General features: G+C 40.6%; 2 protein-coding genes across 7 annotated transcripts; one reads left to right on the top strand and one right to left on the bottom strand.

The window, feature by feature from the left end:
- The first annotated feature begins 1,030 nt into the window (after positions 1-1,030).
- SOBP (sine oculis binding protein homolog) lies at positions 1,031-247,489 on the top strand. Of its 3 annotated transcripts, none has more exons than XM_089664910.1 (8): positions 1,031-1,453; positions 54,950-55,088; positions 79,762-79,824; positions 84,468-84,647; positions 107,256-107,407; positions 195,801-195,896; positions 221,459-223,407; positions 245,521-247,489. In XM_089664910.1, the coding sequence occupies exons 1-7, from the start codon at positions 1,358-1,360 to the stop codon at positions 223,403-223,405; spliced, it is 2,673 nt and encodes an 890-aa protein (XP_089521036.1). In that variant the 5' UTR covers positions 1,031-1,357; the 3' UTR covers positions 223,406-223,407; positions 245,521-247,489. The 3 variants fall into 3 exon arrangements, with proteins under 3 accessions (XP_089521036.1, XP_089521043.1, XP_089521050.1); XM_089664917.1 differs by lacking the exon at positions 79,762-79,824 and adding an exon at positions 70,185-70,247; XM_089664924.1 differs by lacking the exon at positions 79,762-79,824 and having other exon boundaries at positions 1,032-1,453.
- A 58,443-nt stretch (positions 247,490-305,932) lies between these two features.
- Positions 305,933-454,196, bottom strand: SCML4 (Scm polycomb group protein like 4). Of its 4 annotated transcripts, none has more exons than XM_089664876.1 (10): positions 453,505-454,196; positions 380,049-380,245; positions 358,380-358,591; positions 348,722-348,841; positions 344,674-344,803; positions 343,493-343,693; positions 323,162-323,356; positions 318,292-318,567; positions 316,004-316,149; positions 305,933-307,867 (listed from the first exon to the last, which is right to left on the bottom strand). In XM_089664876.1, exons 3-10 carry the CDS (start codon positions 358,575-358,577, stop codon positions 307,742-307,744), a joined length of 1,392 nt encoding a protein of 463 aa, XP_089521002.1. In that variant the 5' UTR covers positions 358,578-358,591; positions 380,049-380,245; positions 453,505-454,196; the 3' UTR covers positions 305,933-307,741. The 4 variants fall into 4 exon arrangements, with proteins under 4 accessions (XP_089521002.1, XP_089521009.1, XP_089521016.1 ...); XM_089664883.1 differs by having other exon boundaries at positions 318,292-318,564; XM_089664890.1 differs by lacking the exon at positions 348,722-348,841 and having other exon boundaries at positions 305,937-307,867.
- Positions 454,197-487,587: the final 33,391 nt, after the last annotated feature.

Here is a 487,587-nt window from a genome sequence, read left to right as displayed (position 1 = left end):
CTCTGTGCAATCTATGAAGGTGTATATCTCTATGAAGGTGTATATCTCTGTAATCTATGAAGGTGTACCTCTGTGTAATCTATGAAGGTGTATATCTCTATGAAGGTGTATATCTCTGTAATCTATGAAGGTGTACCTCTGTGCAATCTATGAAGGTGTACCTCTGTGTAATCTATGAAGGTGTACATCTCTGCAATCTATGAAGGTGTACCTCTGTGCAATCTATGAAGGTGTACCTCTGTGTAATCTATGAAGGTGTACCTCTGTGTAATCTATGAAGGTGTACATGTCTGCAATCTATGAAGGTGTACCTCTGTGCAATCTATGAAGGTGTACCTCTGTGTAATCTATGAAGGTGTATATCTCTATGAAGGTGTATATCTCTGTAATCTATGAAGGTGTACCTCTGTGTAATCTATGAAGGTGTATATCTCTATGAAGGTGTATATCTCTATAATTTATGAAGGTGTACCTCTGTGTAATCTATGAAGGTGTATATCTCTATGAAGGTGTATATCTCTGTAATCTATGAAGGTGTACCTCTGTGTAATCTATGAAGGTGTATATCTCTATGAAGGTGTATATCTCTGTAATCTATGAAGGTGTACCTCTGTGTAATCTATGAAGGTGTATATCTCTATGAAGGTGTATATCTCTGTAATCTATGAAGGTGTATATCTCTATAATTTATGAAGGTGTACCTCTGTGTAATCTATGAAGGTGTATATCTCTATGAAGGTGTATATCTCTATAATTTATGAAGGTGTACCTCTGTGTAATCTATGAAGGTGTACATGTCTGTATGAAGATGCAGGTAGAATTGTCTGTGTGGTTCCAGACATGCCTCCCACCCAAGCCCTGTCCTTCCCCAGATGTGTGCAGGCTGGAGGAAGGAGCACAGCCCCGATCAGCACACACAGGGGCAGGGGAGCAGATTTTGGCATCCACTGGCTCCTCCCCCTGTCTCCCCGTCTGGGAGGGGCTAACCCCCTCTGCCGTTCCACACAAGGAGCTCTCTCTGTGTCTCCTCCCTCTCTCGTTCAGTCACACAAACGTACACACACACACCGACAGCACTACACACCGCGCACACATACACAAAGCCAGAGGCGGCGGCGGCGGCGGCGGCGGTCTCGGGACTAATGCAGACAGAGGCGGAAGATGGCTGATGTGACAGCGGGCCACCCCGAGCCCAGCAGCCTGGCACCCCCAGCCCTCCCCCAACTCTTCTCCATCCCTGACGCCTTTCACCTCTAAATCCAGGGGGGGGATCGCCTCTTCACTTCCCTGCTCCCCCCTCATCTGCACGTCCACTTTACTTCCAGCAGCCATTTCATCAGCACAAAGTCTAGAAAACATGGCAGAGATGGAGAAAGAGGGGAGACCCCCCGAAAATAAAAGGAGCAGGAAGCCCGCACACCCGGTGAAGAGGGAGATCAATGAGGAGATGAAGGTAAGCCCGCCTGCCTGCCAGCCTGCCAGGGAAATGTCATGTTGTGTCCGATGGATCGGAGGTGTCAGCCCCGCCTCTTGTCAATTGACCTGCTGGGATTGTGACACATCGCTCCATACACTGGCCACAGGGCTAGGCTGTCAGTGTGCAGTCAGTGGGCTGTCACATCCTGCCTGCACATGACGGCGAGATCGGGAAAGTCACCGAAAGCACACATGGCTAGCTTTGTGTGTATTGGGACTTTTTCTTGTGCCCAGGATGGCTGTGTGCAGTGGCGGTGTACAACCATGGCCACCCAGATGTGCTCCACAGCTTGGACTGACTCCGCTACTACACAGACTGGGCTGTCTCTGCTGGGATTGGTCACGATCATACTTTCGGATTGTCACTAAACTGAGAATCAGAAGCCAGTCCACAGATCTTCAAGCAGATCTAATCTCAGTCACTACAATCCCTTGGCATCTGTTTCATGTAATCCTATAGCTTTTTAAATCTGCAGCTTTCACTAAAGTAAAGCTTGCTGATTTTGCTTAGGTCCTGTTATAGGGTGACAACTGTTTCCCAATTGTTCTCCTGTGTGGTCACCCTGTAACATGTACCCTTTGGGGGAGATTTATTAAAGCTGGTGCACACAGAATCTGTGTATGGTAGCCAATCAGCATGTAACTTCAGCTTGTTCAATTACCCTGGTTCACATTTATTATTTATTTCAGGTACTTATATAGCGCTGTCAATTTACGCAGCGCTTTACATATATATTGTACATTCACATCAGTCCCTAACCCTCAAGGGGTGTACAATCTAAGGTCCCTAACTCACATTCATATACAAGGGCCAATTTAGACAGAATCCAATTAACCTACCAGCATGTCTTTGGAGTGTGGGAGGAAACCAGAGTACCCGGAGGAAACCCACGCAGGCACAAGGAGAACATGCAAACTCCAGGCAGGAGGTGCCGTGGCTGGGATTCAAACCAACGACCCTAGTGCTACCAGGCAGAAGTGCTAACCATTTAGCCACTGTGCTGCCTAGGCACATATCTGTGTTCCTGTGGGCCATGTTTTGCGCGGGCACGAGAGCTAATTCATTTGAATGGAGCCCCGGGACACGCAGGGAAAAAGTCCCTGCACGTCTTCTGAAAACGCAGCCCACAAGGGAACCCCGGTTCCGAGTACGATTGCGATTTCCAGCGTGGGTGGTGTGCCATTAGAACTAATGGCGGGTCCACATTCTTCTGTGCGGGTGGTGCAGCTGCACGGGTTTTTGTGTGGATCCGCAGCCGCACCACCCACACATTTGTGAACCTACCATTCAGCTTTGACAATAAAGGCTGGAAGATGATTGGTTTCTATGCAAAGCTGGTGCACACAGAATCTGGTGTAGCTGTGTATGGTAAGATTTATGGTAAGCTGTGTAGAGATTTAGGGTGACAACTGTTTCCCTATTGTTCTACTGCATAGTCACCCTGTCACATGTACCCTTTGGGGGAGATTTACTGAAGCTGGTTCACACAGAATCTGGTACAGCCGTGTATCGTAGCCAATCAGCATCTAACTTCAGCTTGTTCAATTAAGCTTTGACAATAAAACCTGGAAGATGATTGGTTTCTATGCAGAGCTGCACCAGATTCTGTGTGCTCCAGTTTTAGTAAATCTCCCCCATAGTGTCCCCACACCAAATCAGTGAAGAAGCTATACAAAAAGATGGCAACCACCCCCATTTATAACTAGCCTTTGCAGTAAAGTGCACATGGAAGGTTAATACACTTCAAAAACAAACAATCATTTTTCACGTGGTTTGGCAATAAAACCTGGAAGCTGATTGGTTCCTATGCAGAGCTGCACTAAATTCTGTGTGGTCCAATTTTAATAAATCTCCTCTTTCATGTAATGTGTTGACACACATTGTGCAGGCATGGTCCACAGTTGTCACTCTCATGTAATGGGTCCACAGTGCTGGAGTGAGTGTATGCAGTCAGAATAGGTACTTCCTGTTATGGAGTGATAACCAGGGGTGGACTGACCATTTAGGCACTTGGGCTTTGCCCGAGGGCCCGGGGTCAGTAGGGGGCCCCATGAAATACCCTTGGTACCTTTTATAGGCTTTTTGGGGTGTGCTTTGAGTGTGGCAAGGACACAGGGGCTCCATGATCCCCTATTGCCTGGGGGCCCCATGAGTTGTCAGTCTGCCCCTGGTGATAACTGTTTCCCATTGTTTCTTCTGTGTTGTCATCCTGGCACACACCCCTTTATGAATATTAGGAGCATATTGTGCCGAAACAGTATTGTCTGCCACTGTTACTATCAAGCTGTTGGCCCAGAGAGATTATGTGCAGCAAACCAGCAGTGCTGAAATGCAAAGAAGGATGAAAGAAAATGAAAATAAAGCTTGATGATCTTGCCATGAAGGTCCTTATTTAGGTACTTCCTGTTACAGAGTGACAACTGTTTCCTGATTATTCTCCTGGGTTGTCACCCTGTAACATGCACCCTTTATGTAATGTGTCAACATGCATTACGCAGTCATGGTCCACTGTTGTCACTCTCAGGCAGTCGGTTCAGAGCAATGATGCACAGACAGTCCTGGAGTGAATGCATGCAGACACTATTCTCCTGCGTTGTCACCTTATCATTTGCCCCCTTTGGGATGCTTCCAATGAGATGTGTTAACATGCATTATGCTGACTTTGTCCATCATTGTCACTGTCTGACAGTCAGGTGACAAGTGATGATGTGCAGCCAGTGCTGCAGTGAGTACCTTTATACAGGACATGTACTTCCTGTTATGGGGTGACAACTGTTTTCCCAATTTCCTCCTGCGTTATCACCTTGCCGCATGCACCTCTTATGGATACTACAAATGTAATGAATCAAAACACATTGTGCAAGCTTGGTCTGCTGTTGTCACTATCAGGTAGTTGGTCCAGAGCAATGGTGTACAACTAGTGCTGGAGCAAGTACATTTAGACAGGACAGCTACTTCTTGTTATGGGGTGACAACTGTTTCTTCAATGTCCTGATGCGTTGTCAACTTGTCACAGGCCCCACCTTATGTATACTACAAGTGTAATGAGTCGAAACACATTGTGCAAGCTTGGTCTGCTGTTGTCACTATCAGGTAGTCGGTCCAGAGTAATGGTGTGCAACCAGTACTGGAGCTAGGACGGGTACTTCTTGTTATGAGTTGACAACTGTTAACTCAATGTTCTGCTGCGTTGTCACCCTGTCACACGTCCCCTCTTATTGATACTACATGTATAATAAGTAGACACACAGGGGTTGATTTACTAGAACTGGAGATTGCAAAATCTAGTGCAGCTCTGCATAGAACCCAATCAGCTTCCAGGTTTTATTGTCAAAGCTTAATTGAACAAGCTGAAGTTAGAAACTGATTGGCTACCATGTACAACTGCACCAGATTCGGTGTGCACCCGTTTTAGTAAATCTCCCCCACATTATGCAAGCTTGGTCCACTGTTGTCGCTATCAGGCAGTCAGTCCAGAGTAACAGTGGGCAACCAGGGCTGGAGCAAATACATGTAGACAGGACAGGTGCTTCTTGCTATGGGGTGACAACTGTTTCCCTAATGTTGTGCTGCGTTGTCACCCTGTCACACGTTCCCTTTTATGGATACTACCTGTATAATGAGTAGACACACAGGGGTTGATTTACTAAAACTAGAGAGTGCAAAATCTGATGCAGCTCGGCATAGAAGCCAATCATCTTCCAGGTTTTATTGTCAAAGCTTAATTAAACAATCTGAAGTTAGAAACTGATTGGCTACCATGCACAGCTGCACCAGATTCTGAATGCACCAGTTTTAGTAAATCAACCCCACAGTGTGCAAGCTTGGTCCACCGTTGTCACTATCAGGCAGTCGTTCCAGGGTAATGATGTGCAACCAGTGCTGGAGCGAGTACATGTAGAAAGGGTGTTTCTTGTTATGGGGTGACAACTGTTTTCCCAATGTTCTGCTGCGTTGTCACCCTGTCACACGCCCCCTCTTATGGATGCTACATGTGTAATGAGTAGACATGATGGGTTTGATTTACTAGAACTGGAGAGTGCAAAATCTGGTGCAGCTCTGCATAGAAGCCTATCAGCTTCCAGGTTTTATTGTCAAACCTTAAATGAACAAACTAAAGTTAGAAGCTGATTGGCTACCATGTACAACTGCTCCAGATTCTATATGCACCAGTTTTGGTAAATCTCCCCCACATTGTGCAAGCTTGCTCCACTGTTGTCACTATCAGGCAGTCAGTCCAGAGTAATGATGTGCAGCCTGAGTGAGTACATGTGGACAGGAAATGGCTAAAAAGGGATGGAAGAGGTATGTAAAGAAGAATGAAAGACATTAAAAACAAACAACAAAACAAAAAAAAAACAAAGGGTGATTATTTGTAAACATGATGACACTTTAGCAAACTGAAATAGATTGGATCGCTGTTCAATTTCCTAGACACAGTGAGGCATCTCTATCTTAGTAATGGTTGGAAAATATTCCCAGGTTGAATTCTTTCAATTTGGGAGCAGTCAGGGCAACTTTGTAATATTGACAGATGTGTCCATACTAATCAGGGACTGGCTGTTTTTCTGCACCCCCCCCCGGAGAGAACAGGCCTTTTCTTCTACCAGTCCCTGGGAGGCAGCGTGTATTATTTCTGGTTACAAAACATTATGTATTAATTGAAATGGTTAATTATAGCTCCGCACGCCCCCCTCCAGGGCTGCCTATATCTATCACATTGTCATTGGCTGCCTAAACCTCCGCTTAACGTGATCTATATGGATTGCAGCTTTTAACATAGGGGCTAGAATTACAAATTAGCTAATTTTAATCAAAACATGTGAAATGTTATCCTGGCTGGATATAAAGGCTGACTGTGCTGGATCCTCTGGGTTTGTTTTGTTTATTTTGGCTGCAGGCGCTCTCAGTGGTTTGGGAGATAGTTGTTCTTCATAGCAGATGTTTGTCTGAACTAGTGGGGATGAAACAAAAACAACATTGTAAGGGGGAAAATTACACCATTTTTAACTGGTGCTTTAGTAGTCAAAAAAAGTCAGCTTTAGAGCAGTTTATAGACTTGCTAGTACTCTGGTGGAACTGGTCAGCATGTGTTCTCAGATATACGGTAGCAAATGGATTAAGTACACATGGCAAAGAAAGCAGCTCAAAAGCTCAAGCGTTTATTACATTTCTAATGCATATATATATATATATATATATATATATATATATATATATATATATATATAGTTACCCGTAGAAGCCAATCAGATTTAAAGATGAACTGCAGCCAAAAACAATTTTTTACATCAATTGAATTACCGCTACTAAAGTGTGTCTGTAGTTTTCATTAAATCACTTGCTCTCATTATTATTATTATACAAGATTGATATAGTGCCAACAGTTTGCTCAGCGCTTTACAATATAATAGGTTGACAATACAGCAACAATACAGTTCAATACAAGAGGGTTACCAGGGCCCTGCTCCTTGGAGCTTACAATCTAAGAATTCAGTGCTGTTCTGAAACTTTCAATTCTGGCTGAAGTCGTAGAGGGCCAATTGATTTATCCTTTCCTCCATTCAGAAACAGCCTTGTATTGTTTTCATCAAACAGCAAGGTGTACTATGATTGGAGGAGGAGCAGATAAAGGTTACAATCTTTCCTCCAATTACAAAACGGCTTGCAAGGCTTTTTCTGAATGGAGGGTGGGGTACAGAAGGCAGCCCACTATGATCAGTGCTCTGCAGTCAGTGATCTAAACCCCAGTGTTGGACATTCTATGGCATCAGGACAGTGTGGAGTAAATGAAATTAAAGCTCATCTTGTAGAATACAATGTGATTGTACAATCTCCTTTGGGCTCCATTCACACTTGTGTGACTTTGAACATCAAAGTTTGCATGACCAGACGCAGCCAATTCTTTTCAATGGCATCTGTTCGAATCTGTGCAACCTAAAGTCACAGCGATTCTGAAAAAGTGCCTGTGCTACTTTGGTTCGATTGTTGATGTGACTTTGGTCCAGAGACTATAAAGTCAGATCAAAGTTGCATCAAAGTCGTACTCCAAAGTCAAACTGGAAAACTTTTGGATCCTTGTGGTCTCTGTTTTGTTTGATTACCATTTCTGTTTATGTGTAATCCTGCTGTTGCAGTAATGTCATTGTGGATTCTGTAAGTATTGTTCCATTTTCTCTATTATCTTGAAAATAAAAGTTGTTGGATTAAAAGAAAAGTCAAACTGGAAATTGCGCGACTTTGGAGACACGTTATTGCGAATGGAGCCTTAGATCTAAGAACAAGTATATAGACCAAGAGTCGGCCTGATTGGATAGATTAGGTAGGGGCTTTTGGTAAATCTAATGTTGATTGTACATGTATGATAACCCTAAAGCTGGCCATACATGGATCAAAATTCGACCAGATCAGCAGAGACCAGGGGCGGACTGACAACTCATGGGGCCCCCGGGCAATAGGGGATCATGGGGCCTCTGTGTCCTTGCCCAAACTCAAAAAAGCCTATGAAAAAGGTACCAGGGGCATCTCATGGGGCCCCCTACTGACCCCGGGCCCTCGGGCAGAGCCCGAGTTTCCAAATGGTCAGTCCACCCCTGGCAGAGTAACTGCCCTGGTGGTACATTTTCAATTAATCAGTGCTGCAGCACTCATCAGTGTATTTTGATGGCAGGGAGTCTCTCCACTGTCAGAATACAGTGGCACAGTGGAAAGGATTCCCCTTCCACAATAAATCTCCAAAGACATGCTGGTAGGTTAATTGGCTCCTGTCTAAATTGGCCCCTAGTATGTGTATGTATGAATGTGAGTTAGGAACCTTAGACTGTACACTCCATGAGGGTTAGGGATTGATGGGAATGTACAATATATATGTAGAGCGCTGTTTAAATTGACGGCACTATATTTTTATTTATTACAGGTACTTATATAGCGCTGTCAAGTTATGTAGCACTTTACATATATATTGTACATTCACATCAGTCCCTAACCCTCGAGGGGTGTACAATCTAAAGTCCCTAACTTACATACATACAGATACTAGGGCCAATTTCTAAGTACCTGTAATAAATAATAAATGTGTGGATGGGGGAGTCAGGTTTGTTTTTTGTTTTTTTTCTTTTCAATCTTCTGGCTCAGCAAAAAAAAGAAATAAAAACTGACCCATGTATGGCCAGCTAAAGATATTTATTGGACACTGCAGCAGCCAAGATGAGGCACATGTCATTAGTGGTCATTTATTTTTACTGTGTAACAATAGTTTTGGCCGGAGTTCAGCTTTAGTAACCCAGTGTAGTTTGACTCATGAAGGGATGATTTCTGATTGGTTGCTGCAGTTTGTACATTGCTATGGTCATTCGTGTGATAGATAGAATTCAGTGTCCTGTGCCTGGCAGACGCATGGACCACTAATGGTAAATATGCAAAGACTGCACATGTTTAGATTCATATCTTCCAGGGTCTCAGAATGCACCGACAACATAGTGGATACAGAGTTTGTTACAAAATGTCAAGAAGGACACAATGTGCTCTTGTGCACTTTCATATCTGCAATGTTCAAAAAGCCTGGCTATGTTTCCCTTCATCTGAACAGCTTTCATCTGGGCTAGTGTAAAATAAGCCTCAGTAAGTAATCACTGCAGAGCAGAAAGAAAGGAATGTATACAGCAATAGACGGTCTAAGCTGTAAAAACTGAAACCTGAGCACTGGCCACAGATCGAGTATCAAGGCTTTAAGGTAGGGGAAATGAAAGAAATGAAGGAGAGGGAAACACGAGAGTGGGAATGGAAAAGTCAGCTTGGAAAGTGAAGGGGTAGGAGGAGGCCCTCCTCAGGGAAATTTGGCCCAGGGATTAGGGAATTTTATCATGGTGTACAGTGACCTACTCATGTTTCAAACCACATTGGATTGAATTGCTTCTGCCTGCTAACAGAAGAAAAAGGACTGGTGTGCAGGCTGATGGCCCTTCCACCTCCTAACAGTCATGAAAAGACCAGTGTGTGTGTGTGCTTAACTCTTTCACATCCTGCTACAGAAGGGAAGGGGTTAAACTGTAACCCATACGGCTTAGAAAAGTCAGCAGAGTGATTGTATGTTTTGTATCGTAGGGTGGAAATCAGATCTGTGCTAATCACGCTGACAGACACCTAGCATCTTATACAGTACAGTGATTTTTACAAGCAATTATGTGCTGTGATCAGCGGTGACTACACTTTACAGGATGGCTGGAGGATTTCAGAGGCATGTTACGTGCTTTGGCAGCCAGTGGTTTGATGGTTTAAGCCAGGAAGTGAGGACAGTAGTATTCATGAGTATTATGAGTATTATGAGTACAGTAGTGTTCAGTATGTATATATACAGGTAGAGTAGGGAGTGGCCATAGAGGGATCACTTTGACGCAGCTGGCCAGCTTCAGCATGTATTGCAAGAGGTAATTGTAGCCATATTAGTGCATTTGCAACAGAAAAAATTGAGGACTGTCTGTGATACTTTTTTATTTGCACTAACATACAGTTTTTCAGGACAAGCTTTCGGGGTATGTCCCCTTCTTCAAGGTCCAAGGAGTACTGCTTGGACCTTGATGAATTGAGTACACCCAGAAAGCTTGTCCTCAAAAATTGTATGTTAGTGCAAATTAAAAGGATATCACGGACAGTCCTCAGCGTGTACTGCAAGATATGCGAACTTACAGTCCCTATATATTTAAGGTTTTCTATGAATATGTAAAGCTTAACATTCCCAGGGGCGGACTGACCATTTGGAAACTCGGGCACTGCCCGAGGGCCCGGGGCAGTAGGGGGCCCCATGAGATGCCCCTGGTAGCTTTTTCATAGGCTTTTTTGAGTTTGGGCAAGGACACAGGGGCCCCATGATCCCCTATTGCCCGGGGGCCCCATGAGTTGTCAGTCCACCCCTGAACATGCCTATTTAGTATCTAAAACTATCTAGGACCAGAGCACAGCCATATCTGCATTTCCACTGCACAGTGCAGGTCAGTGAACATAAGGGCAGGGGTGACTGAAGTATTTATTATTATTTCAGGTACTTATATAGCGCTGTCAATTTACATATATATTGTACATTCACATCAGTCCCTAACCCTCAAGGGGTGTACAGTCTAAGGTCCCTAACTAACATTCATTTACATACTAGGTCCAATTTAGACAGGATCCAATTAACCTACCAGCATGTCTTTGGAGTGTGGGAGGAAACTGGAGGACCCGGAGGAAACTGATGCAGGCACAACATACAAACTCCAGGCAGGTGGTGCTGTGGTTGGGATTTGAACCAATGACCCTGGTGCTGCCAAGTGGAAGTGCTAATCATTTAGCCACTGTGCTGCCCCAAAGTTGCTGAATCATTCATTATAGGAGCAAATAATAATGCTCTCTGTGCTGTAACCTCCCTCCCCCTTGTGTGTTTATACACTGATCTGCCATAACATTATGACCATTGACAGGTAAAGTGAATATCATTGATTATCTCATTACAATGGTATCTGCAAGTGGGTGGGACATATTAGACATCAAGTGAACATGTTGTTCTTGAAATTGATAGGCAAGCGTAAGGATTTGCGTGACTTTGACAAGAGCCAAATTGCAATGTCTTGACAAGTGGTTCAATGCAACTCCAAAACTGCAGCTCTTGTGGGATGTTCTGGTCTTCAGTGGTCAGGACAGGGGTGTCCCTAGGGTTGGTGTCACCCGGTGTGATAACACTTGGTGACACCCCCTCCGATGATCCCCGCAGAATGGATCATATCTGCGGATTGAGCATAACGGATCAGACTCTGATCCATTATGCTCAATCTGCAGATCCGATCCATCCTGCGGGGATCGTGGAGTGGGTCCGGTGTTACCCAGTGTGGTGCGCAGCCCCCCACCTACCTAGGGACGCCACTGGGTCAGGACCTACCAGAAGTAGGGTGGCTAAGGCTCATTGCACATAGGGAGTGAAGGTTGGCCCATGTAGTCTGATCCAGTAGACGAGCTAAGGTAGCTCAAAATTCTGAAAAAGTTTTTGCTGGTTCAGTTGGACTGGTGTAAGACCACATAGTTTATTGCAGTTTGTTGTATATAGGGCTGCGTAGCCACAGACCAGTCCGAGGGACCATGCTGACCAGTGTCCACAGCTAAAAGTACCTACAATGGCAAAGTGAGCATCAGAACTGGAATCAGAAAATGGAAGAAGGTGGCCTGAGTCTGATGAATTGAGGAATGGTTTAAGGAGCACAACAACAACTTTGAGGTGTTGATTTGGTCTCCTAATTCTCCAGATCTCAAACAAATCAAGCATCAAGAAAAACAAGTCCAATCCAGGGAGGCCACACTTTACAACTTACAGGACTTAAAGGATCTGCTGCTGACAGCTTGGTGCCAGATACCACAGCATACCTTCAGTTGTATTCCAGAGTATGGCATATTTTTACAGTTACATTGGTTCTTCTTGGACCAATGTAACTGTGTATATACCATACCTGGCCAAACCTAGCCAATACCATACCTGACCAATCCTCCACCGCAACACATTTTCTCCAAATGAGCATCTTCAGGATAGGAGACCTGCTTTGGTGGAAACACGTTGCGGCAGAGCAGCTTAGTGACATCATTACACACGCCGGGGGTCCCATGCTATATGTGTTTACATGCTCGATCCCATCTTTGTACATATATGTATAAGTATGTTTGCCTTTTAATAAATGGTAATAGTGTTTCATGCTCTTTGAGGCTTCTCCTGTGTTGAACCATTCCTGTGGAGTCTGAGTTCCTGGGTCCAGGCTGGGGAGTAATTTGCTGTATAGCAGCTAAAGTGCTTGTTGATCTCTATCACCTGAGATCATCTCCATTTGGTTAGAGGCTGTGCATGAGGATTGACACTGGAGCATTTTAGTATTGATTATTTGAAACACTGAATGCACTGTTCCTCACTGGGAAGACCTTGGTGGATGTATATGGACTTTTATATAGGCAGCATATAATCTGTGAATTGACTCTGTATACTATATATACATATTTATTTTGTGTTACGATCAGTTAACTTTGCTGATTTTAGGTACTTATTTCACTCATGGATTTTGATTATTATATATGTGTATACAATTATGGATATTAATTCAACTTGGTAATCATGTTTATCTCATGGATGTTCATGTGGATATTTTGGGTCACGTGCACAAATGAGATATAATTTGTTAAGTTGTGGTTTTTAAAGTGTTACTAATCCCACAACAGTAAAATCAGTCTGTATATGCAGTAAGGCATTCTTGTTATGCTCACTGTGGAACCTTAGGGGTTAATCCTCTGCATTGTGTAAAAATGCTGTTTGATTCTGTCTTCTCTGATCCTCCCCTTCTTCCAGTGCCCCAACCCTCTTATCTCCTGATAAGACATATCATGTGGAATCACTTTGCACATGCTCACTTTGGTGTGTATTGCTGGAGAGGTGTTTTTTTTCTTGGGAGAGTGCATGTGATCAGTGCAGGGCCAATCAGCACTCTCCAGACAGAGGTCAGAGGTCCTGAATTCCTGAATCTTCCTAGAGCAGAATGAAAACTCCTCCTACAAGCTTTAATGTGAGGGGCTGGATACTGGTAGAAGTCACAAGACTGCTCTAACTGCTGATGAGAAAAGGTATCTAGCTGTTTATATTTACTGAAACAATTGCATCTCCATGTTATGTGTACTGTGGGAGACCAGATATAATGAATGCAGGGTCTTGGGTTTAGTAACACTACTTTTCGGTTTATGTTTTCTTTATTGTAATTGATTTTTTACTTTTTGTTTGATTTAAGTACTTGCACTGTATCATTGGATTTCTTAAAGTAAGATGCTAAAACAAAAAAAAAGCTGAAGTGTGAATGGGGCCATGGTGTCTGTTTTACATCTGTAAGAATTTTCATTATAGTTGAAAGCTGGCACATGTTGCAATTCCATAAAGTCAGATATAATGTTTCATTTTTTGTTATCATTGGTGTGATGTACATGAAAGTTGTAACAAATTTAAACTTGATACAAGACAACACGGTGTACAAAAAGTAGATGACTCTGCAGAGTTTTCTCAGATTGTATTTCAATAGTGAAACAAAAAAAAAGGCCTGTTTGCCTTAACCTGACCTTTATCACATTTCTCTTCTTCAGCCAGCTCACTTACACTGCTATCTCCTCTTCACTTTCAGCAGCACAGAGAAAACAATTCAAAATCAATGGTATTCACATAAAACTTGTAATGCCTACAAAAGTAGAATAAAAGCAACATAATCTATATCACATCCAAGTTTATACGATTTTGTCTGTTCAATCTTCACTGTGTAAAGCCTTATTTAAAAAGCAATCATAAAATGCATTTTTTTTCTCAATATCTAGGCAGTAGGGAAAATCCCTACCCTGAATGAACTTACAATCTGATCTCTCATCCAAAGCCATGGAATATGAATCATCTAGGACCAGTATGTAGTAATGACAGTTAAAGTGGAATTTCAGCCTAACACTAAGGCTTTTATGGCTGAATGGAAAAAAAAAGACCCAATTCCCCCATCCACACACTCTGCACAACCACAGTGCCCATACATGAATTTGAAATTCGGCCAGTCACTGCTGAATTGGACAAATTTCCATCCATTTATGGCCAGCTTAAAGTGGAGTTCCACTCGATCTGTCAAAAAATAAAAGTCAGCAGCTACAAAGACTGTAACCACTTACCTGTCCCTCAGTCCCATGGTGTATCCCCTGCAGCCCGTTTCACCGGCCGTCCTGTATTCTAGGAGGCCGGCATCTTCAGTGTGGGCACCCGGCTGTGATAGCTTGTACCCATGTGCGAGTAGCTCTGCGCTTCGTGAATGGTCCTGTAGTCTTCTGGGACCTGTCACGTGTCCCAAAAGACTACAGGGAGGGAGGGAGGACACCTTCCGCTTCCGATCGCCTAGGCGATCAGACCAGAAGTGGGAGCACGTACCTGTCAAATTCAGGTACCCGCCCCCCCCCCACTCCCCAAACGTGCCAATTCTTAATCCTTAATGGGGAGCAGTCATTAAAGTGAAACTTCCCCTTTTGGGTGGAGCTCCGCTTTAACTCTGTTTAAAAATGTCCCCCCACCTCCTGCTACCCATCCTGCCTTTTTAACCTGTGTAAAAAAAGATTATTATTATTATACAGGATTTATATAGCGCCAACAGTTTGCGCAGCACTTTACAATATAAGGGAGACATTACAATTACAATACATTTCAGTACAGAAGGAATAGGATGGCCCTGCTCATGGAGATTACAATTTAAAGGAAGGGGGAAGTGATACAAAAGGTGATAAGATGTGTATACCTGCCTAATTTTAGTCTGATCTTGTCCGGTCACGTGATCCTGAAACTCCAGCTAAACTGTGCAAGTGAGCAGCAGCTGCAGGGGAGAGGAGAGAATACCAGCAATGGCTGGGTCATTGGAGTCTAACTGGAGTCTATGAGTGATAGCACAGCTCAAGCTATTTTCAAGCACTCCGTCCAGCCCTGCAGCTGCTTAATGGTAAAGTACCAGTATGTTTTTGGGTATCATTTGGTTGAATATTGTTTTTATTATACAGATTTTATATACCGCCAGATGTAAGCGCTTTACAAAATAAAGGGAGACAGTAGAGTTACAATACAATTCAATATAAGAGAGTTACGAGAATTTACATTCTGAAGGGGAAGGCAAGTATCACCAATAATAATAACAGTGTAGGGATGAGTTTTTCATGAAAGTAAAATGCACTTGTAAAGCTGACCATACATTCATCATTGATGGTTCAGCAAGGGCAAGCCAAATTTCAATCAGTGTGTGGACTTTCCCACTCTACAGAAGTCAGTTGATTGATCTACTTCTGTTGAAGGGACATGTTGGAATTTTTTTCTTGCGCAACGGCTGCATCTCTGATTGGTGTATTCTGACGGCTGCAGGTGCTCCTGTCAGAATCCAATGTCCTGCTAGGGTGATAGAGGAATACAGTATTTATTTTTTTTTTACTTCACTGGTTGAACGAAAAAAGAAAAAAACTGTATATGGCCAACTTTAGGTAGAGGAGGGATAGTCTTCCCTGATGAGTTTTCATGGATCACCTGAATGCAGACTAAGTAGGAAATAATTGTACAGGTCGATGGAAGGATCCTGGGAGGAGGAGCCACAGGGAAGGAGAGCCTGGGAGGAGCAGAGAGGACAGTTTGGGCCCTGTGAGGAGCAGAGTGGTCAGTTTGGGCCCTAGGAGGAGCTGAGGGGACAGTTTGGGCCTTGAGAGGAGCAGAGTGGATGGTTTGGGCCCTGAGAGGAGCAGAGGGGACAGTTTGGGCCCTGAGAGGAGCAGAGTTGACATTTTTGGCCATGGGAAGAGCAAAGGGGACAGTTTGGGCCCTGAGAGGAGCAGAGTGGACATTTTTGGCCCTAAGAAGAGCGGAGGGGACAGTTTGGGCCCTGGGTGGAGTAGAGTGGACAGTTTAGGCCCTGGGTGGAGTAGAGTGGACAGTGTAGGCCCTGGGAGGAGCAGAGTGGACAGTTTGGGTGATATTTTGAAATGAAGTTGGTGATGTAGCTGGGGGCAAAGTTGTGGATAGCTCTCTATGTCATTATTAAAATGTATAAGGGAAAGATTACCCAGACAGATCAGCATTCAGTTACGTCACAAGATAAGGCATCTATTAATGATCATGAATAATAACATGCTCCCAAATCCTTCAGAGATGCCTGTGTTTTTTTTACAAAGCATACCCAGAAACAGAATTTTGAATTGTTCTGCAGAGTTTTTCTATCATGCCAAAGTTGAAGGCTTTTTCATAATCTTTGGGATCCCTAAAAGTTTAGAATGTTTATGTCAATCATCCAATCATGTGCAAAGGAAATTCCTATTTTTTTAAGTTCCCCTGCACATGGGTATTTGAAGTGGATGAAAGGTTCACTAGGCTAAGTAAACTTTCTACTCCTTTAGTAAATTGACACCATTATGCCTTGTTCTTCTCTGTTACATTATCCATTCATGCAATCAATCTGAGTGTGATTACTGAAAGTACGTTTGTTTATAGACTTAGTAAAGTAATAATAGCTGTTCTTCATTGTAATTTGCTTCGACTGCATCTTGTGCTGTTGATACCATGGAGCTCAAGTAGATATGTGATCCATTATTTATATTTCCTATACAGCTTTCAGTTTGTGTCCTGGCACTCCTATCTAGATGTGATAGTACTGGACAGGCAAATAATGTAAGCTTTGTCTCACGCCCCGGTCATATCAAGCCCGACTTTGAAATTGTGGGACTTACACGATTTCAAAGTCAGGGGTGACATGCCGATTTCAGGTGCTATTTGCAAGACATCTGACACAGATGTCTATGCAAATCGCACCAAAAGTGGTGCATGTACCTCTTCCCTTGGTCACTTGATAAACTCCCACGGCTTCATTTATCATCTCTATGTTGATGACACGCAAATCTATCTTTCTACCCCTCACCTCACCCCTTCAGTTTCCACCCGCATTGCTAGCCTACTAAGTGACATATTGGCATGGATGTCACTCCACTTCCTCAAACTCAACCTTTCCAAAACTGAGCTCCTAGGATTCACCCCAGCCCGTGCCCCCTCCCCTGACTTCACCATAAATATCGCTAACACCATCCTCAGTCCATCCCCACATGCCAGGGTACTAGGTGTAATCCTAGACTCCCATCTGTCCTTCCAGCCCCAGATCCAATCGCTGACAAAATCATGTAGACTTCACCTCCGCAACATCTCCAAGATACGACCGTTCCTAACCCTGGAAACCACTAAGCAACTTATGTCATGTTACGTCTTGACTACTGTAACTCCCTCCTCATTGGCCTACCTCATCACAGGCTATCCCCCCTCCAGTCTATCATGAACGCTGCTGCCAGACTCATCCACCTCACTAACCATTCTGTATCCGCCTCCCCTCTCTGCCAATCCCTCCACTGGCTCCCAGTTGCCCAACGGATAAAATTCAAAACTCTAACAATGACATATAAAGCCATCCACAACACTGCCCCAATTTACATAACCTATCTTATCTTTAAATATCACCCAAACCGTACACTCCGCTCCTCACAAGACCTCTTACTCTCTAGCTCCCTTATCTCCTCCTCCAATGCTTGTCTCCAAGACTTCGTCACCCATCCTCTGGAACTCCCTACCCCAATCTATCAGACTTTCACCTACTCTACTTGCCTTTCGGTGATCACTGAAAACCTTTTTCTTCAGGGAAGCCTATCCCACCCTCTGCTAATTCTGGAATCCTCTTCCAACCACTCCATCCCCACAGTGACTACCTATTGTACCATTTGCCCATCCCTCCTAAATTGTAAGCTCCAAGGAGCAGGGCCCTCAAATCCCTCTTGTATTGAATTGTATTTTTACTGTATTGTCTCCCACTATAATGTAAAGCGCTGAGCAAACCGTTGGCGCTATATAAATCCTGTATAAAAAAATGTACTACTTTAGTAATCGATACGGCTCTGATCAAGTCGGAACCGCACCAATTTGACCGCTGTACTTGCGGACAATAGGGTGCGACTTGGCATACGATTTACAAGTTACATGACATGATAATTGCATGCCAAGTCGCACCCCATGTGATCGGGGTGTCAATGTCCATATGAATGTCATTCTCCATCTTTGCCTGGTTTTGTGTCTCAGCAATTTGTGTCATCACAACAGTGTGTTTACTGTTTATTCTCTTCACTGGTATATTGTAAGATGCATTAGGAAGACTTTCATATGACAATCTGGACCAAAGATGGATGTTATGGCAGGACAGAGAGACCCAGGAAAGAGGAGCAGATCTTCTTTTACACATGTAATGGGTACAGATCAGGGGGTCACTACAAAATATAAGGTTGACCAGAGAGCAATGAAAGGGAATACTCAATTACTAGGAAACGCTATGATTGTAGCCTACTTAACATTGGCCATTTAAAAGGTTAGTTCACCTTTTAAAAAAAAAGAGAGGGTGAACTAACACGTTACACCCTCCTGCCCGGTTGTACATACTTCACACATTACCATTTAAATACAGCCAAGCCATCCCGCATATCTATGTGATTCTTCGTTTCATCTTTGGCCAACATACAGTACAGAACAGTATCTCACAGTTCAATTGTCAGAGATGTCTACAAGTCCCTGTGCCTGTGTGTGTTGGGACCGCTATGCAACTTTCTTAAACTGAATGACCTCAGCTATGGAATGGAACCTGCAAATACTTTCCATGCTACATGAGAACACCATGAAAAGGTTTTGACGTGATGACATCGCATTTATTATTTTCATTCGAAAGTATAATTCAAGTTCAGATATTTGATAATGGAAAACCCACTGCAACCTCCTAATGCACACATAGATATTAAATAAATTATTGGTATTTACTTCTATTAAAGTGGCACAAATGCTGATCACTATGGAGATTGGAAATTACTGTATGTCCATGCAACCCCATCCTATACTCTATGGTGCCCATAAAAATTCCGCCTGGCAGTACTGGGGTCTTTGGTTTGAATCCCATGGCACCTCCTGCCTGGAGTTTGCATGTTCTCCCTGTGCCTGTGTGGGTTACCTCTGGGTACTCCGGTTTCCTCCCACACTCCAAAGACATGCTGGTAGGTAAATTCGCTCCTGTATAAATTGGCCCTAATATGTGTATGTATGAATGTGAGTTAGGGACCTTAGATTGTACGGCCCTTGAGGGTTAGGGACTGATGTGAATGTACAATATATATATATGTAAAGCGCTGCGTAAATTGATGGCGTTATATAAGTACCTGAAATAAATAAATAAATAAAAATGGTTCCCATGGAGGAAGGGTATAGTGTGAGCCGACAGTACATTGTCCTTTTCAGTGTTTTTAGAGCATCAGTGCCACATTAAAATCCCGAGTAGAGTTTCCAGTGATTATAGACATGCTGCTGTGATAAAAGCTCTGTATGTAATGCTGCCCTGACGTCTTCTAATCACTAGGAAATAATTCTTCTGCATAATGAAGAAGCTCGACCCTGGCTACTGCTAAGTATTCAGAGTGGAACAGGCGTTTGCTTGAGGTGGGTGGATGCAGTATGCTGTTGGCAGGCTACCCGTTAGACCTGTGTAAAGTGTGAGAGTGGGTGGCAGTAAGTATGGTGCAATACACTACTAGGTCATTCCAATAGTATTCATATACCGAAACAACTATAAATTGGTAAGTAGTGCCGCGCCCTTAAAAAAATCCAAGCAAGGATTTTACCACAGTTGTTTATTTTTGGACACATATTTAATACTTTAGTATTATTCACCTAATTTAGACACCATATTATTTCATCTAATTTTTTTCACACTTTTTAAACATTTTTTTGAATTTGTTTTTTATTTTTTATTATTTTTTATTTTTTGTTCCTTGTTTTTCATTTTTGGAATCATAATTTATCTACTTTATCTAATTTTATATTGTTTTTCACAGAAAACTTATTATGTTTTAGAAAATATTTATTTTTCATGGATATATTGAAAAATATTTTCATTGAATTTAAAATGTGTATTATTCTTGATCTAATTTAGGTAGTGTTTATTATCATTATTATTCATTATAATTCAGGATGTATTTTAGTATTATCAAATTTATATAAACATTTTTTTAAGGGCGTGGCACTACTTACCAATTTATATTTCAATACACATACATATGAGGATGTGAATAGGTGCCTGCGAACATTTTAGTAAATTACCCCAGTGGCTCACAAGTAACTGTATAAACATCTTTTATACTGAAACAACTACTTAAGGTGGATTGTGATGTTCTAGGAAACACATCAATAAATAATTTTTTTTTCTTTTTAGAGTCAGATTCTGCCCCAAATTTTTCTGGATATTTTTGCAAATACTTGATTTCTGTCATGCAGCAATGTTTATAAATTAAGAGCAGAACAATTGTATTAAGATCCAAGTGTTTGACCTGATTCCCTTTGCTAAGCATTCACTATACAGTTAGTAGAATGGGGTTTGAGAATCAGGCAGGCCGCTGCACTACATAGTTGATGGTAGATGTGAATGTGAAAAAGATTGTACAATGAGATTGTATAGTGTATGGTCAGCTTTAAGACGCAGTGACTAAGGGCTCATGTACACTGCAGCTGATAAACTGACGTTCAGGAGCTTTTCTACGTTTTTTTTTTTAGCAGCCCCTGAACTCTCCCTAATGTTTTCCTATGTGTTCATGTACACTATGTCGTTGAGTTTACAGTCATTTTGTGAATGCACCAAACTTGCGTTCAAGAGTAGATTTTATTAGTGTTTCAAACGGCAAATGCTTGTAAATGCGTGTAAACGCTGCTAACCGCGTTTATAAGCGTTTGTGTTTTTTAACTGTTCCATATCCAGATGCTGTCCAGAGCCTTTTTTCATCATCAGAAATGCATGCAAAGCATTTTCCATGTATTCAAATGGACCTAGTACACCATTGCAGTCAGTTCCAGGTTTTGCGTGAAGGAAAAAATGGTAGAATGTGCTACATTATGCTCATGATGGGATCCATAGTGAATACAACCAGAAAAGTCAAGTAATCTCAACACATACTGATATCTCTGCTTCTGCGCTCTCTATTCCTCTCAAAATGTCTGAAATAGTTAATTATTTACTGTTTTTCATTCCATTCTGGGCATTTTGGAAGATCTCTTGAGGTTGTCTTTAACCACTTGAGCCCCAGAGGATTTACCCCCCTTAATGACCAGGCCTTTTTTTGCTGTTTGGCGCTGCACTAATTCAAATGATAATTGCGCGGTCATGCAATGCTGTACCCAAACAAAATTTACGTCCTTTTTTTCACACAAATAGAGCTTTCTTTTGGTGGTATTTTATCACCTGTGCGCTTTTTATTTTTTGCGATATAAACAAAAAAACCACGAAAATTTTGAAAAAAAACAATATTTTCTACTTTCAGCTATAAAAAATATATCGTAAACTCAAAGTTAGTCATAAATTTAAGCCAAAATGTATTCTGCTACATGTTTTTGGTAAAAAAAATCCCAATAAGTGTATATTGATTGCTTTGTGTGAAAGTTATAGCGTCTACACGCTATGGTATAGATACTGTAATGTATGCCTTTTTTTGCTATACAGCGCTGCACTAATTCAAATGATAATTGCGCGGTCATGCAATGCTGTACCCAAACGAAATTTACGTCCTTTTTTTCACACAAATAGAGCTTTCTTTTGGTGGTATTTGATCACCTGTGCGCTTTTTATTTTTTGCGCTATAAACAAAAAAACCACGAAAATTTTGAAAAAAAACAATATTTTCTACTTTCAGCTATAAAAAATATATCGTAAACTCAAAGTTAGTCATAAATTTAAGCCAAAATGTATTCTGCTACATGTTTTTGGTAAACAAAATCCCGTGCATTAGCGGGCAAACTGGCGCTATCTAGGAGGATAGTCGCCAGCGACACTGATACAGTGATCAGTAAAAATCTGTTCACTGATCAATGACACTGGTGACAGGGCAGTGAAGGGGTCAACTCAGGGGGGGGCAATCAAGGGGTTAGACAGGATTATTGGTGTATTAGCGGGCAATCTGGCGCTATCTGGGAGGGGCGCTAACACTATCGGAAGTCGCCAGCGACACTGATACAGTGATCAGTAAAAATTGGTTCACTGATCAGTGACACTGGTGACAGGGCAGTGAAGGGGTTAACTGGGGGGGGAGATTAAGGGGTTAAATGGGATTACTGGTGTACTAGTGGGCAATCTGGCGCTATCTGGGAGGGGCGCTAACACTATCGGAAGTCGCCAGCGACACTGATACAGTGATCGGTAAAAATTGGTTCACTGATCAGTGACACTGGTGACAGGGCAATGAAGGGGTTAACTGGGGGGGCGATCAAGGGGTTAGACAGGATTATTGGTGTATTAGCGGGAAATCTGGCGCTATCTGGGAGGGGAGCTAACACTATCGGAAGTCGCCAGCGACACTGATACAGTGATCAGTAAAAATCGGTTCACTGATCAGTGACACTGGTGACAGGGCAGTGAAGGGGTTAACTGGGGGGGGGAGATTAAGGGGTTAAATGGGATTACTGGTGTACTAGCGGGCAATCTGGCGCTATCTGGGAGGGGCGCTAACACTATCGGAAGTCGCCAGCGACACTGATACAGTGATCGGTAAAAATTGGTTCACTGATCAGTGACACTGGTGACAGGGAAATGAAGGGGTTAACTGGGGGGGCGATCAAGGGGTTAGACAGGATTATTGGTGTATTAGCGGGCAATCTGGCGCTATCTGGGAGGGGCGCTAACACTATCGGAAGTCGCCAGCGACACTGATACAGTGATCAGTAAAAATCGGTTCACTGATCAGTGACACTGGTGACAGGGCAGTGAAGGGGTTAACTGGGGGGGGGGAGATTAAGGGGTTAAATGGGATTACTGGTGTACTAGCGGGCAATCTGGCTCTATCTGGGAGGGGCGCTAACACTATCGGAAGTCGCCAGCGATACTGATACAGTGATCGGTAAAAATTGGTTCACTGATCAGTGACACTGGTGACAGGGCAGTGAAGGGGTTAACTGGGGGGGTGATCAAGGGGTTAAGCGGGATTAATGGTGTACTGGCGGGCAATCTGGCGCTATCAGGGAGGGGCGCTAACACTATCGGAAGTCGCCAGCGACACTGATACAGTGATCAGTAAAAATTGGTTCACTGATCAGTGACACTGGTGACAAGGCAGTGAAGGGGTTAACTGGGGGGGGGGGCGATCAAGGGATTAAACGGGATTACTGGTGTACTGGCGGGCAAACTGGCGCTATCTGGGAGGGGCGCTAACTCTATCGGAAGTCGCCAGCGACACTGATACAGTGATCAGTAAAAATTGGTTCACTGATCAGTGACACTGGTGACAGGGCAGTGAAGGGGATAACTGGGGGGGGTGGCGATCAAGGGGTTAAACGGGATTACTGGTGTACTGGCGGGCAATCTGGAGCTATCTGGGAGGGGCGCTAACTCTATCGGAAGTCTCCAGCGACACTGATTAGTAAAAATCGCTTCACTGATCAGTGACACTGGTGACAGGGCAGTGAAGGGGTTAACTGGGGGGGGGGCGATCAGGGGGTTAAATGTGTCCTAGAGTGTTCTAACTGTAGTGTAGTGCTTGTGTACTCACTTTTTGGATGTCTTCTTCTCTGGAACGGAATGTGTCCAGGCAGAGAAGAATGACATCATATCCCGCCCTGTGTATTTGTCAACACAGGACAGGATAGGACAGGGACCGATCATGTGATTTCAGCCAGAAATCACTGGCTGAAATCTAATGATTGATCCCTCCTGGATCAAATCGTGTCACCCGCGGGTCGGCGGGAGCGCGCGCCCCCTGCCGGCGAAAGTGTCGGGAGCGCGGAACCCGTTTTAAAACTTGGTTTTGCACCCCACTGCCGCCCTGCACACGTATATACACAGTGGCAGGGTGGCAAGCGGTTAAAAAACGCTTCTAAACGCAAACGCTCATAAACACGGTATGCAAACGCGGCTAAACAGACGTTTTGTAATCTACGTTTTCCAGCAGTCAGTTTACATCATTCAGAAGGGTTTTCCAAACATCCTGTGTACATGGAGTATAAGTGATTAGCACTTGGCAGTACCAGGGTCGTCAGTTCAAATCTCAGCCACAGCTCTAGCTGCCTGGAGTTTGCATGTTTTCTCTGTGCCTGCGTGGGTTTCTTCCAGTTATTCCAGTTTCCTCCAACACTTCAGAGACATGCTGGTAGATAATTGGCTCCTGTCTAAATTGGTCTTAGTATGTGTATGTATGAATGTGAGTTAGGCCTAGTTCAAACCTATGCAATTTTTGCTGCTTTTTCCAGAAATGCATTACAGCCCATTTAACATGATTTCCTATGGGACACATTCACATCTATGCTTTTTTTCAGCTGCTGCTTTGTTGGAAAGGGTCAGGGACTAGTTTAAATGCAAAATAGTGCATTTTTGGTTCAATAGACTTCAATGGAGATGCTGCAAAAAAGCATGTAGTGCGTTTATGATGCTTTTTGCGGTTTTAAATCTGCCTAACAACAAACTGGCCAAAAAAGCATAAAAAATGCAAAAAACACATGAAAAATGTGTGTGCAAAAACGCAATACGCACCGCAAAAAGCACAGCAGACACAGATCAAAAGCAAACTGCTTAAGTGTGAACCAAGCTCCATGGGGGCAGGGACTGATGTGAATGTACAATATATATGTAAACTGCTGCTTAAAATTGACAGCACTATATAAGTACCTGTAATACATAAAATAAATAAATAAGATGCATTGCAATAAAATGTGGTAATTTTATGGTTAACCTGATTCTCCTTCTGGTGAAAATAAATACGTGGTGGTAGTTATACCTAAGTAGTGTTATGGACATATCACAGCAATACCACTAAAGGGATTTACCGTCTTATGAACTCATTATACTAAATGGAAGAATAGGTAAAAAAAAGTCATGAGGAAAGCCCAGTCACGTGACCTGTCAAAGCTTTTACAGTCTTGGACTTTCCTTCGACCCTCTCTAACCTTTCTTAAGTATCATTTTGTAAAGGGCTGCGCAAACTGTTGGCGCTATATAAATCCTGTATAATAATAATAATACTTTTAACAAGAGCGTAGGGATTTCTAGGGATTCCCCACCTTGTATTCTTTACAATCCTCTGGATTCTCTGCTCTCTTTTTAGAACATCTTTTGATGATTTTTATGAGGTAGTTTAGCCTCCCTGGCGGTATTCCCGAGTGTAGCTCGGGGTAAAGTTTCAGTACCAAAAGCGGTAACCCCGAGCTACACTCGGGCTTACCATGCGGCATTGCACAGGGATTCCCTACAGCGCTTACCTTGTCCTTCGCTCCCACGATGCGTCCCCTGCAGCGTCCCCGGCCATCTCCTCCGGCCGATGCTGTCATCTGACTTCTGTGTTTTGGTCCCTGTGACGTCGGGACGTACGGGAGCCGGAACTGGCGGCAAATTTGAAAATTTAAAAAAAATTTAATTTTTTTAAAAACGATTATTTCATAGCAAAACATTACTGTATCAAAGCATTTCACATACATTTTGTCCCTAGTGCTTTGTCCTGTGCCCTGCCTGCATTTTGACTGTGCTTTCTGCCTGGAAACTGAGAAATGTCCATGGCGTCCAAAAAGCGTCCCTTTAGGTCAAAATCGGTTTTAGACCAGCTAGAGAACAGCGATAGTAAATTAGAACCACTTGCAGAATTGAGTGATAATGATTCGTGGGGAAATTCCTCATCAGACACTGAAAACGATTTTGCGACTTTGCTCAGTGATGTGCAAACTTGGCGCTATATTTCAAATTTCAGTGTTTTTGGTTTGATTATATTATTGAATTAAATTTATTATTATTATATTATTATTTTTTATGAGTATTTATTAAATTATAATTTATGATTTCGTGTTTCAAGTTTTATTATACCCGGGATGTTTACTAGACTCTTGTTCGGACAGATTTCAGTGAGTTATTCTTAAATTACAGGCCTACAATAAAAAAAATACATATTTCCATGCAAAAAATGGTACCGCTTTCAGCACCAAAAATCTGAAATAATCATACCGCCAGGGAGGTTAAATTGTTTCTAGTCCTATGATCAGTTATTCTTTTTTAATCAAAAGGTTTCACTCGTATGTCTGTGGCCCTTTAAGGCCCTTGCGCACCTATGTCCCTGCAATAATACCCTTTCTTTACATAGGTTAATGCATGTGTGCTTTTTTTCACGCTTTATGCAAAGTGGGGAAGGAGGAAACTGAATAGAGATTTTCCATGGTGCAGAATCATTAAACACACATCTTTAATTCAGTAGGCTTGCTCAATACTCATAAGGCCCCGCTGACATCTGGGTAAAGTAGAAAAACAGGAAGAAATGTGCTTTTCTGCCTGCATTTCTGCAAACGCAAGAAAAATGGGCTAAAACACGCAGTGTTCTTGCAGTGGCACCCCCAATGCGGGTAGCAGTCATGTATCATTTGCATACAAAAGTGACATTGCTAAATGCACTTGGCTCAGTGCCGGAATTTGGTATCTGACCTTCTATGGTGTGTTCTTAGAGTAGAGGGAGGCCCATTCAGATGAATGGTGCCATTACTGTGATACTCACCTTTCGCCTTAGGCAAGGTGTTTATTTTTTTTTTTTTTCGATTTGTGCTACATAGTTGCAGTACAACATTGTGTAGAGTTGTGGCCTGCTGTATTACCTGACTGATTGTATTTCTGTATACCCCACTGTTCTATGTTATGTCTGTGCTTTCCTGCGCATTATTCTGGAAAACATCTGAAACAACAATACATTATTTGAAAAACAAATAAATGGTGCTGCTACAAAAATGTGCTACAACAAAAAAAAGGGGGGAGCATTGCTCAGATGTGAATGGGGCCTTAATGAACAAAAAATGCTAAATTACCTAAATTTAAAGACACGATTGCCCACCACTCTATGCCAGCAATCTTCAACAGGGTTCCTCCAGAGTTTTCTAGGGGTTCCTTGTGGAATCGGCTGTGGCTGATTGACCTCCCATTTGATTGTGCCTGCAGATAGTTCTGGGGTCAACACTGCAGTCAGAGCCAACAGCATGACACCAATGATTTTTTTTAGCTGTCTTCAAGACTGGTATTCTGACCACCACTGTAAGGGGGGCATGCTTACAACTGACCATCAAAGTAACAGGGATTTCTACTACTGGCCCCTAATGCATTCTTTTTAGCAGGGGTTCCCCTAGATATGAATTAATTTCCAAGGGGTTCTCTGGGGTAAAAATGTTGAGAAAGGTTCCTCTATATCAGTGCGTCTCCAAACTTTCCAAACAAAGGGCTAGTTTACTGTCCTTCAGGCTTTAGGGGGACTAGACATTGGACAGTAGAAAATGCCCCAACATCAGTGAGAGCAAACAATGCATCATCATTGGTTTTAGTGGGAAGAATAGTGCCCGATTTTTGGTATCAGTGGGGGGAATAGCGCAATATCGTTGGTGTCAGTGAAATAAATGGTGCCAGATCATTTGTGTCTGTGGATAGTGCCCCAAAGGCCAAATAAAGGCAGGCAAAGGGCCACATCTGTCTACCGGGCTGCAGTTTGGAGACTTCTGCTCAGAAGAACACTCATACTGACATAGTTACATCATCCTGACATAAGTCCATCCACTTGGTACTCAAAGTTTAGATACTTGTACAGGGCAATGCTCACAGCAATAAAAAGAGAAGAAAAGTGCATAATGAAGTGGAATTAAATAAGAAAGATCCTGTACTATAACACTGAGAGATGTGAAAACGCTTTTCCAGAGGCATGAGACCAATATAATTCTAATTATGTACTCCAGCCCCATTCACATGCAGGAAGTGATATACTTATTTATATTTTTATTTATTACAGGTACTTATATACTGCTGTTAATTTACGCAGCGCTTTTACATCAGTCCCTAAACCTCAAGGAGCTTACAATGTAAGGTCCCTAACTCACATTCATACATACACATACTAGGGCCAATTTAGACAGGATCCAGTTAACCTGCCAGTATGTCTTTGAAGTGTGGGAGCAAACTGGAATAACCGGAGGAAACCCACACAGGCACAGGGAGAACATGCAAACTCCAGGCAGGTAGTGCCGTGGTTGGGAGTTGTCTCCTTTTTTCCTTACATGTCAGTCACTAGCAATTATTCTCAAGCAAAGAGTTCCTTCTCAGGTAACAACCTGAAGAATTCAAGAACGATGTAGGGTGAAAATGCTGATTATTTTGAAAAGCCTGGATTAATCTTTTCTACTTTGGAGGTGGAGCTGAAGTGTGCCTTACATAACAGGGCTTTCACTTTTCATTATGATCCGTCTGTCTGCACAGAGTGTCAGTAGGAGTCCCCAGGTGTAGGGTTTCAGAGACAATAGCAAGCAATGACTAATCTTGGTCAGTGAATGTCTGAAGAATAGGTGGCAGAGACTTAGGCTGGCCATATATTATGCAATTTTCAACCATTGGTTGAAGGCAGGGGCGGACTGACCATTTGGAAACTCGGGCACTGCCTGAAGGCCCGGGGTCAGTAGGGGGCCCCATGAGATGCCCCTGGTACCTTTTTCATAGGCTTTTTTGAGTTTGGGCAAGGGCATAGGGGCCCCATGATCCCCTATTGCCCGAGGGCCCCATGAGTTGTCAGTCCACCCCTGGTTGAAGGAAAGAAAATTGCTCATTACCCCCATCGATACAGTCACTGCTGAAGGGGTAATCCTCCCTGTTGCGCTATTGTATTATGACAGCAGAAGGTTTCCCAACCATCAGAATGCAGTGATCACTGCTGCTGGCTATAGCCTGCAGCAGTGATTTTAAAAAGAAAAAAAACAGCTAGCTGGTTGCACTAAAGTCGATGGATAGATTGACTTCAGTACAACCAGCCTGCCCATAGATGGATTGGGTGAACCAGCTGAATTTCAATCCGTCTATGGCCGACTTTACAGTACCATCTTTTTTGAGCATCCATTCAAACAAATCATTATAATTCACTTTCTTTTCAAAGGAAATGATCCTTTAATTCCCTGGCAGAAAATGGACAGTTAAGAAAGAAAAGGACATGGCAGATTTAAGAGTACACCAGTGCTTTTGACAAGGAGATTTTCTTAGAGCTGAACTCCAGTAATTATCTGTATTGCATGCTAAGGTTCGGGGACACTCACCTGGATGGCTGTCAAATTGGGACCGTGGCTTTGTCCATGCAGTAGCTGCATCCCAGTCACCTGCATGCATATGCACAGAAAGTCTGTGTATGCCATGTGGGCAAAGAAGACCCTTGCATAGATGTAAGCATTGATATCTATAGATTCTTTAGGAGGAATACTGTAAGCTGTCATTGCTAACCCTCTACTAAAAAAAGCTTACCTGGCAGTCTCTGGCTTTAGCACATTGAGTCTCTGATCCATAATAAGTATTCAAGTGAAGACCTGAATTGCATACTTGTTCTGGGCCAGTGTCTCTAAATGTCCCAGGGCTACTGGGCCAGCATGACAGTCAGGCAGTTAGTTTTTTTTAGAAGGAGAGGTAAAAATGACAGCCTGCAAGTTTCTTTCAGTACAGATTGACTTGAAACTCTTCATTTATTCCTGTAGAGGAGCTGATCAGTGATTCACAGCCATCAGCTCACTGACTTCCATGGATGAAGGACTGTGTGAAGTCTGAGCTCTCTCCGAATTCAGCTGTGCTAGGTCAGAATGGTTGTTAGAGGAATTGCTGTCACAGATAACCATTCAGAGTATGTATGGCAGCGTCTTCTCTAACAACCACTTAGCATGGCCAGATTTACACAGCTGTGGGCTCTACCATGGATGTGAACCAAGATAATGATGATAGTTTTAACATCTCTCGAAGAACCTTTATTTTACTTTTAATAGGGTTTAAAGACGTCATGCTTTAAAAATATAATATAACATAAATTAGCTGTCATTTTTAGAATTACCGTATTGATTATGATGATGAAATTGATTATGCATGTGTCCTATACATTTATACTATATCTTATACTGTTTATAAAGGATGAATATATCATGGTATTGGATCAATTTTGTTTAATTTTTGTTTATGTTCGCATGTTTTTTGACTGATTTTTTTTACTATTTACAGTGAGGAACAGAAGTATTTGAACACCCTGCGATTTTGCAAGTTCTCCCACTTAGAAATCATGGAGGGGTCTGAAATTCACATTGTAGGTGCATTCCCACTCTGAGAGACAGATATAAAAAAAAATTCAGGAAATCACATTGTACGATTTTTAAAGAATTTATTTGTCTTGCACTGCTGAACATAAGTATTTGAACATCTGAGAAAATCAGTGTTAATATTTGGTACAGAAGCCTTTGTTTGCAATTACAGAGGTCAAACGTTTCCTGTAGTTCTTGACCAGGTTTGCACACACTGCAACAGGGATTTTGGCCCACTCCTCCACACAGATCTCCTCTAGATCTGTCAGGTTTCGGGGCTGTCGCTGAGCAACACGGAGTTTCAGCTCCCTCCAAAGATATTCTATTGGATTTAGGTCTGGAGACTGGCTAGGCCACTCCAGAACCTTGATATGCTTCTTACGGAGCCACTCCTTGGTTATCCTGGCTGTGTGCTTTGGGTCATTGTCATGTTGGAAGACCCAGCCACGATCCATCTTCAATGCTCTGACTGAGGGAAGGAGGTTGTTGCTCAAAATCTCACAATAAATGGCCCCATTCATCCTCTCCTTAATACAGTGCAGTCATCCTGTCCCCTTCGCAGGAAAAGCACCCCCAAAGCATGATGTTACCACCCCCATGCTTCACAGTAGGGATGGTGTTCTTGGGATGCAACTCATCCTTCTTTTTCCTCCAAACACGACGAGTGAAGTTTAGACCAAAAAGTTCTACTTTGGTCTCATCTGACCACATGACTTTCTCCCATGCCTCCTCTGGATCATCCAGATAGTCATTGGCAAACTTCATACGGGCCTGGACATGTGATGATTCGAGCAGGGGAACCTTTGAAACCATGACAGCGTAGTGTTCTACCAACAGTGACCTTTGAAACTGTGGTTCCAGCTCTCTTCATGTCATTGACCAGCTCCTCCCTTGTAGTTCTGGGCTGATTCCTCACCTTTCTTATCATCAGTGATACCCCACGAGGTGAGATCTTGCATGGAGCCCCTGTCCAAGGGAGACTGACAGTCTTTAGACTCTTCCATTTTCTAACAATTGCTCCAACAGTTGATCTGTTTTCACCAAGCTGCTTGGCAATTGCCCCGTAGCCCTTTCCAGCCTTGTGGAGGTCCTCAATTTTGTCTCTGGTGTCTTTTGACAGCTCTTTGGTCTTGCCCATGGTAGTAGTTGGCATCTTACTGACTGTGGGGTGGACAGGTGTCTTTAAAGAGCTCAGACAGGTGCTACTAAGTTAGATTAATGAGTGGAGTAGAGGTGACCTTTTTAAAGGCACAGTTACAGGTCTTTGAGAGCCAGAATTCTTGCTGTTTCTTAGGTGTTCAAATACTTATGTTCAGCAGTGCAAGACAAATAAATTCTTTAAAAATCATACAATGTGATTTCCTGAATTTTTTTTAAAATTCTGTCTCTCAGAGTGGGAATGCACCTACAATGTAAATTTCAGACCCCTCCATGATTTCTAAGTGGGAGAACTTGCAAAATTGCAGGGTGTTCAAATACTTCTATTCCTCACTGTATATAAAATGTTATTTAACAAATAAACATTTAATATAGGGCAGTTGTCTCCAAGTGTGGCCCAGGGGGCCAGATGTGGCCCTTTGCTTCCTTTTACCTGGCGCTTGGGGCATTATTCACCCCACTGTCAGCAAAAGCGGGGCCTAGTTCCTCTCACTGACACCAGCGATGAGGCACTATTCTTCCCATTGATTCCAATGATGGGGCACAATTCCTCCCACTAACACCAACAATGGTGCACTATTCCTCCCACTAACACCAATGATGGGACACTATTCCTCCCACAGATACCAATGATGGCGCTCTATTCTGCCCATTGATAGCAATGAAGGGTCACTATTACTCCCCCTAATACCAGTGATGGGGCACTATTCTTCCCATTCACACCAATGATGGGACACTATTCCACCCACTTACACCAATGATGGGGCACCATTCCTCCCACTAACACCAATGATGGGGCACTATTCCTCCCACTAACATTAATGATGGGGCGCTATTGCTCTCATTGATACCAACAAAGGGGCATTATTACTCCCCCTGATACCAATGATGGGGCATTGTTTACTCCACTGATGACAATTTCTCCCACTGACCACAGTTCACCCCCCCCCCCCTAAAGTTTGAAGGACAGCAATCTGGCCCTCTGTTTAGAAAAACTGGAGACCCCTGATTTAGGGTATACTCATGAAAATGTTTGGCTTTTCTAAAGAGAAAGCTGGAATGCTTTTTTTTCTCCCAGACTGTCTCTTAAGTTAAAGCCCCGTGTACACGATCAAAATATCATACAAAAAATGCCACTTTTAAAGTGGTTGTATGGTATTCTGACAGTACACAGCAGATGTCTTAAAAAAATAGAAGGAACAAGCACAAAAATCTGAATCATCTGAGTTTCATTTAAACAGTACAGTGGTCGTCAATACAAATACATTACATTCTTCAGAATTTTTATTCCGTCATTAAAGAATTTTCATAACTGTACTAACCCCTTCTCTTTTGATATGAGACTAGTATGCAGAAAAAAACAATAATTCGTCCAATAATCTAAACGGGTATATGGGGCATAACAATATGTATGTGGACATATAAAGTAGATCAGGGAGTTAGTTAATCAAGCTACTCTTTTGACTCTGTGTCTGTAATCTGAATTTAAGATATATAGTTATATATAAATAAAATAGAGGTGGTAGTTAGTGGTGACAGATCAAGTCTACCTTGATCAGTCTACCTGACTATGCATTATGAGGGTTTAAAATTTCACGTCCTGAGCTACTAGCCAAGCCTTAGAGTTACTCGCCACCAACAAACACACACAAACAGAGACACATGTACACACACAAATACAGACACATGTATACACTCACAGGCACCGTACAGACATGCATACACACAGATACATGTACATACACAGAAATACACTTGCACAGACACATGTACATACACACAGACACATGTACATACATACACAGACACATGTACACACAGACATATGTACGTACATACACACAAACACACACACATGTACATGCAGACACACATGTACACAGACACATGTACACACAGATATATGTACATACACGCAGACACATGTACAGATACACACATGTACACATATACACAGACACATGTACAATTGTACATGCATACACAGACACACACAAACACACACACATGTACACGTACACACACACACCCATAAAAAGTTGCAGTACTTCGTTGTTCACTCACAGAACCGGGTACTGCACTCTAGGGGGAGGCAGAGAGCACAACACACACTCCTTGCTTTGCTTTCACTGCGCTCAGCTATTGAGCAGTCTGACGGCTTCCAGTGCCAATGACAGATCCGGCCTGAGCTCCGAGCCTGCTCAGCAAGACGGGGACACACTCGCAACCACCATAATTTCCACTTACCATTGGCGAGCAGGTGAGTGGAAATTTCAAGCCCTGGATTATGGTATCACATAAAAGAACCCTGTAGTAAAGGTGTATGTTTGCAAACAACTACGGGGTTCACTCTTGTGGTGACATAGGAGTTGCAACACAACTTGGAGGAAACTCACCAATTCTGTTGCTCAGTAAAGCTAAATGGAAGCAGCGAGATTTTGAGATTTATGATAATATTACAGCTTAATTCCTGACCTGCTCCTGTATACTAACACTTCAATGATATAAACCAGTTTCAGGGGCAGACTGACAATTCATGGGGCCCCTGGGCAATAGGGGATCATGGGGCCCCTGTATCCTTGCCTAAACTCAAAAAAGCCTATGAAAAAGGTACCAGGGGCATTTCATGGGGCCCCCTACAGACCCCGGGCCCTCGGGCAGTGCCCGAGTTTCCGATTGGTCAGTCCGCTCCTGACCAGTTGTTAAAGTCAACCTTGCATAACAAGGTTGATTTACTAAAACTGGAGAGTGCAAAATCTGGTGCAGTATCCAGTCAGTTTCTGACTTCAGCTTGCTCAATTAAGCTTTGACAAAACAAAGATATGAAAGCTGATTGGTTTCTATGCAGAACTGCACCAACATTTGCACTCTCCAGTTTTTGAAAATCAACACTTTTGTCTTTGTTTATGTAGTAAATTTTGGCCTAGCCTTGGTAATCGAAAATGTCCTGATGCTGGCCAATTGAACTCTGCCATGACATCTGCAGTCCTATAATGCTTGTAGTGTAGTCAGTTTTCGCTCATTAAAAATGTCTTGCTGCTGGCCAATTTTAATGGCAGTGTGATGTCCAGCAGCAGCAGTGTGATGTCCAGCAGCAGCAGTGTGATGTCCAGCAGCAGCAGTGTGATGTCCAGCAGCAGGACAGCTCCGCATCAGCAAGCACAAGGACAGCCACAGAGAAGTACTGACCAATTTCTGTCAGTCAAAGTGGGTTTATCACCGTTTGATGAAAAAGCATGTGTTTCTGCTAAAGCTACCTTTAAAAATTTTATTTTAAAACTGAAATAAATTGGATGCTGTAGTATATAAGCCAAGCTGTAAAAAGAAAAAATCAATTGCACAGCCGAATATGTGCTGCCAGTGTACACTGTGGCTAATAAAATCACAAAATCATACTGTTCTGTAACACCATGTACAGCATTAGGGAAACCCCCAAGCTTGATATTTAAAAAGCCACATGAAAAAAACCCTCTCCTTGCTGTACAGCATATTCAAAAATGTTTTCATTAATTGGTACGTGTTCCCCATGGCATTGCCTAGCTTCCCATGCATTTTTGACAGTAGTTTGCCTATTAGACTTAAAACTGGCTAGAACATTCAAATTCACATAATTTTGAACCAAATTTGCTGAACCTTGGTGAATTTGGCCCTCGCTAATCCTTGGCGTCCCCAGGGTCTTAGTGGAAGAATTATGATGTTCATTTGTCTAGGCACTACAGGCAGAACCAGGGAGTAAAGTAAGTATATAGTATAATGTGCTTTGTTTTATGTTTTAATGCAGCAATTTTTATAGGGGTAAGGGCCCTGATTTAATGAGTGGACATTCAGTTTTTTAGGTCAGCTTTAATTATCAATATTTTGAGTGAAAATGAATAAAAGTGTGAGATTTTTTATACAGATGTCCCCATATTTAATTTTGCCACATCCCAAATAAATGTAGAACAGATATGCAGAACCAAAGAAAGGGGATTTTTCAAGTGTACTGTATATATGTTTTTGGTTTAGAATTTACAACAATAAAAGGTTTTTCTAAAACTCTCAAGAATCTTTATTTAATATATATGAAAATAGATTTCAAATTTGATGTATTTCTATCTATTTTCATATATATGTATTTTCCGGCTGCAGTAGACAGTAATTTATATAGTTTAAAAAAAATTAAAATTTTCTTTATTTATTGGATACTATTTTATGTATATGTAATTGTGCACAGGAAATACAAATACTATTTTTGTTTTTTGTTCCAGTATAGGGATTATCATTAGCAATCATCTGAAGCTTTCCTGAGGCTTGAAGTGTCCTGAAGAATTGGGGTGTCCTGCTAAAGGCATAGACCATTGTCCTTAGTGTACCCTCAACTGTGCTTTGTGCACTGCATTTTAATGCTGTCTTTTCAGTGTATGCCATTTGGCAATGTTAATATGAGGTTTATGTAATGAAACATTGTGTTAGTTTTAACAGATGGTTGAGCTATTTTTTGAGTTTCACTATCGGAGGCATAATTAAAGTCCCAGTTATTGATGTCTGTATTTTTGGTGGTTCATATGGGGATGATGCCTCCTGTGGTGTAATTGCAACATGTTCTTTATTTAACACTCCACCAACATAAAGATTTGTTTGAGGTTTTCATTTTTTTCACATTTTGAATTTTAGGGTTTGTGTCACTAGACAAACGTATCATACTTTCAGATGCATGCAGCCTGCAAATGACTTTTGACATCCATCCATCATTCATCTGTGACCTTCACAGGTGCATATGACCTCCTAACTTGTTTCTGACACCCTTCTAAGCTGTATGGAGCTGCTTTTGCATTTCCATTGACTTGAATATGAAGAAAACATGAACAAATGCCCATGTACACAAGCCCATACTTAGATACAGAAATACAATTTGGATTTTTTTTTAATAAAACATAAATAAGCATATTTTGATGTAAAAGGATATAACCTTCTTTTGTAGCTCTACAAATATCAGTTTTTTCCACCTATCAAGAAATGTCCCATTGGTTAAAGCCCACTGTGAAAAATACCCCAGCTCAGTTACATAATTCATAACTTGCCAGTTCTGCGGTGTTTAAACATTTTAGGTATCACTCAATGCATTTTTGTAAAATGAGCGCTTGCAGAAGAGAACATTGTTGACTCATTTGAGACTGCAAAATGAATGAGCACTTGGATAGTAGAGAATTGCTCTTTATTAGTGATGACAGGTTATATTTTAAACATTAACTTCTCTGAAAACTGCTCTCTTTCTGAGGTTATGCATCTCTCAAAAAGCAAGCTTGTGGAATGTATTATCAATTCCAGTTAAACAGCAGCTCTTTTTAAGAATCCATTCATATAAATACAAATAAAACAAATACTAAAAATTATGTCATAGCTTAAACTTTTATTATCTCCACAATATAATTTGTGAGGATTGAAAATTAGTATGATCTTTTTTAATTACTATTATCACTTAAGTATACACAAAGGATTTGTCAAACAGGGAATAGCTGGATCACTTGGTTTCTGCTCCAAATCAGAACTGTTCCAAATGTTATACTGAAGCCTGAAACTAATTAGTCTTCCTTTCCCTGGGAATCTGTTTACTCCAAAGAAATGAAACGTTCTATTAGTTATTAGGTACCGTGGCTAAAACCATGGTGCATTTCGAAGAAGCTTTGTCAATTCCAAAAAATGCTGCAGGTAGAAATTGCAAGCTCCTAGTGAAACCTGAAAATGGCTGCAGCTGCTTCCAAAGATGCGTTGTTACAGCCGAATCCCTGACTGTTCTACACTATGTCTGCTTAATATCAAAGCTTGCTGCTATCTCCTGCACCCCTCACATATTACTTTTGCTCCATCACCATGATGGGCTGCCTCTCTGGCCAAGAGGAAGGCATAGGAACTTTCTTATCACAAGTTCTAACAATCTAAGGCAGTATGGGATAAGACGCTCCTCAAAACCGACCTAGTGCTTCAGATGTGGATATGGCTGTGTATGGCCTCACCTCAGCCAGTGCTGTTCCAGCCACGCATCCTGACATGTTTCACCCCCCGCCTACCAGGGCTTGGTCCTCTGTAATCGAAGCCCGGTAGGTGGGGTGAAACATGTCAGGGGGCATGGCTGGATCAGCATTGACTGAGGCCATACACAGTCATATCCACATCTGAAGCACTGGGTCAGACTTGAGCTGCTTACTATTCCACATATGTCCACTCTTCTGAATTAGTGTGTGATGCCTGCTCCCACTTTCTGAATACTGGTAGGGACATCTGTTATCCTCCAGCTTTGAGGTCTACACGTGATCACAATCTAAGGCAATGGTCTCCAAACTGAGGCCCATTGGATAGATGCGGCCCTACATTTGACCTGTATCCAGCCCTTGAAGCACTATTACTCTCACTGACGCCAATGACGATAGACTATTCTTTTCACTGATATCAACACTGGGACATAATTTCTCCCACTGATATAAAAGATGGAACACTATTACTTCCACTTATACCAATGACTGAGCATTATTCCTTTTGCTGACACCAGCAGTGGGGCTCTGTTCCTCTCATTGACACTAACGATGGAATACTATTTCTCCTGCTAATGCCAGCAATGGGGTAGTATTCCTCCCACAAATATCAAGGATGGGACCCAATTTTATTTCCTTTTGCTGACTACCAAGCCTGAAGCATTGTTTAATTACATTGTTGCTGTGGCATTTTCTACTCCCACTGGCCACAGTTTGGCCTCCCTAAAGTCTGAAGATAGCTTTGTTTGGAAAGTTTGAGACCCCTGATCTAAGGTATATAGATGTGGTCCACATCAACTTTGGAACGTATGATGTATTTCATTCATAATTCTTACCTAATAACACCAGTGTGTGTGAAAAATAAATAGCCTTCAGCTCCTACCTTCCTTTTTCATCCTGGTTCATATATGAATTGTGAGTAGGATACCAAGATTTGGTGGACCGTGTCTTCTGTACACTTTGGATTTTAACCACTTCCCGTCCATAGGATGTACCCGAATGTCCTTGGATTGAAAGGGTAGTTCAGCCACAGCAATGAACGAGATATAGTTTTTTTGCATTTTGCATCTTGTAGAAGTAATCTGAGTGGCTAAAGAGCTGCTGGATTACTTTTACAGGCGGCAGAAGCGGACCCCATCGTCCACCCCTGCCTCCTTTATCGGACTGTCCTGTGCAATCGGGGTGCCCAGTAAGAATGCAATCAGCAGCACCCTGTTCCTGAGACACAACAGGAGGAACAGATGTCATTCCAACTATGTGACATCAGACACCAGAAGCGGCCAGGATTTTGTCACTTCTGGTCTCGGTCTCACATAATCAAGCCATTATCGACTTAAATAAGTATCAGGTCACACCGATGTTGGATCTGATGCTTTGGAGGCCAGAGGAGACATCTGGGGTCCAAAAGACCCCAGATCTCTCAAGAAAGAGGACCTGTCACATCCCATGCTATCACAAGGGATCTTTTTCATCCTTTGTGATAACAATAAAAGTGATTTTAAATAAATAAATAAAATGACCATGTAAAACAAATCAAACAAATAATAATAAAAAAAAAAAAATGTTTTAAAGTGCCCCTGGCCCACCATGCTAGCACGCAAAAGACGAACGCATATTTAAATGGCGACCTCATCACACATGTGAGATATCGCTGCAAATTTCAGAGCAAGAGCAATAATTCTAGCACCAGACCTCCTGTGTAATTCTAAACTGGTAACCTGTAAAGGCTTTTAAAGCATTGCCTATGGAGATTTTTAGGTATCATAGTTTGGAACAGTCCCATGGGCATACGCAATTTTAATGCCTGACATGTTTGGTATCTGTTTAGTCAGCATTAACATCATTTTTTATATTTCATAAAAAATGGGGTATTATAATGTGGTTTTGTGCATTAAAATTCATTAAAGTGTATTTAAACAATAAGTTCACCTTTTAGAAAAAAATAATAAATGGACAATTTTTTTGCAGGTAAAAAAATTTACATTTATTAATTTTGTCTGCAGGAGCCTGTAAACCATTGCACCAACGATCTGCAGATTGCTGGTGCCTTGCAGGTCTTCTGCAGATCTGTCAGTATATCTGATTGCTTGTACAGGATGTATGAACGAGCAGATATACTGACAGGAAGAATGAATGAACTACCACGGTGCTTCACAGCGCCATGGTAGTTCATTGAGGACTACAAGCTGACAGCCACTAAGGCTGTCAGGACTTGTTGTCTCTCATTCACCGATGACTGTGAATGAGTGATGTGGCTGTGTGGGCGGAGCCCCACACGGCCATGGTTTTTTTAAAAAAATTGACAGCTAGTGAGGGGGGAGAAGAAGTTTTCTAGCAAAAATATATGTTTTCTACGTGTAGGAGAGGAATGTCCGAATTGACCCTAACTGGAAGTGGTTAAAGAGGCCCAGCATCAGTTTTTTTAAGGCATTATCCAGGGTCAGTATTTACTTCTTAGATTGAAATGCTGGCTCAGAGATCTAAAAAAACATGTAAACCCTGGTGCCTATGCAGGTCTAGTTCTTGGCTGTATTAACAAATGTCTGACACAGATCCGCCCTATACTACAGTGCAACTTTACTATGGCAGCTCTTTGTTGCTGTACTGGAGCAACCAAGGAACTATCGTACAGTGCTCCATTCATGTCTGTTATATGGGACCTGCCCACTGTAGTAAATGTCTGAATCTCAATAGCCAGCAATATGAGGGTAGCTCACTTATTCTTTTCTTGGTCATATACACTTTTTATTTGAGAAAGTCTAAAGCTAAAGTAACCCATGTAGTTGAAGCCATACATACATTTTTTTCTGAAATCTGATATATTCTTGCAAACGAAAAATGGAATATGAAAATTTGTAGCTGTTCTGCTCAAATGTCAATCACAAAAGTTCTGATCTTTAAGGTAGAACCCCAGTCAAATGTAAGAATAAGTTATAATACATATTTTTCGATTCAGGTAAAGAAAGTACTTTTCTTGAAAAAAATGACTTGGGTTCTTCTTTAAATCTGAACTCCAACAAAGCATCCAGTGAATGCCATGCCATTGCCCCCACACACTGAGGGATATTTACTAAAACTAGAGAGTGCAAAATCTGGTGCAGCTCTGCATAGAAACCAATCCGCTTCCAAGTTTTGTTGTCAAACCTCAGTTTTACAAGCTTTTAGCACCTGATAGGCTACCGTGCACAGCTGCCCCAGATTCTGAGTGCTCCAGTTTTAGTAAGTCGCCCCCACTGAGTTTTTTGTCATGAAAACATTTTTTCTTCTTAGTGTAAAGGAACCTGAATTCCAAGGCTTTTCCCACTACTTGAGCCTTGACCTGTGGGTGGAGAAGAAAGGAACCTCTTCCTGTCACTGCTGTGACCTAGCTACTGTTGCGAGTCAGCGTATGTATGGGTGGGCTTGGGCAGTGTTGGTATTGTAACAATATATTTGAAGCATGGAGGTGTTTTTGCAGCAAGGTCTTCTTATTCTTCCTAGCAACGGAGTTTTGACAGTATCTGGGTGTTGATAGAATGGAGATGCCAGTCACGAGGAGTGGGCATTTTTCAGTGGGCTACACTACTTTGACGACATGATAATGACACCCTCTGAAGCACCAGGGAACATGTTTATGAAGACCAGAACACAAAGCAGGGGGCTGCGTGATGCGGGGCCTTATACAGCCTAGAAGTTAGCCCGGCAGTATCAGGACTTCAATGTAATGAAGAGGCACACCTGGGAGCAGAGGTGAAAATATGGAGTAGGAAAGAACAAGAAGGCGCGTCTAAGTGCAGTATATCCAGAAGAATATTTAATAATGACTGATAGAAACACTTACAAACTCGTTAAAACAGGCTCAATAAAATTGTCAGAGTGCAGAAGCTCAATCCACCATGAAAGAACCTGCTGTGCTGGCCAGCAGCTGCAGGAGGAGCTGAGGATCAGATGGCCGCCGCAAGTTCTGGGATCGCTGGAACACACGCTGGAGCGCACGCTGTCCAGAAGACTGCAACTGGAAGTGACGTGGGTTAGGAACGGGCTTAGAACGACGGCCCGTTTTGGAGCATGCGCAGAGCTCCTTCTTCAAGAAGAAGGAGCTCTGCGCATGCTCCGAAACAGGTCACTGTTCCATGCCTGTTCCACTCCTTCTTCAAGACGAAGGAGCTCTGAGCATGCTCTGAAACAGGTCACCATTCCACGCCTGTTCCTAACCCACATCACTTCTGGTTGCGGTCTTCTGGACAGCGTGTGCTCCAGTGTGGGTTCCAGCGATCCTGGAACTTGTGGTGGCCATCTTGGACATCTGGATATACTGCACTTAGAAGCGCCTTCTTGTTCTATCTTCTTCCATATACAGAGTTTGCTTCAACTCCTAGAAGTGTCTCCACCATCCCCGGCTGACATCTCTCGGTCCACAGCCTCCTCCATTGATGCGCCCTATACATATCTTCCACTGAAAATATGGAATAGCACTGTTACATTAAACTTGCAATGGCACCCCATATTAAATACAAGCGGATCCTGTAGTTGGGCTTTAAATGGTTTTATTTAATGAATATGTCTTTGTATTAGCATCAAAAATGCTTGCATGCATCTTTTTAAAGTAAGGTTTTCACTGAAAAGTTTTGTTCCAGAAAAGATCTTATTTTGCTTGCCATGTATTTTCCTGTGGTTATTTGGTGAATAGGACCACACAAGAAGGATGTCTCCAACCAGTTCACAACAAATCAGAAAATAACAGCTCTTTTCATTTATAAAATGTTACTGCATTTGTAAAGGCCTGCAGTCCAGATGAGTTTTCTGCATTTTGCTCAGTACACTTGGTTATACATGATATTATTATTATTATTATTATTATACAGGATTTATATAGCACCAACAGTTTGTGTAGCGCTTTACCATGTAGCACCTGGCTTGTATGACTGTACTCACCAAGTAGAAAATCCTACTTTTGGCGATTTCCTCAGTTGCAGTTCTAAAATTGCCACCATTACCTGCAGGGCCATCAGAGGTATGACCGAAGGATGGTTAAACAGTCACTTAAAAAACTCCAGTAAACTGCCAAAGTATATTAAAAATTTTGGACTCCCAGGAGGTTTTTGCCATCTTATACAAGTATACATTTAGTGCAGAATCATGCCGAGACTGTATACCTATCTGTGCCTGCACTTACACTTAGTGCCTGTTTACATATAGAGCGGCGACTGGCAATTTTCGGCACTAGGAGAATGCTAGTCATCACTAGAACACACAGAAACAATTATTTTCTATGTGCTCTGTTCACACTGCAACGCATCCTTGAGCTGTGGCGAAGTGAGCTGGAATAAAATACAGACATGCATTTTTTGCTGCGCAAAGGAAGGCACTGCATGTCACTGAAGAGACACTTCAAAATTGACTGGACATATGTCATTTGGAAGGCATTATTGGTCCCCAAACACTTCCACTGATATCAATATAAATACACTTTGGGGCATTTGCAGTGATGATGATGTCAATACTTGCGCATGAATTGGATTAACCTCTCTGGCGGTATTCCCGAGTGTAGCTCGGGGTAAAGTTTCAGTACCACAAGCGGTAACCCCGAGCTATACTCGGGCTTACCATGCGGCGCTGCTCTGCGATCTCTCGATCACTTACCTTGTCCTGCGCTACCGCGATGTCCCTCCTGCAGTGTCCCCGGCAATGTAATCTGGTGGATGCCAACATCTGTCATCTGGGTTCCATCCCCTGTGAGCGTCGGGACGTACGGGGGACGGAATGGCGGGGAATTTGAAAATGACAAAAAGTGACATTCACTAAAATCACATAGTAAAACATTACTGTATCAAACCATTTCACATACATTTTGTCCCTAGTGCTTTGTCCTGTGCCCTGCCTGCATTTTTATTGTTCTTTCTGCCTGGAAACTGAGAAATGTCCATGGCGTCCAAAAAGTGTCCCTTTAGGTCAAAATCGGTTTTAGACCAGCTAGAGAACAGCGATAGTAAATTAGAACCACTTTCAGAATTGATTGATAATGATTCATGGGGAAATTCGTCATCAGACACTGAAAACAATTTTGCGACTTTGCTCAGTGATGTGCAAACTTGGCGCTATATTTCAAATTTCAGTGTTTTTGGTTTGATTATATTATTGAATTAAATGTATTATTATATTATTATTTTTTATGATTATTTATTAAATTATAATTTATGATTTCGTGTTTCAAGTTTTATCCTACCGGGGATGTTTACTAGAGTCTTGTTCGGACAGATTTCAGTGAGTTATTCCTAAAAATTACAGGCCTACAACAAAAAAAATACATATTTTAATGCAAAAAAATGTACCGCTTTGAGCACAGAAATATGGACATAATCAGACCGCTAGGGAGGTTAAAGTGAGGGAGAGGTGCGCATAGTCAGCCTCACTCTCTCTTCCCAGATTCCATTTTGCTCCAATGGCAGAACAGGAGCTGAGACAGTTGGAGATGGGCTGGGTGCAGTGGTTGACCAGGGCGCCTTTTGTGTCTTGCCGTGCTCTTAGCGTACCACATCACTTGCGGAGACCGCCGTCATGAGCGTTGTCCTATTCTAGTAGGTTTCATCTGCTCAATCCTCTGGAATCTGTCTTCACATGCTTGGGATAGACAAGTCCCTATCTCACTGAAGGTCAATGACCCAACGACTACTCTCAACCTGGTTTGGCCAGCCTGTCGAAGCTGTTGCTCGAGGTGTGGCCACTGCGCATACTACAGCTCCTAGGAGCCATAGGTGAGAGCTGAGTGACAGGTGGGGACCAAAGGTGGACGAGCTGCCCTGGAAGGACACGACCTGCCCTTACACCAGAGGTGCTACCCCTCCCTGAACACCCCATACACCCCATGCATTTGCAGTACATTTACATTGGTATCAATGGAAGCATTTGGGGAGTGGTATTGTCTGTGAAATGACACGTGACTAGTCAATTTTGTGTGAGATATGATGTAAACATGACCGTAAACATGAATCTTAGTGTACTTTCTTTAATTCTTCCAGATCTGTGAAGTAATCTAGCATTAAACTCTGTTCCAGTAATACAGACCAGTTGCAGTTTCTTCTCTCCTTGTACATAGTGACAGGTCTTGTCTCTGCCCCCCTCCTGTAGTTTTCTGTAGTCGGTTTGGCCTTCTAGGCCCCTCTCTACACAGGCTATATACACCACTGTGATGATGTAATTGCTACATTTACAAGATAATATCTAGGCTTGCAAAGACATTTGGTTCACAAAATGTAGATCTGTGTCCTTTGTGGCTATTTAGGAGTATAATGAAAGTTTTTGCACCCAAAGTTCAGCTTTAAATTGTGTTCCAAGTGGGGAAAAGGGTGCAGCCGTGCTTAAAACCCTGCATACTGGTAGATTTACGACCAATCAGGGGCAGACTGACAACTCATGGGGCCCCCGGGCAATAGGGGATCATGGGGCTCCGGTGTCCTCTCCCCAAACTCAAACTACACCCAAAAAAGCCTATGAAAGGTACCAGGGGCATCTCATGGGGCCCTCTACTGACCCTGGGCCCTCGGACAGTGCCCGAGTGCTCGAATGGTCAGTCCACCCCTGCCACCAATTTATCTTATAATACACCACAGTCACGGTGGCAGGTAAACCACATCCACAAATCCATGACCCTGGCCCAAAAGGGGTTGCTTTTTTTTACAGATACAACAAATTTAGTATATACTGAATATCTATGTATATTTATATACACTGAAAATATGGAGTAGCACTGTTACATTGAACTTGCAATTGCACCCCATATTAAATACAAGCAGATCCTATAAGTTGGGCTTTAAATGGTTTTATTTAATAAATATGTCTTTGTATTAGCATCAAAAATGCTTGTATGCATCTTTTTAAAGTAAGTTTTCACTGAAAAGTTTTGTTCCAGAACATATCTTATTTTGCTTGCCAGGTATTTTCCTGTGGTTATTTTGTGAATAGGACCACACAAGAATGATGTATCCAACCAGTACGCAATACAAATTTTTGTATTGTGAAAAATTCGTAAACTGAAACGTGGTTTCCCATAGGAATGCATTGAAAACCAATTAATCCGTCCCGAAGGTCAGAAAAAAGTAAAAAAAAAGTCTTATCTGTTCAAAACTCTTTATAAAGTGCACTTTAAAGGCATAGTACTGTACAGGTACATGATTAAAAAAAAATTGTAAATGCATTGAAAACCATATAATCCGTACGTATTGTGAAAAAAAATTGTAAATCGAGCCATTATTTTCAATGGATTTTCATTCGTAAACCGAAAATTACATTAACCGAGTTGCTTGTAAACCGAGGTATGCCTGTATATACTGTATATATAATATATATATATATATATATATATGTATATGTACTCTCCTTACAGTCTTCTATGCTGCAAGAACACATAAAACTGTTAAAGATCAAAGCAATGGTAGTTGGAAATCTGTGCTTATGCTTTAATATATAATTTACCATCGACTAGAAGAAAAATGTAACCGCACTGAAATTTTTGACCTATTTTTTTCATTCTGACCAAAACGTTAATAATCTTACCATTATCTGTTTGCCAGAAAAGTATGTGAGAGTTATCAAACAATGGTTACCACAAAACATTAGATATACAGAAGCACTGCCAACCAAAATGACTTGGATCGCTTTACGCGTAACTGTGCTCAAAATTCCAAGACGGCTTTACAAGCTTTTTATTTCCATTCATTTTTGGATGGTGAACTCTAATTTGTACTTTAAATGCACAGCAAAGAGTTGACTGTAAATAAAAAAAAAACACATTTCCTGTTTAATATACACTGTAAATTTTAACCATTTGGAAAAGTGTTGTCTTGCAGATCTGCACACTCATTGTAGGCACATGAATTGTCAGACACAGGCTGAGTGTGTGCCAAGGAGTGACTGAGACAGTATAAGAAAGGGAGGCAATCATTGTGCAGAAAAATAAAAAAAGTGGCTGTACTAATAGCAGTGTGGCATACACACAGTAAAAAAGTAACTAGTGAAGTTAAAGTGTTACTAAACCCAGGACCCTGCATTCACTATATCTGGTCTCCCACAGTACACACAACATGGAAATGCAATTATTCTAGTAAATATAAACTGCTAAATACCTTTTCTCATCAGCAGTTAGAGCAGTCTTGTGACTTCAGCTGAGCACTGGTTAAAGTTTGTAGGAAGACTTTTCTTTCTGCTCTAGGAGGATGCAAAACCCCAGCCTTTGTGGCTGTCGGCTTGTAGTTCTCAATGAACTACCACAGCACTGTTGAGCGCTGTGGCAGTTCATTGATGGGACTGTAGGCGGAAGAAAATTCCAGCAAACACGCAAAGAATAAAACACCGAATCACCAAATTGGTGGCCTGGTTTATTGTTTTAAAACATTGACTGAAACATTGATTGAAGATCAACTTTATTAAATCAGAATAACCAGATCAACTTTAGCAACCAGAATACTTAATATCAATTGAATGTATTCAGCCAAGCCACCAAGGGCTCATCTACACTGCAGCTGATAAACTGCAAGATCATTAGCACTCATCAAAACCTCAGTGTAGTATTTTTGAAAAGCTTCTAATGGTTGCATTTGCAGCATTCTCATTGTGGAGATCCCAGTAAACATGAGCAATACGAATCTGTAAAATGTCCATACCTTTTATTCCTGATTCCTCACCTAGGTGAGGATAATGTAAATCGTCCAGCTGCTGACTCCTAGATTGTCCACATCACATATCACAGGAGGTAGTGGGACTAGGGTTGCCATATCATCCCTTTAAAACCAAACACATATTATTTACACAAGTTCCGGGGCTGATTAAGGTGGTAATCAAACTCACTCATCTGCATTAAATTAGCCTCAGAACCTGTGTAACTAATATGTGTTCGGTTTTAAAGGGATGAGGTGGCAACCCTAAGTGGGACAAAGTATCATGTGATTTATTTTATTTTTATTTTTTTATTTAAATTTATAAAATTTTCCAGTATAAAACAACTTAGTACGTAAACACTTCATTTGTACTTAAAATTCCATTTTACATCATCTTACCCCCCCCACCCTTCCTCCCCCCCACCGTTTACCCCAGTCCTCTCTAGATTTCCTCCTAGACTCTGACCAATTTCAGATACCTTTTAGATGTTTTAAAATTTAACCAACTACTCCATGTTTTCCTAAATTCTTCTATTTTATCCTCCTCTATGTAATATAGCTCCTCCATCCTATAAGTATCTTCCACTCCACTATTTATCCAATCATTTTTTTGTGGCGGCTCTAGAGCTTGCCAGAACCTGGGAATCAATCCCTTAGTTGCACTAATTAGATGATATAGTACCCTATTTTCATGTGATTTTAACCACTTCCAGTCCAGCCCATGTATATAAACGGCCGGACTGGAGCAGTGCAGGAGCGGGTTTCCGTTTACAAACAGGGGCCACTTTCACAGCCTGTGCGTGCTCCCTGGGAGCGCACAGCACCGTGATCCGGTGCCCGCTGTGTCCTCTTGACCGATCGCTGTACGGGACCTCTGTGTGAGGTCCTGATTCATGTGATCACTGATTGGCAAATCAGTGATCACATGAATAGTAGTAAGCAAGATGTCACTTCCTGACATCATTGCTCACTACTTGTGAAATCTGCGAGTGATTCCAGAGGTCACATGGTACAAGGCTATTGTACCATATGACAAGCTGTGACCAATCACAGCTCTCACAATATTTCTCAATGGCTGCAAGAATGCAGTCAGAGAGAAGGAGAAACGATTGATTTTACAGCCTTTATGGGTGTAAAAGCAATCAGTGTAAAAAAAAAAATCTTCGTCACCCCCCACAAGTAGTACAGTGTCACTATGGTGACACTGTACTGCTAGGGTGACAGTATGTAAAAAAAAACCCTACATAATAATATAAAAAAATAAAATAAAAATGTAAAAAACTAATTTGAAAAATTATAATTTTTGGTTATAAACTAATTTGGGTTATTTTTTTTTTACGAAAAAGATGACTGAATAAATTTTGGCCAGGATTATTCATTTGTAAAATTTTATAAGAAAACACTTTTTTTCAAAATTTGTGGATTTTTTCATTTATATAGCAAAAAAAAAATTTAAATCCCAGTGGTGAATAAATACCACCAAAATAAAGTTTTATCTGTCTAAAAAAAAAATGCATAACTGAGCAATTGTAATTCAAAGAGTGATAGCACTGAAAGCTGAAAATTGGCCTTGACAGGAAGGGGGTAAAAGTGTCTGGACTTGAAGTGGTTAATGCACAGGCACAGACACGCCATGGGTCTGGGACCCGGCATAGACTTGCCATGTGTCTGGAACCCGGCATAGACTTGCCATGGGTCTGGGACCCGGCATAGACCTTCTATGGGTCTGGGACCCATCATAGACTTTCAATGGGTCTGGGACCCGACATAGACTTGCCATGGGTCTGGAACCCGGCATAGACTTGCCATGGTTCTGGGACCCGGCAGAGACTTTCCATGGGTCTGGGACCCATCATAGACTTTCAATGGGTCTGGGACCCGACATAGACTTGCCATGGGTCTGGAACCCTGCATAGACTTGCCATGGGTCTGGGACCTGACATAGACTTGCCATGGGTCTGGAATCCGGCATAGACTAGCCATGAGTCTGGGACTTGGCATAGACTTTCACATCACAGATCTCTGTTAGGTCTTTGGGACCTGGTAGAAACTTTCTGGCATGTCTGCACATGTGGAAGGAATCCCAAGGAGCTGGTAGACACCGGTGGTGGCATGGAAGAGCCAGGAAAAAGACTTCTACGTTTGCAGTGCAACAGCAGACCAGCACCAGGAGAAATATAGCTACAAGAAAGACAACGCTGAGCTCCATGGACTAGTATTTTTTTTAAAATTTATATTATTATACACAGACAAGTATTAGAAAGATGAAATCTTAGTTTACTTTGGCAGGGATGATACTGCCACCACCCTGCACACAGTATGAATAACACTGTGCTACCTAGAAGGTCACATATACACGTTATGTCATATCAGTGTCCTCTTGTAACAGGGCAGTTGTCTTTCTTGCAATAGAGGAGCACTCAATAAATATGACAGCACTTTACTGTAACAAGAAGTACTCTCCTATACTAATCTACATTTTGTGAAACAATTTACTAGTTGTTTTTTTTTGTTTCCTGGCTCACAGATATGCAAAAACAATCTAATGCACAGAGCAGCTGCAATTAAATATTGGGAATCCACATGTAGTTTTACTACAGCTTTGTGTCTGACTATATCAATTACTATCAAGCAGACAAACCAGGAAAGATACAAAGCTGAGTACATGATACAGTTTGCTTTTCATTAAGGCTCCATTCACACTTGTGTGACTTCAAAGTTGTGCGATTTCCATTGTGAATTTGATGCAACTTTGAATGGGCACGACTTGGATGCGACTTCGGCTGTTGCTTTGACTGTTACACAAGACTCATAGTAGTGCAGGAACCTTTTTAAAGTTGCTGCTATTTTAAGTTACATAGATTTGAACTGCTTCCACTGAAATACATGGGCTGTGACTTGTCATGCGACTCTATGTGTCCAAAGTCACATGACAAGTCCTACAAGTGTGAATGGAGTCTAAACCCTATTTTGAACTAGGAACTGAATATAAATCATATGATGCTTAATTTCTGACATAAGCACTGACTTTATTGGTCATTCAAAACTTCAAGTGATACTAAAGATAAAAATATTTTTTACCTTAATGCATTTCTTGCATTAAGTTAAAAAACATTTTTATTTCCCTGCCTCCCTCCTTCCCTGTGTGAAGGGGAAGAGAGGGGAGAACAGATCCAGCACTGTGCATGACTTCTTCTATTTTCCCATCTCTTCTTCATGCAGCACTCGAGCAGCAGCAGGAGCCATTGGCTCCTACTGCTGTCAATCAAATGTAGTGAAGAGGAAGTGGGGGGCTAAGTCCCACTGTGTAAGTCTAAGGAGCTCGGCTCAATAGACACACAGCCCAGGAGCGCACAGACACTGTGTGCCCCATAGCAACCGGCTTGCTCTTGGGACACAGTAAGAAGAGGAGCCAAGATCGCCGTCGGGGGGCAAAACCGAGAAGAGGAGGATCAGGGTCTGCTCTGTGCAATACCACTGCACAGAGCAAATGAGTATACCATGTTTGTTATTGTTATTAAAAAAATATATTTTTGAGTTTATTAACACTTTCATTTTCCATGCCAGTGTTGTTTTCTGGACTAGTTGAAATAAAACAAACATGAATTTAAATAAAGTAAACCTGGGCTTACTGCAAATTTGAAACCCTTCTAAAACCTATGATTTTGCTGGTTGGTCAGCACAACTCAACCCAAAAGTTACAAAATGTGTATTGATGTTTAACCGTGGTCATGCTATGGACATACAAATATTTCTATATATTGAACAAACAGTAAATAGGCTTTAAAAGAAGCCCTCACTTACTTTTGTAGCTACAGACAACGTGGAGCAGTTCATCTTCAAATATCACAAGAACAGCAGTGGAGTCAATCAAGTCCAGTCTCACCCTGTGTTTACATTAGAAATTAGAAAGCTGGCAGGCTTCTAACTCACTTTCTGGGAAGGGAGGGTGCAATATGAACCAAGCTGCTTAAATGAAGCTGAAAATACTGTCTGCTGTAAGATTGAATTACTCCACAGTTCCTGCAGCAACAGAGGTTACCTGGGGCCTATTCTTAAGTGTATTTAAATCCAAGAATAAAAATGTAATATAGTCAGCTTAAAAGTCCTTAGATAACTCTAAGCTGCATTCGTTTTCATTTGTTCAGATTTTTTTTCTCCTATTTTCACCTGGCGATGCAATAATATACTTCCAGTCCTAGGGTGACAACGCTGTACTGTGTCTTTGGAGGAGCAGCAAGGTCATTTTACACTACTCAATCCTGCTTTGGATTCTAAACATCTCCCTGTCTCCTAATTGCCATAACACTGGGGCTGTTTTGTAGTTGACGAAAGGGCTGGTAACATTGTTTGAGATCTGAGTTTATTGCAAAGAAGGATGCAAGCTCACTGACTTTCTGGCAAAGTCAACAGGTAATCTTCTTGTGGTAAATGTGCTGTGAAAATCAAACTAACGCAGCCACCGCATCTAAGAACCAATAAGTTGCAATACGTTCCATTTTTGTTCTTGGGTTTAACTTGTTGCCACCCTCATAACACATATGCGCCAAAATGTGGGCTTTAATACCCACAAGCTTCACATATGTGTCACTGAGAGGCGGATGTTGTTCCTGTGCTGTGAGCATGCTCCCAGCGCAGATGCTGAGCTGTCAAAGACAGCTCTCGGTACTCACTAACGATCCGTAGCTGGTGGGACTGGTTTCCAATCATGTGACCACTGTGACAGCCAATCAAAGCTGATCCTTACACCCCCCCAGTTGTAAAGACACTGTGGCTGGGCAAGAAATGTAACTGCAACTAAAATCCAACTTTTATGGATGCATCAGAGTAGCACAGTTTGTACATGGCGCCCCTTGTTATTCAGGAAGGATTGAAAGGAAAATTTCTAAGAAGAAATATATGTTTCTGTCAGCACTAGCAGTGAAATGTAAAGGAGATGATGGCGATTGGTTTCCAACTTTGCACCAAGGGAAAGATTTGAATGTGTGTCTAGACACATCTCTCATGTGTTTTCTAGATAGTAGGCAACGGTAAGGCGCACTACTCGAAGTACAGTGCAACGTGCTGCAAACTATAGGATTAATTCTCATAATGTTTTAGGATTATTTACTTGGTAAATGAAATACATATGTGGTTAAATATTTATGGCTCTCCTAGGAGTTTATGAAACGCTAAGCCGGAGTTAAGCATATTGTGTGATGAAAGATTGCATTACATAAGAAAAGCTGAATTCTAAAAACGGCAACAAATATTTTGACAGACCCCTGAAAAGCCTCTTTCTGTGTGGCGCTCAGTACATTATATTGTTTAAACCACTTAAAAAAAAAACCCATGTATTTATTTATTTTTTTTGTCTATAAGATTTAAAAGTGCATTTCTCAATGAGCTAAATAGATTTATTTTTAAACTATGGAGACCACCACATGGCTGAGACATTTCTCTTTATAGGCCAGTGTTTTTGTTCTGCTCTGGGAAATCAATATGGATTGCATCCAAGAATCGCTCTCATGGTCCAATAGGAATCTGCAGTGTCTTTTAATCACTGACATTGCAGATTTCTAGTGGGTGACCTTGTCAGCCATCTTTGATTATATGACTGTGATGGGAGCCAAAAATGTTTCCAATCTCTAACAAATGTGTGAGCGAGATAACACATTTTCGAGGTTTTGTGTTGATGTACAAAGTGTGGATGTAATGAACCCGAGGGCCCCAATTTCAACATGTTTTTATAACAGTCATGCAATACATGGGGTAACAATGGCATTCTTTGGTAGGAACCCACATCAGACTCTTCCAAAGCTCAGCCTTAGCGTCTGAATTTAAATACATTTTAATTTCCCTAAGCCCCGTAAAAAATAGAAAATGTTGTTTTCACTGCAATACTTACCTTCTCCTTGGCACTGTCCCCTAAAAAAAAAAGTCTGTTGAGACCAGTAGCTGCTGCCCCACTTCTGGATTGAATGTTGTCCAACCTCACCTGACCTGGAAGTCTGTGCACAGGCAGTCACACTTTTGTAGACTTCTGGCCCATTTGCTAGCACCATTTTTTTTGTCTAGATTATTTAAAATGCATTTCCCGATTAGTTAAATAGTTTTATTTTTAAACTACACATTAATCATTTACATCAATGTTAAGGGTTTGTGTTACCACAGGAAGACACTTCAATATTAAAATATAACTGAGACTCAGTTCACACTAGTGCTACTCTATGCAGTGTGACTCACGGTCTATTTTAATGCGACATTAGAGTTTATGGGACTCTAACTCGTATCAAAGTCAGATCAAAGTAGAACAGATATGAGGGCAAATCTTCAAATGGGGACTCTAGTTCTGGAGACCGTGGAGACAACCAGGGATTCCCTCACGTTGTAGGGATTACCCCTCACTTGCTATTTTGGCCAAGAGACAGGAAGTGAAGGGAAATCTACCCAATGGTGAGACAGATGGCAAAAAATGACAGGGGCTATAACCTTCCCTTACTGATAAGAAAGAGTTGGACACTTTAATTTGGAATCATTATAAATTGATTGTCTGGATTTTATTAAAATTATTGTATAAGCATTTTACTTTATTTATAGTTTATTGGCTTCCATGGTGCACAATATAGCATTTTTATTTGCTCTTTTAGGCAGCAGGATGTCCATTATTATTAATATTATACAGGATTTATATAGCGCCAACAGTTTGCTCAGCGCTTTACAATATAAGGGAGACAGTACAATTACAATACATTTCAGTGCAGAAGGAAATTTGAGGGCCCTGCTCGTGGAGCTTACAAGCTAAAGGAAGGGGGAGGTGATACAAAAGCTCATAGCTGTGGGGGATGATCTGGTGGAGGTGATTCAAGTACAGTTCTTAGGTAGTGGTGGGGTAGGCTTCCCTGAATAAGTGAGTTTTCAAAGATCACCTAAAGGCAGACAGGGTGGGGGCTGACCAGACATACTGTGGTAGGGAGTTTCAGAGGATGGGAGAGGCACTGGAGAAGTCCTGGAGGTGAGCGTTGGAGGAGGTGATGTGGGAGCTAGAGAGGAAGATATCTTGGGAGGAGCGGAGTGGGTGATTTGTAAAGTCATGAGTGGGGGATCGGGGGGGAGGAAATATTACAAGCTCGATTTGGAAAGATTGAGTTTAAGGTAGTGGTGTGACATCCATGCTGATATGCTGCTTAGTAGGTTTGTGATATGTGAGGAGATTGAGAGGGTGAGCTGGGGAGTGGAGAGATGGATCTGGGTGTCATCAGCATAAAGGTGGTATTGGAAGCCATGGGAGGTTATCAGTTGGCCCAGGGAGGAGGTGCAGAGAGAGGAAAGGAGAGGCCCAAGGAGAGAATTTTGGGGTACCCCAACGGAAAGAGGGAGAGGAGTGGAAGAGGAGAAGTTGTATATGACACTGAAAGTGCGCTGAGAAAGGTAAGAGGAGAACCAGGAGAGAGCAGAGTCACCGAGGCCGATGGAGTGGAGTTTACTGAGGAGGAGTGGGTGGTTGACTGTGTCAAAGGCAGCGGAAAGGTCAAGGAGTATGAGTATAGACATACACTACCTTTGGAAACACACTGCAATCAGATTGCATGGTACTTTTGTACCATGCAATACAATGCGGGCAAAAGCACTGCATTTGCAACCTGTGTTTGGGGTGTTGTTAACTTTGCACTGACACCCACTGCAGATTTCAAGGGCAGTGCGAATGGAATGTGGTGTGGGAAACTGTGACGGAACCCGGGTCTCCTGAACTGTGTTCTAGTTCTTACACTTTTTAGCAGTACACTCATTCTTTTATTATATAAATGCTGTACAACAGGTTTGCAATTCTCTTCTCTGCCTACAGAATGCTGTTTACTCTGCCCATGGAGAGCTGTTGGATAAAAAAAATCTGATACAAATATAAGGTTCATTTGTGTTGCAAATGAAACAATAATGTTATGAATATGTGAACACCCACCCTGCAATGTCACTAATTGCAAAAACAATGTTTTTATTCTTTTTTCAGAACTTTGCTGAAAATACCATGAATGAACTTCTTGGCTGGTATGGCTATGACAAGGTGGAGCTGAAAGATGCTGATGATATTGAGTTTAGGAACTATCATCCAGATGGGGAACTCCGGCAACATATTTCTGTTCTCAAAGGTAATACAAGTTCATTTGTAAGAATTTATTTATCCTTGATGTTTTTTGTTTTTTGCTTGTTTTTATATCAGGTAAAAGACTATGAGATATTTCAAGGAAAAAGGTATACGTTTAGTGGGTTTTATTAAATTGATTAACTTGTTTTGTGCACTATTTTATTTATTTTTATTTTTCATTAACCTGGATCATAAAGTCAACCTCATCAGATGATGTCAGAGATAGAAATAGAGTAGCAATCTTTCAGTGGGGACAATTGTTACAGTGACAGCTATTTAGGAGAGGATTTGCCTTCCTTTTTGGGGGCCTCCTTGCACTTCATGTTGTGTCTCAGGACAGGAAGTACAGACACATCTCCCTTAAAGGGGAACTTCACTCTCTCACTCAACATTGACTATTTTGAATCCTTATGCTGCCAGCATTAGTAATTAGATAGAAAAGTATTTCCTATTTACTTTTTATTATTATTATACAGGATTTATATAGCGCCAACAGTTTTCTCAGCGCTTTACAATATAAAGGGAGACAATACAGCAACAATACAGTTCAATACAAGAGGGATAGGAGGGCCCTGCTCCCTGGAGCTTACAATTTACTTGTTTACTTCCTAGTTTCCATGCCTAGGCAAATTATGTCATACATCCCAGGAGTCTTCAGGAGGGGAGGGAGGGTTCTCAGCTCAGGCTATGCCTGAGCTAAGGGCAGATGGATTCCAGGAAGTAAATTCTACATGAATCATTTGACTTTACTCAAGATGACCACTGCCAGAAACGCCAGATTTTCTAAGTGAATTCTCAGCAAAATAAAACATGAAGACATGGATGGATGGGGGAGTTTGCTTTGAATATTAAAATTGAATTAAACAGTGCTTTTGGTTTGCAGTGCTCAGATACAGTGTAGTTCTGCTTTAAGTGACACGGACTGCACGAAAAAAGCTGATGAGGATTTCCCTATTCTCTACTCTGTTCAAAAAACATTTGGCTTTAGATATACTAGCTGGTCAGATAGGGTAATAATTTAAAGCGGATTGTGGTTTAGTTTAGTATACTAGCTTCTTTTGAGGCCACATGAATAATTGAGATAGGAATACAGCTAAGGCCTTCTTTAGTGGTGTTGTAAGACACTCCCTAGGTGCAGGGGAAGTTTGGATAGAGAAGTTTTGAATACAAGGGGGTTGATTATTATGAGCAAACAAGCTGTTCACTTTGCAAGGGAAGTGGCACAATACAAGGGAATTTTCTCCAGAGCTTAGTGAATGTGGTCAAATTTCACTTTGAAAATAATACCTAATTATATGCAAAGAAAATACAACTTAGAGCAGTGTTTTTCAAACTTTTTTCAGTCATGGCACCCTTTATAATTATGCACAATCTTGAGGCATCCCATTCCAAAATGAGAAAAACTAAACTAATAGTTTTACATATTGCACCAACATCCACACACTTAAGCCGGCCATACACGGGTCAAATTCCAAAAGAATTTTCTTTGGAAAATATTTTTAAAGTATTTTCTTTCAAATTTCGCACCATTAGAAACAGCCGATTTTTGTGCAGCTATCAAATTTGAGTGATCAGGTATGTTGGAAATTTTTCAAAAAACAAACAAATTTATAATCAATGATGGGAGAGTTGCGCGATGTAATCGAAAAAGAAACGAGTATGAGCTGTGACCTGGAAAGTAAAGAAAATTCTTGGCCACGAAAATTCTTTTCTGTAGCAACATGAGGTGAAACTAAAATACTTGGTTGGTTGAATTTTCAAATCAATGGTGATACAATTGAATTACAAAACGCACAAAATTTCTGATTTGATAAAGAAAATTAATTCGGAATTCGACCCATGCATTAGGACACCCAGCATTTGAGGTGTTTTATACTTCTAAAGCAAACACACCTCTCCACACTGGTACTGACTTTTTCTGAAAGTTTCCCTCACTCAGCTAATATGACCTTGGTGCTGATGTAGAGGGGCAAGGGATAGGCAAAAAAGGATGCTGTGCAGGCGCCCAACGTAATCCTCATCAACCAATGATATCATTGGATGTTAGGATGCTGGCAGCTGGATGGTTGTAATAGTGCGCAATGAAAACCCATGACTTTGTGTCACAAAAATGCAAGTGTGATCCACCCACTTACTTGTATAACATTTTTGGGCATTTTTTAGGCATTTTGCCAAGGCACCCCTGAAGGTGCCCAAGGGTTCCTGGTCACCCAGGTTGAAAAAGGGTGACTTAGAGAAGAAAGCTAATCTCTTCTTGTTGTCGGGTGTAGAGTTTTATATGCATTTACTGGGCCTTATTCTTGAAGCTGAACTTCAAACAGATAGAAAATACCCAATTAACACATCTCTGTAATCATTAGCATATCCTTTATTGTATTTTTTTATGCAGGCAGTGTAAGTACCTTAATTTGACTTGATATCAGCCTCTTGCAGTTCCTTTACAGCTCAAAGAGGGTGGGGAAAGAAGCAGAAGGAGCCAAGGATCATGCTTATAGGAAGACAGAGCATGAGTGATAGAAAGAATTATCAGTGCGCTGCTTGTCCTTTCACTGTCCAGTCACATGATAGGGGTAAGAGATTTTTAAGGCCTGGTTCACACCTATGCGTGTTGCAATCTGCTGCAGGAAAAAAGTCCCTGCAGAATGCCCACTACAGTCCCGCTATAAGTAGCTGATTGCCGCCATTACTAGTAAAAAATACAGTATATATACCGCCATTTGTAAACACTATAACTTTCACATTTCCAATTAATTTACACGTATTGGGATTTTTTTCCTAGCAAAGACATGTAGGAGGATACATTTTGGCCTAAATTTTTAACAAAATTTGATTTTTTACTGGGCATGTTTAACCGCCTCCCGTCCGCCATATAGTACAATGACGAGCGCAAGGCGGTTCTCTCGTTCTGGGAGGACGTCATATGATGTTCTCCCATTTTAACCATGCATGTGCGACTCCGGGAGCGCGCAGCGCGGCGTTCGGTGGTGCGGTTACATGATTGCGCAATTGTCATTCAAAGTGTGACAGCGCTGAAAGCTGGAAATTGGCCTGGGCAGGAAGGGGGTATAAGTGCCCTGTAGGCTAGTGGTTAATAGCAAGAAGTCAAAAATATTGTTTTTTTTTCTCAAAATTGTTGGTCTTTTTTGTTTACAGTGCAAAAAATAAAAACTGCACAGGCGATGACATATAACCAAAAGAAAGCTCTATTTGTGGTAAAAAAGGATGTAAATTTGATTTGGGTTCAGCTTTGCATGACCGTGCAATAGTCAGTTAAATGAATGCAGCGCCGTAACGCAAAAAATGGGGCCTGGTCAGGAAGGGGGGTAAATCCTCTGGAGGGCAAGTGGTTAAAAAATAATGCCTTTAGGCTTCATGCAGACTAGCATTTTTTTAAGCTCAAAAAACACTGTAAAAAAGGCTGGATAAAAAAACTCTGGTAATAGCAGTTTTTATTAGCATTTTAGTAGTGTTTTAGTAGCATTTAGGATCTTTTAGGAGCATCAGCATTTTATTAGCATTTTTACAGTATATGTAGAAAAAAAAAGCTAGAAAAAAGCGTTTCTGCTGGAAATATGTTCCAAAAAAATGTTTTTTTCTACTCCTGGATGCTGAAGCTCAAAAAAATGCTGCTAGCCTAAAATAGTGTGCCTGAACACGTAGGATAACACTGTTTAGCTTCTAGGAGCAGAAAAAAATGCCTATAGCAGCTTCTTGGAGTTTAAAAAAACACTAGTGTGCATGGAGTCTAACCTTGGATTTCCCCAAGTAAAGAGACCTCCCCAAGGTGCAGCATGAAATGCAAGTATCATACGGCCCCCACCTTCCAGTATATACTGTATTAGGTCACCCTAATGCAAATTACACATTTGCAGTTAGGTCTTTGGATGTCCAAAAAGTATGTGTCCATATGGACTGCTACTACCTCTCTATGACCTTGTAACACTTTGTATTTCCTTAGATCTTAAAGCGGAGTTCCACTCACTCAAATAAAAGTCAGCTGCTACAAAAACTGTAGCTGCTGACTTTTAAAGAACAGCTGCTCACCTGTCCCATGATCCCACGGTGCCCCCGCCGCAGCCCTTTTCACCAGCCGTCCTGTATTCCAGGCGCCGGCATCTTCAGTGTGGGCACCCAGCTGTGACAGCTTGCAGCTTCACAGCTGGGTGCCCACTGCGCATGTGCGAGTAGCGCTGCACTTCCTGAATGGCCCCGTAGTCTTCTGGGACCTGTCATGTGTCCCACAAGACTTCAGGGAGGGAGGGTAGGAGGACAACTTCCATTTCCGATCGCCTAGGCGATTGCAACAGAAGTGGGAGCGGGTACCTGTCAAATTCGGGTACCTGCTCCCCCCCGCTCCCCAAAGGTGCCAATCTTTAAAGTGGAACTTCCCCTTTTGGGTGGAACTCCACTCTAATCAACTACAGGCTTAGGCTCCATGTACACTGCAGCTGATAAACTGACGTTTAGCAGCTGTTCAGCGTTTTTTTCAGCAGCCCCTGAACTCTCCCTAATGTTTTCCTATGTGTCCATGTACACATAGTCGTTTACAGTCGTCTACAGGCAGTTGAGTTTACAGTTGTTTTTTTGACTTGTGCTTAGGAGTAGATTTTATCTAACCACGTTTATAAGCGTTTGCGTTTGGAATTTTTTTTTAACTCTTCAATTTCCAGATGCTGTCCAGAGCCTTTTTTCATCACAAAAAATGCATTCAAAGCATTTTCCCGGTACGCAAAAAGACCTGGTATACCATACTTTGAGGTTTTGCATGAAAGAAAATATGTTAGACACTGCTGCAATCATTTCTGAACAGAAATGAGCTGGAACACATCCAAACACCACAAAAAAAGACAGCTAATCTCGACAAATACTGCTCTCTCTGCTTCTACTCTCTCTCTTTCTCTCAAAATGTCTGAAATAGTTAATTTTGTACTGTTTTTCAGTGCATTCTGGGTGTTTGGGAAGGTCTCCTGAGGTTATCCTTAAAAAACGCTTCTAAATGCAAACACTCATAAACACTCATAGACGCGGTATGCAAACGCGGCTAAACAGATGTTTTTTAACCTACATTTTCCAGCAGTCAGTTTCCATCGTTCAGAAGTGTCCCATGTACATGGAGTCTTATACACAAATCTAAAAGCTTGAATTAGAATGTTGGGGGCACTGCCAGAATCATGTAAAAATTCAGTGAGGCACTCATCAATTCTGTGTTTTTTCTCCTTTAGTATTTGCTCTGTTTATTAGATCAAAGATTTTTTTGCCTTTCATTTTTATTTTAAACTTTGCTTGCTTTACAAGGTGCGGGTTCACATGTATTTTAAAGCAGTCTTTGTAGTGTAGATAAACAATGCAACTGATATTATCTTTAGCAAAGCTAGAAATATTCTAGACAGTATTTGATATCAGCTAGATTATCAAATACAGTTACAAATTCCCCAAACTATTCGTATGTGAAACATCTAAATGCGTGTTTTATGTGTGTAAATTTATTCTAGTGACTTGAATAAATAAATATTCTAGCCAATAGAGTGAGTTTACGCTCATACTCACACTGTGTGTATACGTGCATAAAAACTCAGCATTAGAGGCATTTTTTCTGTTACCTTCTGGCACCATATTTGGAGCATTTTGTTATATGCTCGTGTGCATGAGCCTTTAATGTTAACAATATTTCACTATATTTGTGATTCAGGGCTTATTTATGTAGAAATTTGTACAGGGGAAAATGTCAAGCTCATAATATTACAAATAATTATTTTAATTTTTCCTTTTGCTCTTATTTGTATTTATATTTGCATTTAGTTAACTTTCAGTGGGTCATTACAGAGATGAGAAGTAAAGGAGTTAGTTACTAAAGGTGTTGAAAATCTTTATTCCTTACGCCAATTATCCTATCATGTAAAAAGAAAATTCAAGTTTACTGTGAATACTCAATTTTGTGCAGATTAAATAAATAATGATGAGTTTTTGTTTTACATAACTTGATAACTGAAGTCAATAAATCTACTGTTGAAGATAAATAGTGCAGCGCTAACTAAAAAACAAATATAAATAAATATGTATCTATATATTAATAAAGTGCTAATGGGTCCAAAAAAACAAAATATGCATATAGCAATAAAGTGACTAATAAAAACTGTGATAACACAAAAGTGGACAATGCTGGTGTACGTGTCACCTTAGTGACATAAAAATAGTGATAAACACACCAAATATAGAATAAAGTAAACTGGTGTTGAGTGTCCTTAATAATTCTCAAAAAAAAACTTTTAAAGCAAACACTAATAAGTCCATAAAATAGCAAGTGTTGATAAAACGTGATAAAAAAACATGCAATGTGTTAAATGTGAAAAATTTTGCGCAAGTGCCGGCACACTTTGAATCCACTCCAGCTGCAGTGCCTCCTCACCTCCTTCCTGTGACCCCAAGGGGCCCAACAAGCATTCAGGATCACTCTGGATCCTTTACATCACCGGCTAATGACTCTCCAGAAAGCCAAGGATCATAAACGGTCTCCTGTTCAGCTTCCAATGCTTCCTCCTCTGCCTTTTATAAAGGTACTCTGTGCGGTATATTACTCACAATCTCAGTGAGTAATAAAAAGTACTCACATGAACATGCAGTCCCTTCCTCCTGCTGTGTGTGGGTATGCTGCATCCATGTGGTACTTTGAATACCCAATCTTGTGCAGATTAAATAAATAATGATGAGTTTTTGTTTTACATAACTTGATAACTGAAGTCAATAAATCTGTTATAAATCAGCCTCTAAATATAAGTGAATCTGTTTGCCTTGTCTAAAGTCTGATCTGGATTGGGTCTTTTTGGCTGGAGGTCAATATATTGGTGGAATTTTGGTAGATGTTTTTCCCAATTTTTTTATTGTGATCTTCCATACTAGTATACAGGTTTCATTGTACCTTTCTACGCTATCCTATCCTAAAATGTCAAGAAAAAGAGAATACATTTCACTAACTGCAGCAAGCATATTAGCAACTGCAAGAAACTACCCAATTCACAAAAGGATGCCATCAAAGCAGCCATTGGCAGCTCCATCCCTTCCAAGAGTGACATCATTAATGAGATAACTTGCTTATCATTGAGGCTGCAGCAGAGTGTTGACTTTGAGCCATATCTTTCTGCCTGATCTCTTCCAAGCTATCTTTCCCTGAGTACAGGATAATGTCCTGCAAGATGCTTACCTCCAACTCTATAGGTTATAGCTGTGAAGGAGAAAATGTATCTGTATATGTGTGTTTCGAAGGAAGAGGGGTGCAATGAGGAACATAAGTGCATTTAAATTCAGTTGTCAACTGTAAGTAGCATTGAAGGGTCAAATTGGGCAAATTAGTGGTGTAGCAGGTTTTTAAAATAGTGTCTATCTCTAATATAGTCTAAGGTGGGCATGGGGACATCTTACATTTTGGTAAATGCTCTAAAATGTTGATTGTTCTATTAATTTACACCCATTGCATGTTAAACACTTGAGAACTGCACTGGTCATCATAGAAATTACCATTGTTGTGATGTACACTGAATGTATGTTAAAATGCAGTTATACTGTACCTGAGTACCATGAACCAAAACGCTATTTATATCATTTTTAATATTCAAAGCAAACTCCCCCATCTATCCATGTCTCTGTTCTTGTGTTTAAGAAATCACTTTGAAAAACATTAGCATTTATGGCCATGGACATCTTGAGTGAGGGCAGATGATTCGTGTATCATTTACTTCCTGTAATCCATCTGCCCTTAGCTCAGACATGCAAGCAGGAAGGTGTACTTAGCTGGGAACCCCTCTTCCCCTCCTCAAGACTCCTGGAATGTATCATTTATTTATTATTTATTACAGGTACTTATATAGCACTGTCAATTTACGCAGCGCTTCACATATATATTGTACATTCATATCAGTCCCTAACCCTCAAGGGGCGTACAACAGGGGTGTCCCTAGGGTTGGTGTTACCCGGTGCAATAACACTTGGTGACACCCCCTTCCGACGATCCCCGCAGGATGGATCAGATCTGCAGATTGAGCATAATGGATCGGAGTCCGATCCATTATGCTCCCCAGTCCGCAGATCCGATTCATACGGAGTGACACCGGACCCGCTCCACCAAAAGGTAAGTTGTAATGCAAGCCGACGATCCCCGCAGGATGGATCGGATCTGCGGATTGGGGAGCATAATGGATCGGACTCCGATCCATTATTCTCAATGCGCAGATCGGATCCATCCTGCGGGGATCGTTGGCTTGCATTACAACTTACCTTTTGGTGGAGCGGGTCCGGTGTCACCCCGTGTGGTAGGTGTCACCCAGTGCGGCGCGCACCCCCTGCACCTGCTTAGGGACACCCCTGGTGTACAGTCTAAGGTCCCTAACTCATATTCATACATACACATACTAGGGCCAATTTAGATAGGAGTTAACTAACCTACCAGCATGTCTTTAGAGTCATTTGCCTAGATATGACAGCATAAGGTTTTAAAATGGTCAGTGTTGATTGGGAGAGTAAAGTTCTGCTTTACAGAGGAATATATGTAAACAGACACTTTGGGAACATACCCCAGGCTCCAACCTATAATGATGCTTAATTTTAATATTTAATTCCTACCATCCCTCTTTAATTCCCTATTTATTGAAACATGTTAATATATTGAAAAAATATTAGGATTTAACTACTTGAATTATTGTTAAAATTTTCAGTAGTAGGTAGCATGTGGTGTTTGGCTATAAAACTTTTCTGGGACTTAAGATGGATACAGAACAGATAGAGTTGTGTCAGAAAATGGATCGGGGAGTAAGGTTTAGCCCATGTGAATGTCCATTGCAAGTACATTGAGCCATTTAATTCTAGTCTAGTAGATAACTGATTGCACCTGAGTATTGTGCTTACTATATACTACACAGAGATCTAAAAAGTGACGCTTTATTGAATAATGACTACAGCTTTCCTGATTCAACAGACTAATTTCTTTTTGAGTAAATCCAGCAAAGGATTTAGGACTGTTATCTGACTATTCCTCAGAGAAAATGAACATTGTTTACTAGGCTAACTGCATTGGTTCACTGTTGTTGTATGTCAGCTAAAATTTATGTTGCATCCCAATAGTGACAATTTCCTCTAGGCTGGAAGTTGGTGATTAGAAGAATTAATGGCATTTGTTCTTCACAGAATCTATCATCCATTAATGATGACAAAGATGGCATACAGATGTGGCAAATCTCTACTGATCACACATATTAATCTTACTTAATGGTTTGAATAAAGATGAAAATATTCTGTTATTACTGTAAATTGACTCCTATGCACACCCTGACATTCTTTGAAAGGATGGTTTAGGGATAATTCACACTATTTGCAGTGACAGACATTTTACTGGCTTGTAAAATGTCTGTCATTGCAGGACCGCACAGAATGCAATTGTTTCCTGTGTATCCCATTCACACTGTAACAGAGCCTAGTGCTGCAGTAAAATGCAGACCTGCTGCAGTGACCTTGCCAAATTGCACTGCATGTAAGGTAGTGCAGTGCAGCGCGTCGCGCTGTCCTACATTACGGTGAATGATGGGTACATTTTATACACTTCACACAAACTTTATTCAAAACAAAAAAACAAAGGGAGTGGTGCAATGTGCTGAATCATGCACCACATTGCCCCATACCGAACCTGGAACGCAGAGCTGTTGGAGTGGTGAATCGCTCCAGCCGCTCTGCGCTATAGTGTGAGTTCACTCTTAAATAAATATATTTTAGATGCATATGTAGAGCCATCTAGCATAGGTTGCTAGGAAAATTTAACTTTGACTCCTATAATCAAAGGTGCATAGTTGTTTTTTCTGGCCTGTTCAGGGTCTCACAGGCTGGATATTTGATCACTTCACCCTGCCTCTAGAAGAAAGTTCCAGAACTTAAGACGGGAGATTCATCAACCAGCCAGAATATTTATCAGGTTCCAGCCTATCCCTGGAGGGGAAGTGTTCAGTAGGGGAATGGAATGTGGTGAAATAGTCTGAGACACTGGAAAACAGGGTCTCTTCGGCCCCAGCAGGGCTCCAGAGGTACTGGGACTGCTTCCTGGAAGCTCATGGACAGAAAAGATGCTCCAAGAGGTCTTAGAAGTGCCAGGACTAAAGGCTTCCATTGACCTTGGTCAAAGCTGATTGTAGAACCACACCACTAGGGATCTAGTCCTGAGCTCTGGACTATATTCAGAGGAAGCTGGAGGGAGGCTGCTGCCCTGGGGACTTGTGAGTAGTGACTGTCAATTGATCCCTGCGACTGTTGGAAACTGCACTGTGTAGCAAAAGTTATGCATTGATGCAAGGTAACCAGACACCCAAGGACTTGCCCCATGGCCTCCAGGTGTAGGGCCTTGGACTGTTCACCACTAACTACTGCTACTAGAATAGACTGTCCTCTCTTCATTAACTACTACTGAACATTTTTTGAGTAACTCATCTCCCCAACCCCTCTCCTGTTATAAGTTTTACAAGCAATAAATTACAAAAAGACAATCCCTAGACTGTTTATTGGAGCCAGAGTGAATTAACTATTGCTTGGGTGGCTGGTGGCCTCTGTACTGTATGTGAAAGAACCAGTTAATATAACGCTACAAATATTAGATATTCTAAGATGTTGTTTCTTTCTAAAGTCTGTACGTATCCATATTGCACTTGTATATTTGCTCATTGCTTGGTCATTGCTTTCTGCTTTGTGTACTACTATTCATGACTGCGCTTCAGTGTTCCTCCCATAGGAAAGTTTACCAATCTGTTCACAGTATTTAAAAAAGTACAATGTATAGGTGGTGTATGGTTTCATAGTTTTATGTCAGCAGTCATTAACCCCTGGGTGCCAACCACCTCCCGGCCCTTTAAGGGTCCTTAAAGCCTGGAGGCAGAAGCGGGCCTTCGGGTCATGTGACCGCTGTGATTGGCTATCACAGCAGTCACATGATAGGAAAGCTCCCGATCTCAAGTATGCGTCAGAAGCTTACTGATCACCGCTGGCTACTGTGCTGGGTAATGCATGTCCTATGTGAGCGATAAGGCCCACACGCCAAGCAGCTGCATATATGCGTGTGGCTGGCGTCAGCAGGTTAAGCAAGGAGGCGTATTGCGGTATCTGACATACAGATAATCAAAAGAGTTAGAATTTTACAAAAGCTGAAACAGTCGGGCTATTGATATTTTTCTAAAATGTCATCCCCAGGTTAATTGTATTCAGTGTCAGTTAAAGAATTGGTTTCTACCAATCTCTGTGGCTGGAGAGCGATAATGCAAGCATTGGTCTTTGAAAATCTATAGGAAAGCACAATGGGCATGATATGCCCACTGATTATTGCCAGCTGGATGGTTTGTAAATGTAATGTTACTGTGGATGAGAGATGAGGGCATGCCAATGACTTCACTGTTCTAGGTCACGTGGACTTCTGCCCCTAATGACCCATGCTGCCCTGCATGGGCGGCCAATAGGCAATATTGCATCTGGTTTTTGAAATACAAAGACGGACTTTAGATATATCAATGTGGCTTTATTTTTATCAGCTTCAATGGAATTTCAGTCAACAAGTGAAACTAATCAGTTAGCAACTACTGTATTCCAGCACACTGCAGCTGTTCAAAAAACAAAACAGTCAATTTACAGTAGATGTAACCCACATAGCTAAAATGTCATAGTTCATTTATTTAATATTTTTAATCTGCAGGTTTCATTAAAATAGTACCTGGTGATCCTGTCATGGAGAACCGTGTTCAAGTACTTCTTGTTATAGGGGGACAAGGCTCTTTCCATATTGCCCCTATGAGCTCTTGTGTTATCACCCTGTCACATAGCCTTCTGATGGAGAATTTAAATGGCTGGTTCAAAACACCTTTCTTTCACCATGACTGTTGTGCCTTTTAGTCCCACGGACATTACTCATTGTTTATATTGATGGACTTTATTCACTTTCACTTTATATGTTGCACTTGACTGTTCCATATTTATCATTTATTTAGCACTGTATCCTACATCAGCGCTACACTTGGCTGTTTCACTATATTTTTTTAATTCATTATTTTTTTAACGTATTTATTTAGCGCTGCGCTTTATACCATATTTTATAAGGAGTTGTTACCCTTACCTTTGTGCTAGCTGCTTCAGATTTATTTCCAGAGCTCGCGTACACACGACATTATATATTGTATATTCACATCAGTCCCTGCTCTCAAGGGGTGTACAATCTAAGGTCCCTAACTCCCATTCATACATATACATACTAGGGACAATTTATACAAAAGCCAATTAACCTACCAGCATGTCTTTGGGGTGTGGGAGGAAACCGGAGCACCCAGAGGAACCCCACACAAGCACAGGGGGGACATGAAACTTCAGTTAGGTAGTGCCATGGTTGGGATTCTAACTGATGACCCTAGTGCTGCCATGCTGCCCCTTTTGGCCTTTTTTTTTCTTTTTGTAGGGCTCTGACAAGTCATTTGACAGAGCTCTTCGATTTACCCTCATTAATATTTTTTTCATGATATTGTTATTGAATGTACTATACTATGAACCTCTATAGCAGCGGTTCTCAACCTGTGGGTCGCGACCCCTTTAGGGGTCAAACGACCCTTTCACAGGGGTCGCCGAAGACCATCAGAAAACACATATTTCCAATGGTCTTAGGAACCGAGACACCGCTCCTCTATATGTCTCCAGGCGGGTCTGCCCACATGCATATACGCCCACATACAAGTACCTGGCGTGATGACATCATCGCGCCAACCCCATCATATACACCCCGTACAAATACAGGTGTATGTGACAGGGTTGGCGCCATAATGTACTTATGTGGACCAGTCACACATGCCCCAAGCATTTCTGATCTGGTGAGAATGAAGCAGTCTCAACCTTTGCACTGACGTTGGCTTTTTATGCATACTGTCGCAAAATGTAGCAATGTAGTTTACTGTTGTTATATTAAGCCTGTTACCCATGCTACACCATGCTTCAAGACAAAATTTCATTTATTTGTAATTAGAAATAAATATTGCACAATATTATTATTATTTTTATTATACAGGATTTATATAGTGCCAATAGTTTGCTCAGTGCTGTACATTACAATGGGAGACAATACAAGAGACAGTACAGTAACAATATGATTCAATACACGAGGGGTTTGAGGGCCCTGCCCCTTGGAGCTTACAATCTACAATATATAATTACATATTGTTTTTGTGATTAATCACTATGCTTTAATTATGTTAAATTTGTAACAATGAAAATACATCCTGCATATCAGATATTTACATTACGATTCATAATAGTAGCAACATTACAATTATGAAGTAGCAAGGAAAATAATTTTATGGTTGGAGGTCACCACAACATGAGGAACTGTATTAAAGGGTTAAAAACATATAAAGTAAGTGAGCGCCTTCCAGTCTATCAATTCCCAGATTACAGCAGCTGTACACAAAAGGCACCATATAAGACCTCTAAAACAGATAAAAAACATAAACGTGCAGCACTGTTAAAACCAATAAATAAATACATATATAAACATGTAAGAAAGTGCGCACAAATATATAAAGTGACACTGTGCATCTATGTATGTGCCACTAGAATATGTGGCCAATATAAAAGTGAAAGTAAACACTGTGTCTAAAACATAAGTCCAGAGTGCAGGCGTGAACGAGATCTCAAATGATCTTCTGGTATCCAAAAGACACAGATTGTGGATAAGGTGAGACAATTAAAGTGTAGATTGCGCACTCACCAGATATGCAACCTTTTTGCGCATTTGTATGATATAATAAGGACATCAGACTTCAGACATCTCATCAAAAAGGTCTGGTCAGATCTGGTCAATGCCTCCTTCGCTATCCAACGGTTTGCACTTAGCCTTCCCAAATGGTAACCACTCTGCGGATGTACCTGGCTCCCACAGGAGCTCAGAAAGAAACAACAGAGGAGGCCAGTAGTGCAATATTGCCTTAGGATGTTTATTCCACACCATGGGTATGTATACAGCAAGAAAGCAAATAAAATAGATTACTGACCGATTGCAAGCTGCCGCCGGGACCTCTTGTGGTGCCGGCGGTAAGGCGTCAAAACAGCTACAGCCTGACTCTGACGCGTTTCGAGCAAGTGCTCTTAGTCATAGGGTGTCCTGGCAGCTTTTTGATGAGATGTCTGAAGTCTGATGTCCTTATTATATCATACAAATGCGCAAAAAGGTTGCATATCTGGTGAGTGCGCAATCTACACTTTAATTGTCTCACCTTATCCACAATCTGTGTCTTTTGGATACCAGAAGATCATTTGAGATCTCGTTCACGCCTGCACTCTGGACTTATGTTTTAGACACAGTGTTTTCTTTCACGTTTATATTGGCCACATATTCTAGTGGCACATACATAGATGCACAGTGTCACTTTATATATTTGTGTGCACTTTCTTACATGTTTATATATGTATTTGTTTATTGGTTTTAACAGCGCTGCACGTTTATGTTTTTTATCTGTATTAAAGGGTTGCAGCATTAGGAAGGTTGAGAACCCCGGATCTAGAGAAACAAATAATTTGCCCTTTGACAGAGTTAGAATATTTGGACATAGCTTTATTGGAATTTGTAGTTTGGTTGCCTGGGCAGTGTACAATTGCTGCTCAATGGAAAGATTCGGGAAACATCAGTCTTCCACAGACTTGTATGTTGACAGAATATTTGTGAGGCAAAAAATAGCACAGTCATGAAGCCTCGGCTATGTGCTAAGAGCGTCCAGAATAAATAGAAAATGGTTTACCATTGGACTGTGATACATACGCGTCTAGTTGTTCTAAGTGAGAACTCAGCAGCTTTTGAAAATGTATGAAAAGCACAGCAGAAACTCAGCAAAAGAGTTTTGTGAAACAAACCAATTTAGAATTTTTATCTGTAATATATAAATGGGCTAGGTTAGATTTTTATTGGAGTGTCTATGGAAAAAGTTTTATAATACATAACAGAAAGTATCAGAAAAATCCCCCCAAAGTCAAGGCAAATCCAAACCTGAACTGAGCTTTAACTATTGCATTGTTTCAGTATGACATAGAGTGAAAAAAAACCTTCTTTCAGGTTCCATGTACACGGGACATTTGGAAAACACCTTTGAACGATGGAAACTGACTGCTGGAAAACGTAGGTTAAAAAACATCTGTTTAGCCCTGTTTGCATACTGCGTTTATGAACGTTTGTGTTTAGAAGCATTTTTTTAAATAGCCTCAGAAGATCTTCCAAAATGCCCAGAATGACCTGAAAAACAGTAAAAAATTAACTATGTCAGACATTTTGAGAGAAAGAGAGCAGTATGTGTTGAGAAGACCTGTCTTTTCTGGTTGTATTTATGTATTATTATTTATTTCAGGTACTTGTATAGCACCATGAATTTACACAGCACTTTACATATATATTGTACATTCACATCAGTCCCTAACCCTCAAGGGGTGTACAATCTAAGGTCCCTAACTCACATTCATATACAACGGCCAATTTAGACAGGATCCAATTAACCTACCAGCATGTCTTTGGAGTGTGGGAGGAAACCGGAGCACCTGGAGGAATCCCATGCAGGCAGAGGGAGAACATGCAAACTCCAGGCAGGAGGTGCCGTGCCTGGGATTTGAGCCAATGACCCTAGTGCTGCCAGGCGGAAGTGCTAACCATTTAGCTACTGTGCTGCCCGTATTCACTATGGATCCCATCATGAACATAATGCAGCACGTTCTTCCATTTTTTCCTTTACGCAAAACCTGGAACTGACTGTGCTGGTGTGCCAGGTTCATTTGAATACATGGACAGCATCTGGATATGGAACAGTTAAAAAATGCTTCTAAATGCAGTTAGCCGCGTTTACACGCTTTTACAAGCATTTGGCGTTTGAAACGCTGATAAAATCTACTCTTGAACGCAAGTTTGGTGCGTTTAAAAAAACGACTGTATACACAACTGCCTGTAAATGACAATGATGATGAAAAAAGGCTCTGGACAGCATCTGGACATGGAACAGGTAAAAAACGCTTCTAAACGCAAACGCTTATAAACACGGTTAACCGCGTTTACAAGCATTTGGCATTCGAAATACCGGTAAAATCTACTCTTGAACGCAAGTATGGTGCGTTAAAAAAAACGACGTAAATTCAACTGCCTGTAAACGACGATGTGTATATGGACACATAGGGAAACATTCGGGAGCGTTCAGGGGCTGCTGAAAAAAACGCAGAAAAACTCCTGAACATCAGTTTATCAGCTGCAGTGTACATGAGCCCTTATACTTCACATATTTTTTGTGGGATCTTGCCTCAAGGAAAATTACAATTACCTGGAGCTGTTTGTAGTAAAATTGTTACTATCAAATGAGGATTATTACGCGGGCCATACAGAGTTCTCGATGAACTTCACTCAGTGGGTGGCCTTGTAACCTGCAGCTTACCTGACATCCCTTGATTGAAAAATCAATGGAGCCATGCAGACAGTTGTCGGCCAAACAGTGCCTGCATCTAAAAAATTACAGCAGCCGTTCGAGTCTTTTGACAGCTGGAGTGGCTAGCTGTCAAAATACCGTAGCTGCAGCGGAAGATTTCTCCATCTTCCTATGTGGCATGGATGGAGGAGTCCGTTACATTTTTTTTTGTTCATCTTGCAAGCTGAATGTAAATTAAATCTATATGTGTATGTCCAGCTTTAGAGATATACATACTTAAAAGCCCTATCAACGTGTAATAAAGTAGAACCAAAGGCAAAACTTTTTTTTTTCATTTTGGATAGAGCAAGGAAGGGTCTATAATCCCTGTCATATTTTTATTTGCCATCTGTGTCCCATTTTACAGATTTCCCTTCACTTCCTGTCCCCATAGCCAAGCAGAAAGTGAGAGGAAATCCCTGCAAATAAACTACTTGACCTCCGGAAGATTTTACCCGCTTCATGACCAGGCCATTTTTTGTTATACGGCAATGTGTTACTTTAAGTGACAATTGCATGGTCATGCAACACTGTACACAAATGAAATTTAGATCATTTTTTCACACAAATAGAGCTTTAGTTTGGTGGCTATGAAAAAAGACTGAAAATTTGGAAAAAAGCCCTTTTTTTTTAACTTTTTTCTATAAACCATATCCAATAAAAAAAATAAAAAATAATATTTTTACATAAATGTGTGTCTTTGGTAAAAAAATCACAGTATGTGTATTTTGATTGGTTTGTGTGAAAGTTATAGCGTTTACAAATGACGGTATATATACTGGATTTTTTTTTCCATACCTGTAATGGTAACGATCAGCGACTTATAGCGGGACTGTGATAGTGTGGTGGGCAATCTGACACTAACTGATACTGAGTGGGAACTGACTGACACAGAACATCACCATTAACCGCTTCCCGTCTGCCCTATAGCAGAAATACTGCTACAGGGCTGCACGGGTGTACAAAATCACACATATATATATATATATATATATATATATATATATATATATGTATGATTTTGCATTCCCGGGTAGGGGGCGCACGCATGCCCTACCCCCGCCACCATTCGCGGCCACGGCTTTCAAGCACCGCGTCCCGACCAGTGATTACTCGCTGGCGCCTGGTGATTGCCGAGGATCTCTGACGCTGAGGAGTACTGTTTGTAAACAAAACAGTTCTCCTCCCTCTCAGTTCACACAGCCATACAAAGCAGTGTACTTACAGTGAAGCACAAACACATGGCCCCATAGTAAAACACACCGAGCACACAGTTAACCCTTTGATCGCCCCTCATGTTAACCCCTTCCTACCCAGTGCCATTAGTACAGTGTCAGTTGTTTTTTTTTAGCAGCGATCACTGTATTGGTGTTACTGGGGATGTCAGTGACACCAGGTCATTTCCCCCCCAGTGTCAGAATGCCCGCCGCAGTCCCGCTATAAGTCGCTGATTGCTGCCATTACTAGTAAAAATTGAAAAACAAAATTCCAGTATGTATACCGCCATTTGTAAACACTATAACTTTCACGTAAACCAATTAATTTACACGTACTGGGATTTTTTTCAGCAAAGACATGTAGCAGAATACATTTTGGACTAAATTTATGCCGAAATTTGATTAAAATTTTTTTACTGGACATGTTTAATAGCAAAAAGTAAAAAATATTGTTTTTTTCTCAAAATTGGCGATTTCTTTTGTTCATAGTGCAAAAAATAAAAAACCCCACAGGTGATCAAATACCACCGAAAGAATGCTCAATTCGTGGGGAAAAAAGGATGTAAATTTAATTTGGGTGCAGCGTTGCATGACCGCGCAATTGTCAGTTACAGCAACACAGTGCTGTAATGCAAAAAACGGCCTGGTCAGGAAGGGGGGTAAATCCTCTGAAGGGCAAGTGGTTAATACAATGATCAGTGCTAATAATATGCACTCTCACTCTAATGACACTGGGTAGGAAGGGGTTAAAATCTGAGGCAATCAAAAGGTTAACAGTGTTGTGCTAACTGTGTGCTGTTTTTTACTAGGGGATGTGATGATTTTTATTCATTGCTTAGCAGGAAGACAAAAACTGGCACATCCCCACTGTCAGTAGAGAGATCTTTGTTGTTTATCAACACAGATCTCTCTCCTGCCATCCACTCTGCCAATCAGCGGGTCCTGGCCATGAGTCATTGGCCAGGACCCACTGATTGGCATCTAAGGGAGCCAGTGAGAGCACAGTGAGCGCACCCTCCCCCTGCCCAGATGTAAACAATCATGTATATATACTTGATTCTGCACAGATGGCCCGCACTGTAGTAGTAAATCTACAATGTGCAGACGGTAAGCTGTTAAGGGATTACCTTGGGGAGGTCAACAGAACTAGTGTCCCCATTGGAAGATTTCCCCTTTTCTGAGGACAACCCAACATTTGGGATTTTCTTTAATTTCACTTTCAATGATAATGGTAAACAGGACAAATAGAGAGGGTGAATCTTCTTAACGGGGGCGCAGACAGTACTACAACTGGCAGGGGATCTAATCCCTCTGCACTCTATCCAAAACAAACAAAAAAAGTTTATACTTTAATTATTTTTAATATGTTTTAAGACATTACAGATTGTATTGCAAACTGATTTGTCTAAAGTGCTGCTTTAAACCAGTTGCCGACCGCAGATAGCCGAATGACGGCTAAACTGCGGCCGGCCAGTTCTGAGTGGATGTCATATGACGTCCCCCCAGAACGCGCTCTCCTGCGCGCCCCAGGGGGCACGCACCCGGCGATCTCCGTGATCGCTGTGTCCTACGGACACAGCTGATCACGAGATGTGGTAAAAGGCCGATCATACCGGCCTTTTACCACGTGATCAGCGGTGTCCAATGACACGCTGATCACAGGGAAATGCAAGTGCCGGTTCTCAGCTGCACTTTCCACACGCTGTCAGATCGTGAGGAAAGTACTGCCGAGAACCGGCAGTTGTCAGAGCGAGGATCGGCACCGATCATCAGGGCCACTGATGATCAGTGCCCTGATGATCGGTGCCCAGCAGTGCCACCCACAAGTTCCGCCCACCTGTGCCCAGCAGTGCGCCCACTAGCTCCGCCCACCTGTGCCCAGCAGTGCACCCACCTGTGCCCAGCAGTGCACCCACCTGTGCCACTCTGCAGTGTCACACACCTGTGCCCAGAAGTGCCACCTACCTGTGCCCAGCAGTGCCACCCACCTGTGCCCACCCACCTGTGCCCACCAGTGCCACCCACCTGTGCCCACCAGTGCCACCCACCTGTGCCCACCCACCAGTGCTGCCCACCAGTGCCACCCACCAGTGCAGCCCAGCAGTGCTGCCAGTCAGTGCCACCAGTCAGTGCCCAGCGGTTGTGCCAGTCAGTGCCGCCAGTTAGTACCCAGCAGTGATGCCAGTCAGTGCCATCTATCAGTACCCATCATCAGTGTCACCTATCAGTGCTGCCTATCAGTGCTGCATATTAGTGCCGCCTATCCGTGACACCTCATTAGTGCTGCCTATCAGTGCCGCCTATCCGTGCCACCTCATTAGTACTGCCTATCAGTGCCCTTTAGTGCTGCCTATCAGTGCCCATCAGTGCCGCCTATCAGTGCCCATCAGTGCTGCCTCATCAACGCACATCAGTGAAGGAGAAAAAATACCTGTTTGAAAAATTTTATAATAGAAACAAAGAAACTCCTTTTTTTTTTTTCAAATTTTTTGCACTTTTTAAATTTATAGCGCAAAAAGTAAAGCGCCCAGTGGCAATTAAATACCACCAAAAGAAAGCTCTGTTTGTGAGAAAAAAATGATTAAAATTTCATATGGGTACAATGTTGCACGACCGCGCAATTGTCAATCAAAGTGCGGCAGCGCTGAAAGCTGAAAATTGGCCTGGTAAGGAAGGGGGTATAAGTGCCTGGTAGGCAAGTGGTTAAGTAGTTGCCATCCTTACAAGCACTCCATCTCATGAACACCGTCTACACCACGGGTGGTCAACCTGTGGCCCTCCAGCTGTTGCAGAACTACAAGTCCCACGAGGCATTGCAAGGCTAACTCCCAAAGACAGAGACATGATGGGACTTGTAGTTCAGTGACAGCTGGAGGGCCACAGGTTGAGCACCCATGGTGTAGATGGTGATCATGAGATGGAGTGCTAGTAAGGATGGCAACTGCTTAAAGCAGCACTTTAGACAAATAACTAATATGCAGTTAAAATACATAAATATAAATAAGTAAATTTTTTTTAGCTGCCAAAGATTTGTAATACCCTTCAGCAAATTTTGTGATTTGCAAACCTCTGCTGAACTGCAATGTTAGGAAAGTAGGAAATGTGGCCAATGAATTGTCTAAAATTCCATCCACAAATGGTCTCTTTGGCACCACCCAGCTCAGTAAACCTTGGATGGAAAATCTGAGGAGGCATGTGAAAAATTGTTGTTTGTTTGTGAAGTGTATTACCCTTCCATGTGCACCTTACTGTAAAGGCTAGTTATAAATTGGGGTGGTTGCCACTTTTTGTATAGCTTTTTTGCTGTTTTGGTGTGGGGACACTGTGGGGGAGATTTACTAAAACTGGAGCACACAGAATCTGGTGCAGCTCTGCATAGCAGCCAATCAGCTTCCAGGATTCATTGCCAAAGCTTAACCACTCGCCCTCCTGAGGATTTACCCCCCTTAATGACCAGGCCTCTTTTTGCTACTCGGCTCTGCACTAATTCAACTGATAATTGCGCGGTCATGCAATTCTGCACCCAAGCGAAATTTACGTCTTTTTTCACACAAATAGAGCTTTCTTCGGTGGTATTTGATCACCTGTGCGCTTTTTATTTTTCACGCTATAAACAAAAAAAGACCAAAAAGTTTGAAGAAAAACAATATTTTTTACTTTCAGCTATAAAAAATATATAGTAAACTCAAAGTTAGTTATAAATTTAGGCCAAAATGTATTCTGCTACATGTTTTTGGTAAAAAAAATCCCAATAAGTGTATATTGATTGCTTTGTAAGAAAGTTATAGCGTCTACAATCTATGGTATAGATACTGCAATTTACGCCATTTTTTTGTTTTACAGCGCTGCGCTAGTTTAACGGACAATTGCGCGGTCATGCAATACGGTACATAAATGAAATTTACATCCTTTTTTTCCCCACAAATTGACACTGTACTAATGGCACAGGGGAAGAAGGGGTTAACTTTATTATTCAGTGAAAGGGTTAACTGTGTGAGGGGAGTGTTTTACTAGGGGGCGGGGGTGTGTACTGCAGAGGGAAACGCTGATCGAGAGAGATAAACTCTTCTCTCCTGCTTAGCATGTCAGGAGCTGACAGGGAACTGACAGAAAGCAGAGCTACTGCAGCCCTGCTCTCTGTCAGTGATTGCCGCTAATCGGCGGGACACAGCCGGTAACGAACGGCTGTGACCCGGCGACTGACATCCGCGGCCGTGATTGGCAGGACAGGTAGGGCGGTGGCGAGCCTCGCGTGCGCCCCCTACCTGTTTTGAAAACACGTTTTAAAACGTGGTTTTGCCCAGCCGTGCCTACCTGCCAACGTATTTCTACAGTTGCTGGGCGGCATGTGGTTAATTGAACAAGCTGAAGTTAGAAGCTGGTTGATTCTGTGAACCAATCACAGAATCTGTGAACAGCTGAACCAGATTCTGTGTGCACCAATTTTAGTAAATCTCCCCCATTGGATGCCTTCATCTGCCATTGTGCTCTTGCTGGGCATCAAATTTGTCCCTGTGCCTTTGAGGAAGAGTGGACTCCCCCCAGGCATACATGCCCTCAATTTATCCACTGCTATATGTGCTCCAACTTGGAGACTCTCAAAAATATAGAATTAGGAGCGCAGTATACTGAGGAGCCTTGGCATGGGCACTACAGCTTCCAAATATATTTGCAATTGTGTGCAACAAAACCTTCTGTTTTTAGTGTGACAAGGTCAATTTGTTTTTTTACAGCCTAGCTGGTAAGTGTGCTGGGAAATTTTTATTTGTTGCCCTTCCATTTGAACCTAGTTAGTTATAAATTGGGGTGGTTGTCATCTTTTTGTATATGTGGAAATTTGTTGGCTGAACAGTGACTGCATCCACTCAGACACAGTCACTGTTCAGGTATTCTGACAGCTGCAGTTTTTGTCTGCCTAAATACAATAGCGGGCATGCATGCCTGAACTAAGGGCAGATGGATTGCAGGAAGTCAATGCTACATGAATCATCTGACTTTACTCAAGGCCAGAAATGCTAGGGGATGTTTTTTAAAGTGATTTCTCAACAAAATAAAGCATGGATACATGGATGGATTAGGGAGTTTGCTTTGAATATTAAAAATGAATGAAATAGTGTTTTCAGTTTGTGCTGCTCAGGTGCAGTGTAGTTCCATTATGATGCAAAAAGGGTTGAATCTGAGATAGTAAAGGATAGCTATTTCAGTGATAGGAAAAGTTGCTTGCAGTTTGTGAATATGCATTTATGACAGTGGCCCTCTAATGTATTTTTAATTTATTGCATTTTTTTCTCTTTTCCCACACTTCTGTAAATCCATCCACACCATGCTTTCCCACGACCTCCTATTTTCCCTTGCAATAGAACCATGTAGTAAAGTACCGCAAAAAGCCATAGTATTAGAAACCAATCATGTTTTGGCCTCCACCAGTTTAGAGCAGCTGACATTTTGCTTTCTTTGGGTTACTTTTCTTTATATTGCACTTTGCTTTATTAAATAAACCAGCAATGTTAGTTTAAAGAGTTTTCTGTTTAAAGCTTAAGTAGATTTTTTTTTGCAGCGGTAGGACTTTCAAATAGGGGAAATGTTAAACATGCATTTTGGGGATTTGTGCTAGTCTTTTTTGTTCGGCATAAAATTGTGCAAATCATCAAATGGAATAATGTTTATTTTATTGACTTCTTATTCCTTTTGCTGGAAGGTAAAAAGCAGAAAATCTTCAGATCTGTAAGTGCTATTGGTTTATGAGTTTAATGAACAAAGTCTGGTCTACAGCTTCCAAACCATTAGCAAGTACAAGCTGCTTTGCATATCTTTTGCACAAGGCCTTGCTTGTGGAGCCAAAGCAAATGTTCTCTATCCAGAAGTTCCTTTGCTGGATCATAAAGCAAGTTAATTACCATGCAAAAAGCATTGCTGAGATTTTTATACGTCAATGTTGCACCATGCTGTCCTCACAGCCTTTCATTTATGTGACCCTATTGCAGCCGTAGGGCTTATTGTCCACTTATCTATTTTAAACACGTCAGTTTTATATTGCCAGTGGATGTTACAGACTTGACTTTTCTGTCTGCTGGCAGGGGAATGTAGTGTTTCAGTACTTCTTTGGGATAATTATGCAAACTAGTAAGGCTTAGTCATTATTTGCATTTTTTTCTTGCCATGTTTTTTTCATTGCCCATTGGCTGCTACTTATCTTCTTTTGGATACATTGCAGTTATGTTTTTTATTTTAATTTGTATTAGGTTTTCCTTTTTGTTTGGTTCATGGAAAACGTAGGTCACGATTTCTGTCCTTCATTTGTTCATTTTGTGTAATAAATTAGGATGCAGGGTTGTGACCCTAGTGCAGGGGCGGACTGACAACTCATGGGGCCCCCGGGCAATAGGGGATTCATGGGGCCCCTGTGTCCTTGCCCAAACTCAAAAAAGCCTATGAAAAAGGTACCAGGGGCATCTCATGGGGCCCCCTACTGACCCCGGGCCCTCGGGCAGTGCCGGAGTTTCCAAATGGTCAGTCCGCCCCTGCCCTAGTGTCTGCAGCAGGGGGGGCTGTATCACTTTAGCAAATATATAGCAATAATTAAGATATTTTGAGGTTGAACATTAAGGGATCATGTACATGGGACGTTTGGAAAACTCTTCTGAACAATGGAAACTGACTGCTGGAAAATGTAGGTTAAAAAACGTCAGTTAAACCATGTTTGCATACTGTGTTTATGCATGTTTATGAGCGATTGTTTTTAGAAGTGTTTTTTAAAGATAACCTCAGAAGACCTTCCCAAATGCCCAGAATGCACTGAAAAACAGTAAAAAATTAACTATTTCAGACATTTTGAGAGAAATAGAGAGAGCAGAAGCAGAGAGAGCAGTATTTGTTGAGATTAGCTGTCTTTTTTTTGTGGTGTTTGGATGTCTTCCAGCTCATTTCTGTGCAGAAATTATTGCAGCCGTGTCTAACATATTTTCTTTCATGCAAGGGCTCATGTACACGGGGCATTTGGAAAACTCTTCTGAACGATGGAAACTGACTGCTGGAAAACGTAGGTTAAAAAATGTCTGTTTAGCTGCGTTTGCATACTGCGTTTATGAGCGTTTGTGTTTAGAAGCGTTTTTTTAAGATAACCTCAGGAGACCTTCCCAAATGCCCAGAATGACCTGAAAAATAGTAAAAATTTAACTATCTCAGACATTTTGAGAGAAATAAAAAGATCAGAAGCAGAGAGATCAGTATGTATTGAGATGACCTGTCTTTTCTGGTTGTATTCACTATGGATCCCATCATGAGCAAAATGCGGCACGTTCTACCATTTTTTCCTTCACGCGAAACCTGGAACTGACTACACTGGTGTACTAGGTCCATTTGAATACATGGAAAACACTGTGCATGCATTTATGATGATGAAAAAAGGCTCTGGACAGCATCTAGACATGGAACAGTTAAAAAACACATCTAAACGCAAATGCTTATAAACGCGGTTAACCGCTTGTACACGCATTTACAAGTGTTTGGTGTTTGAAATGCCGTCAAAATCTACTCCTGAACACAAGTATGGTGCGTTAAAAAAAAAAACGACTGTAAACTCAACTGCCTGTAAACGACTGTAAACAACATACAGTAGTGTACATGGACACATAGGAAAACGATAGGAAAAGTTCAGGGGCTGCTGAAAAAAACTCTGAACAGCTCCTGAATGTCAGTTTAGGAGCTGCAGTGTACATGAACCCATGAAGTCCTCATGCACACTGGACATTTTTACAGCTGCTGTTTTTGGCTTTTGACATATTTTCTACAGCCAGTAAACCCCCCAGCATGTTATCCTATGTGTCCATGCACACATAGACTATAATCAGTATTTTTTTGGCAGGGACGCTTTTTTGGCTGGAAAAAACCCCAGGAATAGTGGGTTTCTAGAGGAGTTTTTTAGCTGTAAAACCACTCTAATGCTAAAAAACGCAGCAAAACGTTGCAAATCGGCATTGTTGGACTTTTTTTAACCAAAATAACATTTTTTTTTGGGTAAAAAAATGCTAAAAACACAAACATGGAAAAACGCGGCCAAACGCCACTAAACACTAATGCAAAAACGCTAAGAAAAGCTGAAAGCTTAGGTTTTTCACATGACTTTATAAAGCTAATGTTACCAGCATTATCAAAACGCCTAGTGTGCATGGAGCCTTAAAGTATGCCAATGTGAACAATACCTAATTTTTGTAGGGATAACTAGCAGGTCTTATGCCAGCCATACATGGGTCGAAATTCGACCGATTTTTCATCCGAAAATCAGACCTAAGAATAATTGGCCGATTTTCGCTCTGTTATTGGGTCAATGGCACCAGCCTAGTTTCGTGGTTCCTCCCCTTTTCAGTGATCGGGCATGTTGGAAAATTAATGAAAAACAACCGATTTTTGACTCAATGATTGTCAAATCATACAATCGTTTTTCCGAAAAGAATATGCGCATGAGCCGTGACCTGGAGGCAACAGAAGTTATTTGGGGTGAACTTTATGACTTGGTCGCTGATTTTCAAAATCATTGATGGCACTTTCGAATTACCGAGCAAACAACGTTTTCGATTTTCGGACAAAAAAATCTTTCGGAATTCGACTCATGTATGGCCTGCATTATGTTCAGCTTCTTTGAGAAAATCACAGCTGAAATAATTAGTTTGCTTGTTTTTAAAGTGGTTCTAAACTCAAAAAGGATTCACCTTAAATTGGTTCTAAAGCCTGAAGTTTTTTTTTTTTACTTTAATGCATTATTTGCATTAATTTAAAAAACCTTCTGCATACAGAGCCCCCCCCCCCCCATTATACTTACCTCAGCCTGAACTCAGTCCAGTGATGTGCACGAGAGCAGTGGCTCTCTCTGCTCCCTCCCTCGTCATTGGCTCCTGTTGCTGTCAATCACAGCCAGTGAAGAGGGAATGGGGGGTAGGGCCTTGCCTCACCCTGTTTGTCAATGGACACAGAGTGTGGCTTAGGAGAGAGCCTCTACAGGTGCCCCCATAGCAAGCTATGTGAGCTATGGTGGCACTTGGCAGGGGAGGAAAGCTGAGAGCACCGGTGGGGGACTGCAGAAGTGTCTGGGCTGCTCTGTGCAAAACCATTGCACAGAGCAGGTAAGTATAACATGTTTGTTATTTCTTTTGTTAAATTTGATCCTTTACAATCATTTTAATGCATTTTTTGCATTAAGGTAAAAAACCTTCCACTTCTTGTCCCCTCCTTCCCTAAACACAGGGCCAGGACAGGGAAGGGGGGGGGTTGTGGCTGCCCCAGGCACAGGTGTTATGTGAGGTGGGTTCCTGCCGCTACACCCTGAAAGGAGTAGTGACAGCAGCATTTTTACTCCCGTCAGATCAGCGAGGGTAGTCACAAGCAGCTTACGTGGGATGTCACAAGCAGCACTGTCACGAGTTGACACTGGAGAGCAGAAGAGAGCCAGGAGGTGGCGCAGGCTGTGCTCTCTCTGCCCTCCAGCTCCTCCTCCTCCTGCATCAGGACTGTCAGGTTCGTGACTGTGTAGGGTTTGCAAACCTGTAAAGTCTTGATCTGACCCCAGCCGCAATTCCATACCCCACAAGAGCTGGCATCTCTTCCCACAAGCTGTCTGGCAGAAGTTTTAAATGTCCTCTCGCTCTAGGTTCCTCTTCAACTCTGGTGTGGCAAGATGAGGAGGAGCCTGCAGGGAAGGACATCACACAGCCATCTGCCCCGCCGAATCTGAGGACTGTGTGTTTGAGGGAGGGGAGAATATGTGCTAGGAGGGGCAGTGGTGGTGGGGGGGGTATTTGTGTAGGGGGGTGATTTGGGGAGTTGCTAGGAAGAATGATTTAGGGGGGATTTGTGCTGTGAAGGGGGGATTTGTGCTAGTATAGATGATTGGGGGGAGGATTTATGTTAGGAGGGGAAATTTGGGGGGGAACTTGTGCTAAGAGGGGGATTTGGGGGGGGGGTGCTTTGTGCTAGGATGGGAAATTTTGTGGTGGGGATTTGTGTTAGGAAGGTGGATTTGTGCTGGGGAAGGATTTGTGCTCATGGGGACATTGGGGGGGGGGGGGTTGTGCTAAGAGTAGGGATTTGGGGGTATTTGTGCCCAAATGAAAGTTACGTTCTTCTTTCCCACACAAATATACCTTAGTTTTAACTGTAAAGTAGTAATCATATGATCTGTTCTGACCATTTCAGTGTACAAAATAAAAATAATAAAATAATCCAAATCTTTTCAGTGCATTTCATGTATAAAAAAAGAAGTGTTTCTTTTGTGTACATTTTTTAATAGATAATTTATTCTTTTATAATTTTATGAATAAATGTGAATGAGATCAGCTTATTAGTGCATGTTCATTTTTTCTGACAAACTGATTTATAGTGTGTATCCATTTTTTCCTGGGTATCGTAGTACCGGTACAATAGCAGCTCTTACTGTTCCTGTAAGTGAAAATCTGATTAATAATATACTGTCTAAAGAGGATCATTAGTTCTTGCCATGAAACAGATTTTTGTGGGGTTTTTTTGGGGTATCTTGAAATTATAAAAAAAAATCACTCATATTGGCTGTGTTTTGGATGTTATGTGTTATGGGTAGCAGCAGTGTGATGTTATGATTTTTGTTTCAATCATTTTACATAGACGTGTGTTTTGTTTAGTTTCAATTTGTTTTTCGGACAAAATTTTAATTTTCAGGGATTCGGATGTGTACAAGTCTCCAAATAGACATAGTAACGAATGTCAACGTATCTGAAAAAGTAAAAAGAAATTAACAAATGCATTTGTTTCATATGATTGATGCCACATAATGCGATAGTAGTTCGGGGCCACAGGGACATTAATTAAATTTTTGAATAAACTCGATAATTCAGTTTCGGATAATGAATGGGCCCAAAATTTGTTCCATTTGTTAATTCGGATGTACATAACACCAGTCGATATTGTCCAATCAGCTCATGCTACTTCTCTTGATGGGTTGGACTAGCTTCTGAAAATATCAAATCCTTCTGATTTGAATCCGTCCAATTCGATAATATATCAAATATATACCAATCTTCTGGAAAAAAAAGCAAAATGTTTTGAATCTACCCAGATTAATGAATATACAAAACGAATACCGAAGATATGAGTTCCAAAAATGAATCGGGTAAACAAAACGAACATGACGAAACAAAATTCTTTAATGAATGAATGCATGCGAAGCGAAAATTTCTGGCATACGCATGTCCAGTTTAACATGATCGATTATACTTACGTTTATGGCTTATGTTAAAGTTAAGGTGAAGCTGGTTCCAAACCATGCTCAACAAAGTAAAGTTATGTGTATGTAAAGTAACATGAAGGCTCACCATTCTTGCCTTTTAGTGATATTATTTTTATATTATTATTATTATTATTATTATATTTATTATATCTCTTAGCTTTCTGGTCTCTCAATATTAGTGCTGAAATGATTAGACCACAACCTATCATGTCTAGGTTAAAAACTATAACATACAGTCCATAGGTAACTTATTGGATATGGTATTATTTCTACCATTTTTTTGATCAAAAGTTTTAGCTACAGTACCTGACAAAAAGATAGTCACTAAAAGAAGAATTGCAGATCAACAATGAAAATGTAATAACAATGTGTAGACACTGAAAGTATACAGGAATTTCCCTTAAACAACTGCATTTATTTCCTTACAGAGAATTCATTGCCAAAACCAAAACTATGCGAGGACAGTGTTATTGCACCATTCAATACAAATTATTCAGGGCTTGCTACAGGAAATGGGCTTGCAGAACTACCAGCAGGGTCAAAGGATCATGGAAACATGCCAATTGTGGTCCCTTTAATCCCTCCTCCCTTCATGAAACCACCAGCAGGTACAATCTCTCTAAAATCTGTTATTACCAATATCTGTTTATGCTCATGTAAGATTGCATATAATAAGTGATAAATTGTTTTCTTTGAAAACCACAAATAGCTAGAAATATAGCTGCAAATATTATTATTTAAAAGGAGTTTTTGCTACAATATGTGTTTAGTAAATCTGTCCATTAAGAGGTCATTGCTTCTTCACACTTTAGTTCTTCAGCTTCGGTTTTAGGGCAGTGGAAAAGAAGCCCCAGAGCATGTGAAACTGCATTGCTTTTTCAAGGAGTTAAATCCCAAATGAGACATTTATTTTTAGTACTGTAATGCAGTTAGGCTGCATAAACAGTAATAGATGTAATGATATTTTTTTTATATTTTGTATGAACTAATGTTATACAGGTAGAGTTAAAATACCCTGTTTAAGGTCATCACAGATTGCAACAATACGGGTTCCAGAAGCAGCCCTGAACAGTAGTGTTGCCTGGTGCCCACTTGTTGCAAATTCATAATGGCTCTTCATTATTAGTATACAGGATTTATATAGCGTCAACAGTATACGCTGCATTTTATATTGCCTTGCCTAATTGGCTAATGGGATCTTGCATTAGAATATCTTAAAGATTACAGATTAGAACAGCCCAAAATGTTGGGCTCCTGGACTGCAGAAGAGATGTAACCAATGGTATGTATAGGTACCATGAGGTGAGATGGTTTAGTGTCCTTTGGCTCTGAGGAAGAGGCCTGTTCGAGGTCCAGAGTTCCCATCAGGGGCGGACTGAAAACTCATGGGGCCCCCGGGCAATAGGGGATCATGGGGCCCCTGTGTCCTTACCCAAACTCAAAAAAACCTATGAAAAAGGTACCAGGGGCATCTCATGGGTCCCCCTACTGACCCCGGGCCCTCGGGCAGTGCCCGAGTTTCCAAATAGTCAGTCCGCCCCTGGTTCCCATTATGGACAGACACATAGTGCGGATTGGACAGAGCTGTTCTTTCACAACGTGCCTTTGACTGTATTGTCATTTTGTGAGTACAATACCTACTTTTATCATTTAACAAACACATTTTTTAAGGTAATGCACTAGGCCGGTGCGCCCTCTGTTTGTTTTTCTCTACTTAGTATATTTGGACTTCCCTGGTCATTTGATGGCAGAAAAGCGTGCATATCCCAAGAAATTCGTGATGTGGTCCTCTCCATACAGAGTCATCCCTAAGCGCAGGAGTATCTGGGTTTGCCATGTCTTAGTGCCCTTTGGGCCCGGGGATAACATGGGTTTGTTCCCTAGTCAGCTTCACATGTCAGAGAAACCAGTGACAACTCATCTAGGGGAGCATAATATAAAAATGTGCCTATGTAACAACTACAACAGTTAAGCAAATCTGAGAATTCTGAAAGGGGGTATCTCGACACTGGAGTGCCAGAAAGATATAAGAAACCAGGTTGTGAATCATTTTGCAAACAGGCCAAACTAATATATCAGTTTGGGTGGATTTGCTGTTAGGTATTTTTTTAAAGAAATCACAGAAATTCTTTGGTAAGACACATTACAAAGTTTATTGCAATGTAGCTTGATGATAAGGTATCTCTTGTATGTTATCACTTTATGTATTTCCTCTCTCAGTGGGCTCAAGGCCAAGACATAGAAAATGGTTTCTTCTACACAATGAGATCGGAAAGCTTTTTATAGTGATTGGATCCTCTCTTCCTGTGTACCTATATCTTTCTCTTATAACCTCCTATCGCTTATGAGGGATACCCATTTCTCACATTGCATTATTCACAGTCACAAAGTTACCATTCAGCCCTCTGATGTATTTAGTTTCTTTGCATGCTCAGCCTCATATCTCAATTATGTAGCTAAATTCTCACATTTGAGTTCGGTTTCCCTCTGGACACTTGCTTATCTTGCTGTATTAAGTCAGTCTTTGCTTAAGAACATAGCTGTAATTAGACATTGATTTATACCTTCTGGAAGGAATCATTCATTCTATTTTTTTTTTTGCTAGCGTGAACAAATGCAAAGTTAAAAACAAATTGAAATAAAATAATAAACTTAATTTTTTTTTTTAAAAAGCATATTTTTTTGGCAAAGGATAAATGAATGAGTTGCATTTTAGGTCATTTCAGAACCCTCAAATTCTTGATCAGCCAATCCACTTTAGGTTCCCATAACACTGTTCAACAGGTAAAAAGTTTTGGGCATAAAATTAGCTAATCTTACATAATTTTGGGGTGCTGAAAACGAAAATGACCCTAAAAAATGTTGATTGGCTCTAGTTTCCATGATATATTCACCCATCTAATGACGTAAGCCATTCAAAATTATGATGCAACTTCAGCTGCATATTGCGCAATTGATACTGGTGACCAATAGAAAATTGCATGTATACTGAGATGATGCAATATTAGCCTTTAATTGCATCACTTCACTGCATAAAAGCTGCAGTATCTGTAGCTGATTGTAGTTCGACAGCGTCTTTACATTTCGTTTTATGCTTATATAGGCTACTCAGTAATGCCTCGAACTTGTGTGAATAAAGCAGATAATTTCTGCTATATCTGCGGTGAAATAACTTTTATCTCACAAAAAAGGAGGATAACAGGAATGATTAAGAAAGCCTACAACTTGTATTTTGGCTGCAAGATAGGAGACCAGGACAAGAGCTGGGCACCACATATATGCTGCAATTCTTGTGGGACGGCACTGGAGCAATGGTTGAATGGAAAAAAGGCATCTATGCCTTTCGCTGTGCCAATGATTTGGAGAGAGCCAACAGATCATGTTAGTAATTGTTACTTTTGTATGGTGCCTCCAATTGTAAAAGGGCTAAATAAGAAGAAAAAGTTATCTGTGCACTATCCAAATATTCCATCGGCAATACGTCCAGTTCCTCATGGAGAGGGGCTACCAATTCCTAAAGCACCAGAATCCTTCGTGGTTGAGTCAAGTGAGGAAGAACCTGAAGCGTGTAGTCACGTGCAGTTGTAAGAGATAGCCCTTTCCTCGAATACAAGAGAAAAGCCAAGAGAAGCAAAACCGACACAAACTGAAGACAAAACTAGTGAGAATCCTAAGTATTAAAATGATTCAACTTAGCTTATGGCTATAATTTTTCTTGGTAATCCTATGCAATATATTATGCCATTTAGGCTTTGTTATGTAGTCAATATCACTTGCTTTATATTTGTGGAAAGACATCTATCTATATAATTATTGTGCATTATGTAGTCATTACGCCTATAGTAGAAAACTTTCCGTTTACAGAAAAACTAGAGCCAATTGACAAATTTCATTGTTATATTTGAACTCAGAATGTGAAATTCATTAAGAAATGGATCCTTTTGTTTCCAAAACTGGCAAAAAATAAAAATTTGTTGAACAGTGTAATCTAATACAGCTAATACTCATAACCACAAGCGATTTTTTGGTGTTAGTATTCCAAAACCTGTAAAGATTTGGTACAGGCAGCTAAACTTTCAAAATGTAAAGTTTACAAATTAGTTTCTTATAAATAAATAAATTAATTGACAGTTTAGTTGTTAGGGAAAGAAGCTAAGAGTTTAACAACCATTTTTTTGGCTATGTCTGTACAATGTATGTCAAATGTGAACTATCTGGCTTTTAAACAGATCACTCACTCATCACTTTTCCCCCAGACCAGTAATACCCCCAATTGCATGCTACCACTTTGCCTCTAGCACAGCATTGATTAAGAGAAGTTACAGTCATTGCCCATGTGTCCAAAACACCTCAGCGCCCCCTTAGGAGATCATGTGTCACTCTGTAGGTGTACATTAGCAGCCAGTGAGAGTGGTTAGAGATGGAGATGAAGGTTTAACAATCAACAATTGATAAAAATGTGATATTTATATATTAGTAAAAGTGTTGTTTAGTTTGCTTAGACTGCATTTTTGGAGAAAGAAGGGGTTCATTTTCAACAGCTGGTTGCGTGAATTATTTTTACAAGCTTGGGGAAATGGATGACCACATCAAAGCAATTTTTGGGGGATAAATGTTGGGAAAGGTAAAGTGTTGGAGGGTTAAGGGCTCGTTCATGCCGGAAGCATTGGGCTGAATTGTGCTGTGCTGGCCAGTATGGTCGCAGTGCAATTACAAAACAATTTGCCTTTTGCTTAGCTTCAAACCAATGCACTGGGGTTGGTTTACTAAAGACAAATAGGCTGTTCATTTTGCAAGAGAATATTCTCTTAGCTTAGTGAATGAGGTAAAGATCTGCTCATTTCTGTCTTCCAATAGAAAACTTTGAAATTTAATTTTCCAAACACGGAAAGGTTTCTTCACAGTAAGAGCTGTGAAAATGTGGAATAGACTCCCTCAAGAGTTGTTTCTGGCCAGTTCAGTGGATTGCTTAAAAAAAGGCCTGGATTCTTTCTTAGATACACAGAATATAACTGGTTACTAACATTTATAGGTAAAGTTGATCCAGGGAATATCCAGTTGCCTCTGGGGGGATCAGGAAGGAATTTTTTTTTCCCAGCAGGCAAATTGGATCATGTTTTGCTGGGTTTTTGTGCCTTCCTCTGGATCAACTGTGGGTATAGGATTATAACTTTTTTTTTTTTTTGTTTTATGGTTGAACTGAATGGACTTTTGTCTTTTTTTCAGCCAGACTAATTATGTAACTGTGTAATAATGTGCAAGTAAAAAAGTGTATTTTTTTTCTTTTCCTTGTATGTGAATGGGTAATCTTTGTAATTGTCACCACATTCATCAAACTAAGGTGAAAATTTATTTACAAAGTGAACAGTCTATTTACGTTTAGTAAATCAAGTGCACTGTGTTGGTGACCACAGAAAAAATTTTTTGCATTTGTACGTAGCATGTTACGATGCATCACAACACACTGCAGTGCATAAGAATAACTTTAGAAGGTAACAATGCATTGAAGTGCAGCATGCATGACAACATACATCAATGTGCTCATGTTATACACACAATAATGTGCACTGTGGTGTGAATGGGTCCTGCGTACTGGGGGGAGATTAAAAGGTACGGTGATACTGTAGGATTACATACTAAAGCATGTTGGGCTAAGAGATATGTGACAATTTATGATTTAAAATAGTGGTCTCCAAAGTGCTGCTCCAGGGCTGGATGCACCCTTTGGCTAGCCTTTTTCCAACCCTTGGGGCACTATTCCTCCCACTGATTTGAGGCACTATTCCTGACTATGACATCAACAATGGGGCACTATTCATCCCACTAATATCAATGATTGGGCACCTCCCACTCACACCAATGATGGGGCACTATTCCTCCCACTCACACCAATGATGGGGCACTATTCCTCCCACTCACACCAATGATGGGGCACTATTCCTCCCACTCACACCAATGATGGGGCACTATTCCTCCCACTCACATCAATGATGGGGCACTATTCCTCCCACTCACACCAATGATGGGGCACTATTCCTCCCACTCACACTAATGATGGGGCATTATTCTTCCCACTAACACCAATGATGGGGTACTATTCCTCCCACTCACACCAATGATGGGGCACTATTCCTCCCACTCACACCAATGATGGGGCACTATTCCTCCCACTCACACCAATGATGGGGCATTATTCTTCCCACTCACACCAATGATTGGGCACTTCCTCCCACTCACACCAATGATGGGGCACTATTCTTCCCACTTACACCAATGATGGGGCACTATTCCTCCCACTCACACCAATGATGGGGCACTATTCCTACCACTCACACCAATGATGGGGTACTATGCCTCCCACTCACACCAATGATGGGGCACTATTCCTCCCACTGATACCAGTGATGGGGCACTATTCCTCCCAATCACACCAATGATGGGGCACTATTCCTACCACAGATATTAGTGACGGGGCACTATTCCTCCCAGTAATACCAATGACAGGGCATTATTCCTCCTCCTTCTGGCCATAGGCACTGTGCAACTGAACACCACACCTGAAGCATAGAGACATTTTCTTCCCTCCCTGGCCACAATCCTACCTCCAAAAAGCCTTAAGGGTAGTAAACTGGCCCCTTGTTTATAAAATTTGGAGACCCCTGGTTTAAAGGATAACTGTATTTTCAGAAAAAATGTATATCTTTTTTTTCACCCTGTCCCTCTAAACAGATTTATCCCATCCTATCAGACCACACTTTAGGTGATTAGACTTTGGCCAAGAGAGGGTTTGGTGTGGAAAGGATGATTCAGTGTAATTTTCAGTGCAAGCAGCTTGACACCGAAACAATCGAGTTGAACATTCAGAATTAACGTACAATTATAAACAAATCTGAGAAAGTTTAGGAAATAGCATATACTGTACGCTTGATGAGTTAGCTTGATCATTTCTTCCCAGAGTCCACCATTGAAACAGTACATATTTTCAGTGCTTTGGGAATTTTAATGTTCTAGAGAAATGTATACGTTTTATGTTACTTATAAAAACGTAACCGAAACTGCAGTTAATTTTAAATAGATGTTGCAGTGCAGATTTAGCAAGGCCTGTGTTTTTTTTTCAGAACATCTTTTCAAAGAAAACCACAGAGGAATTAGTGGAAAGAACATCACAATCATATGACTCAAATATTTGTCTGTGGTCATTAGTATGATCAAGGCAGGCTAATTGTTATTACTTTTAGTTAATATTATTATTATTATGAAAATTTGAATTAGGTAAGTGAGTAAGGAAAGTCCATGGGATAATGAAAGTAGGAAAGAATTTTACTATCCAACAATAAAAATATCAGTCATATGAATATATTAGAGTGAAAGCAAATGGGAAGAAACCCTTTGATTGGCTATTCATGGGTAACCAATTGTTTTAATTAAATTGGTTGCTGGTATTAATGGAGAAACAATAAAGCTTGTTATGAACATGCTTTCTCCAGTGTTTTGATATTCACCTCTCTTGATGTTTTAACCATTTTAATGTAGAAGGCTGGTAATCTACAGAGCAATTAGTAATACACAGTAATTAAGCTTTGATGTATGTGCTTTAGAGTACATTATATTTCTATCAGCTGTGAGGCATCATAGATATATTTCTATTGCCAATCAAACCTTGATTCTGCCTTTATGGTCTCTTTGGTTGGCATTCTCTGCTTTTGTAATACATTATGTGCTTTAGACCTTGTTTATATACAGGGGTGTGGAAATTTTTTAAAAAGCCTCTTGTCCAAGGACTAAATCGGTGTCCCAATCTACTTGTTCCTCACGACAATCTACTTGTTCAGATGAAAAATATTTTTTTTTTAACCAAAACTGTATTTAAATCGGAGGTGATATTAGGAATGTTTTAAAAACAAAAGGGGTTTTATGGCGACTTAAGCGTTTAATAATTTTAACATTGCGCTGTATATCTTCTTCTCCCCTCCCTGGCTGTCTCCAGCACTGCCCCTGGGGACTAGTAGGGAGCATAGAGACACCATGCAGTGTAATGAGCACTGATTGGGTGCTTGTCAAGAAAGGGGAGTGTCGGGCTTATCCTTTTTCCCTTTCGCTGCCAGAGCCATTTTTGCATTTTTTGCACAAGATTAAAAAAATCATTTTAGGCTTGAAGATTGCACAAAACCCCCAAACATGATATATTTTCTGAAATCAGTGACACTGGAGAATAAAATAGTGGCAGTTCCAATTTTTTATGTCGTGTGATATTACTGCAAAATTTTAGTACAAAATACAAGTTAGTTAGTTTTAGGGCACAAAAAAAGCAATAAATTACCCTATTTTTTTGTAAAATATAAAAGATGAGGTTGTCAGACCTTAAATTTGCATGCACTCGTGAAATGGCGACAAACTTCAGTACCCTATATTTTCTATAGGTGACGCTTTTAAAGCCCCTATAGGTCACCAGTTTAGCGTTATGAAGGAGGTCTGGTGCTAGAATTATTGCTCTCATTCAGTGCACATTGCACTGCATTACAGTCTTTCCCGGCCTCAATTGCCAGGAATCTCTCAACAGGGACCCAGAAGTGACACCATAACGTCACTTCCAGGTCAGGACAAGAAGGGGAGTGGACGTGTCTGTTCTCCTTCCTCCCCTCTAGCCGCTGGTGGTGAGCCAGTCCCGGGTCCACAGATGGGCAAGCGGAGCCCTGGAGACAGTGGGCGGGGGGAGCTTCACATGGGAGGGGCGGAGAGGCTTGCACTGAATATTTCCACCTGACAGGTGAGCCATGCTGCTTGCCCGCAGCAGGGCTGAAGGTAAAAAAAACCTACCTGCCTGACGCCAGGTGATAGGAATTCAACATCCCTGAATATGCGGTAGAGTTTATTAAAAGTGATCTGTGGTGGATCACTTTATAAAGGCAGTTGACAGGCTGTGATATGTTTCCTCCTGAATGCCTGCAACCACATGTAATGGCCCTTAGGCCTAGGCAAAGGGGTAGTAAAAACAGGCAGTTTATGTGCATTTTTACCACCCTCTGACAGTTGAGTCACAAATTGGCCATATTGGTACACAATTGCTGTGGTTGTGTTGCAGTAAAATGTATACAATATATCATGTTTGCCAGGTGGAACTGTCACTACGTATGACCCATTCTAGTGCTACACACTATGTGGCTGCTGAACAGCAGGTTTTCAATAGCTAAAACATTTCGGAGGTGATAATTTGCCTATGAGCTTCCAGCCAACAGCCTCTTAAGCGGTAGTAATATTATTTTTAAAAAAATAGATTCAGTCTGCCTGCAAGGTAATATCATAATGCGCTAGTATGCATGGAATACTAGCACATTATAAAAGACTTACCTTGAAATGAAGCCCTGCAGCTGTGCACTGTCACCACTTACAGGGCTTCCATCTTCACTCGGTCTTCCTTCCCAGTTTGCAGTCTCCGGCCAGGGGAGTCACGACCGCGGCACAGAGCTGTCCCGTGCATGCGGCGTGATGTCACCGTCTGCCAAACAAGCGAATGTCTCCTAAACGGTACACGTTTTGAAGATATTCATTTTACTTACAGAAAGCTTCATTATACTCTTACCTGTAGGTAAAAATCACAAAGCGGAGTTTACTACCACTTTAAAAGTGAACACCTGCAGATGGCTATTCAGAGGGGTGGTAAACTTAACCAGACACTTTGACAAGTAATTAAGTATAGCAGCAACCAACATGTTATACCTATTGTATTTAAAAAAAAATTATGATGCATCTTCTTTTATATATATATATATATATATATATATATATATATATATATGACACCTCAACAGGACACCAACCATTGATATTTTACATCAATATCTGATATTTTGATATTTTATATCTATATCTGTGGTCAGGATCATACTTCCAAGCTAAGTTTATTCACTCATTTATTGGATTTATTGGCAATTAAAGTATACATTGTTTGCTTTCTCTGATTTAACACCAAGAAGAAACATTCCTAAGGTTTTCTACTTACTGGTACAGAGACCCTATAGAAGCCACTATCTTATTTTCTATAATTTTTTTATATTTAATGGAGGTGATCATGTAGAGCTAAGCATTTCCCAACAAGTAAATTCCTCTTCTTAGAGAACTAAGGGGAAATCAGTATTTTACCCTTCAGTTAATTAGAGAGGTTACAAAGGTGACAAGGGATGCATTTAGTCAAAGTGCAGTCTTGTAGTTTAAATAATTCATGTTTCAAAATAAATCAGTGTGCATAATTTAAAGTGGCTATTGCAAGTTTTTTTGTAAATTATGCACACACAATTGAAAATATGTATATTTTGCAGGTTTTGGCAGACATAGATGAACAGTGGTTCATAGCACAAATTTAAAGCTGAAATCCAGCCAAACAGCTAAATGCACAGGAAATACATAAACAGGAGCTGCATTACCTGCCAACAGATTTGAATTTCTTTCCCTCCAGTCCAGAGATTTACACAGTCCCCTCACACAACACTTTCAAGCAGATGTCACAACTTTATCTTACATATTGCACATGCGGCTGGGGGGAAGTAAAAATAGGCTGTTGACCAGCAGTTCCCGCCCCCTTGATTTCCCCCCTAACCTAGCCAGAGGGATTTCCACACATACTTTAGATGTGACAACAGTTATAACCACTGTCGCATTTGGCAAGCAGTACCACCACCAAATATGACCCATTCAAATTAATATGACCCCACACCAATGCGCATGCATTGCACAAGCTTGGAAGCAGTGGTGCAGCCTTTTAAGGGGTTGGAAAGGTGACATATTTCCTCCCAGCTGTCTGTAATAAGCTGTCTAATAAGCAATCCACCACAGATCACTTTTCACAGGGGCCATTAGAGCTGCCACCAGTGTAAACAAGTCTTTATAGACTACAGAAGGGATTCTTTGACATCCTTTAGGCCCCTTTCAGATGGGGCGGACCCGTCAGTGCATCCGCCTGCTCAGCGGGGGAATCTCTCCAATAATCCCCACTGAGCAGTGGGATGACAGATCAGTGTCTGCTCCACTGCTGCAGAGCAGACACAGATACAGCCCTCTGTCTTTTATGTGGCGGTCGACTGGAAACGGACTGCCTTTCCGTTTTCACCTGACTGTCATCCGATCCCATCCACCTGATGGATGGAGAACGAATCCCCATCTGTCTGTTTTTGTACAGGATCGGATGCCAGCGGGGGGTCGGTGGACACTTGTCCTCTGATACCCACTGGTCCTTAGAGGTCTTTGGATGGTCCAATAGGGTCCGCCTGAAAAACTGACAGGTGGACCCTACCAGACCGTCAATTTGAAAGGGGCCTTATTCGCCCTGCTGAATGGAAAGTGAAAGTGAAGCAGTCTGTGTGTAGGTGTGGTGGAGTAATTACACAGAGTATGGTTGCAGGAACAACTACTGGTATTAAAGGCAAGACTCAACCCAATAGACAGCCTAGCAGGAGAGGGTCACACCAGGGAAACACTCACAGTTCCGTGAACAAAGCAGGTTCAGACGCACCAACAGCATCTGTCTCAGAAGGCAGAATGTGGCCTGGCTGGTCCGGTCCCAGCGGGGAAGCTTCCTAAGTAGGAAGGAGTGTCCCTAGCCTGTCCCTTTTAGGAACCTCTCCCTGCCTCTATCACTTTCCCTGACAGATTGGTGCTCTCTCCCTCTCCTATCGACTTTGCAAAATGTAGACCAAATCTTGGGGCAGGGACTTAAAAAGACTCTTCTGACCCAAGATGTCCGCCAGCATTGCCCTCATCAAAAACAAACATTTTAGAAAACCGGATCAGACAACTCGAAAGCTAAATGGGGAAATATATTTTAAAAGGGGAGAATAGCCCCCAGTTCAGGGAAGGGGACTGGGAAGCAGTACTCCCCATTCGCTGCACCATCAAGCCTCTCAGGGTATAATCTCACTTATGTCGGGTCCTATAAAGATTTATACTCAGAGGAGTATTCAGAGTGACACCAATAAAACCATTTATTTAGGAAATTCTCCCTAGTGCCCTTCTCTGTCACAATCAGGTCCTTCATCTTGTTGATTTCCATCATTTTTTCCAAACAGACAGTGAAGGTGGCTGTTGTTGTTTCCAAAAAATGGGAATACAACTTTTCACAGCACTTACCAGGAGCAGAACAATGGAACGTCTATAGGTCTTACTTGAGATCTTGTGATAGTGTAGCAGAAAAAAGCCAGGTTCTGAGGGATCGTTTTTTATATATTTCATACATGTGTCTTTTCTTGATACAATGAAGCTCCATCTCTTCTTATACATTTTTTCCCCTTATAACATAGCACTGTCACAACATACAGTATACATACAACAATTGTAAGAGCTATCACCCATACCAGTTTTTTACATTGTCAGTTGATCAATGATGATGCTTCCATTGGTATAATGGAAGGGAAAGAGACAATTTCTAGTTATCCTTTGGTAGGCCATTGGGCTGAGCTCAAAGACATGGAAACAGAAACTGCACAACAGAAGTTACAATTTCTTCTATCGATACATGGATTTTATTATTAAACTCAAATTAAAATTTTAAAAAGCATGTCTATCTATGACTAAGGCAAAGGTTGGTGACAACACATATGTGTTGTTACTTTTTACAACAAAAAAGATTATCACCCTGAACGTTTCCATTGGGTGGCATACTGTTTACATTATAACCTGCACCAAAATTCTAAATATAAAAAAATAGTTAGAGTTTGCAAAGTATAAAAATGCCTTTTTTTTTAATTTTATTACCCAAAAATACAGTAAAAGGGAATGTTTCTCTTCCTCTCCATTTGCATAGAGTGCCCCTGGCAACAGTGAACAGCTGTCAGCAAAAGAGATGGTTGAGACAGATGAAAAGGTCAAAAAAATAAAACGTAAGCATTTTTACAGGGAACAGCTAGAACAATATGTCGATAGATTCTGTTGTGTATTGAACTAAAGAAATGTTAATTAACAGTTCACCTTTAATATTAGTACACTTTTTAAAATTAAGTTTTGCCATTAAGACCGTCCCTATTATTGAAATAAATTTATATATAGTTAGATTCTCCTTTTAATTTTAAAGGACTTCAGTAAGAGCTTCAACATTTGATGTACCTGTAAGGGGAGTAATACATTTTTACCTGTGCTATAAAGTGTTAATGTGGTATTAATAGACACAAGCACCTTTGCACTGGTAGAGTGTCTGCTCTTTGTGCTATGCATTTAGCTGTTTTCTGTATACAGTAACAAGGCCCTCTAGCTGTTAAGAGAATAGTCAAATGTAACAACTTGCCGCCCAGCCACTGTAGATATACGGCGGCAGGGCGGCACTGGCAGGCAAAATAACGTTTTAAAACATGTGATTTGTAAACAAATAGGGGCGCACGCGAGGCGCACTGCCGCCCTATCTGTCCCGCCGATCACCGCCGCAGATGTGAGTCGCCGGGTCACAGCCGGTCCTTACCGGCTATCTCCCGGCGATCTGCGGCAAACAGTGACAGAGAGCATAGCTGCAGTAGCTGTGCTGTCTGTCACTTCCCTGTCAGCTCGAGGATGAGCTGATCGAGAAAGAACAGTTTCTCTTTCTCGATCAGCCTTGTCCCGTCCAGTACACACCTCCGCCCCCTAGTAAAACACTCCCCTCACTCCCTGCAAAATAAAGTTAACCCCTTCCTCCCCATTGCCATTAGTACAGTGTCAGTGTTTTTTTTTTGCACTGATCACTGTATTAGTGTTTTTGGGGATGTCAGTGACCCCAAGTCAGTACCCCCCAATGTCAGAATGTCTGCCGCAGTCCCGCAGTCCCGCCATACGTCGCTGGTCGCTGCCATAAGTCCCTGATCGCCACCATAATTCACTGATCGCCGCCATAATTATTATAAAAAAACCCCTAAAAATCCCAGTATCTTTCCCGCCATTTGTAAACGCTATAACTTTCACGTAAACCAATTAATTTACACGTATTGGGTTTTTTTTTTCAAAAAGACATGTCGCAGAATGCATTTTGGAAGAAATTTATGACTAAATTTGAATTTTGCATTTTTTTTTAATGGATATGTTATGTTTTATAGCAAAAAGTCCAAAATATTGTTTTTTTTCCCTCAAAATTGTCAGCCTTTTTTTTATAGCACAAAAAATAAAAACCGCACAGGCGATCAAACACCACCAAAAGAAAGCTCTATTTGTGGGGAAAAAAAGGATGTAAATTTTATTTATGTATTGTATTGCATGACTGCGCAATTGTCCGTTAAACTAGCGCAGTGCTGTATAGCAGAAAAATGACGTAAATTGCAGTATTTATACCATAGTTTGTAGACACTATAACTTCCACACAAAGCAATCAATATACACTTATTGGGATTTTTTTTACCAAAAACATGGAGCAGAATACATTTTGGCCTAAATATATAACTAACTTTGAGTTTACTATATATTTTTTATAGCTGAAAATAAAAAATATTGTTTTTCTTCAAAATTTTTGGCCTTTTTTTGTTTATAGCGTGAAAAATAAAAAGCGCACAGGTGATCACATTACACCGAAAGAAAGCTCTATTTGTGTGAAAAAAATGACGTAAATTTAGTTTGGGTGCAGGATTGCATGACCGCACAATTATCAGTTGAATTAGTGCAGCGCCGAGTAGCAAAAAGAGGCCTGGTCATTAAGGGGGTAAATCCTCAAGTGGGTAACTTTTGTATTTGTTTTAATATTTAAAGCATATATCAGGGCAAAACCAAAACAAATTGAAAAAAAAAGAATGCAACTATATACCTCCAGGAACCCAATTTGTGTGGACAGTATGGTCCCTTGTTAACCTGACAGAATCCACAGGCAGCTTAACTCTTTAATAAGACACAGACATGCAATACAAAGGATGCTTTTCCAGTCTTTTGAAGTGTAAGAAGACAATGACTCTCCTACTGTTTCTGTGGTGGAAAGTGAAGCTATACTGAGCAGCACAGAGAGATAATGTCTAATTAGGGAATGTACTAACTAGAGACAAAACTGGAGGAGGGAACAAGTGCGCAAAATAAACACCCTGCTGTGACAGCACATGCAGTAAATCCCTGCAATACATGTACATTTTCCTATGCTTTTTCCTTATGAAGACCCTTCTCTGCAGAAAAAAACTGGCGATCCACCAGAAATGAACTTAGCCCATAATTTCCTCTTGTGGAATAACGCCACATGCTTTTTTGTGACTGAATTATCAAGACTTGTGCCTAGTACACACAATGAGAATATTTGTGTGTGTGTTATCCCTGCCCGGTTATCTATTGTTTTCATTCCCACAGCAAAGAAACAAATTGGTATGTAGTGCAAGATAGAGAATGGAAGAGCTCCTAAAGCCGGCTATAGATGGAACTATTTTCGTGGTTGCAAGACAGAAAATTGCTCGATTCCCCATCGACACAGTCAGTGTTGATGGGGAAATCTCTCCTGCAAAGTCACTGTGTTCTTCTAGCCGGGGGTTTGGGGGAACCATTCCCACAGGGAGAACACAGTGATTACTATAGTGTCTATAATAGCCACTATCATAAATTGCATGTAAAATCTGACAGGCTGGTTGTATCCAAGTTTATCGATCAGTCAGCTTGTGTACATTCCGGCTGCCCATACATGGTTCGAATCTCGGTCAGTCCCTGCTAATCGACTGAGATGCCATCCATCTATGGCTGGCTTTAGGATTACACACACAGCGCACCACACAGCTCTAAATTTCTGACACAATTTATAGATTTTTTTTTTCACTTAACGAACAGATACAAAAAAATGCTATATTTACCAGACCTAAAGGGATCAAATAGAAAAGGAGTGGTTAGCACTTCTGCCTAGCAGCACTAGGGTTGTTGGTTTGAATCCCAACCATGGCACCACCTGCCTGGAGTTTGCATGTTCTCCCTGTGCCTTTGTGGGTTTCCTCCCGGTACTCTGGTTTCCTCCCACACTTCAGAGACATGCTGGTCGGCTAATTGTATCCTGTCTAAATTGACCCTAGTAAGTGTATGCATGTGGACCTTAGATTGTACACCCCTTGAGGGTTAGGGACTGAATGTACAATATATATGTAAAGCGCTGCATAAATTGATGGTGCTATATAAGTTCCTGTAAATAATAATATGTACATTAATTTTTAAGGTTTACACACACTTTAATTATAAATAGGCAGCACAATGGCTAAATGGTTAGAACTTCCGACTGGTAGTACTAGGGTCATTGGTTCGAATCCCAGCCACGGCACCACCTGCCTGGAGTTTGCATGTTCGCCCTGTGCCTGCGTGGGTTTCCTCGGGGTACTCCGGTTTTCTCCCACACTCCAAAGACATGCTGGGAGGTTAATTGGCTCCTGTCTAAATTGTCCCTAGTATGTGTATGTATGAATGTAAGTTAGGGACCTTAGATTGTACGCCCCTTGAGGGTTAGGGACTGATGTGAATGTACAATATATGTATGTAAAGCACTGAGTAAATTGTCGGCGCTATATAAGTACCTGTAATAAATATAAATAATTAGACCTTTGCAGATCTACTTATAAAAAATGATTTTCTTTATTTATTTTGTCAAAGGCTGATTCTTTAGCTTTAGAATTTGTGGTCAAGGTTTAGCTGAAATTCAATATTTGTATCTGGTCAGCAGTTTAAATTCAGACATGGAAATGGAATATATTTTTCAGATTTTTTTTAACATGTAAAAAAGTCATTTTTCATATATTTGTAAATGCATTCCAAAAATGTATATTTGTATTTTTAAAGACATAGAGTATATTTGAAATGTATTTTTAAATGCAGCTGTGCACGGTAGCCATTCAGCTTCTACCTTCAGCTTGTTCCATTAAGCTTTGGCAATAAAACCTGGAAGTTGATTGGTTTCTATGCAGAGTTGCACCAGATTTTGCACTCTCCTGTTTTAGAAAATAACGCACTTGGTCCCACAGTTTCTAAGTGTGCATAATAGTATTAAATATCTGAGTCCTTTAGTTGTTTAAATGTATCAAAAATGTAATGTAATTGTTACAAAAATGTAATTACAGGTATAGGTAACATTTTTGTTTTGGCATGAGCATGAAACACTGATACACACAGGCTCCATGTCATTTTGTTAGCATTTTTGCGATTGCATATCTGTGAAAATAGTGCTGTCATGCTTATTCCCATCTTCAAAACTTGTTTTCTCTCAATGTTGCCCTAGTGATATAGATACTTTTTCTTGTTTTTTTTTATGTAATATGATGTCAAAATGTAAATGTCACTTCTAAACTGAAAGGTTGACGTTCGACTTTACTGCTCTACTGTGTTCTACAAAAAAATCATACCTGTGTGATATCTACATTGTTTTCATTGACTATACTCTTTTGGAAACTACGTGGAGATTTACTTTGTACGCTATTACCGTATTTTTCGTTCCATAAGGTGCATTTTTTTCCCCTCAAAAAATGGGGGAAATGTGCCTCTTATGGAATGGCCGGGTGCCCACTGCGCATGCGCGAGAAGTGCTGCACTTTGTGAATGGTCCGGCATTCTTCTGGGACCTGTTCCAAGTCCCAGAAGACAGGGAGGGAGGACAACTCCATGGGAGCGGGTACCTGTCAAATTCGGGTACCTGCCCCCCCCCCCTTCCGCTCCCCAAAGGTCTGCAGTCTCTGGTCATCTCCTGTACTATATCCGCAGTCTTTGGTCATCTCTTGTAGTATGTCCGCAGTCTCTGGTCATCTCCTGTACTATGTCCACAGTCTCTAGTTATCTCCTGTACTATGGCTGCAGTTTCTGGTCATCTCCTGTACTATGTCCGCAGTCTCTAGTCATCTCCTGTACTATGTCCGCAGTCTCTGGTCATCTCCTGTACTATGTCCACAGTCTCTAGTTATCTCCTGTACTATGTCCGCAGTTTCTGGTCATCTCCTGTACTATGTCCGCAGTCTCTAGTCATCTCCTGTACTATGTCCGCAGTCTCTGGTCATCTCCTGTATTATGTCCACAGTCTCTGGTCATCTCCTGTACTGTGTCCGCAGTCTCTGGTCATTTCCTGTATTATGTCTGCAGTCTCTGGTCATCTCCTGTACTATGTCTGCAGTCTCTGGTCATCTCCTGTACTATGTCCGCAGTCTCTGGTCATCTCCTATACTATGTCTGCAGTCTCTGGCCAACTCCTGTACTATGTCCGCAGTCTCTGGTCATCTCCTGTACTATATCTGCAGTCTCTGGTCATCTTCTGTACTATGTCTGCAGTCTCTGGTCATCTCCTGTACTATGTCTGCAGTCCATTGGTTCAGAATATTTTTTTTCTTGTTTTCCTGCTTTAAAACCTAGGTGGGTCTTATGGTCAGGTGCATCTTATGGAGCGAAAAATACAGTAATTAAATTAACCCAGAAGAGTAGAAGTGTTTCAGAATGGAGTGGAGTGTCTGTGAGGGACAGAACTGGTGATATAGAAGATGACTTTATTCTATTGGTAGCACCCGGAGTTGAACTTTAAGGAACTGTACTTTGAGAATCACTAAAGCTCCCTTTGTTGACTTCCTTTTAGAATACAAGTTCATTAATTGTCCCATGTTTTGATAATTTGGGTATCACTGTCCCAAAAGGTAAATGCAAAAAATTAAATTTGAGTAAGGTCAGAACCACTTAAAGCCATTGGATTAGATCAAGAGTCTCCAAACTATGGCCCTCCAGCTGTTGAAGTACTACAAGTCCATTATGTCGCTGCCTCTGGGAATCTAGCCTGTGGCTGTCAGAGTCTTGCAAGGCCTCATGGAACATGCAGTTCCTCAACACCTGGAGGGCTATAGTTTGAAGACCCCTGGTTTAGATCAACATGATAGTCAGGGACCTCTCATGTTCAGAATAAAAGGTTAGCAAAGAGGGCCTACATATTTCTGTCAACACGGGTTCTCTTCAAAACATATAAAATATGAGAAATATATGCATTCAAATTTAAAGCCTTATCACCCCCCACCCCAAAAGAAAATCTAAAATACGTTGAGATACAATACATGCTTAAAGCGGAGTTCTGCCTAAAATAAATAAATAAAAGTTAGCATGTTCAAAAACTGTAGCTGCTGACTTTTAAAATACAGACACTCACCTGTCCCTTGGTCCAGCAGTGTCCTCCACACTGCTGGTTTCACCAGCCGACTTCTGTCCCTGGCATCTTCAGTGTGGGCACCCGGCTGTGAGAGCTTGCGGCTTCACAGCCGGGTGCCCACTGCGCATGCGTGAGAATCACTGCCCTTTGTGAATGGCCCCGTAGTCTTCTGGGACCTGTCACGTATCCCAGAAGACTACAGGAAGGGAGTGGGGAAGGACAACTTTCATTTCCGATCTCCTGGGTGATCGCAGCGGAAGTGGGAGTGGGTACCTGTCAAATTTGGGTACCCGCTCCCCCCCAGCTCCCCAAAGGTACCAATAATGGGGAGTGGGGGACAAAGGCTTAAAATGGAACTTTTCCTTTTGGGTGAAGCTCCACTTTAAGGTTACTTAAAATGAGAAGAACACATTTCCAAGATCCGGAAAACTCTGGGAATCAAGGGGGTTTTAGGTGAAGAGCCTGAATGGAAGAGTCTTCTGCCACCTAACACTTAACGAGTATCTCTCTCTGGATCATTTTCTAAGGTTCTTTGGAATCTACAAAATTCTTGGTTTAAAATGTTCACAACCACTTGTCCTCACATATGTGAGGTAATACTATGGAATTTGGTGCTAAGTGTATCTTCTTTAAAATCTTGATTAATTGAACCCCACAGTAGTTATTTTGAAATGTTATCAGGTAATGAAATAGACTTGAATGAAGATATAGCTTGAAGAGTAGTAGAATAGCTCTCCCAGAATGTGCTATCCTTTCTATAGCTATCCCGCTAATTTTTCAGTTAAAAGCCTGCGTGATCTTCATTCATTTAATTTACAACCTCATTGTTATTAAATTTGTGGAAGTATAATTTCATGAAATGAACAGACTTTTCATTTTTTTTTAAATACAGTTCCACTTGATAGTAAAAATGCGTCATTAATGAGGCTGAAAGTCTGTCATTTGCTGTCTACAGTACCATAATTGTAGCTATATCATACTACTGTCAAGTAATTGTTTCTTACAGTGGCATACCTAGCAAATCTGGCACGCAGGACGATAATTTTTTTAATAATCCCCCCCCCCCACCTCCACAAAAAAAAATTGGAATAAAGAGGTGTGTGTAGTGTACCTTGCAGACTTAAGGTTGTGGCTGAATTGCAGTAACAGTGGGATAAGCTTAAAGCGGAATTCTACCCAAAAGTGGAAGCTCTGCTTATCTGCCTCCTCCTCCCCGTCTCTGCTGCTACATTTGCCACCTTTTCTGGGGGAGGGGTGAGCGGGTACCTGGTTTTGACAGTTTGGCCCCCCTCCTTCTCCCTGCAGCCATCTGGGATATTTCACAGGTCCCAGAGGACTGCGGCCCATTCACAATTCATGCTTAGTCAAGATGGCAGTGCCAGCACCCGACAGCCCATTCACAATTCATGCTTAGTCAAGATGGCAGTCCCGGCACCCGACAGCTGACTGAAGAATCAGCTCGGGGTGAGGACATCGCTGGATCCCTGGACAGGTAAGTGCCCTAATATTAAAAGTCAGCAGCTATAGTATTTGTAGCTGCTGACTTTACCATTTTGGGAGGGGGGGGGGGGTGAAACTGCTTTTTAAACAAAACATACTTTAATTTTTAAGGTTTACATACACTTTAATTATAAATAATTATACATTTGCAGATCTACTTATGAAAAATTATTTTCTCTCCCTTCTTTATTTATTTTGTCAAAGTCTGATTCTTTAGCTTTAGAATTTGTGGTCAAGGTTTAGCTGAAATCTGATTTGCACCTGGTCAGCTGTTTAAATTCAGACATGGAAATGGAATATATTCTTCAGATTTTTTTAACATATAAGAAAGTCCTTTTAACATATATTTTTACATATATTTGTAAATGCATTCCAAAAATGTAGATTTGTATCTTTAAAAACATACAGTATATTTGAAATGTATTTTTAAAAAATATATATTTTGTAATAAAAATGCAGTATATATATATATATATTTATGAAATATATTTTTAAAATATATTTCAAATATATTTTTCTTCCATATGGGACAGGGGTGTGTAACGCAGAGAATGGAGGAAAAAGGTGTGCATTACACAGAGAATGCAAGGCACGGGTATAGGTAGAGTACAGAGTGCAAGGGTTAGAAGTGGGTAACGCAGAAAGTACAGAGGTCCTCAATGTATATTGCACAGAGTGCAGGGGTACGTAACTCAGAGCCCACTGTACAGAATACAACTAAAAAAATACCCCTTCCTCTCAATACAAATCCCAGGCCCAAGCCTATATCCCCCACAGTGTAAATCTCCACTAAAAGCTCTAAATCAATCCTCCCAGTTCACCTAAGTACAAACCTCCCTCACAGCCTAACCCCCAGTACAGACCCCTCTCACCAGTATAGCCCCCTATCCAGCTTAACCCCCAGTAGAAATGCTCTTACAGCGCTGAGCAAACTTTGGCGCTATATAAACACTGTATAATAACCTTCCCAGCCTAACCTTTAGTACAGACCCCCCTTCTAGTCTAACCACCAGTACAGACCCCTCTCCCCAGAACAGACCCTCCTCCCAGCCTAACCCCCAGTAAAGATCCCCCCCAGTATAGACCCTCCCTCCCAGCCTAATCCCTTGTACATACAACTATTCCTCCCCTGAGTATAGACCACCCTTCCAGCCGAACTCCTACTACGGCCCCCCTTCTAGCCTATCCCCCAGTACAGACCTTCATCCTCCAGTACAGGCCTCCCTCCCAGCCTAACCCCCAGTACAGACTCCCCTTTGCCCAATACAGACCATTCCAAGCACAGACCCCCTAGAGTGCAAATCTCCCCCTCAAGCAACTTGATGCAGCAGCATTTTACAGTAAAGGGAGCTTCTCCCCCCAGCTGTGGCATGTGGTTGGAGGCAGAACCTCTCTCTGCTCTGTATAGTAGCTGTCAGACAGGGAAAAGCAGTGCTGTAGTGCTAATACCTTAGGCACTGCAGTGCTGTGTGAAAAAAGAAAAGTCAGGCATCTACAACACCTTCCGAGTGTTGGCACCCGCTGAAAACAACATTCCCTGCACCTCCCTTAATACACCAATGATACCTTCATTCCTTTACCAGATTTTAGTACACTACGTTACCTACCCATTAAGTATTCTCTATACCCATTCTCTACTATATTGTTTTCCCAATCCTCTCTACAAATATTAGTTGTTCCTGAAAGCCTCCTGCCGGTATTGCATCTTCATATGCTCCCCTTTGTATTGTTTGTCTCCATTTGCTGGATTTCCTACAGAGTGTTTCCTAAGTGCTGCAATCACACTCTCCTCCCAATATTGTTTCTTATCCTTGTTTTCCCCTCAGTACTATTTGTACCCTTTGTGCTCATTTTTCTTACAAATCTCATTCTTACATTTGCATTTCTATTCATGTTAATTAAGAATGATTAAACAATAGAAAACAGCACAATGAAGCAAGAAATGTTATTTCTTTTAAATTATATTAGTGGATATTAAAGAAAACATTTTTACATCAATATGGCATAATATGCAGCAAAAATCTATGTATATATAAAATGCAATAACTGTTATGACTGTCTGCCATTACAGTTTTACAGAGACACTCTTTCAAGACAAAGTGACAGACAAAGTCCATTCAGGATAAAACGATGGTGTCTGAAATATCCCCCTACCTAGGACTCAATGGTACTCACCTTGCTCACCTTGAAAGCTCTCCCCTCCCTCTCCCTCTGTTGAAGCTGGCACTAAACACCCCAGTGTTGACTGTTAGGGGGAATGAAGATGTCCCTCCCTCAATTGGCTGCTGGACCCAAGCACCCATCCATTGATAATCACCTTGCCAGTGTTCCCCTGCCACTACTTCTCTGTTTCTCCTTCCAAGTGACAACGCACTGGTCAAGAAGCCAATCAAGGGAGTGAGATCCCCCTTAGCATCTAACACCAGCCAGCACTGGGGATTTTATTGCCAGCTGTGTTAGAGGAAAGAGTGGTGGGGAGGACTTGAAAAGTGAATTTTGGTGAGCCTCCTTGCATATACAGTGTTACTTTCCCATGAATGGGCAAGATGACAGTATCTCTTTAAAATAAATTAGCTGTAATGTTCTTTAGGAAATCAGAGTTGGAATTTAATGCTACCTGATTACCAGAGAAAATGTTAATTATTTTTTTTTCCTACAGAGGAAGATGTGTCAAATGTGCAAATCATGTGTGCCTGGTGCCAGAAAGTAGGGATTAAGCGGTACTCCCTCAGTATGGGAAGTGAGGTGAAAAGCTTTTGCAGTGAGAAGTGCTTTGCAGCATGCAGAAGAGCATACTTCAAGAGAAATAAGGTAAGGCACGGCAGAAACATACATTGCTATAAGCTTTTGCCGATCTGAGCATTTCTGTCACTGCAGTAGGTGTTAAAGAGAAAATCTGTTAAAACTTTGGTTCCCAAGTTTGTTCTCTGGACAGTTTTTCTTTCTTTCTTTTTTTTTTTTATATTTATGAAGCAAGTATTGAAATTTTACAACAGGCCTTATTCTATAAGGTGTTCTGTGGTCCTGCTTTCATTTTTCAGGAATGGCGCCAACTAATGGTACTTTAGGCAGTATATCCTTCTATCCTTCTGGGGATTCTGGCCACCTTAGCTGGCTGTCTGTGTGCTGGGTGACTGGTCTCCTCAATACCCCCCTTTAGCTCTGCAGGGTATGCCTACAAGACGAAGGGTGCCCTGCAGACTCTTCCTTCTGGTACAGTTGGAAACCAAAGAAGCTATGTAATGATACCAGACAGAAAAGAAAACTATGAGGAGAAATGTAAGTTAAAAACGAAAATGAAAAAAGGTCATGTAAAGGATTGGGTAAATCCTTGCAGAATGAAAATGAACACTTGCCTGAAGATGGGTTTTAATGACACTTATGACTTGATATACTGTATGCAGCAGCTCAGATACAATGAACACCCTTCAATTGTGACGACATGATTACTCTAGTGACAAATCACAGCAGGTCTAAACCAAAATGTCATTTGATCATAAAGAATATCTGATAGTAATCAAAATGTACCGTAACTATAAAGTCCTAACCCTTTCATATTGTATTGCTCGATTTAGGCTTAGTATATAGTAGTTACTGTACTATTAAGCGTAAAGTAGACATACTGTATATACCCTATTTATAAAGATTAGAGTGTTGGCTCACCTTTTCAGAAAAAAATGAAAAGGTTAATTAATACTGTACACCCTGCCCTGATTTGAAATCCCTGCTCTTCTCCCTCTTCTTTTTGCAGGGCTTTGAGAATGGATCAAAGCGGTTCTGATATCTCAGCACTGGCACACAGCATTGGATTGCATAGAGCAGTGTTCCTTGTTCCTAGTTCCACACACATACTAAAATGCACATTTTTTTACATGAAACTGCACTTTTCATCAAAGTTTTTTTTTTTTAAAGTGGAAGCCCTGTAGAAATAATTAGTGGCAGTTGCAATTTTGTAATGTCATATAATATTTGCACTACTGCTTTACAAATGTGAGTTAAAAATACAATAAGATTAATTTTAGTGCCCGCAAACACAATATAATACCTGATTTTGAGGTAAAATATAAAAGATGAGGTTGCCTTAAGTAAATGATTACCAAATAAGTCAAGCCTCAGATTTGCATGTGCATAACATGGTAAAAAAGTTACAGTACCCAAAATTGTCTAGAGGCAATGCCTTAAAAGCCTTTAAAGTTCATAAATTTAGCATTTTTTTATAAGCAAAAAGGAGTAAACAAATCAATAGAAGTATAGGACATACGTATTCAAAAATTTACATCATAAAAAAATGTATAATAGACAATCATCCCATACATCCAGGTAGAATAAGTGGTGTAGGAGAATATGAGTAGACCAATGCACCATATTCCCCAAGCTCTCATATGGTGCTGAGCGGTGGAACTGGACAGAGGGACAGTCTGTCCGCCAGTGGTCTATAACACCCTTCAATTTTTATTTGTTTTGGTCAATTCAGAGTAGTGAATTATTGCTCTCACTCCGGTTTGTGAAGCAGTGCCTGATATATTGGGTTATTCATTTATCTCAGAAAACTCCTAATAAATTTAGGAGACAATGCCCCAATTGGATAAAAACAATAACTATGATGAGCAGATTTAAAATTGTGTGTATTTTTAATACAGTAAAATAAAAAAAATGCAAAATGAATTATATCCTTTATAACTATTTAGCGGTATTCTGCAATGATCCACTTAAACTACTGGCACCTGTGGTAATATCTAAATGTATCATACTTGGGATTTTTATGTACATCAGTTGTCCAAACTGTGCATATGTCTACATTATGTCTATGTGGGAATGTTGTTTATATGGATTTGTAAATATTTTTAAATTGTTGTTTATTTTACTATATTTTGCTTTTTTTATTGTTTTTTTTTTTTTAATCTAAATATATTACTAAGACAAAAGGGTTGACATCCCCAGTGTATCATTTAAAGGGTGAAAATAGGCCCTTGATGTTTTCCCTTTGTGCTGTAGAGTCCCTATTCTTCTCCCATGCACTCAATTCCACACTTACCTTGAACCTGTAAGTGCTCAGAACCAAGCATTTTTATGTACAAGTTGTGGCAATAACTTTTTTTTTTTCAAAAAGAACTGTTGGAGGTACCAGATGTATGGGGTTAAATCATCTGATGGTCCTATATTATGAAAATACTTTTTAATTTAGTTTAAAGATTACAATTGAGGACCACTTATGACTCACTGGAGGTCCTAATCAGCCTTTGCAGTCCTGTTAGCATTTTGGTGTCTGCTGGTCAGTTTCTCTGACTGATATGGCTTGACATTTAACACAGGGGGTTTAGTATGATAATGCTACCCAATTGCATGTAAAACACTGATAGTATGTGCAAGCTGTGTATGACTTCAAATACTCAGAGTACTTGATGGAGTAGTATGTGTTGGAAGCCTAAACAGTACTGGGCTGTTAATTCCAGGGGCATCCAAGTCACTATTGCTGACTTCAAGCAATACAACTATACTCTGGGGCTGGCCATAGCCTCAGCCAGCATGTATTTTCAACATGTAGTCTAGGACTTGAGGGTTTCTCCAACAATTGTCCCTGAGAAAATGAAGGTTAAACTTATTTCTCTGCCTGATGTTATTATTTCTGACACAACATCATTGCCTGACCTTTAGGTTACACTCAGTCAGAAAAAGAACCAAGGAAATGTTGCTTCCATTGATGAAGTTAAAGCCCAAGGCCCTGTTAGAGATACTGAGCTGAACACCCGGGCCCTATGGGAGAATAAAGCACTGCATTCCATGCTTGAAAATGGATGTCAACATTATTAAAGGGCACCTAAGCATAGTTTACAACTTGGTTTATATAAATAAGAAAATACAATTTCCAGCTGTAGCATTGTAGAAACATGAGTAAGAAAAATAGTATTTTATGTAGTATACATCTAACAAGAAAGGAAACAGAGCAGGTTGTTATTGTTTGTATACGGCATATAGCAATGTTTATATGATAATGTACTTTTTAAACATTGGTTAAACATTTTAAAATAAATAAAAAAGAATATAGGAACACCAGAAAAGGAACCAGGGTTTTAGTGCCAACAGTGTTTTATGTCTTATAAAGTTGATAAAAGATGCCACTATTTGGCTGGAATACTAGTCTTTAAAAGAGTAGTAGGGGCTTTAAAGAATCAATCCAATGCTGCATCTGTTCCCCACCAGCTTTGCACTGAGAACTGAATGATCGCTCAGTTCTCTCCTGCACTCTGAGCAGAAAGTCGTGACTGTTAGCCACCGGCTCTCTGCTCTGCCCCTCCTGCGCTCACTGGAGTGTTGAGCCTATGGAGGGAGATGGAGCAGTTGGTTTAGGATCTCAGTGGATCATCGAGAGGCTGAGCTACGTGCCGTGTGGATCCTGACCATATGGTATCAGCTCTGTGACTTCAGCTGACAGCAGGCTTTAGCCTTGAAAACAGGTCACAGGAGTGCAGACCGAACTGCACTCCTGTGATCCATAGGAGAAATATAGCCAAAAGCTTTGGCTATACTTCTCGTTTATGACTTCAAATTTCTGTTGTAAGCACAAGTGTAGTTTTGTCTCTATAAACCTGATGAAGAGATGTTGCTGAGAATCCCTCTATTTCCTGGCACCTAAAGATCCTCAGTCACTTACCTGCTTCATATACCTACCTCACTTGTACCATAAGTCCCTCAATGATTTCTCTGTGTGTGCTGAAGAGAGGAAACGAGTTGTGCTGTTTAGTGAATGAGAACTGGATTGGATGGATGGATAGATAGATAGATAGATAGATAGATAGATAGATAGATAGATAGATAGATAGATGACCATAGATTGTACGTCCCTTGAGGGTTAGGGACTGATGTGAATGTATAATATATATGTAAAGTGCTGCGTAAATTGACGGCGCTATGTAAGTACCTGAAATAAATAAATAAAATACATAGATAGATCAGTCATAGCATTTAGATATTTTCATTACATTTTAGTGGTTTAAATTTACCCTTTGAAAGAACAGAAATGGGTATGACTTGGAAAAGTATATGGTGGATTAAAGTGGAACTTCACCCAAAATGGGAAGCTCCATTTTTTTTGCCTTCTTCCTCTTCCACTCCCACTTTTGGACACTTTTCTTTTTATGTGGGGGGGGGGAGTAGCGGGTACCTAGTAGCGGGTACCTGGGGGGGTTGGCAGTTAACTGATCTGATGGATTTTACATTTTTGTGCTTGTCGAGGTAGATAGATAGATAGATAGATAGATAGAGAAAGATAGATGACCTTAGATTGTACACCCCTTGAGGGTTAGGGACTGATGTGAATGTACAATATATATGAAAAGCGCTGCGTAAATTGTCGGCGCTATATAAGTACCTGAAATAAATAAATAAAATACATAGATGGATAGATCAGTCATACCATTTAGATGATTTCATTACATTTTAGTGGTTTAAATTTACCGTTTGAAAACACAAAAATGGGAATGACTTGAAAAAGTAAATGGTGGATTAAAGTGGAATGTCACCCAAAATGGGAAGCTAGTTTTTTTCTCATTTTTGCAGCTGCTCGCTTGTATTTTTTTTTGGGGGGGGGGGGGCAGTTAACTGATCTGATGGATTTTACATTTTTGTGCTTGTCGAGGTAGATAGATAGATAGATAGATAGATAGATAGATAGATAGATAACTAGACTCTTTTTGGCATAATTAAGACAGACTTTACCTCAGCAAGCTTTTGTACTTTTCACTGTGAATAAATATTCATTTTAAGATCTGTATAGTATGCACTTAGCAGGATCATTAACTAGAGTAATTCTACCACTCACACACTTGTGTTATTCTAAAAAGCAGTCTGGCCACTTTATGGTGTGAACAATTACTCTGACATATACCTGCAGCCTTCTGCGCTGGAATTAATGTTAAGCTCTCCAGCTAAATTGACTTTATGTCTAGTTTGTTTCTAATCAGAGAACAAAGTAACATTAATTCTACAGCGACATGCTCACTTGCATTCATTACTGTTGTTTACAATCACTAAAGGCTTGTTATTTGCTGGAATAATGTTTATCTTCAGATTGAATCATCTTAAATTGCTATTTTTCATTTTTAAAAAGCTAAAATGCCTCTGTAATGTGGAAACAGGACTATGATACATAACTTTCAATACCAGTGAATAAAGGCACAGTGAACCTTACATTCCCATTTTTTTGCATGGAAGGGGTAGTGCGGTAACATTTACAAATATTTACACTATATGAAAGCAATACCTGGGCAGTAATATTTCCCATTATTATTTAGTGTTGTTTTATTTTGTCAGACTCTTTTTTTGGCCAAAGATTGACTGAATACAGTTTGATTTAATTGGATTAATAAAAATGATTTAAGCATGTGTAATCAAAGCTTCCGGTCAACATAATCAGCAGATAATGTTTAGAAGAGGCAATGATCTGGATTTTAGCCAACAGGAGGTCAGTTTTGAAAATAAAGAAAAGGCGCATGGCATTTTTTTTTATATGTACAGAATTGTTTTTCACCTTCAGTACAAACTTTGCACGACGTGCACCTTGGTTGATGCAAATAAAAATTGTAAAATCTGAGAATTTGCATCCCTAAAAGGCAGATTTTTTTGTGTAATAATAAGCTTCCTAAAACACAAATTATGTATACTTTATTTAGAGAGTGGTACTGTCTGCCTGTCTGTGGTCAGGGAACATGTAACACATTCTGCCTTCTTCGTTCTCTACACCAGAATGCTGTCCCGATTCTGGCATTAGCAGTGAAAGCCAACAGTAAATTCAAATCCTCATACCCCAGGACCCAAACAAATGCATACATGAATCAAGGACAGTCCTTCTAAGCTTGCTTGCTAACAGTGGCTCTATGCCAGTGCTTCACTCCCTTAATTGCCACAAGTTCCTGAACAACTACAATCAATTTTATTAAGACGTTGACCTGACAAAGCCCAAAAGAGCAAAACAGCATGACGTTAAAATGGGATTCTGCATCTTTTTTTAATGGCTAATGCATGCATACTTGAAAATGTATCCTTCTTACAAACCTAGGTGATATCATATGTAGAAAAATAGAAATAAAGAATTAGAAATGCTGAGAATATAGACCATGTAGAATAGTAATGGGTATACTGAATCTGGTCTCCTAATGCTAATGTGGGGTTGATTTACTGATACTGGAGAGTACACAGTCTGGTGCAGTTGCACATAGTAGTCAATCAGCTTCTAACTTCAGCTTGTTCAATTAAGCTTTCACAAAAAAAAACCCTGAAAACTTCTATGCAGAGCTGCACCACATTTTGCACTTTACAGCTTTAGTAAATAAACTCCATGGCATCGATTTGCTCACAAAAACAGTTCTGTACTCCACTTTAAATAAATCCTTAGAGATTGGAAAAAAAATTATAATAAAAAAATTAAAGAGAATAGTTTATTGCAGAACTGATATATTCATTCATCAATAGTATCAATTGTTATGTCACAACAGTGGTTTATTGTAATAAAGATGTCACATACTATTTTTGCTATAACAAATCTTTTATCATCATGCTATGCCAAATAAAGCTAGCTGGTCCTTTCAATGACCAGGATGGACTTGACTCTTCTTGGCAGATGTAGCTGTTTCTGAATGTACGCTTCCATTATTTGCTGTATCAGTAAAACTGTTATTTTATTTTATATTCACACAATATTCAACAGGGGTTTGATTATACTAACCTATTTCTTTGACTACAGACAACAGTTGTGAACCTGAATTATACTGTACCTGCCTGATGTAGAATGTGCTGTTTATTTATATCCCAGTTATACCACTCTGCTCCTTCTCATTTTTCAAACAAGGGTGAAATCACATCTCCTGCTAATGCATGTTCTAGTCTGTGAGACCCAACAACAATTTAGGATCAAGTTGCGAGCATATCTACAACTGCTGCTGTCGTGGACATTGTGGTCAGTTTAGCTGGAAATTTTTTCCTGTTAGTTCAGAGGTAACTTATTCTGAAACTGAATGAATAACAACATATTAATTCTGAAGTTTACAAAAGTGCTTATCATATTATGACTATTACATTATTTAAGTAACAATGAATTTCCGAATCAATTTTAGTATACATGGCATACATGTTTTTAAGAAATAATATAGAAAAAATCCAGGCTACTTTTCAGGAGGATAACAATAATGAACCAATATATCTGGGTTCTGTCCAATAATATCCAGTATTGTATTAGTGTTACTACTTATAGCATTGGAACAAACTATGGTTGCCTTCTGGACAACAACAAGCTGGTTATCCATTTCTTGAATGGGTGACAAGGGAATATTGGATGATATTGCCAGCACTTTTACACTGTCGTGTCCACAGCCTTGAAACTAGCCTGTTCCTTGCTATATTAAACTAGAACTAAGTGACGGTACTTTTCCATGTCCCTACTGTATAAGTGCCTTGTAATGAGCTACAAGTACAGGAGTAAACCTGTACGGAGAAAATAAGTAGGCTACCATTACTGAGCTCTAAAATACCTCTTGGCTGTTATGTTGATCAAAGGCTTCAATACTTACCTGAAGAAATATGTAGAATATTATAGCTCAGGTGTCTTCTTTGTTTCTGATAGGACTTTCCAAACATTAAATAGTGTTGATATAGCGTGACTTTACAGAAACAAGTAGGAATATTGATCCAGGTCAAGGGAGGATTTAGAGCAGTGTTTTCCAAATCGTTGGGAACCCTACAACATAGGTATGTCATATATGCACAAGTGAAGTAATTAGTGTATTAGCAATTTAATTTATTTATTTGTGTGGACATGCTCCCAGCATGAAACTTGAGGACAGATTTGGGAAACTTAAGCTGGCCATACATGGATCAAAATTTGCCTGGTTCAGCGGGGACTAACCAAGCGTTGGTCCATGTAAGGGCTAGCCTGTTGGGATTTGTCTGAACAATAAGTGCTGCCAGCTATAGCCGGCAACACTGATTATTGTATCCTGCCAGCCGGGAAGGCTCTATACCAGCAGAATGCAATAAGGGAATGGGGGAATTGGATTTTTTTTTTCATTCAATCCACTGGTTGAATGCAAAAAAAAATGAATCGTGTATGACCTGCCTTAAGATTCTAATTTTCTGCTTTCAGAAATGTAATACACTGCTCAAAAAAATACATTTTTTAATCAGAGTATAGCATCAAGTCAATTAAACTCCTGGGATATTGATCTGGTCAGTTAAGTAGCAGCGGGGGTTGTTAATCAGTTTCAGCTGCTTTGCTGTTAATGAAATTAAGAACAGGTACACTAGATGGGCAACAATCAGACGACCCCCAAAACAGGAATGGTTTTACAGGTGGAGGCCACTGAAATTTTTTTGCTTACTCATTGTCACGTACCTTGGTAGTGAGCCTGACGTGAAGAGGCAGACCTCTCGTACAACCCCGGCTCGAGAACCGCTGAGAGTGAGACAGCAGTCGCAGGAGCGTAGTGGGGTAAGAGGGCCTGGGATCCGTCCGATGAAGTAGCTGGACTGGTGAGGAGCACAGCAGGATGGATCCGTGCAGGTTGATGGATGCGGATGCACTGAGAGGTGAATAGCAGAGTCAGACGAGCCGGGTTTGGTAACGGATGAGGCAGAGCAGACCAGAGCAGCAGGCAGCAGGATAGTCGGGTCACAGGCCAGGTTCAGCAGCAGGAGGTCAAATGATCAGGAGCAGGCAGAAGAATAATCCAGAGACAAGCCAGGGGTCAGGGCAGGAGATGGTCAACAGTAGTCAGGAGCAGGCTGGGTTCGGCAACAGGAAACAACACAGAATCAGGAAGCACAGGCAAGGGAAATAAGACCATACGGCAATTTGGATACTGCAATGGCCAGTTTAAATAGCCCGCTCGGCGCCGTCATTGGTGACAGGCGCGCACCCGCGAGCGCGAGTGCGCATGCGCGGCCGCGAGTGTCGCCACGCACGCCTCTTTCCTAGTGCCTGCACGCCTGTTCGCCTCGTCGGGATCCCGCGCATGCACAGATTCATGCGCCACGGCGATCCTCTCATTCCCTGACACTCATCTTTTCTGACTGTTTTTCACTAGTTTTGCATTTGGCTAGGGTCAGTGTTACTACTGGTAGCATGAGGCAATACCTGGACCCTACAGAGGTTGCACAGGCAGTCCAACTCCTCCAGGATGGCACATCAATACGTACCATTGCCAGAAGGTTTGCTGTGTCTCCAGTACAGTCTCAAGAGCATGGAGGAGATTCCAGGAGACAGGCAGTTACTCTAGGAGAGATGGACAGGCCCATAGAAGGTCCTTAACACATCGGCAGGACTGGTATCTGCTTCTTTGTGCAAGGATGAACACTGCCAGAGCCCTACAAATTGACATCCAGCAGGCCACTGGTATGAATGTGTCTGACCAAACAATCAGAAACAGACTTCATGAGGGTGGCCTGAGGGCCCGACGTCCTCTAGTGGGCCCTATTCTCACTGCCCAGCACCATAGAGCTCGGTTGGCATTTTCCATTGAACACCAGAATTGGCAGGTCCACCACTGGCACCCTATGCTTTTCAGTGATGAGAGCAGATTCACCATGAGCACATGTGACAGACATGAAAGTGTCTGGAGAAGCCGTGGAGAACATTATGCTGCCTGTAATATTGTTCAGCATGGTTGGTGGGTCAGTGATGGTCTGGGGAGGCATATCCACGGAGGGACGCACAGACCTCTACAGGGTAGACAATGGCACCATTAGGTATCGAGATGAAATCTTTGGACCCATTGTCAGACCCTACGCTGGTGCATTGGCTGGATTCCTCCTGGTGTACGACAATGCCTGGCCTCATGTGGCGAGAGTATGCAGGCAGTTCCTGGAGGATGAAGGAATTGATACCATTGAATGGCCCCCGTGCTCGCCTGACATAAATCCAATATGGGATATCATGTTTTGGTCCATCTGACGACGTCAGATTGCACCTCAGACTGTCCAGGAGCTCAGTGATACCCTGGTCCAGATCTGGGAGGAAATACCCCAGGACACCACCTGTCATCTCATTAGGAGTATGCCCCAATGTTGTCAGGCATGCATACAAGCACATGTGGGCCATAAGAACTACTGAGTACCATTTTGAGTTGCTACAATGAAGTTTCAGCAAAATGGACTAGCCTGCTGCATCATTTTTTCATTTTGATTTCCGGGTTGTCTTTGAATTCAGTCTTCTGTAGGTTGATAATTTTCATTTTCATCAAACGATGAAAATACATTCCTAACACGTTACCCAGTCCATATCAGTATAGATATCCAGCATGATGTTTTTCCCCAATGAGATCTGATGTGTTTTTTTGAGCAGTGTACATATATTGCATCTGTGTAACTACTTTAAAAATATGCAATATTGTAGCTCACTACTGTGTAAAGAATAAATTCTGCACATTTTCTGACTGCTGTCACCAAGATATTACTGTTGGTGAATAGAGACAACACAGCGTATGTGAAGATCTCTATAGCATTTCTCTTTACTTGGGTTTTCTTGAGTTAAACCCCTTGAGGAATTCAGCATATTAGAATGTTCTGTGGAAGCCATGTGCTGCTGCTATGTGTCGTGTGAGAAATGGCAAATCTGATGTGCAAAATGCCTCTTCTGTGATAGAAACAAGATCAAAGAATTATTTGTTGCTGATCACTGTTTATTAATTTACTGGCTATTATTAAAGCATTTGCTGCCTTTTAAATATTACTATGTTTCAATTTCCTTAATGTAAGATCCTTATTATAGCTCAATAAAACAACCATCCATTTCATAGGTTTCAGATGACCATTGTATGCAAAAGCAAGTAAAATGCACTAAAATACTAATACAAATGTGTAATGTGCATTCAGGCTTGATCGTCCCTCATAGAATTTTGTGTAAAGCAGGACTGCATGCAGATATAAAAGACCTTCAGTTATGTATTTATATAGCCATCCTTAAAGTGTAACTAAACCCAAAAAATTAATATATTGCAGCTTACCAGTCCTTAGGTGTGATGGCTGCCTTAGTTTGCTTTTTTCCCCAGGTTTTTTTCCTTCTGGTGATGCTTTTATTGTCTTCTGGTGGTCCTGCATGTAACACACTTCCCAGGGAGATAACATTCAACATATTTTATCTGTGGAGGAGTAGCATTGTAACTCTAAGCTATTTCAGCTGGTGTGTAGAGGTAGAATGTTGGGCAAGAGATAACCATGGACATGTAATAAAATTATAACTACATAATTTTCCCAGAGTGCATGCAATTTACTTTATAATGATACTGCTATATGTTGGGTATTTTGTTGGGTTTATGACACCATTATGACATCAGGGGTCAGGAGGGATCTTTTTTTGTGATTTCTGACTGGTGGATGTTATCCTTAAATAGCTGTCTTATGCACTTTGCATCTTGCACATACCTGACAAAGGAGTCCTGCGTGGCCCAAATTAGTTGCACAATCTGCACTGTAATGTGATCTCTTTAATAAAAACTTGGATTTCATAACAAAGATCTGTGGTGTGCTGGCGACATACTTCCTCTACATTTTATACTGTTTAACCACTTGTTATTCGCTACAACACCCTGCCCAGGCACTTTCCAGTAGGGAGTGTGATGGACATATCAAAAGTCAGCCTAGGTTATTCTCGTAACTAGAAATACAAACACCTCCTCATCTCCATTATATAGAGCAGTCATTCTCAACCAAGGTTCCATGGAACCTTAGGGTTCCTCAAGGGTTGGTTAAGAGTTCCTTGAGCTGTGGCTAACTGACCTCCCATCTAATGGTGCCTGCATAGTTCCAGGTCGAACGCCACTTGGCAGAACCAGTGGCATGACTGCAAGGGTGTCATTCTGGGCACATATGCGTTCTTCCCACTTCCCACAACCAATCTAAGTGGCATTTTCCCAATGGGCTAATCTTACCAGGGGTTCCCTGAGATATGAAAATTATCTCAAGGGTTCCTCTAGGGTAAAAACTGATATAGAGAAAAGGGCAGCTTGTAGTTCACAGAAGGTAGCTGGGAAGAGAAATAACATTGTCTGAGATTTCAGGTTAGTACACAGGAAGTTCCACGTAGGACTTAAGAGTTCTGGCAGCATCAACAAGTTTTTTTCTGAAAGGCTGCAATATATAAATGTATTTGTTCTTGGGTTTCCATATACTATAATTATATTTCTACCTATTCCTTCAGCATGTAGTATTGGTCTGTATTTCTAAATAGTAACTCAGCTACCTGGATTGCAAGAGGATAGCATGGCACTGTAAACTAGTTCAGACTATATTGCATCCCACAGCGCTGTCAGTATCACAACAGGAACTTGCTTACCAGTGAAGGGAGCTCAGATATGATACCATCAGGCAACTGTTGTTATTTCTTGCCTTTAATGTTGGGATGGGTTGGTGACCTAGTTGTGTGGCTTAACTGCAGTGAAGAAGTGACATCACAAAATTGAATATGTTGTCTGTAAGGGTGCCTGTACCACAAGACTGGCCAAATACAATTACATATAAGACAGATCACACATAAGTATTTCATATATGAATGTAGCTGTTTTCCATCAGTACCACTTTAATGTCAAATATCTTGCTACAGCAGTACTGTGATCAGTGCATTGTAGTGAGGCCTCGCTGTTTGCTGTAGACTATTATGCTGTGTTCTGGTTAAAGCAAGATGTTTTTGATAACATAGATTTGTTTCTTCTCCATATTAAATAATCATGACTGAATAAACACTAGCGCATAGAGTTTATGAAATCTGCTGATGTTTTTGACATTTGTTAATGGAAAACTGTCAGAATTTATAGGTTGAATGTTTTCCTCCATTTGTTTGAACATATTTTATTAGCATTTTTGCCCATTTGCCAGTTTTACATTTCATTCGAAGTATGATCTCTTATCACTTCAATGTGAGATGAATTCTGATGGTAGAAAAATGCATTAAAATGCATTGTAGTCCGTTTGGTGCTTGTATCACTGGTCGAACTAAGGACTGTTATGGCTTTCTTTAGATGCTGCTTTATATATATATATATACATATATATATATATATACATGTATATATATCAGTAAATTCCCTTTTGAAAGATAGTAAAATGTTGGACTTGTGTATATGCAGTAGTCCTGTAATATAGGGGTTATGTCTGTTACAATAAGGTAGTAAATGTTTTAGTACTGAAGATAGTAGAATACCTCTAACACACCCTGGGGTGCCTTCAGGTTTTTTCAGGGGTGCCTTGACATATGCCAAAAAATTGCCCAAAAATTGTATATAAGTCAGCGTTTGGATCAAGCCTACCTTTTAGTTACACAAAGTGAAAAGTTTTCTTGTACATCATTGCAGCCTTTTAGCTGCTGGCGTCTTAACAACCAATGACATCATGGGTTGATAAGGAGGACGTCAGGTACCTACACAGCATCCTTATTTGCCCCTCCCCTGCTCCTCTCCATCAGCACTGGGGTCACATTAGCTAAGTGATAGAGAGAAACTGAGGGAGAAGGGAAACACTGGAATACTAGTCAGTACCAGTGTGCAAAGGTGTATTTGCTTTGGGAGAGTAAATCATCTCTAACGTTGGGTGTCCTATGTGTGTGGATGTTGCTGCGTTGTGTAAAATTATTAGTTTCAATTTTTACATTTTAGAATGGTGTGCAGAATTTTAAAGGGTGCCTTGACTGAAAAAATGTTGAGAAACACTGGTCTAACCAGTGTACCTTTGAAGACCTGCAGTGGTGACAGTTGATAAGACTGGTGTATCAGCTGAGAAGAATGATTCTTTTATGTAACTTAAGGGTAAATGATCATTTAACCTCAAACCTTATGATTACAACACATGCTTTTTCATCAGAGGTTACTTATAAATCTTTTCAGTTAATAGGATATTAAAAACACAAAAACAACTTATTTTAGTGATCCTGTCAGGGGGTGCTACACAGGGCTTTTTTTCATCAGGAACGTGGGGGAACACAGTTCCTGCACCTCCAGCATTGGATGTACGTAATGACAAGGGGTAATGAGGTGTACTGGAGGATCTATAGTTTCTAGGGTGTCAATTGTGGCTTGCCTGGATCTACCGCTGAGTGAGGGCTCTATTGTTGTTGGCTGCTGGAGGGTCTATTGATGTTGGCTGCTGGGAGATCTATTGTTGCTGGTGTAGGTCTATTGATGTTGTGGTGGATCTATTGTTGCTGGGGAGGTATTTTGTTGCAGGGGGTGTCTTCTGTTGCGGGGGGGTCTATTGCTGAAAGGGGGGTGTATTGTTGCTCGTTGCAGGGAATCTATTATCATTAACAAATTTCATACACTTTATTTAGCACCACAAAAATGATACTTGGTTCTGTATTCTCTAAAAGGGCGGTACTGGTAGGTGGATAGAGGGTGGAACCAAATGACAGTGCATGAAGGTGGGTACAGGGTGGAGTCAAGGAGTGACTCAAAAGGGGGAGTTTCTGCACTTATTCTCTGCGAAAAAAGCCCTGGTGCTACATAACAGTAGATTTTAACACAGTTTAGTATATGCTTGCAATAAATCACCCAAATCTTCTAGATAAAGTAAAAGCAACATTTACTAAACATAATAAAACATATCTTGTATATGTTTCTTTTCATATGTTTCATAAATGTATTAATTACAAAAGTATATTCATGTCGGATAAGGACCTTTACGATCAAATGTTTTATTGCAGAGGTTGCTACCTTGCTGTTTTGTTTTAAAACCAACCAATGTCAGCTACTGTCCAGCTTGTCTCCGTCTTGGGTATTGTGGTTTTATATAAATTCCAGTTCAAACAAAGGCTTTATATGCAGTGTTGTAAACCTTTCAAAATGTCCCCTGTTGGGAGACTGCCATTTCCATATTGAGGTCCTTTACCAGTTACACCTGCTAACCAAGTCCAGATGGCTCAAAAACAGGTCCCTTCTCTAATGCATTCCTCTGTCTGCAGATCAAGTTTAAATTAGTTTTAATGCTGTGCGCTGATTAAACAGTGAACTTGCCAGAGTTAGCAAAAGTATTTCACTAAAGAGACCTAAGCAAGCCATAAATGATTTGATTTGGTTGCAGGAAAGAAAATTGCTTGATTCCCCGATCAACATAGTCAGTGTTTATGAGGGAATTCCTCCTGCAGAACTATTATGTTCTGCTGGTGGGGAGCCTTCCTGGTTGGCCAAACACCATGATTACTGTTAGTGGCTATAGGCACCAGTAGTAATGGCATGTAAAGAATCCAACAGGCTGGTTGTACTCAAGTCAATCAATGGATCGACTTAGGTACTACCAACCTGCCCACTGATGGATTGCATCTCAGCTGGTCCTTGTTGAACCGGCCAAGATTCGATCCATCTATGGCTGGCTTTAGTTACATGTACCTGTAAATCAAACAGGATGCCACCAAGGGTCCTTAATCAAAGCACATCATCCACCCCATTGTTTCACTGGTATTAAGGACCCCTGGTAGCATTATGTTTGATTTGCGCATACATGTAACAAAGTCTTAGTGCAAGAACTTTCCTTTTCCAACAGGTACACTGTTTAATCAGCACTAAGCATGAAAATAATGCCAACTTGATATGCAGGCAAGGGAGTGCATTAGAGGTGGGACTCATTCCCAAGCCACCTGGACCTAGGAGCAGGGCAGGGGACATAGAAGCCAAACACTGCTAGAAACATTAGAATGCTGTGCCATGGCTGGTATAAAATTAAGGGATGTGTCACTAAAATTAGGTCTAACATGGGAAATCAAGTTCACAATGTAAACCTCAAATAGGTAAACCCTGTGCATCAATCCAGTTCATCCATATTTTATCAAACTTTTTCAGACAGCTAGCATAGGTGAGTTGGTATTGGGGTAGAACCCCATTGATTGCTACCTTCCAATTATGTACTGTGGACAGGGAAGGTGATTACCATTTCAGGAGGATTTCCCTCCTTGCATAAAAGGCGGAGTAAAAAATAAACAGTCTCAGCTATTGGAAAGCCTTGATAGTATCTCTTATTCTAAGCAGAAAAACAAGTGGATCAGTCAGCAAAGATAGCTCCCCTACTGTGTTCATGGTATCAACTATCCTCTTCCATTAGCTTTGGAGTTTCTTGTCACATGTTTACTTGAAGCGGACAAAGTTTTACATTATTTTGTGGTTAACTGGAACTTTGTGCACAGTGCTCTGCACTGATTATCACCATCACTAAGCAAGAGATTGATCAGCATATAGATTCTTGTATATACTGAAGATATACTATATAACTCCATTAGGCGATAAACTGAACTGAATTGTTTCTGCACATCATCAAGTCTTTAGGAGAGAAATCACTGATATAACTTAAAAAGATGTCAACACAAAAATTAATATGAGTGAAATTTTCCCTTCTTGTCCTTGTGACAACATTGTCACTAGAAGAGGAATAAAAGACCAACAAGACACGTAAGCAGCAATGAAAACCTGGCAAAGGTTCTAACAATTTCACACAGTATCCAATGTGCAAAAAAAGTTGGAGTTGCACTATAATATTTTTTCAGTTTTATATTTAGACTAGATTGGAGTTTTTACGTTTGCCTAGAATTTTTTGTATTAACCGACATGTTGAAGTGTAGCACATTGGCCTCTTATCTGCAATATGGTGCCCTTTGCACTTTATAGCTTACAGTCATGGCCGAAATTGTTGGCACCCTTGATATTTCTCCAGGAAATCATGTATTTCTCACGAAACGTATTGCATTAACACATGTTTTGCTATACACATGTTTATTCCCTTTGTGTGTATTGGGACAAAACAAAAAAAGGGAGGAAAGAAAGCAAATTCGACATAATGTCACACAAACCTCCAAAAATGGGCTGGACAAAAGTATTGGCACCCTTTCACAACTGCGGATAAATAAGAATGTTACAAGCATGTGATGCTCCTGTAAACTCACCTGGGGCAAGTAACAGGTGTGGGCAATATAGAAATCACACCTGAAAGCAGATAAAAAGGAGAGACGTTCACTTAACCTTTGCATTGTGTGTCTGTCTGTGCCACACTAAGCATGGACAACAGAAAGAGGAGACGAGAACTGTCTGAGGACCTGAGAACCAAAATTGTGGCAAAATATCAACAATCTCAAGGTTACAAGTCCATCTCCAGAGAACTAGATTTGCCTTTGTCCACAGTGCGCAACATTATCAAGAAGTTTGCAACCCATGGCACTGTAGCTAATCTCCCTGGTCGTGGACGGATGAGGAAAATTGATGAAAGATTGCAACGCAGAATAGTCCGGATGGTGGATAAGCAGCCCCAAACATGTTCCAAAGACATTCAAGCTGTCCTGCAGGCTCAGGGAGCATCAGTGTCAGCGCGAACTATCCGTCGACATTTAAATGAAATGAAACGCTATGGCAGGAGACCCAGGAGGACCCCACTGCTGACACAGAGACATAAAAAAGCAAGACTACAGTTTGCCAAAATGTACTTGAGTAAGCCAAAAGCCTTCTGGGAAAACGTCTTGTGGACAGATGAGACCAAGATAGAGCTTTTCGGTAAAGCACATCATTCTACTGTTTACCGAAAACGGAATGAGGCCTACAAAGAACAAAACACAGTACCTACGGTAAAATATGGTGGAGGTTCAATGATGTTTTGGGGTTGTTTTGCTGCCTCTGGCACTGGGTGCCTTGACTGTGTGCAAGGCATCATGAAATCTGAGGATTACCAAAGGATTTTGGGTCGCACTGTAGGGCCCAGTGTCAGAAAGCTGGGTTTGCGTCCAAGATCCTGGGTCTTCCAGCAGGACAATGACCCCAAACATACGTCAAAAAGCACTCAGAAATGGATGGCAAAGAAGCGCTGGAGAGTTCTGAAGTGGCCAGCAATGAGCCCAGATCTAAATCCCATTGAACACCTGTGGAGAGATCTTAAAATTGCTGTTGGGAAAAGGTGTCCTTCCAATAAGAGAGACCTGGAGCTGTTTGCAAAGGAAGAGTGGTCCAAAATTCCGGGTGAGAGGTGTCAGAAGCTTATTGATGGTTATAGGAAGCGACTGATTTCAGTTATGTTTTCCAAAGGGTGTGCAACCAAATATTAAGTTAAGGGTGCCAATACTTTTGTCCAGCCCATTTTTGGGGTTTTGTGTGACATTATGTCATATTTGCTTTTCTGCCTCTGTTTTATATTTGTTCCAATACATACAAAGGGAATAAACATGTGTATAGCAAAACATGTGTTAATGCAATACCTTTTTTGTGTGAAATACTTGATTTTCAGGAAAAATATCAAGGGTGCCAACAATTTCGGCCATGACTGTATCTGTCAATACAGATAATCTCGTAAACCATGCTACTGTTATCTCTACCTATCAATAGATATAATACACTAATCAATGATACTGTTATACTGGTAAAATGCTGGAACAAATTGATTCTGAAATAATAGTATATTTGCAACTTTAAAAAAGACACTTCAGTAAAAGTGCATAAACAATAGAAAATCTCTCCATCTTGTAGTGATCCTCCACCCCTCCCACCAGCAGCCTCATACCCCTTTGAACATCATCTTACATTCACCTCTTTGTCATGATTTTGCAATAAAATGAGTGTGTCAGCAAGTGCAGCTAAACAGTCTGTGCAGTCTGTGGAGGCAAACAATTCCTGCTACTCCCTCAAGTTATTATTAATTATATAGCAAGTACACCAATCCTCTGCTTTCCTTACCTCCACTGACAGCAAGTATACATTATAGGCCAAGTCATATGCATAGTGATACAACTAAAACTGTTGTGCAGTGTACAAAATACGTAACTAGTGTGCAGTGTGAAACATAAAAACATAATAAATCTAACTAGAACAGTCATTTCTGCCTTAAGCCCTGGTTCACAGTGATGCGGTGCAGAATTTTCAGTGTGAATTCCGCTCCGCATCAGAATTGCATGTGAACCGCTGCAGGTGTGTATGTTAAGTTAACAACACCCTGAAAGCAGTCCTCAAAATACGGTGTGATGTGCAGAATCAAATTGCCTAGGTGTGAATACCCATGCGGACCAAAAGAAAGGTCCTGCACCTTTGTGGTGTGAGTGTGGTGTGATTAGAGCCATGCAAAATGTATGGCTCCAATCGCACCGCACACAAATCACATGTGATTTCCACAGGAATGCGGTGCGGTTCCTGTATGAATCACATGCGATATACCGCACCGCATATATGTGAACCCAGGCTCATGGGGAAAATATCACATTCATAGTCAGGACAGAGAGAAAAACACTAGGGCTCAGCATTTATAAACTATATTGAGCATGGAAAGTGGGCAGCCGTCATGTTGGTGGGGTGTAGCTAGGGTGGGATAACAATATATAGCAACCCATTACCTGTGTTTCTACCAAACAATATCAGCCATTGTGAATGTTGTCCTTACTGATGCAGATTTCAGATTCCAAGTCACATCCAAACCCGTTACATTACTCCATACAAATTTCCACCACAGAATATTCATATAACAGAAAGCACATCCGTTGATCTTGTAACTCCTGTCTTCCATCCAGATATTAATGTATGGGATTGGAATGTTAAGTGATAATAGCAGGCTTCACATCCGCCAATAGGCACTTCTACAGAAGAGATGCCTATAGAAAATTCAGCCCTAACTATATTTATTGTCAATCACACATTTACTGTTGTTTTTCTAGTATTAAATAAAAGCCACTGCGTTAGACAAGTAGCACAGTTTGGCATCAATTTTATATTAAACACAGCCATTCTGTTTTTCATAAATTTCCACCTCCCGCAACACAGTGATGAAAAAGATGGAATGATTATGACAAGATAATTTCCGGAAGCAAAGCACGGTATTATACAAAAGAAAAATTATAACTATGGCAAATGTGAGAATTTAAATAGACTGAACTATGTTCCAAAAAGTCTGGTGTTATATTACACAAGAAATTCAACTTCAGTATGAGTTTAGCATAAACTGACACCAGCAATTTCTTAGATTTTCATTTTCCAGAACCGTATATAACAAAAACTTTTATATCATTAAATGTATCCCGTAGCTTGCTTCAGTTCCATATCTTTTTGATGACATGGGACATTTCAAAATTTTGCACAGGGAATAATGATCTTCACAGAATATACTTAGAGTAGGGCAAATGAGTTGACAGTAAACGTCTGAGGCTGTAGATATCAGTGATGCAATGATCTGGGGCACATTCAGGTTCCTTCTGATTTTTCTCATATATACATTGTAGGCCAATAAAAGTACTGTATATGTAAATGCGTTCAAAAGTAATTTTTTTAAATGTTTACTTTATCATTCAATAAATAGTACTTTGTGATCCTGCCATTAAAATGGTTCCTCAGTCATACTGGAAAAATTAAAAGTCAGTAGCTACAAACAAAACAAAATTATTGCCCCATATATCTTTGTGATAACCATAGGGCTTATATGCCATGTAATTTTAAACCAGATTTGCTAAGGTGCAATTATCCCACCCAAACCAAAGACATACTATATGTGAGCAAGTTAAACAGCCTCCAACACATGTGGATAAAAATAATGCAGTTGTATTGTTTCAAAAAATTCTAAGCCTCCATTCAGACTTGAGTCTTTTTTCTGTTAGTTTCCCTATGCCTTACTTCACCTGACTACTCCTGACTATTCTCAACATGCAGAATCCCATTCTTCTTAGTTGGCCCTGTTCACACGTGTATGCTCAGTTGCTCTACACTCGATGCCCTAGGCTCACAAATGCACATGACCTGTTTTTGACCATAGCCAGGTATTTTTGGTCTCATTGACTTCAATGGGAGTGCCTGTAAACATGGAATATGCAAAGTTTTACTCCTGAAGAACTCATCTCCTCTTTTAGATCTGCTCTCCTCCCTTTGCCCAGCCCAGGAAAAAAACTGCTGAAGCGTCATACTGGTGCAAAAATGCTTGTAAGACACCTGTAATACATCTGTAATATGCACATAGAAAGCCTGAAAAACACCTGAAAAAAATGCTTAAAAATCACCAAGAATACGCTCTGCACAGGTATGAATGCAGCATTACTGTATATTAAGCAGTGGTTGTTTTCTAGCATGGCCAGAAAACATACAGTGCATCCAGAAAGTATTCACAGCATTCTTTTGCCACATTTTGTTATGTTACAGCCTTATTCCAAAATAGATTTTTTTTTTTCCTCAACATTCTACAAACAATACCCCATAATGATAACATGAAAGAAGTTTGTTTTGAAATCTTTGCAATTTATTAGAAAAAAAACAAAAAAAACACATGTTTATAAGTATTCACAGCCTTTGCCATGACACTCAAAATTGAGCTCTGGTGCATCCTGTTCCCACTGATCATCCTTGAAATGTTTCCACGACTTGATTGGAGTCCACCTGTGGGACATTCAGTTGAATAGACATGATTAGGAAAGGCATAAACCTGTCTATATAAGGTCCCACAGTTAACAGTGCATGTCAGAGCACAAACTAAGCCATGAAGTCCAAGGAATTGTCCGTAGACCTCTGAGACAGGATTGTATCAAGGCACAGATCACAGGAAGGGTACAGAAAACTTTCTTCAGCATTGAAGGTCCCAATGAGCACAGTGGCCTCCATCATCCTTAAATGGAAGAAGTTTGGAACCACCAGGAATCTTCCTAGAGTGGGCCGCCCAGCCAAAATGATCGAGGGAGAAGAGCCTTAGCCAGGGAGGTAACCAAGCACACAATGGTCACTCTGAAAGAGCTCTAACATTTCTCTGTGGAGAGGAGAACCTTCCAGAAGAACGACCATCTCTGCAGCACTCCACCAATCAGGCCTGTATTGACACCACTCCTCAGTAAAAGGCAAATTGCAGCCTGCCTGGAGTTTGCCAAAAGGCACCTGAGGGACTCTCAGACCATGAGAAACAAAACTCTCTTTTCTGATGAAACAAATATTGAACTCTTTGGCCTTAATACTAAGCGTCGTGTCTGGCAGAAACCAGGCACCGCTCACCACCTGGCCAATACCATCCCTACAGTGAAGCATGGTGGTGGCAGTATCATGCAGTGGGGATGTTTTTGAGCTGCAGGAACTGGGAGACTAGTCAGGATCAAAGGAAAGATGAATGTAGCAATGTACAGAGACATCCTTGATGAAAACCTGTTCCAGAGCACTCTGGACCTTAGACTGGGGCGACGGTTCACCTTTCAACAGGACAATGACCCTAAGCACACAGCCCACATAACAAAGGAGTGGCCATGAGGCAACTCTATGAATGTCCTGGAGTGACCCAGCCAGAGCCCAGACTTGAACCCGATTGAACATCTCTGCAGAGATCTGAAAATGGCTGTGTACCGATGCTCCCCATCCAACCTGATGGAGCTTGAGAGGTACTGCAAAGAAGAATGGGAGAAATTGACCAAAAATAGGTGTGCCAAGCTTGTAGCTTCATACTCAAAATTACTTAAGTCTGTAATTTTTGCCAAAGGTGCTTCAACAAAGTATTGAGCAAAGGCTGTGAATACTTATGTACAGGTGTTTTTTTTCCTTTTTTTGTTTTTAAAAAATTGCAAAGATTTCAGAATGAACTTCTTTCACATTGTCATTATGGGGTATTGTTTGTAGAATGTTGAGGAAAAAAATGAATTTAATCTATTTTGAAATAAGGCTGTAACATAACAAAATGTGGTAAAAGTTAAGCGCTGGGAATACTTTCTGGATGCACTGTAACTCCAGGGTAAGTTTTAAATTTTTTCTTCTATGTGTTCATTTTCCCTTACTATTTCACACCTGAGTAGTTCTGAACAGGAAAAACAAATCCCTGGAGTCAATGCAAGCCTTCCATGTTCTGCTGTAAGTAACCTATACTGTCAACAAGCGGGATATTGTGGAGGAGATGGGTATAGAGTTAGACAAACTGTTTACATTGTTAGACATTGCTCTGTATATTTACTGCTCTTTCATTGCTAGTAAAACAGCTACAAGTGTTATTGTCCAATTATTTTAACAACATTAGTTGTTCCAGAGCTTTTCTTTAAAGTGTATGCATAGCAAAAATCTATTTTCAGTATGTCTGGTATCTGCATACAGTTCTCTTAACCAAATATTTTTTTGTGAACCCCTTGCAAAGCTTCTTACCTGGAGATTCTGCCAGTCACAGCACTTCATGATAAAGGGTGCTAGGCCACTTGCTTGCAATCAGTAACAGCTTTATCAGCCTCCTGTGTATGCTCTTTCGCTTAGTTGCTGGGATGCCTAAAGCCTCTATAAATGGAGCCAATCTCAGCTAGTCCAGCAGGAACCGGTCGAGTTTCGATCCATCTATGGGCAGGTTGGTTGTACTGAAGTTGATCCATTGGTCAATTTCAATACAACCAGCCTATCAAATTTATTTCATGCGATCACTATCAGTGACTATAGCTGCCTGCAGAAATTATTGTGTTTTGCAGACAGGGAAGGCCTGCCGGCGGAACACAATAGCTCTTTGGGAAGGACCTATATGGAAGAAAAATATATTTTAAATATATTCTTTCCAAATATATTGCCATATATTTTAAATACAATTTTGGCCATATTCTATATATATATATATATATATATATATATATATATATCTCATGTTGAAATACGTTTTTATTACAAAATATATGAAAAATATTTTTAAAAATACATTTCAAATATACTGTTTGTCTTTAAAAATACAAATTTACATTTTTGGAATGCATTTACAAATATATGTTAAAATTACTTTTTTATATGTTAAAAAAAATCTGAAGAATATATTTAAAAAATATATATTTTTAAAAACTGATAGTCAAAGGAAAGAGCACATATGGCAAGCTGACAGTACTGCTCTAAAGAGTGAGTTAGTGGCTTAGCGTTGTCAGTCTGGAAATGGAAGTGCTGTTACTGATAGGATATCTGGGTAAGAAACTTTGCAACAGATTCACAATAAAAATTGCTTAAGAAAACTGATAACAGTTATATGTAATATATGATGCCAAACATACTGAAAAGCTAATTTGTGTTTACATATAGTGTAAAGAAGGTTTATCATCAAGATTTGAGATGAGCTAAGGTTTGGGCCAAACTCAGTTCAGTTCAAACTTACGGGCAACTGTCACATGATAGCCGGTCACTAACACATTCAGCTTCAGCTGCAGCATTCCGTACAATGCATATGCAGGGGCAGATATACTGTTGACATCTTTGACCTAACATGGCTGCATAGCTACAGTATATGTGAACAATGTCATCGACCAGATATGGCCATGGGGCCATATTAAGTCAATGATGTCTCCAGCTTCCCTATCCCTTAGTTATGTGTAGCTGTAAGGCAGGGAATTCCATGATGGCCAGTTGGATCAGGGTCTGCTCTCATGTGACAGTATCCCACGGATTTGCACTGAACTAAGTTTAGCTCAAACCTTAGGTCATGCTTTAGTCAAGATAAATACCTGTAAGAATCCATTGAAGGAAGCAGGCACCCTTCCCCTCTTCCCAGCTGTGTTGGGTTTAAAGGAAACCTGTACTGAAAGCAATATGAAGGATGACATTGCTTACACCCTTCTGAAGTTGCCTGGTTATCTCTGACCTTAATATGGTCTGAACCACTGACCTAGGAGAGGAAATAACCTTTGGTTACACTTATACTGAATACTTCCCTGCTCCCTGCCATGCAGGCCTTATATTCCGATCCCTCAAAAATGGCCTACCAACCCTGTGTCCTTCAAAGTCAGCAGTAATAGTTCTGTTTCAGCCCTTTATTCACCTGTCCTTGATCCAGCAACATATTGGTGATGATGTATCACAGCAACTGGTCAAAAATCTCCTGATGTGCTCATTCCCTATGTACTCACAATTTAATCATACAGAGAGTTCATACTTCCCTGAAAGGGCAGTTACATTGTTTAACTAAAGGTTTTCAATATTAGTGTATCTGAACTTAAGCTTGGTAAACATTTAACACTTTGAAAACGTATATTCAGAGTCTGTCCATTGAAATTCTGATTGTTGAAATTCATATTGTATACATTAATTTCACAAATGTTACTCTGTAAATGTTATTTTGTAAAGAATGGGTACATCAAATGATATACATTCAGTGGTTTACTCAATAAAGGATAAGTTCACCTTTTGACCAAAAATAATAAATGCACATTTTTTGCAGGCAAAAAAATGTGCATTTATTAATATTGGTTGCAGGAGCCTGTAAACTTTTGCACCAGTGATCATGAGATCGCTGGTACCATGCAGGTCTCCTGAAGATCTGTCAGTTCATCTGCTTGCCTGTACGGGATGTACGAGCAAGCAGATATACCGACAGGAAGATTCAGTGCTCCACATCGCCATGGTAGTTCATTCAGAACTACAAGCCAACAGCCACTAAGGCTTTGGGACTTGTAGTTCATTAATTCACAGAACTCTGTGAATGAATGATGCGGCCATGTGGGTAGAGCCCCACACATCTGTTTTATTCAAAAAGTGATAGCTTGTACAGGGAGCTTCTCCCTGTACTGCTATCACAGGGAGGGGACGAGCAGTGGGTGGCAACTGCAGCATTGGTAACATGTTCCATCTTCCACCCTAAAATTCCCACATGGAAGAAAAATATATTTTAAATATATGTTAAAAATATTCTTCCCAAATATATTGACATATATTTGAAATATTACAATTTTGGCTGTATTCAATATATTTCAATAAATAAATATACATATATATATATATATATATATATATATATATATATACTGTATGTTAAAATGTGTTTTATTACAAAATATATGAAAAATATTTTTAAAAATACACTCTCAAATATACCGTGTGTTTTTGAAAATACAATTTTATCTACATTTTTGGAATGAATGTACAAATATATGTACAAATATATGTTAAAATGATTTTTTTTATATGTTAAAAAAAATCTGAAGTATATATATTTTTTAATTATTTTTCATATATTTTATAATATATAAAAACGCATTTCAACATATATATATAAAAATATATTTTGAAATATATTGAATACGGCTAAAATTGTAGTATTTAAAATATATGTCAATATATTTGGGAAGAATATTTTTAAAATATGTTTCAAATATACTTTTCTTCCATGTGGGTTGGGTGGAACATGTAACATGTTCCCAAAGATGAACTTATCCTTTAAACCAACTATTGCTTGTTTGCACAAATTCTTTTGTGGACTTTATACCTCGTTTACTAAAACCATTTAGTTGTGTGTATTTGTAGTTGAGTGTATTTGTACTAATATCTATTTGCTATTTTATTGTTATGTACCAAACATACAATGTTGATTTACATGCTTTATCTGCTACAATAATGACTTGCAACCCTGTGGAATAGTAGGGGAAAAAAAAACCAGTGTTAATAAATAATGCCTCAAACAATAAGGAGAAATCTTTACTTTAACCTCCAGCTGCAACCATTCTGTGTAAATGAATATAAACACACAACAGAGAGTTTTTATATTGATCACTCTTTATCAAGGTTGGAATTGCTGTGTCTGATGTAAATTCATGATTCATGTTGAATTTTTCTGTTCACTGTATTTAATAATGACTTTTCCCCCTAGAAATCGATGTAGTGAGCTTTGAATTTGATACATTCATAAGACTCATTATTCAAGGTAAAATTCAACCTTCTTCGCCTTTGTGATTGTAATTTTCTAGAAGCTCTCTGTATTTATTAAACTGTTAAAAGAAAAATTTATGTGGACTTAGGAATTTAATTTGTAAGAATAAGTCTGCTATATAAAGGTGAATAGCATTTTGTGTAAATAATCTTTACAAAAAAGTGGTTCTGTAGCCTACACTTTCATTTTATAACATCAGCACTGTTTAAATGCAAACAATAGTACTTTTTCACAATGCACTATATAGTGCATTCATAACCAATTCAGACCCCCTTCATTTTTTTCAATTTTGTTATGTTCCAGCCTGATGCTACAGTTCTTTAAATAATTTTTTTATTTTCATTAGTCTACCAATATGAGTACCCCAAAATGACAAAGTGAAAGCAGATTTTTAGAAATGTATGAACGTAAAGAATAAAATATCACATTAGCATAAGTATTCAGACCCTTTGCAACAACACTTTATAATTATAATTTAGCTCCGGTGCCTTCCATTTCTCTCGATCATTGCTGAGATGTTTCTACACCTTGACTGGGGTCCACCTGTGGTAAATTCAATTGATTTGGAAAGGAACACACCTCTCTGTAAAAGGCCTCACAGCTGACAATGCATACTGTATCAGAGCAAAAGCCATGAGGTCAAATGAACTGCCTGCCCAAGAACTGAGCTCAGAGACAGGATTATTGCAAGGTAGAGATCTGGGGAAGTCTAAAACATCTGCTGCACTGAAGGTTCCCAAGAGCACAGTTGCCTCTGAAATTCTCAAAAGGAAGACTTTTGGCACATCAAGGACTCTCCAAGAGTTGGTCACCTGGCCAAAGTGAGCAATCATGGGGGAGAAGGGCCTTAGTAAGAGAGGTGACCAAGAACCCAATGGTCACTCTGACTGAGCTCCAGAGATCCTGTGTGGAGATGGGACAAAGTTCAGGAAGAACAACCATGACTGCAGCCCTTCACTCATGTGGGCTTTATGGCAGAGTGGCTAGATGGAAGCATCTTCTCAGTGCAAAACATGTGAGAGCCTGCTAAAAGTGCTTCAGGTGCTTTTTTGCAAACTCCAAGTGGGCTTTCATGTGTGTGGAACCGAAGAGAGGCTTCCATTTAGCCATTCTGCCATCTGCCACTCTGGTGTACTGTAACGGAACCGACCCAGTCTGTGCTTGGGTACTTCCATTATAATACCGCTTCCTCGTCTTAACACCGATAACAGACACCACAGCCGACCAAACAAGACTAGACAAGATCAGTCTTGAAGTAAACCAGGAAATAGACTACTTTATTTTAACACAGATACAAGATATATACATTCAAGGGAACAACCCCCCCTCCCCGCATAATGACACAGGGCGGGGCAATCTACCTTTTAATACCAAGAGACACACCAACAGACAGTCCCATCAGGAGGGAGGGCTGCTGGAAACACCCCCCACCAAGCCACTACACAAACACATACATCCCATAATAGTTTGCTCCCAAGCAAGACACACAATAGATCAATGGGATGCAGTCACATGGCATTAAACAATCAACAACCCCCACCCCAATATTAGGACAGATCATCCTGTACCCCTAACAGGCACAGGGTGACTTACACATAATAGGGATATGGGGAGCTGAGACAGGGGTCTCCCCACCTCTCCAAAGTGAGCTGTGTTCCATGGGCCTCCCACCCAAAGTGACTCCCGTCACAGGTATTGAATGTAGATTAATGAGAAAAAAATGAATTTAAACAACTGCAGTATCAGGCTGCAACATAACAAAATTGAAAAAAGTGAAGGGAGTCTGAATACTTTATGAATGCACTGTAGGAGTATAGGTTTACTTTCATGTTGTGAGTGCTGCCTTTCTGCTGACCATCTTTTTCCACACCTTCCTGGTTTCCCTGCATGTTTTGAGGCTTTTCATCTGCTCATTCCTTTTGGCTTACTTTGGATATGAAAGGAATATATGTCCCATAGTACCTTGCAGTCTGCAAGCAGTGATGATGTCAAATGCGGTGGGTTTCCTTTACTGACTGTGCCTTCTGAAACTCCTCCTCTTCAGAATGGCCAGATGTATAGTTGTAGTTCAGACAGCAGGCTCTGTGAAATGTGTGACACCTGCAGTACATATTGGCAACACATAGTGAATAGGTGTCACTGTTCAAGGGATTCTTCAAAAGTAAGTTTTCAAACTTCAAGATTGTTCACATTAATAGGAGTAGGCTATAAACAAGTCATTGTGGAAATGGATATATGTTTTTACATTTTGACTATAGATACAGTGGTGTATTTTGGTTTTGTGCTGCCCTAGGCAACAAAAAAAAATCAGAGTCAACCCCAACCCCCCCCCCCCCTCGGGGAGAGGGCCTGACACCGACCAAAACCAAACCCCCCCACGGAGAGAGCCTAACATTGACCAATAACTCCCCTGCGCCCCCCCCCCACCCGAGAGAGCCTTCGACTAACATACAACCCCCCCTTCCCTGGGAGAGAAAGACACTCACCTTCACAGCTTCAGATATCCCAGGGAACAAGAGTCAGGCTCTGCATACACCATCAAGCAGCCTGCAGCCTCTCTCAGATCCCACCTGGTCCCCAGTGCTGCCCCCCTGAAAAAAGCCGCCCTAGGCAAATGCCTTGTTTGCTTTGTGGTAAATACACCCATGTATAGATACACTTTAAGACATCATATACAGTAATAGGGAAGGGTTATTTATAATAATGGAGGTAATACTGAATAGATAAAACCTAATATACATTTATTATTACTTATATTAAATATCCATTATTATTAAATATCTGTGCAACAGTTTAAGTATATTTAAACCTTCATTAAAAAATTTATGAATATAAAGTGAATTTATGGTTAATACAAGGATCTCAGTTTAATAATTGAATGTTTTTTTATAATATAATCGTATACCTACTTTCTGTAATTTGGACTCTAATTGCTCATTCATGGTGCTGCGGTTCTCTTCTCCATTTTGTTGATTAACAAATGACAAAGGCACGGTACAAACGATGTGTGCTGTGCTGAAGTCTGCCCATTAGATACCCCTCACTGTTAGCTAACAAGCTGAACCTGCTGGCTTGGCTAGATCAGCACATTAGCTTGTAGTCTACAGTCTGTAGCAGGTGTGCCCATCTTAGGGTGCGTTGTCACTCTAGGACAGGAAGCAGACCCATCAGCAGTTACCGGTGGGATCACCAGGCTAAGATAACAAGAAAACAAATGCAAGGTTAACAAATTATAGATTATTTTTAGGTTTACATACAGTATAATGAATGTTAGTACTGAAGAGGAAACTCTTGTGTTGCTCTTGTCTTTAGTGGAAATTTTTTGACTAGTTTGACACCACCTCAAAAGTAAAATGATTCAAAGGGAAATACATGAATATACTGTGCATGATTTAATGTACTCAGTATCAGTAAATTTGGTATTTTAACAATTTTCTTGCAGGTTGCTGTAAGCAATTGCTCATAGCATGATAAGTAAGGGAGAAAATGCATATTCCATTTTGGAAGACTGGTTTGATATACCTTCATGGAACATTGCTAAAGTTTCCCACATGGAAGAAAAATATATTTGAAATATATTTTAAAAATATTCTTCCCAAATATATTGACATATATTTGAAATACTACAATTTTGACCATATTCAAAATATCTGAAAAATATTTTTAAAAATACATTTCAAATATACTGTATGTCTTTAAAAATACAAATCTACATTTTGGGAATGCATTTACAAATATACAGTTGTGTTCAAAATAATAGCAGTCAGACATCACTAACCTGATCAATCACTGTTTTTGGTAGAAATGATATTTCTACATGGCAAATAATTTACTAGCAGGTGTTGTAGAGTAATAGAAATCCAACAGACCCAACAGTCATGACATGCATGCTGCTGATTCTGTGTAATTGAATCACTAATAAAAGGGGCATGTTCAAAATAATAGCAGTGTGGAGTTCTATTAGTGAGGTCATTCATTTTTTGAAAAACAGGTGGCAATTATTGCCCTTATTTAAGGAAGGAAGGCAGCAAATGTTGTACATGCTGGTTACAGTGCATTTCTCTCTGAAATTGTGCGGAAAATGGGTCTTTCCAGACATTGTTCAGAAGAACAGCGTACCTTGATTAAAAAGTTGATTGGAGAGGGGAAAACATATAAAGAAGTGCAGAAAATGTTAGGCTGCTCAGCTAAAATGATCGCAAATGCTTTAAAATGGCAACCAAAACCTGAAAGACGTGGAAGAAAGCGAAAATCTACCATTCGAATGGATAGAATAGCCAAAATGGCAAGGACTCAGCCAACAATCAGCTTCAGGAAGATCAAAGAACATCTAAAGTTACCTGTGAGTACTGTTACAATTAGAAGATGCCTATGTGAAGCCAAGCTATCTGCAAGAAGCCCCCGCAAAGTCCCACTGTTGAAAAAAAGACGTGCTGAAGAGGTTACAATTTGCCAAAGAGCACATTGACTGGCCTAAAGAGAAATGGCGCAACATTTTGTGGACTGATGAAAGTAAGATTGTTCTTTTTGGGTCTAGTGGCCGGAGACAGTTTGTCAGACGACCCCCAAACACTGAATTCAAGCCACAGTACACTGTGAAGACAGTGAAGCATGGTTGCGCAAGCATCATGATATGGGGATGTTTCTCATACTACAGTGTTGGGCCTATTTATCACATACCAGGGATCATGGATCAGTTTGAATACATCAGAATACTTGAAGAGGTCATGTTGCCTTATGCTGAAGAGGAAATGCCCTTGAAATGGGTGTTCCAACAAGACAACGACCCCAAACACACCAGTAAACGTGCAACATCTTGGTTCCAGACCAACAAGATTGACGCTAAGGAGTGGCTAGTCCAATCCCCGGATCTTAATCCAATAGAAAACTTGTGGGGTGACATCAAAAATGCAGTTTCTGAGGCCAAACCAAGAAATATAGAAGAACTGTGGAATGTAGTCCAATCATCCTGGGCTGGAATACCCGTTCACAGGTGCCAGAAGTTGGTTGACTCCATGCAACACAGATGTACAGCAGTTCTCAGAAACAGTGCTTATACAACTAAATATTAGTTAAGTGATTCAAAGGAAAGCAAAATCTTCAAACATTTTTCAGTTTATATAGTGAATGTTTGAGTTTGTAAAGAAGAATACAAACACTGCTATTTTTTTGAACAGTCTATAATATTCACTTTTCTTCAATTTTTTTAGAGGAACAACACAAATGTGATCTATTTTTCTTCATGTTTTGATTTGGAATAGAATGTGTAGTGTCCCAATGCATTTGTGTGTAAGGAAATAAAAGCTATTAGAAGGATTTTGAGCTTTATTCACTTTTTTCAACACACTGCTATTATTTTGAACACAACTGTATGTAAAAATATATGTTAAAACTACTTTTTTATATGTTAGAAAAAATCTGAAGAATATATTTTTAAAAATATTTTTTTTTTAATATATTCTTCAGATGTTTTATAACATATAAATATAAGTAATTTTAACATTCATTGTCACATATATTTGTAAATGCATTCCAAAAATGTAGATTTGTATTTTCAAAGACATACAGTATATTTGAAATGTAATTTTAAAAATACTTTTACTTTTCATATATTTTGTAAGAACAGTTATAGCAGTGTACAGTTGCAAGAAAAAGTATGTGAACCCCTTGGGATTACGTGGAGTTTTGCATGAATTGGGCATAAAATGTGCTCTGAACATCATCTATGTCACAACAATAGAAGAACACAGTCTGCTGAACATAATACCACACAAACATTAGATGTTGCCATGGTTTAATTGCACATAACATGTAAACATTCACAGTGCAGGGAGGAAAAAGTATGTGAGGCCCTAGCTTAATGACTTCTCCCAGAGCTAATTGGAGCCAGGAGTGAGCCAACCTTGACTCCAATCAGTGTGATGATATTGGATGTGTTGCTGACAGCTGTCCTGCCCTTAAAAAACACACACCTGTTTTGGGTTTTCTGGTTTCAAGAAGCACTGTCTGATGTGAACCATGCCTCGCAGAAAAGAGCTCTCGGAAGACCTACAATCAAGATTTGTTGACTTGCATGAAGCTGGAAAGGGTTACAAAAGTATCAAGTACAAAAGCCTTGATGTTCATGTGTCCACGGTAAGACAGACTGTCTACAAATGGAGAAAGTTTAGCACTGTTGCTACTCTCCCTAGGCATGGTCGTCCTGTAATAATGACTGCAAGAGCACAGCGCAGAATGCTGCATGAGGTAAAGAAGAATCCCAGAGTGTCAGCTAAAGACCTACAGAAATCTCTGGCACATGCTAACATTTTTGTTGACACATCTACAAAAAGGAAAACATTAAACAAGAATGGAATTCATGGGAGGACACCACGGAGGAAGCCATTGCTGTCCAAAAAGAATATTGCAGCACGTTTGAAGTTTGCAAAAGAGCACCTGGATGTTCCACAGCACTACTGGCAAAATATACTGTGGACAGATGAAACCAAGATTGAGTTGTTTGGGAAGAACACACAACACTATGTGTGGAGAAAAAAGGGCACAGCACACCAACATCAAAACCTCATCCCCACTGGGAAACATGGCGGAGGGAGCATCATGGTTTGGGGCTGCTTTGCTGCCTCAGGGCCTGGATGGATTGTTGTCATTGATGGGAAAATGAATTCCAGAGTTTATCAAGACATTTTGCAGGAAAACATATGACCATCTGTCCGCCAACTGAAGCTCCGCAGAGGATGGGTGATGCAACAGGACAATGACCCAAAGCATACAAGTAATTCAACAAAACAATGGCTGCAACAGCACAGATCAGGCCTTCTGGAGTGGCCCAGTCAGAGTCCTGACCTCAACCCGATTGAAATGCTGTGGCATGACCTTAAGAGAGCGATTCACACCAGACATCCCAAGAATATTGCTACACTGAAACAGTTTTGTGAAGAGGAGTGGTCCAAAATGACTCCAGATCGTTGTGCAGGTCTGATCTGCAACTACAGGAAACGTTTGGTTGAGTTTATTGCTGCCAAAGGAGGGTCAACCAGTTATTAAGTCCAAAGGTTCACATACTTTTTCCTCCCTGCACTGTGAATGTTTACATGTTATGTGCAATTAAACCATGGCAACATCTAATGTTTGTGTAGTATTATATTCAGCAGACTGTGTTCTTCTATTGTTGTGACTTAGATGACGTTCAGAGCACATTTTATGCCCAATTCATGCAAAACTCCACGTAATCCCAAGGGGTTCACATACTTTTTCTTGCAACTGTATGTATATATATATATATATATATATATATATATTGAATATGGCCAAAATTGTAGTATTTTAACCTCTTCGCGCCGGCCGCACGCAAACGTGCGGCGTCCTGACGTCTGGGCCTTTACGCCAAGCGGCCGCACATTTACGCCCAGGCTGGTGATAGAAAACCATTGAAGACATGCTGGTGTTTCATACATTACATACAATAAGGCAAGACACCATGCCACGGCAATGTGTGAAGTGCTGTAATCCAAGGCAACCTGTCAGAATTAATCTTGAAGTCAACAAATAGTATTACCTAATCTAAGGGTGCACTTCTCTGATCATCACTGTACTTTGCGTCTCTGTACAGAAGGGTAGTTGAGGATTATTGCTTTTTTGTTAATTATATTTAAATGTGAGTTAATTCCAGTTATTATAAGGTGTAATAACCACGAATAGCGGTGAACCAATCCGGAGCAAGCATCAGGCTGCGTTTGTTTAGTGCACCCTGTGCTGTTTTACTTGTAAACATGTAGTTATCATTGCATAAACCCCTAGATTTTTACTAGAAAAGGGTTTTATTTTCCTGCCGAGAGATGCTGGAATCTCTTCACATGCACATGTGCTAAACTGACTTGTATTAAACACTAGCAGATATGCTTTAGCATGAGGGAATTGGAATGTTCTTCCTCCATCTGTTTGCAGTAGACTGTTCTCTAAAACTGGCTGACCACCCACGTACTCACCCACGCACCCACACACTGACAATAATTAAATGAGACGACTACACTATTATAAGAAATCCCTGGCAAGCAGTTAAGGGAACTCTTTTATTGTTGGTATTTGCAATGCACATAACACAGAATACGTACGTACTTCTGTTCTTTGAAAAGTCCTATTTCAGCAGTAACTAAATTCACTTTTATGGTTCATTGAGAGATTATTTTTTGCTTCGTATACAGGAGCAATGGGGTTCTTTAGGTCCTGAGGATATTTCTTTTAAATTATAGTAATAATATGAATAAAAGTAATAATGCACTGTATGTGTTTAAAACCCTACATCTTTGGAAAAGTGCTACATTTGGGTTTATAAAGTAATATAACTGCTCAGTTTCTTCCACTTCTCTCTCTGCCATTTGCCTCCACTGGCTTCTGATTTCCCAGCGTATTAAAGTCAAAACACTAACTACAACATACAAAGCTATTCACAACTCTCCCCCGAGCTACTGTACATTGCTAGTCTTGTCTCAAAATATAACTCAAACCATCCCCTGCTCTCCTCCCAAAACTTCCAGCTCTGTAGCCTCTTGCCTCTTTCTCCCATGATCATCTCTAGGACTTCTGCAGAACCTCTCCCATCCTCTGGAACTTTCTGCCTTAGTCTGTCCAGCTGTTTCCTACACTGGTCACCTTTAGACGATCCCTGAAAAGTCATCCCTTCAGGAAAGCCTATTCCACCTCCACATAGCAACTGAGTTTTTTTAATTCTTAAATCAGCTCAGTTATTTCCTTTTGTACCACTTTCCCCACCCAATTAGATTGTAAGCTCTTATGATCAGGGCCCTCTTGTATTGTATTGTAACAATACTGTCTCCCTTTATATTGTAAAGCACTGTGCAAACTACTGGTGCTATATACAGTGGATTTTGAAATAGAATCACCCCCTTTAAAATAATCACATTTTGTTGCTTTGCAGCTTGAAGTGAAGACAGACACAGTTTTTGTTTTATTCAACTGTATTTACTCAGCACAACTTATAACATCCAAGCAAAAGATCTAACACCAGCATGTCAGAAAAAAAATCAAAACAGAATCACTGGAAAAAGGATCTTCCCCATGTGTCAGTATTTTGCTGAAACACCTTTTGCTTTAACCACTTGCCTACCAGGCACTTATACCCCCTTCCTGCCCAGGCCCATTTTCAGCTTTCAGTGCTGTCGCAATTTAAATGTCAATTGCGCGGTCATGTAACACTGCACCCATAATACATTTTTATAATTTTTTTCACACAAATAGTGCTTTCTTTTGGTGGTATTTACTCGCCACTGGGTGTTTTTTTTTTTGCGCTATAAACAAAAAAAGACCAAAAATTTTGAAAAAAAAGTTTCTCTTTGGTTCTATTATAAAATTTAGCAAAAAGGTAATTTTTCTCCTTCACTGATGTGGGTTGATGAAGTTACACTGATAGGCAGCACTGATGGGCACTGATAGATAGCTCTGATGGGCACTGATGGGCAGCACTGATGGGTGGCACTGACTGGTGGCACTGCTGGGCACTGATGGGCGGCACTAGTGGATGGCACTGCTGGGCACTGGTGGGTGGCACTTCTAGACACTGCTGGGCACAGGTGGGTGGCACTGCTGGGCACAGGTGGGTGGCACTGCTGGGTACTTGTGGGCGGCACTAGGGGCATAGGTGGGTAGCACTGGTGGGTGGAACTGCTGGGCACTGATCATCGGGGCACTGATCATCAGTGCCCCGATGATCGGTGCTGATCCGTTCTCTGACAATTGCCGGTTATCGGCAGTACTTTATTCGCGCTGTGACAGCGTGAGGAAAGTGCAGCTGATAACTGGCAACTGCATTTACCGGTGATCTGCTGTGTCATTGGACACGGCTGATCATGTGGTAAAAGGCTGCTGTGATTGGCCTTTTACAACATTACACGATCAGCTGTGTCCATAGGACACAGCGATCACGGAGATCGCCAGGTGCGCGCCCCTGGGGGCGTGCCGGAGGGTGCGTTCTGGGAGGACGTCATATGACACCCTCCCAGAACTGGCCAGCTGCGGTGAAGCCATCATTTGGCTACCTGCAGTCGGCAAGTGGTTAATTACAGCCTTTAGTCTGTTGAAATGTGTCTCTACTAACTTTGTACATCTAGATTTTGCAATACTTGTCCATGCTTCTTTATAAAACTGCTCAAGTTCAGTTAAATATGGTGGTGACCGTTTGTGGACTGCAGTCTTCAAGTCATTTCACAGACTTTCAGTGGGGTTTAAGTCTGGGCTCTGACTAAGCCATGCAAGGACATTCATCTTTTTCTCCTTCAATCACTATGTGGTCATTTTTGTGGTCATTTTTGCTGTGTGCTTTAGGTCATTGTCATGTTGGAAGGTAAACCTTCTTCCCATTGACAACTTTCTGGCAGAGGGTAGCAGATTTTCTCAAGAATTGGATTTTGCCCCATCCATCTTACCTTCAGTCCAGTCCCTGCTGCATAGAAACACCCCCATAACAGGATATATAATATATATATATATAGTGTATATATATATATATATATATATTTTTTTTGCCTCCTCACCAGCTGTTTTTACACCCTGAATGCTACACATGCCACACTATCGCACCGCAACCACACACATTGCACACAATTTCACTTGAATGGTTTGCATTTGGTGGCCAATACGGCCTGCTGAATGCAACAGTGTGTATAATTCCTTCCATGGCCACAAAACAAATCACCATGGCATGTGTACACCCCCGTCTGCTGCCTTCGCAGCTTAGGCTACATTTACAGGGGGTTTTCGCCACAGTGCAAATGGCAGTGGCAGCAATCTGCTGATTCCTGTTGCTGTTTTTGAAATGTGTAAGCAGCTAGCTGCAGCCGCTGAACCTGTACACTTCAATGACAAAGTGTGTCCAGCAGCAATCACTGCAGGTGATCACTGGCTGTGTGAGCACCCACAAATAGCTGTGGCTACTGACAACCTGTGATTGAAGTGTACAGGCTCAGAAGCTGCAACTAGCTGCTTACACATTTCAAAAACAGCAACAGGAATCAGTAGATTGCTGCCACTGCCATTTGCACTGTGGCAAAGCATGTAAATGTAGCCTTAAGCTGGCCATACATTACACAATTTTTGTATTCAATTTTCTTTAGATTTACCTTTAACTATGTATTGTAAGGACCTGCTTAATTGCACACAAATCGAAAGTGTTTTGGTTTGATCTCACATTATATGGTTTTGCTAAATCTAAAGAAAAATTGTACAAGAAAATTGTATATTATATGGCCAGCCTTAAGGGGGAGCTGGTTGGAGGGGTGGTAACTATGTGACACAGCTGCATGTTTTAACCACACCCTCAACCACAAGTGTAAAGGTGCCCTAAGTCCCCTTTCACATGTGCGGACTCTATGGAGCGGCAGATATAAACAGACTTGTGTCCGTTTACACCTGCCTACATCCAATTCAATCCACTGAAAATGTTTAGTGGATCAGATGACAGTCAGGTATAAACAGACAGGCGGTCCATTTACTCTGACTGCCCCATAGGGGACAGCGTGCTGTGTCTGTGTCTGCTCTGCATAAGCGGACACGGACCAGCCATCCGCCTGCTCAGAAGGGATCAGTGGACAGGTACAGAAGAATAGAATGGCACTGTACCTGTAATTTGAAATCTTGTCAGCATTTATAGATCCATACTGCTCTAGTCTTCTGCCGGCTTCTGTCCCCCTCCAAAATGCTCCAAAACTCTGTCAGCTCTGTGCTACAGGTGGTGGGCAGGCCGACTGAGATAAGCTGGCAGCCTCGGCAGCAGTATAAGGGCAATTGCTATGCCTCAGGCGCAGGAGAAGCCTGAACCCTGAGGCTTCCTCCCTCAACATTGCGCTCGTGCCTCCCCTTAACACGCACAGGGTGATAAGGGTATGCCCAGGCACATCCGTCACACCCCGTGCGCATGCCTATGATATTACCACCTCCATGCTTTACTTTAGGAATGGTGTTATTTGGATGGTGAGCTGTATTGGATTTCCGCCAGACATATTGTTTAGTGTTTAAGACCAGATAATTAAATTTTAGTCTCATCTGACCATAACACCATTTTCCATGTGGCCTTAAATGTGCGTATTGGCAAAGCTCAGTCATGACTGTGTGTGGCCTTTCTTGAGGAGTGGCTTTTTTCTTGCAATTCTCCCATACAAGCCACAATTGGGGAAAATGTCTGATATTGTTGTCACATGCACACAATGACCACTCTTTGTCATAAATTCAGGCAACTGCTTCAGAGTTGCTGTAGGCCTCTTGGTAGCCAGTTTCTTGCTGGCTTTTTCATCCTTTTTGGAGCGATGTCCTGATATACGTCTTAATAATAGACTTCACTGTGCTTCTAGGCATTGATAAAGCCTTTGAAATTTTTTTGTATCCATCTCCTGACCTTTTCCTGTCCACAACTTAATCCCAGAGATTTTTGGACAGTGCCTTGTCACCCATAGTTGATTGTTTCTTTCAGTTGCACTACACGGGACTGAAATGCTCCAGGAAAGCTCTTTTCATGAGGAGCTAATCAAAATGACCACAGCTGATCACAATTGAAAGGCAGCTTGCTTTGTGTGCTGTTGAGAAGGTGATTAGCTACATCTGATTGAGTTTACAAGTCATTTTTAGGAGGGGGTGATCCTTTTTTCCAGCTCAGTGACTTTTTTTTTTGACATGTTGGTGTTATATCCTTCACTGGATATACAGCTGGATAAAACAAAAACTGTCTGTCTTCATTTTAAAAGGGGAGATAATTTTCTATACCCACTGTAAATCCTGATTACTATTATTAAGCTAGAAAAATATATATGAACATTGTACAGATGAACACCCACTTCCATCTCTTTTATGCAAGAAAATGGGGCATTTTTTGTCTTTTTGTCTTTGAATTGAAAATACAAGGTGAGACATATGACCATCCCCTATTGGTGTTCCCCTCTATATTTATTCTACAACTAATAACAAGTGTAGATAACAAATCTTCAGAATGAGTTTATAATTATTACATATTAGAGTGTAAGCTGTCAGGAGCAGGGCTTTCCTATCTCTTTTTTGTATTGAATTGTATTGTAACCGTTTTTTTTTTGCAATGAAAAGCGCTGCGTAAACTTTTGGAGCTATGTAAATCCTGAATAATAATAACAATAATAAAAACCTAAAAGCAAGCATCATAGGAAAGCAGGACACATTTCTAAATTTTCTTTAGAGATCTGAAGCTCCAGAATCTAAGTGCATTTGATGAACAATTTGCAACTTTAGCTCCAAAACATGAGCCTAGCACGCATGTTTTATTCTATATTGCTTTATTAACCAGCACAGGATGTGCATATTGCAGAAGAGTATGTCAAAGCTTTGACTTCAGGATTCAGAAGTAAAGTGCAGCCAATTTTTATGCTATAATATTCATACAATAATTCCACAAATAGTTTTTTCTTTAGCAATGTATACCTTACTGTCCAACCTTTCCAACCAAAATGAGCCATTGATCATTAATAGATGCAAAACAAAGGCTCCCTATAGAATAAGGTTCACAGACATGTGTAACCTTGATTGATCATGCATGACGATGCAATATTGTAGTTTGGATCAATCACTCCTGTTTGCTGCTACTGTGTAATATATTCTACCAGAAGCCTATGCTTTTTGTTTACAAAGCACTTGATGGACTACAATCATATTATGAAGTAATAAAAATGCTGTGCTACGTGAAACAATTGTACAATTCCTATATATCAAAAAACAAAGTGAAAAATTAAATAAAATATAAAATTGTTAAAAATTAAAAAAAAATATAAAACTATATATATATATATATATATATATATATATAGTTTTATTTAAAACTTTTTTAAAATAAAACTATATATATATATATATATAAAAAAGAAAATCAATAAGTATTTTGTAAGTATGAATCAAACAAGAGTCATTCAAAAACTCCAGTTCAATCAATAAAGTGTTCTTCTGTGAACCCTCCTTTGGATAACGAAAATAAGATGGACTAATTTTGGTTGTGGAAACACTGTCATAAAGACCACTCTTGTAGATTAGTTCTAAAAGGGCATTTGTTTCTGGGCTTTTGGATGGGAACACTGTCGTGCGGCATTTTTAAATAAGCACAATACGTATTTCTGTGAGTCTGTGAGGATAGCTGGAAAATTAAACAAGCTATTTTAATAAAAGAGCACAAAGCCTTCCTTCACCCTTATCTCACCGGAACAGGGAACTCACTAAGAAACCTGGAGTTGATGGAGCTTGATTTGAGGAAAAGGAGATCATTGAGGTTATTATACAAGAACACTGTGAAAGTACAGTAACCATAGCAGCTAATCAGATGTGACTCAGTTGTTATATTTTACTGTATTTTATATCCTTGCTCGTTGCTCCATTTAGAAGATACACTTGCATTTCTTAGTTATTCTTGGAAGTCAAGTGCTCTACAGTAAATCTCTAAGACACTAAGATCACTATGTTTCTATTATAGCTAAAATGCCTATACTTTTACTGAGTATTAACAAAAAACAATATATGTGCTGATAGAGCCCCACCAGACTTGTGACATAGCATCTCCAAATCAAAAAATATATAGTCCTCTTATAGAGTATGTAACTTCATTTATTTTCTCCCTTATATGTTAAATATACTATTGAAAGTGCTTTGTTATATCAGTTCAAAAAGTCATAAAAATAGCTATTGATCCTTCCAGAAAGCCAAAGAGCTCCTGTAATGAGCTGACAATACTGTTCTGAGATCTTAAGTAATGTTATCAGCCTCACAGTTCTCTCTGTAAACTACAAAACCCCGCACCCCATGCTAGTGGGAAAAAGAAAAGGGGGAGGTGTTCTGTTGTTCAACTTACTTCCTGTTTTAGAGTGACAGCATTGCTTTTCTATAAATGCAGTACAGTGAGGGAGCATTATCGTTCTAAGAAAGAAAGTGTGTTACTGGCAGAATCACCAGGTAAACATAAAAAAAAGATGAATGCAGCCCCACGCCTAAGGACTTGTAAACTGCCCTAAATTAAATAGTTTTTCTTTGGTTTAGGTACGCTTTAAATTGGTTCTTCACCCTAGAAAACGAAAAATTAAAAGTCAGTAGCTACAAACACTGTAGCTGATGACTTTTATTAATAGGACACTTCTGTCCAAGGATCCAGCAGCGTCCTCACCCGGGCCAGCTCTTCGACAGTCTTTGGGTCTTCTGTGCCAGCATAATTAGTATGGGAATTCGGCTGTGACTCCTTGCAGCTTCAAAGCTGACTTCCCAGGTATCTGCTACCCTCTCCCCCCAAAAAAAGCTAAATGTTTGTGGGGAGGTGCAGCATGGTGCGGTCAGTTAATACACAGAATCCAGTTGTATTAAAATTTGGAACTTGTATCAAACAGAATGCCAATGTTGCAAACTCCCTGGTGGGAGAGCACCACTTAAGGAAGTACCTCATAGTTCAATGCAGTCAGATATGTCAGAGGAGAGATGCCGGCAGCGTCTTTTTTAAAAGGTGAAATGCAGCTTGGTTGGTGCGGTCCCAAGAGGGGAGGCTCTTTTCCAGGCTAGCAAGTCCCTAATCTGTACCTCCTCCTTAGGAACCTTTCCCTACCATTAGTTACTTTCCCTAACAAGCGGGCTCTCTCTCCCTACACTGCCAAAACCTGGGGAGCAAGGACCTAAATAGACCCTGCTGACCCAAGCTGGTCTCCAAGGTTCACATGGCCAACCGGATCGCTGCTCCATTGACCCAGGGAACCATAGAGAAAACATGTTTCCCTTGGACGTCCTCTCCAGGCTGTGGTACCACTCAGTTCAAGTGCCACCTACAGAAAGCAGACTACACCTGCCTACATGTTAAAGAGTGGGGGGGAGGCAGGTAAGTGAAAATTTCCCTTTTTATTAAAGAGTTTAACACGTTCCCACCCAACCTATAACAAATTAACTCGCCCTTGTGACTGGGTGTCATATGACGTCCTGTCAAAATGAGCCGCGGGGCCGTGCGATCTGTCGTGGACACAGCCAAAGACATATCACTACACTGGCCCGTTGCCAGTGTCATGTGACCGCTGTGATCAATCACAGCAGATCACATGTCAGTTGTATACAATGGATGGCTTCCTGTCATGCCATCGTTTGTATACAATTATGTTGTTAGCTGTGACTGGTTAAGGCAGTCACATGATACAGACAGGGCCAATCACTGCCCATCTGTATCATGGGATCAGCTTTGCCCAATCACAGCTAATCACAACAAAAGACTGAATGAATCAGTTTAATTCAGTAACAATGATTGCAAATATCAATTAAATACATTGATATTAGCAATTATAATGTGTTAAAAAGAAAAATCATGATCACTTACTATAGCAAAATTGTATTGCTTTGGTCACAGTGTGCTAAAAAATAAAATAGTAAAAAAAAGAAAAAAAGTAATAAAAAATAAAAAAAATAATAGAAACATTTGAAAACAAAATACAAATTCAATTAGTATTATTATTATTTTCACCAAAGAAATGCAGCAGAATACATTTTTACCTAAATTTATGAAGAAATGTTATTTATTTGCAAAATTGTATAACAGAAACAAAGAAAAGTGAGCTTTTTTTCAAAAGTTTCAGGTGTTTTTTGTTTTATTTAGCAAAAAATAAAAAACTCAGTGGTGATTAAATACCACCAAAAGAAAGCTCTATTTGTGTGAAAAAATGATAAACATTTCATATGGGTACAGTGTTGTATGACCGCGCAGTTGTCATTCAAAGTGCGACAGCGCTGAAAGCTTAAAACTGGCCTGGGCAGGAAGGGGGTATAAGCAGTAGTGTATTTAGGTTTTGTGCTGCCCTAGGCAACACAAAAATTGGTGAAAAATGCCGCCCTAGGTAAATGCCTTGTTTGCCTTGTGGTAAATACACCGCTGGGTATAAGTGCTCGGTATTGAAGTGGTTAATAATTAAAGTGGTTGCTTTATCATTGTTATTTAATTGTAATACAGCACAAAAAAGGAAACTTAATGACCGTCCTATATTTCCTGTTGGAAGTCACATACAGTTGCAGATTGCCCATTTTGGTTAACAGTACACCAATATAGAAATACCAAGTACACGTGCAGAGAATGCTTGCATTAGAGAGCACTGTACAGCTGTAATTTTTTTTCTTTTCCTTGCAGACAATGGAAAGCACTCAGCAGGGGCACAATTGCAGGCACAGCTGCACAGTCCCTTTTGCTCAATAGAAGGCTCTGCACATTACGTGCAGTTTCCAAGCTACATTTAACACATCTGACAGTTGTGAAGAAAGTTATCCCACAAACCCATAATGGCCAGTTAGTCAGGTGGTAACATGATTAGATAAATTAAAACAAGCACTGGCATCTGCTATTTTTGTCTATTTCTATGGGCAAACAGATTGTGACTAGTTTAAATTGGGGGAAACGAGACAGTGTTCGAGAGCCCTGTGACATCGATTAAACAGTTGTTAATGTATCTTTATTACCTTTTTACTTGGACATCATGTATCTTTTACACATTTATTTAGAGTTACTTTAGTTTGGCTACACAAATGATTCCCTAACAAATCTGGTCTTTCTTAAACAAAGCAGTATTAAACCCAAAAATAAAAATGTATTATATCGCAGCTTACCAGTTCTTAGATGTGGTGGCTGCATTTTCTTTTATTTCCTCATTTTCACCTGGTGACTCGCCAGTAAAGCAGCCCATAAATGACTCAATTTTCTTTCCTTCCACCATTGATGATGGAAGGTCAAAAATTGTTCAGTTCCTCCATCAACAAAGTCAGTGTTGATGGGGGAGTGTCTCCTGCAGCGGGGGGGGTTGCGCAGGGAGCATTTCTGGCTGGCAGAACACAATGATTACTGCTAACACTGTAGCCGCTGGAAGTAATCGAATGTTAAAAATCTGACAGGCTGGTTGTACCAATGGATCAACTTGGGTACAATAGCCTTCCCATAAATGGATTGAATCTTGGTCAGTCCCTGCTGGACTGGACGAAATTCTATCCATTGTGGGGGTAGCTCAGGTGGGGGATCACCTTCCCTGGGAAAAAGGTAGTCCAGACAGCAGGGCTTTCTTAAAATCTGACTTGTCGTCAGTTTTATTTAAAAGGTTGCAAGCATCATAAACAAACACAAAATAAAATAAACCCTCGCCATCCAGGCACTAAATAAACATAAGAGATTCCTATCTCAATGGTGAGTCCCAGGCCAACAGCAACTTCTTGCTCCATTCCTGCCTGTTTTATACCACCTGCTGGTGGTCATCAGTGGACCACAATATCCAGTCCGGAACCAACTCTGCCATAGTGGCCTGGAAAACCTGGAAAACCTGGATTGGACTCCACCTCAATCTCCCAGATATGAATGCATGCAAGGTGACACATAGCATCCTTCGATCACCTCGCCTTTCATACTGTCATACCATGTATAGCTGGCTTTAGTCTGTTATTTTCAGACAAAGTGGCAATTGAGGGTTGAGATACACCATTTACAAGCATACAACAATCAGATTTTATTCATTTATGTAAAATGCTTCTATCAAAAGGAATAAACTGGAGTTCCATTTTCAGTTGTTAGCCATTGCATCTAAATCTGCAATTGCATTTAATACTACCCTTTCCCCAGTCTGACAATTATGGTGTCCAAAGGTGTCTCCGTCCACAGTGGGGACAACCTGAGGCTCCGTTCAAACCTAGACAGGTGTAACAGTTTGCATGTGTTTTGGTGCATTACATTTAGCACAGCCTGTTCATTTCAGTAGGTTGTGCTACAAGCAACAATTGCAGATAAGAAGTTTGAGCACCTTTTTTTAAATTGCATCCTAATAAAACACATGGCAATCCGTTATAATGCATCTTGGTGTGATTTAGTGCATGTGCGCTGGCTAGTGCATTTTGGGATGACATTAAGTATGCACAGCTTGGCCATATACACATAGCGCATATTCATGTGTATTCATATTCATTTATTCATTCATATTCAGTATGTGATACTGCACATTTTCATGTTGCATAGGTGTGAATAGAAACTAAAACAGGAAGTGTGTTACTGCCAGATCACCAGGTGAAAAGAAAAAATGGTTAAAAAAGAAAACTAATGCAATTGACACATTTAAGGATTGGTAAACTGAAATTTCTTATCTTTTAAAGGAAAAGTTAGCTTTTTAGGAGAAGAAACAATCTTCTTCAGGTTAAATATATATTGTGATTGTCATTGAAATTCAAAACTTTCTACAAAAGAATTATGTTAGTCTTGCCCTATCATGTCTTATGCTCACTGCAAAATGAGAGGGTCTGCCATTGTTATTACCTGAATAGTCGCAGCGTTGTAGCAAGAGTACATCATCTTCAGCAAGCAGTCCAAGGGGTCCAATAGTTCTAAAACTTCTTTTCCATAAGAATATACTGATGAATCATCTTAGCACTCAAATGATAAGGCATCAGATATTGCTGTCTGAAGTCCATGTTTAAAACTGCTATATAAGGAAATCAAATCAGGATTTCCTTTTAGTTTTTTGTCTATACCTTTTACAGTACCAAAGATATTTGTGTACATTTATGGAAGTCACATTGGTGAAGCATGCTTGAGAACTGCAAACTCTTTTGGGACAGAAACGCATGCTTAGCAGTAAGGGCTCATGTACACGGGGCATTTGGAAAACTCTTCTGAACGATGGAAACTGACTGCTGGAAAACGTAGGTTAAAAAAAACGTCAGCTTGGCTGCGTTTGCATACCACGTTTATGTGCATTTGCGTTTAGAAGCATTTTTAAAAGATAACCTCAGGAGACCTTCCCAAATGCCCAGAATGCACTGAAAAATAGTACGTAATTAACTATTTCAGACATTTTGAGAAGAATAGAGAGTGCAGAAGCAGAGAGAGCATACTGCTCATGATGGGATCCATAGTGAATACAACCAGAAAAGACAGGTAATCTCAACACATACTGTGTTGAGATTACCTGTCTTTTCTGGTTGTATTCACTATGGATCCCATCATGAGCATAATGCAGCACGTTCTACCATTTTTTCCTTCACGCAAAACCTGGAACTGACTGCGCTGGTGTACTAGGTCCACTTGAATACATGGAAAACACTTTTCATCTGATGATGAAAAAAGGCTCTGGGCAGCATTTGGATATGGAACAGTTAAACGCTTCTAAATGGAAACGCTTATAAACATGGTTAACCGCGTTTACAAGCTTTTGGTGTTTGAAACGCTGGTAAAATCTACTCCTGAATGCAAGTTTGGTGCATTCAAAAAAACAACTGTAAACTCAGTTGCCTGTAAATGACTCTGTGTACATGGACACATAGGAAAACATTAGGGAGAGTTCAGGGGCTGCTGAAAAAAACACAGAAAAGCTCCTAAACGTAAGTTTAGCAGCTGCAGTGTACATGAGACCTAAAAGTTCTATCCATTTCCTGTTCTACCCGAACTTAAAAACAAATTTAGCTGGGGTTAGACTTTAAAGCAGAACACCAGGCACTAAAACTTTAATCTAAATATATTTATCAATAACCACAAAGGGTTTTTGTGTGCATTTGCGAAACACAGGTATTACCATGTTAAAGTAGAAGTGACATTATCAGCCTGCTGTACCTAGCCTGTGCAGACAGGAGAGCTGTGCTGTGGGGGCAGCAGGTCCACTCACTACAGGCTACCTGCAGAAAACTACTGAAGGAGGCGGATACAAGACCAGCCACTTTGCACACAGAGGGACAGCTGCAGTGACAGGTCTGTAATTCAGGAAGCTTCTGAACAGTGGCAAAGTTTCATGCTGGATTACTGCACAGATCTGGAAGAAGTATGCAAGGCACACCAAGATTCACATAGGAATACTCATTCCTGTTTTATTTAGACAGTATTTGCTTAAAGCGGAGCTCCAGTCCCCATAACAAATTTATTTTAAAAGCTGACCCAGTATTGTTTAGTCTTTTACATTAATAAATGGATAAAGTTATTTGGTATAGCCTTCTAATTAGTTTGAAATAAGTAAAAGTTTACCTTGATCTCGGAAGCAGGCAGGCGCCATGATGGATGTGGGCATCTGAAGCCTGCAAGTCTATATTTCCTGGCGTTGGTGCTGCTGGCTATCCCAGCATGCACCACTTGATTTCACGCCTGCGCAGTAATGACACTGCTCAGCGCAATTTCCGGTTTTGAATTGATAGTCAACAATTAGGAACCCAAAGGACTCCTGGAATACAGGACCCGACATCCCAGGAGACTTTGCGATTTGCCTTCATACATCATCACCTAGGCACCCAGGAGCGGATATGCAGTCTTTACACATGATTTAAAGGTATTTACAATATTAAAAAATATATATGATCATCCTAATCGTGCTGGACACCACAGGAACAGTGTTAACAGAGCGACATTAAAAAAGGGTGGAACTCCACTTTAAGCTGGAATTTAGCTTTGAAGTCACATTTTATTTTGACACTACACACTTTACAGTTATTACTGACTGAGCTGACTTTTTGTGCAGGGAAAAAAATGGTATGAATTGACTTTATGCAAGGGACAGTGCAGCCGGCTGGAAAAGTTTGGTAATCTTTTAATAATGGATATCCATCTACAATAACATTTTTGTTACATGAACATTTTTATCTCAACATCAAATTGCTGGCAACTTTATCTCCACATTTGCCCTTGCACTTAATTTTCCTCCTGGTTTGTTTTGACACAGTCTAGCAAATGGAGTCTGTTGTTTGGGTATGGATTGGATTTACTCTAGAGAGCATTGCAGCTTGCTTCTTGAATTGATTCATCTCTTGTGCAGTCAGCTGTGAGTGAAGGCACTAAGGAAAGACTGACTCACACAAAAAATAAGGTATCCCCCCCAGAGCGCCAGGCTTATCATTTGAGTGCTAAGTTGAATCATCAGTAAATTCTTAAGGAAAAGAAGTTATAAAATTAATGGACGCCTTGTTGCATGTATTTTGTAGTTAAGGTTTCTAGAATAAATATTTATTTGGTTAATCTGACTTGTGATAAGTAATTTCTAATTCTGAGAGATCCATTTCCTATGTATCCAAAGTTATACGTAATGTACTTTCTGCTGTAAATTATATGCTGAGATATACATTTCCTATGTATCTCTAATTATACATAATGTACCTTCTGCTGCAAATTTTAAATGTCACTGAATTAAAGATAAAGCCTAGTATCCTTAAGATGTAACATGTTAATCTACTTTCAAAAGTAATTCTCAATTTCTTTTAAAATTGATATCTTTGATTAAAATAAAACCTGGTTATTTTGCCATGAAAGTCTTTTTTAAGACATGTCCTGTTATAAAGTGATAATGCTCTGTCCCTGCCTCATAAATGAGTTTCTGTGGTGAGGGGTTTAAGTGAAAGAGAAGTATCTATTTTGCCCGTACTTCCTTTGTGGATCACAAGAGTACATTGACTTGTGCTGTCCTGTGACCCAAATTCAGCCCACTGTTGGCTTATGGCACAGAGCCGCTCCAGGCTCTGGAAGGATCCAGACCACATTGCTGCGATCCATCCGGTTGCCTGATTGACAGCTGGCTCCATCTCTCATTCCCCAGAACCAGCTGTGCCTGCCCCTCCCCAGCCCAGCACTGCAGTGAGAGCTGGAGGCGCAGAGCAGAAAGTGGTGACTGACAGTTACTGTTTTCTTCTCAGAGTTGACTGAGAACTGAGTGATCAGTGTCATGTGATCACTCAGTTCTGTGGGCTTAGAGCTGGTGGAGGACAGCTGTGGCATCAGACTAATACTGCAGTATGAAGGTGAGTATTTATGTTTCTTTATTTTTGTATGAACCCCAATCCTCTCCTTTAAAGTGGTTGTAAAGACTCAAGGTTTTTTACTGTCATGCATTCTATGCATGAGGTTAAAAATCTTCTATGTGCAGCAGCCCCTCCAGCCTTCCCAATACTTATCTGAGCCCCATTGTGATCCAGCAATGTGCATGAGAGCCTCCTTCCTTATTGGCTGAGACAGCAGCAGGAGCCATTGGTCCCTGCTGCTGTCAATCACAGCCAGTGAGCCAATGAGGAGAGAGGGGGGTGAGGCTGAGCTGCTTCTCTGTGTGCAAATGGACATGCAGAGAAGCAGCTCCGGAGTGAGCCAGCTTGGGTGCCCCCATAGTAAGCTGCTTGCTCTAGGGGCATCTGGCAGGAGGGAGGGGCCAAGAGTGCCAGCGGGGAACCTGAGAAGAGGAGGATCAGGGCTGCTCTATGTAAAACCACTGAGCAGGTAAGTATGACATGTTTGTTATTTAAAAAAAATACCTTTAATATCACTTTACAATTTCCAGGATAAATATTTAATTTGCTAAACTGACATATGACTAGTAAATTCTTATGCTGAGATATCTACAGTATTTAGTATGCTACATCTTGCAAAATGTAATACTACAATTAAAACGGCCCTACTGTTTGTTAGTGATAGAAAGTACAAAGAGCTAAGTACTAAATATAGTAACCCATAGCAATCAATTGGACTTCACGTCACTGAAGTCATACTAGTACAAGATCCACATTGATTGGTTGTTCTGGGCATTTTAATTTGCACTGTTTTGTAAACCAAATGGCAGACTGAAGTTAATATTCATATTCCATATTTATCAATGACTTTCGTGTTTTGCAATAGTATTGGGGCTGGTTTACTGAAAAAGATGAGAATCTTCCTCCAATAAATTGTGTGGATATTTACTTCAATGATCCGATTATATGAAAAGCACTTTGTTTCCTAACAATAATCAGCCTCACTGCCTGATATCTGAAAAATACTCTCTTCAGAACAGTCATGTGAAAGGCAAGCCATATTGATCAGAGGTAATGATTGATTTGACTTCAACAATAAACATTATCCCTCACACAAAGAAGGTAAGTAAAAGAAATGATCGTATTTGTGTAAGATGAGTAACAAAGAGAAATAAAAATAAAAAAAGGGAAAGAATGAATAAAAAAGATAAAGATGTGGAGGGGGAGTTGTTGGATAATAGAGGGGTTACAATGATATATAATTGTGGGCATTTTTTTGTGTGCAGTAAGTCGCTGGCAAGAAATTATAGAGAACAGTATGTAATCAAGGGCTTCCAGATTTACCGCTGATGCTGATCATAAAGCCTTCCGTATGTTGCTTGTGCCCCGGATTTGTTTTTGAAAAATGATTTTGTAAATATGTGTTGTCTGCTAACGTAATAAAGGTCATTTTATATATTGTGTGAATGTACACTTCAATTTTTTATTCATGTGTAATAGGGTTTACCTATTCTATCTGTGCTTTCTTGGATAACACTGTTCAACAGGTAAAAAGTTTTGGGCATAAAATTAGCTAATCTTACATAATTTTGGAGTGCTGAAAACGAAAATGACCCTAAAAAATGTTGATTGGCTCTAGCTTCCATGATATATTCACCCATCTAATGACGTAAGCCATTCAAAATTATGATGCAACTTCAGCTGCATATTGCGCAATTGATACTGGTGACCAATAGAAAATTGCATGTATACTGAGATGATGCAATATTAGCCTTTAATTGCATCACTTCACTGCATAAAAGCTGCAGTATCTGATTGTAGTTCGACAGCGTCTTTACATTTCGTTTTATGCTTATATAGGCTACTCAGTAATGCCTCGAACTTGTGTGAATAAAGCAGATAATTTCTGCTATATCTGCGGTGAAATAACTTTTATCTCACAAAAAAGGAGGATAACAGGAATGATTAAGAAAGCCTACAACTTGTATTTTGGCTGCAAGATAGGAGACCAGGACAAGAGCTGGGCACCACATATATGCTGCAATTCTTGTGGGACGGCACTGGAGCAATGGTTGAATGGAAAAAAGGCATCTATGCCTTTCGCTGTGCCAATGATTTGGAGAGAGCCAACAGATCATGTTAGTAATTGTTACTTTTGTATGGTGCCTCCAATTGTAAAAGGGCTAAATAAGAAGAAAAAGTTATCTGTGCACTATCCAAATATTCCATCGGCAATACGTCCAGTTCCTCATGGAGAGGGGCTACCAATTCCTAAAGCACCAGAATCCTTCGTGGTTGAGTCAAGTGAGGAAGAACCTGAAGCGCGTAGTCACGTGCAGATGTAAGAGATAGCCCTTTCCTCGAATACAAGAGAAAAGCCAAGAAAAGCAAAACCGACACAAACTGAAGACAAAACTAGTGAGAATCCTAAGTATTAAAATGATTCAACTTAGCTTATGGCTATAATTTTTCTTGGTAATCCTATGCAATATATTATGCCATTTAGGCTTTGTTATGTAGTCAATCTCACTTGCTTTATATTTGTGGAAAGACATCTATTTATATAATTATTGTGCATTGTGTAGTCATTATGCCTATAGTAGAAAACTTTCCGTTTACAGAAAAACTAGAGCCAATTGACAAATTTCATTGTTATATTTGAACTCAGAATGTGAAATTCATTAAGAAATGGATCCTTTTGTTTCCAAAACTGGCAAAAAATAAAAATTTGTTGAACAGTGTAATTGAAGCAAGTATACAAAGATTCTCAACTCCTTTAGTAAATCAGTTCATATATTTGGATTGTCTGTAGGCTATTCATACTGTTTGTCTGCTTAAACAGCTAAGCTCTGTTCAAAACATTATTCCAATGGCAGTGTTTGCAAGCACCTGATTATGTGTATCATGTGAACATGAATATCCTAAGGGAATGGTGGCAAGCTGTATGGCACCATCTTCCTCATTGTAATCACAAAGCTCCATGCAAAGCAACACCCGCTAGGGTTAACTGGGCCTGGCTAGCCATCAAAATGGATGCACACACCTGGCAACACACGAGCACAGATGCTTCTGTAAGAGGAGAAAATCTGCTCTCATAACAAAATACATTGCATGCTGGAGGCAAACATGAACTGATAAACTGCCATTTTTCTTTTGGACTTGCTGCAAAACCCATTGGCCACACAGATGTGTGTACTTTTCTTTTTGTATAAAGGACTGGCATCATTTTACATAAACAAAACATAATCACTCTTAAAAGCCGACTTTATCCTCGGATGCTATTCAGTGACTATGCTAAGTATACATATAGTATGTATTTTTCCTTATGGTGCATTGTGGTGACTTTTTTCCTACTACAGCCATATGTGCTTTATGATGGGTTATATACATAATGTACCTTCTGCTGTAATTTTTTTTTAAGTCATTGACATAATAGGTGAAGCCTAGCATCCTTAAAGTGTGTCTTTAAAGTCGCATATAAGCTTTAACATGCTAATCTAGTTCTAATATTTTTTTTATTTACAGCTTTCATTCAAATAAAACCTAATGATCCCTCCATGTCAGTCTTTATTAAAGCACTTCCTGATGTAGGTCTTATTCACACAGGTGCTGAGGCCCACAGTCAGTTAATGGACTTTGTGTTTTTGTAGCTTGAGTAACCAGGTGCTGTGTACAGGCAGCTCATTTTAATATTACTGGTACTTACCATATTTTTCGCTCCATAAGACACAGCTAGGTTTTAGATGAGGAAAACAAGAAAAAAAATATTCTGAACCAATGGACTGCAGACATAGTACAGGAAATGACCAGAGACTGCAGACATAGTACAGGAGATGACCAGAGGCTGCAGACATAGTACAGGAGATGACCAGAGACTGCAGACATAGTACAGGAGATGACCAGAGACTACAAACATAGTACAGGAGATGACCAGAGACTGCAGACATAGTACAGGGGATGACCAGAGACTGCAGACATAGTACAGGAGATGACCAGAGGCTGCAGACATAGTACAGGAGATGACCAGAGACTGCAGACATAGTACAAAAGATGACCAAAGACTGCGGACATACTACAGGAGATGACCAGAGACTGCGGACATAGTAGAGGAGATGACCAGAGACTGCAGACATAGTACAGGAGATGACCAGAGACTGCGGACATACTACAGGAGATGACCAGAGACTGCAAGCATAGTACAGGAGATGACCAGAAACTGCAGACATAGTACAGGAGATGACCAGAAACTGCAGACATAGTACAAGAGATGACCAGAGTCTGCGGACATAGTACAGGAGATGACCAGAGGCTGCGGAGATAGTACAGGAGATGACCAGAGACTGTAGACATAGTTCAGGAGACGACCAGAGACTGCAGACATAGTACAGGAGATGACCATAGACTGCGGACATACTACAGGAGATGACCAGAGACTGTGGACATAGTACAGGAGATGATCAGAGACTGCGGACATACTACAGGAGATGACCAGAGACTGTGGACATAGTACAGGAGATGATCAGAGACTGCGGACATAGTACAGGAGATGACTAGAGACTGCGGACATAGTACATGAGATGACCAGAGACTGTGGACATAGTACAGGAGATTACCAGAGACTGCGGACATAGTACAGGAGATGACCAGAGACTGCGGACATAGTACAGGAGTTGACCAGAGACTGCGGACATACTACAGGAGATGATCAGAGACTGCAAACATAGTACATGAGATGGCCAGAGACTGAGGACATAGTAAAGGAGATGACCAGAGACTGAAGACTTTTGGGGAGCGGGTACCCAAATTTGACAGGTACTCGCTCCCACTTCCGCGGAGTTGTCTTCCCTCCCTGTCTTCTTGGACACGTGACAGGACTCAGAAGACTGCCAGACCATTCACAAAGCGCAGAGCTTCTCATGCATGCGCAGTGGGCACCTGTCTGGGAAGCTGCAAGCTGTCATAGCCGGGTGCCCACACTAAAGATGCCGGCACCAGGGAGAGAAGACGGTGAGGGCACCATTGGACCGAGGAACAGGTAGGACCAAGGACCAGGTTCTGCTGCACAGAAGAGCCGAGCGGCAGGCCTGGTGTTTTAAAAATGGCAGCGGTGGGAATACTTGGCTGGCCACTCCATATTCACTCCATAAGATGCACAGACATTTTCCCCCATTTTTTTGGGGAAAAAAGTGCGTCTTATGAAGTGAAAAATACAGTATATATCACCATCAATTTGCACAGCACTGTACATATATATTGTATGTTCACATCAGTCCCTAACTCAAGGGGCGTACAATCTAAAGTTCCTAACTTACATTCATACATACAGGGGCCAATTTAGACATGAGCCAATTAACCTACCAGCATGTCTTTGGAGTATGCAAGTGTATGGGGATACAGTGGCTGCACAGACACAGTTGCTTGTCTCAGTCTGACAGACCTGCAGGTATGGGTGAGCGGTCCCGAACATAGACAGTGTGCTAACCTGCACCCACATGCCTTCCAAATTGGGACAGGCATCTGTGTCTGTGCAGCCAATGTGTCCCCGTACACCTACAAATCTACTGCAAATATGCTCTGCTTAAACTTACTAAACCTGTAGCAAGTACATAAAGTGATTGTAAACCCTCACCTTGTAAAACAACCCATTCAGTTTAAAATAGAAATGAAAGACAAAACATTTGTGTTAACATGTAAAAACATTATAAATACCTTTTTTCCCATTTTTATAAGGGATCAAAGACCCTCTGTTCTGAGCTGCATAAGAGTTGGAGGAGGAGAAAAAGCAGAACACTGATCTTCCCAGTGCATGGCTGTGCAGGAGGAGGCATGTCAGGACAAGTCTGATCATTGGAGGAGAGCAGGCTGAGTTCTCAGCACAGCTAGAGGACTGACAACAGTGTTTTCTCCTGCTTAGTGTGGTCAGTTTGTTAATAGGAGCTCAGAGGACAGGCAGGAACACCAGGAATTTCACACACAGGAAGCAATACAAGGAGAACAGGACACTTTTTCATACAAGTACATGGTACAGCAGGCACATATGAGGAATATGAAATGTTGGGTTTATGTATTATTTAACTTGTTTGTGCTGAGAGTATGCAAATATGTAGCCTCTCGGTGGGTGGGCCTTGGGCATATTTGTATACCCGGCTTCCGGAACAGTTACTAGCACCTAACGGAAAGCTCACAAGCTCACGATTGCTACTTGTGATCAGGAGCTTTCCGATTATGTGACCGTTGTGACAGCCAATCACGGTGGTCACATGACCATAAACCCCCACCCGGCATTAGAAACCCCTTAAAGCAGTGGTTCTCAACCTTCCTAATGCCGCGACCCTTTAATACAGTTCCTCATGTTGTGGTGACCCCCAACCATAAAATTATTTTCGTTGCTACTTCATAACTGTAATTTTGCAGTGGGAGGAATAGTGCCACATCATTGGTGTCAGTGAGATGATTAGTGCCTCATCACTGATGTCAGTGGGAGGAATAGTGTCCCATTGTTGGTATCAGTGGGAGGAATAGTGTCCCATCATTGGTGTCAGTGTGGGAGGAACACTGCACACTGCACACTGCACCATCTGCACACTACAGACGCTTACCTGTCAGCTGTCTTCCTTCTCCAGCCGCTCCCTCGCTCGATCTTCTTTGCTCTTCGCGCTGCTGCTCGGCTCCTCCTCTCCAAGCTCCACCTCCTCGCCGGTGATTGGCCGCCTGTGTGCCTCTCCTGAGCTACAGTTCCGGCGGCCAAACACTGGTGGGGAGGCAGAGCTGTTGAGTGATCCTGGGGATGTGGCCAGGTGACAGAGCGGCATGTTTTTCCCGCGCACACATCGCGGTCCAGGGAAATGTGGACGTATCTGCATGTGGGCGGACCCGCCTGGAGACTGATAGAGGAGCGGTGTCTCGGTTCCTAAGACCATCGGAAATATGTGTTTTCCGATGGTCTTAGGAGACCCCTGTGAAAGGGTTGTTTGACCCCCAGAGGGGTCGCGACCCACAGGTTGAGAACCGCTGCCTTAAAGGATCGGGAGGCACGGCATTAGGGGTTAAGGTGTGTGCACATATTTTGATACTTTAAAAATCACCCTAATGTGCTCAACTATACAGAAGTGATTTGTGCTTAAAAATGCTATTTGTATAATGCAATTCATTCCTGGTTTTTGACCCTCCAGGGCTCATGAAAATACTGGAAGGTGTGTGCAGGCAACCTATAGTTGTCAGCTTTGCCCAGTTTCTGGAAGTTTAGTAAATATCAGCTAATTTAGGTTCAATTAACCACTTCCCGTCCGGCCCGTGTACATAAACGGCCAGGCGGGAGCAGTGCTTAAGCGGGTGGCTGTTTATAAACGGCCTCTGCATTCACTGCCTGTGCACGCTCCCTGGGAACACCCCCGCGCTCCGGTGCCCGCTGTGTGCCTCCGGACACAGCGGAACACCGATCGCTGTATGGGACCTCTGTGTGAGGTCCCGATTCATGTGATCCCTGATTGGCCAATCAGTGATCACATGAATAGTAGTAAGCAAGATGTCACTTCCTGACATCATTGCTTACTACTAGTGAAATCTGTTAATGATCATAGAGATCACATGGTACAAGGCTATTCACAACAGCCTTGTACCATGTGACAAGCTGTGACTAATCACAGCTCTCACAGTTTTTCTCAATGGCTGCAAGAATGCAGCCAGAGAGAAGGAAAAACGATTGCTTTTGTAGCCTTTATGGGTGTAAAAGCAATCAGTGTACAAAAAAAAAACAAAATCTTCATCACCCCCCACAAGTAGTACAGTGTGACTATGGTGACACTGTACTGCTAGGGTTACAGCATTTAAAAAAAAAAAAAAAAAACATAAATAATAATATAAAAAAAATTAAAAAATGTAAAAAAGAAATAATAATAAAAAAAGACAGCTGAATACATTTTGGCCAAGATTTATGAAGAAAGATTATTTATTTGCAAAATTTTATAAGAAAAACACTTTTTTTTCAAAATGTTTGGACTTTTTCATTTATATAGCAAAAAATCCCAGTGGTGAATAAATACCACCCCAAATAAAGTTTTATCTGTCTCAAAAAAATGCTAATAAATTAATATCGGTGCAGTGTTTCATGACCGCGCAATTGTCATTCAAAGTGTGATAGCACTGAAAGCTGAAAATTGGCCTGGACTGGAAGGGGATGAAAGTGTCTGGACTTGAAGTGGTTAATTTATTGCAAGGTATTTGCAATTCGTGCTATGTAATATGCAGACTGACAGTGAAGGATGGAAACAAACCAGCAGGTAATGACAGTTACAGACCATGATGACTGCACAAAATCTGGAAATATTGACAGTAACAGACTATATGGATTGGACATGGCCTGACATTAATACATATTGGTAAAGTTGGGGGTATGCACTTACAGAAGGTCAGAGACACATCCCAGAATGAGTGGAGACAGATAAGGATAGATAGACAGGTATTGATGGACAGATATTTCTGGGTTAATTTTCTTGAGTTTGAATTTCTTTTTCAAGTAGCTTTGATTTAGATGACCTACCTCCTAGACACATGGGGGTCGATTTACTAAAGTAAGAGCACTCAGAATCTGGTGCAGCTATACATGGTAGCCAGCCAGTTCCTAACTTCAACTTCTTCAATTAAGATTTGGCAATAAAACCTGGAAGCTGATTGGCTTCCATGGAGTGCTGAACCAGATTAGGACCATGCAGTTATAGTAAATAACCAACATGATCTTTGTAAAGTATGTGATTTTTGGTTAGAGATAGGGAAGGAGTCTATAGTGACAGTACGTAGAGTCCAGTTTGACTGTTTAACTGGTGCCAGACTGTGTTCACTCTGATGTACTTTGCTGTAAGTGCTATACATATGTCATAGAGATGATTTACAGTTATAATATAATATACAGTATGTACAGAAATACACAGCAGAGCTACTTCTGACATTCATTGTGTCTATTTTAGGTTTTATTCATTTTAAAAACTTGAAGTTGCTTTATTTTAAAAAATTCTTTAATTAACCACCCTAATGGTCTGATTATGTCAATATTTCTGTGCTCAAAGCGGTGCATTTTTTTGCATGGAAATATGTTGTTTTTTTTATTGTAGGCCTGTAATTTTTAGGAATAACTTACTGAAATCTGTCCGAACAAGAGTCTAGTAAACATCCCGGGTATGATAAAATTTGAAATACGAAATCATAAATTATAATATAATAATCATAAAAAATAATAATATAATAATAAATTTAATTCAATAATATAATCAAACCAAAATTACAGAAATTTGAAATAGAGCTCCAAGTTTGCACATCACTGAGCTTAGTCGTAAAATCGTTTTAAGTGTCTGATGACGAATTTCCCCACGAATCATTATCACTCAATTCTGCAAGTGGTTCTGATTTACTATCGCTGTTCTCTAGCTGGTCTAAAACTGCTTTTGACCTAAAGGGACACTTTTTGGACACCATGGACGTTTCTCAGTTTCCAGGCAGAAAGAACAGTATAAATGCAGGCAGGGCGCAGGACAAAGCACTCGGGACAAAATGTATGCAAAATGCTTTGATACAATAATGTTTTACTATGTCATTTTAGTGTATTGAGTGAATGTCACTTTTAAAATTTTTGAATTTCTCGCCGGTTTCATCCCCCGTACGTCCCAGCGCTCTCAGGGAATAGAACCCGGAAGACGGATGCCGGTATCGGCCGGAGGAGATGGCCGGGGATGCTGCAGGGGGGACATCGCGGGAGCGAAGGATAAGGTGCAAGAGGGAATCCCAGAGCAACGCTGCAGGGTAATCATGAGTGTAGCTCAGGGTTACCGCTTTTGGTACTGAAAGTTAACCCCGAGCTACACTCGGGAATACCGCCAGGGAGGTTAATTAGTATTTAGACTTATTACCATAGGCATACCAGTTTGGTGAAGGGCCCATTGAAGGGCCATGTTCACTCGCTCAGGATGCACAGGTATTCCATGCAGCCCTGTGCAGGCAGCCTGTTTAATGACAGGCAGCTGGCTGCACAGACCTGCAAACACATCCCTGATTGTAAACCCATGCGGGTCTAATACATGGATCAGAACAGACAGACTGTGTATCTAGTGCGGGTGAAGACTGCCCTTCACTCAGGTGTACGAATTGGTATGCCCATGTGAATGAGGCCTTAATGCTTAAATATTTTCAGTCACACCTTACTAAATGTCAGTTTATCAAATACTTAAAGTGTTACTAAACCCAGGACCCTGCATTCACTATATCTGGTCTCCCACAGTACACACAACATGGAAATGCAATTATTTTAGTAATTATAAACTGCTAAATACCTTTTCTCATCAGCAGTTTAAGCGGTCTTGTGACTTCTATCAGTGTCCAGCTTAGCACTGGTTAAAGCTTGTAGAATGAGTTTTAATTTTGCTCTAGGAGGATGCATAACCCCTGATCCTCTGTCTGGACAGATTGGGCTTGTTCTGATCACATGCACTCTCCCAAGAAAAGAAAAACATCTCTAGCAATATACACCAAACTGAGCATGTGCAGAGTGACTCCATACAATATGTCTTATCAGTAGATAAGAGTGGGACACTGGAAGAAGGGGAGGATCAGAGAAGACAGGATCAAAGAGTGTTTTTACACAATGCAGAGGATTAACCCCTTAGGTGAGTATAACAATCATACTTTACTTCATATACAGACTGATTTTACTGTTGTGGGTTTAGTAACACTTTAACAATTCTACTAGTTTATTTGAAAATAAAGTTTCTTTACTTACCTGTATACATACTTTATGTGTATTTTCATAAATAAAAATTAAGCAAATACAATATGATGAAAGTGCAGCAAACATCACAATTTCACCTACATTGAAGTAAGTTTTCATGACTTTGCATTTACTTTGTACAAATCGCATTGCTAGGAGTTTACTTTCCATCCCAGAAAGTGCATATGTGCAAATTCTCAGGACGTATTTGCTGGTAGAGCCTGGCGCATTTCCTGTATGGAGGAGATCCAGCATAATTTAGCACTTTCCTCATCAACCTTAAACTGGCCAAACATGATTGTTTTGCTTTGTTCAGCCAGATGGCTGAAGGAAAAAAAAACGAACTGTTTTTCCTATACACACATTTGAAGTGGATGGGGAAATCCACCCCACTGTGTCATTGTATTGTGACAGCTGGACTTCTCCATTGTCAGAATACACTGCTCAGCACTGCAGCTGATTGGCTGAATGTACTAACTGAGCAAAAATATACCAACAAGCCCATTCATGAAAAGTTGATAGATTGACTTCTCATTAACGGGAATGGTCACGCATGGATCAGCAGGACCTGGCCAGGTTTCGATCCTGGTATGGCCAGCTTTACTGCCCCCAGCCCATCCCTTTCATTCACTGGTTTTAAATTCTTTCAGTCATGGAGGCCCATTATCAATTGTGGGCATTGCTAGTTTTCTGGTTGTGGAAAAAGAACAAAAGCCTAGTGATGATGCCACAGGATCTAAAATAAGGTATGTAATAAAATCAGGTTTAATTTAATTATTTCATTAGCTTTTTGATGAGGGGGAAAGGATGCACCAGGAATGCAAAATATAAGCAGATTCAACTTCAGCTTTAAATGTGAAAAGCAGTTATTTGGCTTCCTAAATCATTAGTTATAAACTATGTATCTTTTTTGTAGAAAGGAATGTATCGCTAATCTGGCTCTAAAGAATTCCAACTGTGCAGATATAGAACATTACAATGTCACACGTAGAGCGCATCAGTGAAAGATTATTGTAACTGAATAAATCATATCAAGAGAGCTGCAAAGGCCACAGTAGCAATGATTTAATGCTTTTGTTAAAATACCACACAGGTGTAGTAACACAAGGCAACACATTGTATAATTTGTTTAATCACACATTCGTTTGTTATATTAATTAAACAATTCTTGATATGGTTGTTATGGCTCACAGAACACCTGTTATGGCATTTAATAAACATGAATGTTATAGGAGATATAGGGTAACAGATAACCATAGGAGACATACAGTAGCTGTAGTACTAATAGACATACCCCAGAAGTACATGTTTACTATTGATTATCATTAAGCTGACCACAGTCTCTGGTTTTATCTGTCATTAAATGTCACTTTAGTTCTTTGAGTTAAAATAGCATATCTACACCCTGTTCCAAATTATTATGCAAATGATATTTTTCTCATTTACCTAAATAATTGATGTAAATAACAGTCAGCATAATTCTCATGTTATCAACTATTAAGAGTACAATTCAAATTTTATTGAACAAACCTCCTAATGATAACAGGATTTTTTTTAAACATAAAAAACTTCCAATGCACTGTTCCAAATTATTACACACAGTAAGTTTCAAAACACTTTATAGGTTGTAAAGAACTGAAAATTGTCATTTGTTGTGTTTGCAGCATATTTACTGAAATCAAAAGCTATTTCAATCAAACTTTTAACAATATTTTAACTTTTTAAACATTTTAACAGGTCACGTTACATTGTAACATAGGACCCCTTATTTGATAGCAGCTTCACAAGTCTTGCATCCATTGAACTTGTGAGTTTTTGGACAGTTTCTGCTTGAATTTGTTTGCAAGATGTCAGAATAGCCTCCCAGAGCTGCTGTTTAGATGTAAACTGCCACCCACCCTCATAGATCTTTTGCTTGAGGATGCTCCAAAGGTTCTCAATAGGATTGAGGTCAGGGGAGGATGGAGGCCACACCATGACTTTCTCTCCTTTTCTCCCCATAGCAGCCATTGATGCAGAGGTATTCTTTGCAGCATGAGATGGTGAATTGTCATGCATGAAGATGATTTTATTACGGAAAGCATAGTTCTTCCTTCTGTACCAGGGAAGAAAGTGGTCAGTTATAAACTCCACATACTTTTCAGAGGTCATCTTTACACCTTTGGGGACCCTAAAGGGACCGACCAGCTCTGTTCCCATGATTCCGGCCCAAATCATGACTCCACCACCGCCTTGCTGACGTCGCAGCCTTGTTGGAACAGGGTGGCCGTCCACCAACCATCCACTACTCCATCCATCTGGACCATCCAGGGTTGCATGGCACTCATCAGTGAACAGGACTGTTTGAAAATTAGTCTTCATGTATTTTTCTGCCCAATGCAGCTGTTTCTGCTTGTGAGCATTGGTTATTGGTGGTCGAATAGAAGGTTTATGCACAAGACATGTCGCAAGACTCTGGAGGACTCTACTCCTTGATGTCCATGGGACTCCAGGGGCACCAGCAGCTTCAAATATCTGTTTGCTGCTATGTAATGGTATTTTAGCAGCTGCTCTCTTGATCCGATGCATGGATCTGGCAGAAATCTTCCTCAATGTGCCTTTATCTGCACAAACCCGTCTGTGCTCTTAATCAGCCACAAATCTCTTAATAGTGCGATGATCACGCTTAAGTTTTCGTGAAATATCTAATGTTTTCATACCTTGTCCAAGGCATTGAACTTTTTCACTCTTTTCGGCAGCAGAGAGATCCTTTTTCTTCCCTATATTGCTTGAAAATGGTGCTTTGCTTAATAATGTGGAACACCCTCCTTTAGTAGTTTTTCCTTAAATTGGGCTCACCGGCCAATCTAATGATCACAGGTGTCCGAGATTGTTTTCAGTGATCAAAAGAGCCCTGACACACAATGCCATCCCTGAGTTACACTGAAAAACAAAATATTTCATCTTTGTGACACTTAAATAGAATTTGCATAATAATTTGGAACACGGTGTAATCACAGTTAAAGAAGCGTTTTATTTTTAAAGTTCTTCTACTTAGGATTATAGAAAATTTTATTGAGACAAACTCAGAATAAACAGGCATTGTGTATATTACTGCTGCATTTTGGGTTTCTTGATTCCCACATTAGACTACAGTGTCTTCCTGTGACCTGCATCTTTTCTACCATTTGATTTCATTACAAGGTATTGGTTTCTTCTACCAAAGATGAAAGGCATAATTTTCAAAGTATCCCCTGATGTGGGTTATCTCATGGGCACGTCTATTACTATTGACCTTATATGTGTTTGAAACAAACTGTAATGTTTAAACTAATATTTATTGATATATGATTTTTTTATCTACTAACACTTAAAGTGGAACCATACCCTTTGATCTAATGGCTTTCCAGACCAGTTACATACATTCAAGGCATGCTGTAAAGGTTAATTGTCACAGTTGCTCTCAAACAAACTGTCAGGTCACCAAATTGCTGGTGTCATAACTGTTCATGTGCTAGGATGGCCACCTCCTTGGCTATAAAGAATATAAAGGTTTAGTTCCACTTTTACACTATATTACTGTACACAGTGTACAAAGTAGTATTCCATGAATCATTCAGAGATTCCCCCTGGGGTATACATATCACTTTTCTATAATACCCCGTTAACTATTTAGTTTATCTAAAGATATTCAGTTATGAGACCAACAGTTTACAATTGCATTGCTCTGGTCGTTGCTTTTCACTTTGTAGCTGTCATGCTTTCACTGGGGCACTAACCAGAATGTGGCTACAAAGAGCAACTACACTGTCCATTTTATTTTATAGAAATCTAAAAAAAATCCCGAACTTAAAAAAATAAATATATATATATATATATATATATATATATATATATATATATAAAATGTACATTATATCATTCATATACCATCATATGAATAAGTCATCATAGCTCATAGCCCTCGTATTCCTTCTGTATTGAAATGTATTGTAATTGTACTGTCTCCCTTATATTGTAAAGCGCTACGCAAACTGTTGGCGCTATATAAATCCTTTATAATAATAATAATAATCATAGCTCCCTCCAACTGTAATGGGTTATTTGAAGTATTCTACTCCATAAAATATTAATTGGCTGTTTGGTGACTTGGTAAAGCTTAGTCTTACAATGCTCACAAGCAAAGTTTACATTTGACTTCATATTTTTGCTAGATTGATACTGAATTTCAGAGACAGAATCTGCAAATATGGGAGTTTTAGAAATATTTTAGGCTTTGCTGTGTTTGCTGAGTGATTAAATCCTGCAGAGCTTATTAAGCACAAAATAGCATGCATTTTATGTAAATAAAGAAAGCTAAAATGAAGTATATCTGTCCTAAAGTCACCATACTTGCTACGGAGTTACATTTGTTTAATTTGAAATGATTGCTTCCTTTTTCTATGGTGTTGAGCCTGCAGAGAATTTATGCATGGTACAGCTGTGTTGTCTGATAATGAAGGATGTGTGCATGCAGCCAACTGTAGCAAAGCATTTCACCACACACTGTGATCTACTGCATCACGTTGCCAGGAATTCTGGGAGCCCACCAACATATATTTAGAGAGTGAACAGGCTTTTTCAGACTAATGCATTTCTAGGCTTCATGTAATAATATCTGACATTTGATACCTTTTTAAAAATTTGTTTCTGTGGGCTATGTCTTTGAGAGTACATATTTTAAAAAGAGTAATGTGAGGTTCTGTCACATCGGTGAAATGTGCACTGATGATGTGAAGAAAGTACAGATAATGTACAGCTTACATTTTAGTTTGTTGTAATTGTATTGGTGAGTGACAGTCACTGGATGCTATACGTTGCTGCACCTACTTTTACTTAATTTGAAAATGAAAACACACCTTCAGCTGCGACTTGCATGGTTCTAATATATATTTTTTTCTCTTTTCATTAACCATTTTACTGCCACAGACGTAAGGATTAGGTCAGAGCAGAACTGTTTGCAGCAGGCCGGCTCAGTAACCCTTACAACCCTTACCAATTCATGAATGGCCATGATCAGTAGATGACATGCAACTGATCACTGTCATTCGTAAAAAAATTTAGGAATCCCCCACTCCACTATTTGCCTTTTGCTGTCCCATTGTCTTCTTGCTTCTCATAGTGTCTCCTCCATTCCTTGATTCTTCAACAGTTCCCTCTATGCTTGTCTGGTCCCCCCATGCTTCCTCCACTGCCCCGTTCACTGCAATCTGCTGCCCTGATGCCTCTTCTTCTACCCCCATCCATTGTGATCCACTGAAATTTAGGATTAAGGAAGGAATTTTCTAAAACTGGAGCAGACAGAATCTGGTGCAGCTGTGCATAGTACCCAATCAAATTTTAATTTCAGCTGGTTCAGTTAAGCTTTGTTTCAGCAGTGAAATGGTAAATACAATTACTGTAATTTTGCTATTTCAGAGAGAGCATTCATTGTACAGCTCTGATGTCTAATTTACCAATGGTTCCCATCAGGGGTGTATTTACCACAAGGCAAACAAGGCATTTGCCTAGGGTGGTATTTTTCAGGGGGGCAGCACTGCCCCTTGGAAGAGGGGACAATTGCGGCATGGGGACCAGGTGGGATCCAAGAGAGGCTGCAGGCTTTTTGATGGTGTAAGCAGAGCCCAACTCTCACTCCCAGGGATGTCTGAAGTTGTGAAGGTGAGTGTCTCTCTCTCTCTCTCTCGCTGGGGGGGAGAGATGTGTGTTAATGGAAGACTCTTTGGGGGGGTGGGCAGGGGTGTTGTTGGTCAATGTCAGGCTCTCTCCGCAGGGGAGGGGGGCGTCCAATTTTTGTGTTGCCTAGGGCAGCACCAAACCTAAATACACCACTGGTTCCCATACTTTGTTATCAGCTATTTTGAACCCAAATATGGTGTTGCCTGCCTTCCATTCAATGTATAACATCATGAAAATGTATTATACACTCAAATACAGACATTTTCAACCAGGGTTCCTCCAGAGGTTGCTAGGGGTTCTTTGGATCGTGGCTGATTGACCTTGCACTTGGTGATCCCTTCATAATTCTAGATCCAACACTTGGCAGAGTCAATGGAATTACCTATTTAGCTGTCTGCTAGGGTAGCATTCTAATCACCACTGTGAGTGGAGCATGCTTCCCAATGACCACCAATGTAAGGGACATTCTTCTATCTAACCCACAATTGCTTACTTTTATCTGGAATTCCCCAAACATAAAACATTTTTAAAGGGTTCCATGTGGTGTAAAAGCTGAGAAAGACTTCTCTAAATTATTTAATTTAAATATACCAAAGATGCTACAGCCCTAGAGAAGGATCTAAAATAGATGGCAGTTGCTAAACTATATTAGTTAGAAATAATTTGCAACATTACTCGTCTGATAAAAAAGATTACTCTCCACTGTAACTTTTTTATTTAGTTTTCTCAAATTTCAACTGCCTTATTGGGTCAAGTTTGAGAAAAAGCAATTATATTCTGACTGGTAGTGGTAGTATTTTTATACAGAAATTCCCCAGGTACCTTTTCTAACTATCTCATATGTGTGGTAAATTAATTAAATTCTGAAGGTACTCTGTATCAGAATTTGGATATGTGCTTTCAATAAGTAATCCCACAGGCTCTGTCCATGGTGCTGAATAAACAATACATTTGTTGCACCTATGTTATTCATAGAAAGCTCCTAACATAGTTCACATTCATTGTGAAGGTTGCTATAGCAACACATTCACATTTACTTTAATTTGGAATTAGTCTTTCGTTGGGATTGTCCTTATAATGCTCCACATATTGACCAGGCAATGTGCTGTCACAACCGACTAATAATAAAAAGCAATTATTTCATGTGGTTAGGTAATAACAAAAGAATGATATATGTTATACCTATAGATAGACAGTCTACAACCTGTAGATTGACAGGTTATGCAGATCACAATATTGTTGAGTTGTGTGGGTGCACAGTATGTTATTGCTTGAAATACATCTAAAGATTCCTATGTGACAGTCTAAACAGGCTGTATTCTAAATTCAGCCAAACTTATTTTATTTGTGTATTATTTACCCCCAACAAGCATCCTGCCGGACTAGGTGTGGCAAGCTCCTGATTTACAGATTTACACAATTGTGAATCAGCTGTGACAATGCAGGTAACTTTTCATCCCATTGTATTTCAGACAGGCACCGCCTATATAAAGGTGATATAGCTGCCTTGAATTCAGTATCAGCGCAGCAGCATTGTCACCCCATCACAGGAAGCAGTTTATTGTGTGAAGATTCTCAACTCTTTTAGTAAATGAGCCCAGTTGACTCACATGCAATAGCCATTTGTCCATAATAGCATAGGTGTATGAGCAAGCAAGCAAGCATTATTTGTTGGTGAAGGACATTGGGCACTGCTCACCGTCTGTGACTGTCTTATCTATCTGTGCCTATTATTAGAAGAGCTCATTCAAAGAAGGGGATGGGGGGGAATACTCCTTGCCTAATGGAAACTTAGATTTTCTTATTCTACTACACTGTGTTATACTGAGGGAAAATAGTGACTAGCCAAAGGAAAGACAGTTCATGTGCCAGATTAAATTATCACAGCCATGGGGAAAATGTTTAGATTTTTTTTTCTCTTCATTGTTGAAGTTTTTTTTTTTAATAGTGTTATGTTATATAGACATTTTAGATACACATAATGACTAATGGAATTCTTATTTGATGAAAGTTTACAAAATGGACACCATAATAGTCCTAATTCTTTTTTCAACTCTTGGATCCCACCTGGTTTTATACTTGTAATTTATTCTTTAGGTAGTCTCCCCCCTGCATGACTTTGTGGAAGGAAAAAGGTTGTGATGTTTCTGGTTAACTCATGTGCATATGCAGTATAATGTTCATCTATTCCCTGCCTTTTGTACCTATCTCCCCAATCATGTTTTCCCTTTTTAATTGGATATTGATTGCTTATACCATAATACCATAAGATACAGAAAAGCCAGACAGCACTGATTTGTGCCATTTATAATTATATAAGGACAAAAATGGTTGTACACAACCTTTGACAGAATGAGGTCTTGGTGGGGATTGTGTTGGGGAGCTTTGTGGGCAAGAGGGGAGGACATCAGATCTGTCATTTGCTTCTTATCTGTATCAGGGGCATGACTGGCATCCATAGTATAACCATACTTTTCCTAGTTCCCAAATGGAGTGATCCTCATTGAACAGCAGCCTCATAGTTTTGGTGTTGAGGTCATTGGAAAGGAAGCTTCTCCTCTGTTCTTCTAGGTAAGTAACTACACTGTGACCAGTGCTTTCTGAACCTTCCTACCACTGACCTCCAGTTTAAGAGAGGACATTCTTCCTCCCAACTGTCCATCAATATAAGTGGGCATTCTTCTCCACATTGACTACCTACATAAGAGAGCATTCTTCCACCCACTAGCCACCGTGGGAATTCTTCCTCACCTTGATACCAACATAAGGGGTAATTCTTTATCCCACTAACCACCAATGTATGAGGGCATTTTCCTCCCTCTGACCACCAGTGTTAGAGGCAATCCTTCCTCCCACTTCCTAAAAATGTAAGAGGGCAATCTACTTCCCGCAAGCCACCAATGTATGAGGGCATTCTTCTTCCCAGTGACCACCAATCTAAAAGAGCATTCTTCCACCCACTGGTCACCAATGTAAGTGGACATTCTTCCATCCACTGATGCCAACATAAAGGATCATTTGTCTTCCCAATGACCACTTTCCCCTTTTTTGTGTATCTGTATGCTTTTCACAATACTGTATTCTATTTATTATAGTGGTAGGTACAGTGTTTTACTATAGATTATTCTTCTGTTGGGGGGTGCATTCAATTTTTAATGGAGCCATGTGATTTCTAGTTAAGCTCTTGAACACAATTATTTCAGAAAATATTTATTGTGAACCAGGAAGATTCATCTGCAGTAAATATCTGGTAAATGTCACATTCAATGCTTTGTGAATATGCCCCATTAATTTTTAGGGTTTTGCTCAGTATACACATTGTGTAAAAGTATGAAGCAACTGGAATAACAATAAATTCAAAAGTAGAATTTACTGTAGATGCTTTTAACGTTACAAAGCAAGATCATCAATGTGAACTACATAGATATGGTATGTACATATTGGGTTTTGACTGACTCTTTCCTTCAGGAATGTACTAAAGGATAAAGGAGTAAAAGAAGCATAGAGAAGGCCAATATGCATAGCTTAGATGCTGTAAATACAGACTCAAATGCTGATCTCATTCACTTAATCAGAAATGATTTAAAATTCCCTGATGTGTTTTAATCCCAGTTGAAGGCTTAACACTTTTTTTTAATCTTTTTAGAGACATGTATCCCTGCAGGTTCTGATATGTGACTGATTTTTGTATGGAAAAGCCTTGAAATACCCTTTGTTAAAATGCTTCTTCCTCTTCTCCCCCTCCAGTGCACTTTGCTGGCATAGCTTGTTAGCTTGAAGGAACTGCAAGCTGATTGTAATGTACAGTATGTGATTCCAGCTTTCTCATGGCCAGGGGCAAAACTGTTTCACTGGGCCCCACATATGGAAGGATACTGTCCTGTCACCGGTCCCAACTCCAAGTACAGAGTCCTTTTGAGAAAAATATTGCTGATTTTCCTCCTCTAACTCTTTACCACATTTTACACCTTGTGATGTTTAGCCCAAAGGCATAGAGGGGATCCACCGCACATACTTTGTGAGGCCTCATACACCATGGTTCTAGACTCAGTCCCTAGGAGGGTTTTGTTCTGCAGCAGGCCCTAAGATAACCAGCCACTAAGTAGGGTGCATCACATGCCAGGCAATTACCAATCCCTCTTCACAGCTGGCTGCTTTTCCTTCCCATTACTTTGCACTTTTCATCAGCCAAAGGGTTAATCTGAAAGTTGACTCTTCATTTTCTCAGATTACATATACACTGTAGAAGCATTCTCTCTCTCTGCATCAAGAAAATTAATTTTTACATTTTCTAAATTTTACTAAAGTAATTCAGTTGTGCTTTCAATTCTTAAAACCGTATCCATATGAACACATTATATGATGCAACATCCAGCAAATGACATTCTTCACTTTTCCATTTTAAGTGATGTATAGGCTAGTGGTGTGCATACCTTTGGTCTTGCTCAATCCATAAAAATGGATATTTAGGCTCCATGTACACTGCAGCTGATAAACTCACATTTTAGGAGCTTTTCTTCATTTTTTTCAGCAGCCTCTGAACTCTCCCTAATGTTTTCTTATGTGTCCATGTACACATAGTCGTTTACAGGCAGTTGAATTTACAGTAACTTTTTTGAACACACCAAACTTGCGTTCAGGAAAAGATTTTATCAGCGTTGTGAACGCATGTAAAGGCTAACCTCTTTATAAGCGTTTGCTTTTGGAAAAAATGTTTAACTCTTCCATTTCCAGATGCTGTCCAGAGCCTTTTTTCATCATGAAAAATGCATGCAAAGCGTTTTCCCGGTACTCAAATGAACCTGGTACAGGGGCGGACTGACCATTTGAGCACTCGGCACTGCCCGAGGGCCCGGGGTCAGTAGGGGGCCCCATGAGATGCTCCTGGCACCTTTCATTGTCTTTTTCATAGGCTTTTTTGGGTGTGGGCGATGACGCAGGGGCCCCATGGCGGGGTCAGTAGGGGGCCCCATGAGATGCCCCTGGCACCTTTCATTGTCTTTTTCATAGGCTTTTTTGGGTGTGGGCGAGGAAGCAGGGGCCCCATGATCCCCTACTGCCTGGGGGCCCCATGAGTTGCTCTCTCTTTTTCTCTCAAAATGTCTGAAATAGTTCATTTTTTTACTGTTTTTCAGTTCATTCTGGGTATTTTGGAAGGTCACCTGAGGTTATCCTTAAAAAACGCTTCTAAACGCAAACGCTCATAAACGCGGTATGCAAACACAGCTAAACAGATTTTTTTTAACCTACGTTTTCCAGCTGTCATTTTCCATCCTTCAGAAGTGTTTTGTGTACATGGAGCCTAAAGATTCAGTCTTTTTGCTCTGTGTCAGGTTCCTACTATGGAGTAGACCCAGGTTTTGCAAGCAACTACATTTCATGTATATGGCCTTCTTCTCGACTTTCCACAACCCAAAGACATTGCAGAATCACCTCCTGCATAAATCCCTTCTGGAAAGTAAGTGACACATGCAGGGGGAAGGCATACCACAATATGCCATTAACACCTACATTGCCTGTTTTTAGCTCTTTGCTACAAAATACAACTACATTTTAGTCACCTGCCTACAAGCTGAGTAACAGCCCCCCCATGGAAAGCTTTCACACACAGACTTTTATTGCAGAGAAGGGGGGGGGGGTCCTGTCAGGTCTTTTACTGAGTGTAGTTCACTGAGTGCAGTCTACAGACTGCACAATCATGTTTAGTTAACCTGTACAACTGCTTTAACAGGAAATTGGAAGTAGCATGAAGAACATAGAGATCTTTAGTGCAGTGCCTAACTGACTACATACACACAGTTTATGTGACTTCAATTGGGATATAACCTGTCTATATCATGTTGTGTTAATCACATCAAATAGTTGGCTGTTTAACAAATGGGTACAGTTTTGTGATGTAAAATTCAGAAAGTAGAAAACAGTCCAAAAGAAGTGAAGTAGGATGACATGGATGATTTCAAACCAATTACATTAGTTATATTAATAAGAAGAGGGAATAGTAGGGGATAAAAGACAATAGCCCTAAATAGGGCTAACTGCTAAGCAAGTTAGGTTTATATGGTGTAGGATTTTTGTATGTCAGTTATTCTAGGTAGACCTAGATGGACCTTTTTTATTTTCAAACACATGGTATTTTTTCCTTTTTTTTGCCTAAAAACCACTTAAACTTAAAAAAAAATGCTTTTTATGGGTTACCTGAGCTAGATCTCAAACACACCTTTTAATCACAAAAAAGCACAAAAGTCGGGGAAGTTATTAGGAAACTTTCATCTCCAGACCTGTCTATATTGTTTGCGGTAAATACAAAACACAACTGTCACTACATTCAGTGTAAAAGTGCATATACATTCTACTTGCATAGTTTTGCACTCAACATAGGCAAATCCAGGGTATTATGTTAATTATAACTAGTTATCAGTAGCTGCATGCAGGGCCGGGACAAGGGGTGGCCGGTAGGGGTGGCTGCCCTTGGCACAATGGTTTACTGTAGGAATGGGGCCGCCTTCCTTCTGTTACAAGGCTGACAGGAGTAGTGACAGTGTTATCACTACCCCTCAGCCCAGCACTGGCAGTGGTGAGGAGGGAGCTGGGAGGTGGTGTGGACTGTGTTCTCTCTCCCCTCTCCTCTCTGCCTCTTGTGGTGCATCTGTGTTTTAAAACTGCGCAATTCCAGATCGATGCAAAGCCAGATTGACAGATCAGGAGCTGTACAATGATTTTGACAAGGGACAGCTCTGCATAAGATCCCTTAAGCTTGCATATCATGAAGGAAGGGGGAGTACATTTTGGCATTTTTGCCCTGGACACTGGATGACCATGTCCCTGAACTGTCTGCATGAGAACCCCAAGTTGTTACAGGACACAGACTTGTACTTTTCTCATTGTAATTAAATTGGTATAGACACTGTCTATGAAACTGGATCTTGATCTTGTATCTGCATTTCATAGGTGAACACCACCAAACCATCACTTCCAAGAGCTGCAGGAGCATTAGGCTATTCTCATTCTCATATTTCTGCTGTGCTTTCTGCAGCTTGCTGCACTTCCAATAAATTAAAGGGATACATTGCTTATTATTTTTCTGCATATGATATAAAATTATTTTTAAAAAAAAACAATGGGGAAATAATGTGAATTTAAAACAAATTGAAACAAAATGATACCATGGGATATCTATATTGTATTCACTATCACAGTAAGCATCAAATAATCCACAAATAATGGTAAATGCAAGTGTGAGAAACATTTCTTATGCCAGGAAAAAAAATAAAAAACAAATTATATTTTTAGTAAAGGTACTCTGCTGGCTCTGATGACGATATATTCAACAAAGACATTACCGATAATACATACCAAATTATGTACATGCTGATAAGCTGTTTACTCACCTTTGTTATTTCAGGCTTTACTGACCTCCGTCAATCATATGCGGTATCATCTGAACAAAACAAACTACAATTATCATTTATCCAGCAGAAACTCCTTCAGCATAGAAAATAATAGTGTTTTCAAGGAAACATATTCTTTGACTTAGAGAGATTTAATTTCATGATAGTTGTGGCTTTCAGTTTTACTAAAATGAATTCAATGCATACCATGTATTTATTAGGATGTTTCTGGTCTCATATTAATACAATGATATCCAATTATTTATTATATGGTAATTCTAACCCAAAGCAATGAGCTAGACTATTGTGAGCTAAACTCCAGGCAAAGCCACAGTCTAAGGTTTTCCACCTTTATCGTGAAAGTAGAAAACGTGCTAACTACTTACTAACTGCAAGTAGCAGCCCACCACCAATTTCCAGGCATCTACACATTTTTTTTGATGTTCTGCAGAATTCCAGGGGACACCAGAAACCCAGATAGCTCTGTTATGGAGCCAGCAAACAGCATCTGTGGTTGCTTGCTCTGTCCTTTCCCACCTGTGGCTGCATGACAACCACAAGCCAATCATAGAGTGCTTGTCATTGATCTGGCGATGAACGCATGAATGATTCATTCGCAAAGCCAACATACACTTACCGGCCATTCTATTAGGTACACCTGTTTAATTGCATGGGAATACAAATTACTAATCAGCCAATCACATGGCAGCAACTCAATGTATTTAAGCACTTCAAGTCCGGACACTTTCACCCCCTTCCAGTTCAGGCCAATTTTCAGCTTTCATCACTATCACACTTTGAGTGACAATTACTCTGTCATGCAATACTGTACCCATATGAAATTTTTATCCTTTTTTTTTAGACATATTGAGGTTTCTTTTGGTGGTATTTGATCACCACTGGGTTATTTCTTGCCTTATAAATTAAAACATTCTGAAAATTTTGAAAAAAATTATTTTTTGTTATAAAATTTTGCAAATAGATAATTTTTCTTCATAAATTTAGGCCAAAATGTATTTGCTACATTGTTGAGATAAAAGTAAACCAAAAACGTTTTTATTCTTTGTTCTGTGTGAAAGCTATAGAGTCTACAAACTATGGGATATATATTTGAAAATTGATCAGTTGAGATCCTAAAATGCCAGACGCTAGTATGGCATATGGCAGTGATCAGGACACTGGTATGGGGTATGGTGATGATCAGGACATTAGCATGAGGTATGGCGGTGATCAGTATGCTGGTATTGCAGTAGCCAGGATGCTGTTATGGGGTAGAGGGGTGATCAGGATGCTGGTATAGGGTATGGCGGTGATCAGGACCCTGGTACGGCAGTAGCCAGGATGCTGTTATGGGGTATGGCAATGATCAGGATGCTGGTATAGGGTATGGCGGTGAACAAAACACTGGTGTGGGGTATGGCAGTGATCAGGATGCTGGTATGGAGCATGGCGGTGAACAAAACACTGGTATGGGGTATGGCAGTGATCAGAACGCTGATATGGGGTATGGGGGTGATCAGGATGCTGGTTTGGGGTATGGCAGGGATCAGGATGCTGGTATGGAGCATGGCGGTGAACAAAACACTGGTATGGGGTATGGCAGTGATCAGAACGCTGATATGGGGTATGGGGGTGATCAGGATGCTGGTTTGGGGTATGGCGTTGATTAGGACGCTGGTATGGGGTATGGCAGTGATCAAGACGCTAGTATGGCATGAGGGGTATGGCAGTGATCAGGACACTGGTATGGGGTATGGCAGTGATCAGGATGCTAGTATGGCATGTGGGGTATGGCGGTGATCAGGATGCTGGTATGGGGTATGGCGGATATCAGGATGCTGGTATGGGGTATGGCGGTGATCAGGGCACTGGTATGGGGTATGGCAGTAATCAGGGCGCTGGTATGGTGTATGGAGGTGATCAGGGTGAAGGTATTGCAGTGATCAGGGTGCTGGTTTGGGGTATGGCAGTGATCAGGACACTGGTATGGTGGTGATCAGGACATTGGTATGGTGTATGGGGGTATTTTGTGTGCCCTTTGACAGGTGATGGGCTGACTGCATTATTTATTATGGGCATTGTGAGGCAGTGAAAATGTCCAATTATTTAGTAAGCAGCAGTTGTGTGAACAAAAATGCATTGAAGGATGGGAGGATCCCATATACATGTGAAAGGTGGCCAACCCTATCTATGGCAGTCATACCTTTCAAACACCATTTCATGTATATTGCCAGTCTACATCTACCAATAGACTCAATGAAGTTTAGTTGTACTTCCTGCAGATTAAACCTTCAGTCACCCAAGAGATGAGCTGTCACTTTAGTGATCCTTAGTAAATAAGAGAACAAATCATGATTTAACTGGGGCTATAAAACTACACGAAAAGCCATACCAGTCCAGAAAGTGGTGAAACTAATGTGATATTAGAGGATTTGTACGATCTTTTAACCATTTGAATTTTATTTGCAAAACTCATTAGACTCAACTGAAAATAAATGTCACTTATTTGAAAATAAGTATCTTTAACATCGTGTATACATCAAGTCTATGATGGCAGGAATTTGCAGTTATAAGATACTTTCATACTCATTTTTTCAACATAACTTCTAGCTAATCTAAAAAGCAAAACACATTTGCATATTTCATTCATGTTATGTTGAAGACAATACAGAAATACATTTTTTTTTTTAATTTTATTTAGTGTATTTTGTTTAGATACAAACAGTAATCATCCAATCATGTGGATGTGGATGCGGGGATTTAGTTCTCCTGCACATGATGAGGCATTTGAAGCCAACACGTCGGCCTGTGTGAATTTTCTACCTTATTAGTAAATCAGTGCTACTGAGTGACAGTTCCCCACATGATTGTGTGTGACCCTGCTGCAATACCCTGAATTTACACATGATTGTTCGAGTCATAGTAGGGGCTTTGTGATTACTAGATGAAGGATCATTATGAAACACCATACTTCAGCTTGTCACAGGGGTCTTTGCGCTCCTGGAAATACTGCTGCTCCATTTCTGAATGACTAATGCGTGATGCCAACAGTTTGAGCCAGGCATAGTAAACATGTGCCTGGGAACAGCACACTCACCCTACCTGCTGCTTCTTGAATGATTCTACCACCCACCCTCTTATAAATTGCATCCTTTCAATTCATTATTTTTCTTTGGCTCTTGGGTATTTTTCCTAAATGAATTGGCCAGGTTCCAAAACGCCATAATTTTAATACAGTGCAGTTGTAATATACATAATGATATGCAAACCATATGGGCTGTAGACAGCTCAACTGTGATTTTTTTTTTTTTAGGCGGTGGAAAAAAGAGAGAAAGAGCAAGGGGCAGAGCAGTTGTTTTAAATAAGAGGAGAGCACAGTGCAAATGTCACTGCAATGAACATTTTAATGAGTATGTTTCTAACACGTCTTCACTCACCTGTACATTCTATGTCATCATTCTGCAAGGGAAAGCACAGCAGATTGAAAATGTTAAAAAAAATCCCTGTCAAACAGCATGCTTAATTGACCCAGTTAATGCTACAGTTTAAATTGCAGCTTTCCTAATTAATATTATATATAAAAGTAGGTTGTGACATGTCACATACAATCATCGAGAATTTTTTTTTGTGAATTTTTAATGAAGCTTTAATGTTATTGACAGTTCCATACCTCCTACCATTATATGTTTTTTAGCAGATCTCAGCAGTCCTAATCCTTTTTCCACATTAGCCTTGTCAAGTAGTGATTTTTTTCAGTGGCTGTTATCAGTGTTCTGTGCATCACTTTGCTTTAAGAAAGTGATCAGGCGTGGTCTTCAAATGTCAGCATGTGATCCTTTTCCATTGTGAATAAAGGAAAATATTGTTAAATTAAAAATGGTGTGCTGGTGAGAATTTCTAGTCTCCATGCTGTGGCACCGTACAATGATTCCATACAGCACTCTACATCCACATGATTTAAGCTGACAAAGAATCCAGATACATTGCTTATCCAGATTTTCCAACATTGTCTGCTCATTTTCCAGAAGTATTCTCCAGTATATATAAAGATTACCAGCAGATGTTGTACAGAGTAGATGTTAATGAATGTAAACAAGGACATTGAGGGTGATTTACTAAAGAACCTATGTTCACCCAATCATATCTGGAGTTTTTTTTTTATTTAATTAAGGGTTTTCTTTTCACATGAACAGGTGAGTGAGGTCTGCTTTGCTGAAAGATTTTGGAAATGTATTCCTTTAGTAAGTCAGTCCCATTGCAGCAAATTCAATGGTGATGATTTACGAAAACCGGAAAGTGAACAATCTGGTGCAGATCTGCACAGAAACCAATCAGCTTCCAAGTTTTTTTGTCAGAGCCTAATTGAACAAGCTGAAGTTGGAAGCTGATTGGCTACCATGCACAGCTGCACCAGGTTTTGCACTCTCCTGTATTAGTAAATCAACCCCAATGTATTTATGCAATCTTTGGTAAATGGCCAGTAAATTTGAAGCACATCTGGTATCAACAGAAAATAATTTCATATACCAGTTCAGGCTAGCAAATATTTTGGAGCAAATCTTTGCAGCAAATGTACTGCAAGAATATACCTAGCTGCTGGCAAGTCTTTTTTAAAGCATGGCTGGATCTAGGGGGATGCTGGGGTGGGATGTGCCCCCCAGATTCCAGTTGTGCCCCACCAGGCTGACCCCCCATGGATACTGTACCCACACCTACCTGAGCTCCTCCCTCCATCTCCACACTTAGGGCCGGGAAAAGAGCCAGAGGGGTGCAGCCTGGGGCAGTGAAGTAATATAAACAATAAAGTCTGAACAGGAGAAGTATCAGGGGCACAAAGGAGATAGCTGGGAGGAGGTGCAGGCTGTTCTGTGCTTTCCCCCTCCTGTCACAACTGCTTTCCTCTATACAGTAGATGGCACAGAGGATCGCATATACATCGGACTGTACACAGTAAACTTACCCACCCCTACCCACATTTCTGAGAGATGAGCAGTCCTTGGAGGAGATGGGGGGGGGGGGGGGAATCATACTTTGTATAGTACAATTTAAGTGCAATACTCCTGGGGTAGGAGTAGATCTAGGAGCAGACATAGATTATGGAACAGCTCCAAATCAGGAAGCAGCCAAAACAGTATCTTTTTTTTAGGGACCCCAGGAAAAAAAGGAAAAGAGGAAAAAGGAGGAGGAGGAGATACACAAAGCAGAGGGGGCCACATGGAACAACTAACACATATAGCCAACAGAACAGAGAAGAATATAGTGACTCAGAGTACCAAAAGGAAATGCGAAGACAGGCCAAATACAAATAGCAAAAAGAGATAAGTCCCTGAATATAATCAACCTCACTGAAAAAGAGCTTTGGAAAGATCATATATCTCTTTTACAAAAGGGTTTAAGCTTCTCACCCAGCTGTCCTGGGGACCAGTTTGAAATCTATAAAGATGTATGACTCTTTCTTAGAAGGGTCAGCTTTAAGCTTATGTATATGCATAAGGAGGTACAGGACAGCGCTGAAACAGCTAATACTGAATTTCAAGATATCGATCTTAAGGATATCGATGACCTTGAGCATATACAAGGCAACACCTGGTTGGATTCAAATATCCACCCCCACCATCCGGCTTGTCAAATAAGACCAAGACCTTTCCGAGTATAACCAACAATAGATACCTCCAGACATTTTTGAAGGCAGTAACTAGAGATATCAGTAAGAGGAATTGGGACTATTTTTTGCCAGATGAGGATAATTTATTGATTGGTGAACATAGAGCACTCAGGGAACTTAAAAATCTCAAAGAAGAAGTGATTAAGCCTATTGACAAGGGTGGAAACTTGGTGATTTGGAAGGAAAACGAATATGTTGATGAAGTCAATAAACAATTGAATAATGAAGCGTGTTATGAGAGATGTATCATCAATCCATTTCCTGTCCTTGTCACTGAAATTAATTACAAACTGGCGAGGGCCTTTGAAGTAGGACTAATAGGGTAGAAAGAACGGGATTATCTGCATATAGAGGAATATAATATTCTTACCTTCTATGTGACCCCTAAAGTCCATAAAAATTTAACTCATCCACCTGGTAGACGCATTGTCTCAGGGGTGGGTGAACCTACAGAACGCTTGGGGCAATATGTAGATAGAAGAATCATGCATTTTGTAGAAGCATTACCATCATTTGTCCTAGACACGAGGCATCTCTTGAGTATATTGGCAGATCTGAAGGTACCAGTAGACTGCTTACTGGCAGGGGTGGACATGCAATTGTTATACACGTCCATCCCCCACCAGATAAGAATCCAAGCAATTTCAGAGTGGCTTGAACTTAATCATCCATTGTTGGACCCACATAACGAATTTAATCGCTTCACCATGTGCACCCTCATATGCATGTCTGCACATTGGTTGGTGGGAAAAAAACATAGTATACGCAAATCCCAGATATCATAATCATGTGGTTATGTGGGTTCGCTATATGGATGATGTTCTGGTAGCGTGGAGAGGGTCATCGGAGGAATTCCAATTATTTATAGAAGAATTAAATTGTAACGATAAAAATATCTATGTAACATATAAAATAGATCAGTGTGAAATGAAATTCCTTGATTTGAAAATAAAAAGATGGGAGATAAGATCAAAACTACCACCTTTCGTAAACCCACAGCAGATAATACCCTTCTCCACGCTACCAGTCACAATCCTTGGCCACTCATTAGAGGGATTCCCTATGGACAATTTCTTAGGAGTCGGAGAAACTGTTCTAACATAGATGATTATCATGTTGAGAGCCAGGAATTAAAAGAGAGGTTCAAAGCAAGAGGATATCCCAGGTTGGTAATAGAAGAAGGTAGAGTACGAGCATTAAAAAAAAGATAGGACACAGCTACTACAAAATAACAAACATAAAAAGAAACAAAAACAGGATAAAGTTGGGTTGGTTACCAGATATGGAACACATTGGAGTCAATTAAAATTTGTATTAAATAAACATTGGCATATCCTTACATTAGATAAGAGAATTTTGGACATAATAGAAAAAAAGCCCTGGATTATAGCAAAAAAGGCCCCTACCATAGGTGATACATTGGTCCGTAGTGAATATGGAAGGAGTAGAAGTGAGCCAATGCATATACAACCATCCATGACAGGCATATTTCCATGTGGACATTGCTCCTTTTGTAGACATGTCAATAAAATAAGGGAATTCCAGGACTCTACAGGTATTAAGGTATTAAAACATATTCCATTAATTCCTTCCTGAACTGTTCATTGTCATGGGTAATATATAGAATAGTATGCCCAAGTAACAAGATCTATATTGGCAAAACCAAAAGAGAATTCATACGTAGAATAGGCAAACATCTAGTTAGTATTACTAGCAAGGATGATGAGTCTCCGATAGCCACCCACTTCGAACAATACCATAACTCATCCTTGAAAGGTATAAAATGTGCAGCAATCTTTCAATTGTCATCAGAAAGGAGAGGTGATAAGGACAAGATCGCGTTACAAAAGGAGGCAAGATGGATCTTTTTATTGAATACAATGAGTCCTTATGGACTGAATAATGACTTGGCCTTACAGCCTTTCCTTTAAGAGATTACCTGTCTGCCTATGTTAATGAGAAGTTGGTGAATGTGTAGAATCAGGGATATGGATAGGAAGTGGATAGGCTCCTATTTGGGAAGTCTGGAATTTGATATGCCCATGATCAGAGGATTTTTCTTCCCCATTGTAATTCCACACAAGGACCAACCTGTAGGGGGAACCCACGTGTTGTATATAGTTTAGATTTATCCTTGGTGGTTGCTTTAAGAGGTGGAACATTAGTGTGATGATGTAGATATATTAGAAAGACAGCCATCCAATCCATAGCTATGCCCTGAAGAAGCCCTGGTCAGTGGAAGGGGTGAAACTTGTAGATGGAAGGGATCATATCCTCCTTCCACGTGCGATCCCCGGCTCCCATGACCCACTATGAGACTTTTGCAAGCTGTGCAGCCTGAACTCTAGGGTACCGTTACATCTGATTGGATAACATATCTGGCCTTTTCACAGAACGGACGTTTTTGAGCTCACATAGTGAGATTGTTCCTTTTCCTTACTGTATGACTGCAGGACTTGTATTATGGCTTATGGATATACAGAGTCAATCAGCTACCAGGATGTAGGCTGGACCTTTCAATTGCTGATTATATGTTCCTTTTTGGAAAGCTCCAGTGATGGTGATGAGGACATAGGAGGATCTGAGCATTGATATTCTATCTGGAACTATGGAATTTTCCTTGAGGCATATCCATTGCCCAATTGTCCATTGCTCTCCTCCACAGAGGACATACACCTTGTGGCCCCTATTCTATCTGCTGGACATATTTTGGCTCCTATTGGATTTCAGCACACATCATAGCAGAGTCTTCAGGGAGAGTCTACATCTGCAAACGAAGGGGGTTTTAGAGATTAGTGGGGGGCTGGCCCTAATCATCCTGGTTTGGGATACATGGAGGGGGTATAGCTGGGGGTGTCCTGGGAGAGAGAGGGTAGGTTGTTCTTGAGTGGGACTCCTAGAGGGGTTGGTATAGGGTGGGGGGGTCAGTTGGGTGGGGGGGATATGGGAGGGGGGAAATATGGGATATGTGCACTGAATAAATGTTATGTTTTTACTGTATAGTCCGCAATAAATATATGCTGCTTACAAGCCTTTGAGGTGCTTTATCCTTTTGTGGGGGTTTTTTCCTCCTGTGTCATCTGCTGTATAGAGGAGTGCTGTTATTACAGGAAGTTAAGAGCACAGTCCGCACTTCCTCACTACTCCTGTAGTTCCCACCTGTAAGATTGAGGGGGGAGGATTGGGGAGGAGAGTTGATTGGGGGCTTTTTGTGCTAGACATGGGACTGGTGGTGGGTAATGTGTTAGGAGGCTGGATTGGGAAAGATTTGTGCTGGGGGGGATTGAGGGGGATAGAGGATTTGTGCTAGGAGGGGGAGCTGGGGGGAGAGGATTTATGCTAGAAGGGGGTATTTGGATGGGGTCAGGGATTTGTGCTGGGAAGGGTAATTTGGAGGGGGTGTGCCAGAAGAAGGGATATAGGCAGATTTGTGCTAGAAAGGAGGATTTGGAGGGAAAGAGAATGTAAGCTAGGGGTAGTAGAGATTTGTGGGGAATTGGGGGAGGATTTAAGCTGGAAGTTGGGATTGGGGGGGGCAAAGATTTGTGCTGGGGGGGTTTGGACTGAGCAGAGGGGGAATTCTTGCATTTTTGTTTGGGAAGAATTTTGGTTCGCTGAATTTTGGAGCGATGTCTGCTGAGACATGACACTTACACATTGGGGGGGGAGCAGTTTGTCACCTTTGCTCTGGGTGCTAGCACTTCCCACACTGCACACAAGGCACTCAACAAATTTCTTCCTCCGCACATAGAAAATAGCTGAGATTGGATTCCTTTACAGACACAGCCTCGAAATGCACAAAGTATAACTGGCTGCTCTGTTGCAGTTCTGACCTGTGAAATTCCCAGATCGAATTGGCAGCTGTAGTAGCCACCTACACATTGTGGAAGGAATCCAATCTCAGCTGTGTACTATTTGGGAAGATCTGTTGAGTGCCCTGCCAGAAGTAACCCTGTCCTCTTCCCCGCTGTCAAGGTCCTACCTTTCTTCAGAGCTTGTGCATCTCCATGAGCTGGCATCCATCTTGGTTTTCTGCAAAGCATGGTGGGAACCTTTATGCCTTCAGGCTTCTGCGGCTCCTCCTCAGAAGGGTGTGGTTGAGCACATTTAAACCTGCTGTCTGCAAGTGTGCTCTGCACTTGTGTCCTGTATGTTGCCCTGTTGCAAGCTCTTGTGTTGTTCCCATTGCTCTCCTGGTAATCGACTCGGCTTGGACAAGACTACTCTCTGCGTTAACCCTTTATCTGACCTCCCGTTGCTGAACCCGGCCCATGACCTGAGTATTCTTTGCCTACCGTCTAGTACTGTCTGCTCCGTTGTTATTGACCCGGCTTGTCTGACTACTCTACTCGTGTTCCCATCTAGCTCCCACCAGCTGTACGCCATTGGCGGCAGTCGTTATCGCAGCTGGGGTCACTCGGGGGCCGCGACCTGGTCTCAGGCTGCGTCAAGTCCATCCCCACCATCAGGGGCCCTGGTGAAGGGTAGCCTGGGGCTTAGACTCCGCGCCCTGAGGGACTCTGGTCTGTGGGTAGTGGCTGTCGTCAGTCGCAGCGTGACCGTACCATAGGCCTGCCTGCCCATTCCAGCGTTCCTGCCCTGACACCCGCTGACCCCCTGTACACTGCCCTGACAACCTTGTATCCTCTGCCCCTCTGACATTTTTTACTGCATCCCCGCATCAGACAGGCTAGATCCGGACCCATTTTAAAGTAGGAATAATAACAGAGAATTTGTTGTACTGAGACAGCAGACCATTTGCTAGTAATTGTAAAGTGATTCTTTACCAAATCTCATAAAACTGGATCCCTTCAATCCAAGAGTGGACCCTTAAGGTCAATGAAATTCCGACTGCAGAGAGGTGGGTTCATCTTTATCGAAAACAGTATGATAAGTTTTATAATAACTGGGTGACATGTTTCCATTGTACATCGCCAGATACCAGGGTGACACTGCCTGGAGCATGAATATAAGGAATGACCACAGGTAGAGAAATGACCCTGTTAGATATAACATTCCCAGTTCCTTGTACAGCCCAATTCTTGGGTCCTCGTTTGTCCTCCTCCTCCCATTAAAGATCCCCCAAGCAGTATGGTAACTATTTTTTCTTTTTACTTAGCTTTCCTGAAGTCTTCAGGTTGGTCACATGATGCTGCAGATTTCCACTACTATTTGCTTCTTCTCCAGGATTAGCAGTTCCCAATGATGCAGAGTGTGGCACTGGGGAGATGATGTCAGGCTGCTGTCTGAAGAAGTTACACAGTGAATGCAGAGAGTCCTGTGATGCTCCATCAGGGGGCAAGTCCATGCCGTCCCACACTCAGAGTGTCCTCAGACTTCTGGATTGAGTAACACTGGGCATTATTTAACCCAGCAGGCTGACGACATCGTGTGGGAAACGGATTACTGTGGAGGACAAATATGAACTGAAGGAGAGTATGGCAGCTCAACTTATTTTTTTAACACAGGCTGGGGGAAATATTCAAAAAATGCTTTAAAGCAATTATAAAGGGATAACAAGCAGGTTTGCACATGTAACCTTTTACCTATGTTGTGATAACTGCAATCACAGGCCAGGAAAGTGTAATTATTGCTTTCTATAAATTTTTTTCTGCATCTGTAACTGCAAACAAGGAATGAGAGCAAGGAAGACATTCTCTCCTCAATGTTGGTGTAATGTCTTCATTGCCAGGAGACATAAAAGAAGATGCCTACACTGAAGGTGTGATTATTGTCCCCGTCAATCCTAGCATTAAGTGTGATTCATGATGATTCATGATGTCAATGTGGTCTCAAGTGATTGCATTGCAACATTGGAATCATTAGTTATGACTGTTGGCACTAAATACAATAATTGCAAGTGGATTGTAGCAAGTGCCTTCCTTTACTTCTTTCCATGCCTGCTTTTACAATGTAGACTGCAAACAAACTGCATGGAAAAAGAGCAATGTTTACACAGGCCTAAGTCTGTGGTGACAGCTTTCAAAGCAACTGGAGAGACAGAAGCAAGAGATTAGGGTGTCCATTTATTAAATTGAGATAAGTCTATTGCAGCTTATCTCCACAGTGCAGCAGTTTAATAAGCTGTGAGTTAGAGTGGAGATGGTTTTCTCTGCTTTTCATCGCAGCTCAGTGTGAAGCTGCCAGTAATTCCTATGCAAATGTGCAGTTTAATAAGGTGCAATGTAAGCACCTGACTGGCTTCTTGTGTACATTTTTGCACTCCCTACTTCTCCACCTCAGGGAAAGAAGAGGGATAATATCATGATGTGAAGAGGAAGTAGCAGAATTCTATCCCTTGCTTCCCTTGCCACTCCTCAGCAGCCCATGTAAAATGTAGAACAGATTGTATACTGTATATTCCATATTGTGGAGGTTTCACTCAACTGTAGTTCTTTTCATCCAATTCAGACCAGCCAGGGAAGTACATTTTCAGGGCTTGTGGCCCACTTTTTTATTTAAAAGAAATGTTAAAAAATAGTGTACTGCATTATCGTCACAGGGGTTTTCAGCATCAAAACATAAATCTTCCAGCTTTCTAGCTGCAAAGGTTCCTGCCTAATTGCACATGGTCTCCTAAGATCTCTCAGGTGACAGCCTGGTCGGATCTGGCCACCTCCCCTTGAGACCAAGGTAGACATTCTCGAATGTCTGTCTCTACACACAGACTCTGCTCATTCAGCAGCTTGTCTCCAAAGCTGTGCAAATCTGCACCATCAGACTGCAAGTCTCCAGTACAAAGTGCACAAAAGGTAAGAGGCTTGATCCCTCCAAAGACTCTTCAAAGCCTCTGGACTACAGAACCCTGTGTGACATATATTCTTTCATCTACCACGGCAGGGCACAGCACTGCCACTGTGAATATAAATAGATAGATAAATAGATAGATAGATAGGTAGGTAGGTAGATAGATAGATAGATAGGTAGGTAGATAGATAGATAGATAGATAGATAGATAGATAGATAGATAGATAGATTCGATTTACACATGTATATATACAGGAGTATACTACCCATGGCCACCTATAGCTGTAGACCCTGGGTTCTAGTGTGGGAATATTTCCACATTAGGCACCAGTATACACTGGTTAATATAATATAAAGCTAATAAAGGACCTATGTGAAGGGACCATTCATAAAAAGTGGACAAAAAGGTAGGAAGCTTGATCCCACCCAAGACTCTTCAAAGCCTCTAGACTACAGAACCCTATCTGACATATATTCTTTCATCTACCATGGCAGGGCACCACACTGCCACTGAGTATATAGATAGATAGAGAGAGAGAGATAGATTTATACATGTACAGGGGTATACTGAACATGGCCACCAATAGCTGTAGGTCCCTGGTGTCTAGTGTGGGGATATTTCCACATTAGGCACCAGTATACTTCTGTTAATATAATATAAAGCTAATAAAGAACCCACGTGAAAGGCACCATTCATAAAAAGTGGACAAAAGGTAGGAAGCTTGATCCCGCCCAAGACTCTGCAAAGCCTCTGGACCACAGAACCCTGTGTGACATACAGTATATTCTTTCATCTTTCATGGCAGGGCACAACACTGTATATATATAATATATATATATATATATATATATATATATATATAAATATATATATATACAGGGGCATACTCCCCCAGGGCCCCTAATAGCTGGGGGACTTTCAGGTATAGTGTGGGTATATTTCCACATTGGACACCAGTATACTCCTGTTAAGATAATATCAAGTTAATAAAGGACCCATGTGAGAAGGGCCATTCATTAATAACTGTATATATATGAAGACATCTCAGCAACACTTGTAACAGATGTATTTATGTCTATATAAATACACTCAGGACAATTATTTATGAATGTGCTCTCTCACGTATTTATTTTATTAACATCAATTTTATTTTCTAACACTTTCTTTGTCAATTTTTAATTTTATTTTCACTAAGGAGTATTTGAGCCCCTGATCTTGCAAAATCATGGGATCAAATCTCATTTCTACTACACACTGCAGCTATTCACCACTTATTTCATTCACTTATCTTCTCAGGGAAGAGAAGTATAATTATTAATAAGCAGGTTCTCCTCTGAGAGCCTTATATACATGAAGAGCCGTGATGCGTAAAGGCAGGCTAGGTTGCACTTTAATAAACATACACATATAGTTGCAAAATTGGTATCCTTGGATTTAGCAAATGTGTTTTAAACCTGTAGTTATTACACCCATGTGATGAATTAACATGGTTTGGCTTGAAAAATATTAAAGTGTTTTGCTTAAGTCCAGTGTATATATGTATTTATTAAATGTCACTGGTTATATACATGAAGAGCCATGATGTGTAAAGGCAGGCTAGGTTGCACTTTAATAAACATACACATATAGTTGCAAAATTGGTATCCTTGGATATAGCAAATGTGTTTTAAACCTGTAGTTATTACACCCATGTGATGAATTAACATGGTTTGGCTTGAAAAATATTAAAGTGTTTTGCTTAAGTCCAGTGTATATATGTATTTATTAAATGTCACTGGTTATATATTTTACAATTTTACCATTTCTTGTCATGTCTAGCCTGTTATGATGATAAAAAAATAGTTTTCTTACAGCCCTGAACTTATTCCCTTATTTTATATTTAATAGGCATGTTAAACAAAATAAAATGTAGATATCTAAAGATGTCCACTTACGTTACCACTATGTCATAATAATGAACTATTAGTATGTTTAATGTTTTTTTTTTTTTTTTTAACTATACTGCATTTTTTATATACTCATGTGATATTGAAAGCAAAATCAAAATGATGGTCTGTATTTTGTTTTCTCATCTGCAATTTTTTTAAATTTTAAAGGTGGACATACTGTATGTCACCCATATGCACAGACCCTAAAGATTGAACTACATATAGGATTTTTAAATGCTCATCGGCATGAGGTTAACTCCTTGCTGACAGTTGCCTTAGTCAAAATTAAGCTTTTGGGAGCAGAATCTAAAAACATATGTAAATGTACTGTTCTGTTTTTCACATGGGACTAATTATTAAAAAAGTGACACATGAAGAACTAACCTATCAGGATGTATTTGTCATTGTTTTGGAAATTTTGCAGAATAGCTTTAAGGTCCCCACAAGCCTTGTTCACATTGTTCTATGCTTTCAAGTAAGCCCACAGCATGCTCGATAAATTATTTTCTGATGTTTAAAAGATGATGACATGTCCAGTCTAACCAAAGTATGAGTGGTTTTCCTATAGCTGTATGACATACCATATTTTTCATTTACTGTTTTATTTTATGTTTGCTGTTATGATTTTGGTTTGTTATTAATGTAGGTATTATTGTCACAAGTCCCTAAATAGGCCCTTATATTTCCCTTCAGGCTAGAGATGAAGATGGACATGGTGAAAATTTTCCCCAGCAACACTATGCTAAGGAAACTCCAAGACTTGCCTTCAAGAATAACTGCGAACTACTTGTAAGAATAATAACTTTTAAACAAGTCGAGATTGTTACTTTAGCACAGTGTAAATGCTTGTATTTTATTACAGTAATGGTATAAATTAAAGTGCAACTCCACCTAAATGCATTTCTCATTTTCAGGCTCAGTAGCGCTGGGGTTTGCTCCCAGGCCAGGACTTTCCAAATGTCTAATAGCTAGTCAGAGACAACCCTTTCCACTCACAGCACATTGTTTCTGATACCAACTGTTTATATGGAGAATTTACTATAGTGTGCAGGTCACAAAAGTAGTGTATTCTTTGGCTAGAATTTTTAGAATTTTAGATTGTATGTGTAGATAGATGAAGGAAAACTTCAAACAATCTTAATAGCTCTAGCGTGGCAGCTCCCACATGGTAAGGCATCCTTTGATGGGCACCCAACATTAGCTCAAACCATAGAAATACAGAAAGGAGCACCGGACTAACACTGGATAAATGAGTCCAAGATTATTTTAATTGTAGGTTTTATATGGGTTTTGGATAACATTTTAAACCAGCAATTGAAATTATATAGGTAGGTGGAGCAGATTGGACGCTGCTCCGTTCCACAGGCAGCATAGAAATATGTTTTGGATGGAGTTGCTCTTTATATTAGTATTATATATACCATTGATATATTCTGTGTTATACTTTGTACCTTGTATAGTATCCATTTGCTTTATAGCAAGATTGGATCTCAGCAATAATTAGCCTTGTCTTAAAGTGGATGAATGGATTGGGTACATGGGTACAGGAGACATGTTGATTCTTTACAGAAATAGAGAATTTTCACTTAATAAAATGAATGTTCATTGAACTTGGTATATAAGGTGAAGTTGTGTTGACTTCAGTCAACCAAACATGTACTAGCAAAAATTAAATTTTTTCTTTCTACCATACCATTGGGTATTCAGAATGAACACTTATTTACTAAGTGTTCAATCTGGTGAAATAAGTTCACCTTATTTATTGACAAAGTAAACATACACTTTTCAAAATGAACGACCCTTACTCCTATGTTTACTTTTTTCTCTAAATTATGCATTAAGGTTTAGAACTCAATTTTAAATTGGTGAACTGAAAGGTAACAAAAGAGAAATGATTTCTTTTTGTTTTGGCATAGTATAGAGGTTATCTTATTGCCAAAAAAAAAAGAAAATTAAAACTTGCTTTAAACATGCATTTTACAAGAAAAGCAAAGTACCGTATTTGCCGGCGTATAAGACGACTGGGCGTATAAGACGACCCCCTACTTTTCCTGTTAAAATATAGGGTTTGAGCTATACTCGCCGTATAAGACTACCCCTCTTCCAACGCACACCAAATAAAAATGAAAAAACATCAGATTTGATTTCAATATGGTATGGTATTTCAGTATGGTATTCCAATGATGGGGTGCTATTCCTCCCACTGACACCAATGATGGGGCATGATTCCTCCCACTGATACCAATGATGAGGCACTACTCCTCCCACTGACACTAATGGTGTCCCATCAGTAGTGCCAGTGTGTGAGGAATAGTGTCCCATCATTAGTGTCAGTGGGAGGAATAGTGCCCCATCATTGGTGTCAGTGGATGAAATAGTGCCCCATCATTAGTGTCAGTGGGAGGAATAGTGCCTCATCATTTGTATCAGTGGGAGGAATCATGCCCCATCATTGGTGTCAGTGGGAGGAATAGCACCCCATCATTGGTATCAGTGGGAGGAATAGCGCCCCATCATTAGTCAGTGGGAGGAATAGTGCCCCATCGTTGGTGTCAGTGGGGAGGAGGAATAGTGCCCCATCGTTGGTGTCAGTGGGGAGGAGGAATAGTGCCCCATCATTGGTGTCAGTGGGGAGAATAGTGCCCCATCATTGGTATCAGTGGGGAGAAAAGTGCCCCATCATTGGTGTCAGTGGGGGAGGAATAGTGCCCCATCATTGGTGTCAGTGGGGGAGGAATAGTGCCCCATCATTGGTGTCAGTGGGGGAGGAATAGTGCCCCATCGTTGGTGTCAGTGGGGGAGGAATAGTGCCCCATCGTTGGTGTCATTGGGGGAGGAATAGTGCCCCATCGTTGGTGTCAGTGGGGGAGGAATAGTGCCCCATCATTGGTGTCAGTGGGGGAGGAATAGTGCCCCATCATTGGTGTCAGTGGGGAGAATAGTGCCCCATCATTGGTGTCAGTGTGGAGGAGGAATAGTGCCCCATCGTTAGTGTCAGTGGGGGAGAGGAGCGGCTGCTCCTTCTTTCAGTTCGGCAGCTTGATTTTCGCGGAGCTGTTCGGCTCCGCCTCCTCGCCGGTGATTGGTCGCCTGTGTGCGCTGGCGCCCAATCACCGGTGAGGAGGCGGAGCCGAGCGGCCGCGCGACCATCGCGCGGCCGAACTGAAAGAAGGAGCAGCCGCGCTTCCTGGACCGGATCATCGTGGGACCGGGACCGGAGCCAGGTAAGGTACAGCAGCCCCTCTGCCCACCCCTGTACTTAGTGTCCGTTGGAGGACACCGCCCCTGGAAAAAGTGCCGCCCTGACACACCGGCTCGCCGTATACCCGCGTATAAGACGACCCCCGACTTTTCAGAAGATTTTCAGGGGTTGAAAAGTCGTCTTATACGCCGGCAAATACGGTATTTGTCCTGAAACCCAAACGCAGGCATAGTTGTTTGTTACTTTCAGATAGAAGAACCATTAAAAACCTGACATGGATAATTTACAACAAAGAAAGACATAAGCCATATTTGTGAAACAGTAAGGGAGCGCAAGAAGGTAGTGCATCCAAACTAGATGCTTTATTTAGCAACAAAATACATTGGGCATACATTGGGCAATAGTGTAAATGACTTACAGCACTCTTTATAAACCTTTTATTGGGCAAAACCTGGATAGTTTTTTAGCAGGGTGTGCCTTTGGTGAAAGTTGCATGTCAAAATGAAAAACAGATGCAGAGATACGCAGCCAAAGTTATGTTCAAATCTTACTTTGAACTCAGTTGCCCGGCCTGCCACCAGAAACTCTCTATTGATCTTTTCATGTGATGAGTGGTCTTATCGACCAATAGGGGTTTGAATGGGGTGGAGACAAGCTTGACATTTACAGGGAAAGTCAAGATTTATCTATAACTTAAATTGTCTATATATTCTTCTGAAAATTTAAAGTGCATTTTCTACTGAAGGTAACATATGCATTTTTCAGTCTGAATTGCACAAGTTGGTGAAAGGTTTATCTTATACAAGGCAAAGGTAATTTTAAAAGGCAATTCTTACATTAGATTACATTTGAAGCACCAGTGATAACCAGGATAAATATCACAGCACAGTCAATGTAATCTGTAAAGATTAAATGCAGATTAGCAGATACCATGAGCTGCCAGCTGGGCAGAGAAGCGGTTCACTGATGATAACAGGGTCTGATGAAAGGAGCAGAGGTGGTAATACCGTCATGGAGTCAGATGGATGAGCTGGCTGCTGGGCAGAGAGACATCCACTGGTGATAACACATCAACTGATGACAGGAGCAGAGGTGGTAATACTGTCAAGGAGTCAGATGCATGAGCTGGCTGCTGGGCAGGAAGACATCCACTGGTGATAGAATGCCAGCTGATGACAGAAGCAGAGGTGGTAGTACTGTCATAGGGTCAGACGCATGAGCTGGCTGCTGGGCAGTGAGGAATTCACTGGTGATAGCATGCCAGCTGATGACAGGAGCAGAGGTGGTAAAGCTGAAGCATGGACAGACTCTGGATAGTGCACACAGCAGGGACAGCAGGCAATGCAAAGGAGTGGATTCAGGTGACAGCCATGGAGAGGTGAGCAAACACCATAGAGAGGCAAACAAATAGTTGTGTAGGCCAAGGTTGTAAGTAAATAGCACTAAGTCAGTACACATGGAGCATAGTTGGAAGTGGGTTGGGTCATACACAGAGGGGTGATAATCCAAGTCAGGAGGCAGAGAGTAGTTGAACAAGTTGAGGTTGGCATGCAAGTGGAAGCCAAAGTCAGAAAGCAGGTTCAGAACCCAGTAAACACTTTCATAAAATAATAATTTATCCCTTTGATGCCAAAATGCCCAGGACAAATTTATCAACAACATTTTATTTGGTATATTGTTTGAATACAAAGTCTGTTTTTTAATAATATAATTATAGGATGACAGATGCATTGAACTTTTTTCCTATGTTTTAAGTCACTTATTATTATTTTCAAATATTCTAATCTGATCATTACAGTGTTAAAAGAGAAGTATGGGCAAAACCATAATTTTTTTTGGCCATACTTCTCTTTAGGGTCACTTACTTTTGTTCTTTTGTGACCCATAGTCAGCTGAAAGTGTGCCATTGCATGCAATCAACTGACGGGGCAGAGCCACACCATACACTCTACATAATTTTCAGATAATAATACATGTATACATTCCATTCTTCCAAGTTTTTAACAAAACATAATATAGGATACATCTTTTAGTTTAACGCGTTTCATGACAATCTCACAGGGTGGAGATATTTATACATATAGATGTCTAATACTTTCAAGTCAGCTATACAAACACTCTAAGATAACATCGGCAAATGGCAAACGTTAGCAGGTGTCTGGCACGGGAATTGTGGGAAAACAACATGGCACCCCAATGGGAAAACCGAGGAACAGCACCTATAAATACATGCATGGGATTAAAAAGCCTATTACCCACCAGGAACAAGTGAAGAAACCTATTAGACAAAAATAAAATGACCCGTGTGCAGAGAATGCAAACCACAGGAACAGAGTGATAGAAGGTGCCAAAATGTTGTACTATTGGTGGAAATAGTGTCCATATACATTGGAGGGATCCACCTAGCTGCTTGATTTAAAGCTGGTTCTGATTTTTAGTGCTGAGAGCCAAAGGCAGCCATGCCTACCCCTTCCCTAGCCTGGTCCTCCATTTGAGGCAAAGAACTGAGCAATCGGAGGTCATGTGATCCTTCAGTTTTTTGCCTTGGAGCTGGTGTGGGATGGCTGCACCTTGAACTCTAGCCTGCATGTGATCACTATGTCATGTTCAGTGGTCTCCGATCATCAGTGGGGACTGTCAGGGACAACTTAGATTGATAGGCAGCAGCTGCTTGTATGGGTATATTTATCAAAGGGTCGCTGTACAAATGTGACAAACAAAAGTGCAGCTGCAACAAATAATCATTATGTTTTGACTAATATGATTATTTCCTATAGTAGACACCACCATCTAGCGGCCATAATGCAGTACTTTCCTGATTGAGGTATTTCAAGAAATAGAAACGTATTATGCCCAGTGGATGGCACTTACAAGCATATGAAATAATCACATTAGGCAAAACACAGCAAACCTGGGGGGCTGTGTGAATGTTTTTTACTTTATAAGTAGACCCCTTAGTGTTGGCTGGTTTCTCTCAGAGGGGATGACATTTATAAACATATCCCCAGAATGGGATATCATGCTGGGGAATGTTTTATATATAGGTGGAGGGTGAGAAGGGGTTGCACAAATAATAAGTTATAAAAAGATTATATCCATTTACTTTGCACTCTTAGCTCAGTGCAACAAAAGTTATATCTTACCATTACCAATATAGTAAGCTTAAAAAACTTCAAATTAAACTTTTAGCAAATAATACCTTAAATTACATTAGAAATTATACATGCCACCATATAATATGAAAAAGCCAGGAGATGTGCTGTATATGTAAGTAATCCACCACTCTCTCATCTGCATTTAGTGGTATAGTGGTATTTTTTTGCTTTGGAAACATTTAATACTTTTAATACTCTTAAAAACCTTTCAATTAAACTTTAGTAAATAATACATTACAAATGATACTGGAAATAATACATGCCACCATAAAAGAATGAAAAAATCTAGGGGATATGCAGCATATGTAAACCACCACTCATTCAGCTGCATTTAGTGTTATTATAGTATTTTTTTGCTTTGAATTTTTATGGTATTTGCTTTTACCTGACGTTAGACCTCTATAAAGACCAAGAGTAATTTTGCACTGAATCAATCATCCAGAGATGAGATATAAAAATTGCAAATTTAATAGAACCCATTCAATGTTTAACTTTCATAAATTACTTTAGTAATTTACTTCCAATGCATGTGCACTTTGCTGTTGGTTAACAGTATACGAACAAATAAACAGATTTAATTTGAATTATTTAAAATGTGCATGGTGCATACTCCTGCTTGCCCATTCCTGGCTGGAGGCAAACTTTCAATGCCAAAAACTATTCTAAATATCATTATTAGTAGTGTCATCTTTTTCCAAAATGTCTTGTAAAAACCAAGGACCCCCTAGGATATGAAGTGTATTAAGATTAAAGAACATCTCCCCGTCTCCTCTTCTCGGTGACAATTGGGGGGGAAGTGTTTTGAAGCCCACAGAGATGAATGGGGTAGGGCTGATAACAATGCCTGATATGTTGATGCCGCAGAGGAAGAGAGAACGCGAAGTTATAAGCTACTTGGATTTGTGCCAGGAACAATAGGAACAATAGGATTTTTTTTAGCACTTATCAAACTGATATAGGAACACTTTTAGTTGTATTTAAAAAGACCAAAAAGAAGTAACTAAGAAAATGCATTGCTGCTGTAGCTGGCTAAAAAGCTATATAAAAATCTAAGCAGCCACAAATTTCTTTTGTGCAATGCTTCAGACCCTAGGATAAAGGTCAGATATGGTTGTTAAAGGGAATCCTGGCTGCTTTGTTTACAAATGTAATTTACCAGGAATTTAAATAGTATTTTTGTCTTTGTAAATGTCACACTTGCTTTAGTACACTTCATGTTCAGGGTTAAGGAATCCACAAACATATTATTTAGGAATTGTGAAAATTTTGAAAGCCTTGTTAACTTCTGGAAGTGGGTATATCAGGATCATGGCTAAAGCTGCAGCCATGATCCTAGTGACATTTTTTAGAGACAGTGTAAGCTTTACTGTAAAAGTGATCAAGTGGCTGTACAGCTCCCTAGTCACTTTCATGGGGCCCTATTTCCTCCCGCTATTGTTCCTGGGCTCTCCCATACCATCAGGGAACTGTAAGTGGTCAGGTCATCAGTGCACAGAGGAGAAGGAGGAATGTCCATTCCTTTTTCTCCTCTATGACAATTGAAGCCCAAAGGGACAAGGATTTAATCACTTCTGGTTTCAAATGTTCAAAAACCCCAGGTCTCTCCATAAAGTGGACCTGTCACTGCCCAAGCTATAACAAAGTATGTGCAATAAAGTTTAATGGAAAAAAAAATGTAAAACAAAAGAATAAAATGATTAAAAAAAAAGCTTTAACCCCACACAAAAACAAACACCCACTTAGGTCCCGCACACATATGTAAACAGTGATTGCATCACACATTTTTGGCATTGCAGGGAACTTCGGCATGAGAGCAATTATCCTAGTGACAGAGCTCACATTTAACTCTAAGTTGATAAACATAGTTTGTCTCCATTTCACAGACGTGTGCAATTTTAAATGTTAACAAAAATGGGTATTAAATTGTGTTTGTGTGCTCTAAAATTCATTTAAGTGAATTTTTTCCTGAAAATTTGCATTTTAAAAATGGCTGCACAAATATGAAACATAAAAATTTGCAACAATCATTTTTGCTTTCTCCAGGGCCTTTGCTTTCAGAAAATATATAATGCGTGGGGGATTCTAAGTAATTTTCTAGCACAAAATATTTCATTTTTAACATGTATGTGAAAAATGTAAAAATTGGCCTGGACGGCAGGTGGTTAGAAAAGCTGCTCCCTGATAAACAGTATTTTTACAGGTTTTTTTTCTCTTTTTTTGCATGGGTACATGTCCCCCCTGGCAGTGTTCTTCATGCCCTTTTCTTGGCAATCCCTTGCCTGCTAGCTTGAAATTGGAGAGAACTGATTTTCAAGACCTCCCCCAATTGTCTTTGAGGTTCACATTAAAGTTCATAATTTGCATAGCTTTTAACATGGTTACCAAAGGCACTCATGAATTGAACCCAAGCAGATTCACCCATTACTATTCTGTAGTTGCTTCATTAAGGGTGCATTCAAACAGTTGATGAGCACACACTGTGAAGTGCAGCAGCAGAAATCTGTGGAATAAGACCATAGAATGCCATGACAGGCTAATGGCGGAAGCAGCTATCTGTGTCTGTTCACACAGCCAGAGATTACCTGTGGCTAGGGACAGATAGTGGCTGGACGCCATAATCACAGCAGTCTGTGCAAACAGTTCTAGATAGTTGTGGTCACTGTCAGGCTGTCATTGCATTGTATGGGCTGAGCGGCTGCATGTCTTTGCACACACATTTTGCAGAAATCCACATTGTGTGCTAATCAGTTGTGTGACTGCATCATAAAGCTGAACTCCAGCCAGATATAAAATACACTGATAATGCAATACCATGCTCTTTAAAATTTTTGTAACCCCTTCCTGTTGACTGTACACAAATATGCGTTTTTTTTTTCTGTGGGGCTGCATATTTGCATTTCTGCCTTTGTGCTGGAAGTGCACCACATGGTGCGCTCCCAAAACAGAGACATGGGTCTCGCCAAGAGTCCCGAGTCCTGTATTAACTATCGGGACCCAGAACTCCCGATTCCAGGTCACCTGATTGCTGTGATAGCCTCTGATTGGCTATCACAGTGATCAGTCACTGTGAAGCCCACCCCCGTGTTTTCTCTCTTTGAATGGAAGAGGACGATACATTGTACATACATTGCTCATACATTGTATCTCAATCTCTCCTTTCAGAGAGAAAAAAAAAATTGCTTGTAAAAAAAATAATAATAACAAAATAAATAAAATATATAATACTTATAAAAATAAATAAATAAATAAAAACCTAGATCAAGGTTTGATCTAGGTCAGTGCCAGGCGTTAGTGTTTGGGTCAAGGTCAGGGTCAAAAGTTAGGGTCAGTATTTTTTGGGCAGGATTTAGAAAAAAATTAAAATTAGTATTAGTGTCAATTAGTGTCAGTGTGTTTTAGGTAGGATAAAAAAGCACCATTGTTTCTGGGCTGTGCTACGGTTACAGACAACAAATAACATATACATATGTGGTATCAGTGGGATTTTCAGGAGCAGCAGAATTTATTTTGGGTTCTTCTTTGGTGGTAGGTTATGGTAGTAGAAAGAAATATACACTTAATTAAAAAATATATATTTTTTTATATTTTGGTCCAGTTTTTCTTTGATAATAAAAACACTCAGGAGATACTGATTATTATTTACCACCAAATAAAGCCCAACTTGTCCTGAAAATATCAATCCACTTGGATGCACAAAGTAGCTGTGATGATATGTACAGTTTTACTAACACATGTCAAAGTTGTAAAATTGTGCTTAGGCATTGACATTTGTTTTACCCTTAGGCGCAAAAGGGGTTAAAGTAAGCAGTGCCTGAATTTTTATTGATTTTAGCCTCTTGCAGGCCAAGTATAGCAGAGCACAGACTGTGGGAGGAAGAAGCAGCAATTAGGTGTGCTACAATGTAAGGAGTATGCCGATAGAAGGAGAGAGTATAATGACAGTAAGATGAACTCTTCAGTCTGCTGCTTTTCACTGGACAATCACAGGATGGGGAAAGGAAAAGACCTGTAAATGTTATTCACCTGTGACAGGTCTCCTGCCCCCTCAGACAGGGTTGTGAAATATAACAGAGCTCTGTTAATCTCATAACTGGGTGGACAGTATTTCAAATCCTTTGGCAGGTAAAACAGCTCCCATATGTGTATTTCATCTGTGTTGCGTTGCTGCCCTGTGGTGCCATTCATTGATAGCATCTTCATACACATTGTGGTGCAATTCAGGCTATCCATTGTGAATGGACAATTTAACACACTGCTATTCAATGCAGTGTGAACGCATGAAAATTCCTGCATTCCAGCACACAACATTATGGTGGCAACCACGCAGATGTCAGTTTATTACCATTATATCAGTGAACTGTATAATTCCATTTGTCGCTTTAAGTTACTGCACTTTGCTCTTTTTCTCTATTTAATAAGTAAAGCATCGTTTATTACAATTTTTTTCTGGATTTCCCTTGCTTTCTAAGAAATTGACATTCCTTATCTGCCAGCTTGCATTACTTCAGTTTAAATTATTATATTAATGCCAACATTTGTCAGAACAAATGAACATCTTATTTTTTTCATGGATTTTTCTTCGTGCGATTTTAATACTGATATGTACTTTAATTTATTTATTCTCATTTCACTTAGTGTCTAGTTAAAAATTTAAATGCGGTGTTACATATTTGTTGCCAAGAGCAATGTTCTGCTAAAGTCTACTATATTTTATTCAACATTTTTGCCAAGAAACATGAAAGATTTCTGAATACCAAATGTTTACTAAAGGTTCATGCAGATTCAGATTTAATACAGCACAATCTGTGTTTGCTGAGTGGTCTCGCTAAAGTGAAATTTTCCCTATATTACATACTAATAAGCACAAGTTGAAAATGCAGGCATTGCATTTTAAAGTGCCTGAACAATATAGTGTGATTTTATAATCACCAGACCACTATGCAAATCTTAAGTAGTATTAGTAGGCTTTTAAATTATAAATTATTGGTAAATAGTTTACATTTACATTATTTTTACATTACATTTACATTTAATAAATGCTTTGAAAAAACAGTATATATATTTTTATGTAAGAAGCCTCTGTTAAATACACCAAAGTACATCAATTGAAGACAGTCTATAAAACTGAAAACAGACTCTCTGTTAATCATTAATCTATGGATTTGCCTTTGGAAAGTCTTTGTGGAAACCAGGAACATTGGGGAATTTTCCCCTGAACACAAGGAAAGCATACAACCGCATACAGGCTATATGCTGGTTAGAAATACAACCTAATACCCCAGTGCAGATTACTTCTAAGCTATAAATGTCTGCATTACACACTGTCCATCTGTAATTCTATATACAGGTTACAAAATAAAGGCAAGAAACTAATTGCTTTATGTGTACAGGCAATAAAGTCTACTCTTTTACATGTGTGGAGATAAGGAGGGTTGACTCAGTAGGACACATGTTGGCAAGATCGGTTCCACACTTCAATATAGGAATCAACATCCAGAATATTTTGGCAACACACCTCACAGAAGTAGCAATACTAGGTATACATTTTCCTGTCAGACTCACTCCCTATCCAACCCCACTTTAGTTAACCCAGTCTTTGAGGTGCACAGTCCTATAAGAATAATAGCCCTGGGAGCACATTTTTGCTGGCCATTAACACTGGTAATTTTTTAGCCACCTTCAGTCAGCCTTCAATAAGTAAATTGATGCAATGGATTAAAGCATCCTACCAACATTTGAATTTCCAAATTATAACTATTTTAACTGTTGGTGGTAGTTTGCCTTGATCCAAATGATCACTTTTTGTGATTGAAAGCTAGTTGAACGTAACTGCTAGAATTTCTCTTTGTAGATGGCCAGCATAAAATAATTGCATTTTAGCATTAGAAGAGAAGTATGGGAATAGTTTTTCTAAAAAAATCATACATACCCAATCCGATGCTGCAACTGTCCCCCACAGGCTCTAAGGGTAAGAACTGAGCGATCAGACACTGCTGATCGCTCAGTTCTTCCTGCTGCTCTGAGCTGAGAGTTGTGAATAATATTCACTGCTCTCTGCTCTGCCTCCTCACAGCGCTCACTGGAGCGCTGAGCTGTGGAGGGGGCAGGAGTGGCTGGCTCATAATCTCAGCAGCTCGCTGAGAGGCTGAGCCAGGTGCCAGTCCACTTTAAAGTTGGAATCTTTTCCCAGCCTGGACCACCTGAGTGATGTCAGCTGACATGAGACTTTAGCACGCTGTCAGCTGATCCACAGGGGAAGTACAGCCAAACAAGTTTTGGCTGTACTTCTCCTTTAAGCCTGGCCATTCACTTGGCAATTTGCAGTCAATTTTAACCATTTTCCATTCACTGGGAATCACACATATATTCGATTGATCTCCAAAATATGGTTGATTATGAAGTTGAAATGGGCATAAAATTAAAAGCTATAATGCACTTCAATGAAAAAAAGTAATTAAAAAAAGAAAATAAATAGTGGCAATTGTATCAAAAGCTAATAGATTTTCTGCCAGGTATTATTCTAATCAGGGAAATTTCAATCCCATTGTCTTATGATATTGATTTGTTCTATTAAATTGTGATGTGTATGGCTAGCATAAAGTGGTTCTAAAGACAAAAGATTTTTTACCTAAACTAATTTTGCACCCCCCCCCCCCAAGCACTTACCTGACACCACTCTTGATCTCAATCAAATCCTGTGAGGAGGGATCAGGGCAGAGCCCAGTCTATGGACACACACAGCCCAGCTCATAAGCACTCCCTAACAATTGCCCCATAGCAAGTGGCTTGCTATGGGGGGCACTTGGGGAAGAGGAGAAGTGGACAACACCAGCAGGGGACCCCAGAAGAGGAATTTGAGGCCAGGGAAATATAACTGTTATTTTAATTTAAAAAAAATTAGCTTTACAACCACTTTAGAAGTCTTTAACAAAAAGCCAAAGACGAAGGAACAGTAAAAGTCTCTGCATGGTATCCTCTTTACCAATACCACTATTCAGGTCACTCTTGTTTACCAGAGCTTGGCTATACAGAAAAGACAACTTTCTCGGAGTGAAGCTGTGCTTCTGCTTTAATGAGCAATTACACATATAGTCAGACTGGCCCAGAGGGGGACAGAGGAATCTCTCTGTGGTCCAGAAGTATATAGGAATAAAATGGGAAAATGGATTAAAAAGCACTTGGGAGGGTCCTGTCCTGTACCACCTCCTAGCAACTAGGTGGAGGAGCTGTATGATATGTTTTGTATGGGTAAAGCCCATATACATATACAATATATCTAGTTCTGCAGTGAGCCCCCTTCTAGTTGCTAGTAGAAAACAGGAGTGTGTAGTCAAGTGGACAGGGTACATGTTACATAGTTAGAGGGTGGGGTCGGCAGTGTGTGTGGGCAGTGGATGGCTTGGCTGTAATTGACAGCTCCATAGGCTGTCAATTGCATATCTGGGCTCATCTATCTACCTGATGTCAGTGAAAGGGTAAGTAGCTTGGTGGTTTCTCTAAAACACAAACAAATAAAAAATCAAATACAAATGCTTTACGGAGTGTAACATGAACCAATTGAGGAATATCTGGGACCAACTGTTGCACAATTTTGGTTTGCAACTTGTTATACAAGGAGTGCTGTTTACACATGTATCGAGTTCTGTGCATGATAGACATGCACAATTTTTACCACCCCATGTATCCTTCTTCTTTCCCCCTGTGCACACTAGAGTACCAGCATACCTTGAATATGGTGACCAGCACACTTGTGTTGTTCAACTTGACATGCACAAGCCACCCTTACCTTGAACTTTAGCCTCCCAAAGCCAGCCCAAGACTTCTTCTATGAACTCTCTGACACTATAACTTGCTAGATCACCAGCTGTTACAGTTCTAGAATTGGTTTCCTTTATATACTACTGTGACTTACAAAATGCTTAACTTGTCCAGCACCTTAGTTTACACTGCAATAGAAAGAACATAGTAACTACAACTTTAAGTAGATTGGCAAGTACAGGATTCAGTATATGCTCATTTTGACCTTAATAATGAAGTACAAGTAAGGTTTTGAGATGTAACTTGCACTGTAAACTTGCTTCTGTTTCCCGCAGAGATCAGTTTAATCCACAGGGGCTCTTTCTGGTACATTTCAGAAAGGATGTGCTAATGGCCTGTCAGGCGAGATTTCAAGTCAGGAGGATACAAAGTGCTTTCTTAGCTTCAGGGTTCTGATGGTTATTTTTCCCATTTGTTTATTACTGGGTGAATGGCCTTTTTACTTCTCAAAATGTACATGCTCCAAGGGAGCTAATGGGCAGGATGGAGGGGATCTACAACAAGAGAGAGCAGAACTCCCTGTAGTGCTAGGTCTGGTATATAAACCTGAGGAAATGGGTTCCAGCATTAATTCACATGTTTTGCACTTGTCACTCAAAATTTTAACAGACATGGCTAGGAAAACAAATAAACGTATAGACTGGCAGGTGAAGTTCAATACTTTTAAACACTTTGACTTACTTTCCAAGGAATAGGGCAGCCCATAATGTGCACCCTATCTAAAAGCTGGAAAATTCCATGTCCGTCTTTCCCCTTACTAAGCTATGTTAATACATAGCAAAACATTTACTGGCTGCATTGCATTATCAACTCCACTAAGCTTGAAGGGGGGTCACTTATGGAACAAAACCTCAATGTTCTCTTTTTTTGACAGTTGTAGACATGGAAATATTGTATGCTTAATTTCAAAGTAAAGCTTGTAGTTATTCCAGAATAAAATGTGGCCAGAGTACATCTCTGTTTTAGATGTGGTTAATGCTTAGCGGGCTTCAAACACTCAGTCAGGTAGGAGGCAGTTAAAAAACAGAAATACAAAATGAAATTACCCTGAATCTGCGATAGAATTATTAACCGGTTCCCACCCAGCCAATAGCACAAAGGCGGCCGGCAAAACACCTTGCCCCTCCAGGTGGACGCCATATGGCTTCCTTTCAGGCATGTGCAGTGCGCCTGCCCACAGGGCTGCTCTCGGACACGGCCGATGACAGATCTGCGTACCATTCCCATTTCCAGTACCATGTGACCTGCTATGACCAATCCTGCTGTGACAGTTGTATACAATGGATGGCTTCCTTTCATGCCATCCATTGTATACAAGTGTGTCTAGTTGTGAATGGTCATAGCGATCACATGCACAAGCTGGGCCAATCACAGCCCAGCTGTGTCATGTGATTAGCTGTGGCCAAATCACAGCTAAGCACAAAATAAAACCCCCTGAATGAATCAATGTCATTCAGGTAAATGCTTGCTTATGGCAAAGTAATTCTTTGCTGTAAGCAAATTGTGTAAAAAAAAAAACATCACTTCCCCAAAATAGTACAATGTTACTATGGTAACATTATACTACTTTGATCATAGTGAAATATGAAAAAAAAAATTAAAAAAAGAGAAAAAAATTTAATAAAAAATTAAAAATAATTTAAAAAAACTTTAAAAAAAATTATCAATTTTTTTTTTTCGTACTGTCACCAGTCAGTGTCCCTGATCACCGCCATGCCAGTTATATGATGAGGCTGTACTGCACTGGTAACAGTATGTGAAAAAAAAATAGTTAAATAATTTTTTTAATTTTTTCATTTTCCGAAAAATTATGACAAAAAAAATTACAACTTCAAAAAACTCGCCATTCCTCTTATGAAATACGTCGGACTGTCTACTTTGCAAAAAGGGGTCATTTGGGGGATATATGTACTGTTCTGACATTCTTGGACCTCAAGAAATTAGATTGGCTGTCAGTACTTCAGGATTGATCAATATTCAGATCTATACCATAGTTTGTGAACTCTATAACTTTCCTACAAACTAAATAATACATCCTAAATTGGGTTATTTTCATCAAAGACATGTAGCAGAATACATCTTGGCCTAAATTTATGAAGAACAATTATTTATTTGCAAACTTTTATAACAGAAACAAAGAAAAACGTGTTTTCTTTTCAAAATTTTCGGTATTTTTTTGTTAATTTAGCAAAAAATAAAAACCCCAGTGGTGATTAAATACCACCAAAAGAAAACTCTAGTTGTGTGAATAAAATAATAAAATTTTAGTTTTGGGCACAATGTTGTATAACCACGCAATTGTCATTCAAAGTGTGAGAGCGCTGAAACCTGAAAAATGGCCTGGGCAGGAAGGGGGTAAAAGTGCCCTGTATGGAAGCGGTTAATATAAACCACTTTGTAAGCTACAAAAAAAAATTTATTTCATAGACGTTTGTAGGTTTCAACTAGAGCAGTGGTCCCCAAAGCTTAGGTGTCGGATGTGGCCCTTTGCCTGTCTTTATCTTGCCCTTAGGGCACTATTCCTTCCACTGCTACAAATGATCCATTTCTCCCACTAACACCAATGATGGGGCACTATTCCCCCTCTGATACCAACAATGGGTAATTATTCCTCCCACTAAAACCAATGATGGGGCATTGCTTACTCTCATTGATGTTTGAGCATTTTCTAATCCCACTGGCCACAGTCCAGCCCCCTAAAGTCTGAAGGACAGTAAACTGGCCCTTTGTTTGGAAAAAGGTCAGCTATTGATTAAATGTGAGTATTGCAGCCATAGATTATTTTTTTTGTAAACCAGCCAGGGAACCATATCCTACCATAAAACCTAGAATTAGGCTTAAACATTAGCTTTTTTCTTTACCGTCTGGCCCCCAAGTGTGCCCTGCAGATTCCACAATACAATTACAATACTGTGAGACAGGGCTTAATGATATGGATGGTTGGAGAAGGCAGCTACTTTGCCTAGGATCTGTGTTTGTGTAAAATGTAATTCTCTTTATCACACCATATATTTAGTAAAGCATAATTCCATTTTCTAGATTGCCCGACTGTCATTATTTTTAAAGAGTTAATGTAATACATAATTTTTTTATACTCATACAGGAGCAGTACAATTGAACTGCAATAACTATTGCATTATTTGTAGCATGATCGTAATTTGTAAATCCATCAGTTAAGTGCCTTCTGTCCCATGTCTGGTCATTGTAATTTTTTGTAGTTTGGAAGTGAATATGGGTGTTTCAGCTGGAGCCTGTCGCTGTTGGAGTGGTAGTGACTGTAAGCTATGCCTAAGGCAAAAACTTAATTCAGGCTAGAAGCAGAACCTGCCTCCACACTTTATTGATCATTAATGCGATTATGTCTGTGTCAGCTGTGCAACAGGACAAACACTGAGATGTGCAGTGTTGTTTTGTTCTGCTATACCATTCTCTTATGTGCATTTGCAATATATGTGCAGTGCACGATCAACAAAACAAAATCTATGATGTCATACTATCAATGAGAAATAGTGGAAAGGTTTGTAAATGTTGCATGCTGCGTCATTTTATTATATGTATCTAAAATTAAAAATGGACTGAATGGCACTCAGTTGCTCATAGGTGCCCGCTATCTAGTTCAGCAGTGATCATTGTGGATAAGCAAATAACCTTGGTGCACACAAAATTAAGAAAATATTTATTGCCTAGGTTGGAAATTTTTAGCAGATGATATGTCAGTACAAAGACAAGAATATCAAGGTTGGTGTGGTACCTACATCCTTTCAGCATGCAAATGTTTATAGGTATGTTACTGTCAGGAAAAATATTGCAGCAGTTATCTCCTTAGTCCCAAAGTTTATTGTACATGGCTCCTTTGAGGCTGAAATGTGTTTTTGGGTGGACAGGCTAAACTGGTACAATCATATACTGTACATACATACCACAGAGCAGAAAGAATGTGTTTACATAATCAACCATCAGCAAACACTGGCATACTTAAGATGTTCAAATGTGATTCAGTCTTTTCTTTTGGGCTTGGATGTCATGAAAAAAATATCCACACAAAACACACACAGACAGAGCTGCCTGTTTAAGAGGCTTTGGGTTTTGGTTTTTCATATCCAAAATGACTAACATATCCCTTGATGCCACACCTTTCATGTGGTTTACTGGTATACAGTGTTTCACAGAAATGACATTGCAGGAACTCAACTCCATTCAGTTTTTAAGCAGTAGACTGGCAAAATGCCTCAAATACATAAACAGCAGGAAGTTGGACCACAATAATATTGTTTCTGTCATCATGGGATTTCTTTGCTGCAGTTAGATTCATCTGTATGTAGTAATGTGAAATATACAATCACAGCATTGAATTTTTATTACAGTATAGTTCTCATGTACATGCATTTCAATATCCCATCAGTTTAAAATTCCTTAATTTTCCTTAAAAACTGCTTAAGAAAACTGAAAAAACATCAGAATGAAAATCTTTAACAAAATGTTTTCCTCTAAATCTGACTTATCACTAAATATTTTCAACCTAATTTTTGCCTAGTATACAATTAAAAAATATTGCTAGAATAAATTCTAATTTTAAAAACTTTTTTCCGGTTAACTTTTTTTATTATCACAAGGGGGCTGATAAGCCCTCTATGTTATAGCACAGGGCTTAAAATTTCAAATCCTGAGCTACTAGCCAGGCCTTAAGAGTTACTTGCCAAAACAAACACACACAAACAGAGACACCTGTACACACACACAGACATGTACATACACACAGAAACATGTACACACACGCAGAGACACATGTACACACACACACATACAAACATGTATACGCACACAGGTACGGACAGACACGCATACACACAGATACATGTACATACCAGGGGCGGACTGACAACTCATGGGGCCCCCGGGCAATAGGGGATCATGGGGCCCCTGTGTCCTTGCCCAAACTCAAAAAAGCCTATGAAAAAGGTACCAGGGGCATCTCATGGGGCCCCCTACTGACCCCGGGCCTTCGGGCAGTGCCCGAGTTTCCAAATGGTCAGTCCGCCCCTGGTACATACACAGAAATACACATGCACAGACACATGTACATACACACAGAGACATGTACATACATACACAGACACATGTACACACACACACACACATGTACATACACACACAGACACTTGTACACACACACACATACATGTACATACACGCAGACACATGTACAGATACACACATGTACATACACACAGACACATGTACATGCATACACAAACACACACACATGTACACACACACCCCTATAAAAAGTTGCAGCACTTCGTTGTTCACTCACAGAGCCGGGTACTGCACTCTAGGGGGAGGCAGAGAGCAGAGCACACACACCTTCCTTTGCTTTCACTGCTCTCAGCTATTGAGCAGTCTGACGGCTCCCAGTTCCAATGACAGATCCGGCCCTGAGCTCCGAGCCTGCTCAGCAAAACAGCCCTGGGGGACACACTCGCCCCCACCATAATTTCCACTCGCCATTGGCGAGCAGGCGAGTGGAAATTTCAAGGCCTGTGATAGCATAATGCAGGTGATAGATTCTTCTTAAGAAGATTCTTCTATTAGACCCCTAATGTCTCCCTGCATTCTATTGAAGCTGTTCAAGCACGTTGCAGTACCTGTGTTATGCCTAGTACACATGATAAGAAATCAGACAAAAAAAATGCTTTTGGAGCGATCGTCCGATAATCTGATTATTAGTGCACAGTGTTTGAGAGCCGATCATGGCAGTTCATGCATAAATATCCAAAGGGATAAGCATGAAAATTGTTCTCCTAAGATAACAGAACAAACGATTTTCGTGTCATTAGTATCATATTTGTGCAAAAAAATAATTGAGTGACCAAGACCTTGCATGCTAGGAAATTACAGAATACATTACAATACAATAAAATGCATGACATCGCTTCCGAAGTTGTATTCTGTCTTATGAGACTTTGGTAACCTATTCATTTTTGATACGAGACTAGCCTGCAAAAAAAAAAAAAGGACAATCATTCATCCGATATTCTCATGGTGTGTACTAGGCTTTAGTGATCGGACAGTAAATCACTTCCACTAGAAGGCTGACAGCTGGCTGCTAAACTGTGAAAAGAGTCCCTGCTGCTACAGTGACTGGCAATCTGTTTACAGGGTTGTGCTGCCACCAACATAAGCCATCGTTGGCAGTGAAAGGGCTAATGTGCACAATCTCAAGGCACCCCATTCTAAACTATAAAAACTAAACTAACAGTTATACTAAATGCAGCAGCATCCACACACGTGGGGCGATTTATTCCTCCACCTTTGCACATTGGTACTGACTAGTATTTTTGCCTTTTCTCTTCTTTCTTAGTTACTCTTCATCTCACTGTTAACATAACCCCAGTGCTGACAGAGGGGAGCATGGAAGCATGGGAAGGGCAAAAAAGAGTACTGTGCAGGCGCCCAACGTTTTCCTTATCAACCAATGACACCATTGGTTGCTAGGATGCCAGTGCCTGGCCAACATGGTGCCCAAGTTTGTAATGCTGCGGATTTGTATAACAAAAAGGCAGGCAATTTGTGCCAATTTGTAGGCATTTTGCCAAGGCACCCCTGAAGAACCCTGGTTGAAAAAAAGCTGCTTTAGACAATGAGGCATACCTATTGTATTCATTTAAAGGGAACCTGTCAGCCATTTTAAATGTTTCAAAAATAATCAGACACCACAATATGCCTGTTATTACTTGTATTAATCTAAAAACTTTCATTTGTGGGCATATGTGTCGTAGCTTAATGTTGTTACTGGAGGCCTGACTTTCTGTAATGTCAGAGCAACAAGTACAGGCAACTACCATCCCATTGTACCATGTTGGCCAGCAAAGGAATTCCTATGGTACACAGAAGCAGCACTTGACACTGCTTAGTCTTTATCTCCGGGAAAAGTCAGGCCCCACTAATGATGAACAAAGAAAAAGTGAAACGAGGAGGGTCTTTTTTGGTAACAAAGGTTCAGGTTTCAAATAACTGACAAGTTTACTTTTAGTATCGTTTAGAGGCTAATTACATGAAGAGTATACAGAAGGCACTTCAGTAGGCATTTACAATGCATGTAGTAAAGATTTGCAGAGCTCAACCCGCTAGATTTCTAGATTTTAAATGACTACTGAAGGCACTTGTTAGTTAAATATTTACAGGTTTAAATGCACACTTTGAACTGACTCCCCCTCCCTTAATTGAATTGCCTTTATTTCCCCACAGTAGTAAAGCACTTAAAGTGACTGCAAACCTTTGGTTCTTAAAATAAAAAAGATGCTATACTTACCTGCTCTGTGCAATGGTATTGCACAGAGCAGCCCCATTCATCTTCTTCTGGAGTACCCCACTGGTGCTTTCTGTTCCTCCTCTTCTGTGTGTATCCCCATAGCAAGCCACTTGCTATGGAGGGCACATGTGCGGATGGGTTTCTGAGCTGGGTTGTGTGCATCCATAGACACACAAGGCAGCACGGCCACACTGAGAATGCATTAAGGTAGAAAACCATTTAGGATCACTTTAATCTTTCAATTCTGCAGAGTGTTGCAAAGGGAGAGGTTCTGGTAAAACATCCTTCATGACTAAGCAGAACTGCTAAAATCTTGTGACATTAGAGATCACATAACCAACCTTAGAGGGTTGCATGGGGCAGCATCTCATGTCCTGTCATAAGCTATATTGTTTCATGTCTTGTGCATTGTAATTAATGTTTAGGTAAATCACAGATTAAATATTTATGCGTTGCCAATTTTTATTTGCATTAGCATTTTTGGGTGATGTATAGGCGAACACCTCTTTTTTGGTAGCTGCTAAAGGGTTTGTGATTTAGAATTCATTCACGAATTAAGACCAAGGATTTTTTTTATATATATATATATATTTATAGATATGTTTTACCTCTCAAAAAGTTCACTGTACTCATCTTCCTTTCTTCTTAGAAGGCCAGCACCATTTTTAGCATTTTTGGCACAGAAACTGAAAGAAATTTCCAATGGGGACCCCGGAATATAAATGTGTCAGGAACTCTAGCCTCCCCTGACCCTACTGAAAATTATTGTCTTATGCTGTCTGTCTCTGTCTTGGAGATTTCCCCTCTCTTCGTGTGTTGTTGATACTTTGGGGTTGATTTACTAAGACTGGTAAGGTTTTATTGCAAAAGATTAATTGAACAAGCTGAAGTTAGAAACTGATTGGCTACCATGCACAGCTGCACCATATTTTGCACTCTCCAGTTTTAGCAAATCAACCCCATTATCACTAGAGAGAGAAGTTTAGGGAAATCTCCTTAACCAGTTGCCAGCCACATACTGTAGCTTTACTGCTACAGTGTGGGCCGGCTGTGCAAAATCACGTATATATATACGTGATTTGCTTTTCCAGGATGGAGACACTCGCGCGCGCGCCAACCCACCCTGCCATTGGCTTCCTAACATGTTGATCAGCAGTTCCCATCCAGTGATTCACGGCCGGGACCCACCGATTGTCAGAGCTAGCTTCAGGAGAGAGGTCTATGTTAAAACTAAAAACTAAAATAAAAACAACACAGATTTCCCTGCTGACAGTGGGGATGTGACAGTTCTTGGGAGACAAAATCTGTCACATCCCCTAGTCAATCTGTACATAGTCAACACATTACACATAGTTAGACACACAGTTAACCCTTTGATTGCCCCAGATGTTAACCCCTTCCTGCCCAGTGTCATTTGTACAGAGTCAATTTATTTTATTAACACTGATCCCTATTAGTGTCACTGGTCATGTCAGTGGCAGTTAGTGTCAGAATGCCCGCTGTACTGTCATAGTTCTGATATAAGTTGCTGATCACTGCCATTGTTAGTAAAAAAAAATTCCAGTATACAGTATATACCTTCATTTGCAGACGCTATCATTTTAACACAAACCAATTCATATATATTTATTGAATTTTTTTTTACAAAGGACATGAAGCAAAACGCATTTTGGCCTAAATTTATGAAGAAATTATTTTTTTTAATGGGGTATGTTTTATAGCAAAAAAAAAAAAAATACATTTCGGTCTTTTTTGTTTACAGTGCAAAATAAAAACTCATTGGCGATCAAATACTGCTAAAAAAAAGCTCTATTTGTGTGAAATAATGCTATAAATTTAATTTGTGTACAGTTTAGCATGACCGCGCAATTGTCAGTTAAAGTAGCTCAGCGCCGTATAGCAAAGAATGGCCTAGTCATGAAGGGGGTACATTTTCTGGAAGGCAAGTATTTAACTTTGCCACAAAAATCAGTAAAACTATTTCCAATGTATGTATATATATATATATATATATATATATATAAAAAGATTTAGCTGAAGCTGAATACTGTTTAACCTTAACCAAATTTTGGCCCTAACCAAAGTCTCAACCCCTTCCAAAAAAGAGCAAAATACAAAACTTGCTCTTTGAAGGCGGTTGTTGACTATATATACCCTTACAAAAAGAGAAGCCATGCTCGTTGACTTCTACAGGGCTGTTGAGTGAAATTGAAATTATAGGGCTGTAAACAGTAGGATTATGTGGCTCATAGGAAGGCAGTTTCATGTGCTTTTTGTTAAATGGGGAAGTTTACAATGTAATTGGTCATGTTTTTATTTGATCGTCCCTAATAATACTAAGTTCTTTTCTGTCTTTAGTGTTAGTAGTTAGTGGCCATGCGCCATTTTCTTAAAATTTTGAAGTTGTCTAGCAAGATTTTGCTTATTCTCTCTCTTTGTATATATACTGTATATATATGTATGTATATTGATTAATATATACGTATATATTAATTATAAGCAAATACATCATTTTACCAGTAAATGCATTTCAAAATTATTATTAGAAATGGAAATATTTGCATTAAAATCATGCATGCTTGAAGGATCCTTTTTTTAAAAATCCTGTCCAAAAATGAAGGCATCAGGAGAACTGCTGACATCTGTTTATCTGTTTATAGCAATGGCAAGAGCACCCGTATTAATTCTTGTTCAAAATGCCATACGAAGGAAAGGCATTAGAGCAAACAAGAGTCGTATTTGAATTGTAGATCATGTCTTAGCCATCTGCGAGAACGGATGGTGTTGAGAAATTAATGTGTTAATGAAATCATAATAATCTCTGAAAAGCAATGAATGGGAAGCTTGAAATTATGGTTTTAAAATGAGGCTGTGATGTGATACATTTTAGAATTGGAAATGTCTATTGTTTTTGAACATTGTTTCAACAAGAACTAAATTAGAAAGTGAAGGCATTACAAGATATAATTAAATAGTTAGAATATATGCTATTTGTGCTATCTCTTACATTTTAGAATCATTTTTTTTACTCTAAATTATCTGGTGAACTCTATAGTGAAAACCTATAGGAAACCTGTGTTTAGAGAGATATGGAGACTGCCATTACTGAGCCCTTCTTCTGAAATATCTGTTTTCTGGCTGCCATACTGACCTTCATTCCCTTGAAACACTAATACATACAAATATGCAAATAAAAAGGACTTCTGACTTCATTCTGACATCCTTTATTTGTTCCGATTCAATTTTCAAGATAGCTTTGATCGCAGAGACAGCCAGGCAAATGGCATTACGGAAAGTCACCAGTTACAAACCCATTTTTGTTCATGGCAGGTTTATTAAAATGTCCGTAACCACTAGAACAAAATGTGACATACTGAAGCTTACCAGTACTTTGGTGTAATGGTTGTAATATATATTTTGTTCATTTTTTTTCTCCTTATTTCTACCCAGTGATCCTGTAAGTAGGAAACTTCCTGTCCTTGACTGACAACACTCACTCACTGTACCCAATCTATGGAGGAGCACCCTTGTCACCCTGGTCATAATTTGGATTACAAAAAACTTTCCGCTCTCATCTCAACAACATAAGTCCACTGTGAAATGAACAGGGACAAAATAACACTCAAAAATTTTTTGCACAAACAAATATAACAAAACATTTCAGTGGTATTATTAACAGACCAAAAATAATAAAATAAGTTTGTTGTTAAGGTGTCCATACATTTTACATACACGTAAAGCACAACTTAATTTTAAAGGGTAAGTCCCCCCTAATGCCCTCCTCCACCCTCTTCTTCTATTTTTGGTACTTTCATTTTGGGGGAAGGCGTGGTTTTTGACAGGTGCCCGCTCCCATATCCGGTTGGATTTCTGGCGGGAATCAGAGGAAGTTCACCTCCACCCCCCCCCCCACCCGCAACCTTCTGGGACACGTCACAGAGGTCCCAGAAGGCTGCAGGGTCAGTCAGAAAATGCAGAGAGGCTCACGCATGCGCAGTGAGAAGCCCTTAGTAATCTTGCTGGCACCAAGAACCCACAGACCGGTGAACAGCCGGTTCGGGCGAGGGTGGCGCTGGATACCTGGACAGGCGAGTGTCCTTTTATTTAAAGTCAGTAGCTGCAGTATTTGTAGCTGCTGACTTTTATTATTTTTCAAAAAGGACGAAGAATCACTTTAAGGAAAAAGCAATTGAAATGTATAAGATATTTCAACAAAATAACATTATACAGATTTTAGTAACAGTTCTTGTGTTCAGTCATTTTTTGAACAAATTAAAAAATTTAATTTACTCTTTCCCATTTAATTTGACTTAGGAGAGCATAAACAGAAACTGAACTGCAGAAAATTCAGAAAATTCTGAAAATGAATACATGCTTTAACTTGCTATTAAAATCCTTTAGCTTGTCCAAGTTCCCCTGTGCTGTATCTTCAAAGGACTAAGAGGTGGGCTTTTTTTTAGAAATTATATAAATTAAACAAACAAAAAAAGTTATAAAAATATAAAAATATAATTTTGGTTCAGAGTATGTGGGTATAATTTCTTATTTTGAAATGTAACTAGATGTCTACAATTGTTTTGCTATATTTACAAATTAATTTCTTATTATTATTATTATTAATAATAATAATAATAATAATAATCAGCCAGTGATTTTGCACCTTCAATGAGTGTTATACTTGTGCAAAACAATTATGAATTTTTAAGTTGCCTCAAGTGACTTAGAGAGACCCATAAACGATACAGAAGAAGTGAGCATTTTTCTAAATCAGAACCTGCAGAAAGAACTTCTATTTTTTCTATTGTATTTTTTTTTTTACAATCAATTTACCTCAACTTGCTAAATTTCTAATTTTTCATTTTAGGTATGCGATTGGTGTAAACATATACGGCATACTAAAGAATATCTCGACTTTGGGGATGGAGAACGAAGGCTACAGTTCTGCAGCGCAAAATGTCTAAATCAATATAAAATGGACATTTTTTACAAAGAAACACAAGCCAACCTTCCAGCTGGACTGTGCAACACATTACATCCCCCAGTTGACAGTAAAGCAGAAGGCACGGGGGTACAGCTGCTTACTCCAGATTCCTGGAATATACCGCTGACAGATGCTCGTAGAAAGGTTCCGTCCCCGGCGTCTGCAGCTGGCCAAGTACAAGGTCCTGGATCATCAGCCTCCACCACTGCCTCCCCATCTGATGCTGCCAACAGTTCTGCTACAAAAATTCCCACACCAGTTCCCAAATCCATTCCCATGAATGACAGTCCAAACATTGCACCAGTTCCTGTCCCACCACCTGCCAGTATTGTGCCTCCCATGGGCGTACCACCAAGGAGTCCTCCCATGATTATGACTAACAGGGGACCGGTTCCTCTGCCCATATTTATGGAACAGCAAATAATACAGCAAATACGCCCACCCTTTCTACGAGGTCCCCATGGTTCAAGCCCTAACAGCCCTTTGTCCAGTTCCATTATCCCTGGTATGGGTCCACCTCCAGGTGGTTCCAGAGTTTTAGGCCCCACATCTAGTCCTATGCATAGACCAATGTTATCACCTCATATGCATCCATCAAATACACCTACAATGCCAGGCAACCCACCAGGATTGCTTCCACCACATCCACCTGGAGGTCCTCTACCTAGTCTTCCTTTCCCTCCCATGGGCATGATGCCAAATGGTCCCATACATATGCCACAAATGGTAAATTTTGGTTTGCCATCTCTTGCACCTTTAGTGCCACCACCAACTCTTTTAGTGCCATATCCTGTTATTGTTCCTTTGCCTGTTCCAATACCTATTCCCATACCTATTCCTCAAGTGGTGGATTCCAAACCTCCAAATGACTTCTCCAGCAATGGTGAAAGCATCATTCCAAGTTCATCAAGTGATGCACCAGGTGCAAAGCCAAAGGATAATTCTTTTTCCCCAAGGGATTCTAAACAAAGGTCCTTAAAGCCTTCTGATTCATCTCCTGGTGGTTCAGGGCAGTCATCTCACCAGGCTACAGTTGTTCAGGAACAAACGAAAACTGAAGTGGTAGATTTAACAGTGAGGACAGCAAGCCCAGAAAACAGTAAACTTAGTGTCACAAATACACTTCAGGTCCCACAAGATGGAGTCATAGATTTAACTGTGGCACACAGGTCTAGACTTCATAATGTCATACATAAAGCTCTTAATTCTCCGTTCAAACTTGAATCTGAACCTAACAGTGTTGTAAACTTATCTTTCAGTAATTCAGACAGAACCAATTGTAGTGACTGCATGGAGAATAGCACATTGGAGACAAAAGCATATACCTCCAGTGACTCTGATTTTTGTGGTACATTGTCACAGGCCCCCAGCACTCCAGGACTGGAAACCAGTGCAGCAGTTTGTAATGTCATTGTAAATGGTGCAAAGAACGCAGAGGGTTCTAAAAACTCTGAGAAATTACATGAGCAAAGGAAGACATTGTTAGAAAAGGATCCAGTAGTAAGTGAGTTGGAATCTGTTAAAGAAAACAACTGTGCTTCAAATTGCCACTCAGAGCTAGAAACCAGCAAGAAGAATCTTGTGGATGAGCCCCTTTTACCTGGGGACAAACAAGATCCTAATCTAAATAACCCAGCTGATGAGGACCATGCTTATGCTTTGAGGATGTTGCCTAAAACAGGTTGTGTTATTCAGCCTGTGCCAAAACCAGCAGAAAAAACTGCGATGACCCCTTGTATAATCTCAACTCCAATACTCTCCACAGGGACAGAAGACTTGGAGCCACCACTGAAAAGGAGGTGCCTCCGTATTCGAAATCAAAATAAATGAAGGTTTGTGTCAATATTGTTTTGTCAATAAAACCATGAATTATGCTCAGTCCAGTAGATACAATTATACAGCGCAAATTTCATGTTAGCAATTGGCAAAAGATATTCAGCAATACTGTATGCAAAAGTGCTGCAGAACATCTGATTTATGTAACTAGATTTGTTATTACATGAGATCTGAAAAGAGATGACCACATTGGCTTTAAGGCCAGGCAAATTAACAAAGATGAGTTTGGAGATGGCAACATTTTAATTGTGGTCATCATATGCAGATTTGTGAATAATGATTTCCTGGTTTCCTAAACTGCATGGCTCTCTGCAAATCAGATAAATCTATATGCACACAAGCATACAGGAAATGTTAAAATGGCAACTGATCACCAGCTCTCTGACTAAGTTTCATGACTTTAGCCTCCAGTATATATAAAATTCATCCTATAATTTTTACTTTTACATGGACTAATATTCTATATGGGCCTAAGATAGACTTTTACATTTCCAGCACTATCTTAAATCTGATACAGTAATTTATAAAAAAAAAGGTTTGGGCATTACCTGCATTACCCATGAAAAAAAATAATTAATACAAAATTTTGGCAACAATTAAAAGTCATTAGATTCCGAGGGATGCCCTGATAAAATCAATAAAACAATTATTAAATGATACATTCCTTTGGTCACATTATGCTCACCCCCGTTGGAAAATGTTAATATCTGTGTGAGCGTGCTGTCAAAAATATAATGCAAGTGTGTCAGCGCTTTAAAGTCTAATCAACATAAAGCACTAAACAAAGGAAGCCTCAATTAAAGTAAAGCAAATTGTGTCACAACCACAACTATTGAACAGCATCAAAGGGGGAGATTTGCTAAAACTGTAGCACTCACACTCTGGTGCAGTTGTGCATGGTAGCCAATCTGCTTCTAACTTCAGCTTGTTCAATGAAGCTTTGGCAATAAAACCTGGAAGCTGATTGGTTTCCATGCAGAGCTGCACCAGATTTTTCACCATGCAGTTTTAGTAAATAAGCCCCACATTCTTCTTTTTTCATGGATGATTACCAACAAACTTTGTATAGTACCACTTGGTAGTCACTGAACATTGTTAGATGAACGTCTGCCAAGGTGCTCTGCAGCAGAATTACATCAATAGATAACCATATAGTTGTGGAGGTACTTCTTAAAAATACCGCATTATGGCCATAAGATCATAAGATAGAGCTGATGATCATAGGAAATCAATTATTAAGCAAAATATAGTCAGAATTCCTGATGGGCTGGATGAATGCTTGTGACATTCGTCAAGCAATTTTTTTTATAACTAGACCCCTTAATGTGGAAAAGGTTGCTGACCCTTGCTCATGTTTATTTTTTTAAATTTTAAGTTGTTGGGAAGTATTTGCAAAGTACAGTATTTGCTGAAAGTGAGGGAAAATCAAAACATTTGAATCATCCCCAAAACAGAAATAAGGGGGGAGTGTTCCAAGGGGGTTACTTGTTGATGTGACAACAGTACAGGAACTGATTCCCTTTACTTTGGAGAAATCTCCTCTAGCTACATGTAGCGTTTGTGGGGCAGGTGGTGTAGATAAATCCTCCTAGTTGGATGGAGACAGCAAAACAGAATTGAAAGAAGTTTCAACTTATCCCTACTATATCCAAAACTAAGAAAAAATGTTTGGGCTTTACATATACTTAATTTACTTTGTGTATTTACATTGCAGTATGTTGGAATGCGGTGTAGGCATGATGACGTCACTTGAATCCACAATGAACTGCAATGCCTTTCAGAGCATGCTCCGAAACATGTCTGCATTGTGGCTCCAAGCATTGTTTTGTGGTTAAGGAGGAAAGGAAATAACCCCTGTCAGTTTTTTATTGTTGTCTTTTTTCTGCTTCAGTTTTTCCTGCACTTCCTGCCTAGTGAAATGTTTCCACTGTGATAGTAAGTAAGGGGAAATCTCTCTGACAGAACCATGGATAGCAGTTCTGCTTCTTTCCTGCTCAACTCAAAACAAAAATGTTTTGGTTGGACTTGATAGCTTCAATGGTGGAAATATCAGCTGTAAGAATGGTGTGAAACTATTACACCTAGATTTCTTTATAATTTTATATAATGGGAAATTATGTAAGAGAGCCTGACACCCGAAGTCTGACACCCTCATTGTGATAGCCAGATGAGCATGTGTTCGTTATCCTACAGATTTCCCTATGCATAGAGAAAGCAGATTATGTTGGATAGTAACATTTTGATAATGATAGTTACAGTGAAGGAAATAAGTATTTGATCCCCTGCTGATTTTGAATGTTTGCCCACTCACAAAGAAATGATAAGTCTAAAAATCGAATGTTCGGTGTATTGTAACACTGAAAGACAGAATAGCAAAAAAAAGAAATGCATGTCTAACAAATTATGCACTGATTTGCATGGTTATGAGGGAAATAAGTATTTGATCCCCTTCACAAAACATGACTTAGTACTTGATGGCAAATCCCTTGTTAGCAATCACAGAGGTCAGACATTTCCTGTAGTTGGCCACCAGGTTTGCACACATCTCAGGAGGGATTTTGGCCCACTCCTCTTGGCAGGTCATCTCCAAGTCATTAAGGTTTGGTGGCTGACGTTTGGCAACTCAAAGTTCAGTTCCTTCCACAGATTTTCAATCTGGAGAAAGTCTGGAGACTGACTAGGCCACTTCAGGACCTTTAATGTGCTTCTTTTTGAGCGACTCCTTTGGTGCCTTGACCGTGTGTTTTGGGTCATTGTCATACTAGAACATCCATCCACGACCCATTTTCAATGCCCTGGTTGATGAAAGAAGATTCTCACCCAAGATTTGATGGTACATTACCCCTGTCATCGTCCCTTTGATGCGGTGCAGTTGTCCTGTCCCCTTAGCAAAAAATCATCCCCAAAGCAGAATGTTTCCACCACCATGTTTGACAGTTTGGATGGTGTTCTTGGGGTCATAGGCAGCATTCCTCCTCCTCCAAACACGGCGAGCTGAGTTGATGCCAAAGAGCTCGATTTTGGTCTCATCTGACCACAACACTTTCAACCAGTCCTCCTCTGCATCATTCAGATGTTCAGTGGCAAACTTCAGATGGGCCTGGACATGTGCTTTCTTGAGCAGAGGGACCTTGTGAGCACTGCAGGATTTCAATCCTTGGTGGCGTAATGTGTTACTAATTGTTTTCTTGGTGACTGTGGTCCCAGCTACCTGGAGATCATTGACAAGATCCTCACGTGTAGTTGTGAGATGATTCCTCACTGTTCTCATGATCATTGGCACTCCACGAGTTGAGATCTTGCATGGTGCACCAGACCTAGGGAGACTGACAGTTGTTTTGTGTTTCTTCCATTTTTGAATGATTGCACCGACTGTTGTCACCTTCTCACCAAGCTGCTTGGCGATAGTTTGGTAGCCCAGTCCAACCTTGTGTAGGTCTACACTCTTGTCCCGGTCTACACTCTTGTCCCTGACATCCTTGGGCAGCTCTTTGGTCTTTGCCATGGTGGAGAGTTTGGAATCTGATTGTTTGATTGCTCCTGTGGACAGGTGTCTTTTATACAGGTAAGAAAATGAGATTAGCAGTAATCCCTTTAAGAGACTGCTTCTAATCTGAGCTTGTTACCTGTATGAAAGACACCTGGTGGCTAGAAATCCTGCTGAATGACAGGGGACCAAATACTTACGTATGTCCCTCATGAACATGCAAATCAGTGCATAATTTGTTAGACATGCAATTCTTTTGAATTTTTTGTTGCTATTCTGTCTCTCAGTGTTACAATACACCTGCCATTCAATTTTTAGACTGATCATTTCTTTGCGAGTGGGCAAACATTCAAAATCAGCAGGGGATCAAATATTTATTTCCTTCACTGTATGTATATTATATATAATACTCGAGGACTATTTGCTATGAGTTTTGGCATGTATGCAAAATAGGATCCAAAGGGGGGAAGAGCCAGGACCGCTGGCAGGGGACCCAAAAAGAAGAGGATTGGGGCAAAACCATTGCACAAATCAGGTAAGTATAACACATTTTTTTTTTTTCAATTCAGCCTGTGGAATCTCTTTAAGCTGAAAAGCATTTCATAATAATAATTCCATAGAAGCTGAAAGTGACATGCAACTTATGACATGTCATACTGTTCATATTAATGACTACTGACAAAGAACAAGAAGAGATGGTAAATTAGTGATCAATGAAAGAACCAAGCCAACCAATCTCAGCAGGTGCTTTAAAGATAATATAGGTTTCCGACAACGGCATTAGAAAAGGCTCAGCACTGCTAGTGTCCATCTGCCCTCATTATCTGTCTTCTAATATTTATCTAAAAGTTATGTAGATCATCATTCATTCATCCCTTGAGTTTGATAATATAACTTTTATATAGATGTACTGTAAGTAACATTGATTTTACATGGTCTCATTTTAAGGAAATATTAGACCATCTGGACTCCAGTTATTTATGACTTTGATGAGATTAAACTAAACGATTCAGTAACATGCAACAGATGCTAGATTGAAAGTCTTATAACTGGTTTACCCAGTATGCCTGTAGAGTATATTAACTGTCCCCAAGACATGTTCACTTATTAACCCAATACGAGCAGTTCTTTACCATTGGATTTTCCTCTCAACTTTCCTTTAAATTTCATCTCAAAATTGTACATGTTTTAAAAGAGTGTTTAAATAGCTTAACTAAATTTCATTTCATCATTAGCTTAGCATGTAATAAAATGATTGGAATATGTGATTAACTCTGCAATAGACACAGTTCATGTATATTTAGCAAATAATATATTTTGTACTTTGCTGATTACTGTTATATGTTGGCGGAAAGCCAGCATTGCATGCCTTGAAAAGTCTCCAAGAATCACCTATAAATTAAAAAGAGGTATAAATAAGTTAAAGGGAAACAGAGCAGCGGGAAGTGTAATGCTAAGTGTATTAAGGTAGAACTGGAATGGCGTGTTTTGGAATGGAAGATGAAATGTTTAGGGATCTTGATGGATGTTTGAGGTTTAAATATAAGATCTTGAACAGGGTGTTTTCCGAATGCAACCTTACTCAGATTAGTGACATTGCTATTACTCAACACCTACAACACAAGATTTTTATGTTTCATATATGAGGTTCAGATAGGATTGATTTTTAAAGTGCAGCTCAGGTTTTGTTGAGAAAAAATGCCCCTCTAGGTAAACGTCACACATTTTGAAGAATTTAGTAAACATTTGTGTAGATCCGTAGAGTTCTCTGTTTTAAAGAAATTTCTGGTTAGTTTAATTATTGTGGCTTTTGTCAAATTTATTTCTGAATGGCGCAGTTTGCCTTTTTGTTATAATTACCTGGTGCTATCTCACTTTTTTAATGAGATAAGCTTAGAGAGCCTTAGAAAATATCTCATCAGTGATGAAACTCCTATTACATGGGTTGCCTAAAATTTGACATCCTAGTCCACATTTCTGATATAAGCAGTGTGCCAATCATACAAGTAAAGAATGAGAATTCTGAGGGTATTCTGTACACCAGCTATGTACACTCGACACCAGCTTGTCATACTGCAAGAGAGTGACAGTTGAAAAGTATCTAAGGATTGAAATGGAAAGATGATTTTTAAAATCATTAACGCAAAACTAATGCAGGCCATAGACGGGGTGAAAATCGGCTGATTTTTCGGCCGAAAAAAAAAATCGGCTGATTTTGGCACCGTTAGTGGGTTAATTTGTCGGCCGTTTTCGGGGTTTTGGCACATTTTTTTTAAAGTTGGAAAAAAATCAGCCGATTTTGCCGATCGGACGATTTTCCGGCAATGATGGCCGAATCGACCGATCGTTTACCAATAAAAAATCTGCGCATGAGCCGTGACCTGCAAGAAGAAGTAAAAAGAAGAAGAATAAGAAAAAGAGGAAGAAGAAGAAGAAAAAGAAGAGGAAGTAAAAGAAGAATTCCAGTCCGCTATTATATTTGACATGAAAAAGTATTGCGGTTGCAACAATGTATCTATTTCTATCCGAATAAAGACATCTGTATCCGAAATGGATACAAATGGATACATTGTTGCAACCGCAATACTTTTTCATGTCAAATATAATCGTAAGGGACAGAAGTAATTAAATTTCGTCCGTAGACGGGACGAAAATCTGCCGATTTTTTTTACCATTGGTGGTAACGTCGGCCTATTGAACGACCGATTTTTCGTTTTCTTTTTTTTAAAAATGGCCGGTTTTCGACCCATCTATGGCCTGCATAAGTCTACTGATTTAACTCTTTCCCAAAACAGATATATTCACGGCATGTCTCTGGTGATAACTGTCACAGATGCCAGTGTAGCTCTCAACCAAACTTTCAAATGGCTGAGCACATGTGCTGCACCATGGCAACTGCAGATCTGAATAGACGCTAAGATAGTCTCCACCCCCCTCTTTTTCTATTTTATTGAAAGGGAGAGGAGGTTTCTCCCCCCCCCCCCCAATCTACCACCTTTTTTTTTTATTTTCAGCAGCTACCCCCTTGGGGTCTGCCTAATTCTATTCCCCTATCTTAGCTAGCTCCCACCCTTTTCTTTTTTTTTTTCAAGCCACACCCCCTTTCCCCCCCTTTTTTTGGGTCACATTGGGGGTAATGGATGCCATTCGTATCATGTCCCTTAATGCTAAGGGGATTAACACCCCTGAAAAGCCACGAATACTTCTTCATGATTTGAAACGCTTACAGGCGGATATAGCATTTATTCAGGAAACACACTTCAGAGATGACAAACTTCCCCTACTTAAGAACAGATTTTACCCCATGGTGTACCACTCTGCTAATAGCTCTGCCAAATAGAAAGGGGTATCCATAGTCATATGTAGCAGAATGCCTTGGAAAGGCTTGTCAATGCTGATGGCCACTTTCTGTTCATTAAAGGCTTGATCGGTGGACTTAGGCTACTTTCACACTGAGGAGTTTTTTGTAGCATTTTTGCTTTTTAAAAAAACGCCTGAAAAGCTCAAGAAAAATGCTTCCCTATGTATTTGAATGTATATCTATGTATGTTTTCACACTGAGGCGTTGCGCTTGCGATGCAGTGTAAAAACTCCCGCTTGCAGCATCTTTGGGGCATGTTTGGTGAGTAAAAAAAATGCCCCAAAAATGCCTCTTCTGATTTAAATCAATGGAAAACGCCTGAAAAGCGCTTCAAAAACACCCAAAAAGTGCCTCAAAAACACCTCTGAGAAGCATTTTTGGCGCAGTTTTTAAGTCACGTGTCCTTTAAAAAACGCTCAGAAAGCACGCTAAAAAAATCTGCATTTTTACTGTGTTTTTGCTGTGGATCAGTGTGAAAGTAGCCTTAAGATCACACTTGTTACTCTCTATGCTCCTAATGACAGTCAGCACCTCTTCTTTGGCTCCACTCTTGCCAAACTTCTTGAATTTCGGAGGGCCAACTGATCCTTGGGGGCGACATTAATGTCCCCCTAAACCCAACTGTGGATACTTCCCTAGGCACCTCCTCCGTCTCTTCTGGGGCTCGTAAGAGGATATTGCGTGCTATCCACGAAGTGCAATTAGTGAATGTTGCTCACAAGTTATACTCCCGTATTGATTATTTCCTGATTCCACACTGCTAACTTCACTCTGTCATAGACTCCTCTATTGGCAATATCTCTTGGTCGGATCACGTTTTTATTCTGCTAACATATGCCCTTTCTGACTTCTCCTCTTCCAGTACTCCAACCTGGAAACTAAATGAGAGCCTCCTCTAAGACCCAACAGTCTTGGCAGATGTGGTTAAGGACTACTTTCAAAGGATTCATACCCCAGATAGTACTCCTGGAGTGACTTGGGAAGCCCACAAGGCAGTCATACGGGATATTCTGATCAAACATAACTCACGGATCAAAAAAGAAAGGAATGCACAATTAGATTCCCTTCTAACGAACACGACACAAACATGCCCCATCCCTGCAATTGGAAAGGGATCTTCTATGTCTTCACAGGAAGGTATCAGATTTGCTGCATTATAAAGCAAAGCCTGCTTTACAGACATGTAGGAAGCTATCATATGAATCTAGGGATGTGTGGCCGACTATTAGCCAGGTCCCTCCGAGACCAGTGGTTGGCGACATAAATCCCCTACATAGCCTATCCTGATGGGCGGAAGACCACCCTCCCAAACAGATTGCCCAGGCATTCGGCACCTTCTATTCCTCTCTGTATAATTTGCAGTCGAAATCTCCTAAGCAGGCACAAACAGATGCCTACTTGACATCATCCCATCTACCCAGATTGGCTTCTTCTCTTTGGGAAGAATTTGCCTATTACGTTACATTAGAGGAACTTAAAATTGCAGTAAACGCCACTAAAATGGGGTAAATCCCCCAGACCCGATGGATTTACACTTCAATATTACAAACTGTTGTTCCCTCCCTAGGCCCTCATATGGTCAAAATGTTTAATGCATTAAATTCCACGAACTCTTTCCTGCCTGAAACATTAAAAGCTCATATCACGGTCCTTCCTAAGGAGGGTAAAGACCCTTCCTTATGTGGCAGCTACAGGGCGATATCACTACTGAATGTCAACCGCAAGTTGTTCAGTAAACTTTTGGCTTCCGGCCTTCAGAAACACCTGCCAGACTTAGTCAATCTTGATCAAGTCGGGTTCATTCTGACACATAAAGCGGGGGACAACACAATCAAAGTCTTGAACCTGATCCATATAGCCAATGATCCATATAGCCAATCAAAAACACATTCCCTCTGTCTCCCTGTGTCTTCCTGGGAACTCTTGCCAAGAAGGCATTCGATTGGATGAATTGGCAATTTATGTTCACTGTCTTGCGACACATAGGACTAGGGGATGTGATGCTTAATTGGATATCAAATATTTACTCTTGCCCAACAGCGTCGGTTAGGGCTATTGGATTTCTATTGGACCCTTTTGTCATCACAAATCGGACTAGACAGGGGTGTCTCCTCTCCTCTCTTCTCTTTGCGCTTACTCTATAGCCCTTCCTTTGCAAGATACACATGAATCCTGACATCACAGGCATTCCCCTGGAAGATTCTCAACAGAAGATATCAGCATACGTGGATGACATGTTATTCTGCCTTACTAACCCTGCGATATCACTACCAAACCTTCTGCATGAATTTGAGCTCTACTGCACCTTCTCCAATCTTAACATTAATTTTACCAAATCTGAGGCAATGTAAGTGGCAACATTACCCTCTCTCCTCCAGATCTTGCAGTTCAACTTCCGCTTTAAGGGGACAGACTCAGCCCTAAAATATCTGGGCACATTTATACCTTCCTGTCTATTCTGTACCTTTGACCTCAATTTCCCTTTGCTTTTGAGCAGGGTTCATACCATCTTGAGGACATGGCACTAAGGGCTACATTCTTGGTTTGGGAGATGTAATATCATTAAAATGAGCATATTGCCAACATTTTTAAGCAGGTACACTCACCTTTTATTGAATTCGTTTGGGCCCACAAACGACCTTGAATCCGCCACCACCTATTGAAGTGGCCAAAACAGCTTCTGGGATTGGCCCTTCCAAACGTATACAAATATTACCAAGCAGCTCACTTAAATAGACTAATTGAACAGGCGCAAACCAGAGTCCCTCTACATAGAGCACCATGGTGCTATGGTGTACTTTCATCTCTCATCCAAGCGCACCCTATAATGGAACCATGACTCGTGTTTGATGTAGGCTCTTTAACACAACTGAACTGTCATCCAGTAGCTCGGCACTCCTCCCTATCTCCTCCCTATCTTGGGCAATCTGCACTTTCCTCCTGGCTTGCAGGCTGGACCCTTCCAGACCTTGTTGACATTTGGACGGTTCCAGGCATCTCACTTTCTGACAGAGGGAGATTGGTCCTTTCCGAATAGACTTTTGGAGTGCTTTACAATTACATCACTTTTTACAGTCTCTTCCACCTCCACACACCTTTTGCCGCCTACTTACTCCATTAGAAGTATACTTTTCCGATTAGGGACTCCTCCCTCATGCACTAAAACTTATATTCTCCTGGTGACTCCTTCTGAAGATAAACATCTGCCCTCTATTGGGAAATGGGAATCGGACCTAGGCAGGAAGTTCACTACAGTTCAATGGACTAATATTATCAGATTTGCCCTGAAATCTTTGATCTGTATGAAAAATCAGGAAACCAACTTTAACATTTTGACCAGGTGGTATCACACACCATCTCATGTACACAAACTTTTTCTGAATACCTCTGATCAGTGCTGACAATGTCAAGAGATGTGTGGGACGATGCTTCATATCATATTTTTTGGTCCTGTCCCAAATTAGGCCAATACTGGATGGAGGCACGGAACATTGTCCAAAAATTTACTGATTACCAGGTTCCCAAGGATCCAGCCTTCTTTCTCCTTTATGTTTTTGATATCCTGGTCAAAATGTACAATAAGTCCATAGTTTGCCACCTTCTCAGTGCAGCCAAATCATGTATCCCTCTTACCTGGAAACACACTCAACCACCGACTGTTGGCCTCTTTCTTAATAAGTTAAAGGAGCTGAATCATATGGAGTACCTAGTTCTCTACGCCCAGCATAGACAAGAGGTGTACACTAAAACATGGACATTATGGAATATGTTTGTCTACTCTGAAGAGGGTAAAGCCCTTCTAGACATGAAGTTTGCTGTAGTCTTTGCTAGCACTTTCTAGCTCCTTCCGATCCCCCAATGCGCCCATCCTCCTCTTCTCGGGTCCCCTGCAGGCACTCCTGGCCCTCCCTCCTGTTGGGTCCTGCCACAGTAAGCAGCTTGCTATGGGGGCCCCCGCTGCTTCATGTGTCCATTCACACACAGAGCCATGGCTCTGCCCCGCCCCCTCTCTTCTCATTGGCTCACTGGCTGTGAGTGGCTTCCGTTGCTGTCTCAGTCAATGAGGAGAAGGAGTCCCAGGATAACTTAGGTAATAGGGTCTTAGGTGAGTATTGGGGGGCTGCTGCAAAAAGAAAGTTTTTCACCTTCATGCACGGAATGCATGAAGGTAAAAAACCTTGAGCCTTTACAACCACTTTAACAACCTATAGACTAAATTGTGGGTTTAGGGTTCTATGGATGCAAGTTTTTAAGCTTTTTATTTTGATTGGCTGGACTTGAAAGATGTGTATTTTTACCTATGTAAATTATAATTGATATGATTAGTAGCTCTTAAAATCTCTAAGAACATTTGAGAACAAAACCATTTGGTTTTCTGGCTCTTCAAAAGCTGAAGCTGTGCAAATGTTCAGACTTAAAGAAGAAGTACAGCCAAAGCTCCTTTGGCTGTACTTCTCCTGTGGATCACAGAAGTGCAGTTTGTTCTGCACTCCTGTGACCCGTTTTCAGCTGTTGGCTGGCATCAAAGTCTGAATCCACCCCAGAGTCTGGAGCGGCACCCGGCTCAGCCCTCCACTGCCCAGCGTTCCAGTGACTACTGGAGGGGCAGAGCAGACAGTGGTGACTGACAGTCACCATTCTCTGCTCAAAGCAGTGTGAGAACTCAGCGTTCAGCGGTCATGTACTGGCTGAATTCTCACACTTAGAGCTGGTGGGGGCCAGATGCAGCATCTCACCGATGCTTTCACCTTGGTAAGTATAAATTGGGAAAAAAAAAAGTCCACACTTCTCTTTTAAAACTCATACACGTCATCTGAGCTCTGAAGGACCAATTAAGAGATCCATTAAAAAGAACGCGTGCTACATCATCAAGGCAAACTTGATGAATTGAAGTAACATTATGAAAATTACATTGGGCATTTATGACACAAAAATATTGCAATAGTTTATTTTGTTAAGTACTTACGCAGTAGCTAGAGGACTAGAGAAGATGGATTTGTTTCTTTAGCATATGAATAGGAATGGCCACAGACAATTTGCATGTTTTATATACTATTCTCTGTAATCTTATGCATAACATTGCCAGTTTGTTTCAGAAATAGCAGCATTCATACATTACAGCATCATCGTATTCCACTCGCCAACTATACAGATAATGAAGCAATTAAGCTTAATTAACGTCTATTTAAAGAAGCTATGCAGTGCCAGTAAGATTACTTTTGTTCCAGAATAATAATCATTCTAAATTATTACAAACTAATTTGCTATAGCAGATGCAAATTTTATTTTGATCTGTATGGCTTGCAAAACAATGTTTTTGCTGATCACTGAGGAAGAGGAACTTAAGTGTTTTAATGGTGACTTCCGAGTAGTAGTTACATCATTACATTGTCAAGATTGTATACTTGTCATGTTCTGACACTTAAACTCTCTTGTAAATGGGAATATAGCAGTATACGTATTGCCAACTAAAGATTTCAACCAATTTTCCAGAAATGTTTCAGGTTCTTTACCCTCCACTCCCTCTGGGAAACCTATAAATCTCAGATTATTGCACCTAAGATGGTCTCCCAGTTTTGCAGAATGGTCATTTAGGGCAGCTTGCTGTGCCTACGAGTCAGCAGAAAGAGGGTGCAAAGTACCCGCAATGTCACTGATCCACTGTTCTGCATTGAAGATCCGGGAATGGATCTTCTGCATATTATGCTTCACTATAGAAAGGTCCAGCCGCGTTGTTTCTATTCTTGTAGTTAGAGCAGTCTAACATGTCTGGATAGCGTCTATAATATGTTTTACAGTGAGTACTGGTTCTGGTTCTTCCTCTGTTGGAGCCTTGGCCGCAGATAAAGATAACAGTGGAGAGAGGCCACCATCCTGAACATCTCCATCCCATTCACCAGCCTCTTCCCAGGGCTCTGTCTCAGTAGCCGAAGGGAGAGCAGGGGGAGCCTGGGCTGAAGGGGAGTCAGTGAAATGCTCCCTGATGGTGGTGGGGAGCTTAGCTTTAATAGAGGAACAGTGTGGCTTCAGGACAGAGGACTGTGACTCACCTACTGTCGGTTTCTTTGGTTTGTCACAAGGTGGGAGCAGTCCCATTGCAGTGGAGCCAGCGCCATGTTTAGGGCCTCCAGGGGAGTTTTTGAGCGGACGTTCGCTCAGGATTTTAAACGCTACTTGCCCGATTTTTACCATGGCTGCCGTTACCCGCAGGGTGTAACATTGTTGCCCAAGCTGAGGATCCAGCTAATGTGTTTCATACTTCAATAGTGCTTAGTCATAGCTCTAGTAGCTATGACTATGTGCTAGTGGAGCATGAAAAATGTTATCTGGAGTCCTGTATCCCTGTCATGTTTGTGGAATGTACTATAAAAAATAAATAAAGGTGATTTTACTGGATGTGCAGACATCGGATGTTTGTTTGTATATTGGAGTCTGCTGCGGAAAGGGCCAGCACCTGGGATTCAGTACATGTAAGGTAGTGAAAGAGGGAACCGACCTGGAGCGGTGTTTTTTGTTTTTTTGTCTACACTCTCTATGCACTGCTGTTGTGCTAATCTGCAGACCATACAAAGTTTGGAGGTCTTTACCTATTGACTCTGCAGACAGTTGACTTCTGCGCCCTATGCCCTTCAGCATGCGCTGACCGTGCTCTGTCATTTTACGTGGCCTACCACTTCGTGGCTGAGTTGCTGTTGTTCCCAGTTGCTTCCACTTAGTTATAATACCACTAACAGTTGACTGTGGAATATTTAGTAGCAAGTAAAGTTCATGGATGGACTTGTTGCACAGGTGGCAACCTATCACGGTACCACACTTGAATTCACTGAGCTCCTGAGAGCGACCCATTCTTTCACAAATGTTTGTAGAAGCAGTCTGCATGCCTAGGTGCTTGATTTTATATACCTGTGGCCATGGAGGTGATTGTACCACCTGAATCCAATGATTTGGAGGGGTGTCCCAATACTTTTGGCAATATAGTGTATGTGTGTGTAACGTATATTTTAGTAAAACTCTCCTCTGTCTACACCTTGCAACTTTGAGGTGGATAATGAGTAATTGCACTTAAGTTCTTTAAAGATTAACAGAAAGTGGGATACTGGACGTTTTTGCTTGCTTTGATTGGTTAAAGACTATCTGAAGCCCAAATGTTTTTAAACTTTTGGATTGAGAAAGTAATTGTTAAAACCAAGTCAATTTTGTTTCTGTTGTGCCACCTTTGTCACTAGCTAAACCCTTCCCCAGTCCAAAACTAGAGACATTTTTAGCTTTTTCATTTCATTATTCACTTTATTCAAGGAAACATATATTACAAAAGCTGTGTGTTGTTAACCAAAATTTTGCCCTTACTGATCAAGGAAATTACTTTACCAGTTCGGTATGTTCAGGCAGTGGACAACCTACCTTTTCCTTCTAGAGGCAGGTATGTAGCACATAAAACCCCCACATTTTGGCATCTCCTTTTAAAGGTACCAAACGTATGAAAAAGCCCTGTGCCTTTCAGCAGCTTTGACTGACTGCAACTGAAGGCACTGCAAGCATAGACAGTATATCTAAGTTGATTAGCCCTGTTGTTTTAAAACTCCTAAGCCCAAATGAAAACTGTATTTTTTAGTAGAATAAAGTCTGACATTATAATACAGCGATCACTGCACAAATATGACATAAAGTTGGGGCAATGGACTGGCTCCATCACTAGACATACATTATACAGAACTGAGACAACAGAATGGTCTGCCAGAATACTGCAAAATTTTGCCTGATCTCATATTGCATCCATCACTAAGGACCCATTTAAGCGCATGGGTTTCTCTATGCGCAAGATGCAGAAAATTGCTTTGAAAATCGGAATCGGGAATGCTCGTTCCTGCAACGCGATATCCGAACAGGGCATAAACAAGCATAATACAATACTAGATAAGCATTTTACACAATTGAGTGATCAGTGGGCAAGATTATGCATTTTATAGTGAAGACATCGCTAGACATTTATCAGACAGAGATGAGTCAGTGGTCATCAGGTTACCTAACTCATGGTGCAGCCATCAATAATCAAGCCTTAAAGTGATACTAAACACACACCATTTAATTTACAATTTTGCTTCTCTTTAGAAAAAATACCTTTTTTCATAATTGATATACAGTTGTCATGTGATCCAGCTCTCTCCCAGCCTGTCTGCAGGGAAACATCAGTGGGAGGAGCTTCTAGTCTCATGCTGCAGGTCACATGTCCCAAAAACATCAGTCTTCGGAAAACAGAGAAAAAAATTATATCAAATAAATGTTTTAAATCCTCATAAAAATATGTATATGAACTCAAATCTTTATTATTTTTGTGCAAAAACATGGTGCGGGCTCTCTGGGGAGGTGGGGGGGAGGACATGGAGAAGGAGGGAGAGAGTGTATACACCTACACATGTGACTCTGTAGTCATGTTACATAGTCTGGCTGAAAAAAAAACAAAAGTCCATCCAGTTCAACCATAAGGTTAATCAACCATCATGTGGGCTGCACAGATAAGAAAAAAGGAGAAAAAGAACAGGAACAGGAAGAACAGAAGAAGGAAGGGAAGTGTAACTGGAGCATGCTCAATAGATGTGGCAACGCCTGGTCCACACCATCTCAGACTGCAGGGGGGGGGGTGTCAAGGTCCTACCTTTTCCCAGAGGTTATGTTACTCCATGTGCTGGCATCCATCTTGGATTTCTGCTGAGCATGGTGGGAATATTTTATGCCTTCAGGTCTCTGAGGTCCATCCCCCAGAGGGGTGTGGCTGATTACATATAAGCCTGTGGTCCGCACATGCCCTTTGCACTTGTGTCTTGTGTCTTGGTGTTGCTATAACTCTGTTCTGACTCTCGTGACTCTCCTGGAATCTGACTCGGCTTGTGACTCGACTATTCTTTGTATTCTCCTTTGATCTGACTCTCTGTTGCTGAACCCGGCTCGTGACCTGTGATTCTCGTCTGCTGTCCTGTACCATTTTGTCCCGTTGTTGTCGACCCGGCCTGCCTGACTACTCTATTGTCTTTTCCACCAGCTACACGCCATTGGCGGCGGCCATTACCGCAACTGAGGTGTCTCGGGGGCCGCGACCTGGTTCCTGGCTGCGTCAAGCCCATCCCCACCATCAGGGGCCCTGGTGAAGGGCAGCCTGGGACTTAGACTCCGCGCCCTGAGGGACTTCGGTCTGTGGGTGGTGGTTGTCGTCAGCCAGTGCGTTACATTGTTATTAGGCCTGCCTGTCCGTTCCTCAGCTCCTGCCCTGACAGGGGGATACAGACAAGGAAAGATGGACAGTGAACAGCAGGATCAACCAGATTTTTTGCAAACACAGCAAATTAATCCCATAGTGACTGAGTGCATGAACAGCATGCAATACAGCATGTACTGACAGTTTTTAATGGTGTGGTTTTAATTACACTTTAAAAACAAAACAACACTATACACTGGCCCACCAGAGGAATGAGCAAGATAATACTTGACCTCAGATTGAAACCTACCCCAACAGTTGATACAACCAAGGCAATAAACTGGCCCATCAGACGAAATTTCTCCAGTGGACCAGGTTTGAGATAAGACTGACAAAGCTCTTAATGAAGGTTTACTCCTAGCTCCATGTAATGAAAATGTCTAAATGATTTATATCCAGAAAAATATTAATGATATAATTATAAGTATTATTTTAAAAAGTAGTACTTCAAGAAAAAGCCAAATGCATAACATTTGTAGAGCATTACACAAGTGGACACGTCTGGGCACTGTTTCCTGAGCTGTACAATACATACTCCAGACCATTGCTTTTTGTACACTGTACTGTTACTTACTCCATACAGTTGCATTTTGTATACAGTGTTTTGTACGATTGACTGTTTCACTCCACATACTGTGCTGGATAATACATACTCCCTACTATATGTTTTTGTACTTCTTAACTCTGCACTGTGTATGCTTGTTGTTTCATGCTACATACTGCTGCACTTTGTGCACTGTGCTGCAAATTACATACTGCAGGCTGCTCCAATCTGCTGTACTCTGTATTGCTTTACTGTATATACTGTGTTGTAGGCAACATTTTCCAGCCTACTGGACTTTGTATTCATTACTGTGCATTCAGTTTTCTGGATCTACATTGTGTCCTGAACTTCTGGACTACTCCAATCTGCACTCTCTGCAGTAAGTTACATATTCCCCTCCACTGTATACTGTGCTGTATAAAATATACTCAATGCTTCTGCTGTGGAGTACGTTATATACACTATATTGCCAATAGTATTTGGACACCTGCCTTTACATGCATTTGAACTTTAATGGCATCCAAGTCTTAGTCCGTAGGGCTCAATATTGAGTTGGCCCACCCTTTGCAGCTATAACAGCTGCAACTCTTCTCGGAAGGTTGTCCACAAGGTTTAGGAGTGTGTCTATGGGAATGTTTGACCATTCTTCCAGAAGCGTATTTGTGAGGTCAGGCACTGATGTCGGACAAGAAGGCCTGACTCGCAGTCTCCGCTCTAATTCATCCCAGAGATGTTGAGGTCAGGACCAGTGCACGCCAGTCAAGTTCCTCCACCCCAAATTCACTCATCCATGTCTTTATGGACCTTGCTGTGTGCACGGGTGCACAGTCATGTTGGAATAGAAAGGGGCCAACTCCAAACTGTTCCCACAAAATTAGGAGCATGAAATTGTCCAAAATGTCTTGGTATGCTGACACCTTAAGTGTTCCCTTCACTGGAACTAAGGGACCAAGCTCAACTCCTGAAAAACAACCTCATACCATAATCCCCCCTCCACCAAACTTTACACTTGGCACAATGCAGTCAGGCAAGTACCGTTCTCCTGGCAACCGCCAAACCCATCGGATTGCCAGACAGAGAAGCGTGATTCATCACTCTAGTAAACATGTCTCCACTGCTCTAGAATCCAGTGGTGGCGTGCTTTACACCACTGCTTCTGACTTGCATTGCACTTGTTAATGTAAGGCTTGGATGCAGCTGCTCGGCCATTGAAACCCATTCCATGAAGCTCTCTGCACACTGTTGTTGGGCTCTTCTGAAGGCCACATGAAGTTTGGAGGTCTTTAGCTATTGACTCTGCAGACAGTTGGTGATTGCTGTGCACTGTGCACTTCAGCATGTGCTGATCTCACTGTGTCATTTTATGTGGCCTTACGAGTTGCTGTTGTTCCCAGTTGCTTCCACTTTGTTATAATACCATTAACAGTTGACTTTAGAATATTTAGTAGAAAGGAAATTTCAGGGATGGATGGACTTATTGCACAGGTGGCAACCTATCACGGTACCACGCTTGAAGTCACTGAACTCCTGAGAGCGACCCATTCTTTCACAAATGTTTGTAGAAGCAGTCTGCATGCCTAGGTGCCTGATTTCATACATCTGTGGCTATGGAGGTTACCGAAATCCAATGATTTCAAGGGGTGTCCCAAAACCTTTGACAATCTAGTGTACTTTACACTGAACTCCTCTCTGAACTGTACATTACAGTATACTGTATACTCACTGCTCCATCCTGTATGCTGTAAAACCTATGTTGAGCTGAAAGGAATGCATTTTTTAAACTAAGCTCAATTATAGAATCCTGTTGTGTGATGAGGATATTTGTCTTATAGACAACCTTCAGCACTTGCAGATACAGCATAGCTAGACACTTTGTATGATAGTGACAATGTCATCATTGGCATTAATCCAATTACCATAATACAGATGAATCTACAGATGTAAGCCTGTTCAATTAGCACATCTGTATTCGTTGGCCATCACAAACTTTGATATATCTTTGCCTTACACATTATTACTGCTTTCTCCTGCTAGTGACCAGAAGAATAAAAACCTCTATTAAACATTCACTTAAAATTTTGGTCAGTGGAATTTGGGAACCTTTTATTATGAATACACCATATTACCATGTGTGTACCCAGCTTAGATACTATATATGTGACAACAGATTGTGTCTGGTCTTTTTTTGCTGTGCCAACCAAAGTATAAACAAACCTTTAGTCCCATTTAGCAAAATGTATTTCATAGAACAGACTGTTTTACTGTAGGTTTTCATTTAAACAAGTAGTTTTTATCTAGGAAACATATGGTTGTTAGCTGTCAGGCAGATGTAGTCATTATGCAATAGTGTCTGCATGTGGCTTATTTATTACAATCTACAAGGCTGTTTCCTCAGTATTTCCTCTTTTATAATTGTAATGTTATGAACAAATAAGTGACACATTCATGTATAATGACAACATTCAGTTTTATTAGTGTTCACTGTGTTAAACACACACACTATGAGGTTGATTTACTAAAGCAGACAAAGCCACCCACCTAGGAAAGAAGGAAAGTGAACACCCTCTATTACTTTAGTATATTAACCCCCAACATCTATATATTATTTATTTCAGTTACTTATATAGCGCTGTCAATTTATGCAGTGCTTTACATATATACAGTATATATATAGATATATATATAGATATAGATATATATATTGTACATTCACATCAGTCCCTAACCCTCAAGGGGTGTACAATCTAAGGTCCCTAACTTGCATTCATACATACACATACTAGGGCCAATTTAAAGAGGATCCAATTAACCTACCAGCATGTCTTCGGAGTGTAGAAGGAAACCCACACAGGCACAGGGAGAATGTGCAAACTCCAGGCAGGTGGTGCGGTGGTTGGGATTTGAACCAATGACCCTAGCCCTGTCAGGTGGAAGAGCTAACCATTTAGCCACTGTGCTGCCCTGTAACGGAACCGGACCTCAGACCACACTTGGGTATCTCTGTTATACTGCAGCTTCCCCTGTGCAAACACCATCCACGGACCACACCACCTGATCATGCAGGAAAATAAGACAGCACCCAGCTCTTCTTAAAACAGGAAGTTAACTCTTTATTTCTGCACAAACAACAAGTTATATACACAGGGCGGGGAAACACAACCAGGAACAGGAAACATATCATCAGCCCGCCCCATCAGTGGGAAGGGCTGCAGGGAATACATCATTAGCCGGCCGCATCAGTGGGAAGAGCTACAGGGAACCACCCCCACCAACCCAAGACACACAATAGAACAAAGGAATAGCCATATGGTAGTAGACAATGGGCCACCATGTGGCCAAGAACAAAGGAACACACACTATACACAGGACTGGGACATTCACATGTACACCCTGTACCCTAACAGGCACAGGGTCACTTAAACATAAAAATTTGGGAGGATGATACAGAGGTCCCCCCACCCCCAAAAGTCACTCCCGTCACATGCCCCAACTATTTAGCCACTGTGCTGCCATATATTCTATGTATATAAATCTATCCTGTAAATCTATCATCTGCAGTTATTGGTGGCTCAGTAAGATTGTATAGGGAAGGTCACCAGAAACCTTGATATGCACAGTTATTATCAGTGAATGTTCCTTTGACCATCTGCCCAAGTCTTATTTGCAACGTCTTCACGCTTTATTTGCAACAGAGCAAGTAAAACTGCTTAAATTTTTTTTAATCCCACAACAACTATCTAAAATGGTACTCTCTGACCCCAAGGGGTTTATTTACAAATGCTGGAAAGTGTAAAATCAGGCTCACTTCTGCATAGAAACCAATCAGCTTCCAGGTTTTATTGCCAATGCTTAATTGAACAAGCTGAGGTTAGAAGCTGATTGGTTTCTATGCAGAAGGGAGTCTGATTTTGCACACTGCAGCTTTAGTAAGTAAACCCCCAAGGGTCTATTATACATACACCCGTGCATAATACTTTGGGATATCTATGACAGAATAATGGTGTTCATGTGTTTATGGGTAGAAAGCCTACGGTCTAAGATATACTTCAATATTACATTATGCTAGCTGAATATTAATGGCAGTGGTTTTTTGGACATCTCTGTCATCACATAATTATGGTCTATTCTCCTTACTTTACAGTATATGCGGAACTACTCTTTAAGTAAACATACCATTATCACAAGAAATGAGAAAATGCTGCATGTTGCTGGGGCAGCGGAGAGTCTTTTGCCTCCATTGCATCTCAGCTCTTCTCTCTTTTGCTGGATTTTCCACAAAAAATGGAAAAACGATCCATATTTGGAAATTTGGCATTACCATGTCTCTCTCTGCTTGTCTAAGTAATCCCTTGAACAAATTATGATCGATTCAGCCCCAACTATGACCATTTTTATCTACAATCTCTATATTTAGATTATTAGGTTGAGAGAGAAAGATAGAGATTATAGGTCTGATTTATTTAACTGTGAACTGAGGTCAAGAAAGGGGAAGTTAAAGGTGAAGGGCACCTGAGTCAGATCCTCTTTATTTCTCTTTACACTACTCCACACCCTAGATCCACATACACCAACAATTGCTAAGAGAGCACTCACCTGATCCTGTGGTATTACTTTCCCTGCTGTACACGGCTCTAACTAGACATTTGTGGAATATATGCACTCTTCTGCATCCATCCTTGCGCTTTGTTCTATGTTACCTTATGTTTCTCAATACTGAGATTGTTGATGGCTTTTCAATGTACTCTGTTAAAATCTTAATAATAAAAATCTATTGAAGGTGAAATATATTCACATTTACATGCTTTTTATACTTTCACATACTGTATTTCCCATTATGAATGGTCAGTCTGCCCAATAGTGATATTAGGTTATGTGGGAAACCTAGAGGACTGTGTCAGCTCCTTGTCTCTCATATTTCTTGGATATTTCAAAAGCTCTTATTAATGTGGGGGTTTTGGTGCTCCCACCAAACATTATATGTTGTACTTCCTGCTACTGCTTCTCCACACTAAAAAATAAATTAGAAATCCAACAGGGAAGGTTGGACCCCTCATAATGGCCACTACAGGTGGAACTCAAGTGCAGATTCTCACCAATAAAGTCCACAAGAATTAGAAACTGTCTAGCGTATTAACCATGTGGTTTTGCTGGAATGACCCTATGGGGTTGCACTGGAGAGTTCAAAATCTGGTGAAGTTGTGCATGGTAGCCAGTTAGCTTCTAGCTTGTTGAATTAAGCTTTGACAAAAATCCTGGAAGCTGATTGGTTTCTGTGCAGAGCTACACCAGATTGTGCACTCTCCAGTTTTAGCAAATCAACCCCTTTAAGTCTGAAAGGAAAAGTTTGTAAATCCAGGCTATTCAAACCAAAATAGAGAACAAATGTTCCTTGTATATGGTGCTGTTTTTAGGCAATTTGCATTTTCTTCTTTTACCAGTACTAATATTGTTCTTTTTCTTTACATAGAATGCTGGCTAACAGGGTATCTTGCATGGAAATGGGAGCAGCGCAATCTGTCCATTCACTAAATGACACCAGCTGGTCCTCTCCCTATTTACGTCTGCCTGCCACTGCCTTTGCTGAACACAAATTTCCTGCTGTCTCAACCCATTGTGCCGTCGTGCAAGAAAAGCCATGCCATCCATGTCTCATAGGATGCTGAGCATTCCTCTAACTTTTCCCTACAGCTACAGTTGCTTTCAGAAAAAAAAGACAAAACAGTGGACCAATTGATTATTTATCTCTTCTATGTCTGTAGGGTTTGGAAGTATATGACTGGAATTATTCGGACTCGTGCATTTTCATTGTTTTTAAGAGACTGTTATTGTTTTGCTGCTACAATGAGAATTGTACTTTGCTATGTAAGGTTTGGAACTGTTCAAAGGGTAAAGGTTTTGTACTGGAGTAGCAACGCTTCAAAGTCATCTCTCTGTTACCCACGATGCACTTTTTTTTTTTAAATTGAAACGATTTAAAACAGAAGTTTTAAAGCCTAATAGTGTACTTTTTATTTTAACAAAGGCCACCTTTATGTGTAATGCCATATTTTCAGTGTTAGATTTTAATCCTTCAACAGAGTGCAGTAGAAGGCAGCATGAATAGATGATATTGTGGTTTCTTGTACAGGCTGGATGGCACAGAAGATCTGTAAATGTTTATTCTTCTCAAATTTCCTTTAAAACTCCCTCTAAACTGCACCCCAATTGGGAACAGAGCAAACGTGTTGAACTGAAGACCAGAATTCCCTGAGGGGGTAAAGCAATCCGACCGATGAGGGAGGAGATATTTGCTGAGTGTCATCAGAGATATGGGATGAAATTTCACCCTCTCTAGATTTCACTGATCCAGGAAGCCAGTGAGACAATCTCTCCACATACTAGCAGCCCTTTCGCTATAATTAAAATAGTATGGGCATACCAGTAACGGAATAGGGGCCAAGTACAAGGAATGTTTTTTTCTTCCCCAGACCCCTCTCCATGGAACCACACCTCCCTTTTCACCCCTGCCTGCTATTCTGTTTTCGTGTTTGTTGACTCCTGTCTGGATAATGAAAAATGTGCAATTCAGTCCTCAGTCACTGGTATGAGGATATAACAGGGTAGAAGTCACATTAATAATATTATGTGCACTTGTACAGATGTAGCCAAGAGTCCAAAATGACAGTAGCTTAGAGCTCATGTGCTGGCACTTATATTTGAAAAAAAAAAGAATTATAGAAATGATGTGAAGTGTCTCTCCTCCCCCCCTTTTTTTAAAAAGACAAGTTTCGAAGAATCTCAATCACATTGTGATTCAGTGTGTATGTTTACTAACTCCAATAAAGCATTTGCTCGTTCACTTTTCTGCACAGTGGCTGCTATTTGACATAGTCATGAATTTTATACCTTGATGTGGAGTCGAGATAAAGGCATTCTGTGCAGTACAGATGAAACATAGCAGCTTTTTAGTGTATGTGTACTGTTAGTACTCTGTATATACTGTATTTCTATAGCTTCATTTGTAAAAAAGATAAAAAGGAAAAAAAAAACAGAATCACTTAGCAGTTTAAAGTATTGTTTTCAGAAACTACCCCCTTAATTTATTAACATGGACTCAGTTCTGATCTCGTGGAGTGTCAAATTCTCTTTCTGTCATGTTACATGTCTCCACAGTTGTAACTCTGAACCTGTTGGGAGCAGCAGAACCATCCAAATGTTTCCAAAATGAAAAAACTACAACACGTCATTCTTTGGTACATTTGAAGAAAAAAGCTTTGTATTGGTATTAACATTCCCACTGTGAAGAGGGCGACTTGTGTGTGTGGCAAGGACTTAACGTACAACTGAAGTGTTGCTGTTTGTGTTTTGTTGGTTTGGATTCATAGGGTAATGTCTTGATGGGTTGTTCTTTAGAACATCTCTTTTTATCTTATAAATTTATGTGCAAACTTTAAAAATGTGTTTTTTTCATGATTTACAAATGCATGCTATTTGTACACATATGTAATGCACATGGGACATTGTCAGATGTATTTACCTTGCAACAGTTGCTTCTTAAATGGATTCTGTGATGAAAGAAGAGTTGGATTTATACTTCTTGCCCCATAGGCTAACTGTATTAGGGCCTGTTTTGGCAGGTGTTTGGGTTGTGTCAAAGACATCAGTTTGATATCAGTTTTAGACACCTCTGAGTTCATTTAGAATTTATTGATTGATGCATTTGACCTCTTGCTAACCTAAATTTGGCTTGCTTTGCGCAGGTTTTGCATTCCACAAGTACTTATGCTGGTCCCTTACCTACACCAACAAACAGTGGCCTTAAGTGTATGTCCAGTCAAAACCTTTTTATGTTTTAGTTTTGGATGGGGGATGAGATAGAAGCCCTGTCCAGCTGTCACTGCTATATGGGGCTCTGCTCACTTACCCTCACAATTTTACCAGACAAGATGTAAGGGAAAATTTCATTAGGGCATTCACAGAAATGAAAAGCCTTCCCATTTTTCTACTTTAAGGCTTCCTGCACACAAGCACTTTGAGGCATCAAAAGTAAACTGCGCGGATACGGGTTTATGCAAACATGGCATATATGGGAGTACAATTAGCATAGAGTCATTTATTAGTATGAGCAGCTGTACACTGATGCTGTTTCTCCCACATGTGGAAATATGCATGCAATATACATTGGATATTTCAAACTCCTCATGTGCATGAGGCCTAGCAGAATAAGTAAATGGCCAAATGATCAGAAAGGGAGTAACTGTAATTTGCACTTCACCAAAAAGGTGAAAAAGTTAGAAGCAATAATGCAAAGGCAAAAAGCATAACTACACTGCAGTATAATACAAAACAGATGATGAAAGTTGCACAGACATGGGTTCTTTATAGCAATGTCTAAGTATCTCAATCAGGGTAACATGTGCCTGCATAGCATAGGCTATAATAACAGCTAGTCAAGCTGGGAATCATAACCAACAGATTCAAGTTTGCAGAAAAAGGGACTAATCAACTGAAACTGCAGTACTCTGGCAGCTTTTGGGAAGGTGCTTTGCACAGTACTTGGCTCTTCTGGATAAACTTTGTGCTGTTGGGCTCCTGCCACATTCCTGTTTTGAGTGAGGAATGCTGCAGATCACTTGCCCTGCTACCTCTGCCTCATCAGGTGTGACCCCCCTGAAGGGGAAGCTTCAGGCAATTGATGGTGGTTTAGAAGGCCCCACAACGAGAGCATGGACCTCAGCTGGGTGACAACTGGAGTGTATATTCTTGGGAGTCTTGGAGATAATGGTGAAAGAAGAGGATGAAAGAACCATTGAACCTATGGTGGCAGAGACACTTGTGTCTCACCTACTTAAACCAGATGAATATTTTCAAAACACCTCAGTGTCCTGGTTCCATGTGGATTCTCTTTGCCACAAGGATGGCTAGGGTCCTTGACAGTACGACTTGCAGAGTCACTGATGAGTCACGAGGTAACATTATTGTACAATATTATTGTACATTACGTACATTATTGTATGGTGCAGTATACTATCCCTCAGGACAAAACAGGATCACCCACTCAACAGTCACTGGGTACTCTCTCTATACCTCTGCTCAGTTATACTGTTCACATACATACAGAGGCGGACTGACCATTCGGGCTCTCGGACACTGCCCGAGGGCCCGGGGTCAGTAGGGGGCCCCATGAGATGCCCCTGGTACCTTTTTATAGGCTTTTTTGGGTGTGCTTTGAGTGTGGGCAAGGACACGGGCCCCATGCTCCCCTGTTGCCCAAGGACCCATGAGTTGTCAGTCCGATCCTGCATACATAGATGAGGTTCACCTGAAGTCTACTCTTGGGTCTTTCTTCAGTCAAGTTAGGGATTTTTATGTCTTGTTCTTCTTTTTTTCATCTCTGGTTCTTGGATGAGGAGTGATTCCACCTTGCTGCCCTGCTGCTTGACTCTCTTATGATGGCTCAAATTGACAGCCCTTACTTGCCTTCAAGGCAGTGCTCACCTTCTCCAAAAGGGGGCATGCCCTCCTTGCCCAAAAGAGGAGCATACGTGTCTGCGCTTCAACCAGGGGTGGACTGACAACTCAAGGGGCCCCCAGGCAATAGGGGATCATGGGGCCCCTGTGTCCTTGCCCAAACTCAAAAAAGCCTATGAAAAAGGTACCAGGGGCATCTCATGGGGCCTCCTACTGACACCGGGCCCTCGGGCAGTGCCCGAGTTTCCAAATGGTCAGTCCGCCCCTGGCTTCAACATGGATAACTCTGCTTGGAACTGAACAATTCATTCTGTTAAATTTCAGGATGAATACATTCAAGTCTCTGCACTTCTGCTCCTGACATGGTATGGCTGATTCTAACAGCTTGTGGAACTTCAAAGTAGGTTGCTACTTTCTCTTGCAAGGTATCTCAGACCTTTTCAGACAGCAGTCTATCTATAAATTGTTCCTCCAGTCATCTGCCCACATTACCGCAGCTAGGCCCTCCCACTTAGACCCTTTCCCTACATTGTATTTCTTGTGCATTGTCTTTCAGTTCCAGTGCATATTGCAGAATGTATTCTCCTGCTCTCTGTTTTCTTCTGAAGATGTGGAACCTAAGGTAAGCTAATGTTACTGTTTTACTATACACTGTTCAAAACAAAGTAATATCTAGCTCTTGTTTTTAAGTGTGCTTTGTTTCCTGCACCTCATTCTTCCAGGTGCACTACTCCCCCTAACTTCCAGTCTGGGAGCATACATGCCCTGCCGCCTCCATGGCTGCCGATGGGAATTCATAGTTCCTCACGCATGCCTTAGTATTGTGCACATGTGAATCACTTGCAAAGATTTTCTCCTGGTCAGTGACAGGATGCACTATTTATCATAGCAGCTGGGTGGGGAGGTGAGTGGATCACATGTTTTCTTCATCCCCAGCCTCTCTGTACCTTGTGCATGTTGGCATACAGAGAGGCAGAATGTAGATATGTAGTCTTTAATTTAGTAGTGTGCACCCTGCTCTTGTTCTGTAGGGACACAGCTAGTAAAGGAACTCTAGATAGATCAGATAAGTAAACATTGCTCTGATTTGTGGAATTGACAGATATCAAAAAGCAGTATCGAAACAGATACACGTAACTGTGGCTTTTTTTTAACCACAACGTTTACAAAAAAACACTTAATGGCCATTTCTGCTTGCTTTTACCTTCTACTTCTCTCCAGAGTCACACTGCCAGGCACCACAGTCGCAACACTCTCATCATCATTGCTTAACATGACTGATCCTGTTCATAGATGTCAGGGTTCTGACAGTGGAGGATCAATCACCTGGCTACAGATCACTCGGCAAGCTATCTTTGCTGGTGTGGCCTTTCTGAGCTGCTGAGAGAAGGAAGCTGGGGAATCTTTCTTTCTGGACATTTCCAGGAACTCAGGGAGCTATGGGAAATGAAGGTAAAGGGCCTAGTGCCTGCATCTGAGCTTAGTGTGCTCTCCACTATGATACCAATAAAAATCATTTCATTTCTGTGTGTGTTGTTGTTGGAGATTTTCTCTCAATTTTTGTTGATATCAATGGAACAGAAAGGTAGATAAAATCTCTCTAACATGAACTGTGTCGCAGTAAAAACCTGACAAGGGTTCCAATCCTTCCCCACTCTGTCTGAAACAAAAAAACAGTTTTGGCTGGAAATACACCAAATGGTTCTCCACACACATTACAATTTGTTTCTACAATCTTGTTTAGATCTAGCAGCAAGTATGTAGTGCAAGAGCCTGCCTTATTTGATATAAATTGATTTGAATAGATTTGGTGAGTCCTCATATTGCATAGTTTTGGTAGATCTAAAGAAGATTGTACAGAAATTGTACAGTCAAAATGTAAGTTGTGTGGTCAGCCTTAGTATCACCTTAACATGATCAGATAATATAGCTATAGCTGTGTTACTGTATCTAAAATCAACAGAAGACTAGGAGAGACTATAATTCTTTTCTGCCAGCAAATCAGGTGTAGGTGTATGAAACCAAGTGGGTGAACCTTACATACATAGTGGCAACAATAAGAACTGAGCCATATTGCAATGGCAGTTAGGGTGACAGTCTAGAATTCTTCATTATACATGGGAATATGTTACTGGCACTCAGCAATAGTGGGAAGATTTGTGAAACCCCTGGCAGCCAGGTTGCCCTAGGCCATGTCATGTGTAAACAGATGGCCCTGCATGAAAGAAATGCTTTGGCTAACCCCCTTATTTGTAAATGTTAGGTGTGTGGCTGCCATGCAAATCCTTCAGCTTTACTACTTAGAAAGTTACCTATTCTGAACAAGAATACAGCTAATTGATTTTCAGAACAGTGATTCACTGAAGCTGGAGGATCAGGATGGCAGTCACTCAACTAGCAATTTTTAAAATGAACTATTTAATTGTACAATTTAATGGCGCACTCCTCAGCACTCTGGGAACCTTGTAGCCTGAGAGCAGCGGACCACTACCTACATAACCATCCTTCCTCTAATGGTCATGGCCAGCTGTTGAGGAATTTGCCCCAGGTCACTATGAGAGATGTGTTGCAGAATTTAGTAAATAACATCTACAGGCAAGGGCTGTAGCCATTGTGCTGAACTGGGTAAGGATTGTGTCCTAAGTGGTAAAACCATCAACAGCTGCATTTTACATGTCAAGTGGATGCAAGATGAATAATATGATAATGTAACACTTGCAGGTATTTATAACCTCCTAAGAGATCACAATGGTGTTATTTTCCTTCCTCTCCAAAAGAGGTCACCACCATCTTTCTTCAGGTATCACCCAGGGTGAGCATTTACTTGGTGTAGCGCTAACCCCCAAAGAAACTGCTGGATAAACTGGGTCCCCTGTTCCTGTACCCACAACTGTGGAAATAGCACCACACACTCTGGCACATATTTATTGCAGATGTATATGCAACAGTAATGATACAGCAAACATTTAAACCATGGAATAAATATATATTGCAGGTAGGAAGTAATGTACCGTAAATAACAGACCATGTGTGCCGAAATCAACTGGGCAATCTGAATGGAGAGCTTTACCACACAACAGTTCAGCAGTCTGTAATATACTATTTTCTTTTGGCCAGCTTGTTGAGGCTCATTAGAGTTCTCAGGATTTATTTATTATAGGTATTTGTATAGGGCTGTCAATTTACATAGTGCTGTACATATATATATTGTACATTCACATCAGTCCCTAACCCTCCAGGGGTGTACAATCTAAGGTCCCTAACTCACATTCATACACTAGGGCCAATTTAGACAGGAGCCAATTAATCTACCAGCATGTCTTTGGAGTGTGGGAGGGAAGAGGAGTACCTGGAGGAAACCCACACAGGCACAGGGAGAACATGCAAACTCTAGGCAGGTGGTGCCGTGGTTGGGATTCGAACCAACAACCCTAGTACTGCCACATGGAAGTGCTAACCATTTAGCCACTGTGCTGCCCGTAGGATAGTGTCCCTTTAAACACTGATGATGGCACAAGCTCTGTGATGCTTGCAGATAACACTGTCCCTCCTTTGTTAAAGTGTAGTGTGGATTTGGCCAGCAATCTCCCCCAAAATTCTTGTGTTAGCAGGTGGTCTCCCTCTATATACTGGGTGAAGCACACCCAGGTCATATGCTTGATCTGTCCACAGGCAGCTACTGCACACATCAGAATGAATGAATTCAAATATAGAAACATTTTATGAAATACCTTAACACTGGTATCCAGAATCACCTTTACACCTTATTTATATTCTACCACATAGGACCACAAAACAGCAAGGTACATCGTTTTCATAAGTAGAAATGTACAAATAGATTTGAGGACATAAAAAAAATCTTTTTTCAGAAAATTGTCTGACTTGTAGATATTTGTCTGATTTGCAGACAATCAAACAGTTAATAAATCCAGGGCAATTGTCGTATTGCATGATGCCGGTTTGGACTCCATATTGTCAAAGTTTGCATATCCATATTCTTGTGAATTGCAAAAGAGAGACTCGCTTTAAAGGGTTGCAAGTCACCAAAGTTACCATTTTGCCTGATTCAAAAATGTATTTACTGATCTTCTTCACAGCTTGTTTCCATTGCACATTGGCATGCTTCCACACATTGGATAAAAAACAACTTAGAGAGAAAAACATTTACTTAATTGTGTAACCCATAGCAGCCACATTTCTGTTTTCTTTAATTTGAGGGCAGTCAGATGAGTTAAAGTGTTACTAAACACAAGACCCTGCATTTACTATATCTGGTCTTCCACCGTATAACATGGAAATGCAATTATTTTAGTAAATATAAACTGCTAAATACCTTTTCTCATCAGCAGTATATAGCAGTCTTGTGACTTCTATCAGTGTCTAGCAGAGCACTGGTTAAAGCTTGTACGAACAGTTTTCATTCTCCTCTGATTGACCTATGAGGCTGCATAACCCCTGACTCTCTCTCTCTGGACAGTGCTGATTGGCCCTGTGCTGATCACATGCACTCTCCCAAGAAAAAGAAAAACTCTCCAGAATTACACAATAAACCAATCATGTGCTGCTTGCCCCCAAGGCTCTGTTTTATCAGCAGATGGATTGGGGACAATAAAAGAAGGTTAGGATCAGAGAAAACACAGGATCAAACATCCTTTTTACACAATGCAGAGGATTAACCCCTAAGGTTCCACAGTGAGTATAACAAGCATGCTTTACTGCATATACAGACTGATTTTACTGTTGTGAGTTTAGTAACACTTTAAAGATGATTTATAATTGTTTTTTACATTGTGCAAATGATTGTGCATGATATAAAAGATCAAGACAGTTGTAGTTTTTATAGCAAAATACATGAATACAGCATGACTTTGAACAGTTCCTTGGAGTACGGCTCTCACAGTGTAAAAAGTGGAGATCCACTGCCTGTCCATGCCAGCTTTTCACTTTGTATTGGGATGCTCCTGATACATAGGGCTTGATTTACTAAAGTAAATGGGCTGTTAATTTTGCAGGTGAATTTTCTTGTGCAAGTAAAATTTAAAAAAAAAATTATTTTTGCTTACACAAATAAGATGATGGAAGTCAGCAGACCAAGTTCTGTGGAAAATTCTCTTGCAAGATGATCAGTCTATTTGCCTTCAATAAATCAATCATATACAGTGAGGAGCATAGCTGTTAAAAGTGACGGCAGAGCCAGGGGCGGACTGACAAGTCATGGGGCCCCTGGGCAATAGGGGATCATGGGGCCCCTTTGTCCTTGCCCACACTTAAACTACACCCAAAAAACCCTATGAAAGGTACCGGGGGCATCTCATGGGGCCCCTTGCTGCCCCTGGGCCCTCGGGCAGTGCCCAAGTTTCCGCATGGTCAGTCCGCCCCTGGGCAGAGCTAAACTGATTAGATGGGTAGAGCTGCTTTCTCCCATTGTAATCTGCAGTGCTGGGCTGTCGGTGTCAAAACTAAGTCTTGCACTGTGCTGGACACTTCCAGGTAATACAGACAAGGAAAGACCTCTGAGCTAGATGCATGGCCCTGATACCACCAAACCCAGTTTGTAATTTTTTCATATTATCTTCCTGCTTTCTGATATTTTAAGAGTCAAGATGTGTAGCAGGTAATATTGACTAACACATGCAAGGCACTGCTAAATGGGAATACCAGTGTATGAATACCCTCAAGATAAATCTGATAAAGATTATTTGCTTGGTGGCTTGAGCCATTTTGGGATTCATATATTCACAGGTAAGGTTTGCAATATTTTCTTGACAAAGGGTCAAATGTAAGGATTGGAGATTTTAAATATCATCCTGAGCAAAGGCTCAGAAGACAGAGACTATTTCTATGTACAAGGGCAAATAAAAGCAGCGCAAAAAAAAAAATGATAAAACACAATAGCAAAGTGAAAATATGACACACAATATAACACTTATTTAACAAATATTTAAATCATTTGACATAAGTCCACCAACTGCAAAATGAAAATTGTGATGAAGTAAAAAGTCCTTATTGATCCACCAAGATCAACACGTGAACATAACGATAATTGATTGAATAAAGTGCACTCAAATATCACCACGTGCTCCAGAGGAAAACCTCCCCCAATTCAGTGGCACTCACCAGATATCGTGGCCCATCCAAACCTGATAGGCAATAGCGCTAGTGGTGAGTGTCAGCGTAGTACAGATCATCAATCAACAAGTCCTTCATCAATTAGAGACTGATATGATGGAGGGACATCCTCCAAACTATTATACTCCGTAATCAGGGAAAGATGTGAAAGGAAACTCATAGCGTGAATCCATTAAAAACCATTTATTGGATAGAAAGCATGAAATGAAAGCATGCCAAAATAGACACAATAACCGTAAAGGGTATCTGTTTATCACATGGAGCGAGCGTCTCACCTGATCCTCCTCGCTGCTCGCAAGCAATACGTCACTTCCAGCGGGGGATGTAAGGTGGATGTCTCATTCCAGAGTAGGTTGTGCGGCCCGAACCTGACACGTGTTTCGTCACCAGACTTTATCAAAAAGTACAAATACTAAAGCTGGCCATACACTAGCGGACTTTCAAATAAACATATGAACAAATATAAAATTCTCAGTATATTCGAGGACTTGGCAAATGTCATTCAAAAGCACTGTAGTTTGCGTTTAACATTCGATTTTGGAATTCCCCGGACAAAAACCACATTCACTGATAGAAATGTGTTCATTTGCTAAAAAATTTCCATCCTGCTCCTTAAAATTTTCTTGTCACTGTGGTTGAAAACAAACATCGATTTGACCCTTCTAACAATTAGAAAATCAAATTTACTTACTTTAACAAAATTCTACTAGCGTATGGCCCGCTTTGGAATACCAAAGGACTCCCAGGAGCTGCATAATGACAAAAAGGGCACCAACAAAAATGGTACTTTTCTAGCATATGTAACACATTAATTTATAATAGAACTGTTGAGAAAATGTTTAGTTTAGTTAGAAAAGCTAAATTGTAATATTCTGGGCAAATTAAATCCAGTAAAACATTTAATTGTGCTTTTTAAACAATCCAGTAATTACTGTAAATTTTCTGAGCTAGAAAATGTTCATTTAAAGAAAGAAATGACAGAATAAATATAAAGTCATACAGTGTAATTCTAAATGCATACATAAATATTTAAAGACCTATATATAGTACACAATAATGAGAATAACAAAGCACACTATCTCATATCAACCAAATGAAAATCATCATACTTTGCACTGAGAAATAACATCATTGGTTACTGCACATCACTGCTTTTTTGCTGGATTTCCTAAGGATAATAATGTACCTTTAATTTTTTGATTTGCTGAAATATAACTATACATATATATTATTGAATATCATTTATTAATTGAAAGAGTCAAACCATGTGATGTCTGTACAGGTTTTGGTTTATAAAACCAAAATGGTGCACGAAACCACTCTATGACTGAATTTATGTTTTTGCTGTGTGTAGATCAATTAAAATAATACAAAAATCACTGATTACATGAATATAAAGTACAATAAAAAAACTCATACATTTGTTCATAAAATAAAAAATGAAAAATAAAGTCCACACCCAATGTCCACAACTAGCCCAAAGGGCTGCTAACTCATTATATGAAACGTGTGTTGAAATAAAGCATTCAGTGCTCCCAACTTTTCAGACCACCAAAAGTGCCAACTTTTTTTTAATAGAAATATATGATCTCAGCATTGTAGAGATTAAACGTGCTTGTGAAAAGGGTTAAACCCTGCTAGACACACTGTATTTTTCTACATATTTCCCCTTCTGGAATACAGCCAATATCAGGTGTAATAGGAGAAAAAGAAGACCACATAAGGTAATAATGCTGAAATATAATATAGCATTTGTGCATTGAATTCAGTGCTCTCAACTTTCCAAACCACCAAAAGTGCAAGCTTCTTACTAGAAATATATGATCTCTATACCATAAAGAGATCAAATGTACTTGGGAAAAGGGTTAAACCCCTCCGGAGCTGCTGTATGCTTCCACTTTTTTCTGCTTTTGGAACACAGCCAATACTCCAAGATGTACAGCTCACCTCTGAACTAATACAAAGAAAAGCAACCCCACAAAGGGTAATAACACTAAACACTAAAACACTTCCATATTAATTAACCACTTGCCCTCCAGAGGATTTACCTTCCTGACCAGGCCATTTTTTGCATCATAGCGCTGCGTTACTTTAACTGCAAATTGCACCTAAATTAAATTTACGTCCTTTTTTCCCCACAAATAGAGCTTTCTTTGGTGGTATTTGATCACCTGTGCGTTTTTAATTTTTTGCGCTATAAAAAAAAGCCTGACAGTTTTGAAAAAAAAACATTTTTGACTTTTTGCTATTAAACATGTCCAGTAAAAAAATTTAAAAAATCTAATTTCGTCATAAATTTAGGCCAAAATGTATTCTGCTACATGTCTTTGCTAAAAAAAATCCCAATACATGTAAATTAATTGGTGTACATGAAAGTTATAGCATTTATAAATGGCAGTATATATACTGGGCTTTTCTAAATTTATTTTTACTAGTAATGGTGGCAATCAGCGACTTATAGCGGGACTGCGACAGGCATTCTGACACTAGGGGGAACTAACTTGGTGTCACTGACATCCTCAGTTACAACAATACAGTAATCAGTGCTAATAAAAAGCACTGACACTGTACTAATGGCACTGGGCATGAAGGGGTTAACATGTGGGGCGATCAAAGGGTTAACTGTGTGCTGTGTGTCGTTTTACATTATGTTCTGTGTGTGTGCTTCACTGTAAGCACACTGCTATGCATGGCTGTGCTGTGCAGAGCCATGCAAAGTAGTGTGCCAGAGCTGACAGGGAGGAGAGCTTTTTTGTTTGCTAACAGTTTTCCCCCTACGGAGATCCTCAGCAATCACTGAGTGCCAGCGAATAATCACCTTGGTGATTGACAGCTGAGGCCGCAAATGGCGGCATGGGTAGGGCGCGCACGCGGCTCGCTCGCGCCCCCTACTCAGAAATGTGAAATCACGTATAATCACGTGATTGTGCGCACCCCTACCGCCCTGTAGCAGTATTTCTGCTATAGGGCGGAGGGGAAACGGTTAAGTAAGAAAAGGTACTTACAAATATCACAGGTTAAAAACATTAAATGCCACACCATTGTACACCAACAGGCAGACTGTAGAGTCACTAGCCACAAGCCCTGCTCCTGCGTATGTTTTGTCTGCAGTAGGACATTCTCAGGGAACATCTAAGAAATTTATTTCAAAATAATACCTTCTCAATAGATTTCTAGTGGTTGCATAAAACGTTTGTTTTAGATCCAATTGGGAAGGATAAGATCCTCCATCATTTTTTATATAGCTGTATCTCCTTTGGGGATATTTCCTCAAACTTCCTGTCCATTGATCAAAACAGGACATGACTGTAAATCACCCTGAGATAAGCGAAAATCCAACATTTGACAGTTGTTCCCATTTGGAAGAGTCCTCCTCTATTCCTGTTTCTATGACACCTGTAAAGTTTTAAATATCCTTTCACATTCTGTCATTGTGATGAGTGTGACAACAATAAAAACCTGATACTTGATCCAAAAAATCTGCTTTCATTTTAAAATTGAAATCAGATATGTATAATTTTTTTTCAATTCTTTATTTTCATTTTTAAAAAACATACAAAGACAGTATGATAGTCACCATCAAATACCTTTTAGACCATGTAAAGAGTCATCCAAGAGATATTTCAACAAACAGAAACAGGCACTTTAGGTTTTATCTTTGCTGTTCCTAATCTACATTTTCCAGGGGTATACCTGCCAGATATTCCTGAGAGAGCTATATTATATTTTTCATTCATCAGAGCTAGTTTTACACAACTTTTTGCATCCATTGGCCATTGGTCATATCCTGTTAGCCTTGATGTCTACAGTTATGTATTGCAACACACCACCGAAGGATCGAATGGGCATGTTTCAGGAAGACGTTGCAGTCCATGGAGAGAAGTGAACCACACAGACAGCAGCAATGAGCAGTTCCAGGATCAATTTACATAAGGCCTGTCATTTTCTATGTAGACCAGAGAGCTTTGACAATCTCCCTTACATGCTAGAAAGAGAAGTCAGTCACAAATGATTTTCTGTCTCTGCCACAACTCTTATAAGCTGCCTGCTTATTCTTTTATTGACAATCGCTGGCAGATACAATTACGTGTTAAAAAGTGTATTCAACCTGTTAAAAGAAAGCATGAGTTGCTAGATTAACAGAGATATTTTTTGCTACCTATGTTTACATGTGCCATATAAAAAGTTGGTATAATAGCCTTGGAGCTAACATTGATTTTCCATTTAGCTAGCCGTTAAATTTTTATTTAAGATATCACGGATTGTCAAAACATCAACTGAACAGTCACTTTTGCTGAGCTCGACCAGTAATGTGAGTCACCCCTCCTCTCTTCTGGAACACTATTTCAACAGTGGGTTTTATTTTCCTGGTATAACTTTTCTGAAATGTTATACAGTGTCTTCATAACATCTCATTGCAGAATGCTTAAGTCATGATATCAGATGTCCGGAGGATGAACAGGACTTCATGCCAGGCCTGCAATGTAAAACTATCAGCTTTGTGTCTTGGGGATTTACATCACATACAACTGGCATGCAATAGGGTATTAAACGCAAGCTACAAACTTATGCGGTAACATTTCTGATGCTCAAGACGGAAATGAGGACGATGTCGCATTGTGTTTGGAACAAACCTATATTTACTTACACAAACATAGTTCTGCTTCAATCCACCATGGCAACTTTATCCTGAAACATGAGCACCCAGATGTATTGAAATCTGATAAGGCCCTGCTGGAGGTTAAGCCTATTCCAGCCAAAGAAGTGATTCAATATCTTATAATATAGTTTTCCAATTAAACCTGTGCTGTTTCCTGATTTATCTCGGCCACAAAACAAATAGCATAATGCTGGCCATGAAATATAATATTATTGGGGAATGGAGGTTGTACATTTATGCAGCTCTGCACCACCAGGACACAAAAAACTGCAGGGCTTAGCTGGCTGTTTTTTCTTCCTCTTACCCTCCTTCCACTCCTCAAAGCTAAGGATTCTAAAGGGGAAGTAAACAAGGTGCTTCTCCAATTAAACAGCCACAAGCTGTTGACTCAACATGGCCGTTGACCATCCTTATGCAGCTTGAAGTTCATGAGAACTGGAAGGAGGAAAAAGACTGTCCTGTCTTTTTCCTCCTTCCACCCAGGAGACACTGCACAAGTTCTTATAGTCAGCTCGCTGCTGAAATTGTCAATAAAATGAATTGGATGGTACTATACAAAATATCATCTATATGCAGAGTAAAGAAATTAGAAGCCTAGGAGCCTTCACAGAAATTAATAGGATCTTACATTTCAGAATAAGGAAAACTCTCCAGACCCAGTTACTCTAAAGTCTATGGCCTACCTGATGTAAAGTTGTGGACCAGAACACATCATTGACCAAGAGAATTGATCATCGATCAAGTTCTAGCACACATATGAGGTCACACTATAGGTTGTTGAAAAAAGACATTGTTGCTAATGTTTTCTGATTTATCTCCAACCACACTGCATAAATATAACATATATTGTTTGTGCAATTTCTGCAACAACATAGTATTTGCTTTAGATCCAAATCTCTTTTATAATGGCCAACAGACAGACAAACTAATTGGAATGCTAATATTAAAGGCTTCCACATCAGTCCCATGGTCATTTCCTGGGGGATGTAATTTATGAAATATATTGCTTAAATATGGCCATGTGGCTATATTTGGTTAGCAATGTCAATGCTATCCCTTACTCTTTGTTTACGTGATTGGGGATTCCTGGACAGTAAATAATGGGGTCAGGTGATGTCACTGTTTGCTAAGGACAGTCTGGGTGCTGGAAACATACACTTCATTAGCAACCATTGACAAGAATGATAGGGGTATCATGCTTAAACAAGTCCTGCAAAAATCAGTCGACTGGTCTTGTGTTGCTGCTGGGAAATTGTACTTCTTGAGCCTGCAGCCCAATCAGTACAGGCTTGCTCAGCTGAGAAAGGGTTAACACAAGAGCGGGAAAAATCCTGCAGAGCAGTGCCACTGGCACTAGTAAGTCTCAGCGAGGGGAATGACCTTAAAACTACTCAGTACACCCAGTGCAGTGAGAAGGATAGATAGAAGCAACATGGCGGGTTACATGCAACTTTGTGACCCAGTGGCCAACTTTGCTACGGTATTGGAATCAGTACCTGACCATCGGATGGTGGATACTGGTGTGCGTTTGGAACTCCAAGGAGGATTCACCCTCGGCATAGTCGATGGAGTAGAGAGGTTATATCTGCTATGTCCTGACTGCTGGAGACCCACTGGGCCTGGCTGAGATGTGGGCACTATGACGGGTTGCTGATGAGACTGCTGCCCAGCGACCTGCTACCAGTCATCTACTCAGTGGATCCGAGCTCAGGACTGTGCTTAGAGAGGAAGGCAGAATCCCGACTGGCCAGAGGAAGGCAAGAGGTGCGTGGTGTGCGATCTTACAGTCAGTCAGTTATCCACCACTACTCTTGCGGGAGAGGTCGGATGATAACCTGGAGAAGGAAGAGTTGGACCAGAGGCAAGTATGGTCAGTTTGCCGCAAGTTGCTTCTCAGGAGAGGCCGGCTGTTGAAGTTCGCCCTGTCAGCCCCCATTCAGAAGGAGCCAAGTTCAGGTGTTTACATATCCTCAGGTGAGCTGGTGGGGAGTGACGATCGGGGCACGATTTATTGGGGATCTCCCAGAGTGGAAGCTGAGTTTGGGCCCCTAGAGATAGAGACTGAGTATTCCCTGGAGAGTGATTCGGATAAGGAATGGCACTGTTGGGATGCTGAAGACATTGCTGACCTGCATTTGGGACTATCTGGAGGGGAAGCAGGATGTAGGGAGAGGACCGTTGCCCCTGACCAGGCAGGATGCGACAGAGGCAGAGCTATTCTTCAATAGGTTCTCAACTGGCTTGCTCATGTCTATGTAGAATGAAGCAGGGGGAAAACCCAATTGGGGGTGGGTCAGCTGTGGGCAGTAATGGGATCACCCAGGTCTCAATCCCTTCTGCCAAACTTATGTTGTTCTTCTGAAAACACACAGGCATAACTTCCTTTCACTCTAGTAATATGCAAGTGCTGTCCATGGCAAATTCCGTCCTCATGTCAATGAGATAGGCCCCTGGCCTGTCACCAGATTCTTTACCAGCTGATGGACTTCCCTTTCAGTCCTTTCAATTTCTGGTATCTCGACCACCATACACAATTCCAGATGGCTGCCTATCATTTCTTCACCCTTTGGCTCATGACTCCGCTTGTTGGGGCTAACCGTGGGAGACATCCTGGACAAACCCTCAAATGTAGCACTACCCCTGTAAGGGCCACTTGATAATACTTGTCCCCAGTGGTTGCCCTGACCTTGCAAGTCTTCTGACACCTCTGACATTCTGGGTTTAGACATATTTCAACAGTAAAGAATATTAACAGAAGACACAATTCTTTGTTAGACTTGTTCAAAAGAGTAGGCTACAAAAATAATGGGTTTAGGATATACAGCTCCAGTTAACACATAAAAGCAGAGCACTGGTAAAATAGAAAAAAATAATAAGCTACATTTAACAAATTATTTAACCCAAGATTTGACGGTACATTACCAAGTCCATCATCCCTTTGAAGCGGTGCAGTTGTCCTGTCCCCTTAGCAGAAATACACCCCCAAAGCAGAATGTTTCTGTCAGGGATCTCCTCGATCCCCGCCGCGATGGTCCCGGCGCAGGCGCAGTGCACCGCCCTGTGCAGGGACACGGGCACTAGGTCCGGGCCGGCCGCGGCGTTCGAGTTCGCGCATACGCAGTAGAAGCCGCGGCCACCCGCTGGGCACCAATGGCAGCGCAGGGCGGGATATTTAAATGGCCCTGAGCTGTCATTCAGTGCCTTCTGGTCTTTCCTGCATCCTGTGATTCTGCGAACCTGTACCCTGTAAGTTATTGACCCGGATTGTACCTGACCTTGCTGTTTTCTCCTATCCTGACCCTTGCTTTGCCTGACCTCTCTCCTGGATGCCCCCTATTAGATTTGACCTGCTGTTGCTGACCTGGCGTGTGACCCGACCATTCTCTGCCCGCTGCCTTGTACCTTACCGTCCTCTCTGTTACCGACCCGGCCCATCTGACCTTGCTCATCCATCCATCCGCCCATCCCTTGCAGTGGGGTCTTCTGACCTCCTCATATCAGACTCTTTCCCGTGGGAGCCCTTGGCGCATACCACTACCACTGGCGGACGCACCCAGTAGCCACGACCTGGTCTCGGGGGGCTCCAAGTCCATCCCCACCATCAGGGGCCCTGGTGAACAAGCACCCTGGGACTTAGACTCTGTGCGCTGGGAACGCCTATTCAGTGGAGTGCTAGTGGTACTGCCGGGCGGTCCCTTACAGTTTCCACCACCATGTTTGATAGTTGGGATGGTGTTCTTGGGGTCATAGGCAGCATTCCTCCTCCTCCAAACACGAGTTGATGCCAAAGAGCTTGATTTTGGTCTCATCTGACCACAACAATTTCAACCAATCCTCCTCTGCATCATTCAGATGTTCAGTGGCAAACTTCAAATGGGTCTGGACATGTGCTTTCTTGAGCAGAGGGACCTTGCGGGCACAGTAGGATTTCAATCCTTGTCGGCGTAGTATGTTACCAATTGTTTTCTTGGTGACTGTGGTCCCAGCTGCCTGGAGATCATTGACAAGATCCTCACCTGTAGTTCTGGGATGATTCCTCACTGTTATCATGATCATTGACACTCCACGAGGTGAGATCTTGCATGGTGCACCTGACCTAGGGAGACTGACAGTTGTTTTGTGTTTCTTCCATTTGCGAATGATTGCACCAACTGTTGTCACCTTCTCACCAAGCTGCTTGGCGATAGTTTGGTAGCCCAGTCCAACCTTGTGTAGGTCTACAATCTTGTCCCTGACATCCTTGGACAGCTCTTTGGTCTTTGCCATGGTGGAGAGTTTGGAATCTGATTGTTTGATTGCTCCTGTGGACAGGTGTCTTTTATACAGGTAAGAAAATTAGATTAGCAGCACTCCCTTTGATAGACTGCTTCTAATCTCAGCTTGTTACCTGTATGAAAGACACCTGATAGCCAGAATACCTGCTGAATGATAGAGGATCAAATACTTATTTCCCTCATGAACATGCAAATCAGTGCATAATTTGTTAGAAATGCATTTCTTTTGAATTTTATGTTGCTATTCTGTTTCTTAGTGTTACAATACACCTACCATTCGATTTTTAGACTGATCATTTCTTCATGAGTGGGCTAACATTCAAAATCAGCAGGGGATCAAATACTTATTTCCTTCACTGTATATTTATACATTTCTCTGTATTATAGGTCACACTGAGAACAGAACAGTGGTTCTTTGGTCTGGGTCTGAATATTATTTGAAACTTTTGGAAATGTTAGACTTCAACAAACTGGTGGCCTCCTGCACACAGACATCGCCTCCCTGTTGTATAAGTGTGAATGGCATGGGTAAATGATGGCTTCAGCTCCTGTTTTCCACCTGTAGAGATTGACTCATACGTGTTTTGCCCTTTCAATAGAGACCTTCATGATTAAGCCCCAAAAAGAGTGAAAATCATCTGAGGAGTTCTCTACAGGTGGAGAACAGGAGCTGAAGCCATCTTTTACCCATTTCATTCACACCTATGTAACAGGAAATCAGTGTTTGAGTGCAGACAGCCGCCATTTTGTTGAAGTCTGCTGGAACCTGACAAGCCAATCCTGTCTGTCTTGTACCAGTCTAGCCACATTCTGATCTGATTGATACAGGATTGGTGTGCATTTAAGCTGTACTATTTTCATTGTTTTGGGCTACATATTTTAGAAATGTTAGTTCATATTGTTATAGCAATGCCAATTACTATACTGTTCAATTAACTCAGGTTCCGGTACATTTAAAAAAAACAAAAACCAGGGGTTCTTTGTATAACAACTATCAGTGTCCCTTCCCAATCCTTCATCTGCTGATGGTTCAAAGGAAAATATAAGGAAACAATGGATATTAAAGAAAGGGAACTTCATACCCTGTACGGTATCAGATGTGAATATGTAGAAAGTAATATATTGGAGTGCCCATTTAGTCACCATGCTCAGATACAGTTGTAGGCCTCTTTATCTTCATTTCCAAAAACTCCCTGGGTTTCTCGACATTCCCAGAGAACATAAGTTCCTCAGCTTAATTCCCTCAGCAGTTCAGAGAGGCCACACTTGATGAGGCACAGGTAGCTGAGCAAGTGATCTACACCTAGGTGAATGGCCCTCCACTGTCAGACCCAGCATGCAGGCAGCTGGCTACTGTGGGGAGCCCTTTCTTAATTGCTACCAGAGTACTCCAGTTCCAGTGAGGTGGGGTGACCCTCAAAGGTTTGTTGGAGAACATTAATGAACAAACAGCATCATGAAGGCCAAATACCATATCAGATAGGTCAGGGATAAAGTTGTGGAGAAGTTTAAAGCAGGGCTAGGTTATAAAAAAAATCCCAAGCTTTGCACAGCTCACGGAGCACTGTTCAATACATCAATTGAAAATGGAAAGAGTATGGCACAACTGCAAACCTACCAAGACATGGCCGTCCACCTAAATGGACAGACCGGGCAAGGGAGCATTAATGAGAGAAGCAGCCAAGAGGCCCATGGTAACTCTGGAGGACCTTCAGAGATCCACAACTTAGGTGGGAAAATATGTCCACAGGACAACTATTACTATACTTCACAAATCTGTCCTTTATGGAAGAGTGGCATGAAGAAAGCCATTGTTGAAAGAAATCAATTTCCAGTTTGCAAGAAGCCATGTGAGGGACACAGAAAACATGTGTAAGAAGGTGCTCTGTTCAGAGGAGATCAAAATTGAACTTTGTGGCCTAAAAGCAAAATGCTATGTGTGACAGAACACTAACACTTATGAATGTGGTGGTGGTTGCAGCATCATGTTGTGGGGATGCTTTTCTCCAGCAGGGACAAGGAAGGTGGTCAGAGTTGATGGGAAAATGGATGGAGCCAAATACAGGACAATCTTAGAAGAAAACCTGAGTCTGCAAAAGACTTAAGACTGGGGTGAAGGTTCACCTTCCAACAGGACAACGACCCTAAATATACAGCCAGAGCTAGAATGGAATGGTTTAATTATTTATTTTTATTATATCTTTTATTAATTTTTTACTAAAAAAATGAACATTACATCAAACGATTAAAAAATACAAATTTTCACAGAAATTTACCTATTTCCTTCCCCTCCCACCATCTTTCCACCCCCCCCCCCCATTAAATTTCCCCTGCCCATATTCCATTTTCTTTACCTCTAGTTCCTCCTATATTCTTCAGTCTGTATTCACCTCCCTCTTCTCATGCCTCCTCTCTCTCTTACCCTCATACGAGACACTACTGCCATTCGACAAAACTCTCCCTACTCTTTATACTCTGACCGCTTCCAGATATCTTTTGGATATTTTAAAATCATACCATCTACTCCATAATTTTCAGAATTTTTCCATTTTATCTTCATCCATATGATATAACTCCTCCATCTTATATATATATTCAACTCTATTTATACAATTCTTTATTTTTGGGGGCTCTTGCACTTGGCAGAATTTGGGGATAAGTCCTTTAGTCACGTTAATTAAATTATGTAATACCCTATTCTTATATTGTTTCACTGAAGTCTCAGATTTATGGAATAAACAAACCACCGGTCTTTCTGTATGGTGATCCCCAGTATCGCCTGTATGTATTGGATTATTTCTTGGCAAAACTTCTGTTTTTTAGGACATTCCCATATATATGTGCCATTGTTCCCTTAGTCCCATACCTCCTCCAACATAAAAATGAAACTTCTGATCGTTGTTTATGTGCTACACTAGGTGTAATATTCCATCTTGCTAAACATCTATAATTCATTTCAACTGTGTTTATGTTCATCACCCCATCTGTTAATTTAAATATTTAATTTTTTTGTTGCTCATTCAATTTTGTTTTAAGCTCCTTTTCCCACTTCTCTAAGTACAATGGAGAATCAGGTCCAACTAATTTAATAAGGGTCTTATAGATCCTAGAGGTGACATGTTTTTGAACTATATTTGAACTCAACATTTATCCGAATGGATACATATCCTCAACCGTCCTTAGTGGCTGCAGGAGAGCTGCAACAAAATGTCCTAGTTGGTAATAATGCCACTCATCTAATGTGAAAAATAAATCTTTTTTTACTCTTTAAACCCTGAAATATTATCTTTCCCTGGCGCAAAAAACTCTGTTCCCACCAGTGGTATTAATATTGAATTGTACTTCCACCCATTTATTTGTGCATTACATCCCAAACTGTTAACACATTCCGTTTCAAAGTGCTTGTATTTTCATCCATTATACGAAACACGTGGCAACCAGATAATCCTGTATAATTGTGCCTTACTAAGTATACCTTCCATTTTTACCCAACATTTCCCTCGTGAATTATGTGTCCAATCTACTATTTGTGATAATAACACCGAAATATAGTATTTCCTAAAATTAAGCAAGTTTAAACCCCCTATCCCTTTATCATTACACAAAACTTCATATTTAACTCTCGGTTTCTTATTTACCTATATATACCTGAGTATCATTTTTTTTTAGGGTCGCAAAGAGAGACCCTGGAACATTTATTGGGAGCATGCAAAACTTGTACAAGATTTTTGGTACGATCACCATCTTTACCATATTTATATGACCTATCCTCCTTCCTAACCTTCCTAATTTATCGATCATTATGCCTGTCCTGTCTCATCTATTTCTTTACCCCAAGGCCTCTGAAGACTATTTCCGAGGAAAGAGGACAACTGATTACATAAACTATTGGCATAAAGGGAGGGACGAGGGTGTTGGGGATACAGGAAGAGGAGGAGAAAAAAAAGGGGGGCTCTCCCTCTCTTCGCCCCCCTCCCCCTCCCAAGCCTTCACTCCCTATTTCATTACTATTTACAATCTCTTTTTAGAAACCAGTTGCCACTTCTCTTTTTCTAACACTGCACTCTCCTTAGACCCCTCTGACCACCCCAAAATGTCCACTTTCTGTAGATCTAGTCTTTCACAAAAGTCACTTATTTTCTCTTGGAAATGTCAGTCTCGCCGATTTCCCATCTTTCCACTCAATCAAACATGCAGGGAATCCCCAGATGTATCAAACATTTTTCTACCTCATCTGATCTAACAACAGTTTCAGAGATCTTCTTCTAGCCAATGTATCAGGTGCAATGTCAGCGAAAATTTGCAGCTTTATTTCTCCATATTTTATTTCAGGGATCCGACGCAGTTTCTTCCAAATTCTTTCTTTATCCTTATAATGGTGGAATTGGACTATCACATCTCTGGGGGTATCTGATGTTACTCCTTGGGTCACCTAGACCTCTGCACTCTGTCTATTTTCAAGTGTTCTGTTGCTGGTCTACCTATCATTGGATTAAACACTCTACTTATTTTATCCCGTAAGTCCTCTCCTTGAGATTCTTCTGGTAGGCCCCGGATCCTTAGATTGTTCCTCCTATCTCTGTTCTCTTAATCTTCCAATTTATATGAGAGCTTTCTCTGTTCTCTTTGTATTTCTTCCACCTGCGCTTCTAGTTTAATAATTAATTGGGCATGTGTCTCCATTTTCCCCTCTACTTCTTCAGTTCATGTTAATACTCCTCCCAGGTCATTGTGTAATACCGCCATTTCATTCTTCATGGAATGCTCTAATTTTGCGAAAATTTCCACCATTTATATTTTTGTGGGTATTTGTGACATAGCTCCTTGTTCTTCTGTGCTTTCTTGTTCTAACAGATCTACTCTTCATACCATTAAGGATTTACAGCTGGATTTCCACTTTTCCAATGTTACCATCCCTGAAATAGCCCTCTTTCCTTTTCTTGTAGAGTCCCTGGATGACCCCCCTGTCTTGCTTTGAAAGCAAAAGCGTTTTTTTCACAGTTCCACCAGCCCCTGAGACCACCAAGCAGTTTTCTTTTTCATCCACACAATTGTTCAAACAGACAGTTATTGTTATGATCCGCCAGGTGGTGCCTCTGGCAGTCCACTGGACAGACCTACCCAAAGCGTGGAATCTAAGTCCCGGTCTGTGCTTTCACCAGAGCCCCTGATGGTGGGGATGGACTTGTAACAGACCAAGGCCAGGTCACGACCTCCGAGCAGGCCTACCAGTGGCAGAGGCAACCTCCGGGGATGTATAGGTACCGGGAGAGCCAGATGTGAGGAGGACGGCGGGACCTAGCAGGATGGGTCACGAGCAGCGGTCCCGTGGGGTAAGCGAGGTACAGAATTGGCAAGCAAAGAGTAGTCAGGTCACACGCAGGGTCAGCAGGATAAGTCAGTCCGCAGATAGGTCAAACAAGCCGGGGATCAGGAGTGGAGAAGGCAGAGTAGTCAGGGCAATCTGAGTCAAATGCAGGAGAAGGCAGCATAGTCAGGACAATCCGGGTCAAAGCACAGGAGAAGGCAGCGTAGTCAGGGTCAATCAGGGTCAAATGCAGATACAGGAACTGAGGATCACAGATAGACCTTGCGGCGATTAGTGACAGTGCAGGGCATCTTTAAATATTGCGCCCTGCACTGTCATTGGCCGTCCAGGACGCGCCCCCGGGCTGTCATTGGCCGCCCGAGGCGCACCCGCGGCTCCTACTGTGCATGCGCGGCGTCCTGTCATCTGCGGCTCGCCGGGACCTGGTGCTTGTGTCCCGGCGTGAGCCATCGCCAGTGCGCGGCCGACAGGAAACCGCGATTGCTGACATTGCCCCCCCCCTATGGGCACCCTCCGGGAGCCCCACCGATCTCTCCACCGCGGGTGGCCACAAAAAAATTCCCGGATGAGCCTGGGGGCGTGAACATTCTGGATGGGCTCCCATGAGTTCTCCTCAGGGCCATAACCCATCCATTTTATCAGGAACTGCGTCTGGCCCCCCCTCTTTTGGCAACTGAGAATAGTTTCTACTTCATATTCTTCTTGTTCACCTATGGTGACTGCCTCAGGAGGTCTGGATTCGCGATCCGGGAAGGAATCCGGTCTGGATGGTTTCAGGAGAGACACATGGAACACAGGGTGTATTTTGAAAAATTCCGGGAGCTCGAGTTCGTAGGCCACTTCGTTGATTACCCGTTTAATTGGGAACGGGCCAAGGTACTTCGGTCCTAGCTTCCTTGAAGGACACAGCATCTTCAAGTTGGTCATAGCCAACCAAACCTGATCCCCTGGCTGGAGCAACAGCTCTCCTCTTCTCTTCCTGTCGAACGCCTTTTTACTGTCTTCTTGGGCTTTAGTGATGTCCTCCTGAATCGTCTTGTTATTGACAGAAAAGAAATGCAAGACATCTTGAGATGCTGGTACCGGATTTTCGGGCATCAGGTCAGGGAGAAATGTAGGATGATATCCGAAATTGGTAAAGAACGGGGATTGTCCCGTAGCTGAGTGGTTCGAGTTATTATAGCCAAATTCTGCAGAAGGCAACAGTGTTAGCCAGTCGTCCTGAAGGTAGGAGGTGTAGCATCTTAGGTACTGTTCCAACGTTTGATTGGTCCTTTCCGTTTGCCCGTTGGTCTGTGGGTGGTAAGCGGATGACAGTGACAGCTTGATTCCCAACGCTTCACATAAGGCTTTCCAGAATCTTGATGTGAACTGGACTCCCCGATCTGATACTATATCTTCGGGAACCCCATGTAGCCTCACTACTTCCTTAATGAATATCCGTGCAGTCTCCGGCGCCGACGGTGTCCTTTCCAGGGGCACGAAATGAGCCATCTTTGAAAAGCGATCCACGATCACCATTATTGCAGTGTAGCCTTGAGATGGTGGGAGTTCGACTACAAAATCCATGGCAATCATTTGCCAGGCCCGTTTGGGTATCGGCAACGGACGCAACAATCCCCAGGCCTTGCTTCTGGAGGGCTTGTTCCTTTGGCAGGTGGGACAGGTCTGGACGTAGCGCTCGCAGTCCTTGACCATGTTTGGCCACCAGAACGAGCGCTGCAGTAGCTCCTGAGTTTTCGTCACCCCAAAGTGCCCTGCCATTGGATGGTCGTGGCAGTGCCCCAGGACCAAAGTTTGAACTCCTTCTGGCACCACGATCTGATTTTCCTTCCAAAGCAGACCCTCGCGGTTCTGGAGGGGCGACCCAGGCGGGACTGGCAGTCCACGGAAGCGTCAATCAGTCTGGAGCGAAGTTCCGTTTGAAGGGCGAGGAAGCTTCCAGACGGTAAAATTGTGTCAGGTAACACTGTATCGTCGGGCTCCTCAAACATGTGGGACAGAGCGTCTGGTTTCGTATTCTTAGACCCAGGTCGGTATGTTATATGAAAGACAAACCGAGAGAAGAAAAGAGCCCATCTCACCTGGCGTGGTCTCAGTCGTTTTGCCGTTCTTAAATATTCAAGGTTTTTATGATCCGTGAATATTAGGATTGGGTGTGTGGCTCCTTCCAGGAGATACCTCCATTCTTCTAGAGCGGACTTAATGGCCAGGAGTTCCTGATCTCCAATATCATAATTTCGCTCCGCCGGTGTCAACTTCCTGGAGAAGAACGCCACAGGATGCAGTAGCTCCTTGGTACCATTCCTTTGGGAAAGAATCGCTCCTACCGAGTTTTCAGAGGCGTCCACTTCCAAAATGTATGGGAGAGAAGAATCCGGATGGCAGAGAATGGGAGCAGAGGTAAACAATTTCTTGAGCGTGTCGAACGCAGTCTGAGCTTCGGAAGTCCATTTAAAACGGATCCCTTGTTTAGTCAGTTGCGTGATTGGGGAGACCAGCCCAGAAAAGTTCCTGACAAACCTTCTATAAAAGTTTGAGAATCCGATGAAATGCTGTACTCCCCGCTTAATGCAGGTACAGGAACTGAGGATCACAGATAGACCTTGCGGCGATTAGTGACAGTGCAGGGCATCTTTAAATATTGCGCTCTGCACTGCCATTGGCCGTCCAGGACGCGCCCCCGGGCTGTCATTGGCCGCCCGAGGTGCGCCCGCGGCTCCTACTGCGCATGCGCGGCGTCCTGTCATCTGCGGCTCGCCGGGACCTGGTGCTTGTGTACCGGCGTGAGCCGTCGCCAGTGCGCGTGCGCCGGCCGACAGGACGCCACGATCCCTGACAGTTATTTACAGCAGATACAGCAGATCTTTAAGTGTTTGCCACTACCCACGACAACTCACCATCTCCGACCATGCCAAAAGTGCGGGGTCACTCAATCCCTTTTCACTCCTCCATCTCAGTCAGGCTTTCCAGTCAGGGTTCTCAATATTCATGGTGTGACTGCGGAGGGTCTTGAGGTATCTCAGGTGTCTCAGGTGGTGTATGTAGTAAGGGGGGACATCCTCTGTGTGCACAACCACTTCCTCCTCTGCTGTGTCTCTCTGCTCTCCCGAGACTCCCACACATGGGCTGTCACATGCAGCATCCCTCTTTCCTCCAAAAGCCGCCATGTTCCATTCCCGTTCTGTCTAGGCCCCGGAGCTCCTCCAACCTCCCACCAACCACCGTCTGCCGAGGGGTCCGCGGCACAAAGCATCACACAGACCAGGACCTCCCGCCAACCACCGGTTGTTGAGGGGCCCACGGCACACAGGTACGCAGCACTACATAGACCAGTTCAGATAAGGCCTGGGTCGGATCTTCTATCTCATGGTTCTAATGGTGGCCGTCTGGAGCTCCTGAGGTATGCAGCCTCACAGCGCCATGTTCAGGCCCCTCCCCCCTCAACACCATCCCCACAATGGAATAGTTTAGATCAAAGCATATTCATGTGTTGGAATGACCCAGTCAAAGTCCAGACCTAAATCCAATTGAGAATCTGTGCAAAGACATGAAAATTGCTGTTCACAGATGCTCTCCATCCAATCTGACAGAGCTTGAGATATTTAGCAAAGTCAAATGGGCAAAAATGTCACTCTCTGGATGTGCAAAGCTGGTAGAGACATACCCAAAAAGACTTGCAGCTGGAATTGCAGTGAAAGGCGTTTCTACATAGTATTGACTCAGGTGGGCTGAATACAAATGTGCGCCACACTTTTCAGATATTTATTTGTAAAAAATTTTGAACACCATTTATCATTTTCCTTCCACTTCACAATTATGTGCCACTTTGTGTTGGTCTATCACATAAAATCCCAAGAACATACATTTACGTTTTTGGTTGTAACATGACAAAATGTAGAAAATTTCAAGGGGCATGAATACTTTTTCAAGGCTCTGTATATATATTGATATAATTGATTACATTTTTTATACTGCTATTAGTTATTTGCTACATGTTATGCATGAGGCAAACACATTTCAGCATAATGACAACTTTCCATGTTTCTTAAGTTCCCCGTCTCTCTATAAATTTGGCTATTTTCCTGAAACTCACTACAGGAAATGATGACATGCTTTCTTGGCACATTACTGCAATTCCATCTCTCTGGCTTTCCTCGAGTCTGATAATTTATGGGTTTCTAGCCTTGCAATGTTTTCTATTTGGCTCATATTGTATATCTTGAAACTAAGATGAATGTAACTTCATACCAGCACAAAAATACTAATAGTAGAAAGCCAACAGAATGTGTTACAAGAGTTTTGTTATAGTGTGTATGTAATAACAGCTATCAGTGTCTGCATTTTCTTGGTAAGTCAAAAATGTTAATTATAATTACTAAACGAGACACCTACACTTCTATCTTGATTGCCTCCCTTTATAACACGGAATAATTGCTCATCCTGCCAATTTGGATGTGCACGTTCTGTTATTTTAGAAATCGTTGGCACATAAAACTCCAGTTTTAACTGCCAAATGTAAGGCGATTTCATTTCTCTTTTGTCAAAAGATTTTATTTATTGTAGTTCATTTTGCAAAAATGTAAAATTATTAGTGTAAGTAACTTTTTGTTACTAAAGTCATTTCAACAAGGCCTATGTAGCTCTAACATTTAAGATCAAATCTCACCCCTGTTTCATTCCAGGTTAAAACAGTGGGTGATGTCTCTAGATTTCCACCAGTAACGTTTCCCACTGGGTGTTCCTAACTATTCCCCTATGTAGTTATAATTGCTTTGCACAACTTTAGAAACCCCAGCAAGAAGACATCATTTGCTGGAGTCCAAGGGAGATGTAAGTAGTTTGCAGACATTTCAACCAATTAACGTCCAACCATTCCCAATTTATCTGTAAGCTCAATGCTGAGTGGAATCTGGATCTGTTCAGTAATGTACCATACTACATTTAAGTTCTGGGGTCCATTGGCTTTTGGTACAAATTCTATTGCTAAATTTTCATACCTGTTTTTGTAAACATATTCCCGTGTAGATATCAGTTTGAATATTTGAAAATTCTTCTGGGATTCAGATTGAAAGCAAAAAAAGAAAAAATATCATGATAAAAACTGCCAGTACATGTATATAATATTAGTTTATGTGCACTTGGAATTTTTGGGCTGCAGATTGTCTGTGCTAAAAGTCAAAGTAGTTCCTACTAAGTGTGCACATTTTTAATAATAGCCCTAGCTGGACAATTGGATGGAGGAACTGATATTTATGAGATTGGGGTAATAGCTAGCAGAACACAAAAAAACATTAAAGTATATCTAAACCAAGACTTATTTGTATAGTTTTGGATAGAGTATGTTTTTTTTGCCATCTCTGACTTATTAGGTCTCATTCAGACAGGCATTAGAGCCATTCTACATGCAAAATGCCTTTATTTTGACATCTGCATTCACCTTGAGCTGCATGTAGGCAGTCTATAAAAGTGGAAGCAGAGGCAGCGGCTGCACAGCCCCGAATGTACACTGCCTGTTGGAGTCATGCAGCTGCCCCTGCATGGCTCTCAAATTTTGACATGCTGCTGTTTCTATGCAGCCACTGTGCCTGCATCCACTTTTATAGGCTGTCTGCACACAGTTCAAGGTAGATGGCAAAACAAAGGCAGCTGGCATGCAGTATGGGTGCCAGCGGCCATCTGAATGAGATGACAGCAGATTGTCGTTCATATCCTGTAAACCTCATAGGAAATGATAGAAAATCTCTCCAAACTGGGAAAAAGTCCTTTTAGACAGTTGTTAGCAGAACAAGTCTTCCACTGGAGGGGTTTTCTCTACTATTCCTGTTCCAGTAACAACTCTAAATTTTGGATTTTTCCCCCATGTTCAGTACATGGTTACCAGGACAAATAGAGAGGGTGAATCTCCCCAGCAGGAACACAGACTGCAATAAAAGTACTGATAAAGGATCAAGTCCCTAACCATTTTATCCAAAATGTAAAAAAGGTTTTGGCTTTAGATTCACTTTTAGAAAGGTTTAAAGTGGTTCTACAGTAAAAAAAAAAAGTTTGCTACAATATTGCCAGATGTTATTTGCTCAATAAATGTTAGGTCCTGTTTCCTCACCAATGATGTAATGATGTGAGAAGTGAGTATGTGGTGTCTACCCCTTTTTTTTAATAATCCAAAAACGTAACGCATTGCACACAGGGATAGGGATTGGGTTTGTAACTATCATGGTTTGCAGTGAATACCCAGGAATACCCGTCCCCAATCTAAAACTGTACTATATTGCATCTTCAGATAAAACAAAAGACAGTGCCATCTCCCTAGTTTAAAATCGTTTAATGACTGAATGAAAAAAAACAACATCCAATGCACTCACATTTAGTGAAGAGATATAGACACATCATTAGGCTTCTTGCTGCCACTGGATAGAGAGAAAACAGGTGGCGCACACACCTAGTGCATTATCCAAGGTTTATTGTAGGAGTGAAAGAATAATAAAAACATACTCACAGGTGAAGCATGTATCTAAAAAGCATAGCAAAATGACAATGGCCACAACGGCAGGCAAGGTGTTCTCACTGTCAGTGTGGTCAAATGTCTGACGCGTTTCGGGGACAAATCCCTTTCCTCAGAGCTGATGACCAACCTCTGATGCTGATGTATGATGAATGGAAAGTAAGAGCCTTGCTGTTGAGGCTGTGGATCTCTGCAGCTCCTCCAGAGTTACCATGGGCCTCTTGGATGCTTCTCTGATTAATGATCTCCTTACCTGGCCTGTCAGTTTAGGTGGATGGCCGTGTCTTGGTAGGTTTGCAGTTGTGCCATACTCTTTCCATTTTCAGATGATGGATTGAACAGTGCTCTGTGAGATGTTCAAAGCTTGGGATATTTTTTATACCCTAACCCTGCTTTAAACTTCTCCACAACTTTATCCCTGACCTGTCTGGTGTGTTCCTTGGCCTTCTGATGCTGTTTGTTCACTAATGTTCTCTAACAAACCTCTGAGGGCTTCACAGAACAGCTGTACTTATACTGAGATTAAATTACACACAGGTCTACTGTATTTACTAATTAGGTGACTTGTGAAGGCAATTGGTTCCACTAGATTTTAGTTGGGGGTATCAGAGTAAAGGGGACTGAATACAAATGCATGACGCACTTTTCAGATATTTATTTGTAAAAAATGTTGAAAACCATTTATCATTTTCCTTCCACTTCACAGTTATGTGCCACTTTGTGTTGGTCTATCACATAAAATCCCAATAAAATACATTTACGTTTTTGGTTGTAACATGACAAAATGTGGAACATTTCAAGGGGTGTGAATATTTTTCAAGGCAATGTATGTACAGCCCTGCATGACCGTGCAATTGTCAGTTAAAGTAATGCAGCGGCATATCACACAAAATGACCCGGTCAGGAAGGGGGTGAATCTTCTGGAGGGCAAGTGGTTAAGCAAAAATAGTGTTTGGTGCCTAAAAAGTGTGGTTTCTTTCAAACCCGATTGTCTGTATATTGTTATTTGGACTTGGCACAGACTATACTTCATGTGTCCTCAGCACCACCCTGTGGTGACATAAATCTTCTTCTGGTTCCTAGTATTATCAAGAATACATTACTAAAAGTAGTTAAAGGTATTTTTTCAGTTGAGCAGTAGAAAAAGTAATTAAAATTACACTTTAAATCAAAATCATTTGATTGCTGGAGAATTTGACATTTGCTGGAGAAAAATTTGCCACAGATATAAATTATGTTCTGCAGTCAGATTTATCCTGATGTTTGCTACATTAAGCAACACTTGTTTCAATTTATACATAAGCCAGGTTGAAGTAATGTAGTAATATTTGTACGGTAAAAAAGGATTTTTTTATAGGGAGATCCACTGTTCATAGTGCTGAACCAGTGTTTTTAAAGTTTTTTTGAAACACGTCAGGTATGAGCTAGTGTCTCAATGGAATAGGTCAATTCCTTGATATGCCAATTAAGACCTGCATTACCATCTATCCATTGTTACATTATGACCCTGCCAAAGCATAGGTGCTTAATGATACTCTTCAGAACCCAAGTACCAAGAAACGAAGGGGTGCTTTATAAGCAATATACCTATATACCAATGATGGGGGGAGACGTAAGTTGCCACCCTCACAATGGTAAACTGGTAAAAGGCTCCATTTGACCCTAGGTGCCATCTTTATCTGTTCCAGCCTGACATTTACTGGGTTACACATGCACTGACTGCAAATACCCCACTATAACTGTGGCAAACATTAGCAGTGAGCCTTGATGGATGCAGTTGAATGCAGAAAGATGACTGTGACATAAATTAAACCGAAAGAATGTGTGCAGATTTCGTATATTTTTAAATAAAAATCCCCCCTTCCCGGATTTTTTTAAGTATATAATACTGACAAATATAATATTCATATTACTTTGTCAAAGTAGCTTTTACCATGGTTTAAAGCAGATCTTCACCCTCTAAATAAATTCCCCCCTCTTTCCCCCTCCTCCCCTTAACCCGCCATCCCCCTCCCATGCACACCACTAGCCTAGGCAGATGACATTCATAGTGCTCGCTCTGCTTCCTGGGATATGTGACATACATATCCCAGGAGACAATGTCCTTCATTTACAAGAGAGGAGTTGGCGGGCCTAGCGGTGCATCATTAGGAGGACCACTGTCTGAACCTAGAAGAGCCGGTGGGTCTCTCGATGATGTCACAAACAATATGGTGGCATGGGACTGAGCAGTGGTTGATGACAAGAGGACCTCAGGGGGACAACACTGGATCCACTGAGTAGGTGAGTGTCTGAAATGTGCAGAAAAAGCCCACCTAGTAAGCAGTGGTTTAAAAAAATGGAGGGAGAGTGAAGGTCTGCTTTAAGGATTTTTTCATGCCAACCAATTCGAATGGATGCTATGAGATGTAGAGTATAGCGTACTGTAAGAATGGGCTAGATTCTTTGATATTTACTGTTGTCAATGTCCCCACCATGGATACTTCCCTTTATTTCTTTTTCTGATAATACTAAAGAAAGTAAAAGAAAGCTCATCATTGATAGCTGGTAATGGCGCAAAGGATGAGGGGAAATCTTTCAGATTGGGACAACTGTCAAATGTGACATAATAGGAGGTGAGAGGGAATTCCAACTTAGACAGTAGACAGGTGACCCTATTGGCAAATTTCCTCTCCTCTCTTGATTCATTGACAACTTTTAACAGTGAGCTTTTCTCTTTATGTTCATGTAACAGTTGAAACCAGTTATTCCTAAAGTGGAATTCTTTTAAACAATGCCTTATCAAAAGCATATACATGTGTTTTATTATACGTTGAGTATATTTTGAGTACCACTTGCAGTCTGTACCTTAGTTTTCAACTGAGGTGTATATTTATGAAACAGTGAGTGTGACATTCACCAAATATTTACTACCAAAGCTCCTAACTGTCTCTCACGTGGAGGGACTGTTCCTCTTTTGGGACCAAATCCCTCTGTCCCTTATGTAGCCTCAGTTGTCCCTTTTTAGGTGTGATGTATACATTTGTATATAAAATTTACTATTTTACTGCCCTGAGTGTTCTGCGTCACTGTGTCACTTTGTCAACTTTTTATCCAACCTCTATATTGCTGCATTTGTTATTTTGAAAAACCAATACGAAAAAAAATTTTTGAGGTCAAAAAAGTACTTGTGTGGTAGAGTCAATCACTTTCTGCATTATAGATCTTTGTGGTCCATGTAACCAGGGCCATGGCAGGTGAGGGGTCAATTTGCCTTCATACTGTGTGCTAAAATGTGTGTCTCTTTATCATTTCAGAAAGTTGGGAGGTATGTTCATTGCAGGTGACTCTTCTTGGTGCTTGTTTTTGAGTACAGTAAATGATTAACCTCCTGTGAATGCTTGGGTCACATTGGCTACTTTACAAACTTACCCATTTTATTTTATATAATGTAAAACTGTAATTTGAAATAGTCTATAACTGGTATTATTATACAGGATTTATATAGCGCCAACAGTTTGCGCAGCGCCAGGGGCGGACTGACAACTCATGGGGCCCCCGGGCAATAGGGGTTCATGGGGCCCCTGTGTCCTTGCCCAAACTCAAAAAAGCCTATGAAAAAGGTACCAGGGGCATCTCATGGGGCCCCCTACTGACCCTGGGCCCTCGGGCAGTGCCCGAGTTTCCAAATGGTCAGTCCGCCCCTGCGCAGCGCTTTACGGAATGAGGGTAGACATCACAGTTACAATACAATTTGGTACAAGAGGAAACAGAGGGCCCTGCTCGTTAGAGCTTACAATCTAAGAGAAAGGGTTGAGTGTTTTACAAAAGGTAATGGCTGTGGGGGGATGAGCTGATACAGGAAATAAAAAACAGTTTACTAGTTAGAAGCAGGATAGGCTTCTTTAAAGAGAAGGGTTTTCAGGGATCATCTAAAGGTGGATACATTAGGATATAGTAGAACAGATTGGGGTAGGGAGTTCCATAGGATGGGAGAAGCTTGGGAGAAGTCCTAGAGACGAGCATTGGAGGAGGTGACAGGAGCTAGAGAGCAGAAGGTCTTGGGAGAATTGAAGAGAGCAGTTTGGTTCATATTTTGAGACCAGGTTGGTGATGTAGCTGGGGGCAAAGTTGTGGATGGCTTTGTAAGTTGTTGTTAGTATTTCGAATTTTATTTGTTGGGCGACTGAAAGCCAGTGGAGGGATTGGCAGAGAGGGGTAGCAGACACTGAATAGTTGGTAAGGTGGATGAGCCTGGTAGCAGTATCCATGATGGACTGAAGGGGGGATATCCTATGTAAAGGTAAGCCAACGAGGAGGGAGTTGCAGTAGTCAAGGCGAGAGATAACCAGGGAGTGAATTAGGAGCTTTGTGGTATCATTAGTTAAAAAGGTGCTTATTCTGGAGATGTTGCAGAGGTTGAGGCGGCATGATTTAGACAGGGATTGGATGTGGGCCTGAAAGGATAGTTCAGAATCCAGGGTTACTCCTAGCACCCTGGCATGTGGGGAGGGGTTGATAGTTGTGCTATTGATCTTGACTGAGAAGTCAGGGGAAAAGGCATGTAGGGGAGGAAATAATATGAGCTCAGTTTTGGATAGATTGAGTTTTAGGAAGGGATGTGACATCCAGTCTGATATGTCTGTTAGTAAATCAGTGATACATGAGGAAACTGATGGGGTGAGCTGAGGAGTAGAGAGATAGATAACTAGTAGAAGTATCCTATGAAAGTATACTTCTGATACACATGGTTAAAACAATTTTCATTATAGAGTGCCACTTCCTTACTGTATTTCAACCACTAGATGTCAGCAATAATCTAGGTCATGTTGTAATTGTAACTGAAGTATCAAGAATAAAGGAATGGGTAGACTAAAAACATAATGCACAAAGATCACAATTTTGTTTTTCTATTGTGTCATTTTATTATTACTAATAGTAACCACAGCCATCCTACCTGAGTATATTGCAGTTTTGATGTTTCTTATTTATTTATTATATGTATTTATATTGTGCTGTCAATTTTGACAGTGCTTCACATACTGTATGTCATGGAGCTTACGATTTAAAGTATCTCATATGCATACATACACACACCCAAAGATCCAATGGCCAATTTAGACTGAACTCATTAAGCTACCCACATGTCTTTGGAATGTGGAAGGAAATTAGCATATCTGGATAAAACCCACACATAGAGAACATGTAAACTTCATGCAGAGGCTGGGATTCAAACCAAGGACCCCAGTGGTGCAAAACTGTAGCAACCTTTGATCTACTGTGCAGCTCAGTCATCTGTTTTCTCACCTGCTGCTGTGTACATAGGTACCGTGATCAGGGCCAGTGTTTCCACTAGGCAAACTAGGTAGCCTCCTAGGGTGCACTGCCACCTAGGGGTGCCTGGGTGCAGGACAGGCCTGTACTCTCTGCAGGGGATGCTGCCACATCATGAATGATCCTTCAGCTGAAGGGAGGGGAGGCAGAGGGGAAGAAGAAAGGACAGAGGAAGATGCATGGTGTCTGGGGCTAGTGTAGAAGCTGAGCAGTCGCTCCTTCTAGTGTTCCTCTCAGACGCAGTCCCTTACTGCAAGCCAGCTGGCGGCTGCTGATTACTGTGCAGTTCCAGCCCTTCTCTTCTCATCCATCAGCTGAGGCAGAGCTGTGCCTGTAGAGGAAGGTAATGTCTGAATCTGATGTCCATGTCTGTGTAAGTGTGACCTGGCCGGCCGGCTGGCCGGCCATCCATCACATGTTCAATGTGTCGGTGAGTAATGACATCATCATGATCCCACAGCCTGCTCTTCTGGTGCCTGTTGATCTGTGTCAATGTTGATGGTGGTGTGTTGTGTCAGATCTGTCACTGTGTGGGATCGCTCAGTTTAGGTGTTCTCTGTGTGTGGGCTGGTCTGTCTGCTGTTACATCGTTTTTTTTTCTCCCCCTATTGCCTGGGGAATTCCAGCCTGGGATCTGTCAGTGTGGATCCATCATCCTCCACTCACTGAACTGTCACCCCGCCACTGCCAGCCACAGATAGTTTGTCTGTGACACTGATATGGTCTTTAATATTGTTGCTGGTGGCATCTTATGGCACTTATTTTTGCAAATTAAAAGAAATTTAGCAGTCTCATGTTTTGTTAATTTAATATGTTCTATTACTTATAAAATTAATTTTTTTTATTGGGAGTGGGTCTGGGGCGCAAGTAGCTGGTCTTGCCTATGGCACAAAATAGTCTAGCGCTGGCCCTGATTGTGACACTCCTAAAGACAAGCTGACTATGAGCATGCTTTGTCTCCTTTGGGAGATGTGTTCATGTGCATTAACACAACTTCCTTATCAGAGACAACATGTGCTGAAGATGTAATATGGTTTACTTTTTAAAGGCATAGAGAATGTGTGCACTATATAAATGTTGGCACTATATAAATTCTATATAGTAATAATAAAAATAACACCCAATGAAAACAAAAGATCCTATCATCATAAATAGAGATGAGCGAATCGAACCAGGCGAAGTGGAATTCGTTTCGAATTTCAGGAAAAATTCGATTCGCGGCGAATCCGAATATTAGCATACTTCGGGTGCGCGAATCGGATTTTTCCCGATCAGCCGGCAAAAGTGTCCCTGCAGAGAGCTCCGCTATTTCTGACAGTTCTCTGACAGTTCCTTCACATGTACAGCGGCTGAAACATTGTATCTATTTGTTTCCATTTAGGATACAGATGTTTTTATTCGGAAACAGATACAATGTTTCAACCGCTGTACATGTGAAGGAACTGTCAGAGAACTGTCAGAAATAGCGGAGCTCTCTGCAGATACACTTTTTGCTGTACTGGAATACTTCTTCTTTTCATTCTTCTTTTCATTCTTCTCATTCTTCTTTTCATTCTTCTTTTCATTCTTCTTCTCATTCTTCTTCTCATTCTTCTTCTTCTTTTCATTCTTCTTTTCATTCTTCTCATTCTTCTTTTCTTCTTCATGAAAAGAAGAATGAGAAGAAGAATGAAAAGAAGAATGAAAAGAAGAATGAGAAGAATGAAAAGAAGAATGAAAAGAAGAATGAGAAGAAGAATGAAAAGAAGAATGAGAAGAAGAATGAGAAGAATGAAAAGAAGAATGAGAAGAATGAAAAGAAGAAGAAGAAGAATGAAAAGAAGAAGAAGAAGAATGAAAAGAAGAATGAAAAGAAGAAGAAGAATGAAAAGAAGAATGAGAAGAAGAATGAAAAGAAGAATGAAAAGAAGAATGAGAAGAATGAAAAGAAGAATGAAAAGAAGAAGAAGAATGAAAAGAAGAATGAGAAGAAGAATGAAAAGAAGAATGAGAAGAAGAATGAGAAGAATGAAAAGAAGAATGAGAAGAATGAAAAGAAGAAGAATGAAAAGAAGAAGAAGAATGAAAAGAAGAAGAAGAATCTTTTCATTCTTCTCATTCTTCTTTTCATTCTTCTTTTCATTCTTCTTCTTTTCATTCTTCTTCTTTTCATTCTTCTTTTCATTCTTCTTCTTCTTCTTTTCATTCTTCTTCTTCTTTTCATTCTTCTTCTTCTTCTTTTCATTTTTCTCATTCTTCTTTTCATTCTTCTTCTTCTTTTCATTCTTCTTTTCATTCTTCTTCTTTTCATTCTTCTTTTCATTCTTCTTCTTCTTCTTTTCATTCTTCTTCTTCTTTTCATTTTTCTTCTTCTTCTTTTCATTCTTCTTTTCATTCTTCTCATTCTTCTTTTCATTCTTCTTTTCATTCTTCTTCTCATTCTTCTTTTCATTCTTCTTCTTTTCATTCTTCTTCTTTTCATTCTTCTTTTCATTCTTCTCATTCTTCTTTTCTTCTTCATGAAAAGAAGAATGAGAAGAAGAATGAAAAGAAGAATGAAAAGAAGAAGAAGAATGAAAAGAAGAATGAGAAGAAGAATGAAAAGAAGAATGAAACGAAGAATGAGAAGAATGAAAAGAAGAATGAAAAGAAGAAGAAGAATGAAAAGAAGAATGAGAAGAAGAATGAAAAGAAGAATGAGAAGAAGAATGAGAAGAATGAAAAGAAGAATGAGAAGAATGAAAAGAAGAATGAAAAGAAGAAGAAGAATGAAAAGAAGAATGAAAAAAAGAAGAAGAAGAATCTTTTCATTCTTCTCATTCTTCTTTTCATTCTACTTCTTCTTCTTTTCATTCTTCTTCTTCTTTTCATTCTTCTTTTCATTCTTCTTCTTCTTCTTTTCATTCTTCTTCTTCTTTTCATTCTTCTTTTCATTCTTCTTCTTCTTTTCATTCTTCTTCTTCTTCTTTTCATTCTTCTTTTCATTCTTCTTCTTCTTCTTTTCATTCTTCTTTTCATTCTTCTCATTCTTCTTTTCATTCTTCTTCTCATTCTTCTTTTCATTCTTCTTCTTCTTCTTTTCATTCTTCTTTTCATTCTTCTCATTCTTCTTTTCTTCTTCATGAAAAGAAGAATGAGAAGAAGAATGAAAAGAAGAATGAGAAGAAGAATGAAAAGAAGAATGAAAAGAAGAATGAGAAGAATGAAAAGAAGAATGAGAAGAAGAATGAAAAGAAGAATGAGAAGAATGAGAAGAATGAAAAGAAGAATGAGAAGAATGAAAAGAAGAATGAGAAGAATGAAAAGAAGAATGAAAAGAAGAAGAAGAAGAATGAAAAGAAGAAGAAGAATGAAAAGAAGAATGAAAAGAAGAAGAAGAAGAATCTTTTCATTCTTCTCATTCTTCTTTTCATTCTTCTTTTCATTCTTCTTCTTCTTTTCATTCTTCTTCTTCTTTTCATTCTTCTTTTCATTCTTCTTCTTCTTCTTTTCATTCTTCTTCTTCTTTTCATTCTTCTTTTCATTCTTCTTCTTCTTCTTTTCATTCTTCTTCTTCTTTTCATTCTTCTTTTCATTCTTCTTCTTCTTCTTTTCATTCTTCTTCTTCTTTTCATTCTTCTTTTCATTCTTCTTCTTCTTCTTTTCATTCTTCTTTTCATTCTTCTTCTTCTTTTCATTCTTCTTCTTCTTCTTTTCATTCTTCTTCTTCTTCTTCTTTTCATTCTTCTTTTCCTTCTTCTTTTCATTCTTCTCATTCTTCTTTTCATTCTTCTTCTCATTCTTCTTTTCATTCTTCTTCTTCTTCTTTTCATTCTTCTTTTCATTCTTCTTTTCTTCTTCATGAAAAGAAGAATGAAAAGAAGAATGAAAAGAAAAATGAGAAGAATGAAAAGAAGAATGAAAAGAAGAAGAAGAATGAAAAGAAGAATGAGAAGAAGAATGAAAAGAAGAATGAGAAGAAGAATGAGAAGAATGAAAAGAAGAATGAGAAGAATGAAAAGAAGAAGAAGAATGAAAAGAAGAATGAGAAGAAGAATGAGAAGAATGAAAAGAAGAATGAAAAGAAGAAGAAGAATGAAAAGAAGAATGAAAAGAAGAAGAAGAAGAATCTTTTCATTCTTCTCATTCTTCTTTTCATTCTTCTTTTCATTCTTCTTTTCATTCTTCTTCTTCTCATTCTTCTTCTTCTTTTCATTCTTCTTTTCATTCTTCTTCTTCTTCTTTTCATTCTTCTTCTTCTTTTCATTCTTCTTTTCATTCTTCTTCTTCTTCTTTTCATTCTTCTCATTCTTCTTTTCATTCTTCTTCTTTTCATTCTTCTTCTTCTTTTCATTCTTCTTTTCATTCTTCTTCTTTTTCTTTTCATTCTTCTTCTTCTTCTTTTCATTCTTCTTCTTCTTTTCATTCTTCTTTTCATTCTTCTTCTTCTTCTTTTCATTCTTCTTCTTCTTTTCATTCTTCTTTTCATTCTTCTTCTTCTTTTCATTCTTCTTCTTCTTCTTTTCATTCTTCTTTTCCTTCTTCTTTTCATTCTTCTCATTCTTCTTTTCATTCTTCTTTTCATTCTTCTTCTCATTCTTCTTTTCATTCTCCTTCTTCTTCTTTTCATTCTTCTTTTCATTCTTCTCATTCTTCTTTTCTTCTTCATGAAAAGAAGAATGAGAAGAAGAATGAAAAGAAGAATGAGAAGAATGAAAAGAAGAATGAAAAGAAGAAGAAGAATGAAAAGAAGAATGAGAAGAAGAATGAAAAGAAGAATGAGAAGAAGAATGAGAAGAATGAAAAGAAGAATGAGAAGAATGAAAAGAAGAATGAAAAGAAGAAGAAGAAGAAGAATGAAAAGAAGAATGAAAAGAAGAATGAAAAGAAGAAGAATGAAAAGAAGAATGAGAAGAAGAATGAAAAGAAGAATGAAAAGAAGAAGAAGAATGAAAAGAAGAATGAGAAGAAGAATGAAAAGAAGAATGAGAAGAATGAAAAGAAGAATGAGAAGAATGAAAAGAAGAATGAAAAGAAGAAGAAGAAGAATGAAAAGAAGAAGAAGAATGAAAAGAAGAATGAAAAGAAGAAGAAGAAGAATCTTTTCATTCTTCTCATTCTTCTTTTCATTCTTCTTCTTCTTCTTTTCATTCTTCTTCTTCTTTTCATTCTTCTTTTCATTCTTCTTCTTCTTCTTTTCATTCTTCTTCTTCTTCTGAGGATGAGGATGAAGAAGAAGAAGAAGAAGAAAAAGAAGAAGTAGGATGAAAATAAGAAGAATTCCAAGCCGGCAAAAAGTGTATCTGCAGAGCTCCGCTAAGTGTATCTGCAGAGCTCCGCTATTTCTGACAGTTCTCTGACATTCACATTTACAGCGGTTGAAACATTGTATCTATTTGTTTCCATTTACGGAGCTCTGCAGATACACTTTTTGCCGGCTTGGAATTCTTCTTATTTTCATCCTACTTCTTCTTCTTCTTCTTCATCCTCATCCTCTTCTTCTTCTTCTGAGGATGAGGATGAAGAAGAAGAAGTAGGATGAAAATAAGAAGAATTCCAAGCCGGCAAAAAGTGTATCTGCAGAGCTCCGCTAAGTGTATCTGCAGAGCTCCGCTAAGAAATAGCGGAGCTCTGCAGATACACTTTTTGCCGGCTTGGAATTCTTCTTCTTCTCATCCTTCTTCTTCTTCTCATCCTTCTCCTTCTTCTCATCCTTCTTCTTCTTCTCATCCTTCTTCTTCTCATCCTTCTCCTTATTCTCATCCTTCTTCTTCTTCTCATCCTTCTTCTTCTTCTCATCCTTCTTCTTCCTCTCATCCTTCTCCTTCTTCTCATCCTTCTTCTTCTTCTCATCCTTCTTCTCATCCTTCTCCTTCTTCTCATCCTTCTCCTTCTTCTCATCCTTCTCCTTCTTCTCATCCTTCTCCTTCTTCTCATCCTTCTCCTTCTCCTTCTTCTCATCCTTCTCCTTCTCCTTCTTCTCATCCTTCTCCTTCTTCTCATCCTTCTCCTTCTCCTTCTCCTTCTCCTTCTTCTCATCCTTCTCCTTCTTCTCATCCTTCTCCTTCTTCTCATCCTTCTCCTTCTCCTTCTTCTCATCCTTCTCCTTCTCCTTCTCCTTCCTCATCTCCAAGGGCATTTAAATTAAAGGTACAGTGTTCTGCACTAATATAAAGGCTCTCTGAAGCCTAGAAACCCTTTTTATAAGTTAAATTCGCAGCGAATAAATTCGCATCGAATCGAATTTCTCCCGCAAATTCGGCAAAACGGCCGAATCGAATTTTTGAATAATTCGCTCATCTCTAATCATAAACATTAAAAACCAGTATACAGTTGTGACCAAAATTATTCAACCCCCACTGAAATTGAGTGTTTTGGCCAGTTTGACATTGCTTTTGATCATTCAGTCATCTTGCTTACATTTACATTAAAGAGGCACTTGTAGGTCAGACAAATATAACATAACAGTTATAATGAAATAACCACAAATGTCTTTTCTGTGCTCACAGCATTATCAGTTTTATTCAACCCCCAAGTGACATTCAATCTTAGTACTTAGTACAGCATCCTTTTACAGTTATAACAGCTTTTAAACGTGAAGCATAGCTTGACACAAGTGTCTTGCAGCGATCTACGGGTATCTTCGCCCATTCTTCATGGGCAAAGGCCTCCAGTTCAGTCACATTCTTAGGCTTGCGCACTGCAACTGCTTTCTTTAAGTCCCACCAGAGGTTCTCAATCGGATTTAAGTCTGGTGACTGCGATGGCCACTCCAAAATGTTCCAGCCTTTCCTCTGCAACCATGCTCTAGTGGACTTGGAGGTATGCTTGGGATCATTGTCCTGTTGAAAGGTCCAACGTCTCCCAAGCCTCAGGTGTGTGACGGACTGCATCACGTTTCCATCCAATATCTCCTGGTACTGAAGAGAATTCATGGTACCTTGCACACGCTGAAGCTTCCCTGTACCTGCAGAAGCAAAACAGCCCCAAAGCATGATTGACCCTCCACCATGCTTCACAGTAGGCAAGGTGTTCTTTTCATCATAGGCCTTGTTCTTCCTCCTCCAAACATAGCGTTGATCCATGGGCCCAAACAGTTCTAATTTTGTTTCATCAGTCCACAGAACACTATCCCACAACTTTTGTGGTTTGTCCACATGGCTTTTGGCATACTGCAGTCGACTCTTCTTATTCTTTGGAGACAGCAAGGGGGTACGCCTGGGAGTTCTGGCACGGAGGCCTTCATTACGCAGTGTGCGTCTTATTGTCTGGGCTGAAACTTCTGTACCCACATCTGACAAATCTTTTCTCAGTTCCTCAGCAGTCACACGGGGACTTCTCTCCACTCTACGCTTCAGGTAGCGCACAGCAGTCGAAGTCAGCATCTTCTTTCTGCCACGACCAGGTAGCGTTTCAACAGTGCCCTTTGCCTTGAATTTGCGAATGATGCTTCCTAAGGTGTCTCTTGGTATGTTTAACATCTTTGCAATCTTCTTATAGCCATTGCCCTTCCTGTGAAGAGAAATCACCTCTTCTCTTGTCTTCCTGGACCATTCTCTTGCCTTCACCATGTTTGTAACCACACCAGTAAATGTCTAGAAGGAGCTGAGTATCACAGTCATTTTAAAGCTGCCTAATTGGTGCTTATTATGCTTGATTGCTGCTCGGTGACATCCACAGGTGTTTTCAATACCTGATGGAAAGCACCTGTATGAACCTCTGTTCTTCAGAGTGGTAGTCTTTAAGGGGTTGAATAATTGTGGCAATGAAGAAACCACATAAGAACCATTTACTACTGTATTACATAAACAATTGATGTCATTTTAGTTGCATTTGGGTAGTTACAACGTCCTTGTAGGATTTGATTCTGAATACAATTCCAAATGTACACTATAGTCCCTAAACCCCTTTACAGCATTGGGGGTTGAATAATTTTGGTCACAACTGTACCTTCAAAACAAATTAAACCCCCTAAATACTGTCCCTGGAAACACAAAGTTTGCAGCAAACCAAAAAAAAATTGCCATGGATGGGAAAGCAGCTAAAAATGACAGCTAACGTCAAATCAGCTAAAAGATCAAGACAAAGAGCCCACAATAAGAACAATAGAAGGAAAGCTATCCATGGGAATTATAGTACAGTTTCCTAACTGTTCCTAATCTCTCCCTCCTTAGTTTATCATCTTTCAATACACTAACACATGGCTGCTCTGTGCCCAGGGCCGCAGCTTCAACTAGGCAAACTAGGCAGCCACCTAGGGTGCACTGCCACCTAGGGGCACCTGGACGCAGCACAGGCTGGCTCTTTCTCTGTGTGGGACGCTGCCACATCAAGGATGATCCTTCAGCTGAGGGGAGGAGCGGCAGAGGGGAGGAAGAAAGAACAGAGAAAGATAGGGCCAGTGTAGCAGCTGAGCTGCAGATCCTTCCAGTGTTCCTCTCAGACTCAGTACCTTACTGCAAGCCAGCCGGCAGGTGCTGATCACTGTGGAGTTCCAGCCCTTCTCTTCCCATGTATCAGTGGAGCTGCGCTTGTGAAGAAAGGTAATGTGCCATTCATCACATGTGCAATGTGTCAGTGATTGAAGACATCATCACGTTCCCACAGCCTTCTCTTCTATTGCCTGCTGGTCCTGCTGATCTGTGTCAGTGGTGGTATGCTGTGTCTGTTCTGTCACTGTGTGGGATCGCTCAGTTTAGGTGTTCTCTGTCTGTGTATGGGCTGGGCTGCCTGCTGTCACAGCATTTTATCTCCCCCCATTGCCTGGGGAATTCTTGCCTGGGATCTGTCAGAGTTTGGATCCATCATCCTCCACTCACTGCAACTGTCACCCTGCCACTGCCAGCCACAGATAGTCTGTCTGTGACACTAATTTGGTCTTTAAAATTGTTACTGGTGGCATCTTATGGCCCTTATTTTTTGCAAAGTAAAAGAAATGTAACAGTTTCACGTTTTGTTGATTTAATATTTTCTGGGTTTTTTTTATTTTATTTAATTAATCGATTAATTCATTCATTCATTATTTTTTGGGGGGAGGAGCTGGTCTTGCCTAGGGCACAAAATAGTCTAGCACTGGCCCTGTCTGTGCCCCCCTTTTATACTGAACCATTATTGGGGTTCAAAGGCCATGCAGTGCATTATGATTTTAACAAATTCTCCTGGATAAATCTGCACATGAACCCATGGTAGAGGTGAACTGAACCTCATCCCTAGATATTTACTATCAAAAAGAGAGAGTGAAAATCCCTTTCCAGGTAGATTTACACAATCCTCATACTGCTGTAAGGCAGCTGCAAAGTGCCCTTTGAAGATTCCTAGGCGACATGGAAAATTATTTTGAATTTCTGTTTCCTAATTATGGTAAAATATTTCTAGCAGACCAAGTACACATTTTTTTCTGTTAAGGTAAAATAGTTTATTGATTCACATTTACTGTAGGATTAAGGCGAAAGTCCTAAACCATGTAAGCTGTCAGGGTGAGCTTTTGAAGGATACTGACAGAGAAACAGCAGTCCTAGGAGATTACATGCTTTTACTGCGTAATGCCCAATCTACTGGATCAAAGTCTTTTCCAATCTCAAGGATTAAAAGAAGTACTTCTGTGATAAACGGATTATTCCTTTTGTCTGATGCTTTCCTCCCTCCCTAATTACAGTACATCAGTCAATATACTGCATCTACATTATGTATTTTGAGTTTTACTTCTTTTTATTCATTAAACACAAATTCACTGTTTGCATTAATTATACAGATGTTTAAAGAGGTGAGTTGTGCAGAAAAATGCCCATATAATGTAATTGAATTTGTAACAGGGTGTAAGGGTTCTCTCTTATGTTTCGTGTTATGTTTTCTCATTCAAAGGCAAGACTTCAAACCTTGGTTGGGTAAGGGGGTGCGTTATGTGGAAGCTATTTAAAGAAGTTAAATTGGTGGCTGCAGGGGTAGGCACTTGTGCCCTAAATAAGCAGAATACTGCAAGAGCTTGGAAGATCCTCATTAGCAGAGAAAATTGGGAGCAGCATCCTTGTTAAGCTGTAGTTTCAAACTTCAGATGCACAGCCTCATTCACTACACCTGTGCAATGGTTGTGGTTGCACGCACCAGGATGCACAGATGTTCCATGCATCCCTGTGCAGGCAGTCCCATTTCTGTCAATTGGGAGAGTTAGGATTACAGTATACAGAAGAGCCTTGACATAGGTCAGCCTTTTTCAACTGGGGTGCCTTCTGGCTTTTTCAGGGGTGCCCTAGCAAAATGCCTAAAAATTGTATACACGCCAGCAGGTGGATCAATCAGTGATGTATTTAGGTTTTGTGCTGCCCTAGGCAACACAAAAATCGGATGCCCCTCCTCGGCAGAGAGAGAGCCTCACACTGACCAACAACAGACCCCGCCCCCCCCACGGAGAGAGAGCCTGACAGTGACCAACAACACCCCTGCCCCATCCCCCCCCCACCAAAGAGAGCCTTCTACTAACACCCCCCCCCACAGCGAAAGAGAGAAAGGCACTCACCTTCACAGCTCTGGACATCCTTGGGAACGACAGTTGGGCTCGCATAGGTGTCAAACTGGTGGTCCTCCAGCTATTGCCAAACTACAAGTCCCATGAGGCATTGCAAGATTGAGTTACAAGCATGACTCCCAAAGGCAGAGGCATGCTGGGACTTGTAGTTTCATAACAGCTGGAGGGCCGCCGGTTTGACACCCCTGCAACACCATCAAGCAGCCCGCAGCCTCTCTGGGATCCCATCTGGTCCCCATGCTGCATAGGTCCCTTCTTCCATGGGGTGGTGCTGCCCCCCTAAAAAAATGCCACCCTAGGCAAATGCCTTGTTTGCCTTGTGATAAATACGCCCCTAGGATCAATCCTGCTTTTTAGTTACTGAAAGCCACATGTTTTCATTGTGCACTTTTATGACCTTCTAGCTGCTGTCATACTAACAACCAATGACATCATCAGTTGATAGGAAGAATGCCAGGTGCATGCTCATCATCCTTGTTGCTCCTCTCCATCAGCACTGGGGTCACATTAGCAGAGGGAGGGAGAGAAACTGAGCGATTGAGACACACTGGAATTCTAGTCAGTACCAGTTTGCAAAGATGTATTTGCTTTGGAAGAATAAATAATTTCTAACATTGGGTGTACTATTTGTGTGGATGTGTGTAGAATAGTTGTTTCCATTTTAGAATGGGGTGCTTTGAGATTGTGCAGACGTTTACAGGGTGCCTTGAGATTATCCTTAATTTTAAAAGGTGACGTGACTGAAAAAAGGTTGAGAAACACTGGCATAGGTACTGCGGCTTCCCATCTATTTGGAAATGTGTGCAACTAAACCCTCTGTCTTTAATGTGATTTTGGATTTTTTTTCAGGCTAGCTGGTAAGTGTGTTAGGCAACTTTTGTCTGTTTGCGATGTGTATTGCCCTTCCATTTGCACATTCTGCAAAGGCTATTTATAAATTGGGTTGCTTGCCATCGTTTTGTATAGCTTGTTCACTGGATTTGGTGTAGGAACACACTAACTTCAGCTGTCATTGTACTCTTGCTGACCATCCAATGTGTCCCTATGCCTTGAAGGAGCAGTGGGCTCCCTCCAGGCAAGCCTGTCCTTATTTTATCTATTGCTATATGTGCTCCAACTTGGAGACTCAAAAATATAGAGTTAGGACTGCAGTATACAGAGGCGCCATGGTGTAGGCGTCCACATATATTTGGAAATGTGTGCAACTAAACCCTCTGTTTTTAATGTGAATTGTTAGACATGGTGAATTTGGTTTGTTTGCAGGCTGGCTGGTAAGTGTGCTGGGAAACGTTTGTCAGTTTTGTGGTGTGTTTCCCTTTTATGTGCACCTTACTGCAGCGGCTAGTTATAAGTTGCAGTGGTTCCCATCTTTTTGTATAGCTTGTACGCTGTTGTATGCCCGTGTGAATACCGATTGGCTTTGTTTATGCAGATTTTTAAGGAGGTGCTTGTCACGTTTTTCATCTCCTATCTGGCCACAGGGTCAGAAAAAGTACACTACAAAAACTCCCATAATGCCTCCCCCAAAATTTCCTTTATCAGTAACTTTGACACATTACCTTACTGCTACTCTAGAAACAATCTGAAAAAACTACCACGCTCTCCCAGAATAATTTCCTCTATTAATACATCATTTATTTTGACAACATTCTTTACTTACCGTATTGATGAGTGAAAGAGCTTGGTCAACCAATTGGTGTAACAGAAGCCTTGCGGAGGTTACTGTTGGTTCTGCCCCTGTACTACCTGTGGCATTTGCAATCAAGAAGAGCTAACATAAGACATACAGGGGAGAATTCAGAATCGTTGTCGCTAGTCACAGATATCCTTTGCAGGGTGGGCAGTAAGGAGAATTAGTTTAGCTGTATCAAAATACATTTATTAAAATTTAGCTAGTTCAGCAGATCCATGTATAAGCAAGGAGGTTGTATATTGACTTCTGTACAACCGCCCTGTTGGATTTTCCCTGTTCAATCAGTGCTGCAGCCTATAGCCTGCAATGCTGATCAGTATGTTCTGATAGTGGGGAAATATCCCTGCTGTCAGAAAACGATAGCTCAGCAGGGAGAATTCCCCATCTACCTTGAGTGTGTGGATGTGGGAACCGAGTCAGTTTTTTTCGTTCAACCTGACGGTTGAGAGAAAAAAACAGACTCATCTATGGGCTGACTTAAAGGATAAGTTCACCTCTGGGAGCATGTCACATGTTCCACTCATCTTTAGGGTGGAGCATGTAACATGTTCCCACTGCTGCAGCCTCTGCCCGATTACCCCCCCCCCTCCTCCTTACTGTGACAACAGTACAGAGAGAAGTTCCCCATACTAGCTGTCAGTTATTGAAATCAGCGCAGCCGCATCATTCAGTCAGAGTTCTGTGAATGAATGAACTACAAGTACTGACAGTTGCTCCAGCCGCTGTCATAGTACAATGGCCTGTGTGTGTGTGTGTGTGTGTGGGGGGGGGGGGGGGGTCAGGGTATTCCCCTATACACCTCATTTGTGTGGCTGAACTAAATACATTTTTGGCCAGCCTTGGCAGTGTAGATTTATTGCTGTCAGAGGTTCTAGTCTTCCTGGCCAGCACTGAAATTTACCCTGTATGCCTAACACAGTCTTCCTCAGACAGTAAAAATCTAAAATTGTGGGCTAAAAACTGACGAGTGTTTTTAGTTCTGAAAAAGTTTTAAGACATTTGAGCGGTTATGTACAACAATGCTAACAATTTCTACTAAATATAAAATATTGAAGTTCATTAATATTTCATACTACAACTCTTTTTTGTTTTTGCTTGCTACCACATCACCTCTTTTAGCACTTGCTTGCTTTGGCAGTGGAGGGGGTGGGAAGTCTTGATATTTTCACTGAGGCCCTGAGATCCGGGATACTGAAAAAGACTGCTGAGCTATGGAGGACAGAGTGGTTAGTTAGAAAATGAATGTTAAACACTGATGTACTGATGCCCTGCTGTTCGCTAACAACTTATTTCCATAGTATTGGTCCCTGATAGTGTTCTGACTATGCCGACAGCTACATCACTACCTGTCCTTCATTTAGACATGCTTTCTATTAAATGCATTGTACACTTTCAAAAGTTTTAGTTGTTCTAACTAGGTATTCGTTTTATTATATTCCCTGTGCTGTTTGTTTGCCTTACCTTGTAATGATGGGCTCCGATTTTGCGGCTGAAATTTATGGTGTCATGGTTAATTGATTTCCTGAGGTCCATGTATTTCTACAGCTAGCCTATTACTATTTGTCAAACAGACAAAACAACTTCCAGCTGCAGGTCACCCAATGTCCAATGCATACATTGTTATCCACTTTGTGTCATATCACATATGTGGGAGTGCTAATGTAACAAAAATCTTCTAGCTGTATGTTTGATGTTTTTGAATATCTGTGAATGTTCTGCCTGCCTGTGTCTGGGTGAGATCTAATTACTATTTAGCTTTCACCTGCAGAGTACTAGACTGAGGCCCAGGAATTGTAGTATATGTAGTTTCTTCATAGAAAATGTTAGTTCTCAGACTACCAACAGAGGTCTTGCAATAACTTGTGCAGTGCCATCTTTGAACACAGACTCTGCTGACATTTTGTGTACTGTAGGCTGTGCATAGAGGGTGATAAATGACAAAAATCTACATGATCAGTACACATCTTATGAGGGGCAAGTAGGAAGTTTTAGAGATCATTTAGGATCAATGACAGTAGGGAGTTTGCTGGACTGAACTAAAAATGAATACTGAAATGAATAAGCTACTCATGTGCTAGTACCAAGCACAGTATGTGCTCTTCAAGACTCCAAATGTCTTTACAGAAATAGGGTTCACAGAAATAGGCTGTTTCCCCCATGTATAATGGAATTACCCAGTATTATTAAAGTGATAGTTAAGGTTCATGTTTTTTATTTTAAAATAACAAACATGTCATACTCACCTGCTCTATGCAGAGCAGCCTCAATCTTCCTCTTCTCAGGTCTCCTGCCAGTGCTCCTGGCTCCTCCTCTTCAGCCAGTGCCCCCACAGCAAGTCGCTTGCTCTGGGGGCACTGGTGCATGCTCACTCCCGAGCTGCTGCACTATGCATCCATAAGACACAGAGCTGTGGCTTGGCCCCACCCCCTGTCTTTCCTCTTTGGCTCACTGGTGTGATTGACAGTGGTAGGAGCCAATGGCTCCTGCTGCTGTCTCAGCCACTGAGAAATGAGAGACCAGGGAGAAGGTCTGCTTTCGTGTGTATAGAGAGAGGGTTTTGGTGAGTATTTAGGGGGCGCTGCACAGAGAAGGTTGTTTTACCTTCATGCAAGTGGACTTTACAGCCACTTTAAAACTTCTTCTGTCTCCTATGCACCCCCCTCTTTCCTCCCTCATTTTTATATTATTTTCTCCTCTTTTTTTTTCTTCCCTCCCACTTTCTTTCCACCACTCCTCCTTCCCCTGCCCCTCCTTCCCGCACAACAACCCTACCCCAACCCTTATTGCCCACTTTAATAAGACTGAGATGCATCAATTATGGCTTGTACTAAAATTCATTCTGAGACCAAGAAGCATACTGGGAAGTGAATAGTCATTGAATGGCCAGGATTAGCATGCATAATATCTCAAGGGGCAGGCTGCCTTTTTGATTACTGTGACATCATGAAGACATTGACATTAAAACGGTGACATGTTAACAAGTTTGTCTCTGAACAGTTACAAAACTGAACATGACAAAGTGACATCAACAGGGGCGGACTGACAATTTATGGGGCCCCTGGGAAATAGATGATCATGGGGCCCCTGTGTCCCTGCCCAAACTCAAAAAAGCCTATGAAAAAAGGTACCAGGGGCATCTCATGGGGCCCCCTACTGACCGCGGGCCCTCGGGCAGTGCCTGAGTTTCCAAATGGTCAGTCCGCCCCTGGACGTCAAGTACTAACAGTTGGCCTATTTGTTTTACACCAACCAGAAGTGATCTTGTTCCAAAACATAGGCTGTCTTAGTAAGCTCCTGCCATGTTTATATTTATATGATACATCAGAAAATACATTTTCATATAAAACATGTATAGCTATGTGGGAAAGCTGCAGCCATGCCCTATAAATGATAAATACAGTTTTATTTTCTTAACTAGATAAACCTTTAAATACTTCTGTAAAATAAAGTTCATTAGTAAAGGAAAATGATAGCTTGGTCACTGTATTTGGCTTAATTCTGATAACTGGTTAATATAAAAAAATACACAAAAGGAGTGTGTTTTAAATAATTCTGTTTAATCACAGTCATTTATCTGACAGTATTGAAACATAAAGCCTTAAATATGAAAAACTTAAAAAGGTACTTTGAATTATAATTAAAAACATTAAGGCGAAGTATATTTCATTTTGATTAATAGGCAAACATCAGAGATACAATGCACGTAACAGTCAATGTACAATTACAATATTCAAAACATGCCTCTAAATAGTGACATCATACACTTTAATAAATTACAAATAAAATATATGAAAAAGCACATTGACACTTTTTACATTGTACATTTGGTAGTATTTCTCCTAAAACACTGTATACACCAATGAATTGGCACCACCCATATGTAACATGCTGTTCTGCAGTATTATGCTGTGAGTTGGCTGCATCTCAGACTGGTGCATGTGAAGATGCAGTCTTCTTGATACATGATACTATTCTGGTATGCTTAAATTATATTTCCACATTTGCAGACAAATTAGGTAACATTTACTTTATATTTGATACATGTTCTCAGTCATTTAGTAAATCCTACCTATTTTTCTCCTTCTATGTAATAATGAACCCTGTCTGTGCTGGCAAATATTCATTATCAGTTGTAAACTCCAGTAGATGTGCCCAATGTCTGCCCTAATAAAGGATTAAAGATCAAAATTGATTGCAAAGGTGGAAATAGACTTTAAGTATTGTATTTATATCAGAACATACTTGCCAACATTCCCAGACACATAATCATGTTTAGCCCAACCCAACAGAATAGATCTAAGGAAACTTGTACAAGTCCACTTCAATAATGATGACTTATTGGTTCCTATGAAGGCAGCTGTAAACAATTGGCACAGACCCTGGGCACTCTTGGCAAGTATGAAGCAAGTGTGTAGAGCTACCACCTCCTGTGAGTCATTGTCAGCTTCTGTAAGCCGGCTCCCAGCCTCAAAGGTCTCTGAAAATCTCCAATCTCCAATGAACATAAGTAAAAGATTGCACCAGTGCAGAGTGCAGATCATCTAAAACACACAGTCCTTTATTAAAAACGGTGACAAGCCATAGAATGCCAACGCGTTTCGGCTCTCAGGCCTTAGTCATTGTTTGATTAAGGCCTGAGGGTTGTATGTTTTAGCTGATCTACACTGGTGCCAGCTATTACTATGTTCACTCTTGGCAAGTATGCCTGGAAAGTATATACACATGTATAAAAAAAAACATAATTGCCATTTAGGGAGTCTTCTCCATTACCCTAACACCAGAAGAAATATTAAAAGAAACACTTGCCTCCAGCTGTGCAAATATAGTAGGCTGGGTGGGACCTTGAGAATCTGTGTCTTGTGGCCAGCACTGAATCCTAATGTTATCTCAAAATAGCAGCTTTCTAAGACTGTGCTCCAAGAAGCAACCTGGAAACTGGAATGGCCTTTGGAAGCCTCAACATGGTAAAAAGGGCAAGCTGCCACTATGATCTATGGTATAAATGTGATGATGTAATGCATGAACTGCTATGATATCTAAGCCAATCATAGCTACTTCATTAAGTTAATGTGTCTCAACAGTTTTTCAGCACTAAAGTCCATAGGCACAATGTAATAATGAAAAATGTCTACTGCTGCCAGTTAACAATATTTGCTCTTTTTGTTTACCTTGAAATGGAAATTTCTAGGCTCCTTGATTTAATGCTACAGTGAATAAGTGTAATAGCTTACCTTGGTATATTAAATACGATACTAACACCGTATCACATACTTTCAGGTTTGTCACTTAGATCTAGTGCTACATAAAGGTCCGTAATACTTTTTGGGGTTTTGGTGTACAGTCAAAAAATGTGATTGAATCTCCATTACATATAGTTTTTTGTTTGTTTTTTTTAACTAGACAAAAGTTGTTTTTTTCTGTGATGCTACCTGATTTTGAATAGCACATGTGTGCCAAAAATAGTTATGAGACATTTACTGATTACATTTTTTTTTTGTGCATGTTTAGTAACACGTTTGTAGGTTTAATATGTAAGAAATATGGTTGTTGTTATTATTATGGCTTTTCTTGGCCACCTGTGTGTAGCTGTACTGCATCACTTATTATGCATGATAGACTTCATTGCATACAGTTGAGGGTTTTTGTGAATTAGCACCATGTATATAATAAATATATATAATATTATCAAATAGAATTAAGGTATAATATGAAGATTTTACTTATTTATAGCACCAAAATCTATTGCTGGTCCAGACTCCAGACTAATTCATATAATTCATGCTTTGTAAAATACCTTTAAGCTGTACCTGCGTATGAGAAAACTCATGTATAACTTGTATGTTACAGCTTAGTATTAGGTGTTAAATCATACCAAAAAAATTTTTTAAACCTATATAGCCATCTTCCTGCTACCAAGGAAGAGATACATAAATATAATGTATATATTTTTTTTTAGGTAGCTTTCAAACATTTCTAAAATCTGCTCCTCGTTTACAGTTGCAGTTTAATGCCCAAAATGGAGGCAGCACATTGTTTATAACATCTAAAAAAGTTAATTCCAATATAATGTTCAGGAATATATCATTTATATTAAGGGTAAGTTCTTCTAAAATTTTCAGATCAAGAAGCAATTCCCAACATAATGCAAGCAAGATTTACAGGTTTATTCAATAAAGCAGTAGAAAATGCAGCGATGATATGAAGAAAAAAATTGATTTTTTTTTAAGTGGTTGTTAGGGATTACTGCACTTTTTATTTGGTAATCTGCACTAATAAAGCGTTCTTACTGAGAAGAACACCTGTGACAAGGCCTGATAGCTAAATGCTATCTGAGCTTATCTGCCAGCCTAAAAAAAAACTATTTTGTTGGTTTGAGCTTTAAAAGAGACTTTCAACCCCTAACCAATGCATGAGCTGCTGCACTAATAATTATGTTTGCGGAACAGGTTTTGCTGGAGTTAATGTTCATCCAGATAAATGTTTGCATAGCAAAGTGTATAGCATATCTATCAATCTATTCCCCGAGGACACCCACATCTCTCTGTCTACCATCCATGGTATCTCACACGGAAAGGTGGTTAGAGATCCCCTAATGCCAAACAATGGCACCATCATCCAGATGCATGGTGGAGGGAGCGAATATATATAGACACGAGCAAAAAACCTACAGGAATAAATTGTTTAATATGCTAGACATTGTATGCAAACATGTATCTGTGCAAGATTTAGAATAACCATAACAATGGCTGGAGGATACATTGAGCTTTCAAGAAGTACTGTCTGTGATATGTGTTGACATTATACCCCGAAGAGGCTCCAATGAAAAGCATACAACCTAAAGTCTAATCAATGGAAATGCTAACACATACAGGGAGAGTCAGTGTAAAATCTGTATAAACTGTCAATTGATGTTTAATAGCTTTCTAATGTGAATGTAAAAAAAACATAGATCCTTTTTTCTATTTTAAACTTGTTCATGTATAAAATATGATTTTATATGATATCTGTTTGCTTATAGAAGTAATGTTCTTAATGCGAAATGGTAAAGTCCTATGGGAAAAACTGTTTTTGCATAAAGGAGACATCAGTTTTTAAACTGAATCATATTTGAATGTAATCTTCACTCTATACAATATTGGTACAAAAAAACCTTACAGAAATTGTAAGCCTTCCTCACTATATCCATATCTAAAAAAAAATGTCTGGTGTTTGGCTTTAAAAGAGGCCATCCAGATTTTTACCTGCTAACCAATGTATGAGCTGCTGTGCTAATAGTCTTTTTCTTTAATGAGTTTTCCAAAAGTTTATCCATGAATGAAAATTCCATTATTAATTTCAATGAAATATATTGCTGATTAGTGAAGGTAAAATTAAATTAAGAGATTAATCAATGGAACACTCGTATAAAAGTTATTGTGCTTCCCATTGTATTGTCATAGGTGTCCATTTCATTTCCCGATGTAGTAAATGCAATGTCCTTCTGGCATTATACATAATGGGGGCATGTTATTAGACTCTAGGGAAGTCATCTATAGCACATTTTTTAACAGTAATGACAAAAAAGAAGTATTGGAGTGTACTCGGGTGTCAAGTCACTCCCAATTTTTTGGATGCACTAGTGCCACGTCCTAGTTAACCAGACAAAAAAGGGGGAATAGGCTTCCCCTTGCCTATATTCCCCCTTTTTTAGCAGTAATGATCAAAATATAGTAAAGGCAATAAATATCATAATAACAGAAAAAGAAATGTTAGGCCAAAAGTCCCTAGCATAGTCACAATGAGTAGTCATCTTGTTTCACCCTAGAGGGCACTGTTTGACACATGTTGATTATCTATTCAACAAAACTTTTAAAAAAGCATTGAAGATAAAAGCAGCAACCTTTATCGACCAGTCAGAAATCTCTTCTTAATCAACTTGTATAAAGTAAAATGAAACCTCACTTAATGCTATGGATAGCACTTTGCACTGCCTCATTTAACAATCCTTATGTCCCCTAGCTGTTAATAGACAAATGTGAAGGTTGTATCTTCATAAAAGCAAACATATTTATAGCTGTAATAGCTTCCTTATAACAGAACTTGAGTCCCAGACATCTATATAAATAAATAAAATTATTGCAGGAAAAACTGTTCCCTTTTGTCATGTGTATTAATGTTCAGATCGGTCCTGTTTGCTGATACTACTGTATAGCCAGTGCTGTGATTCGACTGCTGTCACTATGAGAGTTGAATCTCTCATCCAAGGAGAGCAATCCTGTTTTTTTATCTGCCCCTCTTCTCCCCTTGTCCATTCATAGAATGCCTTGTATTCTGTAAACGATTCTCATAGCCATAACACCAAAGTACAGTACAGGCTGTGGTATTCACAGTGGTGTATTTAGGTGTCGTGCTGCCCTAGGCAACACAAAAATTGGTTCCCCCCCACGTAGAGACCCTAACACCGAGAAGCACCCCACTCCCCTAAAAAGAGAGTCTGACATTGACCAACAACACGCCACCCCCACCAAAGAGAGCCTTCCTCTACCACCACCACCCATACACTGGCAACGCTCCCTCCTCAACGCTGCAAAAGAGAAGACACTCACCTTCACAGCTCCGGCTCTGCATACACCTTCAAGCAGCCCCTCTCAGATCCCACCTGGTCCCCATGCTGCGTGTCCCTTCTTCCTTCCCTTCCTTTGGGGGGCAGCGCTGCCCTCCTGAAAAATGCTACTGCCCCCCTGAAAGATGCCACTGCCAACCTGAAAAATGCCACCCTAGGCAAATGCCTTGTTTGCCTTGTGGTAAATACACCCCTGGGTATTCATTGTATACAAATTAATTATACAGTAAATTTTAAACACACATGGCAAGAGGTAACATTTATTCCCTTAAGAATTTATACAATGTTTGTGGTTGGAGTTTTAAGGGCTAAGCTACATGGGCGATTTTAATCTCATGGTGTTGGGAGATTTATCCATTTGCTAAAAGTCACTAAAATATGTCAGAGCTACACAACAGATTTTAGCAGCTCAATCCTGCTTCCATATATCAATAAGGTGAATAACTAGCTGTGGCAAATGATCACTAAATAGATGGAACAAATCGTTCCTTTCCAGTGGGCCGAGCATGTTAACCTCAAACAAAATTGAGCGCAAACACCGTTTAAGGGGGCACAAAATATCTACTGGGGACACACCAACTTACTTCCTGTTCAATGAAAATAGCAGTTTTGCTAATATAGTAAAATTATATAATAACTGCAGCTTATAACATTTTCTTTGGGAAAGGGCCACAAAATATTTCAAGCGTATATTTGCAAAATGATGTAGCCCTATAGAGTCCTCATTTAATATACATGGTAAAGTTTGATGTTTAAAGGACTTGAATTGTAGAGCCTTAAAATGTTATGTTTGTACAGTAGTCATTCTATCATTTTGTTTTGCTTCGGTCTTTTAATTAAGTGACTAACGCATTACCAAACGCGTAGCAATGTCACCATAAAATCTGTGCCATGTTTTTATTTTACATTAATTGTCAGCAAGTGGTATATGCTGTAGAACTAATCGCTATGTATTGTTTATGTCCCTGTGGGCAGGTCAATATAATATAACCATGCCATGTGGTAATAGTATACATGTTTCCACAATGTTTCCCTTATCATTGTTAGACATATGCTAACATGAAATACACACTCTTTCTTTTCGACCAACATTGCTTCTTTTATACTGTACAAAGAAAAGTAAAATAAGGGGCCCACATTTGAAAACCAATAAATTCCCAGGGTACACTATGAATGATAGAACACTGCAATTTAACTGTAAATTGCAACATTTAGATGGTTAACACTGATGCATAATTGACAAGCTACATAAAAAATTGATAAAATAAATAATACATTTAATGAACATTCTGATTGGGCCAGCATTCAGGTCAGGCATTACATTTCAAGAATAGCACCCTCCTACTCTGTTTACAGTATGTGTCAGATAGATGGCAGTCACTGTCAAGTATTCTGAAATCTAATATATTTAGGAACATCAAAGAATATAGCTTCAAAGCACCTTGTTGACTGCATATTTCAAAATACGTAATTAATAATCTTTTTTACAGCATCTTATTTAAACAATTTAAAAGGCATTACAAAGTGACACTGATAATAAAGACATTCGAAAACAAAACTGGTGACGGTTTGTGCATTTGTGCAGAAAGCTATTTTATTTTCATTTGTATGCATTTTTAATTTTACTATATAATCTTCCCACATGGAAGAAAAATATATTTAAAAAATATTCTTCGCAAATATATTGACATATATTTGAAATACAATTTTGTGCGTATTTAATATATTTAAAAGAAATATATATATATATATATATATATACAGTGGGGATCGAAAGTTTGGGCACCCCAGCTAAAAATTTGTATTAATGTGCATAAAGAAGCCAAGGAAAGATGGAAAAGTCTCCAAAGGGCATCAAATTACAGATTAGACAATCTTATAATATGTCAACAAAAGTTAGATTTTATTTCCATCATTTACACTTTCAAAATAACAGAAAACAAAAAAATGGCGTCTGCAAAAGTTTGGGCACCCTGCAGAATTTATAGCATGCACTGCCCCCTTTGCAAAGCTGAGACCTGCCAGTGTCATGGATTGTTCTCAATCATCGTCTGGGAAGACCAGATGATGTCAATCTCAAAGGTTTTAAATGCCCAGACTCATCTGACCTTGCCCCAACAATCAGCACCATGTGTTCTTCTAAGCAGTTGTCTAGAAAACTGAAACTGAAAATAGTTGACGCTCACAAAGCTGGAGAAGGCTATAAGAAGATAGCAAAGTGTTTTCAGATGTCAATATCCTCTGTTCGGAATGTAATTAAGAAATGGCAGTCATCAGGAACAGTGGAAGTTAAAGCAAGATCTGGAAGACCAAGAAAAATATCAGACAGAACAGCTCGCAGGATTGTGAGAAAAACAATTCAAAACCCACGTTTGACTGCACGATCCCTCCAGAAAGATCTGGCAGACACTGGAGTTGTGGTACACTGTTCCACTATAAAGAGATACTTGTACAAATATGGTCTTCATGAAAACCTCTTCTACGTCCTCACCACAAATATCATCGTTTGAACTTTGCAAATGAACATATAGACAAGCCTGATGCATTTTGGAAACAAGTTCTGTGGACCGATGAGGTTAAAATTGAACTTTTTGGCCGGAATGAGCAAACGTACGTTTGGAGAAGAAGGGGCACAGAATTTAATGAAAAGAACCTCTGTCCAACTGTTAAGCATGGGGTTGGATCAATCATGCTTTGGGGTTGTGTTGCAGCCAGTGGCACAGGGAACATCTCACGAGTAGAAGGAAAAATGGATTCAATAAAATTTCAGCAAATTTTGGAGGGTAACTTGATGCCATCTGTGAAAAAGCTGAAGTTAAAGAGAGGATGGCTTCTACAAATGGATAATGATCCTAAACACACCTTGAAATCCACGGGGGATTACATCAAGAGGCGTAAACTGAAGGTTTTGCCATGGCCTTTACAATCTCCTGACCTCAACATAATTGAAAATCTATGGATAGACCTTAAAAGAGCAGTGCGTGACAGACAGCCCAGAAATCTCAAAGAACTGGAAGACTTTTGTAAGGAAGAATGGGCAAAGATACCTCAAACAAGAATTGAAAGACTCTTGGCTGGCTACAAAAAGCGTTTACAAGCTGTGATACTTGCCAAAGGGGGCAGTACAAGATATTAACTCTGCAGGGTGCCCAAACTTTTGCAGACGCCATTTTTTTGTTTTCTGTTATTTTGAAAGTGTAAATGATGGAAATAAAATCTAACTTTTGTTGACATATTATAAGATTGTCTAATCTGTAATTTGATGCCTTTTGGAGATTTTTCCATCTTTCCTTGGCTTCTATATGCACATTAATACAAATCTTTAGCTGGGGTGCCCAAACTTTCGATCCCCACTGTATATATATATATATATATATACACACTGCATGTTGAAATGCGTTTTTTATATATTACAAAATATCTGAAAAATATTTTTTTAAAATATATTCTTCAGATTTTTTTTAACATATAAAAAAGTAATTTTAACATATATTTGTACATATATTTGTAAATGCATGCCAAAAATGTAGATTGAATATATTTTTAAAGACATACAGTATATTTGAAAATGTATTTATAAAATACTTTTCATATATTTTGTAATAAAAATGCATTTCAACATACAGTGTGTGTGTGTATATATATATATATATATATATATATTTAAATATATTGAACACAGCCAAAATTGTAGTATTTCAGATATATGTCAATATATTTGGGAAGAATATATTTTTCTTCCATGTGGGATAGATTAGGGATTACAGTGAGTTTATACAAGTACTGCCACACACTTTTATTCAATTCCTATGTGAAGGGAAAGATAAGCTTCAGTTCCAGTCCCACCCCGATGAAGGAAGCCTGTCTTTCATTGACTTCACACCGGAGTTGAATAGAGTGTGCGCTGGTACTTGTATGCTATATTGCATCTTACCTCGAATGTGCTCTATCACTGCCAGCACCTGAATACAGAGTGTAAACCCTGGAGACTGATAACGTGAGCTTGGGGCGATGGCGGTCTTTTATGACACTGCACTGAGGGTCAAACCATGTGTCAGCAGCATCTTTTATCTGATATTTTTAGGGAATATCTGAAACAAATGAAACATGTCTTCCTACCTGATGTATTCCTGTATAAAATATGTATTTTAATTCCAATAGCTGCAAGCCTTTGGCGATGGCACACTAATTATCCCGTAGCTGGTGACAACTCACAATCAATAGGGTCCCTGTACAGTGAAAAATACTAATCTGCTTCCATGTGTTGCACCCTTACTGACCAGGTGAGCAATGTGTTGCTCCATTGCTAGCAACTGACAGAGTGTATCTATCAGTGAAGGAGTGATGGCTTACTTATCTGGCCAGCATGGGAGTGATGCATTGAAAACAGGTGAGAATTGTCTCTGCAATTTTTTGCTATCTTGTCGAAACGGGATGAACAGTGTGCCATGAGCCTTATATAATGAAAGCAACATCATCACAGTAATCTGTAGCACATATATAGTGGCACATGTGGATTGGAAGTGAAGGCTTATTTAGCAGATTAAATTGATTTTACCAGGTTCCCTTTTTCTGTAATAAATAAATATTGGCACATGTGGATTGGAAGCAAGGGCTTATCTAGCAGAATAGCTTGACATTACCAGGTCCCTTTTTTTATATAGTGTCACCATGCCTGGTGAAGGACCCTGAGCTGATGCTTTCAATACTCATGTTTTCAATTAGCCGTTAAAATAACCACTTCAGCAATACCATTTCCACCTTCTAATGTTTGCTAACATAATTTCTGGATTTAAATGCAAGTTACAGGCAAGCTAATAAGCATTCATGTTGCACGTTTTCTATAAAAATGATTTGTGTAGCAGCCAAGTTTACATACCCAAAGGGGGTTATTTTGTAATATCAAAGTGAAACCTCCAGCATTCATAAAATAAGGTTCATATGGCAATTCTTGATTGGATGTTGCATCTAGGTTTAAACTCACAGCACCTGTCATATAAATAGTGCAGCATCATTGTTTGTGATCACATGCTTGTTTTTTGCAATGTTTAACAACAGCCATCTACTGTAATATCCACCATGTGAATTGAATATCTTTTTCCAGTAATAAAGATAGGCCAATATGAAAATTACACAACCATTTGTAAAACACAAGCCTATGAAAAAATAAAAAGGAGGTGTTAGAATGGCCTTTGGATAAGGCAACATGTTACCGCTCTTGTGTGTAAAAGTTCTGTTTTAATTGTCTGAACTTCAGAACTTGGTTTGCTTCAGCTTATCAATATGGTAGCAAAGCTTCAGAGCAGGCCCCAGTTTTAGTCCCAAGTACTTCATAACCATGTCACTCCTCAGCAACAGCAGGGCATTGCCATCAATCTCCTACAGAAAACAAGAGGAAGATTAGCATGCACACAGATGTGTATAAGACGATAATATATTATAGTATAAATCCATTATCAGGCATTGCATGACTGCCCACACAGAGCAACTCTGAGCAACATGTTATGACTATGCACCGGTTGTCATGATTTATTAGTAATCTTTGGAAACAAGCTGGGTGTCCAGTGCGCCCCTGTGTTTTTAAAGAGGGGTGGGTTCCCTTCAGGCTTACCTGTCCTCAATCTATCCATTATTATACATGTGCTTCTACTATGGAGGCATAAGTTAGGACTGCAGAATACTGGGGTACCGTGAAGAGACTCTGCAGCTTATGCATGTATTTGCAAATGTTTGCAAACTAAACTTGTTTTTAATGGGAACTGTTGGACAGGATAATTTGGTTGGTTGCAGGCTGGTTGGTAAGTTGAGCAGGGAATTTTTCTCTGTTGTTTGATATGCTCCGCTCTTTCATATGCTCCTTGTTGTAAAGGCCAGTTATAGGTTGGGGCAGTTGCCATTTATTTGTAATCTTTGGAAATATAGCTGATTGATCAAGAATCATCTGTGTACAGGATTCCTAACAATGCAGGATCCCCAACAATTCCTAACAATGCATGGTAACTGAAAGTTCAGCCTTTGCTCAGGTGGACGTAGGAGACTATTCTTTGTTGCTCCACTCAGTTTGGTGTATGGGACTACGCTTGTAAACCTACAGTATGCAATCACTTGAATAGCCCGGTGTCCTGGTTACCTACAGAAATAATAAAGCCGCTATAACCCAAGCTAAGTGATCTTTTTTAGTGTATCCCTTTAGTATACTAACCATTGTTAATGCTCATTTGCTAGGAAGGAGAGATAGTGTGTGCATGGGGATATTGCATGCATATTTATAATACTCTGTATGTTGTGTATTGTTTAGTAAAAGTACATTAATACACTAAAGAGGTTTTTGCTTCCTTGTTCTTCTGCAAAGTGACCTAAAGGACTCAAAGCAAAATGGTGGTAGTGGGGGTCTTTAAATAACAGTGTGTGAATTAATGCTCAGATTTCAAACACCTCTTCTTCAATCCTCACTTACAGTAGGCTGACGTAGGTCCATAAAGCAGAAGTTCCTATTTATGCTATGCACCAGGTGTTTGACTGCAGCAGTGGACCTGTGAAGGTTCTAGTACCTCTTTTGCCTATCACCTCTGGAAAGCATGAGTCCTAACTCATGCTTTCCAGAGGTGATAGGCAAAAGAGGTACTAGAACCTTCACAGGTCCACTGCTGCAGTCAAACACCTGGTACATAGCATAAATAAGAACTTCTGCTTTATGGACCTACTACAGCCTACTGTAAGTGAGGATTGAAGAAGAGGCCTACCTCAGCTGCAATATAATCCAGCATTCAAGACCCAGGACAGGGTCAGTGCCCTGAGACTTCCAGGAACATTCCAGACCAGTTACTCCAGCTATTTAACATTATGCATTGCACATCCCACAAGGCATACAATCTTTTGTGATTGGGCAAAATTAATAAATAAGTGACATTAACCACTAGTCATTCTAGCTAGCTCTCTGGAGAACTCAAAAGAGACTGGAAGATGACATAATAAAGGGGAGACCACAGAGCACAGCACCCTTACCTGTCCCAATTAATTGAGACAGACGTTTGTCCAACAAAAGACCCAAAACTCAAACACAAGCAAAGTAACCTTGTATATGCAATTAAATGTAGCATGGAATGCAAAGATGTATACATTGGGGAGGCAAAATATCCTCTCAATAAACAACTTGCCCAATGTGCAGGGCAAATGCTACAGGTCAAGACAGTTTTTCTACACCTTAAGATAAACAGAAATTATTTGATGCACAAAGCTACTTCTCTCTGAAATAACAACCTAAAACAAGAGGGGACCCATTAGGACCCACATAGTACCCCCATAGAGTACTAAGTACGAGGCCCAGTGTAGACCACTGCCTCCTTAGTTTAAATTTAGACAGTAACAATGAGGTAATCAAACATCGACTTACCATGTCAACTGAAAATACTACCCAAAGATTATCTAACATTTTCTAACCTTTTTTTCTATATTTTTCTAATATAACAGGTGTAAACCTAGTGAATTCTGTACTTTAAGCAGTAAAAGGAACATGCAGCAGATCTTCAGAGATAAATAACCATTTACATAGATAGGGGTTCCCTAGACATTTGCAAATCCTGGAATTTGTAAATCAAAGTGAATTTATAAATCAATATACAAGCAATGCATGTGCAAATGAAAATGGAAAATGCAGTAAATGTATGCTCTCTGTGTAAAGCTTTAGTTATCTATGCTTCTCTGCAGTTGAGTTCTTGTGGTGTAATCTTTTTTCCACATTGCACTCTTTGTGCAAAATAAATAGTGCCCGTAGTTACTAATGTAGAAATGGGTTCACAAATAAATTACATAGTGTCTTGCAGCCACTGTTAACTGTGCACAGGTGTGCTATTGCACAATGTTGCGTGATTAATCATAGGCAAGTACTTTCGTTTGGCTGTCTCCACAGGGACTAATTGTTTTACTTTTAGAGATTGTTAGAGATTTTTTCCAAGTGGTTTATGGTTACACAATTAGTAAGAATGAAAATTGCTAAATTATCACTTCTACTGCTGTATTGTATGTCTAAAAATGCCCCAATACAATCTGAGGAACTGAGACATAAGGGACAGTTTAATAAGCTAGATGATGTATTTCAACTGCATTCATTATTTTATCACATTATTTTTTTCATCGATATATTCAATTCAGATAAATGAACCATGAACCATTATTTTATTGATACCACAATTCCCTCTTCGATAGATGCAACCTTACAATTATCTTCAACAAAAAGCTAACAGTTTTTTAAAGAGCCATAATCTGTATGATAAAATTCAAATTGACGGTTATTTGCAAAAATGTGATAATTTAATCTCCATGTTGCAAATTCAATTGATCCATGCAAGGAAACCTTTTCAGTAGACTAAACAGATATATCAAAATCCCTTTGTTTTTGTTTTTTTAACAGTGAACAGAGAAAAAGAGTGAGAGCTAGTAGTGAAGCTGGGATTTAGGAAAGGCAGGACCATTTCCTGTGGCTAGACATCTAGGGGTTTATTTACTAAAGCTGGAGAGTCCAAAATCAGACTCCCTTCTGCATAGAAACCAATCAGCTTCTAACCTCAGCTTGTTCAATGAAGCTTTGGCAATGAAACCTGAAAGCTGATTGGTTTCTATGCAGAAGGGAGTCTGATTTTGGACTCTCCAGCTTTAGTAAATAAACCCCCTACTTTCCACCCAGGGGCAGACTGACAACTCATGGGGCCCCCAGGCAATAGGGGATCATGGGGCCCCTGTGTCCTTGCCCAAACTCAAAAAAGCCTATGAAAAAGGTACCAGGGGCATCTCATGGGGCCCCCTACTGACCCCGGGCCCTCTGGCAGTGCCCGAGTTTCCAAATGGTCAGTCTGCCCCTGTGTCCACCCAACTCCCTTCTACTACCAAACAAAATCACATCTTCACCACCATTGTTAAGGCAGTAGGACTCATATAAGGACTCATATACTGTCATCCTCACATGTATCCTTCCAGTCCTTCACTTTATCAAATGTTGTTACATATCTTAGATTGTAACCCTCTTATATTGAACTGTATTGTTGCTATATTGTCTCCTGTTATATTGTAAAGCGCTGAGCAAACTGTTGGCGATATATATATCCTGTATAATAATAATAAAAATAACATACACTTGCATATTGCAACTTTAGTATATGCCAATACCCTTAAATTATATGTTTTAAGCTCTGTACCTTGTGTCCCCTAAGCAATGGCCTACCAATAATATGTTTATTTCAGGGAGACAGCAGTGTGTAAGTGTAAGGGTCAAGTGATATTATGCTACATCATTTGCAAAATATACACACTGGGGTTTATGTAATAAAACTGGAGAGTGCAAAATCAGGTTCACATTGCATAGAAACCAATTACCTTTCAGGTTTTATTGCCAAACCTTAATTGAACAAGCTGAGGTTAGAAGCTGATTTGTTCCTATGCAGAGTGAGCCTAATTTTGCACTCTCCAGCTTTCGTAAATAAACCCCTATGTATGTTAATTTTACTCAGATCTGCTTTACTTTGTGAAATGTCCATCTTTCCATGCTCATATATCCACCAGTAACTTGCACTTGGATACTCTGTACTGCAAATGGACACACACTGGGGGACACTTATCAAAACTGTCTTATTGTTTAAAGTTGCAGATTTTCTGCTTCTTTTATTTATAACACAAGTTAGAGACAGATGTATTTTGTGTATGTAATTTGCATATTAAACTAGCCACTGAACATATCTACATGTTTAAAAAGTGCACCTTAATTGTGGCTTTATAAAGTCATATAGAAGATGACCGCACTCCAGTAAAAAAATTCCATTATCATCCATCCACTGGTACAATAGGAGAAGTGAGACTTTAATGAATTTCATGCTAAAAAGCACTTAATCAAAGAGTAGTGAGATAAGGAAACTTTTTACTGAAGTGTGGTCATCCACTTCTTGTTTTTTTGGACTTTCAGAGCTGGACATGCACCCGATAGATGTGCAGGGAAGCGTAAACCAACTTGAAGTGGTAATATACAGTATGTACTCTGCTAAATTGTAGCTTTGGTCTCAAAACAGACTCAAACATTATTGTTAACACTTTTGCACACAAATTGCACATTATATGATACACAAGTGCCTAAAGCCTAACTCCAGGTTTAATAATAGGGCCAAGCTGGCCCAAACAAACTATTTACTGCATTAACAGGTGTGCTTGCTGGGTGTACTGTACAAACTGTATGTAACCTCAGCAACATGCAGTATACCTGTACAACGCTGTGTTCCTGCAGTGGGACTGAGATTTCCCATCCCCAAAACAAATAGAGTTGGGATGACCACTGCTCAGCCATTCACAGGGAGCTTTGCATTCTATGAATGAATACAAAGCTTCCTCTGACTGGCTGAGGAGGAGCTTGTGATGCCATTTGGCAACCTCTCCCTTGGCAGTCTCTCCACCTCAGCCAATCAGAGGAAGCTTTGTATTCATGTGAGGGGTTCCGGTGTAGTCTGCTCGGAGAGGACCGATTTACAGTGCTCTCAGGATTGGTCTTTGCTTGGGACCTGAAATCTAGAGGTTAGGAAAGATTTTTGGGTGGGAAAGTACTTACAAACCATGTTTACTGAGACTTTGCTTCTGAAAGTGTTATCCTGTTTGTGTCACCTGTGTGAGTTAAGAAAAGGAAGAGAAAACAGCCACTTCTCTGTGAGGTGGAGTGGAGGAGAACACAGCTGAGTGAGCAATATGGGCTAACTTGAGGCTGGCACACAGTTGCTAAACTGTAGAGACCTCCTCTCTGGGACCCATGGAGTAGACGGAGCATTCAAACACCCTGTTAAGGGAAGAGCTTGACTGACGGTGAGGCAACCCATTTTTTGTACCAACAATTCATGCACTTTTTTTGTTTGCTGAGCATAAGCTGTTTTTTCTTTTCAACTGCTTTTCAAAATAAAAGAGATATGTCAGGAAAGGAATCCCCATGTGCGCAGGTGCATGAATGTAAGGAACTCTGCCCACGGCCAGACTGCTAATGCGCAGGCATGTGAGTGAACTGGTGCACAAGTGGGAGCTGCTCCTCTTGTCATATACCGTCTGCTTTTACCAACCGTGGCTTGACTCCTGACTATGTTCCTGCCTTCCGCTTGTACCTCATCTGCTCGCTAGTTGCTGATCCAGACCATCTGACCCTGCCTTGTGTCTGCTCTTCAGCTGCCTCTGCCATCCTGTGTCAGCATCAGTTCCAGCTCATCTGTCAGCCTATCCGGTCCTGGGGTTCTACTCTTCCGATTACCCCTCAGCATCACCCAGCAAGAGACTATCAGGCACTTGTGCTACCCCGTGCTCTGGCGTTCCCTGTCACCTTACCAGGGGCTCCTGAACTGGGGCTGTAAGAGAGGCCTTCCCCCGCACTTCAGGCTCCTCCATCAGGTACGTTACAGGCTATTTGCTTTTACCAACATACTTGGTTGATGATCTTGGGCTCCTCAAGGCTACAAGGGACAATAAACATGGAGTCAGGCTTTAAGGCTTCATGCACATGGCTGTAAAGCATCTGCACGCACACAGAAGTATGCTCCAACTGCAGATAACATGCATTCAGATCATACATCCATGTGTGGGTGGGTGCTTTATGTGAACCCTGGGACATAACCGCCTACAGTTGCATCTTCTAATTCATTCCAAGGGGTGGCTGTACACAGCAGTAGCAGGTTCTGGAAAAGTAATTACACAGGCTCTGCACGCTGTATGACTGTATTTTTCACAAGCTAATACTGCAGTTTTACCTGACCACTAACTTTAAGAGTTTTGTATCTGCTTTGGTACCCTATCCAGCTGGTGGCACAATGCTTAGTTCATCTATGCCTAAAATAGCCCCTAATGACAGATATCAATAGCTTCATGACACCGGCCAAAAGAAATACACCAAGAATATCTGATGGTGGCACTGAGCATTTCTCAGAGATAGCATGATTAAAAAAATTAACACTACTGTGCTCCTGCAATGCAATTATACAAGGGTTGTATCTAATGACACCAACTTTCTTGAATGGCTGTAGAAAAAGGCCATCAGGTATAAAGAATTATGGGAAGGTATACAAGATAACATGGGAGAGGTCATCAGAAACCAAAAATACAAATTGCTAAAAATTAATGTGTAGATACTCATATGAAAGCAATCATTATGATCCAGGCTAATTGTTGACTTGTCCATCTCTACAAAGTGATCCAGCACACTTCTATAGGCCAGCACTTTTCATTTTCACAGCATATAAAGATTCCGCATTCCTAATCAAAATATTCTTTTTTTTGTCATTTCAAGCCATTGTATTTGAAGGCTAGATAACTAAGAATTTGCAGGCATTTCATTTCTGGTAGATGGAAACATGAGATTTTTGTTCACATAACTACATCCTGATGATTGTCTTAGTAGATGTGTTCCTGTGATGCTGAACCGGTCTGCCTCTGCTAACTTGAAACTGTGCTCCCTTCATTGTTAAATGGCATAATCAATAAACTGCAGAGAAAAAGCCATTGATCACAGTAGTGAAATTTACGGAAAGCAGGCTAAAGGGTATTAATTTCTCTGTTATGTTAAAATGATCATTTAAAAAATATATTTTTTTCAGAGAAAATGGATTTTAACCATGCTAACTGGGAAATACTTTAAAATAAATTATTCAAAGGATACAGAACAGTGCAACAGTAGAAATGAGGATAAGTGGCAAAATATTATTACCATTACGGAACAAATCAAGTTAATTGTGACTAACTACTACAGTACTTTGCAGCTTAAAATTGTAAAAGTGCCCAGTGTATATTATTGTATTATTATCGAGTGGACTGAAATTGCTCACCAAATGCATATTATGAATATATTTTAAACTAGCTTTGCATCAATAAAATTGGAAATAATCATAACAATGGCCATATATTAGAAGATTTTCAAACAAACGCTCATCTGAACATTTGTATGAAAATTCAATGACTTGGCAAATGTCATGCAAAAGAACTGAAATATTCTATTTGTTTTTTAACATTCATTTTTGAAATTAATAGGATTTCCTGAACAAAAACCATAAAAACTGTTAGAACATTGTTTGAAAAAATTTTCCATCCTTATTCTTCAAATTTTGATTTGATCCCCTTAACAATTAGAAAATCGAACAAATGTTATTCAAATAAAAAATTTCTAATGAAGTCCAACTAGTGTATGGCCAGCTTTAGAGCCATGGTAGGGTAAGGACAGACTGCACCACATAAAAGAGACGTAGGGTTAGGACAGACTGCACAGAAAACTGAAAGTCTGTAAGTAGTAGCATATTTGCCAATCTTGAGCAGATGACAGAGATGCGTCAAAGAAAATTGCATCCAGTGGTTCATGATGTTCAATGATGCTTCACTGCAATCAGCTTTATTGATGTCCGGTGTGTACAGCTGATCCTTCTATACATACAGTGCAGGACTGTATGCAGCAATACCCTGCTTATTTCAATGTAAGCACTTCACACAGCCAAATGATTTGTAGAATAGCTCACATACATGTTTTCTAAAGAGGTCAACATGTGGGCCCAATGCCTGTGGATCAGCATCCTTCACAAACCAGACAACATCTTCCACAGTCCAATTGGAGGGATCTTTACTAGATGGTCGTAAGGTCTCCTGGTTCTCAGGGGAAGGACTTGAGGCTGTAAAGAAGGACATTCACTTACAATTCAGCCCATTTATTATGTATAGTGTAAGCTATTTATCTTGATTATTGAGCTTAAAACTGAACTCCAGGATAAGTAAATGTTGCCTGAATACAACAGGCATGTGCATTCGTATCCTATCTTGGTGTGTTTTGTGCTTCAAGATCTCTGCAGTAATGTAGTGTGAAAACTTTGCCTTTGTGTCGGAGCTTCCTGTAATACAGTCTGGTCACTGCTGCTCTCTCTCCTAGTGCAGGGTGACTGGTCTTGTATCCGCCCCTCTTGTCGTTTTCTTCAGCCAGCCAGTAGTGGGTGGGGCCTGCTTAGTCCTTCCCACAACTCTGCTTTCTGCACAGGATATGTGCAATACAGTGATATTGTCACTGATACTTTTACAAGTTAATACATGGGTTTGCAAAGGTATTTGCTGCTCACAAAAAGGAACGATATACTTTGTGGCTAATGAGGAATATATTTAAATGAGGGTTATTGTGCCTGGAGTTCAGCTTTAAAAATAATTGAGGCAATGCAAAATACAATTTATTTAATAACATAAAATTGCAGTACACAAGAATTGGTGTGGAACAGTGGATTATTCAGCAGATTGTGAAGGGTAACTATTTAAAAATAAGCATTTGTCTTCGCACCACTTAGCAATATAGGCACAAGATCAACTTCACTTGATGTACCTGGTTGTAGCCAGATTGGACAACATTTAGAGATCTATATATGTGCTCTCTGTACTTTGACCTTTCTGGGGGAAGAATACATTCATTAGTATTGATTTTCTGGGAAATCGCCAACACTGTGCCCTGATTGGGAGAGTCTTCTGAGTGTTATTCTCATTTCTCCTTTAGACTCAGATATGCATGTGCATGCCTGTGGAAAGGTCTTTCATATGAAAGATCTTTGGTGGTTTGCTCATTCTCAGGCTACTTCTGTTGACAATAATAGTGTGGTAAACACCTTCATTGTTCTTGATGTTATCTGAAAAGAAGTTTAGAGATGTCAGACAATCAAACCAAATTGTCAGACAAAACAAAAGCAACAATATATGAGGTGTATTTATGATAAAAAAACTTTGCAGAGCTATTTATCTGTAAACCTGCATGTATACTCATTCTGTGCCAATGGAGGCAATTAAAGTGGTGGTAAACTCAATAATAAAGCTTACCTGTAGGTAAAATGAATATCTCCTAAATGAGCACCATTTAGGAAATATTCTCTCTTTTTTAAAGCTGGCGCATGCGCTCTGAAGGAACGGCATACCCACGCCGTTCCTTCAGAGTACTGTGCCGTTGCCCGGAACTCCGGCGTGCATGCACAGGAGTGACGTCATCATGGCCCGGCCTGTCAGGCGGCCGGAACTCGTGAACCCAGAAGGAAGACCGGGTCAAGATGGAAGCCTCTGCAGCGGTGAGAGCGCAATTTAAGGTTTTACACAATGTGCTAGTATGTGATGCATACTAGCACATTATGACATTACCTTGCAGTGGACTTGGGTTTTTTTCCTGTGGTTTACTACTACTTTAAGCCAAATTGTCAGACAAAAATAAAATCTATGGAGTATATTTAAAAAACACTTGTACAGCTTTTCTTCCTGTGAAACTGTTATGGTTGAACTGGATGGACTTTTGTCTTTTTTCAGCCAGACTAACTATGTAACTATGTAACTGCATGTACATTCTTTCTGTGCGAATGGGAGCAACACCAATTGTTAGGCTATTTTCTCTCCAGGTTGAATGTTATTCTTCATACATGACTGCCAGTTCCATCTAGCTGCAATAATGCAGTATTTTTTTCATTCACTGGAAAGAAAATAGCCTAATAACATTCATGTTTTCTCATTTGCACAAAACAAATGTACATGCAACTTTACAGAACAAATAGTTCTGCAACTTTTTATAAATCCATCTCAAAGGGTACTGACCTTATCCGGTAGTGTAGAAAGGCTATAGCGCACAGCAATTTACACTACCCAGTTGGCGTTTTGTCTTTACAGAATATAAGTAATAGTGGTAGATTTTCATATGCAATTTGGTTTAAAGAAGGAAAGGGGTTTATAAATAATGTGCTATTTTCTATTCATAATTACTTATCTAATCACTATTCAAGTAAGCAAACCGCTTGCTTTATTACCACTTCTGTTTCCCTCAAGGTAACTTCCACTTCTAGTGGGACTTGATGTTTGGCGTCTTAAGCCCGCTGATGCTTGTCCTCCTGAAGCCATCTGGCTAGACCGGTGATTGCATGAAGAGCTTCCTCCACCGCCACTACTTAGACGTCCTTCTCCATTGCTCTGTCTTCCAGGGTAAAGGGAACTCATATAGTTGAAAGCGGAATCAGAAGGATCAACGCTGTATCGCTTTGTATTCACAGGGTCTACCAGGTAATCTTCTGGTATGACAGTTTCTGCTAAGAGATAGATCACTGTTTAACATTGCTATGTATTTTTGCTGTTCATGTTCAAACAAAGCATTTATCCATTTTAATTAAACTCTAGCTTTTAAACAGTTATGTGTAATTATTTTTCCAAGTGTTTATCCCTTGATCCATTTTAGCCGAATACAAACCATATGAACTAGAGAATGTTGACTGTCTTTTTCCAAACAGTTTACAGCTAGGAAGATGACTATTGAAACTCCTGTCAGTCTGAATACAACAAAGAATTGCTGGAAATCACCCTGATTGGCTAGAAAGCTACATCAATCATACATGAGTGTACATTATAGATACATACAGTATGCTAGATCTTATGGTTAAAATGAATATTGAAGGAATAGATGATCTAGCAGCCAATAATATTCTACCATTCATGTATGCAATATAGGGTTCACAATCTAACTGAATGCTGCAGGCAACTAGACTAGCTTTTCCTTTAGGCACTGAATGCCAGGAAGTTGGAAAGAGTAGGTCCTATTTTTATATACTGTATAGTAAGACACAACCATTTACCTTTACCCAGGGGCGGACTGACCATTTGGAAACTCGGGCCCGGGGTCAGTAGGGGGCCCCATGAGATGCCCCTGGTACCTTGTTCATAGGCTTTTTGGAGTTTGGGCAAGGACACAGGGGTCCCATGATCCCCTATTGCCCGGTGGCCCCATGAGTTGTCAGTCCGCCCCTGCCTTTACCATAATGGGATTAGACATATATTTGAGAATACATTCAGCCCAAAGAAATCCACATACAGTACACATAGGTGATGGTAGATATTTTGGTGATTCTTAGTAAGGCACATTTCAAACACTCTGATAAATGGTTTGAATTCATCAACATCCTTTTACTGTGTCATTTCCCCAAGAAAACACCAAAAGGTGTGCCTCTGCTCACTAAGCCACAAATTATACTACAAAATTTAAAACTTTGGGACTGATTTACTAAGGTAGTTGAGAAGGTTCACACAAAAAAATGAGTGAAGACTAATTTTAATTATATGAAAAACAAATTCTAGAACAGAAAACCAGAGTGTACAGTTGCATCTGGTCAAACCGGGTGGTTCTGTTCTATTGCCAGTGAAAATGGGACTTTGTATGTGTCAGCCACGTAATATCACATCGAACAAAGTAATAAAAAATATATATACTTTCATTGGTTGATCCTTAAAAAAAAGTCACACTTCGCATTTTCAAACCAAATGGTCTTTGATGATGATTTGAGCATATGGTTACATTCATTTAGCAGTGATATGCACAATAAGCATACAGGATCCTATACGCTTATTGTGCATCTTACTGCTATACGGATGTAACCACATGCTCATGTCATCATCAAAGACCATTTGGTTTGAAAATGTGAAGTGAGACTTCATTTTTATAATGATGGACCAATAAAAGTATATATATTTTTTTTATTACTGTTGTTCGATGTGATATTACAGATTTATCCTCCTGGTGGCTGGGACATACAAAGTCCCATTTTCACTGGAGATAGAACAGGACCACTTGGTATGACCGGAAGCAACTGAACACTCCGGATTTCTGTTTTCTGTTCTAGACATATGCTGGGATGGTGTCACGCCGGGGGGGGGGGGGTACATATATTAAATTCCAGACCCATCTTCTGTCTTAGACATACAATAAAAAGCAAATTCCTTTTTTTTTTATGTTATCTGCATATGACTGGATAATTGAACAGTATTTTTAATTTAGTTGTCTCCGCTTTCGTTTAGTATATCGGCCGTAATATGTCTTTGATTAGTAAATGCAACCTGTTAGGATGACAATGTGGGAGATGTTATTGCTGACATTCTTCCAAAGATGCATTCTCCACAGCTGTCACTCTGAAACTTTCTTTATTAGGCTGCATTTACAAGACAGTCTAGCCACAGATAGTTTGCTGCGTTAAGGGGAATAAACGCCACCTCTGGACGCAGCAACAATCTGTGATTAGCTGCAGCCAGTTTGTGCACAGCCAAAACTCCACAGAAACACCGACACTGGATGAACACTGGCTCGTCCATTGTCAGTTGGAAGATTTATTTGCTTGTAACCATTAAGATGAGTAGTTACATGCGAACAGCAGCAGTGCCTGCCATTGATTTGTACAAAGTACAAATCTGGCAGCCACTGCTGATAGCTGCAGCTGTTGACACACAGTGGGGGGAATTCAATAAAGCTGCTGGGCCACTTTTCTGGCATTAAACCCTCTGGTTAATGTATCGAGTCAAATTTATGAAGCATTTGCAACATTTTTGGTTCTGAAAGTGACTTGTACACCAAATTCAGTAGTTGTAAAACATGTCACTTTTATATTGTGGTAAATTGAATGCACCAAATTAAAAAAAAACACAAAAAAACTGACCTTTCGTATCTTATGAAAGTAGAGCTAATTAATTTATGAACTTTCTTTTTGCATACACAGAGAGAAACTGGCATAGACAGATTTTGCAAAAGTATCTCCTGTGGATTTGAAAAGTGGCTCAGCATGCATTACATTCAAGTACAAATTCTAGACAGGTACATGAATTTAGCGCATGCTGCACGACTTTTAGAAGGCATGAGATAAACTTTTACAAAATCTGTCTTCACCAGTTTTTATGAATTCCAGGGAATGTGTAGAAACAGCTTTTACAACCAACAGCAGGAATCAACTGATTCTTGTTGGCGGTCACCCCTGGCCACACTTATATAAATGTCGCCTTGTTTGGTGAACCACTGACTTAGAACAAGTTTGTGCATATCAGGTGATAGACACCTAATTTAGAAATACTTGTTCCAGCTCACTGACTCACTAAATAATAAAGTAATGATAGAGGTGACAGCTCTGGAGCTTGCATCTTTAACTATTTCCTGACCGCCCTATAGCAGAAGTACTGCTATAGGGCAGCAGGGCTGCGCAAGATCACACATATACACATGATTTTGTATTTCTAGGTAGGGGGCATGCACACGCTGCCCTGCCCGCGCCGCCATTGGTGGCTACAACTGTCGATCACCGGGTCCCAGACAGAGATTCCCCGCTGGCACCCGGCAATTGCTGAGGAAGTGACAGAAGAGAGGTCTGTTTGTAAACAATACAGATCTCTCCCCTGTCAGCACCAGCACATTGCTTTGTATTGCTCTGCTATGCACAGTAAAGCACATACAGACAACATAGTAAAACAGCACACAGTTAACCCTTTGATTGCCCCAGATGTTAACCCCTTCCTGCCCAGTGTCATTAATACAGTGTCAGTGCTTTTTATGAGCACTGATCACTGTATTAGTGTCAGTGTGGATGTCAGTGGCAGTTAGTAAGTTCCCCTCCAGTGTCAGAATGCCCGCCGCAGTCCTGCAGTCCCACTATAAGTCGCTGATTGACGCCATTACTAGTATATAAAAAAAAACTTACAGTATATATACCGTCATTTGTAGACGCTATAACTGTCATGTAAACCAATTCATTTACATGTATTGGGATTTTTTTTCAGCAAAGAAATGTAGCAGAATACATTTTTGCCTAAACTTATTACGAAATTTGATTTTTTACTGGATATGTTTTATAGCAAAAGGTCAAAAATATTGTTTTTTTTAAAATTGTCGGTCTTTTTATGTTTATAGTGCAACAAATTAAAAACGCACAGGCGATCAAACACCACCAAAAGAAAGCTCCATTTGTGAGGAAAAAAGGACATAAATTTCATGTGGGTGTAGTGTTGCATGACCATGCAATTAAAGTAATGCAGCACCGTCTTGCAAAAAATGCCCTGCTCAGGAAGGGGGGTAAATCCTCTGGAGGGCAAGTGGTTAATAACAAGTTGGCAATGTAGGTATTCCTATCTTGAAAGATTTCTTTTAGCCATGAAAACCATTTATATCATGTGTGCCTGCTATGTGCTTATTATACTACACATAATATTTTTATAATTGGTATAAAAATTGAAAGCAATATGGTGATGATGCAATAAGGAGAACCACTGATTGGCTAATTCTTGATATGTTTAAAATGTACCTAAAGCCAAACCTTTTATTCTTATTTTGGATAGAGTGGAGGATGTTAGTTTTTTTTTACCATCTGTGGAGATTTCTCATGACTTTCTGTTGACACAACAGGAAGCAAGATGACATCTCTCCAAAGTGAACAAACGTCCCCAATGGAAGATTTCTCGTCTATTCTTGTTCTGGTGCCAACTGTAAAAATGTAGAATTTTCGATCACGTGCAATCTCTGACAGTGATCACCAGGACAAATCAAGAAAGTGAATCTGCTGAACGGTGACACAGACAGCAATATATCCTAATAATAATAATAATAGAGATTCTAACCTTCTCACTACTGTATCCAAAATAAAAAAAATGAAAGTTTGGGCTTATCATACACATTATTTGCACATTGACCTGGCATACTCATGGGTACAAATAAGGAACCAGTACAATTGTGATCCTTGTGTTGTATTATTCTCTGCAGATTGGACAGAACTGCATACATACATAGGTGAATAAAAAAGAAAAATGCATTTCACTGATTTGCCTCATTTGTCAATGAATTTGCTCATCACTTAAAAGGATTCTTTGAAACGTGAGACTTACCTGTCTCCATCCTGCCAGTGTCATATTCCTTGGGGTTGTCTGAGGTGGTGCTGTACTGTACAAAGGGCTGATTGCTGAACAGATTGTCACAGATCAGACTGCGGCAGAGTTTTTTAAGGAAGCGCAGGACATACCCTATGCTGTTCACCACAGGCAGGCTGAGGAGATGTTGCTTTCCCTCAAATGAAGCAGACACTGCAAAACAGTAACAACACCATTACTCCATTACACACACTTGTCTTGCTGTCAGCTTAGTAGGAGCCAGAGCACATTCCGCAGTCTGGGGTAAACATGCAGTATACTGAAGACGGAAGAGCACTGACTACATGGAACCAATTTAGCAGCCATTCTGGTTCCTCCCATTTATAATCACACAACAGGATATTTTACTTGAATATGCTGGATAATTATCTGTACATATGGAAAAGAAGTGTTCCTTTGTTTAATAGATTTAATAGTCTAATACTGTGTGGTTTGTTGAAAACCATTTTAAAGGTTGTTATAACATTGAATGTGAAAGTTGCTTACAAATACTATTTAACAAAAATGTGCCGTGCTTCACTAAGAATGTTCAAAATAAATAATATATAATGGGTGCAACCAGGTGCTGATATAGATATCGGGTGACAAAAAAAGAAAAAATATATGTGTGAACCAATATAAATTTTCAAAACAAAAATGCATATGCAAGTTATGAACAAAAGACGAAATACCAAAAATAATGTCCATATCCATATCAAAAGATATAATAAAAGAAAATTATATAAAGAAGTCCATAAATATGTGCTTTTTCCATCATGCCTAGTTCCTTTTAAAATAAAATATCCCGTGCTTCTTCATTGATTTCTTATGTGACATCCCCCACCAGATGTACTCTCACCTCAGGTACATGACCAAACCGTTAAGTGAGGTCACATCACACTTGTGTCCCTTTAAATGTGCCAAAAATGAATGAGATGGTATCCTGCTGTTTGAGGTCCTTCTCCACTCAAACGATAGGCTCCCTTTAAATGTGCCAAAAATGAATGAGATGGTATCCTGCTGTATGTGGTCCTTCTCCTATTCATACGTTCCCCTTCCACAATGGTTAATATAGAGGAATAATCAAATCATAGTGTATTATCCTTTTAAAACCGTTTTATTAACCCCTTGACGCCGACATCACACAAATATGCGGCCTCACAGAACTGGGTTTTTTTACGTGTGGCCGCATATTTGCATACCTGTCTTTGTGCTGGGAGCACACCGCACGGCGCGCTCCCAGCAGAAAGACCGCAGTGTCACTGAGAGCACCAGATCCCGTTCTAACGATCGGGTCCCGATTCTCCCGATTCCAGGTCACATCATCGCTGTGATAGCCTCTGATTGGCTATCACAGTGATCAGTCACTGTACAGCCTGGCCCCCTTGTTTTTTTCTCTCTCTATGAATGGGGAAGAGAGATACATTGTATCTCTCTAACTCCTGGCATAGAGATAAAAAAAATGTTTGTTAAAAAAATAAATAAAATAAAGATAAATAAATAAATATTAAAAAATAAAATAAAAAATAGAGAAAAAATACCTAGATCAAGGTTTGATCTAGTTCAGGGCTGGGGTTAGTGTTAGTGTCAAGGTCAGGGTCAAGGTCAAATGGTCAGGGTCAAAGGTCAGGATTTTTAAAAAATAAAATTGGTGTCAGTTAGTGTCAATGTCAGTGTGTTTTAGGTAAAAAAACAAAAACAAAAACAAAATGTGCACTATTGTTTTTGGGCTGTACTACGGGTACAAACAACAAATAATTTACACTTATATGATATTGCTGCGATCGTCAAGAGCTGGAGAATTTATTTGGGGTTTTTTTTTGGTGGTAGGTTATGGTAGTAACAAGAAACACACACTATTTTCGGCCAGTTTTCCTTTGATAAAAAAAAATCAGGAGATATCCATTACCATTTACCACCAAATTATAGCCCAATTTGTCCTGAAAAAAAATGCGGAATAATTCACCTGTATGTACAAAGTAGTTGTGATGATATGTATGGTTTCACTAACACATGTCAATGTTGAAAAATTGTGCTTAGGCATTTAGATTTGTTTTACCCTTAGTCGTGAAGGGTTTAATAAAGTATTGCACTCTGTATAAAAAATGCTTTGTGCACAAAATGTGTCCTCTGGATTTTTTTCAATGGTGAATATCCTAAAGTGTCCAGTTAGTGTCAGTATGAAACCCTCAAGCGCCATGACATCAAAGCCCCTCCCCTATGTTACACCACCGGTCACGTGGCTTCATCCCCAGTGGCGTAACGCGTAGGGGAGGGGCTTTGACATCACGACGCTCGAGGGTTCCATACTGACACCAGCTGGACACTTTAGGATATTCACCATTGAAAAAAATCCGGAGGACACATTTTGTGCACAAAGCATTTTTTATACAGAGTGCAATACTTTATTAAACCCTTCACGACTAAGGGTAAAACAAATCTAAATGCCTAAGCACAATTTTTCAACATTGACATGTGTTAGTGAAACCATACATATCATGTATCATGTGCGTGCAACACTTTATTAATAAAATGGTTTTAAAAGGATAATACACTATAAATTGATTATTCCTCTATATTAACCACCGTGGAAGGGGAGCCTATCGTTTGAGTAGGGAAAAGACCCCAAACAGCAGGATACCATCCCATCCATTTTGGCCCATTTAAAGGGAGCCTATCGTTTGAGAGGAGAAGGACCCCAAACAGCAGGATACCATCTCATTCATTTTTGACACATTTAAAGGGACACAAGTGTGATATGACCTCACTTAACAGTTTGGTCATGTACCTGAGGTGAGAGTACATCTGGTGGGGGAGCACAATAAATGCAAGTTTGTTCACATAAGAAATCATTTAAGAAGCACGGGATATTTTATTTTAAAAGGAACTAGGCATGATGGAAAAAGCACATATTTATGGACTTCTTTATATAATTTTCTTTTATTATATCTTTTGATATGGATATGGACATTATTTTTGGTATTTTGTCTTTTGTTCATAACTTGTATATGCATATTTGTTTTGAAAATTGATATTGGTTCACACATATATTTTTTCTTTTTTTGTCACCCGATATCTATATCAGCACCTGGTTGCACCCATTATATATTATTTATTTTGAGCATTCTTAGTGAAGCGCGACACATTTTTGTTAAATAGTATTGGTTGGCACACTAGTATGAGTATGTGTTAGGTGCAGGCGATTCACAATTAGCACTTAGTATTAATTACCCTTCACATAGCAGCTCACAAGCTTTCACTTTTCAATTAGCTTACAAATGCACTTGACAGACATTAGAAAATGGTCTAACTTGCAACTTTGATCTGACCGCTGGAAGATGTCTTTTCTGTCTAGCTTCTGGTATATACATTTATGGCTACAATTGGTAAAGAATAATTCTAAATATAGATATTTTTACATTATTACATTGATCCAAGTTGGACCAATGTAACTACACATTATCCATACCGTGGGAACCTTCTCCAGTAATCTCCACTAATCTCCACTTCTGGGTTCCATGCCGCGTGGCTGCCCAGCTGCATTGTGAAAACAGAAAGTTAGCCACTCGGCATGGGTACCATTCAGAGAATGCTTTGCATTTTCCAATGAATGCAAGCATCCTCTTATTGGACGAGGTGGAGAGCATGACATCACCATACCATATGTTACACCTCGTCCAATCAGTGGAGTTCACTTGTAGGAACGGTGTCTGCTACAGTGGTTACTGGCCTCTAGAGGGATCCCACAGGTATGTTATATGTATAGTTACATTGGTCCAAGCTGGACTAATGAAACAATATAAAAATATCCATACCTAGAATTCAGCTTTGATGATTTAGTTTTTCCTTATCATCTACAATAGTAATGGGGGCATTGTTATGGGCCATTTTTATTGTATAGTATAATAAACCGTATATGTGGGGTGGATCCCCACTCCAAGATAAAGCAATGGAGGTCTGGGAAAACCAATTAAAATAAGTCAACTTATGCTCTGCCAAAGATTAAGATCTAATTGATGTACAAAGATTGCTGGAAACACCTAGCTGTGTGTCACATCACAGTAAGCAGAGTAAATATGATTTTGTGGTGCTGCACAATCTCCTCAAATTAAATAGGTGTGACAGTCTAGGTGAAATTGATACCACAACCTAGTGCTGTAAATCATAAAATGACCAATATTATCATAATCACAATCTAGTGCTACAAACATAAACTATATACAAAACAATATGATTGTGCACATATAAATAAACTCATAAATAAGTACTAAGCTCATATAAAATGAAATAAATCAGATTAAATGTTTCCCAATAACACCATCTAAACCGTGGTGTGTAGATCCATAAAGATAATGAAAATGAAAATCCGTGCTAAAAGTAAATACTTAAACACATAAAAATGCACACAATTAATATACAGTCCATGTATGTGAAAAAAGATCCATACTATAAAAAAATAAATACTTAAATGCATATAAATTCATATATAGTTCACACAGCTAGTATACAGTCCGTGCGCGTACAAAAAGTTCCGTGCTGTGTCAGTGCTTGATCCCAACAGACATCACCACTGTGATAAATATAAATGGTGCTCCACCGTATGTGCAGATTGGCTGCTTACCTCAAATTGGGACCCACATTCTCATACAGGTCTAATGCGCTTTATCTGTATATCCCACACTCTGGGTACTGCTCTCTTTCCACCTACAGGCCTCTCCAGCGAGTAATCTTTCGCTCATAGTATGGTTCAACAGATAACATACCTTTAAGAGATGTGATATCTGGCTGTTGCTGAGTATGGTGCTTGAGCGGGAGCTGATTTGAGTGCCAATATGGGAGCATCTTTTGCAGAGGGCAAGTTTAGAAGCCCTTCAGTTAAAAATGAGAACCTTGAATAGACTCAAAATAAAAGCTATCCTGTTGAATCTGTGCAGGGAAGCTGATTGCTAGATTAGGATTCCTGGCTAGTAATATCGGCATCAGCAGTCAAAAAATGGAGGTCACCTTATGGTGGCTGCATTTAAGAAGTTCAGTCAAATTAAAATGTTGTCAGATTTGCCAGGTTCTCTATAAATGTGACATATTTCTAAGCATTTAATTGCACACTTACCATTTATCTGTCACATGTGTTAACCATTTGGAAAGAATAACAAAAAATACAACAATATGTTTGGGGTTCTTGAAGTTCATGTTTTGTTGTCATAGCTTAACTCAATAGATGGTAAAGAGAACTTGCATGTGCAAAGCATCATGTTCACTTTAAAACCTGCCCCAGAAACACAGAGGGGATTTACTAAAACTGGAGCACACATAATCTTCTACAGCTGTGTATGGTAACCAATCAGTTTCTAACTTCAATTTGTTCAATTAAGCTTCGGCAATAAAACCTGGAAGCTGATTAGTTACCATACACAGGTGCACCAGATTCTGTGTGCACCAGTTTTAGTAAATCTCCCTTACCTTAGATTGTACGCCCCTTGAGGGTTAGGGACTGATGTGAATGTACAATATATATATGTGTAAAGCGCTGTGTAAATTGACGGTGCTATATAAGTACCTGAAATAAATAAATAAATAATCTCCCCCATAATGCTTCCTTTCCCTTGTGCCCTTGGTGGCTCTCTTTGGAAGTTAAGTGAGTCAGGTGACCCCACTGCCATTTCCTTTCACTCCCAATAGCGAACAACATGGCAATAAAGAAAAGAGAAGTGAGTATATGCAAGGGAAGGAGGGAAAGCAGATATCAAAGTGAATATTTTGGTTTGTCCAGTTAAATTGTAAAACATACAATGCATTTAGGATTATTGCTGGACTAGAAGTGAAAAAAAACCAAAACATCTGGAGTTGGAGGATTTCTGTCAAATGATACTAAGTACTGATTGAGGGACTCCAACAATTTCATATTCAGCATTTTATATTTTTCAGTCTTTTAAATTTAGCAAATAAATAATGTTTGTGTATTTATATCTTCACAAGTGTGCCATTTCCTGAAGATGTTGCGTTAATATCTATTTACTTAGAAAATCTATGAAAAATGCAGTTTTACAAGGAGTATCCAAACATTAGAACGCAACTCAATTCAACACACTGATAAACAGTGCAAAGTAGACAATGGTCCTCTTTCATGAAGCTTCAAAAGCAATAGAATTAGGTCTAAACAATTTTATCTTATGCCAGTGCTTCCTTCAGTCTTTTTGCAGCCACTTCATGGCTACATGCATGTGCCCAGGCATTGGCTGTATGAGCCACGTAAGTGGGCGCTCAATCTGGATTTCCTGATGATGACAACAATGACCATACCTGTGGAATGAGCATTGGTGTGGATGATTATAATCATTGCTAGAAGCATATATGTTAAGATGAAAATGCAGGACGGCAATTGGTGGACTGAGGTAAGATAACATAGATTTAGTCACTGTCTGGTCAAGAACTTTACAACTGGCTCAATCACTTTTTAGTTAAACTGGATGGTTTCAACAGGGCAACCTACAGCTCAAATTTTGACAAATTTAGGAGGAACCAGCCAAAATTCAAGCCATGTATGGTTTAAGAAAAAGCTTTGGCTTTAGATTTAAGAGAGGGTATACATGATTCATTTATTTTTTCATCCAACCAGTGAGTTGAACAAAACAAAAAGAGTCAATTCCCTCAATCACACATTTGATGTGGATGGGGGAATCCTCCGACTGTTGTACTGTAATCTGCCATCGGGGAGTGACCAGTGTTGCCAATTATTGCCGGTGGCACTGATGGTTCAGGAAAAACTCAACAGTCCGGTTGCATACAGATTGATCGGTAGATCCAGGGCTGGGACTAGGAGTGGGTGGAAGGGACGGCTACCCTGGGTGGGATGGTGCCATGTGAAGGGGGGCACCCCGTGAAGAGTTGCTGCTGCTACAATATGGGCACTGGGCTCTATCTCCCCTCCAGGTTCTTCCTTCTGTCACTGGCATGCTCCTTGATCCAGACTGTCACATCGGACTGAGAAGGGTTTGCTTACCCACCCCCTACCCACATTCTTTTCTGGGAGGAGATGGGGCCAGGTAAGCAATACCTGCTCAGTCCAAAGTGGCAGTTCAGGTCGTGGAGTGCGGCAGTGACAGGAGGAAGAACCCGGAGTGGAGACAGAGCACAACGTGGTCTGACAGGCACCGCATCATATTGTGAGTCTCCCTGGCCGCTATCCAACACCCTCGCACTGTTCCCTGATGGCTGATTGTAAAACGTTAATAGCAGCTTCCCCCCAGGCTCCACCACTTCTTGACACCTCATATTTCAGGAGGAGGCTGGGGGAAGCTGCTTTTAACATCCCACAGACATCTGCAGCAGCATTGTACGTGAGGGAGAAGTGGATTAGTGGTAGGGAAGGGGTTTGGGGGGTGAGATGTGGTAGGAGGGGGCTGAGGGGATCTGTGCTGGAAAAGGGGAAGAGGGGGAAATATGTCCTAGGAGAGGGGGATTGGTGAAAAGGATTTATACAGGGAGGAGGAATTTGGGAGAGGGCAAATTTGTACTGCAAAGAGGGGGAATTTTTGTTTTGGAGAATTGGGCTTTCAAATGCAATTCATGCTTAGGGGGTAAGCGAGCAAATTAGAGCTCAAATTTTCAGGGGGTTTGGGGGGGATTTTTGCCAGGAATTTTGCTCGTAAATCTTTGGGGGGCGGGGCATATTTGCCCCGGACGCTGGTCAGTCTTGTCCCGGCACTGGGTAGATCAACTTGTGTATAAGGAGCCTGCCCATATTTAGATCAAAATTCAACCAGTCTTTGCTGAACTGGCCAACTTTTCATCCATGTATGGCCGGCTTAAGCTAGCAGATGAGAATGACAACCAGAGAACTAGAATTTCCACAAAGAGACCAGTTCCCTATTTCTATCATGAAAAGTTTACTTAAAACAGGAGATGTGAAGCCTGAACTTGCTTTATTAGTGCCAACTTAATTATTTACAAAGACTAAAGAAACCTTCAAAACTCAGAGTTGAAAAATGTATTTTTTCATACTGCACATTCTTTTATATTTACATTGTTTTGATCCTTAAACATTTCAGAATAAATAGCTGTGAATAAAAAAAGAGACTGTGTGTGAGAAGACCCTTTTTTCTCAATGAGTCATTTCTCTTTAGTTTTTAACATTTCCAATTATCTTTCTCAGCACCGGGCAATTTGTCTGCTGGAATACAATTTTTCTATGACAGTCATTGATGGTGTCATAAATTGTGCAGCATAATGATACATTAGTGGCAGCTCTGCAACCCACTATAGTATTCATAGGTTTGTCGGTATGCTTTGTATGCTCTGGATCCTTTCTTCCTCTAATTAATTCTCTTTGTGGGAAAGACAGCTTACTAATTATCTCAGCAGCTAAAAAATCAGGAATGGCTGAGCAATTTCACAAAGCTTATTTTATTTGTATGTTTTTTATTCCTTCAGAACTGAGAATGTTTATTTTAAGTCATCCTTGTTTCATCTCCTTTCTCATTTTGGGATGTGTCTGCTTCTTGTTAATGTTTTCTCTCTATAATCTTTGAAATGACCAGGATCTGTAAATGTCATTTTCATAAGATGAGTCTTTAGATTGCATTCTCCAATGCAGAAAACAACATAATGCTCCAATACCTGAACTCACCCTGTTGCACTGATGCATAGCATCACACATTGTGCTTGTTGGTGGGCTATGGTGCCATTATTTCTGAATGGCGCCCCAATGCATCTGCATAAGAGCTCAACAAATAATGCACCACCAGATGTTTTAGTGCTCTGTGCTGCTATAATAACATTAACCTTTTTTTTTACATTTTGGTGTGTTAGGCAATCCATTCAAATTAATACTCTACCCTAACGAAATGCAAATGAAGACACAAAATATTGCATGCTAAAACAATGCACAAATACAAATGTGCCCTCAATTGTTCATTTAATTTTAATAGATGAAGTTCTTGGTGGAATGGACATGTGCTAATAAAATAAGGGATGCTCACTCCATATATATAAATCTACAGCTATGGGCACAGTAGATCATGGTTAAAACCCCTGACAGTTTGAATTTTTCCATTTTGTGCCCCATTCAGGAGTTCACCCTTCATTTCTTGTCCCATAGACATATACAAGGGAAAGGAAATCTCTCCAAAATTAGGGAAACTCCCTCTTAGACAGCTACCACGGGAACAGATGTCTTCATTTGAAGATTTCCCTTCTACTCCTGTTTCTGTTAATAACTCAAATAGTTTGGATTTTCCCTCACTTTCAGTTCCAGTGATAAGGGTCAACAGGACAGATGGCGGTATGACTCTCCCAAGTGGGGACACAGACAGAAATATAAACCTGACAGAAGTTCTAACCCTTCTCCCATTCAATCTAAAACTTGACATTAAGTTTTGACTTTAGATATACTTTAACCACCTTTAATTATACTGTGAGTTTGCAGCAGGTACAGGCACAGTCAAATACATGTATGTCAGCTATGCATGGGCGCGCTGCATGCCCCAGGGTTGCTCCTGTGACTGCTGTGTCCACTGATCACAATGGATTACTGTTACCAGTACCCATCCACTAGGAGTGGCTGGGGTATCATGTGATTGTTATGATTGGTCATAGCGATCACATGATTAAAATGTAAACAAAACAGTCACGAATGGTTTCCATTCATGATTGCTTGCTTAGTGTTGTAAAGCTGTGATTGATTCACAGCTATCACATGGTACCTGGCTACCTGTACTATGTGATTACCTGTAGCCAATCACAGCATGTCAACAGTAACTACGCTGTCATGAATGTTAACCCATAACAGCTAAAACTACTGCTCATACCAGTGAGCTTCACTGTTATAAGCAATAACAGTGTAAAAAAAAATTACAAACTTAAAAAAACTCGCCATGCCTCTTACTAAATATCTCAGACCATCTACTTTCCAAAAAGGGGTCATTTGGGGGGTATATGTACTGTCCTGACATTTTAGAATCTTAAAAAATGACATCAGAACTGATCAATTTTCAAATATATATACATAGCTTGAAGATGCTGTAAATTTCAAACAAACCACTTAATATACAGTAAGTCCCCATCTTACGAACGAGTTCCATTCCAGGAGAACGTTCGTAAATCGGATTGGTTCGTAAGTCCGACAAAGTGAGTCCTATTCTTAACGGCTGCTGCAATCTTTGTGTATCATTCTACGTTGGGGCTCTGTGCCTCAAAAACTAACAGTGTCTCTTCAAGTAAAGAAAATCCCCTTGCCATTTCCTGTGTTGTGAATCTCTTTAGTTCTTCAGTTACATCTTCCTCTTGGCTCTCTTCGTCTTTTCGCTGAGCCTCCAATTCCATCCGGTCCTCATTAGTAAGCTCTTCATGTTGCACAGCAATGAAGTTGTCCTCTTGCAGATCTAGCTCCAGCTTCGTGCTAAGGGTCACTAAGTTGTTGAAGACCCCTTTGGACTCCTTACTCATCTTCTCAAGTCCATGAACTTCATGAACAAACTGAGGGCAAAGGTTCTTCCAAACCCCATTCATGGTGACAGCTGCAACCTCACGCCAAGCAAACTTGATGTTTTTTATGGCCTTGTAGATGTCATAGTCCATCCAAAATTGTCACAAGGTTGTTCTTGTTTCATCAATAGTCTTCACTGCCTGCCGAAAAGTGTGACGTAAATAATATTTCTTGAAAGTTACAATAACTCCTTGGTCCATAGGTTGAATGAGCGCCGTAGTAATCGGTGGCAGATGGACTACTTTGACATTGGGATGAAAATCATCCATGAATTGGGGGTGACCTGGTGCATTGTCAAGCTGCAAAAGAATGTTAAATGGGATATCTTTCTCCAAACAATATTTCTCTGTCTCTGGGATAAAGTGGTGGAAAAACCAGTCCTGGAAAATGGCCTGTGTAACCCAGGCTATGGAGTTACTCTTCCACACAACAGGTAGAGAGCCCTTGGCTATGTTTTTGAGGGCTCTTGGGTTCTCTGATTGGTAAACTAAGAGAGGCTTTAGTTTCATATCACCGGAAGCATTGCCATCAAACAACAGAGTAAGTAGTCCTTTGCTGCTTTGAAGCCTGGCATCACCTGTTCCTCTTTACTGATGAAACTTCGTTCTGGCATCCTCTTCCAGTACAGTCCTGTCTCATCAACATTGAACACCTGTTGTGGTAAATAAGAACCTTCACCAATAATTTCTCTGTTTTTGGAAATTCTTGGGCAGCTATGATATCTGCACTCGCAGCCTCACCACTTACTTTTACATTGTGAAGGTTGGCTCTAGCCTTGAATCTGTTAAACCATTCATGGCTGGCAGTAAAGGATGCACACTGTTCACCCTGTTTTTTCTTCAAGTCTTCAAACAGGCTTTTAGCTTATTCTTGAATAAGCATTAAGCTGAGTGGGACTCAACGCTGATGCTGATCCCGCATCCACACACTGAGAAGTTTCTCCATCTCCTCTATCACTTTACCACGCTTTTCGGATATTATTGCTGACTTCATAGGCACATCAGACTTCACATGTTCCATAATCTTGTTCTTTAGAACTGTGCCAGTGGTTGAATTATTCATGTTATAAGAACAAGAGATGTCTACCATCTTTTTGCCTCGGTACAATTTCTCAATTATTTTCACTGCTGTTTCCACGGTTATTGCTTTGCGCTTCCTAGCAGTCCCCTCCACATCACCACTGCTTTTCCTCTTGCTTATGGACATCCTGGGCTCTGTACAGTACACTATCGCACTGTATTGTACAGTAAGCAACACAGCAGCGCAGCTGTGACAATGTCTGGTAGACATGTGAGCTACTTCCGGTGCTTTGTTCGCATCTATGAATATTCGTAATGCAAGGTCCGTTCGTATCTGTGAAAGTTCGCAACTCAAATGTTCATAAGTCGGAGACTTACGGTACACTTGTTAGATTTTTTTTTTACCAAAGCCATTTTGGACTAAATTTATGAAGATGATCAAATACCCCCAAAAGAAAGCTCTATTTGTGGGAAATGTCACTTGCGTACAGTGTTGCATGACCACACCAATTGCCAGTTAAAGTAGCAAACAATGGCATGGTCATGAAGGGGGTAAAACTTTCCGGAGGTCAAGTGGTTAATGTAACAATGCCTGGAAACAAATCAACAAGAACAATTATTGGTTGGAATTTAGCTTCTCTGATTGCATTCTCACACTATCACTTCTGACAAATAAGCAGGGCAATCAAAACCCTCAGCTGCTGTCCTAAAGACCGGCCTCATAATTGTATCTTAGGATTTAATAAAGAACATATACTGACACTCCAGCACAGGGTACTGATGGCAATAAAAACAATGCCACAGACAGCAATAGAAATATTGATAGTTCACACAATTGATTAGCCGCATTTAACATATATATATATATAAAGCTGTTGCTGACGTTAGGAGGGGTGGAATTTTGAAATTATACTTAAAGCAGACCTATATTTGAATCTAGATTTGGCTGTCTGACCGGAGGTGGATAGCACAGTTTAATATAACAAAACATACAGTAAAACTGTTACTTTAAGCTTATAATTCCCTATTAGAATGATCAGAGCACTTTACCACGTGATAGTGCCAACACCCTACTTTCTTCTATCCACACAAGAGTCTATCAGGACTATGACATCATCAGACGCATATCTCACTCTCTGCTGCTTCTAACTACTGAATTAACATTGATATAGTGCTGCCTGGTGATAACTTTCACCTCCACTAATATGGGGCTGCATTGCAGACACACAATGATGTGGAATGTATGTTGAAGTAGGCAGTCTACTGTAAATGTTTTGCCATTACAGGAGTAGTATGGATTTAAAAAAATAAAAATACATACTTCCAAGTTGCATCATTTGAGTGATGCTGCAGCTGTTCCATGTCAACTCTAAGAAAGAGAATTGAGTTATCACATGACTTCTCTTCACTGCCGCCCACCATGCTGCACCCACCCACATGCTGATCAATCAGCTCTCTTTCTGCTCTTAGTGGAGAGTGATGACTGCCAGTCTCCCCTCTCCACTCTGCTCCTCAGCACTCACTGGAGAGCTGGGATTGTGATGAGGAAGCAGAGGCTGGCTCTCAACTGTGTGCTGAGAGAAGGAGCTAGCTGTCAATCAGTCAATGGGGTGGAACATGATAATATTGTTGGGATCCTTCCAAAGCCTGGAGCGGCCCTGCTCAGTCAGCTGATAATGGGCATAAATCCACTATCACCTGACTCTGAGTCAAAGGATTTTGTACTCATATGACCTACAAATATAGTATGGCCAAAAAAGGCTTGAGCATACTTCTCTTTCTTGACCTATGATGACCTATGGTGGGGATATGTCAACTACCTGACAACTTTACTGTGGCAGAGTGGCCTTACTGTGCCACATACATGTATATGATCTGGCATTTCCGGGTAGGGGGCCCATTTGCACACCTGCCGCCCCTTTTGTGCTGTAATTTGCTATAGCACAAGCCAATCAGCAGGTCCCGGCCACTGATTTATGGCTAGGACCTGCTGATCGGCTTAGCGAATGACCGTTCAGAGCCCTGTGATGACAAACAACAATAAATAAAAATTCCAGTAAATACACCCACTGGCCACTTTATTAGGTACACCTTTTCAATTGCTTAGTAACACAAACTGCTAATCAACCAATCACATGGCAGCGATTCAATGAATGTAGGAATCTAGACGTGGTGAAGATGACTTGCTGAAGTTCAAAGCGAGTATCAGAATGGGGAAGAAAGGGGATTTAAGTGACTTTGAACATGGCATAGTTGTTGGTGCCAGGCGGGCTGGTCTGAGTATTTATAAAACTGCTGATTTACTGGGATTTTCATGCACAACCATCTCTAGGGTTTACAGATAATGGTCCGAAAAAGAGAAAATATCCAGAGAGCGGCAGTTGTGTGGACAAAAATGCCTTCTTGATGTCAGAGGAGAATGGGCAGACTGGTTCAAGATGATAGAAAGGCAACAGTAACTCATGTCAATATGGACCAAAGTCTCTGAGGAATGATTCCAACACCTTGTTGAATCTATGCCACAAAGGATTAAGGCAGTTCTGAAGGCAAAAGGGGGTCCAACAAAGTGGCCAGTGAGTGTATACCATAGTTTGTAGACAGTATAATTTTTACCAAAGACATGTATCAGAATACATTTTCACCTAAATTTATAAAGAAATTTGATTTTTTTTTTTTTTTTTAATCAAAAATATCTGGAGGGGTTTTCATAACTTTCAGTCTTTTTTTGCTTATATAATAAAAAAATAAAAAACCCAGTGGTAATCAAATACAACCAAAAGAAAACTCTATTTGTGTGAACAAAATTATATAAATTTCATGCAGGTACAGTACTGCATGACCACGCAATTGCCAGTTAATGTAGCGCAGTACCTAATAGCAAAACATGCCCTGGCCATGAAGGAGGTAAAATCTTCCGGAGCTGATGTGGTTAATAAAGTCCAGCCAATATTTTGCATGGTCACTGGCTCTAAATTGCCACTGATGCAGACAGCTTAGGCTCCCACTGAAGAGCAGGAAGGCCTCTGTAACAATAAAGCATAAGCGGAATCTGCAGTGTCACTTATATATATATAAATTTATAAACACACAACAGCTTTATATGTAATTAAAACATACATAAAAAATAATTATGAATGCAAATTAGTTAAATAGTTATTGTCAAGTTAACCAATGCATGCTGATGCTTGCTAGTCAATTCAGTTCTCAGTTCCATTTACAAATGCTGAGAGCTATTCAGATTCTGTGTATATTGTAGCTGTGATTTCTTCACAATGGAAAATGATCCTTTCTTAAATTAAAATATTTGGGGGAATGAATGCTAAGCTTCACTGTACAAAATTCAAAACACATGATTGTGCTGGTACTCCAAGTCTTTCTGTTACAAGACTTTTATTTCCATTTTAATTTACTCTTGGATTACAGTATATGTTTGGATGTACTTGCACAGTATCATTCTGAGCACATTTACAGCATCAGTTAGACAGTGTGCTGGAAGACTGCAGTGTAACAAAATTTACTGCTAGTTTCAAAAGCAGCTAATGAAGCCATTAAACACAAATGAACACATCACATTCATCTTTACAAGTCTGAACCGTGTGCACATTGTACATAGCTGGCAAAAAAACAAGTGCCTGAAAGCCACGTGCAAGTGAAGAATAATATCTGAGTTCTGTTTAAAAGGAGAGAAATAATAATGTGAATGCCATTTCAGACATATTTTGATGCAAGTATCATAAGCACGTAAGCATATTTCACAACTTCCCGAAATAACAAAGAGGGACACATTTTAGCCAAGTATGTAATCAAAGGACATGTGCCTGCCATGGCCCTGGTTATATGGACCACAAAGATCTAACACACAGAAAAGTATTGGCTAGACACCAGTGCTTTTTGGACATATGTTTTTCCTTTATATTTGATTTTCCAAAAAAACAAATGCAATATAGTAGAGATTGGAAAATTTTTAGTGGAGTATAACACTTTTTGTAGTAAAATAGTAAATTTTGTATAGAGATGTACGCAAGAGACCAAAAAAGAGCAACAGCTGAGGCTGCATGAGGGACAGAGGGATTTAGTATCAAAAGAGAAGTGCTTTCTTTAAATTCATACATCATTTATTGTGTTTATATAGTATCAACATATTATGAGACACTTTCCAGAACACACAGAACCAGAGGTTGGGCTCCACATTCGTCACACAGCTTGCCTGTTTTAGTCAGTAGATTTTTAAGGGATCCTTCAGGATACAAACTCCACACTAATTTTGCCCATGGTGGGATTCACCCTCAAGACCAGGTGCTGCAAGAGCAGAGTGGTAGCCGCTTAGGGTCTATTCACAGCTATGTGCACATTGTGGTAACACACACTTTCACAGCACAAACAAAAATCCGCCCTTAGCCAAATTGCTATGTAGTGGAGAAAACACTTTGAGACTGTATCAACAGATTTTGGGCTTGTGTCATTGTCATCCATTTGAGATACACTATATTGTCAAAAGTATTGGGATGCCTGCCTTTACACATGAACTTTAATGGCATCCCAGTCTTAGTCCATAGGGTTCAATATTGAGTTGGCCCACCCTTTGCAGCTATAACAGCTTCAACTCTTCTCGGAAGGTTGTCCACAAGGCTTAGGAGTGTGTCTATGGGAATGTTTGACCATTCTTCCAGAAGCGCATTTTTGAGGTCAGGCACTGATGTCGGACAAGAAGGCCTGACTCGCAGTCTCCACTCTAATTCATCCCAAAAGGTGTACTATAGGTTTGAGGTCAGGACTCTGTGCAGGCCAATCAAGTTCCTCCACCCCAAACTCACTCATCCATGTCTTTATGGACCTTGCTTTGTGCACTGGTGCGCAGTCATGTTGTAACAGGAAGGGGCCATCACCAAACTGTTCCACACAGTTGGGAGCATGAAATTGCTCAAAATATGTTGTATTGCAGAGGCCCTAAGAGTTCACTTCACTGGAACTAAGGGGCCAAGCCCAACCTCTGATAAAAAACCCCATACTATAATCCCCCTCCACCAAACTTTACACTTGGCACAATGCAGTCAGGCAAATACCATTCTCCTTGCAGCCGCCAAACCCAGAAACATCCATCAGATTGCCAGAGAGAGAAGCGTGCTTCGTCACTCCAGAGAACACGTCTCCATTGCTCTAGCGTCCAGTGGCGGCATGCCTTACACCACTGCATCTGACCCTTTGCATTGCATTTGGTGATGTAAGACTTGGATGTAGCTGCTCGGCCATGGAAACCCATTCCATGAAGCTCTGTTGTGTGCTAATCTGAAGGTCACACAAAGTTTGGAGGTCTTTAGCTATTGACTCTGCAGACAGTTGGCGACTTCTGCGCACTGTGTGCTTCAGCATGTGCTGACCCTGCTCTGTCATTTTATGTGGCCTAACACTTTGTGGTTGAGTTGCTGTTGTTTCCATTTACTTCCACAATGTTATAATACCACTAACAGTTGACCGTGGAATATTTAGGAGCCAGGAAATTTCATGAATGGACTTATTGCACAGGTGGCAACCTACCATGGTACCATGCTTGAATTCACTGAGCTCCTGAGAGCGACCCATTCTTTCACAAATGTTTGTAGAAGCAGTCTGCATGTCTAGGTGCTTGATTTTATACACCTGTGGCCATGAAGGTGATTGGAACACCTGAACCTAATATTTGGAAGGGTGTCCCAATACTTTTGGCAATATAGTGTATTTCTGAGTTCATTCAGAATTAATTGACATGTCCATTTTACCTGCTTTTTTTTAAGCAAATAATGTGACAAACTATTAGATTACTATAGCTGTATTCTTTTTGATGTTTGGTTGCTAAAGCTTCAAACCAACTAAAGTTACTGAGGCTGTAAACAGCCCATAGATTAATCTATTTTCGTTCCTTCCACCATGGCTGGCAGAACACAATATTTAACACTAGCGGCTACAGCCACCAACAATAGTTGAAAAATCCTACAGGATGGTTATACCCAAGTCGATTGCAAAAATTGAAGAAAAAATTGGCAATCAACGAAAATGCAGGCGTAGGAATGACAAAGATTTTAGTAGTCCTCTTACTGGGGAAGTCTTTCTTTGGCATCTATACTAACAAACTGAATGCTATATCCTGAATTCATGACCTCAACTGATACCATAAATCGGCTCTCATCTGTTCCCATCTCTCCCTCGTGCGCACGTATATATATATTTATTTATTTATTTTGCATTTAAAGTGTCAACATGCTTATTTTAGATGACAATATTTCTTGTGGTAAAGGGAAGACATTTCTGGGAGATAACTAGTCAAGATAAAAACACATCTTGCTTCGGTTCATGACTACTGACACTAAAAAAAAAAAGAGCCATGAGAGATACTACATGCAAATAAAATAAAAAAATAGATATCTACTTTACAATAATGAAACTATATTGGCAACACTTTATAATGAATATCATATAATATCATGCTTTGGCAGATTGGTATCAATCCACTTAGCGTCACAAAAACCAAATAGTTTTGGGAATTCAAAAAACAATGATGTTACTGAAATACTAATTTTGACTTTTTGATCAAAAATCAAAAGCTAAACTCCCATCTCATTTTAATTCCTGTCAGTTCATTATAAACTAAATAAATGACATTTGGTGGTGGCTTCTGTAATCATTGATAAAGGAAAGGGTTTCTTGAAATACAGTGAAAAATATCAGCATGATTTTGTATGTTCAGTCTGGACCCAAGTCTTCCTCAGCCCGTAACTTAGTTGTCATTGTTGGGCCAATAAACTGTGGACAGGAGATGCCCTACCCTGCAGCTGCATGCATACAAATGGGCAGGGATGCTCATGAAATCATTGGCATAATAAGGCCATGTGCCCATTTTAGGTAAATTATGTCACCAACATCCCCCATCTTTGTGTATGTCAACTGTCGGACAGTGAATCTCCCACCCAAAGCTCATTGGCCAAGCAATGACAGCTAACTTACAGTTTGGAACAAACTCAAGCCTAACCCAGATTTGTCTCTACTCTTATGAATATGTATCCACTGGCTGTTAATTTCAGCTGTTACATGTGGCTACATGTATGATCCTTAGGTAAGCCATTACCTTTTATTTGTCTGTTGCTTCACGCTGGAATTTTAGGAAAATGCCTAATGCTGGGTGCACACCATTAGTTTTTTTGTTCAATCCAGCGGCTGAACGAAAAAAAAAACTGAAGAGCTTGGGAGGTGCTTGCTGTACTGATGTTAGTACAGAGATCTCAATGCTGAGCTATTGTGTTCTGACAGGGGGATGGGGGACTGTCCCCCCCCCCAGCACACACCAGAACACACCAGTCAGTCCTGGCAGCCATTGGCTGCCAACACTGATCTGATGCCGATCGAATGCTGTTTTTTCCAGTATGCCTGTTCAGCCATCTTCTGTTTGACAGGTGGGAGCACACAAGGGCTAAATGTTGGCCGGTTTCTATTGAACCAGCCAATACGGCTGACATTCATTCCATGTGTATGGGGCTTAAGACCAGTTTTAAATTAATATTGTTGTTTAAAAGAAAATAATTAGTTACAAAAGCTACCCAACACAGGTAGTGTACTTGCAACCCTTGTAGATAACATACCATGTATCAGCCATTTGACCTATTCAACAAAGTAACAAAAATTAATCAACAGGTGTTAAAATGTTTGTATTGCCTGCAAACTGATCTGTTGGGAAAGAATAGAGTAAAGCCCCATACAAATGATGAGAATGTTGGACGAATCATCATCTGTTTTTTTTTTTTGCATGCTAGCCTCATGTCAATAATGAAAAGGTTACTAAAGTTATGAACATTTTTGTAGGACCGTATATTCTGACAATAAGAGCTGGAAGGCTGATTTTAATCATTGTGCTCTATAGAATGCACCAATTCATTTGCACACTTTTTATAAAAATGTTTTCTATTAAGTATAATAATAATAAGTTTTTTTTGTAGCCCACAGCTTCAGTTGTAATAGGAAGGAGCAGGCACAGGGGCAGACTTTAGCTGGCTGAGGAGTACATAGCTTAAATCTAGTTACTTAAGTCTTTTTCAGCCAGGGTTCATAAAGAAAATTGTCATACATTACTTGAGTAATGAAGATCTTCTAACTCTCAGTAACCATTGATATTACAATTTTTTTCAGCTGTGTGTAAGGGGGCATTTTTTGCATTGGTCAACAATAAAGGTTTGTCCTTCTCCCACTGTCCATTAATATAAGTTGTCCTTTTCCCATTGGCTATTGGCAATGTATACGACCACTACACCGGCCACCAATATAGGAAGACACTTTTCCATTGACCACCAATGTAAGGTGGTGTTATTGACCACCAATTTCACAGTTGGTGTTTCCTGTCTACTAGTTATTATTTGTTCCACTTCATGATTAGTGCTGAAACATTTCTTTTCTTATAGAGTAGGGGAGTGTCAAAAAACTGCTCTGGTTCTCAATGATGATACACTACATTCTTTTATGTAATATTATATTTACAACTTTGTGATCACGCAAATCTGCCATGAGCTAGAGGGGTAAGAATTTAGCAGGGGTTCCCAGAGACATGAAAGTTATTTCAAGGGTTCCTCTGTATTAAAAATGTTGAGAAAGGCTGGGTTAGTGGATGAAGGAGTAGAGACAAACAATGGGGGGGGGGGGTTTAAAGTTTGTAAGCTAATAGGGGCAAGATAAAAGTTCAGTGTGAAAAGACCAAGTGAGCTCTCCAGTGAAATGGAAACCGACAATGTACAGGGTATTCAAATCAAATATAGGACAAATGCCAAGATATGCATGTTCTTGGATTACCTGAGACCATTTCTCCTCCATAACCCTGCTTAACAAGGGAGAATACACTTTTCTGCTGGTGAGCACAGTCAATGCAGGCTTGAACTGCTTGCTGCAATACCATGGAAGGGCGCTCCGGGCCAAAGTGATCAGGCAGCTGCTGAACCTTTTTTCTGTCAAGGTAAGGTCCTGTGTTACCTTGTTTGTTTACATAAATGCAAACTGCAATTCAAAGAAAATGAAAAAGTAATGTTAGAAATGTCCAAGACAAAATGTACATGTATTCCGATAGTGACAGTTCAAGACATCCAATTCAAAGATAAAAGCTCTTAGTATACTGAATAAAAATGATAAAGAACTATCTGTGACTGCGTGGGTTTCCTCCGGGTACTCCGGTTTCCTCACACACTCCAAAGACATGCTGGTAGGTTAATTGGATCCTGTCTAAATTGGCCCATGTATGTATGAATGTAAGTTAGGCACCTTAGATTGTACGCCCCTTGAGGGTTAGGGACTGATGGGAATGTACAATATATATGTAAAGTGCTGCGTAAATTGATGGCTCTATATAAGTACCTGAAATAAATAAATAAATAAATATTAGAGTCATTATCCTACAATTGTAAAATCTGCTATTAAAGGACCAGTACACCTAAAAGTGATATTTTAGTTATGGGTTGGACCTGGTAGGCTGAATCAATCTCTGCCTTCTTATTTGTCTTGAATGCTCCAACAGCAAGGTTTCTCTGCCATCATTTTCAACTGTTCCAGTCAACCTTGGAGTTTTGGTTATCTCAGTCACCTTTGCAGATATAGAGAACTGTCAGGTGGTTTAATGATCCAGCATTTACCACAACCTGGAATATCCATTTTAGATGAACTGACTTTTTAAATGACTATAATGACTCTGCGAAGACCCAATCCATAGGCTATTTTACCAATCCATAGGTTATCACAGAAGTCTATTAAATTTGAAACTACTGAGGATGTATGGCTGTTTCTGTACATTCTAACAATCTTAGAGACATGTTATCTATGTCTAATTTTAACATTATTTTTACATAAATTAAGTAGTATGTAATTTCTAAAAATACTGTACTGTTACTGTAGCTTTAATCATTATTTGGGTAGTGACCAGATGTGGATGGGTATCTCCATAAAGGCTAAATACAGATAGTTTTCTATCAAATATAATTCTATACCTGTGAGTGCCTGTGGGACAGTGGAATTGGGCACAGTTGCTGCATCCTGAGGAATGGAGCTGATATCTGGTTCTGGGGTACTGCGTGGTGGTGAAATTGCTAATGGTGTCATTACAACACGAGATTTCAGCTGCAAAAGATTAAAAATTAGAAAAAAAAATGTCAAAGGAAAAATATTCATTAAATAAAATGCAATCATTTAATTAAAAGGTTATTCTTGGTTTACAGAGGACTACATTAGAAATGAAAAAAAAAAAAAATATTGCAAGAGCAAGAATTACAAGCAGATCATTTTGTATAGATAGTTCTGTAGTCATAATTATTATATGTGAAACTGAAACCATCCGATAATTCTGTTTAGACTAACGTTTACACATGTTTAAAGAGGCTTAATGTATGCCTAAAGCCAAGATTTTTTTGTTTTAGGGAAGGGTTAAAAGTTGTAAATTTTTGCCATGTCCCATTAGGGAGATTTCCCTTTGCTTCATATCCTGCAGACATATCGGAAAGCTAGAGCAAGTCTTTCTGAAGTGAGGGAAGACGTCTGTTAGACAGCTATCACTGCAACAAGTATCACAACTGGAAGACTTACCCTCACTTTCAGTCCTGGTGACAATAGTCAAAAGGAAAGAGTGAATCTCCCAAACTGTTCCAGACATTTAAAAAATCTAGCATCTCCCACACTCTATCCTAAACAAAATAAAAATGATGGGGTTAAAGTGTACTTTAATATTATGACAGTGGAGTGTGCATTTTACTCATTAGTGTTTGTTACTAAATTGATTATAAAGTTTTGCACACTTGTAAAAGACATGACTCAAGTACTGTAACCTTTTGCAACAGCCAAAGATGCATTGTAGAGATTATTCAAGAAGGAAAGAAGAGGAAGCCTTGAAAAGACATCCAGAATATGGAGAGACATGAACTACACAGAAAGCAGTGAGCTAAGCAGAAAGCAGAAAGCAAGAGCTACTATAGAATTAAATTATAAAGTTTTATTTCAAAAAGTTTACTTCAACAGAATGCATTGCATCCTAAATAAGCAATAAAAGGTATATTCTGTTTGTGCTGGGGCTTTAATATCCACCCTATTAACTCCTGGTCTTATACTGACATTTATAAAATCACAAACTAGTCAGTTAATTGCAACCCAATCAAGCTTCCTGTGCTATGGGCCATATGCTACCTTTTTTCAACCATTTAGCTGGTAAACATTATAGTTTTATTATGGTACCATGGCTTTCAAAGCAATATCAATTATCCAGCTTGAAGGAAGCAGTGACAAAAATGCAGGATGTCAGTTTATAAGTTTCACTCAAAAGTATCGAAATTCAATTGTTAAGTACTAGTATACCTGAATGATAATTAACAGATCTCTTTATGTGTGTTTTTATGTTTTACAAAAGTGAGACTGTATTTGGTCTCTAATCTTATTTACAATTATTATTTATTCCAAATTTACAATGAAACTTAAGACTGTACTGCCTAGAAATAAAGCATTCATGTAAAAAGCATGATGAAGCATTTTAGTGGTTTTCTATTGTACAATTCTGTATGCATGATTGAAGGTTTGGAAAGGCATATATGTATGTTTGTGTACCTTCCAAATGTATGCAGGTTTAGGATTCACTTAGACCAAAATCTCCATCTTCAGTGTGCAATTTATGTGCACACATGAGTGCACGCATTTGTATCACCTTTGTGGCACATTTTTGTTGTGTTTTTCAGGCATTGTTTATTATATTTTTTACTGAGTTGCATTTATGTGCATTTGTGGTGCATTCATGTGAATTTACATAAATTTACATGCAAATAAACACAGGACATTGTACTTTTTTTAAACACACATGGAAGCACAACAATAGTGTAAATTAGGTTAATTGAAGTACATTAATTTATCTTGCATACACATTTGTACTAAAAATTAAAAACGTGTTTGACTGCATGTGGTGTAAATAAGCCCGAAGGGAAATTTTATATATTTAGGCACATGCTTAATGGGCAAGTACCTAGATAAACTGTCACAAAAACAATGTTCCAAGAGTGCAAAGTGCAATGTATTATGTGTAAAGTGCAGAATTTGCAGCAAATTGGTTTCTAAGCAGTCTAAGCAGTTAACAGTGATTACAAACTGGTTACTTTATACTCCGTCTCAATAAATATATCCGACTGTACCTTGCCTCTTTTTGTATTTTATACTTAAACATTGTAATAATTGATTTCACGGATGTTTAACAAGACCATTTTACAAATTTACATTAAAGATGGCACAAAACAAAATTAGAATGAGAGATACATTTATTAAAAATGCATAAGACCTATTGATTTAACTGTGTACTGAACCAAACTTTAGTACAAAACATTGACTGATATTAGGGAAGAACATCAGACTAAATTAGAACTCCTTAATAATTTCTAATGGCAGAGCTGCTTAAATATAATCTATTAATAATTTTTCTCCACAGTTTCGCAAGAGGAGATGTCTTCTAATATGCATATTTTGCTGATCTCCTAAATCAAAGAGCGGAAGAGCAGTGGTCATTATGTTTTGCTCTCCCACACATGCAATGACTACTAGATACATGAGGACCACATAAATAGAGGGTGCCTGGTATTTCAAAGAGCGAGTACTAAGAACTAGTGTTGCTTCCCTTTAACCATCAGTCAGTGCAGGTGGGTCAGAGTCCAATGGGTGACATGTCTTGATTAGTGTCTTAGAAGGATATGGATGAGGCTCCCCTCCAAATGAAGTCACCATTTTAGGGGACGGAAGCTTGCCTGTGACAAATCCAGATTTGTATTTGAAAAGCCAAAATAAATGTTAACGGATGTTTCAAGAGGTTCAACTTTATTGTATGCAAGACGACAATTCATTTGGGTGGCTTAAAAGTCCTCGTAGGGGCTATAACAGATAACAGATACAACATATTGCCGTTTCTGTTACTCTTTATTCATAGCTCTGATGAAGGATGTATGTTTAAGCATGTTGGCTTCTTGCATAAAAGAAAGTAGACTTTTCCACTTTTCCACATACAAACTTAGATTTAAATCTTATTAATGGCCATAGGAAGCTAACTACAGTTCTTAGTGCTGATATTTTGACACAACAGTTAGAAGAAGCTGCTTAATGAAGTGTTTCAAAAATGTATCTATGGCTTTTTGTTTATTATATGCTTTTTAGGTCAAGGTATGGACACCATCTTGCCCCATCTGTATCAAAATACAACCCATAATTATTTGTTAAAGCGGAACACCAGGCAAATGTAAAAACTTGAACGCGGTTCTCAAAAAAATTAAATTTAATTGTGAAATATTGCTTGCATAAGAACTTTAATACTGTCTTACTATTATCCCCAGTACACCAGGATGCAGAGAGACAGAGGGTGGGCTAAAAGTGTGAAACTATTAGGCCTTATAGCTTAGCATAGTACTGTCAGACTAACACTAGGAATTTTCTTACAGGAAGCAAGAATAAAGGGATGACCTCATCAGTGTGCTGATGGGAAGGCAGGTGATCAAGGTAGCAGAAGATCAGCAGTCATTATTAATCACACATCACCTGGGGGGTGGTCCTTTGCCTAAATTCCTTTGTGGGAAAGGGGAAGACATTGTACTTTATATACAGAGGATGCTTATGGCTATAAAAAAATATGATATAATACAGACATAACATTGAAGATTAGGATTCTTTTTGCCTGGAGTTCTCCTTTAAATTCAAGTGTGGGATACATGTTGCACATTAATTAAAATACAGCTCTACTTTTAAATCAAGTTGGGGTCAACTTCCCCCACTCGTCCTTCTCGTCCTATAGATATTAAAATTGGGGGCTCAAGACCTCCTAACTGAGCTAGAGGGTTGTGAAGGAGAGAGCCATGGGACATTTCTATGGGATACAGTGTGCAAGGAGGGGCATTTGGCCCCAACTTGTTTTAAAAATACAGCTGTACTTTAAGTAATATAGGAGGTGATACATGAAAATATGTAGAAATAATGTATGTAAAGACTAAAGGTTGGTGGTGTATCCTGAAAAAAAAATCAAATACTCACACTCTGAAGATTCAGTGCTTGAAGATTTATTGTGAGGGCATTCAATGAGTAACAACGTTTCGGTTTTGCTATGGCCCTTTCATCGGATAAGTTGAACAGTGGCACTGGAGCCTTTATATACTAAAACATAAGTGAGAACAATGCTATCAGTTCCCAATTAGGATACACCACCCTTTTTGTCTTTACAAATGATTTCTAACAGCAAGCCCATAAAAGACCTTTCAAATTTGCATGTATTCCTTCTACTTTGAAATTCAGTTCCTGTAATTCACCATATTTCTTTGGTATACGGTACTATATTTTGATGAATCTCTGAAGATGTCACATCCCGCCCAATCCCATAATAGTAACATGTTTACAAATGTATATAGCCTGTATATACCTCCATGGTAAATGTAGGCTATAGTAGACATGGTCACCTACCCCGTATTTAGCTCCACTCCCACATCCAGTGCTTCCTTGCTACAGATTTTAAGAATATAGATAAGACAGTCAGCCCTCCGGAACCTTCCAACTAAAATCAGCACTCTATCTGCACACTGTAAAAATCACAGGATGTGCACCACGTCTCAGACCTATGTTTTTTTCTCAAGCTATACAAGATGCTGCTAACAGCTCTTAAAGCTGGGCTCCAAACATTTTTTCATTCTGGATAGAGTTGAAAAGAGTTAGTTTCTATAAGATTTATATATCTGTTTGTGAACCCATTTGGGAGATTTTCTTGCAATTCCTGTCACTGTGATACTCATACTAGAAAGAGAGGTTTTGGGAGTGACAGGAAAACAGGCACAGGCATCAATAATTAACATTGCTTTTTATCCCTTTACTAAAAATGTGTTTTTATCTTGGCTCCATAGGAAATCACAGGAAGTAATTTTCCATCAGTTCCTGTGCTGACAGAGAGTGGAAGAAAATCTCCACATTAGGGACAAAGACAACATTAACATTAAAAATCCAACAGGGACTTTAACCTTTCCCTGTTCTGTCCAATTTGAAATTAAAAAAAATGTCAGGAGCTGGGCTTTAAACATAGGTAGTTGTTCCAGCAGCATGAAAAATATTACCTGAACTATTGTATAGAAAAGACAAACTGCACCAGCAATAGTGATGGGTTGAACACCCCGTGTTCAGTTCGTGGTCGAACATTTGAACATAACGAAAGTTCGATCACAAACTTCAGACATAAAGCAAGTCTATGGGACTCGAAGTTTTAAATAAAAAAATGCCCATTTTGAAGGGTTATATGCAAGTTATTGGCCAGAAATGGGGTTTGGGGACTCGGGTACTGCCCTGAGGGAAAAAACGAATGTAAAAAAGTACCATTTTTAAAGGGGCAGGCATTTTTCATTGTTTAAAGTAAAGAAAAATATGAAAAAGTCCTTTAAATATCATGCCTGGGAATGTCCCCTTAAACTACCTGCAAACATGCACATCTGTACAATGTAAAGAACGTGCTGCAACAGGACTGATATTTTAAGAAAAAATTACAGTTTAAAAAAAACAAAAAAACAGTGTGGGGTCCCCCTCCCAATACATACCCTTTATGTCTGGTAGGAAGGTTAGGAGGAACCCCACAGTAAAAAATGGTTCTCCAAAATGTGCGTGGGGTTCCCCCTAAAAGTCATACCAGGTCCTTTAGACCTGGTAGGTCTTTTAAGGGGAACCCCACCCCAAACAATAGGGGGGGAGCGTAAATCCCCCCCCCTTAATTCCTACCAGACCCTTGATCCGAGCACAAGCCTTGCAGGCCAGAAAAGGGAGGGACGAACGAGAGCTTCCCCCCGCCTTACTAAGCCATGTGCCCTCGGCAATGGGACAGTGTCCCCATGTCAATGGGGAAAAGGGCCTCTTCCCCCATAACCCTGCCTGGTGGTTGTGGGGGTCTGTGGACATAAGGGGGCTCATTAGCATCAGGGTACCCATTTAAATAAGAGGGTACCATGATGCTGCTGCCCCCCTGTTTGTGAATGAGTAAGGGGTACTTGTACCCCTACCCGTTCACTACAGGGTTAGAACTGAGACAAAATAGAGACCAGACTTTTGAAAAAAATCCTTTATTGAACAAAAAACAAAAAAACTGTTTTTGACAAGTCCTTTATTTAAAAAAAAAATGGTTCCAGCATTGTAATTCATCATCAATCATGGCATCCAGCTTTGTCATGACGATACCGACTCACCGAAATACCTGTCAATCACTCGCTGCCATCTGACATTTGCGAGTCAGACACAAACAGTTGAGCGGAGCTAGCAGTGACGTCACCGCTAACTCCAACCAATTGCTTACGTTTGACGGCAACTGTCAGAACTGTCATCAACAACTGAGCGGAGATAGTGGTGATGTCACCACTAGCTCCACCCAATTTTTTATGACAGTTCTGACAGTTACTTATTCACAAGGGGGGGCAGCATCTGGGTGCCCCCTTATTTAAAGGGGTACCCTGATGCTAATAAGCCCTCCTGCACACTGATCCCAACAATCACTGGGCAAGGGTTCTGGGGAAGAGGCCCTTGTCCCAATCGGCCAGGGACACCATCCCAATGCTGAGGGCATGTGGCCTGGTAAACCACGGGAATTGTTCGTTCCTTCCCCCTTATTTCCTGGCCTGCCAAGCCTGTGGTCAGATCAAGGGTCTTGTAGGAATTTAGGGGGTGACCACAGGCCTTTTTTTTGCCACTAGGCATAGCTCCTGCTTTTCTCTGGGTGGCACTCTTGTTAGCCGGCATTATTTTTAGAGGGCATGATGATTCCTGCCTGATCTGTCCGTGATTCAGTACAGCACCAGTTGGTCAGAATGTCCCAGTCAATGATGTATGTGTGGGATCTGCTGATCAGCTTAGTGAATCACAGAACAGAGCTCTGCTTTTACTAACAATAAAGGGCTCTGCACACAAAGCAGCGATGTGGCTGTTTTTTCTCTCTGCTCCCACTCTTTGACTGTACCTGTATACTTTTCAACCTCAGAACTAGACAAGCCTTGGAAGGTAGTATGCCTCAGAGTCAAGGAGAAAGGGGATGTTATATCTGTAAATAATTGCAGTTGAAAATGTGGTGTTTGAAATGTATAGACTGTGTATAATATTGTCTAATATTTAGAACCATATTAATAGCCCCACAGCATGTAAAGGATAATATGTCATCTCTTGTTTTAGTGAAAATCTGGATTTTAAGGGCTATTCAACTATACTGTAATTAAAGGAAATGTATGTATGCATGTTGTAAAGGCATGGGTCCTATAAAGATATTGGAGAACAAGACACAAAAATTCGAGATAGGACTTGTGGCAATACAAAACACACACACACACACACACACATATATATATCTATATATATATATATACACCACACAGTATCTCACAGAAATGAGTACACCCCTCACATTTTTGTAAATATTTTACTATATCTTTTCATGTGACAACACTGAAGAAATTACACTTTGTAAAGTAGTGAGTGTACAGCTTGTTTTACAGTGTAAATTTGCTGTCCCCTCAAAATAGCTCAACACACAGCCATTAATATCTAAACCACTGGCAACAAAAGTGAGTACACCCCTAAGTGAAAACGTCTAAATTGGGCCCAATTAGCCATTTTCCCTCCCAGGTTTCATGTGACTCATTAGTGTTACAAGGTCTCAGGTGTGAATGGGGAGCAGGTGTGTTACATTTGGTGTTATCGCTCTCACTCTCTCATACTGGTCACTGGAAGTTCAACATGGCACCTCATGGAAAAGAACACTCTGAGTATCTAAAAAAAGAATGCTGCACTACATAAAGATGGCCTAGGCTATAAGAAGATTGCCAAGACCCTGAAAATGAGCTGCAGCACGATGGTCAGGACCATCCAGCGGTTTAACAGGACAGATTCCACTCAGAACAGGCCTTCCTATGGTAAACCAAAGGGGTTGAGTGCACATGCTCAGCATCATATCCAGAGGTTGTCTTTGGGAAAAAAAACATATGAGTGCTGCCAGCATTGCTGCAGTGACTGAAGGAGTGGGGGATCAGCCTGTCAGTGCTCAGACCATACACCACACACTGCATCAAATTGGTCTGCATGGCTGTTGTCCTAAAAGGAAGCCTCTTCTAAAGGTGATGCACAAGAAAGCCCGCAAACAGTTTGCTGAAGACAAACAGACTAAGGACATGGATTACTGGAACCATGTCCTGTGGTCTTATGAGACCAAAGAAAACGTATTTGGTTCAGATGGTGTCAAGCGTGTGTGGCGGCAACCAGGTGAGGAGTACAAAGGCAAGTGTGTCTTGCCTACATGGTGGTGGGAGTGTCATGGTCTGGGGCTGCATGAGTGCTGCCAGCACTGGGGAGCTACAGTTCATTGAGGGAACCATGAATGTCAACATGTACTGTGACATACTGAAGCAGAGCATGATCCCCTCCCTTCGGAGACTGGGCCACAGGGCAGTATTCCAACATGATAATGACCCCAAAAACACCTCCAAGACGACCACTGCCTTGCTAAAGAAGCTGAGGGTAAAGGTGATGCACTGGCCAAGCATGTCTCCAGACCTAAACCCTATTGAGCCTCTGTGGGTCATCCTCAAACAGAAGGTGGAGAAGCGCAAGGTCTCTAACATCCACCAGCTCCGTGATGTTGTCATGGAGGAGTGGAAGAGGACTCCAGTGTTAACCTGTGAAGCCCTGGTGAACTCCATGCCCAAGAGGGTTAAGGCAGTGCTGGAAAATAATGGTGGCAACACACAATATTGACACTTTGAGCCCAGTTTGGACATTTTCACTTAGGGGTGTACTCACTTTTGTTACCAGTGGTTTAGACATTAATGGCTGTGTGTTGAGTTATTTTGAGGGGACAGCAAATTTACACTGTTATACAAGCTGTACACTCACTGCTTTCACTGCTTTACATTGTAGCAAAGTGCAATTTCTTCAGTGTTGTCACATGAAAATATATCATAAAATATTTACAAAAATGTGAGGTGTACTATATGTATATATATATATTTATATTCACACACACACATGCAAAAATCAGTACATGCATTTTCATATTACATAACATAAAAGTCTCCTTAAAAGAACTGGATCTCCAGAGCCATACCCCCCCCCCCTTTCCCAAATTATCTTCATTTTGGACCCAGTTTATCTAAAGTAGTTGTGACATGAAGACTAAAAATCTGGAAAATCGATTCACTGATATAATTTTTCTTTACGTTAGTTTATCTCTTATCCTGTTTTTATCCACATCTTATGCCTCATGGTAGCTGGCACAAAGGAAAGCAAGCAATTGATATCCTCTACTGCACAATGCTTTGTAGTGTAGCTACTTAGATCAAATTTGTGTGATTAAAAAAGAGAAATCACAGGAATTACATCACATAGAATGCTAGAAAAAAAATATTAATGGGATTCAGACTTTAGACAGCCAGCGTAGGTTTTACAAATTAAATTTTGTAACCATGGCGATAGAGCCATTGAGAGCTTCATGGATTGCCTAATCCTGATGAGTTCAAATAAACAGTTTGAATAATCTGTGACATTTAGAAATGGATAGCAGAAAGAATTGTCAAAGTGGGTGTTGTAAAAAGCAGAAACAATTTGGAAAATTAATCAAGTGAGCACACTAAAAAAAATCCCTGCGCAGTAGAGTTCAGGAATTGATGGATACAACTTTGGAAATAAAATGGAAATAGAAACAAAGGGGCCTGTGTGTTAGCTTTAGGGCAATGTCAAATTGGCCATTTACTATATTCAGAGCTTGACTGCATTCATATTAAAGAAAGAATGTTTTCACTCTGTTCACAGTGTGTAACAATGTTGGGAGCACTTTTCCCAATAACTCAACTTAATCACAAACTTGACTATTTGGAGTCTAAATATAATTTATATACAAATTAGGACATTTGTCACTTGTTAGAACCAAGCTCCAGAATCAATAAAGTGAGTTGGATGCAAAAAAGACTTTCAATTTATTTATTTATTGTTTGTTGGAAAAACACTTAAAAGAGATTATCTTGATGTACATATGCTTACCAACATTATAACTGGTAAACTTAATATTTTAAAGGAACTCTGTAGAAAGGGAGTAGGATGTTTACTACTGCTAATCTCTCCTTTTGAAAATGCATTTTCCCAAACTGTCATGCAGATCCAGTGGCTTCAATACTTTCTTTTTCACTTACTTGGAACAAGTAAACAGGAAATCTAACTTCACTGTGACTCTTTACCTGCATGCTTGTCTTATGTCAGTGATTTAAAATACTGCAGCAAGAGTCAGCCAGGAAACTAGCATTTTCAGCAGAAAAACAATATTAGTAGCCTCTATATTGTTAAAAAAAACTTATTTGTAACATGTATGTTTCATTTGCTAAATTTGCTACTTAAAAAGTATCTGCATTTTGTTTGGCAGTGGTTCTCAAAGGTTGTGCTTTACTATTCCCCTCAGATCAAGTCTATGGGGGTTGATTTACTAAAACTGGAAAGTGAAAATTCTGGTGCAGCTGTGCATGGTAGCCAATCAGCTTCTAATGTAAGCTTGTTCAATTAAGTTTGACAAAAAAACTGGAAGCTAACTGGTTTCTATGAAAAGCTGCACCACATTTTGCACTCTCCAGTTTTAGTAAATCAATCCCTATGTGTCAGCCAACTTTTTGAAAACAGTGCACTTCCTGTGCTGATTATATTTTATCTTTACATACTACATATCTAATATTGATTGCTTAAAAATCACTTAAACTATGAATTATTTTCTGTTTTTATGCAATAAACTAAAACACTACAAGTGTGCTTATAACAGTCATCTTTTTATTTAAGAAGTTCAAATACATATATTTTTTAAACTGTGGCTTTAGCTGCTCAAGCACCTCTGGTCTGGCTGTGTTATAGCTGGTTTTGATTCCTGGCGCTGTCAATTTAGTCAGTGTTGCCACATTTCTATACAGATCAAGCTGTCCATCAAATGTGACAGGAGTTGGTGCAAACTATAGCCAGAGCTGCTTGAGTAGTTGAAAAAAATGTATATAGGGATATAGTGTGTCAAGGATAAAATAGAAAAAATAAATAAATAAATAAAAAAAATATATATATATATAAATAATGAAAAAATAATAATAATTTATATATATATATATATATATATATATATATATATACACACACATATATATAATCCAACTGCTCAAGCGCTGAATTTGCCCCAACCACTGTCACTATGAATTTTGCTGGAAAGCTTGGTTGACATATAAATCTGGAGAAATGTACAAAAAGACGAGACATAAAAATAATTGATCACTAAATAATACCATTACATGTTTTAATTGCATAGTTAACAAAATACAATATTTTTGTATTTAACATCTTGGTAAATCTTCATAATTTTCTCTTAATGGAAAAACGGGGTTGGTTCTCTGTTCCTGTAGACTAGATTGCTCCCCTAGTAAAAGCATGCATTATCATAGATACCTAACTTCCAGTGCAATCTAGTGCTTAATACCATGAATAGCAGGCCACAATGACCTCTAATAAGTTATTATTTGTCCAATAATCACTTGAATCATAACGGAGAATCATTTACTTAAATTCCAATTTCTCAGGCATCGCTTTCACATTTTTATCCATTTCATGAGAGATTTAAAAAATACATATACTGTTCTGTAGGGTTTATACCTCACCAAGAATTGTCCCCCAGCCAGTTAATAATGGTACTTGCAGTCACTGGTTAATAACTTTGCATAAACATAAAAGAGAATTAGGCTATTTTATAGCATCCCTATTAAGGACCAACTTTCATGCTTCCTATTCTACAAATATGCTTGTGGTTTTTTTGATCTATGCCACTGTTTTGAGATTGTCACTGCATAATTTAAACTACATTAGCTAGTTTCTCACATGCTGTTTAATGTACTTCTGTCTTTTGTTTGCAGTGTTGGAAAAAAATGTAAATAGAGCATAAATATGTGATTTATTGCAGAATATGATTGTTCATATAATCATGCCACCTGTACAGAGTTTAGTATACACGTTTGTCCCAATTTGAATCATCTACTATGTTACCCATGGAGTATCTATGTAGAAATTAGATTTCCAAACATGGATCTACAGTAAAATATAGGTTGAGTGTTTCTAAATTAAAAGAATAGTGTGCATGTGTGCTTGTCTTTTTTATGAACACGGTTAGGTATAATTAATGCCAGATGATATGATTTAGGTCTCCTTAGCTCTCTAACGTTGCTACATCACATGCAGTATTGACCTAGTATTGGATTGCCTTACCAACAGATATAATCAATCACTGCGGAATAGCAGAGGAATCAATGATCATGTCATCAGAGGTTTTCCATTCCCAGCTCAGGTGCTGCCAGCGCCCCTTCTCTAACGATCAGGACCAGTGAACAAATGCATTAAATCATCATGTCCCCTCTTGTTCACAACTCTCATCATACATATGTTTGATGAAGACAAAAAAGAGGTGACACTATCACTCTATACTTATTATTGCAAAGTACATGGAAGAGAAGAATGAAACCACTGACTACTTGTTATCCCTAAAAGGATGGTTAAATAAAGCCATCACTGAAGGCTTAAAGGGGAACTACTGTACAATGGTTTGGATTTTTTTTTTAATTCATAAATTGTTAATCTGTGTTACATGCATTTTTAATCTGTTTTACACATCATCATTTCATATACTGTATGACAAAGGATTTCCATAATACTGGGGGTTAGAACAAGAGCTGGAGCAGCACTAGCTGCCTGCCATTTGTCTCACTTTTTCTGACTTAAACCGTACACAGAGAAATCCAACAAAGGACAAGTCAAAGGGATAAGTCACTCATCCACAAAAATGAAGCTTCACTAACAGAACTTCACAAAACAGCAAAGGGACATGGAAGAAGGAGCCACAATCCCCAATTGAATGCTCAAAGGAGAACACAAAATAAAAATATACAATATTTAATTGGCTAAAAAATAAATTTGTTTTACTTTTGATCATAATACATAAAGAACATATGTAAAAAAACATTACTAATTTAATTTATGAGATTGGTTAGTTCCACTGCACGTATTAAAATATTTCTTCTATAGGGAAACACAAAGTCTGTTTTACTCTCTGGTATCTATTGCAAGGACAATATGGGGGGGATTTACTAAAACTGGAGCACTCAAAATGTGGTGCAGCTGTGCATGGTAGCCAATCAGCTTCTAACTTCAGTTTGTTCAATTAAGCTTTGGCAAAAAAAACCTGGAAGCTGATTGGTTTCTATGCAGAGATGAACCAGATTTTGCACTCTCCAGTTTTAGTAAATAACCCCTTGTCTGCCTTGTTAGAAGTTCTGCTTGCCTCCCTCATAACAGTGATGTCCTTGTATCACCAGCTAAGCAAGGCTACTGTTTGCAGTCACAGTACTGTTTTTAGTGCAAACCCCATACAGATTTTTATCTTGCATAATGAAAACTCACTAATCAGTGAGCCTTTTTTTTGTTGGCTAATTTACAATGTTTCTGGACATTACACTGAATCTGTGGCTTGCCCAAATTGCATTACACATAAACTCTGAATACTGGTCAATCTAAGAGGTATAACTGCTTGGTCACTACACAACAGCTGCTTCAGCTTTTATTCCTTTCCAGATATCTCAACTAATCACTATAAGAAATTACATGACTTTTTAGAGATGGATAGTACCTTAAAACCGGGTTTCCGTCCTCTCTTCTTTGGAATTTTTACAGGTGGGATGGATCCAGCTGATCCAGAATAGATATTATGGACTGTCATTTTCAGAGGATTGGAGTGGAGTGGGGGCCTCCCTCGTTTTCTGCCAGGAATTCTAGGAGATTGCATCTCCAAACTTTGATCTCTCACAGCAATTAAAGAATAATTCATGCAGCAAACAAGACCTGAAAAAGAAAATACAAAGAATCATATATCTCGTTTTCAGCAACATGCACATTTATGTTTGTCCAATAAACTGACGAAAAACAACTGCAGGTATAATGTGCCAAAACCTGCCCTTTCCAATCTTTTGTACAATCCCTTTGGCAAGAAAGGCTGACCATCATCATAATGCATCAATAGAAATGTTGGAGGGAGCAGCAAGAATAGCAGAAAAAATGACCAAGTGGTCCATCGAGTATGCCTCCCCCGCCCCTTTTTTTAATTCATATATGTTTTTGTGTTTTTTTGGCTTGTTTTTTATTAAATGTTAGTTTTTTTTGTCTAAGTTTACATCTATGTTTGTCCCAAGTATGTTTGAAGCCATGTACTGTTGACTGACTTACTACCTCTGCTGGAAATCTATTCCAAGCATCAACTACCCTTTCAGTAAAATAATACTTTCTAAGATTAGTTTTGAACTTTCCTCCTGTTAGTTTGAGGTCATGTCCCTGTGTCCTTGACCTTGGTTTCATATTGAAAATCCAACCCTCTTGAACCTTTTTCAACCCCTTGATGTATTTAAAAGTGTTCATGGCCAGTTTAGTGTGCAGGCATGATACCACATCTGCAATTAGCAGCACTCCCCTAAACACAAATGGTTGCTATTTTCCTGATGGGCTTTGGCTGGTAGGGTCTGCCTTCCAGGGCAACATAGGCCTTAGGCTATCATCCAAGACAGAATGTCATGTAATTTCTTTAGGAGTGCTGAAGCTTACCCCACATGCTACAGACTGATTGTACAATCTACTTTAGATCTACCAATAGGTATGTAGGGCAAGGACCTACCAAATTGGATACAAATTGATTAGATAATACATAGCTTTGGTGGATCTTAGATTGGTTATACAGAGAATGTACAGTCAGATTGTAATATGTTTGGTGAGCCTTAGTCACGCCAGGTAATGCATTTACACCTCTACTTAATTGTGAAGAAAATCCAAGAGTCATTGGATGAATGTCACAAGAATTTGTCAAAACTTTCCTCAAAAATTCCTTAATACTATGACTTCCATTTGAGTGATCAAAATGTGGTATATTTTTCTAAAATGCTCCAATCAGAAAATATGCCGCATTTTGGTCACTAAATGGAGCTGATGATCATTGGAAGTCACAATATTAGAGAAAACATGTGGAAAGCTTTTGTAGCCTGGAAAAATGTGTGTCAAATTTGTCCAATGAATGTTTTATAAATAGACCCCATACTGTTATAAATCACTGAGGGCAAGAAGAGAGCATGGTATAGAATATCTATTTATTTCGTAAAATAAATAATCATGGTTGTAACCCCTTTTCTCTTTAAAACAAAACAACACGTTTTAAAGATCAGAGAGCTTTGTACTGCAGGGGACACTGTGTACTCAGCATTCTTCAAATTTATTTTAATTCCCAAAGGAAACATTGTGTGAAACTGAAATATGCATATGATGTCTATCCAATAGTTCTTACATTGCTGGATCTTGGAACTTTTAATAGTTTAAAACAATGAATCTCTAGATTTGTTCTTGCCTAACATTGTGGAAATAACTGTGTTCTGTACATGCCTGTGTATTTAAGATTGTTTAGGCAATTTAAAGTTTTCTTTCAATTCAGTCACTTGATAGACATGTGATATACATACATGTCAACAGCCAAACATCTATTGTATACAGTATTTTTTTTTACTGTTTGCTTATATAGTTTTACTAATGAAATAAAGGTAATTACTTGCAGATACATTTCAGTACTGTATGGCAAATAGACACTATGTAAAAGAAGAGAATATTCATAGGTCTTAGCACTTGTAAAGAGAAAGGGTTTAAGTCTGACTGTGTGCTGTTAATTATATTCTTTGTAATTCACTGACAGAAAGATGTTGTACATCCACTTTATTGCCCTTCATATATCTGTATCCCATTATGGCAGGCTGTGTGTATTTTGCAGCATGTTGGCCTATTTCCTCTGTACATACTTTGCAAATCTTGTGACTACAGTAGATCTAGTTCCAAGAATCCTAGTAGTAATAAAGCACAGAACATCACTTTGTACTCTTCCTACATTACCATCCTTCTACCAGAACCCACTAGTCTACTCACAATAGGTTTGGGGCCACCTAGAAGACAAGTTTATTTGCTTCACCTTTGGGTGCGGGTAAACACTGATGAAGATGGTCAGTTGGTTATCAGGTTATATGGAAATACTTGATGTTGGGCTCATTGCTTAAAAGTAAAGTTGAGTTTTTTTTTAGAAATCATACTGTCCCTCGCAAGCTCTAAGACTAAGAACTAAGCAATCAAAGAATACTGATCACTCTATTCTCTGTGAGTCAACCGTCTCTGCTCTACCCTTCCCATGCTCACTGCTTCACTGGGCTGTGGAGGGGACGGGAGTGGCAGGCTCGCATCGTATTACCGAGAAGCTGTACCAGGTGCCAGTCCAGACAACTGGGTGGAACCCGACTTTGAAGTTGTGATCTTTCCCCAGCCTGGACAGGCAGAATGACGTCAGCAAACAGCAGACTTTAGCCCACTGTTGGCTGAAAATAGGAGTGCAGAACAAACTGTGCTTCTGTGATTTGCCTTTAGTAAATCAACCTATAGGGTCTACAAGGTGCACTATATGAGATAAATGGGAAGAATTAATATTCACCTTTCATATGACTGCACTAAACTGCAAAAAGTTTTTGTTCTGCTGAATTGCCATGAGTTACAGCACACATGTCAAGAAGTTGAATCAAGTCTGCAGTTTTTCATCGAAGGACCTACAATACAGCTTCTTCTGTATTGAACTATGGATGAAACCAAATGAATGACCTATGAAGCTAATTAAACCACTTTGGCTTGTAATAATAAGGGTTCATGGTGTCACAATTTCTACACAGGGCTGAGCCCTAAAAGCAGTTCTGAAACATTACATTATTTTGAATTATTGGAAAATCTACCAAAATATTGATGACAAAACACTGAAGAGCACAAAGAGTGATCAATCATGGAAATGAGCCATATGCTCTCAGCTGCCTTTTGTGGTGTTTAAGAGGAACCATAAAATAATCCAGAACAATTCTAGATCAATAGTATTCACTATATATGTATTCATACATACACATCCAATGGATCTTGGAGAGGATCAATATCTCTGAATACTGTGTCAGTTTTTGCAAAAAAGATGACCTTCTAGAAAAATGGCTCTGTAACATAAACAGACAATTCCAGGTAACTGAAATAATTGTTCACTCTATAGAGGGTGTCACATTGACCATGATACCCACCAAAGGATAGTCCCTTAGGCAATGAACACGGTAGCACAAAAGTATTTTCAATTAAAATGGTTGTAAAGGCTTAAGGTTTTTAACCTTAATGCATTCTCTGCATTAAGGTAAAAACCTTGTAATTACAGCATCCACCAACTTCCCCCTTAAACACCTATCTTAGTCCAATATTGATCCAGCACTGTGCCCAGCTTCAGTTCTTCTCTCCCCTCCCTGTGCTCTCACAAGCTTGGATGACAGCACTGGGAGACATTTGCTCCTGCTGCTGTAAGTCAAATCATGTGAGGAGGGAGCAGGGGTGGGGGCGGGGCTGAACTACACTGTGTGTGCCTATAGACATACAAATCTGTCTCCATGGGAAGCAGCTTACTATGAGGACACATGGAGAAGAGAAGGGGTAAACACCGCTGGTTGGGCACCCCAAAAGAGGAGGTTTGGGCTGCTCTGTGCAAAACAATTGCACAGAGCAGTTAAGTATAACATGTTTGTCATTTAAAAAAAAACAGCCTTTACAAGTTCTTTAACAGCTTATGCACACCCTATAGCAGAAATACTGCTACAGGGCGGCATGGGTGCGCAAAATCACACCATTTGTGGCCTCAACTGTTAATCACCAGGTCCCTGCCATAGATTCCCTGCGGGCACCTGGCGATCTCCGAGGATTTCCAACCGGGGAGAGACCTGTACGTAAACAATAGAGATCCCTCCCCTGTCAGCTCCTGCACACTGCTTTGTATGGCTCCATATAGCGGAGCCATACAAAGCAGTATGCTTACAGTGAAACACACACAGCCCACATAGTAAAACAGCACACAGTTAACCCTTTGATCGCTCCTCATGTTAACCCCTTCCTGCCCAGTGCCATTAGTACAGTGCCAGTGCTTTTTATTAGCACTGATCACTGTATTGGTGTCACTGGGGACTGCAGTCTTGCTATAAGTTGCTGATCGCAGCCATTACTAGTAAAGAAAAAAAAAAATTCAGTATATATACCGCCATTTGTAAACTTTCACGTAAACCAATTAATTTACATGTATTGTGATTATTTTTAGCAAAGACATGTAGCAGAATACATTTTGGCCTAAATTTATGACAAAATGTGATTTTTAAAAATTTTTTACTGGACATGTTTAATAGTAAAAAGTCAAACTTATAGTTTTTGTTTTCAAAATTGTCAGTCCTTTTTTTGTTTATAGCACAAAAATTAAAACTGCACAGGCGATCAAATACCACCAAAATAAAGCTCTATTTGTGGGAATAAAAGGATGTCAATTTAATTTGAGTGAAGCGTTTCCTGACCGCGCAATTGTCAGTTAAAGTAATGCAGTGCCGTATCACAAAAAATAGCCTGGTCAGGAAGGGGGGTAAATCCTATAGAGGGCATGTGGATAAACAAACTCTGTGATATTTGACTAGTGAAACTCCTTATTAAATGTAGCCACACAAACATAAAGAGATCTGCCAAATTTGATAGTCCATGAACTGTTTATGGTCTGAATGTAGGTATGTGTTTCATAATTTTTATTCAACCACTTGCCCGCCTGAGGATTTACCCCCCTTAATGACCAGGCCTCTTTTTGCTACTCGGCGCTGCACTAATTCAACTGATAATTGCGCGGTCATGCAATGCTGCACCCAAATGAAGTTTATGTCCTTTTTTCACACAAATAGAGCTTTCTTTCGGTGGTATTTGATCGCCTGTGCGTTTTTTATTTTTTACGCTATAAAAAAAAAAAGGCTGACAATTGAGAAAAAAAAACAATATTTTGGACTTTTTGCTATAAAACATGTCCAGTAAAAAAAATTAAAAATCAAATTTCGTCATAAATTTCGGCCAAAATGCATTCTGCGACATGTCTGCTAAAAAAAAACCCAATACGTGTAAATTAATTGGTTTACGTGAAAGTTATAGCGTTTACAAATGGCGGGAAAGATACTGGGATTTTAAAAATTTTTTTATACTAATAATGGCGGTGATCTGGGACTTATAGCGGCGATCAGTGACTTATGGCGGCAATCAGCGACTTATGGCGGGACTGCAGCAGACATTCTGACACTGGGGGGGAACTGACTTGGGGTCATTGACATCCCCAGTGACACCAATACAGTGATCAGTGCAAAAAAAAAAAAACACTGTACTAATGGCACTGGGGAGGAAGGGGTTAACTGTTTTATTTACTGAAAGGGTTATGTCAGGGCTCCCAGGTATGACCAGAGGTGTGTGACTGACGCAGGGAAACGCAGACTTCAGATATGTGATTAACAATGTAATTTATTAACACTAACAATACAAACATAAACGCAGTGCAATACTAAACATAATACAGTGCAAACAAACCCAACCAACCACCCACAGATAACAGTACATACAAGCAAGCGTCGTCAGGCAGGCCGAGTCAATATCAATTGGGCAGGTAGGTACGGGGGGAGCAAGCGGAGAATGGTCGGGGTCACAGGCCAGGTTCAGCAGGTAGCAAGCAGCGTAGTACAGAGGGTCAGGCAGAGGGATGGTCAGGGTCACAAGCCAGGGATCAGAACAGGTAGCAAGCAGCGTAGTACAGAGGGTCAGGCAGAGGGATGGTCAGGGTCACAAGCCAGGGATCAGAACAGGTAGCAAAGGGACAGAAACAGGATGCAGGACAGATACAGGGCCCAGGACAAACACACCACCAAGGCAGAGTCGGCAAGTCTGGCCATCCCTTAAATACACCAGTATCATCAGTTTCAGGTGTTAGCTGGCTGAAAGGTTGAGTCTCTGATTGCTGGGAGCACCCGCTGGCCAGCCCTGGTACTGCAGATCAAAAGGCAGGTGAGTCCCACCATTGCTGGCCAGTCCATTCCTGACAGTACCCCCCCTCAAGGAGCGGCCTCAGGACGCTCCAAACAGACCTAGCTGGGAAAAATGTTCCACCGCCCGGGTCTGGTAACTGGCGGGATATCAAAGACTGGCACACCGGGCAGGACTCCGGGCAGCGGTACACCGGGCAGAGGCACATCGGGCTGGACTCCGGGCAGAGGCACATCGGGCTGGACTCCGGGCAGAGGCACATCGGGCTGGACTCCGGGCAGAGGCACATCGGGCTGGACTCCAGGCAGAGGCACATCGGGCTGGACTCCGGGCAGAGGCACACCGGGCAGAGGCACATCGGGCAGAGGCACATCGGGCTGGACTCCGGACAGAGGCACACCGGCAGAGGCACATCGGGCTGGACTCCGGGCAGAGGCACATCGGGCTGGACTCCGGGCAGAGGCACATCGGGCTGGACTCCGGGCAGAGGCACATCGGGCTGGACTCCGGGCAGAGGCACATCGGGCTGGACTCCGGGCAGAGGCACAACGGGCTGGACTCCGGGCAGAGGCACATCGGGCAGGACTCCGGGCAGAGGCACATCGGGCAGGACTCCGGGCAGAGGCGCATCGGGCTACCAGGCGAAGCGGCAGGCAGCGGGCCACCGGGCGGAGCGGCAGGCACCGGGCCCCCGGGCGGGGCGACAGGCCTCGGGCCCCCGGGCGGGGCGACAGGCCTCGGGCCCCCGGGCGGGGCGACAGGCATCGGGCCCCCGGGCGGGGCGACAGGCATCGGGCCCCCGGGCGGAACTACAGGTCTCGGGCCCTCAGGCGGAACTACAGGTCTCGGGCCCTCAGGCGGAGCGGCGGGTGCCGGACCCCCAGATGGAGCGACAGGCCTCGGGCCCCCAGGCGGGGCGACAGGCATCGGACCCCCAGGCGGGGCGACAGGTATCGGACCCCCAGGCGGGGCGACAGGCATCGGGCCCCCAGGCGGGGCGGCGGGCGCCGGACCCCCAGGCGGAACTACAGGCCTCGGGCCCTCAGGCGGAGCGGCGGGCGCCGGACCCCCGGGTGGAGCGACAGGTCTCGTGCCCTCAGGCGGAGCGGCGGGCGCCGGACCCCCAGGTGGAGCGACAGGCATCGGGCCCCCAGGTGGGGCGACAGGCATCGGGCCCCCAGGCGGGGCGACAGGCATCGGGCCCCCAGGCGGAGCGGCGGGCGCCGGACCCCCAGGCGGAACTACAGGTCTCGGGCCCTCAGGCGGAGCGGCGGGCGCCGGACCCCCGGGTGGAGCGACAGGTCTCGGGCCCTCAGGCGGAGCGGCGGGCGCCGGACCCCCAGGTGGAGCGACAGGTCTCGGGCCTTCAGGCGGAGCGGCGGGCGCCGGACCCCAAGGTGGAGCGACAGGTCTCGGGCCCTCAGGCGGAGCGGCGGGCGCCGGACCCCCAGGTGGAGCGACAGGTCTCGGGCCCTCAGGCGGAGCGGCGGGCGCCGGACCCCCAGGTGGAGCGACAGGTCTCGGGCCCTCAGGCGGAGCGGCGGGCGCCGGACCCCCAGGCGGTGCGACAGGTCTCGGGCCCTCAGGCGGAGCGACAGGTCTCGGGCCCCCAGGCGGGGCGGCGGGCGCCGGACCCCCAGGTGGAGCAGCGGGCGCTGGACCCCCAGGCGGAGCGACAGGTCTCGGGCCCCCAGGCGGAGCAGCGGGCACCGAGTCACCAGGCACGACAGTGGGCTCCGAGTCAACTGGCATGACCGCTGGCACTAGGTCAGACATTGGATCGTCTGGCTGGACAGCGGGCATCGGGTCACCAGGCATCAGGTCATTTGGCTCGACAGCGGGCACCGCGTCATCTGGCAAGGCAGTGGGCTCCGAGTCAACTGGTATGACCGCGGGCACTGGGTCAGACATTGGATCGTCTCACCGGACAGCGGGCATCGGGTCACCAGGCATCAGGTCATTTGGCTCGACCGCGGGCACCGCGTCATCTGACAAGGCAGTGGGCTCCGAGTCAACAGGCACGACAGTGGGCACCGGGTCATCAGGTACCGGATTGTCTGGCTCGACAGCAGGCATCGGGTCACCAGGTATGACAGCGGGCACTGGGTCACCAGGCATCAGGTCATTTGGCTCGCCAGCGGGCACCGCGTCATCTGGCAAGGCAGTGGGCACCGAGTCACCAGGTACGACAGCGGGCTCTGAGTCAATTGGCACGACAGCGGGCACCGGATCAGGTACCGGATCATCTGGATCAACAGCGGGCATCGAGTCAACTGGCCTAATAGGATCGTCAGGCTGGATCAGTTCATCATGCTGGGTAGAGGCATCAGGCTGAATGCCGGCGTCCGGCTGAGTAGAGGCTTCAGGCCGAGTAGAGGCTTCAGGCCGAGTAGAGGCATCAGGCCGAGTAGAGGCTTCAGGCCGAGTAGAGGCTTCAGGCCGAGTAGAGGCATCAGGCCGAGTAGAGGCTTCAGGCCGAGTAGAGGCTTCAGGCCGAGTAGAGGCTTCAGGCCGAGTAGAGGCATCAGGCCGAGTAGAGGCTTCAGGCCGAGTAGAGGCTTCAGGCCGAGTAGAGGCATCAGGCCGAGTAGAGGCTTCAGGCTGAAGAGAGGCATCAGGTTGCATACAGGCATCAGGCTGAAGAGAGGCATCAGGCTGCATACCGGCATCAGGCTGAAGAGAGGCATCAGGCTGCGTACAGGCATCAGGCCGAGTACAGGCATCAGGCCGAGTAGAGGCTTCAGGCCGAGTAGAGGCTTCAGGCCGAGTAGAGGCTTCAGGCTGAGTAGAGGCTTCAGGCTGAGTAGAGGCTTCAGGCTGAACCACGGAAGGCAGGCTCACCGGTTTGGATACTGGCAGGATGGTATTGGTTGGAAAGAATTTTCGCTTTTTTCTGGTTTTAACTACTGGAGCACTGCAAGTAAACGCAGGTCTGCAAACGAATGGAGCAGCTGGAGACAGAGAAGAACTGGAGGATGGAACAGGAGAGGGAGCAGTTGCTACAGAGGGCTTTTTTACAGGGTTAAAGGCAGGATAGGTGCAGTGAGTGGGAACAGGGTACTGACATGCGGTAGATAGCCAAGTATACTGGGCTGTAACTGGAGGAGCTGGTGGGAATACAGGAGTAGAGTTAGAAGCAGGACTGGGTTTTTGTAAGCTGACTGAGGCTGGGTGCAACAAGTCTGTCCATGTCTGCAGTATGGGTTGAACAAAGCTGAGCTTACACAAAGCCTGTCTGGTCAATGACTGCACTGCGTTTATACAATCTCTTAGTATCTGTGGTGAACATGTGGAATAACGCTCCAGAAAGTAACCCACATCATCCTCTAATAACCACACCAGGGACTCTACCTGGTCTGCACTAAATGGTGGCAAAAATTCATCCCTGCATTCGGGGGTACCAGATGAAACCAACTCTGCACAAACCTCAATCAAAGGCTGCACCTCAGAGAACTCTGTGCCCTGATCTACTAGAACATGAGCGAGCCGTATACATTCTAGCAGTTCATCCCGGGGATACTCCTTCAGAGTTTGATAAGCATACTCCCTGTCATCAAACACTAGCAGATATAAATACGCAACCTCATCCAGATCCATCCTTCCCATCAACAAGCCAAGATGGCTTCCCTGTGCAGCCACTTCTGGTCAGGATTGGCCTTGGTGTAATGTCAGGGCTCCCAGGTATGACCAGAGGTGTGTGACTGACGCAGGGAAACGCAGACTTCAGATATGTGATTAACAATGTAATTTATTAACACTAACAATACAAACATAAACGCAGTGCAATACTAAACATAATACAGTGCAAACAAACCCAACCAACCACCCACAGATAACAGTACATACAAGCAAGCGTCGTCAGGCAGGCCGAGTCAATATCAATTGGGCAGGTAGGTACGGGGGGAGCAAGCGGAGAATGGTCGGGGTCACAGGCCAGGTTCAGCAGGTAGCAAGCAGCGTAGTACAGAGGGTCAGGCAGAGGGATGGTCAGGGTCACAAGCCAGGGATCAGAACAGGTAGCAAGCAGCGTAGTACAGAGGGTCAGGCAGAGGGATGGTCAGGGTCACAAGCCAGGGATCAGAACAGGTAGCAAAGGGACAGAAACAGGATGCAGGACAGATACAGGGCCCAGGACAAACACAACACCAAGGCAGAGTCTGCAAGTCTGGCCATCCCTTAAATACACCAGTATCATCAGTTCCAGGTGTTAGCTGGCTGAAAGGTTGAGTCTCTGATTGCTGGGAGCACCCGCTGGCCAGCCCTGGTACTGCAGATCAAAAGGCAGGTGAGTCCCACCATTGCTGGCCAGTCCATTCCTGACAGGTTAACTGTGTGAGGGGAATGTTTTGCTAGGGGGCGGGGGGGTGTACTGCAGGGGGGACATGCTGATCGGGAGAGATAAACTCTTCTCTCCGGCTCAGCATGTCAGGAGCTGTCAGGGAACTGATAGAAAGCAGAGCAACTGCAGCCCTGCTCTCTGTCAGTGATTGCCGCTAATCGGCGGGACACAGCCAGCAACGACTGGCTGTGACCCGGCGACTGACATCCGCTGCCCTGATCGGCGGGACAGGTAGGGCGGTGGAGAGCCTCCCGCGCGCCCCCTACCTGTTTTGCAAACACACATTTTAAAATGTGGTTTTGCCCAGCCGTGCCGCCCTGCCACCGTATTTCTACAGTGGCTGGGCGGCATGTGGTTAAATCTTAATGATAGTAATGTATTTATTACTGGTACTTTCATAGCACTGTCAATTTACACAGTGCTTTACGTACAGTATATATTGTACATTTAGTCCCTGCAATCAAGGAGATCACAATCTAAATTCCCCATCTCATATTCATACATACATATACTAGGATACTAGGGTCATTTAACCTACCAGAATGCCTTTGGAGTGTTGGAGGAAACCCACGCAAGCACAGGGAGAACATGAAACCTCCAGGCAAGGAGTGCCGTAGTTGGGACTCAAACCGAAAATCCTAGTGCTGCTAGACAGAAGTGCTAACCACTAAACTACTGTACTGTATATCAAAAAAGAGTGTGAAAAAGTGCAAATAACATTTTGTTTCCTAGGTGACAGAGGTGCTAACTTCACAAGATTTATTATTATAAGTTACTAAGTTGTTAAGTGATGCCAAAACTGTGAAATATTTAAATTGAGTATGTTCAGAGTTATGTAGCGATAAGGGAAATACATGACTGCATTCTTATAGTAAATCTACACACATATACAGATTGATGGAGTCAGCTCTAGGCACATGTCTAATATTCCTATTTGTAAATCTGAACCTAAATGTAACCCTATCCCTAAAGGATATCTAAACCCGAGAACAAAAACTGAATATAGTGCAGCTTACCAGTATAGTGCAGCTTACCAGCCCTTAGATATGATGGTTGCATTTGTTTTATGTTTTTTAGTACATTTTCTGAAAGCATAAAAAAAAAAAAAAAACAAGTCCAGCCAGCAGCTCATGTCCCCTCCACAGCCAGTGAACCAGTGAGCATGGGAAGGGCATAACAGAGACCTGTTACTCACAGAGAACGGAGTGATTAGCAGTCTTTGATTGCTTAGTTCCTAGTCTTAGAGCCGATGAGGGACAGTATGATTTCTAAAAAAAAAAACCTCAACTTCTCTTTTAAGCAATGAGCCCCACAAAGTGGCACATAATTGTAAAGTGGAAAGAAAATCATAACTGGTTTTCAAAATTTTTTACAAATAAATACCGGAAAAGTGTGGCATGCATTTGTATTCAGCCTCCTTTACTCTTATATCCCTAACTAAAATCTAGTCAAACCAATTGCCTTCAGAAGTCACCTAATTAGTAAATAGAGTCCACCCATGTGTAATTTAATCTCAGTATAAATACAGCTGTTCTGTGAAGCCCTCAGAGGTTTGTTAGAGAACATTAGTGAACAAACAGCATCATGAAGGCCAAGGAACACACCAGACAGGGCAGGCACAAAGTTGTGTAAAAGTTTAAAGCATGGTTAGGTTGTAAAAAAAAATCCAAAGCTTTGAACATATCACGGATTATGGCACAACTGCAAACCTACCAAGACATGGCTGTCCACCTAAACTGACAGGCTGGGAAAGGAGAGCATTAATCAGAGAAGCAGCCAAGAGGCCCATGGTAACTCTGGAGGAGCTTCAGAGATCCACATGGTGGGAGAATCTGTCCACAGGACAACTATTAGTCATGCACTCCACAAATCTGGCCTTTATGGAAGAATGGCAAGAAGAAAGTCATTGTTGAAAGATAGCCATAAGAAGTCCCTTTTGCAGATTGTGAGAAGCCATGTGGAAGGTGCTCTGGTCAGATAAGACCAAAATTGAACTTTTTGGCCTATAAGCAAAATGCTATGTGTGGCAGAAAACTAACACTGCACATCATCCTGAACACACCAACCTCACCGTGAAACATGGTGGTGGCAGCATCATGTTGTGGGGATGCTTTTCTTCAGTATTGACAGGGAAGCTGGTCAGAGTTGATGGGAAGATGGATTGAGCCAAATACAGGGCAATCTTAGAAGAAAACCTGTTTGAGTCTGCAAAAGACTTGAGACTGGGGCGGAGGTTTCACCTTCCAGCAGGACAACGACCCTAAATATACAGCCAGAGCTACAATGGAATGGTTTATAGCAAAGCATATTCATGTATTAGAATGGCCCATTCAAAGTCCAGACCTAAATCCAATTGAAAATCTGTGACAAGACTTGAAAATTGCTGTTCCCAGACACTCTCCATCCAATCTGACAGAGCTTGAGATATTTTGAATAGAAGAATGGGCAACAATTTCACTCTAGATGTGCAAAGCTTGTAGAGACATCCCCAAAAGAGCTGCAGCTGTAATTGCAGCAAAAGGTGGATCTACAAAGTATCAACTCAGGGAGGCTGAATACAAATACATGCCACACTTTTCACATATTTATTTGAAAAAAAAAGGTTGAAAACCATTTATCATTTTCCTTCCACTTCACAATTATGTGCCACTTTGTGTTGGTCTATCACATAAAGTCCCAATAAAATACATTTACGTGTAACATGACAAAATGTGGAACATTTCAAGGGGTATGAATACTTCTTCAAGGCACTGTAAATAATGTTCTGAGCCTTAAAGCTGAACTGCAGGTAGATAAAAAAATGGAATTTAATCCAACATTGCATTTATTTAAAAACTGAATTAGCAAAAATATATTAATTTGTCCTAAACTAGCCCCCCATATTCTAAAATACAGTACAGGAGGAACCAGACTGAGAGGGAGTGTGGCAGCATTCTGAAATACAGTACTTAGGATAAATTGCTTTGCATTGTGCTGTCAATCACAAAGTGAATGTGCTTAAAGGAATAGAAAGCAAAAGGATGACTTCATCACTATTCTGTTGTTCTTTTACTGTATATTCATTGGCTAGAAGTGTGTTTTTAACCAAGCTGTACTGCTGTTGTAACAGTGTAATATGCTGTATGTATATGCTGGAGCTCAACTTAAAATATTAACTGCCTAGCTTCCAACTTATGCAGCACCCTGTAGTGTGCTACTAGAAAAGTGTAGGTACATTTATTGTGTATTGTGTATGTGTATGAGTCTGTAACTAGGTTGGGTTACCGCAGGTCAGGCTGAATGGCTTAACAGGTTGCGACTCTATCACCTCCTCCTGGTCCTAGAGGACCATGGAACCTTCCAGAAGCCAGTGAGTCTAACCAATCCCAGGTTTGGAGGTCCTAGTAGAGTGGTGAGATTAACCCATATATATAGGAGAGTCAGGCTGGCAAGGGAGTTGGGACAAAGATGAAGTGCTGGGGAGACTGCCGGTGGCCTGGGAGAGGTCTGGCCTCCAGGCTGGGCTCGGGCTGGCTCAGGAGGGTCCATTCAGCATTACGGCATGAACAGGATCAAGGCCTGGCAGCAGTGGGAGCAAAGAGGACAGACTGAGTACATCAGCACACCTATGGATATACAAGGGGAGAGACTGCCACATATACTAAGCTTTTGTAGTGATGTGATAATTTCTTTGCCCATTTTCCAGTGTATACTTCTATTATGCAGTGTTTGTTTTGCCCTTTTCCAATATGGCTGCTATGCTGTCTGGGCACTGAGGATGAGGTAATCAGAGAGAGACTTGTGAAAAAGAGGGAAGTGTGTTTTTCCTGGGAGAGACAGAACTCAGACAGTAAGTCCCCTCACTGAGACATGCAAAAAAAGACTGTTAATGCTTTAATGTTCCTGTTTGGAAGTTACTTTATGTTGGATGGTTCACTGAATGTTATTTCTTCAATACATGGACTCTCATATACAATGCTGTGTGGATTACTGTCTGTGGATGATACATTTCTCAGTTGGGATTTCACTTGTTATCCACACGCCCCAATTGAGTGGAGGCCAGGGGCGGACTGACCATTTTGAAACTTGGGCACTGCCCGAGGGCCCGGGGTCAGTAGGGGGCCCCATGAGATGCCCCTGGTACCTTTTTCAGAGGCTTTTTTGAGTTTGGTCAAGGACACAGGGGCCCCATGATCCCCTATTGCCCGGGGGCCCCATGAGTTGTCAGTCAGCCCCTGGTGGAGGCACTAGCACTTGTTAGAGATCTTGTCCTGATCACACAGATTATAAGGACTCTGCTCCTAAGTACTATACAGGTGGCGCCATCATACCCCAGTACCTGCAAATAGTGTACAAATAGCGCTACATTTGGAGGCACTACTGAGATAATATAACTTGGATCAGGACATTAAGGAACGATCATGTCACTGTTATCAACAGAAGCTGTGAGGCAGTGGGCCCTAGAAGAGGGCCTGCCACCTGAAAGGATATTTGCTATTTCATATGTGCCTATCACTGTGAGTTCCCACAGACTGCAGGAGGCACTAAAAGCAAATGAAACCTTGCAGTATGCAACTCTTGTAGATAAAAGAGAAGAGGATGAGAGTTGTGAACTGTATACCCATTGTCTCAGTGAGGTGGATTTAAATCCAGTTAAAGGGTCCTTTTGCATAAATCCAAAGGGGGCTGAAGCAATTGGTTGTGCTGTAGTATTTCCAGTGATTTCACCTCCAGTAAGGCGAAAGTTACCAGCTCTGCCTGTAAAGTGTGAACCATTGAATACAACGGCTTCATCAGGAGAGACTGTAATGTTGCCTGCTACAGCCACTGTGCAGGAAAAAATATTGAGCATCTGCTGCTAAAAGTCACTGAAGTCATTGCTCCGAATTTACATGCTGATTCTTACCACAAATTAAAGCCTTTTTCAGGAGTGCTACCTGTCCCTGCTGGTGAAGAAAGCTTTGAAGTACGGAAAGAGTTTGCACAACAAGTGATAGAGGAATGGACCTGCTCAGAGGAAAAGAAAAAACAGCGCATCATGGAAAGCTTAATACCACCAGCATCCATTATTGTCAGAGCTTACAAGGACACACATGTGAGCACCAGTGCTCAAGAATATATTGATATTTTGACAGATGCTTATGGACTGCACTGTGACCCGGATCAGATGCTTGCTGATTTTACACAGACAAAGCATAAAGAGGGAGAGGATGTTTCTGTGTTTGTGAGGAGGCTAGAAATGTTTCTAGGAAGATTGCTCACTGAAAAGGTCATCTCTCCTACAAATGTTGATAAATTAAGGACTGCTCAAATCATAAAGGGGTTACTGCCGCATCACCCAGTGTCACCGGTCCTAAGAGTTGTTTTGAGAGAGAGAAACTTTAATTTTACTGAAACTATGTCTGAAGTAAAGAAACAGGAGGCTGATATCCTTTTTAGTACCCCTTCTAAAAGCAAAGTTCATCAGAGTTCTTCGGGTGAGCACAAAAATGACACTGTTGCTAAAAACAAAGAAGTTGGTAGACTTCCACAGCCTAGAGCTCTATCTGCTGATAAAACCTCCAGTGATAAGCCTCTCTTCCACATGAAATGTTTCCGCTGTGGACAAGCAGGTAACACAGTTCATCAGTGTCCACAGCTTGCTGATAGTTCTGAAATTCAAAGTAAAGCTGGACAAATGTATAAAAGAAAACAGGGAAAATCAAGAAAACAAATGTTCACTAAACTGCTTGCAGTAGGCCGCAGATGTACTGTTAATGATATACCCACTACTGCTCTTTTTGACAATGGCTCTTAACTGACTATTATCTACAGACCCTTCTATCAGCAACACTTAAGCCACCTCCCTTTGAAACCTATGGACACTATGCATGTTTATGGTGTGGGAGAAAATCCTGTTTTTATGGATGGTTGTCTGGAAGTTGAGCTTCACATTCCTGGTGTGACAACTGATGAGGATCCCCCCACTTAAAGTCATTGCCTATGTGAGCCCTCCACCCGGGGGTAGTGAGTATGCTCCTATGATTGTGGGTTCCAATGTTGAAGCCGTTGAGGCTGCTTTCATAAGGTTTCTTCAGCCACAATAGGGTACTCCTCTACCTTCACTGCCTGTTGCTCCAGAACTTCAAAATATCTGCCAAACATTTGCTCCTGATCTTCCTGGAGGATGTGTGGGGAATCCATGGCATCCCATAGAGCTTCCAGCCGGGAGAGTGAGAGTGTTGCGGGTTTATGTGGAAATTTCACCGGGTGAAAATGGTAGTTTTTTCCTGCTAGAGACTGATCCGAAAGAGGCTGCAAAGAATGGCTGGGAGATAGTACCAGAAAGGAAAGACTATCGTTTAAAATGTCCAAGAATGGATGTTGTTACTGTTCGGAATGTTACCACATACCCAGTTATAATACCAGCCTGGCAGGAGGTAGCCTATTGATACCCAGTGGAAACCATTAGCTCTTACCCTGCCAAGCTCGAGGAAAAAGAAACCAAATTAGACTTTCACCTGAATGATGCTGATAGTCCTGCAGAGCACAAACAAGTACTAGAAGAGCAGCTAATGGAATACAATGATGTTTTCTCTACTGATGACATGGATGTCGGGTGTGCTAAACGTATTCAACACAGTATTCTGCTAACAGATAGCACCCCCTTTAGAGAAAGATCTGGGCGCATACCTCCTAAAGATCTGGATGATGTTCGAGAGTGCTTGCACAAAATGAAAGATCAAAACATCATTGTTGAGTCTAAAAGCCTGTATGCATCCCCAATAGTGGTGGTCAGAAAGAAAAATGGTGGAGTGCAAATATGTGTTGATTACAGGACTCTAAATCAGCAAATGGTCCCAGCTCAATACACGCTACCTCGCATTAAGTAAGCTCTTGATGCCCTGCAAGGCAGTAAATGTTTCACAGTAATGGACCTAAGATCCGGGTATTACCAAGTACCAATGAGTGAGGAAGATCAAGAAAAGACAGCTTTTATTTGCCCCCTGGGGTTTTTCCAGTTTGCTCGAATGCCTTAGGGAATTAGTGGTGCACCTGCAACCTTCCAGCGTCTAATGGATCGGACACTGGGAGACCTTTGTCCCACTCAATATATTGTCTACCTAGATGACATAATTGTTTTTGGCTCCACTCTGGAGGAGCATGATCAGAGACTGTTTAAAGTCCTTGATCGTTTGAGAAGAGAAGGTCTGAAACTCTCCCTGGACAAATGTAAGTTTGCCCATTCTTCAGTAAACTTTGTGGGCCACATCGTATCTGCAGAAGGGGTAGCAACTGATCCTGCTAAAGTGGAGGCTGTGGTAACCTGGCCCTGTCCCACAAATCTGACAGAACTGAGGTCCTTCTTGGAGTTTTGTGACTATTATCGCCGCTTCATTAGAGACTATTCCAAGACTGCTCGGTCTCTTAATGACTTGCTTAAAGAAACACCTGGTATTGACACAACCAGCAAAACTCCTTTCAGTGAGAGGTGGACTTCTGCTTGTGAGGAAGCTTTTCTACAGCTTAAGAAAAGCCTTACAGAAGCACTAGTGTTGGTTTATGTAGACTCACAAAAGCCATACGTTCTGCATGTAGATGCCAGCTACGATGGGTTAGGAGGAGTCCTCCATCAGGAGTACCCAGGAGGACTAAGGCCTGTTGCTTATATCAGTCGCAGTCTAAGCCCAGCAGAAAAGAATTATCCTGTGCACAAACTGGAATTTCTTGCCCTGAAGTGGGCTATTGTTGAAAAGCTGCATGATTACTTGTATGGGGCTCAGTTTGAGGTGAGAACTGATAATAACCCCCTCACTTATGTTTTGACTACAGCCAAGCTGGATGCCACTGGTCATAGGTGGCTTGCGGCCTTGTCTAATTACCAATTCACTCTCAAGTACAAGCCAGGACCCAAAAATATTGGGGCTGATGCTCTCTCCAGGCGTCCTGGATTGCCAATGAACTTAGAAGAAAGTGAATGGGAGGAAGTACCTGGGTCTGCTGTGGCTGCCTACTCTGCTACAGCTGTTGTACAAGGAGACAATATTGTTTTAGCTGACTTACGAGTTATTGATTCATTGGGAGCTGGTGAAGAGTGTATCCCAAACATGTATTGCTGCCCCACTGCTCTAGGAGTACCAGAAAACATCCAGCTGCAAAAGAATGATATGATTCTTCTACAAATGAGGGATCCAGTAGTCAGACATGTTAGAGAGTCTGTTTTCCGCAAAGATCCTAATTACATGAGAAAAACCCTACCTGAGCAGAATACCTACTATCTTAAGGAATGGGATGAACTCAAAATAATCGATGGACTTTTGTATAGGGTACATTTTTTCCATGATCATCCTGGAAGGAGACAGCTAGTGCTCCCTCAAGTCTACAGAAAATCTGTTTTGAGAAGTTTGCATGACCAACATGGGCATCTAGGAGTTGAAAAAACATATGGATTAATCCGAGACCGTTTCTTTTGGCCACGAATGAGGGAAGCTGTTGTGGACTATTGCCACCGTTGTGTGAGATGTCTGCCTACTCGAGCTGCTCCTATGGTACACTTGAAAAGTTCTGGTCCAATGGATTTAGTGTGCATGGACTTTTTGTCTATTGGTAATGACAGCAATGGTGTGGGAAATGTTTTGATTGTGACTGATCACTACACTCGATATGCTCAAGCCTATCCCACCAAAGATCAAAAAGCAGTAACTGTGGCCAAAGTGTTGTGGGAGAAGTTTTTTGTTCATTATGGACTGCCAAATCGACTTCATTCTGAACAGGGACGGGACTTTGAAAGTCGGCTAATTAAAAAGCTGTTAACATTGCTTAACATCGACAAGAGCCGAACCACGCCTTATCATCCAAAGGGTGATGCTCTCCCTGAGCGTTTCAATTGTACCTTGTTGAATATTTTGGGTACCCTTCCTAATAGTGCTAAACAAACCTGGAGCTGACATGTTGGAGCTATGGTACGTGCCTATAATTGTACCAGACATGAGTCAACTGGTTTCTCTCCTTATTTTCTCATGTTTGGGAGAGAAGCCCGTCTGCCTATCGACATTCAGTTGCATGTGTCTACTGATGGACAAAGAGTGTACAAATAGCGCTACACTTTCAAAGGACAGCGCTGTTCCTAATCCTTTATCCTTGTCCTGGGAGATCTTCAGAGAAGTCAGGGGAGCTAGTAATGTCTGCAGGCTGTGGAGCTGGGAGCAGTTCTACAGGGGAGAGGAGAAATCTCTGCATGAAGTTTGCAACAAGCTAAGATAACTTTCAGAGGGGCTGTGAGCCCCTAGCCAGTATTGGGCTGTTGCTACTGATCTTTAAAGACTGACCACTTTCAAGGAAAAGAACAGTCCAGGATCTGTTTCTGTAAATTGGAAGTTAGTTGTCCCTGTGCATTGATTCAGACAAGTTGGGCATCCCATAATCCCTTATTACCCTGTCCAAGTAATTTCCTCTAAAAAAAATAATAAAAACCAAGCTCATGGACTGCTCACTGACTATGGATGCAAGTGTGGAAAATGCATGTGGTGTGCGGATCTTAGGAGGACTTAGAGACACAGCGGCCCTCAAGAGGGTAGCCCACTTATATTGCTAACATTTAACCCTATCCCTATCCTAATTAAGTAAGTTGAAGTGCTATATGTATGCTTGTGTGCAATGTGCAGATGGTGTGTGTTTTAATGTGTAATGTGCAGATGGTGTGTATGTTTCTGTGTGACGTGCACACTGTGTGTAGTAGTGTGTGTAAAGTATAGAGATAGGTGCATGTTTGTGTGTGTGGTACAGATTACATATATGCTTGTATGAATATCATTTTGCAAATCTGTAAATAAAAACATTGCTAATATACCTCAGATTCCCTTATTTTAAAACATTGAAAACACCTATCATTTTCCTCCTTTATTTTCCTTCCCACTTTTTACCAAATAAATTAAATCAATACTTCCTTTTCTATGTGTCCTTGCATTAATAGCAGCAGTTCCCAAACTATGGCTAGTTGGTTGCCATTGACTGGCCCCTGCAATGAGAAGACGCTGTACGTAGGCCTTTCTCTTTGCAAGTAAGACAAAGGGAGCTGCTATATGCAGTAAAAGTGGGTGCTGGGCACTGGAAAGCGCAACATTCCAGCACCTGGCAGTGTAACAAGCATCATTTTTTTCCCCGATGGTGCCTGTAGAGTCCAAGTCTTGCCATAGCTTTGAGGAATGACGTGAGTGACCAATCCACAGTGCACACCAAACAGCCTCAATAAAGTGCCTTGTGCTGTACTCACCAACCCATTAGCATCTGCGGGGTCAACCAGAACATTTTGCAGCAAAAGCTGAAAAAATGGCAACGTTATGAGTCCACACTAAGTACAAACACAGAGTACCAACACACATTTAAATACTCCCATATCCAATCACAAACCACATCAATACATAATGAACCAATCAGACAACATTAAGTGGACCTGATGAAGAACTGCAAATATGATCAGTATAAAAAAATGATACAGCCAACATACAATCAAAACCAGATCAATTTACAAATATCCAGCCAAAAAGGACAGACCTAAAGGAGAACCTTTTACAAAATGTAAATATCACTCTAACCCTTTGAATTACATCATAACCATACCCACTCAACACAGCAGACTAGATGGGTAATGTGATAATTGTAAATACACAGGCTAAACTCTCTAGTGTCTATCAATGCTGAACAGTTTCACATAACCCAAAGACTAAACCACATGGAGGGCACCCAGATTTGAACCAAGGACCTCTCAGTCTTAATTTCTACCACTGAGACAAATCAACCTTATCCAAGACCTCTACACACCTAGACCTGATGAGGAACTACACTAGCTCCAACACATCAGCTACAACTCCCAATGTCAATCAACATTGACCCCCTTAAGAAACAAGACACCTGCCCACCCCCTATCCTTTCCCTTTTGCAACTAGAGGATAAGATGGGGCACTAAATTAGTTCAAACATACACATAAATTCCAACCCCATTACTGATAAATAGTACCTCTCTTATTACATGAAGAAGTGTAGATTTCAACTTTGAAGTAAACAAAATGAAATTATATATTGAAGAATCACCGTAGTAATATAGAAGATGAATTTTCAAGGCGATACCGTTGATTATTCGACGGTAACTATTTCAGTATCAATTCTTTTATGGTGATTCGGTGGGTCATGTGTGCTGAAGGAGACATAGGACAGAGCCACAGATGATGGAGGATGAAATCTCAACAGATTTTTGGAATCAGCCACAGGCGAAGCTTCAATGGAGGATTCTGAAAAAGAAAACAACAAAAGATCAGGAGGGGTGGCAGAAGAGGCAAAAGAAGAAATGTCAACCTCTGCATTGGAAAGAAGTAATGACATCTCCACAACAAACTCTCTAGTTATGAACATCTCTTCTATACAACTCATGAAGGAACAAAAAATCTATTTTAGAACTTGGACTTTCTTTCTGACCTGCTTTTTTAAGTTAGATATTGAATTACAGAGATTTTTCAGAGATATTCATCTTAATTTATCATTTTACTATAATGCCAAAATGGGAAACAAAAAACAGGACAAACAACTGTCCAAGTCTCCATGGCCTAAAATTACCCTTTTTAACCTCCAACTTATCCAGAGATCCAGAGATTGAAAGGCTATAAAAACAGCCTTTGTTGCAGTACTTTACATTGGTTAATCAACTATGCATATATGCTGCAACTGACTTTACTTCACAATAGTTATTTTCCTGAATAATACACAGGAAGGCTGATAATGCAGTTTTTAAAAGTACATTTAAGTGACTCTCAGTGATCTGGGCTGATTAACTAAAAGAGTCGGGAATCTTCACATAAAAATTGTATGAATATTCACATCAATTATCCAATCATGTTGAAAACCTCTGTGAATGATTGGATATTCAAAGTGAATGGGAATTTGCATCTCACATGATTGAATAATTGAAGTAAATATTCACAAAAACGCTTTGCGGGAACATTCCCTCCTTTTAAAAATCATCCTCACTGTTTCTATTGCTTCTGCAACGATATGTGTGATATGATATGTACCACCTGGACTGCCCTTTACTTTAGTTACTTACTCCACATTAGTACAGCACATTAACAACTTGAGTCCCGGCCTCTATATACCCCTTTATACCCCTTTTCTATGTTCAGTAATTTGATAGTTTGACTGACAATTACTCCATCATACAATAGTGGACCAAAATTAATTTTATATTCTTTTTTTGAGACAGTTTTTTCATTTTGTGGTATTTAATGAAGGCTTCAAGACCACAAATGTTGAAAAAAATTCCTCCCTAATTTTCCGTTATAAAATATATCAAATAAAATGCTATGACAGTACAAACAGGGGAGAAGGGGAAAGTGAAAGGGTTAAAAAAATCACACACTCACCACCCCCCCAAAATCTGCTGTTACCTGTGCTGTGCAATTTCTGGACCTAATGAATGATCATTTATTAGTTCCTCCTTCCTCTGTTATGAGAAGAAGGGGTGGGCTCTCAGGTGTAAGCAGTACTACTGTTTATACATTTGTGACTGTTGTGACTCTTCTTCACTGCAACCATAACGCATAGAGATGCTCGAATTGGCTCTGTACTCTGTGTCTAAGAAAACCTAATAACAGCTTTTAACGGACACACTGGTTAGCCAAGGGCTATTTCTGAAGTGATGTTTATGATGGTACTCCAGAAATAGATGTCCTCCTCCCTACCGTTTTTTACAAAACAGTGGTAGGAAGGTGGCTAAGGTCCCTACAGTATATGTTATCCTTCCTGAGCCCCAGGCAATAAAAAGTTAAGACAAGATATTTCTCTCTTATCACACTTTATTTGTGACTGTACTCATATCAAAAACAAAATCCTAGAAAGTGCTTTAACTCTCCAGGGATTATCTCCCTATAGCAGTCTCCAAAGCAATTTCCCCAGAACACTTACAGTCCAACTTCCTACAGTCTGATTTCTTATAGTTCCTATCAGGGGCGTAGATAAAGGGGGAGTCAGGGGGGTCTGAACCCCCTCCAGAGGAGAGTTGCCAACCATCCCTTATAGGGACAGTCTGTTCAAAACAGTGGACACAGTTATAATCTGGCCGCTTGTGCAGTGTGCACGATGCAGTTCTGATATCAGCCAAGGTCAGAGCACTGGCAGTCTGTGTCATGCAGTTGCCTCCACCTCCCCCTCCCTACCTTCAGGTTGCTTCAGATTACATCCTTCCTACCCCGGGGCCCTTGCAGTTTTCTCCTCCCAGTTTCTTTTACTGTGGTCAGCTCTTTTCTATTTATTATAGGTCCATGGTTTCCAGTCTCAACCCCCCAATTTTTTGCAGGGGTTAAGGAGGCAGACATTTACGTAGTCATGCAACACTGTACCCATATGAGATTTCTATCTTTTTTTCACACATATAGAGCTTTCTTTTTCATTTTATTATTTGCTAAATAAAAAAATAAATTTTTCTTTGTTTCTGTTATAAAATTTTGCAAATAAATAATCTCTGCATAAAAGTAGGTCGAACTGTATTCTGCTACAGAAAATAACCCAAATCAGTGTATATTGTTTACTCTGTAGGAAAGTTAGAGTCCACAAACTATGGTATATATCTGAAAATCAATCAATTCTGATGTACTGACAGCTGATCTCATTTCTTGAGGCCCGAAAACACTAGGAAAGTACAAATACCCCCAAAATGTTAGGACAGTACAAATACCCCCAAATGTAAGGACAGTGCAAATATCCCCAAATGTCAAGACAGTACTAATTTCCCAAATGTCAGGACAGTACAAATACCCCCACAAATGTCAGCACAGTACAATTACCCCCAAATGTCAACACAGTACAAATACAGTTGCAAGAAAAAGTATGTGAACCCCTTGGGATTACGTGGAGTTTTGAATGAATTGGGCATAAAATGTGCTCTGAACGTCATCTAAGTCACAACAATAGAAGAACACAGTCTGCTGAACATAATACTACACAAACATTAAATGTTGCCATGGTTTAATTGCACATAACATGTAAACATTCACAGTGCAGGGAGGAAAAAGTATATGAGGCCCTAGCTTAATGACTTCTCCAGAGCTAATTGGAGCCAGTAGTGAGACAACCTTGACTCCAATCAGTGTGATGATATTGGATGTGTTGCTGACAGCTGTCCTGCCCTTAAAAAACACACACCTGTTTTGGGTTTACTGGTTTCAAGAAGCACTGTCTGATGTGAACCATGCCTCGCAGAAAAGAGCTCTCAGACCTACGATCAAGAATTGTTGACTTGCATGAAGCTGGAAAGGGTTACAAAAGTATCTCCAAAAGCCTTGATGTTCATGTGTCCACGGTAAGACAGACTGTCTACAAATGGAGAAAGTTTAGCACTGTTGCTACTCTCCCTAGGCGTGGTCGTCCTGTAAAAATGACTGCAAGAGCACAGGGCAGAATGCTGCATGAGGTAAAGAAGAATCCCAGAGTGTCAGCTAAAGACCTACAGAAATCTCTGGCACATGCTAACATTTTTGTTGACACATCTACAATAAGGAAAACATTGAACAAGAATGGAGTACATGGGAGGACACCACGGAGGAAGCCATTGCTGTCCAAAAAGAATATTGCAGCACGTTTGAAGTTTGCAAAAGAGCACCTGGATGTTCCACAGCACTACTGGCAAAATATACTGTGGACAGATGACACCAAGATTGAGTTGTTTGGGAAGAACACACAACACTATGTGTGGAGAAAAAAGGCACAGCACACCAACATCAAAACTTCATCCCCACTGCAAAACATGGCGGAGGGAGCATCATGGTTTGGGGCTGCTTTGCTGCCTCAGGGCCTGGACGGATTGTTGTCATTGATGGGAAAATTAATTCCAGAGTTTATCAAGACATTTTGCAGGAAAACGTACAACCATCTGTCTGCCAACTGAAGCTCCGCAGAGGATGGGTGATGCAACAGGACAATGACCCAAAGCATACAAGTAATTCAACAAAACAATGGTTGCAACAGCACAGAATACGCCTTCTGGAGTGGCCCAGTCAGAGTCCTGACCTCAACCCGATTGAAATGCTGTGTCATGACCTTAAGAGAGCGATTCACACCAGACATCCCAAGAATATTGCTACACTGAAACAGTTTTGTGAAAAGGAGTGGTCCAAAATTACTCCAGATCGTTGTGCAGGTCTGATCTGCAACTACAGGAAACGTTTGGTTGAGGTTATTGCTGCCAAAGGAGGGTCAACCAGTTATTAAGTCCAAAGGTTCACATACTTTTTCCTCCCTGCACTGTGAATGTTTACATGTTATGTGCAATTAAACCATGGCAACATCTAATGTTTGTGTAGTATTATGTTCAGCAGACTGTGTTCTTCTATTGTTGTGACTTAGATGACGTTCAGAGCACATTTTATGCCCAATTCATGTAAAACTCCACGTAATCCCAAGGGGTTCACATACTTTTTCTTGCAACTGTACCTCCAAATGTCAGGACAGTACTAATCCCCCAAATGTCAGCACAGTACAAATACCCTCAAATGATAGGACAGTGCAAATACCCTCCAGATGTCAGGATGGTATAAATCCCTGCCAAATGTCAGGACAGGACAAATACCCTCCAAATATCAGGACTGGACAAATACCCCCCAAATGTCAAGACAGGACAAAAATCCTCCAAATGTAAGGACAGGACAAATCCTCCCTCAAATATCATGACAGAACGAATACCCCCCAATGGCCTCTTTTTGGAAAGTAGACAGTCTGAGGTAATTAGTAAGAGGCATAGCAAGTTTTTTAAAGTTGTAATTTTTGTCACACATTTTTGGAAAATGCAGACATTTTTTTTTTATTGTTTTTTTTCACAATTTGATTTTTACATACTGTCACCAGTGCAGTACATATCCATCACAAAGCTGGTGTGGCAGTGATCAAAAATTCTGACTGGTGACAGCATGTAAAAAAAAAAAAAGTTTAAAGACATTTCTTTTCATTTTGTTTAACACACTGTGACCAGAGAAATATAATGTTACCATAATAACATTGTACTACTCTGGGAAAGTGATCAGAATTTTTTTTTAATACACACTATGATTGCTTATAACAGTGAATTCTACTGTTATAAGCAACCATTTTTATTGAATGAAATTGATTCATTCGATGTTTACTGTTGTAGCTAGTTGTGATTGGCACTGGCTGTACCATGTGATTGCTGTGACCAATGTACAGAGATCAACACGATAGTACACAATGGATGGCATGAATGAATGCCATAAATTGTCTATAACTGTCATGTGATCTTCTGTGATTGGTCACAGGGATCACATGGTATCGGCAGCAGGCTTTACACTGATCGGCCATCCACAGCGGGTGACAGATCTCGCTGCAGCGTGGCCCTTTCCAGGAGGACGTCATATGACGTCCATCCGGAATGGTTCCCGGTCATCATTTGACTATAGGCCAAGCAGGAAGTGGTTAATGTTGTCTCTTTATTGCCTGTTTAACCCCTAAAAACCTGTCCCACATCTGCATGGTGAATGAGTTGCATTTGATGGGTGCTACCTCCTGCCCGCTGAGTGCAACAGCATTTATAGCTGTTGCCCCCATCAGCTGTCTTTAGAGCTTTTTTAAAATGGCACTTGGTCAAACAGCCACTGTCACTATACCATATTAAAATGGTATTTGAGGCTCAAGTGGTTAAAGTATATATAAAGCAGATACAAACAAATATAGACAATTGGCACTGAGAGGGAACTAACTTATATGCAAACTAAATAAAGTATGGGCATCAAAGGTACAACTATGGGATTATGGCAAAATATTCCAATACTAAAAAATCACATAAGAGCATAAAAGTCCATAATGTCCATGAGTCTTTACAAGGGTTACTGGTGACGACAGTTCCCCATATGGCGAAGTAATACTCTGTGGAAGATATGAACGAACACAAGGGGACGCCAATCTGAGTGTAGAGGGTTAATCATTTATAAAATGCATTAAAATTAGTAGCTACTCACAAACAGAAGGAGTATGAATGCATGTTAAAAGCAATCCTCGGCTTAACCACTAGGAGGCCAGCGGTGTCGATTTGGGTCCTGGTCCTTCTGGATTGACGGGGATGGAGCCGGCAGCTGTCAGTGGTGCCATGACCAGCGTGGAACGCAAGGAAGTCAGGACCCGGCAGGAAACCAATAGGAAGGCGAGGAGAAGTCAGGTGATGCGTTTCAAAGCAACTGCTTACAACCATCATATGTATATATACGTGACAAGAATTATGTCAGAAGCCGTAATGGTGGTGTCAAAATTAAAGCTAGTGAAGCAATTAAGTACTTATAAACCTATTAAACTTTTAAAACAGTCCATATGAATGTACGTTGTCATACGTGGGGCTATATACCACTAAAATAGATATGGAAGATAATAATAATATACTATTATAAGGAATGATATATAGGATTAAGATAGAATAAAATTGGATCATGGATGGATTTTTGATGGAATTCAGAATAGTGTTGCGGGACACTATGTTTTGGATTACCGTCCTGTACTAAGCAAAGGTGTTCTCCGAACCTTTTTCTGAGGGTTCTGATCACAGAAAAGTTTTGTGGCAACAAAACTTTATGTCTTACCTATGCCCATGTTTTCCATGGTAAAAAAACATTTTGTACTAATGGAAAAACGTATCCTATTACAGCATTCTATAATTGCTCCTCCACGTATGTGGTATACTGCCTTTCCTGCTCTTGTGGCCTGCTTTGCGTAGGCCGCACAATCAGAACCCTCAGAAAAAGGTCTGGAGAACATGCTTAGTACAAAATGGTAATCCAAAACATAGTGTCCCATGACATGTCTCTGAATTCCATCAAAAATCCATCCATGATCTCCAAGTATAGATCATTGATTCTATACCAGACACATAAGCCAGATCTGAACGTTTCCAACAGCTATGCAAACAAGAAACCTTTTTGATATACACCCTCTATACATTAGCTACAGAGTAGACAGGTGGCGCACACACCTAGTGCATTATCCAAGGTTTATTCAAAGGTATAAAAGACAAAAACATGCTCACAGATGAAGCATGTATAAAAAGCTTTTGCATTAAGATGGCCACAACGGCAAGCAAGGTATTCCAACCGTCAGTGCGGTCAAATGGCTGATGTGTTTCGGGGACGAGTCCCTTTTCTCAGATCTCAGAGTTGCTGACCAGCTTCTTAGACTGGTACAGATGTGTAGTGGATAAGGAGGACCGATGCTTTGAACAACGTTGCTGCTGTACCTGACAGTATGCAAGTATGTTTTTGTCTATTATATATTTGAATAAACCTTGGATAATGCACTAGGTGTGTGCGCCACCTGTTTACTCTTTATCTAGTGGCTGATCTCCCCGTCTGAGGAGGGCTGCACCCCTGAAGCATCTTCTTTTGGTTATCTCTGTCCTGGTCCCCTTGGCTAACCTCTGGCTGTCCATTTCCTGAAGCGCTGGAGAGTACATACAATATCCTCTACACATTAGCTCCTGGGGGGTTAAACGTAGAAATAGAGGTCCACACTGTTTTATGAATATTCCTTGATCCATCAGTATTCCCAATTTTATTCTATCTTAATCCCATATATTATTCCTTATAATAGTAAATTATTACTATCTTCCATATCTAACTTTTATGGAATATACTTTTATTTGATTTTGTCCTATTATCAGGTCTCTCTATTTTAGCGGCATATAGCCCCCACATATGACACCATACATTCATATGGCCTGTTTTAAATGTTTAATAAGTTTATAAGTACTTAATTGCCTCACCAGCTTTAATTTTGACACCACCATTATGGCTTCTCACATATTCCTTGTCATGTATATATACATATGATGGTTGTAACTTTATTATTGTAGGTTAATTAGTGATCTTTTTGCTTATGCATGTTCCGATCCTATCCGCTGATCCATACTGCACATTCTGTCTCTAGTCCAGCGCTGTCAATCCTCTACAATTAGCCTGCCTTGTCCTGCCCTTCCCCTATAGGAGATTGACTTTCCCCACAGCTAATCAGGTCTGAAGAAGAAGCAGTTGCTTCGAAACGCGTCACCTGACCTCTCCTCACCTTCCTATTGGTCACCTGCGGGGTCCAGACTTCCTTGCGTTCCACGCTGGTCACGGCACCGATTTCAAACATCCTACACCGCTGACAGCTGATGGCTCCACCCCCAAGGACCAGTACCCAAATTGACACCGCTGGCATCCTAATAGTTAAGCCAAAGATTGCTTTTAACATGCCTTCATACGCCTTCTGTTCGTGAATAATTACTAATTTTAATGCATTTTATAATGATTAACCCTCTACACTCAGATTGGCGCCCCCTTATGTCCGTACATATATAAAGGCAAAACCTTTTTTTTTTTTACTTTTGGACAGCATATGGAATGGTATGCCAGGGTTTTCTTTGCTGTCTGCGTCCCATTGGGGAAATTTTCCTTTATTTCTGGTCGCAAAGACACAACAGGATTCAAACTGAAATCTCTCCAAAGCAGAAATCTCTCCAAAGAGAAAATCCAATCTTGATCTGGCCATACACTAGTAAATTTTTAAACAAACAGATGTATGAACATTCATATGAACAATTGTAGGAAAATTCCCTGTACATTTGATGACTTGGCGAATGTTGTTTGAAAGTGCTTTAAAAATGTTGTTTGCTTTTAACATTCAATTTTGAAATGAATGTAATTTCTGTATGAAAATCACATACACTGTTAGAAACTCATTTGTTTGATGAAAATTTTCCTTTGAATTTCCTAGTCACTAAGGTTTAGAAAATTAAAAAAATGCTCGTAAACCAAATGATTTCAAACAAAATTCTACTAGTTTATCTCTGGCTTTAGACAGCTGTCACTGAAACAGATGTCTCCATTGGAAGATTTCTCTCTACCTCCTGGTCCTGTGACAACTCTAAAAAATATGGATTTTCATTACTTCTGTACCAGAAACAATGGTCACCTGGACAAAGAGAGAAAAGGTGAATTTCTCCAGCATGGGCACAGACATCAATAAAAACCTGACAGGGGTTTAAAACCTACTTAAAACAAACAACATTTTAGCTTTACAAACACTTTATTGCAAGCATAGAAAATCTAATTTGTGTTAATGTCCTAACATTTTATGGGCTATCCCTGTTGATGAGGCCACAAATAACTAATTTCAAGATTGAAATAGAAAAGTATACTTTGCACCAGTTTCATCTTGTACCTCCAATGTCGTAGCTGCACCGAGATGAAGTCACCTCTCAGGGACTCTGGAAATGCCAAACACATGCTGTTGTTCCCCTATGCATGATTCAATGATAGTTTCCCTGCCTACATGGAATTGATGGTGTCATTTACATAAACAGCTCATGTACCATATGATCGCTTTGACAAATCACATAACAACTGTACACAATAGATGGCTTTTCATGCCATCCATTGTGTACTAGTGTGCTGATCTCTGTGATTGGTCACTGTGATCACATGGTACAGAGAGGGCCAATAACAGCCTGTGGCCAATCACAGCTAACCACAATAGTAAACACTGAATGAATCAATTTCATTTTCACTCAGTAAAAATTGTTGCTTTCAACAGTGAAATTCACTGGTATAAGCAATCATAATGTGTAAAAAAAAAAAAAAAATCCTGATCACTTCCCCAGAGTAATACAGTGTTACTATGGTAACATCACATTGTTCTGGTCACAGTGTGTTAAAAAAATCCTAAGAAAAGGAAAACTAATGTAATAATAAGTAAAATGATAATTTGGGGGTTTACATACTGTCACCAGTCAGTGTCCCTTATCATTGCCACACCAGTTATATGACGATGTTGTACTGCACTGGTAACAGTTTGTAAAACACAAATGTGAAAAAAAAAAACTTTTTTTTTATTTCTTCGCTTTCCATAAAATTGTGACATTTTTCAAAAAACTTGCCATGCATCTTACTAAATATCTTGGGCTGTTACTTTCCAAAAAGGGGTCATTTGGGGGATATTTGTACTGTCCTGGTGTTTTTGGTCCTCAAGACATTAGATTGTCAGGACATCAGTACATCGGGATTGACTGATTTTCATATATATATATATATATATATATATATACACACACATACATATATATACACATACATATATATACATACACACACACTATATTGCCTAATGGATTGGGACACCACTCCAAATCATTGGATTCAGGTGTTCCAATCAGCTCCATGGCCACAGGTGTTTAACATCAAGCACCTAGGCATGCAGACTGCTTCTACAAACGTTTGTGAAAGAATGGGTCGCACTCAGGAACTCAGTGAATTCAAGCATGGTACCGTGATAGGTTGCCACCTGTGCAATAAGTCCATCTGTGAAATTTCCTTGCTGCTAAATATTCCACAGTCAACTGTTAGTGGTATTATAACAAAGTGGAAGCAACTGGGAACAACAGTAACTCAGCAATGAAGCGGTAGGCCGGGTAAAATGCGCGGGGTCAGCGCATGCCGAAACACAGTGTGTAGAAGTTGCCAACTGTCAGCAGAGTCAATAGCTAAAGACTTCCAAACTTCATGTGGCCTTCAGATTAGCACAAAAACAGTGTGTAGGGAGCTTCATGGAATGGGTTTCCATGGCCGAGCAGCTACATCCAAGCCATACATCACCAAGTGCAATGCAAAGCGCCGGATGCAGTGATGTAAAGCACGCCACCACTGGACTCTAGAGAGGTGGAGATGTGTTCTCTGGAGTGATGAATCACACTTCTGACAATACAATAGATGCACAAAAAATGGCCGTTGTCCCAGCCTATAACTAAAGTTTTTTTTTTCTTTTCTTTCCTTTGTCGAGCAATTGTTAATTGAGCATTGGGTCTTATCCTGCAAGAGTTGATGCCCATTCACACCATTTGGCATTTGTGTTGGGCTACACTGGGCAGCTGTGTGTGTGTGTGTGTGTGTGTGTGTGTGTGTGTGTATATACAGGGAAAAAATAATAAATACACACACACTATATTGCCAAAAATATTGAGACACCCATCCAAAACATTGGATTCAGGTATTCCAAGCTCCTCCATGGCCACAGGTGTATAAAATCAAGCATCTAGGCATGCAGACTGCTTCTACAAACATTTGTGAAAGAATGTGCAATAAGTAAATCTGTGAAATTTCCTTGCTACTAAATATTCCACGATCAACTGTTAGTGGTAATATAACAAACTGGGAAAAACAGCAACTCAGCCACAAAGTGGTAGGCCACATAAAATGACAGAGTGGGGTCAGTGCATGCTAAAACGCACAGTGCGCAGAAGTCGCCAACTGTTTGCAGAGTCAATAGTTAAAGACCTCCAAAACTGCGAGCCAGGCCTTCTCATCCGACAACATTTCCTGACCTCACAAATGTGCTTCTGGAAGATTGGTCAAACATTCCCATAGACACAATCCTAAACCTTGTGGCCAGCCTTCCCAGAAGAGTTGAAGCTGTTATACAGTGGGGCAAAAAAGTATTTAGTCAGCCACCAATTGTGCAAGTTCTCCCACTTAAAAAGATGAGAGAGGCCTGTAATTGGCATCATAGGTAGACCTCAACTATGAGAGACAAAATGAGAAAAAAAATCCAGACAATCACATTGGCTGATTTGGAAAGAATTTATTTGCAAATTATGGTGGAAAATAAGTATTTGGTCACCTACAAACAAGCAAGATTTCTGGATCTCACAGACCTGTACCTTCTTCTTTAAGAGGCTCCTCTGTCCTGCACTCATTACCTGTATCAATGGCACCTGTTATCAGTATAAAAGACACCTGTCCACAACCTCAAAGAGTCACACTCCAAACTCCACTATGGCGAAGACCTGTTATAGCTGCATAGGGTGGGCCAACTCAATTTTGAACTGTATGAACTAAGACTGGGATGCCATTAAAGTTCATGTGCGTGTAAAGGCAGGCAATACTTTTGACAATATAGTGTGTGTGTATATATATATATATATATATATATATATATATATATATATATATACATACACACACTGTATTGGTATTGCTAAGTGTATATATATTATTACCAAAGATAATAAACACTGGTTTGGGTTATTATCACCAAATGTAGCAGAATATAGTTTGGCCTAAATGTATGAAGATATACAATTTATTTGCAAAATGTTATAACAGAAACAAAGAAAAACTTGTCTGAAAATAATTTAAAAAAATTTAATATGGGTACAGTGTTACATGACTGCGTAATTGTCATTCAAATTGCTGAAAGCTGAAAATTGACCTAGGCAGGAAGGGGGTGAAAGTGCTCGGTATTGAAAAGTGTCAAATGAACCAACAATGTAGATTGTTGATCCAGAGAGTATCTGATTACCATTGGTAAACAGAAAGGAATTTTGGAACAAACCAAATTATGTTAAAGGCTTTTTTTTACTTTCCTCTGAATCCATAGTAGCTTTAGGGTTCTAGAGATGCAAGATTTTTAATTCTATGGTTGCCGATAGGTTGAGTTCGATAGACTTGTGTCTTTTTTCAACCTCTCTCTTTCACTCCTAGCAAGCATTTCTCTACTGTCTGCTCTAGAGACTTGCTATCATAAATTTCAATCTAAATTTTCTTGAGGGTTACTTATGCTGCACTTAATGCAAAATAATGAAGTGGGGCCTTTTCTAAACAGTAAGCAGCACCTTTATTTAAACTTCTGTGAAAAATGGAAGGTCTAATTTCCAAATAAGCATTAAATGGCAGAGTCTTCAATTGCATTAGCTAACGTCATACTAGTTACAATAAATGAGAACCCAGTACATCATATCCATTTCTAATAGTTTGGATAAATTACAGTTTTACTGGAAGTAGGAAATCTGGAGCAATAACTGGCAAAATGCAATTAAATCTGCCAAAATATATTCACGATGACCAGGAGGACAACTACCTCTGGGCAGTTCTTGTTTTTTGAAGATTATGGCTGGCATGAAGAGACTTTGCTTTTGTTCATGTTACATACCATATATATTAATATACTTAGGTCAGTATTTTACCTGCTCAAAAGAATTATGACAAATGTTTTTATTATACATTTATTTAATTTACAATGTTCAGGAATGAACATTTCTTGTTATGTAATTTCATCGGTCATGTAAATATGGAGTATTTACCTATTACCAATCAGCAAGTGGAGGCTTTGTACATATTAACTAGGTTAGTTCTAATGGTTTTACAGAGTTGCTTACATAGCTCAATAGCACAAGCTCAAATTTACACATGAAGCTTAAAGACTGTGAAAAGAAAGTGAATTAACCCCTCTCTTACTGCTCTATGCTGCAAAATACTGATGTTTGATTACAGAGAGAAAGTCTAAAAGCAAACACCTTCTGCATTCTCTTTATATAGCACAATGCTCTAGGTATCCTCTGTCACTGGTGAACCCTATTTTAAACATGTGGTGAAAAATAAATATTTTATATAAATGGAAAAAGCTAAAACAGCAGTTTAAAAACTTATAAACAGCTAGCATGGCTGCTAGCTCTCAGGCTGAGCTGTTACTGAGAACATCCCCACTGATGTTTGAGAGTCAATCAGAGTGGTTCCTAATCATGTGATTAGCTACGCCATAGTGATCAAATGCAAGCTGGGAGTTAAATTACAAAATAAACATTTATCCTACAGATGCCACTGCAGCCTAAAGATAGCACTGTGCTCTGTTTAATACTGTAATTGTCAGATGCAAGAATAGTATTAGAAATATATATATATATATATATATATATATATATATATATATATATATAATTCTGAGACAATAGTTATGTTTTGCAGGTTATCCCATCTGACTAATAATGACCTCATCAAAAAAATACAGTAGCAGCAATGACATGACACTTGTCTAATTGTAAGCTCCAAGGAGCAGGGCCTTCCTATCCCTCTTGTATTGAACTGTATTGTTTCTGTATTGTCTCCCGTTATATTGTAAAGCACTGAGCAAACATTTGGCGCTATATAAATCCTGTATAATAATATTAATAGCAACTGAGAATTAGGGCTGCTTGTTGCCAATGGCGACATCTTTCTAAAGAGTATACACTATTGCATATACCCAGTTAGCATACAGTATAACATTTTCAATTTAGTAAATATGCTTCCTTCGCCCTTACTTGTACTTTTATTCACTACTGATGATTTATACATTTAGTACATGTGACAAGCATACCATTGTGTAAGTGGACAGGTATCATTTTCTTGAAACCTAATAATCTGTCACTCTCCTTGGCATATCATCAAGCAGATTCTATCTGACAATTTACTAAAACAGGAATAAAAAACAGCATTCTAGTTTCAAGTTACTTATAGCACGGCTCTAATAAATGTCTTTCTATATACTGTGTGTTAGTTTTAGCACTGACTTGCTGCTAGGACACATTGACAAATGATCTCCCTGGAGTCTTTAAGCAGGCTTGATTACCCAATGATCAAGAGATGACTCTGCTGATAAAGGTCTCCATTTGCTCAGGGCTATGTCTGCCACAAAAGTTCCCACAAGTCGCAATTCACAATTAATCAGCTACAAATTGTAAAACCTCATGATAGCAACATAATACATTATGTATGATTATTATAGGTAAGTACACCAGACTTTATGTTATCACCCTGTAATTATATTCCATTCTGATGCCTTTGAAAAGCAGTATATTTTAAAATTGAATTTAATAGCAAACAAACCTTCTTCTTTTTTTTTTACTGATCTAGAACAAGAGAAAAGTATATCTATCACTGCAAGAGCTTCTTAGAGAGTATGATACATACTATATATTTTATGGGCCAGTGATAATATCAGTTAATGGAATAATTTCCATTTTTGACAACTAAGCAATTATTTTGTTAATGACCTGCTGAGAAATTGATAAGAGTATTGAAGAAGATTACCCCATCATGTTGCAATATAGCCATTTCTATTAACAGTGCAATTTAGCCTGCTCTTTGTGGTATTAAAGCCTTTTGTTATTTTTACTCCTACCCATTCTTAAAGTGACACTGGCTTTCAAAAACATATTGGTCTATATACCTTGTTTTCCAGTCTGTACATAGCTACTTCTGTTTAAAAGAAAACTATTTTTTTTTTTGGGGGGGGGGGGGGTTTGCTAAAAAATAAAAACCTGATACAATGTACTGTATACAGACCCCATTTACACCTGGGCGTTGTGTGTTTCACAATCTGTGGTGCAGTGCCATTACATTAAATGGCACAATAATGCATCTTGACAGCACACCTAAAACATTTGTATTTCAGCAAACCAAAACACACAGATGTAGATCATTTGTGCATTGTGTGTGCAATATAAAATCTATTCTATGTAAACCATCTGTGCATTGTGGTGCACTGGAAAAAAGTGAAGGTGTTTTTTTTGTCCATTGAGGTGCACAGCTTAGTTTGCATAGTACTGAGAGTCAAATTAAAGTGCATTTGTTTTTTTGTTTTCCAAGCATTTGTTTTTTTAAGGTACTTTCTGACACTTGTGGGTTTTTTTTATTTCTTATTATAGCATTAAGATTGCTCAAATGGTGATAGAAAATCTTCCTGACTCCCTCAATAAGTTTTAAAATGGACAAATATCAATTTCTTCATAGCAGAGATAGCTAAGTGAGTGTACCAAAGTTTGATCATGTACTGTAATTCCAATCTACAGTATATAGTTCACCTTAAGAAACTTTTTGCTCAACAAAATTGAGTATTTAAAGTTCAACTCCAGATTGAGCCACCTCTTTAGGGCCTTATTCACACCATATGTGCAGAAAACTGATGCGCAGATTTCACTTGCAGGAGATTTTCTTCTCCCACTGGCCACAGTCCAGCCCCCCTAAAGTCTGAAGGACAGTAAACTGACCCTTCGTTTATAAAGTTTGGAGACCCCTGGTATAGTTGATTCAGTGTGGGGCACTGATGTGTCATACATGCACTGCATTTACAGCAAAAATTGAAATTTGCCAAAAACCAATTTTTTTCAAATAATGCTGTGTCGGGGTACAAAATGATGGCATTTGCACAACAATTTCATCTACACAAACATCAACAATCAGAATTATTGTATATTGACATTTGTGGTTTGCTTCTCACATCAGTTTATGAAACATTTTTGATGAATGTGGAATTTTTGTTTTGAATTAGATTTTCTGAAGCACAAACTGACTTAAAGCAGAACTATGTTCTCTGAGTCAAAATTGATTATTTTGAATCCTTATGCTGCTTAGTAAATAGATTGAAACATTTAATAGTTTTAAACTTTATTTTAAAAGATGTTCAGTTACCTCCTGGTTTCCAGGTCTAGGCAAATGATGCCATACATCCTAGCAGTTTTCTCAGCTAAGCAAACCCTCCTACCTGCATGCCTGAACTAAGGGCAGATGGATTCCACAAAGTAAATGCTACATTAATCATCTGCACTTACTCAAGGTGGCCATGGCCACAAATGTTAGGGGGTGTTTTTCAGGGTCCATGCACACTAGGGGCAGAAAATTGCCAGAACCTCTAGCAAAAAAAGCCAAATAAAAAATGCTCATATTGCATTTTCTTTTATATGTGCTTTTTTATGTAAACCATTCCCCTATGCTCATTTTATGAGTGTTAAACGTTTTTCCTGCTCTGAAGCTCCTCTCCAAAATGCACTTGTGATGTTTTTTTTCAGCCTGAAAACGCTCCTCTGGAAATATGTCCCTCAATGCACATAGAATTGCTTATACAGGCTGAAGAAAAAAATGCCAAATGCCTTTATAAGCACCATTTTTTATGCCCAATGTGCATTGACCCTCAAATTGATTTCTCAGCACAATAAAGGATGGGGACCTGACTGGATGGGGAGTTTGCTTTAAATATAAAAAATATTTAAATAGCATTTTTGGTTTGTGATACTGATACAGAGTAGCCCTGCTTTAAAGAGAACCTAAAGTCTGTGATACTTACCTTTCCTTCAACAGTCAAATGTCCCTCAGCAGCATCTTCTACCCAACTTCTCCTGGGTAGCGGGCTGCAGCCATTTTCATTGGCTGGTGCAGGATGACACAATAAAACACAGAGAGCCTCCTGCACTGCCAATGTAACACCAGATAACAAAAAACAAAAAACAGGAGTGGCCGCTAGCACCCAACTACAATACCAAATAGCGAAGTAAACACACAGGGGTGGTGCTGCGCTAATCCTATATATAAAGGTGGATGAGATCAAAAAGGTGTATAAAGACTCAACCTCACTTATGTGCATAAACAAAAAATATATAAAAAATATAAGAATAAATCACACACGCGATCCTAAATACAATGAAATCATCAAAAAACAAATACACAATGACATAAACTACAATGTGATATGTAATGAAGTTAGTGTTTCAAAATAGTGAGTGAATAAACAGACAATGCAATATTGACCGTATTAAACCAAATAACAAATGGGCCAAGAAAGGGAACTGAAACAATAGTGCACAGTCCAAAATCAGGGCCCTGAGAAAGCCACATGACCTGTGACGTAACGCGTAGGATGGAGGCGTGGTGACGTCATTTTGCAGCCGCCATCGTGCTACACCCATGCGAGTACACCTTGTGTGTTCCTTGCTTATTTTATGCTTGTGGGTCTGTAGACCCTATTGTTTTTTGCAAGTCGGCTTTTGGCTTGTGTTGCCTTAATAAATTTTATAGTGTACTACCCTATGGGAATCCTTGTTTTCTACTTCTTTATGGTGATCGCCTGAGAGGCTGTTTGGCTGAACATCATTAGGAGGGGGATACCACCACCATTGGGATGGTTCCTGGATTGCTGCCAAGGGTACTGATGCGATTAGGATCGCTCCGCTGAGATCTACACTGAAATGTGTTAATCCTCAGGGGTCACAGCGTGGAGGTGAGCGTGCATGCTAGCCAGTGGTGGATTCATGTGTTAGAGTGATCACCGGATGCTGTCACCGATTGAATGTACATGGAGTTGCATTTTGGATTGAACACTGAGTTGATTTTGGACTGTGCACTATTGTTGCAGTTCACTTTCTTGGCCCATTTGTTATTTGGTTTAATACATCCAATATTGTTCACTCACTATTTTGAAACACTCACTTCATTATTTATCAAATTGTGGTTTATGTCATTGTGTATTTGTTTTTTGATGATCTCATTGTATTTAAGATCACGTGTTTGATTTATTCTTAATAAATGCATTAATACATACTAAAATATACATATATATATATATATATATCTTTAGATCTAGTGTTAAATCATCTCTGTCTCCTGATGAAGTGGATAAAATCAAAGAAACCTATTGAGCTTTCAAAGAATTGTCAACTTTAACTTACGATTTGTAATGTATCTTCGAGTTGTTACTCATAAGACAACTGTGATTTTAATCACACATTTTGATGTTAAAAATGATTTAATTGTGAGTGTATCAATAAAGTGTATATTTTATGAAAACGGTTGTATTGTGCCTTCAAAGTCCCGCCATTTCAAATGTCTATTTGCACAAATTAGTTGTGTCCTCCACTTTTACACAACTGGATGACCTAATTAATGTTTTGTTAGTACACAGAGAATATGCAGCCTTTGTGAAAGTCCATTTTTTTTTTATTCTATGAAATTTTAAAAGGTAGATTTCATCATTTTTATAACTGCTTTAGGACAACTAGCAAAAATAAAATAGAGATCCACTATTATAAGCTGTTTGTTTGCATAATAAACAAGGACTCAGGGCAAATTAATAAATTACAATGAGAGATCTGCCTGTCTGATGGAAGCATAATTGGTACAGCTTTACATAACCCTAATCTATAAATCCCAGAAAATCAATATGTCAGCTTCCAACTGATGCAGACAAAATCTGTTAGGAAATATCCTTTCACATTCAGCAAGGGTTATTTATCTTCTTTAATTTATATACTCAATAGCACATATAGTTTGGTATTCAAGTTATTGAAAGGGAAACTATAATGGTTTTGGGCGATTATATTAAAATTTGTTTTAAATGTTTGAAAATGTGCATGTCTAATGTAAATTTTTAATTATGTGTACATTTAGAAATGAAAATTGAGTACAGAATACTTTGATAACACAAAGTGCATCCCAGAGCATTCTGGGCTTCGGAATATGACAGGCCATCACTGGATGCTGACTTTTGGGCTGTCTCTCTCTAATTAGGATTCTGGTATGAAATAGAGATAGGCAGGGGTGGGGGCTGTCCTTCCTATGACCCATTCAGCTGGGAGTGTGATCTGAATACAGCTCAAGGAATCAAATTGCACACTTCCTAAGCATAGAACTAGCTAGAAAATATTAATTTGCCTAAAAGAATAATAAAAAGATACATTTTTAGTTCTGAGCATAAAAAGGAAAAAAACAAAATACATATCTGCAATGGTTTTGCACAGATTCTACTCTTTTCGAGTCCCCCGTTGGTGCTTCTGGCTCCTCCCCCCTGACAAGTGCCCACCATAGCAAACCGCTTGCTATGGGGGCATCTGAGCCACACTCTGTGTGTCTATTGACACACAGAGCGCACCTTGGCCCTGCCCCCTGCTCCTTCCTCACTGACTGTGATCGACAGCAGTGGGAGCCAATGGCATTCACTTCTGTCTATGAGCCTATGAGGAGGGAGAGTGAGGAGAGAGCCTCTGCTCTCGTGCACAGCACTGGATCAAGATCGGGCTACGGTAAGTACAAGGGGGCTGGTGGGGAGTTACACTCAAAGAATGCAGACAATGCATCTAGGTAAAAAAACCCTCAGCCTTTACAAACACTTTAAAGTTGCAAAAGTCTAGAACTTTGATGGTAAGTTTTCTTATCACTCCCCCTCCATGTGTCACCAGTCAGCAATGAGGGGAGTGAAGGGAAATCTTCCCAACTCTGACAGAAATAGAAACCCGAAAGAGGTACTAAGGTTTCCCACTCTTTTAAAATGGGAAAAAAGTTGAATTTGTTTCAAAACACTAACATTTACATTTATTCTAAGATACATTGAATTCTTAACAGAAGCTGATAGGACGACTTCAACAAATGTAGATTTGTTGACCAACAGTACAAATAACTCTTTTAGTAAACTACCTATATATGTTTATATATATATATCTTAATGTGTTCATTGTTGTGAATATATGATTGCTTTATTCCAGTATGTTCATTCAATGGCAAATTAAACTCGAATAGGCCCTAGCCAGTAGTAGCCATAAGTACACATTCAGGCTGCTACACAAAGCACAGGCTTCAAAACCCATCGTCTCCACTTTCCTACTGTTAGGGACTTAGGACGCACTCCTGCTGCAGCTGCTCTTTCAGCCTCTCTAACTGCAGCTGCAGACACTGCTTTTCCCTTCCCAACCTGAGCACTGCTGGTAGCCCAATATTGGATTCTGAACTCTCAGCAATATCTGTCTGCTCCTAATGGCCAGAGCCAGGAGGCTTTCTCATTGCTAGGAAGTGACTCGGTGCCGCCTGTTCCTTCTCTCCTTTCTGATTTGCTGTGACACTGTTGCACTCAATTTGGGAGTCCATAGCACTCCACTACTGTTCCCTGTGCCTTGCCTAGTCCTGCCTTGACCCTGATTACTCCTGTTACTGACCCTTAACTGGTTAATAGTCTTTCTTTCTGAGTGAAAGTGTACTGGCCTCTAGATGGGATTCCAATTACTCTGACTGCAGCCCACCTTGACCTCTTGCCTGAAACACAGATATGCTACTGATTTTGGCCCCTTTGTTGGATATAGACTCTGCCTGCTGTATGCTTACCTGGACCACTGGATGCTTGGCATCTAGACAATCACAATCTCTGGTTGCTCCTGCATTGTGTACCAGCCCTTAACATTCTCCACACCTTTTAGCCATCTAACACAGTACATTAGTCTAACTGGGGTTGTTGGGTAGCACCCCTATTTTGTGAAAATAGTTTCATTCCTTAAGTCCAGGGGGCATCCAAATACTGCTAGGCATACCAGCCATAATGGAAAGGCTGTTGCTATAGTTGAAACTGCATCAGTCTGGCTATTTTCACAGAACAGAACACAAACCAGTAAACCTTACACCAAGTTTCCCTAACATGATTATTCATAGAAATAGTAAAACATAACCAGGGAAAGACTGGGATCTTATGGCCTGGGGGATAAAAACAGCCAAATGTCACTTTCAAAGTAAGCCCAGCCCAGCCTAGCCTACATGTAGACCTCTCCTGCATCAGGCAAATTTTAAATTAAACATGTAGCCACAACCTGTAATGGAACTGCCGCAATAGCAACCCATCCAGCTGCTATGGAACCTAGGGTAAGGGTGGGCTGGCATAGTTACTGCAACCATTCCATTCTCACTAAAAGAAATCACAGCCTGGCCAGTGTCCAAGCTTTCTTTGACTGCTTTGTAGGTGGATTAATTTATGCTATTCTGCCAGCATAGTTACAGCAAGTTACAGCAATGAAATCTTGTGGTCTCTTCTCTCCTTCTGCAAGCCAGACACACTGACTCCATCAGCTTCTACTGCCTCCTGAACTACAGTGCATGCTAAATAATGTCCAAATCACTGGCGCTTATGATTATTTCAGTCCTGCAACTGATGACTGGCCTTCAACTTAACAGGGTACTTCTCCAAAGACTAACAATATATAAAGGCCCTTCACTGACCCACATCACTGACCACCAAAGTAGAGGAGCACATCACTTACCACCAATGTAAAGGCAATCCTTCTCTACTGAGCAGCAATATAAGAGGGTATGGGCAACTACACTGCCTGTAAAAGATCATTCCACTAATCAATGTAATGGCAGCATTTAGATTGACCACCAAAGTAAATGGCTTAGAAATCCGGTCTTTTCTGCTAATCAATGTACTGAGGAATTTTACTAGGTGGGCTGTTCACTGACCATAAATGTAAATGAAGTCATCACATGAGGGCATAGAGGAGAAGGGACTATAAGGGCCTGTTTTTGTAGTTACACTATTTCTCCCTAACAACAGTAGATTGCAGAAAGATGGCACTTCCGATGGTGACGTACAAAATAGGATTTTGTTATGTGTTTGTATCACATCATTCTCAGTCCACCAAATATCCTTCACACCTACTGCTGGTCATATCCTTCAGTTCCCCTGAATATTGCTCGATGCCATGTAACGTTTTGCTGGAAAGCTGTCCCAATTCATCACAGACTCACTGCAGTGTCTAGGAAGCACTGCTATCAGAGCCACAAGGGAAAAAAATCTCCCAACACACACTCATAGTCCAATTATACAAGGGGTGAAAAGGCCCGCCAGTATACGGGAAGGGGGGCAGAGAGAACAGCGTATATTTAGAGTTATTGTCAGTGTAGTCACAGTCAGCAAGTTCTAACTCTTTCCTGGTCTATGCAAAACTAAAAAATATATATTGGGGTTGATTTACTAAAACTGGAGAGTGCAAAATTCTGGTGCAGCTGTATATGATAGCCAATCAGCTTTTATCTTCAGCTTGTTCAATTAAGCTTTGACCAAAAATCCTGCAAGCTGATTGGTTTCTATGGAGAGCTGAACCAGATTTTGCACTCTCCAGTTTTAGTAGATCAACCCCATTGTGTCTTGAGTTGGGTTTTAATTTGAATTGTGTTTTGTCAGTTCTCAGAATACATATTTTACTGTTTAAAAAAATCATGAGATTTAAGCCCAAACAAAATTTTCTCTAGGGGAAGCAATTTTAATTAATATTACGTGTAGTCTGGGCTTTAGAAACGTTTTATCAGGTAAGATGCTGTGTGCTACTTATCTGAAGTACTTTATACAGACATATCCTGATTTACCATTCCATTTTTTGTGTATTTTATTCATGTTATGTGGGCATATTTTAATTACTAAAACTCATTTTATATGCGATGCTTTTATCAGTGATTCCTCTGAAAATACTTCAGGACCATTAGCATAAATAGTAAGTGAGTGTGAAAGTTTAAAAATCGTGCACCAGTTCCCAGCGGATTTCAAATGTAATTGCTGCTGTTATTTTACAATTCAAATGGGTCAGTCATGATGCAGTCATCCTATAATGGTGTGTCTTTTAATGATCTATTGATGCCGGTATTTCAAGAAAACTGCTGCATTTGACACTCTGCTGAGTCGGCTACTACACGCTAAAGCCTTTGTTTCGTTTGGACACAGGCAGTCTGGGCTTTTGCATTACTAGCCAATGTAGAGTGAATCATTTCCTGGTAATGCAAATGTTGCTTTTTAAAGTAACATCTCTAACTTGGTCTATCAAGGTCAGATCAATGAACCATTATTTTTTCTTCACTTTCTTTTTGTTGACTCCTCTAGGTAATTAGGGAAGTAATTGTGCTGTTAGTGAGACCAAAGATCAATTGCTACGTAAAGAATTTAAGTTAACCTAGGCTTACATGTATGTATTGTTTCAAGAGCTGCAGGGATGGGCAAAATAACCAGAGTTTGCTGCATTCTGGACCACTTGCAAGGTGGGTACTTGTCAGGGGCGGACTGACAACTCATGGGGCCCCGGACAATAGGGGATCATGGGACCCCTGTGTCCTTTTCCACACTCAACCCACACCCAAAAAAGCCTATGAAAGGTACCAGGGGCATCTCATGGGGCCCCCTACTGACCCCTGGCCCTCGAGTGCATGAGTGACCGAATGGTCAGTCTGCCCCTGGTACTTGTAGATATAATCAGACATAGTTTACCACTATTAACACCATTTTGCTGCTATGCATGCAGTGGTGTATTTAGGTTTTGTGCTGCCCTGGGCAACACAAAAATCGGCCACAAAGAGAGCCTGATACCAACCAACACCCTCCCCCTACCTGAGAAAGCCTTCCACTACCACCACCTTCCATACACCGGCCACCCCCCCCCCTTCCCAGCAAGAGAAAGATTCTCACCTTCTCGGCTCCAGACATCCCCTGGAATGACAGTCAGGCTTTGCATACACTGCCAAGCAGCCCGCAGCCTCTCTCAGATCGCACCTGGTCCCCATGCTGCGTGTGTCCCTTCTTCTGAGGAGCAGTGCAGCCCCTCCGAAAAATGCCACCCTAGGCAAGTGCCTTGTTTACCTTCTGGTAAATACACCTCTGCATGCATGTATTTGTTGTGACATTGGAGGGCCTCCCTAGTTCCTATCAGCTTTTGCATCCTGAATGATCCAGGAATCAATACTGCCAGCAGCAGCAGATCAGCAGGTATAAAGTGCATAGACACTCCCATTATAAAAAGTCAAGGAGCAGGATTCATTTCATGTGCTATAGCCTGGGCAGAGGGGGAGACAATGTTTTGTGCAATTCAGCATCTGTTACATTGAAGCAGCTGCATTTGTTTTCTTTATTAAGGTTTTTCTTTCCTTTATTTTCACCTGCTGAACCTGTCAATCTGTTTTTCAACTTCCTCTAACAGGCCAAGCTGTTCAGCACAATTAAGCTCCATGCACACTGGGTGTTTTGATAACGCGTGTGACGTTAGCTGTGTAAAGTCACATTAAAAACGTGCGTTTTTCAGTATATTTTAGCATATTTGCATTAACGTTTAGTGGCATTTTGCCATGTTTTTTGACGTTTGCGGTTTTTAAGGTTTTTTGCTACAAAAAAATCCAAAAACGCTGGTTTGCTGCGGTTTACTGCATTTTTCAGCATTAGAGTGTTTTTACAGCTAAAAATCTCCTCTAGAAACCCAATAGTCCTGGGGTTTTTTTCCAGACAAAAACGTCCCAGCCACAAAACGTTGATTACAGTCTATGTGTGCATGGACACATAGGATAACATGTTGGAGAGTTTACTGGCTGTAGAAAAAAAAGTCAAAAGCCAAAAACAGCCGCTGTAAAAACGTCCAGTGTTCATGAGGACTAATAAGTACACTGTGTCACTTATGTTTTTTAAAATGCAAGTGATATTACAGTGTGTATGAGCATGACCACAGTGTCTGTGCTTTTTGGAAAACTGTTTTTACAGCAATCCGTGCCTGCTGCTTTTGTTACTTGCCAACAAAACTCTTATGCAGGCCATAGATGGGTTGAAAATCGGCCGATTTTCGCACCGTTAATGGGTTAATTGGTCGGCCGTTTTTCTGGATTTTATCAGATTTTTTTGATCGGTAAAGTTGGAAAACAATCGGCCGATTTTGCTGATCGGCCAATTTTCGCGGCTATGATGGGCAAATCTGCGCAAGAGCCATGACCTGGAAGAAGAAGAAAAAAAGAAAAAGAAGAAGCAGAAGAAAAAGAAGAAGGAGAAGAAAAAAAGAAGAAGAGAAAGAAGAGGAAGAGAAAGAGGAAGAAGAGGAAGAGAAAGAAGAAGAAGAAGAAGAAGAAGAAGAGGAAGTAGAAGAAGAAGAAGAGAAAAAAGAAGAAGAGAAAGAAGAAGAAGAGAAAGAAGAAGAAGAGGAAGAGAAAGAAGAAGAAGAAGAAGAAGAAGAGAAAGAAGAAGAGGAAGAAGAAGAAGAGGAAGAGAAAGAAGAAGAAGAAGAAGAGGAAGAAGAGGAAGAAGAAGAGAAAGAAGAGAAAGAAGAAGAGGAAGAAGAAGAGAAAGAAGAAGAATTCCAGTCTGCTATTATATTTGACATTAAAAAGTATTGCGGTTGCAACAATGTATCTATTTGTATCCGAAAAAACCATCTGTATCCGAAATGGATACAAATAGATACAATGTTGCAACCACAATACTTTTTAATGTCAAATATAATAGCGGGGCTCTCTGCAGGGACAGAAGTAATTCATTGCCGGCCGTAGACGGGAAGAAAATCGGCCGATTTTTTTTACTGTTGGTTTTGTTTAAAAACCGGCCAGTTTTCTCCCCGTCTATGGCCTGCATTACTCTTTTAATATTGAATCTGTGAGAAAGCCATATAATTCTGGAAGTTGTCCCCAAAAAGGCAGTCAGAGGGCAAATACTAATATCAGTATTGCCTGTGGTCTCCCTCCAACTGATCATTACCTTATAACTAACTTACCCTTGTCTTGTTCTGTGCAGTCTATGTCTGGCCTTCAGGAAGGAAAACAGTAAGCAGCACAGTGGTGACCAAATCACTTGATCTTCAGTCAGGGACAACAGTGCCTTAGATCTCACACTGCAGAAATACTGTACAGCTATGCTGCTGCTGGCACGCTCACATAACTGGGAGTAGTCTGATATTTTTTAGGAGGAATTCCAGACAAAAGATACATTTTTTTCAGGGCACTGTTGCTTAGGCACACATTTTTAGGTGTACCCTATAATATAGCAAACCATTCCTTATTTTTAAATTTAGTTCTACTGCAAGGTATCTGAGACTCAAACTACTGAATGTCTTTTCTTTTGGAAAATTGCTTTCACAGGAATCTGGCAATCTAGATCTACATTTGTTATAACATGAATGCACAACTTTTTAGTTTTTTTTTTCAAATTTTAAATGCAAAACGTTTTATTTTAGTTTTGGAGTGGGAAAGAGTTAGACTCTCTGCCAAGTTTTTATTGTGGTCTGTGTCCCAGCTGTGCAAATTGCCTCCCCAGTTTGTTCTGATGATTGTCACTGAAACAGAAAGTACATTGAAATCCTATATTTTGAAGTTGTCATGACAGTAAAAAGTGCTTGCAATAGGGATAAATGTTCGAGTGACAACTGCATTTTTTTAAGAATGGAATTCAACCCACAGGACACATGCAGCAAAAAACATCCAATTATTTAACCCTTCCTACTCCTTAAAAAAAAATCATGCTATTCTCATGGATGAAGAGCATCCAGAGACAAAATTGCCCAGTAACATTCAGTTTTGCCAGCATTTGCACAGAACTAACTAAACTAAACGCTCTTCTGCAGAAGGAATAGCTCTGCAAATGTTTTATACATCAACAGGGCCTATTTAATACTATACATACACATATTTTAGAATTTAGCCAAGTGTGTTTCAATTTTGCCATCATTTGCACAGAACCAATTTAAACGCTCTTCTGCAGGAGGAATAAAGCTCCATGTACACTGCAGCTGATAAACTCACGTTTAGGAGATGTTCAGCATTTTTTTTCAGCAGCCCCTGAACTATCACTAATGTTTTCCTATGTGTCCATGTACACTATATCGTTTACAGTCGTTTACAGGCAGTTGAGTTTACAGTCATTTTTTTAAACGCACCAAACTTGCGTTCAGGAGTAGATTTTATTAGCGTTTCAAACGCCAAATGCTTGTAAACGCGTGTAAATGCAGCTAACCGCGTCTATATGCGTTTGGAAAATGTTTTAACTCTTCCATTTCCAGATGCTGTCCAGAGCCTTTTTTCACCAAGAAAAATGCATGCAAAGCGTTTCCCGATACTCAAATGGACCTGGTACACCATACTTTGAGGTTTCGCATGAAAGCAAATATGTTAGACAATGCTGCAATAATTTCTGCACAGAAATGAGCTGGACCACATCCAAACACCACAAAAAAAAAGACAGCTAATTTCAACAAATACTGCTCTCTCTGCTTCTGCTCTCTCTATTTCTCTCAAAATGTCTGAAATAGTTAGGTTTTAACTGTTTTTCAGTGCATTCTGGGCATTTTGGAAGGTCTCCTGATGTTATCTTTATAAAACACTTCTAAATGCAAATGCTCACAAACGCGCATAAAGGCGATATGCAAACGCGACTAAACACATTTTTAAACCTACGTTTTCCAGCAGTCAGTTTCCATCATTTAGAAGTGTCCCATGTACATGGGGCCTTACTCTGTGAATTTTTTATACATCAACAGGGCCTATTTAATACTATACATACACACATTCTAGAATTTAGGCAAGTGTGTTTCAAAGGCATCAGTCCTACGGGCTTAGTCCTCATATACACTGGACCAGTGGGTTTCTAGAGGAGTTTTTTAGCTGTAAAAACGCTCTAACGCTGAAAAATGCAGAAAAAAGTTGTCAATGTGCAGCATTTGTGGACTTTTTTTGACCCCCCCCCCCCCAATTTTTTCTTGGTAAAAAAAAAAAACGCTAAAAAACGCAAACATGGGAAAATGCTGCTAAACGCAGCAAAACGCTGCTAAATGCTAATGCAAAAACGCTGAAAAAGCTGAAAAAGGCACATTTTTAATAGTGAATTTACACAACTAACGTTACCAGCATTATCAAAACACCCAGTGTGCATGAAGCCTTAAACATGTGATTGCTAAATGTATCTTAGGCCAAACTGAAGCACAACACATATGATTCAAAAACAGAATCAAAGCAAATTCATTTTTGCAGATATCTGCAAGAGCTATCCAAAGGGCACTCTATGGTTATAATTTTGCTGATATGGATAAAGAAAAAAGTTACAGAACAGCAAACTTTTCTTGGAGAAAAGGCAGTTCTAGGCTCCTTCTAGTGTTTGGCTTATGACTAAGGGTTGGTTCACGTTATAGAAATGCAGTCCAGATACGTTCCAGATGCATTTCTGCATGCACGGTTTTAGCAAGTTCTGGGGCATTTTTATGTGTTTTTGATGCATTCATTTCTGTTTTTGATGAGTTCCAGTTAATTTTTTCCCCTCTTTTTCTTAAATTTAAATAGGGACGTGCGTTCCAGTGCAGTTTTGATAAGTTTTGGTGTGTATTTGATGCATTTTACTGCGTTCCAGTATAGAACTGTGCAGGAAAAATGCAGCCTATCCTACTTTTTTTTTCTGCAACTGGAACACACTGGAACTGCAAGCATTGATGTGAACTATGACATTGACAACCATATAACCTACTTTCTGTGCATTTTGGATGCAGAAAAAAAGAAACTGAAATGCATATGTAGTATGAACTAGCCCTAAAAGTCTAGTTATTCCCTGCTAAGGAGAAGATCCAGACAATCTAATTTTAGTCAAGAGACAGATGAGAAAGCCTGATGGAGCATTTCACCTGTGAAAAATTATTATTTCACCTGTTTCATATCTGTTATGTATCCATCTCAGCAACATTGTTAAAGCTTGAAGGGCATAGATCCACTTTAACTCAAATGCAATCTGAAGAAGGTAAACAACCCGGTAAACCACACTGTCTGGCAAGGCTTTTATTACATTAGAAAATCAATATACATTACAGGGCTAAAATCCATAGTTAATACCATTTTTTCAATCACTTTAAAAACGTCTTTTTCCATTAAACGTATACAGCAACAATTATCGCCTGTTGACTTACAATATAATAAAGTATTAAAAATGAAAATCCCTATCGTTCCACCAGTGGGCTTAAAAATGTTGCCACAGTTTCATTGCAAGGGCATTGGTACAAGTGTCAGACTGAGTTCAGGGATAAATAATAATGCAGCCAACAGATTAAGTGGAGGAAATCTTCTTTTCTACATTCTGCTTTCTTGATTTTATACAATGTTAAATCAATTTTGCTTTAACACTCAAGTACCCTAAATCAAGTGACAAACATAAAACATATGTAGAAGAATAAAATATGAATACACTCTTAACTGTTGTCATTAATGGTAAAACTATTGTGGGTTTCATGCGCTTTTTGGGTTTATGTCTTCAAATTATTAAAGGACAAGTCCAACCAAAACCACATGGATGTCTCCAAAAGCATTCCAACCTATATTCCATGTACTTCAGCCATCACAAAGCCAACCAGGATGCAATACTCCACATGCTGCTTTTACCATGATGTAAAATAAACACACATATCCAGGTAAATGATTGAGTTGCTCATAATGGTCTTCTTAAAGAATGCAAAGATGGAAGCAAAAGTAGAAAGATGTCACCATTACTTTCCCTAAGACGCATACTGTATTTAGCTGCTGGCTGATTCAGCTCTTTAATGTCCATCAAAGTGTGAAATGTCAGGTTTGGGTAGACTTAGTTTTTACAGAATAGCTTCAGCCAATAAAATTATAGCTTATAAACAAAACAAAAACAAAAAAGCAGCCTTTCTGCAAAACTCACCTTCGATCCTGAGCTGTCACATGCAGTAATAATTTTCCTTTACTAGATGTCTTCAGGTTGAAAAATGGCCAGCATCATTCAAGCCACTTTTTCTTAGCCCAGGATGTCATTGACCTGCCTCTTGGGGAAGCATGATCACATAACCTGGGTTCTGTCTATTACTGCACAACAGCCAGATGTCATTACACAAGCAATATTCAGTGCAGCAGTAAGAACTCCCCCCCCCACCCCCCACATTACAGGTAAGGTATTTTATATAAATAATAAAGTAGTGAAATGGAGGTTTGTGGGCAGGACCTAGTCACCCTACACATGGGGACTCAATCTGTGAATATACTCAGTAATGCTCGGGACCAGGTGGGGCCGTGGTCATGGAAGAATCAGCATTGAGGCAGCACTCTGTATTTACAAGTGAGCTGTTTACCTTTGCACAGATATGCATGCACCATATAAGGTAACTTCTTTAACTCTATTGTATCTGCAGCTAGGTCCATGGGGTCTCTGTACCATAGATTAGGTCCCGAATGTTGGAGGGCACTGACTACTACGGATGGAGTCAGAGCACTGACCCCCTAGCTACCCAGAGGACCAGTCACCCATATCCAGTACCACTCTCCACTGACTGGCTGCTATTACATTCCCACCAGTCCTGGTTACTCATGGTTACTCATGGCAATTATACGACTTCCCACCAACTCCTCTGTTGAGTAACCCCTTGTGGTGGCCCTCTAGTTCTTCCTCTTCATATGTATACTTAGCAGACCCTTTTCTTTTGGATACACCATGTACCTCCATGCACCCCTTGTAGTAACTTCAAATCAGGCATGAAACCGTTAATGCAAACCTTCAAGAATACAGTCCAGCAACACAAAGATCATAGAACAAAGTCCATTCCTAACTACCTAGTGTAGACTGCCCAGTTTCATACCTTCCCCAAGCAAGAGACCTTTAAGTCCAATTGGTAATGTCCTTGCTCCGAGTAAAGTTCCCAATGGGTGACATGCTCCACTGAGCAAGTATTCCAGTCCAATGTGGGTGCTTCCAAGGGCCACCGACCTTCCTTTATATTTAAAGGTCCACAACAGAGGGCAGAAAAATACCTGGGAAAGGTCTGAGACACAGTTAACCCCTTCCCATCCTGGGCAGCCTGAACTACCTGTATAACTACACAGTGCAAATAATGTACCATATTAATACATTTCAGGGAACCCTGTAAGTACCTGCTTACAGGTTAGCAGGAAGAATGAGTGAGGAAGCCAGGAGATGGACACTCCCTGAAGTGTCTGTCCAGCAGACTTCAGGTTAGGATTTCACAGCATTTGTTTGTTGTTTTTTGGCACAGGCAGGGTGACTACCTTCTTCTTTTACAAGTAAAACGGTACTGCATATTTTTGGCATAGCATCAGAGTCACTTTAAGTGAGATATATATATATATATTGATCGAGATCAGAGAGATCAGTCATTGTCGGGTATTGTGTTATAACTAAGTAAAATCTTTACAAAGCAGGGAGTCATTGTTTGTCTTCTTTTAATATTCTGAATGGCCTCACTAGACTTGTTGAGCAGAGATAAAAGCAGCTGAAGCCTAAATGTTATCATTTGTAGGAAACGTTCACAAAAAAAAACAGCCACAATGAATAGACAACTCTTTTTAGAAAAGCATGGAATGACTAGTTGATATTACCTTGGAAAGATATGCAGACAGTCCAATTACAAAAAGGGTGCAAAGTTTATTTTATACTATGGCAATATCTTGCCCATCAAATTCAAACTCCCCTGAACACTGAGAACTAGAGACTAAAGGGAAGACTGGCCAATAGGCTTTAAGAAAAGCTTTTACTTTAGACTCCCATAATTCAGCATTTAATGGATAAGTTCACCTTTGGGAACATGTAACATGTGACACCCATTGTTAGGGTGGAAAATGTAACATGTTCCAGATCCTGCAGCTGCTGCCTGATTCCCACCCCCCATGACAGCAGTACAGGGAGAAGTTTCCCGTACTAGCTGTTACTTTTAAAAGCAGTGCGGCCATATGGGACACGCCACATCATTCATTCACAGTGAATGAATGGACTACAAGTCCCAACAGCCTTAGCAGCTGTTGACTTGTAGTTCTCAATGAACTACCACGGCGCTATGAGCACTTTGGTAGTTCATTGAGTCTTCTTGTCAGAAGTATGAGCTTGCCAATATGGGATGTATAAGCAAGCAGATAAACTGACAGTTCTGCAGGAGACCTGCATGGCATCAGCGATCTACTGATCGCTGGTGCACTACTTTACAGCAGGGGTCTTCATACTTTCAAAACAAAGGGCCATTTTACTGTCCTTCAGACTCTGAGACACTCTGTGGCCAGTGTGAATAGAAAATGCCCTGGGAGTAAACAGTGCCCCATCATTGGTATCAGTGGGAGAAATAGTGTCCCATCATTGGTATTAGTGGGAGGAATAGTGCCCCATCATTGACATCAGTGGAAAGGAGTAGTGCCCCATCATTGGCATCAGTGGGAAGAATTGTGCCCCATCATTGGCATCAGTGGAAGGAATAGTGCCCCACCATTGGCATCAGTGGAAGGAATAGTGCCCCATCATTGTTATCAGTGGGAGGAATAATGCTCCATTGTTTGTATCAGTGGGAGGAGTAGTGCTCCATCATTGGTATCATTGGTAGGAATAGTGCCCCATTGTTTGTATCAGTGGAAGAAATAGTGCCCCATCATTGGTATCATTGGGAAGAATAGCACCCCATCATTGATATCAGAGGGAGGTATAGTGCCCCATCATTGGTATCAGGGGGAGAAATAGTGCCCCATCATTGGAATCAGTGGGAGGAATAGTGCCCCATTGTTGGTGTCAGTGGATGGAATGGAACCCCACCACTGATGTCACTGGGAGGAATAGTGCCCATTGTTGGTGTCAGTAGCAAGAGTGCCTCAAGGGCCAGATAAAGGCAAGCAAAGGGCTACATCAGGTCCCCAGGCCACAGTTTGGAGACCATTGCTTTACAGGCTTCTACTACAAAAAAAAATAAATAAATGCACATTTATTTACCTGCAAAAAATGTGCATTTATTATTTTTTGTAGAAAGTTGAACTTATCCTTTAACTTTACATCCCTGCTTCTACCCACTAGCAAGAAATTAATTATGATTAGGATCAGATTTTAATCATGCACTCACTAAACCGTTATACCGTACCTTTTGTATGATTTAGAATAAATGTAAGCATGAAATACATAAGTGTACGTAACTAAATGGCTATGTATTTGTTTCATGCTTTCATAGAGCCCCAAAATGTTCCTCCCTAGGATGTGGCCTTTGTGACCTTTGCAGAAAATGGCTTGAGTATAATAGTCATTTTCTGTTAAAATATGTTTAGTCTGAGGTTAGGCTTTTGGAACGGGGATATTCTTGTGTATTTAGCTGTAGGCAAGCAGCTAAATACACACTTATTGTGTTATTTATGATCTATCTCACCTGCCAAAAATGTAATTCTGTTCAGCCATTGTTCTAATCCACATACCACTTCCTCTATACAAAAGTCCTGACCACTTCATTTTCCAACTAAAATTAGGTAAATGCTGCACGGTCAAAAAAGTGATTGGTTGGTGAATGGAGAGCAGCACTGATGAGGTCATCTCTGTTCTTTCTCCTCCAATCAGCTGGCTTCAATTGTTAAGATCACAGAACTTTAATTCAGGAAAGAAAGGATTACAGTGCTGTCCTTTTCTCTCCCAATCTGAACCTCCATGACCAAGCTATGTACAAAGAACTGCACTTTCCTTTAAAAAATACTAACTGCAGCCTCTTCAAGATTATTGCTTTAGCAAGCATTACTGAAGGGGCAGAATTTACTGAAACGTTTGTTTCACTGATATAAATCTGATGAAAGATAAACATCCTTAATGGTTGTTTAAAGTATTTGTTCAATTCTGGTATTTTTCACAGAGATGCAAAACAAAACAATTTCTGCATTAGTCAATCTAACATACACATACAGTTCTTTACTGGACAGCTGCTACATTGTTGGGGGAGACTACAGCACTTATAGTAAAGGACATTTCAAGAAAAGGGTGCCTGCCAATAAACACACAAACATAAATGACCCATGTGTTTCCAAACACGGTTTATACAAAATTTGTTGTGCTGACATCTGAACAAAAACATTCTGTACATAAATATACAGTATGTATGCTTTAAAATGGGCAAGTGACACTGGGTATTTGTAGTTACAGTGCCTTGAAAAAAGTATTCATACCCCTTAACATTTTCCACATTTTGTCATGTTACAACCAAAAACGCAAAAGTATTTTATTGGAATTTTATGTGATAGACCAGTTGTCGGCAAGCCGTGGCTCGCGAGCCACATGCGGCTCTTTACACATTTTAATGCGGCTCTTCTGTGTGCCGGGCGCCCGCTCCCCTCCCTCCTCTCGAGGGCTCTGCAGCTAGCCCAGCAATGATTGGCCAGTCTCGCTACCACTCACATCCTGATAGCTAGTGATTGGCTGTCAGGATGTGTGTAGGCGGGGCAGCGTGACGAACGTGAGGGGAGCTAGGCTCCTCTCACAGTCCGCCCTGAAGACCGGAACGGCGCGGGGAACACGGCGAGAGGAACGCGCAGAGCAAAGGTAAGTGAATTGACACAGGAGGGACTTGGCTTACTACTTGCTACTTACTTACTACTACTATATGAGGGATGAATTAATATGGGGGATGAATTACTATATGGGGGATGAATTACTATATGGGGGATGAATTACTATATGGGGGATGAATTACTATGGGGGATGAATTACTATATGGGGGATGAATTACTATGGGGGATGAATTACTATATGGGGGATGAATTACTATGGGGGATGAATTACTATATGGGGGATGAATTACTATGGGGGATGAATTACTATATGGGGGATGAATTACTATGGGGGATGAATTACTATATGGGGGATGAATTACTATGGGGGATGAATTACTATATGGGGGATGAATTACTATATGGGGGATGAATTACTATATGGGGGAGGAATTACTATGGGGGATGAATTACTATATGGAGGATGAATTACTATGGGGGATGAATTACTATATGGGGGATGAATTACTATGGGGGATGAATTACTATATGGGGGATGAATTACTATATGGGGGATGAATTACTATGGGGGATGAATTACTATGGGGGATGAATTACTATATGGGGGATGAATTACTATGGGGGATGAATTACTATAAAAACTTATTGAAACTAAAAACAATGTACCATCCTATGTATTTTCAGTTTTAAAAATGTGGCTCTCAAAATAAATTTCAATCGTGGTTTTGGCGAGATTTGGCTCAGTTGAAAAAAAAGGTTGCCCACCACTGTGATAGACCAACACAAAGTGGCACATAATTGTGAAGTGGAAGGAAAATGAGAAATGGTTTTCAAATTTTTTACAAAAAAATACAGTTAGTTCCATATATATTTGGACACAAGCACAGTTTTAGTTTTTTTCAGGTATTTACCAAAACATATTCAAGGTATAGTTATATAATGGATATGGGCTGAAAGTGCGCACAATTTAATTTTTTTTTTAATTTGAGGGTATGTACAGTTGTGCTTGAAAGTTTACATACCTTGGCAGAAATTGTGAAATTTTGGCATTGATATTGAAAATATGACTGATCATGCCAAAAAATGCTCTTTTATTGAAGGATGATAATCATATGAAGCCATTTGTTATCAAATAGTTGTTTGGCTCCTTTTTAAATCATAATGATAACAGAAATCACCCAAATGGCCATGATCAAAAGTTTACATACCCTGGAATGTTTGGCCTTGGTACAGACACACAAGGTGACACACAAGGGTTAAAATGCCAATTAGAGGTTAAAGTCCCACATCTGTGGCTTTTTAAATTTCAATTAGTGTCAGTTTATAAATAGTCAATGAGTTTGTTAGCTCTTACGTGGAAGCACTGACTAGGCTAGATACTGAGCTATGGTGATCAGAAAAGAACTGTCAAAAGTCCTGCGTAACAAGAAAGATTGCAGCCATAACTGACAGAAGAATTGTCTGGGATTCAAAGAAAAACCCACAGGCAACCTTTAAAGAAAAACAGCTGCTCTGGAAAAAGATGGTGTGATTGTTTTTAAGGAGTACAATACGGTGATACTTGAACAAAAATGAGCTGTTTGGCTGAGGTGCCAGAAAGAAGCTTTTACTGCACCAATGCCACAAAAAAGCCTGGTTACAATATGCCTGACAACACCCTGACATGCCTAACCAGGCCTTTTTGTGTCATTGATGCAGTAAAGGCTTCTTTCTGGCACCTCGACCATGCAGCTCATTTTTGTTCAAGTGTCATCATATTGTGCTCCTTCAAATAACTACACTGTCTTTTTCCAGAGCAGCCTGTATTTTTCTTGTGGTTACCTATGGGTTTCCCTTTGTATCCCGAACAATTCTTCTGGCAGTTGTGGCTGCAATCTTCCTTAGTCTACCTGTACTTGGCTTATTTTAATGGGATTTTATGTGATAGACCAACAAAAAGTGGCACACATAAAAAGAGGTGTAGCGCTAAGAAATTATAATCATATATAATAAAAAGTTTCAGCTTATAGAACAATAAGTGACATAGTGCTTACTGAGAATCAGGTGACTTAGTGGTACCATATAATAGTGTCACTCACAAATAATATTATGTATATATACACATATGAAAAACAGGCAAGGTTTGCACACCCCCTATGAATACGTGCTCGTGCACGAAACGCATCGGGAGGCGGCAGCCATCTTTTGGAATCTGGTCAGTTATAGCTATTTTATCCCCTTCTTACTCTGCTCATTGTTATTGTGTGGTATAAACTACCCATTTAGAATAAACAATATTACGCTATTGGCCTCCTCTTTCTGGGGCTCCTTTTGGAGCTTTCACCACCTACAGAGCAGTTGTGCCAGTGCGGAAAGCGAAGTTTTGAACAGTGAGGGACCAGACCTTTTCCACCTTAAAGGGACCTTGAGGTTACTGAGAGTGATAGTCTCTAAATGCGCATATTGATTGCGCATCTGGTAAGTGCGCAGTCTTTACCATTTTGGACACATCACCACTATACAGGATAAGACCACCAGATACTGAAGATCATCACAATCTCCTGTGCACTTTATTTTGGACTATATAAGGATCATTCATTACACTAATTAGTCACTTTATTGCATTGTTAGTACTTTATCACCGGTGCCACTTTATACACTTGCCTGTTTTTCATATGTGTATATATGCATAATATTATTTATGAGTGACACTATTATATGGTACCACTAAGTCACCTGATTCTCAGTAAGCACTATGTCACTTATTGTTCTATAAGCTGAAACATTTTTATTATATATGATTATAATTTCTTAGCGCTACACCTCTTTTTATGTGTGCCACTTTTTGTTGGTCTATCACATAAAATCCCAATAAAATAAATGTATGTTTTTGGGTGTAACATGACAAAATGTGGAAAATTTCAAGGGGTATGACTACTTTTTCAAGGCACTGTAAGTAACAAAATGAAATAGCAACCTGATCTAAGTTGAAACAGTGTGAAATAATTGTTGATATGGGCAACAGGGTAAGGTTTCATTTATGCTATATTTTTATACTTCAGACTATTTCGTGCCATTATAAAATTATCAAAGTATTGTGTTATGAAGAGACAAAGGTTATATGTACTTCTTGATTATCTGTCTGAATATCTGTCTTCACCCACAAAAAAAAGTTCACTATATTGCCGTCTATCAACACTTGGATGAAGCAGCTGCATTTGTTTTCTTTTTTAAGGTTTTTCTTTCCTTTATTTTCACCTGCTGAACCTGTCAGTAGTCTGTTTTTCAACTTCCTCTAACAGGCCAAGCTGTTCAGCACAATTACAAGCACAGTTACAAGGTTGAGGCAAATCATTTAACACTGATGGGGTGTGTACAATGGTTAGCCTTTATATATTTATATAAAACTTGTCCCAAAAGGGGAAAAAAACAGCTTAAAAGAGTTAGAAAGAGTTCCACTTGAATTTGTTAGGCAAGTCCATCTAAATCTTCTAGTGCATCTAACACTACCCTCTCCCCAGAATGACAGTGCTGCTGTCCAAAGGTGTCTCTGTTACTTCTCCATCCAGAGTGGAGACCCTAAGAAAAGTATGGCAAAAAGTATGGAATCACCACTCTTGGAAAATGTTCATTCAATTGCTTAATTGTGTAGAAAAAAGACAATCACAAACATGCCTCAAAACTATTTTCATTTAACGATCCAACCTTCTGGCTTGAAGAATCACTTAAAAAAAATCAAAATTAAATAAAACTGTAGTCAGTTGCAACTGTTTTTGCAGATCAAGCAGATTAAAAAAAAATTTGGAATCACTCAATTCTGGGGAAAATATTCTGAAATCATAAAAAAAAAACACTACAGTACACCACTAGTACTTTGTTGCACCACCTCTGGCTTTTATAACAGCTTGAATTCTCTAAGGCATGGATTTAACTATTGACAAATAGTATTCTTCATCATTCCGGCTCCAACTTTCTCTTCTTGCAGTTGCCAAATCAGCTTTGCAGGCTGCAGCCTTGTCATGGACCATTTTCTTTAATTTCCACCATAGATTTTCAAGATTGTCATCATAATCAAACATCCTTTCACTTGATGAAATAAGAAAAGTGTCCAAAATCTCAATATAAACTTGTACATTTATTGAAGATTTAATGACTGTCATCTTCCCCATACCTTTGCCTGACATGCAACCCCATATAATCAATGATTGTGGAAATGTCTAATGTATAATGTCTGTTTTCTTCAGGCAGTCGACATTATACATTTCATTGGAACGGCACCAAATAAAATTTCCAGTATCATCTCCCTGCCCAATGCAGATATCACTTTCATCCAGTCATCCACAGTCCATTATTGCGTTTCTTTAGCCCATTGTAACCTTGTTTTTTTTTCTGTTTAGGTGTTAATGATGGTTTTCGTTTGGCTTTTCTGTATGTAAATCCCATTTCCTTTAGGTGATGTCTTACAGTTCGGTCACAGACATTAACTCCAGTTTCTGCCCTTTTGTTCCTCATTTGTTTTGTTGTGCATTTTCAAGGCATATTGCTTTAAGTTTTCTATCTTGACGTATTAAAGTCTTCCTTGGTCTACCAGTACGCTTCCCTTATACAACTTTCCAATTTGATTTGTACTTGGTCCAGATTTTAGTCACAGCTGACTGGGAACAACCAACATCTTTTGCAACATTCCGTGATGATTTACCTTCTTGAAGAAGTTTTATAATCCTCTCCAACTGACATCTCTTGTGTTGGAGCCATGATTCATGTCAATCAGCTTGGTGCAACAGCTCACCAAGGTGTGCAAGCACTCTTTTTTCATTGCAGACTAATTAGCAGATGTATTCTGATGGAGATGTTTGTTTTAGAACTGCAAAGTACAGGGTGATTCCATAAAATTTTCCTCAGAATTTAGTGATTCCATATTTTTTTCTTCTGCTTGATCTGCAAAAACAGTTGCAACTAACTACAGTTTTCTTTCTTATTTTTTTAAGTGTTTCTTAAAGCCAGAAGATTGGAATGTTAAATGAAAATAGTTTTGAGGCATGTCTGTGATTTTTTTTTTTGTACACAATCAAACAATTGAATACATATTTTCCTAGAGTGGTGATTCCATACTTTTTGTCAGGGATGTAGCCCTCTTCTGCTCTACACCCCAGCAAACAGGGCCAGATTCATACTTTCTGACCCTTCCAGGTCAACTGTCCTGCACCATCTCCCTCCTGCCTTATCGATTGGCTAGTCTTAGTCATCCTAAAAAAGATCAGGTCATGACCACCTAAAAGGAAACCAAGAGCATAGAAGCATGGAAACTGCCACTGCTAACTTGACTTCCAAAGATGCAGATTGCAGGCTGTCATTCTGATCCTTGCTTTACCCACGAGTGAGTCACTCCTCTTGAGCAAGCATACTAAATAAAAGTTCAGACTTTTCAGTCTCTACTGTCTCCATGCTTATTCCAGGTCAGTAGTAACCCACTAGTTATATAAACCAGGCCTGGATTAGCAACCTTGGAGCCTACATCTTTAAAAGCCAAGTCTGTAATGGTTTATACTTCTGCCCCCAAAAGTTCAATTTAAAGCTTACAGGTGCAGAGAGGATGAAAGAGATCATTTTCCCACTTTGCATTAGTACACCTAGAACCAGCAGTCAGGAGTGTAGGGTACAAATGTCAATAGACCATAGCTTACGTTGGTTATGCACAAATTTGGCCCTCCCAGGAACCATATATTGTATTGCCCTCTCCCAACTGACCCCAGCAACCATACTCCCTAGCTGGTGCACACTGGTCACCAATCCAACAAGTAGGTCTGAAAAGAGGAACTTTCTGATTGAGCCTGGGTTCACACTTGTGCGGTGCAGCATATCGCATGTGATTTGCACAGGAACCCCACTACATTCCTGTGCAAATCACATGCGAATTCTGAGCAGTACGATTTGAGCCATTTTGTATGGCTCAAATAGCACCACACCCACACCAAAAAGGTGCAGGACCCTTTTTTGGGTCCGTACTAGAATTGGATCGCATGGGTATTCACACCCATGCGATTCGATTCTGCACATTGAACTGTGTTTTGCGGACTGATTTTGGGATGTTGTTAACATACACACCCACAGTGGTTCGCATGAACGGGGTGCGATTGTGAAGTGGTGCGGAACTCGCACAGAAACCACTGCGAATTCCGCACTGCATCAATGTGAACCCGGGCTAACTGTGTAAGTGTATGTCTTAATGAATTGAATAAATGCTATGGTTGCTAGTTCAGTTAAAGAAGAAAAACTAAAAACACATACTGTAATTACTACACATCCTTTTCCAGCAGCTTTGTGGACTTCAGCAGGTGGCAGTAGTTTTAATGTGCTTATTTATCAGTTTCCTATCCTCAGTTGAGACAAAAATGCTGATAAAAAGCTGATAAAATCTGTAAAACAATTTGATTTATAGCATAAGACTGTAAGTAGAATATATTTAGAAAATGCATACAAGTACTGTAGCTATAAATTATTGTAGCTTATATGAACTCAATAAACCCATAATAGAGTACAGCAGTAAAACAGCAAAGTCTATTTTATGTAATGAAAGAAGAGATGCCCATTACTTTTTTGTCATGTCATTTGTTTATAAAGCAGCCAAAAAAGCATCATGTACTTCAATTATTTATATTGTACAAGTAAGCAGTAAAGCACTGTATGTCTGTGTTTGTTAAGGTTAAATGCAAGCTACAGTAATCCTTAGTGACAAATAAAAAAATCTGCTTTCCTTGGACTACATAGACCAGGGTTTCTCATCAGGGTTCCGTGGAATCCTAGGGTTCCTCCCAGGGGCGGACTGACAACTCATTGGGCCCCCAGGCAATAGGGGATCATAGGGCCCCTGTGTCCTTGCCCAAACTCAAAAAAACCTATGAAAAAGGTACCAGGGGCATCTCATGGGGCCTCCTACTGACCCCGGGCCCTCGGGCAGTGCCCGCATTTCCAAATGGTCAGTTCGCTCCTGGTTCCTCCAAATGTTGCCAGGGGTTCCTTGAGCAATGAGCAATTTTTGCTTCTCATGTCTCAAGTTCCCATTGATACCATTGATCTTTTTAGCAATCTGTAAGGGGGTAATTCTTCCCAACGACCACAAGTGTAAGGAGCATTCTTACCTCTAACTATCACACTAATGTACAGTTGCAAGAAAAAGTATGTGAACCCCTTGGGATTACGTGGAGTTTTGCATGAATTGGGCATAAAATGTGCTCTGAACGTCATCTAAGTCACAACAATAGAAGAACACAGTCTGCTGAACATAATACTACACAAACATCAGATGTTGCCATGGTTTAATTGCACATAACATGTAAACATTCACAGTGCAGGGAGGAAAAAGTATGTGAACCTTTGGACTTAATAACTGGTTGACCCTCCTTTGGCAGCAATAACCTCAACCAAACGTTTCCTGTAGTTGCAGATCAGACCTGCACAACGATCTGGAGTAATTTTGGACCACTCCTCTTCACAAAACTGTTTCAGTGTAGCAATATTCTTGGGATGTCTGGTGTGAATCGCTCTCTTAAGGTCATGCCACAGCATTTCAATCGGGTTGAGGTCAGGACTCTGACTGGGCCACTCCAGAAGGTGTATTCTGTGCTGTTGCAGCCATTGTTTTGTTGAATTCATTTTATGCTTTGGGTCATTGTCCTGTTGCATCACCCATCCTCTGCGGAGCTTCAGTTGGCGGACAGATGGTCGTACATTTTCCTGCAAAATGTCTTGATAAACTCTGGAATTCATTTTCCCATCAATGACAACAATCCGTCCAGCCCCTGAGGCAGCAAAGCAGCCCCAAACCATGATGCTCCCTCCGCCATATTTTACAGTGGGGATGAGGTTTTGATGTTGGTGTGCTGTGCCTTTTTTTCTCCACACATAGTGTTGTGTGTTCTTCCCAAACAACTCAATCTTGGTTTCATCTGTCCACTGTATATTTTGCCAGTAGTGTTGTGGAACATCCAGGTACTCTTTTGCAAACTTCAAACAAGCTGCAATATTCTTTTTGGACAGCAATGGCTTCCTCCGTGGTGTCCTCCCATGTACTCCATTCTTGTTTAATGTTTTCCTTAGTGTAGATGTGTCAACAAAAATGTTAGCATGTGCCAGAGATTTCTGTAAGTCTTTAGCTGACACTCTGGGATTCTTCCTTACCTCATGCAGCATTCTGCGCTGTGCTCTTGCAGTCATTTTTACAGGACGACCACGCCTAGGGAGAGTAGCAACAGTGCTAAACTTTCTCCATTTGTAGACAGTCAGTCTTACCGTGGACACATGAACATCAAGGCTTTTGGAGATACTTTTGTAACCCTTTCCAGCTTCATGCAAGTCAACAATTCTTGATCGTAGGTCTTCTGAGAGCTCTTTTCTGCGAGGCATGGTTCACATCAGACAGTGCTTCTTGAAACCAGTAAACCCAAAACAGGTGTGTGTTTTTTAAGGGCAGGACAGCTGTCAGCAACACATCCAATATCATCACACTGATTGGAGTCAAGGTTGGCTCACTCCTGGCTCCAATTAGCTCTGGGAAAAGTCATTAAGCTAGGGCCTCACATACTTTTTCCTCCCTGCACTGTGAATGTTTACATGTTATGTGCAATTAAACCATGGCAACATGTAATGTTTGTGTAGTATTATGTTCAGCAGACTGTGTTCTTCTATTGTTGTGACTTAGATGACGTTCAGAGCACATTTTATGCCCAATTCATGCAAAACTCCATGTAATCCCAGGGGGTTCACATACCTTTTCTTGCAACTGTATCATGAGTTGTAGATATAGTCATTTTTAGCAGGGGTTCCAAGACCAGAAAGTTATGTCAAGGGTTCCTCTGTGTAGAAAAGGTTGAGAAAGGCTGACCTAGACTACCACTGATTTATCCTAAAATCTCATTGGTTGCTGTGGATTTTTTAAAATGATTGCCTTTACTCCTTTATCAAATGCCGGGTCATACTTGTGTAACACTCTCTAGCGCAGCCTGGGAGAGTCTGTTTTTAGGCAGAGGCTAAGTAGCAGCCTGAGATGAGTCAGCCTGTGAGTGAGGCAGGAGTTCACCTCTGGTAAGGCTGGGAGGCTTTAGAAGGTCAGGGCTTCTGGAGCCCTCCCACCTCTCCAGAAACCTGAGAGTTTTTTGGAGGAGGGATGGAGGAGGAGAGGAAGTTTTGATCTGCATACTTGAGGGACCTTGGCCAATCCCCTGGCAGGAGGTGTGGCCTGGTGTCCAGAGCAACCCTCAAATATGGCAGAGTCTGTGCAACAGGGGGTGAGAGTTGGGTGGAAGATGGAGTGAGAGGCTGGAGTGTGGAACCTGGGAGGAGGCCCAGGGACAATTGAGGAGTGTCATTAAAGCTTACTTGATGAGACACTGATTATATTCTGTCCTCATTGCTACACACTGAGACTGGTACTCTATTAGGCCATAACCACTTCTAATCCCATGCCAGCTCTGCCAAGCAGTATGCTTCCAATAGGAATATTATTACACACAGACTAGTACTCTGTAATGCCATGGCCACTTTTAATCCCAGGCCAGCTATACAATGTAATATGCTTTCAACACTAATATCCTTTAGTGTTCTGATTTCAAATACAAATAATAATGCAACTATGGACTACTAGTAAACTAAGATCTTATTAACGAAAAAATCAGTGGCAACCATAACATTACACCACAATATTATACTGTACTACACAAATATGTCAAAAGAGTTGCTTAAAGGTGGTAGGAAAAATATATTGGTGTTTATTGTGAAAAAGAAATATTTTAATTAAGGAAAGAATGTCCCTGAAGACATAGAAAAGAACGGCCAGCTGGCACACTGATAATATTTTCAGTACCTGTCTTTTTTCAAAAGCCAAGACTGTCTAATTCTGCAGCCAGTTTTTGTGGACAGTAAAGTTGCTGTACCGAGGAAAGTAATGTTTTATATTCTTATTTTATATCAAGCTATGTACACAAAATAATTAACACATTATGTGAACCCCTACAATTTTGTTGTGTGAACCCTTGGTAAGTTGGCTGCATTAACAGTCATATTTTTACTGCTGAAAAAATGGTTTAATCAAACAACGTAGTTAAAGTGTCATTAATCCTAGACTATGAAAAACTCTCATTACATGCTCACATCTCACATTCACATCCCTCACATCTTCTCTGTGTCCCAATTGTAGGCAGGGATTGTGTAGACCAGCAGGTTTCCTCTACTGAGCATACTCATACTACAGTTCCCTTCCAAGTTCTTCATTTCCTCCTTTTCCTTATCTGTGCAGCCCTTGTGATTATAGAGTCACACGTGGGTGTAACCACAATGGTAATGGGCACTCCCCTCTCTCCCTCCTCCTTCATGTCCTCCTATTGCGAAACACTAGGGGGGTGGGATATAGTATGTTGATTGATTACATTCACTAAGAAGCTCACAAAATCTTAGTTTAAATATAAATCAGTATTAAATATATCAAATGCAATGCTAATACTTGTGAAGTAACAAAACAGCCTTGTATGCAGATGTCATCTGAACAAAATGAAAGCTAATGTCAATCATCTTTGACTCTCCCTACACCTGATTAATGCACAAAAAAACACATTGGATGTTCAATGAGGAAATATAGGGAGCTATAAAAAAAAGTTTTCTTCTATTATATTTCTTATATTTATAATGTAGTTTGAATTGCTCTTCTTTTTTTAGTCATGTGACTAGCACAGCACCAATAAGGGCTGTGAAGACACAAACTCATACTGTAGAGAGCATACTTAAGCCCCTCCCAAGGATCTTTCCCTACAGATGCCAAAGAACAGGGAAAGATCACACACCAGCTCTACAGGAATAAAGTACTTTGAAGATTTAAAAAAAATACAGTGGCATGATATATATGATTTATGTGATTGAATTATGGGATTAACACTTCTCTGTTTAGTATCACTTCAATGCAAAAATTATCTATAACTTAAAGGGAACAAAGTGAAACTGAAGTCTACAAATTAAAAATTGCTGACAGAGATTTTTTGTAGAAGAGACATGCAAAATTTCTTTTGTCAAAAATATTTTCCCTTTTAAAAATGTATTTTTTATGTGTACACAGTACAGTGCAGTGTATACTTGCGCCTCATTTCCTGGTATTTGTCAAATGCTGAAAATGGAGACAGGTGCCATAGACAATATAACTTTTGTGAAAATACACAGGATCGCATTATTAGTGGCTGCCTAATGCCTGAAGTACAGTGACACAGGACCTGGAAGAAGTGGCAGCACAGGTGGCAGCATGGGACAGAGCAACTACAGTCAGCCTGATGGGAGAAGAGTACACTAGTAGATAAGGGTTTCATAATATGCAAGAATGCTGTGCATACATGCATATCATCGCAAGAGCTGCCCTCACCCAGTGGGTTTAACTTTAGCTTGAAATTAGTTTTTCTAATCGAGTAAGTTGCTTTAATCAATTAAAGCGTGGATTTGACTTGTCATATAATAAAACAAATCATGATTTTGATTACCTGCTCTTCACATAACAAGTTCAAGTGCTCCATCAACAGAGACTTAAATAGATGCATCCACTTTGTCCATTAAGACAAAATAAAAGGTCCTATTAAATGAACAACTAACACCCCCCCTGCCTACTAATGCCGTATTTCCCCTCAAAGCCCCAGTGCTCCATTCCTCTTGCAGAGTCCTTCATGTGATGGTGTTCATTTCTGGAGAAAGGCTTAGGCCCGCACATTGTATCTTAGGAGTAATGAGAGGAGGTCACAGGGTCCCCCATAACCTGAAAGGGCAAAATAATATATTCTCTATAAAGTGAACATTGAAGAAGTTGCTGATGCTCATAAAACTGGAATGGGTGATATACGGATTCCTGAAAGCATATCCCAGCTGTGAAGGGACTGATTTTCTGCCTTGACATATTGACAGTTTACAATAATCAATGGACTAATAAATTCAAAGTTGTATCAGGAAATGTTCCACTAAAATGCAGGCTGCCTATCTCAAGCACAAAAGAAGTTGTGTCAATGAACATAAGAAAGATCTAAAAGAGATATACAGACACAGATCAATGACAGAGCGGCACAGAAAGATGAAATTATGTATTTTAGAGTGGTCAACTTAGGGTCTTGAGTTGAATCTCCTAAATGTACTGTGATATTATTTGTAGTAGGCCATTTAAGCAAAACATCTCAAAATGTACATAAAGTGAACAGTACTGTATAGTTGCATTGGCCAAAATCTATCAAAACTTTTGCTTGGGCCCAATGAGCTACAAAGGTGAAATTTCAGAATTGTGGCCCAGAACACAAGATTTTTATTGCCAGGGTAAAAACAAACAAACAATGCTGACTGATCATGTGATGTCCGCAACTATGGAAAATGTAGCAAGATGCAAGTAGGGTGTCCAGGCAGAGCATTAATTAGCTGTATCTGCATGATAGTCAGTCCCCAACATCCTACAACACAGTTTGCATAAACCCTGGCTTGGCATTTGTCCTATGTCAATAAAAAAAGTTAGAGTTTTCCATTATTTTGTCCATTACATCCTTATTTGTCCCTTACTGTATTACAATCTGGCTGACCAGTGGAGAGCAACTGAGATTCAGGAAGGGAAGAGGAGTACAACACAGGGCTCAGCTACATAGACCTGGAAGGACCTATAGGTACCATCTTGTGATACATGACATTATATTTCCATTACATTCATGTATGACCAACAGTCAGATTTAAGCTATTGGAGGAATATAGTGATAAAAACAATAGCGAACAATCATAGTCAATGCATAGTGCAAGATTATTTTTTCTATGTAAAGACACTATATTGCCAAGAGTATTAGGACACCACTCCAAATCTTTGGATTCAGGAGTTCCAATCACCTCCATGGCCACAGGTGTCCAAAATCAAGCACCTAGGCATGCAAACAGCTTCTAAAAACATTAGTGAATGAATGGGTCGCTCTCAGGAACTCAGTAAATTCAAGCGTGGTACCATGATAGGTTTGTCACCTGTGCAATAAGTCCATCCGTGAAATTTCCTTGCTACTAAATATTCCACGTTCAACTGTTAGTGGTATTATAACAACATGGAAACAACTGGGAACAACAGAAACTCAGCCACAAAGTGGTAGGACATGTAAAATGACAGAGCAGGGTCAGCGCATGGTGAAGTGCATAGCTAAAGACCTCCATACTTTGTGTGGCCTTCAGATTAGCACAACAACAGTACGTAGAAAGCTTTATAGAATGGGTTTCCATGGTGGGGCAGCAGCATCGAAGCCTTACATCATCAAGTGCAATGCAAAGAGTCAATGTAGTGGTGTAAAGCATGCTGCCACTGAACTCTAGAGCAGTGGGGACTTGTTCTCTGGAGTGACGAATCATGCTTCTCTGTATGGCAATGTGATGGACGTGTCTGGGTTTGGCGGTTGTCAGGAGAATGGTACTTGCTTGACTGCATTGTGCCAAGTGTAAAGTTTGGTGGAGGGGGGATTATGGTGTGGGGTTGTTCTTCAGGGGTCCGGCTTGGCCCCTTAGTTTCAGTGAAGGGAACTCTTAAGGTGTCATCATACCAAGACATTTTGGACAATTTCATGTTCCCAACTTTGTGGGAACAGTTCAGGGATGGCCCCTTCCTATTCCAACATGACTGAACACTAGTGCACAAAGCAAGGTCCATGAAGACATGGGTGAGTGAGTTTGGGGTGGAGGAACTTGACTGGCCTGCACAGAGTTTTGACCTCAACCTGGCAGAACACGTTTGGGATGAATTAAAGCCGGAACTGCAAGCCAGGCCTTCTCGGCCAACATCGGTGCCTGACCTCACAAATTAGCTTCTGGAAAAATGGTCAGACACACTCCTAAACCTTGTGGACAACCTTCCCAGAAGAGCTGAAGCTGTTATTGCTGAAAAGGGTGAGCCAACTCAATATTGAACCCTACAGACTAAGACTGGGATGGCATTAAAGTTCATGTGCGTGTAAAGGCCGGCATCCCAATACTTTTGACAATATAGTGTATATGAAAAAAATAGATCAATAGATGACTTAAATGTCTGAAATAGATGCAAACATGCCTGTAACAAAGATGTGCAGTATATTGTATGGTTAGGAAAGAGTCTGTCCTTCCCCAAACCCAAAAGCTTTTCTCTAAGAGCTGTACAGTTGCAAGAAAAAGTATGTGAACCCCTTGGGATTACGTGGAGTTTTGCATGAATTGGGCATAAAATGTGCTCTGAACGTCATCTAAGTAACAACAATAGAAGAACACAGTCTGCTGAACATAATACTACACAAACATTAGATGTTGCCATGGTTTAATTGCACATAACATGTAAACAATCACAGTGCAGGGAGGAAAAAGTATGTGAGGCCCTAGCTTAATGACTTCTCCCAGAGCTAATTGGAGCCAGGAGTGAGCCAACCTTGACTCCAATCAGTGTGATGATATTGGATGTGTTGCTGACAGCTGTCCTGCCCTTAAAAAACACACACCTGTTTTGGGTTTACTGGTTTCAAGAAGCACTGTCTGATGTGAACCATGCCTCGCAGAAAAGAGCTCTCAGAAGACCTACGATCGAGAATTGTTGACTTGCATGAAGCTGGAAAGGGTTACCAAAGTATCTCCAAAAGCCTTGATGTTCATGTGTCCACGGTAAGACAGACTGTCTACAAATGGAGAAAGTTTAGCACTGTTGCTACTCTCCCTAGGCGCAGTCGTCCTGTAAAAATGACTGCAAGAGCACAGCGCAGAATGCTGCATGAGGTAAAGAAGAATCCCAGAGTGTCAGCTAAAGACCTACAGAAATCTCTGGCACATGCTAACATTTTTGTTGACACATCTACAATCAGGAAAACATTAAACAAGAATGGAGTACATGGAAGGACACCACGGAGGAAGCCATTGCTGGCCAAAAAGAATATTGCAGCACGTTTGAAGTTTGCAAAAGAGCACCTGGATGTTCCACAGCACTACTGGCAGAATATACTGTGGACAGATGAAACCAAGATTGAGTTGTTTGGGAAGAACACACAACACTATGTGTGGAGAAAAAAAGGCACAGCACACCAACATCAAAACCTCATCCCCACTGTAAAAGATGGCGGAGGGAGCATCATGGTTTGGGGCTGCTTTGCTGCCTCAGGGCCTGGACGGATTGTCATTGATGGGAAAATGAATTCCAGAGTTTATCAAGTCATTTTGCAGGAAAACGTACGACCATCTGTCCTCCAACTGAAGCTCCGCAGAGGATGGGTGATGCAACAGGACAATGACCCAAAGCATACAAGTAATTCAACAAAACAATGGCTGCAACAGCACAGAATACGCCTTCTGGAGTGGCCCAGTCAGAGTCCTGACCTCAACCCGATTGAAATGCTGTGGCATGACCTTAAGGGAGCGATTCACACCAGACATCCCAAGAATATTGCTACACTGAAACAGTTTTGTGAAGAGGAGTGGTCCAAAATTACTCCATATCGTTGTGCAGGTCTGATCTGCAACTACAGGAAACGTTTGGTTGAGGTTATTGCTGCCAAAGGAGGGTCAACCAGTTATTAAGTCCAAAGGTTCACATACTTTTTCCTCCCTGCACTATGAATGTTTACATGTTATGTGCAATTAAACCATGGCAACATATAATGTTTGTGTAGTATTATGTTCAGCAGACTGTGTTCTTCTATTGTTGTGACTTAGATGACGTTCAGAGCACATTTTATGCCCAATTCATGCAAAACTCCATGTAATCCCAAGGGGTTCACATACTTTTTCTTGCAACTGTAGATCATTATACTGCACTGCAGTATTGGTAAGCAGAGCTAATACACATGATAGATTTTCATTCATTCAAGCACCACAGCAAGCAACAAATACAATGAAGATCCTATCCATTGAAGGCTTCTTGGCCAATATTGTTATCAGCATGTCATATACCATACATTCTCAAGCATTGTCAAGATTCATAAGCATTTGTTGTGTAAAGCGGAGGACCACTTGTGAATACAACAGTAGCAAATGATGACCCTTGAGATCATTGTTCTCGATTGCGTCTCATAGTTTTCCGTGCTCTTCCTACACATTATTCGCATACAATAATTTATACATATGCAAGAATGCATTTCAATGTTCAGCAGAATATTTTTTACATGAATGAAGTGTAGTTTGCTGTAAAAGACATTTTCAACATTAAATGATTACTAAAGCAAATGTTTTTCTATTGAAAAAAGACATTATTTAATAGTATGGTAGTGCAAAGAGAAGTGATGATGTGTAAAGTGCAGGAACCAATACCAACCATTCAGATTTCAATTAATTTTACCTGCAGGTGTTTAATGGAGTCAATGTATATTGCAGTAAAAAACAGACATCGCTTTCTAGGGACAGGATAAGCAGGAGTGCATTATACCTACTCCCAACATTTCCTTCTGCACCATTCTCCTCTGTAGCACAGTAAAATCCACCTACTATTTTACAGCTTATATTACTATGGAGGTTTGGCCAAGCAATCTACTAACCTTCTGCTCATTCTTTCTATGGCTAGAGTAAGAGTCTCACTGCTGGATGGTATTTGTATTGTCTGTCAATACCTGCCCCATTCTAAAAAAAACCCCATTAATTTCCAGATGTGGAAAAATTTGTAAATTGTTTAGGTACCCACTGCATTAAAGTATCAAGGCAGTAGGTGGATCTTATTTGATCCACAACTAAGGAAAAGATCTGAGGTTGAGGGTGGAGGTTTCACAGATCCAAAATATTATTTATGGATCTCCTAAACACCTCCCCAAAAACTACTCAGGCTATGCAATGATTTCACCATACCTTGAGAAATTATAAGGTAATTTTCATACTTTGTGAAAGTGTAAAAGTGGCAGGGTATGCCACATATTATAATTTTACAAAGGCTACAGATCCACAGGTATATACAGTAAACTCTAATTTTTCCATGGCTGAGGGCTGCTCTCCAAGATTTAGACTGGGAGGGAATGTTGTCATTAAAGAACACAGAACAGAAATGGGAAGGCTTCAAATCGACTACATGCAAACACACTGCAAAATTTATTCCCATAGGCAATAAGCTTAAAAGACTAAAAATAAAATCTATGTGGCTCACATCCAAAGTTAAATTAGCTATAAAAAAGAAAAGAGAATTTAAAAATAAAAATGAAGGAACACTGTCATCATTTAAAAGTTACAAAGAATATAACAGAATATGTAAAAAGATAATCAAGGCAGCAAAAAAATTAAAAATAAAAGTCAGGCTCCAAAAGAGTCAGACAAATCCCCCAAATAATCTTCATATATATTAATAGTAAAAAGGTCAGGTCTGAGCATGTAGGCCATTTACAAGATAATTTTAACTTGGTGATGGGGACAAAGAAAAGGCAAATTTATTAATTACCTTCTTCAGCTCTGTGTATGTAAAGGAAAATGGGGAGCTCAAGTCCATAATGGGGATAATATTGACATAGCCCCAAATGATCCACAATGGCTCAAAATTGATATGGTCAAGAAACACTTAGACAAAATAAAGTTGAATAAAGCACCTGGACTCTTTAAAGATTGGCACAGTACCATTGGGTTGGCATAGGGCCAATGTGGTGCCTATTTTTTGTAAAAATAGAAGTTTTTTTATCAAGCACCTACAGAATAGCTAGTTTAATTTCTACAATCATGATGATGCTTGAGAATTTAATAAAAGACCACATAGAAGTGTTTGTGCTAGAAAATATTTTAAGCAATAGGCAGCATGGAATCATGAAAGACTGAAGTTGTCAAACAAATCTGATTTATTTTTATAAGGATGAAAACAAAAACTTGGACAAAGGAGTGGATGTGGAAATAGTGAACTTGGATTATACAAAAACAATTGACACAGTTCCCCACACATGGCTAATGTTTAAGTTAAAGTCAGGCTTTGAAAATCTAGTTTCTAAATGGAGAGAAAACTGGCTAAAAGACCGTATTCAAAAAGTAGGGATTAATGATTCATGCTCTGAATGGTCTAGGGTGGTTAGTACTGTAGCCCAAGGTTTAGTGTTGGGACCATTACTTTTTAATATATTTATAAATGATATAGAGATCAGGATTAAATGTATATTTCAGTGTTTTCAGATGACACCAAGCTATGTAGTGGAATAATATTCTTTCAGGATGTCCCCAATTTACAAGCCAACCTCAATGTACTATTTAATTGGGTGAGTATGTGGCAAATGAGGTTTAATGTTGATAAATGTAAAGTTATGTACTTGGGGGCTAAAAACATGTTTGCATCATATGTTCTAGGAGGAGAACAGATGGGGGAGTCAATGGTGAAGAAGGATGTGCATGCTCTGGTAGATTATAGACTTAAGGTGGTTCCAAAATCTCAACATTTTTTACCCTAACTCAGTCTCTGCATCAAGATAAAAAATATCCCAGTAATTGTATTGTCCCCTCACCCTCCTTACACTTACCTGAGTCCTATCTCGATCCAGAGCTGTGCCCATCTGAAGCAACTCTTTTCTCTCTCTCTGCTCACAGAGGCAGCAGTGGGGCCATTGGCTCCTGCTTCTGTCAATCAAATCCTAAGAGCATAGAGCAGGGGGTAGGGGTGAGCCAAATTGTGTGTTTCAATAGGCACACAAAACCTGATTCAGGATGCAGCTAACACGTGCACCCCCACTGGAAGTGGCTTCTGATAAGATGAGGAGCCTAGAGCATCAGCAGGGGATTTCAGAAGAGGACGTTTGGGGCTGCTCTGTGCAATACAATTGTACATAGCAGGTAAGCATAACATGAATGCATTTAAACTAGTATAGGCTCCAGAAAGAGAGACATCATTTTGCCCTGTGCAAATCATTAGTAATACCTTGTCTGGAATATGTAGCCCAGTTTTGGGCACCAATTCACAAAAAGAACATTAGGGAACTGGAGAAAGTGCAGAGAAGGGCAACTAACTGGTAAGAGGCATGGAGGAGCTCAGCTATGAAGAAAGATGAGCTAAACTGAATGTATTCTCCCTTAAGGAGAGGCGATTAAGGGGATGATATGATCACCATGTGTGAATGCATACATTGTTCATATAGTAAACTTGGGGTAGAGGCATCCACTTTCAGGTTATTACAGAGGACAAGGGGGCACTCTTTACGTCTGGGCGAGGGGGGGAGAGATATAGAAAGGTTTCTTCACAGTAAGTTCTGGCCAGCTCAGTAGATTATTTAAAAAAAAAGCTGGATGCATACCTAGATACAAGAAATATAACTGGACACTAACATTCAGAGGTAATAATACCAATAATCAGCAAATCACATGGCAGCAACTCAATGAATTTAGGCATCTAGGCTTGGTGAAGACAACTTGCTGAAGTTCAAACCGAGTATCAGAATGGGGAAGAATGAGGATTCAAGTGACTTTGAACATGACATGGTTGTTGGTGCCAGACGGGCTGGTCTGAGTATTTCAAAAACTGCTGATCTACTGAGATTTACACACACAGCCATCTCTAGGGTTAAAAGTGAAGTTATGTCTGCCTTTAATTAGGCTTACATGGAGGTGAGCGCATATGAATGTTAATATTGAAGCACAGATTGAAACAACGCATGGAATATTTAAATTTAATTGGGACAATTATATATTTTCCATTTTTTCACTTATATATATTTTTTCACTTTTATATATATTGTTTCACGTTTATACTGAATTCATATAATTGATTTGAATAAGGCACAGTGGATTGAAGTATATAAAAAATTGATTTATTATTATTTATTACACAATTTATTTTTATATTGAATTTATTATAATATATGTGGCACAGTGAATACGAGGATAATACACTTATATATCGCTATTTAATTTGAATTTTATGGATCAAGTTATTAATTAGAAAAAGACAATTGTATGTTTGGGGCGTGGTATTTTCTAATAAAGAATTAGAGCAGTTCTGAAGACAAAAGGGGACCAACCCAATACTAGCAAGGTGTACGTAATAAAGTGGCCAGTGAGTATATACAGTGCCTTGAAAAAGAATTTATACCCCTTAAAATTTTTCCACGTTGTCATGTTACAACCAAAAACATAAATTTATTTTATTGGGATTTTATGTGATAGACCAACACAAAGTGGCACATAATTGTGAAGTGGAAGGAAAATGATAAATGGTTTTCAAATATTTTACAAATAAATATCTGAAAAGTGTAGCGCACATTTGTATTCAGCCCCCTTTATTCTGATACCCCTGACAAAACTCTACTGGAACCAATTGCCTTCAGAAGTCACCTAATTAGTAAATAGAGTCCACCTGTGTGTAGTTTAATCTCAGTATAAATACAGCTATTCTGTGAAGCCCTCAGAGGTTTGTTAGAGAACATTAGGGAACAAACAGCATCATGAAGGCCAAGGAACACACCAGACAGGTCAAGGATAAAGTTGTGGAGAAGTTTAAAGCAGGGCTAGGTTATAAAAAAAATATCCCAAGCTTTGAACATCTCACAGAGCGCTGTTCAATCCATCATCCGAAAATGGAAAGAGTATGGCACAACTGCAAACCTACCAAGACGCGGCGGTCCACCTAAAAACTGATGGACTGGGCAAGGAGAGCATTAATCTGAGAAGCAGCCAAGAAACCCATGGTAACTCTGGAGGAGCTGCAGAGATCCACAGCTCAGGAAGGAGAATCTGTCCACAGGACAAGTATTAATTGTGCATGCCCAAATCTTGCTTTTAGGGAAGAGTGGCAAGAAGAAAGCCATTGTTGAAAGAAAGCCATAAGACGTTCTGTTTTTAGTTTTAGGACACCATGTGGGGGACACATCAAACATGTGGAAGAAGGTGGTCAGATGAGACCAAAATGTAACTTTTTGGCCTAAAAGCAAAATGCTATGTGTGGTGGAATACTAACACTGCACATCACCCTGAACACACCATCCCCACCGTGAAAGGTGGTGGTGGCAGCATTATGTTGTAGGGATGCTTTTCTTCAGCAGGGACAGGGAAGCTGGTCAGAGTTGATGGGAAGATGAATGGAGCCAAATACAGGGCAATCTTTGAAGAAAACCCGTTTGAGTCTGCAAAAGACTTAAGACTGGGGCAGAGGTTCACCTTCCAGCAGGACAATGACCCTAAACATACAGCCAGAGCTACAATGGAATGGTTTAGATCAAAGCATATTCATGTGTTAGAATGGCCCAGTCAAAGTCCAGACCTGAATCCAATTGAGAATCTGTGGTAAGACTTGAAAATTTCTGTTCACAGACGCTCTCCATCGAGTCTGACAGAGCTTGAGCTATTTTGCAAAGAAGAATAGCCAAAAATGTTACTCTCTAGATGTGCAAAGCTGGTAGAGACATACCCAAAAAGACTTGCAGCTATAATTGCAGGGAAAGGTGGTTCTTTGAACTATTGACTCAGACGGGCTAAATACAAATGCACACAACACTTTTCAGATATTTGTAAAAAATTTTGAAAATCATTCATCAATTTCCTTCCACTTCACAATTATGTGCCACTGTGTTGGTCTATCACATAAAATCCCAATAAAATACACGTTCTTTTGTTGTAGCATGACAAAATGTGGAAAATTTCAAAAGGTACGAATACTTTTCAAGGCATATGTATATATGTATGTATATATATATATATATATATATATATATATATATACATACACAAAGTGTATGTATATATATATATATATATATATATATATATACATACACAAAGTGTATGTATATATATATATATATATATATATATATATATATATACATACATACACACACTATATTGCCAAAAGTATTGGGACGCCAGCCTTTACACGCACATGAACTTTAATGTCATCCCAGTCTTAGTCTGTAGGGGTCAATATTGAGTTATATCAGCTATGAGAGTTTCAACTCTTGTGAGAAGGCTGTCCCCAAGGTTTAGGAATGTGTCTATGGGAATGTTTGACCATTCTTCTAGAAGCGCATTTGTGAGGTCAGGCACTGATGTCGGACGAGAAGGCCTGGCTTGCAGTCTCCGCTCTAATTCATCCCAAAGGTTTTCTATCGGGTTGTGCAGGCCAGTCAAGTTCTTCCACCCCATATTCACTCATCCATGTCTTCATGGACCTTGCTTTGTGCACTGGTGCGCAGTCATGTTTAAGCAGGAAGGGGCCATCCTCAAACTGTTCCCACAAAGTTGGGAGCATGAAATTGCACAAAATGTCTTGGTATGCTGATAAGAGTTCCCTTCAACGGAACTAAGGGGCCAAGCCCAAACTTCTAAAAAAACAACCCCACACCATAAATCCCCTCCACCAAACTTTACACTTGGCAAAATGCAGTCAGGCAAGTACCATCCTCCTGGCAACCGCTAAACCCAGACACATTCATTGGATTGCCAGACATAGAAGCTTGATACGTCACTCCAGAGAACACGTCTCCACTGCTGTACAGTCCAGTGGTGGTGGTTTTACATCACTGCATTCGGTGCTTTGCAGTGTACTTGGTGATGTAAGGCTTAGATGCAGCTGCTCGGCCATGGAAACCCATTCCATGAAGCTCTCTATGCACTGTTGTTGTGCTAATCTGAAGGCCTCACGAAGAGGAACAACACAAATTTGATATATTTTTCTTCATGTTTTGATTTTGAATAGAATGTGTAGTGTTCCCAATGCATTTGTGTGTATGGAAATAAAAGCTATTAGAAGGATTTTGAGCTTTATTCACTTTTTTCAACACACTGCTATTATTTTGAACACAACTGTAGGTGTTTACAGAAAGTTAGAGGCAGGGGCATTTAGAGGCAGAAAAAAAGTATTGGTCGGCCTGCCTTTACATGCACATGAACTCTAACGGCATCCCAGTCTTAGTCTGTAGGGTTCAATATTGAGTTGGCCCACCCTTTGCAGCTATAACAGCTTCAACTCTTCTGGGAAGGTTGTCCACAAGGTTTAGGAGTGTGTCTATGGGAATGTTTGACCATTCTTCCAGAAGTGCATTTGTGAGGTCAGGCACTAATGTCGGACAAGAAGGCCTGGCTCACAGTTTCCACTCTAATTCATTCCAAAGATGTTCTATCATGTCAGGACTCCACCCCAAACACGCTCATCCATGTCTTTATGGACCTTGCTTTGTGCACTGGTGTGCAGTTATGTTGGAACAGGAAGGGGCCAACTACAAGCTCTCTATGCACTGCTGTTGTGTTAATCTGAAGGCCACATGAAGTTTGGAGGTCTTTAGCTATTGACTCTGCAGACAGCTGGTGACTTCTGCGCACTGTGCATTTCAGCATGCGCTGGCCCTGCTCTGTCATTTTAACAGATGCTGTTGTTCTAAGTTGCTTCCACTTTGTTATAATACCATTAACAGTTGACCGTGGAATATTTAGTAGCAAGGAAATTTCACGGAGGGACTTACTGCACAGGTGGCAACCTATCACGGTACCACGCTTGAATTCACTGAGCTCCTGAGAGCGACCCATTCTTTCACAAATGTTTGTAGAAGTAGTCTGCATGCCTAAGTGCTTGATTTCATACACCTGTGGCCATGAAGGTGATTAGAACACCTGAATCCATTGATTTGGAGGGGTGTCCAAATACGTTTGGCTATATAGTGTGTGTATATGTGCATATATATACTGTATGTCACAGAAGTGAGTACACCCCTCACATTTTGTAAATATTTTATTATATCTTTTCATGTGACAACACTGAGGAAATGACACTTTGCTACAATGTAAAGTAGTGAGTGTATAGCTTGTATAAGTGTATAAGAGTACAATTTGCTGTCCCCTCAAAATAACTCAACACGCAGCCATTAATGTCTAAATCGCTGGCAACAAAAGTGAGTACACCCCTAAGTGAAAATGTCCAAATTGGGCCCAAAGTGTCAATATTTTGTGTGGCCACCATTATTTTCCAGCATTGCCTTAACCCTCTTGGGCATGGAATTCACCAGAGCTTCACAGGTTAACACTGGAGTCCTCTTCCACTCCTCCATGATGACATCATGTAGCTGGTGGATGTTAGAGACTTTGCGCTCCTCCACCTTCCGTTTGAGGATGCCCCACAGATGCTCAATAGGGTTTAGGTCTGGAGACATGCTTCGCCAGTCCATCACCTTTACCCTCAGCTTCTTTAGCAAGGCAGTGGTCGTCTTGGAGGTGTGTTTGGGGTCGTTATTATGATTCAATACAGCCCTGCAGCCCAGTCTCCGAAGGGAGGGTTCATGCTCTGCTTCAGTATGTCACAGTACATGTAGGTATTCATGGTTCCTTCAATGAATTGTAGCTCCTCAGTACCGGCGGCACTCATGCAGCCCCAGACCATGACACTCACACCATCATGCTTGACTGTTGGCAAGACACACTTGTCTTTGTACTCCTCAAATGGTTGCCACCACACATGCTTGACACCATCTGAACCAAATAAGTTTATCTTGGTCTCATCAGACCACAGTATATGGTTCCAGTAATCCATGTCCTTAGTCTGCTTGTCTTCAACACACTGTTTATGGGCTTTCTTGTGCATCAACTTTAGAAGAGGCTTTCTTCTGGGACGACAGCCATGCTGACCAATTTGATGCAGTGTGGCGTATGGTCTGAGCACTGACAGGCTGACCCCCCACCCCTTCAACCTCTGCAGCAGTGCTGGCAGCACTCATACGTCTATTTACCAAAGACAACCTCTAGATATGATGCTGAGCACGTGCACTCAACTTCTTTGTTTGACCATGGCGAGGCCTGTTCTGAGTGTAACCTGTCCTGTTAAACCACTGTAGGGCCTTGGCCACCATGCTGCAGCTCAGTTTTAGGGTCTTGGCAATTTTCTTATAGCCTAGGCCATCTTTATGCAGAGCAACAATTCTTTGTTTCAGATACTCAGAGTTCTTTGCCATGAGGTGCCATGTTAAACTTCCAGTGACCCGTATGAGAGAGTGAGAGCGTTAACACCAAATTTAACACACCTGCTCCCCATTCACACCTGAGACCTTGTAACACTAACCAGTCACATGACACCGGGGAGGGAAAATGGCTAATTGGGCCTAATTTGGACATTTTCACTTAGGGGTGTACTCACTTGTGTTGCTAGCGGTTTAGACATTAATGGCTGTGTGTTGAATTATACAAGCTGTACACTCACTATTTTACATTGTAGCAAAGTGTCATTTCTTCAGTGCTGTCACATGAAAAGATATAATAAAATATTTACAAAAATGTAAGGGGTGTACTCACTTCTGTGAGATACTGTATATACAAAGCAGTACACTCCAAAAAAAAGCACACATGAACATGAATTGGAAAAAAGGGGTACAATAACTATTAGATGTAAGGGAGAATAGGGAGATTACAGACTAAAGAGTAGTTAAAGTACTTGGTAAAACTATCCTATATATATATATATATATATATATATATATATATATATCATGCGTGAAAAATCCAAATACTAGGAAATTAAGCTTAATTCCAATAAAGTAAATCACTAATAGTCTACTGAATAATAATAAGGCATTAAATCCATAAATATATAATTTAACTACAATTCATTTATTTGGACCGAGCACAAATATCTAACAGTTCTAAAAACAACTAAAATTGTTAAGTGTCCCACAACATTTAACAATGCACAAATAATTGCTTATCAAGTTATCATGCAAGGTTATCATCTATTGCTTGCCATTATCAGAAAACAGCAAGGTGCCATTACAGTGATTTGGTGCTGCAAATCCGAGTAAAGCAGGGCTGGACTGGCTATGCCAGATGCCAAATGACATCACGGAATTTCCTCTGCAACCAGCACTGAAGCATGGGAGCTAATCATTCCTGCCCCTGAAGTTAGCACTGGACTCAATGGTACTGTGCAGGGGCGGACTGACAACTCATGGGGCCCCCGGGCAATAGGGGATCATGGGCCCCTGTGTCCTTGGCCAAACCCAAAAAAGCCTATGAAAAAGCCAATGAAAGGTACCAGGGGCATCTAATGGGGCCCCCTACTAAGCCCGGGCCCTCGGGCAGTGCTCGAGTGCTCAAATGGTCAGTCCACCCCTGGTACTGTGGTACTAGCTCAAGCATCCATTAGGACCTGCACGAGATGCCGAAACGAAGCAGTGTGTTATAAAGGTTTTAGTACAGAGAATTGCCATTCTAACCACGCAGGTTGGTTTGTTGTGTAATGTCACAATTGCATTTTACTCTTGGTGTCAACAATTTATTTCATCAGTGATGTTTAATAATCAGTCAGCTATGGTTTTCTAAAACAAAAGCAAAAAAAATCTAAATTTCCTAATCATGTGATTGACTTGATGTTTTTCCAGAAGTATGTGCAGAGCTTGAAGTACAATTTCAGGCATTATCAGCTCTGCATGAAGCTTTTCTTTTTGATAATAGCTAGGAAAGCCATATTGTCTATGTTACATCCACTAGTTATAATAGACAGAAGCACCCCCTCTACTCAACAGTAAGTTTGATAAAGCGTGAACCAGAGAAAATCATAGAATGTCCCATCCAGAGCCACTAATAATGAAGAAAGAGCTGGCCCACCTGTGCGGGGCCTGGGAACTGAGAAGGGACTCTTTGAATTCCTTTGAGCATGCACAGTAATTCCAGAGGACTTGGCTCCAAGCAATTAAATAAAAGTTCCCCTGCGCCCCTTAGTTCAGCAGCAGAGCCTGGGGACAGAAGGGGACTGTTTACTTTTTAGGAGCAGGCATAATAATTCCATGTGCCCTTAGGGCCCATTAACCTGTCGTGTAAAGAAGCAGTAAAAATTCCACTTCCATATATGATGTTTGGCATGGGGCGAACGGGCAATAGTTTAGGTGTTCATTCAAATGTTTGGTCCGAACCTAGGTTCAAGCTGAACTGTTGGCTCATCTCTACTCAATGGGGAAGGAGGGGGCCCTGACAGGCAGTGTGGGGCCCCATCATTTCTAATGGCAGCCCTGCTCCCATCTATGCCAAATAGGGTGGATGAAGGAATCTCCCCTACCAACTATTGTATTCTAATGGCCAGTACCTGCAGCTATCAGAACACCCAAACAGTGACTGCATCTGCTTTCATACAGTCACTGTGTTCCACCAACTTTATTCCACCTGGATCTTTGTATTTTGAGCTGTGTATAGCCAGTTTTAGGCAAAGCATAGCTGAGTATGTATATACTGTACATACAAATAATTATGACCTCATTTTTCTTGCGTTGAAGTGCTTTCACCACTTCAAGTCTGAACACTTTTACCTCCTTCCTGTCCAGGCCAATTTTCAGCTTTCAGTGCTATCACACTTTGAATGACAATTACGCGGTCATGAAACACTGTACCCATATGAATTTTTTTAGCATTTTTTGAGACAGATAAAACTTTATTTTGGTGGTATTTATTCACCACTGGGATTTTACTTTTTTACTATGTAAATGAAAAAGTCCAAACAGTTTGAAAAAAAAGTATTTTTCTTATAACATTTTGCAAATAAATAATCTTTCTTTATAACTCCTGGCCAAAATGTATTCATCTATCTTTTTAGTAAAAAAAATAACCCAAATTAGTTTATAACCAAAAATTCTAATTTTTATAATTTTTTTTACATTTTTATTTTATATATTATTATTTATGGGGGGTTTTTAACATACTGTCACTCTAGCATTAAAGTGTCACCATAGTGACATTGTACTACTTTTGGGGGGTGATGAAGAATTTTTTTTTCCTTTTTTACACTGATTGCTTTTACACCCCTAAAGGCTGTAAAAGCAATCATTTCTCCTTCTCTCTGGGTGCATTCCTGCAGCCATTGAGAAAAACTGTGCGAGCTGTGATTGGTCACAGCTTGTCACATGGTACCAGGCTGTTGTGAATAGCCTTGTACCATGTGACCTCTGTGACCATTCACAGAATTTACAAGTAGTAAGCAATGACGTCAGGAAGTGACATCTTGTTTACTACTGTTCATGTGATTACTGATTGGCCAATCAATGATCACATGAATCGGGACCTTACACAGAAGTCCCGTACAGCGATCTGTGTTCTGCTGTGTCCAGAGGAGTGTGCACAAGCAATGGATGCGGGGGGACGTTTATAAACGTCCACCCGCATCGGCAGTGCTCCTGTCCGGCCATTTATCGACATGGGCCGGATGGGAAGAGGTTAACACCCCATGCTTAATGAAAAGGCTGCCTAACACCCCACACATCAACACACAAAAAGATGTGCATTGTAACAGTGTTGTGGTGTGATTGGGCTTAGTTATGATAATTGTTCCCCACACATCTATACTCTGTGGAAGCTTTACACATATTTTAACATTTCATGGGGGGTCTTCACACATCATTAAAGTGGAATTTCACTCTTTCAATCAACATTGACTATTTGTAATCCTTATGCTGCTAGCATTAGTAAATAGATTGGAAAGTATATCTTATTTACTTGTTTTAAACTTTTTTTCTACATTTCTTCAGTTACTTCCTGGTTTCCTGCCTAGGCAAATGATGTCATACACCCCAGGAGTCTTCAGGAGGGGAGGGAGGGTTCTCAGCTCAGCCAATACCTGAGCTAAAGGCAGATAGATTCCATTAACTATCTGCCCTTACTCAAGATGGCCACTCTCAGCAAAATAAAGCATGCAGACATAGATGGATGGGTGAGTTTGCTTTGAATATTAACAATGAAGTAACCACTTGCCCTCCAGAGAATTTACCCGCCTTCCAGACCAGGCCATTTTTTTGCGTTACAGCACTGCGTTACTTTAACTGACAATTGCGCGGTTATGCAACACTGCACTCAACTGAAATTTACGTCCTTTTTTCCCCACTATTTGAGCTTTCTTTCAGTGAGATTTGATCGCCTCCTTTTTTTATTTTTTGCACTATGAAAAAAAAAAGACTGACAATTTTGAAAAAAAACCCCAATATTTTTGACTTTTTGCTATTAAACATGTCCAGTAAAAAAATTTAAAAAATCAAATTTCGTCATAAATTTAGGGCAAAATGTATTCTGCTACATGTCTTTGCTAGAAAAAATCCCATTATGTGAAAATGAATTGGTTTACGTGAAAGTTATAGTGTTTCAAATAGCTGTACAAATACTGGGATTTTTTTTTTTTTACCAGTAATGGTAATCAGCGACTTATAGCGGGACTGCGGCGGACATTCTGACACTGGGGGGAACTGACTTGGTGTCACTGACATCCCCAGTGACACCAATACAGTGGTCAGTGCTAAAAAAAGTACTGACACTGTACTAATGGCACTGGGCAGGAAGGGGTTAACATGAGGCACGATCAAAGGGTTAACTGTGTGCTGGGTGTGTTTTACTATGGGGCAGTGTCTGTGTGCTTCACTGCACAGCACAGCCATCCAAAGCAATGTGCCCGAGCTGACAGGGAGGAAAACTGTTAGTAAACAAAACAGTTCTCTTCCCCATCAGAGATCCTCGGTAATCACTGGGTGTGTCAAGTAATCACCGGCCGTGACCCGGTGATTGACAGCCGTGGCCACGAATGGTGGCGTGGGTAGGGCGCGCACGTACCTCGCGTTCCCCCTACCTGGAGATGCAGAATCATACATATATATATATATATATACACATGTGGTTTTGCACACCCGTGCCGCCCTGAAGCAGTATTTCTGCTATAGGGCTGTCAGGAAGCGGTTAAATAGCATTTTTGGTTTGTGGTGCTTAGATGCAGTGCAGTTCCACTTTAAGTAATAGGCATTAGGGCTCAAAGCGCAGATGTCATACAGCTAGGAACAGGATCATGGCTGGAGCTAGGGGGTGCTGAGGTGGGCTATTCCCCCCCCCCAGATTCTGGTTGTGCCCCCCCAAAGCCAAGCTATCTGTGTGGGGAGGAGGAGCTCTGCTGAATGTGCACAGGCTGTGTGCAGTGCAGGGATGGTAGAATGAGCTGTGCCGAGTGCCCTGCCAAAAGTGACCCCTGTCCTCTGCCCTGCCACCAGTGACTCCGGTCCTCTGCCCTGCCACCAGTGACTCCTGTCCTCTGCCCTGCCACCAGTGACTCCTGTCCTCTGCCCTGCCACCAGTGACTCCTGTCCTCTGCCCTGCCACCAGTGACTCCTGTCCTCTGCCCTGCCACCAGTGACTCCTGTCCTCTGCCCTGCCACCAGTGACTCCTGTCCTCTGCCCTGCCACCAGTGACTCCTGTCCTCTGCCCTGCCACCAGTGACTCCTGTCCTCTGCCCTGCCAGTTGTGACCCCTGTCCTCTGCCCTGCCACCAGTGACTCCTGTCCTCTGCCCTGCCACCAGTGACTCCTGTCCTCTGCCCTGCCACCAGTGACTCCTGTCCTCTGCTCTGCCACCAGTGACTTCTGTATTCTGCCCTGCCACCAGTGACTCCTGTCCTCTGCCCTGCCAGCAGTGACTCCTGTCCTCTGCCCTGCCAGTTGTGACTCCTATCCTGCTGACCTCCCATTCTCTGACCCCCTGACATTTGTTATTGCACTCCCACATCAGACAGGCTAGATTTGGCCCTGGACAGGATTCCTCTAAAATCAATCCTTTCCCTAGGACTGTATGAAAGGACTCCTAATATGCATTCATAATTTCCATCACAACTGGGCTTCTATGACAGAACATTAAAAGAAACTTTTGCAGAAGGAATATGCTAGCTGCAAATGATTACTCCTGAAAATGCTAGCTGCCTCTGACTGTCATGCTAATCTAAAGGCTTCAATACTTTCTGAGTCACCGACCTAAAACAAGTATTCAGTATTCATTATTTCCAGGTCAATGATTCAAAAAGTACAGAAGTACTGAAGCCATAAGGTCAGTATTATACCCACAATCAATTCAGTAAAAGAGATGCTGTTTGACTCCTGGTGTGCTGATGCACAGAATTGTTCCCATTAATCCCTGTGGTAAACAGACAATGCCATGCACACTACAAAAGTTTATTACACTTTTCCACCTAACTTCTGATCTGTAATATTTCCATCAGGATCTTATGTTTGTAACTGATTAAATGAATATTATATCTGAATTAAACCTGTATCATACCTGGTCAATTTAATTGGAACATATACTGAAAAATGCATATGCAAAGATTTCATTCAGTGAAAATCACTTGTTAAACCAAACAGAACTAAAGATATAGAATATTGATGTTCTATGCAGCTCTTGACTCTGCCTTTAACAAGTCAAATTTTGACTCATCCCATCCCACCTACTGGGCCTTTCAACTGGTCTTTAAGGGCCCATTCACACTAGGAACTGGATGTGAATCACACAGGAACAATGTGCGATTCTTGTGCAATTCACATGCAGTTCTGAGCTCTGTAATTTACAACCCACCCTACTTTTGGCAACGCATTGCAACTGGATCGCATGGTACTTTTGTACCATATGATTCGAAATGGGCAAATGTACTTTGTTTGCAACCTGCTTTTGGGGAGTCGTTAACACTGCACTGACACCCGCTGTAGATGGCAAGATCAGTGCGATTGGAATGCGGTACAGGAAACTGGCACAGAATGCAGGTTTCCCACGTGGCATTCTAGTGTGAATGGGCCCTTAATGTAATGGGTGGCATAACTTACTATTAAGGAATGTCAGGAAAATGTGGGGCAATTGAAAGCCCTTTTACAGTACAGAAACATTTCAGCACAGCTACATCTAGATTTTATGGAGGTTAAAGCGATATTAACCACTTGCCCTCCAGAGGATTTACCCCCCTTCCTGACCAGACCATTTTTTGCAATACGGCGCTGTGTTACTTTAACTGACAATTGCGCGTTCATGCAATGCTGCACCCAAATGAAATTTACGTTGTCTTTTCCCACAAATAGAGCTTTCTTTCAGTGGTATTTGATCGCCTCTGTGTTTTGAATTTTTTGCGCTATAAACAAAAAAGACTGACAATTTTGAAAAAAAAAAAACTATTTTTTTGACTTTTTACTATTAAACATGTCCAGTAAAAAATGTAAAAAATCAAATTTCATCATAAATTTAGGCCAAAATGTATTCTGCTACATGTCTTTGCTAAGAAAAATCCCAATACGTGTAAATTAATTGATTTACGTGAACATTTACAAATGGCGGCATATACACTGGCATTTTGTTTTTTTTCACTAATAATGGCGGCGATCAACGACTTATAGCGGAACTGCGTCAGGCATTCTGACACTAGGCGGAACTGACTTGGTGTCACTGACACTAATAAAATGCACCCCCTAATAAACAGCACTGACACTGTACTAATGGCACTGGGCAAGAAGGGGTTAACATGTGGGGCGATCAAAGGGTTAACTGTGTGCCATTTGCTGTTTTACTGTGTGCTGTGTGTGTGCTGTACATTGTAAGCGCACTGCTTTGTATGGCTCTGCTGTGCAGAGCCATACAAAGCAGTGTGCAGGAGCTGACGGGAGAAATCTGTGTTGTTTCTGTGTCGGTGATACTCAGAGAACGCTGGGTGCCGGCAGGGAATCACCAGCTGGGACATGGGGATTGACAGCCAAGGCTGCAAATGGTGGCACAAGTAGGGCGTGTGATTTTGCGCACCCTGCCGCCCTGTAGCAGTATTTTCTAACAAAAGTTTAACACATTGCAACTTACCATACCTTAAAGGAAAAGAAGATCTTTTGACCCTACTTCTCCTGTAGGTCACAGAGACCTGTGACATATATTCAGCCGACAGTGGGCTAAAGTCTATCGGCTGATGTCACTCAGGCTATCCACACTCTGGAGAGATCCTGACTTAAATGTCAGGATCTACCCTGATGCCGGACTGGCAACGGGTCCAGCCTCTCAATGTTTCGTTGAGAGCCTGAACCAGCCACTCACGCCCCCTCCACTGCTCAACGCTCCAGTGAGCCCTAAAGGGGCAGAGTAGAGAGTCACTGGCTCTCTACTCACTGAAGACAGGGAACTTTAGGCAGCAAGGGACAGATGCAGTATCGGACCAATGCTGCATCCACCTAGATGACAATGTAGGTTTGTCTTTCTTTTAAATCCCCCACTTCTCTTTTAAATGTTGTGCCTGCATTAGTTTTCTTTTCTTTAAGCTCCTTTGTCCTTTATTTTCACATAGTAATCCAGGCAGTAATGCACGTCCTGTCTTAAAGTGTCTCCAATTTATGGACAGCAGCATTGTCAATCTGGGGTAGTGACAGATGCACTAGGAGAGTAAATTTGGTTATAAGCATATTGAAATTCAGCTGGTTCAGCAAGAACCGGACGAATTTCAATCTGTGTATAGCTCTGTGCAACAGAAGCCAGTTGGTAGATCGCCTCCTGTCAAACATTCCTGCTGGAAAACCAGCATTCAATCAGCTGCTGCAGTATTGATCAGTGTATCCTGACAGGGGGAGAATACAATAGTGTGGAGGGGAAGGAGTGGGGGGTGGATGTAGGAATCTGTGATGTTTTTTTTTTGTTCAACCCACTGGTTAAATGAAAAAAAAGCTCACAGTTTAAATTAACTTGACTCCATCTAACACTTTTAGGCTGGTAAAGCAATAGGATTTTTTTCCTTTTGGGATAAAGGTTTTACATAAATGAGTAACAGCTGACCATTCTACATTAAGTACTTCTGTTAGTGGTAAAGTGGTAGTAAACTCATTTTGTTTTTTTATTTTACCTACAGGTAACCTTATAATAAAGCCTACCTGTAGGTAACATGAATATCTCCTAAATGTGCACAGTTTAGGAGATATTCTCTCTTTTCCAAAGCAGGCGCATGTGCTCTGAAAGAATGGCATACCCGTGCGTTCCTTCAGAGCTGTGTGGCGCGGCTTGGGACTCCCACGTGCATGCGTGGTAGTGACGTCATCGCGGTCTGACCTGTCAGATGGCTGGAGCTCACGAACCTGGAAGGAAAACAGGGTGAAGATGGAAGCCTCTGCAGCAGTGACAGAGCGCCACTGGTGGGCTTTGTTTTATGGTAAGTTTCACATAACATGCACACTAGCACATTATGTCTTTACCTGGAAGGGGACTTTTTTTTTTCTTCTTTCTATCTTGTGGTTTACTACCACTTCAATATATTTGTCTTCAATACTCTGCTACATTGTCTGGACAGCTTGGTCTGCTAAAGTAAGTAAAATAAATAAACTAACAGACTTACGGGCTAGATCACCAGGGGGAAATTAAAGTGTTACTAAACTCAGGACCCTGAATTCACTATATCTAATCTCCCACAGTACGCAGAACATTAAAATGCAACTATTTTAGTAAATATAAACTGATAAATACCTTTTCTCATCAGCAGTTAGAGCAGTCCTGTGACTTCTATCAGTGTCCAGCAGAGCGCTGGTTACAGCTTGTAGGAGGAGTTTTAATTTTTTTCTAGGAGTATGCAGAACCCCTGGCCTCTGTCTGGACAGTGCTGATTGGCCCTGTGCTGATCATATGCACTCTCCCAAGAAAAAAAAAACATCTCTAGCAATATACACCAAGCTGAGCATGTGTAGAGCATCTCCACAGGATATGTCTTATCAGGAGATAAGAGGGGGACACTGGAAGTAGGGGTTGAGCAGAGACGTCAGGATCAAACAGCATTTTTACACAATGAAGAGGATTAACCCCTTAGGTTCCACAGTGAGTATAACTGCAACGAGCATGTGCAATAAAGACATTGAAGCTGTACATGACAGCCATCTTGTTAAGGTCTCAGCCATTTTGTTTTTCATGAACAATCCTCTTTCACCCATCCTCCCTCCTCTTAAAATGGAATTTGTAGCTATAAGTTGTAACGGACTTCAAAAGAGCCTCTTATCTTAAATAAAACACAAATATATGAAGCTCCAGAGCTGTAAACCATTAATTAGTCTTGGCAGGATGTCTATTTTGCACTTTCCTCTGCCCTATCGTAAAACAATTACTCAGTCAGCCATCACACATGACCTGCTAGGCCATTAGAGCCTAGGAATGCAGAGTGTGCCATAAAACATCTATTCCACATGTAACCATGTCACATACAGTTCATAGCATCCAACAGGAACTGGGCACATTAATATTAGATATGTATTTGGATAGATCATTTCATGCCAAGCCAAACAAGGTCCTACGTGACTAGGGAAAGGGAAGAAAGCAGTCTCTTCCCTCCTGGGTGAAAAGGATACGCTGTGTTTGGTATCCCTGGGTTTGAAATACTGGAGGTTAGTAATATTAGTATGAAATTGTAGTTGGAACTTAAACTTGGTGACCTCCTAGAACCCATCCCCTAAACCTAGTGATTGGTCAGTTCTCAGGCGACAGCCCTTTAATATCATAGAAAAGGACATCAATCAAGAAACATCTAACGGACTTGAGAGCCAAGGCAACATTTTTGCTCGGACAATTGGACTCTGCTAAACCAGGACTTTGCAAGTATTCTGCCTTCTTAACATTTATTTCTCTGTTGCATTATTGTTCTTTATTTCTTTGTAACATATTTTTCTGTAACTATTTTAATTGCACCATTTTGACCTTTTTAGTAATAAACCCTATATGGAAAAGTGTTGAAACTCTCTCTAAAGCTTTTAATGCAAACTAAAGAATCCCTGTTTCTTGAAGAGTGCAGCTGTATGTAATAATCCTCTGAATATACCTGTCTGTGGTGACAGTGTGTGTTACAGACGTTTATGCTAATATCATAGTGTTATTGCTAGGATTTTCTCTGTAAAAAGGTGGTGGTGGCAGTGTGAAGGGTTAATTGTGTAATTAACCTAACACAGTAAGGCTGCTGGCACATAGATTGTGGATAGAGCTGGAAAATCTTTGTGCAGCTGAGAGTGACATTGTTACGCAAGTGACGGCGCGGCGCGAGATTGGCTGGTCCTTTGTCACAAGTTGGTGAGAAGTGTTATTGCTAGGATTTGTGAGTTTCTCTGTAAAAAGGTGGTGGTGGCAGTGTGAAGTGTTAATTGCGTAATTAACCTAACCTAGTAACAATCGCTCTCAGGCTGCTGGCACATAGATTGTGGTCCCGCGAGCTGGAAAATCTTTGTGCAGGGTGCAACTGAGAGTGGCATTGTTACGCAAGTGACAGTGCGGTGCGAGATTAGCTGGTCCTTTGTCACGAGTTGGTGACAGTGGCAGGGGTCGAGCGCCGCTTTCCATCACAATAACAAGCATGCTTTACTGCATATACAGACTGATTTTACTGCTGTGGGTTTGGTAACACTTTAAGGGGAATAAAACCCCTAAAAACTGCAACATTTTTACATTTTTGGTTTTGGGTTTAAAACCACTTTAACATAAACCTGTGTATTTTTTCATTGGTTGTTTATTTTAAGTTGCCCAGCTTTGTGACTTGTTTACTAAAATGTTTATGAATTTATTGGTATACAGTTTGTGGCTTTTAAAGTTCTATTTTTATTTGTCATCTGGTATTCATGACAGATCATTTTAAAATATTACATTTTAAAAAGAAAGAAGAACCATAGGCACAAGATACAAAATGTAATTAAAACTATGTATGTTTTCATTCACTATCTTCAATTATCTTCCTGCCCTTAAGTCAGAAAGGCTGCTATTGAGACTGATGACATTTAGGCCTTGGTAATTATGGTAGAATTCTTTATTATTTTAGATGGCAGGTTAATCAGCCACATCTCACAGCCTTCATGGAAACTGTATTGTTCAGTGTTTTAAATTCTGTTAAATTGCTGACTGGAGAAAAACATAAGCCTAGGAAAGAGAGGAACTAAAAGGTTCCCAGACAGACCCCTTGAAGTAGGCAGGAATGATAAGCTTTAAGGAGTTAACAAAGAGTAAATATTAACATGTTATAAATGATGCTAGTAATATGTGAGAGCACCAGAAAGGCTAATTGAGGTCTTCCTTTGCTAATTAGTCAAACTCTTCTCTTTCTTTGTCAGTGACAGTCAGGTTTTCGGAGACCACAGGGGAACAGATCAGTATTTTGCTGCCTACACTTTTCAGTTTGAAATTTAGTGGTTACAATGATAACCACCCCACTGCTATAAGAGGTGGATCAAGCAGAGACATAAAACATAGGTTACAACGTACAGCTACAAACACTGCAAAGCACTCTAGGCGACCTGAACATGTTCATTTTTATCTATTATATTGTACTGCATTAACAATAAAATAGGGCTCTGTTGGTGCTCACAGAGTGAATTTCTTTTCCTCTATACATGCTTGTCTTAAATGCATTACTACTGGGATGACATTACACTATTTGGCGTTGCTAGGATACTGGATGTGAGTTTGCATATTCTGTGTATATTATGTGAATTTGTGATATACTGCCAAGTGACACAGCCAAGGACATTCATTAAGAAGCCTTCCTTTTTGGATAGCAATTTGTATAGTCAATTGGAATTTGAAATCATGGACATGTATACACAATACATGTGTGTGTATATATATATATATATACATATTTATATATATATATATATACATACACACAGTAATTGTGTGTGTATGTGAATATATATATATATACATATATATATATACATACATACACACACATATACAAATTAATTGTGTGCATATGTGGGTGTGTTTATATATATATATTTAAATAAATATATATATACACACACACATTAATTGTGTGCATATATGGGTGTGGGTGTGTATACATTAATTGTGTGTATGTGTACTTATTTGTATATATACATATATATATACACACACACACACACACACATTAATTGTGTGTATGCATGTGTGTGTGTGTATATATATATATATATATATATATACACATACATATATCACATATATATATAAACACACACATACAAACACATACAGTGGATGTATATTTAATGCAGAATGTATTAAATGCACATACAATGTAGGTATACAAATAAATACACACACATATATATATATATATATATATATATATATATATATATATATATATACACTAAACATACATTTTGCAAGGCAACGTTGTAAAATCAAGGCTGCTATTAACAGACTTTCATCTTCTGACTGGTTCATTCTAAATTGTTTTACTCCACACTGCATTCTGTGGGTATGGTTAATGAAAATGTAATGTAATAGAGCTATAATTGTAAAAAAAAAAAAAAACAATAATAAAAAAATTCACTTACATATGACATGTTTAACATAATGTGTTTTAATTAATATAATAAATAATGTAATACAATGTAATTGATGTAACAAATATTCTCATGTAATGAATGTAACAAATAGCACTGCTATTTTTTTTTTTCAATATTGCACTGCAGATAAGCATTATCTTTAGTGATACAAAAGACATTAAAAAAAAGGAAAAGCTTTAGAATGGCTACAATATAAATATATGATTATTTCTTGAACGAAATGACATTTGCACTTGATTTTTGTTTTGCGTTGGTCATTTTTCTAAAAATGTTCCATTGCTTTATTTACCTACAAATGGACGTGTTGATTCAGAAGTTAAAATAAAATGTACAAACAAATGCTGTAGCATAAACAAACTAGAAATGTTCCAGCCATCTTTACCATCTGAGCTGGCCACATGTCCAACTTCTGTCATTCCCCTAACCAGGTCAAACTATAGATGCAATCTCACAACAGCTGACAATTAAATATATTAAAATATGTAACATATAACAAAAAAAATAAAAAAATAACTTTTTAACGCCCCTCCCTCCAACACATAAGGGATGATAAAAGTAATAGCATCAAGCTATGGAGGTTACAGAAATTGCTTTACATACACAAACAATCAAATGATCAGCTGGATATGAAAATCTCCTTAAAGACCATGTTCAGGGAGAGGTCTCCCATTCTGTAGAAGATATAGAACCAGTCATTCCATGACATTATGACACTTGGAAGTAGACCTGACTGTGCAAAGTGGCCCTATTATAGCACAGCCTGGCTAGCAATTTAGCTGCTACACTGGGAAAGAGGAAGGTGTACTAGAAAATGGATTTCAGTGCCATAAGTTACAAATAACATAGCCTGCTATCTAAACCATAAGATTGTGATCACAGCTTTAATGAAATGCATCTACTATTCTGCATCACAAACACATAGATTTCTCATAGTGAACACTGACAATGTACCCTTGTTGGCTGATCTTACATCCAGGGTGTATATATAGCTGGCTGCTCTGCTCTATACGTCCTACATCTACCAGAACACCTTGCAGCATTTGCTGATCAAACCTATGTGTCATGTGTAATGTGAGATCATGGAGAGAGTGTATGTATGGAGCAATGGTGACTGTGGAAGCTGCTTTTCTCCTTACCTTGGTGTGTTTGTTGGCACAGGAGTCTACAGCTTGCTGATGTTGTGACTTGAAGGACAGATGATCGGCAGCCCATGCACACAGCCCCCTGCACAAGCCATCTTCTCCCCGTCTGCTCTCAGGCTGGAAGTCTCCAGCAGCTCAGCTCTCCAGCTGCAAACATCTCATTAGACTAATGCATTCAGCAAAGGCAGAAAACTCGATTTACCATAGCTACAGCAATGAATTTCCATTACGATGACAGATTCAACCACATCATGTCCGGAAAAGCAGCCAACCACTAGCTTTTAAAGAACACACACAGTTCACATGCAGAAAATGAGGCCTGTGTCTTGTGTCCCTTCCTCTCAGCTGCTGAGCAAAAAAAATGTCACTAGTGAGTGGGAGCCGTGTGTGTGTGAGTGTGTGTACACAGAGATCACACCGTGCCCGGGTCGGGGCTGTATGATGGGATCAGGACCATTCTACACACACAGCCCTCAGCACAGCCTCCACAATACACTTTTCTATTAGCAAGTATTTTGGTTATAACTACACCATCTTCTGTTGCTATAGAAACCAGACTGTAACATCTCTTTGTCCTCATTGTGCAGCAGCCCCAGTCCTCTCCTGAGCCAACATTAAATAACAGCTTCTGACAGAAATGTATATATATATATTAGGATTAACCTAGAGAAATGTATCCAGCATGATACATATCCGTGTGTGGAGCGGTGCTTGCTTGGGTTTCCTGTCCTGGTTTACTTAGTATGTAGACTACTGGAGCACTGAGGTTATTGTCTATGTAGGCAGCCCTGTGGTATCACTACATGAACAGGAGTCTGCCTGCAATCACCATTCACCAAACTCAGCACCCGAATATCATTATCATTCTCCTCAGTGATTGGGATTGGCATCTATTAGTGCAGGAAGACCCCGCTCATGTCTGCGCATGGCTTCCCCTCCTCCACCTCATTGGAACCTTTCTACCACACTACTACTAGCTGACAACACACACAGAAACACAGACCAACAGACACACACATACACAGAGAAACAGAAAGAAACAGACACACACAGAAACACAGACTAACAGACAGACACACAAAAAGACAGACAGACAGAAACACAGACACGCACACACAGAAACACAGACAGCAACACACACAGATCAACAGACACACAAACTCAGACACAGAAACACAGACAGGCACACACAAAAACACACACACACACACAGAAAACACAGACACACACAAAAACACAGACACACACAAAAACACAGACACACACACAGAAAACACAGATATACACAGAGAAACACACACACAAACACACACACACGCAGACCAACAGACAGACAGAAACACAGACACGCACACACAGAAACACTGACATAAAAAAACACACACAGACAAGCACAGACCAGCAGACAGAAACAGACAAATACACACAGAAACACAGACACACACACGCAGAAACCAGACATACAGAAACACACACAGACAGAAAAGCACAGACCAGCAGACAGAAACACAGATAAACAGACAGATCAACAGACACACACAAACAGAACTACAGACAGACATAAACAGAAACACAGACAAACACAGACAGACAGACAAGCACAGATCAGCAGACAGAAACACAGACAACAGATACACACAGGAACACATAGACAGGCACACAAAGACCAACAGACACACCCACACATAAACACAGACATGCACACACAGAAAACACAGACATACAGAAACACACAGAGACAAGCACAGACCGGCAGACAGAAACACAAACAGATATATGCACACACACACAGACCAATAGACACACCCACACATAAACACAGACATGCACACACAGAAAAACACAGACGTACAGACAGACAAGCACAGACCGGCACACAGAAACACACACACACAAAGACAGACACACAGAAAGACAGGCACGCAGAAACACAGACATACAGAAAAGAAAGCACAGACCAGCAGACAGAAACACAAACAGATGTACACACAGAAACACAGACATGCATACATAGAAAAACACAGACAGACATACAGAAACACAGTCAGACAGACAGGCACAGACTGAAACACAGACAAACAGATATATACATACACAGAGACCAATAGACACACCCACACATAAACACAGACACAAACACAGACAAACACAGACTGGCAGACAGAAACACAGACAAACAGATATATACCCACACACAGACCAATAGACACACCCACACATAAACACAAACACACACACTGACAAGCACAAACCGGCACACAGAAACACAGACACACACACAAAGACAGACACACAGAAAGACAGGCACGCAGAAACACAGATAGACATAAACACACAGAAAAACAGATGTACAGAAAAGAAAGCACAGACCGGCAGACAGAAATACAGACAACCAGATGTACACACACAGAAACACAGACATACATACATAGAAAAACGCATACAGACAGGCACAGACTAGCAGACAGATACACACACAAACACAGTCACATAGACATACAGAAATACAGCAGACAAGCACAGAAACAGAGACAAACAGAAGATACACAAACAGACAGACACACAGACCACCACACATACACACAGAAACACAGACACGCACATAGAAACACACAGACATAAATAGAAAGACAGACACGTACACGCAAAAAAACAGACCGGCAAGCACAGACCAACACACAGAAACACAGACAGATACACACAGACCAACAGACACACAGAAATACAGACACACACACAGACTAACAAACACACACACACACAGAAACACAGACATACAGAAACACAGACAGACAGTAAAATACAGACTGGCAGACAGCAACACAGACCGACAGATACATATACACACACACACATAGACATGCACACACAGACAGACGAGCACAGACCGGCAAGCAGAAACAGACAGATACTCACGCAGACCAACAGCCACACACACAGACACACAGAAACACAGACAAGCACAGACCAGCAGACAGAAACACAGATACACACAGATAGACAGAAACGCGCAGACACACACACAGGAACACAGACACACACAGAAACACAGACAGACGTAACAGAAACACAGACAAGCACAGACCGGCACACAGAAACACAGACAAACAGATACACACACAGATAGACAGACACACACAGACCAACAGACAGACACAAAAACACAGACACACACACAGAAATATAGACATACAGAAACACAGACAGACAAGCATAGACCGGCAGATAGAAACACAGACACACACACAGATAGACAGACACATGTAAACCAACAGACACACACACACAGAATCACAGACACACACACACACACACACACACATACAGAAACACAGGCAGACAAGCAGACTGGCAGACAGACACACAAAGAAACACAGACACACACAGACCGGTGGACAGACATGCATACAAACATACGCATGCACAATGCACACATGCATAAAAAAAAACACACAAACACACCAACACATATTGTATACAAACACACTAGCAGAAAAGACACACAAACATACACAGACAGAGAGGACGATAGGGAGACAGACACCTCATACTTTTTTTTAAGCATGCTACTGGTAGGTGATGATAACATGTTCAGACCATCCTGTTTTTGCCGTATATTGCCATTTTGTGAAAGTAGTGCACCTCTTTTATCACTGCAATCACAAGACAGCTTTCTGTCTTAGTTGTTCACCTCTTCCGCCCTGTCAGATGTGGTTTATGTGGTTGTGTCCCCTCTCTCGCTTCTCTATGAAATTGAATCGGATACACATAATATCGCTTTCGTTTACATATCTACGACATAAAATAAAAAGGGAAGTAATGCGCACTTTAGGCTTCACTTGTTTAGCTGTGTTCAGAAAGAAAGACTGTGTTGCCTGTAACAGCAAATCAGATTTTTGCTATCATTTGTAAACATGCATTTAAAAAAGATGAGTCACTAAAGTCTGTAGAGATCATTTTTGTTTCGGAATGTCTAGAACACTTTAGAAATGTTAATTGTGCCTAAGCAGCACTCTGAAGAATGTACCTTTGTTTGTACTCCCTAGTATGTGATGTTGCTTAGTCACTCCTGTTCCTACAGGCTCCTAGCTGGATATCTTCAGTGTGAGATCTAAGGCAATGCTGCCTCTTACTGCTAGCCTCAGTTAGATCTGGTGATGTCACTACTGTGCTGATCACTGTTCTCCTTGCTGAAGGCTCTGACATAGGAAGGCAATGCCCTGCCTGTGAAAGAAGTTGGTCACCGCCCCGGTCTATAACTGGCTTTTACAGCAGTGAACATGGACAGGCATTGCACATAAAAAAACTATTAAAACTAACAGTTCAACTTGCCAGCGCGCCGCCGCCCTATTTGTCCCTATTTGGTTCACTGCCGTAGATGTCAGTCGCCGGGTCACAGCCGCTCCTTAGCGGCTATGTCCTGGCGATCGGCAGCAATCAGTGACAGAGAGCACAGCTGCAGTAGCTGTGCTCTCTGTCACTTCTCTGACAGCTCGAGGATGAGCTGATCGAGAAAGAACAGTTTTTCTTTCTCGATCAGCGTTGTCCCGCCCAGTACACACCCCCGCCCCCTAGTAAAGCACTCCCCTCACTCCTATAACCCTTCCCTGCAAAATAAAGTTAACCCCTTCCTCCCCATTGCCATTAGTACAGTGTCAGTTTTTTTTTTTGCGCTGATCACTGTATTAGTGTTTTTGGGGATGTCAGTGACCCCAAGTCAGGACCCCCCAATGTCAAAATGCCCGCCGCAGTCCCGCCATAAGTCGCTGGTCGCTGCCATAAGTCCCTGATCGCCGCCATAATTCGCTGATCGCCGCCATTATTAGTATAAAAAAAAACCTAAAAATCCCAGTATCTTTCCCGCCATTTGTAAACGCTATAACTTTCACGTAAACCAATTAATTTACACGTATTGGGTTTTTTTTTTTTAGCAAAGGCATTTTTTTTTACTGGACATGTTTTATAGCAAAAAAGTCCAAAATATTGTTTTTTTTCCTCAAAATTGTCAGGCTTTTTTTTTTATAGCACAAAAAATAAAACCGCACAGGCGATCAAATGCCACCAAAAGAAAGCTCAGTTTGTGGGGGAAAAAAGGATGTCAATTTCATTTATGTACCATATTGCATTACCGTGTAATTGTCTGTTAAACTAGCGCAGCGCTGTATAGCAGAAAAATGGTGTAAATTGCAGTATTTATACCATAGTTTGTAGACGCTATAACTTTCACACAAAGCAATCAATATACACTTACTGGGATTTTTTTTTACCAAAAACATGTAGCAGAATACATTTTGGCCTAAATTTATAACCAACTTTGAGTTTACTATATATTTTTTATAGCTGAAAATAAAAAATATTGTTTTTCTTCAAAATTTTTGGCCTTTTTTTGTTTATAGCGTGATCAAATTACACCGAAAAAAAGCTCTATTTGTGTGAAAAAAAGGACGTAAATTTCGTTTGGGTGCAGCATTGCATGACCGCGCAATTATCAGTTGAATTAGTGCAGCGCCGAGTAGCAAAAAGAGGCCTGGTCATTAATGGGGGTAAACCCTCAGGAGCTCAAGTGGTTAAGAACCGTGTTCAGGATAGGAACGTTTTGACTGCCGGCCGTGAGAAAATGTAAAACGCAGTGCCGCGATTTTGCCATGTTTTGCGTTTTTCCAAGGCCGGCCGGTCACAGTAGGCTCGTGTACATGGAGCCTAAGTCATTAATGGGGGAAGGATTAACTGCAGGGAGACCACAGATAATACTGGAGACTAGTACTTTTGGGCTCAGCTTCCAGACTTCAGTTTTTCTTTAGGATGGTCTGCTTACTGATATGTAAACATTCCATGTATCCTTATTTCATCTGTTCATGAAAAAAAAATAGCAGCTTGATGTTAATGTTGCAAATGCATGTTACCTTGTTTCTATTTGCTCATTACATACTCAGGCTCTGCAATATTATCCAGTAATTGTATTTCACTACTTTTCCTTATAAAACAACTCAGTAGGGGGGATTAATAAAAACTGAAGCATGTTCGATCTCAACTGGTGCCATTGTCCATAGCAACCACCCAGCTTAGAATATGAAAATTCAAAAGCGGATTGGCTAACTTAGACAGCATTTGTTTCAGACACTATTTATAAATTCCCTCCTATAAGTTGGCCAACTGGAAACCAGTGAAAACAATGCACTCCTTGTGCACCTGATATCTCAACAGTTTTTAAGTGTAACTATACTGCATCTGAGCACCACAAACCAAAAACACAATGTAATTTTAAGGCTCATGCCCACTGGGCGTTTTTTTCTGCTGCTGTTAGGGGCTTCTGGCATTTTTTTTTCTGCCTCTAAATACCCCTCCATGTTAGCCTATGTATCCATGCACACATACAGTTGTGTTCAAAATAACAGCAGTCAGACATCACTAACCTGATCAATCACTGTTTTTGGTAGAAATGATATTTCTACATGGCAAATAATTTACTAGCAGGTGTAGTAGAGTAATAGAAATCCAACAGACCCAACAGTCATGACATGCATGCTGCTGATTCTGTGTAATTGAATCACTAATTATAAGGGCATGTTCAAAATAATAGCAGTGTGGAGTTCTATTAGTGAGGTCATTCATTCTTTGAAAAACAGGTGGCAATTATTGCCCTTATTTAAGGAAGGAAGGCAGCAAATGTTGTACATGCTGGTTACAGTGCATTTCTCTCTGAAATTCTGAGGAAAATGGGTCGTTCCAGACATTGTTCAGAAGAACAGCGTACCTTGATTAAAAAGTTGATTGGAGAGGGGAAAACATATAAAGAAGTGCAGAAAATGATAGGCTGCTCAGCTAAAATGATCGCAAATGCTTTAAAATGGCAACCAAAACCTGAAAGACGTGGAAGAAAGCGAAAAACTACCATTCGAATGGATAGAAGAATAGCCAAAATGGCGCGGACTCAGCCAACAATCAGCTCCAGGAAGACCAAAGAAGGTCTAAAGTTACCTGTGAGTACTGTTACAATTAGAAGACGCCTATGTGAAGCCAAGCTATCTGCAAGAAGCCCCCGCAAAGTCCCACTGTTGAAAAAAAGACATGTGCTGAAGAGGTTACAATTTGCCAAAGAGCACATTGACTGGCCTAAAGAGAAATGACGCAACATTTTGTGGACTGATGAAAGTAAGATTGTTCTTTTTGGGTCTAGTGGCCAGATTCAGTTTGTCAGACGACCCCCAAACACTGCATTCAAGCCACAGTACACTGTGAAGACAGTGAAGCATGGTTGCGCAAGCATCATGATATGGGGATGTTTCTCATACTACGGTGTTGGGCCTATTTATCGCATACCAGGGATCATGGATCAGTTTGAATACATCAGAATACTTGAAGAGGTCATGCTGCCTGATGCTGAAGAGGAAATGCCCTTGAAATGGGTGTTCCAACAAGACAACGACCCCAAACACACCAGTAAACGTGCAACATCTTGGTTCCAGACCAACAAGATTGACGTTATGGAGTGGCCAGCCCAATCCCCGGGATCTTAATCCAATAGAAAACTTGTGGGGTGACATCAAAAATGCAGTTTCTGAGGCAAAACCAAGAAATAGAGAAGAACTGTGGAATGTAGTCCAATCATCCTGGGCTGGAATACCTGTTCACAGGTGCCAGACGTTGGTTGACTCCATGCAACACAGATGTACAGCAGTTCTCAGAAACAGTGCTTATACAACTAAATATTAATTAAGTGATTCAAAGGAAAGCAAAATCTTCAAACATTTTTCAGTTTATATAGTGAATGTTTGAGTTTGTAAAGAAGAATACAAACACTGCTATTTTTTTGAACAGTCTAATATTCACTTTTCTTCAATTTTTTTAGAGGAACGGCACAAATTTGATATATTTTCTTCATGTTTTGATTTGGAATAGAATGTGTAGTGTTCCCAATGCATTTGTGTGTATGGAAATAAAAGCTATTAGAAGGATTTTGAGCTTTATTCACTTTTTTCAACACACTGCTATTATTTTGAACACAACTGTCAGGGCTCCCAGGTGTGACCAGAGGTGTGTGACTGACGCAGGGAAACGCAGACTTCAGATATGTGATAAACAATATAGTTTATTAACACTAACAATACAAACATAAACGCAGTGCAATACTAAACATAATACAGTGCAAACAAACCAAACCAACCACCCACAGATAACAGTACATACAAGCAAGCGTCGTCAGGCAGGCCGGGTCAATATCAATCGGGCAGGTAGGTACAGGGGGAGCAAGCGGAGATTGGTCGGGGTCACAGGCCAGGTTCAGCAGGTAGCTAGCAGCGTAGTACAGAGGGTCAGGCAGAGGGATGGTCAGGGTCACAAGCCAGGGATCGGAACAGGTAGCAGGCAGCGTAGTACAGAGGGTCAGGCAGAGGGATGGTCAGACAAGCCAGGGATCAGAACAGGTAGCAGAGAATCAGACAGGAACAGAGAGCAGGAACAGGATACAGGGCCCAAGAGAAACACAACACCAAGGCAGAGTCTGCAAGTCTGGCCATCCCTTAAATACCCCAGCATAATCAGTTCCAGGTGTTAGCTGGCTGCAAAGTTGAGTCTCTGATTGCTGGGAGCATCCGCTGGCCAGCCCTGGTACTGCAGATCAAAAGGCAGGTGAGTCCCACCATTGCTGGCTAGTCCATTCCTGACAACAACTGTAGGTGTTTACAGAAAGTTAGAGGCAGGGGCATTTAGAGGCAGAAAAAAAACAAAAAAAAGTATTGGTCGGCCTGCCTTTACACGCATATGAACTCTAATGGCATCCCAGTCTTAGTCTGTAGCTTTCAATATTGAGTCGGCCCACCCTTTGCAGCTATAACAGCTTCAACTCTTCTGGGAAGGCTGGCCACAAGGATTAGGAGTGTGTCTATGGAAATGTTTGACCATTCTTCCAGAAGTGCATTTGTGAGGTCAGGCATTAATGTCGGACAAGAAGGCCTGGCTCGCAGTCTCCACTCTAATTCATCCTAAAGATGTTCTATCATGTCAGGACTCAACCCCAAACACGCTCATCCATGTCTTTATGGACCTTGCTTTGTGCACTGGTTGTGCAGTCATTTTGGAACAGGAAGGGGCCAACTCCAAGCTCTCTATGCACTGCTGTTGTGTTAATCTGAAGGCCACATGAAGTTTGGAGGTCTTTAGCTATTGACTTTGCAGACAGTTGGTGACTTCTGCACACTGTGCGCTTTAGCATGCGCTGACCCCGCTCTGTCATTTTACGTGGCCTACCACTTCGCGGCTGAGTTGCTATTGTTCCCAGATGCTTCCACTTTGTCACAATACTACTAACAGTTGACCATGGAGTATTTAGTAGCAAGGAAATTTCACAGATAGACTTATTGCACAGGTGGCATGGTACCATGCTTGAATTCACTGAGCTCCTGAGAGTGACCCATTCTTTCACAAATGTTTGTAGAAGCAATCTGCATGCCTAGGTGCTTGATTTTATACATTCCCCCACCACCAAACTTTAAACTTGTCACAATGCAGTCAGGCAAGTACTGTCATGGAAATTTTCTATTTACAGGTTGAACTTTAAATGTGTCATATATTAGTGTTATTCATATGTCTCTCCTGTGGCTTAATTAAAGCTCTGAAGGCTGCAATTGGGCCATGTGCATTTACAATGTATATATTTCAGTACTCAGCTCGGTAATGGATGAGATGGCAGATCTGCGCTTATAGACTGGCGTGTATGCCGCCACGGCATTCGATGCGAATGCCGCCGGCGGTAGGCCACGGGCCTGTATCCACATATCAGCAGCATAGTACCACATGGACTTCGTATGGCCAGGCGCCAGGCAGTGCGAACTCCGCGTGTAGGCTCATGTATATCTCTACAAGCCGCTACTGACCTAAACTGTATCTGGATGGATGTGTTTTACTAAAGATCGTATCGGGCCCATTCAGATACAGACTGGCACTGTTTAATCTAGGGGATGCTTGTACAGAGAATGAACATACTGCTAGGAGCTGATAGCACGTAAAGGATGGGAAGCTTGCTCACCAGGGGGAGGGGGAGAACTGGTTTAACTGGTTTTTAGTATAGATAAGAGGAAACGTTACACTCCAAGCAGGGTGGACATTCTCATGTATGGACACTCCCTATACATTGTTCTGTGGGAGGGGATTGGCCTGACCCCCCCGTGCGGGGGGGGGGGCGTGTGTGTTTCTTGTAAGTGAATAAAACAAGAGTCTGGGGTTAGAGCCAGACAGAGTGAATTCAACCTCCAACCTGAGAGTATCATCTGATTATTCCTGGGTCACGGGAGCTCCATTTTCCCCACATCTCAACAGAGCTAAACCAGTTGGAGGTGCAGGAATCGTGGAGTTTAGCTGCAGTCGCGGTAAGCGAAGTTCGCACAGCTTTATGGGGGATTGCTGCGCATCCAACTGCGGGTACTCACGGTAAGGAGAAATTCATTGAAAGCGAATTTCCAAGACAGTACCATTCTCCTGGCAACTGCCAAACTCACACACGTTCATGTGATGTAAGGCTTTGATGCAGCTGCTCGCCCTTGGAAACCCATTCCATAAAGCCCACTATGCATTGTTGTTGTGCTAATCTGAAGGCCACAGGAAGTTTGGAGGTCTTTAGATATTGACTCTGCAGACAGTTGGCGACTTCTGCACACTGTGTGCTTCAGCAGGTGCTGACCCTGTTCTGTCATTTTACATGGCCTACCACTTTGTGGCTGAGTTGCTGATCATTCCAGTTGCTTACACTTTGTTATAATACCACTAACAGTTGACTGTGGAATATTTAGTAGCAAGGAAATCTCACAGATGGACTTATTGCACAAGTGGCAAGTGGCAAGTGCTTGATTTTATACATCTGTGGCCATGGAGGTGATTGGAACACCTAAATCCAATGATTTGGAGGGGTGTCCCAATACTTTTGGCAATATAGTGTACATTAAAAAAAACAGGAATTTCCATTACATATGCTTTTCTCTACACAAAATATAAACATAGAGTTAACACCCTAGTCTACCCTAGAGAATAACTTTCATTTAAATTGTTGGCGACTATTTGGCAATCAGCAACTGTTGAGAAAATACTTTGATCTGGACTTTGAAATGTACAACATTAGTGTACAGACATCAAAGGTCAGGAGTTGAAAAAAATCAGTCCTATCATTGGTGTCAGCGCCCTGCTCTAATACCCATTGACTGAAGGCACTTGCTGTAAACTACAAAATGATAACATACATTTTATACACCTGGAACTGGAATTAGAATTGTTAATTAGTATTGACAAATTGACTTGAGGAAAAATGATTGGTACTCATACTCGCTCTTAAAAAAAAAACTGTTATCAGTGCATCCCTCAGGCTAGGTTCACACTTATACAGTTTGCGGTTGAGCCATTTCTGCATTGCGTTTTGTGTTTTTGCATTTTTTTTTATTTTTCCTGTTACTAGGCAGATTTAAAACACAAAACGCATCCAAAACGCATGAAAAACGCACTACATGCTTTTCTGCAGTGTTCCATTGAAGTCTATAGAACCAAAAATGCAACTTTTTGCATTCAAAAAAGTCACTGACCCTTTTCAAAAAAGCAGGTGAAAACGCGGAGATGTGAACGTATCCCATAGGATATCATGCTAAATGGACTGTACCAGGGGTGGACTAACCATTCGTGCACTTGGGCACTGCCCGAGGGCCTAGGGTCAGTAGGGGAACCCATGAGATGCCCCTAGTACCTTTCATAGGCTTTTTTGGGTGTGGTTTGAGTGTGGGTGAGGACACAGGGGCCACATGATCCCCTATTGCCCGGGGGCCCCATGAGTTGTCAGTCCGCCCCTGGACTGTACTGAGTTTCTGCAAAACACTGCGGAAAAAGCTTAGGTGTGAACCTAGGGTAATTTAGACTTTCCTAAAAGCTGGAGATCAGCTATAAATTAGCAGTCTATCACTTTTCTAGCTGCATATACTGTAAAGTAGTTCATTCTCAAAATTCACAAATATCACAAAGACTCAGAAGTATGTTTCAGTTGGTTTCTAACAGCTTAAAAGCATCTGTTGCATGTTTACATTAAAAGGTTGGCAGTCTTACAAGACTGTCTTGCAGAAAAAATTATGAGTGAAAGAACCAAGATTTCAGAGTCAGAGTCTATTGTGACCTTTAAATATACATTTCTCCACAATCCCTTTAATTACAGAAGTGATTGCAGGTTTGTTTTAGGGCCTGTTCACACCAGGGAGCTATGTTGAATGCACGACCCCTGGCTGAGGCGCCGATCACTATGCATTGCATTTTGTACTTTTTTTTTTTACAGAACTTTATTGTTGTAAGTGACATTTCAATCAGTACTGTGTGCAGTACTTTCTTCAGCGCACACCACAGCAACACTATGGTGTGAACTGACACCATAGAAAGCAAGGCATTTTGCCTATGCATTAGGGCTGTTTTGGAAATAGCTGCCAGCGTAGCCCCAGTGCATGTGGTGTTCAAAAACCCTTAAAGGGCTTTTACTGCTTGCTTAGAATATGTAAATGATTTAGTGTGCATAGTTTGGGTACAGGTTCTCAATTATTAGCTGCTATTGATCATTAGTGCTTATCAACATAACATCTGGAGGGCCTCATTATGTACTGTCACTGGCATATTTCATGCTACACATTTCTGTACACCCATCAACAGAAGGAGGGGTCCAAGGAGAACTCTGATTATTAGTATTTTCAGTTCAAAGCAGAGGGATAGCCTTGTTAGAACAAGAGTAGTTTCTTTGTACACTCATATCAGGCATGAATGCACTCTACAAGTTTCCAATACAAAAACAAAAAACAACAGAGAGAGCAAAACTCTGTTTATTGGTATAACAAAAAGGTTAAAATAATTGTTCTCACACGACGGCACATGAGGTCACGATGATGAAATGTGTTGGGCGGAGCTAATTGCATCACTTCCAGTTTGCACGAGGTCGCATGTGGAGCCCATCGGTGCTCCGGAACACATTGTTTTAAAATGCCTATACACGGTATACCTGTAAGTGCAATTTTATGTGATTTTAATTCAAAATAAACAGTATGACGCTATGGAAGCTGCCCTTTGATTATTCCTATTGCATATATCTGTGGTGGTGGAGGAAAAGTGGAAACCCTTTTTTCATTGGAAGGATACCTTCATATTGGGAGGACTTTATCACAGTGGATAATCTATTTCAGTGGCTCACAGGAGGATAATCCCTTGCAGTAGCTTACAGAAGGAAATGCACCTAAACAAGCACTTTTTACCCACCTATTTGTAATATTTTCTGGTGAGTGCAGTTTTGGACGGGGAGCACGAGTGACAGCACGGATCACTAATTATATGTTATTGGCACCGGTTTCATCACCAAGTCACCAATTGTTTACAGGATGTGGAAGGTTTCTTGCAGTACTGTGAATGTGGTTCTCAGACCATAATTTTTCTAAAATGCAAATTAATTCTTCATCTTTATTCTCAGAGGAAGACTCACTGTGATACGGTGGTTTGCTTGGGATCATTTAAATAGTATCATTTTATAGTGAGTGCCATCCAACATTTCTTGTCCCTGGATGCCTGCATTAATTCCACTCAAGCTAGGTTCATAACAGATTGCACAGATTCTTGCCTACGTCATAATTATTTTACCTTTTTAGATCAATTTTATTTACAAATCAAGGGCACTGCTATGGGCGTCAATTTTGCCTCACGGTATGCCAATTTGACGATGGGCTTATGGAAAAAGCAGTTCATATGGTCTGATAATCCTTTCGCTGAACACATTGTCTTTTTCGGTAGATACATTGACGACATTCTGCTGATTTGGGATGGCGATGTAGATACATTTTTATAATTTGTGGAACATTGTAATTCTAATACTTTTGGGTTATCCTTCACCTATGTTTTCAACCCACATAATATTGTCTTTTTAGATTTAGTGGCTGTCAGTTTATTACCCATGGTAGGTGGCACATCTCTGACCCTAGGGGGACAGTTTATAACATCCGACAATTCATCACTTGTGCCACAGACCATGTCGTCTATGTCGTCACTTGTCCCTGCAAACTTTTGTATGTGGGCCGCACCATACGTCCCCTACGCAAACAAGTTGTGGAACATAGGAGACTCATTAAGGAAGGCTGTGAAAAAACAATGTGTACCCAGGCATTTTTTACACTATCACAATAAAGATTTTAGCTTTCTATAGGTAATGGCCATTTAACATATAGCAAAATGGACCCTCACAGATAACGAGTTTGGTTCTCCTGTGTAAGAGAGAGACCTTTTGGATATTCAAACTTGTTTCAATGGCCCCAACGGTTTAAATGAGGACTTAGAAGTTCATAGCATTATCTAGTACCGCATCCCTCTATATATTATCAGTAGCCTTCTGATGTAGACATCCTTTTTATCAGTTTCCTTTTAACTACACCCTCTCCCCTCCCCCCACCATCACACAGTATTGGTTTTGGACTCTGATGGTCACATACCAGATATTCGTTATATAAGACCCTTTATATGAGACCCTTGGTCTGTCCATTTAGCACATTTTTTTTTTATGTCGCTATTAAGTCACTCTATATATTTTAGACACAACATCACACCTGTTGTCATTTAGTTTATTATTTATTTAATGTAATATCCAATGAAGGATTTTTTTATTCATTTATTTATTTCCCACAATATATTTACATTTACTGATTTAATACCATCCGTCTTTTTTAACCCAATTTTTATTTTTTTAATTTATTATTATTTAATTTTGATCTCAATGTGGTATTTTTATAACCCATTTATTTGATCAATAATTAAGACGTTATAAATCCTTATATTTATATTATTGGGTGTGCCCACACATACCTGTTTTTATATAATTATTCTTAAGTGGAGCCTTTTTACTATAAGTGTGGAATTCAGTATATGATGTCACATAATTTATATTGCATTCTGACCACATGTTAGTTATTTATTACTAGGAAGTAATTTTTCTTGTACTATACTCCATATATTTTTAGCAAGGTACCCCCTCTCTTTTTTTCTTATTTAATTGTTGTTTAAAGTTGTTCCACTTCAGCTTGCGGCCGCACGTTGGTCTTCGCCTCCATCTTCTGGATATCGCAGTGACGTCATACCAGAACGCCGCAATCACGTGGTCCCTGCATTCGACAGGCGCACCTCATCTCACCACCACACTGCATTCCTTCTGAACAGACGGGCTGTCCATCCTGACCCAGGCATCCCCTTGAAGCCACAGGCTTGTGTTTTTATGTGTACTCACAGTTTATCTTAATAAAGGTACACCCCCTAGTGGGGTTTTTACATTACTACATCCACCACAGTGCTGTGTTCTTCTCTGGAGTTACTGGATTCATCTATTTGATGTTAACAGCTGCAGTGGTTACTGTCCAGTAAATGCACTGTATAGTGTAATCTTGACGTTTTGGTTCTTCACTGAGCTTCAGAATATAGAATCTAAAGAGCAGACAAAGAGCAACTCGCTTTCCTCAATGGGCGGCTGGATGGAAATGGACCGCCTGTCTGTTTCCATCCGAGCCGATACAACAGATAGAATGGGAATTGGATTTGGATCCCCATCCGTCTCTTTTTTGCGGGTCAGATCAGATTGGATGTTGGCGGGAGTAAATGGACACATGTCCGTTTATGCCCACTGTTCCATAGAGGAGAATGGAGGTCCCAAAACACAGGCAGGCGGACCCGATCTGATGTGCTCCAGGTTTCTTCCAAGTCCAAAATACCGAGCAGAGCCCTTTGCCACATCTGTGCACACTCTTGATTTGCAAAGATGGTGGTGCCAGTGGAGGGGACATAAGTCCTCCTTAAATATGGCCAACCTAAAGTGTTCAGTTTAACTTTATAGGGAAACCTCATATAAATTAAAGGAAAAAAAAACTCTTATTTAAAGGAATGTGTCATAGTTTTGTATATAATTTCTTTATTATCGTTAGGACTGAATAACAATTTTTGTCATGTATAATTGAAAATTATATACTATATTTTTATATTTTTTGTCAGTGGTTGAGGCTTTAGACTCATAATATTATTCAGTTTCTCCTTACCACTTACCAAAAAAAATTGTTCATGTTGGATTTCCCACTGAATAAGTCAAAAAGTGCCTCAAAGTAAGTCTCAAATTTGGGAGCTTCTCTTGTGCTGTCTCTTTAGATAACCCATAGTGCACTGGGGACCCTGTCATGGGTATATAAAAATACTTTCTCATTAATGAAAATAAATTTGCCCTTAAATCTGTTACAGCTTGAATACCTATCTAAATATATGCCTTTATGTTATCATTGTGTAGTTTACAAGTGCTTTCAGTCAATGGGTATTAGAGCAGGGCGCTGACACCAATGATAGGACTGATTTTTTTCAACTCCTGACCTTTGAGGTCTGTTCACTAATGTTGTACATTTCAGTCCAGATCAAAGTGTTTTCTCAACAGTTGCTGGTTGCCAAATAGTTGCCAACAATTTAAATGAAAGTTATTCTCTAGGGTAGACTAGGGTGTTAACTCTATGTTTATATTTTGTGTAGAGGAAAGCATATGTAATGGAAATTCCTGTTTTTTTTAATGTACACTAGATTGCCAAAAGTATTGGGACACCCCTCCAAATCATTGGATTTAGGTGTTCCAATCACCTCCATGGCCACAGATGTATAAAATCAAGCACCTAGACATGCAGACTACTTCTACAAACATTTGTGAAAGAATGGGTCGCTCTCAGGAGCTCAGTGAAGTCAAGCGTGGTACCGTGATAGGTTGCCACCTGTGCAATAAATCCAACCATGAAATTTCCTTTCTACTAAATATTCCACGGTCAACTGTTAGTGGTATTATAACAAAGTGGAAGCAACTGGGATCAGCAGCAACTCAGCCACAAAGTAGTAGGCCACGTAAAATGACAGAGGGGGGTCAGCACATGCTGAAGCGCACAGTGTGCACAAGTCGCCAAATGTCTGCAGAGTCAATAGTTAAAGACCTCCAAACTTCATGTGGCCTTCAGATTAGCACAACAACAGTGGGTAGAGAGCTTCATGGAATAGGCTTCAATGGCCGAGCAGCTGCATCCAAGCCTTATACCACCAAGTGTAATGCAAAGTGTCGGATGCAGTGGTGTAAAGCATGCCTCCACTGGACTCTAGAGCAGTGGAGACGTGTTCTGTGGAGTGACCAATCATGCTTCTCTGTCTGGACATCTGATGGACATGTCTGGGTTTGGCAGTTGCCAGGAGAATGGTTCTTGCCTGACTGCATTGTGCCAAGTGTAACGTTTGGTGGAGGGGGGATTATGGTGTGGGGTTGTACTTCAGGAGTTGGGCTTGGCCCCTTAGTTCCTGTGAAGGGAACTCTTAAGGCGTCAGCATACCAAGACATTTTGGACAACGTCATAATCCCAACTTTATGGGAACAGTTTAGGGATGGTCCCTTCCTGTTACAACATGACTGCACCCCAGTGCACAAAGCAAGGTCCATAAAGACATGGATGAGCGAGTTTGGGGTGGAGGAACTTGACTGGTCTGCACAGAGCCCTGACCTCAACCCAATAGAACTCCTTTGGGATGAATTAGAGTGGAAACAGTGAGCCAGGCCTTCTCGTCCGACATCAGTGCCTGATCTCACAAATGCGCTTCTGGAAGAATGGTCAAACATTCCCATATACACACTCCTAAACCTTGTGGACAGCCTTCCCAGAAGTGCTGAAGCTGTTATAGCTGCAAAGGGTGGACCAACTCCATATTGAACCCTACGGACTAAGACTGGGATGCCAATAAAGTTCATGTGCGTGTAAAGGCAGGAATTCCAATACTTTTGGCAACACAGTGTACATCTTTAGTCTTAAAGTTTATTTGCGTCTATGAGACTATTGCTTGTGGTAGAGGTTAGATATTTTGTGAATATATACCACCATCGCAGCAATGAAATGTGAAATTTGCAGGAAAATCACAAGCCATGTTGAACTGAATTAAAAATAGTTTGGCAGGTGTAACAGTTGACATAAATGTATTTTAATTGCACAATTTATATGTAGTAAATAGTGGCTACCCTTGTGTTACACCCTCTATCAGTTCAGAAATGTGTCTTGCATAATACCCCCCCTGTTACTTTCATTAAACTGAAAACACAAGCAGAAATCAGTTTCTTGTACTAGGCATGCCTCTGAACTACATTGTATCCAGATAAATATAAGCAAAGTTGATCTGAGGAACACGCACATATTTCTTTTTCAGCTTGGCTTACATAGTTACGAAATGCTGTGTTATTAAAGCAGATCTTACAGAAAAATGGAAGGTACACTTTTACTGATAGCCCCCACCCCTCAAATATAAAACGCCAATTTACAATAGTCGAGGCAAAAAAAAAAACATGGAAGGTCTGCTTTAAAGGAGTTTACATTAGAACTGGACCTTTGGTCCCAATTCCTCCATGTTGCAATATTGACATTCAAAAGTGGTTGTCATAGAGCAAAGGTAAATATAAATCCAACACACAATGGAGGTTTTCTTCTTACACTCCAGCTGTAGCAATTTATTAAAGCATTTCTGTACCCAGAATCTATTCAGCTTAAAAAATTCAGTCAGCTTTATTGCTGTTACAAGTATACTAAACCTTTACTATGTATTTTAATTAAAGAATCCTAAAACTCTTAGGCTTCCACTACATAATCTTACATGGTTTTAAAAAGTTTCAAGACTAGTTTTGCAACACGCCAACAGATGGCAGCATGAGACTGCATGCACAGTCACAGGGAACACTGACCTTTATAAGTCAGTGTGCCAAAAGACTGCCAATCATCCTGTGTACATCAGGAGCTGTGCACCTGGTGAAAGTGGGCAAATTGCTGGATCTCCTCAGTGTTGTCAAAATGGCAGCCTTTGAGCTAGATCTTCATCTTTGTGAAGAGGGCATTTTCGGGGGTTGAGCTTTTTGAAGGTCTTCTTGATCTCTCATTGTCTCCCAGTTATGTTCTTCCAGTCTTAAAGTGCGCATGCTACTCAATACACCTCAAATGACTCATAGCAGCATCGCCGTAAACTTGTCTAATCATGTCAAACAACTCTGTGGCAGATTTACCAAGTTTCACACATAATTTCACGTTCGCTCTTTTTTCAATCTTGCTGTCCATGATGAAATACCAGACTTGGTACTGCACGTGGTCAAAATAGCACCAGTTGCACAGCCCCCAATGCACACAGGATGATGTCTTTTGGCATACTGACTTATGAAGGTCGGTGTTCCCTGTGACTGTGCATACAGTCATGTACTGCCATCTGTTGGCACGTTACAAAACTAGTCTTGAAATTTATTGATAACACCTAGTATGTTTTGGTCTTCAGGCAGATTTGCCTAGTCTAACATTGTAGTAGTTAAACTGGGCAGCTTTGTTTGAAATCTCTGTGCTTCACCAGGAGACCACATGACTTATACCAATGTCAGTCATGTGATGAGAACCTGTATATGTCAGGATTCTGTTATAAGAAAAAACTGTAAACACATTTCCCCAATGTTTCCTGTCTGTCTAATTTTAATTCTTGGATAGGTAGTTCAGTTATCACACATTTTATTGTAGCACCAGATAGATTTTTCATTTTATGTATTGCGTAAGTAATGACCACCTCTGACAATACCTTCACCTACCTTTCTTATCAGAAGGATGGAGTTATCTTTGTTCAGGAAACATCCAGGGTCAGCATCTGCTTTCTGAACGGAGATTAGATCTGGCTTAGAGTTGATACAGCCATGTAAATCCTATTGCCAGTGCAGTTTTTGACTGTTCACAAATGCTTTACACAGCTCAGTCCCTGCCAAACCCCTGCACTATGTGCCTTGCTACAAAGTTACAATGAAAAAGTTATACAAAAAATACTGTGATAGCATATTAAGACACATCAGGAAGCTGTTCTCACTGACTTGTAAAGTTACTGGAAGGTCCACTTTAACCCCTTGATGCCGAGCGCACACAAATATGCGGCCTCTTGGCTTCTGGGCCTTGAAGCAGAGCGGCCGCATATTTGCGTGCAATTAGAAAATACATATGTGCTGAGAGCGCGTGCCCTCCGTGCTCCCAGCACATATGTCCGTGACTCACGGAAAGGTCCCGATCTCCCCTTTCGATCGGGACCTTTTCCGATCATGTGATGGTGAATCACGGCGGCCACATGACCCTAAAACCCCGCCCATCTCCTGGCTTCTGAAACTCTTAAAGGGCCGGGAGGCGCAGGTGCTAAGAGGTTGATTTGCAGTCACTGGTAGTGCCTGGTAGTGGGCTTGGCTGCCCATTCCTGATGCAAATGCCTACTGACCAACAAGACATCCTATAATAGTTTTGGGCCAATGTAAAAGATAAAGGGGGGTCTGGGGCTTATCAGCAAGCTTCAACACTACCTGGAAGTGTTGGAACTTTGCCTCATGGAACAGCCTACGTTTCAGCCATGGCAGAAGCACTTTAGAGACTACTACAGGTATGTACAGGCACCTCTTGAAGTAACAACACTTTATACCTGCAGCTGCTTCATTTCTGGATTTGACTGTGAGTCACTTGTAAAGAGCTCCTCCGGGTAATAAATGAATTCAACTTTGCAGCTGTGCCGATATGAGAATGTAATCCCAAATTACTTTCAAGTAAAACTGCCGCCAATTTATTTTAATTTTGGATAAATTATGGAAGACTTAGATCTGTCTTCAGATTTTTAGTGCTGTGATTTCTCATATGCATGCACAACATCAAGGAACAAGAATAAGGTTTCTGTTCCAGGACACAAAATGTTTTAGAGCTTGATGTTTTCTTCTGAAGAAAAAATCTGTTAAACAAAACTAAATTGTCCCATAAAAATAAAACTCACCTAAAAAGGATGCTAGAATCAGGGGGCTTGACCAGGGTAACCCATATGTCTCCAAGTCCTTCCACATCTCACCATAGCAACCCTTCCCGACTAATACTAATTAAGAAATGACCAAAATCCCGATCTGGCCATTTATTAAGAAATAAACCAAAATAACAATCCTTAACCACTTCCCATCTGGCCCATGTACATAAACGGCCAGACGGGAGCAGTGCAGGAGCGGGTGTCCTTTTTTCTAAACAGTCTCCACATTCGCTGCCTGTGTGCGCTCCCTGGGAGTGCGCAGCACCGTGATCCGGGGCCCGCTGTGTCCGGAGGACACAGCACAACACTGATCGCTGTACGGGACCTCTGGGTGAGGTCCCGATTCATGTGATCACTGATTGGCCAATCAGTGATCACATGAAAAGTAGTAAACAAAATGTCACTTCCTGACATCATTGCTTACTACATGTGAAATATGTGAATGATCACAGAAGTCACATGGTACAAGGCTATTCACAACAGCCTTGTACCACGTGACAAGCTGTGACCAATCACAGCTCTCACAGTATTTCTCCATGGCTGCAGGAATGCAGCCAGACAGAAGGAGAAATTATTGCTTTTACAGCCTTTATGGTTGTAAAAGCAATCAGTCTAATAAAAGAAAAAAAAATATTCATCACCCCCCACAAGTAGTACAGTGTCACTATGGTGACAATGTACTGCTAGGATGACTGTATACTAAAAAAAAAAACAAATAATAATATAAAAAAATTAAATACAAATGTAAACTTTTTTTTTGAAAATGATCATTTTTGGATATAAATTAATTTGGGTTATTTTTTTTTTACTAAAAAGATAGATGAATACATTTTCGACAAGATTTATGAAGAAAGATTATTTATTTGCAAAATTTTATAAGAAAAACACTTTTTTTGTTTTATCTGTCTCAAAAAAATGCCAAAAAATTGTGTTGCATGACCGCGCAATTGTCATTCAGAGTGTGATTGCACTGAAAGCTGAAAATTGGCCTGGACAGGAAGGGGGTGAAAGTGTCCGGACTTGAAGTGGCTAAAACAGAAAACATATACATAAACCAATTGCCATAACATACTGGTTGCCGGTCTTGGGAGGCTTTTGAGAACCAACATCAGGTTGTGTATCTGTGTTACTACTTCCCCAGCCACAAAACACCGGCTCGGGGTCAAACCCACATTTCTGCAGATACCAACTTGTTACCACTTCCCAGATAATACCTCATTAACTGGGATCCAACAGAGGATGCCATACCTTCGATGGGTCACGGCTATCAACTGTTCTAAAAATGATAACGCCTCCAAAGACCCCAACCGCCAAAGGCCCTAGGGCCCGAACAAAACAATCAACAACAGGGCAGGAGGGCAGAAAGATTCCTACCTGTCTGCTGCTCCCAATGATTTGCCACTCTTTGGGTCTCCTTATGTACCCCGCCCACCCCCAGCAGCTCCACCTACTCTCTGCAGCTCCTAGTAAGTGACAGCCTTTTCTGACCAACTACAACTTAACGCTGTCCTGCCTTGTATTCCCTGTCCCCCTTGTCATGTAGTCCTTCGCCTATTTTTTTTTTTTGCTTCGGGATTATCTTTCACACTGATGTGGTGCGACTTTCCACTGGTGTAGCAAGGTTTAGGTGCGGGTTAGCTGGGAATTTGCCATAGACTTCTGTTAATGTCTTGTGCTGTTGGTGCGCTTTCAGAAACTGCTCAAAAACCACAGCACACAATAAAAGTCTATGGTAAAGCACAGCTAGCCCACAGTGATACAATGAGTTGCACCTGCGGTGCAGGAAAACCAAACTACATGAGTGCACCTATTCATGTGTACCACCTCCAAGCAGCTCATCTTATTGATCCATCTGCTTGGATCATACCAAAATCCAAACTAAAAATAGCATGGAGGGTGCCCCAAGTAATATATAAATGCCTTAGGAGAAAACTTTCACCACTCACCACTTTGTTTACCTCCCTAGCGGTCTGATTATGTCAATATTTCTGTGCTCAAAGCGGTACTTATTTTGCATGGAAATATGTCTTTTTTTATTGTAGGCCTGTAATTTTTAGGAATAACTTACTGAAATCTGTCCGAACAAGGGTCTAGTAAACATCCCGGGTATGATAAAATTTGAAACACAAAATCATAAATTATAATTTAATAAATAATCCAAAAAAACAATAATATAATAAAATACATTTAATTCAATAATATAATCAAACCAAAAACACTGAAATTTGAAATAGAGTGCCAAGTTCGCACATCACTGATCTTAGTCGCAAAATCGTTTTCAGTGTCTGATGACGAATTTCCCTACAAATCATTATCACTCAATTCTGCAAGTGGTTCTAATTTACTATCGCTGTTCTCTAGCTGGTCTAAAACCGCTTTTGACCTAAAGGGACACTTTTTGGACACCATGGACTTTTCTCAGTTTCCAGGCAGAAACAACAGTAAAAATGCAGGTAGGGCACAGGAGAAAGCACTAGGGACAATATGTATGTGAAATGCTTTGATACAGCAATGTTTTATGTGATTTTAGTGTATTTGGTGAATGTCACTTTTAAAATTTTTGAATTTCCCGCCGGTTCTGTCCCTCGTACGTCCTGACACTCGCAGGGAATGGAACCCGGAAGACGGATGCCGGCATCGGCCGGAGGAGATGGCCAGGAACGCTGCAGGGGGACATCGCGGGACCGCAGGATAAGGCAAGTGAAACAGGGATCCCGGAGCAACACTGCAGGGTATTCCCGAGTGTAGCTCGGGGTTACCGCTTTTGGTACTGAAAGTTTACCCCAAGCTACACTCGGGAATACCACCAGGGAGGTTAAAGGATACATTTATCCACCTCTTGGATAAAAGTAGTAAATGCACATTTTTTTGCAAGTAAAAAAATGCATTTATTACTTTTGTCCAAAGGAGCCTGGAAAGCCTTGCACCCATGATCAGTAGATTGCTGATGCCATGCAGGTCTCCTGCTGACCTGTCAGAATATCTGCTTGACGTACGGGATGTACGGTCAAGCAGATATTCTGACAGGAAGCTTCAATGAACCACCACGGTGCTCCACAGCGCCATGGTAGTTCATTGAAAACTACAAGCCGACAGCCACTAAGGCTTCCGGGACTTTTAGGCACTCATTCATAGAACTCTGAGAATGAGTGACGCGACCGTGTGGGCAGAGCCCCGCAGGGCTGTGCTGTTTTTCAATCTTACAGATTGTATAGGGAGAAGTTCCCCCATATTACCTGTCAGAGGGAGAAGAGGCAGCAGGCGGGGCTGCAGCTATGAGAACATATTACATGTTTCACCCTAAAAATGGGTGGAACATGCAACATGTTCCAAAGGTGAACTTATCCTTTAAACATGCAGGCTCTCTTACTTGACTGTATCATTACCTATCAACACCTGTTAATACAGCCTAAACAAGAGAACACACTGGGGTTCATTTACTAAAGGCAAATAGATGTGTGCACTTGCACTCATTTTCCCCACAGTTCAGTAAAAGTGGTAAAATTCTGATGATTTCCATCATCCAATCAGGTGCAAGCAAAAATGCTGTTTTTTTCATTTTTTGTTTAAATAGACCATGCAAAGTGCATGGTCTATTTGCCTTTAGTAAATCAACCTCACAGTTTTTTAAACTGTGTAGGCATTAGAAGCAGTGAAATTATAAGTTCTACCCGCCCCCCCCAAAAAAAAAATCCCCCTCCCTGTGACAGTGGGCAGGGGACTTTCTCTCTGCACCAACTGTCACAGTTCAAAAATAACAGGGCTGTGTGGGGCTCTGCCCACAAAGCTGCATCATTCATTCATTTATAGTTTCTTGTGAATGAATGAACTACAAGTACCATCATCCACCACGGCAGATGACTTGTGTTTCTGAATGAACTGCAAGGGCGCTCTCATAGTTAATTCACTAGCCCTGCAGCTGTCAAAATGACAGTTTGTATGGAGGTCCAGGCTGAAAATTGCAGGGCTTGTCTGCAGAAGTCTCACATTGCACTGATCAGGGGTGCAATCAGGGGCGGACTGACAACTCATGGGGCCCCCGGGCAATAGGGAATCATGGGGCCCTTGTGTCCTTGCCCAAACTCAAAAAAGCCTATGAAAAAGGTACCAGGGGCATCTCATGGGGCCCCCTACTGACCCTGGGCCCTCGGGCAGTGCCCAAGTTTCCAAATGGTCAGTTCGCCCCTGGGTGCAACGCTTTCCAGACTCTTGCAGGAAAAAATTATAAATGCACATTTTTTCTAAAAGGGTGAACTTATCCCTTAAAATAATTTACAGTGGTTCTAAAGTCTCAAGGTTTCTTACCTTCATGCATTCTATGCATGAAGGTAAAAAAAAACCTGTGTGCAGCATCTCCCCCAGCCCCCCCTAATACTCACCTAAGCCCCCTCTCGATCCAGCGATTTGAACTGGAGTCTTGGTTATCCCGGGACTCCTTCTCATTGACTGAGACATAAGGAGCCAGCGAGTCAATGAGAAGGGAGAGGGGGTGGGGCTGAGGGCGTGTCTCCATGTGTGAATGGACACATGGAACAGCGGGTGTCCCCATAGCAAGCCGCTTGGTGTGGGGGCACCAAACAGCAGGGAGGGGCCAGGAGAGCCTGAGGGGGACCAGAGAAGAGTAGGATCCAGGCTGCTCTGTGCAAAACCACTGCACACAGCAGGTAAGTATGACATGTTTGTTATTTAACCTCTTCATGATGAGCGTTTGCAAATATGTGCCTTGACATGGAGCAGCTGCATATTTTCACACCATTTGTAAAAAAAAAAAAATGTGCTGAGAACGGGCTCCCTACACGCTCCCAGCATGTGTCGGCGTTCCACGGAAAAGTCCCGATCTCTCCTTGCGATTGGGACCTTTCCAGTCATGTGACTGCGGTCACATGACCCTAAACCCAGCCCCCAGAAACCCTTAAAGGGCTGGGAGACGTCAGCGTGAAGGGGTTAAAAAAAATAAGCCTTTACAATCACTTTAAATGAAAGAGGCACAGTTTCTGCTACTGCTTTTCCTTGGAATGATAGCTGATGGCTTTGGAGCCGTGGATTCTCCTAATGTCCGAGTCCATCCAGTCTTCCCAATGTGTCCTGTCTGGGTACACGTCTGTACTCCCAGCACAGGTTTGCTGGTGTACACATGTTTAGTGAAGTGGTCACCTATGTCATACTTGGTGCCGTCTTTCATCTTTTCCTAACCTGATCACTTTGATTGCGATTAGTTTCACCCGCTTAGCACTTGGTAAGTATCTCTTTGTACTGAATATTTCTGACAGAATGTTCTCTTTGTTTACATTACAATAATTTTAATGAAGCTAATAATATTCTCTTAACAATGACCCTGAACACCCTCTGGTGGCTGATGCAAACACAGCGAGCACCAAGATTGCATACATAACACATGTTAGATACAACACAAGATATAAGGCAAGCGCAGATAATATGGTAGCTGCTAGCACAAAAGGCAAGGTAACAAACCCACAGTAATCAATTCAAATGTAAGTGCGGCGCTAAAGCATAAGTGACAAATCTAATCATAAAGTGCTTATGTGAATAGATGTGTCCCTACAATAAAAACATCTCAGATCATAGAAAATCATAGAACCATAAAAAAACTCTAAGAATCTGAACATAAATAGTGAATATAAATAGTGCGTGGCACTACAGGTCACAGAAGTGCCAAGTGATACGTGTGTGCATTTTAGCAATAATAGTGATTATACATAGTCCGTGGCACTATAGGTCACAGCAATGCCCGATGTTCGTGGAACTACAAGGTGCAGCAATACCAGCTGGGATGATCAAGAGTGCTCATGATCCAACATAGGAATCCACCAATTTATACTGATGTGCACTCACCAGAACGCTACTTGTATAATAGTATTAATGCTGATCCTTATGGGGGGGTCTCAAGAAGCCATAAACAGGGACCGGATTTCTCCAGGGTAAGGGCTATGCAAAACCAGCAAAAGATCCTCCTAGAGGGAGAAGCTCACCACCAGGGGCGGACTGACCATTTGGAAACTCGGGCACTGCCCAAGGGCCAGGGGTCCGTAGGGGGCCCCATGAGATGCCCCTGGTACCTTTTTCATAGGCTTTTTTGAGTTTGGGCAAGGACACAGGGGCCCCATGATCCCCTATTGCCCGGGGGCCCCATGAGTTGTCAGTCCGCCCCTGCTCACCACAGGAGCCGAAGGTATGGTAATATAGTGTAGTATTTATTGTAAATAGTTAAAAGTAATCCACGTGGATACAGCAAAGAGTTAAATGCATAAAAGCATACCAAGATGGCCGCTGCTCTGAACTCCGGCCGCGGTGGCGTGACGTCAGCACGTAAGGCTCGCCCAACTCATTTTGTACGCATGCATGTCTTCAGGGGTACGCATACTAGCCAACGTGCCCCTGAAGACGTGCCCCTGTTCTTGGCTCATTATGATATTGAGTATCAAAACAATAATATAGTCACCTTTCAAAAAAAAAAAAGCGTTGGGTGAGCCTTACGTGCGACGTCACGCCACCACGGCCGGAGTTCAGAGCAGCGGCCATCTTGGTATGCTTTTATGCATTTAACTCTTTGCTGTATCCACGTGGATTACTTTTAACTATTTACAATAAATACTACACTATATTACCATACCTTCGGCTCCTGTGGTGAGCAGGGGCGGACTGACAACTCATGGGGCCCCCGGGCAATAGGGGATCATGGGGCCCCTGTGTCCTTGCCCAAACTCAAAAAAGCCTATGAAAAAGGTACCAGGGGCATCTCATGGGGCCCCCTACGGACCCCTGGCCCTTGGGCAGTGCCCGAGTTTCCAAATGGTCAGTCCGCCCCTGGTGGTGAGCTTCTCCCTCTAGGAGGATCTTTTGCTGGTTTTGCATAGCCCTTACCCTGGAGCTTTTTTTTTTTTGAAAGGTGACTATATTATTGTTTTGATACTCAATATCATAATGAGCCAAGAACAGGGGCACGTCTTCAGGGGCACGTTGGCTAGTATGCGTGCCCCTGAAGACATGCATGCGTACAAAATGAGTTGGGTGAGCCTTACGTGCTGACGTCACGCCGCTGTGGCCGGAGTTCAGAGTGGCAGCCATCTTGGTATGCTTTTATGCATTTAACTCTTTGCTGTATCCACGTGGATTACTTTTAACGATTTACAATAAATACTACACTATATTGCCATACCTTCAGCTCCTGCGGTGGGCTTCTCCCTCTAGGAGGATCCTTGGCTGGTTTTGCATAGCCCTGACCCTATTTATGGCTTCCTGAGACCCCCCCCCATAAGGATCAGCATTAACACTATTATACAAGTAGCATTCTGCTGAGTGCACATCCATATAAGGTGGTGGATTCCTATGTTGGATCATGAGCACTCTCAATCATCCCAGCTGGTATTGCTGCACCTTGTAGTTCCACAATCACCAGGCATTGCTGTGACCTGTAGTGCCACGGACTATGTATAATCACTAATATTGCTAAAGAGCACACACGTATCACTTGGCACTTCTGTGACCTGTAGTGCCACAGACTATTTATATTCACTATTTATGTTCATCTTAGAGTTTTTTATGATTCTATGATTTGATATTATTTAAGACGTTTTTATTGTAGGAACACTTCTATTCACATAAGCACTCTATGATTGCATTTGTCACTTATGCTTTACTGAACTTACATTTAAATTGATAGCACATGTTAGATTGCACTGTACTGCATATTAAGAAATACATATGTAGCATAAATATTCAGTGCAAATAGCTACTTACCAAGTGCTAAGTGGGTGCAACTAATCACAATAAAGTGATCAGGTTAGGAAAAGATGAAAAATGGCATCAAGTAAGACATAAATGAACACTTAGCAATGCATACCATCAGCAGCACAGAAGACTATCACAGGAACAGAAATAAAAAAAAAAAGAACACTGTTCTGTATGCATAAAGTACTTGCAAATAGCGGCCTCCAAAATCTACCTATCACCGCTGAATGACAGGCAAAGTCAGCTAGCCTGCCCCTCCATATTTCCTGCATATTCCTATTGGTCAGTGAGGCTATCTATCATAATGATGGACTAATGGGAAATTGTGGGTGCAGGTTTTAGCAGCAAGCGCAGACAGTTACACAAATCTTAGTTTATGTAGAAAAGAAGTATAGCATTTATACTGATGATTTAATAAGTGCTCTTGGCTCATTATGATATTGAGTATCAAAACAATGATATAGTCACCTTTAAAAAAAAAAAAGCCAGCTCCCTTCATACTGTGCATGCGTACTGTGGCCCCACTCATTCCTATGGGGAAGTTGTACAACAAGTGAATGGTGGAGGCCACTAAGAGCCAGTTCACAAAAATGCACTCCAGATGCATTCTGGATACGTTTTGGCTTACAGTTCACACTACACGCAGTTCCGGTGCAATTTTGATGCAGTTTGCCATGTTCCAGTATGGTTCTGTGCAGAAAAAATGCAGCATGTTCTACTTTTTAATCGGCACCAGAAACTGACTGGAACTGACTGCATTGGTGTGAACCAGGGCCATTGAAATACATGGAAAGCACTGTGCATGCATTTTTGATGCAGAAAAAAATGCACTAGACTGCATCCAGTGTGAATTAGCCCTAAGAATACATTTACCCATAGGAATCAAAGGATCTGTGGTGTGCATGAACAGTATGACCGATTAGGCTTTACTCTCTAAACTAAAATCATGATTTTCCATATCGCAGAAAAACTTAATTGAGAATTGTTTTGTATTGTCAGTGAGTGCATATGTTATTACTGTAAGTACATTTTTTTTCACATTTCTACATCAATGGATGTACCATATTTTTACAATATGTACAGATCTGTGAATTAGGAATATTTGTGTTTTAGCCTGGGTTCACACTGATGCGGTGCGGAATTCGTTCATGCAAACCGATGTGGGTGTGTATGTTAACACCCCGAAATCGGTCGGCAAAACGAGGAGTGATGTGCAGAATCGGATTGCATGGGTGTGAATACCCATGCGCTCCGATTTTAGTGCGGACCCAAAAAAGGGTCCTGCACATTTTGGGTACGGTGCGATTAGAGCCATACAAAATGTGTGGCTCCAATTGCACCGCACACAATTCGCATGTGATTTGCACAGGAATGCAGTGCGGTTCCTGTGTGAATCACATGCGATGTACTGAGCCGCATATATGTGAACCCAGGCTTATTCTGCAGCAACTCCTCCTTGATAGCACTTGTTCAGACATGAATTCTTTTCAGTGAGAAAGACCTGGGACTTTTACTTGGGGAGCTGAACAGTAAAGTACAGCTTTCGCATGACTCTACAAAGTAGTGGTGTACAGTTGTGCTCAAAGGTTTGCATACCCTGGCAGAAATTGTGAAATTTTGGCATTGATATTGAAAATATGACTGATCATGCCAAAAAAAGGTCTTTTATTGAAGGATGATGATCATATGAAGCCATTTATTATCAAATAGTTTTTTGGCTCCTTTTTAAATCATAATGATAACAGAAATCACCCAAATGGCCATGATCAAAAGTTTACATACCCTGGAATGTTTGGACTTGGTACAGACACACAAGGTGACACACACGGGTTAAAATGCCAATTAGAGGTTAATGTCCCACATCTGTGGCTTTTTAAATTGCAATTAGTGTCAGTGTATAAATACAATGAGTTTGTTAGCTCTTATGTGGAAGCACTGACTAGGCTAGATATGGAGCCATGGGGATCAGAAAAGAACTATCAAAAGTCCTGCGTAACAAGGTAATGGAACTTTATAAAGATGGAAAAAGACATAAAAAAATTTCCAAAGCCTTGAATATACCAATCAGTACTGTTAAATCACCTATTAAGAAGTGTTCGGGGATCTCTTGATACCAAGCCAAGGTCAGGTAGACCAAGAAAGATTGCAGCCATAACTGACAGAAGAATTGTTCGGGATTCAAAGGGAAACACATAGGTAACCATAAGGAGCACAATATGATGACACTTCAACAAAAATGAGCTGCATGGTCGAGGTGCCAGAAAGAAGCATATACTGCATCAATGACACAAAAAGGCCTGGTTAGGCATGTCAAGGTGTTGTCAGGCATATTGTAACTGGGTTTATTTGTGGTATTGGTGCAGTAAAAGCTTCTTTCTGGCACCTCGACCAAACAGCTCATTTTTGTTCAAGTATCACCGAATTGTACTCCTTAAAAACAACCACACTGTCTTTTTCCAGAGCAGCCTGTATTTTTCATGTGGTTTCCTATGGGTTTCCCTTTGTATCCCGAACAATTCTTCTGGCAGCTGTGGCTGCAGTCTTTCTTGGTCTACCTGTACTTGGCTTGGTATCAAGAGATCCATCATCCTTCAATAAAAGAGCATTTTTTGGCATGATCAGTCATATTTTCAATATCAATGCCAAAATTTCACAATTTCTGCCAGGGTATGCAAACATTTGAGCACAACTGTATGTTTGTGCAAATATGGCTGCATTCTGATTCAGTTTAAGCCCCTCTTTACTCAGATACATTGCGTAAAACATGCATTTTGCTGGGCCTTCCCACGTCATACAGTAAAAATGCAATTAGGGGTGCGTTGTGGGCCAATAATTTTGAATGGTACTGAAAAGCAGGAAATGCATGTGTTGTGGTGTGCTGCATTAAAAAAAGGTCACCTTTGAGTTTGTGGTGCATTAACATGCACTGCCAATCCATTGAAAATTAAAGGACTGCCTTAAAGCGGTTCTAAAGGCAGAAGGTTTTTTTTACCTTAATGCATTCTATGCATTAATGTAAAAATCTTTCTGGGTGCAGCTCCCCCCTCAGCCCTCCTTATTCTTACCTGAGCCTCATCTTGATCCACCGATGTGCGTGAGAGCTGCAACTCTCCTGGGTCTCTTTCTCCTCATTGGCTCATACAGCAGTGGGAGGAATTAGCTCCTGCTGCTGTCAATCACAGCCAATGAGGAGAGAGTGGGGGTGGGAGCGAGCTATGCCCTGTGAATGAACAATGTCTATTCACAGGAGCGTGGCGTGGGAGCACTCGGAGGCAGGGGAGGAGCCAGCACCACCCTCCGGGGGACCCAAAAAGAAGAGGATCAGGGCTGCTCTGTGTAAAACCATTGCACAGAGCAAATAAGTATAACATGTTTGTTATTGTTTAAGAAATACAACCTTTAGAATCATTTTAACTCTGCATACAATAATGCGTTGTGATAACACAAGTCATAGTCTAAATGGGCCCTAATAAACTCTGAGATTAAGCTAATCACTTTTACATGACTATACAGTAAAGCATACACAAAACAAAACACATTTCCATTTAGGTATACCTATAAAAAGAGACCACCTTGATGTAAAAAGAAAAAAATAAATATCAGTCAGTGTAAAACAAGCCATACATTATACATGTTTTACTTGATTCCCCCATCAACACAGACAGTGTTGATGGTAGAATCCCTCCTGCAGTGCTATTGTGTTCTGCCAGTGGGGAGCCTTCATGGCCAGCAGAACACAATGATCACTGCTGTTGGCTATATCCACCGGCAATGATTGCATGAAAAAAATCCAACAGGCTGGTTGCACTGGTCAGTTGATGGATCAATTTCAGTACAACCAACCTGCCCATAGATGGATCGAAACTCGACCAGTCCCTGCTGAACTGGCTAAGATTCGATCCATCTATGGCTAGCTTTAATGTTTTAGATTGGTACATAAGTAAATAATGGTAGCCATATTTTCTAATTACATACACAGGCACTGATTCCTGATTTTCCTTTCAATAGATTTTTATTGAAAAATGTTTTGTTTTTAAAAGATACAATGGCAACCACAGTCATGTATACAGGTAGAAGTATAAATGGATTCTTGATTTTCAATGCTATACCGTAGTTGTGCTTTACTATTCCTTATCACATTACAAGTCTGTGATTCAGCTGACTCCTCCAAAACAACACACTCCCTAAGCGGCTAATCCTAACAGTCATTAGGAAGGGCAGAGTATAGACTGCAACACTCAATATTTAATACAGTAACAGTGTAATAAACACTGAAAATACACTACCCCTTCCCTTTAACCATGTAGCCTCCTGGTGAACACATGGCTGCAAACAATGATACTGTGGAATCATGTGATTAGACAAAACTGAGATTGTGACAAGGCCTGCTATTGCCCCCTAAATATCAAAGTCTGATCTATTATTACATTTTACTGTCATATAAAATGTTAATTTTCATTGATTACATTTGTATAATAAATAGCTAGCATTATTGTAATAACCCTTTAATATGAGGGATTCCATTTCCATAGACAGGTAATATATTTTCCCTGTTGGATGCAATCTGGATCATACACAGTGCCAGAAATATGTAGCAGGAGGCCTTTGTCAATCATCATCCATGTTCTGTTTGGCTGGATAAGCTTCTCTCAGCCCTCGCTAATTAGGGAATTAGAAAATGTTAAGCAATGTCAACTAATTGGGTGGTCCTATGACATATTAGAAGGTATTAATGAGGCATGCAGGGGTTGAGTAACAAGCAGGCAAAGCAATCTGTACAAAAGCAGTTACAAATTATTGTGTTTTTATATATATTTTATCCTGTCTAAATTGGCCCTAGTATGTATGAATGTGAGTTAGGGACCTTAGATTGTACGCTCCTTGAGGGTTAGGGACTGATGTGAACTTACAATATACAGTATCTCACATTTTTGTAAATATTTTATTCTATCTTTTCATGTGACAACACTGAAGAAATGACACTTTGCTACAATGTAAAGTAGTGAGTGTACAGCTTGTATAACAGTGTAAATTTGCTGTCCCCTCAAAATAACTCAACACAGACACAGCCATTAATGTCTAAACCACTGGCAACAAAAGTGAGTGCACCCCTAAGTGAAAATGTCCAAATTGGGCCCAATTAGCCATTTTCCCTCCCCAGTGTCATGTGACGCGTTAGTGTTACAAGGTCTCAGGTGTGAAAGGGGGGCAGATGTGTTAAACCTCACTCTCATACTGGTCACTGGAAGTTCAACATGGCACCTCATAGCAAATAACTATGGATCTGAAAAAAAGAATTGTTGCTCTACATAAAGATGGCCTAGGCTATAAGAAGATTGCCAAGACCCTGAAACTGAGCTGAAGCACGGTGGCCAAGACCATACAGCGGTTTAACAGGACAGGTTCCACTCAGAACAGGCTTCGCCATGGTCGACCAAAGAGGTTGAGTGCACGTGC

Source organism: Staurois parvus, unplaced genomic scaffold (assembly GCF_062004578.1).
Source record: "Staurois parvus isolate SC_StPar_1 unplaced genomic scaffold, SC_StPar_1.0 ptg000048l, whole genome shotgun sequence".
NCBI lineage: Eukaryota > Metazoa > Chordata > Amphibia > Anura > Ranidae > Staurois > Staurois parvus.
The sequence above is the reverse complement of the archived record's forward strand: the minus strand, read 5'-3'. Positions and strand labels throughout refer to the sequence as shown.

Coding starts and splice junctions, on each gene's coding strand:
- SOBP (XM_089664910.1), top strand. CDS start 1,358: ATGGCAGAGATGGAGAAAGAGGGGAGACCCCCCGAAAATAAAAGGAGC. Junction 55,089..79,761: donor ACATATTTCTGTTCTCAAAG/GTAATACAAGTT, acceptor CTTTCATGCAAG/GGCTCATGTACACGGGGCAT. Junction 195,897..221,458: donor AGAATAACTGCGAACTACTT/GTAAGAATAATA, acceptor TTTTCATTTTAG/GTATGCGATTGGTGTAAACA.
- SCML4 (XM_089664876.1), bottom strand. CDS start 358,577: ATGAATTATTCTTTAATTGCTGTGAGAGATCAAAGTTTGGAGATGCAA. Junction 348,842..358,379: donor GACGGAAACCCGGTTTTAAG/GTACTATCCATC, acceptor CTTATGTTTTAG/TATATAAAGGCTCCAGTGCC. Junction 307,868..316,003: donor TTGACCTCTTTAGAAAACAT/GTATGTGAGCTA, acceptor TGTTTTCTGTAG/GAGATTGATGGCAATGCCCT.